The following is a 426,799-nucleotide window of genomic DNA, read 5'->3' as shown; positions in this document are numbered from 1 at the left end:
ATTTAGTTATTTTTTCTAAGTATTTGTTACGCAATTCCATTATTCTTCTGCTTTACATAATTGCTTCACGTTTGTTTATTATTTTCAATCTAAATCCTAGTTTCTTTATCCAATTCTGAAGAGTTTTGTCACAGCAGCTCACGTTATAGCCGGAAGGTGGTGTTTCTCGATTTTAGCAGACTGTATATAATAAGGTTACTGATACTTTATATATTAGAAATAATATCACTGTATTGTACTTTCATGACATACCTTGGTGAGTTGAGCTATATAGATGCGCCGGCAGATTTTTACACACTGGGGAGAGAGGCGGTAAGTCCCTCGTATCGTGGTACCACACACGCACGCCCGATACTCGAAGGTACTCGTGTCAATATAAATACATACAGTGTGATACAAAATAAATGAGTTTAAATGAGAATGGAACATCCTTATGATTTCAATTGTATGAATCTCATTGCTTTCGTAACAGTCGTATATTGTTTTTTTTAATGATTTTATTAGATGAACATCTAAAGGTTTTGATAATCCCGCATCAAATTGCGTCTTGCGTTCATAAGGTTTATTTTTGACAATTTTACGTACAGTTGAGAAAGGAATTTCGGTCAAACCTGATGTTGCTTGGAATATTTTTTTCCCTCGAAACCAAACTTGATATGTACATTCTTATATACATTGAAACATACTCTCTGTAATAACAAAAATTTTAAGTAATTATATAACTTCACCAATATCGAATTTCAACACACAAATCGCGATCAGTTCCTGAAATGCACATTGACAACACGACTCTTCTAACCATACTCACATTCTATTGGTCACCGTAACATGACTTCAAATTTAATTTTATGACTCTTCAGCCAATCATAAAACTCGGTTAGTAAAAATTATCCAATACGAACCGCCAATTATTCAGTCCACGTAGACTAATTCGTAGCGGCATTATTTCTTTTTATTGGTTTTTTTGGCCTTTTACTTCGCCGATAGCTTTAAGAATTACTATATCGGTTACTTCGACTATAAAGCATTCTCTGACTAGGAGTTCCCTAAGTTTACACTTAAAAACACCCGAGAATCCTGCGTTTTTTATTTCATGCGGCATCAGACTGTTGAAAAAACGGCAGCCTGAATTAATGGACAATTTTTGGTAATCTCAGTGTTTGGGTTTGTTCAGTTTGATATTATTTTTTTTTCCTAGTACTGTAAGAATGTAAGTGTTAATGGTGAAATAATGTCTGTTGTTGAAGATGTATTCTAATAGTTTCAACAAATAAAGGATACTATAATGTTTCATTATCAAATAATAGATAATTCGCCAAAAAAAAAATTTTATTACTGAAGATCTATTATTCTATTCAGAATATGTTTCCTAAGTTTACGTTGAAAACATTAGGAATATTTTTAGAAACTTGTAACTTTCAAACAGCTGGATATGTTTTACCTTTACAAACCTACATTTTTGAACAGAAATTTTTAAGGAAATCGCGTTCTGAATATATGAAATATACAAAAAAATTAAAATTGTTTTCTAGTTTCAATTCACCCAGTATGGAAAAAAGATTGTACTTGGTCAAAATATTATTCGATGATAAAAAAATAAAATGAGCCTTCAAAAGAGTTTTCATTGAAAATGGGGATAGCTGAATATTTCATTTTTTCGTGTTAATTATGGCGTATCTTCTGCAGCGTGTGTCACTTGATTTGAAAAATTTGAATTTGATACGCCAAGTTTTTTCTGAAAATTGTTGGACAATTCGAAAATAGCTAGATTCACCAGAATCTAAATTCTCAAACTTTCAACGGAATCTCGATTTGCCACAGACTATAACTCAAGAAAACAACCTAAGAATGCTTGTTTTCATTTTACTCACTCGAATTGACTGCCGTGTTGGTCGGTGGTTCAAGCCCTAGTCTGAACGATCGATCTTCACTTGCTATCGTCTAACCCGTGTTAGGAATCACACGTTAAAAGGTGTGACCTCGTTAATCCTTAGCTCGCACAAGTTTCGACTTCTGAGGGTTGTCGTTCGTAGGGGTGCGACAGCTGGTTAACGGAAAAACAGATTACAGATTTTTAAACAGATTTCAATTCTTATACCGTCGAAAAATTGGATAACTTTTTCGATTTTGCTTTTTCGCGCTGAAAAATAAAAGTGCTACCCAGTTTCAAATTATTAAGATACGAATAATCAAAGCTAAAAACATGTTTTTCGGTTTCGATGGCTCTTCAACTTTGACAACCTTTGACCTTTCATACCTCCCGGATTAATCGCAGAAGTGTTTACCGCCGAAACAGTCGAATGTCACTCATCATCCTTTTATCTGCAGTAATGATTGATTGGGCAAACACCGCCATGAATTAGCTGTCAATCGACGGCGAGTTCAAAGTAGGTTAATTTGAAAAACGATAACAAAGACGGGTTTTAATATCGTTTTCCCGGCTAGTATTGCATGCGCCAGTAACCACCTTCAGTTCCGAATTGAATATTTCGAATGATGTAACTGAAAATAGGTTAAATACCTACTCTGTGACGGAACTATTTCAAACGTTCGATGTCTATTTTTTCAAAAACAACTACTAAAGACTAAAGCTACCAGACTGAGTCATTTCCGGTGGGAGAAATCGTATATGCGTAAAATTTGGGTTGGTGTATGACAAATTATCAGGATATCATAATACGTACGATTATCGTTGAAGATTTTACACATTGAATAAATTAATAGTAGAGGAGCCCACGATGCAAAATGGGGATTTACTCGAGCGTCATAGAGACATATTAGGTTGCAAAGCTTAGATGATAAGAAGAAAAAATGTTATATTATATATACCTTTTCATCGGTGGGGGAAGCGCCTATGGAGAAGCGCCTATAGATTTTTAAATATGTAAAAAAATACTGTTGCATGGACATACTCGAGCACGTCAGATATTGATAGCATCAATGTCCTATGTATTTTTAATAATGTTCGTATGTTAATCTGATCATTTGCATGATGCGGGTGGTTGTACGTAAGGGTTAAAAGCGAAAAGAAAAAAAATTAATTGAGCGCGTCAGATTTTCTAAGGGGGTGTTAAGTGCAACAAAAAAAAGCTGTCTTTCAATAATCTGACGATTTCGATCTGACGAAAACTCGCGGCCATTATTATAATGTGCAAAAAAAATTCTCCATTTTAAAACACTCAAGCGCTTCAGATTAAGATATATATGGTTCGTCTTTATGTTATAGACGTGCTGTCATATAATCTGACGATTATCTAGAGGGATTCGCCTATTCTGACAAAAAAAAATAATTTTTTAAATTTTTTCAAATCATTGAAATTAATTAATTAAAGCTCAACAAATAGCATGCAAATAAATAAGTGTTTATTTTTTAAGTAGAATACTTGTATACAGTAACAGAGTAATTTCATTGAATTCATTACAATTTTGTTAATATGTTCACTAAACGTGAGTTTACTGTCAAATATTACACCCAAGTCTTTGAAGCTGAACCATCTTTCAAGAAACATGTTACTTATTTTGTAGCTGTAGGCAATTGGATGTTGTTTACGCAAGAACGTTAGGATTTTGCATGAACATATAATAAAGTACCTACTAATTTCCACACTAGAAAACAGATTTAGAAGGGGAGAAGAATTCAATTCATTTGGAAAATTATCAGAGTTCTTAAATATATTAATTCTGTTCTCTTCCAAATTTAATACTTCTCACAGTGGTGGTTGAGCTCATACCCTCTGTCAAATGATGGTTTGTAAATGTGGATTCTACTCCCATGTTCTGTCATTCTTTGGGAAAAGGTTCTCGCCGTTTGTCCAATATAAAGTTTTGGGCAAGAACCACAATAAACTCTGAACTTTCCAACAATAATATTTACCATGTAACTGTTAACAGTGATTTGACTGATAAAATTCGGTTCTTTCTGAAAATTACTTTCTGACAGTGGAATACTCAATAGTCTGCAAAGCATACTATTGAAAGCTGCTACTTTATGTTGATGCGGATGTGTCGAGTCATTACCTAAGGCAATGTCTGTGAAAGATTTGTTTGAAGGTGGTTGACAATGTTTCATGATGAATTTCATTAGACTTCCATTGTCTAATATGATATAAAATGATTTGAAATCTTTGAAAGAACCGATACAATTGAAAATTAAAAAGAATAACTGAAAATAACCATTATATTAAGCAAAAAAAACCCTGACATGAAATAACAGTCAAATAAAATACAAGCAAAAAATTGAAAATTGAACAATCAACAAAAAATGAATAAAAATTAAGAGATTTCAAGCCAAGTTATAGCTAAGTCATGGCCAGTGAGAAGCCCCTCCCTCAAGATGTGCAGTAGATGTGTAGAAATCTGTTATCAGTCTGTTAGATTTTATTCGAGCCGTATACGTAAAACTGCAAACAAAAGTTTCTATTCCTTTTCTCCTAATATTACTTTCTTTGTCATACACCAACCCAAACTTTACGCAGATATGATGTCTCCCACCGGCCATGACTCAGTCAGGTAGCTGTACTTCACGACGTTTCGATTGTTAGTATCCACAATCATTTTCAGGTGATGATTTCAAATCATTTTATCATATTAGACAATGGAAGTCCGAATTGATGAAATTCTGTATAAGATATGTGCGATTGATGACTTGTTTATTTTGTGGTAATTCATGATCACTTTAATGAAATGAATAGCATTTTAGTTAAAACATGCTACCCTAAAGTCATTTGATATCGAGACGTTAAACAAGTCAACTTCAGGTTTCAGAGGGACAATTTCCAAGATTTTAGGTAGAAATAATAGTCGAGTGACACCTTATTTGAAAGGTCTTTCAATTCTGTATTCAGCTCTTCAATATTGTTAACATGACAACGATAAGCAATGTCAGAAAAAATTAAAATATTTCAAGTTTTTATTCAAATCCTTACTACAAGATCAATCCCGAGCCGCAATTTCACTATTTGAAATGTTCAAATTGAGCACTATTGAATGCAAATAGTTTCATAAAAATAATTTTTACACTTCAAGAGTGGATAGAAACAGCAACTTGTTACTGAGACTTCGAGATATAACCTTCGTCTTCTCAATCAACACACATCAATTCATATCAGTTCATATCAGTAACAAGACTGGCCATTTTAGAAGCATTCCCTAATGAATTGAAGCTTGCTAAGACTTGACTAATCGTCATTAAATTTTCGAAATGATTTTATTTTTTTGTACTAAACGGATATATCAAATAAAACAAAACATATCTAGAGATTTCATTTAATTTTGTTTTTATTTTGTTGTGTTTACATTTCAGGGATAAAGACATATCGATTCAATTTTTCCACTGAAGATTTGTGCTGCCTTCTATCAGAAAAATCATGTTTCCATAGTAATTTTCTCTAGTTATTTTTATTTGTTGGGTTAATTGTATATTTTCGTTTCTACGAAATACACTTATATTAATGTTTGCCAATATCATTGAAATGAAACGGCTTATTATTATTTATTGATGGCAGCAACTTTTAGATGTGGAATATTTGATAGACTACTGAAAAACTCTTTTGTGGTTTGATTATGAAATATGATTGATTTCAAAAACAAAATTTCTAAAATATAAACTTCTGCATAACTGAGTAGACAAGCAGATGAAGAATCTTATGAATTTTTTTTAAATAGTATTTTTATATGAGGCCATATTTACATTTTGCATTGTTTCTTCATTTTGTTGTGCTACAACTTGTATATTGCAATGGATTTATCGAAAATGTTCATCATTAGAAAAAATGAAATGAATTTCAATGAAGATATAGAATGAGAAAAGTATCTAATTAGTTTCTTGAAGAATAAATCATTATTTTGGAATGATTGTAATTTTAATTCTGTCATAATAATTCTTACTATACTTGTTATTTCATATACTTAAGTATAATGAACTTCTAGAAAATACTTCTTTTCAAAACATCAAAATCCTAATCTGATCTATATTGTTTCAAGGGACGTTTTTTGACAGAAAATAGTTTTGGCTTTCTACTTCTCTCTTCAAAAAAATTATGGGAAACTTCTCAAACACTAATCTCCGCTAAAAAATATTTCACATTCAATTTGAATGAAAGTCCTATGGCTGGGATTGAATCAATGAAGCATACAAATGTTTAGTCGTGACAAAAGTGTGTATAGCTAATACTTATTTTAATAGTATACTAATTGTTTCAACATCCTATTGTTTTACCTCCTCCTATTGAGTATTTCTTATAAGATGCAGATGATCTATTATCAAAATTGAGATGAAAACACATTTTTGAGACGAGTTAGAGAAATACTTTCGGATGGACCCTATTACAGATTACAGGTCGAAAAAATATTTTAGTTCTTTAGAAACCATTTTGGTACATGAAACAAATAACCCATAACATAACATGGCAAAGGACTTTGAAACAATTCAATAATTCTAAGAAGCTCAAGTAGTTTATATCTGATTAAGACATTTGGTCAAGCACAAAACGATAAGACTTGAAACATACATGGAGGACAAAAATTAATAATGTCTCAATTATTATAAAGTGTTATCAGAATTGAAAACATTTCAAAACACTATTGAGGCTTTGTGGAAAACCGTATGTCATTTTGGAAATACATAAAAAATCTCATTACAGTTTTTGGGAAGTAAGTTTTTGGCCTTCTACGTCTCCATCTTGATTGCTTCCTCCCTTTCTTTGGAAGTTTCCCATATTTTTGTAGGTATCAAGATGGAAAAGTAAAAATATAACCTCGGTAACTGGGAAAACGAAGGTATTTGGAAATTTCAGAAAAAAAAAACCTTGTTATCCAACTGAGTGAAAAATCAGTATGTAGCTGATAAAATCATACTTATATTATTCCAAGTAAATTGAATAATAATATTTACGTTTGTATATTCATATAATTCAACTCTGTTCACTGTCTAAAGTAGTTTTCCTATCATTGGTTTATGCTTAAAAATACTAGCAGGGATTCAGGTACCTCAAATGCTTCAATTTCAAATTTGGCAATTCACAAGTTTCTTGTTCCAAGTGTGAAAAATCAACTCTTGATTCTAATAAATCAAATACAGCTTTGTGTCTGTTAGAGAATATTAGGTGTGCGTTTCTATTGAGGGTCTTTTCAGATTTTTGAAAATTGTTATTAAAAGGTAAAATACAGCATCTACTAAGTTTCAAACTCTTTATGAAACGTACAGAAAATAGATCAAATTATAAATTTTATTTATTCATTTATAGGCATTTTCTTGAGATAAACACCTCCAGCATATTTAATGTCATTTCATTTATAAGTAAAAAATGCATTTTCCATAAAATTTTCTCCACCACGCATACATGCCATTCTTAACCTAAAACTATTCAAAGAATAGCTCTCCCTGAATTTCAGTTTTCTTCTACCCAATTTTAAAACTAGGCATTCCCACACAAAATCAAAATTCTGTAATACTGTATCGACAAACACAAAACTTACCTTTTTATAGAACGTATTTCTCCTTTCTGTTATAAATCCTAATGTTATTTTGGTACTCAAAACATAAACACAACACATTTTAACACAAAAACATTTTGCAAAGGTAAGTCGATTGAAGAGCGAGATGCGAAATAGTCATTAACCGCGCGTATTAATAAAAATTTCCGATTTTAATCATAAACAAAATATAAATGAACCATCGAATCGTACTAAACTAAAGTCGCCATGAGAATGAAAAATAACTAACGAAATTCGGCTCCACCTGTCTGACAACTGTTGAACTAATCAAGTTGGGGACGACCAATGAAAAGTTACTATCCATAAATTAGCTCTCTATGATTTTTTAAATTATGTTTCGCTATTCCTTATCGAGAATAGAATTTGTATGGTTTAAGGAACATAAAATAATAGAGTTCGTTCTCTTTTTTCACATCGATGTTATTTGACAGCAGTGGTATACTCGAAAGAATGACTCAGTTCATCGATTCGTTGGGCTACAAATGCATATCATGACGTCACCAGCGAGGTTCCAAAAATGCATTTAGTGACGTCATCAGTGGAACTTTAATATTAGGATGCTTCAGGTATTATTAATGATTTTTTTGTTTTCCGTTATAGTGAAGTTAAATTAACTTCAACATTTTTTCCTCACAAATTTTAGTTGTGAAACCAATTGATTTTGTTTTTCAAATACGCAGAAACAAAAAAAATGAATCTACATATATGATACAATATATATTTCAAAGGAAACATTTATTTTGAAAAAAGGCTATTTGAAATAATCAAATACTATTATAATTTTGAACATATTTGAACTATTGAGTCTATCCAATTTTTGAAAGCAAGTAAGAAACTTTTACGTTATTCATCTCCAATTTGACATTTACAGCTAATTGAGAATAAAAAAATAAGGGATGAAAAAAAGTGGATACAACCTGAATATTCCAATCTTTAGAAAAAATTGTTCAAAAACTTATAAACAATTCATAAGTCAGAAATATCGATGTTTCTGTTGAATATCAGTTGGATGTAAGATTACCATATATTATTTTGCAATATATGCAACTCCAAAGAATATTTTGAAGATAATGAGAAATTAATCAGAAAGAGCATGATCCTATTGAAAAAAAGAAACCCAGTGTCACTGATAACTCAACAAAATAGCAGATTCTTCAGAAATTAGCCATCCTTTCGACATATTAATCGATTGTTATTTGGCACATTGACAAGTGACGATTATATAATATGTTCCAAGGTTAACAGAATTGTGATTTGATTGTTCGAAGTTTACCATATTTCGTCGTTGTTACCAATTTTCAAACAACTTTGTTTCGCATATGTATTGGAATTGAAAATAGAATAATTTTCCATTGACATATTTGAAATTTCCCGCGGTGTTTTAATAATTTAACCTCTGAAACCATAGGACATTTTACAGAAAAGATACTCAGCATGGAACAATATTTTTCGACAGATAGGTATTTTAAGGGTGATGATTATTTTGTAGACATAGAAATTTGGCCGAGTTTGTTATTAAGTGTGATAATAGTGAAATGAAGTTTGCTCAATGACTATATTAGCTAAGTAACCTGCCTGAATAACATCGTGATAATTTCCCTACTGCTAGAAATGATTTACACTTCAAGTTTAAAAAAAATTGAATTTGTCGCCAAAAATAACAATAACCTCTCTTAGAAAAGGATCCTCAATTCAAAATCAGGTAAACCGTCAGATCGAGAGAAAACTCGAACGCTTCTTTTGGTTTTATTTTCAAAATAAAGAGAGTCATCCAATTTTTTGATTGGAAAATTTCACCTGATTTGAATTAAGGTCCTGAAAATTAGGTCACGGAAAATTGACCCCTCAACATCAAAGTGTCTTTTTTGTGATGAGTATTCTATGAGAGGTATTCTGTGACTGAGACCAATAGCACAGAATAGAATATAGGAACTTTTTTGTGCCAATAGATTTAGTTTTGTAAACACAATAGCCGAGAACAGTGGCAGCAAGTGATTGAATTCGATAGAAAATTTTCGATGTATTGCTTCAACCATAAGCAACGCGCTTAAGTTTGAAATAAACTAATACATAAATTCATCAGTTCAATCGGTAGACTCACCGTTGAATTCATTAAATTACCATAGCAATAATTTTTTTAAACCATTGTATTGATAGCAGTACATATTTAATTTTGGATTTCTTGGATTTTCTACAGATTTGAGAAATTTTTCATAGAGAGAAAGGGGTTTTCGACAATATAAAACAAAATGTATGTCGTTTAGATTTTGAAATCGTTTATTTCACCCAACAGTGTTTCAGTAATTGTGTACATTGGTTTGTTGATTAGATATCTATCGACTATTTCAGAGCGTTCCTGAGGCATTATTTTCAATGAACAATGATCAATAATTTTTTGCAAAGCAAAAAGTTGATGTTGAAGAATGACAAAGTCATTGTCAGAATGGTGAAACGCGATGTAAGGGCTCTCTATCTCTAAAAAAATGCATAAATCCCCATATAGGGGATACATCAGTGTTCACAATCAAATACTATTTATATAAATCTTCCTACCATATTGCTATCTACAGGAATCCATGGTCAATATTTCCTTCTTGCCTATTGAACAAATGAACTGAAAGAACTAGTTGCTAATATGCGGCCAAAAATAACAATAATAAAATGATGTAAAACAGGTTTGATAACATATTAATTATTTACATAAATTTTATAACTCTTCATTATCTATATGTCTTTAGCAAAATATTCAGTAAATCAAAAGTAATTTGTCCTGAATGTGCATGGAGTTCCTAATCCAGTTAAATAGCTTTCTAAATTTTTACTAGAAACAAATTTTTCTCTACTGAGAGGCTTTGGTGCTTTTTCCGTGAGGAACAACCTGAAAAATAAATCATTTGTAATCAATATTAAACTTGGAAGATCGAGATTATTCTTTACAATTCATACCGTTTTTTCTTTTCTTAGAAAGGTAGACAAACGGTATCATTTAAATCGCTGTAAATCTCTGTAAATGCCACTTAACCTTCAACTTTCATGTCGATATTAGGTTTATATTTTTCGCACTAATCCTATTTCACATATGACATTTTCGCCAAAAGTTATTTACTTTCTCTAATCCATCAAAATACAAAACATGGAGCGGATGAATAACTTTTGGCGGGAATGACTCAATCTGGAATGAGATTATAGCACCAACAAAACACATCCAAGGATACTAGGGTTGTCTTTTATATTTTCACAATGGCGCTGGAACAGCTGGCAGCCTAGAAATCGAAATTGACAAAGTGGTTAGTGGACAGTTAATTTTTTTACAATTTTGAGGAATACAACCACGAAAGGTTATTTCCAATTGGCATACAGAATTTCGATGTACTCATGTGATGAATATCGATGCCGTTCAGCGTTGTTCTTTTAACCTGATTTTTGGTACTGAATTCATCCGTCTAAAATGTACTGAATTTGAACGAAAGTCATTTTTTGTGGAGATACACTGAGATTTATACTCACACATACAATACCCAAGAACACAGAAGAAAAAACAAAAAATTGCATTTATAAGATACCTTCTGTTCTTGTGATAAAAGTTACACTAGTGAAACTTCGAGATCTTGAAAGTGTGTGAAAATGAACATTGAAAATGCATCAGAAATAGATGATTAACAGGATATAAAATTGTCAGAACACGTTTTGAAATCAGACGATGAATATCCGTCGAGTTGAATGGAACAAAACCAGAATGACTGCCCCACTCTGAGAGACGTAAACCTGAATACCTAATCAGCGTATATTTTTATATTTAGGGAGGGACAATGAGCTCCTTGGAAATGGATAGTACTTGGCCAACCGTCTTGAAGAAAAATATGGATATTGGCGAAATAGCAACAGACTAATATCAGATAACACCTTGTACTACATCAAATGTTTCCGGAGTCAATGAACAACATTGACATATTTCACATTTCAAAACTCCTTTGACATCTGTCGAAGAAGTTGAGAAATAAAAATAATCAGCAAAAGAAAAACTGCATATAATATTTAATTTTATACATTTCTGAAGACAGAGGCAGATTTTAGCCTCCGAAACGTTTAGATGAATTTTGTACAACTTCTAAGCTCTTCCGGTAGGTAAAATTATTAAATTCCACAAGTTACTGATAAATAGAACACTGAGTTTATGCAGTAACTTATAAAGAAGGTCAATAAAGTACTGAATTTGTAGTAAAAAGTACTGCATTGGTCAAATTGTCTCCCATTGAAAATATATAGTTATATTGAACAGATTGTTAGCTGTGAAAAAGTTGGAAACCAATCAACCTCTATTCTCCCAAGCCTGCTATTCAAAAATCCTAATGAATTAATAACATGTCAACCAACAGAGTTCGGTAGAAATCCGAACGATAGCGAATGCGATCTTTGATGGACCTCAATATCAATCTCACAATAAATGGCACATAAGGTTAAGACAGGAGGTGCCAGAAGGAATCACAGCTGATTGATAGTCTGTAGAGCAACCGCTGATATCTCACCATCAACATGAGAGACGCACTCCACTTTCTTCCTCATTCGGCGGAGTCGTGAGGGCGCAACATGATTGAGGTATCGCCCTTACTTCTCCCTTCAATCCCCTGGAGTGTTATAGCAGATGAAATACAGATATAATATACATATAGAGTTGAAAAGATTTTTGATTTGACTCTCGATCAAAAGGTCGTGAGTTCGATCCCAACTTCGACCAAATATATTTCTAGAGAGAAATTATCTAGTTGAAGTTGGGATGCTTCTGTCATGGCTGTCAGACTGGAAAAATTCATGATTCTCCCTGGGTGGCTCCTGAAGGTATTAACATGATTTACCGATAACGACCATCACATTCGATGCCGTCAACGCCTAAGAAAAAAATGGTGTGAGGAAATGTTCAAAAAAGTCAACTTGGAACTAAAAATTCCGTTTACAGCATTGTTACTGGTCAACGTATATATTCGTACCTCGTAATTTCGTATGGACCAAAATCTAACTATTAATCCACTAATTGGGAAGAATTGAATTCCCCAAAAGTCTCCAAAAAAGTGATCGCTAGTTTTTTCAGCTTCACTAGACATATCCCTATCACTCATTTCGAGGATCGAAGAACAGTTGAAGCTGAATGATATGCAACAATTTGTTTTCCAAAAGTTTCAGACAAAATCGGCAGAACAAAGAAAAATGACAACGCCATTAAAATTCCAGTTCCCATACAGCACATCAACCAATTTATTATTTGAAGGTGAAAAAACATCGAATCGATGACTCATTGCTAGTTTTTTCCTATCTTCAGATTGTAAAACGCATGCAAAAATGTAATAACCTCAATATCGACTATTTTGAAAAACAATTGAACAGTTTGTTCCTAACCTGTTCATTACCTACTTTTTGAAAAATTGGAAAGGTGATCCTATGCACATGAATTTCGAACTTACCAATCTTCTTCATTAACTACTGCATGTATATCAGGAACTGGGAACCCGTTGAATTCGCTCGCTATCGACAGAGTGTAACCACCTGCTTCCTCAAAAATCATCCACTCTCCGATCTCCATATCTCTCATAGGTACAGCTCCGTTAGATATTTTGTCACTACAGTCGCACGTAGGACCCCAAATAATACTCGGATATTCGGGTGCGTTGGGAATGGATTTGACGGGACGACACTCGTAGAATTCTTGAAATAGAACCGGTATTAGAGCTGTGTATAAACTGACATCAATGTAGTACATTCGAAGACTCGTTTCTTTTGCACCGTTTTTTCTTGCTTCGGTTATAATTCTTTTTGAATGTATGTTGGAGACGAGTTTGAAAGCTGAGTTGACGAAGTAGTTGCCTGGTTCAGAAATAATTTGCAGGTTTGTGTCTGAAAAGTATTCTGCAAGGCCCTTGTTTACATATTTCGCTATCTGAAAAAAGATGTAAAAGTGATCGCCTTACTGATTCATGCAGTTTTCAATTTATTGGAGAAATGCCACGCAATGTTTGCTATGAATTGCTGATAAACTGAAAAATATGCAAGAATTATTTCCGAATTCAAGTACAGCTTCCTCAAGTGAAACAATTGTTGCTGTTCTGTAAACCCCAACATCTGCCTGAATAGATTAAACAGATTTCGCTTCAGGAAGCTTTTGTATAGCGGAACACGTGTTGCCGTTTTTTAAACTTTCCAGTGAAAACCTTACGATAAAGTGTCACTTGAATATGTTATGAGTTTCCATCAAGTATCGGCAATTCCATCACATAATTATCTCCGAACTTTGTCCTGGCTAGTCGTTTGTTTCGCGGTAAATATCAGGAATGTTGCCAGTTAAGATTCAAAAAAATATTTTCACTTACGTGAAATGATGAGCAGGACAGGATTCATTCCGAAATCATGGCTTTGCTAAAGATCAAAAGATCATACTACTCCTTCTTCTTAGTCATATTCCACCTTTTTCTATTTCTTGGTCATTTTCCACGTTAATTCTTCCACCAAAAAACGACCGGAATACATATAATACTGTTTTTCTACCTTGCTTCATTTTTTTCCGAACAAATTTACTTTTTTTCCATAAAAAAAATATATTTTTTGTCAGAACTGTTTTCTGGTAGTTAATTGTGCAATTGACCACATTCTCATAAAAGTGGTGGCGCTTTTGTGGGTTGCGCATGTTTATGGTATTTTCATGATTAGCAACACATATATTCAAACGTATAATATTAAGAAGAAGACATATATAAACTTTGAATTTTACCGCGTTCAAATAATTTAGTATTTTGTTCATTTTCCATCTATATCTAACTTAAGTGAAGTTTATATTTTTCATTATATAATAATGAATACTTCAAATGAAATCAATAAACACATTGGTAGTTGGAATTGTTGCGTATTACAATGACAAAAGTTTGTTATCTTGAAGACACTGATGTGAATGTTATCCTACACAAAAATATGTTGGGATTGAAGAAACAATTGCTCATCCCAGTGTTATCCTTGAACAAAATATGGACTGTTTGTAGTTTATTACCAAATACTGCAACACCACCTGTACTGAGCAGAACGTGATAAAAGAACTTTTATTATTACACTTTATGGAAATATACTTTTCATCATTATTTATTCATTTCATAAAATTACTGAATTAGTATACTACAGTCGATATTGGCAAAGAGAACACCATCTATAAATACTCATCAAAATCAACTACCCATTATCAACCATGAAATATATTTATTGATACCAGTGAAGCCATTTCTTTACATTCTCTACATTATGAATATGTCAGGCGAAGCTGTCAAATATGGTATATCAGGATTTACACACAGACCGATTTGAATGCTTTGCAATCGGGGTACCTTATCAGATATATATCAACAGCCTTCTTTTCATTTTCATTACACAATTTCCGCAGGGCAATGCCACATATAATCTTTTGGTAATAATCTTTCATTCATCACTCGATTACATCACCAAATTCGCTTGCTTTGTAATACATCTTCCCATTTTACTGATAGAAAATAATTACTCTTAATAACTTCAGCTGAGAAGTTGAATCCGTAATATTTAAAAATGTCACAATGTTGCCTAAGTACATTTTCAGGAAGGCCCTCTGTTTCACAGTGGAGTTGTCATTATTTTTTTTGACAGATCTGGTTTGACAAAATCAATCTTATGTAAAGGGACAAACAGTGTTAGACCCTTGTCCCCATGATTGTGACTAGGACGTACAAGGTATATCTTCATAAATGTATGATTTTTCCTCTTAAATCAAATATAGTAGGTGCCAAAGAATCGTAAAAATATGTTAACATCTATCAGATTTACTACCCATACACTGACAATGCCCCCAATCACTTTTCCTTCAGTGTCAAAATACATTATATTATTGTCATTGCGGCGTCCACATCAGCTTTCACCATTAAACATATTCCATCTTTACTCCAATATACGAAAATACGACGAACCTTGAAGGCTTTGAACAAGGGATACCCTGAAATATGGTGTTTTGGGAGAAAGTATCTAGATTTTTAAAAATCAAAATGTTCTTTCAACTAAAGCATTTTGAAAACTTGTCTAAAAGCTTAGTTGAAGGCCCCTTCAGTATCCTGAAGTAAATGATCAAAACAAAATATTTTCCTTGCCAATTATTCATTTTACATATTTTATTGGTGCTTCAAAAATAGAGTGGTAAACCAGAGAACAACAAAGGACACAACTGAAAATAAATAAACACAATAAACTAGATTCAAATAATTTTCTAACAACCTAATTCTTCTCTTAATATTATATGTCAAATATCAGTGTCACCAACCATAAAACGCCTGAAACTTGCGTACCCATGTTTACGTCAATTGACAAATTGATGTAAAAAAATAACGTCGGTACGACTGCTTCGCACGAATATTAAAATTCGAATGGTGTTTTGATTTTGTCAATTGGTTTAAACGTCATATCTTCATCATACGCAGTGTTAAACATCTGGAAAGTTATTTAATTTTGAAAGTATAAATTTTTATTTTATGAATCAAAGTTACTTATGGCTTATGACGTGTGGTATGAGAAGCAGCTAACTTATTTGTTGAATACATGTATTCTTGTCAGAATATGGTATCAATTGAATTAATTTAAATTTCATTCATTGTAATATTCGAGCGGAGCAGTAGTTCCAATGTAAAATTTAACCTTAATTTTTTAAACTACCAGAAAACAGCTCGAACAATTTTGTTTTTATGGTAATCGATGAATTGGTTAGATGAGGTTAATAAAATCATGTGTATTTCGATAGTTATTTGCTGTAACAATAGTGGAACAAGATCTTTGAAGGGCCAGAAACGATTGTGATGAATGATTTTCGACAATGATTATGAGTTTCAGAGTGGCCTCTTATTTTGGTTTATTCTCAGACACAAGGATTTTAAGTTTTCCTGATATATTTTGTTTGAATCATACGAAACCCTTGTTAAAAATGAAACGGGTATATTTTTAGGAAAGATTAATTTGTGGGACAGAAAGGTTTTGGCTTTCTACTTCTCCATCTTCATACAAAAAAATGTGGAAATCTTCCAAAAAAAAAGGAAGAAAGCAATTAATTTCGAAATAAACCCTCTACAAAAATGTGTAGATTATGCAAAGAAGTAACTTTCAGACACAAACTGAAAAAAAGTGTAATTCAATGTTTGTGTGAAAGTTGTTTCGAGAGGGCTTTTCCAGTTTGTGCCTGAAAGTTACTTCTCTGCAAGGTCTACACATCTTCATGAAGAGTTTATTTTGAAATTAATTGCTCTATTCTTTTCTTTGGAAGATTTTCACCATTTACTTTGAACTGGAAATTTCGGTTTTCAAATTTTTCATAAGAATGACATTTAAATGAATTAATAATTAATTCAAAAATATTATAAGTATGCTATGAAACTTGTGTAAATTTCAGTCTACCATGAGAGTAGATTTTTAATTTACTGACCCTTGAGACAGATCAAATATACGCGAACTTAATGCACAGATACATGCACACTTTAATTATGAAAAATAAAAATATAATAAACCTACCGATGACTTGATAGTGTGTCGTAGTGTGATTTTGCTTTCCTTGCAGGAGGCTGCTCAGTGCCACTTTCTAAATTATCATTGTCAGATATATTTCATTTTTAATTATTCTTAAAAATTATTTATTTAGTAATACACAGGTCATGTATACTGTAGTTATCACAAGTGAGTATACTATAGGTATTCGAGCTCAGTGTGTGGCGAGAGAGAGAGAGAGAGCTTAACGCCGAATTAGTTGGAAGAGAAACGCGCAATCTTTTGCGTATGGCGACCTGTCGCCACGTCATGAGTCGCTATACCAGCAATCAGTTTCCCGTGCGGCTATTGATGTTCCGCATCAAAATTGAATTTATAGAAGAATCGCTCGATTTTTAAAGTTTAAGTGTAACTAGTACAAAAATACGGTCAATAACTGTATCTCAAAAACTAGAGCTGTTGAAAAAAAAAGAGAGGGTAAATTTGAAATCAGCGACCTCGAATCATCTATCTGACGTATCCAATTCAAAGTATCACCTATTTCATTGACTAGAAACTTCGCCGAGGTATTGCAATTAATTTTTTCAGCAGAATTAACAGCAGAAACTTAAAATTTCTCTAAAAGTGGAACTAGTACTAGCACCAGAATTAATACTAGTAAAATGTTTGTAAGCCACGTTACCTCATCGATAGAATTCGATTTTTTTGCAGGAAATCCACCTCCAATGTCCAAAAATCTGAATACGTAGCCCAAACTTTTTCCGATATCGAAAACATGCCTGGCTGCCGCTAAAGCTTCTAAATAAATTGCATAATTGGAACAGCCTGATCCTATGTGAAAAGCTATTCCAATGACGTTCAAATCGAGTGATTTGGCCAGTGAAAGTAGTCTTTCAGATTCCTGTTCTGGATCAGCTCCATATTTTTGTCCCAAGACATATTTTGCAGTCACGTCGTCACACTTTATTCTCAGTATCAACCTAGAAAAAAATGAAGCCATATCTAATCGTCTATCTTCTTCTTCTTATTATTTAAAAGTTTTGTTTGTAGAGATCTTTACGAAAATTACAATAATGGAACCCAAGAAATAAAAAATTTACTTTCATAAAACTCTTACCAGAATAAAAATAATGTCTTATGACGCCAAAGTAAGCATCATCAGTAGATGATTAGGACTACTACTTCTAACGACTGAATCAATGTTTTGAAATTAATCTAGACGAATCATTACCTTACATAATTCCTAGTAAATAGGTACCCAAGGTTATTTGCTATCTGATTGATATCTAATTTTTACCGGTGATTATGTAAGAGTGCGAACAGACGGCTGTTATGAACAGAAGTTCGTCACATTTTTCTTTCTGATTTGAACTGATATTTGAATTTGTTCTTTCTATTTTATATAACATTAGTTTATTTGAATTCGACTATTCATTCCATTATTCACTCTATTTCCTAAAATAAGTCTTTATTAGTAGATGGTAGATTAACCCACACGGGTGTAGGAGTTGCCAAACTATTAAAACAAAAATACTACATACTGGGAGACGTAACAGGCAAATGAACAATACAATAAAAAAAATAATAATAGCAAACAAAAACAAATCACCAAACAACTCTAACAGCGCAATATTACCTTAGATAGAAGCATGATTTTCAGTTTCTTCTTCATCATTCTGAGGGACAAGGTTTTGATGAATTCAGGTATTTTATTTTATATGTTGCTAACCGAAAGAGGAACGTTTTTTTTTGTACAAAAGTGAAACATATGTCAACAAATCGGAAAACTGTTTTCATTACGAGTATTATGAGAGTAATTTCTATCAGAATTTCGAATAATGACATGTTTTCTTCAACAAAAATAATACATTCGTACACATACATACTTGTAAGAGTTAATGTTATCTTTTCAGTAAATATTTCCCTACGACTCTCTTTCGAGGTAGATCGAACATTTTTTTGAAACACTGTGTTTGTAGAATGTCTACAGACATTCCTCAAAGGATGATAGTATTTCTAATACAACTTTCATAGTACGCCAGTAGTGCTGTATTTTGCAAAACATTTTGTGATATTACTTTCAAAGAAAAAAAGGTTCCTGATAAAGTTTTTGCAAAACCATTTATATGGCAATTTCAGATAAATTTTGATTCAACTGTTGACCAGAAAAGCAATTGAGAGGCAGATTCCAGTGTTCCCCGACAGCATCGCTGCACTGATTGTCAGAGATTGTGCATGTGTTTTGACCCGTGTATTGACAATATTAATAAATATCTGCATCAAAACTAGTACCATCCCAGATCTATGGAAATTAGGTATCTAAAGTTTGGCCAGTTTATAAAATAGGGGACAAGTTTGATGTCGGCAATTATAGACCCATATCAATAATATGCCAACTTCGCCAAAGTTTTTGAAATCCTTATCTGTAGCAGGTTATATACTCATTCGAACAATCAAATTACACCACTTCAGCATGGTTTTATGAAAGGTCGCTCGACAATCACCAACCTTTTCAATGTAACCCAATATATTTCTGAAACCATTGATAGGACATCCCAAACTGATGTCATATATACGGAATTCTCTAAGGCGTTCGACAGATTTGATCACGGATTACTACTATCAAAATTGTACAGGTAAGGCTTTTCTAGGACCGTCGTCCAACTTTTTGTATCATACTGACAGGCGTCAGTATGCTATACTCAATGGCTTCAAGTCTGTGAAAAATGCAGCTACATCGGGTGTTCCATAAGGAAGCAACCTAGGTCCACTTCTCTTTAACGCCTTCATAAACAACATAGTTGAGATCATTGACATCAACTGTTTGATATATGCGGATGACCTGAAATTATATTGTGAGATCAATGGTATCGAGGACTGTCTTCAACTCTCCCTCAATCTGAAACGTGTTGAGCAATGGTGTTGACATACACACTTAAAAATCGGTCACTTTCATATCAATATTTAATAAACGATGGATTCATCGATTCATCTCCAGAGATTTCTCGAATCTATCTACATCGAAAACCTTATACTATGCTTTCGTCAGATCGAAATTAGAATGTGTATCCATAATCTGGATTCCATCTCATCACTTTTATACAGAGAAATTTGAATTAGTACAATGTTCGTTTCCTATAGATCAGACAACATCTATCCATCAATTGGATTTCCCCATGAGGCATTGTTGGCTGGATATGCTATGAATATCTTCGTGATTGTCACTCCACAATTTTTCTTTTTAAACTGAATAATGATTTAATTATTGATCCATATATATTCTGCAAAAACTCAATTTCAATGTACCTAGACCAACCTCTAGAGTGGATAATCCTTTTTTTCTACCAGCACCACGTACAAATATTCTGAAACGTTCACCTCTGCATAACATGTGCGTCAAATGCAATTCAGCAAGTTGTCAGCTCGATATTTTTCTCTGTTTCATCTCTAGAAAAATTTAAACTTCAACTTGTTTTGTGGAAGGCAAAAAGAATGAAAGGGTGGAAACCTTTAGCATTATCACTTAAAAGTTGAAATATTGTTTAAATTGAAAGGGTTATATTTTCAGTAGAGATTAATTTTTGGAAAAAAGAGGTTTTGGATTTCTAATTCTCCATAAGTATTCGTACAGAAATATGTATGAATCTTCCGGAAAAAATTAAAGGAAGCAATTAATTTCAGAAGAAACTCTTCACAAAGATCATGCAAAAAAGTAACTTTTAGACACAAACTAGAAAAAACCCATCTAGAAACTATTTTAATATAAATATTGAATTACACGAAAAAAATATCTTCGAAACAATTACTTTTATATTAACATTGAATAATACAAAAAACACTTTTTTGTATTCAGTTTGTATTTCAAACATTCGTTATGAAATTGAATCAGATACCATTCACAGAAATCCTACACAATATATTATAGTATATGAAAGAGGTAAAATTCCTCTTTTATGGAACAGTCTCATTCTTAATGGAGAAAATCCGATGTTTCGGAATAAGACACTTGCCTTACATTGCCTCTTCATCACCAATCTGAATAACATTACAAGATGAAGCTCTCAATTTATTCATAAAGTTACGACTTGATAAATCTACTCATGGCATAGAAGACAGTACATGACGTTAATTCGTTTATTTGATTCAATCCCAACAATAGGAATCTTGTTTAAATTGAAAGGGCCTAATTTTTGGGAGAGATTAACTTTTGGTGAAGAAAGGTTTTAGCTTTCTACTTCTCCATCTTTATAGAAAAAATGTAGGAAACTTAAAAAAAAGAAAGATGATGGAGAAGTGGAAAGCCAAAACCTTTCTTCAATTAAAATATTGCTTTCGCATATTTGATTTCATGCAGCATAAATTAATTCAACATTGAATTAACAGTAGTTAAGCTTTCAGCTTCTTAACGTAAATGTTGATTTTTCGACCTTTGCGCATTCTTTTGCGCGCGTTCAATGTAATTTTGTGTTTTGTCGTTCTGTACTCTTTGATTCTATGCCGTCTTTGTCGGACATATTTATTAATATTTTAGCGGAATTAAATCATATCGTAATTCTTAATACTTCCTAATATAAATGCAATGCTAATTTATTGTTGATTTAAATTTGGGTGAATAATTACGTCCTCAAAGTTATAGTGTCTACAAATATTTTTGTTGGATTATCAACTATTTCCGAATGTCTCTTTTTTCCTTCATTTTGGTTTACTTAAATAAATAACATTTCAGTAAGATTTTTGACATGATTCATCAAATGAAATGACTCATCATCTAAGACAACTATCAGATACATATCTGACATTGAAAAAACAATGTGTCTGTGTTCAAGTCCCTAACGTAAGGTTTCGAATCTTTACTTCTGCCGCTCTGTATTCTATTTTTAATTTTGTGAGTCATTGACTGAATCCAATACATTCAATATCACTTACTCTGCGCCGGGATAGTGTTTCTTTATTTTATATAGTTCAAATTCATTGTCGAAGGTCATCGCAGATATACCCATTTCAGCAGCGTAGATGATATGGCTGATCTTCTTGGTAGGATTGGCGAAAACGATCTTGTTCGGTTTGACTCCTAATGAAAGTACCCTTCTTATTTCCTCCCTCGAGGCACAGTCGAATCCTGTGCCCAAGGCTGCCATTGTTTGAAGGACGATTCTGCTGTCATTACATTTCACAGCTGCAAAACAGAGATTGGTTCGTGAATATCCTTTTAGTTTCCTCGATGTGTCAATACCAAGTTCACAGAAGCTCAAAGTACCTTTGTATATAATCTATCGTGCTAATAGTCAATATAACGGGTGATTTTTTTGAGGTTAGGATTTTCATGCATTAGTATTTGACAGATCACGCGGGATTTCAGACATGGTGCAAAGAGAAAGATGCTCAGTATGCTTTGACATTTCATCATGAATAGACTTACTAACGAGCAACGCTTGCAAATCATTGAATTTTATTACCAAAATCAGTGTTCGGTTCAAAATGTGTTTCGCGCTTTACGCCCGATTTATGGTCTACATAATCGACCAAGTGAGCAAACAATTAAAGCGATTGTGACCAAGTTTCGCACTCAGTTTACTTTATTGGACATTAAACCAACCACACGAATGCGTACAGTGCGTACAGAAGAGAATATTGCGTCTGTTTCTGAGAGTGTTGCTGAAGACCGTGAAATGTCGATTCGTCGCCGTTCGCAGCAATTGGGTTTGTGTTATTCGACCACATGGAAGATTTTACGCAAAGATCTTGGTGTAAAACCGTATAAAATACAGCTCCTGCAAGAACTGAAGCCGAATGATCTGCCACAACGTCGAATTTTCAGTGAATGGGCCCTAGAAAAGTTGGCAGAAAATCCGCTTTTTTATCGACAAATTTTGTTCAGCGATGAGGCTCATTTCTGGTTGAATGGCTACGTAAATAAGCAAAATTGCCGCATTTGGAGTGAAGAGCAACCAGAAGCCGTTCAAGAACTGCCCATGCATCCCGAGAAATGCACTGTTTGGTGTGGTTTGTACGCTGGTGGAATCATTGGACCGTATTTTTTCAAAGATGCTGTTGGACGCAACGTTACGGTGAATGGCGATCGCTATCGTTCGATGCTAACAAACTTTTTGTTGCCAAAAATGGAAGAACTGAACTTGGTTGACATGTGGTTTCAACAAGATGGCGCTACATGCCACACAGCTCGCGATTCTATGGCCATTTTGAGGGAAAACTTCGGAGAACAATTCATCTCAAGAAATGGACCGGTAAGTTGGCCACCAAGATCATGCGATTTGACGCCTTTAGACTATTTTTTGTGGGGCTACGTCAAGTCTAAAGTCTACAGAAATAAGCCAGCAACTATTCCAGCTTTGGAAGACAACATTTCCGAAGAAATTCGGGCTATTCCGGCCGAAATGCTCGAAAAAGTTGCCCAAAATTGGACTTTCCGAATGGACCACCTAAGACGCAGCCGCGGTCAACATTTAAATGAAATTATCTTCAAAAAGTAAATGTCATGGACCAATCTAACGTTTCAAATAAAGAACCGATAAGATTTTGCAAATTTTATGCGTTTTTTTTTTTTAAAAAGTTCTCAAGCTCTTAAAAAATCACCCGTTACAAAGAACGATTTTAGTGAATCCTGAAATTTATAGTACCTACCCTGACCACCAGAGAGCGATGATTAGGTTAGGTTAGGTCGAAAGTGAGTGGGTCTATTCGACCCTCTACCACAACCTGCATAGGTTTATTGTGGCTCACGCCTATTTACACTAGATCAAATAAACCCAGATTTTTACCGAAGCCGATTAATTTGTATGGGGAGTGGTCTTTCAGGTCAGATGGTAAGAGTACGGCTATGCCAAACTCTAAAAACCTGATTCGGCCCCCAGCGGGGCAGGCACAAAGTATGTGATCCGCTGTTTCATTTTCCAAACACAGGCGACACACATTGTCTTCCGACAGTCAGAGTCTCTGCATATGATGGTTCAAATGACAGTGAACTGTGAGAAGGCTTGTTACACATCGTAGTTCATCCCTAGTATAGTCCAACAACTGTTTGGTATCAAGCTTCGAAGGGTGAATAAACGCCACGGAGTGAGCCAATCCTGGAAAATTCTACCAGAAGTCCATGAATCTTCTTGCCATCCAAGTGTTCGATGTTTGTTTGGAAAAGCCTAAAGCGATGCCAATGATAGGTTCTGGCCGATGAAGCTGCTTGCAGCACCCTCCTTTGCAAGGGAATCAGCAGCCTCATTGCAGCTCTTGGCCGTACTGGCCGTACTGGAAGGCCAGTACGGCCAAGAATCCAGACCAGAGACAATCTGTTGAGTCTTCCTATCGAGGAGAGTCGTTTTTGGCAATTTGCTGCCAATTTAGGCTATGCTCGGTAGGAACCAAGAGCCAAGAGGCAGGTTGATGTCTCTGTCCTGGATCTGCGACTGAAAACACCTGCACCAGAACCTGAAGGTGTTTTTGATTCATCTGTAAATCAACAACTATCTGCTCTTAATATTTTCTTTTCATGGAGGATCCAGTCCTCTCTACTCGGGAACAGTATTTTATAAGGCAGTTCGTAGTTGACAGTTGGAGTCATAAAGTCAAAGGTCATTTCCAGAATGCTGTGACTTTCAGTGTCAATCAACAGTGTGTTGCACTCTGCATTAAATTTATTTGTGCAATTGGTAATGTGCACAAGTCTATATGCAGTCCATCTAGCCTGTCTCCCCAGAAAAATGTGAAGAGGAAGTAGATCTAGAAGGTTCTCCATGGCCGCTGACGGTATGGTACTGATGGCACCACTGATGGCCAGAAAAGCCTGTCTCTGTAAGCTAGAGAGCTTCGTCTGAGCGTTTTCTGTAAAGTCTTCGGCCACCAGGCAATTAATCCATAAGTGATCATTAGTCTGACAATCATCACATAAATCCAATGGATTTGTTTGGAACCTGAGCCCCAAGTTTTACCATGTCCATAGGGACAGTCTGGCTTTGTGTGAGCGTTCCAGATGCGTTTTTCATCAAGGGCAATTCTAAAATATTTCACCTTCGTTTGAAATGGAATGACCTCTCCATTGACGGAAAGTGGCGTTAAATTGTCTAATTTTCTCCTCCTGATGAACGAAATTATCATAGTTTTGCTGGGGTTGACAAATATCTGCTCCCTCAGGCACCAACTGTGAACAACGTCCATTGTGATTTGGAGGTACCCTTTTCGACGTTGCCTATCTTCTGTCGAGGATGACCCTGAACCCAATGGCCTCGCCTTGAAGAGTCGTAGTTGCAGTTCTGTTTACTAGCATGGCATAGATCCAGCTAGTTATGATCGATTCTATACCTTTCCTAGGCAGAGATGATCCTATAGATTCAGGTAGTGTATTGTCAAATACTCCTTCAAAATCGAGAAACCCATCAACCGCAATCTCTTGTTGTCAATTATCTCTACAAGGTTGTTTAATGCTAAATCTGTCGATTTGCCGGTTTGATAAGCATACTGGTGGTTATTCAGAGGGATGCATATAATGTCATGTGTTCGTCCAGTATCATCTCAAGTCCTTTCAACAGGAAGGATGTAAGGCTGATTGGTAGTACCAATTTCGGGTGTGGGTCTTTCCGGCCCACTTTAGGTATATATACCACCCTTGCTGCCAGACTAGCTTTATACAATTTTATGAGAATAGGTGAAATTATTTCCAGTCCGTTTTGAAAAAGAACTGGAAATATACCATCCTTTCCAGAAGATTTGAGGGGCTGAAACGACTTGATAGCCTATTCAACTGCCGGTGCTGTGATAACCTTTTTGACGACCTCCCATTCGTTCTTTTTTGGACGTTCAGCACCCTCGAAGATGGGAGGTCTGTTGTTATCAAGAGTCAGGTTTCCAGGAAAGTGGTTTTCTACCAGAAGCTCTAACGTTTCTTTAATAGAGGTGAATGCTCCATCGGGTCGTTTAAGCGACCCAATTTCAGCAGTCAGCTCTCTAGAGAGAATCTTATGAATTTTTGTACTGCGAGGTAAATCAGAGATACTCTCACAGAATTTCCTCCAAGACTCCTGTTTTGCCTTTCTTATTCAGGCGTGTAAGAGCGTCTGAAGAAGCTATTGTCTAGCGAAACACGTGTTACGTTTTTGTAAAACTGTTCAGTGAAAACCTCACAATGAAGTGTTGCTTGAATATGTTATGGATTTTCATCAAGTATCGGCCGATTCCAGCACAAATGTTTTTGTGATAACTTTTAAATATGGTACAAATACATTTCGACCTCAATAACCGCAATTTCTAGATTATCATATAAGAATCGACGAATGAAACCTCTGTTGACTTTACGTCACAGACAATGCCCTTGACCAAGAACACCAGTTTGAGAAAAGATATATTTTGGTGGCTTACCGTAATACGGTTCAATTCTGGGTATGAGTTTTTTCCAGTTGTTGCATTTCCACACAAGTTCGCTGACATCGCATACATAAAAAGATTCGTCTAGGCCGCCTTCTTCTGTGATCTTCTTGATGACCGAATAGACATCGTCATTTTTGTCCAAAACTTGAATACGATTAGCACACTCCATAATAGCGATCAATTTTCAACTGATAATTCGATTCTTTTATGCACCGAATACAACTAGTACTTGATGTTATGTGGCAATAGTTGAAATTCGAAGTATGATAAGCAGTTCTCTAATGAAAAACAAAACGTTTATCAGCGATAAGCCCAAGTATTTTCATTTTTGAAAATATTGAATATTTGCTAAGCAATAGATTTGTATGTTTTTGCAATTCACAAGAATTGCAAAAACATACAAAAACATATTTCGATTAATAACTCACGGCTTGTAACTTGAAAACAAGGTAATTCATAGGCGGATTGAACATGGAGAGCTCCTTAGGCAAACACCTCACAGGCGCCCCCTAGCACACAATTTTTAATGACTGCTGACACGCCACTTCGTAGCGTTGCGCCCCTAGACACGTGCCTAGTTTGCCTTACGGATAATACTCCACTGAGTTAATCCTTTCTGAAACCTTCATTTCTTATAACATACGTTATGATCAAAATTAAGTGCCTTTGCTAACTTTGATATTATAAGTAGAAACATTGTCAGGCTCATACAGATACCAGAAACAGTAGGGTAAGATGGGGTAATGCCGGTCAGTTAACGATATTTGAGCATTAAAGTGAAAATACAAAACCTATAATTATTATAATGAAAGCAAAAGATAAAGTAACATTTATTCTATGTAATTGAACACAATTGAAAAGAAAAAACTGACATTTTGTAATATAAAACACTCAATTTGAAAAACTTGTCATTGACCGGAATTGTCCTGTGGGTAATACCGGTCATGGGCATGGGCAATACCGGTCATACACAAAAATCACAAATATATCCCCTCGGTGTATCCTTCCCGGAACATAACTGATGTGCCCATTGTCCACATGTTGTACATCTATACCAAACTTCACTATTTGGTCCATAATCATTGCACACAAGGCAAACATTTAAATCTGTTTCATAATTTTCGCTATCACTACAGATTTCCATATCAATATCAGATTCCGAGGACGACTCTGTTTGTTTTTTGCTTAATTTTGTTCGAAGTTTTTTCCGGGTAGTGATGTCTGCTATCTTTGGTTCTTCAATACTACTTTTATCAAGCGAGTCTATTATGTTTCTCTTAGCGTCCTTTAAACCTTTTCTTTTATTCGTCTTACCTTTATTCTTCTCCAGTTTTTCATTCTTCTTAAATTCTTTTTCTTGCAATAGGTCCTTAAGAGGTGTAGAAGTTAGAATGGTCGAGTGCTGTTTAGGTCTCCGATTTGGTTTTTCAACTCTCGTAGTCTTTTTTGGTTTTGGAAGGAGATCTTCAACAGTGCAATTGAGTGAGGACAAAGGTTTTGAAGTAGAAGGTGTTGCAGAGACTATATTTTCTGAAGAGTAATGTTGTTTCGAGCATCCTGTCACTTCTTGGCCCGGCCCTATATCTTGAGCAATATCATCGTCAAGTTTAGTATCATTTTCATTGATGAAAATAGTTATTTCTTTTGGCTCATTTAAAGCTTCAGCAGCCAAGTAGTCTTCATCTTTGAAGACATGCGGGTTAATGGGGTAGATTCCGGTTGCTTTGAACCCTGCCTCTCCTTTACCTACCGATGCAGCGTTAGCAAAAGCTTTTCGAAACAATGAGGCAACTTCATAAGGTGATATTTTTTCTCCTGCATGGGATTTCATGTAGAGATTGCACTCATTCCTATAATAGGACTTGAGTGGTCCGTAAAACGAAACGTCTAATGGTTGAGTCCTGTGAGAGGTATGGGGTGGTATGGATAACATGGTAATATTATTTCCTCTGCAAAAGTCATAGGCTGCCAGTGAAACGTGACTTGAATGGTTATCTAATATTAATAAGACTTTGTCAGATTCGGATGGTTTTGCATGAACCACAAAATGTTTTAGCCATTTAACGAATAGTTCTTCTGTTATCCAACCATTCTTGGAACATTCATATGCAGCTGCAATGGGACCATCTTTTTCCATTAGGGATGAATGCCGTTGGCGAGGAAAAATAAACATTGGAGGTATAAAACCTCCAGCAGCACTCATTGCACAAACAACTGTTATGTTGCGACCTCTTTCCCAGCTTGTCATCGAACCAACCCTCTTTTGACCTTTTGCCGCTAACACTTTTCCCGGATCCTGGACCGTGGAAATTCCGGTCTCGTCGACATTGTAGATGTTTCTCGGTGAAAAGTTGTGCTTCTCATTAACTTGTTGTAAAAGTTCGTAGAACCGGTTGACTTCTTCTTTATTGAAGGCAGTAGCCCTGTTTAAACTAGTTGCTTCTGCTTTTCGTATTGAAATTTGATTTCTCTTTTGAAAGGCTATCAGCCAATCGCGACCTGCTAGTTTTAATTCGGTATTAAAATTATGGGTTATGCCATTTTTTCAGCATACTGAAATGCCATGCGTCGGACTTCTTTATTGGTACAGCCATAAAATATGGATGCTAGATATTTTATTTGGTTTGCCATTTCTTCCTCCTGCTCCCTGGTGAAAACAGTGTTTCTGCCCATAGTAGGAGTAACCATTTTTTTCTTTTTAATTCTTTCTTGCAAGGTGGAAAATGGAATTTCAAATCGTTTAGCAGCAGCTCGCATAGAAATCTCACCTTGTTCATATAATCGTTTGGCAGCATTAAGATGTTCAACAGACCACTTTGCCCTCTCAATTTTTCTGATACGTGGCTTCGGCATCTGTAATAAAAAAATTAAAAAAAACATTAAATAATACGTTTTTTATGTGGGCAATGCCGGTCACTTGACCGGTTTTACCCTCACATGCATGCCCTTATTCAAAAATCATTTGAAGTCTTAACGGTTTTAATAGTATTCATATTGAAGCGTAAGAGGATTATACGGTGTAGTAACCTACTCTTGAAATAGGTATAGTTCTAAAAAATAGTAAATATAAGTACTTACAACTTATTTTCAGAGTTGGTGGAACTACAAGAAACACCATAAAAACAAAACCGCCAATCGTGTTACTTCAGCGCTTGTCTCTGACTGAATCTACTCAAGGCGGTCGGTACGACAATACTAAAATCCGCCGCTAGAGCGATTCGCTGTTGCCAGATTCAACTCCTTTCAAGGTAATATTGGTATGACCGGCATTGCCCACTGACCGGCATTGCCCTATTTTCCCCTAATGCAAGTTTTTACTTTCTGAATGAACTTCGCATAATGAAAAGTTTAGTATGTAATATTTCTTCTGTCAGAAAAATATATTACACACAGAGAAAGACGATATTCGTCTTTGAGTTCAGCTTCCGGTAAGGCGAATATCGTCCGAATAGAGGAGAAAAAACGGATGAAATATTAAGATTTTCTCCTCGAACTCTACACACTGTATCTAGACCACTCTGACAAGTTGGTTGTTTTGATTATAGGAGTCCTTGGTGAAATGATGCCCTCTCTACTCATGATTCTCAAGATTATGCCGGCTTGCCGCACGAAGGCAGAAAACTTGGCCGGACAAATGCAGAAGGCTGTAACTCATGCGCCTGCTTAGGGCACATGGTTCTCGGACCCAATGATCACTAGCTTCACGGTGTAGGGAATGGTGGTTGGTTATTAATGCTGGCGCGCCTTCCCGAATGTGTTGGAGCTTAGGGGACAGGGCCCGACCAGCTTTCCCTTCGGTAAAAAAAATATTGTTTATTGGCCAAACGAGTTAGGAGTATGTACATGTGGCAAGTCTAAAATGATTAAAATTACAGAAATATATACTTATAAATGCGAAAGTCACTCACTTAACAGTCACCTGTCACCTGTCTTACAAGGAATGGGTTTTTCCTTCTTGTTGGGTGATTGCTCTTGTTGAAAGATTCCCTAAAAGAGCAAGAAAAATCTTCCAAATAACTAAAGACCAATCGCTTTGCTATCAGTGATATCAAAAATCATAGAGAAAGCCGTAAACCAATATATGCTTGAATATTTGGAAGGCTTTAACGTCTTGAGCGATCATCAATATGGCTTTCGGAAACAAAGATCAACAGGCGACCCATATTTCGAATAACGCAATCGGGAAACATGGAGAGTCAAGAGCTGTTGCGCTTGATATTTCTAAGGCCTTTGACCGTGTGTGGCAGGAGGGTTTGCTGGCCAAACTTCGATGCTATGGATCTTGATGGATATCTCTCGAATACTTTTACCATCACCGATGGTGTTTCCCAGAGATCTATATTGTCTCCAACCCTCTTTTTATTGTATATCAACGACTTATTGGAAAATTCGAAGAATCCAATATATTACTTTGCTGACAACAGCGCACTTGTCTCGTCATTCCATTTGGATTCTAGGACATCAGCGGCGGATGCTCATCTTAACCGGCAGCAGGAGGTTGCATACCTTGATGATGATCTAGAAGTGATTTCGATTTGGGGTGAAACTAACCAGGTTCAATTCAATGCCACAAAACCCCAGGCATTGGTTTTCTCTACAAAAAAATGTCTACGAACCGGATATAATAATGTCAGGACAGAAACAATTTGTTGGGGGTTAACATGGCCACCAATATGTCTTGACACAATCATGTCGCTGAAATTGCAAAGGCTGCTTCTCAAAAGCTTGAAACACTATTCCGAACCAGAAAACTGTACTTATGTATGGAGCTACGCCGCTAAGCATGCCCTGAAGCTGCTGGATTCCATCAAGAAAAGAGCCATCCGCCTGATTGTAGACGGGAACATCAGTTGTAACAACAAAGAAAGGTTGGGGATTTGTCTCTCTTCTATATATATACTTTCACGGGAAATGTTCAAGTGACTTGGCACATTTTATTCCATCAAGAGCGTTACAGATCAGAAATATGTGACGGGCTGTGTCTGCTCACCGTTTTGAGGTTCAACTCAGTACATCTCGAACTTCACTGTTAAAGAATTCTTTCATTTGGAAAACTGCCTTTATGTAAAATAAACTTCTTGAGATCGTATTTTCAAAATGGATTTTATCTTCAGAGATTCAAAGTGAATCGCTAGTTTCGCACAGGCACCGCTTTTAGAGCGTCTTAAAGACTTGTGCTTGTGTTTTTTTCCTGAAAAAAAATTACTGCGAGTCCTAGATATAATTGAATGTAATGCCATTTTTATAATGTATTTTAAACTTTAGCGGAAGTAGCTGAGTGGTTGGGTGAGTTCTCCTACATTTCACTGGGTTAAATGAAGACCATTCAATATTAAATCATGAATGGACTAACCTGTTTGATGAAAATTGAAAAAGTGATAAAACAAAATTCACAAACATTTTTTTAATTTCATTTTACGCTAAATTTAGATAATTTCCAGAGACGATGTGATATAAATTATTCCGGAGATCCATATGCGAAGCAAATTTAAATGAAAGATGACTTATTATTACATATATGTTCTGTGATTCCATGATGTGATAACAGGATTCATCCAATTCGCAATGATATTCGAATATTTCAACTTCATTTTGCAATTTGTGGCAGTTATTTTATTCGCAAATATTCAAAGAAATTCAGACAAGCATGGCAACGTACTATTTCCGAAAATACATCAACCTTATCAATTACGCTCTTCAAGCTCTGTTTGAGTTTTATTCATTCAATTATAGTGAAAGAAAGTGATTGTATGACGTAAAAGTACGGTTCGTACCAAACATTAAGAGTAGGTCCACTTTCGACTTCTTAAAGTTAATTTCCCGATCTTTGTGCACATTTCGAAGTCATCTTGTGTTCTGTCGTTCTATGTCGTCTCTGTCAGACATATATTTTTTATTAATTAATATTTCATCATTGTCATCTTCATTTTCATCAGATTGGAAATTTTTTCCCTTACCCTTTCAACTGAAATTCGTCAGGACGAATGGTTCATAACGTAAGGTGTTTTGGTGGCGACATAAAGGTCAGTGACCTCTATGCCGCTCTAACTTTGTGTACCCCTTCCTGACTGGGGTATTTGATGAACAAACTGTTCATTTTAACAGACTTCGTGGGGCCTTCACTCAACCGAGCGACGGGGCCTTCTGAATCGAGTGGGGTTGTCTATAGTGTAATCTACAGCTTCCCTAACTAATGGGTTATCATGAGTTTCCGCTGACTCGAAAACTCTCTGATTCCTCGACTGAATAAACAGCCGTATAGTTAACAGCTTCAAATCTCTGCGGATGGCTTCATTCCGCACGAACCATGGAGCATTCACCAGCATCCTGAGAAGTTTATTTTGCAACCTTTCCAAAATGGAGAGCTTTGACAGGGCGGTTTGTCCCCAATCACCTGAATCATATATGACAGGCTTGAACATCGTGTTGTATAGTGAAATCTTATTTTTAAGATTGAGTTTTGAATTTCTATTGACCAGAGGATAGAGTTTAGCTATCCTTATCTGCACTTTGCTCTTGATATAATCAATATGATTTGCCCAGGTGAGTCGGCGGTCTACCCATAGACCTAGGTACTTGACTCGCGTTTGCCATTCGATCTCCCTGCCTGAAATCGCGACCCTTGTGTCTGGAGAAACTTTACGTCTCCCCAAGTCTATCGCCTGAGTTTTTTCTGGATTCACTCAAATCTTCCAGTCAAGATACCAGCGTTCGAGGTCGTCCAATGCGCGTTGCATGTAGACGACCGCCAACGCCCGACCCATGGAAGAAGCGAGGAGAGCCGTATCATCGGCGCAAAGGGAAACCTTCGCGTGATCGAACCTCGGAAGGTCGCTCACGTAAAGGCTGTACAGTAGTAGAGACAGCACAGCTCCCTGAGGCACTCCAGCTTCGATTTCCCTGACGGGAGACAGGGTTCCTTCAACTCGGACCTGAAATGTTCTGCCTTCCAGAAAGGACCTAATCCACCGGCCTAGACCCCGAGGCAGATAGAAATCGAGCATTTTGTGTAGCAGGCCTTCGTGCCAGACTAGGTCGAAGGCTTTCGAAATATCCAGGAGGACGAGATGGACTGTCTTCCTGTTGTTCAGCTCTGAGATGGAATTTTCGACCAGTCTCAGGGCCTGCAGCTCGGTGGAGTGTGCCCTCCTGAAGCCGAATTGTTCGTTAGGCAGAACATTTCGGTCTTCAACTTCTTCTGTTAGCCTTTGCAGCACAACACGTTCAGCCAACTTAGCCGTTGAGCAAAGCAGACTAATCGGACGATGATTCTGGGGAAACAGTAGGTTCTGGCCCTGTTTCGGAATCATGCTTTCATCTTCGAGGAAAGTATCTGAGAGTGATTGAGCTGTTGATAATGTCCAGCAGGTATCTGATGAAGTTCTCCGGGAGCTGCTTCAACAACTTGTTGTTGATTGAATCAATTCCCGGAGCCTTTTCAGGTTTGGAGGCCCTAATGCACCTCTTCAGTTCTTCCTCTGAAGCTAGACGGATCACGTCGTCATCATTTTCCCTAAGGATGCGCCGAACCCGGTGTTCCAGCCGGATATCACGGTCAATATCATCATCCGGTTCAACGTTAAGTCGAAACTGACTCTCCATTGTGTCTGCAAAGGCCAACGCCTTCTCGGCGGGGGGCGAGTCATCCGCAGGCTCTTCTCGGGCCTGCGGATGACTCGTCAGAGCTCGTCATCCCCAGGTTCGAGCGATTCCAAACACTCGCTCCACCTCTCGTTTATATAGTCAGTGATGGCCTGTTAAACCTGGTTGGCCATCCTGCTAACCGCAGCCTTGTCTCCAGAGTAGAGAGTCCGCTGATAAACTCGTCTGAGTCGATTTCTCTTCCGGATAAGGTTCTTTATCCTGGGAGGAAACTCATTATAGCTCCGCAGAGGACACTCTGTCCTGGTTGTGGTTGCGCGGAAAGCGTTGTTCACAGACAATTCGAAATCTGCCACTGCCGCGTCGAGACCGTTGCGAGTTTGAAGCGCCTCACGGTCTGTACGTGTCTCCACTAGGTGAACCTAGAAGGCTTCCCAATCCGTGAATGATCCCATGCGATAATCCTGGGGAGGGGATCATTACCCAGCATCAGGATGACTGGATTATGATCTGAGTCAAGTTCCGACAAAGTATATACTTCGCAGGACATAGAGACGTTCCTGAACAGTGCGATATCAAGCAAGCCAGGCCAGGCCCCACGGTAGAACGTAGGCTCATCTGGACCCATCACTCGATACTCATGCCTGTCAGCATGCGCATGGAGCGCTCGGCCGTTCGCATTGGTGAGTCTGCTCCACAGATTGTGCTTGGCGTTGAAGTCACCAGCAGCAATTGTGGGGGTATTTGTCGACATCAGCAGTTCATCCAGTGATTCTGGGAGTAGACGATTCCGCGGAGGGTTGTAAACTGAGATTATTATATGACGACCTCTTCTCAGTTGGAGCTCAACGCCCACAGCTTCCGTGCCATGTAACCGAGTCAATGCCGAATTGTACGTGGGGAAGATTACGTTTGACAAAAATGCCAACTCCTCTTCCAGCACGTCCAACGCGTTCTCTGTGGTAAAAACGGTAGTTTGGAATACCAAAAGGTTCATTGTGCAGGTGGGTTTCCTACACCAGTGCAACATCGATGTTTTGTTGTATTAGAAAATTCTCAAAATCTAATTTCTTGTTTGAAATACTGTTGGCATTCCAAAATACAATCTTGAGAGAATTAGGCAATGTTGGTTGTCTAGCCATTAACAGGTTCCAGTTAGCACGTTGATGTTCACCGTAAACATCTTTTCGAGTACGGGGAACTGAATGAAGAGTTTCTTCATTCGGTCCAGAGCGGAACAGATGTAACTAACCTTCGACGGGCGGGGACTACTGGGCGCCTCGGTCGACCTGGCGGAGGTGCTACCGCTCTTGGCCGCGCCTGCGTAGCTCATTCCCGGACGTGTGCCAGATGCTCCGGCAGGATGATTTCCAGGTGTGGGTGCACTTCGGGGGGGACATTTGAAGCTACTTTGGAACTCCTGCGAACCCTGGGGAACTCAGGACAACCGCGGTAGTTTGCAGTATGCACACCCTTGCAATTATTGCACTTGGGCGGATCTGCTCGTGGCTTCTTGCACTCACCTGAAAGATGTCTGCCGGCGCATTTGAAGCAAATGGGAATAGCTAGGCAGTTCCGTTGGCTATGCCCGAACCGCTGACATCGGTGACACTGCCCTACCAGTGTTTTTTGGTGTTAACCTACCTTAACTTTAACGTTAAGGAGATCCCGGATGTCATAAATATGCTTCTGAGGGGGAGCAGTCGATTTCCTCGCATCATCCTGGTGACGGATGATGGTTGGAAACCTTTTTCAACCAAGGCGTCCTCGATGTCAGCGGTTTCCAGATGTTCCGGGACTCCTCTGAAGACGGCTTTGATTTGCCTGTCTTCAGGTAAGGTGACCGTGTGGTGGGGAATTTTTTCCCTCACCAATAGTTTGGACATACTCCTGTAGTCCTCGGCCGAAGAAGGCTGAACCTTGATGCCGTCAGCCATGTTTACTGCCTTTGTAAAGTTCACCTTATGGAAGGCAGCCAGCTTTGTGAATTGAACCCACTTGTCCTTCTGGCGAACGACAATTGGGGGAACGCGTGTTTTTCTGGTGCTTTGGGACACCTCAGGACGCGGAAGGAGAGGGAAGCTAGTTCCCTGATCGTTGGGGTTTTCAACATGATTTAGATTTTGGAATGGCTGTTTTGGGCCACCCTGTATAGTTGAAATCGATTTTTCAGACCTATTGTCGTCAACTAACATTTTATGGTCACCTTCGACGGAAGATTCTGTTGTTGAGAATTCTGACTCTGAAGTGTTCTTGGCTTCGTCCCGGAGCTTTGACATCTTAGTAGCCACTTCTTTGGGCTTGTTGCCGGTATTTTTGTTTACTGGAGCGACTGGTTTGGATGGAAGAGGAAACTCTTCTTGAAGGCGACGCTTTTTGTTGGCCGGTTCTTGAGGCTTGATTGTACTGTCGTCGTTATTTGTCTCAGACTAAGCAGAGAGAGTGGTGCCGACGGGAGTATCTCTGGAGGATAAATTCCGTGACGGATTCTCGAGAAGCTCCTTGGTTCCTGGTAGAGGGCCAGAGGGCTCCCGAACTGCCGCCACGGAGCTGCCCCTTAGCAGTTCTGATGTACTCAAGCCCAGGCGATCAAGCAATAAACCCATGAGGGTAATTACTTTACCCCTGTCTCTGGCCATCAGGCTGTCAAGCAGTTCCTCCATACTGCTGTCGAAAAACTCACACCCTTTGATATCCCAAGGGTAGTCGATGAAGAGTTGCGTGAAAGTGATAGTTTGAACGCACTCACCAGAAGTCTGGAGGGTCCTTGCGCACTACAACCAACGCACTCACTAATAGGAGATATGTAACTTCTGGTGAATGGTTGATTATCTAGCAGAGATAGTCGTATTTGTGGAAAAATCTGCAAAATTATCGCAGTGAAAAATATTCTGTCTGTCAGTTTGACAGCTAACGTCAATCGTTAATTAATATTTGAACTATGGCCGGTCGGGTAGAGCCGGTAGAGGTGTGGAGAACTATCTCTGTGTCCAGTGAATGAGGGAGGTGCCATTGTAGCAAGAGTGTAAATTTCAAATGAAGAAACTCCCGCTTGCTAAAGCTTTTCAAATTTCACAATAATTCATTGACTATCAATGTTATCTCACAGTTACTTTTTTATTTCACGACTACGTGAATAGTTACATTTATATAGGGTATTTCATTAAGCGCTTCCTATCTTTAAATTCAAATGAAACAAAGTGTTCGAGATATCATCGATATTTTTTATTCCTTTAATAATAATAATAATAAATTTATTGTTTGAACAACAAATAAACAAAAGTTATATATGAAATTATTTACATGGGTCTGCATTTGTATGTTTTTCCACAAAATGTAACCAAACGAGTCAGTGACACCCATTGAGGACTCTAGAGTTGCGCATGATTTTCCCAGACATTTAGTTACAGTATAGGCAGTATAACAGTATAAAGTAGGTATAATAGTCAACATTCAGGCTCTATAACTGCAGCTTGTATAAATATTGTAATAAAATAATGATAACCGACAGAATGGTTGAGATACGCATATGTAGTGGATGAAGTAGAGTATAAATGTATAAAATGAAATATACAGTGTCATCTCCAAAGTATGCACCATATAAGAAACTTATTTATTAAGGGTTTTTCGACAAAAAGTTATTCATGATAAAAGTTTATGCATCCCCTAAAACTGAACATGCACCAACAAAATACAGTACAACACACGTAATATACGAGGAAACTTCAAATATTTGATTTTGTGACAAGAGTAAAGTACTCTTATTTTGAAAACTCTCGAGAAATGTTATTTAAAAAAGTTGTTGAGCATTAAAAAATACATCTAGATTTGAAGTCATGGCCATCTAGGTGAAGTTTTATTTTTTTACCCATTTTTTTGTATGGAGACTAGGTACGAAAAACAAATTTTTGCTAAAACGATAAATAGACAGCATCCTCTATACGACGGTTCATTTTAAAAGCCTGCTATGCTACCTGCCGGAGCGGTGACGGAACGGTCTAGTGGGCGTTGGTTCATATAAATTGTATGAAAGAATATTTTTTAGCATGTACACGTTACGGTCATGGTTTGGTACGTTATAGTGGGCAGAGACCTTAAGTTCCTAGGTCAATTGAATTTTGTACGGATGCAGGCTCAAATCATAACGCAAAACTCGCCAAGTTGTGGTCTGCGAAAGGCCGAATTCTTGTGAGCGACGCGAAATCGGCTGCCTCGGATTGTCCTGCACACTCTCACAGACAGCAGCGATGTATTCGGTAGATTTTGCGTTTCCTCGACCTACGATTATGGCGACCGTAAAATGGGTGAAGCGCGCGGTACGTTGCCCGAAGAGAACACCTATTTTGATGAAACAATTTTATTATTTGCACGTGTTATTGAATGCTGTATCCATCTATGGTGATTTGGCAAAACAGACTGAATAAATGACAACTAATTTTAAAGATGTAGCTTCAACAAAATGACCTTATTAATTGTCAAAATTAGGAAGTCCCTGTTGGAAGCTCTATAACTATATCATTATCAACTTGAGTCAATAAAAATATTAAATATTCGAACTCAACATACTTCACGTTCTCTATAATTGCTTAGTTCAGGGTCATTTCGGTAGAATTTTGAACTATAATTTATTGTTCACCAGTGGACACTTTCAGTTGAACCCCCACTTGAGATCTTTCTCCTTACATCTACTCTCCTTAATTTGAACAATATTAAATTTGAATTTCACTAGTTCGGACTTCCATTGTCTAATACATAAAATGATTTGAAATCCCTGAAACACCAAAAAAAGAAAGAATTAAAAATGAATAGCTGAAAATAATAATTATATTGAGCAAAAAACCTGAAATGAAAAAAGAGTTTAAATAAAATACAAATAGTAAAAAATAAAGAAATAAAAATGAAACTAAAAATAAAAAAGTCAAGAGATTTCAAACCAAGTTCACGACGTTTCGATTGTTAGTATCTACAATCGTCTTCGGATGATGACTGGACTGATTCCTCCGAGAGATGACTATTTATGGGTCGTTCGAGTACTTTCACTTATCACCGCTTTCACAGCGATGGGAAACCAGCAAAACAGGAATATCAGACCATGTTTGGACCCATCAACACAACATCGAGTGGTCCCAAGCTGAGATCATACACGAAGAGGAACATTGGTTTAGGAGAAAATTCAAGGAAGCCGCATACATGTTGTCCAACAACGTATTCAGCCAAGCTAGCGTAGAGATTCGCAACATATGGTAACCCATCATCAAGCGAAAAATGGCCAATTCCCGCTAAACGGTCATATCCCACTGAACCAGTGAAGCGGAAAAAATGGAAAGCGGGGATAAGTGAAAGTACTGGAACGACCCATAAATAGTCATTTCTCGAAAGAATCAGTCCAGTCATTACCCGAAGACGATTATAGATACTAACAATCGAAACGTCGTGAACTTGGCTTGGAATCTCTTAACTTTTTTATTTTTATTTTAATTTTTTATTTCTTTATTTTTTATTTTTTGTTCAATTGTTCTATTTTCACTTGTATTTTATTTCACTATTATTTCATTTCAGGTTTTTTGCTTAATATAATTGTTATTTTCAGCTATTCATTTTCAATTCTTCCTTTTTTTTTAGTTGTTTCAGGGATTTCAAATAATTTTATGTATTAGACAATGGAAGTCCGAACTAGTGAAATTCATCATGAAACATTGTCAATCACCTTCAAACAAATATTAAATTTATTTTGCTCACCAAAAATCTTCAATATTTCAAATAATTATATTTGAGTAGGTACTCTGTGATTCAAATTATTGTCAAAAAGTGTGCGTTAATATTACTTGTCAAAGCGAATACGCTTGCACATATATTTCTTAATTATGTTGCATGCAATGGGATCGGATTTCTTTTTAATGTAAATTTAATGTTGGCTGCATGTTTCAGACTGTAATTCATGAACGATCTGTAAGTAGTTGATTTCTGACGTTTTCCGTAACCAGTTGTAACATTTCGAATGTGACTAATTCGACGCGCCCTGTATAATTTATCAACCATCTCATCAACTTGTTTGTTTACTACTGCGCGCACATCCAGCGGCAAGCACCCGGCCGGCAACCAAGATATAATACCGATCTGTACCGGATTTTCTTCATTCAATTTCGGGTAGTCGAGTGTGTCAGTGCATGGGTCAAACGCTACAAGTTGACAGAATGAATAGCGAATCTCACTTTTTCGAAGGGGTCGAGAAACTCCTGGAGATTTGGTTTAGTGCTGGGGATAAAACGGGCGATTTACGGAATATTCCAAGGTTTGTATATATTTCCTACCATTTATTGAATGAAATGGCCCATAACGTTTGCATCGATTTTTTACTTTGACTCTGGTCAAGAACGATCAGCTGATTCGACGTTGAACTAATGAAGTCTGAAATTGGTTTTCAGGGAGAAGTTGGAAACTCTTATGAAAATCGTGAAATGCGAAATAATAAGTTATGTGAAGAATGAACAGATCGACGCTTATGTGCTAAGGTAAGAAAACTTTTGTCATTTCTTTATATTAAATGTTACCGTACACTGATGTTCCTAACTTTTATGGTTTCTGTGAAACGTCAAAACTCAAAAATATTGAACTGTTGAACTATTTTACACAGGTTGCCTACTACAAGGGAAATTCTAAATTGTAACACCCAAAGACACACATGCGTTATTTATTATTTCGAATTCCTTATTGTTTACCTTAAATCCATTGCTATTTCGGAAAAAATAGGAAACGTAATAGATGTTTCGTCAAATGTTTTTTTTTAATTTCATGGGTACGTTCGAATGATGAAAATTGAAATGCAAAAATCGTAATTTATGAATGAATTGTGTGGTTTTTTTCTTATAATATTTTCCAGATTTTTTCTTCCAGTTTGTGTCTGAAAGTTACTTCTTTGCATGATCTACACATCTATGTATAGATTTACTATTTTTAAAATGCATTGCTTTCTTCCTAAAAACTTTCTTAAAAATGATCAAATACATACTGTAATGAAGGGGTCTGTGTGCCACAACAAAAAAAAATACAGATGAATAGAAAACGGATAGTTGAGTGAAAAAAATACTTCAAATCAATTCGTTCGCCCGTCAAAATGACAGAAAAAAATTAGATAAATAGAGAACTTTTCTCACTTTGACGGGCAAACAAACTGATTTGAAGTAATATTTCTACCAATCTATCGGTTTTCTATTCACCTGCTTTTTTTTATTGTGGCACGCGGCCCCCTTTTCCTGATTTATAGGTGGGCCACACTATTTTTTTTCTGTCACTGTGACTAGCGAACCAAATAATAAGGTATTTTCAATCAACTATCAATCCCTAATTGAAATGTATTTTTTATTACGGCATGCGTCTCCCCTTCCTACAATTGGCCAGACGTCAAGCGCTTATCAGAAACTTTACGAGAGTTTTAGTTTTTTTGATAATTTATCTGACATAGATACAACTGAATTGAAAAACCTTGCGAATAAATTAGTTAAAAAGTATCCTTATGATTTGGAAGAGATATTAGGGAATGAATGTATTCATTTACAATGTCAGCTTAAGGATTATCTAGAAAATACGGAAGATTTACGGATCTGCACGAGATATATACAATGTATTACATTCTCGAAATCTTCGAGATGTTTATCCGAATGTCGACATTGTTCTACGTATTTTTTTGAGTATTCCTGCTACCAATTGTTCCGGAGAAAGATCTTTTTCCACCTTGAAAATGAAAAGGGTTAAATTTTATTAACGCGCAAGTATGGACCAAGATAGACTTAATGTTTCGGCATTACTGTCTATTGAAGCTCAACTAGTTCAAGAAATTGATTACGATGACATAGTTGATGCTTTTGCTCGGACAAAAGCCAGAAAGAAGAGATTTACAAATTGAGCAATACATTATTATTTGAGAAAAATGTTTATTATTATTATTTATTATGTTAGAGTTTAATAAAATTTGTTTGTATAATTTATTAATTATATTTGAATGAAATAAAACCTTTATTTAATAACAATTGTGAATCAAAATATATAGAATTTTGTTGTTCAAAAAGGGCGGCGTATTAGACGGGGCCTAGGGCGGCAAAATGCTCAATCCGCCACTGCTGGGATCAATATTTTCTGCATATATTTGAATGGCATATTTTAGGGAGGCTCATCAGGACACATTATCAGTTTTGTAGACGATACTAATGCTTAAGTTTACTCTGGAGAAACATGGTCAGTGGTGAGGGAACATGCAGAAAGGGGCCTAGAAATAATAAAAGATTGGTTTGATTATAGACTCTCTGAATTTCAATAAAACTTGTTATTTACCATTCGGAAACTACGAGTGTTATCTGCCGATATATCAGCATTTAACGATTTAGAAGTCTTTAGAAATATGCGCATGTACAAACCTTGGATATTTAGGAGTTATAATAGACCCACAGTTGAGATGGGATTTTCACATGAAAAAATTAAGATGCATTCTTTTTAAAATTCGACAGATCTAGGGGATTCTTGATTTGAAACTGAAAAATTTCACTTGTACGAAGTTATCTAACACACTGCATAATGATATGAGGCTTTGTATCCAAAACCTAGTAAGAAAGTAATTCATAGGAAGTTCTTAAAAACAATTATGAATAACCTCCCGTTATTCTTGTCATAAACTTTATGCAGAAAGTGGTATACTTGATTTGAGACAGCTCTTCTACAAAACTCTTGCGTTATACCGACACAAGGAAATGAATAGATTAAGCAAGCCTATACACGAACACAATACACGCAACAAAACTAAATATAGTGTTAGTCTGATCAACAAGTTCAAAAACATGAAAAATAGAGATAAAGGTCCTAAAAATATGAGCGATAGCTCATTCGATTTGGAATCACCTCTAGAAAAATGGTTTTGAGGGATTTTGGTGCAGCAAAAAAATTGCAATTGTTATTAACAAAATAAGATTAAAAAAATTGTATTTAGTTTTTCGTTAATAACTCAAAAAATATTGATATTTAAGCAATTTTGAAAAAAGCTCGTTAAAGAGGAGGAAATTTCCGATAAAAAAGTCTCAACTCCCGAAACTCTATCTCCATTATTTATAATTTTGATTTGACGTTGAAAATAGGGTTCTGCGCGGCTGTTACGGCATGCGCGCGCTGCCGCTGAAGAGAGTTTATCAAAAGAAATATTTTTTTTAATTTTTAAAATTTCTAAAAATCTAACAAATTTTTTCCCAATTACCGTTGGCATAAATAATGGGATAAAAGGTATAAATAATTGGCCTATAAATTTTAAACTTCGTGGAGCTCTTTTGATGTATATACTTCATACGATCCTGCGATAAAAGTTCATTAAGATTTATTAATTTGTCAATTATGATTTTTTATAACTATTGCAAAATGAAATATCTAAAAATTGTTGATAATTTTTTTTCAATTGATATTTAGCTGTCTGTCACATTAAACAACGGCAGTTATTAACATAGGATATGAATGTTTTACGTAATTTGTTTATTAAATTGTTTTAAACAAATAGAGAAACTCAAATTTTTGAAAAATTTTTTTTGCTATTTTGTTGTCGGGCAAAAACATAACAATCTGCACTGATAGCAGACAAGCACTATTAGCCTTGAACAGACACCGTGTTACTTCAGGGCTAGCACTAGAGTGCCACCAAGATTTAGCCAAAGCCTCGGTAGATAATAACATTATCCTGAGGTGGATTAAAGGGCACGAAAGGAGTAAAGGTAATCGCATTGCCGACTCTTTAGCCAATGAAGCGGCTGGACTAAGAATTTTAGGACCAAGCGGCACCCACGGCCTGATGACTTCGACAATTGCGGAACTAGTCAAATGTTACACCCATGCTCAATCTTTAAAGAGATGGGATGAAATCAAAGGATGTAATCTTGCCAGGATCACCTTGGGCGACCCTGGGAAGCTGGCGCCGAAGAAATATCTAGCGATGACCAGGAAAAATCTACGCCTTACAGTAGGATTTCTGACTGGCCACTGTCAGCTAAGGAAACACCTACATAATATGGGGCTAGTGGACTCCCTCTATGCAGGATGTGTGAACAGGAAGATGAGACTGTCAGGCATGTCCTGTGCGAGTGCCCGGAGTTATCGTCAATAAGAGAGTGTGTGTTCGGCGAGTCTTGGCCTACACCTGCCGATATAAAGGAGATGTCTCCCAGCGACCTGTCCACCTTCCTGGAAAGGAGAGGATGGACGACGACCTAGGAGGACAACTCCTTGGGAGGATGTACAATGGGTCACATGTGGCCTAAGTGCGTGGGCTTACACTCACCCTCCCTACTCTACAGATACAGATACAGATTGTTGTCTAGAGATAATTGATTTTTTAAAATTTTTCTTAATTTTAATTTTTAATTGTTTAAAATTGATTTTTTTATATTTTGATTGTTTAAATAATTAGTTAAGAAATAATTTTGCTTTTAAAAATCATAATTTACACTTTTAAATAGTTTGTCAAAAAAAATTTTTTATTCATTATTTAATTGTTTATTAGTTCAACAATTTGTTATGAATAAATATTCACCAACGTTATATATAACAGCTATATATAAAAAAGTGACATACATTTTTTTTATTCATCATAATTTTATAATATAATTAATTATCTAATTTTTTATGGCACTTTTTTATATATAGCTGTTTTTATAATTTTTTTCTGCTTCAGAAAAAAAAACGTTGGTCAATATTTGCTTATAACAAATTGTTAAACTAATAAACAGTTAAATAATAAATATTTTTTTTGCCAAACTATTTAAAAATGTAAATTATAATTTTTAAAAACAAAATTATTTCTTAACTAATTATTCAAACAATTGAAATATAAAAAAATCGATTTTAAACGATTAAAAATTAAAATTAGGAAAAACATTTTTTTTAAAAAGTCATAATTATCTCTAGACAACAAAATAGCAAAAAATTGTTTTCAAAAATATTGAATTTCTCTATTTGTTTAAAACAATATAATAAACAAATTACGTAAAAAATTCATATTCTATGTTAATAACTGCCATTGTTTAATGTGAAAACAGACATAGCTAAATATCAATTGAAAAAAAATTTCATCGACAATTTTTAGATATTTCATTTTGCAATAGCTATTGCTCATATTTTTAGGACCTTTATCTCTATTTTTCATGTTTTTGAACTTGTTGATTAGACCATGTATCATATGCTCGAAAGTCTAAAGGACAAAAATCATTCAGTGTTCTACAATTCTTTGCCGGATAACATAAAAAACTATAAGTCATTTCTAAAAATCTCATACACTTTATCTCTAGTCTACTACGAGAAAAAAATTAATGAAATTTTTGACCATGTTCGCTGAAGCAATTCTCAAAAATAATTAAATTCATTTTACTAGCATATCCGTTGTGAAAAGAAGCTCACTGTATTTATTATTCCTTTATTATATTCCTTGTATTTGTAATTATTGAGGTATGATCAATGTTGAAATATAATACGATAATTTACATATTCAATATCAGATTTTATTTATAAGTATATACATTTTCATTAATTTTTGGATCTTATATTCTTTATGTTGAGTATATTTGATATTTCAGATTTTATATTAAGGTTTTTCACCACATACACAAGCATTTGATGCTTTGTGGTTTTTTTTATATTTATTTGTGTTTCCTGGATGCAATTTCTAATTGCAAATTTCAGTGCAAATATATTATCTTTATCATATCATCCTTACAACTTTTCGTTTCTTCAAGCTCAATATTTCAAAAATTATTTGAAGAAATCATTTGAATGGACATTTTTAAACTACACTCATTATTCAATGCGTCTTTTTTTGTGCCTGCTTCCTCTTTTTTGAAAATTCATAATTTTCTCAGCGGAAATGTGAAAATTCAACTTTTATTAAAAAATTAAAGGGCCCATCGTGCTACCTTTTTCTTATATATATATATATATATATATATATATATATATATATATATATATATATATATATATATATATATATATATATATATATATATATATATATCCATCCCCGCATCCAGTTCACTACCGAAAGGGAGGAGAACAGGCAGCTACCTTTCCTAGACCTACTCATATAACACGAAAACCAACTGGCAACTTGGGTTATACAGTTTACCGAAAACCCACACACACCAACCGCTACCTACAAGCGGCATCACACCACCACCCTACCCAGCTACAATCCGTAGCCAACACGTTAATATCCCGCAGTTTCCGCCTAACAGAACCAACAAACAGGGCAACAGAATTGGGGGAGACAACAAAGGCTATGCGACAAAATGGCTACGGACCAAAGATCATTCAAAAGGCCATCGACAGACAAAGAAGAACCAAAAAACATCCCCTAGATCGAGAGAAGATTCTCCACACGACAGACAATCTGTGACACTACCTTATATCAAAGGTGTGACCGACAAAATCGGGAGAATACTAAGACGTAAAAACATTCGGACAACCTACAAACCGCACAAAACGATATCCAGTTGGCTGCCCAGACCGAAAGAGAGAATTTCCCTAGAAAACCAAGGAGTATATAGCATCACATGCGAGGACTGTGGACAACAATATATCGGTCAGACCAACAGCCGCATATCTGCCAGAACCCAGGAGCACAAAAACTCGATAAGAACAAAACAAACCTCCTCTGCCCTCTTTCAACACCATCTACAAACAGGTCACAAGATTAATTTTGAGTCCACAAAACAGATAGCACAGGTGCAAAACCCAAGAATTCGACAAATCAGGGAAGCTATCGAAATCGAAAAGCAAGGCCTCATCAACAAAAGGGATGACTCACTAAACATCCCAAGGATTTGGAAAACAATAATTAAAAACAACCACCAAAGACAACCACAAATTGATAATGAACCATCGCAGGTAGGAGAACCGCCAGAAGCCATTAACAACCCTCAGGTAGAAAAACAGGTAGGAGAACTACCAAAAGCCATCAACAATCGTCAGGTAGGAAAACAGGTAAGAAATCCATACAACTTACGCAAGCGAAACCATATAAAAACACCACAAGAAGAACCTAACATCAGTTACACCTCTCGAAGCGAAGCAGTAACTCGTCTTGATAATGCCATCTGAGATGATGGCGAAACGTCGACTATCGAATAGTACACAACGGATGAACACCCGGAAGAACAACACATCATATATATATATATATATATATATATATATACTGCCGTTATTCGTGTTTCGACTCGCCGGGATGACAAATCCCATTTCGTAACAGTCAGAGTTAGTTATCCTCCGTTGCTTCTACGTTCACAGGGTGTTTTGTGATAGCAAAAACATTTGGGGCCCCCATTCCTTCGGTGCCCTTCCAAATCCGGTCCTGGTCTCTCTATCCTAAAAAACTTTCTTATATCGATGTTCGTTCTCGTATATTACCGGGCTGTACAATCAGCTCCCTGAGATCTCTTGAAGTAACTGTAATCCTGCAAAAATTTCCAACTTATATAGGTACAGGTATTCAGGTATACGTATTAAGGTATGAGTATATAAAGGAAATTCAAACCCAAGATAGAGTGGATGTAAACATTGACATGCCCTACGCACGTGATATTGAAAATTCCAAGAATTGGCCAGGGTCGTATTCAGAACCAAAATCTTGTTGATCGCAAATGCTATATCATACTTAGGAAAACTTTTTTATAATAACGAGTGAAATGCACAAGGTTTACAGTTTAATGGGGAAAATGCAGATAATATGTGTAATATAAAAAGATTTTCATTGGATTTTTCACAGCATTATATGAAAAGAGACGTAATTATTTCTTAATTGATAATTTTCATTTTATGTAAAATCAAAAGGAATATTAATCAAAATTATTCAACATCAGTAGTGTCATCCTCACCAATCTGAATTATCGGTGGCTCGATTTGTGCCTCTATTATATTATCAAGCGTCCACATCTTTGTCTCGACTTCCAATATCACATGCCGAACACACTTCTCCCATTTCTCCGCTGTGACTCTTTTCAGAGCCTCATCAAAAAGTACTTTGAGATCTGCAAATTTGAACGTGGTGTTATGCTGAGCTACAAAATTCTTCACATCCGCCCATATCAACTCGATGGGATTGAGCTCGCAGTGGTATGTAGGCAGGCGAAGGACAATTTTGTTTTGGCCTGCTGCCATCTCATCGACTATATATTTTTGGTATTCAAGCTTGCGCTCCTTGTCAATTTTTAGTAGCTGTACTCTTAGCATTGAGTCTTCAAAGCTAATATTCTTTGATCGCAGCTAATTTTGGATTTCAACCTTCTTTGAAGACGTTGTCGGAATCTTCTCTAACCGTCACGAATGATGAAGTGCACTGTCCATTACAATCACAGAATTATCCTCCAGATGGGGTAGAACTTTGGAAAACCACTGTTTGAAAGATTCACCGTTCATTTCTTCGTGATGATCTCCAGTTTTCTTCGACTCGAAACACCACAGCCCTTCAGCAACAAACACATTCTCATTGCCGATGTGACAAATAATAAGCCGTTTTCCTTTACCTGAAATTATGAAGAGGTATGTAAGTAAATAAAACAAATACGAGGGTTACTTTTTATATATTGAGATTGAGGCAGATCTTAATATAAATATGAGTTTACCTGATGGAATTGTTAATCCGGTGGATAGTCCATCTAGAAAGGCCCTCCTAGATAAGATCACAGTTTCATCGACCCATACTTTAGGGGTAGTATGACCAGCATTAACCCAGGTTTCATCCACGTAATAAATTGTTCTCTGTTGTTCCCTATAATATATAATTTTGGTCAAATACTCTCTCCTCCATAACACAATTTCCTCTCTATCCAATAATAAACTATTGCGCCCTCGTTTTTTCCATACAAAACTTGGCAATAAAATATCTTCATTTATTTCTGTGAGTATTTTGTCTATCGTGGGTATTTCACTTCTGAAAAAGTACTCATGCACTTTCCTCCTGATTGCATGTTTATCAGCATCATCTATTGATTTTATAATGGTTTGACGATTCTGATTTGTATTCGGTTTGGAAAATCTATGATTTTGTTTATATTCCCGTAAAACATTGTAAATCGCCCAACACACTCCAATTTTATCGGAAACTTTCGATACGACTTCGTCGACAGTCGATGTCTCAATTTCTTCCATCTCTTTCTTGAACACATTTAAAATCACTTCTTTCATCTCAACACTCAAATGTCTTTTTTGGATTGTTTCCTGGCTGGAATCAGAGGATAGCTCACAGTGTCATCAGCAGTGTCTGTACTGGACATCTTGGAAAACAATTTTAAACAATATACTATGACGCACGCCACACAAAACACGCAAGCGACTGATTACAACCCTGTGCTGGTACCGAACTCGTACCAAGAAGGCGAATTCACCAATGAACGCTGCCCTTTCCATCTGACACTGGGCGATCACGTGAACATCACGCTCCGGTTTTGTTTTGTTTTACTCTATCTTGAATTTGGATAGACTTTAGGTATAAATAGTTGAAAATAAATATTTAATTGTTTCTGTCTGAGTTTGAAATGTCTAATTTTTCGAGTGTTAGTGGCTTGAAATTGTACTCGACTTTTGTCAAGTTGGTTGGCCACACTTTTCTGTAAAATTGGGTACAATCAGTTTTTTCTACTTTATTTGGCATCGTTTCCTGAAAAATTCAACTAATTATGTTGATTATCAAAAGACATTGTTTTTAGATTAATTAGTAGTATAATTTGTTATTTGATTTTCCTTGACATGGCTAACTCATTATTATAAACAAATGATAGTTTGAAAGTAATGTCCTTCTGAATATTATTTTTAGTAACGAGGAAACTTTATCGCCGCATACGTAAATTTTTGAATATACTTATCATAAAGTGACTGAGTGTATTCGACCTCCTAAGCATGGGTCCAACTGGAACATTTTTAAAGACTTCTTGAAGAATATTTGATCATCTTTCTTTTTAATGTCGTGTTTCTCCTTTTACATCAACCCAAACGAGTTAAATATGTCCAAAATGATAAGGGGCAGAAGCAAAATAAAAATATTTCTTTTCTGTGGGGTCAGCAACGCTAACATTTTCACTAGCAGATTTTTTTCGAAATTATTTGGGGGGGTCAATGGCAGTCTGAATTTAAGTTCTTTGAGGGTTGATTTTTGTTTATTGAATAACTCGTTAATTTTTTATTTTTCACGAAAAATTGTTTAGAATTGTAGAAAAGTTGTTGAGAGGTTTGATTTTTGTTTTATTAAACAACATTTTCAATTTACGAGAAAAATTGTCATGAACAAAGTAGTTCAAGAAATCAAATTTCATACAATTTTGGTCTCTATCAGTTTTTTCGTAGGATCGATATTTTTCGATGTACAGTGTCATCCCCAAAGTATGCAGCATATGGGAAACTTATTTATTAAGGGTTTTTCGACAAAAAGTTATTCTTGATAAGAGTTGAAAAAGTGTTGTTGAAAAAGTGATTTAAAGAAAACATTTTAGGCTTCTGATTTCTTTGTTAAAATTCAAAGAAAAACGTACCAAGGCCCCTAACTCTACTTCTGTTTTATTTATCATTCAGCAATATTCTTTTTGTCAGATAGATTTCAGTGGTCCTTCCTCCCACACTTATACGGATTACTTGGATGATAATTTGATAGTATCTGTTTCCTCTTTTGGTGTATTATGGGTACGAGTTTCGATTATATCTATTTCAAGATTTGATACGACCAGTAGTTCAAAGGTCTCGATTATTTTGACCTCAAATGAAAACAAGAATGAGCGAGTAGTTCTGAATCAATCATCTTTCGTGATCTGCAAATTCCTTTGTTCGAATGGAACCCCATCAATATAATGATACTGCCGGCAATAAATGTATGTTATGTCTCACTAGAACCAATTTGATAAGAGTTCCATTATGTGAATGTTAGTCAGAAAAATTTATGCATTTTTGAATTTTCAAGAAAGAAGTAGTTTGCCAATTAGCTCGAACATGGCCGTTATAGACCGCAAGCCAATGCTGAATTTATGGGAATACATACTTCCAAAAAATTTATGATTTCTATAGTTCTGAAGAATGAGTTTCAACCTTGAACTGTCATGGTAAATCGAGTTTTTTTTGTAGGAAAAGTGTTGATTATTAAACTGAGAAATACTTGTGAGTAATATAGCTAGGAGAATGTCAGCGCAAAATCCCATATCGTTACTGTTAGTGCAAAAGGTCGTATGTAAAAGTTAATTACTTTACAGGGGAGCATAAAAACTGATTATTTCCGTATGATTTATTATATTTCTGTCTGCTGTTTCCATAGTAACTAATGTATAATGTAATGTATAATGTAAGCAATTTATGTCAATTCGAGTGATGTCAGTGCTTTCATCTCTTCATTAATTTTTGGAAAATTCATAGATTTCCCAGCGATATTATAAACAATTTTCGTGGGACAAAACGTTTTGGATAATTGTATATGAAAATCTGGTGCTCATTCTGACGAAATACGTTTTATTTCTGAAATAATTCCATTGACAACTTGGCTGACGTTGGGTGACATTCACGATACAAGAAAGTCAAATAAGAATTAAAAGACTCCGATCAAGATAAATCAAACCAATTTAATCTATATTTGATGACAGAAGGAAGGCAATCAGCTGAAAAAGCAGAATGTTCAATATGTGGAAAATTTTTCAAAATACGAGGATTGAAAATCCACATGCGAAAAGTTCATTCTAAATTAATCAATACTACAAGTTCCTATAAAAATTCCAATCCCGATAATGATTTCGAAGAAGAATTTGGCCCTGGAAAAAAAGAAGTTCCATTTCATATCCATTTATCTAACTTGAGAAGAGATATACATATTATTAAACGTATTCCGAAGGCTGCAAGGTTACTCTCTGCAATTACCCTCACAAAATTAATTAACGAATGTGTATCCAGGAATTCTTTCACTGCTTGGAAAAATTTGCTCATGTTTGCTTATAAAAGTTTTAGTATTCAGAGAACTAAAGATAATCGAAAAATTTCAATCACAACAATAGTGAAGAAAAATTTGAATAGTTTCAATAATAACATTACGAGATCGACTAATTGTTATGCCAAAATTTCTGATAAACATACAAATTATAATGACATCCTCAAAAAACAAGTACTCTCGAAAGTTTCTGACGGTGATATAACAGCAGCTGTTAGATTTCTCTGTTCTACTGATAGTCCTGCTGAATTTGATGCTGCAACATTGGAAGAATTACGAAGTAAACATCCTGCTTCTAATAGTTTATACAATTCTGGACAATATACAACTTCCCATAGTCCTCTGGAAGTTACGAGCGTAGATGTTCTCAGAGCAGTGAGATCTTTTCGCACCGGTTCTTGTGGAGGTCTTGATTCATTGCGACCGTCCCATATTCAAGATATGCTAAGTTATAGTTCCGGTAGTTGTGGCGAACATCTTTTGAATTCTTTAACGAACCTTTGCAATATGCTTCTTTCTGGAAAGGTCAATCAAGACATACGTCCTATTTTATATGGTGCTTCTTTATGTGCGTTAAAGAAAAAGACTGGCGGTCTACGTCCTATAGCTGTTGGAAATTTTTATCGACGTTTAGTAGCGAAACTTGCTTGTTTCAATTTACGAGAAAGTCTTGGAAATCTATTTCGTCCCCAACAATTTGGATTCGGAACAAATGGTGGTTGCGAGGCAGTAGCCCATGCTGCACGATGTTATATTAATCAAAATCCTAACCCAGTTGAAAAAGTTTTTCTGAAACTTGATTTTAAGAATGCATTCAATACTATAGACAGGAATTTCATGTTACATTCGGTGGCTAACGCCATACCAGACATATATCCTTTTATTGAACAATGTTACAGTGAACCTTCTTTCTTAATATTTGGTAACGAAATTATAATGTCCGAACAAGGAGTACAGCAGGGAGATCCACTTGGACCACTATTGTTCTGTCTTTCTATTCATCATATTATAACTAAAATATCCACTGAATTCAACGGCTGGTATCTGGATGATGGTTCAATTGGTGACAAAGCAAATGTGGTATTAGACAATTTTCGTCACACAATAAGTCATTCGAAAGACCTGGGACTTGAACTAAATTTCGAGAAATGTGAACTCATTTTTCTGGATAAACAGGACCCTAACATCATCGATCAATTTAACCTAATAGCTCCTGGTATACGAGTGATTGAAAAACCCAATTGGTTTCTTCTTGGTGCCCCATTATCTGATGATGCCTTAAAATTTTGTTTGAAAGAAAAATTACAATCACTTCGTGTCATGTCAGGACGTTTATCTATTTTACCAACACATGTCGCATTCCATTTATTGAAGAATTCATTAGCCATTCCAAAATTATCGTATATTTTGAGGTGCAGCCCTACTTGGCATGACGAACAGGGATTACAAAATATCGATGATGAATTAAGAAGGATGCTGGAACTCATTACTAATAACCGTATCAAAGACGAAACTTGGTTACAGGCATCACTTCCAGTTTCTAGAGGAGGATTAGGAATTCGTTCAGCCACTTCACTCGCTTTGCCATCATTTCTGTCCTCATTTTGCAGTGTTTCCGATCTGATAGAAATTATCTTACAATACCCAAAGCCAATATCTGATTGTGTTTTTGATCGGGGAAAATCTCTTTGGGAATCTAGAACTGGCCAAACAATGAAAATTGAAGACATGAAAAACCAGAGGGCATGGGATAAACCATTACTAGATCAAGCAACTAGTATTTTACTGAAGACAGCTTCTGACACTTCAAAAAATAAGGCTCGTCTTCTCGCAGTAACTGTGAAAGAATCTGGTGCTTGGTTAAATGCTGTTCCTATAGCATCACTTGGGACTCTATTGGATGACGACTCTTTCAGACTTGCCATCGGATTTCGACTTGGTACACCACTGTGTGTTCAACACTTTTGTAAATGTGGTGCATTTGTGGATGAATCGGGTACTCATGGGTTGAGCTGCCGTTTCAGCGCTGGTCGTTTATCTCGCCACTATGCAATTAATGATCTAATCAAAAGGGCTTTAACTTCAGCAAAAATTCCTGCGATTTTAGAACCCATAGGCACAAGTCGAGACGACGGAAAACGGCCGGATGGTATGACACTTGTTCCATGGAAAAATGGTAAATCTATTGTTTGGGACTTTACTTGTGTAGATACATTAGCAACTTGCCATCTTCCTGCTACTTCTGCGAAAGCCGGTGCTGCTGCTTCTTTAGGAGAAAGTTCCAAACTACGGAAATATCAGAATTTGGGAAATAATTATATCTTTCGCCCAATAGCTATTGAAACGTTTGGTGTTTTTGGCCCTGAAGCCTTATCTTTCATCAATGAAATTGGAAAAAAGGTAACCGATGAAACCCACGAATCAAGAGCCACATCTTTTCTCATTCAGAAAATTAGTATTGCCATCCAAAGAGGAAATGCAGCTTCTTTTTTTGGTACTCTCCCTGATTCCAAAAAACTTGATGAAATTTACTTGATTCCTGAAAACCAATTTTATATAGAAAAGAGAGGTAATAAGAAACCACTTAATGAAATTAAAATAAAAGCAAATGAAAAAAATACTTTATCTCAGCAAAATTCTCTAATGGGTTTCAAAGATATTTCGGATTGTTCAGTGATAAATTCTTCAGTCAAAACCATTGGGTTAAATGGTTTAAAAAATATTGGTAACACCTGTTTCATGAACAGCGTAATTCAATGTTTATCAAATACGAGATGGTTATTGGAATATTTGAAAAAGGATGAATTCATGAAAGATATCAATACTAGTATTTCTAGTATGAAGGGTGCTTTAATAAAATCGTTTGCAGAAGTCATCAAGGAGTTGTGGTCAGAAGATTCTTTTGATAAAGTAGTAAATACAGCCTCCTTAAAAAATCAGATTCAAAGTTTTGCTCCTCGATTCATGGGTAATTCCCATCAAGACGCCCAGGAGTTTCTACGTTATCTTTTAGAAGGATTACATGAAGAGGTTAATATAATTAATGAGAAACCTAAACCAATCTTAACCGAGATTGACGAAAAATTGAGCGACAGCGGAAATGCACAAGAGTCATGGCTCACATATTTGAGGATGCATAACTCTAAGATTGTAGATAATTTCGTTGGCCAATTGAAATCCACAATGAAATGCACACACTGTGGATACTCTTCAGTAACATTTGATCCTTTCTGGGATTTGTCTCTCTCCATACCACAAAGAACCGACCAATTGAGTTTGTGGCAATGCTTAGATTATTTTACAAGAGAAGAAACTTTGGATGGAATTGAAAAACCGACGTGTTCGAAATGCAAGGAAAGGAGAAAATGCATAAAGTCCCTATCAATCCACAAGTTTCCCTATATTTTAGTAATACATTTAAAAAGATTCTCTACAACTGAAAATAGAGGCAAATTGAATGATGTCATCGAATTTCCTCTAGAAGGATTGGATATGGACAATTTTGCAGGGGAAAATGTGGCTACTTGTTATAATCTATATGCACTTTTAAATCACAGTGGGACTACTAACAGAGGACATTATACAGCATACTGCAGACACCCGTATACTAGCGCGTGGCACAAATACAACGATTCACACGTGTCACCAATTTCACCAAAGTCGCTTGTGAGTGGAGAAGCATACGTCCTCTTTTATGTAAAGGATGGAACAAAATCGCGCCTTCAAGATAACCGAGGGAAAGTTTAACTTTTAGTTTCTTCAATTTTGTATTTTTTTTCAACATCTCATTTTTGTAAATAAAACTCATTTATTTGGAAAAATGTATAATGTAAAATAACATACGACTTTTTTCAATTTTAAATTGGAACTTAATTTGACATACGACTCTTTGCATATCAACATAGGACTCTTTGCAATTAATGTTTGAGCCTAAATTTACCATACCTTTTGCATTTAGGCACATATCTTTCCGCGCTTGATTTGTAAGATAATTATCAAACCAAGGAAAATTTAAAACCATATTTAAACATCCAAATAAACTGATTTAAAAAAATATTAGGCTTCAAAAATTTATAAACAACTTTTATTAAAAATTTTGTACGAAGAAAATGATGAATTATACAATTTATTTAATAAATATTGAAAAAGATTATCATTCAAGTTTCGACGTATTTTTAGCTCACGTATCAGAAACGTGAGAGTTGGAGTTGTTTCAGATTTCAACTTTCATGTTTCTGATGAGGAAGGTAGAAATGATTTGAAACTATTAAATAATAAATCTTCAAAATGATCGGATTCATTGGGTAATAATGTGAGGGCACAATGTTTCTGAGCAATTGCTGTGACGGATATTATCATAAAAAAAATGATAATCTTCTTCAAGGCAAGTTTTCAGGTCTTGGAGGTCCTTAAACTTCCGTACAGCACATGTGAGTAACCTAACCTCTTTGTTGTCCATCAAGGTTATATTCTACATACGACTTTTTGCAGTAAAAAACATTTGCTGCATAATATACGACTTTTTTACATTTAACCATAGCTTATAATAGATCAACTGATGACATACAATATTTTTGTAGCAGTTGCAGACTGCAAAATGCCACCTTTAGCACAAATAATAAAATAACAGTAACGATATATTTTTTTATGGGGCCTCATTCTGGCGATTTTTGGACCTTAGACCCAGTTCACATGGAAGGGACGAAGGTCCGCGTCTCGTATCATACAGTCGACCAATCACAAGCTACCGCGCGCACAGCGGGAAATTCAAATCATCAGATGAACAAAGAGACTTCTATAGTTTGTATTGTGCAACGAGAAGGCTGATAATTTGCAATGGGCTTGTTCATGCTATGGAAAATGATACTGGTTTGCTTATACACTGATCGAGTTAGGGGTATATTATACTTATCAAGCCTGATTGGTCCCATGATCTCTTTATATTTGCAGAAAAAAGAACAATTCGCAAAGCAAGAATTTAAATTGGCTGCGTGTCTGTTGACCAATAAAATTGATCTTGTCTGCAGCGGAGTTGCCAAGTGTATTGGTTTTTAATGTCTAATCACAGATCTGATGATCCAATTTGACAAGACGCCATTTTTGTTGTTATTGTTGTCAACTCGGTGTGAAAACAACTGTTACAATCATCTAATTAAAGAACGTTTTTTTTGTGAAAGGTAGGGCTCGGCGGGTGTCTATTTTGCTGCATATTCCGTGTCATTAGTTTACATTCCGAAAAATTTTTTTCCAGGTTATTTTTGGATTGAATTTTACCATTACTAACTTGGCCGAGCTAAAATAAAAATTAAATCAAAACTTTCCATCCTTCGATGAAAGACAATGCCTGAAGTGAATGTTCTACCGTTTCAATTTTTCATTCTTCATTTCGGTACCAAATGCAGATTTTTCAAGTAAAATTCATCGATCATTTCAAAATCGACTCTTGGTAAGTTGTCGGGAGTCAGCTTTAACAAAACTAGGCTCAACATTCATTATGAAATTATTTTAACACAAATACGAAGTTTGTGGAAACCGTTGACATTAGAAAGAGTACATTGTCGCATTCACTACAGAGGGCGCTGGCTGACTGGATGACAATTTGGCTAATATACCAGTAACGTTGAATTTCTTATTTTTGGTAGGTGGCATGAATGCATAATTGATTTATTTTATTAGAGTTCATGAGCATTCGAAAACTATTTGAAAATACAGCTCGTTTAATTCTATTTAGAATCATATTTAGATATAACTTGTACTATATCAGTTATCAAGGAAAATATTATTGTCCATTTTTATGCTTAATTTGTGAATTCGAGCGATCTTATTATTGTATATTTATTTGTTTTCTGGCTTTATTTAAAAAAAATGAATGAATAATTACAGAAAATTTTAATTGATCGTTCATTTTCTCAGGAAAATGAAGTACCCATATCATAATTTATTGGTTTATTCGGCATTGAAAATGTATGTCATATCGGATCCATTCTGATTATTTTTGCAACATTGAGTTTCAACTTTTTCTTAGCTGACAGTTCGCGTAGGAACAATTCGTTTTTTCATCGAATCTAGTCTGTGTGTATTTTGAAAGTGTTTTAGAGGTATATTTGAATATTAATATGGTGCACTCTTGTGTTGATTTTAATTGTGCGGAAAGGCACAAAAAAACAGAAAGCGTATTGGTTTATAGATGAGTTATTTCATATAATGAGTTTAGGTTCCCAAAGGATGAAATGATGAGAAAAAAATGGGTGAAAGTATTGAAAACAAAGAACTACAATCCTTCTACTCTTCCAAGACTTTATAGAAATCATTTAAATAGTGACTATAAATGAAAGAGAGGCAAAAAATATTGAATTTGCTGTCACAGTTTTTCATTTCAACTTCAAGTATTCTCCACAGAAAATATTATCTGGAGTTGATAATGTTGCTGAAAGTATGATACATTTTACTTCATTGAATTTTATCATATGATTAATGGTATTACCTCAGAAGCTTTTGTTGGATCAGTTCGAGTACAATCAATTCTGTCTATACTTGATCTCATTCAAACTTCCTCTCAAGTTTTGAAAGATTCAACAGATTACCCAAGTGAGCATATAATGTTTGAACTCAGTAGCAATATTAGAAAGAGGTATGTATGTAGGAATCTTTTTTTATAATGAATTGTTGTTATACAGATTGAGGATTGTAAAATAAATTGAATATTTGAAATGATTCTTTGATCCAGTTTGCTATATTTTTTGATTTTTATAACTGTATATTATTAATTAAATAATAAAATCATATTTTAGGTAAATATTTTGTCATCTTTCGACTTTGTGTACTGATTTCAGATATGAACTTATTTCCAAAATGATTTTTCGTGTACATTTTATTCCATGTGGAAAATTTTTCATTAATCGAAACGTTAACGGGTTCATATACACTTCCATAATTTAATTGATAATTATAGGCTTTGCAAATTTGACGATTTGGCAATGTTGATTATTTCTATTGTTCCTATTGGTCAATCGAACAAGAAGCGGGAATAGGGCCGTGACGTCACCACCCTACCACATTCGATTTTTAATAATTAATTACGGGAAAACTACGGTACTTAGAGAGCTGAAACAAAGTGCACTGTTTTTCAATTTGAAATTTCTATCAAGTGAACTATAAACCAAAAATCATGAAACAAGCCCATTGTCGGAACTTTAGAGGGCTGTAACTCTGAAAATGAGGGAGAGCGCCGATTTTTTTCGGATTCCTAATCTACACCCCAAAACTCGTAAATGCATCCAAGTTTTTTTTTTAATCGGAGGGTGCAGCCAAGCAAAATTTCAACCATCTATCTTGTCATACTGTATAACTTCGTAGGTTCATGAAACGGTGAATGCAAGATGAATGTCCTATCATAGAATTAGGGTTCCAGGATAATTATCAAATAGTTTTCCCAAACATTTTTTATTTCTATACGCGTTTCGCTAACACCATAGCTTCCTCGGTAGAAAATGAGGTCAGTTTATTTGTTCTTGTACTGTTGATCTTACTTTTACCGCTTCATAAACCAACATGTGTTGGGCATGGTCAAGTTAATGAGCGTTTTTGATATAAAAAAACTGTTCTCCTTGATGTAAATGAGTTTCGGAAAACGATTTTTTTCTATTTTCCTGTCTCATTGTACGGTGTTCGGTTAGGAATTATTATCTGGTTTTATAAATGCCGTACATTTGGCAAATTATTCCCACTTTGGCTATATTTTCAATTTTTCAACTCATTTTCAACTTCAAAACAATAAAAATCATACATTTCTGAAATATTTCATATGATTTCCCAAAAATTCATCATGGACTTGCCTCAGTAAATATTCCAATTAGAACGAGGGGACCCAGAATAGGGGATGACCTTAAGCACCTTTGAGGTTACCCACTGGAATGGTTAGGAAAAAAATAATAAAAGTAATCATTATGGTTTATTGTCAATTGGTTGATCTTGTTGACAGAGACGAAGCTGAATGTTGATAGTCAAGGGAAAACTATTGTTTGAACAATCTAGATAGTTACCTGGATATCTGGATATGATCTGATGAAAATAAAAACAAAAGCCCTAAGAAATTGCTATTAGATCGAATGGCCCTCAAGTTTTCCAATATCCTTTTGCATTCACTTACCTGAATATTCAGATTAAGGGAAATTTTGTGGCAAGAAATTAAATAATGTCGAATAATTTCATTACAGGGCACTTCTCAATAACATCCCAATATTTAAGGATGTCATTTTTGAGCCCATTTAGAGACTAAACATAAATGTCCGAAGTGTCTAAATTTCCGAACTATGGGTTATAAGAAAAAAATTATATCGTTTTTGATGACTTTTGTATTACTCTAGACATTTTTGTGAAACGTGATTCCGCATATTCTATGTATACTGTATACATAAATGTTTAAGTTTTCCAGTGGCGTCCATGCGGTAATTGACCTGAACTGAAACATTTCAAAGTGAAAAGTGATACGCCTCTGTTTTTTCACTTGATTGATTCCATTGGCGTACCTACGGTTCCCGTATGAAAAATTGACTTTATTGATTTGCTTTTGTTAGGCTATTGAATATTATGGACTTTCTTTTTTACCCACTGATTCAATTTATTTTTCGTATGCTCAGGGTAATTCTGTATCAGCTTTCCAAAATCTATTAAGATTACATTAGATTAGTAATTTTATCGTTCAAAAAATTATTGTCCCAAATTACCCGCCAAAAATATTTGTGACGGCACAAGGGATGCATATTTCGGTAGCATGTTGCCAAATGTGAATACCTGCGTGCACTTTCAAATACATTTATAATCTGTACATCTAAGCAACAAAGTGCTCCAAAACATCATCATGCACGATCTCTCAGACAAGGCTGCTTGTACAGTGTCGTACTAAGGTGGAATGTAGGGACATACATTAGTAGTTTCTTCAGCCGTATCAGTACTTGACATTTTGAATATTTTAAACTTTGATATGCCGTGTATGTACACGTTAAAACGTGTACATATACGGCACATGCACGTTTAATTTGCTCCTGATTCTGCTAGCAAAGAACCAGAAGACCTTCTAAAACAGTGACCTGTATATTCCTTTGGTTCCGGGAGGTTCAGTTTCTTCAGCTGTATCAGTACTTGACATTTTAAATATTTTAAACTTTGAAATGCCGTGTATGTACACGTTAAAACGTGTACATATACGGCACATGCACGTTTAAACTTGTACATATACGGTAAGGCGTTAAAACCTAACTGATCACTCCTACTTTCTAACAATGCATTTCAACAGACGATTGCAGTTAAATCTGATTGGCCAGCGTGAGGAGGGTTGTTTATTTTACCCAATAGATGCAAATGTGCATTCTGATCATGCTTTGATCACGCATCTATCGTAGTTTGGGTTGTTCTGTTTGTTGGATGGATATAGTACTTCTCCATCTTCATACAAAAAATTTGGTAATCCTCCAAAGACAGGAAGAAGACAATTGATTTCAAACTAAACTTTTCACAAAGATGTGTAGATTATGCAAAGAAGTAACTTTCTTTCAGACACAAATTGGAAGAAAAAACCCTTCGCAACAACTACTTCCACATAAACATAAACACGAATGAAAATATACTTTCGAAATAACTGCTTTTATATAAATATTGAACTATAAAGTACACTTTTTCCATTCAATTTGTTATCCAAACATTCAATATGTTATGGAATTGAATCAGATATCATTCACAGGATTGCTACACAATATAGTAAATGAAAGAGGTAAAATTTCACTCACATTCGATTTGTTGGATTTGTTTCTGCCCAAAATAGCGGAACAAATACTCGTAATGAAAATTTTGAAAAAAAATATTAAACAAACTGACAACATTCGGTTTGTTAGGTTATGACAGTTGCCATTGTGTATTAATGATTGTGTGAGCATGAATAATTGTCAAAACAATATTCATCACATTATTTACAAGTAGTAAGGCAATAAGACTGCGGAATATTGCGAATCAATCCACTGAAGATGACTGAGAAATCGCACGAGAGGAATGCGCCGTGTTCAGTGTTGCCAAGTTGACTATTTTTGCAGTAGATTTCCTGTTTATTAATTGTAAGGCGGTACGAAGTTCGTCGAGTCAGCTAGTAAATAAATGAATCTAAATCTATTAGTCCTGTCAATCGTGTTGACTGCCACCAAGTTCCAACTTTCTGTAGATGCCCCTTTACCTCAAATAGGATACCTAGTACCTTCCGAACACTTCAAAGTGAAAGTGCAAAAGAAGACGTGGTACGTACCCGTATAATTCCCTTTTTTGTTTCAATGTCAACTCATTCAAATCTACTAATTGCAATCGATAATAAATATGTAATCAGAACAGAATATGATTTTTGATTGAAATGTGTATTACTCTGCCTCCAGACAAGATACAAATTATAGAGTAGACACAAGATTGTGACAACATCATTTTTGAAGTACAATGCCGGCCAATCATCGCATGATTCTATTAGTGACTATAACTGTCGGGATGGTTTTCTTCATTATATTATTAAAGTACTTACATCTGCAACCAAAGGCGTGTTTTACTGTTTTCATGAAGGGGTTTCCGAAAAATGATTATATATATATATAATATATATATATATATATATATATATATATATATATATATATATATATATATATATATATATATATATATATATATATATATACAGGGTGTTCCTTATACACATGCTAATATTTAAGGAGGTAATTCTTAGACCCATTTTGAGAAAAAAACTTCCTATGGACGTATGTCCTAAACGCCTTAACTTTTGAGATACAGGGTGGCAAAGTTTTCAAAAATAATCAGTTTTTTAATAATAACTGAGATAATTTTGTAGACATCTTTGGCATATTTGGTACATATGTTCCATGCCTCAAGGCGCATTTTCTGATGTACACAAATTTGTATTTTTTCAAACAGTGGCATCCCTACGGGTTTCGCATTGAATATTTTTGGGGAAAAAGTACTACGCCAATGCTTTCTTTTCAAAATAAAATCATTTTTAAAATCCTCATTTATTTTTGAGAAAATTTGATCTCCTGGTATTTCTTTGTCCGACGCATGATTTTCACTCAAAAAAATAAAAATCGACAGAAAGCAAATCAAGAAATTAGATCAATTCTAAAATGAATGAGAATCTGAAAATTGCTTCATAACGCATTACCAATTTCCTAATAATATTTGAAAACATAATCTGCAAAAAAATAAATTTTTCACAAAAACGAGTTTTATTTTATTGAGTGACAGTAAGTCTAAACGAATAGCACAAATTTGTTAATTAGTAATAATACCAAAACTGATTATAAAAATTGTTGGAAGTGGCCACCTGCACGGAATTACGCACCCGTTCAAATATTCCCGGCGTATTTCGTATAGTTTCATACGAGGCAACTATTCGCTCTCTTAAATCTTCTAAAGTATTAACGGGAGTTTTATACACAAGAGTTTTAAGGTGACCCCATAAAAAAAAAATCTAAACTGTTGAGATCGGGTGATCTTGCTGGCCATTGCTGAGGTCCTCCGCGACCTATCCATCGATTAGGATAAACTGTATTTAAATGGTTTCGGATAATTACACTGAAATGAGCAGGGGCGCCATCGTGCATGTACCATATTCGATTCCTTAACGCAAGTGGCACATCTTCCAATAACCCAGTCTTCTTCGAGAAAGTGTAAATAAGAACGACCATCAAGGCGTCCTGGTAGAAAAAATGGGCCTATTAGATGATCACCTATAATTCCTGCAATACTTGTAGTGCAATACTTTGTAGATACCACTGACTGAAGTTCACACGCTGTGGAAAATCTCTGGGGAGTAATGCCTGCACTCTTGAAATATGGTATGGGTATAACAAAAAATCAACCAAAATACGCCAAACAATTTGATGACAAATATCCATAGTTCTAGCGATCTTCCTCGTACTCGTCTCAGGATGTTCCTCAATTTCTTGCAGCACCGCTTACTCAATTTCAGGAGTTCTTACTACACGAGGTCTACCTTCCGGAGTCCCTTTCTTGAAACTACCAGTTTCCCCAAGTCGACGATGAATATTTGAAAAGGTTCGGCTATCTGTTAAGGCACGATTAGGATATCTTTTCTGATAAATGCGCCTGGCTTCTGTTGCATTACCATCGGCAAGGCCATAATATACGTAATGCATTAGCGCCATTTCCGCATTTGTATAATTTACCATATTTACTGATATTCAGAAAAACAGCGGACTACCAAAATAACTTCAATAACACTTCTAAATCAATCAAAACGCGCTGTGACAGTTTTTAACACCAACACCTTACTTTAAACCAACATCAATATTAGCTACTGACGTTTGTACATACAGATAATTCGTTTTTTATTGCTATGGTGAGTACGCTGTTTTTTCTGCTTTTAATCTTTAAAAGAAATCACATATCGACAAACTCCATATTTCCAAGAGATGCAGTAAATAAATTCTGCTACACGTCATTTATTTCAGGATAACTAAATTTATGTTTTCAAAAATTATTAAGCGGTGCTGCGTTATGACGTAATTTTAATTGAGAACAGTGCATCTGACAACAAACAAATACCTTTTAGATCCTCAATTATTTTGCAACAAATCTGATGTCTTAGTTTGCTTTCAGTCGATGCACGATACCGCATTAGATTTTTAAGGAATTTATCCTTAAGTAAAGCAATTTTTAATTTTTTGAGCCAAAACCATGCGTCGGACAAAGAAAACCCAGCAAATCTAATGTGCTCAAAAATGTATGGAGATTTTAAAAATAATTTTCAATTCAAGATAAAGCAGTGGCGTAGTATTTTTTTTCGCCAAAAATATACATTTCAAAACTCATACGTACGCCACTGGCAGAGAAAATTAAGAAAATTGTACATCAGAAAAAGCGCCTTGAGGCATGGAACATATGTACCAAATATGCCAAAGATGTCTACAAAATTATCTCAGTTATTATTGAAAAACTGATTATTTTTGAAAACTTTGCCACCCTGTATCTCAAAAGTTAAGGCGTTTAGGACATACGTCCATAGGACGTTTTTTCCTCAAAATGGGTCTAAGAATTACCTCCTTAAATATTAGCATGTGTTTATATATATATATATATATATATATATATATATATATATATATATATACCAACACTGACATAAAAAACTTGTCAAGTTGACTTGGGTGTCACACCAATAGGTGGTTCCACTTATGTTTCGCTTGCGTTTACGCAACTATTTTTATCAAGTACTTTTCTGGTTTTTCACATTTTGTCTTCAATCGAGGACCGCCTGCCCGGTACTGACGATGCCCAATAGGCTGAAACAGCTGTCTACCGGTGGCTCTTGAATTGAAATCAATATGGGAAAGGATCAGAAAGTACTTATCTATTCATATTTCGATTTTTATGGAATTATTTTCCAGCAGCTTGACTGCATTAACTTTATCGATTTAATATAAATAAATATATATATATATATATATATATATATATATATATATATATATATATATATATATATATATATATATATATATATATATATATATATATATAAATATATATATATATATATATATATATATATATATATATATATATATATATATATATATAAATATATATATATATATATATATATATATATATATATATATATATATATATAAATATACAAATATGAAAGTTATTGAGTGTCTTGATATAGAAACAGAAGTTAATATCGGACATAGCACTCATGAAAGTGGCAAACCATAGACACGTGTTTCGGGCTTTTGGCCCATCATCAGTATGGTGCAGCCAAGTGTTGCCCATCCTTACCCTTGGCTGCACCATACTGATGATGGGCCAAAAGCCCGAAACACGTGTCTATGGTTTGCCACTTTCATGAGTGCTATGTCCGATATTAACTTCTGTTTCTATATATATATATATATATATATATATATATATATATATATATATATATATATATATATATATATATATATATATATATATATATATATATATATATATATATATATATATATATATATATATATCTCTTTTTGATCATTCTCATATTGATTTCAATTTAAGAGCCACCGGTATACAGCTGTTTCAGCCTATTGGGCATCGTCAGTACCGGGCAGGCGGTCCTCGATTGAAGACAAAATGAGAAAAACCAAGAAAGTACTTGATAAAAATAGCTGCGTAAACGCAAGCGAAACATAAGTGGAACCACCTATTGGTGTGACACCCAAGTCAACTTATCAAGTTTTCGGTGGCTCTCAAATTGAAATCAATATGAGAATGATCAAAAAGTACTTATCTATTTATTTTTTGATTTTCATGGAATTATTTTCCAGCAGGTTGACTGCATTAACCTTTCTAGATTTTATATATATTTATATATATATATATATATATATATATATATATATATATATATATATATATATATATATATATATATATATATATGCCAGCATTTTTTCCAATCCTCGGACCAGTTCTGTCTTGCACTTTTTGGCATGTTCTTGAGCGCTCTAAGCGATTCGGATTTCACCTCAATCGTCGCAAAACGCCGTCCTTTCATGGATCTCCTCAACCTTGGGAACTAGAAAAAGTCGCAGGGGGACAAATCTGGTTAGTACGGTGGGTTACGTATGATTACGGTGTTATTTTTGGACGAAAAATTACGAACAAGCAATGGCGAGTGAGCAGGTGCATTGATGCAAAAACCGTGAATTGTTTTTCCACAATATCGAACGTTTCCTTCGTGTTGCTTACCACAAGCGGCGCATGACTTCAAGATAATACTCCTTATTGACCGTACGACCATATGGCATAAACTCCCCTCGGTAATCGAAGAAAACAGTGAGCAAGACCTTGACATTTGATCGAACTTGACGTGTTTGTTTTGGTCTCGTCTCTTCTGGGCTCTTCCATTGAGACGATTTGACTTTGGTTCTATGTTATAATCATATACCCAATTATGACCCATATAGACCAGTTATGACCCATATACACCAGTTATGACCCTTTTAAGCAAATCTGGATGTTGACTTCATTCAACAATTCCTGGGCGATGCTCGTGCGACAGTTTTTTTGGTCAAACTTTAGAAATTTTAGAACGAACTTCGCTGAAACACGCTTCATGTCCAAAATTTCCGAAAAAATTGCATAGCATTAGCCAACCGATATGCCGACATCCTCAGCAACTTCTTTAATAATGATTCGACGATTCTCCATAACAATTTTTTAAATTTTCTTTAAATTTTCATCGGTTGTTGATGTGTTGAGGCGTCAAGGGCGAGCGTCGTCATTCACATCTTCTCGACCATCTGTGAAAAACTTGAACGTTCACCTCATTTTTTGAACAGTCCACGTATAATCAGAAGTGCAGGATGAACCGCGTCTGGCGTTTTCAGTTCCTCGACGTTTCGGCCTCGATTTTGAAGCCATTTTCAACAAAGTAGTATTTTTTGACTTGAGGCGGGGGTCTCAATCTGCCTACTCCAAAGCACCTTGAGGAGACCAGTGATGAGACCTGGGAAATAGGCAGATGAGACCCTGGCGTCAAGTCACAAAACTCTCAAAGCGTGTCACTACCTGAGAAGTAGGCAGATTGAAACATCAGTGTAATCATAGCTCCTTGAAAATGTCTTCAAAGTTGAAGCCGAAACGTAGAACAACTGGAAACCCCAGACGCAGTTCAAACCGGACTTCGGATTATCAGATTGATGACCGCGAATAACTTTCCGAATATATACAAAAATGCTGAGGTGGTATCCTGGGTGTATATCCATTTGTCTTTGATAAACCACGTTTCATCAAGATCGTACTTGCCATACTCGTACACATGTGCTTTGTTTGGATAATCTCTGTAACTAACTGATTTCACTTTCGAAAATTTATTTATTATTTTTTTCAATATGTAAATCAAACATTCCATTTATAATATTTTGAAAATATCAGTAAATATATAAGTTTTTCATTGACTGAAAAAATACCCATATTCACCATCTCCAAAAATATCATGGAATAGGTGATATACTTATCTTTAGGGTACAACCAATTATTTCAATTATGAATTAATATTTATTCAACTTTCCAAAACAAACGTCTTTCAGTTGACGGTTATGAATGCATAATTTATAAGTCATTTAAATAATAATCAAAATAATTGGTCTTTGTTTCATTCCTGAAATAATGCCTGCAAAATAGATTTGAAATAAAGTTATTTTGAATCACTTACAACTTTCGACTCCAAATGTTTGTTACTTTTCCAGTTTGTTGTAATACGTATTTGATTCATTAGCAGAAATACAGATTTTCGTCGATCAAGAAAATACGATTGATATGAGACATATTTATGTCGACATTCAATAACGAGCGTCATCAATCTGACGATCCTGTAAACATATTTTTTGTACAACTGTCATCAAAAGTGACATTTTTAATGGTTGTCAAGAGTATTAAAAGATTATGTTTACAAAGTAGTGTGTTAGAAATATTTTTAACACTGTGTTACAAGTATTTTTAACACGATTTTTTTCGACCAAATAGCAATAAACAAAACATTATTATTCAATTTTCAAAGAAGTTTTATTTTGAACAATAGATATAGATACAATTAAATTCTGTTACAAATGTATTATATACATTAATTACATTATTTATTCCATAAATTGTCTAAACTTCAAATATGAGTACAAAATTCTACATAGTACATATTATGGTTAAGGCCTTGAGCTTAAGGAAGCTATGTAGGCCATAAAAAAGATACATATATATGAATCAATTAGAAGAAAATGAATATGAGAATCAATTATTATAAGCTACGCAAATAAAAAAAAATAAAATATTTTTTCTAGATATATAAAATTAAAAAAAAAAGATAAAGAAAACTATCACAACATCAATCTCACAGTAATGTTTATACTACTGAAGAAGAGAAAACAGAAAAATATATACACATACATATACATACATATATACACATATATACACACATATACACATACATAAATCTATATAACAGAATCAATCTCATAGGATCGTTAATGCTATTAATACTAATGCTATGTCTGGAAATAATCACTAAATATCAAGTCCATCAGTTTCTTTTCAAAAGAGAACACCCCAAGAATCTTTAGATAATCCGGAATTGAGTTGTAGAATTTGACGCCTTGATGCTGACCAGCGGAAATCTTCACAGCAGTTGTTCGTAATTGTTTACGATTTCTGGTACTGTAGTTATGGACTTGTTATGTATTTGCGGGTTGCGGTGGAGGGTCGAATAGACCCACTCACTTTGGATCTACCTAACCTAACCTACATTATTATTATTTATGAACATTAATATGAAAAATACAATTTAGAACAACTGCTGATATTAATACCTTGAGGTGTTGAAGAGCCTTGTAATATATTTGAACTAGCTGAGTTGACAATTTCATGGGCATCAACATTCAATCCTTGAAGTGAAGTGGACGATGCTGTAACGCTGGAGCTAGCTGTTGGGATTATTCTTTCAGCAATAGCCTCTCTTTAAGATATAGATTGATCGATGTAACTCTCAGCTACTGTTGTAGACTTCCATCTCCCGTGCTTTTTACTAATCGTTATATTTGCTCCTGATTCTGCTAGCAAAGAATCAGAAGACCTTCTAAAACAGTGACCTGTATATTCCTTTGGATCCGGAAGGTTCAGAAACTCAGCGATGGTAGAGGGCATTTTCCCAAACGTGATTATACCAACTGGGTTGGCACTGCATTTATAATTTGTGTATTTCAGAAAAAAACGTTGATGATTGATAACAGAAGGGCGTAATGCAACGTATTTATTAAAATAGTCAATGTTTTTTGTTTTTTTTTTTCAACAATGCAAAAAGAACGACCTATTTTCGTTTTTGTATTTGGAATTTGAACAATCAATGATTTATCCATTAATTTAATGTCTTCTATTAATAAATGGCACAGCTTTTCACGCCGGCAGGCTCCATATATTTTGAATACAGGGCTTTTCATGATGAGCGTTAATTAGCCGTTTCTGACAAACTATTCAATGGATTAACCTGAAAATTCCACAGTATGCATAAGTCAATATGACCTAGACGCCTAAAATATTTCAGACGAAGCGGCGTTGTCGCTTCTACTATAAAGTAGCGGCTTCTTTGATTTTTCAAATGGAACACCCCGTATATAATATCAACGAATTCATATACTATTTCCCTATACCTATCTATTACCGTTTAGAAGATATAAATTGATTTCGATATTTTTTTTACCAAATATGAACTTTTATAAATGCTGATAATGTTGCACTCTCTTGCACTAAAACGATCAAAATTGAAATGGAGTGGAGTGATACTGTGAGGATCTTCACTCCGAGTCATATTTTCATTTGCCTCATACAGGGTCTTCAAAAAATGCAGACACTTTGATCTCATGAAAAAATGAGTGGAACTCAATTTTTTCAAATGGAACACCCTGTATAATTCAACATTTTTGAGCTCTACATCCAATTTTAGATTAACTTTGTTCAGATAATACTATTTCTATTTTGAACCGTTTTCGAGATAAACTGTTTCAAACGGAAATTGACATGGTTTCCTTATTCATCACTCATTTTTGTAAAACAGATTTCGTTTGATATTTCTCAAGTACTCACAGATAATACAATGAAAAGATAATTATTAAAATATTCCTCAACCATCGAATGAAACTTCTCTTCAAAAAATAGTTTTATTAACGCTGAAACACGAACTGAAAATAATAAACCCATAAATTAATAAGTTAATTTAATCGTCAGTGTATTTCAGAATATGTTCAAACACATCTCCACCTCTACTTAAACAAACATGTAATCTCTTCAAAAGATTGTCATGTGTAGCGCTTCTGATCAAGTCTGGAGTCAAACTATTGAAAGCAGTTGTAACTCTTGATTTCATATCTTCCATTGTTGTTATTGGAGTAGAGGAAACCATATTTTTAATGAAACCCCACACGAAATAATCTATTGGATTGCCATCTGGTGTTCTAGGAGCCCAACGAAAAGGTCCATTATTACCAATCCATCTGTCTTCGAACATTTCGGTTAAAGCTTCGCTGACTGAATGAGAATTATGAGGTGGAGCACCATCCATTTGGTACCATACACGTTCTCTTCCTGGTCTATTATTTGAAATCATTTGAATTCCATTCCTCAGTAAATCTTCATATTTTGATGCATTCAAATTATCATCATTAAACTCGATATAAAAAATTGACTCATTCTTTATGGCATAAAATACATTGAATTGCCATCTTTCTTGAAAACCCCTTTGGCGGACAATATGGGGATTTTCTGGCGCCCAATAATGACTGTTGTGTCTATTGAAAACTCCATTTTTTGTGAACTTGGCCTCATCTGTCCATATTAATTTGTCAAGGAAATGTTCATCCTCTTGAGTCTTGACAAGTAACCATTCAAAGAATTCCACTCTACGAGGTAAATCAGTCTCTTTCAAATGTTGGACACAGTGGAACTTATAGGGATGCCATTTATGCTTATTGAGAATTCGACAAATTTTCACTTAGGGTATACCTATCTCCCTTTCAGCCTCGTGCAGAGAAGTATTTAGAAATGCATGAAAGTATCTCAAAACTGTTATACCATTGTCATCATCATCTACTTTAGTCTTCTTACGAATGATTTTTGGACGGAAGGTTCCATTCAACCTACAGTTTTTTAGTAGTCGATTTATCACATTATTATTCGGCTTCGGAAGTTGTGGATATCTTTCATGAAATACTCGACATGTTCTACTTGCAATTCTATTGCACTCACCATACATTATTAATAAATTCAAGAATTCTTCATTACTGTAGCCTAATCTTGACATTATTCTATTATAATTGGTAGCTATCACAATCAGTCAAAACCACCAACAAAAGTCTGACGTTCCAAAGCACAATATTAAAAAATATTAATGTGTACTGTTGTACGTTAGAGACCAATACCTCAATGTATACAAATTGTAACTTTTTCTAAGGTAGGTACATACCAATTTCGAATTGACTGATCTGAGACAGTTAAAAAACTGGATCAAAAAGAAATATTACTAAGTATAAAAAAAATGTTGAATATCCAAAATAAGTGATGAATTCAAAAAAACGAGCAAGAAAACCACGTCAGTTTCCGTTTGAAACAGTTTATCTCGAAAACGGTTCAAAATAGAAATAGTATTATCTGAACAAAGTTAATCTAAAATTGGATGTAGAGCTCAAAAATGTTGAAATATACAGGGTGTTCCATTTGAAAACATTGAGTTCCACTCATTTTTTCATGAGATGAAAGTATCTGCATTTTTTGAAGACCCTGTATGAGGCAAATGAAAATATGACTCGGAGTGAAGATCCTCATAGTATCACTCCACTCCATTTCAAATTTGATTGTTTTAGTGCAAGAGAATTCAAGATTATCAGCATTTATGAAAGTTCATGTTTGGTAAAAAAAAATATCGAAATTAATTTATATGTTCTAAACCGTAATAGATAGGTATAGGGAAATAGTATATGAATTAGTTGACAAAGTGATAATGAATCATAATATGATATTATATAGGGGGTGTTCCATTTGAAAAATCAAAGAAGCCGCCACTTTATAGTGGAAGCGACAACGCCGCTTCGTATGAAATATTTTAGGCGTGTAGGTCATATTGATTTATGCATACTGTGAAATTTTCAGGTTGATCCGTTAAATAGTTTGTCAGAAACGGCTAATTAACGCTCATCATGAAAAGCCCTGTATAGTAGCAACTTTTATCATCAAATATTTTTCATCTGGCGCCTCATTCATGACTCTGAACTTGTTCAAACGTAAGAGTTTTTTATTTTTTGGGCCTATAACTTTCATTTTTCCGCTTTCAGAATGCTATTACTTTGGAAATATTTGCTAGTATTAACATAAATTTTAACGAGCCCGCTCGACTTTATCAATGAAAACTTGCTCCACAAAGTTGACGAGTTCCATATTTTTGATTTCTCTTCTAGATAGGCAAAGAAGACGGATTCGCTGAAATTTCCTTCGAAGTTTTTAAGTCTACACCAGCTAAGAACATTAGAATATGCGATGTCGTACTGCTTAGCCGATTTTTTTGGTAACAATTCTCTTTTCTGCTCTTTTCACAGCCTCTTCAATATCGTCAAACACACAATTCCTTACTATTGTTCTTTATTATGCAAGACATTAAACACCAGTTAAAAACTTTGAATGTGACTTTAAATAAAACGCGTGGAGCTGTAAACAATACTGCTGTAAACAGTACACAGCAAATGCGATAACATAAAAGTAGCTAACTGACAAGATATGTCAAAATTTTGAAATATTGAATTCATCTATTTTATTATGGAATTAGGACAGTTGTACAACTAATTTTGTACGATATTTGTGTTAAAAGTAAGTTTTATTTTGTTCGTGAAATTGCTACGCTTATTATTTTTAGGAGTGAATAATTTTTGGAAAAGAAAGTTTTTGGCTTCCTACTAGAAAGCTAAGAATTGTCTTTCCCATAAAACCTTACTTTTAACACTCATATCATAAATAGATATTATGAATAATTGCTATATAGACAGCTCATTACGAACCTAAGTGAAATTTTTCAAATATGATAATTACCTGATTAGATAGTTCACGACCGATCATGGCCACCTAAATACAATATCAAAAGTGACTCTAGAAAACTGAAGTTGGCGTAACCACTTTTTAAAATATCACATTCTGATCCATACAGGGTATTCATTCATTGAAAAATTCATTTTCGGTAAAATGTGATCGGAAAACGAAAATATGCGAAAACTCATCTTTTTCACGTACCATTAACCTATACCAAATCTTATTTTGATACCCATAATATACCCCATATAGAAATCAATTATCAAAAGGCGATAAATACTAGAAGAATATTGAACAATATTAGAATACAATTTTTACATAACTTTTGATAATATCGTAACACTTATATCGAGTTCATCAAGTTTATCAAGTTCAACAGCATGCTGCTTCTGGTAAGATATTCATTTTTACTGTATGTATAGATATAAACGGACTCTCGACCTTGTCCTTGTGTCGAGCTAAAATCGATGAGCATCCGTCTCCCGGTATGAAATCTTTCCAAGCATCTGAAAGAGATGCAGCCTTGCGTATCAGACTGTACATTACTTGCGTATCGGCTCAGATTTTCCCGAAACTTCATTAGAATATACGGATACAGGATCATAGTAAAAAAAATCTGATAAAAAAATATTTAACTTCATGAACAAATTGTCGCAATAAAATAGGAATATACAGTGCATTTTTTTAATATCCTCCCCTTTTATTTTTGGAACGGGTCAACACAAAAAATTGAAATTTGGGATAAAGAAATTAATGCATGAATTCTTTATTTTGAAGTGAAATTGACAGATGAAACTTTCAAGATGGTGACACATCTTTTTGAAGCTCCTGACAAATGCTTCACAACCCTAGAATATAATGTCAATATCTTCAACTACTACAAAAAAGCGGAACTTTCAATAATTGCCTGAATACATTTGACATTTAACTACATAATATGGGGTGATAAGTTTGAGCTCAGTTCAGAAGATGCTCGAAATGATTGCCTTGAACTTCTTGACATATGAACAGCCTATCCGATATTTCACGCGGAACATTTTCGAACACAGTAACGTCAATAACTCTACAAATATTTATTATTCTCTGCCGTATATCCAATATTGAAGCAGGTTCAGTTTCGTGCACCTTTTGCTTCAAATAGCCCCATAAAAAAAGTTCGAAGGTGTCAAATCTGGCAAGCGGACTGCCCATTCTGTAGGACCTCGACGGCCAATCCAACGACCGGGAAATGTAGTATCCAAATAGTTTATTATTTGTCTGAAGTAATGTGGTGGTGCTCCATCTTGTTGGAATACAATATCCATATCGAATTCATTAGAATTCGCTTCGACGATTTCAGTGATAAGAGGGTCAACAGTAGTTTCCAGCATATTCAAATACAGTTCCCCTGTTAAATTTTGATCAATAAATAGAGGTCCTACAATATGGTTTCTCAATATTTCTGCCCAAACGTTAATTTTTTATGGATATTGAGTATGTGTTTCCCGGAAAACGTGAGGGTTGGTGTCACTCCAATAACGGCAATTTTGTCTGTGAATATTGCCATTAAAAAAAACGTACATTCGTCACTAAAATAAATGTTGTGGAGATAGGTAGAATGCCTTGCAATGGTTTCCGCCATGATGTCTCAGAATTCTGTTCTTCGATCAGTCATCTTTAGTTAATTGGTATACCATTTTAATTTCGTATGGATAACACCTATTCCTCTTCAAAAGTGTCCACACAGTAGAAGGCGACACCTCACAAACATTCGCGACGGAATAAGTACCTAGACTGTTCAGTATTTACTACCATCTCACCAATTATTTGCACTTGCTGTTCTTCTGGAATGGACGGATGACCTGGGGGCTTTTTGTTATGTACACTACCGGTATTTGTAAATTTGGATACAAGTTCCCTCAAATATTTTCTATAGATAGGACGATTCGGAAAACGTTCATTGAAAATCCTTTCGGTCTCGTGAAAGTTACGCGTCGCACCGTAAATAAAAATCGTTTCAATTTTTTCTTCCAATGGACGAGAATTGACCATTTTAGAGATGGTTGACGTGGTACCTTTCTACTAGTAAAACCGAAAACTAAATGAGAATATTCTAACTGAACAATCATGTTCATTGTCGTACTGATATTTTTTGTCGTTTTTATAACAAAAAATAACTTAAAAAACCTTATCGGGTTGTTGGAATTGCCATATGGCAGATAAAAAGGAATATTTCTAGAAATATTGATATTTGTCTTCAGGAAATTATTAAATGTTCCGCCATTTTGTAGTAGGTGAAGATATTGACTTCATATTCTAGGGTTGTGAAGTATTCGTCAGGAGCTTCAAAATGTTACAAGACCCCCCTTTCCATTTAATTTTTTTTCTCCATATGGCGCCCAGTCGTCATCTTGGAAGTTTCATTTGTCAATTTCACTTCAAAATAAAGTATTCATGCATTAATTTCATTATCCCCAATTTCAATTTTTTGAATTGACCCGTTCAAAAAATAAAAGGGGAGGGGGACATTGAAGAAATACACTGTATTTTTATTATTCTTGATGAATGTTTTCGTGCTACATATTTTGTGTAAAACTTCATTAATTTCGTTTCAGATTTTTTCTAGTACTCAGAAATATTATTCTGGTATAAAAATCAATTATCAAATTTTCAAGGTACTGCATTTGAAACTAAGGAAATATCGACAGAAAAAGAATAGTGATTATTAATAGAAGAATAGCATTTTTCAAAGTAACACTTTATCATGAGATTTTCTTCAGATAGTTTACAAAACCTCAAAAACGTGTCTCGTTTCACAGGCTGATTCACGATGGATGGCACATTTGACGTTTCTGGTGAACAAACTTTGAAAATTCCATGGGGAGCTTATTCAGACATTCTCTACCCAACTGAAACATTTTTGACAATGCGGTGTTGCCACTTCCATTAGAAAGTAGCAACAACTTTAATTTTTCAAATGGAACACCCTGTAAATAATACTATTATTTTTGGAATCTACAACAATAACCGGCAATTTTTTTTTATATTTCCCTATAGTATACCTATCAGTTACCGTTTTCGAAATATGAATTAATTTCAATTCTTTCTTCGGAAATTATGACCTCTAAAATTGCTGATATCTTTGAGTTAAGGAATATTATGGTACCGGATTTTGGTTTGGAGTTAGGTGATACGTGGAGGCTTCCCACACTCAAGCGTAATATCCGTTACTTCAATACAGTGTGGTAAAAAAATACAGTTTTTCCGTTTGCTTGAAAAAGTGACTGAAAGTTGATTATATCAAATGGAACACCCTGTGTATTATTACAAATTAAAAAAAGCTGTTTGAATTTGCTTTCTTTTTATGCATATTATGCGTATACCTACTAGCCAAGTTTCGGACTTATGAACATTTATTTGTGAAAATGTCCATTCAGAATGGTATTCCCATTCAGTATTTTTTGTAAGCAGGTCATGATTACTATTTGACAGTAACGTTGTGACATTCTCTTAATAATATTGCAATTTTCGTCACTTCAGAAGTTTCGGATACCTTCAAAACCTACAAAAGTATTCAAACGAAGTTCCTATGAATTTGTTTATCATTTTTGGACAGTGTGATAAAATTATCAGCAGATCATGTAGAAAGTTCAACAAAAGGTATCCGAATCTACCGCTAATGAACCTCAAGAAATGTATGCTAGTTTAGAACAATTTCAATATGTTGGGTAAATTAAAAAAAAACACGAAACAACTTGAAATTGGAAATATTGACATGAATAATTATGAAAAGTTAAAACAGTCATGTGGAATATTTCAAAATATGAATTTCACTAGTTCGGACTTTCATTGTCTTATAAATAAAATGATTTGAAATCCATGAAACAAAAAAATAAATAGAATAAAAAAAATAAAAATGAATAGCTGAAAATAATATATAAAATATATTAAGCAAAAATAACCTGAAATGAAATAGTGAAATAAAATACAAGTATAAATAGAACGATTGAACAAAAAATAAAGAAATAAAAATATAAATAAAGATATTCCAAGCCACGTTAGTTCACGACGTTTCGATTGTTAGTATCTACAATCGTCTTCGGGTGATGACTGGGTTATTTTTGCTTAATATAACTGTTATTTTCAGCTATTTATTTTTACTTCTTCTTTTTTTTTTCAGTTGTTTCAGGGATTTCAAATCATTTTATTTATAAGACAATGGAAGTCCAAACTAGTAAAACTCATTCAGTCATCACCCGAAGACGATTGTAGATACTGACAATCGAAACGTTGTGAACTAACGTGGCTTGGAATCTCTTAACTTTTTATTTTTATTTTTACTTCTTTATTTTTTGTTCAATCTTTCTATTTTTACTTGTATTTTATTTCACTATTATTTCATTTCAGGTTATTTTTGCTTAATATAATTGTTATATTCAGCTAATCATTTTTAATTCTTCTTTTTTTTTTAGTTGTTCCAGGTATTTCAAATCATTTTATTTATAAGACAATGGAAGTCCGAACTAGTGAAATTCATAATGAATCATTGTCAATCACCTTCAAACATTTCAAAATATGTTTGAGTTGCTGACCGTTCACTTCTCAGCACTTCAAAATGCGGGTGTTGACTGCTTTCGTCGTGGCAGATCTGATTTCATTGGGATCCAAATCTTCGAATGTTTGGATAATTTTTTTCTAAGAATTCATCTCTGGAACGCACGGGTGTTTAATAAACTTTTTCTTTGAATATTCCGCACAGATAAAAAATTTAATGGATTGGGATCGGGTGATCTCGCTGGCCAATTCCATGGTCCCAAGCGCAATATCCACCGATCGTCAAAAAGTCTGTCTATTGAATTGAATTGAATTGAAAAGCTCAGGAAATAGCATGCAAATGAATAAGTGTATGTTTTTTAAGTAGAATACTCGTATTCTACTTAAAAAAATGCTCAAAAAAATTTAATTTTTTATAATCAATTGATTAATTAATGAAGAAACGAGAAATGAAACATTCTATGTTTTTTACCACTTTTATTTGTAACTAACGTTACTGCAGTTACTTATACAATAAATAAGTTTGAAAATGTCCTTATAGGACGAAATTGCAGTAACGTTAGTTACCAATAAAAGTGGTAAAAAACATAGAAAGTGTTAGTTACATATAAAAGTGGTAAAAAACATAGAAAGTTTCATTTCTCTTTTCTTCATTATGATTTCCTACCACGTCGTAACGGCTACATCCATCAATTAATTTATTAATTAATCATCATCTTTATCTCCATCACGAACGAGTCTCTGTGATCAGCTGTGATGGCGTCATGGCAACAGAATTCAGAGTGGGGACGGAGTGAGAGAGTAATAGATATAGAAAAAGTAAAAAAGGAATAGAAACACGGAGAGGGAAATATAGGCATCAGGCAGCTGCACGCATTAAACTTTCTCGACGAATTTTTGCTATTTCGGCTTGCGGAAATCGTCAGATTATATATTTTTCGATATCCTTGAATCATTTTCTTCAAAATAAAAAAAAATAGCTACGCTCGAGATGACGTTTTTTTACAAATTTTCTGCCCTCCCCTTTCTTTACGTCACTCTCAGATTGTCAGATTACTGGAATATACACTTTTTAGTACGTAATTAACTCACCCTAGCTTAATCTGACGCGCTCGAGAATTTCTGATGATCAATTTTTTTTTACTAATCTGTTCCTTTATCCTTCACGGGCGGCCTTATATATGGGGCTCATATTTGGTGGAGGTACTTAACCGAGTACAAGGTACCCCCCTGTATATTAATCTGCCGCGCTTCAGTAAATCCCGAAATCCCCGCTTGGGCTCCCCTATAAGAGCGGACCACAGCTAGTAATTTATATTTTTACTTTAAAAATACAGTAATTACAAAAATATGCCTAAAAAATGAATAGCGTCGAGAATCTAATTATGTTACCTATAAAGAATTTCGCAAAACTAACACAACCGTCAACGACGCCTGCCCTCACGTGTTTGCCCGCGTTCGGGTCGCGTTCTCGGCGATGGCGCTTCATTGCTTAGACTACTCCTCAACCCCCACGCATCTTACCCTTACAGTAGATGCGTCAAGTTAATCTTATCGTGATAACTTTTAAACGATTCTTCCCAAATTAGTGTAAAAGACAAAGTGTATCTATATTAAATACATAAAACAACAATTGTGTCAATTTCTACAAGAATTTGACAGATATTCTAATATGTGCATTGTAAAAAAGTATCCAATTCAATTGTATTTATGGCTCAGTATTTTGCATATAGTGGCTATACCACATAAGAGGTAGATAATTGTTATCGTGGAATTTTATTAAGAACTATTTAAGACAAACAATCTTACGGTACATTATCTGCATGTAGCTCCAACGGTATAACCTGTATTTATGTAAAGTTTCATCTGAATCCGTTCAGTCGTTTAGGCGTGAAAGAGCCACAAACATACCTACATACATCCATCCCCACAAAATTTCACATTTATAATATTAGAATAGATTCACAAAAATTCCTGTGATATTACGAAAAATATCACATAAAAAATTACTTGCTATGCTCTCAACGGAGTAAAAAATTCAAACCGGAGATGAACAGTAAAAAATGTGAAGTCGTTTTTTGAAAAATTTGTCAAGAGGCCGTGGGAGCACGTGAATAAATTATCTGTCAACGATAATTTCATCTCTGTTCTTGCTTCACTCTCTCTAGCCAAATTAATCAACGACGCACGTCCCTGCTGGCGGGTAGCGGAAGTAAGCGCTCGAAATAAGTGCGACAGGAATAACGTACATCATTTCTTATTGCATGCCCACATTCGCTTATTCATCACTTGGCAACGCTGCGCTGGTTTCATTCGTTTCTCAGTGGCGGGGCCAGAGATCGATGATAAAGTATCGAATCTACAAATGTTTTCACTAATCAAGGATGCTATTCAACACAGCTTGTCACTTTGGCGTCTTCTATACATTCATTTTGCTCCATTTACTTTGAATGATTTCATAGAGGCAGAAGAGATAGAGTAATGACTGATCAGAGTTCTGAATGGAAATTTGTTCTTGTGTTGTGTGATTTCCGAGTTGAAAAGAATGATAAAATCACTGAACAGAGACAAGAATTAGCGAATGATATAAAACATATTTATAAAAGGAACATTCGGTAATTATTCACAAAAAATAAAACATGTCGTGATTATTTACGAGAAGTGAGGCGTTTTGTTTTCGTTAATTTCATAAATATATTTTTTATATCATTCGGTAATTCTAAGCAAGGTTCAATCATTTTTCCTTACTTTTCAACTTGGAAATCACTCAACGCAAGTACAAATTCTGATTCAAGACTAGATCCAGTAATTTTTTGTCTTTTTTCACATTTCAAAATCACTCGAAACGAGTTGAATAAATTTATAAAGATGTCAAATCGACAAGTTATGTGGTAACATAATTGATTAGTGGAAATGAACTGTGAGTAATACTTAGAGAGAGTTTCATTGAAAACAATAAAATACATAAAGTAGAATGAGCGAAAAGTAAAATAAATCACATTTCTATGAAACATATATTTTATTGAATTCCATTAGTTCGGACTTCCATTGTCTGATATTATATAAAATGATTTGAAATCCCTGAAAGAACTAAAAAAGAAGAATTAAAAAATTAAAGAACAAGAATAAAAATGAATAGCTGAAAAAACAATTATATTAAGCAAAAAAACCTGAAATGAATAATAATGAAATAAAATACAAGTAAAAAGGGAACAAATTGAACAAAAATATAAAAATAAAATTAAAAAGTTAAGAGATTTCAAGCCAAGTTACTTCACGACGTTTCGATTGTTAGTATCAACAATCGTGATGACTGATCCATAAGAAGGACGTTTCGCTCTGACCGATCATCAGCTGCAGAGACTCGGCTACACAAAACTTGTCTAGATTTTTACTCCCCATAATACAACCATTACAAGGAATAACATCGTCTTTTGTGAAGAATTCAAGGCATTTTGTCGAGCTACTAGGGGCAATAGAAGTCACACATGAAGATCAACTAATCAGTTTCGACGTGGAAAGCCTGTATACCAACGTTCGGGTAGAAGAAACACTCCAAATCATACAGAGGAAGCTATCCGAAGACGGGGATTTGAAAGACAGAACGAATTTACATGTAGAAGTAATTATGGAATTGCCAGGATGCTGTGTACGAAACTGTTATTTCCAAATGAAGGACGAATTCTTTACACAAAATGAGGGACTGCCAATGGGATCGACACTTTCACCAGTCACGGTCAACATATATATGGAGTGGTTTGAAACTCTGGCCATTGAAGAAGCCCACAAGAAACCTCGTGTCTGGTTGACACCTTCATAATATGGAACCATGGGAATACTGAACTAGACGCCTTTCTGAAACACAACAACAACGTAAGACCTTTCACCACTTTTTCAATGGAGAAGGAAATCCACAACGAATTGCTATTCTTAGACGTATTTGTGAAGAGGACCGACACTAAGTGAAAAACATCTGTATACCGAAAACCCACTCACACGGGACAGTATCTGAACCACGATTCCAACCACCATCAATTGACTAAAAAAGGAATCATCAAAACTCTATTAGACCGTGCTTTCGGACTTTGTAATACGAAGGAAGATCTCGAGAATGAACTAGACATCATCAAAAATGACCTTCAGCGAAATGGCTACTCAAAAGCCATGGTGGAACAGACATTGGCTAAAAGTCCACGACCAGTGTTTGCACTTCCCTACATCAGAGGATTATCGGAAAAGATACGAAGAATTGGATCCAAGTACAACATCCTTCAACCTGCTTCAGATCCGGAAACACTATCCGTAGCAGCCTCACGAAAACCAGGTTACCAAACGCGAACTGCGATTCCAAGAAGTGCATTTACCAGATACCCTGTGAGTGCGGAAAATCCTATATCGGTGAAACTAAGAGGCCATTGAATGTTCGCTTTGCCGAGCACAAGAAACACACACAGCGAGGAAAAACCAGCAAATCAGGAATATCAGAGCATGTTTGGACCCATCAACATAACATCGAATGGTCCCAAGCTGAGATCATACACAAAGAGGAAAATTGGTTTAGGAGAAAATTCAAAGAAGCCGCATACATGTTGTCCAACAATGTATTCAGCCAAGCTAGCGTAGAGATTCACAACATATGGAAACCCATAAGCAAACGAAAAATGGCCAACTCACGCCAAACGGTCATCTCCCACTAAACCAGTGAAGCGAAAAAAGGAAGGCAGAGATAAGTGAAATTACTCAAATCACCTATAAATAGGCAGCTCATGGAGGAATCAGTCCAGTCATCACCCGAAGACGATTGTGGATACTAAAAATCGAAACGTCGTGAAGTAACTTGGTTTGGAATCTCTTAACTTTTTATTTTTATTTTTATATGTTTGTTCAATTTGTTTCCTTTTTACTTGTATTTTATTTCACTATTATTTCATTTCAGGTTTTTTTGCTTAATATAATTGTTTTTTCAGCTATTCATTTTTATTCTTGTTCTTTGATTTTTTAATTCTTCTTTTTTAGTTCTTTCAAGGATTACAAATCATTTTATATTATATCAGACAATGGAAGTCCGAACTAATGACATTCATCATGAAACATTGTCAATCACCTTCAAACAAACATATAGGTATTTAATTTTTATAAAATACAATGAACTATAACACTAAAAATTTAAAATGAAACTGAGAGAATCTTTAAAGATGGAACACTAATATTTTGGAAAACTTATTCATTATCAATTCCAATAGAAATAAAATAGCAGATGGAAAAAGTGATGATCGACTTGATTCATGTGAAGTTGACAAAATAAAAATGTGATACTAACTTTCTGAACAAAAGAGTGGAATTCAACTTATCCGAAGAATAAATTATAATAACATATATTTGTGAAGATATAGCAATGACCGAATTGATTAAACGAGATTGGATGGTGTAAAAGTTGAAACTTGTTGTAGAGACCAATTACCCTAACATCAAACTGATATTATTTGCACTCGACGGGCGTTTCGCTAACAGCGATGTTGTCAAACCCTTCTGTACTCTAATATTGGTTCAGTTTTTATTAGATGGCAGCACTTGGCGGGTGAAAATTCATTGAATAAGGAAAAACACGTTTTATAGATTAGTCAAACATTATTTCATATTTTATTTTGTGAAGAAGTTGACTATATTTAATCGTACAATGTCGCTATCTTAAAAGTTTTGAAACTCGTCAAAGGAATAAAAAGTTAACAACATGTTTGGAAAAATAAATGGAAAACAATGAGTTAGCGACATTCTTCGTTACATTATCGATAACTTTCCCTATACATATTTTTTATGTTACATCCCATTTCTTCACGAAGTGAAGAACTCCAAAGGGCTCTTAAAAGCAGCGGAGTAAAAAGTTGTACTCATTGCCTAGCTAAACAGATCTAAACATGGGATAAACAGCACTGTCTGCTGTCTGGTATCTGTTCATTAATGCGAAGCTTAGAGCTGCAGGTAGACAGAAAGAAATTCTGCGAATTCATAGAAGTTTTCTGTTTGTTTTGTATGAACAATTATTTGAATACACCGACAGTGCTAATGAAAAAAGTGTATTTTAGATGGTTTAATATTTTGAAAAAAATGTATTCCAGCAATTTTTTGATATGTCCGTTTATTTTAGATATATTCTCGAACATTTTTTGAACCATTGAACTTGTGAAAAAAACATGCGAAACATTTAATATTAATTCTGAACGTTAACTGAATTGAATAGTTTTTCTGAAGACTCACACTTTTGTTATTGCTAATAAACGAGAAAGATATTGAAAAGTTTTGCTGGAGTTTTGAATGAGAGTGTTGGTGAGTGGTAAATCATCTGATAATTACCCATTTTCAAAAAACCTGACTACCTAAATCCTATAAGATGACTGTGAATACATTTTAATATAATTATTTTATTTTGTTTATTAACAATACCATAATTCATAAACTGTGATTCATCAGAAAATTGAATTAAGTTGAAAAAAATTTGGTTAACTCTGATTTCGAAGCAACCAGTCACAAAACACTACCCATGCATCTGTTACCCTAGTTAGCATACAATTGATATTCGAATGCAGGAATTCGGGGCTTCTTCAATATTTTTCTGGCTGATTCGTGATTAATCTACAGTTCTTGACTAACTTGTACTGAAGAAACACTTTTTATCAACCTCAACCATAGCAAGAACGTCCATCTCAGTGTTTTCATTCATTTGTCCCTCCTCTTGATATTTCTTGCCTCAACGTACGTATAATACTGATGGTCTGGATGCTATCGATTAGGATATTTCTGAGCTACAGCTCATCAGCATTCATCCAATTTATTTGGCATTCTCCAAATAATAATAACATATCCACTTTGAGCATACAGCTTGTCAAATCTAAGAAGAGACTTTGTAATTCTCTCTCTCTCTCTCTCTCTCTCTCTCTCTCTCTCTTTCTCTCAGCGTCTTCTAACAAACGCGCGTCTAGTGAGGGGAACTATATCGATATTTAGAAATCTATTTCTACATTTTTCAACGAAAAATTAAATTGAAATTTGATGAAAATCATCCAGAATTGTCTTATCCATAAATGTTCCATTAAAAAATTCAAATTGGAGCCATTTCCAATGAAATCGAACAGCGAAAAATATGGCAAAACCTTCCTAATTTGAAAGTGGTTGACAATGTTTCTTGGTGTATTTAATTAGTACGAACTTCCATTGTCTAATATGATATAAATTGATTTGAAATACCTGAAAGAATCTGTAAAAAATCAAAAAAGAGATTTGCTGAAAAATAACAACTATATTAAGCAAAAAAACTGAAATTACAATGAAATAAAATACAAGCAACAACAAAAAATCAAAAAGAAAATTAAACTATCATCACGAGATGATAATTAAAACATTATTAACAAGAAATGAAAATTAAACATTAAAAGATTCCAAACCAAGTTACTTCACGACGTTTCGATTGTTAGTATCCACAATCGTCTTCGGGTCTCTTCATTTCTTGTTGATAATTTTTAAATTTTCATCTCGTGTTAATGGTTTAATTTTATTTTTGATTTTTTGGTTGTTGCTTGTATTTTATTTCATTGTAATTTCAGTTTTTTCGCTCAATATAATTGTTATTTTTCAGCTAATCTCTTTTTTAATTTTTTACAGATTCTTTCAGGTATTTCAAATCAATTTATATCATATTAGACAATGGAAGTCCGAACTAATGAAAAACTTTTCTAATATCCTAGAAGTTATGACTTGTGTAATAGATTCGTGGACACGCGGTATATGGTGTACGTAATAACACAATCGATTATCCTAATCTGTTATCTAAACCCAACTGTCTTCTTTCGAAAATCAACAAGATAACAGGAATGTTTTCACTTAATCACCGAAGAACTAAGAACTAATATTCTTATTGAAAATTTCCATTATTTATTGTGAAATTAAACATATTATTACCACACTCTTTATGGAAATATATTGCAAAGAAATATGTATTATACGCATCTGTTTCAAATAAATGAATAATGATAATATATTAAAATAACAAGCAATAAAAAATCAGACTTGGTTGAAAATAAATTTGTTTCTCTAGTTATTTTATTTTTGATACATTTATTGGTGATTACTTGATTATTGTGGTTTCGGTTTTAGTGATTGGTACCCATTTCATGTTCTTTGCAACTAGTTTCAAGTATACCAGACCTAATTTAAAAGTATTTTTTCATAGAGTGAAGATTCTGTTGATGAATGGGTGCTATTATAGCTATCAAGGGTAATAATTTCCTGAAGACAAACACATTAATATCGATATTTCTAGAAATATTCCTTACTATCTGTCATATGGCAATTCCAAGAAACCGATAAGGTTTGTTAAGTAATTTTTTGTTCAAGTAATTTTTTGTTTATAAAAAAGTCAAAAAATGTCAGTACGACAATGAACAACATCATTGTTCAGTTTGAATATTCTCATTTAGTTTTCGGTTTTACTAGTAGAACAGTACCACGTCAACAATCTCTAAAATGGTCAATTCTCGTCCATTGGAAGAAAAAAATGAAGCGATTTTTATTTACGATGCGACGCGTAACATGAGTTTGAGAATTGACATAAATATAGAGAAGTAGTTTCAAAAACTCATTCAAATACAGGGTGTAACATAAGTACCTACGTTAAAATATTTAAGTGACATATTCAGGGAGACAATTTTAAGAAAAAAAGTATATATGAACTTGTGTCCGAAAATGCTTCGTTTTGGAGATACGGGGTGGTGAAATTGAATTTTTTTGTTCGCTTTTTGAAAATAACTCTTGCAGAAAATGAGTTATTTGCACGAAATTCGGTCGAAGTATGTGGTGGATCTTGTCAAAATAGACAACGAAGACTGATTCGTTTTCGAAATACAGAGTGTTGAAATTTTTCAAAACATGGTAGGTTTTTGTCATAAGTTTTTTGCAATTTTAGTTATTTTCATCAAATATTATACGCAGTATACCCGTACAGACTTCTTCTAAACTGAGCATTATTGAACTGCTTATTAAATCCAAATTAAAAAATTTGTCAGGTTTAGTTATTCAATTAGAAAGTGCTACATTTCGAAGTTTGTAAAAAAAACAATTCGGAGAAGTACTACGTTATTAATTAGGAAAATAAACATATCAAAATTGAACGAAACAACTATTACAACTGTTCAAAGTGCTTCTGCTCTCCTCATCAAAGAATTCCGCACCCGTTGAAAAATGCCCGGAGTGTTTCTTATCGTTTCGGGGCAAGCTATGATGCGATCCCTCAACATTTCCTCGTTTTCAATTGGGCTAGCATAAACTAGTGATTTTAGGTGTCCCCAAAAGAAAAAATCGACGGGATTGAGGTCCGGTGACCTCGGGGGCCAATGCTCAGTGCCTCCTCTTCCTATCCATCGTTGGAGATATGTTACGTCAGCCAAGCCGTATGCAAAAACCATATCAGCCATTTCAGCATTCGTGAAGTCGGGCATGGTACCAAAAAATCACTTTATAAACTCCGAATTGTGAATTTGTCAATTAATAGTTAAAAATGTGACAGCGAACTTCCATTTTTATAAACAAACTTTCATAGCCTACTCGATTTACTTAACTTAATTTGCAAGCGGAGAGTGACAAAAAAATCAAATTTGGCTATAAAGTAATATGCATCGATATAGAAAATTGTAAATATCTCGAAAACGGTCACCTCCAGCATTGTTGAGGAGGTGTACCTTGTTTACTTGGAAAAGGTGTGGGAATTAGGTTTTATCATGTGAAGTACCAAAAGTTTACTGCCAAAAAAGTTAGGGCAATCTGAAATAAATAATGACAGCATACGCAGCGCCTTCTAGATGTTACATGAAAATTAATACGAAATTATGATTTCCCACGTCAAAAAACCCCGGGTACCGAATTTCGTGCAAATAACTTATTTTTTGCAAGAGTTATTTTCAAAAAGCGAACAAAAAAATTCCAACACCCCGTATCTCCAAAACGAAGCATTTTCGGACACAAGTTCATATTAACTTTTTTTCTTATAATTGTCTCAGGAATACGTCACTTAAATATTGTAATGTATTTATGTTACAGCCTGTGCACATGTAATGAATGAATTTACTCAGGTTCATCTCATCAGTTAATTACCAGTTTCCACATTTGAAAAAATATTCAGTAACGGGGAGTTGTTATTCAGTGAATTACAGGAATTTTTAAATGTTTCAAACATTTTTCTTTTAAGTTTGACAAGTCATAGTCTAGGCTCTACTCTATCTGAGATAGAGTAGGGCCTAGAGGATGACAGCATGACCAGCTGTCGAAAGCGCTCGCAGATAATTAAACAGAAGTTATATAGCTTCAAATCCTTTTTGTAACTTACATTATTAGTAAAATACTGAAAATAAAGGAAAATCAGTTGCATCATCCAAAATATATATATTATATTCTAATTATTATATGCGAGCGCTTTCGGTAGCAGGATGTGCTACCATCTTCAAGACTCTACTCAAACTGAACGTTTTATCTTCATGTTTGTTCTTTTATACGATTAGAACGCCTTAGTGCAGGTATTTGTCCCCTCCTGTCATCCGGATGTCTCTTCAAATTTGCCTGTGTTTGGGTTTGTGTTGGTGTTTCTCTAGGTTCATTGTTGCTAGGGTAATATATTGAATGTTAGGTTTTGTGGTGTATTGATTTGTATTTGTTCCTCGGAAAGTGAATTATTACTTTTGAATTTATGGATGTTTAGGTTTTCCCAGATGTCCATACGGTTTCCTTTGACTTGTTTTATGAGTTTGAAGTTTTCTGGTGGGGGAAAGTTATGTTTGTTTTGTATGGAGTGTGTTGCGAGGTATAATTTATATGTTATTGGGTTTATGTATGCTTTTTTGTGTTCGTCGTACCTTTGGATCAGTTTTTCTTGATTTGGCCGATATAAAATTTGTTCCAGTCCGAGCATTGTATGCTGTACACTTCGTTTAGGTTATTGTCTTCTTCTTTTTCATAGCTGTTTATTTTTTGTGTTATTTTCGTGATCGGTTGTAAGTAATTTTGTGTCTCTTCAGGAGTTACTCAAAATAAATAGTTTTGATTGGAAATTTCGTATTTTAAAAATCTAGGAATTTCTATAAACATTTGTGGACCGCACAACTTCAAATAGAAGTATTTAAAAAAAATCCTTCTATTTTCTTGAGCATGCCCCTTCCTGCCCCTATTAAATGTCATCCTGGATACACCACGAGGTTTGCTTCGTTATTGAATTTTTATTTGTATTGACTATTTGATAATTCCCAGAGAAAATATTATCGAAAGCTGGTCACATTTGTTTATTTACTCTTTATTTTTTAGGCATCATCAGCATTGGAATTATTTCGTGATGTGGTATACAGGAAATGACTAATCATAACTAGTTCTTCGCCAAAATCAATATATATCTGTACAAAATTAAAAGTTTGTTGAATCACACTTTACAGTGTTTATAAAATAAATCATATTACGTAATATGATTTTGCAATACACGTTTATCGGGTTTGAATCAACTAATAAGAAGAAGTGAATTCGAGATATAAAAAAGCCAACTCACTGTTTTTCTTTTTTTACGAACTTGAGAGTAGGTATATAATTTTCAAATAGGTATATTTAGAGAATGATGAGCATATCTGAGAATCAGTGAACAAAAAAGCCAACTATCAGGTTAGATGGGATTGTTAATTGTAATACATTATAAACAGCGTCACCACTTACAGTCATCCGGTGTATACAGTGTTTATTACACAATAATTATTATCACTTGATCGGTGGAATTCAGGAGGTAGAGTAGATAGAAAAATCCAAAGTATGTGTGCCTAGTCGACCCTCCACCGCAACCTGTGAAGATTTATTGTGGCTAACAATTTTTCAAACTCAACCAAATAATTGCATATTCTCGACGAAGCCGATTACTTTCGATGAGAGATCCTTCAGATCAGCTGGCGAGAAAGAGACTGCCAAACGTTGAATACCTGATCCTGTCCACGGCGGGGTAGGCACAGAATATGTGCTCTGACTGAAAACGCCATCGAAATGATCACAATCAAGTTAATACCAGCCGCTTACCACCAGAAAGTAACCATGTTTTATTGATGGGTTCTCGCCTTTGTGAAGTGCCTGGGTGTCTCATCGTTATCCAACAACTGTCCTTTTGTAAAAGATTCACTTTTTCATCACGCGTGACGATGCGACTCAAAAAAAGGATCGTTTTAGTTGCGCAAAAGCAAAGAAGAACATACTTCGAAACGAGACAATTTCTATGGATCATTCAAATCGTGGGGCACCCTTTTTTCGATCTTTCGACCTTTCTAATACGTTTAAATCTATCAGAAACCGCATCGGAGCTGACTCCCCGTTTTTCCACCATTCTACGCACCGTTCCTGATTGGTCAGTCTCCACCAGGGTTCTCAAATCCTTGTTCTAGATTACTATCATTTCTAAATGCTTGGTTAATTTTTTCGGGCGGTTTCAGCAGTGTTTAACAACGTCATATAATAAGCTGAAAAGAAGGAAAAAATAAAAATTTGGAAAAAACAGTACCTATAGCATCAATTCAGGGTGTTTCACATTCAATCCTCACCATTGGGATCTCGGAAACTATGATAGATTCGAAGATGGTTAAATTGTGGCAAAGTTGCACATTTACGTGACTAATAATATGCCCTTGAGAAAGTGCTGAAATTCCGAATATATCCGGAGATATCCGAAAAAAAAAACAAATTTTGAAAAATTGTTTTTATTTTTTCTGGCTGTATATTTCGAAATATTCGAAAGTAAACTGGACTTTCACCTTGCCACTTTTTCCCTGCTGCATAATGGTGTTTTCAGATTTACTATCCGACGTTTCGTCTTCCGGCTACCATCATCAACTTTATTTTTTCTTATGGGCGCTACATTGGATTCTTTCTGTTTTGAACAGAACCAAATTTTACCTTTTCAATGATGTATCATAAGTTATCATTCTTTTTTTAAAAATTTGAGATATTGAAAAAAAAACATTCTTATCATAATAGGCTTTGACTTTGATGTTTCTAAATTTGACTTTCAATTTGTTACACTCAATGACATTTTGTTATTGTACAAGTTATTGAATTTGCTTTGATGAATGAAGAAAAAAGAGATATGATACAAATTTATTACAAATAGGTACGATAGAAACAATGTTAGGGCATCGGAAATGAATTTAAATCAGTATCCCGAAAGACGACAACCACATCGAACTGTGTTCAAGTTATTGGATCAAAATCTCACCAAGTTTGGTTCATTTGAAAAGCCGAGGAAAAAATACGGAAACAGAATGGACCAGTTAATTGAAGAAAATATCTAATTACCTGACTGAAAGGTTTGGTGATAAACGAATAGGGAATAATGGGCCGGTGAGGTGGCCAACAAGGTCTCCAGACCCAAGTGTTATAGATACATTCTCGTGAGGTACACTGAAAAATAAAGTTTATGGTCAGAGGGAATATCAAAATATTGAGCATTGTTGGAGAGTTCGGAAGATTGAGGAGGAGGGAAATTAATCGTGCAGTGAATAATATTCGAAGAAGAGCACAGTTGTCTCATCATGAACGAGGCCATTATTTTGAACATTTGCTGTGATTTACTTTTGTCTCTACATTTTAGTTGATTATTGTTATTTGTTCAAAGTTCTATTTTGATTGAAAAGGACACAATGTTTAATTTACAGACACCTCATTTATCAAATTTTGATTGTTGATTCTGTCTCCGTATTTTTTCATTGGCTTTTCAAACATACCAAACTCGGTGAGATTTTGATCCAATGAATTGAACATAGTTCAATGTGGTTGTCGCCTTTCGAGATCATGTTTAAATACATTTGGGATACCTAACCTAACCTAACCTAACACTGTTTCTATCGTATTTGTAATCAATTCAATCATATCTCTTTTTTCTTCATTTGTGAAAGCCATTTTTCGCCAAAAATTCAATGACTTGTATAGTAACAACATGTCATTGAGTGTAACAAATTGAAAGTCTAATTTAGAAACATCTAATTTAGAAACAATAAACTATATTCAATATTTTCAATATCTCCAATTTTTCGAAAAAGAATGATAACTTATGATACATCATTGAAAAGGTAAAATTTGTTTCTATTCGAAACAGAAAGAATCCAATGTAGCGCCCATAAGAAAAAATAAAGTTGATGATGGTGGCCGGAAGACGAAATGTCAGATAGCAAATCTGAAAACACCATTATGTAGCAGGAAAAAGGTGGCAATGTGGAAGTGCAATTTATTTTCGAATCCTTCGAAAAATAAATCCAGAAAAAATTGAAACCATTTTCGGTTTTTCTGGATATCTACGGATATACTCTGAATTTCAGAACTTTCTCAACGGCATATTGTTAGTCAGGTAAATGCGCAACTTTGCCCCACTTTAACCATCTTCGTATCTCTCATAGTTTCCCAGATCCCAATTGTGAGGATCGAATTCGAACACCCTGTATACAGAGTAGATCATTCTCTATCGATCTCTATCATCACGACACAGTAGAATTAATACAGTGCTTTTCAGATAAAAGTATCCACCTTTAATAACTTTTGTAATACTGGTATTTAGGAAAAATACAAAAACACGTCAATTTATGTTGGAAGGGGCAAGCATTATGGCTTATTTAAACTTACTGGAAAAGCCACCTCCTCACCCCTAGCATCATCCCTTTTTTTTAAATTACTGCTCATATTTTTTATGTAAAATTTGGATACTCCTCTTTGAGCTGATTTTAAAAATGTATAATACTTGTAGGTTAAAGTGGTTAGTTTATGAGATAAACAATTTTTCTTTTAATAGCATAAATTTTACTTATTTTTTACTTTCACCTTATTTGCCTGTACTAAAATGGGTTGTACAACAGTTCAAACTCTTTAATCTGTTTAACTGTGCTATTTATTCTACTTCAAAAATCCAAACAACAAAAAACTCTACTTTTTATTAAAGTTTGACATTGTCAACTAGAATTTGTAGTCACTATTGATAGTGTACTTTGATACATTATTTATTTTGTTTCGCTGAAATGGTTTACTCTTTGCAAGAAAGAATTGAAATTGTAGGTTTATACTCCCAAAATAATAATTGTGCAAGAGCTGCTGCTAGAATATTTAACGAATTACATGACGGAAGACATGCAACTCATAAGTATGTAATTCAACTGATGGAGAAATTTACCACAACAGGGTCTGTTTGCAATAAAGTGCATAAGCGAGAGGGACTCGTAAATAACGAAGCAATCCAAGTGGCAATTTTAGGGCAAGTCAGCTTAGAGGCTCAACAACCCCAATCGTTGTCAACAATAAGTAGAGCGATCGGTGTTTCATCTTCTACAGTTTTCCGAGTTCTACATAAATTCAAGTACCACCCATACAAAGTTAAGTTGGTGCACGAGTTGAATGAAGATGATTTTGATCGTCGTCTAGAGTTTTGCGAATCAATGACGCAATTTATCAATAACAATCCACAATTGTTAAACAATATTTGCTATTCTGATGAATGCTCATTTTCATTAAATGGCTTAGTAAATAGGCATAATTGTAGATATTGGGCTGAAAGTGATCCTCATATTATGCGTGAATTCCATACACAACATCCCCAAAAGTTAACCGTTTGGTGTGGTATCCTAGGTGACCACATTGTCGGACCTTTCTTCATCAACGGAAATTTAAATGGTGAATCATATCTTGAGTTACTCAGGGAAGGGGTTGACCCACGTATTACAACAATAATAGAAAATGATGATAACCTTTCCGAAGATTTACTGGTATTTCAACAAGACGGAGCTCCCCCACACTATGCTATGCCTGTCCGACAATTTTTAAACGAAACATTCCCCGCTTGTTGGATAGGTAAAAGAGGGCAGATGATGGAGTGGCCATCTAGGTCACCGGATTTAACACCCCTAGAGTCCTTTTTATGGGGGTATTTAAAAACAAAAGTTTATGCTACCCAACCAGAATCTCTGGATGATTTACGAGAGAGGATAGAAAATGAATGTCGACAATTAAATCCAGCCGTATTAAGCAATGTCAGAGAGGCATTTCAAAATAGATTATACCATTGTATGGAAGTGAATGGTACTCATTTTGAACACTTATTGTAACTTCATAATAAATAGCACAGTATTACAAAAGTTATTAAAGGTGGATACTTTTATCTGAAAAGCACTGTATTTATTTGTTGAAAAAAACATAATAAAAATAAAAATCTTTTCCACTTGAATAATTGAAAATAAAAACAATATTGTCATTCGTGTATTTCTTTTGTTTTCAGTGAGAGCTCCATGTTCGTTTCCAAGAGAAGATTTATATTGAAAACTTGCGGAACTACAACCCCTCTGTTATGCCTTGAACCGCTTCTACTTATGGCGGAGCAGTATGCTGGATTCACCCTTGTGGAAGATTTGTTTTATTCAAGGAAGAATTTTAAACGTCCGGATCTACAAGTTACACCCCATCAGCACTTTGATCAGGAAGTAAGTGTACAGGGCATCTCACATCAATGTCATAAGTGATATGATTAAGGGAGATTTCGAGGGAAATATTGTTTTTTTGGTAGGTATCACGCGCTGAAATGTCCCGGGCCTAAGAAAGAAATGATTCTGTGACTCCATCAAGAGCCACACAATCATTCCAGCGCCGCTCTAACTATTTCAATATCACTTTTGTAGAACGGTTTATCGTTTGCCTCAAATGTACCTCAGTTTCAGAATAACCTTTTCTTTCGAACGAAATTTCTTACCAGTGAGCATTTTTTGAGGTCTGCGAACAGCCAGTAGTCGCAGGGAGACAAATCTGGCGAATACGGTGGATGTGGGAGCAATTCGAAGTTCAATTCATGTAGTTTAGCCATTGTTTTTATCGACTTGTGACACGATGCGTTGTCTTGATGAAACACTTTTTTTATTTACCATATGCGGTCGTTTCTTCGCAATTCCAGCCTTTAAACGCTCCAATAAAGCTATAAAATATTCACTGTTGATGGTATCTATTTCCCTTCTTAAGATAGTCTATGAATATTACACCACGTATAGTCAAAGTAACCTGTATTGTGAATAGTTAATGATATCAGCATCTCAAAGGCCAAAAAAACCAATACAGAGAAATAATGCCGCTGCCAACTAGTCCATGTGGACTGAAGAATTGGCGGTTCGTATTGAATAATTTTTACTAACCGACTTTTATAATTGGCTGAAGAGTCATACAATTAAATTTGAAGTCATGTTATGGTGACGAATAGAATGTGGGGATGAGTATCGCCGTTGTGTTGTCAATGTTCAGTTCAGGAACTGATCGCGATTTGAGTGTTGAGATTCGATATTGGTGCAGTATCATTACTTAAAATTTTTGTTATCTGTTTAAAATGTGGCGTCCTTGGACAAGTACTAATAGTAATAACGAGTGTGATAACAACGCAGCCTTTTTCCAGTGTAGTGATTCCAATAGCGATGGTGAACAATGCGAAAAAGAGATACCAGTGAATAAGATTCGGATGCATTTGGATATTGAAACACAGAGTATATTTCAATGTATATAAGAATTTACATCTCAAGTTTGGTTTCGAGGGAAACAAACTATTATAAGCAACATCAGATTTGACCGAAAATCTTTTCTCAACTGTAAATAAAATAGTCTAAAAAATAAACCTTATCAACGAAAGATGCGATGTGATACAGGATTACCAAACCCTTTGGATGTTCATCTAATAAAATCATTGAAAAAAACAATATACGACTCTTACAAAAGCAATGAGATTCCTACAACTGAAATCATAAGGAAGAAATTGAGTACTACCGGCCATAACGTGAGCTGCTGAGACAAAACTCTTCAGAATTGGGTTAAAAAGAAGACTAGCAGAAAAGGATTATAAAAGTTATTTTAGTTGAAAAAGACTATATGGGGATTGGACACACATTCTGATATAATCAGAAATGAATAACGAAATTAGTTAGCTACCTATCAATATTATTAAAGGGGAGCTGTTGGTAGGCAGGTTGCACTATATTGTTTACTTGAACTATAATTGTGAGAGACCCAAATTAAATGTCTTGATGTGAAGTCTGACATTTTAAGCACTGAATTTTGCTGATATTAAGAAAGGGACGGTTTGCTAAAAATCAATTCTGTCAGAACTTCATCACATTTCCTTTAGATGAAACTTTTTGTGGGTAACAGATGAAATAATATATCGTCCGCATAGATTATGAAAGATCCGGTACTTGTATCTTTTTTTTATGTCATTGACATAGATAAGAAACAACATCGGGTCAAGATGTCGATACTAAGTACAGGGTTTATACAACTAATTTTGCATTCTGAAAATGAGAAAATCTACAGGAAGTTGCAATTGTCACAACTTCCTCTGTAATCTGAAGTAATCGATAATTGGGAATATTCTGCGGGAACAAAGTTTTCCCAAAAGACACGTATCAAGAATGAATATTCATAATTATCAATTACTTCAGATTACAGAGGAAGTTGTGACAATTGCAACTTCCTGTAGATTTTCTCATTTTCAGAATGCAAATGGAATATATGTAAAAGTGACGACACGGTTAGTCCATATTATCATATGTCTATGGACCATACATAGATTAATATCTAAACTCCGTTGTGAAACCCTTATTTCTGAGCTACATAAAATAGCTCTCTAATTCAAAAATGTAGGAGGGATTTTGAATGGTCAGTCAATTGTTGAACAAGTTGAAAGTAGATTAAGATTGGACTATCACCACCACAGCGCGGAACGTTGTTAGGGCCCGTAACCGCATAATTCGTTCTATGGTGGATCTCAACTAAAAAACCTCTTGTAAAAATGCATTCAAATGTCTGAAAATTTTAACGTTGCCCTCTCTCATAATAACTGAACGAGGTGATCACAACTCTGTCACCAAGTTGCAACTCGTCCAGCAAAAGGCACATATAAAAGTCGCAGAGATAAATCCTGCGGCAACACAAGGATAAGCCAATGAATGGGGTCTTCTTCAACAGCATTTGAAGATTTCAGCTCATTAAATCGTCTGACCTTCGCTTTCCTTAGGTCTAGTTGGCTGGAGTCGGAAACTGAGGGGATCATCATGGCCTCTGAAGCCATGCTGTTTTTCTTTTTTTTTTTTCAAATGGAGTTGTATTTCGGATAATGTCAAAAAATGGAAAAGGAAAATGTTATTTTATTCGAAGTGTACTATAACGATGTAATAATAAATATTCGATAAAACGTTTCGTGCCAACATGGCCACCATCAACTTTTTTTCAATACAGACCTGTCTTTTTTGATAAAGCAATAAATTCACAATCCAGTGTTATATCGCATTTGATATTTTCATAGAGTTTCATCTGAAATAACCACCATCATCAGTGACAACAATCAAACTGAAAAATAATTTATTTTATCATGAACTTTTGAGAAAAATCAAACCAATGCGGCAAATCAAAGCTACGTGACAATCTACATTAAATGCTCGAATTGACGACCTCTTTGTTGAATGCACACAAGTTGTCGGTCCAGACAATTTCTGTGGTAATTTTTTAGCATAATAGGTGTAATACTGATACATTCATCTCTTATTTTTTGTTTGAGATGGTCGATATTTATACTTGGTGTTGAAAAAACTTTATCCTTCATGTATCCCCAGACAAAAAAAATCTAAAGAAGTAAGATCTGGGGATCGAGCTGGCCAGTTGATTGGTCTATTGTTTCCAACCCATTTTCTTGAGAATATTGCATCTAAATGTTCCCTTACTATTGCTGTATTATGGGCAGGAGCGCCGTCCTGTTGAAAATATTGTATTTCATGGGGCGGATATTCGATAACAATTCATCTAAGTAGTCATCGAATTCATTGAATAGAAAATGAAGATACATTTCACTATTCAAATGATCATCGTAAAAGAAAGGGCCAAGGATGTTTGTTCTCACTTTTCTCAACCAAATATTTATTCCAAAACTTTCTTGGAAGTTGGTTTCCTTTTGTAAATGTTATTTGTATTATTCCACCTGTAATGGATATTTCTGTTAAACCAACCATTGTTGGTGAATTTTGATTCGTCCGTCTATATTATTTTTTTACAAATATTTCCAACTTCCCTATTTTTACATTTTAACCACTTCGCAAATCGTACTCTTCTTCCGTAATCATTGAGGTGATGAACTTTGCGTATCCTGTAGCATTTATATTTGTTTTTTTTACAGAAATCCCCATTTCGTGGGTCACAATTTCTCCTAAAAAACAATCTTGATTAGCATAATTTTTGTAACTGGCCAATCCTAAATTTAACAAAAATGTTTTCACATTGTGGTAATGTTTGCTTACCCATAACATTTATTTGATTCCTCAGACTTTCACTAACCACACACTAGCTCAACATACATAGTCCTTGCTAAAACCGGATTTCTATTTGATTTTGCATAACTAAATAGCATATCAGTCATTGCATCATTTGAATACATCTTTGATATGTTCATAAACGTCTGATGATGTCAACAGACATCAACAACACATTCATTTTTCCTGCCATAGAAACCAAGCTTTTGAGATGGTAAATGAATTAAGAGGCTATTTGATCATACCAAATTATACAACAATCGAATTTTGACCAAAAACTGATATTTTCGTTACTTCCGGGATTGAGAATTATGAAAATATTACGAATTATAATTGATTATAGTAAAACCAATAATGATTGAGAGTAAAGCGCGTTGTCATATCTAAATTTTAGGTTACCAGTTTATAGCAGAATCAAAATATAGTAAGCAGTAGAGTTGTAGGTTGTGGCAAATTATAGATAATACATAATACTAGTACGATTAAAAGGTATTATTTATGACAAAAATCAGTAATGAGCGTGTAATGAGTAATACTTATACATTTCCTGATTACTGATCAGTTAAAATTAATTATTTTCTGTATAGTGTTAGATATTTATTACAACTAGTGGCAACGCTGTACGCAACGATATTTCTGTCTTTGTCACTTTACCGTAACTTCCATCTCATCGTTGCAGTCCTCACTAATGTACTTGCAGCCATGAGCGTATCATTGGTTTGTGAATTATACAGCGTGAATTGTACGTTTTACAGTTAAGTTAGTCAGCAATCGACGTGTTGTGATAACAATTGGTGAAAATAATAGTGCTAATAAGTGTTTAAGCGTTACATAATTATATTTCTACACCGTTCTCAAACTACTCAAAAAATGGGAGACATGGTCGGGCCTTCCACGTCGAAAAAGGTAAAACAGTCGGAGTCTCGGTCAGGAAGAGAAAAACAAATTGTACTGCAAGTATTTCACTGTCTTAAAAGAGATCATCAGCCACCAAAAGATGACTTTGTGCATATGTGCTGTAAGTGTACGTGTGTACCTCCGAATAACCAACCGGGCATTTCTACATCATTAAGTTCCACAATTACAAAAGATAAATTAGTTGATATGTGCTCTGATTATACCGGTGTACCAAAATCATCGATTTACAAAATACTAAGAGAAGCAGAAAAAACTAGTAGCGGACGAAAAAAAATCACAGTTGATGAAGAAGCCAAAACCAGTATACGCAGAACTATTCAGTTTCTTTTTCATAAATGAGCTGCCCACACTACAAACAGTTCTGGAGGCACTTAGCGATCATGAATTGGTCCCAAAAATGGGTACAGAAACTTTTAGGAAACTTGTACACGAAATGAAATTTACGTACGGAAAAGTTGACAGGAAAAGCATTCTCATTGAACGTCAAGAAATAATAGCATGGAGAAGAAACTATCTAAGAAAAATTGACGAATTTCGGAAGCTCAAAAAAAATTGTACTTCATGGACGAGACATGGGTTAACCAAGGACATACGGTCAAAAAAGTATGACAGGATGGTAATACAACAAGTGCACGACAAGCCTTTAATGAAGGTTTGTCAGTTGGGTTAAAACAGTTATCTGGAAAAGGTAGTCGTCTGATAGTTACGCATATAGGAAGCGACAGTGGATTTTTACCAAACGGTGAATTATTATTTAAATCTAAGAAAACAGGCGACTATCATGAAGAGATGAATGCGGAGGTGTTTGAAAAATGGTTTGAAGGCATCATTCAACTTGTGGAACCTGGGTCTGTCATCGTCATGGACAATGCCCCATACCATAGTCGACATTTAGAACCATTACCGAAACAATCATGGAAAAAAGCAGCAATTCAAGAATGGTTAATTAATAAGAACATCCAATATAACAAAGATAGTTTAAAGGCAGAACTACTTCAGCTAACAAAATTACACACAGACAAATATAAAAAATTCGCAGTGGATGAAATGGCGTTAAGTCGTGGAATTACAGTTTTAAGGTTACCACCATACCACTGCGAATTAAACCCAATAGAATTAATCTGGGCGCAAGTAAAAGGATATGCGACACGAGAAAACAGAACATTTAAATTAGTGGACGTGCAACATCACCTACAAGAAGTTATTCGAACTGTTTCTGCAGAAGGCTGGAAGAAATGCATGCAGCATGTTTTAAAAGAAGAGCAAAAAATGTGGGACGTAGACAACCGTATTGAACACAATATTGAACCAGTCATAATTCACTTTGATGATAGCGGTAGCAACAGTGACGAATCTGAGGTTGAAGATTAGACGAAAATTTGTACATTTACATTTATATTATATTCTATTATCAAAAATTTGTAATTTGTATTTTCTAGTACCCCTGACGATGAGTTTAAGTTACTCGAAAGCTTGAGAATAGTTATAAAGTGTTCACTTATCAATTGCTGCAACCCAATAGTGAAAAAAAGATATATATATATATATATATATATATATATATATATATATTGTGTTTTTTATTAATATTGTTAATTTATTTGGTACCTACTATAATTACCACGATTATTACTCCGTTTTCATAAGGCCCACCTAATGACTACAACGATTAGGTAAATTACGACATTGCAAAGTTTTAATGAAATAAATAAAAAATGTGTATGAATATTTCAACTAATTGTACTGAGAATTTTTCTTTCATTCTTAACCCTCTCAAAAATTAATAAGCACGCCCCCGATTTGCTGTCAACTGGGCTTACTTCTACTCTCAATCATTATTGGTTTTAGTATAGGGAGACATAAGCCTTGAAAGAAGGATTACGGCAATACAAAAATGTCCAAAACGAAAAAGTACGAATTTTGATTGTGTTTGGGTATCTACCTGTCGAATTTATTGGGTTGTCTGAATCATATTTTGAATAAATCGAAACAATTTACAAAAGAAGTAACGACAGGACCTTAATTTAAAATTGTTGTCACCAATGATGGTAGTTATTTCCAATGAAACACTATAAAATATCAAATGTGATATATCTGTAATAAAAAAGACAGGTCCGTATTAAAAAAAGTTGACACGAAACGTTTTATCGAATATTCATTATTACATCGTTATAGTACACTTCGAATATTCGATATTCTCCGAAATAACAATTCCATTCGAAAAAAACGAAAAACAGCATTTTTGGTTTTCCCCGTATAACTCGAGAAGGGCGAGAGTCCCCGTAAATGTTCTTCGACCATTGTATTGTTCCCGATAACAGTTACCTTTTTTTCCATTTATTCTTCTTCGTATCTTTATGGTTTAGAATATAGCAATGTTACTACATGTTGAAAGAAATGCCTGTATAATAAATATATTTTTGAAAGTATGGATAGCTTTCAAAGATTTTTTTTTCAACTAATTTATACAAATATCACATTTCAAATGCTAAGTATTCAGACAGAATAGAAGGACTCCACCTAACTTTCAAAGGTTTTTGTATTCTGGATTAATTTCATTGAATTTGATAGCTTGTTATAATAGTTCAATTTAGCGAGATTTGTACGTATTTGTTCAGGGACGTGTGCTTAATCTCCAAAAGTAATTATCAATTACGATACTAGAAATATGGGAGATATCACTGTGCCTTTCGCAATATCACAGATGACCCTCAATTCCGGCTTCGAGAATTCATAATAAACTGACAGATAATATCAAGCATAGTAATCAATTACTGATTTACAAGAATCAACTTGAATATTTTCTGGTTCTTTCATAACTTTTATTCCATAGATGATTTCGTGAAAGGGTAATTTTGACCAGGAATTTAGAAAGGCACTATTTTTCAAGAAAGACAGTTTTTGGCTTTCTACTACTCCATCTTGATACATAAAAGAGTGTGGGAATCTTCCAGAGAAACGAAGGAAGTAATCAATTTGAAAATAATTAACTCTATACATGGATGTGTAGATCATGCAAAGTAGCAACTTTCAGACACAAACTGAAAAAAAGCCCTCCTGAAACAGCTCCTTTCATATAAACATTGAATTACACGAAAGAAAAAAAATCTTTCGAAACAAATCCTTTTATATGAACACTGAGTTATACAGAAGGTACTCTTCTCTACTCAGCTTGTACTCCAAACATTCGTTATGGAATAAAATCAGATATAATTCACAGGAGTTCTACTTTAAATGAATGGTGACAAATTGCACTTACATGGAACACTGTCATCCTCACTGGTAGACATCCATGTTTCGCCGTAAGACACTTGCCTTAGGACTCTTCAGTACCGAATTTGATAACATTATAGAAAATACACATAATTCATTCATGTATTACGATTTTTAATGTCACGGAATAAGTTTGATCTACTTATGTCATCAATGACATCGTGATGACGTTCATTCACTTGGGAACCATCTGGGAAAAAAAAAATTCTTTATTTTTATTTTTTGTTCATTCGTTTTATTTTTACTTGTATTTTATTTACTTAACTATTATTTCATTTCAGGTTATTTGTTGCTTAATATAATTGTTATTTTCAGCTAGTCATTTTTAATTCTTCTTTTTTAGTTGTTTCAGGGATTTCAAATAATTTTATCTATTAGACAATGGAAGTCCGAACTAGTGAAATTCATCATGAAACATTGTCAATCACCTTCAAACGAATACTTCACAACCCTAGAATATGATGTCAATATCTTCACCCACTATAAAGTGGGCTATCATTTAATAATTTCCTGATGACAAACACATTAATATCGATCTTTCTAGAAATATTCCTTTTTATCTGCCATATGGCAATTCCAACAACGCGATAAGGTTTGTTAACTTATTTTTTGTTTATAAAAACGACAAAAAATGTCAGTACGACAATAAAAATCATTGTTTAGTTAGAGGTTAGTTTTTGGTTTTACTAGTAGAAAGGTACCACGTCAATAATCTCTAAAATGGTCAATTTTAGTCCATTGAAAGAAAAAATTGAAGCGATTTTTATTTACGGTGCGAAGCGTAATTTTCACGAGACCGAAAGACTTTTCAATGAATGTTTTCCGAATCGTCCTATCTGTAGAAAATATTTGAGGGAACTTGTATCCAAATTCACAACTCTGTTCTGTTCTGTTTTTCCGTTAATCAGCTGTTGCCCCCATACGAACGACAACTCTCAGAAGTTGAGAAACTTGTGCGAGCTAAGGACTAACGGGGTCTTACCTTTTAACGTGTGATTCCTAACACGGTTGCAGAATCATCCCAGCTTCAACCAGATAAATTCTCTCGAGAACAATATCTGGTCGAGGCGGGAATCGAACCCACGGCCTTCCGATCGTGAGTCGGGCGCACTACCACCGCGGCCAATTCCACAACTACCGGTAGTGTACATAACGAAAAACCCCCAGGTCATCCGTCCATTCCGGAATTACAGCAAGTGCAAGCAATTGGCGAGATGGTAGTAAATCCTGAACAGTCTACTTATTCCGTCACGAATGTTTGTGAGGTGACTCGTTCTACTGTGTGGAGATTTTTGAAGAGGAATATGAGCATCTATATAAAATAAATTAAAATGGTACACCAATTAACTGATTAACAATTAACTGCAAAATCATGACGGAAACCATTGCAAGGCATTCTACCTATCTCCACAATATTTGTTTTAGTGACGAATGTACATTTTTTAAACGGCAATGTTCACAGACAAAATTGCCGTTATTGGAGTGACATCAACCCTCACGTTTTCCAGGAAACACATACGCAATATCCAAAAAATAATTAACGTTTTGGCAGGAATATTGGTAAAGCATATTGTAGGACCTCTATTTATTGATCAAAATTCAACAGAGGAACTGTATTTGAATATGCTTGAAACTACTGTTGACCCTCTCATTACTGAAATCGTCGAAGTGAATCCTAATGAATTCGATATGGATATTGTATTTCAACAAGATGGGGCTTACTCCAGACAAGTAAGAAACTATTTGGATACTACTTTTCCCGGTCGTTGGATTGGCGGTCGAGGTCCTACAGAATGGCCAGCCCGCTCGCCAGATTTGACACCATTGGACTTTTTATGGGGCTATTTGAAGCAAAAGGTGTACGAAACTGAACCTGCTTCAATATTAGATATACGGCAGAGAATAATAAATATTTGTAGAGATATTGACATTACTGTGTTCGAAAATGTTCGGCGTGAAAAATCAGATAGGCTGTTCATATGTCAAGAAGTTCAAGACAACCATTTTGAGCATCTTCGGAACTGACCTCAAGCTTATTACCTCATATTATGTAGTTAAATGTCAATGTACTCAGGCAATTTTTAAAAGTTCCGCCATTTTGTAGTAGTTGAAGATATTGTCATTATATTCTAGGGTTCTGAAGCATTTGTCAGGAGCTTCAAAAAGATGTATCACAAGACCTCCCTTTCCATTTCATTTTTTTCCCAGACGTCGCTCAGTCGCCATCTTGAAAGTTTCATCTGTCAATTTCACTTCAAAATAAAGTATTCATGCATCAATTTCATTATCCCAAATTTAATTTTTTTTGAGTTAATCTGTTCAAAAAATAATAGAGGGGGGGACATTAAAGAAATGCACTGTATGTATAAGAAGGGTAGAAAAACCGCAAATGCTCACAATTTTACAATGTATGTAGTTTTCATTTTTTGACAGGCAGCATTGTTTTTTCTCGCATTTACAGGACTATACAAATGCACCAAACTGTTAAAAACACACTATTTTTTATGTAAACTCGAAATTGCCGTTTCGATATAGGGAGAACCACCAAGAATTTTTTTATCACCTATTTTGGTATTGTTTTCTACACACATTGTTTTCTCATAAACTTATTTTACAGGTAGCCCTTTTGGACAGTATATTCCCAGACGGAGCGGCCTACTGTTTGGGAGCACTAAACAAGGACTGTTGGTACTTTTACACACTGAACCCTCTGCCGCAGAAAAGTTTGCCAATTTTCACAGGAAACGAAGAACCTGATCAAACTTTGGAAATTTTAATGACTGACCTTGACCCAGAAATTATGTCTATATTTACCAAAGCGGATTGCCTGGATGCCACCGAAGCGACCAAGGTCAGTTTCAATTTGTTGTAAATGGCGATCAATTACCAGCAGAACTGGTGAACGACTGAAATTTTAAAACTGCTTTAGGCGCATTTTGTACAATATATTTTCTGAATATTGTTTGTACAAGCTAAAAAAATATACACATGATAATAATTATAGAATTTTCATAGTGAATTTTACTGTGTATAAACGCTACTGTATATAAACGCGTTTTAAATAAAATTTATTGTGAAAGTTCTATAACTGTGATATAATTATTGGAACTTTATACCAATAATTGAAATAACGCGTGGTTTTAATAGGTGTTTATTTCCCAACGACTCGATAGATTATGAAGTTCCAATATATTACAATAACTATTATGATAGATAGTGTTATTAATTTTCATCAAGTAACGGGTCAGCGTGATCATAATTCTTTAAAAGACAATATATGTCTGTCTTAGATGAATCACAACTCACACAAGGGGATTTGTGAGAAGTTCCAACATTATTTTGATTTTAAAAATTACCTACCCAAAATTACAGTTGACCCAACAACAAATATTCAGTATTCAGAGATTCCAGGTATAATAAGGTAGGAAACTGTCATCTAATTAGGGTTTGAGGGTGTTGAATCAATTTGGAAATTACAACTCAAAAGTTATGTCCACTTGTGTCGCTACCAGCAATATGAATATGTCTCTTCTGAGAGATTTATTAACATTAATGGTTGAAATTTAACGACAAAATAGGTTATCCCTAGTTTATAAAAACGCAAGGTAATGAGAGGTATGGTAAGGTAAGAAAGTTGAAGTATTGAGAAAACACACTTGCGTTCTAGATAAAAAGTAAGGTAAGGTCAAAGTTTACCGAATACTATAAGTTGGTTCACTCCAAGGAATTCGTTTGTCGGTACGGCTCAGGATTGCATTTTTTGCGATTTCCATAAATCATATCGCCGACAAACGATGTCTGGAAGCCGCCGGCCGCATGACAGTTATACGAGGGCAGTTCCTATTCGCGATATCTACAGGGGACGTTCCGAAGTTGAAACTTCGCTTGCTCGGTTGTATCAGACAGATAAACAAAGATACGAAAGTAGTTGTTTGTCGATCAACTTCTAGAAACATGATAGATAAACTCATGAATAAATGATCTAAGAAACAGATCAGAGTGATTTACTGATGAAATGATAAACATACATTCAGAAAAACATGTTTTATTAACAAAAATAATACAATTATATAATGTTATATGTTTATAAATGATTTAAAATATTCAATTTTACATTGCATGATTTATGTTTCCTAACAATCTTCATGTCCTGGTTCATGAATTTTAAAGTAAAGTATATCCGAACTCTTGTATATAAAGATATATAATAATCGAAGAGGAATTTTTGACATGGATGTGAGAAAAGAATTTTCGAATATTTTGTTTTCAAATACTGTCCAATTCCCTTCTCACTGCCGATTTTATCAAAATTTTCAATGAATATGTTTTCCATCTCTATTACATGGTCAACAATATCTCTTGATGGGAACTTGGGAAGCCAACGTGACTTTCATTTTTTGAAAATTATTTCGATAAATGTGGTCATTATTAAGTTTAAGAGCCAATTTATATTGTTTAGTTCTATCATAATTATACATTGTTTCTATGTAATGTTTTCTTGTTTCTCCACCCTGAAGTAAAAACTGATAGGAAAACAAATTGTTTCGTGTCGACTTCAGCAAGTGCGGGATATCAAACAAATATACAAGTTTATGATCGTCTATCAGAAATATGGGATTTTCGTCTGTAACATTCAAAGTTTTCACCAACTTCTGAAAATTTGAACCCTGATCGGAAACCACCCCCATGACATTTAGGCCTATACTTTTGCATCTTCGTACCGTTTTGAACAAAATATCTTTCAAATCATCAGAAGTTGCTGATGTCTTATAGAAAAAGTATGCAAGTGGTATTTTCCAATTGCTTGCCAAACCTCTGAACATTACTGTTAGAGCACTACTTGCTATGTCAGTAGAGGTCCCATTCAAACTTGTTTGGAAACCTACTATTTTGTCTCTGGAAATATCATAATAAAGATGAGATTTCAAAGATATTTCGTCTAGGCATAAAATACAATATCTTTCATTCTCCTTCATGAGCCCAATCCTGAATTCAATAACACGAAAAATAAAATCGTTGAAGCCTGGTTCAACAATCCAATTTTTCGTGAAACGATGAAGTGTACTTTTTGACGGTAATCTACAAATTGTTGAAAATTTTTTGTATGCTTTCGGACCAAGAAAATAAAGAGTCAATGCAAACTGTTTGAATTCGTCACTATACCTGGACCCTTTTGGTGCTTTATTTATCAAAGAAAGCTGTGCTTTCAAGAGCTTACAATATTGCTCAGGATATTTTCGATCCAGAAACTTGAAAACATCATCCAGAGTAATTCCGGTTTCGTCCAGTGCTCTTTTTGATGTTGAAGCTACTGTTTTCTCTAGTGATACAATTTTTTTTCGTAATGCCACTTTTCTTGGAGTTCCCGAAGAGAGTTTAGCAGATGTTTGGCTGCATTCATCTAAAAGAAAGATGTACGTACTTTCAATAATTGTTTTCTTGTCATCGTTTTTTTTTTCCGAAGCATATAAAAATAGATCAGGTAAGTATATAATATAACGAAAAGATATTTCACCTCGTGATCCTAATTGATCCGTTTGAACCTGAGCATCAATGTAAATAAAATCCTTGCTAGTACCAGCAATGGCATCATCATCTGGAAGGTTTAAACAACAAAATTGATATTGTAAATTTCATATGTTAAAAAGTGGAATAAGATTTTTTCATCATTTGAATCTATAAACTTCACTGAACCAACCTTTCTGAGAACCATCTTGAGGCAGAAGCAATGAAGGAACATCATAGCTATGAATACGAGAATTCACAATATCATCGGCTCTAAAATGTAAGCTGCAAATTTTAATTCTATTGTGACTCTGCTCTGGGGTAAGAGTAGCATATCTATGATTCCCAATGAAGCCTAATACATTTTTCCAACGTTGACACCTAAAAAAAAATTCAAGTATATCAATCGATAAACTGAACATTTTGAAAAAAGATTGAAATGAGTTTGGATTGGCAAATGCCGGCGGTATATTTCGTTATGAATAATTTTATACAACAAAACCATAAAAGGTATAGATAGGTAAAATAAAAATTAATGGTGAATATATTGAATGCATACCTTTCACTGTACTTTGGGCAGCGGAAAAACGAAATACCTGGGCTTCCCACCGTACTCAGACAACCATCCACTGAGCAATACGTCGACATTTTCACAAAATAAATATTTCGAACTCCGAACGAACACAACACTATCACAATACCAAAGTTTACCGATTCTGTAGTCTTTGACAATACCAAACAATACGGACAACCTTTATATCTCGTGGCCGACGAGAACTGGTAACTTCAAGCGACACACTGTACTACCTCGGCTGGTAATTACCCGCTGTCGCTAGCGGGCGGCGAGATTTCTCAGATGTCGAAAAATGAGCGAGTGACACGTCTTATAGTATTCTGTAGTCTTTGGTAAGGTAACGTCGGTAAGGCAAGGTAACGCAAGGTAAAAAGTTGGCTGATTTCAACTTTCTGCGTTGCATTCTTACCTCCGACCAATCAGAAAGCGCCATACTACGAACTTTGACGGATATATCCGAATGGTGAAAAGGTAATGTCACCAGATAAAGTTAAACGTCACATTGTGAAATTTGATTTTTCTTTTGATGGATATAAATACAAAAATTGCCGCGATCGTGTCAATAGTAAGTGTCTATCTTTTACTCAAGAGAAAGAAACGAAAATGGAGGAGGTTTGTCAGACCCATTCTGAGAAGCAGAAAGACACAGGGGCAATTTCAGTTATTTAAAAGAATGAAAAATGATGATCAATTTTTGTACACAAGAATGAACAAAATATGTTTTATACATTTTGTGAAATTGTTAGCGCCTTCATTGATAAAAAAAAGATATGGATCGATATCTCCAGAAGAGAAATTGGCTATAACACTCCAGTAAAATGAATTGTTGAAATTGAAAATATATAGAAATGAAAGTTATTTATTTCATATGAGTGATTGCAGCTGTCAAGATTATGGAAATGGAAGGTCAAAATTTGTTTATGCATTCCTGCCAACCTAAAAATTACCAAAACCTATAATCACTATGGCAATTATTCATACTTTACTTTTTCGTGAACGTCAGAAAATGGATACTTTACCTTACCTCTCTTCATTACCTTACCTTACCTTACCTTACCTTACCTTGCATTATTATAAACTAGGGGTTATGTTAGGTTAGGTCCAAAGTGAGTGGGTGTATTCAACCCTCCTCTGCACCCCCCAAGGATTTAATGTGGCTCACCCCTATTCACAGTCGACCAAATAAACCCAGCTTCTTAACGAAGCCGATTAGTTTGTATGGTGAGTGGTTTTTCAGGTCAGGTGGTGAGAGTACGGCTCTGCCGAACTCTAAACACCTTATTCGGCCCCCAGCGGGGCACTCACAAAGTATGTGCTCTGCTGTTTCATTTTCCAAACAGAGGCGACACACACTGTCTTCCAACAGTCCGAGTCTTTGCATGTGATGATTCAAATGACAGTTAACCTGTAAGAAGGCCTGTTAGACAATTGGCGTGAAGTTATCCACAGATTTCTGGCCACACCTGCTGACGTAGAGGAAAATAAAAATCTGTGGTTGGGATACGAAATTATTAGCACCCGTACTAATATCTGTGGCTGGAAATACCTATTCACTATAGGTTGAACGTGAAATTATTGAGACTATTTGGTGTTTAACTTTTTTATAGAATCTTGACTAGATTGACGCGTCAATATTCGTTTTTTCATCAACAATACAGATTTAGGGAATAATAAAATTGTAAATATTAGACTTCCTTTCCAATAACCCATATAGAAATGATATCAGATGATGTGCGTCCATCAAAATCACACAACTTCTATAGTTTCTTGAGAATATTAACTTGGTGATGACAGTTTTCTTGTCATCTAAACAGATTTCGAAAAAGAAATTGTTGAAACAATCAGACTCATTTTTGAGATTCCTTGTATTCATGAAAATCACACAACTCTTATAGAACCTTGGGTAGATCGATAAAGTGAAAACTGTTTTCTTGTCACCCATACAGATTTCGAGAAAAAAATTGTTGCAACAATCAGACACACTTTTTAAAACACCTTGTAGAATTGGAACCAGAAAATGTGCGTTCATAAAAATTACACAACTGTTATAGAATCTTGGGTAGATCAATATAGTGAAAACCGTTTTCTTGTCACCCATACAGATTTCGAGAGAAAAATTGTTGCAACAATCAGACTCACTTTTTAAAACACCTTGTAGAATTGGAACCAGAAGATGTGCGTTCATGAAAATTACACAACTGTTATAGAATCTTGGGTAGATTGATATAGTGAAAACCGTTTTCTTGTCACCCATACAGATTTCGAGAGAAAAATTGTTGCAACAATCAGACTCGGTTTTTAAAACACCTTGTAGAATTGGAACCAGGAGATGTGCGTTCATGAAAATTACACAACTGTTATAGAATCTTGGGTAGATTGATATAGTGAAAACCGTTTCTTTGTCACCCATACAGATTTCGACAGAAAAATTGTTGCAAAAATCAGACTCACATTTTAAAACACCTTGTAGAATTGGAACCAGAAGATGTGCGTTCATAAAAATTACACAACTGTTATAGAATCTTGGGTAGATTGATATAGTGAAAACCGTTTCCTTGTCACCCATACAGATTTCGAGAGAAAAATTGTTGCAACAATCAGACTCACTTTTTAAAACACCTTGTAGAATTGTAACCAGAAGATGTGCGTTCATGAAAATTACACAACTGTTATAGAATCTTGGGTAGATTGATATAGTGAAAACCGTTTCCTTGTCACCCATACAGATTTCGAGAGAAAAATTGTTGCAACAATCAGACTCACTTTTTAAAACACCTTGTAGAATTGTAACCAGAAGATGTGCGTTCATGACAATTACACAACTGTTATAGAATATTGGGTATATTGATACAGTGAAAACCGTTTTCTTGTCACCCATACAGATTTCGAGAGAAAAATTGTTGCAACATTCAGACTCACTTTTTAAAACACCTTGTAGAATTGGAACCAGGAGATGTGCGTTCATGAAAATTACAAAACTGTTATAGAATCTTGGGTAGATCAATATAGTGAAAACCGTTTCCTTGTCACCCATACAGATTTCGAGAGAAAAATTGTTGCAACATTCAGACTCACTTTTTAAAACACCTTGTAGAATTGGAACCAGGAGATGTGCGTTCATGAAAATCACACAACTGTTATAGAATCTTGGGTAGATCAATATAATGAAAACCGTTTTCTTGTCACCCATACAGATTTCGAGAGAAAAATTATTGCAAAAATCAGACTCACTTTTTAAAACACCTTGTAGAATTGGAACCAGAAGATGTGCGTTCATGAAAATTACAAAACTGTTACAGAATCTTGGGTAGATCAATATAGTGAAAACCGTTTCCTTGTCACCCATACAGATTTCGAGAGAAAAATTGTTGCAACATTCAGACTCACTTTTTAAAACACCTTGTAGAATTGGAACCAGAAGATGTGCGTTCATAAAAATTACATAACTGTTATAGAATTTTGGGTAGATTGATATAGTGAAAACCGTTTCCTTGTCACCCATACAGATTTCGAGAGAAAAATTGTTGCAACAATCAGACTCACTTTTTAAAATACCTTGTAGAATTGTAACCAGAAGATGTGCGTTCATGAAAATTACACGACTGTTATAGAATCTTGGGTAGATCAATATAGTGAAAACCGTTTCCTTGTCACCCATACAGATTTCGAGAGAAAAATTGTTGCAACATTCAGACTCACTTTTTAAAACACCTTGTAGAATTGGAACCAGAAGATGTGCGTTCATAAAAATTACACAACTGTTATAGAATTTTGGATAGATTGATATAGTGAAAACCGTTTCCTTGTCACCCATACAGATTTCGAGAGAAAAATTGTTGCAACAATCAGACTCACTTTTTAAAACACCTTGTAGAATTGTAACCAGAAGATGTGCGTTCATGAAAATTACATAACTGTTATAGAATCTTGGGTAGATCGATATAGTGAAAACCGTTTCCTTGTCACCCATACAGATTTCGAGAGAAAAATTGTTGCAACAATCAGACTCACTTTTTAAAACACCTTGTGGAATTGGAACCAGAAGATGTGCGTTCATGAAAATCACACAACTCTCATACAATCTCGGATAGATAAACACAGTGAAAACCGTTTTCTGGTCACCCATACAGGTTTCGAGAAAAAAATTGTTGCATCAGACTCACTTTTTAAAACACCTTGTAGAATTGGAACCATATGTTATGTGTTCATGAAAATCACACAACTCTTATAGAATCTTGGGTAGATCGATATAGTGAAAACCGTTTTCTTGTCACCCATGCAGATTTACAGACTCAAAATATGAGTCTGATGCAACAATTTTTTTTATCGAAATCTGTATGGGTGACAAGAAAACAGTTTTCACTCTATCAATCTACCTAAGATTCTATAACAGTTGTGTAATTTTCATGAACGCACATCTTCTGGTTCCAATTCTACAAGGTGTTTTAAAAAGTGAGTCTGATTGTTGCAACAATTTTTCTCTCGAAATCTGTATGGGTGACAAGTAAACGGTTTTCACTATATCGATCTACCCAAGATTCTATAACAGTTATGTAATTTTCATGAACGCACATCTTCTGGTTCCAATTCTACAAGGTGTTTTAAAAAGTGAGTCTGATTGTTGCAACAATTTTTCTCCCGAAATCTGTATGGGTGACGAGAAAATGGTTTTCACTATATTGATATACCCAAGATTCTATAGGAGTTGTGTGATTTTCATGAATTCAAGGAATCTCAAAAAATTATTCTGATTGTTTCAAAAATTTCTTTTTTGAAATCTGTTTAGATGACAAGAAAACTGTCATCACCAAGTTAATCTACTCAAGAAACTATGGAAGTTATGTGATTTTGATGGACGCACATCATCGGATATCATTTTTATATGGGGTGTTGGAAAGTAAGTCTAATATTTCCAATTTTATTTTTCCCTAAATTTGTATTGTTGATACAATTATCAACGCGTCAATCTACTCAAGATTCTATAAAAAAGTTTTACACCAAATAGTCCTAATAATTTCACGTTCAACCTATAGTGAATGGTTATTTCCAGCCACAGATATTAGTACGGGTGCTAATAATTTCGTATCCCAACCACAGATTTTTGTTTTCCTCTACGTCAGTATGTGTGGCCAGAAATCTGTGGATAACTTCACGCCAATTGTTAGACATCGTAGTTCATCCCTACTGTAGCCTAACAACTGTTTGGTATCAAGCTTCGAAGGGTGAATAAACGCCTTGGAGTGAGCCAATCCTGGAAGATCCTGCCAGAAGTCCATTAATCTTCTTGCCATCCAGATGTTCAATTTTTGTTTGGCAAAGCCACGAATTATTTGTCATCAATTCAAATCTCTATTATTTTTATTTATTTCAAAAAATTAGTTGTTGATTATTTTTTATGATTTTACGCTCGATATTCAACTAGCAGTGGTAATCAATGCTTAATTTTTTTTTCAGAAATCCGGAATTGACAAAATAATTCCAAATATGGTCATCGATGATTTCCTGTTTGAACCATGTGGGTACTCGATGAATGGAGTAACTAAAAATGTAAGTAACACATTCAGATATTAAACTGAAATTCATATTCATTTTTTTGGGGGATTCTTCAATGTAAGTAGTTACCCCAATTTTGTAAAAATTGTTCAATGTAAGTAAAATCTAGCTGCATTGATTCATTCAGATCGATAGAAAATTACTGAGGTTTTGTTTTCAATATTTTCTTTTCTTTTTTCATGTCTCCTCAGAAATGTACAGAAGCTGAAGATGTAAGTAGATAGTAGGCCAATAAAAAATAGACGAAATTGGAAAAAAGTAATATAAATTTAGATGTATTGTTTCGCATTAAGTGACTGAAATATACAGGATGACTGATACATGGATGTATTCTCTCAAAAAGCCTCTAGTAACTTTTTGCAGTTCATCAAATTATGAATTATAAAGCAATAATTAGATTCGAAACAATTTTTAATTTCAGTAACACTTCTTTCAACTTATTACATGGAAAATTAATCAAAGTTTATTATTTCTCATAAGCTTTTCATTCGAAATTAGATTTGTTTGAAGGTGGTTGACAATATTTCATGGTGCATTTCATTAGTTCAGACTTCCATTGTCTTCCATTGTCTAAAAATAACAATTATATTAGACAAAAAACTGAAATTACAATGAAATAAAATACAAACAACAACCAAAAAATCAAAAAAATTGAATTATTAACACGAGATGAAAATTATAAAATTATTAACGACGTTTCGATTGTTAGTATCCACAATCGTCTTCGGGTGATAACTTGACTTATCCCTCGGAGATCTGACCATTTATAGGTCATTCGAGTGTTTTTACCTATCCCTTCTTCCCTCTCGCCGCTTCATCTTTTTTAGCGGAAGCTGACCGTTTGGCGGGATTTAGTCGTGATCCATAATTTTCACAATGGAGAAGGAAGTCCACAATGAATTGCTATTCTTAGACGCATTGGTGAAGAGAACCGACACTAAATGGGAAACATCTGTATATCGAAAACCCACTCACAGAGGACAGTATCTGAACCAGAAATCTGACCACCATCAATCGACTAAGACAGGAATCATCAAGACTCTACTAGACCGTGCTTTCGGGCTGTGTAATACAAAAGAAGGTCTCGAAAAGGAACTAGGCATCATCGAAAATGACCTTCAACGGAATGGTTACCTCAAAGTGAGGGTGGAACAGGCTTTAGATAGAAGACAGCAAGGCTCCACAAGGAAAAGAAGCCGCCACAACCAGTACTTGTATTTCCCTACATCTGAGGATTGTCGGAAAGGATGAGAAGGATTGGGTCCAACTATAACATCAGAACCTACTTCAGATCTGGGAACACTATCCGTAGAATCCTCACGAAAACCAGGCCACCAAACGCGGACTGCGATTCCAAGAATTGCATTTTCCGGATACCCTGCGGAGAATCATACATCGGTGAAACTAAGAGGTCATTGAAAGTTCGCTTCGCCGAGCACAAAAAACACACACAGCGAGGAGAAACCAGCAAATCAGGAATAGCAGAGCATGTTTGGACTCATCAACGTGATATCAAGTGGGCTTAAGCTGAAATCATCCACAAGGAGGAACACTGGCTCAGGAGAAAATTCAAAGAAGCCGCATATATGTTGTCCAACAAGGCATTTAGCCAAGCTAGCGTAGAGATACGCAACATATGGAAACCTCTAATCAAGCGGAACGCGAACAAATCCCGCCAAACGGTCAGCTTCCGCTAAAACCGATGAAGCGGTGAGGGTGAGGAGGGGATAGGTGAAAGCACTCGAATGACCTATAAAGAGTCAGATCTCTGGGGAATAAGTCCAGTTATTTCCCGAAGACGATGGATACTAACAATCGAAACGTCGTGAAGTAACTTGGTTTGGAGGCTTTTAATTTTAAATTTTCATTTCTTGTTGATGATTTTATAATTTTCATCTCGTGTTAATTGTTCAATTTTTTTGATTTTTTTGGTTGTTGCTTTCATTTTATTTCATTTTAATTTCAGTTTTTTTTGCTTAATATAAATGTTATTTTTCAGCTAACCTTTTTAATTTTTTACATATTCTTTCAGGGATTTCAAATCAATTTATTTCATATTAGACAATGGAAGTCTGAATTAGATTGCCAGTAATAGTTGAAGAAAATTACATGTTGAAATCAAATTTTAGTTTTTAACCTATGCTTTGTTCAGTATCCTTTTAGTTTTAATAAGTGTCTTACTTGTGCGTAGTGTTTATTTGCTAGCATCACTAATCGACTTGTGTTCTGTTGGAATTCTAATGATACATACAGAATAGCAAATAATTAGAAATCCTGAATAGTCGATTTTCTGTTTATTCTCGGATTGAATCGGTTTGAAAAAATCTACTTTTTCGTTAACCAGCTTTCGCCCCCTCCGAACGGCAACCTTCAGAAGCCTAAATTTTTGCGAGCTGAGCATTAACGAGTATGAAAACTACCTCATACATTTGAAATCTAAAAACGTGGTTGTATTGGGAGTTTGTTGGTAAGTTGAATGGGAAGGTATTTAAATAAACAAGGGTACCAACTATAAAAAATCAACACTGAAGATTATAAAAATTACCGGGGTTGTCAAAGTTATAAATTCAAGAGTGGAGACCTACATTAATTTAGTTGCTCGTTTGTTTTTATATATTCCGGGTTTTTAATTGATTTATTAATTTTCATAGCTTCCAACAAATTAATTTTCTTCCCTTAAAGGAAATTTCATTAATTCAGTGTTGAATTTTTATAGTTAGTACCCCTGTTCATTTAATTACCTCCCCATCCAGCTCACCTACAAATTTCCTATATAACCACGTTTTCAAATTTCAACCGTACTAGTTATTTTTTATACTTGATAATGGGATAAAACCCGAAATCCGTCGTAAAAATAAAATAACTAGTGGAAATTAGACAAAAGTGTTTTAATTCATTTTATTAAAGTGGTCATGACTTTCCACAAAATGAACAAGTCATCAATTACACAGGAATTATAGTTGTTGAAAGATTGGGACAGATTAGAAAAATATTCGGTTAACACAAATTTGAACATTCATTGCATTAAGAGCTATTTAATTCAGAACAATATAAATATTATTTGTTTTTTGATTGGTTAATGAAAGGATATGTCCATGTATCAGTCGCCCTGTACATTATATATTTATTCTCGGCTTTCAGCCATCTTCGGGTTACTAGTAAGTAATATTTTCATGATTTTTTTATATTTTCAATCAATAAATATTAGAATGATATACAGTCAGAGTAAAAAAAATGTAATTTCAACATTCTTAAGTAATAGTTATTTTCTGTAGGTAGGGATTTGATTTTTATAGAGTAATGATAGTAAGTATTTATCTCTTGTCTTCAACATTTTGGTAACTGATGTAATTTGTGATTTTGTATAATCGTATAATTTTGAATTCTATCTTTAATTTTGCTTTACAATCTCCTCCGAAAAGATTACATAACAACGTTTAGTTTTCATCGCCTTGTGCCTGCGACCACAAATTTTAAAGATAATTTTTGTCAACCATGATATCATCATTGTATGCATCAACATACCTATTCAGAATCAGTGAATCGTGTTTTTTGCGGCGAACATGACAAGAAATGGAAAGAAATTGAATAAACACATTCCCTTCAATACATCATTCACATGAATTGGTCTATGACCTTGCAAAAGAACATGCCAAAAATCGATTTTGTTTTCTTGATTTTTTCTTGGCAGGCCATCGAAGAATAAATAAACAACTAACCCTGACCAGTATACCGAGGCATCTGAACAATGTCATTCAATGAGGACACAACATATACATTTTTAGGGTTCAGAAGACTCATCCTCGGAGAGCATATTAGTGAGTCAGACAACCCCCTTGAAAACATTCAAACTTACCCTGGCATTACTAGGGGATGAACCAGGGTTATTCACTTAAGAAGGCCCTGAATTTCACGAAGAAATCATTCAAGATGGAAGGCAATCCTAAAAGAAGGTTTAGATAACGACACTGGCAAAACCTTGTTTGAAAAATATTCATTTGGCAAAAATGACCTCTTTTAAGATCACCAATACTGAATGAAGAATTGTAGTTAATCAAACTGAATGAAGAATTGTAGTTAATCAAACTGAATGAAGAATTGTAGTTAATCAAACTACAATTCTTCATTCTATGTGTATCAACTATGTGTATAAATTTGAATGTATCTTTATTGGTAACGTTCTCCATTGTCTTACCATATACGGAATTGACATTCAAGTTGAAGTAATTCTTCTCAAACTTATTGGAAGCCTAATTCCTCAGGTTAGTATTCAAATCAATATACTTTTTCAACCATGGTGACTGATCGAATCTGGGAATTCTATGAGTCCTCATCACTATCAAACCATTACGGGCCGCCTCTCTTGAATTTCTATATTGAAAGATATATTTTATCATTCAAATCAGGTATAAATCTAGGTATTTTGGACTTTTAACCAGGTGGTATGATACTTTCCACCAAAAATGGAAAGTCTTAATATAGATCATGCAAATTGACGAGATAGTGCACATCTATTTCAAGAATGTATCAACCAAGTGAATCTGCCGAAAGATAGTGATTGAAACATATTATATGATGAAGGTTCGTCGTTGGAAAAAATGACCCATATTGATATTAGTTAATAATTTCAATTCAATGTCTGTATGCTTCAACATAGCATCACATCTCCGAGACCTGAAGATGTGAAATATAGAGCTGAGTCCAATTTGTATATACTTAAACTGATGTTTCTGAAATGTTTAAAAATATCGCGTAGCAACAGAATATGTGAGAATATAAGTCATATGTATATGTCAGAATATTCACCAAACTGCAACTGGGAGCATTATTTGCTCCTACGCTTCTACCTGCTCCTCAGTTTTCGATGAAATCAGCTTCTCTGAACTCTTCTTGGAGACGAGTACCTTAAGTTCTTCCCGCAAAGTCTGTATGATGAATACTCGACCCAAATATGTCTCTTATCGGTTTACTGGTGAAGTCAATCCTTCTGGTTAGATGTCCTTTATTTTTCGGTCCCATTACTTGAGTTACTGCTCAAAGCAGCGCCAACGTGAGTTTTTTCATCTTGAGTGTAATATTTTACCAACTCCATTAGCTCAAACATTTCATCATTGAGTACATTCAAAATGAAACAGAAACTCTTCCGCATCTTGTTGTCTACCCTCTATCCAGTCGGTCCGCATGTTATGCAATATTTTATAAATCCACGTTGGATCGAAAGGGATGTCAGTGGCCTTTCTTGGCATTTTTATCCACTCTCCTGTCTTTCGTCTCAATGTGGAAAGGTGAGCAATCAAAATGCTCCACAAAACGACACATTCCAACTATAACCGGGGTAAATTTCCTTCTCTGAAAGTAAACTTCTTATTACTATTAGAAAACCATACAAAGCCGCCACACCGTAAATAAAGTAGATGGTTTGATATCATTTTATGTGAGAGTGGCATAGATGCAAGGTTTAGGCACACTTTTGCAGCTTCACGACTAGGTGTGGATGTAGAAACTATTCGTAAAACTGCTGATATCACAACACAACAAAGTTTTTGTTTCGGGGTTGAAATTAGATGATTTTAATGTATTTCCACGTGTTAAAACCGAAAGTGACCATAAAAATTATATATTAGCTCTTGTTTTCAAGATATAGTATCATTATATTATATATATATGTATATTGAGTTTTCAACAAATGAAATATTTCATCACCAACAGTTGGTACACATGTTTGTTTACATAACACCCCTCTCATCAGCTGTTCTTAAGTAGTAAACATAACCTATGTGAGTTTGTCAATTGTACGCACGTGGTTGCTATTGAAATTATCGTGTGAAGTTGATTTTTAAATTAATTTAAGTGCTGATCTGAAATGCCTCGAAAGTGTGTGAATTCTGTCGATAGCTTTTGCTATATATGTGGTGAAATAACATTTAAGGCTCAGAAACGTAAAATGACACCTATCGTTAAGACAGCCTATGAACATTATTTTGGTGTGAAAGATGGGGACCAAGATAAATCATGGGCTCCTCATATATGTTGTAATTCTTGTTCCGTCATATTGCGAGAGTGGCTGAAAAATAAAAACCGGGCAATGGCTTTTGCAGTACCTATGGTTTGGCGTGAGCCTACCAATCATACAGACGACTGTTATTTCTGCTTAACTCCTCCCATTAAGCAAGGTTTATCTATGAAGAAAAGAGGAACGGTTAAATACCCTAATCTCCCATCTGCTCTTCGGCCTGTACCACACTCAGAAAATTTGCCAGTCCCTTCTCCACCCCAAAACTATGAAATTTTAGAGGAAGGTGATGGAGACTGTTTAGAAGGAGCAACCCATCCTTCTACATCCTATGACCCTGATTTTGAGGTAAGCGATAGGTCTAGTGATCCGCACAGAATTAGTCAAGCAGAGTTGAGTGACCTTATAAGAGATCTTCGCTTGTCTAAGGAAAAGGCTGAGCTGTTAGGGTCAAGACTACAACAGTGGAATCTTCTAAAACATGATGTGAAAATCTCACTATAAAAAAATGAACTGGCCTACACGAGACCTAAACCCTAATGAGAAAAATGTAGTTTACGAGCCTCTTGTAGATCCTAAGGATGTTCTCCTTCCCCCATTACATATTAAGTTGGGACTAATGAAAAACTTTGTGAAGGCCATGGACCAGGAAGGACAAGCTTTTAAGTACTTGAGAGCAAAGTTTCCCAGGTTGAGTGATGCTAAAGTCAAGGAAGGCATCTTTATTGGGCCTCAAATCCGTGAAATCGTAAATGATCCTGCTTTTGACATGATTTTAACAGGAAATGAAAAAAGAGCCTGGAAAGCCTTTAAGGGGGGTTTTTAGGTAACAAAAGAGATGATAACTTCACAGCATTGGTTAAAGAGCTTCTTCAAGCTTACCACCAACTTGGATGCAACATGTCCTTAAAAATTCATTTTCTTCACTCTCATCTTAATTTCTTCCCACAAAACTGTGGAGCTGTGAGTGACGAACATGGAGAAAGATTCCATCAAGACATTGCCTTAATGGAACAGAGATATCAGGGCCGTTGGAATGAAGCAATGCTTGCAGACTACTGCTGGTCTGTGTGTAGGGATGCTCCAGAAGTGTTTTATAAAAGACAAGCTAAACGACAGCGATCTTACAATGAATCGGATGGACTTAATTGAAATTTGGTGGTACAAACTTCTTTTATTTATCAAAACACTAAGAATAATGTTTTTTTTTTTTATTAATTTTGTACTTAAAATATTCTAAAAGAAACATAACAATATTGTTTTATGTACTTTCACTTTTCACGTATAGTATAACTACTCTTTAAGATTAAGTACTGTGTATCTCAAAAACCAGAGCTAATAAAAAATTTTCATTGTTATTTTCGTTTTTATCACCCCAAAATTAGTAGAAATTGACTAATTTAGTGTAGGAAACATTCAAAAAATATTTTTTTGTTGTGCTGTGCAATGGATTCTCTAACAAGCCGGTAGATTCAGGGTTACCATTCATAAGCGGAGCATTGGGCAGATTCAAATTTAAAGAATTTGCGGAATTTAAAATTTCTTGACCGAGAAAAATATATAGTTGAATGTTCAACTGTTTGTTAACTTTTTATGTTATTGTAGTTATTAGTAGAAAAAAAAGTGTATTTTTCTACATTCTATATTTGTTGAATCATTTATTATAATTTGGTCACACTTATATAATGAAGTAACAATTTGATAAATAAAATTGAATTGTGAGAAGAACTTTTCTAGTTCTCTCAAAAACTTATGTGTTTCTTCCTTAACTTTCACTAGGCGAAATAGTTGCTATCTTTAAAAATATTTGCGTTGTTATGTAATCTTGAGGAGAAGATTGTTAAATATAATTGAAAAATTATTCGACTTACCTGATGATTAATTTGAATTATATGAACAATCTCCTCCGAAAAAATTACATGCCCGTCTCTCCCTCAACACATAACAATAACGTTATGTGATTGTACCGTGTACGAGGTCTTTTAAAAAAATAAGGTGAATGTTAAAATTTCGCGGGCACGGACATTCGCTTAGAGATTTTTTTATTTCTTTATGTGGGTACACTTGTTTCGAACATTTGTTCATAGTTTCATCTGTTTAGCATGTTTAGTTTGTTGATGAGAGGCATAAAAGTTAGAATTGTTTTGCGTGTTCAGCGATTTTCTGCTATCGAGAAAAATGTATCAAATAATTTACATGAAATTTTGTATAAAAAATTCAATTGAGTGCTCAAAACACTTTAAACGCTGACAGTGGCATATGGTGATTGTACTCTGAGTCAGAAAAATGTTTACAAGTGGTACAAGTTTTTCACAGAAGGTTGAGAAGATGTGAATGACGACGCCTTGGAGTCCCAGCACATTATCAACTGATGAAAATGTTGAGAAAGTGCAGAACATTGTTATGGAGAATCGTCGAATCACTATTCGAGAAATTGCTGAGAAAATTCGATCAGATGTCAAGGTTTTGCTCACTGTTTTCTTCGATTACCGTGGCGTAGTTCATCAGGGGCTCATGTCACATGGTCAATAAGGAGTGTTTTCTTGAAGTTTTGCACCCCTTTACGAGAAGCAACGAAAAGAAAATCTCTGGTATTGTGGAAAAACAATTTATGCACCGTAATCATGCCTCAGCCACCGTATTCACCAGATTTGGCCCCCTGAGACTTTTTCCCGTTCTCAAGATTGTAGATCGCTGAGGACCTACAAAAAAGCGCATATCACAACTGCTTCGAGGATTAGAAAAAATGCCGGCACAAGTGTAATATCTAAGAGGGCCCACTTTGAAGAAGCCAAAATAAAAATTAATGAATGAATAGAGGTTTTTGAGAAAAATGAAAATTCGCCTTATTTTTTGAACAGACCTCGTTCTTGTTACTAACATCTCCATTGTTGAGAAACTATTCTAGGAGCTCGAAATTAACTGATTCTGAAAAGGTAGGTTGACGCATACAATGCATTTATCAGGGTTGACAAAAAATTATCATTAAACTTTGTGATCGCAGACGCAAGGCGATGAAAACTACACATTATTATGTAATCTTTTCGGGGGCCGTACTACAAAAAATCATCAGGTAAGTCGATTAATTTTTTAATTATTTTACCATACCTGCAGCAATTCTATTGAAGATAAATAGAGAGGTACCACATTTTGCATAAATAATTCTTGTTTGAATGCTTTTATAGGTAGATATCCACCGTCAAATGTCATTTTATCCCAATTTTTTTAAATGTTTTGTATATATATATATATATATATATATATATATATATATATATATATATATATATATATATATAGTGTGTGTGTGTAAAAGCCAAATGGAATAAATTCATTATTTTTCAAATGGGAAGTATTGGATTGTGATATATCGTTTGAAAGGTCTCTTCGTTCTCTATTCAAAAATGTTATCGCTTTCAGGTTTATTGCAACAATTAAGATAAAATAAATTTGAATCATGAGGTTACCGAAATTCGATAAAATACACTCAAAACTTATTGCAATACAGGCTGATTCACGGTGGATGGCACATTAGACGTTTCTGGTGAACCAGACAACGGATCACTTTGAAAATTTAATGGAGGGCATATTCGGACATTCTCTAGCCAACTAAAATATTTTCGACAATGCGGTGTTGCCGCTTCTATTAGAAAGCAGTAGCAACTTTGATTTTTCAAATGGAACACTCTGTATATAATATTATTTTTGGAATCTCCAACAATTGCCCGACAACTTTTCTTGATATTTCCCTATACCTAGCTGTTACCGTTTTCGAAATAAAAATTAATTTCAATTTTTTTCTTCGAAAATCATTACTTCTAAAAATGCCGATATCTTTTAGTTAAGAAGTACTATGATATCGAAATTTGGTTTGGAGTTAGGTGATACTTGGACACTTCCCACACGTCAGCCTAATCTCCGTTACTTCAATACAGGGTGGTAAAAAAATACAGTTTTTTCGTTTGCTTGAAGAAGTTGCTGAAATTTGATTATTTTAAATGGAACACCCTGTATATTATTGAAAATTCGGAAAGCTGCTGAAATTTGCTTTCTTTCTATGTATATCATACCTATACCTAACTAGTCAAGTTTCGGACTTATGAACATTTATTTGTGAAAATGTCCCTTCAGAATGGTATTTCCATTCGGTATTTGGTAAGCAGGCCATGATTACTATTTGACAGTAGCGTTGTGACATTCTCCTAATAATATCGACATTTTCGTCACTTCAGAAGTTGCAAATACCTTCAAAACGATGGAACGAAACTATTCAAACGAAGTTCTTATGAATTTGTTTATTATTTTTGGACAGTGTGACAAAATGATATCAGAAGAACATGTAGAAAGTTCAATGAAATGTATCCGAATCTACCGCCAATGAACCTCAAGAAATTTATACGAATTCAGAACAATTTCAATATGTTTGGATAAACTTTAAAAAAGCACCAAGAAACAATACCACCCTGTATTGAAGTAACGGAGATTAGGCTGACGTGTGGGAAGTGTCCAAGTATCACCTAACTCCAAACCAAATTTCGATATCATAGTACTTCTTAACTAAAAGATATCGGCATTTTTAGAAGTCATGATTTTCGAAAAAAAATATTGAAATTAATTTTTATTTCGAAAACGGTAACAGATAGGTATAGGGAAATATCAAGAAAAGTTGTCGGGCAATTGTTGGAGATTCCAAAAATAATATTATATACAGAGTGTTCCATTTGAAAAATCAAAGTTGCTACTGCTTTCTAATAGAAGCGGCAACACCGCATTGTCGTAAATATTTTAGTTGGCTAGAGAATGTCCGAATATGCCCTCCATTAAATTTTCAAAGTGATCCGTTGTCTGGTTCACCAGAAACGTCTAATGTGTCATCCACCGTGAATCAGCCTGTATACTCAAAACTTATTTCATGTTGAGGTATTGATAATAAGAAAATAAGTAAAAATCATAGCAGCATAGATGGTATCCTTTAAAAAACTGTAAATAATTTCCGTGGCAACGTTAGTTTAAAATGCCTTGTGAGCTTGTTTTGTATGTTACAACATTAGTTGTCAGTATTTTAATTTAAGTTTAAAGTTCGTTAACTTCAAGTCTGACAAATGGTTACATTAACGGAAATGCCTAAAATAACAGTTTTACAAATGATTAGTTACGGAGATGAAACCCGAACACAATAGGAAGTAGCTCGCCTATTTCATAAGAAATTTCGTAATTTACCGCCCATATCTCAAAGAACAATAAAAAAAATAGAAAATCAGTTTCTCGAGCTTGGTCTTGTGGGACTGATAAAAAAAAGCAGCTGCCAATGTAAAAGTGATCAACTCAAATTAGATGTGATGCTTGAGTTTGAGGAAAACCCACATACATCGAGTAGACAGGCATCCACTACATTCAATGTTAGCCATACATCGATAGTAAACATATTTAAAAAAAAATTGTTTGGACATTTCATTTCGAAATATTTATTTTTCTTATAATTATATAGCAGACCACTGTTATAATATTCATGCAGTCATTGTTCACTGTGGTTCTGGCGTTGAATTTGGTTATTATTACGCCTTGGTCAAAGAAGAAACGGACTGGTTTAAGTTTGACGATAGTCGTGTCACGAAGTGTTCTGGCGATGCATTGAATTTATTGGAGCCTCTGGAGACACCCTACATTTTGTTTTTTGAGAGAGAGAACATTGTTAGATCAAGATCTTCAGATGATGTGGTGCTGCAGGTTTTTCCGGGTTTTCCTGCAGCTGAAAAAGCAAATGCGCCACTGGAATCAATGAAGTCGCCCCGGAGCGCCAATTAATTTTTATTGTTGTATTTATTTTATTTTTATCGTTGTTTTAATAAAAAATTATATAGAAATAAACATTAATGTTTGCTGTAGATGATCCAGTTTTATTCTTAGACAAATTTACCCAATAACTTGACTTATATTATTTTTTTGAAACAGGGTTGCTACATGACCATCCACATCACTCCAGAACCTGATTTTTCCTATGTTAGTTTTGAAACGAACATTCCTTCCAGCTCTTACGAGGAAATCATAAAAAAGGTTTTGAAAACATTCAACCCAGGAAAATTCACCGTCACTGTGTTTTCCAACAAGGTAAGAGTATTTATAATTTTAATGAATATTTGTCAGATGCTGTTTCTTTTTATAATTCTAAGGATCATATGAACAGTCAATTTACTCCCACATGCGGGAGTGTGTGGTATAGGAAGGGTGGGGGGAAGCAGGAGGAGACTTCGAAGTTGAGCCCCACGATTTCCGCAAAAAAACGTCACCACATAGCCCCACGATAGGGTATGGGAAACCTACCCGCTGATGGTGACGGGAGGCTCTCCATATTTTCTTTTTCTAATTAACGTATACCCTATGTTTGAATGATCCCCGTTATCAGGGAGATAGTCCCTGGTAACTTTTCACTCGATATGCTATCTTTCTTTGGTCAAAGGTCTATGTACAAAAAAATGTAGTCTCACCATTTTACGCTGTGGGCAATGGTGGTTGTTGACAGGTATATATCTGAAAGTGCTAGTATTCTTGGATGGATAAATGTTATCTGGTCTAGTTGATTCATATCTGTTCAAAATCTGTTTTTCCTCCGATAGCCAGTCTTCGCCCCATCAATATGCAGTGAAAATCGATCGTCGCGCCGTGGGGCTAGAACCTCAGTTCTCCATAGCCATCGAATAAATGAGTCGAACGAACCACTCACGCTAATCAACCGGCTGCCGTCCCTGGGTGAGATGAGTATTTATGGCCTATTTGATCATCTCTAAAAATGCCCTTTTCTTTACCACCCGACATTCCTCACTTAACGCCTTTTTGGGGCCTCCGTTTTTTATTTTGTTCAGGATTTCTATGTGAGATTTGTGATTTCTGATGTAGGGAAATGCATCCGTTTATGCTATTTTATAGTGTCTCTTCTTCTGTTTTTGTATACTCCCCCGGTATTTGTCTCCAAGGGCCCTGAGGTCCCTTCGAGAGTATCTTCAGCATCTAGCACATACTGTGTTAATCATCAGCTTTTATTATCGAAGTTGTACAACTATGGAATCAGAGGCTCTGCTTTTAATTGGATTTCTTCCTTCTTAACTGAACGTACTCAGTATGTACAAATTTTGGAACGTATTTCCGGAGCAAACACATTCGTTAATTCTGAAACTAAAGTGGTTAACATTGCAGTTCCACAAGGGTCTATATTGGGGCCAATTTTATTTTTATTGTATACCAATGATCATGAGAAATACCTTACAGGGATCCCTGCTACCATGTACGCTGATGATACTTCTGTGATAATATCGGACAAGGATGAAATTACAGCACAACAAAAATGCGAACAAGTTCTCAGTTCTATAAACGAGTGGTGTAGCCTAAATTCTTTATATCTGAATGCAACGAAAACCCAAATCGTCAAATTTCATAATTGGCAAAAAAATTGTCTTTCATTAAATGTTTGCGTTAGTGACACACTAATATGTAACATAAACGAAGTAAAATTTCTCGGACTAGTTGTCTTTTGGAAAATAAATATATATATATATATATATTTTTTTTTTTCACCGTAGTGTGCGCTGGTCAGGCCCTATCCCCCGAAGCCCCGACACATTCGGGAGGGCGCGCCAGCATAATCAACCAATGACCACTCCCCACACCGTGGGGTAAGTGATCATTGGGTCCGAGAATCATGTGCCCTGAGCAAACGCAGTGAGCCAAGAATGACAGCCTTCTGCATCTGTGCGGCTAAGATTTCTGCCTTAGTGCGGCAAGCCGGTATGATTTTTAGATTCGAGAGTAGAGAAGACATCATTCCACCAAGGACTCCAACAATCAGAACGACCATCTTGACAGAGTGATCTGGATAGAGTCTGCGGAGTTCGAAGAGAAAATCTCGATATTTTATCCGTTTTTCCTCCTCTTTTCTGACGATATTCGTCTCGCCAGGAGCTGAAAACTCCACGACAAATATCGTTTTGGTCTGGTGGTCGAGAAGGACTACATCAGGCTTATTAGCTTGTATGAGCCTGAGGGTGGGGAACGAATAGTTCCAATAAATTCGGCACTTCTCGTTCCCCACAACGGATTCAATATCCCCCGGAGCGTAGGGCAACACCGGTGTCTCGTCAATACCGTAAGAGTGCCGTAGATGGTAATATAGCACTCTTAGGGCCGCGTTATGTCGATGGATATAGGCCAAGACCGCATATGCTGGACATGCTGATAGCAAGTGCATTAGGGTCTCGGGCGCCTCGCGGCAGGCCCTGCACCTTGTGTCAGGAACCTCTATACCCATCACGCGACTGCGGTAGACTAAGGTGTTGAAGACACCATCCTGGCAAGCCATGATGAACCCCTCAGTTTCCGACTTCAGCCCACTCGACCTGAGAAAAGCGAACGTCAGGCGCTTTGATAAGCCAAGGTCTTCAATGTTATTGAAGAAGACCCCATGCATTGGCTTATCCCTGTGTCTCCAGTACCATTCTGTCATGTAGACACTCCAAACTCAAAAGTCCACGACCTCCCTGTTGTCGGGGGAAGTATAACCGTGGAACGGACGATTTGGGATGCAAACTCCTATAGAGATGCATCATTTTTCGGGTCCTTACGTCGAGTTGATACAGCTCCTCCCGAGTCCACTTCACTACTCCAAACGAGTAGAGTAAGATTGGAACGGCAAGCATATTTGTTGCAGCTACTTTGTTCTTCCCCGACAGTTCCGATGACCAGATCTGTCGAAGTTTGTGCTGATACTTGCCGCGGAGAGAGTTTTTCACTGCAGTTACCTCTTGTGAGTGGCGTTGTTCCACCCCGAGGTAAGTATACGTCTCTCCGGCATCCAGATGGTGTAGGATGCTTCCATCTACGAGCTGCACATCCTCTCCGTAGTCTCCGCATCGTCCTCTTTTGAGATGAACCATTGCACATTTGTCTATCCCGAATTTCATACCGATAGCATGCGTGTACTCTTCCACCACCCTCAAGGACTGATGGAGATCCTTCTCTCCAGAGGCATAAAGTTTAAGATCATCCATATAAAACAAATGGGTGACCTTGTGCCTCCGGTTTCCGGGAGTGCCACAGTTATATCCTCGAGTCTTTCTGAGCGCAACGGATAATGGCAATAGTGAGATGCAGAATAGAAGGGGGCTGAGGGAATCACCCTGAAATACACCCCTTCTGAAAGTGACCCACCTTGTTTGAACTCTTGCTTGACCAGATGTTATAGTGAAGCGAGTTCGCCAAAGTGGTATCAGTTGTTCAATGCATCTCACTATGTTGTCGGGTACCGCAAGGCATCTGAGCAAATGCAAGATGAGCTCATGCGAAATTGTATCAAATGCCTTACGGTAATCGATCCAGGCCATAGAGAGGTTACGCTTATATTGTATCGAGTCCTGCGTTACACATCTATCGATGAGCAGGTTCTCTTTACATCCAGCGACTCCTCTCTTCGACCCTCTCTGCTCATATATCCGTTCGAACACTCGGTCAACTGCGGTGAGTATTCGTGTGTATAAGATGCTTGTAAACAACTTATAACACGAATTCAAGCATGTTATCGATCTGTAATTCTTAGGAATCGACAAATCTCCGCTTTTGGGGATAAGAACGGTCCGCCCCTCGACAAACCAATCCGGAATCGGCTGCTCTCCATCGAGCCATGAGTTGAAAACTCTGGCCAGATGGCGGTGGGTACTTGGTAGTTTTTTCCACCAATAAGTGTTCAGCCCATCTGGGCCTGGGGCAGCAAAGTTCTTGGAACCAACGAGGGCCCTTCGAACGTCATCCGGGGTTATCGGGTTGCGCAGTTCATTGGGCTCAGGCTGTCGAAGCTCTCTGTTGAAAGCTTCGAACTGCGCTAGGGCTGGAGTGTCTAAGTTGAGTGGCTGCGGGTGTTCATAGATATCCTTCCAGAAGGATTCCACCTGATCAGCGGTCGGCGGATTATCCACAACACGTGGAGGCTCTTGGAATAAGCGAGAAGGTTTCTCGCGGAACCTAAGGTTTTCCGCGATACTTCTCGCTCGCCTCACTAGTGACTTCTTAGCAGCCACTAGCATTCGTATCCTATCAAGGCAGTGCTGTTTGGTGGTCAGCAGCACGCCTTGGCTTAAAGTGTGATGGATACGTCGTAGATTGGCGGCTATTCGCCGCACTGCGGGCGTGAAAGGCCTGTTGGCTGCCCTGTAATCCATCACACATTGGATACGAGATGCGTGTTGTCTCGCCGACGTGATTTTAGCCTCCATCTTGTGTACACGCCGTTCAATCTTCCGAACCGCAAGGCCGGGATTTCGTCCTTCCGATTCGGAAAGCGATTGGACGACGTTATACACGGCGGTGTTGATTTGCCAGATGTCAGCCTCTTCTGTTAGAACACTATGAACCTCCGCATCCAAACGAGCCAGTTCTTGTGGCTTCAGGGGTTTAATCCTGTGGAGCGCCCTGCGTGTTCTGATTGTCGTTTCCATTGGTGGTATGGTGCGAGTCTCCTCTCCAGCCGTGCCAACGGGTGGTAGAACTGCCACTTCTACCACTTCGTTAGCAGGCTGGGAAGGAGCTATATAGCCCTGCCGCCGAAGATAGGATACGTAATCCCTAAGGTTTTGGGCGGAAAATTATTATTATTATTATTATTATTATTATTATTATTACTGACAACCATTTCACCTTTACCGTAGCCATTCGTCTTCAGGTTTTCAGTATTGTGTCTTAGGAAACTTCTCGAAGATGAAGCTTCACTTAGTAGAAACACTCGATTGATATTTCCAACTTTATTCGTCTTTTTACATCCGTGTACATGTTCGGCCATCGCAAGATCATCAGTCACTCATTGCGCGTGTGTGAAAATATTAAACACTGTTACTAACATATCATTTAGGGTTTTGTTTCCTTCAATTAGGAATCTTTTGGACCAGGTCCCATATACCTATTCTCTTGTACTTCCGAAGGCACTTTTAGTTTATTGCTCATACATACCAGATCTTCCTTCCGTCAGGAATTATTCCTGTTTGATCCCTTTGTACAGTGTTCATTGTACATAGAGATGAGGGGTTATAGCTCCCAGTAACTAGTCTTCTGCCAACTTCAATTCTATAGAATCCCTTATTTCTAAAATCCTTCGTTCTAAGCAAGTTTCCAGGTTTGGTCCGCCTAATAGGCTTCTCAGTTTTTGACGAAGTATGATCAAGGTATGGGAACCAATTTTGAAGCTCACATACCTTTTATGTAGTTTTCTAATATAACATACCAATATACAATCAACAATAAATACTCAACACTTTTCTTTTTTGTTTCAGTCATCTCCAGTAATGGATTCATCAAAAAAAGTACTCTCCGTTAACGAGATGGGCGAGTGGAAACGCAAAGACATTCAGCATTGCAGCTTCAAGAACTACGATCTGATGTACGCTTTCTTCTGTAGATTTCCAAGCTGAGGGTGTCAGGGCCAGCTGTGCGACTGCCCAGCAAATAAAATCGCTTCATCTTCATTCCAGTCTTCCTTCTCCTATATGTTACCTTTTGTTTTTCAAACCTGCTCGTTTCATCTTTCATCCTTTGCCTTTTCAACTCCCGATACTCCTGAATGTCGACCGACAATGACTCACTTATTAAAATTATTCCAGTCTCTTGACTCATCACGGGTATTCTGTGCCAAAAACACATGTCTTCTCAGTTATTTTAATAAAATGTTTTGTTCAAGTACTTGTGACAAACACTTTCCTTCACCCCGGGAAATACATTCTAAATTATGTTTGCTTCAGTCAGAAAGTTGGCACGCAGTTCATGATTGTCATTCAGGAGAAACTGCACACACTTTCACACCTCAGTTCAGCCCATTTTCTTTCTTTTTTCTATACTTCACCTTATTTTCCCCTCCTTTCAAATTCACTGATTTCGAATCGCCACTTGTCCTGTTTTCGTGGTGGCGAAATAAAATATCGTGAGAATTACTGAAAAAACTTTCAAAGTAGGTAGCACGCTAGTGAACAGATATGTTGTTTCCCTTTAACCTATGAGGGTTAGGAAATACATATAGAGTTTTTTGTGTGTTCACGTGTTCTATCTCTTTGCAAGCTTTTTGGCTCATAATCTCATGATTAAGTAGAGAGAATTTCGAAAATGAATATTTTATTTATAAACAGGCCTCTGAAAGAATTATTACAAAAATCAGGGTTGAAGAAAGGTCCACTCAGTATAAAAATAAGCTCTAGTCAATGTGTAGCATATAACTGAACAAGTTTCTGTAACCATCCTAGTAGCTAGTTTGAATTTCTGAAAGAAAAAGATTGTAAAGTACTTTATCAGCGGAAATCATAAACATTGTTATGTCCTCCTATAACAAATTTTATTAAAATTGTATTCAAGTTGAATCACTAAATATAAATGAATTTTATTTACTATAAAGTATTCAAGAAACACTGATGTCTTCAGGCGTGTCCGTATAGACACGCCTGAACACATCAAATATCTACTGATTGCTTCACATACTGTAATAAACTGTTTAAATATTGACAGGGTATACATCCCAATTTTGTGTGCAAAACGGGAATAAAAATATACAAAATTTCGAATCATTTTGTCTTGTAACTAAATTAGGATTTACCACTTTCCTCAATTTCGATATACCTAATAAATTCTGGCATATTGACTGACATATATCTAGTGGTGAAACTCGATATTCACTGATTGAAAATATTTTGAAATAAACAATTTCTCCATTGAGCCAGGAGAACAGTAAATAATTTCAGATCTCAGCAGTTTTTTTTCAAAGTGTTGTCCAAAATAGGAAGATCAAAATAGATAACCAAAATACAGAATCAATAAATTCAGATGAGTTTCAATCTTATCAAAAGCAAAGGAAGCAATTGGAAAATAACATGTAATAGGTTTTGGTAGCCATCGTTCTTGAATTGAAATGTTGTAGTTGTAGATATTCGAAATTTTTCAAAATATCACTGGTCATTTCACCCTAATCTGAACTAAATGAAAAATCCAATCAACTTCTAACAGAGAGACGAGTAATGAAAAAGTTCAGTTCAAAACCTATTCATCAAATGATGAATGGGTTTTAATATAATATATACAGGGTGTTCCTTAATGATATACGAATATTCAAGGGTGTAATAATGACAGGTTGCTATGTAAACTATGAAAGCTTAAATTTGTGGTATGCATAAATGAAAGAAAAATAAAAATTTATTCTTTTGTATTATATTACAGACGCTAATTTTATTTGTGCATAAACTATGGTCCAAAAATACCTAGTGTTGAAGTTTTAAGAAAAAATGGAAATCATTTATTACTTCCGAAACCATTTGGGATATTTTAGTGATATTTGGTAAGCAGTGACAATCGATACGCCTATGGATTTTCCTCAAATAAGATTTATTTTTGAATTCCTTGTTCAATTTGAGATAAAAGAATCCTCCGTCTAAGTTTTTCTCCTACGATACCTCAATTTTTAGCGAATAAGAACTTTAGTATTGTCTGAAAAATTATTGAAAAATTTTATTGTATTAAATTCGATTCTGCTACAGTTTTTGATTCAGCAGACAGGGGCACTTGATAAAGCTGCACATTTTTTGATACTTCGATACAAAAACCTACCTTCTCTTGAGGCTCGCAGAAAACATAGAAATTTAATACTTCTATTGAAAATTATCAATGAACTGAGTATCAGCCCCGAGCTTCTCTTCAAAATATCTTTATATGTCCCCAGTCGTTCAACTAGACAGGTGCAAACGTTTTACGTTTCTTGTGACAGATTTAATTATTCATATAACAGCTTTATTCTCAGAACTCTTCAATTGGCTAACTCTTTAAATAATACTCAAATCTTTAATATATCAAATTCCCACTTTAAAAACCATATTCTTCACCTAGCCATCTAATTGTATTGTGTCTAGTGATACTTGTCTGTAAGAATTATGTTAGTTCATATTGTTATACATTTTGATTTTTTCTTAAATAATCTAGTTGTTATCTTACTTCGGAATTGTATAATTCTTATAATTTACTTTTAATCTACTGTATTGCATCAAGTACTACATAGCACTGTACTACTTATATCTGAATTGGGCTTGCCCGTGTATATATATAAATAATTAAATAAAATTTATATTTGAATTGCCCGTTCAATTTTAAACAAGAGAACTCCTTCGATTTTTTCTGTGACGCCCCATTTTTGAGAAAAAATAAACGACCAACCAAAAATATTAATCTAATTGAAAAAATGAAATGCATCACAACAACTAACAACACAAGCATAACTAAGGTGTAATTATTGTTACAAAAATTGTTAAAATGTCTCCCTTCATTCAATATGCATGCTTCGATGCTTCTTCTTATAGAACTTCGCACTCGTCGAAAAATCCCAAGTGTATTATATCTTTTGAACATTGTAATAATCCACACAACTTGATCGCAAATATTACACTGAAAAAGGGGTTGGTTGGGTAACAGGATCAATTTTTTTTTAACCATTGTATTCTTGCAAACTGTCTAGCAATCTTCCTCGTACTTATTTCAGGATTTTCTTCGATCTCCTGTAGCATCCCGTCCTCAATTTCAGCTGATGTTACACATTGAGGTCTTTGAGGTCTTTCTTCATATAAGCCAAATGATTTTTCTCGAATGAAATTTATTTTTATTCAATTTATTTACTCAAAAACGACGTGTCGTAGGAAAAACTCCACAAGACTTTTTCAAATTGAACGACTGGCTCAAAAATTAATTTTATTTGAGAAAGTCTGTAGGCGTATCAAAAGTGTCGAAGTAATTCCCGTACGTACCCACGACATTGTTGAATATACCAAAGAAAGTCGATACTTTGGAAATATTACACCACTGCGAAGATGGCTATTCTATGAAATGACAAATATTCCACAACAATTACAATTGTGAATCATTGAAATTTGTTAATAATTATAGGAAACATGCCTCGTACATAATTGTGGAAACATCACTAAAATACTCTGTAGAATATTTCACAAATGTGATGGAAGTGTACATATCTTTTTGAATATTTCATGAATATTCAGAATATATATGTTCTTCTTTGGGTATTTATATAATATTCGGAGAATATACCATGCTGTTTCGATAAATAAATTAATGTAACTCTATGTGTAAATCCCCATAGAAAAAATATTAAAGTCTTTATTTCTCTATGTCTTTTAAATTATTCAATGGTCCAGATGATCGTAAGATGGATTCAGCAGGAGTCCATGACTTGTGATAGCTTTTGTGATTGATCTTCTGAATTTCCAATTATCAAACTCGAATGGTGAATTTAAATTATGTGAATAAATGGAGACACAGTATACCGTTTCTTTATTGAATACTGATCGGTAAATACATTCATTTTGATTCATCTTGTATCAATTTTATCAATTATTAATTTTATGATTGATTTGGCCGTCACTTGATGAAGATTCATAGTAATTTCATTAACTACACCTTACGATTGGATCCCCACAAACATTATTTCAGAAATATATCACGACATTTGTTTGAAGGTGGTTGACAATGTTTCGTGGTGTATTTCATCAGTTCGGACTTCCATTGTCTAATATAATATAAATTAACTTGATAACCCTGAAAAAATCAAAAAGATTAACCGAAAATAACAATTTTATTGAACAGAAAACTGAAATTACAACGAAATAACATACAACAATCAAACAAATAAAAATTGAAATATTAATAAAAGCTGGAAAAATTGAAAAATTAAAAATATTATCAACAATAAATTAAAAAATAAAAATTAAAATTTCAAACGAAGTTATGTCACAATGTTTCGATTGTTAGTATCCACAATCGTCTTCGGGTGATAACTGGACCTATTCCTCCCGAGATCTGACTATTTATAGTCATTCGAGTGCTTTCACCTATCCCCTCTATACGTAACATATGGAAACCTCTAATCAAGCTTGACTTTCAAAGAAGCCGCGTATATGTTGTCCAACAACGCATTTAGTCAAGCTGGCGTAGATATACGTAACATATGGAAACCTCTAATCAAGCGAAAAACGACCAACTTCCGCCAAACGGTCATTTCCCGCCAAAACCAATGAAGCGAAAAGGGGGAATAGATAGTCAGATAGTCAGATCTCGGAGGAATAGGTCCAGTTATCACCCGAAGACGATTGTGGATACTAACAATCGAAACGTTGTGACATAACTTGGTTGAAAATCTTTTAATTCTTATTTTATCATTTTTTGTTAATAATATTTTTAATTTTTCTATTTTTTCAGCTTTTATTAACATTTCAATTTTTATTTGTTTGGTTGTTGTATGTTATTTCGTTGTAATTTCAGTTTTTTGTTTAATGAAATTTTTATTTTCGGTTGATCTTTTTGATTTTTTAAGGGTTATCAAATCAATTTATATTATATTAGACAATGGAAGTCCGAACTGATGAAATGTATCACGACATGTTTCTCTAATACAGTAACTTCTTCAACAGTAATTTGAATAGGTACTACAAGTTGCTTCTTATGCTAATATTTATATACCACAGGTAACTACAATTCAGACTACCTCTATCAAATTTCCTTAACCTCTACAACATCTATATACCTGAGGTACCTCTTTCTCTTGAAGAGGTAACTTAACTCTTCAAGAGAACTAACTCTTCAAGAGGTTTAGGTAATTTGATGGAGGTAGTCTCAATTGTAGTTACATGTGGTAACTTCAAGAGGAAGAGGTACCTCTTCCTCTTAAAGGAGCACCTCTTCCTCTTGAAGGGGCACTTCAGGTATATAAAAGTTGTAGAGGTAATTTGATGGAGGTAGTCTCAATTGTAGTTACCTGTGGTAAGTTTGTGGAGATCAAATCGTAAGGTCTAGTTTATGACATCAACTATGGAGAGTTTGAATGACTTAGTTGAATAATTAACTGGTTCCGTGTAGGACTGATTGGTTTGCAAAGTGGGTAACCAATAAATGGGGAAACAGTCTAACATTTCTTTATTGAATACTGATCGGTAGATAAATTCATTTTGATTCCTCTTGTATAAAAAATGATGCACCTTCCCACTCTTTGACATGGGAGAGATTAATAATCCAGTCAATTTATAAAGTTACAGTTCTGTCTAAATATATAACATATTCATACATTTTGCCTTAGTTATGTCTACATACTCGGCCTTGGAGCTAGAAGATATGGTAGGCTGAAATACCCACATTTGCAAGTGATAAAAAGATATTCAAGTACACTTAGAAATCAATATTCTTAACTGCATGTATTGTAATTTATAATTTCAAATAAATTGGCAGAGATGCTGAAGAAAAATATGTATACACTTTCCCGATGCCAATTTATTATTTGTCAAGAGCAGTGAACTGTGTTTAGACTGATTTTCTATATTTTTCATTCAAATTGTAAGTTCAATGACCAAATGAGACCGATTCTGGATTTTGTTTGTGACAAATCAAAATGTAGTAGTACATAGTTGTTCAAAGTATATATTTACAAATTGTTGATGTTAACATTGTCATTTAAAAATAATAAATATATGCCAAACAACTTTACTCGTTTAATTTTTTCATAAAGAGTGGGTTTGTCCTTTAAATCCTAAATTTCAATGGAAAATTTAAGTGTGCAAATCGAGGTAATTTCCCTGCTTCCATAGACAATAATCCATACGGCGGATTGAATATCCTTCGTGCAAAGTATGTATCTTGAAGTGACAGACGTGCCATGTTGAACTTTGTTAATCAAAATGAGCAGTTAAAATAGGAACTTCAGACATATTAAAATATGAACAGGAACTCACGAACAGGAAACAACGGGAACACAGGAACAATAACAAACACAGGAACAATGAACACAATGAGAACAAAAATACGGCAGAAACAACAGGAACAACAGTGATACAAGGAACAATACTAGAAACAACAAATACAATGAAAACTGGTCTGGGGGTTAATACAACAAGCTCTTTCAAGTTGTCAAGTTGATAGTAAATATCAATGAGCAACTGTTTTCCATGGTAATCTCAGGGTACCAAATGATTTTCATTTAGTGAAACTGATGTAATTCAATCCCTTCAAATGGTTTCAGATAACAAATTCAGCAAATAAGTAAAATAATCTAAATTCTACCTGTTTACCGAGTGCGATTTTTTAAAATTAACGGTTGTTTTGGTGTTGCAATGAGTATGAAGATTGATTTTGTTTCGGTTGGCAAAATGTTTCCTCAATATTTTATTAAAGGACCCCGCACATTTCTTATGAGAATTTTGCCGAAATTGTAGTTCTTGATGTGCTAATTGAAAGTGTCCACAGCCAAATCTCAAAAATGTACTGTTTTCGAGATGTGAACCTTTGAAAATTGATTTTATCCATTTTTTGCGGTATTTGCTCATCAATCGGAGAGTTCTCATTTCTGGCTGGGATAGAATTTAGATGTTCGGCACCCAGAATTAGTTTTACGAATGGTCTTCCTCAGTTATATTTTATGCCACCATCGATAATTTTTCATACACTGCTTCATACTATCTCGATAATCTGAGAATGTGGTACTATCATCCATTTTGCCTCAGAGAGGCTCATTCATTCATTTTGGAAGATGATTCGAAACACCGTCGATAACTCTTTGTAAATTACTTATAAAAGTAACCGAACTGCTATAAGCTTGCACTGCTACCTAAATCCAAATTCTAAAAAAAAATAATGTTTCTAGAAGAAGCGACTTTATTGAGAAAACTTGACGATTTAGGTATAGGGACATGATATATCATCTTGAAGCATTTTTCACCATCTTTCAATTTACCGAGTAATATACAGGGGATTTCATTTGAAAAAATGAACAATGGAAATAATAGTAATTTTAGCACGCCCTGTATGATATGGAGTCGATTTCTTGGTGTTATTTGAATATTTCGAGTTTGTCCAAACTATCTTCAAAATATCAACTTTTCATGAATTGAGAGTACTGATGTACTCAATTTCAATTAAGGCTATGTTTTGGACCATATTTAGCACAATTTATTTTTATCTTGAAAACAGATAGAGATAGGTATAGGATATTATTAACAAAAAAGTATTAAAATACCAGAGCGATTCCAAAAATGTATTAATATACGGGGTGTTCATTTAAAAAAATAAAGTTGCTAGGACTTTTTGATGGAAGTGGCAACGCCGCAATGCTGAACATATTTTAGATCGATAGAACAGGTAAGGAAACGTGAGAGGTGAAATTTTCAGAAAAATCATGCTTTGCGTTTGCCAGAAACGTCTAACCTACCATCGACCGTGAGTCACGCTGTATACAGTCCACATTGGTAGCAGGTTGAAACCCTAACACTGACATTAGGGAAGAAGTGAAAAATTCTTTAATATATAGCATAAAATGCAATCGTGATTTTGAAGCACAAGAAACTACAACGGTTGGTAGAGGACAGCTATCAGAGAGGTTCTATTTTTTGTTTTGCCATTTGACTTATTAGTTCTACTTGAAAATTTATTGTCGTATACGGACTAGAATGATAGTGAGCAAGTAGTAGCAGGTAGTGGACAAACCGCTTTTCATATTTTAAAACGTCATTATTCCCATTATAACGTTTTACAGCACAATAATCTCTTATTTCATCCGTCACCGTTCCAGCTAGTGCTAATTAAAAAAAAGTCATGTCAATGAAAAAATTCAAAAATGAATCAAGCCGTCTTGTTTTGCGTTGTTCGACGTTTCAGGTTTCAGCTTCGGCAGCTCTTTAATCTAGGATCTAGGGGAACCAATATCGTTGATCTCAACCCAATTTTGTCCAGATGAAACTGAAACCTATCTATACAGCGGCGTCGATATCTAGTTGGGTTCAGAGAACCAAATAGATTGAGTGTAAATATCAGATCTTTCACTATTCTGAGCCTCAGACAGTACCTAATGACAGAACTTATATAAAAGTTCAGTGTACTTAATCTGTTACAGAAAAGTAAATTATCCTTGAATTGGAAACGATTTTTATTTTTTCTCCCTCCACCTCTCCTGTAGAGAAAAATACGAAAGTGTTGAAGTGTAAATTGTCAAATTCACAGTGCAACCTAACCGAGCTATATTCAACTAATAAATTTACAATACGTAATATGTTATTTGAGTTGTAGGTACTAGTCTAATTTAACTTCTATCAGGTTAGATTATAGGTTACTTCGATTCAATAACTTTTATATATTTAATCAATTTGCAATAAATGTAACGTTCTGACATATGCCGAGCAGTAAGTACAGCGTCTACTGACATAAATCGAACATTTTTATGATGGATTCATTCTCTACACATCTTTCCAAAGAGTTTATAAAGAAGTTAATTAATTTGTTCCTTTCTTCGTAAGACTTTTTTGTATGATGATAGAGAAGTAGAAGACCGAAAAGCTTTTTCTCAAAAAGTAAATAATCCTTTTCTGAGACTAAAAAATTGATTTTCTAAAACGAAATGCGTTTGTCTCCTTCGACTTCTGAGAAACTTGGCCTAAGAAAATGACGGTCTGTTTGTCCAGGGTTTACTTCTATATACGGTTGTGGTAGGTATTCTCGGACGGTGCCTACTAGGGGTACTATAATAGATAGAGGGGGTTGTGAAATGTCATCATTTAAGATTGACATTTGTGGTTCAAATGGCGGATGGTGGTCACTACCATGTGATTGGTCGTATTCATTGTCGAATGATAATAATTATTGGTGAATCGTTGGAAAAAATAAACAATAAGTGATGAATGTGAGCTCTGGGTACTATTTATACACAAGATTCATCAGTTATTGACGTATCATGAGGAAGATGATTGTACTTATCGAGTTTGAAAACTCACAGCACTGAGAGACCCTGTCAAGCCACTGTAGATGACTGCCGCAGTTGCAGTTGAAATGTTTGGAGATTGTAACCAAAGAATACCATGGCAAAATTCGGAAAGCAACCAAAATAATAATACATTCTATACTATAAACATAATAAACTTACTATGGAACACATTATCGATAAAAATGTTCGTCAAAAAAATGTATAATCCACCCATAAACTAAACTCGCAAAGTAATTTTTAATTCTGAAATTCAAACTCAGTATCAGTAATGTCAAAATTGCTGTCACTATGTCACTTATATCAACCTCGTTTGCAACCACAACCCTACAAAGACTAAGTTTGCTCCAAGAAAACTTTCACTGTGCGTACGAGTGACAATTCTGATTGTTTACTCTCTTGTAAAAAAAGTGGAACTGTTCTGTGGAGTTCTGAGTTCTGTGGTTTCAACGTTTTCATTCACCGTTTATGTTTGTAGTTTCGCTGACTTCGCGCGTAGATGAAAACGTAAAATGTATGTTCCTTGTGAAGTTATTCAATGTGGATATGATATAAAAATATTTTTTATGTTTTTATAATGGCTCTTTCACAGTATATTAATTATTTATGTTGTCTCATCATTTATTAAGGTAATTATTTAACGATTCATTACAAGCAATATATTTAAATCTATGTCAAAACACATTTTTCACCATTTTGAACATCCAAAATGGAAAATTGTGTTTTCAATTTCCATTTTTACGGTCGCTTATTTGAATATTTTATAGGTGAACTGGGCTTATGAAATTTTATGTCGTATGAGATACGAAATGGAAGATTACAATCATGATTTATATAAGCATGAAGGGAACTTCTGCAAATATTCTTATTCCTCATGGTGCTCGATGTGCGAAGGCAATTCGCCAAGAAGGCGATCGAGGAGTGAAACTCTGGAGCTGTGTCAGAGGAAAAACAGGGAAATGAAATCTCTAACCCCAAAAAAGTATAATCGCAGTCAGGAATATGAGAATATGGAATTTGAATATGAAAGCAGAGGACAGTGGCAAGAAAAAGATATGAGATACGAATATTCTAGGATCAGATCAAATTTATGTGAGCTACCCACTTCCTATATATCAAACAATTGTCAAAATTTAAATGTGGCAGGTCTTCCAAAACTGTCAAAGGATAGCAGTGATTTTGTAGATTGTCTGAAAAGTGTCGGTTCTTATGAACATACTTTGAAATTGGTAGACCTCAATGACCACATTGAAAATTTGGGAAGTATGCAGGTAAAAAATAAGGAAACTTTTAATAAAATTAACCCAAACAAAGTAGATGGTTTGAGATATGAAAGAAAATTGGATTCGAGAAACCATCTGAAAACCAATTGCCTTCATACTAAAAGTCCTATTAAAAATTTACAAGAGCAATTAAAATACAATCACAATGAAATTTATATTGACAATCACTGCACAGACTATAAAAACCCAAAAATTCCTGAGATAAATACGTCCAACTGTCGAGAATATTGTACTTTAGTAGATTTAAAGTTCCACAATTTGTCAAATGAGAGACCCTTATGTTTTGATACTGGCACATATTTTGATAAGAGATGCGATACCACAAGTATACACGAGCAGTATAATAGTGAGGTAGAGTACTTGAGAGAGAGGTTGAAAATGCTCCACAATAATTCTTATAGCAACTATAATAGTTTCACCAAAGTTGATAAATGTGTTAGTACTGTTGATCCTATACCAAATTATAGAAATAGTGGAAGCATAACTAAACACACTCCTGCAATTAGAAATAAAATGAAATGTCGAATTCAGTCTCCTCCATTGAATAGAAGGAGAAGTAAAATTTCAGTCAAAACGAAAACCAAAGGAAGTGCCAATAACTTCAAGATCAAGTCAAAACCAACAAGTAGTATATCTACTAGTTCGAATTGCGCAGAAAGGTATGTATTGATTGTTATATTAATGTATAATTAGTATTAAGATAAAATGATTCCAAAGACTACCTATTAAATAGATTGAAATTACCATTTCGTCAAATGAAGGGAATATTTCGTGAGATGTTCCTCAAGGTGGGGCAATTAAACTTTCTCTCAGGGCTTTGAGGGAAATGGAACTAGTGGAATAAGTTGTTATGATAGGAATAATTTCATCATCTTCTAATATGAATGACTCTAATTTTTAATTGCTACAATTATTAAATTTGACTTTCTTGATGAAAATATGTCATAGACTATTTCATTCAATAATAATGAATATAAAATTATGACTTTTACATACCTATTGAATTTGATTAGGTGGCCATTATAACTTATCAAAAACAATGTATGCATGTAGATTAAATATATATTAAAGTTGAAAAAAATGTGTAGTAAAGCAGAGTTTTGGTTGTATCAAGTCCTGCCGGCAGGCAAAAGGCAACAATATATTCCTGATTGAAATGTCATAGAAGTGCAGTTTTTATTCTTATATGCACTAAAAAAGATTCAAGGATCTGAAATCAAAGTTGATATTTATAAGGGCAAACATTTCCCCTACCACATAATTAACCTGCCAGATCTCAAAGATGATCCCCCTTTCAGAACTATTTTCCTTAAATTTGTTAACAAACAACAGGGTTTCTAATCGTCCACTGAATTATGAAGAATATTTAAAGGTAAAGGAATACATGACAGCACACAATAAAAACACATGAACATCACCAAATGAAGTTTTATCAGCTTTTACAAAGTGAATAGAAAATTTCGAACTTCAAATGATAATCCACTAAAACGTGTCACTTCAATGAAGGATCTTGGAGTTATCTTTGACGAGCAGTTGCAATTTGTAGATCATATGAATCATATGGCTGTCAATACATCAAACCTGCTGGGATTTATATTACGAAACTGCAAACTATTATCAATCAATTCAGCGCGAATGGTGTATCTTGCCTTAATAGTCTCCCACTTAGAATATGTCTTGATTATTTGGTCACCATTTTATACAAATCATTGTGTCATATTGGAAAGAGGTCAACATAAATTCCTGGCATTCTGTGCTTATAAAATGAATATACACATTGACAATCATGATTATACAGTTCTTTTGAACAGTCTTAACCAAGACTTGTTAGACAGAAGAAGAGAGAATTCTGACCTTATATTTATATACAAATTAATTAATGGCCTTATCACACGTCCAAAACTTCTCGACAAGATTCACTTACGTGTACCATGTTTCATGTTTCCTTTCATTATACAAACTGGAATCACACTACTATTAATCGTTTACTGAATGTTCAATGAAAAAAACTTACACCTAGAGATCACAGGTATAGCCTATCAAAATTCAAATGTCTTCTGAGAGGGAGTTGAAAATTAATTACACACCTCATTCTTAATGTATTCATTTATTACTTATATATATCCTTTATTTTATTCTCGTCATTTATCTCTGTATCTTGAATTATATAACTTATAATTCCGTTTATTTTAGTGCTTTAAAAAAATGTCAGTACTAGACCAAGTAAACACTGTTGTGTCTGAATTCGAAGATCAGGGCTTTGCGGGAATTCCTTTCTGTGACCTTAGCAAAGCATTTGATTATAATAATAATATTTATTCAGTTGGACCATCTATAGATGACATTGAGTATGTCAAAACATGTACAAATACAAAATAAAAAAATACAAACAAAATATAATTTGTAATAGTCAAATTTTTAAAATAATCTGCTATTTATGTAACAGCATTGTTAATAAAATCGGCCTAAAATTTGGATATGTGCATACTATATAATAGTTGAAATCAAAAATAATCTGTTTTTTATGTAACAGCATCGTTATTAAAATCTTAGTAAAATGTTACACATGTACAGAGTCATAAGCTATCATCCATATATTCTTTGAGAGAATAATGGGATTTATCCAGGAGCAACTCTTTGATTTGATAGTTATACTGTTTTAGAGCCAGATTTTTTATTGTACTTGGAAGTTTATTGTACTATTTAATGGCCATAAGCCTTGGATATGATTCAGATACAACTAATCTGTGTGTTGGCACTTCCAACTGTAGGGTATTTCTAGTATTATAATTCTTATAACCAATAAGAGTAGGAAAACTGTTTATGTGCGATTTCACATATTTTAATATCTCATAAATTTATATACTTGTAGCGGTCAATATTCTGAGATTTTGGAAGATGAGTTTGCAATTTGTCCTTCTAGTTACTCCTGCTATATACCTTATGGTTCTTTTTTGAATTTGGAGTATTCTGAAACAGTCACTAGATGCTCCCCAAGCTGTAATACCATAGGAAATGTTACAATGAAAGTATGCATGGTAGTACATTAATAAGAGTGATCTATTTACATTCCAGCATAGTTGTTGAATACAATAAGATATTGAGGATATCTTTTTACAAATCATATCAATATGCTTGTTCCATTTGCGATTTTCTGTTATCTTCAAACCCAAAAATTTTGTCTCCCTTTGTTGTTGAATTGATCCATTAGTTGACGTTACTAGTAAACTGATCTGGAGTGGTTTTTGAATTATTAAAACGTAAAAGCACAGTTTTTCTTTCATTTAACAAGAGACCATTGTCTGAGAACCACTTTTGGGCTCTTTTATTTCATCAGATGCTTTATTAACTCTAGCTTTAATATTTTCCCGAGTTATCAATAAAGTTGTGTCATCAGTATACATAGAACTGATCACTATAAAAATCATTTACATATGTTTGCTACGACATTCTTCATACCAAGCCAGAACACAATGGTTTCAATTCTTTACGTTCAACTTTTTTGAAATTCTGTCACTGTGAGAGTGCCACAGAGTTCGATAATGAGGCCTCTCCTTTTCATTATATATGTTGATGGTTATCAGCCAATCTATCTTCTAAGGTTGTGTGTGGTATGCTGACAATACAACCTTGGCCAATAGGAATAAAGATTTAAACGTTCTTCATTTTAATATGCACAAAGTGCATTTGAGAGTATCACAGTGGTTTACTGCGAATCAACTATGTTTTATCGCTAATAAGACAAAGGACTGCATATTTACTCAACATCAGCTAATTGATGATCAGCAAGTTGAACAATTTTTAGGTTCATTTTTGGAACAAAAATTACTATGGAATGAAAATCAATATGGAATAAAAATATTCAATAGTGCACAACAAATTCGCAGCCTGTTGCTAATCATTAAACCTGTATGAAATGCAGCTTTCATATCTCCTGATTTTGTATGATTAATAAAGAGCCAATATTCTATAAATTATTACACACCTACTTTTTATGATAAGTTCCTTTCACATCTGAAAAGGGTACCGTATAATAATTTCAAAACCAAAATTAAACATATACTTATACAGGAAAGCTATTACTTGATTGATGACATTTTTATTGCTGATCTGGGTTGTTACTCAATGGAATTTGAATACATTTGTTTTGATAATTTGAACATAATTTGTTTATAAAGTTCTATACTTTTGTCTTGTTTGATTTATTTTAATTGCAATTTGCATGTTACTTCAGATGTATTTTAGTATGTAACCGCATTCTCAATCTGTGCAAAATGTGCAAAATTTGTATGATTATAAGCACAAATAAATATCTATCTATACAATATAAAAACTAATACAAAAAGAAAAATCAACCCCATCAAAGGGTTTCAGTTCCCTAGTGTTTTGCAACCTCTTTTATTCATTATGAATTTGAATGAAATAAACTTCAAAACTGAAGGTTCCTGATTCTCTTCGCGGATATGCTGCTGTAATAAAAATAATAATAGTTCATTAATTTTATGAAAACGTTGATGTGAGTAATTGATGTGAGTAATTAATTCAATATCTTACAACCATTATAAAATAGACTTTTTTGCTTGCTTACTCTGTTTAAAAATCTGTTTAAAATCTGCAATAAGAGTGTTTTATGTCTAGAGGCATACTGATGATCTTGGCGAGTCTGCTTGAAAACTGATTTGATTTTGAAAATAAAACAAGAAATCTCCAAGATGTACACTAATGTCAATATCAAAATGCTCATTTCTGTGACATGTTCTCTACAGCCAACAAATACAGCTCTTTTTTGCATTACAAAAACGCTGGCAACTTCAAGAGCTTGACCCCGGTTTTCTACAGATGGCAGATGCAAAATATAGTTGTCCTAATGTGTTTCTACTGCTACATTATCTTTCAGCAATTTTTAGAGTATATATCATTCTAGCCAGTTTAGTGTAGAGAAACTCAATACATGTGTCAAAGCTATTTTTGGAGTTTTGGGCCGTGGTCTGCAACTTTTCATTTTATGGCGGACGTTTCGTCTAAAACAGCGGTGGACATTATCAAAAGAGAAACTTCTTTTGAAATATGAAAAGAGATTTCTTAAAAATAATTTGTGTGATTTAAATTTAGTTTGAATTTTTCAGAACTCGGTGGTTTCAAAGTTGTGGGCAAGGTATTATAACATATTTAACACTTTCTACTACTCCATCTGATACAAAAAAAAGAGATGAGAGAATCTTCCAAAGAAAGGAAGATTCTCTCATCCCCCCCTTTTTTTTTGTATCAGATGGAGTAGTAGAAAGCCAAAAACTTTCTTTCCCAAAAAATTAATCACTTCTAAAAATATAACCCCTTCAATTCAAATATTTAACACCTTACTGTAATTTAATTTCAATTTTAACCATAGATAGATATCTTTCTTGGTAAAATTATTATGAATTCTATTATGAAACAACGTATGTAATTATCCTGATTTATTGAAAGTATGATGAATGAAAATCAATCTTTTATTATTTTCATGGAATTTTTACAAATTTGTTGTACTTTCAGTAACTGAAGATAATTTATAATGTAAATATTTTATGAGTGTTGATTTTTAATTTACTATCAAATTTAAACATTATGATCTTGATGAAAAGTAAAGAAGTTTAAACTATTTCACAAGTATTTATGAATAATTATGTTTGAATATTTGACATTTTTCAAACATTGTCGATACATTACAAACAAATATCAGAAATTCTTACCGGAAAAAATGGATTGTTTAGAAAATTTATATTTCTCGATTACTATATAAAATATACGAAAGATCCGTGAAAAAATGATTTCCTGCAAAAAAATGTTTATTCAATGTACGAAACATTGTTATATATGATGATATAGGAAAAAGGTTTCATCCGCATTCAATTTTATTTAAATCGGTGGGAAAGGAGAGAGACAAGTATCATTGACAGAAACATCCTTGTTGAGCTAGCAGAACCACTTTGGATTTTTATATTCATTTCCAGACCGTAATTATAGTCTACTTTTGTATTTTTTTTTGCACAGAAAAAACATTTTATTGAATCAGACTGCGCCATAATTTTAAACTAATTTTTGGTTCCTATTGCCGATTTTCATTATGTTGTTTTTTATTATTCACTGTGTTCTTCTAGTTTCACCATTTAACTGACAAAGTCAAATTGAACTTGCAATTTAATGCTTATTTTAGGCTCTTCCATGATCCTACTGAACAATTTTTTACGCCTCGTTTCAAATAACTCGTGATTATCTGGGACAAACACAATAAAAGCGGGAATAACTTTTTGAAGAATTCTTCAAGTGTGGAAGAGATTAAAATATATTGAGAATTTTACGCAAGTTTGAAATTTTTTCAAGAATAGATATGAATTATATCTGCTAGCCTGATGGACAAGACAGCAAAAGTCGCTAGGAAATTTGTTACATTAAAACTAGAGTCCAGTTGTCTCCATGTGTTCGGACTTGTTACTTGCGCAAGAATATCTAAGATGAATTATTTCAGATTGAACCGTCTGTACCTATTTTTTGATCACATCAACTCTGAAGGAATATTTAAAAAAAATATTTTACAATTATAATAATAATGATATCATTATTTCATAAACAAAAAACTCAACATAACTGATATATTCAAACTATCAAGTGAAATAAAGGGCGACGTTCATTGTCCATAATACAACACATCCACGTTTTTATGTGGTAGAATGTTTTCATCATGTGTCTCTCAATATTCATTCAAATATTCAATTCAAAAGATGAGCAAAACATTGTTCATTAGGGTTATGACATGACATAGCCCAAAATTATTTAAAATTTCCAAAAAGTGAAGGATTACGATTTGCTTCTGTCAGCTGAATGTTAAATAAATACATAGATTTGAAAAAAGAACTCATGGAAATTTGGTGTAAGGAGGAATGGAAGCCTAAAATGAACCTAAAATCTCAATATATTCTCGTCTCTCCTGCACTCGAATATTTTTAAAACATTTCTACTTCTACCGTGTGTGTATCAGACAATCACCCAAATATTTAATACAGATGAGGAGTAAAAAATGTTCTGTAGGGTAATGAACAAACCTGAAATCATGCAAGCTCAAAATTTCCAAAAAGTAAAGGATTTTGATTTGGCTTTTCCAACTTAACGATAAAGTTAACAGAACCCACTGGGTTGTTTTCAGAAAAAAAATAGACAGAAAACAATTACACACATGAGAATTTTTTCAAAATATTATTTCTACTTTCAACGTGTGTGTCTGAAGGAATTACCCAAATGTTCAATTAAAATGATGAGCAAAACATTGTTCAATGAGATATAATGGAGAAACCCAAAATTATTTGTAAGTTCAAAATTTCCATAAAGTTGAGGATTTGGATTTGGTTCTGCCAACTCAACGGCAAAGCTAGAAAAGTCCTTTGATTTAAGACAAAACATGGAAAACGAAACATGGAATAGAAGCAAAAATGAACCTAAAATTATACTCTCCAACAAAATATTTTTTTCTGTAGGAGCTTATCGTTAAGCTAGCAGGACCTAAGATATCTCCATTAAATAAAGGTCAAAAAAGTCGAAATTAAATTAAAAATTGGCCTAAACTTATGCTTAACAAGGGTTAAAGAAACTATGCTTTTATACAAAGCAGTAATAAGGATCAGAATATTACATAATACATAACATAGCAGAAGGACAAGACATTACAGGCAATAAACGGAGAAATTAATAATTACCTCAAATATTAAAAATTTTAAAACATGTAATTTAATGGGAGAAAAAGGTTTTGGCTTTCTACTTCATCTTTATACATAAAAATGTGGGAATCTTCCAAAGAAAAGAAGAAAGCAGCACACATACTCACACACACGCCAACACACACAGCATTAATGTATAGAGTACAAAATTCTCCATCGATCGAACACATTACATTTAAACGGACAAAACTTTTGAAACAACCTGAACTTGTAGGTAAACTTGTATAAAATAGAAATAAAAAAATTGGCAGTGTATTGAAAACAATGGATTGGAGTATGGATATTATCTGTTTGTGGGTTTTTCATGTATTGAAAAACATCTATTTGAACATGTCGTTTTTGTTGTATCGTTAGTCAGGGGGGTAACAAGAAACATTTTTCATCTATTATGCATCTACTGATAATTTCGCAATAAAAATTCAATATATATTCATTAAAACATTCGTTACTATATTCAAAATTTGAAAGCTCTTTCAATGCTCATTTTTTCATTCTTTCAAATTTGTTGTATCACAAGGATTTATTTTATTTATTTATTTGTTATTTTTCATTTCATAACATGTACCTACCAAAATAATTTAACTTTTCTCAAAAGACCATATCGTTAAAACAAAAATAATTTTCTCATAGCAGTTAACGTAAAGTTCATTTTCATTAGAAAAACCTCGTAGAAAGATTATCACATACCCTTAAATTAAAGCATATACAGCGATTTCTTTAATGTCCCTCTCCCTTTTATTTTTTGAACAGGTCAACTCAAATAATTGAAATTTGAGATAATGAAATTAATGCATGAATACTTTATTTTGAAGTAAAAATTACAGATGAAACTTTCAAGATGGCGACTGGGCGCCATCTGGGAAAAAAATTAGGTGGAAAAGGGGGTCTTGTGACAGATCATTTTGAAGCTCCTGACAAATATTTCACAACTCTAAAATACTGACGTACTGACATTTTTTGACGTTTTTATAAACAAAAAATAACTTAAACCTTATCGGGTTGTTAGAATTGCCATATGGCAGATAAAAAGGAATATTTCTAGAAATATCGATATTAATGTGTTTACTTTTAGGAAATAATTAAATGTTCCGCCATTTTGTAGTCGGTGAAAATATTGACTTCATATTCTAGGGTTGTGAAGTATTTGTCAGGAGCTTCAAAATGATGTGTCACAAGACCCCCCTTTCCATTCAATTTTTTTTTCAAGATGGCGCCTAGTCGCCATCTTGAAAGTTTCATCTGTCAATTTCACTTCAAAATAAAGTATTCATGCATTAATTTCATTATCCCAAATTTCAATTTTTTGAGTTGACCCGTTCAAAAAATAAAAGGGGGGGACATTAAAGAAATGCACTGTATAATTTCTTGTTAATAATAATAGGGGAGCCCAAGCGGGGATTTCGGGATTCACTAAAGCGCGGCAGATTAATATATAGGGGGATACCTTGTACCCGGTTAAGTACCTCCACCAAATATGAGCCCCATATATAAGGCCGCCTGTGAGGGATAAAGGATCAGATTAGTAAAAAAAAATGGATCATCATAAATTCTCGAGCGCGTCAGATTAAGGTAGGGTGAGTTAATTACCTGCTAAAAAGTGCATATTCCAGTAATCTGACAATTTGAGGGTGACGTAAAGAAAGGGGAGGGCGGCAAAGTTGTAAAAAAGTAACGTCAATTCGACATTCTCGAGCGTAGCTAATTTTTTTTTATTTTGAAGGAAATTCAAGGATAACGAAAAATATATAATTTGACGATTTCCGTAAGCCGAAATAACAAAAATTCGTCGATAAAGTTTAATGTGTGCAGCTGTATGATTCCTATATTTCCCTCTTCGAGTTTCTATTCCTCTATTCTTCATTCACTTTTTCTCTATCTATTACTCTCTCACTCCGTCTCCACTCTGAATTCTGTTGCCATAACGCCATCACAGCTGATTACAGAGACTCGTTCGTGATGAAGATGATGATTAATTAATCAATTAATTGATGGATGTTGCCGTTACTACGTGGTAGGAAATCATAATGAAGAAAAGAGAAATTAAACTTTCTATGTTTTTTACCACTTTTATTTGTAACTTGTATATTGTATAAGTTTGAAAATGTCCTTATAGGAGAAACTGCAATAACGTCAGTTACAAATAAAAGTGGTAAAAAACATAGAAAGGTTCATTTCTCTTTTCTTCATTAATTAATCAATTGATTATGAAAAATTTAATTTTTTTGAGCATTTTTTAAAAATTATTTTTTTATAAATACAAGTATTCTACTTAAAAAACATACACTTATTTATTTGCATGCTATTTCCTGAGCTTTTCAATTAATTAAGTTCAGTGGATTAAAAAAAAATTAAAAAAATCATTGTTTTTGTTAGATTAAGCGAATCCCTCTAGATAATCGTCAGATTATGAGACAGCACGTCTAAAACATAAAGATGAACCATATATATCTTAATCTGACGCGCTTGAGTATTTCAAAATGGCGAATTTTTTTTGCACATTATAATAATGGCCCCGAGTTTGCGTCAGATTATTGAATGAGAGCTTTTTTTTGTTGCACTTAACACCCCCTTAGAAAATCTGACGCGCTCGATTACATTTTTTTTTCTTTTCACTTTTAACCCTTACATACAACCACCCACATCATGCAGATTAACATACCAACATTATTAAAAATACGTAGGACATTGATGCTATCAATATCTGACACACTCGAGTATGTCCATGCAACAGTATTTTTTTACATATTTAAAAATCTATAGGCGCTTCCCCATAGGCGCTTCCCCCACAGATGAAAAGGTATATATTATATAACATTTTTTTCTTCTTATCATCTAAGCTTTGCAACCTAATATGTCTCAATGACGCTTGACTAAATCCCCATTTTGCATCGTGAGCTCCCCTGCTACAATGTATAGAGTACAAAATTCTCCATCGATCAGTATATGCCATGACACAGAATAATTATTCATTAAGATAAGGAGCTATAAAAACACATTACATTCAAAGGAACAAAACTTTTGAAACAACCTCAACTTGTAGGTAAACTTGTATAAAATAGTCATCAAAATAGAAATAAAAAAATTGGCAGTGTATTGAAAACAATGGATTGGAGTATGGATATTATCTGTTTGTGGTTTTTGTTGTCACGTTAGTCAGGGGGGTTACAACACTTGATAGTTCGTATTGGAACCTCTGGGTAACAACAAACATTTTTCATCTATTATGAATCTATTGATGATTTCGGAATAAAAATTGAATATTTATTCATTAAAACATTCGTTACTATATTCAAAATTTAAAAGCTCTTTTAATGCCCATTATTTCATTCTTTTAAATTTGTTGTATCACAAGGATTTATTTGTTATCTTTCATTTCATAACATGTACCTACCAAAACAATTTTAACATTTTTCGAAAGACCATATCCTTAAAACAAAAATAATTTACTCATAGCAGATTAACATAAAGTTCATTTTCATCAGAAAAACCTCATAGAAAGTTAAAGCATATATAATTTCTTGATGATAAACAGGAAATGGAAGATGCATTCTAAAAGTTTTTCATCTGTTTCATGATGCATATGAGCCAACTAAAATTTCTTCACACTTCCATTCATCAGTCTAAGCCATTAGATATACGAATTAATTTCTCCGTTTTATTTTGAGAGGAGTTAGTCAGAATGCAAACATTTTATATTTTGGCAGACTTCGAAATAGTTTTGAGGAATGTTTAAAATTAGGATAAAGGTACCTCTCACACATGATTAAACAATCAAACACTTAGGTGTTCCATTTCACAGTTGGCACAGAAGGCCTGCATACTCGTGAAAACAACACATGTCCCACATTTTCAGTAAATAAATATATAGATTTTTCATTTGCGTGACTGGTTGGATTTTAGTTTTTTTGGTTGATACAAGTTCGCACCGAAATGAAACTAGAAATTATTGATATAAACAAGTAATTGATTAATTTTTGTTGTAGTTGGTAACATATGATTTCAATACTGTTTATTTTAGTGACTATAGTGGTTCTGACAGTGAAAATGAGACTAACTTAGGTGAAGATGATAATGTCAGTGAGCAGTCAACAGATGAGAGCAACAAAGATTCTGCAAATGGGATTTTACAAGTTGGTTCACATGAAACAGGTGAGTCTTCGATATTGAATAAAAATAATCATAATAATCTGCGGCCATTTATATTCTTAACCAATATTATTGATATTGCCTCATGATTTTCCACTACTTCTTTAATGTTTACTGTAATTGACGTGTTCTACACCTGAAAAGGTTTTTTATTACAAAGAACTAATAAAGGATATCTATCTATCTATCTATCTAATAGTAATTTATTGAACAAAATTACAAATTTGCTTACCTGGCTATCGACCGAAGTTCTCCCGCTCGTATTATTGAATTTTCTTATAATTGCGAATTGATTTATTGATTTATTTCAATGAGATTGGCGACAAACAATTTCAAAAGAAGGAAATAATATAACACATAATTTTCTTTTATTCAGATTTTCTTCAGTTCAGTTCAGATTTTTATTCGGTTAAGGAATGAATTTTTTGTTCATAGCTGTTTTTTTCACGTCAGACAGAAGACAAATGAAATTATGTTCAAAATGATGCAATATAATAGTTTTCGGATTGTCAGTCGATTACACAACACAACAAAAAAATATTTTTTGAATGTTTCCTACACTAAATTAGTCAATTTCTACTAATTTTGGGGTGATAAAAACGAAAATAACAATTTAAAATAAATTTTTTATTAGCTCTGGTTTTTGAGATACACAGTACTTAATCTTGAAGAGTAGTTATACTATACGTGAAAAGTGAAAGTACATAAAACAATATTGTTATGTTTCTTTTAGAATATTTTAAGTACAAAATTAATAAAAAAAACATTATTCTTAGTGTTTTGACAAATAAAAGAAGTTTGTACCATCAATTCATTGTAAGATCGCTGTCGTTTAGCTTGTCTTTTATAAAACACTTCTGGAGCATCCCTACACACAGACCAGCAGTAGTCTGCAAGCATTGCTTCATTCCAACGGCCCTGATATCTCTGTTCCATTAAGGCAATGTCTTGATGGAATCTTTCTCCATGTTCGTCACTCACAGCTCCACAGTTTTGTGGGAAGAAATTAAGATGAGAGTGAAGAAAATGAATTTTTAAGGACATGTTGCATCCAAGTTGGTGGTAAGCTTGAAGAAGCTCTTTAATCAATGCTGTGAAGTTATCATCTCTTTTGTTACCTAAAAACCCATGTACAACCCCCTTAAAGGCTTCCCAGGCTCTTTTTTCATTTCCTGTTAAAATCATGTCAAAAGCAGGATCATTTACGATTTCACGGATTTGAGGCCCAATAAAGATGCCTTCCTTGACTTTAGCATCACTCAACCTGGGAAACTTTGCTCTCAAGTACTTAAAAGCTTGTCCTTCCTGGTCCATGGCCTTCACAAAGTTTTTCATTAGTCCCAACTTAATATGTAATGGGGGAAGGAGAACATCCTTAGGATCTACAAGAGGCTCGTAAACTACATTTTTCTCATTATTTTTCATTTTTCATTATTTCTCAGATATTTTCTGAGTCGTCGGCGTATGATTGGTAGGCTCACGCCAAACCATAGGTACTGCAAAAGCCATTGCCCGGTTTTTATTTTTCAGCCACTCTCGCAATATGACGGAACAAGAATTACAACATATATGAGGAGCCCATGATTTATCTTGGTCCCCAACTTTCACACCAAAATAATGTTCATAGGCTGTCTTAACGATAGGTGTCATTTTACGTTTCTGAGCCTTAAATGTTATTTCACCACATATATAGCAAAAGCTATCGACAGAATTCACACACTTTCGAGGCATTTCAGATCAGCACTTAAATTAATTTAAAAATCAACTTCACACGATAATTTCAATAGCAACCACGTGCGTACAATTGACAAACTCACATAGGTTATGTTTACTACTTAAGAACAGCTGATGAGAGGGGTGTTATGTAAACAAACATGTGTACCAACTGTTGGTGATGAAATATTTCATTTGTTGAAAACTCAATATACATATATATAATATAATGATACTATATCTTGAAAACAAGAGCTAATATATAATTTTTATGGTCACTTTCGGTTTTAACACGTGGAAATACATTAAAATCATCTAATTTCAACCCCGAAACAAAAACTTTGTTGTGTTGTGTTATTGAAAACATGGCAGTTAAAATCTGAATATGACTTGCTAGTTTTGAAAACATAAACAAATTTCAAATAAACTAGGCGGTTTGAGAAAGTTTATGAAAATAAATACATATTTACAATATTGTATTGTTTTTGTAACACTTCAAAAAATAAGGTGGATGTTCAAATTTCGCAGGCTATGTATATTCGATTGTCGATTTTTTAAGTTTTTAATGTTGGTATACTTGTCTCAAACTTATGTTCACAATTAAAGATGTTTAACATGTTCAGTTTGATGGTGAGAGGCATGAAAGTTAGAAGTGTTTTGCTTGTTCGGCGATTTTCTGCTATGGAAAAAATTAGTCAAATAATTTGCATCAAATTTTGTGTAAAAAATGGAATTAGGTGCTCAAAAATACATGAAATGTTGACAGTGGCATATGGTGATTGTACTCCGAGTTGGAAAAATGTTTACAAGTACTACAAGTTTTTCACAGAAGATCGAGAAGATGTGAATGACGACACTCGCCCTGGACGCCCCAGCACATCAACAACCGATGAAAATGTGGAGAAAGTGAAGAAACTTGTTATGGAAAATCGTCGAATTACTATTGGAGAAGTTGCCGAGGATGGAAATAAGGGGTATTATCTGAAGTTACGCGCCTCTTGCGAAAAGTTGCGCTGCCGATGTTGTGGAAAAACAATTCATGGCTTTTGAATCACGATAATGCACCTGCTCACCCTTCATTGCTTGTCCGTAATTTTTGTGACCAAAATGTCTGTCTGTCTGTCAAGAGCCTCTTGGAAAGTCATTAACACAAAAAGGACTAGAGAATAATACTAGACTAGAAATAATAGATATTACTCCAAACGAATTTTATAACTTTTTTTCTGATGTGAGAGATGCAATACAAAAATTGAAACCAAAACATAGTAAAGATATCTATGATATGAACATTAATCTAATCAAGGAGCCGAAAGATGTATTAATCATTCCTCTAACCAAACTGTACAATGAAAACATCAGAAAAGGAGTATATCCAACGGAATTCAAGCTTGTTAAAATCATACCTAAAAAGGTAATAAAATGGACCCACCTATAAATGGACACACCTATAGCGCTCATTCCAGTTCTATCCAAGATATTTGAATTCCTTCGGAAAAATCAGCTACAGGATTTCTTTGAGGGAAACAGCCTGTTGATTAATGAACAATTCAGCTTTAGAATTGCCAAATCAACCGCATTAGCAGTCAATGATCTATGTGATCTATGGTAAAATTGTGGAATCTACTTTCTGTGACCTGTCAAAGGCCTTTGTGTATCACATGAAATCTTAATTATAAAACTTGAATTCTATGGCCTCACTGGAATAAATTTGAAACTGATCTCAAGTTACCTGGAAGATAGAAGACAAGTAACATTTTGCGGTGACACTCTCTCAGAAGAAAGAATCAACAGGCACGGTGTACCCCAAGGCTCAATTCTTGGTCCACTATTATTCCTAATTTACATCTACGGTATCAAATATGCCTTAGCTCATAGCTTCCTAGTACCTACTTTATGCTGATGATACGACCTTTACAAATTCCAAGAGAAGCATCAGACTGGTTCACTTCAGAACGGTTGCATCTAAATGGTAGCAAAACTAAATCATTGATTTTCTCCACCTATCAGAATGATATTTATAAAATTCTAGAATCAGTAAAGTTTTTGGCAACCCTCAGAAGTCGAAACTTGTGCGAGCTAAGGATTAACGAGGTCTTACCTTTTAACGTGTGATTCCTAACATAAAAGCATTTATTTTCTAAAAAATCTTAGATCAGTGGTGGACCAGAAAGTTTGTGTGATGACTTTCCAAGCTCTCATTCAATCAGTTTGTACGTATACGATAATAGTATGGGGACACTCCCCACATGGATTCAGAGTATTTGACGTTCAGAGAAGAGCAATATGTATACTTTCCGACTTGGGGTATCGTGCCGATGTCAGATAAAAATTTATTGATCTCAAAATCATGACCATTCCATCAAGATACATGTACGAATGCATTGTCTATATGCATGAAAATATTAGTCAATACAAAACTCAAAGCAATGTACATAATCACTACACAAGGAAAAGAGACAATATAAGAATGAATAGTCTTAGACTATATAAATCAAGGAATGCTTCACTTTATTATGGTCCATAATTCTACAACAAACTACCTTGCCAGATCAGGATCTTGAAACAAATGAACAAGAGATAAACAAATGAACAAGGGATTGTATTGAAAGATTATTTAACAAAGCCTTCTTTAGCTACAGTGAATTCCTTAACAGTAGATTTGAAATGAAATGTAATCTTTAGAAGGTTGTATTTATTGTCTTTGAGAAAATGAATTGAAAACTTTAAATTGTTGATATTGTGAAACCTACGTACCTACTTCGATATATTTTATATAATTTATAACTTATATTTCTGTATCTGTGCTGTATTGATCTGTGTAAAAACTTAATGTTTATTTTAACACCAATAAAATATTCTATTCTATTCTATGGTGTTTCAAAGTGTTGATGTTGAAATGTAGTTGAATTTGATGTAATTAACAATATACTGACTCCTGCTAGCTCATGATGTAGGGAGATGAGTTATTGGATAAAACAATGCTTTCAATGGAGTGGTATAAATTGGAGACTGTACATGTTAAAAATGTTGAAAGATCGAATGATCATAGCTCATATGTATCAAAACAGAACACACAATACTAAAAATTATTACTACAGATTCCTTCTAAACTTCAACAGAAATAATAGTACGAAGGAACTGATTACCTTTTATTATTTTATTGACGATTTATACATTATGAAGGCACCGTAAACTGAAGAGAACACTTAAAAGCCATCGTATAGTTTAATTTTCTGAAGAAAATCTGCAGTTGGTCAATTTGTATTTTGCCACAGACAAATTTCGTTTAAAATGTCAACAAAATTTCGATTTACGAAAAATATTTCCAATTAACTTAGATATTGGGACCAAAATCTGTGACTTTCTATATTTGAAAGCATTTCTGTTTTTCCATCAACCAGTTGACATCCCCCCACGAACAGCAACCCTCAGAAGTCTTGAGGAGATTCGTAAGAGTGAAAGATCGACGAGGTCTCACGTAATGACGTGCGATTCCCAACACATTTATTATTTACTCTCTAAGTGAGAGTGATGACATCTCCGATTATGAAGACGCCATTTGTGTAATCGACAGAGAACTCGATCCCCGAATGTCAAAGTTAAATGAGACTCCCCAAAGGAGGTTAGTTGTAAAGCGAAGCTTAAACATCGACCGCCGACGAGATTCGCCCTCTGTTTTTCATTGCAAGGTAATTAGCTGAAAACCAGAGCCCAAACGCATTTATCATTCAACACCAGACAGCGCTGTTTCGACCCTAGCATCAGTGATGCTAGGCTGAACCACGAATGCATTGCTGTCCTTAAAGGACAAACCTAAGTATGTGAGGGCAATGTTTTGAGCTATTTAACCTCTCTTTTAAATATTTGTTAGTAGTATATTATTCAATAATTCAGGTTATTTCTCACTAATAACTATCTAGAAAGTGTTATCGTTTTTATTCAATTGAACATTTCAAAACTTAAATTCTCTCTTGATTGTATGGAACGTAATCTATTTGCATCCATTTCAGTCCTGTCTAATTCCATGAATTCCGTCTGGAAATGAAGAGTTTATCTATTTTAAATAACACAAAACAATTTACATCTGGTATGTTATCTTTAGAACTTTTCATTGATGTAGTGTGGCAAGATAATTATATGCAGAGTAAGTACAGTTCAATGCCAAAGATAAATATACTTTCACGGGATATATTTGAACAGTTCTCGATATTATAAGTACTGGCAGTTGTTCACATGAATAGTGTAACTCGAAATATTCTGAAAAAATGTTTTGTTGGCTTCAACATTTTACCACTTGCAATGTTTAAAAAATGTTTCGGCAGTTTGATTTTTTTTACTTAAAATTTGAATGTACTCAATAAATGATCGATATGTGGACAATAGAATAGAATAGAATAGAATAGAATAGAATTCTATTCTTTCTATTCTATTCTATTCTACTCAATAAATGATCGATATGTGGACAATCAGTATCATTTTAAAGTTGTATAAGAATTACGATTCTTTACATGCCAGTAAACACTTGGATCTCTGCCTAATGTATTAGTCAACGCTTGCTTATGTTGAAATGATTCAAATTATCAAATTTATGAACATCTGCCGCCAATCCATAAACAAGGTGAATTTGTTTAGGAATAACAGTAAAGATAATCGGTTTGAATATTATAAAACACTTTTATACTGATTGGCTTGAAATTTTAATTATGTTTATTCGAAAAGTCGGTGTTATTATTCATTAATGCAGCTGGTGAATTAATAATAATGGCTGATTCACATACTAACGACGTCCATACCGTCGAATGCCAGTGGTGGCGATCAGAACCAGAGGCGTGAGAAATATTTGAAAAAGGGATTCAAAGATCCCACCTATCATGTGCAAATATAATATATAAAAATGGATGTTTGTTGGTTGGTTGGTAAGTGATAAACTTCTACATCACTCAACCAATCGTGATGAAACTTGACATGACAAGTAATTTTTCATAGCAATTTTTCTGTAACTCGCCACTAGATGGCGAGGTAGAACAATTTTTTGAAAGCACTGTTCTATAACGCTGCGCACGCCTAAGTTCATTGATTCTGATTCTGTCAAAACATTTGAACAGCAGCGATACAGCAACATAGTACTAGTAAGGTTATATTTTATTCAATAGTTTTCTATAAAAAATTATTTTATGAGAAGTAGGTAACAGCAATAGAAGCTTTTTCAATGAAATATTAAGGAACATTGCATACAAATTTAATTGTAATATAATATGGTAGTAGTTCATACATTCATCAAAGTTGGATACATTACTGTAAATATGAAACGTAAAAAAATATGTAAATACATATAAATAAATGAATATAATAAAACTAATATGTACTTTGAAAGTCAATATGAAAATGCCAATATAAAGATCTGTTAAAAATGTCAAGATCTATAGAAATCAAAAGTTAAAACTATTGAGGAGAGATACATATGTACAAGAAAATGAATATTTCGAAATATTAATTTCTCCCAACTACCTACACAGTAGGCTCTGGTAAACGTCTGTCGGAAAACAACTACTTCTCCGGCTATTACCACGCTGGATATTGATGCCTCACAGAGGCTAGTCCAGCAGCAGAACTACGCTGAAATTATTCAAGTAGATCACCTGCAGACCACGGTTTCGAGGTATTACCTCTCGTCAGTACAGGAAAGATTTTACCCAGACAGACACTTACCAGAGCCTACTCTGTAGGTAGTTGGGAGAGATTATTCTTTCCTTTAGTAGGTCCATTATGTCATAAACAAAACAAGAATATATAATTATTATTACTATCGTGTAAACATTGTATGTGTATTAAGGAAGCCTTTTGAATGATGCTCCGACAGAACTATAACATACTAAAAAAAGGTAACCCTCTTGACCAAACTGAACTAGATTTGAGATTATCAAGGGTAACACGTTTTCTAGTTTGTTTGTTTTCCTGGTGTTTTGTATTTCAAAACATTCCGAAGCCTTGAAGGAAATCTCTTGTTTATTACATATCTGAATCTCCCGTTAGTAGTATTGTACTAAACTCTAGTTATGTAAATTTCAACACCAGAGGAAGCTTATTTAGATTTGGTACATCTCTAAAGCAAATCTTACTTTTCATTGAATTCCATGTTATATAGATAGTAAATAGACCAATAGCAATAATTGTATTGACCCTAAATGTACCTACAACAAATTATACCTTTCTACCTAAGAGGTAGTTCCAAAATTTCACTTAGCATCATGACAGGCAAAAGTGTAGGTATAATGAGTGACTATAAATCAAATTTTCTGGTTGTGTCCTTTTCTCAGTATAGTGAGTTTACTGCTAATTATGGCATATCAACCTGATATTCAAATGGGTGGTGTCAATATAGGTATGCTATTCCGATTTAAATAATTATTGTTTAAATTTTGTTGAAGTCTAAGATTATCTTGGTTCAGTAGAGTCCTGATAATGACAACAATTATCCAAATAATTTTATTTGATAATTTTGTTATCACCCAAAACCCTTTTTCTATGGGGTACAAATATTTTCAGCATTTTGTATGGCAGAGACTTACTACCATAACTAATTGGGGGGTTCTCTCAATAGTTTCTTTGTGTTAAACCTTGAAATAAGACAATTTTCATTTTACCAGTAAAGTTTGTATTTCCTAGGTTCATGATTATTAAATAATATACAAACTAGAAGAAATATATAATTTTCATTCACTCATTTTTTTATTTGGTATGAAACTTCAATATTTATGATGCACTGTTTGGAACCTTTGGTGTAGTAATGAATATTACTGGAGTTCTTTCCCAACACCAAATCGTTATTTTTAACACCTCGACACGTTTCGATCACCAAGTGATCATCTTCAAGAGGAAGATTAAACAGGAAAGTTTCCTAAGCTAACGCTATTTATGCTATACAGGTATACTATACAGGTAAACCATATAGGTATACCACCCATAATACCTCCCTAAATTAATTTTACAATTTGCCTTATCTATTATTTTACAATATGTCCTTATCTAGTGTTTAAATGTTATTATAAATAACATCTATAATATATACATCTATAATATATAACATCTATAATATAACATAATGTATAAAGTTATATATGAAAGTAGTAATTAAAATGGAATAATTTACACAATTATAAAGGAATGTTACCGAAAAATCCCGAAATATAAAATTTAATTCAATTTCTCAGTATGAAGTGAACGTGTACGATCAAAAAATTACAACAAAAAATACAGGTCCGTATTTAAAAATTCAAAGATGGGGAGGCCCAAGTCAGATGACACCATATATAAAAGATTCATGGATATATTCTGAGAGCCCACATCAAGTGCCAATAGCAAAATGTGGACAGATTTTCAATATGTCTGCGAATAAAGAAGATATAGGCAAAAACATAATTTGGTATTTTTTGGTTTTTCCTGTATATCTTCTGTCTATCTCTTATCGTTTACGAGATCCCCATGTACAGAAACGAATTTGAATAGCCCTGTATATGAATTTAGATTTTCAATGAGTATCATATTATTAGTAATTTTGTATAGTTCCAAAGATTGAGTGTCGCATGGTTTATTATACATTGAATGGCCCTATTTTTAGGAGGGGTAAATTTTTGGGAAAGGAGTGTTTTGTCTTTCTACTTTTCTATCTTTATGCAAAACTATGTGGGAATCTTACAAAGAAAAGAAGAAAACAGGTAATCTTTCAAAATGAAAAATAAAATTTATACAAGGATTTTTAAATCATGAGAAGTAACTTTCAGGCACGAACTGAAAGAAAAAGCCCTCTCAAAACAAAAACTTTCATATAAACATTGAATTACACAAAAGAAAAGTACTTTCGAAACAGCTACTTTTATATAACCATTGAATTAACAAAAAACACTTCTTCTATCATTCGTTATGGAACTGAATCAGATATCATTCACAGGATTGCTACACAATATAGTACAGTAGAATTCATATATAACGACTCCGCTTATAACGACTATCCGTTTAGAGCGACGATAATGTTTACTCAAGTTTAGTTTCATATTTAGTTATTGAGAAAATATACCGTTTAGTGCTACTCAGGTTTACGCGATCAACCTCTTATAGCGACCGTTTTTCATGATAATACATCCGGTTAAAACAAACGTCACGCAATGTTTTGTTTACACAATCTGCGCACCAATACCTCGGTGCACTCCCTCTTCTTCAAGCAAGGGACAATTTTTAACTGTTACAAACACGCTGGTTTTGTGCGAAACAATGTAGAATGTAGCCTAACTTCAAACCCAGATGATTTCAACTAAGAAGACGACGTGAGGCTGAGCATTTGGGCGAGGGCTAGTGATATGAATCAGTTACCCATAACAAACGAGGACTTTGAACAATACGCGTGTGTCGATGATGCTGTCGCCACTTGTGAGGAACCGTCTGATGAAAACATTGTGGAAAATATAATTGCCAACGACGTGAATAGCAAAGATAATGTCGGTGGTGATGACGCACCAGAGGAGATTTATCCAACCTTGAGTGTGTCTGAGGCTCTGAAAGCCTCGGAAACGCTCAATGTCTGTTCAGACTAACTTGGATGAAAACAATGATGTCGCGAATTCATAACGCTATACGAAATTCTTACTACCGAACAAAAGTTTGTCAAAAAAAAACTCAAATAACAGACTTTCTACGTTAGTAACACAGTTTTTTCGTGCATTGCGTGTGTATTTTATCTCTTTGTTATTACAGTACATAATTTATGATGGAGGGTTAGAATACGATATATTTAGAAAAGAAACGCACGTACAGGTATATTCCTGACAGTTCACATCACTGTGGACAGCATAAACGTGCTGGGTTGAATTTTTTATTGCATCGTCTTTTGACTTGCCCTCTAACACATGATAGGTTCAAAAAAGAAAGACGTACAATACAGGAAATAGCAGCCACTAACGGTTTCTCGAGGGGTATTGTAGATGACATAATAAGGAAAAAGAAGTTTAGGTTAAGAATGAACGAAATCTCGACTTTTAGAAAGGACAAAAACCAAGATAAATACATCTCAGTTCCATACCACCAATATACGAGGAACTTAGGAAAGACTTTCAAGGAATTAGGTATGTAGGTGTTTTTTAAAACAAGTCATACACTACAGAGCCTTTTGGGAAGTCCAAAAGACAAAGTCGAGAATTCGGAAAAGTATGGAATTTATTAAATTGAATGTAAGGACTGCGACGCAAACTATTATGGACAGACAAAAAGATCTATTAAAGTAAGATATAAGAAACACCTAGCACACTTAAAATATGGAAGACCTGAAAAATCAGCAGTTGCCCATCATATTTTGCAACAAAACCATTCCATAGACTTCAGTTCATTAAGATTAGTTAGACAAGTTAACAACAACAGGCAAATAGATGCCTATGAGAGTGTAGAAATAAGTAAACACAATAATATTATGAATAACGATGACGGGTCTATACCAAAGATTATATAGCGTGTTAAAATAAAATAAAATAATGTTGTTGGGTTTATTGATTACTACATAAGGACACATTGAAAAAATAAATTTGGATAGGCAATATTGTGAAATTAATTTTTATATAGCTGAAAATTGTTTTATATAAACATACATTGTAAAATAATAGATAAGGCAAAATTGTAAAATTAATTTAGGTTGGTATGCCTGGATGGTTTACCTGTATGAGTTACCTTTATAGCATAAATAGGATTAGCTCGCACTAGTCCTTAGTTTTAATCTTCCTCTTTGAAGATGATCACTTGGTGATCGAAACACGTGTCGAGGTGTTAAAAATAACGATTTGGTTTGGGAAAAAACTCCAGTAATATACAGTACATAATGTAGGTACATATGTTTGTACATTAGGATATTTAAGAACTTTTAAAATAAAGCATATGTGATTCCTATAAAATGTTTTATTCGCCTATCGATCAGCAATCCGAATAGCTAAATGAAAGACTAATGAAGTAATGAACACTTTATTACCACAAAATTATTCCGTTTTGTGCGCCGTCCGGGTAGTACGACATAGTATATCCGGTCCCTTGAAGGTCGTTATATCCGGATTCTACTGTATATGAAAGAGGTGAAATTTCACTAATATGGAACACTGAACATCCGATGTTTTGGAATAAGACTATTGCCTCTTCAGAACCGATCTGGATAACATTTTGAAATTAAGCGCCCAATTCATTCATTAAATTGCGACTTTATGTCACGAATCTACTCATGTCATCGATGACAGTACGTAATGACATTAATTCGCTTATTGGATTTGATGCCAGCCCTTATATAATTATAGGTGGGATTAATTTTTGGGATAGAAATATTTTGGTTGAACTGGAAGGGGTATATTTTTAGTAGAGAATAATTTTTGAAAGATTCCCACATTTTTTTGTATAACGTCGGAGAAGAGGAAAGTCAAAACCTTTCTTCTCCAAAGGTTTTGGCTTTCTACTTCATAGCTTTATTCATTAAAGGAAACATTATATTTTTGGTTTTTCAGTGCAGGATGACCAAATTCAGATATCTAATTTGAGAGAAAATATGAGCATTATGAATTAGGATTTCTATATGACTATCTAAAGAAAATATTCTTCTGATTCCTCCCACCAGTGGTACAATCGATTCTTTAATTTTATTCATTACTTTCAAAGTTTTAATCTTTATCAATTATTAGGCCAAAATATTTATGTTTTTCAACTTGATTGATCAACTTGTTCTTAAGTTTAAGACTCTGTTTGATATTATTCATGTTTTTTTGTTCTTTTTGTTGGAGAATCTGATACTAAGGATTGAAAATTTCAGTTGAAACAATATTTATCAACTTTGTTGCTTTGGTAGAGGTGCTACACCTGAAACTTCAATAATGAATGAAAATGAATTGTTTTGATTTCTTTTTTTTGTAGAAACAATTTTGAGCATATCTAATGAGGATTTGTTTTAATAAGTTGATTTTAATATTGTTTGATTAATTTTTATATATTTATTTTATGTATTGATATTTTTCAGATGTTGAAGATGCCGTGCAGTGGCCAGTTAGATGTAGTTTATTTCCGCACATTCCACCTTACATTTGTTTTACTTCGCATGACTCCGAAACAGAAGCTAAAATTCCCAATGGTAAAAAGTTCCTCAAATGGAAGTTGAGTACCATTACGCCAGTTATAGTTAGGAAAACTTTAACAAATTCTGGTTTTGCGTTGGTTAGAAGTGAGTTTACGAGAGGTGTGCACCCATTAACCAGTTATCCTTATTTTCCTCTCCACGTTAACATGCCTGTCCTTTTTGTCCATACCGAAAGAATTTTTTTCCATCAATAACCCACATCAATTTTTTTTAGAATCCAATCAGTGGCTAGGTACATGGGGAAAACACATGAAGTCCCCGATGTTTAGGACATTGAGAGATTATCAAAAACTCAATCATTTCCCAGGAACATTTCAGTTAGGAAGAAAAGATAGACTATGGAGAAATTTTCAAAGGATGATTAGTAGATACGGTCATAAAGAGTGAGTACATTTCTGTTTTTCTATGTGAAACTCAGTGACATTGCAAAAAATGCAATCTCCTTGCATATTTTATTATTTGATTACAATTTTCAATAATTAACAATCTATTGTTCCTTCCAAATATAGTTCTCTCAATATGTACAATATAATTTTATAAGGAAATTTCTTATCAAAGTGCAATTATTTGATGATAATTTTATTACATCACATCTGAAGTCAACCATAATCGATATGGAACACATTTATTTTTTCTATGTTGGTTATTTTGCTTATTTGTTCTTATTGTTACTTTTTTCCCCGTGGGTTGACCAATAATTGACTACACTGAATAATCAAACTTAACTTTATTTCACTTTAAATACAATAAACACTTCAACTATTATTCGAATTTCTATCGCCTCACTAGATCGCTTCGCGTACCTCAATGTAACTTCCACTTGACTGTCTCGATATGCTCGTGGCTAGTGTTTATATATCGTAATCGAATGCGCTAGAAATTTTCGCCGAAATTTCATCGAAATCGGTAGCATTATTCTCGCTTCATCTAGAGCGGCAGCGAACATCGTACATTAGCGCGCTCTTAGCTACGTCACAATTTGTTTATGTCTACCAGTGGCGGCCGGCTTTATTTTCTTTAGGGCATGATTTACAACATTATTGTCTTATGATGCACTGTTTGGAACTTTTGGTGTAGTAATGAATGTTACTGGAGTTTTTTCCCAACACTAAATCGTTATTTTTAACACCTCGACACGTGTTTCGATCTCCAAGTGATCATCTTCAAGAGGAAGATTAAACTGGAAAACTTGCGAAACTAACCCTATTTATGCTATACAGGTATACCACACCTTTGGTGTCTTAAATTATTTTTACAATATGTTTAAATGTTATAGTTATATATAAAACAATTTTCAAGCTATATATTTCACAATATTGCCTATCTAAACTTATTTTTACAATGTGTCCTTATGTAATAGTCAGTAAATCTAATAATATTATTTTAACAAGCTATTCAGTATGCTATTTGGTATTGGTCCGTCATCATTATTCATAATACATTTACTTATTTCTACACTATCCTAGGCATCTAGTTGCCTGTTGTTAACTTGTCTAACTAATCTTAACGAACTGAAGTCTGTGGAATGGTTTTGTTGCAAAATATGATAGGCGACTGCTGAATCTTCAGGTCTTCCATATTTTAAGTATGCTAGGTGTTCCTTATATCTTACTTTAATAGATCTTTTTGTCTGTCCATAATATTTTGCATCGCAGTCCTTACATTCAATTTCATAAATTCCAGACTTTTCCGAAATCGATGAATTCGTTTCTCTTACTAATTTGTGTATGAAACAAAATCGGTTCCAGGTAGAAGGTTGCTTTTATGAACAACAGGAAGGAACGGCTATTGGGAAACCCTTTGTCCCCCTACCTGACAGACCTGTTCATGAGCAGATTCGAAATGTAAACCAAAGAAAAGTCAAAGTATTTTCCTAGGATTTGGCTAAGGTATGTGGATGGTATTTTCGCGATATTCGATACCAAAAAATCGAATATTCAGGACTTTGTTTCCTTTTTAAATAATAGATGTCCATCAAAAAAATTCACATATGAGTTAGAAAATAAGGGACAACTACCATTTCTTGACGTTTTGGTAGTGAGGAGCCAATATGGAGGGTTAGAATACAATATATTTATTAAAGAAACAAGCACGTACAGGTATATTCCTGACAGTTCACATCACTGTGGACAGCACAAACGTGTTGGGTTCAATTTTTTAGTGCATCGTATTTTGACTTTCCCTCTAGCACATGAGAGGTTCACAAAAGAAAAATGTATAATACAGAAAATAGCAGCCGCTAACTGTTTCTCGAGAGGTATTGTGGATGACATAATAAGGAAGAAGAAGTTAGGTTAAGAATGAACGAAATCTCGACTTTTAGAAAGGACAAAAACCAAGATAAATACATCTCAGTTCCATACCACCAATATACGAGGAACTTAGGAAAGACTTTCAAGGAATTAGGTATGTAGGTGTTTTTTAAAACAAGTCATACACTACAGAGCCTTTTGGGAAGTCCAAAAGACAAAGTCGAGAATTCGGAAAAGAATGGAATTTATTAAATTGAATGTAAGGACTGCGACGCAAAATATTATGGACAGACAAAAATATCTATTAAAGTAAGATATAAGGAACACCTAGCACACTTTAAATATGGAAGACCTGAAAAATCAGCAGTTGCCCATCATATTTTGCAACAAAACCATTCCATAGACTTCAGTTCGTTAAGATTAGTTAGACAAGTTAACAACAGGCAACTAGATGCCTAGGATAGTGTAGAAATAAGTAAATGTATTATGAATAATGATGACGGACCAATACCAAATAGCATACTGAATAGCTTGTTAAAATAATATTATTAGATTTACTGACTATTACATAAGGACACATTGTAAAAATAAGTTTAGGTACATAAGGACGTATTGTAAAATTAATTAGATTAGGCAACTTGTAAAATTAATTTAAGACACCAAAGGTGTGGTATACCTGTATGGTATACCATATTTACCTATTTACCCATATTTACCCTATTTATGCTATACAGGTATACATGTTTTTTCAATGAGTTTCATATGCAATCAAAAATATAATTAGAATCCACGAAAACCGATAAATTCTGTAGATAAATCATTTCTTGTAATTTCTGCCAAGATATTAATTTTTCACCTGGACTGGTTTGAAATCGTAAATTAGTAAAAAATGTACCGTTATTCATTTGAGAAGTTTATTGAGGAAATATTTAATTTGCAAGTCTTTATCATTATGATGTGGAAAATTGAGTAGACGTGCCAAATTACACTGGTTGACAGAATTTTGGCCAATGCAAGTGATTAAGATCTTCCTGAAAATTTTCCAAACATCTAATTATATCAATTGGACGGGTCGAAATCAACAAACACAATATTATTATTTCAAACTATTTTTAACATAATTGACTGAAGTGTATTCCATGAGTTGGTGAAATGCTACACAATAAGTTGATGATTCACTCAGAAGTCGATTCGAAGATGATTCATTCCAAACAGAAATGCATATCTGCATGAGTGCAATTCGTTAGTTTAGATGTTAATGTTATTTAATATTTGTTGTTATTGTTACATAATTAGTAATGAAAAATTGTAAAAATAATAATTTCCAAAAGAAACATTCAATTCCCCATATTATTCCTTGTGAGGTCCAGGGATATGCAATTAGGTCGACTTTTTTTTCTTAAAAACTAAGCAAGATACGAAAAAAATTCAAGAGACAAAAGAGTTGTATTTCTAATTGCTTAATCCAAAGAAATAATAAAAATTGCATAAAAGTCAGTGGCGTATATTTTTAAGTCAAAAATATTCGTTCAAATCCCGCTCGAGACGCCACTGGACTTGATAAATTGAATCACGTTCGGGCTAAATTAGCTCCTTAATGTTATAAATACCATTGCCAAATTACAACAAAATTAGGTAAAGGATATTTAAGATATTTACGAATAACAAAACCCTGTATCTTGAGAACGAAGGATTTGCGGACCCATGTTTATATGAACAATTCGTCTTAAAATTACCTAAATAATCGTCTGTCAAATTTATGGTACATAATTAATCAACACCCTGTATTTCTGTTTTAAAATCTGTTTTTCCGTTAGTCAGCTGTCGCCCCCATACGAATGACAACTCTCAGAAGTTGAGAAACTTGTGCGAGCTAAGGACTAACGAGGTCTTACCTTTTAACGTGTGATTCCTATACACATAAGTAAAGGTAGAAATTAAATTTTTCAATATTAAATCGTCGTTTTTCCCGTCACAGAAAAAAAATGTGTATTATACACGAGCTAAAATCTAATACTTTTTTCCCTTGTATAATAAATAACTATTATTTCATCTGGGATGAGAGTTTTCAATATATAGAGTAAGAAATTCTCTATTGATCAGTATATACCATGACACAGAATAAATATCTATTGAGATACAGATACAGATACACATGATATTGAAACAGACAAAGCTTATATCTATCACAGTGACCACTATCCAAATTCTAGCAAAGTAACTGAACACTTATACATTTTTCAGATTCGGATTTCTACCTCATACCTACATTCTACCTCAAGAAATTAAATTGTTGAAGCAATCGTGGGAATTCAAAAACGGCAGCGGTGGTGAGATGTGGATCATCAAGCCTGTAAGTACTAAAATTATTGATACTAAATAAGTCTTCATTTAAAAAATTCAACAATATATTTTTCTCTCTTACAGCCAGCTTCTGCACGGGGGGTAGGCATTAAAGTGATAAATAAATGGTCCCAACTTCCAAAGAAAACTTCCATAGTTGTACAAAAGTATATTTCCAATCCTTATTTGATAAACGGAAGCAAGTTCGATCTCAGGCTGTACGTTGTGGTAACTAGCTTCCACCCGTTGACGATATACCTCTACCCAGATGGATTAGCAAGGTTTGCCAGCGGTAAGAAGTTGAACAAATTGAGTTTCTCTAGTAATGAAGTTTCTTTTAAGTAAAAATAAAATAAAATATTCAAGGCCAGTCATGTTTTCTACTGCTCTGGCTAGTAAAATGTTTTTTAACCATTACCAATTTCTCTTTTATTGATATTGTTTGTTTTTTCAGCGAAATACAGCGACGATGCCAAAGATTTGAAAGATAGATATATGCATTTAACAAATTACAGTATTAACAAACTTTCGAGCCAGTATACTGCCAATGAAGATGCAAATGCTTGCCAGGGTCATAAATGGTAAGTCATAAATCAGGTCAGGGCAGATTTGTTGTTGAATTTTCACCCCACTAACCTGAATAAATGATTATCTGTGTTATCAGAATTAAAAAAAAAAGTATCACGTCTTGGGTTTGTAATTTGATAATATCTGGTAAATTAAATTTATTTTTGTTAATGAAGGGTTTTGGCCTTCTACTTCATCATACATACATACATACATACAACAAAATATACGTAAAAAAAAGTTGAAAAACCACAATCAAATCAAGATTCAAGGAGAAAATCATCCACAGAGTGGTATGGTTTTTGCAATAGAAAAATCTTGAGTCGCCTTTTAAAGACATTGATATTTGAGGATTTAATGTCCTCACTAAGCTTATTATATAGCTTAACCCCCCAATGCATGGGGTGATTGTTTGATACTGTCAATCTACTATAAGGTTGATGAAGTTGAGAGTTATTGCTATAGATGAACTGCCTACTGTGGAAAAAATTCATTTAATTAAACCAATTTCAAATGTTGGTGTCTCAGAATTTAGGTTTATTATCAGCTATTATATCCCAAGGACATTGATAACTAACGAAATAATTTTATCACAGTTTTCGAAAGCACGTTATTTGGTAACATCCCGACGCCGAAAGCGGAGGGATGTTACCTAAAATAACGTGCTTGAGGAAGTTGTGATAAAATTATGAGTTATTTATCAATGTTCGAGGGATATTCGGTGAGAAAATTTTTTGCAATTCGAACAAAATTATTTATTGAACACACAGTTATTAAAATATTAATCTTGCATGATATTATACTCCTTGTAATACTTTTCTTGTAATAATTTGCTTGTTATATTCCATACGGTTTTAACAGTAGCCTCCTTAAACTCTGTGCTATCCTTTTTTCTCATATTAATCGCCCAATCCTTGAGTATTAATGCAAGCTCTTCGAGAGTACGATTTCCATCCAATTCATATTTTCTGGCGTCACAAAACTCCATAAATATTTTCCAAGTGTATTTTTTACTATTGACAGTATTTTTTGGTGTATTTTCTTCAATGATTTTGTCAATTGCCGCATCATTTTGAACACCAAAGCGAGGAAGTGACATTTTCGAAATAAATTGAATTACTGAAATGTCAAACAACTTTATTGTGTTGGTTGCTTAGCAATGTCATGACATAAGTGATAACTACCCGTGAAAACTATCCATGGATAGTTATCAGTGTAATGATGGTTTCATTGGTTATTTCGACACACATGACTAGAAATAGACAAATTTGATAGGATAATTTTTTTGGCAAAACATTTTCAGTAAAATCAAATGGTCAAATTATTACAAGTCTACTGATCCGGATTTTTTAGCAACGTTTATATATGAAGAAATCAGATATGCAAGTGAAGTAGCTTTCCCTGAGAAAAAAGTAAATCGAAGACAAAGAAAAATTAATTGGTTTGATGATGATTTGAAACAAATGAGGGATAGTATAAATAATCAGAAGGACATTTGTTAATGACAGGCAGTGAAATACATAAAAGAAAATATATAAACATGAGAAACAGTTACAGGAGAAAAATGAAAGAAACTAAATCTACTTGCTATAATGACAAAATTCTAAACAGTGATAATGTTGGTAAAACAACATGGTCAATAAAAAATCAATTTAATGGAAAGTCACAAGTCGTCCATAAAAATTCAGATATTTCTGCTGATACTTTCAATAGCTATTCAACTTCTGTAATTGATGAGCTAATTACAAAAATTACTGACCCAGGTACTGATGGTGCAGATCTGATGAAGACTTCACTGACAGATTCATTTTTCTTGAAACCAACTAATTAAACTGAAATGCAAACTATAATTGATCAATGAGGTCTACATCACAAGCAATGACGGAAATTGTTCGCACCATTGCACTCGCTTACTTCTTTGGGATCTATCTAAAGCATTTGACAGTGTTTCACATGACTTATTATTGAGAAAACAGGCAGGCTGCAATATATATTATATAACAATGTAAAATCTGATACTAAAATTGTTAAGCATGGATTACCTCAGGGATCCCTACTTGGTCTCCTTTTATTTATTGTATACATAAATGATCTTCCTATATATATATTGATACAGCAGATGTTTCTTTATATGCCGATGATGCATCTTTTGTCATAAGTAACCAACAAGTGAGGAAACAAGATCAGTTGTCATGTGAAACACTGGCAAAATGTGGAACATACTTTAGTGCTAATGTTCTATGCTTAAACGCAAATAAGACTCAGGAAATAACCATTGCAAATAGATCCCAAATGTCTGACGGTGACAAAGAGGTGTGTCTACGAGGATTCTACCTTGACAAATTAAATTGGAATGGAGATGTGACATCATTATGTAAAAAACTCTCAAAGTGTTCCTACGCATTGAGAGGACTAAGGAGTTTAGTTTCGAACAATGTGCTGAGAACTGCATATTTTGGCATGGCTCATTGCCACATAAACTATGGAATACTGATATGGGGTGCTTCCTCACATGCAAGTGAAGTATTCATTATCCAAAAAAAGATAATGAGAGATTTACTTGTTTCCAGAACCCATGCTACACTAATCTTCATAAAATGGGTCATATTTACATTACCTTCCATATATATACTAGAAGCAGTATTGTTTGTACATAAAAATAAATATAATAGTGGCTCCAGCATTCACAATTATGATACAGAACACAAAGATATCATCAGGCTATCGAAAATGCATTATCAAAACACAGTCAAACAAACGGAGTTTCTTCTAATAAAAATATAGAACACTTTGCCTAGTGAGTGGAAAGACCTTCATATGAAAGAATTGAAGTTCAAAGTAAAAAATTCCAAAATTCCCTTGTCAACAAAGGCTTCTATAAGATTGATGAGGTATTCAATTGTCAGTGGACCTAATATATGTACCTATATGTGAACATGTGTGTATATATGTGTATTTATATTGTGAGTCATAACTATTGTGAGATTTTTTTTATGAAAGAAAGAAAATTTTGTTATTGCAGATATTTTCTAATGTAACAGAAATTGTAATTTAAGATAATAAAATTTCTTTCTTTCTTTCTGGTGAAATGCTCATTTCTAGGATTAATTGAAACTAGAAATTTCGAGTTTAAAATCGAAATTTTGAGATGAAAGTCGTAATTCTGAGTTTTAAGTCAAAATTTCGGGATTAAACTCGAGAATTTGGAAATAAAGTCGAAATTTCGAATATTGAAGTCATACTTTCCAGGAAACAAATAAAAAAATATGTGGCTCTTTTGTGTTTTGGTAGAAAACGGAGGACTGATCTTCAAGGTCGTCTTGAAAATTTCGATTGTTTTTACCATGTATCTTTACTCAATAGTATTCATGAAGAAATGGGTGTGTGTAAAATAGGCTGGAGAGAGGTCTGACTCATAATAACCTGTGAATAGGAGATTAGGTTAAATTCATAAGATACTGATTACATAAACTATTTTGTGAATTCTTTCTATGCTGTACACAAGAACGAGTTTGTATTAGAAGAATTTACAAAATGGTTTATAGAATCGTAGTTTTATGAATTATATTGAATTTCGATTCTTTGAGTATATAATTCAATAACGACATTTTTCAATAACTGTAAACCTGATTCAGAGTGATGCTCATGTTTTTGAAATATTTGTATTTTACTACATGGTTCGTATTTTTGAAAACTAGTATCCTCTCCAGACGGGATTCATTTATTGGCAGAGATAATGATTCATTTACTCCTTTCTTCCATTTTATTATGGTACCGGAGAAATCTTTATAGGTATATTTATAAATAGCTTATATTATCTGTAGGTTACATGTCTAGGTTACATCAACTCTTTATCTTGGTTTAATTTAGAAAACCCTTTTTTAATTTATGACTATCGAATTAATTTCAACATATTTTTTATACAGGACTCTCTCAAAATTGATGGAATATCTAGAAGAAGCTAACATCGATACCACAGCTTTGTGGAAGAATTTAAAGCAATTAGTCATTAAAACAATCATAGCCTGTGAAGCCCCTATAGTTCAATTATGCGAAGAGAATATGAACAATAAATATAACTGTTACGAACTATTCGGAATAGATGTCCTGTTGGATGAAAATCTCAAGCCTTGGTTACTAGAGGTAAGTCAATTGACAGATTACTTCATTTAATCATTTATCAAGATGTACCTTTTTTGAATTCTTTTGATATTTGCCTCCAAACTAATAAATGCGAATATTCTTGCATGGATGAATGGATTTCCTTTCTTTATTTTGCACTAAATATATATTATTTTGAGTTCTTGTGTTATAATGGGTGGTAATTTTGATTATATTTGATATATTTACTTGAATTGTTCATAATCCTGCTTTATTATTAAACAACACGAATTTTGATTAATTATTGGAGTTCACTCGTCATTTTAAACTTTCTCATTTTCCACGTTGTGTTCAGCAATAAATAATTATTCATCTTATTCGCTAACAAGATTATCCAGTTGGAGCAAGATTGATAGGTATCTCAATGTACTCACAACTGATGAATTTTTCTCAACTTATATGTTCATACTTTTGACAAAATATTTATTCAGCTTAACGTGATAGAATGTGCTCGATCGTTTTCCAAAAAAACGAGATCAACAAGGGAATATTTCTCCAAATTGAACTGGTCGATAGTAACTGATATAATTTTTTTGTAATATTTCCACTATGAAGGGTTTTACAAAAACCAGAGCACGTGTTTCCTAAACAATACAATAGGAGAATGTTAAATTAGTCATACTTTACCACCATTTTATACCTTAAAACGATGGTTCAAACCGCAAGGCCGGAATCACACGTTAAAAGGTAAGACCTCTTTAGTCCTTAGCTCGCACAAGTTTTCGGCTTTTGACAGTTGTTGTACATAACAGGCGACAGCTGGTTAACGGACAAACAGAACTGAATCAGATATTTAATTAATTAAACTACCTGAGATACTAGATATCTATTATTTATTGAATTATAGAAAAACCACCTTAATAAAATTAATAATATAATGTGATAGAAATAGCTAATACTCGATGAAAATACTTGATAACATATTCACGTAACACTTTATTGTGAGATTTTTACCAAAAAGATTAAAAACCATTGCACGTGTTTCACTATAGAATAGCTTCTTCAGGTGTGTTCATATTAATGCCTGAAGAAGCTGTTATAAGTGAAACACATGTTGCGGTTTTGTAAACTATGCAAATATCACAATAAAATGTTACTCAAATACGTGCTTCATTCTGGGTATGATATCATGCTAAGAACAGATCAAGCAGAGGCGAATTTTTCAAATCGATTTGATCTTTCATTAGCTTTTAATTTAATTCAATTTAATTTTTTAATTTAATTTCCATTCTCTGCAGATTTTTGAATTTAATTGAAATTATGACCCTCTGTAGGGAGATGTTTTTTTCCTATGTTCTTTTATGCAAGCTTCAAATGTTTTTTCAGTTTGACCTATGTAAAACATCGGATATGATCCATATGATCGATCTAACACCAAACTCTTGTCTTTGATATTTTCAATTTGTATGCTTAAAAAAATTAAATGGGCAGAACATTTAAAGCACATATAAAAGAACATAGAAACAATTTAAAGATTGGAAAAATGAATTCAACCTATGCTACTTACTTCTTCACAGAGGGACACGAGTTCAATTATGAATTCAAGACTCTTTCATTGCCAGAAATAAGGTTTGAAAATGAACCGTCTGGAAAGTATGGAAATTTATGAATTCAGAAATTCCCAATATCTAATGGAGAATCATTTATTTGATTATTTTGCTTATACTTAATCTGTTACAAAGAAATCACAGCAGTAATTATTTACCTGGTTATCCCCAAAAACAACATAACTGATAATATTGTTTCTTTGTCTTCTTGTTCAGAACTTTTAAATTCAGTTTCGAATTGGTTGCTTCTAATTATCTTCTGTATCTGCTTCAGTGATTTTCATGTATTACTTTTTTTTTCTTCTACAATTTTCTATTTCATTATTTTAACACTCCTTTTTTTCTTTGCATTTTCATTTCAGGAATTCACTTGTCAAAATATATTTTTCTAAAAAGTACACTGTTTGGGCATATTGCACACAAAGCAATGCTCAATATGTGAATATTACTCTCAATTTGAACTTTCCATTTCAAACTATTCAAGTCGTTATCATTTCAATTAATAACTCATTTTTCAATGTAGGTAAATATCTCTCCTAGTCTTCATAGTTCTTCTCCTTTGGACTCTCATATAAAAGGTCCCTTAGTTCAAACTCTCTTCGAAATGGCCCAGTTCCATCTACCTCGGAAGTTACATCAAACAGTCGGCGATGCTCCCCAGTGTTTCGATCCAAAAATCTACACGACCAGTTTGAGCAAGAAGGAGAGAAATAAACATGTTACCTTCACCCAATACGAAAGTAGGCAGGATTACTTGGAGGACATTTTGAGGAACTTGACGGGGGACGATGTTCGACATTTGACCAGGGCGGAAGACGAATACGTAGCCAAAGGGAGGTTCGAGAGGATTTTTCCGAACGGAGAGTCTCACAAGTATTTACCTTTCATTGAGGCTAGGTATTACAACAGGTTGTTTGACGCTTGGGAAGCAAAGTATGGATCACGGAGGGAGGAAGGTAGGCAATTACAGACACATTGTTGATCAATCAATCAAAAATGTACTTTATTGTCTAAGAGGGAAACTCTTGTGGACAAAGTATTGTTCAAATTGTAATTTTATATTTACCTTCATTATATTTATTTATTCATTTATTCACGGGTAACTCCCATTTAATATAAGTTATACAAATATCAGATTGTTAACACAAATCTTATCTAATTTAATTATAAGTAATAACAATTTAAACAGTTATAGTAGAGAATCGAAATGAAGCGAGAATAAAAGTAAATGACAGATACAAGCAATTTAAGAATAAGTATATCTTAACTTGTTTCTAAGAATATCCTCGGAAATATGAAAGAGATCGAATTTTGTATTATTCCCGTTTATGACTATTCTTGATAAAGGAGAATGCATTCCATAGTTACACCTATGGTAATCTATTGCAAAGGTTAGATTATTTCGTGTTTTTCTAGAGGGAACATGAAGATTTACTTGGGCAAGAAGAGTTGAGCAATTAATTCTAAAATTAAGCAATTTATGAAGGAATATAATATCTATATGTTCTCTGCGTAAACTAAGTTTCGGTAAACCAGTTACAGATCGAATTTCTGAAAAAGAGTGATCACTGAGAGGTATAGACAACTTAAAGGCAATATATTTAATAAATTTGTTTTGTACTTTTTCTATAATGTACTTATGAATTTCATAAGTTGGTGACCAAACACAGCTACAATATTCTGTAATCGATCTAACCAAAGCGAAATACAATAACTTGATTGAATTAATGTTGGTGAAGTCTTTTGTAGTCCTGCATACAAAGCCTAACATTTTCATTGCTTTGCTAGAGATCTGTTCATACTGCAGGTGAAAATCCATTTTGACATCCACCACTACACCAAGATCTCGTATGGATTTCACCGATTCTAATAGTTTGTCTACTATAGTATACATATTGTTGTAATGAGTAAGTGATCTAGAAAAAGACATACTTTTGCATTTAGACACATTCACGTCCATATCATTGTCTACACACCATTCAGTAAAAGATGTAATGTCATTCTGAATATGTTCGTAGTCAACTGTGGATACAATGGTTTTGAATATTTTCAAGTCATCAGCAAACATTAATACTTCAGAATGACTAATTTTGGTTTTGATATCGTTGACAAAGATATTAAATAGGAATGGCCCTAAATGGCTTCCTTGTGGAACTCCTGAGCTAACCGAGATTTGTTGAGATGTAAATCCTTTAATTTTTACAACTTGTGTTCTGTTACATAGATAATTTGTGAGCCATTTCAATAAATGAAGCATTATCCTAAGCTTTGTCAGTAACATGCTTTAGACAAGAAAGCATATATGTTATTATCGTTATTGAATATACAGAAACGAATAAGGAACAATGTTTCGGGATATTCAAAGATTTAACAGCTGAGATATTTAAGATATTTAACTCATATTCTCATCCTACACAAATAGTTGAAAGTAATAATGCCAAAAGTTGTAAATTGAAAGGTGTGTTCCACAGGAACCTGTTTTGGAACCTTTGTTCTTCCTGAAAACACCACCCTAATTCTATTATATTTATCCCTGAGCGATATGCGAAATAATTCTGAATCAAGCTAGGTTAAGTTAGGTCAAAAGTGAGTGGGTCAATTCGACCCTCCATTGCAACCCGCAAGGATTCATTAAACCTAGCTTCTTAACTAAGCCGATTAGTTTGTATGGTGAGTGGTATTTCAGGTCAGGTGGTGAGAGTACGGCTCTGTCAAACTCTGAAAACCTGATTCGGTCCCCAGCCGGGCAGGCACAAAGAATGTGCTCATTTTTCAAACAGAGGCGACACAGTGGCTTCCAACAGTCCGAGTCTCCACATATGATGTTTCAAATGACGGTGACTTGTGAGAAGGCCTGTTAGACATCGTAGTTCATCCCTACTGTAGTACAACAACTGTTTGGTATCAAGCTTCGAAACGTGAATAAACACCTTGGAGTGAGCCAATCCTGGAAGATTCTGCTAGAAGTTCATAAATCTCTTGCCATCCAGGTGTTCAATGTTTGTTTGGCATAGCCTAAAGCGTTGCCAATGACAGGTTCTAGTCCGATGAAGTTGCTTGCAGCTCAAGTTTTCCTATCGAGGAGAGTCGTTTTTGGCAATTTGCTACCAATTTAGACGTTGCTCAGTAGGAGCCAACAGCTTCCCACGCCGCTTGATTTTTTAATGACTTGTGTATGAGGTTGGATTCTTCCAATCTCTCTGCACACAATTCAATAGCGTAAATTTCCGCTTGAAATACACTCGCATAAGACCCTAGGCAGGTTGATATCTCTGTCCTGGGTCTGCGACTGAAAACACATGCACCAGTATCTGAAGGTGTTTTTGATCCATCTGTGAACCAGCAACTATCTGCTCTTAATATTTCCTTCTCCTGAAGGATCCAGTCATATCTACTCGGGAACAGTACTTTATAAGGCAGTTTGTAGTTGACAGTTGGAGGCTTAAAGTCAGAGGTCATTTTCAAAATGCTGAGACTTCCAGTGTCAACCAACAATAACAGTCTGTTGCACTCTTTATTTAATTGATTTGTGCAATTGGCAACGTGCACAAGTCTGTATGCAGTCCATCTAGCCTCTCTCTCCAGAAAAATGTGGAGAGGAAGTAGATCTAGAAGGATCTCCGTGCTGACGGTGTAGTACTGATAGCCAGACAAGCCTGTCAGCAAGCCAGAGAGCTTCGCTTGGGCAGTTTTCTGTAAAGCCTTCGGCCACCAAACAACTGCACCATAAGTGGTCATTGGTCTGACAATCATCACATAAATCCAATGGATTTGTTTGAGACCTAAACCCCAAGTTTTACCACAATTTTACCAAATCCAGTCATTGTTTACTAGAAATTATTAAACATCAGAAAGCATGTGGAAGAAGGATATCCACCTTTAATATCATTTCCGGAACCCACCGATGAACCTTTACTAAAAAAAATTCTAGAGAATTTTTTCAAATATTTAAATTTTGGCAGAGGGATCCTTGATTCAGCAAATAATTGATTTGTTTATCCCATCTCAAATGTTTGTCAATCATTATGCCTAAGGACTTGATGCAGTCAGCCTCAAAGATTTTGATACTCTCAATTTTGAGTGGATCTAATTTTGGTGAAAAATTTTGGCAAGAACTAAAAGTGAAATATTTTGTTTTTTCAAAATTTATTTTTATATTTATCTTTAAATTATACCAACTATTAGCAGTATATGAAATCACCGTATCATCTGCAAAATATTGAATCTTCCCTTCAGTTTGCATGTGAAATATATCATTGATGTAAATATTGAACAATATCGGACCTAAAACAGAACCTTGAGGAATACCGTTGATATTTTTTTTGTCACTGTATATATCAATAATTTTAACTTGTTGCGTCTTTTGCAGGAATCGAACTCCTTCGAAACCTTTGCGCCCAAAAACTCCATCTTAAGGTATCGTCTCCGAGTACGTTCAGTAAGGTGAGTTGAATCGCAATTATTTTTCCATTATTTACTTTTTAATATTCTTCTTCAACTTTTGCATTACTCACTTTCTGTAACATGCAATTTCCCTTTTGATTTGTTCTTTCACATATATTTTCACAATTTTTTTTCTTGTCATGGTAAATCAATCATTCTCACACAAGGCAAGAAATTTCATGCTGGCTACCATGCAGAGTGTTTGTTCACAATGTCGCAGTAAGTTTGGATTGTCTGTGGCCCATACTCATTATATGTGTTACTAACATATTGTCGCTTTTACTTATTCTGACAAACAGTAGATTTTGTATGCCAGCAAGGATAGCGATAGATTGGTAGCTGGACAAATAGGTAAAAACTCAGTAATAGCTAATACTTAGCTTAGTTTAGTTATTTCAAAATATTTGTTAGTATAGGATAATTTGTGTTGTAATTTGAATTGCTACATGCGTGGTGACGCTTTCTTCGAATGCTGATTTTTGAAAAAAAAAATTGGATAGGCTGCGCCCGCCGATTTTGAAAAAAATTTAATGTGTACTAACGTATTTTGACTATTCCAAAAGAAAAAATCGGTGCGTTTCCTTATTTCTTGAGTCACAGCTCTTCAAAGTTCCGAAACTTTTTGTCTTCCTCTTTGCACAATACAAACTATAGAATCACAAGTATTTTATTTATCACATCATCTTAACACTTAACCCATTAAGCGCCGTTGATGCGAAAACGCAAAGTTATATCAACATTTTTTTTTACAAAAGCAAGCACCAATATTCTCATTTTTCTTTCAGTCTCATGTTTGCAAAAGCTCATTGGTGAGCTAGTATTATAAGGTTTTGTCAAATATCATATACCATAAGAATACCATAAAACACTAAATGAATAAATAAAAATTAACAAATAAGGAAATGAGATGTGAACAATTTCAATATAAATATCACTGTCTACGTAGATTGTAAATTCAAAATATTAGTTGGTGTTGAACTCAAATGATAAGAATTCGTCAATACCATAAAAAGCGTTTTCCAGGAAGGTATTCTTCATATAATTTGTAAACGAGGCTGTATTTAAGTTTTTTTATATCTTTTGGTAGTTTATTAAATAAAATAGGACCATAATAATTTTTCGAAAAACGGCAGTGATTTAGTCTTGTGAATTCAATTTTAATCTGTTGTGATTGTCTGGTGTTATGTGAATGAAAATCGTTTTGATTCAGATATAAGTGAGGAGTTTTTTTATAATTTATACACGAATAGACTTAAAGAGAAGGTAATGTACACATTTTATTATCAATAAATGTTGTTTAAACGTCTTCTTGATAACCCAGTTTGAAGATAACTCGCAAAACCTTTCTTTGCAGTCCAAACACTCTTTTCTAATGAGGCGAATGCCCCCAGAGTACTAGACCATAAGATATATGGGACATAAAAAGTGAATGATAAACAGTGATAATGGTTTCAATAGATGAGATACCCATTAAACTTCTTATAATATAAATGCTCGTTGCCAATTTTTTGCAAATAAAATCTACATATTTTTCCCAAGAGAGCTTTGGATCCATTTGGAATCCAAGAAATTTAATCGATTCATTTTGGTCTATAGGCAGTTGTTGTGTGTAAAAAAGTAATGTTGCGTTTTATTAGTATTCAATTTTGATTTATTATTTGTGTCAGCCATCTATTAGCAGTTCTTTCACCATTCCACGCGCCGTTTGGGATGGGGCAGTCTCCACGAGGGTCCTCAAATCCTCGTCCTGGAGTTCTCTAGGTCGACTACTTCGCGGCTCATATTCGAGGTTAAAGCCTCCGGAATGAAATTTCGCAAAGCAACATTGAATAATGTGTTCATTAACTCATTGCCAAATGCCTGTTTGATTTTTCAGGCTGTTTAGGCGTATGACATCAAAACGGACAAAACTTTTGAAACGAAGTGATCATCTTCAAGAAGAAGATCAAAACTGGTTTTGATCTTCCTCTTGAAGATGATCACTTGGTGATCGAAACACATGTCGAGGTGTTGAAAACTCGAGTAATATTCAACCTAATATTTACTAGTGACATTACAGAAAATAGCAGTTTTTTATAGGAAAAATGTTGATTACTAAACTGAAAAGTGTCAAAGGTGAAATAAGGCGTGAAGGTGAAGTGCTGAATTAAATACTTGTGATTCTATAGTTTTCATTTTGCAAGGAGAAGGCTCAAAAGAGGCAATTTTCAGAACATTGGAGGGCTGTAACTCTGGAAATAAGAGCACCAATTTTTTATTTCGTATTCGTAACCTTTACTTCTAAATTCGTAAGTACCCACAATTTTTTTTTTCAAGATCCGCGTTTGCAGCCTATCCGAAATTTTATCATTCTTGTGAATAATTTAATAAGCCTTTGAATAATTACGTCATGTTTGGACACAATATCACTATTTGAAAGTATCACCTTGTATGTCCTTGCGACATTTTGAGTTCTGTTTGAATTTTCTAACTGACAATATAACCCCAAAAATATTTTTTGTGAGTACAAAGCGAATTATGCATAAATAGTTTTTGAAAACATGAATCGCATACTTGAATTTTTACATAGAATAGTTTATCAGGGCAAAATAATGGTTATTAATATCATTACTAATAAAGTGTGATTTGACTGCAGTTAACTGGTTGACCCATATAAATTCATCATCCACTGTAAGCAAACGTTTTCAGAAATAGAGTAAGAATACAAATTACGGACATTATCAGGTATTGTATTGATCTCATATTTCATTTGAAATAAGTCCTTTAATAACCCTATTTGTTAAATTGTCGACCTACAGTGTGAAAGAATAAACTAAACCCTAAGAAAAATCTTGGAGAAGTCAGGTTAACAGGTTATTTCAAAAGATTAGCGGAACCAAAAAGTGGGTTGGTTTTATTTGATTTGTTTGGTAATTCAAGGTATTCTAACGAATACTAGACTATTCAAGAGTTAGATTTTGCTATTGGTTCAACATACATTTATAATTTTTCACAGATTCAGAATAACTTTGTAGACAAATGATAAAAATGTCATGAAAAATGAGAAATAAAACTTTCTTTGTCACTTTCATTTGTATTTGCAGTTTCGTCCTATAAGGATATTATGTTCAGAATACGGTTTTGAGAAATTTCGGCCACATTGTCCACTGCAGTAACGTTAATTACAAATAAAAGTGGTTAAAAACAAAGAAAGTTTTATTTCTCATTTTTCATGATGATTTTCTACCACATAGTATAACGGCTACATCCATCAATTTATTGAAATAAGAAATGTATTTATCAATATAGAAATCCTAATATACAAAAGTGAAAATGTCAACTTGTAACAATATCATTTGATAGAAGAAAGGAGTTGAAAGTAATGTCTAAACCTATTGTTCACATAACAATACAATGTCTAATGATGCAAATTATATAAATAAATCCATATAAATAAGACAAATATAGGGGTGGAATTCAAAGTGATCAATTGATTTGCTACATTCAATTTCACTAGGAAGTTTATTATAATCTGAGAGTCTTCAAAAGTTTTGTCCGTTTTTATGAGTCTAGTTTAAACTGTAATATCAATAATATTTCAATAGACGCTGCCATATTACAAAATAAATTAAACACAAAGTTTCTCGGTTTATTCATTGATAATAGGCTGAAATTTGATGAACACCTTAAACAACTGAAGAGTAAGATCTCCTCCGGATGTTATGTAGTTAGAATGGTTTCAAATGAGTTGGGTTTCCATGTCGCAAAGACCGTTTACCATGCACTCATTGAATCTCGACTAAGTTATGGAATACCTTTTTGGGGAGCATGCAACTCATCCCTTCTAAGGGCACTAAGATGTCTCTGTAAAGTTAAACCCAGAGAATCGTGCAGGAATTTGTTCACTGCCAATAAAATGTTAACAGTCATCGCACTTTTTATCTTAGAGACGGTTTGCCTTATTTATAAACATAAATCGAAGTTCAACTTTGCTTCTACTTCTTATGCTACTCGAAATAGCAATTATACCTTTAAACTTCCCATTCCAACTTCGAATTTAATCCATATACTATAATGGTGGTAAATTGTTCAATCATTTACCATTAGAAATGAGATCTGCAAATTTAAGCAACATTCATTTCAAAAAGGCGGTGAAGAACCTACTTGTTGACAGACCCTATTATAGTTTGGAAGAGTATGTTAGCGAATCCTTTTAACAATATTTCAGCAATTTATTATTTGTACTATCACTTTATACATGGTGGTATTTTATCTATACATTTTTAGACCTTTTTTCATATTTACATTTATACATTTTTGGAACTTTTTTATATCTACATTTAAACTTTTTTAGTACTTTTTCTATATTAACATTGTATTTCTTGGACTCTGTCAATAAGATGCAAATCTTCGGACAATAAAGTATATTTTGATTTGATCTCAGTGAAGAATATTTTTGATGGTGTCTAACACTTAACAAAAATAAACTTCGCTCTTTATTTTTATTTAAATCTGGGAGAGTTATCAGTATTTTTTGTTCTTTATTTGTATATATTAATTAGAAAATAATAAAGCCGATTATCATTATCATTACACTTATTTATTCAAAATAAGCTTCATTTGAATCAGAGAACTTTTACCATAGTAACACAAGTCGATCAATTCCGTCAGCATTAAAATCGTGTGCTCGGGATTCGATGAAGGTTTTGTCTGGTCCTGATTGGCGGGAAAGTTGCGAAGTGCTTGAAAAGATAGTAGTCGGTTGGCGAGGGGTCTGGGTATTATAGAAGGTGAAGCAGAACTTCTATGCTCAATTGTTGAGAGGTGATTTGTGAAACGTGCGGACGGGCGTTGTCATGCAGCAGGATTGGACCTCTTCTGTTGACCAGTGCCGGCTCCTGCTGACGCAATTTTTCGTATGTTTCTTCGATATCCTCGCAATAGGACTGCTGTGATTTTTTGGCTCTGTTGCAGAAAGTTATAGTGAATCACACCAGCCGCTGAACACCATACAGTAACCATAATATTTTTTTGTGGGTTTTGTCCTTTGGGAAATGCCTGACTGGCTCATCGGTGACCAACCACTGTCCATCAATGTATAGAGTACAAAATTCTCTATCAGTGTATACCATGACACATTTATTGAGATATGGAGCTACGAAAACACATGACATTAAAACGGACAAAACTTTTGAAACAACCTAATGATGAGAGCCTATCGTGAAGTAAGCTCATTGTCTACAAATCCTCCCTCTTGTGTTGAATCATATCGTTATTTTAAAACACCAGATATGTTGGAAAGTATTGCTATAATACTTAGTTTTTATAGATTTAGTTGTGGAAGTATTTGTGGTAGCTGTTTTGATGTTGTGTAATTATATGTTAATGTTTCATGCAAATTGATCCTTTCAATTTGGCTCTATTTTTAAAATGAAAATTCAGCAGCCTTCTATTTATATATATATATATATATATATATATATATATATATATATATATATATATATATATATATATATATATATATATATATATATATATATATGTATAATTGATTAGTCTTTGTTTCTTTAATTTATTTAATCTGTTAAATGTGAGTGGTAAATTTTGTATATTCTGCTAACACTGGGAAGATGTATTTTTTTGAGAAAAATTTTGCTTGTATTGACACCAGAGCTCTTGAAGAAACAAGATGGATCAGATGACAGGTCGGACAACACTGTAAATGAAAATTTGAGTAGTAATACACAGATTTAAAAAAAATTCTTCAGATGTCATCACATATAGCTAAATGAAAACCATACACCTAGACCAAGAAGACAGCACTCATTCAAGGTGTCGCTATTTTTACGCATGTCCTTCATCAAGTGAATTGTTGAAGTTATGCATTACACTGAGACATTTTGTGAATCTTCTTACAAATTTGACCTTCGTATGTAAATTTCCTTTCATTATCAACTTAAAATGATGCAGAGATGACTTTAACAACAGTATACTGATTTAAGTTGATTGATGTTAAAAATGAGTTCACGTTTGTGATGGAATAGTCAGGTTTAATTATTAAACTAAAAATATATTATTCATATAGGATTTAGTTTGAATAATTTTATGTTTGAAACTACAGTAGAGCTAACGCTAGATTCCTAATATTGCTTAAAAATATTATTTTTATGGAGAATGGCAATTTATTACCGTTTTTTAGATGGTTTCTTCCACAGTGAAAAAACATATTGGATAGCTATACAAGTAAAGCTGTTCTTATATGAATTTTCAAATAACAAATATAGATACCTATTTTTGACATTTCCTTAAGAAAATTACGGAAGAATGAACTACCTATTGAAATCATACTGGAAGAATGCAATTAATGTTAATAGATTGTTTAGTTATTTGAGATTCAATACTATTATATCCCTTTTTCTGTAATGAATATGTACAAATTCTTGTTTTATCAAAATTATTGTCGATGTAACATCAATAATGCAATTTTTTTATTTTCGCAGAGTTTGCCGAATATGATCCATTCGGATACCAATGCTCAGAATTTCAAAGAGGAACTGAGTCACCCTCTAGAAGACATCATGCAGAAGGCAACAATTGAAGTTGAAAATATTTGAGTTGAGGATTTACTAGGTGTTGGTTGTGACTTCTACATGGTGAGTACTTTTTCCCATTTTCACCACGCCACGTTTTGACATAACATACAACGCTAAAAGATATTAACAACAGTGTTTTTGCCTATAAAGGATGGCCCAAAGGAAGGTTTTTTTTAGTAATATTTTATTACACAACTATTAGGAATTCTTGCAAGAAATTCATGCATGAAAATAATTTTAAGTTACAAAAATGTCAATTTTCAAAAATTCAGGTTCAAGCAGGCAAAGTTGAATATTCAACTAAAAATCGTTAAAAACAATGTCATTGTTCTTAAAACCTTCGAGGAATCTTAAGCCTGCAAAATAACAATTGGTACCCGATGCTAATTGCCAAGGTTTATTCAGAAAATACAACAAATGATGTAAGCAAACAACACAACTCTTCAGTTGAATATTTGCTGAACATCAAATTTTTATTTTAGTCAATGAATATAAACTTAATTTAATCAATTCATTTCATAACAATTGGAAACTGAGCATTATTAATAATACTTCAAAGGAATTATGCCTGCCATATTTTTCAAAAATTTTAAGCATTTGATCCACTTTTCTGATGATAGCGTGAGTTGTTTATGTTTAAATCATCTTGTATAACATTTCAAAGATTTTTTTTTAAAGCTTTTATTTAACTTGACTTGTATGTATGTTAACAAATCTTGCAAGCTTAATTTGACCCACTTCCTGGTATCCGATTGACCTGAAATTTTGCGTGCTGGTCCAGAACCGATAACAATGCATGTTAATCATGAACGTGACCTGATGCTGCTACCAGGATCGGCTCCGTACGAGAGATCGCCTCAGCGGCAAATAGCAGGGACACGAAATTTATTATGATACTACTATTGATTGAAACTAAAAAATAATAAATAAAATAATGGTAAAAAATCTTTTAAAACAAGCTTTTATTTAAGTGCCCTAAAAAGATCAAAATAAAATTTTAAATCACATTAACCACATTTATTTATGACTTTACAGAATTGAGATTATAATAAAAGCTTGTTGCGATAATTTCAATTTGTAATTGAAATTTTGTAATTAGGTAGGCACGTACTAAACTTGTAAGCAATTCATAATGTTTGCAATTAAATAAAAGTGCCGTGCATGCTTAAAATGTGGAACTTTAACCTTGAATAACTTTTTTGCACACATAGGATTTATCGAGTTTGAAATTTATTGCAGTACCTAGTTGATCTGTCAGAATGTTTCTTAATTTAAATTTCATCTGACTGTAGTTGTAATAAATATCACCTATTGTAAATCTTAACCCATTGACGTCAATGTAGATCTATAGGAAGGATATTACTATTATTATTGTTACTATATTATTATTCAACCGTCTTATTTATTATTGTACTGTACCTTATTACACTATTATTATCATTATATATAACAAATATTGTAAATATCAAAACCTATTGACGTTGCCCTGTCCATTGTAGATTTATATGGCAATAAAGGATATTATTATTAATATGTAGAGATTTCTTCTAGGCATCGCGACAAGCTTTTATTATAATTTCAATTCTGTAAAGTCATAAATGAATGTGGATCTAAATTTTTATTTTGATCTTTTTAGGGCACTTGAATAAAAGCTTGTTTTAAAAGATTTTTTTACCATTATTTCGTAAAAATTCAGCAATTGTATTGCTGAATTTTTACGAAATTGAACTATGCATGATTTTCAATCATGTAAAGTATATTCTATTCAAATTAGCTGTAGGAAGAATATAATAAGTGATGATATTTTACAACCAAGAAACTCTCTTCGCAAATTATTACTTTTGCATCTCTGAAGATGCTACTATTTTTCAGTTAACCTGAAAGTTCACGGTTCTGCAAAGTTTTTGAAACTGTCTGGTAACGACATTTCTGGCCTCTGACCTTGAAATAAAAAATGCCAATATTATCAATGATCATTTTATTGACTCGATACCCACAGTATCTGGCTAATACAACTACACTGAAAGCTTCTACCAAAACCTATACCTAAGAAGCCCTCTACAGGGATCTTTGTCCCATAAAACTAATATATGTACCCCTCAAAATTACTGAAGGTGCCATATTTTCCCAGATACAAGACTTTGTTGAAAAATAGCATATTCTACCTTCGAACCAGTCAGGTTTATGTAAAGGTCATAGTACAATCTCTGCATTATGTTCTACGACAGACGATTTCCTCAAGGCCCTAAACAACCAAGAAGTGGTATGTTTCCCTATTGCATATGTAGAAGGCTTTTGATACTGTCAACCTTTACCAGCTAATCGCCAAACTCTATTACTATGGGTTTAATGGTCGAATTTCAGAATAGCTCAAAGCCTATCTCTTCAACCAATCACAATTTGTCACTGTAAATGACCACCCATAATAGTACTCACTTCAGACACTCGTTTTGTCAATAATGGCGTACCTCATGGTACTTTTTTTACATCTGACTTGCAATGATTAATGGAATACTGTAATCAAGCTGATAAAAATAAACAACGATCTTACAACCATAAAGAGGTGGTTTGAGGAAAACTCCCTATTCCTGAATCCCGCAAAAAGCCAAAATTTTCTTATTGGGTCATCCTTCAACTTGAGAAGTTCCCTATATGTATCAACAACGAATTCATTCCTTCTGTTTCTGAAGCTAAATGTCATGGCGTTATTTTTAACTAACAGCTCAAAATCTGATGAGTGCATTTATGTTCATAATCATATTCAAACATATATGTATGTATACATATGTGTATATGTATTTATATTTTTTTCAGTGTCAGTTCCGATTTACCTTCTTTGTGCTCTGTCAGTACTTCGTTATGTTATAGTTGGCTTTTGAATTATTGTTTTTTTCCAGCTATACACATTGTATGTTTCTCGAGAAAATAAATCATTGTTATTATTATTAGGTGTTGTCACAAAGAGAACCTACCTAAGCTTTAAAAATTGTCCCCTCGCATACTATGTTGACTTAGTTTACATTATATGCTGACCTTGTTTATCACATGAAGGGCGTGCAAGATTGCAAAATCACTGCATTCGTTTTATAAAAGCGGTTCTCCCTCAAGCACCATATCACCCCCCATATTAGGGAATTGCATCTTTTGAAATTGGATGAAATGTGTTTTGTTCATTGCACTTGTCTTGGCTACTGGACTAACCAAGTAACTTGCCTTAAAATTAGTTCGAAGGGAGGACATTCACAATATGCTCGTACTCTAAAGAAAAATCTCAAAGGCTTTCCTGAATGGGCAGCAGAATTCAATAAAGTTCAGCAAATTTTAATCATTTCAGTTTGTTTGAATCATGTTTTTTTAGGCTTGCTTGATAATTTTCAAGAGTACTTGCTCCTTATTTTCTATTTGAAGTGGTAAATTCAATTCTTTCTTGTTAGAATTGGACAAAATGAATTGCATAACTTTGTGACAGGTCTTGAAGTATCTTGAAGAGTCAAACAGCACTCAAACTGGTATAAGAATCTTCATGTATTTTATATTGTGAATCAATATAAACAGTGAAAATATGATTTTCTTCAACACTTATAATAAACATGAAAAGTACAAAGAAAAACATTGATGAGTTGATAGAAGAAAAAGAAAGAAATATTTATTTACGAGTAATTCTCCAAAACTTGTCTGTAGGTGATCACTCCACAAATGTCCGTCGCGGTATTAGCCAGGAAGACATTTATTTTCTAGCAAGCATTTGCCAGATTCTACTGTGTAGGACCATAGGACCAATTCGAAATATTTATTTTCTTAGTATCTCTCATCACAAACTGATTTGTTATTTATTAACCAAGTTTGCAGATGTTATTTCATCACTACTAAGTAACTACTTGAAATTAATACCATTTTTTTTTTCAGGGATCATCCGATATCTCGACAGCATTTACTGCCATCTTCCGTTCTGTTCAGGGCAATAGAAATTTTTGTTTTAGGTCTAATAGTATTGTAACTAAAATTTCCTTACTGTACTGTAAAATTGAAGTGGAAATCATTGTATAGAAATTTCTGTATGAGATTATGCATTTCAAGTAAACATTTATTTTTTAAATTTTCATTAGTTTGGATTTTGTGGTGAAGAAGTGAAAATAAACATGTGATTTATATCCTTTATTTCCTGGGAGATGTAAAGTGGTAAGTAAATATTTATCAAAAAAATATATTAAAAATGTGTAATCAACTATTTATTGGTTACTACATTAGGGTTTTCTCTGCTAAATAAATATATAAAAGACATCTAAAAATTATCACTTTTTACAACAGTCCCACAATTACATTAGATCACGTCTCTGACTCCGAATTCTCTTCAACGGTAGACCAAGAATCTGGAAAAAAATTACATATTGATAAACCAAAATAAACCATACACAATATCGGTAAGTGGGACATCAAAAATACAGCCAAGCAGAACTGTTAGGAAAATAACTCTTCACAAAAATCTTAAAATATAAGTTTGCTCCTGAAGAGGACTTTTAAACAGCTGGAATACCCTTCAAACTGAAACTACAAATAAAATTAGGTTGCGTGATACCTCATATAAGGACTTCGACAAAAAATATATCGGTCAGATTAAGCGAGCCATTAAATCTCGTTTCAAAGAATACGTGGTACATCTGATTTCGAGGATCAGAAAAATCTAATGTCTCTCAATACACCTTACAGGACGGCCATAGAATAAATGGAAACTGTCTGAAATCGTTGAGACCGGTTCATTTCTGGATCTGGTCTGGATATAGCAAAATGTGGCATGAGAACTATGATCAGTGACAAAGGTCCCATTCTGAACAGCCTATTGTATTCCTTTTTACAAATCACTCTGTTGAAATTTGAGGGAACTTTCACAAGAAAATTTCCAATAAATTTCTACTTATTGTTGATGTGTATCGGAAAGTGGACGTGTTTTCTGATATAAATGGAGACAAGTTAGGAACTAGTTTTCTTATCCTGAAGACGCCAACTAGGTTGGTGAAACGCTCGTCAAAAAGAGTACTGCATTTCTAGTGATTGGGAAAAGTGCTCGTTTGGGATGCCATCATATTAATGTGAATGTTGAAGATTAATTTCTTCGGACCGATTTAAAGTTCTTGTTATTCAGAGAACATTGGGTCTTTTCTTAATGTCTAAAAACTGGTAATAATTACATGAATAGTATACACACGGAATTTTTAACTGAAAATAAAAAACACAAACAATCTTGAATTTGAAAAAGACAAATTCAAGTGAAAACTATTCCTCAATACTGTCGAAGCTTTTTCCCCGCCAAGGGATTCTAAACAGACTTTCTGAATTGCTTCAGGTCTTTGGTAACTGTTATTTGGTTTGGCACTTGACTCTACAATTGATTTCTCCAATATATTGGAGACTTTCATTAGCGATGAACAACGTAGTGGAAGAGTAATATTTTTTCTTGACAATTATTTTTTATTTTATTGTTATAAAATTCGTTTCTCTCTTTTTGAAGCAAGATCAGTCTCCAGAATGAAAACTTTTAAATCAGGATTTTATTACCTTTGAAGAATCGTCAACATAAATCTCGAAAGTTTAAATTATATACAATACTTAGGGCTCATTTCTGCGAGACAGATACATGCAATAACAGAAAGTTACATTTGATTTTTTCAGTTCTGGAAATGGAGACAGATTTTGGCCTCCAAAAAGTTGAGATAATTATTTGTCAAAATTATTGAATACAAGTTACAAATAAATTCACACGGTAACTTGTCAGGATGAACTAAAAAATTTGCCAGTTTGCCATTGCAATTTTTTATGCTTTCAGATTGTGAATCGATTTGGCTGCAGCTTCTAAAAATTCACCCATTTTGGAATTGTTTTTGCACTAGAAAACATTCTCTGAAATACCTTCATTTTTTTTCTTGTATGGTTAAAAACGTTTAGCGAAAGACAACCAACATTTTCTACTCACCATCTGATGAATTGGCATCTCTAAGTTCTTCTATATTCATTCTTTGAGGAGGGGGTCGAGGCCTAGGGACCCTTCGAGTCTGTACATTGATATTAAGTTGCATTCTAACATCTAATACCATAAAACCTACAGTTATGAGAAGAGGAAGGCGATATCTACAATCCCAAGCTAACTTCAATAAGAACATCAATGGACTCATATTGATAAAAAAATTAACCTGCAATACAGTTTGAATATTAGAATCGTTGGCTATGAAGATTTTACTTATACAGCCACACAATAAAAAACATTTTTTTGGTTCTGAAGATTGTAGAATTAATTATTTTTGAGGCATTGAATCTGAATAAGTAATTACTTTTTCTTTTTTTACTCAACAGAATAGCATTTTCAAGAAAATACAGTCTGTTTCTACAAAACAGTTTTCCCTTTATGTATATGGATGAAACATATTTTCTAAAGGCAGTCTAAAATAAATTTGGCAAGATGAAATAAAAACTATCAAACATATATGTGGTGTTAGCCGAAAAAAGTACATGGTGTTCAAAAACTAGTTCTTGAGAAAAACACGTTTAAAGTTTCGCAGTGTATTACTACTATGTACACGCCACCGGTGGAGTATAACTTGTTATCATTGGTCTGGATATCTGTAGTGTCTGACCGAAACTGGTTTTTACAACCGAAACCGAATTTCGGCAATGGTCTCAGTTTCGGCCGAAACCGAAACTTTCTTACAAGGATTATTTTGAGGGAAATATAAAGAAAACATTATAATCAGTCAGTATTCATTTTTTCATCTTTAAATCACAACGTTATGCAGTCTTTGACATTTTCACTTATTGATAATCAACAAGAAAAAATATTAATTACACTTTAAAAATACTTAAAATAAGCGAGGTCTTTTTTTGAGTAAGTGTAGATTCTTCTTTTGAATATTATTAATGGTTTTTCAAAAATATTAAACATAAAATTACTTTTTTTTTGGGGGGGGGGGGAAGAAAGTTTTTGGCTTTCTACTACTCCATCTGATACAAAAAAAATTAATCACTCCTAAAAATATAACCCCTTCAATTCAAATAAAATTACTTATTTAAGTTGTTAACTAATATCCTAATATCCCAATATGTACTTAATATTTATGTAATAATTAAGTTTTCTGATTAATTCGGCCGTTACTTGATGAAGATCCATAGTGATTTAAAAAACTACACCTCACGATTTGATTTCACAAACTTTATTTTGAGAAATATATCACAAAATATATCACAACATCGAGAAATCAACATAACTCAATATCAGTTTCCAAAATAAACCTTTAGAACTGACCAGCTCGACAAAATTCTTAGGAACTATGGTTGACTCACTCCTCACATGGCAAGAACATATAGATTATATATGTAAGAAATTGAATCAATCATACTATCTGATGAAATCTCTTAAGTGCAAGTTAGATACAAATTCACTGATATCAGTTTATTATGCTAAATTTCACTCTATCATGTATCGGAACATTTCGGTCTGGGGACTAGCTACTGGATCAGATAGGATTTTTATAAAACAAAAAGCACTGCTGAGGTTGATATTTAATTTAGACTTTAGAACTTCATGTAGAAATATATTCCAACAAAATAAAATATTGACAGTTGCAAGTTTGTACATTTTAAAAACATTGACATATGTACATGAAAATAAAGAACTTTTCCAAACAAAAACAGAGATGCATAGCTATAATATAAGAAGAAAAGATTTGATCATACACAGTAGACGAATTTACACTTGAAGTAAGCAATGAGCGATCGTATTCCTTTTGAAAACTTTATTTGAAAATGTCCTTGTTACCTCTCCTTGTTTATTGTTTCTAAGCAAGCTGGTGATTCATATTTTTCCTTTTTTTTCTATTTATATTTAAATAATATATTTGTACCACATCTTTGGACTTATATTATATATATATATATATATATATATATATATATATATATATATTATTGATATTATTACATAAGATTTTATATGATGCCTGGACAACATTATTTTTATTGTGAAGCCTAGTTTACTTGCATTCTATCTAGACCTAGAATTTTATTTATATGTTTGTTTATACCTTTGTATGTTTATATGCATGCATGTTTATAACTACAATTATGACTTATCCCATCTACACATTATGTAGCAAAAAGAATCAATAAATCTATCTATCTATCTGTTTCGCTAGCACAGTAGCTTTTTTAAGTGATTTATACTTCAAGTTATTCTAACAATAATATTTATATACTACAGGTAACCACAATAGCAGCTTATAATAGCATGATTCACAGATTAGTCAATGTTCCTCTTTCAATAGATAATTTCAATGAAGAACTTAATATCATCAAATTGCAGTTAACGATGGGTTTAAAGCCGAATTAATAAACAAAATACTTGCCTAGAAAGTCTATGCATAAGCGATTCAAGACGTTTTTCCTATCGATAAGGTAGATAATCAAAATCATAGAGCTTTGACGTATTTTGGACAACCGATCGAAAAAAGTGGCTTCATTTTTGACGAAACGAGATATTGAAATTGCATATAGAACAAATAATACGTTGGGAAAGTTAGTTTAAAATAATATAGACAAAACATCCAAATTCGAGAAATCAGAAGTATATAAATTAAAGTGTGGAACGTGCCCTAATGTATATATTGGTCAGACGGACAGGAGAGTCAGGAATTGAATCCAGGAACATCATACGAGCTTTGTAAATAAGAAAACAAATTCAACAGATTCAAATCATCTTCTACAAGAAAATCATATCTTTGATGAAGGGTTCGAAATTTTGCACATAGAAAATGAATGTTTGAAACTGAATCATTTGGAAGCAATGGAAATTAATAAACTTAAAAATTCAAACATTCTAATAAATGACCAACTGGATTTGAATAGATCACCATTATTGAACTTGTTTTCTTAAAAACCGAAAAAGAGGTCTTATTGATGTAGATGTGAGGTAATATGCTTCAGGTAACCATAGTTGAATAGATACCTTAGGTAGAGGTTTAGGTAATTTTTTGAGGTAGTTTCAGTTGTGGTTACCCATAGTATATAAATATTAATGTAAGAACAACATGAAGTATAAATCACTTAAAAAAGCTACTGTGCTAGCCAAACATGTGATATATTTTTCAAAATAAAGTTTGTGAAGATCAAATCGTGAGGTGTAGTTTTTAAAATTTCTATTAAGTGACAAGTAGATTTATCATTGGCATCTTAAAGCCCTTCTCCTTTTTCTGAAGACGCCATTCTAGATGAACAAGATGGCTGTGGATCTCCAGAATGACAGTTTTTACTTATTGTATCGCTAATGTCTTGCATTCACATCTTCAAATGGTTTTCTATTTCCAAAGTGGCAATGTCAACTTCATCAGAATTCAGATATGTACTTTTAAATCTTGTATCCAGTAATGATGAAGTTATTAGAGCAGGATTACCTTTGACATATACAAATTGTCGATTCATTGATTCATGCAACCGTGTTTTCATGTTTCTCATTATTTCGCTTTCATTTTCATCTCTAGTTTGCAGCTTTCTATTTAGCAGTGATATCAAAGGAATTGCAAGGGATATGCATGCGTTATTATATGACAGATCAAGTGTAGCTTCATAAAAAAACTTTAGTACCTCAGTAAGATTCTTTATAATTTCCTAGTCCAAAGGCGAAAGAATGTCAATACTGCCATGTTCCAAGCTGTACAAATTTATGGCAGTTTTTTGTTCATACAATCTTGCTAACATGTTGTCTGTTCCATCTAGTTTCAATATCCTGAATTAATGAATGTACTGATAATCCGCATTGATATTGACATTCAGTCAGCTTCGTTTGAAGTGGCCTACTATATGTCTGCAAGTTTTAATGACTTTTTCATGTTCTCCCTCCGAAAATAATGTATCTTTTACTACCAACTGTAAAGTGTGTGACATGCAGCCTAAAGATTCAAATTGACCCCGCATAACGCTTACCATATTTTTTGTATTGTGACATAAAAGTATAAATAGTTCATTACCGATATTCCATTTGTCTATTATTTCTCGCAATTTTTCTTCAATGTACGATCCGGTGTGCTCATTTTCGAGTACTTGGGCACCTAGTATAACTTTTTTTTGGTCCAACATTAAAATGGCCAGTAAGACTTAAGAGTGAGCATGTTTTAGGAGGATTTGTCCATATTAAAGTGGTTCTAAGATATGTTTCTGATTTCAAATTTTACTTTTGGGGACCATGAGGATCTGTAAAATTAAGTCTTTTGAATGCCTCACTATCAACTATCTGTGTGATACTTCAAGATGACCTGGCCATTTTGATGATTCCAACTCACTAGTATTAATCCTATCGAGGAAAGACTACCATCACTTACTCAAAAGTTTGCTAGAAAAGACGACAATGAAGAAATCATTAGAAAGTATGTTGTCAAAAGAAACCTCCATTCAAGAGTACGACATCGCCACCCACCAGAAACACTGTTAGAAAAATTGACACAACTTCATCAGTGAAATTGTTTTGTTTGTTCATTTTTATCTCCATATATTTTTATTTTTTTTGATATTGTAAAATAAGCTATGTTATTTCAAAGCAATTTTGTTACACAGGCGGAAGGACTCCGGTCGATAGCCAGTTGAACAAAATTGTAATTTTCTTCAATAAATTACAATCATTATTATTATTATTTAACCCAGCCTCTGCGCGATGTTAGGGATTGTGGTCTGCACCAGTTTGATACCGCTGCTACTGCCACCGTCAATGGTGGTTACTGAATTTTTGTGATTCTCATCGCACATTCACATTATTTTAGCTTCAGATTTGTGCTTGTTGATTTCCAACTGGCGTTTTAGATGTTATTTATGTTCTGTTTCGTGAAATTTAGACAAGTCTAGCTTCAAACCGGAAATAGTTTGCCTTCTAGGCTTCGACTGTTTGCACTTAGCTTTAGATCACTGTTTCTCAAACTTTTCAAATTCACGGCTCCCTTATGTTTTTTGAAGGTTATCGCGACGCCCCGAACGTAAAGACCACACTAGATATTTAATTAATAAAAGTAGATAGGTGGCTGTCTGAACTGACTGCATTTTGCAGTTAACGATATTATCTATTATCAGAGGATTTTTATTAATAGGTACCGACGTATTACCTTTAATCTCAGTTTTAACGACATTGTCTTTTCGTTACCGATGATTGAAGAACAGTACAACAAAAGAAATCAATCAATCAATCAATCAAACTGTACTTTATTGTCCAAGAATAATTATTCTTATTGACAAAGTGAATAAATAACAATGAAGTGGATATCCACTGTGTCCAATACATATGAGACAAAAAATATGAAAATATAAAATGTAAAGATGAATAATTATTTATATACACATATATATACACACACATATACATACACATATACACACATATGTATAAATAAAATATCCATATAAAATGTCCATATAAATAAGCACAACCATGACAAATAGAATGATGACATTCACTCACATATATTCGAAACTAATTACAAAACAATATCTAGACATGAAGTTGATACCTATATCTTTATGCAAATATAAATGATTAAAAATGGTCATTGTAATATTCCTGCAGGTCATAATACGCTTTTGAAATGAGAAATACTTTTATCTCCTTCCTGTATTTTTTTTTATTTCCGATTGCTTTAAAATGTTCAGGCAAATGATTGTACATTTTTTTGCTTTCGTATATTATTGAATTTTTAATTTGAGTCGACCTAGGTATTGGCAGGGAGATATGGCAGTTATTTCTGGTGTGCCTGGGATTTAATGGGTTATCATTCGATAAATGTCGGTTGTGAATCAAGCATACAGTCTCCATAATGAAAAGGCATGTAAGCGTAAGAATTTGATGCTTGATGAATAGTGGTCTACAGTGATCCCTTGCTTTGGCCTTGTACAAATAACGGATTGCTCTCTTTTGTAGAATGAACACAGAATTCCATAAGGTTTTCCTACAAAAACCCCAAAAGGGTAGTCCCTTTGTTCATCAGGTTTAATCAATACTCTATGCATTTTAAATTTACGTATTTATATTCGTTGACTATCATGAATTTTCACGGAATAGAAATTTTATTATAAGGATACCTAGGAGCTAGGCATCTATGTAAGTACATACTTATTTAATTTTAAGTGTGTTAATTTTAAAATAAAAACAATTATGTATGTACGTAGGTAAGTATCTAACTGTACTTGCCACTTGGATACTTTGGGAAAAGTATTAAAATTAACTTTGAATCTCTGAATCCATAACATTATCACCACTAATGTACTATAATAACGAAAGAAATTAACCAAAAAAATATTTAGTTAAACTTGATTTAACTATAATTTATGTACTAGTTTGTTTATTATTTTTTGATGTTTATACCACCTACTCTTATGCCACAATATAACGTGATAAAACTTACCGAATTCAAAATAAATCACACGAAAACTCACAACAAACAAAATGAACTTCTAATACAAGCCAATCACGAGATGATTAGTAGCGATGTGCCGAGTACGGTTTGACTCGAGCCAGACTCGATTCCTGCTTTAGAACTCGCCTACTCGGATACCAATTTATTTTGGTTCGAGTACGCCGGACTTGATTCCGGTACTCGAGTCAGGAAGAATCGATTCGTACTCGCTAACTCGATTCTATTTATGCGAGTCCAAATGACTCGAGTCTCGTATTCGAATTTGGTTAACTCGCTCGTACAAGCGTTGCCAACCGTACTATTTAAATCGTATTTATACGACCTTTTGGCTTTGGTACGATGTACAGTCGCCAGCACGTCAAGCTATACTCGATTTTGAACTTTATAGCAAAATAATAAGGTGGGTTTCCGTTTGGGAAAATTTTTCAGTTTGTGGTAACTTGATTTGCTGCCCTACCGTACGATCGTATATTCCTAATCGTACGCAAAATATACGATATTTTCAAATATTAGAATAAAATGAGAAAAAAAAATATCCGATTAATTTTATTTGTCGATATAAAAAATCAATAATAACAATCTATAGTTTTTTCATTCATAATGCACTCATCCAACCATTTTTAAACTTGAACGAGCTTCAAACTTTTTTTTCTAATTTTTAAGAACGCATCCAATATTTTTAAAACTCCATAGCTTATCGATGATACCGGGGTTCCCCACGCAATTTAACTCTTATTTCGAGGTTATGTTACGTCATTATAATACAAACGATATTAGATCGCTCTAGGATCATGTATCGATTTTCAGCAATCCAGCGACATGTTGCGCAAATTAAATGTATGGATGTACAAAAGAATAAATTCTTCGACTCTTGCGTCTGGTGTTGCGTGTATTGAATCTGATAACGACTAATATTTAATTTATATCCATACATGGCACTGTGCAATAATAACCTATGCTACAAATTCGTGATTCAATTATTATAGATTTCATCTATCTATTAGGCACTTCCACGTGCCAATCACAGCGCAAGAATTCCCGAATTCAGTTTCGATTTCTGTCGTAGTTTCGGCAGGTATGCCGCCGAAACCGAAACCCGTTTTTTTACCGAAACTCAACCGAAACCGAACTTTCGGTCGGACACTAGATATCTGTGACATCATTCCTTCAATCTGCGATGTTTATTTTCGTTGTAGTGTGGCGGTAGCTTCAGTTATCGAGTCTGGGATTGGGCTATAACGTAGCCAAATCACCGTATAGAAGTAAACACAAGTAAGTTCACTCTCCGCCATATTTCGATCAAGATTCCCCACCTCGAATTTTATGCTCAGCCGACCTACAGCGCGACGGACTGAATCTGATGCCTTTACCAAGCGAGCCAGTCAAGTTTTCAGTCATTCGGTAGCCACAGCGATGAATACATATGCCAGTTTCAATCAGATACCATCAGCAGCACTAGGAACGGCTACATTCATTGAAAAAATGGATAAAGTGTTTGATATTTTAAATTCAAATAGATTTGACGATGTGAAAGATTTCAATAAACCTTTTTTTGGAACATCAAAACATTAGAATTTGGAACACAAACCTTTCCGACGTTGGGGTTGGTAAACCAAACCGCATCGCCTTCCTTGAAGCTCACTGGCAGCGACTTTTTGTCAAATCTTATCTTCATCCTGCATTTCATCAATGTTTCATCCTGTCGCTGGAAAGCTGTAATTTGGATCCGGCAAGTTTGTGTACAATTTCCAGTCTCTTCTTCAGGACATTTAAATACTACCTCAGAATCATCAGATGTGCTGCCACACAATACATCTATCGGAAGTTTCAATTCTCGACCTGTCGCATCGTGTTAGGAGCTCCTGTATGCCAACAGAAAGAGAGGAACCAATTCATCCCAGTCTCTTTGGTTTTCGGAGACAAACATCGAGAGGTGCGATTATGCCTCTCGACCATTCCATCGGACTGTGGGTGAAAAGCAGTTATTCTTGTCTTCTTTATTCTCAACAAAGTCATCATCTCCTTCCATAAATCCGATTCGAAGTTGCGGCCCCGATCAGAGTGTAGGTCCTGGGGTACTCTGTGTCTGGCAATTACGTTCTCCAATAGGGCTTCTGCCACTGTTTTCAGGCCATTTGCAAAAGTAGTCCATAACATCCATAAGGTAGTTGTTATCGGATGTGGTCATAGGGAGTGGTCCCAGAATGTCAACTGCAATCCTCTCGAAAAAGCTCCCGCCGAGGTACTGCTTCAACTTTCCTCTTTGTCTTCGTACCCTTTCTCGAAGAGCCTGGTCACACTCTTCCACGTCTCGACGGCAATTGTCCCAATAGTACCTCTCACGCACTCTCGCTAGTGTTCTATTTACTTCAAAATGCCCTCCAGTGCGACCATCGTGGAGCTGTTCAAGTATATTTGGGATACACGTCTTTGGTAAGATTATCTGGAATTTGTGGGTTCTTCCATCGGAGCTTTCCCATTTCCGAGTGAGTAGGTCATATCGAATGCACATGGAGTTCCACTGGATTCAGCAACCTTTTTCCTGTTGGCCGTACAAGGAGTTCTCTTGCCATTCTGGCCTCACTCCTTTGTCAATCCATATGATGATCCGCTATGATGATCTCTTGCCTCCTCATAAAGGTAGTGTCACCCTCAGAGGCTATTAATGACTGTACCACACCGTGGTCAGGTGATTCCTAAGGTTTCCTGTCCGTATCCCTAAATAAGGGACCTTTACAGGTTGCTACCCTCCGGGTCAGAGGAAACCCGAAGCGGCGGGAGGTAGGGGAGCTTTTCTCCCTATCAGAGCTGTCCATAAAGGAAGCTCTCCTTGTCCTCCTGGCTATTTGCTTTTCCGTGACTCTTTCCTTTCCGAAGTTTTCGGAAAATCTCTTTTCAAGTTTTCTTTCAGCCCCTTCAAGCTTCTCATCGACTACTTTTTCCAATCCATCCTTCGTTTCCTGAAATACTTTTTCAAATTCTTCCTGGATCAATTCCTGTACCTCCTCTTTACTCACTTGCGAAGCTTTCAAATCTTCAAATAAATAATTGTACATCTTATTGTCTTTTTCTTGATTCTCCTGAATATTTACCAATAATTTACGATATTCCTTTGTTTTTTCTTGTTTTTCCAGAATATTTACCAGCAAGTCTCTGTTTTTTCCTGTCTTTCCTGAATACTTAGTAATAATTCACGATCTTCATTTCTGCGTTATCTTTCTTCTTCCCACCGTCGTTCATCTTCTTCATTTTGGCGTTTCCGTTCTTCCGACAGACGTTTTCTCAAGTTTTTCCATCTCGTCGTAATCAACATTTCTTTTTTTCGCCATAAAACAGAAAATTTTCAGTTAATTATTCCACTTCCGATACCAATTGTTACGTTTTTTCCCGTGGGTTTACCAATAATTGACTACACTGAACAATAATCAAATTCAACTTTATTTCACTTCAAATACAACAAACACTTCAACTATTATTCAAATGTCTATCGCCTTATTAGAAGATCGCTCCGAGTACCACACTATCACTTCCACTTGACTGTCTCGATGAGCGGATGGTTGGCGCTTTGACAATCAAAGGCGCTGGAACATTCCTTGGAATTCCATTGAAGCCGGTAGCAGTATTCTCGCTACATCTAGAACGGCAGCGAACATCGAACATTCGCGCGCTCTTAGCTACGTTACAAATGGTTTATGGCTACCAGTGGCGGCCGGCGTTATTGTTTTTAGGACATGATTTACAACAATATGAAATAATATGAAATACGAATGCAATATGGAGCTGATAACAATTTGGAAAAGTTCTAGTTCAGCCCAAGGTTAACATAAGTGCAATCATTTCTCGTGCAAAAATAAAAAAAATATTTTAAATATAAAAAAAACTAATCAATACAGTTTATTGTATGATTTTCACTATAAGGGTTTCACAAAAACCGCGACACGTGTTTCACTATACAATAGCATAAACTGAGAGTTACTTCTAAATTACAACATTTTATACTATAACCTATTCGTCTACCTAAATAATAAATATACCTGAAAAAGTCAGGTAAAAATACATTTTTCGAAAGTCTACCTGTATATACAGTGTGACCCATTTAAAATGGAACCACCCCTGTAGAATGTGCATTTTTCAATCAATCTCAATTTTTTTTTATTGAAATATTAAGCATGAAAAACTGTATCTTGACACTAACTTTCACAATTTTAGTTTCATTTCCAAGGCACTCTATGGTTTTTTTTGTTTGTCAAAAACGGCAAAAGTTTATTAGGCAATTTTTGTTTTCAAATTTGACTACACCACTGGATTCGTAGTCGTTATAAATGAAAACTGTCAAATTTTCATTAAAAAATATTTGTTAACAACGAAGTTACAACAACTTCAATTTTGGAAACAAAGTATTTGTTTGTAATTTTTATTCAGATTATAGACATATTTGAGATCTGACAACACTGTCATCACCAAGTAGAACACCAGTGAATTTGTACAGTGAAAATCCGAAGTCAACAGCTCAATGCGTTCTACAGTTATAACTCCTGAAAATATGGTAATGTGAGAGATTTGTGGTGCAAGCGTTTTGTAATAAAAATCTGACTACGCCACTGGATTTGTGGATAATATTCCCTTAAAATCATTCATTTGAGTGTAGGTTACGAGAAGTGAAAATTAAAATAAAAATTGAATAATTGAATAACAGAAAATTAAAAGTTCATTTTCAAGTTACGCAGTAGTAGACCAAGTTCAGAATCTCATGTCATGGGATCTCCCAATTGCGCTTTTACCAAATCTTGATAGAATCTTGAAGTATTAATGGTCATACTTGTAAGCTTTTTGGAAGTTTCCCAATAATAAATAATAGTACTTTTGTAACAGCGCACCTGGAAAATCACATTTTATGAGATTCTGAACTTACTCTACCTTCTTCTATAGCTGATGAAAACAAAATGTATACAAACAAGTTTCAAAGTATTTATTCAACAAATAATTGCCATTAAGAAAAAACTGATACTAAAATAAACATTGATTTAAAACTAAACATTCAAATTTTTGTGGCTTCTACCAAACCTCCATTAAGTTCAATACATTTATCGTATCTCTTCCGAATATTGTTTACACTATTTCTTATTTGTTCAACTGTAATTTCGGCACAAGCTTGTCGTATCCTTTGCATGAGTTCAGCTCGATTCGTTGGTCTTGTTCTGTATACTTTTTGTGTCAGAATACCCCACAGAAAAAAGTCTAATATTGTTAGATCAGGCGATCTAGGTGGCCATTCAATTAAGTCACTACCTCGTCCTATCCAATGATTTGGAAACTGGTTATTTAGCCACTCTTTAACAATCCTCGAATTGTGCACGGAACAGCCGTCGAGCTGAAAATATAAATTTACTTGTTCCGCAAGAGGCATTTCATCTATTTCGTCCGATAATTGGTTATTTAGAAATTCCATAAAATTTTGCCCGTTTATGTTTCCATCAAAAAAATATGGACCTATTATTCTATTTTGTACTATACCACACCAAACGTTAACTTTTTCGGAATATTGACTTTTACAATTTATGATCCAGTGCGGATTTTCCGTAGCCCAATACCGAGCATTTTGCGATGAAACTACCCCATTGGTGCTGAAAGAAGCTTCATCACTAAACATTATGCAGTTTAAAAAATTTCTTGTATTCAGGTACTCGCCTTGTGCCCACAAACAAAGTTCCATACGTTTCACTTCATCACCTGCCTTTAAAGAGTGAAGAAATTTAGGTTTAAATGCTCTCATTTTGTTTTGTTTGAGACATCGTCGAATAGTCTCTCTCGGTAAGTTTAAATCCAAACTGGCGACTCGTAAACTTCTGTTTGGGTGGTTTCTAAAATAATCTAAAACAGCACCTTCGTTTAAATTTCTTCTTCGGGGATTATTTTTTAAAATATGTTTGCTGACTGCACCGGTTTCTTTAAATGTTTTGTTAATTTTACTGACGGTGCTTCTGTCAATGGGAAGTTGATTTGGATGTCTGTGATTAAATATCCTAGCTGCTTCTCTTTCACTATGATAATTGTCCCCAGAAATTCTCACAATTTCAATTCTTTCTTCTAATGATAATTGCAAAGCCATTATTAAATGCACGTAACTAACAACTATTATTTTATTTATGATTAACTGTCAAAATCACAGCCTACTGTTGATTTATTATAAAACCTTTGCATAATGAGTTTAGCTTCCTCAAATTATTGATAACTCCTCTAAAAGATTGTTTTAGCTGAGTTATGAAGAATTTACAGGGAACAATTTTTGTCCTGCTCTCTGTTTTATTATTGATTAAATGATTTCCATGCTTTAAATCAATTTGATTTTAGCGGCTATGCGGAAGAATGTACTAAGTACTGCATAACTTGAAAATGAATTTTTAATTTTCTGTTATTCTAGAATACACTTCTCGTAACCTACACTCAAATGAATGATTTTAAGGGAATATTATCCACAAATCCAGTGCCGTAGTCAGATTTTTATTACAAAACGCTTGCACCACAAATCTCTCACATTACCATATTTTCAGGAGTTATAACTGTAGAACGCATTGAGCTGTTGACTTCGGATTTTCACTGTACAAATTCACTGGTGTTCTACTTGGTGATGACAGTGTTGTCAGATCTCAAATATGTCTATAATCTGAATAAAAATTACAAACAAATACTTTGTTTCCAAAATTGAAGTTGTTGTAACTTCGTTGTTAACAAATATTTTTTAATGAAAATTTGACAGTTTTGATTTATAACGACTACGATTCCAGTGGTGTAGTCAAATTTGAAAACAAAAATTGCCTAATAAACTTTTGCCGTTTTTGACAAACAAAAAAAACCATAGAGTGCCTTGGAAATGAAACTAAAATTGTGAAAGTGTCAAGATACAGTTTTTCATGCTTAATATTTCAATAAAAAAAAAATTGACATTGATTGAAAAATGCACATTCTACAGGGGTGGTTCCATTTTAAATGGGTCACACTGTATATATATAAATATATCTAACTATTTTTACCTCTGAATGAATAGATTCAATACTGGCGAATTATTCAATTCAGTCTGATCGTTCATGAGATGTTGAGAATTTTTAAATTTGTTTATTTCCATACTCTCCAACAGGTTGAGTTTCAAACCTTTCTTCTGGAAATGAAGGGGTTTGTATTCATGGCTGAACTCATGTCCCTCTGAGATTAAATGACTGGCATATGTGGAATTTATTTTTCCATTCTGAAAACTATATTTGTGTTCCTTTATGCGGGTTTTGAACGTTCTTCCAGTTTGACCTATATAAAACATCGGACATGACCCACACGATAATTTATTATACCAGAATATAATTCAGAAAAATCAGGAGTGTTGTAAAACCCTTATAGTGAAAATCATACAATAAACTGTATTGATTATTTGTTTAATATCGATTTTCATCAAGTATCGGCCAGTTCTATTCAATTATTTTAGAAACGTTGAAGTATAAATATTACATGTGTAAATATTGAGTTATTCATTCTTGGCCAAGAGACTGTCTCATTTTGTTTTGAAATGAATATAGTTTCATAGTACGAAATGATGAGTTGAGTAATAAGCTTGAAGAAATTGCACATAGAGCTTCTTCAGAACAGATAAGTTTCGTAAGGTGGAAGCGAGATATGGCCCCTATTACGCAAATTGAGGTTATGAATATTTGTTTTATATTTTATTTTATTGTAAAGATATGGAGAAGATAAGAAAAATTAATTTTTTAATGATCTTGCAAGGCAAACTTTTGAGTTTACCCCGGATAAGTTACTGCATAAAATCGAACTATTTTTCTCATAGAAAAATGTTCCATTTATCAGTAACGTACCATATTCAATAATTTTGCCTATCAAAAAAAGAGCTGAGAAATTATACAATACTTATCTTAACGTTTCGGAGGCTAAAATTTACCTCCATATTCAGAAATAGACAAAATTTAAGTTTATACACAACTTTTCCTTTGCTGATTATTTTTATTTCTCAACTAAGTATACAACTGATGTTACTGACGACATAGTCACAGGTAAGTTTTTCTGTGCTGGTCACCAACAGTTGATGTGATCAGGTGGAGTATTTGTTAAAATCAAGTGACGACCAGTCCATATTATTATTGATTCTAGCAAGAACATGTCACAAGTACTTTTTGATTTACTGGCTTCCTGGTTCAACAACAAAATCAAATAAAACAAATAACAAAAATGACTACAGAACAGTACATGGATCTCTACTATCCATGTTTTATAACCAGCTAATTCCCAGTTCATTCAATGGTCACTGAACCACTATCAAAATATAATATATAGGTATGGTTTTAGAAAAGATAACTTATCACAATAAATAAGTGATCCATGTGTAGTATTTGAAAGGATAATTTATAACAATCTATTTGTGATTCACATGTACCTCCTTTTGTCTTAGAAAAAGTAAGCAAAGAAATTCTGTCTAGACTTTAATTGTTGTAGTAATCAACACTTTCCAAGCGAAATCTAAGTGAAAACCATGAGATGTTCAACATATATTTAATAAAAAAATAGAAAACAAGAACTGTTCCCAAAGGCCAGAATTGTGAAAACAGCTCTGTGGGCATTTCACCAAATTGGTCTCAGCGGAATATGGACTAGAATAATAGCTAGCTCTAAATATGCCGATTTGATTCTAACATGCCACACTCATTTGGCCTTTTGTTGCATGTGTAAGTCGGTTTTGTATGAAGGCAGGGAAACTACCACAATAGCGAATTATTTTAACTAATTTTCTCATTAGTGAACATCAGTTGTTTCAAATTGTTGAATTCGTGAGTACCAACTAGAAAAATCTGAGTAAGGAAAAGTATTACTAGAACATGCCTTACTTCGTCTCATTTAAACTGATATTTATGAGCTTGAAAAATTAAGGAACCCAACTTACCTCTATTTGCTGTTGGCGGAATCTTCTGTTTCTAAATCATTTTCTTTCTTCAACTGATCGTGTTTAACTAACTCTACAATTTCACCATGATTCAAGGCTTGTTTCTGGGGTGCTATTGTTCTAAGGATTTGGGAGCTAGACACAGGTTCATCTAGGTTCAGGATCTCTTCATCAATCTCTTCTGGTCCTGATAGAAGTTGTTGCATACAAGCTTCTTTTTTCGCAGATAGCTGAGCAATAATATTGGGGTCGTTTTTAATTTTCCTCAGCTTTTCTTCTGAAAGTCAGGATTTGATTAAGTTTATATTACCATTTTATAGACCTTACCCAAAATAGCAAGGTACTGTTCTGAGTCTGGCAGCTTATTATTTGAAATTATCGTAAAATTATCTTCAAATTTTGTGATGGTAGTATCTGGAATGGAAAGTTCAGCTTGACTTTGACAAATCAACCACGGATCCATTTTTTTTCAATAAACAGGTTTGCAAATGTACTTACTAACCCTAAAACAAAAATACCAGTACATATAACACAGTTGGTTGTACAGCAGGATCAATGGACATGCGTCATAGAAATAAGTCAACAAAGTAATTAAACGAAATGACGTGGCTACTACTTCGAACAACGTAACGTTTAAATGGAGAATTGCTTTTATATTTATGAAATTTACTATAAAGTAACCCCAAGTTATGATTTTGAGTCAATTTCCACATTAAAATTCTTATATTTGGCAAATTAAACAAAATATATTGCTATCAACTCAATTACCAACTGCTTAAGTTTATACAAGATTTCGTTTTAATGTAGAGAATGGAAGATTAACATCCTCGATTGAATGCAAACATTAACTGTTTTGTCTTCAGTTTTCACTATGAAAGTACGTTTTATCCATAGAACTGAGTTTTAGTTATGTCAGATCGAAGCATGTGTAATGATTATATAACATCTATTTCTACTAAAAATAAAAAAAGAAAACAAAAGTTAACGTTTGTGTTTCATTCAGTGAGAGCTCTCATTCGGATGAATACTTGCATTTCATATATCGAAGAGAGAGAGATTTCAAACGTGAATCGTCCGCAATTTCTTAGATTTTAAGACCAATAGAAGACGCATTACTATCGTTTTATAGTTTACATTGTTTATTGAAACATTTGTACTATTTAATTTTTTATGCACCTAATTAGCTGTTTTCAAAAGTAATGAACCGTGGTTATTTTACAATTTGGGGAATAGCTCTGTCTAATAATTCAAATAGTGGATTATTCAAATTGCCAGATATCGGAGTTTAAAAATAGAATATATAAAATATAACATAATATAACAATAAGATTGATAAAGTGCTGACAAATTTTATGAAATCGACTCATCATAAAAGTAATTTTTCATTAAACGGTTAGGATGTTCTCAGCAGTAGCCAGATCGATTCGTTTTTTTATGTTTATCGAATCATATCAGTTGTACTTTACGTATGTGAATTGTATCACAAAATACCTCAGAGTTACTCTAAGCAAAATACACCACAGAAAATACAATTTTCATACTGTTTTTTATATTGAGGAGTCGAGAGGACAGTCCGTGACCTTCATTCTGTGTTCAGGGTGTATAATGTAATTTTTAGCGGTAAATTTAAATTTTGTAAAAATTTCATTGGGTATATACTTTTATTGCAGTTGAATTGATAAGTTATCCTGAATATTCCTGAATGCGACTTGACAGATTATTGAGCCAATATTTAAACTAATTAATATTGTATGTAATTTGTCAAAAAAGTTCGTGGTTTTTTTTCTATGACGAGTGTCTTTTTAGTGAAATTATTCTATGGTATACGCAAGATTACTGAGAGAACAAATCACACCTTATTAGTAAAAATCGGTACTCATATGAGAACTCTTCTTGTTTGTCATTTTCATTTTCTTCAGGTTGGAAATTTTTCCCTTACCCTTTCAACTGTCTTTCGACAGGACTAGTGGTTCATAACTGAAGGTGTTTTTTGGTAACGACATAAAGATCAATGACCTCTATGCCGCTTTGGCCTTGTGTACCCCTTCCTGACTGGGGTTATTTGATGAACAAACTATTCATTTTAACAGACGTCGTGGGGCCTTCACTCAACCGAGTGACGGGGCCTTCTGAATCGAGTAGGGTCGTCTATAGTGTAATCTACAGCTTCCCTAACTAATGGGTTATCATGAGTTTCCGCTGACTCAAACACTCTCTGATTCCTCGACTGAATGGACTGCCGTATAGTTAACAGCTTCAAATCTCTGCGAATGGCTTCATTCCGCACGAATCATGGAGCATTCACCAGCATCCTGATTAGTTTGTTTTGCAACCTTTCCAAAATGGAGAGGTTTGACGGAGCGGTTTGTCTCCAAGCGCCTGAAGCATACATAATGACAGGCTTGAACATCGTATTGTATAATAAAATCTTATTTTTAAGATTGAGCTTGGAATTTCTGTTGATCAGAGGATAGAGTTTGACTATCCTCATTTATTTGTACTTTGCTCTTGATATAATCGATGTGATTTACCCAGTTGAGTCGGCGGTCTACCCAAAGACCTAGGTATTTGACTCGCGTTTGCCATTCGATTTCCCTGTCTGAAATCGTGACTCTTGTGTCTATCTATCGCTTGAGTTTTTTCTGGATTCACCCGAATCTTCCATTCCAGGTACCAGCGTACGAGGTCGTCCAATGCGCGTTGCATGTATACTATCGCCAACGCCAACCCTTGACCCATGGAAGAACTCTGAGAAAAGTTTAGGTGGTATTTTGTATTGTCAGATGTCAGTCAGTACGTCATTCATAGTTGTCATTGCAGTTGTCAGTTGTCATTGAATCAAGTTGTAAACAGTTAACAGTTGCTTTGATTTATAATCAAAATATTAGTGTGTACGGTAAGTATTCTTAACAAATTCGAGAGAAAATTGTGAATTCATTTTTATTTTAATTTATTTATTTCAGCAAGAAACTGGAATTCCAATTTTGATTATTGAGTATTTTCTAAAAATGCCCTCCATAAACTTTTCGAAAAAATCGATAATTTTCATTACGGGGGCTTCTAGGGGCATAGGCCGAACGATAGCAATCGAATTGTCCAGACGTTTGGAACAGAATTCCATATTAATTCTTCTCGCTCGTTCTGAAAAAGGTCTCGAGGAAACGAAGGCACAAATTGGAGAAGTCGATAAAGGTATAACTGTACAACACTATGTTACAGATTTTTCAAAACCAAATATTGATGATTATACGAAGTTGATTCAGAAAGTTCTAGAATCAGTTGACACTAAAGGTATTGAATTGGGAATGCTTTTCCACAATGCTGGTTATGTTGGTACAGTAAAGCAAACAACTGATTTAACTGATATCACAGCATGGCGCGAATATTATGATGTTAACTTATTTTCTGTTGCTATGTTGAACAGTATTTTCATAAAAAAAATCAGACCTGTCGCTCCACAGTTGGTGGTGGTAAATATAACATCCCTAGTTGGGCGCACACCTTTTGCAAACTTGGCAATGTACGGTTCAGGAAAAGCTGCCAGAGACATTTTTTTCAAAGTTCTGGCTACTGAAGAACCCAATGTTGTGGTTTTTAATTATTCGCCTGGTCCTGTTGATACAGACATGTTTGAATATATTGTAGAGAATGCCCAATCTACAGAAGTTCAGAAATCATTTAAAGAGACAAGAGAAAGTAGTATTTTGACAACTGCCCAAACTGTAAATAAAATGTTGGAGTTATTAGAAAAGGGAGATTTTAAGTCTGGTGATACTATTGATTATTTTGATTCTTAACTGATTTACAGTTAAGTATTATAAAAAATTAATCCTCATACATGAACCTCTATTATATTCAGAATTATTCTATACAATTTTTATGAATTTTTTTTTAATAAACAATAACTAGCAGACTGAACGTAATTATAAGTTTCATATAAGTATGTAACTTTCAGTAAAACCTTAGTTTTATCCAAGTTGGAAAAACATTCCCTTTTTTTAAAGAAAGCTATATGACCTTGTTGTGCAGAAACTTGCAAATGTTAATTTAAGTTTATTAAATATTTCTATTATTATACATTTATTATAATAAATATTCAATAGTAAAAACAATTTATTGATATATATGAATAAAATACTATATGAAACTTTCTTATTTGTTAGTAGAATAGCTTCTCCTCTTGTAGTCTTGTTGATTTATATTCTTTATAATGTTTTTTCATAATGGTGTATGTTTTTTAAATAATTCATTTTTAGCTTTTGTTATTCATTAAAAATTAATATATTTTTTGTTATATCTTTAAATATATAAGAAAATTTAATCATTGCTAATATGATATATATATATATATATATATATATATATATATATATATATATATATATATATATATATATATATTACAAATTATTTGTTAATTTATATTATATTCTTTATAATATAATATGATGATATATTTCTTGTTATCTCTTTAAATATATAAGAAAAGTAAATCATTGTTTGGTAATATACAAGATATTTTCAAGGATAATGAAAAGTGAATTAGGCAAAAAAGCAATGTTTTGTTTTATAACCAATAGTTGCCAGATACAATCATTAGAACCTATGATTCATTTATTTCAAATTAAAAAAAAATGGTCAACCTTGATCTCAGTGTTCACAATATTTATACAACTCATGTTTAATTTGAGGTGTTTTGAAAAATATCCTATATTTGTATATCTAGGTCCATATGAATAAAAGTTGAACAACATCCTTTTTTTCATTTGAAATCTGTCTTCAAAAACTCTAGCTTCTCACTTTCCTATTTTTGTTTTCTGTCATATGATTACCTATGGAAAGTTCCATTCAAAAACTAATAAATAAAAATCTACACTGTGAAAGGAATATATTCCATTTAACTAGTAATATTTATATACCATTTTTTCGACCAGACATTGAACAATTTGTACATGGTGATAAAATCTATAAAAATTTCAAAAAAATAGAACTGAAGCAAATAAGAATAACTATTATATTATTACGATATTTCCTATTCCCTTCTTGAATGTTCTACCACCATTTATATTAATATAATAAAGTATTATATGAATATATATTTTTATCATATGAATTATTTCTATCAGAACAATAACACTTACAAATAATAATAATCCCTTGATGCTGATGTACAATATTTTTCGTTAATCCATGGTTAGCTAACACAAACATTGTTTGGCTTCGGGACTAATAGTTATTGCAAATGCCAATCTAAATGAAAAATGCACACATTCAAAATGTATTGGCACATCTGTAGGTATAATAGGAATTTGTGATATTGATATATTTTCACCTCAGAACTTTGCCATTTAAAATGCTGGCTTTCGACTTTCAAGTCGAAGACGTTGCACAGGTGCCTGAATGGTTTTACTTCAACTCTCTGCGTGGCATTAGCCGAGTTAGTTGTTGTTTTTTCCGTTGGGTATCTGCCACACGAATCTACAAAGTCGTAGTGATGAATGATATCAACTCGTTCAAACTAGCTAATGTGGCAGGAAAAGCAGGTAGATATTTAAGCCCCGAGGAACACTGAAGGATGTTGGACAGAAAAAAAAAGAAGGTTTCTGAACATAATTATATTTCCATAGACAAATATTCTCTTTCAATAAACAATAATTCATTTCGATCCATTCTCCAACCTCATCTTTTTCGATTTGGACGAAGTCGATCTTTCAGCCATCATAAACGGAACTTTGTGTTCTAATGTCATGCAGTTGTCGGGTGGCAGCCCCAAGCAAGCTTTCATCACATTTTCAAGACAAGACCTTTGCCTGTTCAAGGCATTAACAATGGGGGTTCCATGGGGGACGAGAGGAGCCTTGCAAAGGTAACTGAGAAGGGACAGCACAGAATGGAAAGATGTGTATTCTTTATCGGTCCAGTTTTCTCTTTTGATTTTTATCCTTGAAAACAGCTCGGCGAGGAGAATCAAATCCAAAATGATGGGTGTGGCTAGTAGTGAATCTTCGCATGTGTTGTGTATGACTATGGTGTTCTGGCCTCCCATCATGATTTCCGAAGTGTATTCATCGAGAGCTCTTTTCGAGTCACCTATAACATATCCATTAATCAAAAATGTACTTTATTGTCAAAGAAAAAATTATTGTTAACAAAGCTTGAATAAATAAAAAAACCGTCAATTCACAGTGACAATGGAACAATATAGATTCTAACGCTACATGTAGACAGGACATAAGATTCTACAAAGCAGTTAAGAATGGATTTACATCTATAGATAAAATAAATAAATCAGTCGGTTCGAACTCAAGGGTTCAGGTACTCAAAATCTGTCTTCAAGATATTCTTCCAAGCTATTATATGCCAAACAGCCCGAAACGGGTCTGCAAGTGTGTTCCAATAATTGAAAATCTATTGCGACAGTTGTCGCAACAGCATATGCAGGAATAACTTCAGTGAAGAATCCTGCACTGACACCTGTCGGATATAATCAAACGCCCTTCGTAGTATTAGCCGGGGGAGTAGTTGTTTTCTGATAGGTGTCAGTCCATTAACCTAGATGATTCGCAAAAAACTCGCATTTTGTGAATTATCGTTCGTAGGGCGACGACAGCTGGTTGAAGAAAAACTCATTATGAAGCCAATTCATTTTTCAATGAGTTTTATTAAAATAGTATTGAGTATGTTGTTATTTATAGTTACTCAAAGGAGTTGGAAGTTCTTATTTGAATTACCAATTGAAACTTACCGACATATGGAACGTATTTGATAACAACTACATGATCCGGTTTTTCTCCTGGTTTGTATAGAACATCGTTGGAAGATACCATATCATCTACTACATTACTCTTGGAAATCTGAAAAATAGAAAATCCATAACATATGAGAGCCAAAAAACGATTTCTCGTTAATATATTACCGATGTTAATACATCGTCTCTGAATTTCTATTGCCGCTCTATATATTTTTGGATGGAAATTTTGAGTTTATTTATTTTGAGAATATTTAAATTTATTTATTATTCACGGAGAAAGTATTAAAGTTATTTCAAGGACATGTGATACATTTGTGACCCGTTTTCCGAAAAAAAATCACCGAATACTGTCAAAGAAATTATACAAAACTTCAAAAATTTTGAATTCGTACGAACAAGAGTGCAGAAAAATAAACCAGTAGTTAACAATGAAAATATTGAAATTGCAATTTTGGAATATTTTGTGACATACCCAAGCATATTTACCAGATGAGTAGCATTAGAATCAGGAATGTCTCAGGCATCAATACTTAGAATTTTACGAAACCACAATTTTTATCCGTATGTCCTTTCCAAAGTTCAACATTTTGAAGAGACTCATTTTTCACGAAGTGTAGAATTCTGTAGATTCATTTCACTTTGATCTCGAAAAAATGATTTTTTTGGGACAATATTATCTGGACGGATGAAACGAAGTTTACGAAAAACGGGATTTTTCATCAACAAAATTCCCATTATTAGAGCGACATAAATGTACATCCATTTAGAGAACTGAATTTTCCAAAGTCCTGGCAGTTTAATGTTGTACCATAAGAAATGGCAGCAGATATAACCGCCCTCTTCGCTCATTATTTAGCATCAACTGATTTCGAGTGGGATGGTGTTTTTCTGAACACTCCATTAAGTCCGGTGGTGGGGAAATTTTTCATAGAAAATTTCGAACAACGGGCCTAAGAGCAATTGGTTGTGAAACCATATTATTGGCCGTGTTATGTTGATGACACGATTTTCTATCATTTCTGAACTCTCTCAATCCAAAAATCAAACTCACAACCAAGGGACTGTAGCCTTCTTGATGGATGTTCTTGCGAACAGACGTGAAGATGGGATATTGGGCAATAGAGTGTAGGGGAGACCGGGGCAAGATGAAGTTCGGGGCAGCACGGGAAGTAAGTTTGTGTGCGTGAATAGTAATCGTGTTCGGAGCGGCGACAGCGCCATTTGCACGAACTTCACTCTCCGCTAGTGTGTCCAAGCAGAGCGAACAGGTTAGAACTCGTTTTTGCGTTGCAGAGAGAAAAAAGTGATATTGCAAGTGTTTTTTCGCGATATTTGATTCGAAAACTGATGTACAGACATGTAAGTACCTGTGTTAATGTATTATTTCAATCCCGAGCTTATTATAGTAGTCCAAATATTAAATTCAAACCAGATTTTTTCGCCGGGTAAAGTTTGAGGTTAGAATTGCGTCATCTTTTTTACCTACGTGTGGATCGGGGCATAATGGGATACTATCCCGTTTTGCCACGCTCTTGTGATTAAAATAACATTTTCTATGTATTGAAAGGTAAAAAACGAATAAAGAAACCTGGAAAAAAGACTGCAAAGAAGATTAAAAAGACAACTGACAAGGAAAACCTGCAGAAAAAGCGTCAAACCAAAAGATGCAAAAAAGAAACTGAATCGAAGATAGTTCATCCCAAGAAGAGGATGATGACTGTGCTTGCATCTATTGTGGGTACTTATACTCAGATTCAACCGAAGGTTGGATCATCTGCGGCGTGTGCCACGGTTGGGCGCATAATTCATGTGCCGGAGTAGATGAGGAAGATGAAGAGGCACACATTTGTGAACGCTGTCTACCCGATTAACAAGCGTACTCGTTTTGCCCTATAGCGTTTCCCATCTTACCCCAGTTATGGGGCAAAACAGGAAATTTGCCGAGTTTATTTTTTCATTATTTGCCAAAAAAATTCTGTGATTTTGCATGCTACAACGTTTAATTATAAGAGAGAAATGTATAATGGTTACCTCTTTTGTTGAAGAATGTTATTAAAGAGTTTAATTTTCCTTGTATAACGAGTTTTGTGTTAGCTATCTCATCTTGCCCCAGTCTCCCCTACAAGAAACCAACGCACATAGACAGGTACCTGAATGAAAACTCTAACCATCAGTTATAACAAAAGCGAGGGGTGATTAAAAAGTTGATTGAGAGGAATCGACGCATCTGTGAACCCGAGAGTCTCCCTGAGAAAATCGATCACCTGAAAATATCTTCAAAGGAAATGGAAATAGCGAAATAGAACTCGAGCGGGCCATACGACCCAGGAAAGAGCACACCAAAGTAACCCCAGCTAGGCTCATCAAATGAAAAGCTTTTTTCCTTATGTTAAAAATGTAATAGACCGGATTGGGATAATTTTAGAGAAACACGACGTGAAACCAATATTTGAGTCAACGAAAACTATCTGAGAGAGTCTGAGGTCAGCCAAGGACTCCAGAGCTCCTTTAGCAATGTACGGGAATACCGGATCCCTTGTAGCTGCATGTCGGTCTACATTGGAACCACGAAAAGAAGTATAGGAACTCGTATCTCTGAACACAAGAGACATTGTAGCATAGGACAATCCGACAAGTCAGCTGTAGTCGAACATGCTCTCAAAGAAGGCACTCTCATTAGAAAATACATACTCGATAAAACTATAAAATTAACGATAAAAAGATAAAATTACTAGCCAAAAATATATAGGGAGGCAATAAAAATTCAGAAACACGGATAATTTCAATAGAAAGGAAAAGGTAATGAACATTATTGAAATCTGGCTACCTGTCCTCAATTGCACACTAACAAAATTATTTGATCAAGCTAGGAGAAACGAAGCCACGCCCATCTATGATAATATAAAGTCTGAGATAATTCCAGCATTTAGTTTCTGTGGTGTTCTTGCAATGAGAATTGTTGGTGATGATGATCTACACATTTACCCATAATGAACTAAAGTAATGTGGACGTATCTTTATATGTTTATGAAACCTAAAACTTTGCTTTTAGAATTTAGTTTTGATTTGTACACGTATTTTTCAGAGTTCATTTTTGTAATAAAATATTTCCTGTTTCAACTGAGTTTTGATTGTTTTGACATTTCAACGGATATTTATATGGAAGACTTGTATTTCCATTAAATTGAATATTCAGAATTGGTAGAGCACTAATAATAGGGTTAAAACTAATTTATTGGCAGTGTAACACTCTTCCCCAACTTATTTAACAGAGTGCCCCGCTAGCGGGGTAAAGTGTTACAACCGTCATTCGTCGAGATACTATTTTTTTATAAAGGAAATATAAATATTTCAAGAAACGAACATTGTTCAAGGACTAGATACAAAAGAGAATCGTTATTTTAAATTTATACCTAAAAAAAATTATAGGCCGATATGTTTTTTGTGTAACACTGTGCCCCTACTTCCCCTAGGTAATGAACATTATTGAAATCTGGCTACCTGTCTTTAATTGCACACTAACAAGGTTATTGGATCAAGTTAGGAGAAACGAAGCCACGCCCATCTATGATAATATAAAGTCTGAGATAATTCCAGCATTCAGTTTCTGTATTGAGAATTACTCGAGCAATTCAATCGTTACTTTATCGCCTTTGATTATGTCTACCGCAGTACTAAACGAAACGTAAGGGTTCAATCTCAGGGTTTTTTGAAAGGGATTGCTGCTGATCCAATGAGACACAGGATAAGGTGCGAAACAATCTATTTTCAGTTCGAGGGGGAGACAGAGTACTTATTTGTTTGTTGACTTAGTTCTAAAATAATTACAAATGTTTCAATAAAATAGTTAAAAGTAGTTAATAAAAACTTCACACACGTGTTACATCATTTATAGTAATAAAAATCATTACCCACCTAAAATAATTACAGGCACGGGACTCGACGGTGAATCTTGTCCTTAAAGTCCACAGTAAGGTAATTTAGAACGAAGTTCACTTTAAAGAGCAAACAAGAAGAATCTTCGAACAATCGAGCAAATATGGCGCATTAAAAACCGTTTTCACCCAGGTCTCTAGAGACGAAAAAGTATCTCGACAGTCGTTCATAAAAAACCTGACCCTGGAAATACTTTGCCAATGCAAAAAACCCGTCAAAATGAAATATTGGTTGCCTATCCCGGAGGGCATGAGGGCCATCCCTCCTAGCCAAAAATATATAGGGAGGCAATAATAATTCAGAAACACGGATAATTTCAATAGAAAGAAAAAGGTAATGAACATTATTGAAATCTGGCTACCTGTCCTCAATTGCACACTGACTAGATTATTTGATCAAGTTAGGAGAAACGAAGCCACGCCCATCTATGATAATATAAAGTCTGAGATAATTCCAGCATTTTGTTTCTGTATTGAGAATAACTCGAGCAATTCAATCGTTACTTTATCGCCTTTGATTATGTCTACCGCAGTACTAAACGAAACGTCAGTCATCAAAACTGCAGAGCATGGCAAAAAACTAGGAAAATAGCTTCGACATATATCTCCGGCCGTGAAAGTTTACCCTCTTTGGTGAACTTTATAATTTCAACAGAATGTTCTTACTTCTTTTTGTACCATCATTTGACTTTTGAGAAAACGCCTACCAAGAAAAGGGGGATGAGAAAGAGAGGATATTTTAATTTGTTATTGCTTTATATTTTTGAGCGGCATTACCTCTTTTGACCTGAACTGTTTCGGAGCCGACAAGTTCAATCCATCGTTATTCCCAAGATGATTGTAGCTCACAATACTGACTGGTTTGATACCGGCTCCAACCAAGAAATCCACGAGCACGCTCTTGATTTTTGTCTGCCCTGATTTGAAGTCATCACCGGCGATGAAGACGCCTTCTTTTTCCGCGTAATCAATAAGTCCTGGTACGAAGGTATTTTGGGGGGACCCATTAATGTAAGTGCAGCCCATTGCGATGGAGGCATACGCAAATAACACCGAAGGTGGTATTTCCGGGTTGTTCGATGCGATTGCCGATTTTAAATTTTCTGCTGTATCGTTCACCCCTTCTAGAACGTTGGAGAAGCATTCAGTGTTTGCTGTCCAGAGGACAATGACTGTTTCTACCTTGGACGATTCTTTGAACTCGGCGATATCCTTTTTTATTTGGTCCGTTTGTTGTTGTAAGGTACCAGTCAATATGTTGTCGGCACGTGTTTTCTGAAAAAAAAAAACTCCAGTTAACTATTTTGCTATGAGTTTGAAATAACTGCTATTTTGTGTACATATAAATAATCTATCCAGGACCACAGTGACAACAGAATGTGGGTGTGTGAACACTGGGACTATATTCTAGTAACACTTCATTGTGAGATTCTCACTAGACTGTTTATAAAACCGCCATATCTGTTTCGCTAATCAACAGCTTCCTCAAACTGTTATAAACTGACTGAATTACGACAGCCATCTTGGTTTTGGCCAGGTTGGAGCCTGGCTCCCTTACCCTTTATAGTCCAGTCATTATAGTAAGTTCACCTCGGAATTCGAGATACCCAGCTGTAAGTCTGTAAATACTTGTATATTGACACCCTAAAAGTTGTCCCAAAACCTACATATGGTAGGGTGTACGCAACTATCAAATTTGAAGGTCAAAGTTCACACAACTCGTTTTTTTGCGCTTTTTTTGTAAATATCTCATTTCCTATGGGTTTTTTGCTATTTGTAATTATTATCAATATTGTAGAATACAAAATTCTCTACAAATTTTAAAAAAAGTTTTCATACGGTGAACCGTTTTCGAGATAGAGGGCGGAGAGCGCGCGGTCACAGGATCACTTCAGTTCAACCGGTGCCTCCGGTCAAAAACGCGCCATATATAGTTGATGATCTATCGATAAATCAATGATTATAAATATTTGTCAATTTTTATAAACTATTATATTATATTTTATAATTTTTTTCCTAACCTATCCACTTTTTATTCAGTATTAATATATTTAACAACACTCACCTGCCCATGTATGTAATTGCAGAATTGTTAATGAAAATATAGGAATTATATTTGAATTTAAACCTAATTAATAACGTCTTACATGATGAAAAAAAATTAAATAAATCATGAATCAATACATTTATTTTTATTAAAAGTAAAAAATGGAATAGAGGGTACAAAAACTACAATTTATAATTTTAATGATCTTCTTCCTCTTCATCGTCGTCTTCCGGCTGCTGGTAATTTTAAACTGGTCTTCATTATCGTCTTCAACGACATTTGTCTCAAGTTCTTCCATGATTTCGGGGTCAAAGGTCCCATCTTCGTTAATGTCGCTCTGATATGGTAGAGCATTAAGACAAGCTTGCCCATTACATTGGCCACAAGCTAAAGAGCATTGCAAGCCTGCTTTCCTGCATCCGCATCGCGAATCACAACCACTCTTGCAGTTGCAGAAAATTGTATTTAGCAAATCTTCTGGAGCAGGTGATAAAATTGTCATGATAGGCTCCAACCCCATATTGCCCTATTATAACTGCAGTTTTTTCAGACTTTGATTCTTCTATTGCAGTTTCAACAATAAGAACATCCGCATCATCTCTGGCTTGTTTAGTAGTAATATTTGTAGCTTGTAATTTTTCAATTAACATATTGACGAGCATATCTTTGTAATTTCTATTCGATAAGAATTTTTCTTGAGTAACTGGTACAACCATTGTTTCAACGAAACAGACTTCATATGTTTTTGAAAGTGCAGCAGTTCATGTCTGCTGCTCCATAGCTTTTACGTTCTTACTGTAGTCTGAATATCCGTTAAATATAACAATTATTTTGGAACTGTAATGCCTTTGTGAATAATTCATGTATTTATCAAAAGTAATAGAAAAAGTATCTTCTCTGCTCCATACAACATGATGAAGCAGAAATCCGCCATCAATAATGAACGTCACATTATTTTCATTGAGAACAAAATCAATTGGGCTCATGTTGACATACAATGACGAATTTGTTGTTTTTCTCATGCCACCATTATCAAATAGAGCTGTTGGATACGGACTCAATTCATATTGAAAATATTCTTCAAGATTACTTTCAAATTGTTTGCTGACAGTAATTCTTTGGAAGAGTAATAATGGGTCCACTGAAACTTTACAATCATTTATTTTTACACATTTGTTAACACTGGAAAGCGGTATTACTTTTTGGGAACGTTTCAACTTTATTTCATTAAATGATAAGCCGGTGATCTTCTTCATAGACTCTAATCCAATTTCGTAAGCTCTGTGGCAGTTAATTTGCTCATTTCCAACAATTCCAGAAGCTATCGATATTAACTGCGTAGTATTTGGAAAAGGATCATGGAGTTTATCAAATAGTATATTTACATCAGCATTGTCTTTTTTCACTCTTGAGTCTCTGGAATCTACGTGTTGCTTGGTCGACTCCAAGGAGATAATACAGAACTTCTCCATTTCCTCACAAATAGTATTTGTGGCGTACATATAGCATATACCCATTTACACAAAACACTTTCTTTCATACTTCGACCACGAGATACTCCTCCTTCGGTTTTCATGGTTTTCATGAGACTTTGTTCATCAACTATATATGGCGCATTTTCGACCGGAGGCACCGGTTGACCTGAAGTGATCCTATGACCGCGCTATCTCGAAAACGGTTCACCGTATGAAACATTTTTTCAAACAAAATTTGTAGAGAATTTTGTATTCTACAATATTGATCATAAATACAAATAGCAAAAAACCCATAGGAAATGAGGTATTTACAAAAAAAGCGCAAAAAACCATTTTTGTGACCTTTGACCTTGAAATTTAATAGTTGCGTACACCCTACCATATGTAGGTTTCAAGACAACTTTTAGGGTGTCAATATATAAGTATTTACAGACTTACAGCTGGGTATCTCGAATTCCGAGATTTTTACCTAATTTAAGTTTAAATGACTGGAGTATTACACTGGTGTTTGTCAGAAGGACAAACTGGTCATAACTGATCATGGGATGGCGGTATGAATGTCCTCAGACATTAGTACCGCTCTTCACGGTGTACCCCTACCTGACTGGGGTGAGATGGATGAAAAATTGTTCATCTGTTAACGCGGGACATGAGGGCCTCATTAGACAAGTGTCGGGGCCTTCTCTATCGGGAAGGGTCGTCTACAACATAATCTATAGCTTCCCTAACTAACGGATTATCGTGAGTTTCTGCGCAATCAAAAACACGCCGATTTCTCGACTGAATGGACTGTTGAATGGAAGACAGCTGCAATCTCTGCAGATGGCTTCGTTCCTTACGAATCACGGAGCATTCACAATCATCCGTATTAACTTATTTTGTACTCTCTCCAGACTGGAGATATTAGACGGAGTCGCTTGTCTTCAGACGCCTGAAGCATACATGATGACAGGCTTGAACATAGTGTTGTATATGGTAATTTTGTTTTTAGACTCATTTCAGATCTTCTGTTGATCAGAGGGTATAGACCAGCTATCCGGTCCTCGATCCTTGTTTTAACGGATACGATGTGCGGGTTTCAGGTTAGCCTACGATCTATTAGAATGCCGCGGTATTTTACTCGCACTTGCCAGTCGATCTCCCTTCCAGAGACCCTCACTTTCCTAGCCTGAGAAAACATCGTTCTTCTCATGGTTATCGCCTGAGTCTTTTCCGGGTTCACTCGGATCTTCCATTCGAGGTACCAGAGCTCAAGGTCGTCCAATGCACGTCGCATGTAGACGATCCCGAGAATCTCGACCCATGGAATATGAGAGGAGAGCCGTGTCATCGGTGTAGAGTGAGTACAACGAGAGAGAGAGCACAGCTCCCTGTGGCACTCTGTCTTTCAGGAAAGACCCAATCCACGGGATCAGGCCCCGAGGCAGGTCGAACGCGACTAGTTTGTGAAGAAGGCCTTCGTGCCAAACTCGGTCGAAGGCCTTCGAGATTTCTAAAAGGACAACGTGAACTTTACAGTTGTTGTTTAGTTCTTGAATAGTGTTTTCGACCAGTCTTAGAACCTGTAACTTGGTGGAGTGGTCTGTCCTGAATCTGAAATTTTCGTTAGACAGAACATTTCGGCCCTCAACTTCTTCGTTGAGCCTTTGCAGAACGACTTTTTCAGCCAGCTTAGCCGCCGACGAAAGCAGACTGATCGGGCGATAGTTCTGTGGGAATAGCGGGTTCTGACCCTGTTTCTGGAGCATGACGACGATCGCATGCTTCCACCTTCTGGAGAAGTATCTGGGGGCCAACTAACTGTTTATTATATTAAGAAGGTTTTCGACACAGTTGTGACTGAATTGTATTTTTCCAGAAAATAGGCAAGAAGTACGCTCTCTGTGTAGTTCTTACACAGAGAGCGTACTTTGCACCACTTCACGAATTCTTCATACACTTCGTCGTATATTTTCTTGGATTTACTTGGCAATAAACTCAATTTCTCATCCTCAGCTGCTTTACTTATTTCATTTCTGGTGGAGTACAACTCACACTTTCTTCGTCGCCTGAATTATTTTCAATATCACTAATAAATTATCTGTGATCACAAAAATTGACAGCAAATATGGCTACTAGCCTATATAACCTTATTTCGAAAATTGACTGAGTTGCCATGGTAACATTCATTACATCACTTCTTAATTTATTCTGTTCCGATATGATATGAATATGGCCTCACGGTAGTCTTGATGTATTTCTATCGTGTTCTAGATATAAAGAGCTATCCATCTACATGACATCAAATATACCGGTCGTGCATAAAACTATTATTAAAATTGGTGGTTCTGTTCGGACAACATACCGCGCTTCGCCCATTTTACAGTCGCCATATTCGTCCTAGCGAGAGGATTATTCGCAATGTGGTGGATAAATTGGAGTCCACTGGTAAAATAAACGATCGACCAACACCCGTTACGTCGACGAAACGCACGATCTGACAAAAACATCACCGCTGTCTGTGAGAGTGTGCAATTCAATTTTTTATTTTCCAATCGACAATTTACATTGTATAGGAATAGTCAGAATATAGCAACATACAAACATGTCTAATCAGATAAAACTCATAGCAACATACAAACATTAAAGATATAAGTAAAAGTTAAAGCACCATACAAATATTTACAGATACAAATATTCTTCGATACTATACAGACATTTCCCAGTTAAATAGTCCCGCAGACGTTTTTTGAAAGTATTAAAAAAATTTATATTTCTTATTTCAACTGGTAACTTATTGAAAATTCTGGGTGCCATAGACTGGGGTGATTTCAAAGATACATTGAGTCTATTAAATGGTACGGGTAAATCGAAGTTTCGAAGTGATGTTTGGTTTTAGATTGGAGTAAGGTATCTCTCTGCTGAAAAGACCATGTTGATAGTTCGAAAATCAAAATAGAAACCAGTGATAAAATCTTATATTTTTGAAAAAATTGCTTACAGCTAGTTCGACTTGATGTGTTGTCAAGAGAACGGAAGACTCGTTTCTGTGCCAAAAAAACATCTTTGGAGCATGGGGATAGACCCCAGAAACAGAAACCATACCGCAATCGACTATCGATTTGGGCGTAATATAAAGAAATGAGTTGATTCATATGCAGAACTTCCCTAGTAGTTCTGAATTGGTATGATATTGAGTTCATTTTAGATATTAGAATGCGACAGTGATTCTCCCAGTTTAAATGTTGATCTAAATGAAAGCCTAGGAACGAGATCGAATTATTCTTGGTGGAAATATGTGTGTTATCGAATCCAAATTCAATATCCTCACATCTTTTTTGACGAAGGTGGAATCTCATAGAATTTGTTTTCTCAATATTGAGGAATACATGATTAGCAAAGTACCAACCATGCAATTGTTGAAAGACTTCTTGGCATTTTTCCGTCAATAGTACATCTGATTTATTCGAGATAAGAACTGACGTGTCATCAGCATATGAAGTAAATGATGCTGGTACTGATAGGTGATCCAAGTCATTTATGTAGAATATAAATAGTACTGGTCCCAAAATTGAACCTTGTGGTACACCCAGATCAATACCTCGGATCTCAGAACTTTCAGTGCTAACAGTGACATATTGTTTCTTGAAAGTAAGAAAATCTGATATCCAGTCCAATGGTAATCCTCTAATTCCAAAAGTATACAGCTTTGAGAGCAGAATAGAATGATTTACGCAGTCGAATGGCCTGCTGAGATCACAAAAGATCCCAACAGGACATTCGCCCGCCTCAATATTCTGAACTAACTCGTTATAATAACTATGGACCGCAGTTGTAGTTGACCTGCCTCTAAGAAAACCATGCTGATTTCTAGAGAGAATATTATGATAGTAACAAAATTGAAGAAGTCTTTCAAGAAAGAATCCGAGGCAGTCGATTTTGCGTCGCTCACAAGAACAATATAGTGAAGAAGTCCAATTGAATCTGTGCTTAGATATAATGGAACATGAAAACACCAATATTAGAGATGTTTCACGTAGAACTGGCGTTAAAAAAGAGAGTATAAGGAATATTTTGTACCTAAATTCATACGTACTCTTGAGGAGCAAGATTTTGAAGTTCGTTTGGTATTTTATTTTTGTTACCAGTGGGAAAGAGAAGATGCATCCTCCCCTTCCACATTTTATAGACCGACGGGGACACTTCTATCTCAAACGGTGTTGTTAGCTCTCAAAATGGTAGATGGTGAGCTCAAGAAAATCAAAACTTTATAAAAGAATTCAGGGACTTCTTAAAAAAATGTGTTGTGCTCTGTTTTAGGCAATCAAATTATTGAGCCTTTTCTTTTCTACAGGTGATTCAAATTCTGAACGTAACTACACTTCCTCAACACCGATATTCTAGTAGTTAGGGACAATATGTCTATTGGAAAGAGGCATAATTTGTGGTACCAGTGTGATAGTGCCATGTTCAGGGGCAAAGTAATTGGGCGTTAATATGGAACGATACTGGCCGGCAAGATTTCTGATTTAACCCCACTAGATTTTTTCTTGTGGAGTTATCTAAAACATAAAGTTCACAAAGAAAAACCTTTTCGTAATATTGATCATTTGGAAGGGGTGATTCGAAATTGTATCTTGAGTATAAGGCATCAAAATATCAGAAACTCGATTGAAGATGTATCAAGGAGAATAAATATTTAAATTGAAAGGAGTATATTTTTGGAAATTAAAGTTTTGGCTCTCTACTTCCCCATCTTTATACCAAAAATTAATTGTTTTCTTTCTTTCTTTGGGAGATTCCCACAATTTGTTTGTATGGAGAAGTAGATGACCACAACATTTCTTTCCCAAAACCAAATATCTGTTATTTTGTATTTTTCGAATGGTTTTCAATTCAATATTCAATTCCCAAAAATGGTTTGTTATCAATTTAAAAGGTGTTACTGTAGATGCGTTTGATTTTTTCAAAATGTTTTTCTAATGAGTAGTTTTTCTCATTTCAATAATGTGTAATAAGTTTTGATACGAACTACCTATTATATAATAATATATAAATGAACTTTGCAATCACATGTAACCAAATTTCAATGCTTAGCTCTATTTGGATTTTGCAGAAAAACACACATTTAATATGTCCTACGTAGCCGAATTTTCGCATAGATATGGACTAAAAATTTTATTTAGAAAAACTTTCTCCTATAACTTTTTTCGATATTACGAGAAATACTATTTTTTATTTTTCATCTCAATCGAAGTAAAAATTGATGGCGAAGTCAAATTTCAGGTAACGCCATTAATAAAAATAATTCTCATATAATGCAGATTTTTTTCACTGCATATGGTTATGTTCTTCTTCTTTTCTTTTCTATTCAATGGCCGCAGCAACTAAGGCTGTCCGGCCAGTATGGTTATGTTCAAAATTACCTGGTTGGCAGCTATGAATTCAGGAATGTAAATGGATGGACGTGGCTTCATTTGTTGCATCTGCTCCTTCAACTGTTGCTGTAGAGCCGGCTCCAAAACTTGCGCTCGTTCTACAGATTCTGCCAAGTTCGCCGAACTGATGTCCCAGCCATCGATAACAATGTCATCGGGGTGAACCATCGGCAGCAGATTGGAAAAGGGGACAAATACGTCTTCCCCCAAACGCACTGTTCCAGCCTGCGTAAGGGATCCTTCGAGAAAAAATAATTGAATAAGTTGTTGAAAAAGACAAAATAATGATCCAGATTTACAACTCTTAAGAAAAGGTTACAAAATCAGAGGAATATTAGGCTCAATATTATTTAATAGTATATACAAGGTGGGCCATACGGCACGGCAGAATTGTTAGGGAAAGAACTCCCTGTGAAAATCCGAAAACACGTCAAGTTTGTTTTTAATGGGGACAAGTTTTATCCTGAAAACCATTGCAAATCTAAGCGGGATGTTATCCCCAAATTTTTTCAATGCGAATGTCTTTTGATTTTTTATTTACTGCTTGGCTTGAAAAACTTTACTCGTTCAGGCGGTATGAACTTTTGAATTTTCAACAAAACGTAGGTACAATCCAAAAAATGAATGATTTTTTTCTGAAAGCTTGCCGTATTAATCAAGTGAGTGCTGGAAATGTTGTCCGCCACCTTCAAACAGTTGTCGTACACTATTAAGCACATATATACTCGCTGAGATTTTGATCCAATAACTTGAACATAGTTCGATGTGGTTGTCGTCTTTCCGGATACAAGTTTAAATACATTTCCGATGTTCTACCACTCTATCGTGTTTGTAATAAATTTGTATCATATCTCTTTTTCCTCATTCGTCAAAGCAATTTTTCGCCAAAAGTTCAATGACTTGTACAATAACAAAATGTCATTGAGTGTAACAAATTGAAAGTAAAATTTAGAAACATCAAAGTCAAAGCCTATTATGATAAGAATTAATTTTTTCAATATCTCCAATTTTTCGAAAAAGAATGATAACTTATGATACATTATTGAAAAGGTACAATCTGGTTCTATGCAAAACAGAAAAAATTCAATGTAGCTCTCATAAGAACAAATAAAGTTGATGATGGTGGCCGGAAGACGAAACGTTGGATAGCAAATCTAAAAACACCATTATGTAGCAGGGAAAAAGTGGCAACGTGGAAGTGCAATTTATTTTCGAATCCTTCGAAAAATAAAGCCAGAAAAAATAAAAACCATTTTCCGAAATTTCTGTTTTTTCCGGATATCTCCAGATATACTCGGAATTTCAGAAATTTCTCAAAGGCATATTGTTAGTCAGGTAAATGCACAACTTTGCTTTGAATTACCCTGTATAGTGATGTTAAGAAAAACGTCGGAAAACACATGTATTGTGATACATAGCTCAATTTGTTATTGCAGTGGCTACAAAAATCCATGAAAAAAAAAACTAGAGGTCCGTATTAAAAAAAAGATGAAATCTAATGAACGGAACATCGCATTACAAATGGTTTGTATCATATTATACCAAATTTGAACAGTATTAAATGTTTCTCTGTCTTTTTTAATATCATTCGAAATGGAGGCGGAAGAGCTAACAAACGAAATTCGAGAGTTCTAGTTTTTGGCGAATATTTCAAAAACAACAAACGATATGCTTGACCTGAAAAGAGATTATTCTAGTTATTCAGAATTGGACATTTCTGTCCAATTTAATCGACCTTATAGGTCTCGCTGTTTCCGAGATAGCAATAGCGGGATCAGCTGAAAAAACGGCCTGCATATTGTGTGATTTGTTTTAAACGGTTCATATTTGAAAAAGTTATGCCAACTTGAAGAATACTTAATGTTGAATAAAAAAATTATATCAAAATACTGATCAGTTGATTTATTGGGTATGTGTTTCCCGGAAAACGTGAGGGTTGGTGTCACTACAATAACGGCAATTTTGCCTGTGAACATTGCCGTTCTTCCGGAATGGATGGATGTATGACCTGGGGGCTTTTTGTTATGAACATACCGGTAGTTGTGAATTTGGATACAAGTTCCCTCAAATATTTTCTACAGATAGGACGATTCGGAAAACGTTCATTGAAAATCCTTTCGGTCTCGTGAAAGTTATATACAGAGATTGTTGACGTGATACCTTTCTACAAGTAAAACCGAAAACTAAATGAGAATATTCTAACTGGACAATAATGTTCATTGTCGTACTGACATTTTTGTCGTTTTTATTAACAAAAAATAACTCAGCAAACCTTATCGGGTTGTTGGAATTGCCATATGGCAGATAAAAAGGAATATTTCTAGAAATATCGATATTAATGTGTTTGTCTTCAGGAAATTATCAAATGTTCGGCCATTTTGTAGTAGGTGAAGATATTGAATTCATATTCTAGGGATGTGAAGTATTCGTCAGGTGCTTCAAAATGATGTGTCACAAGACCCCCCTTTCTATTTAATTTTTTTCCCAGATGGCGCCCAGTCGCCATCTTTAAAGCTTCATCTGTCAATTTCACTTCTAAATAAAGTATTCATGCATTATTTCCATTATCCCAAATTTTAATTTTTTGAGTTGACCCTTTAAAGAAATAAAAGAGGGAGGACATTAAAGAAATGCACTGTATACCACGACACAAACACATGACATTAAAACATAATAAAAAGCAATAAAAATAGTGAATATGGTTCACAGGTGGTCGATTTCCATTGCAGTCCATGATGAAATTGGTTACTATTGAGTACGAAATACTCCAAAAAATACCTCCTCACAAACCTTATGATAACTATAGTAGTCCAAGATTTTTAGAGAAATATAGTTTTTTCAGACAGTATATTTTTTATAATTCGTGCCTGAATAAAATATCAGTGATGGTGATTCTTATTTTCAAGAGATTTCAGGGGGTTAAAATTAAAATTTTATTTTAATTTTGAGTTGACCCGTTCAAAAAATAAAAGGGGGGGACATTAAAGAAATGCTCTGTATTTTTGTGTGTGAAACGATTTTCTCATAAATGAAAGATAGGCAGAGAATCTTTTGCCGTTAGAAAGTCTGGGAAACCAATAACTGAAATACTCGTACAGGCAAATAGACAAAAGCTAGTATCTAATACATACCATACCAGTTTGCTGATTGTATTCCTTTCTTCGTAGGCCACGACATTCCCAATCGATTGGCTATAATAGCAGCCGTAAAAGTTGACCCATTATTTCCTCCCCAGCCTACTAGCATAACTCCTAGTTTGGGAACACGTCGCGAAGTTTTCAAGACCAAATTTTCGCATTTTGGGGTCACCTAGAACGGAAAGAATTCAATACATAAACGAGGTCTGTTCATCTGTTCCAAAATTAGGTAAATGTTCAAATTTCGCGGGTTGCGTAATATATTCGATTAGTAATTTTTTACTTTTTATGTTGGCTCATGCATCTCAAACATACGTTCCCATTTTCGGCTGTTCTGCATGTTTAGTTTGTTGGTGAGAGGCATAAAATCTGTTTAAAATCTGTTTTTCCGTTAATCAGCTGTCGCCCTCATACGAACGACAACTCTCAAAAGTTGAGAACTTGTGCGAGCTAAGGACTAACAAGGTCTTACCTTTTAACGTGTGATTCCTAAAAGTTAGAAGGGTTTTGAGTGTTCGCCGATTTTCTACTATCGAAAAAAACGGATGAAAGAATTTCCATCAACTTTTGTATGAAGAATGAAAATTAGTGCTCAAAAACGCTTGAAATTTTGACAGTGGCATACGGTGATTGTACTTTGAGTCAGCAAAATGTTTACAAGAGGTACAAGCTTTTCACAGAAGGTCGAGAAGATGTGAATGACGACGCTCACCCTGGACGCCCCAGCACATCAACAACCGACGAAAATGTTAAGAAAATTGTTATGGAGGATCGTCAAATCGCTATTAGAGAAGTTACTGAGGATGTCAAGAGCGTGTACCATTTGTAAACATTTTTCTGATTCGAGAGTACAATCACCGTATGCCACCGTCAACATTTCAAGTTTTTTTGAGCACCTAATTCCATTTTTTACACAAAATTTTATGCAAATTCTTTGATAAATTATTTTCGAACACTTTCAACTTTCATGCCTCTCACCAACAAACTAAAAATGCTAAACAGCTTAAACTGTGAACATATGTTCAAGTTGAGTGTATAGTCGAAGTAAATTTTACTGTGAATACTTAAAGCTATCGGCATCTCAAAGTCCAAAAAAACCAATACAGAGAAATAATGCTGCTGCGAACTAGTCCACGTGTACTGAAGAATAGGCGGTTTGTATTGGATAATTTTTACTAACCGAGTTTCATGATTGGCTGAAGAGTCATAAAATTAAATTTGAAGTCATGTTACGGTGACGAATAGAATGTGGGGATGAGTATCGCCTTTGTGTCGTCAATGCTCAGTTCAGGAACTGATCGCGATTTGAGTGTTGAAATTCGATATTGGTGCAGTTATGATTACTTAAAATTTTTGTTATCTCTTTAAAATTTGGCGTCTTTGGACAAGTACTAATAGTAATAACGAGTGTGATAACAACGCAGACTTTTTCCAGTGTAGTGATTCCAATAGCGATGGTGAACAATGCGAAAAACAGATACTAGTGAATAAGATTCGGATGTATGTTTCAATGTATATAAGAATCTACATATCAAGTTTGGTTTCGAGGGAAAGAAACTATTACAAGCAACATCAGATTTGACCAAAATTCCTTTCTCTGCTGTACGTAAAATAGTCAAAAACAAACCTTATGAACGCAAGACGCGATGTGATACGGGATTACCAAAACCTTGTTCATCTAATAAAATCATTGAAAAAAACAATATACGACTGTTACAAAAGCAATGAAATTCCTACAACCGAAATCATAAGGAAGAAATTGAATACTTCGGCCATAACGTGAGCTGCTGTGACAAAACTCATCAGAATTGGATAAAGAAACTAGGATTTAGATTTAAAATAATACTTATAACAAATAACTAAATATAGACAAGAACAACGGCAAATTTTCTATTTGGACGAAACTTGGTATGTCACTCACGACACAGTTACGAAAGGGTGGACTGATGGTTCGAGAATTTGTACGCCTAACATGCCTGCAAACAAAGGATCGCAGTCATGTGCATTGCGGAGAAAGTGAAGGATGGGTTCCGAATTTTTTGAAATTATGTGGAAAAAAAACTTGAGGACTGCAATGTTAACTATCATAAGAACATGGAAGCTAATATTTTTGCGGAATGGTTTGAAAACACATCGATCCCAAATTTGGATGCGAATAGTGTAAACTTCTTGACAACGATTCCTATCATTTGCGACAGCTCATCAGCAGCCGAATAAAAATTCGAGGAAAGTTGAGATACAAAGTTTTTTAATGGATAACAATTTCTATTTTGAAGATTATTACACCAAAAACCAACTACCTACTTGCAGTTTTTCAGACAAAAACATTCGAAAAAGTGTATTCCCATACTGAGACTTCCCCCCTATTTTTGTGTTTTCAATTCTATCGAGTTGATTTGGGAAAAATTGAAACAAAGCATCTGGCGTAAAAGAAATTTTCCAAAATTTGATAAGAACGTAATAGAGCTAGTTAAAGAAATATATACTATTACCGAAGAACACTGGCAGAAAATGATTACAAAAGTAATTTTAAATGAAAAAGACTATATGGAGATTGGACACTTCCATATTACTGGTGGAAATAAATTCATTATTGATCAAACGAGTTTCAGTAGAGCCTAGATGATGACAGTACGACCAGCTGTCGAAAGCGCTCGCAGATAATTAAATAGAAGTTATAAAGCTTCAAATCCTTTTTGTGACTTACATTTAATATATATATATATATATATATATATATATATATATATATATATATATATATATATATATATATATATATTATTGAATAACGACATTAGTTAGCTCACTAACTATATTATTAAAGAGGAACTGTTGAAAGATAGGTTGCACTATATCGTTTACTTGAACTATACCAATATAAAAAATCGCTAATCGAATGTACGTAGCCGGCGAAGTTTGAACATTCACTTTGTTTTACAGACCTCGTAGTCTGAAAAGACCTGATGGCATGGTTTATTTGTTTTGTCACCAAGGACCAAACAATTCTCGATGAATTAAGACATTATTGTGAGACTATCAAGATCTTTGATATGATAAGTTTAATATAAAAACGGTGGATCAAGTACAGATGTTTCAAATCTGGTGAAGGTCAGGTCTATCCATGGAAAATTAATGACGTATTCATTTAACTTGACAACCAAATTTATACAGCTGTGTTTTCACATCAGTTTCTGAAGTCAGTCATTTGTAACTTATTCATTTTCATATTTGAATATTCAGATTTCCAATATCATTAACTCATTTATTCAAAATTACCTATTCAAAATAATTTTTCACTGATAAAATTACCTCGATTTATTTTAGTGAATGATATTTTCTGCTACTCATCGCTAAATAAAAATCAAATTCCACGAGAGTAAAATAGAGAAAAAACAGAAGGAATGGAACCTACGTTTCATGCTTATGCATTACAATGAATACAAAAGGGAAATTTTGTTATAGTAATAATTTAGGAACACCTCCATAAGGATAACATGTCTCGTTATCGAAGGAGTTGAAAGAAGTATCGAAGTAAAGAAAACCAATTTCTCCTAAGCTTGCCACCTTTTAGAGAACAATCACGATTTCAACATGCGGACTATGATATTACATACAGAAAATAAAGTACAAAAATTGAACTTGTGAGGCAAAGTTTAATTGTTTTTTAGGCTGTATAAAAGGTAACTTCGAAATAAAATATCTTCACAAGTATTTTGTGTCTAAAAATATAACACAGCGTCATCAATATAGTTGTAAAATCAATTAAAGCTTAACTTTACTAAAATATTATCTAGTTTCAACACAGCGTCATCAATATAAATTTCACTAGTTCGGACTTCCATTGTCTATTATATAAAATGATTTGAAATCCCTGAAACAAGTAAAAAAGAATGATTAAAAAAGGATAGTTGAAAATAACAATTATATTAAGCAACAATAAACCTGAAATGAAATGATAGTGAAATAACCTACAAGTAAAAATATAATAATTGAATAAATAAAAAAATAAAAATTAAAGGGATGCAAAAAAGAAAATAATAAAAAATAAAAAGTGTAGAGATTCCAAGTCACGTTAGTTCACGACGTTTCGATTGTTGGTATCTACAATCGTCTTCGGGTGATGACTGGACTGATTCCTCAGTCCAGGAATCAGTCCAGTCATCACCCGAAGACGATTGTAGATACCAACAATCGAAACGTCGTGAACTAACGTGACTTGGAATCTCTACACTTTTTATTTTTTATTATTTTCTTTTTTGCATCCCTTTAATTTTTATTTTTTTATTTATTCAATTATTATATTTTTACTTGTAGGTTATTTCACTATCATTTCATTTCAGGTTTATTGTTGCTTAATATAATTGTTATTTTCAACTATCCTTTTTTAATCATTCTTTTTTACTTGTTTCAGGGATTTCAAATCATTTTATATAATAGACAATGGAAGTCCGAACTAGTGAAATTCATCACGAAACATTGTCAATCACCTTCAAACAACCGTCATCAATATAGTTGTAAAATCAATTAAAGCTTAACTTTACTAAAATATTATCTAGTTTTAACGATTTACTTTAAAACTCCTGTATCAAGATAGGTAATTTCAAATTTGTTTTTGAAATTTTTGTTAAGTTGATATTGAAATACTGAAAGTAATTTTTATTAATTGAATGGGTTTGAATCAAACGAGTTTAATTTTATGTGATTATTTTCCTTCAGAAAATTTGGTTGTTCATCTAAAAACTATTTTCTCTACCAACCAATGAAATAGTTTAACTGGGAAAAGGAATGAATAAAATCATTTCAACAGCTAATTATAAGAGCAAATTCAAACAAAAAACTAAATACAGTTTATTGCAGAAATTTACAATTTATTGTTGAATATTTACAATATTAACAATGAATGTGATATTAGTAATTTTCACATTATGGATTTTCATCAAGTATTAGCCAATCAAGCCAAAAACAAAATACAGTGCATTTCTTTAATGTCCCCCCCTTTTATTTTTGGAACGATTTCAGTGATGAGAGGGTCAACAGCAGTTTCCGGCATATTCAAATTCAGTTCTCCTGTTAAATTTTGATCAATAAATAGAGGTCCTACAATATAGTTTCCCAATATTCATGCCCAAACGTTAATTTTTTCTGGATATTGGGTATATGTGTATCCCGGAAAACGTGAGGGTTGGTGTCACTCCAATAACGGCAATTTTGTCTGTGAACATTGCCGTTTGAAAAAAAAAATACATTCGTCACTATAACAAATATTGTGGAGATAGGTAGGATGCCTTGCAATGGTTTCCGTCATGATTTCGCGGAATTCTGTTCTTCAATCAGGGCCATCTTCAGTTAATTGGTGTACCATTTTAATTTTGAATGTATGATACCTATTCCCCTACGAAAGTCTCCACACGGTAGAAGGAGACACCTCACAAACATTCGCGACGGAATAAGTAGAATGTTCAGGATTTACTACCATCTCACCAATTATTTGCACTTGTTGTTCTTCCGCAATGGACGGATGACCTGGGAGCTTTTTGTTATGTACACTACCGGTAGTTGTGAATTTGGATACAAGTTCCCTCAAATATTTTCTACAGATAGGACGATCGGGAAACGTTCATTGAAAATCCTTTCGGTCTCGTGAAAGTTACGCGTCGCACCGTAAATAAAAATCGTATCAATTTTTTCTTCTAATGGACGAGAATTGACCATTTTAGAGATTGTTGACGTGGTACCTTTCCACTAGTAAAACCAAAAACTAAATGAGAATATTCTAACTGAACAATGATGTTCATTGTCGTATATACTGACATTTTTTGCCGTTTTTATAAACAAAAAAGAACTTAACAAACCTTATCGGGTTGTTGGAAATGCCATATGACAGATAAAAAGGAATATTTCTAGAAATATCGATATTAATACGTTTGTCTTCAGGAAATTATTGAATGTTCCGATATTTTGTAGTAGGTGAAGATATTGACTTCATATTCTAGGGTTATGAAGTATTCGTCAGGAGCTTAAAATTATGTGTCACAAGACACTCTTTTCAATTTAATTTTTTTTTCCAAATGGCTCCCAGAAACCATCTTGAAAGTATCCATGCATTAATTTCATCATCCCAAATTTCAATTTTTAGAGTTGACCCGTTCAAAAAATAAAAAGGGGGGAACATTAAAGAAATGCACTGTATAAAAGATTTCATAAATCCAATAATATGTAACTGAAGTGAAAGTAACTGGATTCCTTATGAGTACACTTACTTGTAAAAAACAAGTCATCTACTCAATACATCATAATAATAATAATTATAATATCACGAAATTTCATCATTTCCTTTAAGTTATAAGTCAACTAGGGCGCTTTCCTTTTTGAAATCCTCATAGATTTTATTGATGCATGGATATTAAATACATTCATAATACAGTCATTTTAAATTTTTAATTTTGGAACCCTATCTAGAGCTAATAAAATTGGAAAGATATCGGTAGACAAGATATCGTTTGGAAATTGTATTTCGTTCAAATTACCAAAATCTCTAAACTTATACATAAATGGTGTAAATTTAGTATTGATATTTTTAATTTCACAAGACACTCAGCAATGATCTGAGTTTGAATAGTAATCCTGCACCCTATATTTCGAAATGTTCAAATTTTCATTTCAAATTATACAATACCGTATTTTGCTTGTTTGAGTATTTCTTGTTGGATGATCTACGATTTGTTTGAACTCAAATGATTCTAAAATACAACAGAGTTGTTTTATCCCGTTCCTACTCACGTCAAAAAAATCGAAGTTGAAATCTCCAGCGCAAATGAAATAACCCTATTTGGGAGCTATATCACTGAGTATATGTTCAAATTGCATTAAAAATAAATGCTCATCAGTGTCCGAAGGTCGATGAACTGTTCCCAAAACAATTTTTTGTCCCCATAAGAAAAACGTGACCATTATTGCTTGGTGTTCACCATCTCTAGGTTTTTTACAAAATGGGAATTCATTGACGATCTAACCCACCACCTCTTTTGGGTTTTTTCGATCACGCCGGTAAATTGAATAGCCTGGCAATGAAATCATGTCATCTGTTATACTGCTATTGAGCCATGATTCTGACACTGTGACGATATATTTATTATAAACCATATCTTTAAAGCTACCGACATCTGATAATAAAGCGAGCGTGCATTAATATGGCAAATTTCAACACCCATCTTCATTAACTAATGTCCGTTGGAAAAAGTAGTAATTTCATATGAGCTCTTTTTCCGGTAAATTCTCTTTACTTTTTTTGTAAGCTCTGTATGCATTAACATCATCGATATCTCGAATATTATCGAAAACGTTTGCATAACAATGTTTTAAAACTTCCCGAATTTTCTCGGGAATTGATTCCGAACACATTCCTGATTTTGCGCTCTTGGTAGATAAATATAATACCCATTTCATAAGTCAAGAACCGCAAGTCAATAATGATAATTTGTCGGTACTCACTTTGATCGTATTCCCTTCTTTTTCAGCACTAGTGTATTGATATTGATACTTGGCTTCAATGAAGTTATCAGTATATTCAACACAATCACTGTTTACAATAATCTCCATGATTTTAATTTACTGGGGCAATTTTGAGTATAGCGACATGCAGCGATGCAGCACGTTCTGAAATTGTCAACACAACCACCCGTTTAACAAAACGCTGAAAATTATGAATGTTTTGTGATCCCACCAACAACAGATATCGTGCAGGAATAACAGCGAAGCCAACAATTTAACCATTTTCATTTGCTGCGTTTTTACTATATCTCTGATCGTTCGATACCGTGAGCGCGCGCAAGTTTATACAGGATGATTAATTTGTCAGGGTGTGTAGAAATATCGGCCGAGCTTTCAGGATCCTCACCTCGTGAGGTATGAGATGTTGACGGCAGAACTGTCGAGTTGGGAAATGTCCAAAAACCTAACAAAAATATGGACATACGCGGAGAAATGACATGAAAATAAACACAAACAGCATGCTAAACGTTACTTAGTGTTTTGTTTAGTTGAGTTATTGTAATTTCACTGAATTTATGTGATAAAATAAATTTGTACCAGGTCGATTTCTGTAAAATAATGCACACAAAAAAATGTTACTCCTGTGTGATTTACTAGACATAGCATGAAATTTTGGAAAATTCAGGTAAACATAATTAGCAGCTTTCCTAAAAGTGTTTTCGAAATAATATAATTCATTTTCTCAGGCAGCGGAGTAATGAATCATTTTCAAGTCATTGATCCAGTCAGTTTGAAAGTGAAAAATGTAGTATTCATTTCAAACATTCAATGTTGTATGATTTGATATAAGAAATCCCACTCGTAAAAATATAACCCTTTCAATTTAAATCTCAAATGTATACAGGGTGTCTCAAATTCGATCCTCACCATTGGGATGGTTAAATTAGGGCAAAGTTGCGCATTTACCTGACTAACAATATGCCGTTGAGAAAGTTCTGAAATTACGAGTATTTCCGGAGATATCCGAAAAAAAAAAACCAGAAATTTCGAAAAATGGTTTTTATTTTTTTCTGACTTTATTTTTCAAAGGATTCGATAATAAATTGCCCTTCCATATTGCCAATTTTTCCCTGCTACATAATGATGTTTTGGTGTTTTCAGATTTGCTATACGACGTTTCGTCTTCCCGCCACCATCATCAACTTTATTTTTTCTTATGGGCACTACATTTTGTTTTTGTTTTGAATAGAACCAGATTTTATCTTTTCAATTATGTATCATAAGTTATCATTCTTTTTCGAAAAATTGGAGATATTGAAAAAAATAATTCTTATCATAATAGACTTTGATGTTTCTAAATTTGTTACTACACTCAATGAAACTTTGTTATTGTACATGTCATTGAATTTTTGGCGAAAAATGGCTTTCACGAATGAAGAAAAAAGATATATGATACAAATTTATTAAAAATACGATAGAAACAGTGTTGGGACATCGCAAATGTATTTAAACTTGTATCCCGAAAGACGATAACCACATCGAACTATGTTCAAGTTATTGGATCAAAATCTCACCGAGTTTATTTCATTTGAAAAGCCGTGGAAAAAATACGGAGATAGAATGGACCAGGAAACTAAAGAAAAAATTTGATAAATGAGGTATGTATGGGGTAAGTTAGACATTGTGTCCTTTTCAATAAAAATTAATAATTGGCAGATACACGTCAAATTTTCTCCGAAATGAATATTTGTCATACAAGTGCTTGGAGACATCTCAAAAAAAGTGGTTTAAAATGTTACAAAATACACATATCTCAAAAATTGGATCGAGGTGATCCCGAAAGGCGATTAGAATTTTGTAATTGGCTAATAAAAAGACCTGATTTTTCTGTTTGTAATTTGGACAGATGAAAGCACTTTTACGAATTGTGGGATATTCAACCGAAATAACGAACACATTTGGAGCATAAACAACCATAAGCAGTTCCGAGAAATTCGATCTCAAGTGCGATTTAGTATTAACGCGTGGGCAGGAATTTACAAAGACAGAATTTTGTGTCCTTAATTATTTGACGGAATTCTGAATGGAGAAACCTATCACCAGTTTTTAATGTCGATTTTCGAAGACTATTTGGATGATCTACCTTTGGCTAACTATAACAACATCTGGTTTCAACATGATGGTTCTCCAGCTCACACTACCAAACGACTATCTAATTACCTGACTGAAAGGTTTGGTGATAAATGGATAGGGAATAATGGGCCGGTGAGGTGGCCAGCAAGGTCTCCAGACTTAAGTGTTATGGATACATTCTTATGGGGTACTGAAAAATATAGTTTATGGCTAGAGGGAATATCAAAATATTGAGGACCTCCAACACAGCATTGTTAGAGAGTTCGGAAGGGCACAGTTCGAAGAAGGGCACAGTTGTGTTATCATGAACAAGGCCAGCATTTTGAACTTTTGCTGTGATTTATCTATTTTTGTCTTTAAATTTTAGTTAATTATTGTTATTTGTTCAAAGTTCTATTTTCATTGAAAAGGACCCAATGTCTAATTTACCTGATACCACCTCATTTATCAAATTTTGATTGTTGATTCTGTCTCCGTATTTTTTCATTGGCTTGCTTTTCAAACTAACCAAATTTTTATTGAAAAGGACACAATGTCTAACTTACCTCATACATACCTCATTTATCATTTTTTTTTAGTTTCCTGGTCTATTCTATCTCCGTATTTTTTTATCGGCTTTTCAAATGAAATAAACTCGGTAAGATTTTGATTCAATAACTTGAATATAGTTCGATGTAGTTGTCGTCTGTCGGCATACAAGTTTAAATATATTTTCGATGTTCTAACACTGTTTCTATCTATTTTTAATAAATTTGTATCATATCTCTTTTTTCATCATTCGTGAAAGCCATTTTTCGCCAAAAATTCAATGACTTATACAATAACAAAATGTCATTGAGTGTAACAAACTGAAAGTCAAATTTAGAAACATCAGAGTCAAAGTCTATTATGATTAGAATACATTTTTTTCAATATCTCCAATTTTTCGAAAAAGAATGATAATTTATGATAGGTACATCATTGAAAAGATAAAATCTGGTTCTATTCAAAACAGAAAGAATTCAATGTAGCGCCCATAAGAAAAAATAAAGTTGATGATGGTGGCCGGAAGACGAAAACGTCGGATAGCTAATCTCAAAACACCATCATGTAGCAGGGAAAAAGTGGCAATGTGGAAGTGCAATTTATTTTCAAATCCTTCGAAAAATGAAGCCAGAAAAAAATTAAAACCATTTTTCGAAATTTTTGTTTTTTCCGGATATCTACGGGTATATTCGGAACTTCAGAACTTTCTCAATGGCATATTGTTAGTCAGGTAAATGCGCAACTTTGCCCCAATTTTACAATCTTCGTATCTCTCATAGTTTCCGACATCTCAATGGCGAGGATCGAATTCGAGACATATATATATATATATATATATATATATATATATATATATATATATATATATATATATATATATATATATATATATATATGTCTGTTTTCTCGGGTTTCGCTCCGTGTTCTGTGTATTTTCTCCCCATAAGGATTATTTTCACAACGTTTCGGCAAAGTCTCATTTGCCATCTTCTGGTGATGTCTGGTTTTTTCAACTAGACTGATTAATTCGAACTCTGTGTCTCAACACATGGAGATCCGTTTTATCACTTCGCACAAGCAATCAGACGGCTCAACTTCAGAGGCAAAACTCGGTACATGACAATACAGGTACAATAACAGAGACAGGAGAGGCAGCTCAGGTAATAAGACCAAAACAGGTAGTCGAGCAAACACAGGTAGTGGCAGCAACGCAGGTAAAGGGAAACATCCATCCCTATAAATTGAGACACAGAGTTCGAATTAATCAGTCTAGTTGAAAAAACCAGACATCACCAGAAGATGGCAAATGAGACTTTGCCGAAACGTTGTGAAAATAATCCTTATGGGGAGAAAATACACAGAACACGGAGCGAAACCCGAGCGAATATATATATATATATATATATATATATATAACGAAGGGTATGAATCGGGTATAGCAGTCAGAGGCAGAAAGATTGTAAAACTCTTTTTTCTGTTCAAGCTTTCGAGGCGTTTATTGTCTCTTCATCGGGAACTCTACAATAATTATTGAATAAACAAACGGGTATGGACAACGTGTTCATACTTACGAAAGTGAGGTTAAAATGAAGTTAACACATAAGTAACAAAGAGGATCCTCATATATGTATGTCAAGATTAAAATTGGTTAAAAACATGTAATATTCAGTCAGAATTTTGCAATAATGTGAGATGATTGCACGAATAATATGAAACAATGAATTTGAAAATTGAACTCGACAGGTAGTCAGACATGATTGACACAAAACATTAAGTTTGGCAGAATTTCTTGTTCTGACCAATGCATTGCTGCCAATGAGATTTTACAGAACTGTAAAATGAAGAGAGGGAAGGTAAGGAGTTTCTGTTCTGAAATTGTTAAGTATTATCAAATTTATTTTCTTTATTTAAGCAAAGGAGATAGGTATAAATCAGGCTGAGACTTTCAATGTATGTCCTGGAATTAATAGTATTTGAATTTTTAACTATGATATATATATATATATATATATATATATATATATATATATATATATATATATATATATATATATGTATATATATATATATATATGTATATATATTCCAGGTTGAATCATATATGTGAATTCCGTGTTGAACCGCGTCTAGTGTTTTTAGTAGTTCGACGATTCGGCCTCGACTTTAAAGCCATTTTCTAAAAGCTTTCACTACATTGAGGTCTGCTTTCTCCCAAGCGTCGACTGTCGGTCTCCCCCCCCCCCCCCCGAATGCCCTCTCCCTAGTTGAATGCCCGAGATAGAATCTTCCCCACACGGTTACTGTGTGCGAAGCTAGATTCCAATTCCATCCACCCTCACTCATTTATGAGTGAACCTCAACTTGCTGCTGGCACTTCTGCAAGATTAACATCTGACCTCTTTTGGTCGCAAGCCAGCCTCTAGGTTCTAGGTGCTTTTATTTTCTTGTTTTTTGTTTGAACTGATTCTACTGTGTGTAGTGTTTGCACGGGAATCTCCTTTCCCTGACCGGAGACGAATGTCTATTATCGCGAGGTAAAAATGTGTAGGCAGTTGAGGCCTACATATTGATAGGAAGTAGAACTGTCTTGATTAGAAGCAGTTTCACATGGATGATTGGATTGAGTTTTCGTAGGGCAGCTCTCGCCAGCCCTATCCTCTGCCGGACATGGGACCTGCACGTTAGTTTCCTGTCCCTGGACGAGTGGAGTTGCGGACCGGTAGTGGGAGCGGAGTTGTGACACTAATGAACTCCATGAATGAGGTAATCTTTGCTAATAATCTCGTTCGTTGAGGCGGTTGGTACACTATTCAGTTTCTATAGTTTCGCGGATTATCCTGGCCTGGAGATTTTTTTTGGTGGCAATGGTTTTGGTGTTTTCGAAGCTTATTGTATGGCCTGTTTCACGATGATGTTTGAAGAGAGATGAGGATGAGCAAACTCATGTTCATAGGCTCTGTTGGAGACTCTTCTGTTGGTCTGGCCGAAGTGAGTTCTGGAGCAGTAGGAACATGGTATTTTCTATATGCCCTATGCCTCATTGGGTATTGTTTTCCTAGATGTTTTGTTGACTCCGAGTACTAACTATTCTTATATCGTGCCTCTTCAGAATTCGGCACACTTTGTCGGCAACTCGATGATTATAAGGAAAAAAGCTTTTGGGTGGTCCGTCTATTCATTTGGCTGTTTGGGATGTGGGGTACGAGTTTTCTGAAGTTGGATAGATCTTTGGATTGGGGATAGTCGTTTTGGCAAAGGGCGGATTTGAGTTCGTCTAGTTCCTTGGATCTATTGTGGTTGTCAGTGAGTCTGATGGATCTGTTTAAGAGAGAATTCAAAACAGAATTTAACTGGGCAGGATAATGATGGGAGCATTGAAGTAGCGCTTGGTATGGGTTGTTTTTCCTACATATACTTTTGGCATGTTCCGCATGTTAGTTTGTAGACATCTTATCTGTTATCCCTATCCATCTGTGAATTGTTATTCTTCATATGATTACCCAAGGAGTTACCAATCATATATGCTATGTTGATATTTTGTTTATTTGATAGTCTTTTTATTTTATCTGATGTTGTTCCGGTATATGTGAGAGATTTGAAGGAGCCAGTATTATATTTTGTGTGAGGGTATACGTTTTTCATCAAGGATGTGATGAATTACATTCGGATTGAAGTTGTTATTCACTGCAGTTTGTTTTATCAGATTTAATTCCAAATTAAAATTATCTGTGAACATTGGTATGTTAATGAATCTATGTCTAGTTAACATACATTGATGAGTTTGTGTCTCATTAACATACCAATGCAATCAAGCAACCATCTAGAACAACTGAGAGTAAACGTATAATCCTGAATCACAATAAAAAATGTATCAGTAATGAAGTGGAAGTTGCGAAAACACTTTGAGAATACTTTTCAACCATAATTGACAAAAAAATCTAAACACATTTCTCGGTTAATTACTCAGACAGCTGCACAACAATGGCGAATGTTACTACAACGATGTTTTTCAAACCCGTAACAACAAACGAAGTAAAAAAAGTCATAGCCTCATTACCCAATAAAAAAAGCACAGGGCATGATGAGATCTCTACAAAAATTATTAAAGAATGTGTTGATATATTATCAGACCAAATAGCGCATATTATGAATTTATGTGTTGGTTTTGGAGAATATCCTGATCTTCTCAAAATTGCCATTCTAGTACCCGTATTGAAAAATGGTGACAAAAAAAGTATCGAAAATTATCGTCCCATATCAATTATCAGCGTACTCCCAAAAATTTTGGAAAAACTAATATCTCTCAGAATGAACGATTACCTCGAAACCTTCGATCTGATGACAGAGTGCCAACATGGATTCAGGAAAAACTACTCAACAGAAACCGCAACGCTAAATTTCACACAACACATACATGATTTAATTGACGAAAAAAAAATTATTGTAGAAGTCTTCTTTGACTTGAGCAGGACCTTCGACACTTTGAACACTAAATTTGTAGCAGACAAACTTTTCAACTTTGGGATTCGTGGTAATGTAAATCAATTAATTGTTTCTTTTTTGGCGAATAGATGTTTCCAGGTAGAGCAGAATAACATCAAGTCGGATAAATTTTCAGTTACAACAGGTACCCCTCAGGGCACCGTTCTTGGGCCACTAATATTTTTATTATATGTAAATGATCTTTCTCTCAATATAAGTCATGGAAAAATATTTTCCTATGCAGAACAAAACGGTATACATGCAATTCGCGAATTCATCGAGAAGTCAACATAATCTCAATCTTAGTTTCCAAAATTAATCTTTAGAACTGACCAGCTCGACAAAATTTTTAGGAACTATGGTTGAATCACTCCTCACATAGCAAGAACATATAGATTATATATGCAAGAAATTGAATCAATCATACTATCTGATGAAATCAATTGAGTGCAAGTTAGATACAAATTCACTGTTATCAGTTTATTATGCCAAATTTCACTCGATCATGTATCAGAACATTTCGGTCTGTGGGGACTAGCTACTGGATCAGACAGGATTTTCATAAAACAAAAAACACTGCTGAGATTAATATTTAATTTAGACTTTAGAACTTCATGTAGAAATATATTCCAACAAAATAAATTATTGACAGTTGCAAGTCTGTACATTTTAAAAACATTGACATATGTACATGAAAATAAAGAACTTTTCCAAACAAAAACAGAAAATGCATAGCTAAAATATAAGAAAAAATGATATGATCATAACACGAAAACATCATCACGCAAAATATGAAAATCTCCTAAATTTGCCGGCATTCGAATGTATAATTTACTGCCAAACGATATAAAGACTCTGTCTCCTCGTATCTTCAAAAAAAAATTGAAACGTTATTTATCAGAAAAGGGTTTTTACAGCAATGAGCGATCGTATTTCTTTTGAAAACTTTATTTCAAAATGTCCTTGTTACCTCTACTTCTTTATTGTTTCTAAGCGAGCTGGTGATTCATATTTTTCCTTTTTTTTCTATTTATATTGACTTATCCCATCTACACATTATGTAGCAAAAAGGATCAATAAAAATCTATCTATCTATCTATCAATATCCACAGAGAATTTTAATAAGGAATTAAATCTGATAAAATAAATTGTAGTGAATAACGACTTCAACATGTAATTTACCATATCCTTCATAAAAAAACAAGCTATTGACCAAGTATACCCCATATAAAATATAACCCTGGCACCTTCAAGACACTCACATGAACCGGAAAAACATCAGATAAAATAAAAAGACTATTGAACAAACAAAATATCATCATAGCATATAAGACTGGTAATTCCTTAGGTAGATATTTAAAAAACAACCTGTCACAGATAGACAAGGATGTCAGATCAGTTGTCTACAAACTAACACGTGGATCATGGCCAAAAGTGTATGTAGGAAGGAATTCAAGAAATTTTTAAACGAGAATCTCCGAAAATAAAAGGAATTTTGAAAACGATCACGATTTCAACACTATATACCTCATGTAGAAGCCTAGAGACAGAAGTGGAAGCTGCTGGAGTCTCTGGAAATAAATGAAGGTATACATTCGGGTTCCCTCCTGAACGACCAACAGGAGGTCGGTCGACCACTCACCATTGTTAAACATTTTTTCACAATAACATTTAGTTTAGTCATTTTCAAAAATTTACCTGTTGTTCAAGAACTGACAATGTAATTAGTTTACCAATTCTACCTGTTATAGCTTTCACTACTATCAATTAATTTAGTTACCTACTGTAGAATTGTAGCCCAGTTTATAATATTGATTTCTAACGAGGGAGTTAGCGAAACGCGTCTACAAATAAAAATGTTTCTGAAAATTATGTAATTATTATCATGAATACTGTTAAATTATTGCGCGCTTTTGCACTCATTGCGTTATTCCTCTCATCGTGACACCTTTTTCGAGAATCTTGTTCCCTGTACTAATTTGTATAGATCCTTGTATAAGTTGCTTACTTACCTTTTGTGATTCAGTGCCTCTCATCAGTCACTGTCCTTTTTCGCAGTGTCTGCAGCTAAGATCCTCATTATGCAGCCCAATTTTTATTATTCAAATTCAATAATACCAATTGCAAATGGAATAGTGATATGTTCATTGTCTTCCTCCAATTAGATTATTATTATGCTAATAACAAATAATATCGAACAACCATAAATGATTTTTTCAAATTTGTTACTGATGAATTTATAGGAATCAATTTGCTTTATTCTTTTGGGTGTCCTGTAGTGAGTTTTTGATGCTAAGTTAACAATAACAAAGCTAAAATATTGAATAATATTGGAATGATTTTATAAAAGGTATTTGAGTAGGGCCTTGACTTAATAATGCTATTTTACAGACAAATATGTTTCTTTTGTTCCGCCCTGTATTATTGTAAGTTGAGTTCTTTCAGTATATTGACGGAATTATGGAAAAATTTGCATTTGAAACATGAAATTTCCATGTGCAGTCATGCAATCAAAAATCATCCATCACAAAAAGCAAGAGGCCATTTAGCTCTGGATCCGTCCCTGGTTGTGATTTTATCTCTCGAATGTATAGGTAAAGCTTCTACTAAAAAAATCAGAAGAGTATGATTGAAAACAAAAATGAGTATTTAAATATTGATAATTATTGGGGCCAAACTGAAAAAAGTATCTACTATTGGGTATAATGACTTATGAATGCGCATAAGGCTCTTTAAATTTAGAGCATGCAATGCCATTTTCTGGTCTAAATCGTATGAGGAACTCTCAAATTTTATGTACCTACTAAAACACCGTTTCCAAACTATCCTGGAATAAAGTACAATATTTCTTTCAAATCTCCTGGTATATATTTTATTAACCTCTTAATATTCCTGAGTAACTGTGAGTATACCTCCAAATATACTATAAAAAAACAATAAATAAAAATAATTTGAGATAATCGAACCATACATGTGTTTTTCACCATTAATTAAAATAATAAAAATATTAAAAATATTCTGTAGAGTCGAACAAAGAGAAATGCGAAATAACCGGGGCGTCCTCGAGCCCGCTTGAAGTTATAATTAATTCCAGAGGGTATTTTGCGATTTAGTAAGAGGGGGCAGCACGAAATAAATCAATACCGTGCCGAGCCCCCCTTAGTTGTAACCCAAAGGGCGCAGTGAGTAGTGAGGCGCGTTCGAGCACACTCCTAATAACGTCGTAGAGTAAACAAAAAAACATTTCATAACGCGAATTATAAACAAATAAGTCGTGGTTAAATTTAAACGTTAGCGTATGTATCTACGTAACCTTCGGTTCTGCATTAAACTTATCTGAGTGTACAGTGAAAATGAAGTTGCATAAAACGGTCCGCCTCTTCGCTGATAAACACTTGGAGAATATCGGAACGGTGTTTCAGACATTGTATAAAGACGAAGTGCTAACAGACTGTACTCTGTATTGTAAAGATGGATCGATTAAGGCTCACAAAGTGATTTTGGCAGCGAGTAGCCGGTATTTCAAAAACGTTTTTGTGGACCACAAGGACGACAATGCTATTTTTATGTACGGTATCACGCTTATTCAGCTCAAGAACCTGGTCGAATTGATTTACAAAGGTAGCATTGACGTTTCCTGCGATAGCTTCAATTCGATATTCGATTTGGCCGAGGATTTGCAAGTAACAGGAGTACTTGTAGAGGATGGCACAAATATCGTGAGTATTTAAATAATTATTAATTATTTTAGCGATGTTCAGCTAATAAAACGCTCTAGCGCAGCCATGTTGCCAAGACGCGAGCAATAAAATCTTTCTCTCTCACACATTCCACTGTCTAACTGTTACAATGTTGCCAGATTATAGTTGCAGAATTCTCTAGCTGGACGACTTGTTCAAAAATCTTAGATTTCACTAAATTAAAAAAGGTTACTATGTTCTGTTCAGAACTAGATCAAATTGCACCAATACGTTAGATTTTTGTATATTTGTGCAGATAGCTATATCTCTATTATAAATTTAGGCTATGTTTATGTGATTTGTATTGTATATGTATAATATACTTACCTATGTGTGTATGTATGGCTGAAGTGAATTTGCAGCTTTGTCAATAAGACATGTGGTTCTTTAGACAATGAAGCATACTTATTATTTTTATAGGAAGGTTACGAAATAAATTTTGAAGCATCAAAGTCAGTGTATGACTATGCCGCGGAGAAATATTTTTTCAACAATTAACAATTAAATTATAATTGCAGCACCTCTATATTTTTTATTTGCAAAACATAAGTCTTGCATCCCGTGTCAAGCTAACATGATTAGCTCAACTGTTACTTGTATAAACAAACACAAAACGATGTGGCGAGAAGTTTGCAAATCCATCTGTTTTTACGAAAAACGTAACACAGAATTAACTGTCTATGACTCATTTATAATCTATTTTGAAATTACGTGCGTTGAGATCATTTGAAACAATCAAAGGGGGTCTTCAAAATTCACCGCTGATTATTACTCATACCACAGATTAAATATTTAATCTGTGCTCATACTGTCACCGAAATCTATTTTTCTCAGATATTTAGAGAGAACAGAGAATCATGATCCTGAAGGTAAATCTGCCGCAAAAATCTTGTTTGAATCGGAAGGGGTATATTTTTAGGGGAGAGTAGTTTCATACATGCATGGAGAAGTAGAAAGCCAAAATCTTTCTTTCCCAATCGCATTTTCATACTTTTATTCTACAATTAAGACCCTTTTCTTTATGTTCATTAATACAAAATCGTTATTTCTCAAATCTAAAGAAATTTCTTCGCATCTGACAACGCTGAACTAATAACACGATATGCTGTCTCCCTCATGTAAACAAAGACCACAGACGTGGATAAATAATAATGAATGCTCAGGTCAGGTCATCGACGAATAACACAATAAAGTTTTTCAAGTATCTTAGAAGAGTACACTTGGATGGTGTTATACACAAAAATCTATTCCTTCAACGTAAACATATTAGGCGTGGTTTCTATTATAATTTTCAATGGAATTGTTTAAGGGGACTTGTGGCTCTGGGATTATATTCATCATTATATTTAATGTTCACAATATTTTTAGACTAGATCCAATAGTAGATCTTACATTTTCCATTATTTTCTTGGAACAGGTCCGGACTGATACGAAATTGTAAATGAACCGAAATGTGCACATATTTGTATATTTTGATAAATTTGTAACTAGGTTGAAGTGAGGACATCCGAAATTATTAAGTGAGAGCTCAATCAAAGTTGAAGCGATATGTTTTTCTCTAATGTGAAAGAGTCTTATTACAGAAACTGAAATCTATGATTGGTATAATCAGTAATCTGTAATTATTAGAAATCTGTTAGTGTTATTAGTTTGAATGACAAGGTTTCGGATGATCCTGAATCGTAACACAGAGTTACTTCTCAGCAAACTATTGAAAAGGGAAAAATTATTCTTTATTGAAATATTAGAGGTTGTTAGAAGAAGTTGGCACGTCGTTTCGTTTCCATTACTTTTTGGACTCATTTCGAAGGCACTGATTGATTATATATGGTAATACCGACCGGTAATATTTTACTTGGTTCCAAATAATGTTAATACTATGACGGAACATTACCAGAAAGTAGTTCAAACTCGATTTCAACTGAAAATATATTAAAATTCAATACATACATCCTGTAAAAGTCCTGTTTATCAATCATATGTCAAAAAATGTGTGTGAAGTTGTTTTTCCGTGTGTTCATCTGTTGTGAGTTCTTGAAAAGTCGTCTTCTCAGATTGCATTATCAAGACTACAACTAGATACCAAATAGCATACTATATAGCTTGTTGAAATAATATTGTTGGGTTTACTGATTACTACAAAAAGACACATTGTAATTATATTTAGATAGGCAATATTATGAAACTAATTTTATATAGCTGAAAATTGTTCTATATATAGCTGTAAATTTAAACATACATTTGACATATTGTAAATAATAGAAAGGCCAATTGTAAAATTAATTTAGGGTGGTACACTTGTATGGGTGGTATTACTGATTAGCTACCTGTATGATGTACCTGATTAGTATAAGTAGCTTTAGTTTTGATAGTTATTAGTTTTATCTTCCTCTTGAAGATGATCACTTGGTGATCGAAACACGTGTCGAGGTGTAAAAATAACGATTTGGTGTTGGAAAAAACTCCGGTAATATTCTTTAATAATTGTGATGATGTGCTTATCCTGATTTTTCGCAATTACGTACGAAATATATTTAGAAGCTCTATAGTTTTGAAGTATGAATATTGATAAACTGAAATTTATGTTAAAAATCAAGACGTAGTGTTCGATACATTTAGAAACTGTTTTCTTTCAAAACAAAATTCAAATTTCTTTTCGTTCCTTCCACAATTTCAGCAGTACATTACAAAATAAGCAATAATGCAAATATGGCATTTTTATGTTTTCAGTTGACTTACTCAAGTATTGGAAATATTTTTTGAAATTTGGAAAAAAAAGCAAAACACTAAATTTCCTTCAATTTTAAACATTACAAAGTCATTTTCTCCTATTACAATTTTTTAGGGGACGATGAAAATTTGGTTTTTCATTTAAAATAGAATTCCACTTATGAATATTTTAAAATTGTTGGCTCCTATCCTAGCAGGTAACAAAGTAGGTGTTCAACAAGCGAAAACCGAAATCCAAAGGTACTTCCGAGAATGAGAAATATCAGATGATATAATATTGAATGATAGAAAGAAGGCATTTAAAACTTTAATAGTCATATAATTTATAAGATATTTTAACATACAAATAAAAAAATATTTTCAATGATTACTTAATTAAGCTTTTTAATTTTTAATCAAATTAAATTGTTGGTAAAGTCGAAAAATAACAATTTGTTTAATTTTTTCAACGGGAATCTATTTTGAGACCTTTCAAAAACAGCTCTAAAAATTTTTGGAGAATATGCTATTAAACAATTATCGCACTTGCAATGTTCCTGTTTAAGTAGAAAAAAATGGTTAATTAACTAATGCAAAATTAACTGGAAAATCACGATAAAAATGTTTTGATCGCGGATTATTGTTCATTCATTTTATCAATTCCTGATTTTGGTATTCAATAAGTTGAAATAATATTTTTTCATTAAATGTCCAGAGTATGCGTGTACGGCGCAAGCCAGAGTATGCGTTTTAGGGCGTATTTTTGACCTGAAAGGTGCTTATTGACTAGACTAAAAAACATTCTGCGTAAAATGATTATCGCGAAAAACTAACCTGACCTATTGAAAATTCTATATAACTTCTACGTACCTAGTGTTAATTTTTGTTAAAAAACATGTCCGGTATTTGAGAAATTTTTCGCTATGAAATTCCTGCACCAAAATTTTTAGTTTCTTATTTCGAGAATAATTCGCAAATTTGCTTATTTAGGTTTTTCAAGTATATATATTTCTTGGAGTGTAAAAATGAATTAAATAACAATTTATTTTTCCTTCAGTTACTAGGGAAATATACCGTTTTTACGATTTTGTTCAATATCAAAAGATATACTTATGATGCACTGTTTGGAACCTTTGGTGTTGGGAAAAAACTCCAGTAATAATCAATAGATATGTCTTTTCAAAAATTCAGAAGTATCAACTACGGGTCTAACTCATTTAAAAAATATTGTCCCCTTTGTAGAATTTTGAAGTTGAAATAGATGTATGATCTACTTCTTCTCAATATTATATATCAAATAGCAGTCTTGCCAATCTAATTGAACAAGTTGTGAAAACATTTACTGCACCTTAATTAATTTTTAATGTTATTTCAATTGCACTAGTCGAATTTAGCTTCGCATAGGTTAGGGTACAGGTTAGATTTTGTTTTTTGACCTTTTTTAGTATGCAGTACACTAAAAAAATAAGGACACATAGGAAAGTGTTGTAGGATTGTATATGAATGTCTGAAGTTTGTGAGAACATGTCTCACTTTTAGCACTGAGGGTTAATTTTATTATTGAAATGGCAAATTTTTCAGAACCACAATGGATTCGGAAGAGACACAAGATTCAAAGGGCAGAAAAGGGTGGCAGTTGATTTCCTCTCAGAGGAGCAGACTTCTTCAAAATGTTTCAAAGATGCGGAGAGGCGAAACAGTTCCAGCTCTGATAAATCATCTTCTGTTGTCCACAAAAAAGATTATGGTATGTAGTGTAGGAAGAATATCTACCGATGATGGTGCTACTCAAACAGCTAACAGTTTATCGGAAGAACTGAATGTTGAACATAGGTTATTTTATTGTTTTGGGGGTCTCTGTGTTTTGAGTTATTCAATTGAGAATTTGTGAGAGTAATGTTTTTAGCACCTCTATTATTGACATGAGAAACTGAAGAATAGGTAAAATAAATTACTTTCACTCATGGAAACACTACAATATATGAAAACAACTAACAGGACTTTGTTTTTGTTTTACCATCTGGCTTAGTTTCAATAGCTTCGCATCTGGACGATTACCTTCGCTATAGTAATGTTTTCATTTTATTAGGTTATTATAATTTACTCTGTATAAATAATCCTACTCATGAAATCGTTGATAGAAAAAATGTTGGAGTCTGACATCTATAAATAATTGTCATATGCATGTTCCAAGAAAAAAATTAGGTACTTAACAAAGTATTAATAGTGTCATTGCTTTTCGAGTTTGAAAGCCGTGGATGTTTGGAATTTCTTCGAAATTCCGTTTGGCCTAGTCTGCAGTTCCTTTTATGCTCTTTTAGTCTGTTCCCATGGATCGTTGGGTGGTTCCGATATATACTTTTCCACAAGTGTACAGTATGCGATAGACCCCTGCTGCTGATAATGAGTGTCTTTTGTCTTTAGCCGACCTGAGGCTTTGTTGTATCTTCCTCGTGGGGTTGAAGACTGTTTTGATGTCGTGTTTGCCGAATAGTTTTCTAATTCAGTCCGTGACCCTAGGGATAAACGATAGATATGCGCGTGCAACCATCTGGTCCTTTTTCGCTTTCTGAACCGTGGTGTCCTTCGGTTTCATGGCTTTTCTGGTCTCGGAGGCACTGTATCCATTCGATCTCAAGGTTACTTCAAGGTATTTCAGTTCCCTCTCCAGATGTTCAATCAATCAATCAATCAAACTGTACTTTATTGTCCAAGAATAATTATTCTTATTGACAAAGTGAGTAGATAACAATGACGCTACCAATGATGCTACCACGCCACTAGTAAGTGCCATGCATGGCCGTTAAAATAAAATTTCAAATTTCAAATCCTCTAAATGTTACTTCTGAATAAGTTTTATATATATATATTCTTTAAACCATAAAAAAAATTAATGTGTGACACTTTTCTACATAATGAAAAGGACTAATTTTGTGTTTCTCAGTGAAATTTTCGACTTTTTACTATAACCTCAAGTTAGTAAGTACTTTTTATCTATTGTTTTACAATTTTGCTTCAATGTTATCAATTTATTGTAGATGTCTTGATAAAGGGAATAAACATTCTCGAAAGCTCGACCATATAACAAAGAGTATTCTTTAAACAACAGCTGCATCCCCAACATTGTTCCGTATTTATATATATATATATATATATATATATATATATATATATATATATATATATATATATATATATATATATATATGTTAGATCGAAGGTTTTCACGGACAGGAATATGTTGAAATAATTCTTCGGGTTTGTTCCGTGTGGTGTATTGTCATCCTCTGGCGATTTTTGTTAAGTGTTCGGGAGTCATCTGACCCTACTCAGATGACTTCTTACTATGTGGGTATAATGATTCTGTTACATATATACCTGGTTATTACCTGAATCTGGTACCTGTATGTTTTGGTACCTGAGTTACATATATCTGTTACATTATACAGGTACCAGATTCAGGTAATAACCAACGGTATATATGTAACAGAATCATTATACCCACATAGTAAGAAGTCATCTGAGTAGGGTCAGATGACTCCCGAACACTTAACAAAAATCGCCAGAGGATGACAAATGAGACTTTGTCGAAACGTTGCGAAATTCATTCCCACCGAGGATGACAATACACCACACGGAACAAACCCGAAGAATTATTTCAACATATTCCTGTCCGTGAAAACCTTCGATCTAACATTTCAAACCTTAACGGGGAGAAGAGGTCATATCGAGAAGAAGAAGAACTCAGGTACCAAAACATACAGGTACCAGATTCAGGTAATAACCAACGGTATATATGTAACAGAATCATTATACCCACATAGTAAGAAGTCATCTGAGTGGGGTCAGATGACTCCCGAACAAAATCGCCAGAGGATGACAAATGAGACTTTGTCGAAACGTTGCGAAATTCATTCCCACCGAGGATGACAATACACCACACGGAACAAACCCGAAGAATTATTTCAACATATTCCTGTCCGTGAAAACCTTCGATCTAACATTTCAAACCCTAACGGGGAGAAGAGGTCATATCGAGAAGAAGAAGAACTCAGGTACCAAAACATACAGGTACCAGATTCAGGTAATAACCAACGGTATATATGTAACAGAATCATTATACCCACATAGTAAGAAGTCATCTGAGTAGGGTCAGATGACTCCCGAACACTTAACAAAAATCGCCAGAGGATGACAAATGAGACTTTGTCGAAACGTTGCGAAATTAATTCCCACCGAGGATGACAATACACCACACGGAACAAACCCGAAGAATTATTTCAACATATATATATATATATATATATATATATATATATATATATATATATATATATATATATATATATATATATATATATATATATATATATATATATATAATATATATATATATATATATATATATATATATATATATATATATATATATATATATATATATATATATATATATATACATATATACATGTATAAATGAAATGTCCATATAAATAAACACAACCATGACAAATAGAATGACATTCACTCACATATATTCGAAACTAATTACAAAACAATATCTAGACATGAAGTTGAAACCTATATCTTTATACAAATATAAATGATTAAAAATGGTCATTGTAATATTCCTGCAGGCATGTAAGCGTAAGAATTTGATGTTTGATGAATAGTGGTCTACAGTGATCCCTTGCTTTGGCCTTGTACAAATAACGGATTGCTCTCTTTTGTAGAATTAACACAGAATTCCGTAAGGTTTTCCTACAAAAACCCCAAAAGGGTAGTCCGTATCTAATATGGGATTCTATGAGTGAAAAATATGTGTTTCTGCCAATAGCTGTACCAAGCTCGTTTGTCACTACTCTAATAGCATAACAACCCGATGCTAGTCTTTTTTTTAAGGACGTTATATGTTCCTCAAACCCTAACTTTCTGTCAATGTGTATACCCAGGAATTTAGTGCTCGTTTTGTTTTCTACTTGATGTGTTCCTAAGACCAAGTTTTCGAATTCGAATTTGAAGGTAATTATATTAGTTTTTTCCACATTGAAACAAAGATTATTTGAGTTACACCAAGATTCGATTTCGCTGAGTTCATTGGAAATAACTGGTTTTAGAACATCCACATTTTTTCCATGCCATAGGATAGTGGTATCGTCCGCAAATAATGTTAATCTTCCTGTGATTGGTAAATATGTTAGATCATTAAGGTATAATAGAAACAATATTGGTCCGAGTACCGATCCCTGAGGAACTCCTGATTTGACAGGAGAATAATCCGGAACACTTTCCGGAAATTTTCACAATTTGTTTCCTGTCACTAAGATATGATTCAAACCATTTGTAGACAATTCCCCTGGTTCACATATTCTCCAAGCCCGTTCCGTTGGAGTGGAGATGACTCCTCTCTTTTGGCTAGGATGGTGGTTCGATAGTGCGTGCAAGTATCTATCTGTGTGTGTGGGTGTTCGATACACTTTGTGGGTTAGTCTGGTACCATATCGTTCTACTAGTACATCTAGGAAAGCTATCCGTTGGTCTTGCTCAATCTCCATGATGAATTCTATGCTCGGGTGTTGGGCGTTCAAGTGGTTTAGGAAACGGTTCAGGGCTCTCTTCCATGTTTCCAGATGACGAAGGTGTCATCCACGTAACGTATAGCCACAAGGTCGGCTTCAATTTAAAAGTGTCTATCGCCTTCCTTTCAAACCGTTCCATGAAATAATTTGCTATCACTAGGCTAAGTGGACTCCTCCAGGAATCACTTTTTGATTGAAAAAAGCCTACAGGTGAAGTTTATAAAGAAGTGTGGAAACTGTATTTTTTGACATGAGTCATGTAAATCGACCTCCAGAAGGGTTGAGTGTAAGCGAAATTCTTCATTTTCTTTTGGCAAAAATTGAAAATTTGAATGAGCTCTAAAAATAATTACTCAGTACAGTAGACTGACTGGCTTATAAGATCTGAGAAAGGTGTATTCATAGCAATATGTAATTCATTCATTCATTTTTTAGAGAATGATACAGATAATGACGGACACACCATCGATGATGCACCTTCAGAAACCATCGATATCGACAGCATCAACGAAGGTGACAAGTTTGTTGGACACAACCTGGATGACACAAGCAGTCTGAGTAGCTGGGCAAGAAAAGAGAGAAAATTCAAATGCGATTTATGTCCAAGCAGGTAACGGTGTAAAACAATTAATTTTTATATTTTGTGTTCATTTAGGATAGAAAAAATTGACGGTCTAGAAATTTTATTAAACCTCTTATTATTCTGTTTTGAACCAACTGTTTCAAAAGTTTTGTTCGTTTTAAAGTCATATTTAAGTAGATGAATATTTATTCTATTGTGTCGTGGTATATACTGATCGATAGATACAATTTTGTACTCTATACATTATTAATATATGATGTTGTTGAGCGATTTCAGTCTCGAAGATAAGCCGTGAAGTGGTCGACCTACAGTAAGTAATCCAGGAAGAGGATTTCAGGACCACAATGGAGAATGACCCATCACAAACGGTGTGTGGGGTGGCGGAAGAACTGTGCGTCAGCTCTCATACAGTTTTTGATGGTTTAAAACATATTGGAATGGTCAACAAGTTCGAAAAGTAGACGCGCCAAGATTTGAACAATCGACAAAGAATGTCAAGTTTCGAGATCTCTTCTTTGCTTTTGCGCACACAAAAAGATCCTTTTTTTGGATGGGATCGTCATGTGTAGTGAAAAGCGGATCCTCTACGACAGCATGAGACATTCAGGACATTGGTTGGACACCGATGAGCCACCCAGGTACTTCCCAAAGGCCAAAACCCACCAAAAGAAGACCGTGGTTACTGTATGGTGGTTAGTGGCTGGTGGAGTGTTGTAGTGGAGCAGTGGAGCTTTAGCAATTTTCCTTACATCAATGTATAGAACGCAAAATTCATTATGGATCAGTATATATCACAACAACACACCACTCAGTTGGTTGGCAGCAAGGGTGATATATATACCTGAAGTGGGTCGGAAAGACCCACACCCTAAATCGGTACGACCAATCAGCCTTACATCTTTCCTGCTGAAAGGACTTGAGAGGATACTGGACGGACATATAAGGAGGGTAGCATTATATGCATCCCTCTGGATAACCACCAGTATGCTTATCAAACCGGCAAATCGACAGATTCAGCACTTAACAACCTCGTTGAGAAAATCTCCCAATCCCTTGACAACAAGGAAATTGCGGTTGCTGTATTTCTTGATATTGAAGGAGCATTTGACAATGCACTACCTAAATCTATAGGATTGTCTCTGGCTAGGAAGGGTATAGAATCGACCATAACTGGCTAGATCTATGCCATGCTAGTAAACAGAACTGTAACTAGGACTCTTCAAGGCGAGGCTATCAGGTTCAGGGTCACCAGAGGCTGCCCTCAAGGTGGGGTACTATCTCCCCTTCTGTGGCCGCTCCTGGTGGATAGTCTGCTTGATGTCCTCGACCGAAGAAAAGTCGATATGCAAGCTTATGCAGATGACCTTGTCATTCTGGCAAGGTCCACGTCGGGAAGGGTAGCTTGTAATATCCTCTGAAGCGTGTCGGACTTTGTTTACAGTTGGTGCTTGAGGGAGCAGATGTCTGTCAACCCCAGCAAAACTGTGTAAATGCCCTTCACCAAGAGGAGAAAATTGAACCATCTAACGCCACTTTCCCTCAATGTTGTGGTCATTTCATTTGGAACGGAGGTGAAATATCTTGCCATTGTCCTTGATAAAAGACTCACCTGGAACGCTCACTCGGAAAAAGTTTTACACAAAGCCAGACTGTCTCTATGGACATGTCGAAAGATTTGTGGTAAAACTTGGGGTTTAGGTTCCAAACAAATCCATTGGATTTATGTGATGATTGTCAAACCAATGATCATTTATGAGCAATTGCTTGGTGGCCGAAGGCTTTACAGAAAACGGCCCAAGCGAAGCTCTCTGGCTTACAGAGACAGGCTTGTCTGGCTATCAGTGGTACCATCAGTTTCACACCGTCAGCGGCCATGCAGATCCTTCTACATCTATCTCCTCTCCACATTTTTCTGGAGAGAGAGGCTAGATGGACTGCATATAGGCTTGTGCACATTGCCAATTGCACAAATCAATTCAATGCAGAGTGCAACAGATTGTTGGTTGACATTGGAAGTCACAGCATTCTGGAAATTACCTCTGACTTTATGCCTCTGTCAACCACGAACTGCCTTATAAAGTATTATTCCCGAGTTTAGAGAACTGAATCCTCCGGGAGAAGGAAATATTAAGAGTGGATATTTGTTGGTTGTCAGATGAATCAAAAACACCTTCCGGTTCTGGTGCAGATGTTTTCAGTCGCAGACCCAGGGCAGAGTTATTTATCTGCCTAGGAACTTATGCGACTGTATTTCAAGCGGAAATTTACGCTATTGAATTGTGTGCTACGGAGAGATTGGATAAATCCAACCTCATTCACAAGTCAATACATTTTTTTTCGGACAGTCAAGCGGCGTTGGAAGCTCTTGGCTCCTACTGAGCAAGTCTAAATTAGTAGCAAACTGCCAAAAACAACTTTTCTTGATAGGAGCCTGCCCCGCTGGGGACCGAGTCAGGTTTTAGAGTTCGGCAGAGCCGAACCATCTGACCTGAAAGACGACTCGCCATACAAGTTAATCAGATTCGTTAAGAAGCTGGGTTTATTTGGTCGAGTAAAAATTAGTATGAATCACAATAAATCCCTGCGGGTTGCGGTGGAGGGTCGAATAGACCCACTCACTTTGAACCTAACCTTACCTAACCTACAAGAGCATAACATTCTTTATTCATGTCAGTACGGATTTCTACCCGGCAAATCAATAGAAAATATAATTTACCAAGTCTTAAAGTTTGTGGTAGACCTAAATGATGGAGGTGAATTATTGACTGGCCTTTGGTTCTCTTGATCATATCCTCCTGAATAAACTTCAATGTTACGGCATTAAAATTTAGCATTGGGGCTGTTCAAATCCTTTTCAACTGAAAACTCTTTAGGTTTTTCTAAAATTTGAAATAGATAGTCATATCAAGGAGTTCTACTCGTCTGTCAGAAATATCAACGTGGGTGTACCTCAAGGATTTATTTTTGGACCAGTTGTTTATATTGTATTGTAAAAATCTGACAAAGCAGCTGTTTTTTTTTCAATTTGCAGATGACACATCATGTGTAGTATCAGCACAACATTTAAGGCATTTGAGGCAACAAAAGTGTCCAATGAAATGCTGAATTAGTGCGATAAAAACGGTCTGTGCTCGAATACTAGTACAACGAAAGTTCTGCAATACTATAATCACACGAAGCATCACACTAATGTGTACTTAACCTTGCTTCAAAATCTGTTTCTGTATGCTCAGGTACTAAGTACTTGGGGGGTAGAAACTGATGAAAATTAATCTTTGAACGTTATATCACTGTTACAATTAGAAAATCGAATAGAATGTGCTATTTATTACGAAAATTGAATGGTTCAGTTGACTCCAAATATAGTCAACCCTATCTTATGGATTGATATTATAGAAGAATCCCACTTCCTTCTTTAATATATATTTAGGTTACATAATTTTATGAAAATCAATCCTGAGCTATTTACAATAAATATAGTGATACGACAGTAATAGGACAATGCACTCTTCAAACAATCTGAGAATGAACCCACATAAACCCACATATTTGAAAGGTGAGCTGAATATAAAGCAATCACAGTATATTACTCTACCAAATCATCTTAGGCCCATTGGGGGCCATTCAAAGTTAAAGTCAAACACTTTTTACGAGATAACTGTTTTTATTCAATTGAGGAATATGTCACTATTTATTACGATTTGCTCGATATTGCATTTTTTATTTATTTTTTTGTTTTTTTAATCTGTTTTTGTATTTTAATTCGAGCCCCTAAATGTACTTGTGTAATGTATTAGATTTATTCATTTATTTGTATGCATTATGTATACTGGACCATGAATATTACTGGAGTTTTTTTCCCAACAACAAACCGTTATTTCAACACGTCGATATATGTTTCGATCACCAAATGATCATCTTCAATAGGATGATCGAACTGATCTTTCTCTTGAAGAGGTGCTAAAATAACGGTTTGGTGTATTGAAATTTTTTTTCAGTAACTTCTAGAGGTAAAATTGTCATTTCGCCTTTTATTATATTTGAGAACAGATTCTCTGTTGAGCTATGTTTACTTATTTTTAAAATTGTGGGCGGTTGAATACACAGAAAACTTCAAAAAACTTTTTCTAATTTCAACAAATAAAAAATCTGTCTGTTTAAAATCTCTGTTTTTAAACAGACTCAAAAGTAGAAACTTGTGCGAGCTGATGATAAACGAGGTCTTACCTTTTAATGTGCGATACCTGGCACGATTGAAGGTGTCATTCTTCAAAATTATTGCAGATATCAAAATGAATTATTCCATCACATAAAATCAGGAACAACAAAGTTGACCTTACTTTGTTCAGTGGTACCTATGACTTCTAGTTAAATTTGACGGGTTGTAAACGCCTTGTACATTACAATTATTTCAAATCATGAACAAATCATACATAATACATATGTACTTTTCAGAATTCTGACAGAATTAACAGTGGCAACATGCTCAAAAGCAATTTACACTTTTCCTAGGAATAGGTGACTATTCAAAGTGAAAATGAACATTGAAGTATTTGTCATAGAAAACCTACATGTTTTATGGTTTTGGTGCATAAGATTATCTACTGAAAACCAGTAGTTAATTTTTCCTAGTGAAAATAGAAATGATAAATATGAACGTTGATGCTGCATAAATCCTCTTCATTTTTAAATAAAAAGTTGAATACAATTTTTACAAAGTCATTGTAATCAGAATAATAACCTAAAAATTATGAATCTAAATCGGAGCCATTTCTATATAATTATCAAATATTATTGTTTTCATGATTTTCTAGTGTACAAATGATTATGAATCATCATATCATATATTGTAATTTACAGTTTCAAGCGAGCATCTCACCTCAGCAGACATCAACTGGTACACACAGGAGAAAGGCCTTTTTCTTGTGAGCAGTGTGATAAGGCATTTTCAAGGCACGACAAACTCAAACATCACGTACATAAAGCTCACGAATTAGGAGCTTTGAATGATGCCTTGGGTCCAGATTCTTTATATGTGAGTAATAACGGGAATATTTTATCTAATATACCTTCTTAACCTTGCTACACGTAGACGATGTATGTGAGATTTTTGTCACAAAATGAAAGTAAGATACAGGACCTACTCTACAGAAGCCTCAAGTTGTTTCTGATTAACGATGAGATTGGAACTTTTGGTGTGAAAGTTGAATAACTCTTTTCGAAATCAATTGCCCTAACACCAAACTGATATTTTTGCACTCGACGCACGTTTCGCCAACATCCTCAGGGGAAGAAAATTGATACCTAGTCTAGTCTGGTTAATCCTTATATACTAAAATTTGCTACCTGAGGTTGTATATCTGAAGTCTAATATGGAATTTCTCGGTAATTAACTACCTGCAAGTTCTTATTAATTATTAACTTTCTAACAGAAGATTAAAAAGCGGGCTAAACGGGATGGGTCCCTTATCGCCATTCATGCTGTTCTTACATTTTGCTATTTCTAGACTCTCACATGCATCGAGTAGCCTGGTGTCATGCACATGCTTAATCAGTTCCAGATTTTTTTCACCAATTCTGTGGTCCTTGTTTAGAGCATGTTGGGCAACACTGGATTTTTCTATCCTTCCGTATTTCATGTGTGCACAATGCTCCTTGAAGCGGGTTTTAATCGCTCGTCGGCTCTGGCCGATGTATTTGCTGTTGCAATCTTGACAACTGATTTCGTAAATCCCCGACAGAAAGGTCGAGAAATTCCATATTGGACTTCAGGTATACAACCTCAGGTAGCAAATTTTAGTATATAAGGATTAACCAGACTAGACTAGGTATCAATTTTCTTCTCCTGAGGATGCTAACTTTGTTGGCGAAACGCGCGTTGAGTGCAAAAATATCAGTTTGGTGTTAGGGCAATTGATCTCGAAAAAAGTTATTGTTTCTGATTGATAAACTATTTCATTCCTTGAAAGAGTTTTTCAAAATGGAGTATAACTTACTAGAACTTATTTGTTATAGGCTTTTAGCTTGCTTGTAATGCAGACAAATATTTTCATTATATTTTTGAAATATTTGACATTTTCATTTTTGTAAGTCGCAGTATGCATATCATAAGTTATGTACTAGATGTGCTGAAAAGTTCGTAGGCTAACACACCAAAGGCAATACTAGCTACTACTACTAGCTACTAGTGAAGTTGAGATTGTTGAGGCTCCGAAGATACCAAAAGAACTTGTTGGACATATCGTGCAAGAATATTTTACTATGCGAAAGCTCTGTTCAAAATGGACGCACGAGCTCACAATCGATCAAAAACAAGGATTCTGAGCAACAGTTGAAGCTGCTCCAACATAAAAAACCGAATTTACTCGTTGATATGTCGCAATGAATGAAACATGGCTCCATCATGTCACACCAGAATCAAAATGATCGTCATCTGAGTGGACTGCATTTGGTGAAGCGACTCCAAAGCTTGCAAAGACGAAACAGTTGGCTTGGATTGGGCTTCGAATTTCTTCCGTATTCACTATATTCTCCAGACCTGACCTCCAGCGACTTTTTTCTTTTCTCTGACCTCAAAAGAATGCTCGCTGGAAAAAAATTAGCGCTGATGAAGAGGTAATCGTCGAAATTGAGGTCAGTTTTGAGGCTGAAGACAAATCGGACTATAAAAATGGTATTGAATAATTGTATGACAACTATGATCCTTGTATCGCCGTCGAATGCAACTATATTGAACGATAAAATCAAATTAAATATTTTTTTTCTATGTTAGCCTACAAACCTATGATTTTCATTTATTTGTGACCTACCATATGTACAATATGTATCATCAATGGTGAAGCTCTAATACTATGGTGATCATTCTGGCATCAATAACAAATTATCATTTTCCACACCGGGAGATGATCTGCTTTGGTGTGACAAGCTAGTATGAGTGTGAGGTTCGAGAATAGGAAGGGCATCACTTCATCAAGGACTCCAATAATAAGAACAACTGTCTGAATATAGTGTATAGAGAGGGATCCAACAAAAAATCTCTTACTTCTCTTTTCGGACGATATTCGTCTCACCCAGAGCTGGAAAATCCATGACAAATATTATCTTATTTTGATTGTCGAGGAGGACTACATCAGGCTTATTTGCTTGTATCACCTTGAGGATGAGGATTGAATGGTTTCAATAAATTTAGCACTATTCATCCCCTACAACAGATTCAATATCCCCCAGAGCATAGGGCAATACCGGTGTTTCGTCATTTCCGTAGGAGTGACGAAGATGGCCATATAGCACTCATAGGGATGGATTTGAGCTGAGACCGTATATGCTAGACAGGCCGACATTAAGTACATAATAGTATCAAGCTTCACAGCAGGACCCGCATCTGGTGTCAGGAATCTCTATACCCATCAAGCGACTACGATGATGCATATAATAATAATAATGCGTCTTTATTCACCATAAAAGTACAATTAAAACAAACAAAAAGAGGAAAAAGAAAACAACTTTCAGTATAAAGGTGAATAGGCGGGGTATCAGCCAAGGCTGTTTTTCAACTCAACCTAGAAATAGAAATAATTGAACAATAACAAAGAAGTCGAGTTAACAGTGATTCTGTCATGACGGGATCAGAAATGTATGCAACCGCTGTAGAAAATTCCTTTTTGTAATGCCAAGATCGGGAACGGACAAGAGACAGTTGAATAGGACTTTAGTCTTTTTTTAAAGTTTTTTATTGTATAAGATCTAAACTCACGGGGTAGTTGATTGTAATGTTCAGGTGCATTACACGAGCAGCAGCGGGTGGTAAAACTATTTATTGTTGAGAATGTTCTAAGTCTCTTCAGTACGTAATCAGGTTGACAAGATATCAAAACTTTATGTGTTGCAGTTTTCTAGGTTTCTCAACTTTTAACCATCCTGATTCTTGCATGGCTGAAGATATATGGTGCTATTTCTGGATACCAAACGAAAAACGTAGACAGCTATTTTTAATACGTTGTAGACCAGTGGTTCCTAACTTTTTCAATGCCACTACCCCTGTGAACAACTAGCTAATTTAAAATAATTCAACCACACAAATTCTAACAAAAATATCTTTATTAGGTAAGAAATTGCACGTTTAGGTAACTAGTAATATATAAATCTCGGACCTAACTAGTGTGAAGGTTGATATTGCTTTGCATTCGCAAGTATAACAATATTGGGTTCGGTTTCACTCAACGTGCATCTCATGTCATGCTCCACATTCAGACGGTTTCTGGCTTTTGTTTTTAATGTAACAAGAGTCGAGAAACCAGTTTCACATCTATAAGTTGTAGCAAATGGAATCAACATTTTTAAAGCTCTGTCAGCTATAATAGGATATTCTGCAGCTGCTTTTCGCTAAAATGTTCCGAGTTCATTATTTTGAAAATCAACTTTCAATGAGTTATCCTCCTGTAGTCCAAGAAAGTCTACTTTTGCTGACACATCTTCGTCGTAGAAAATATCGACATAAGTAGAAAATGGTCTTAAAATCCAGGAACGACTATCCATGTTCGGAAAATATTGATTCAGTGAGTCTATCACAGCAGTTAAATGTTGAACCACGGAATTTTCAAACGTGATTTTGTCTTGTTTAGTATTTACTAATTGCTGACTTAGTTGTGTGAACACTGACACATCGTTATCTTGGACTCTACATTGGTAAAGTTCCAGTTTACGCAAAAAACTTGCGATTTTATCCTGCAACGTCAAAATGTTTGTTTTATTTCCTTGCAGTGAAATATTCAGACCATTAATTTCACTGAAAAAATCAGCAAGGTACGCCATATTTGTTACAAATGTTTGGCCTTTAATTTTTGCACAATATTTTTTTTCTTTTTGTGATTTTCAAAAAACAATCCAATTTCTTCTCGTAGTTCGTGAACCCTACTTAGAACCTTCCCTCTTGATAACCAACTCACCTCTGTATGGTACAAAAAAAGCATTAAATGTAGCTTCGCACTTCATCACACAAAGTTTTAAATAATCTTGAGTTCGTAGCGCTGCCTCGAATGTGATTAACAATTTTTACTATTTTACTTAACATATGTAGCAAATCTGATGAAAGCGTCTTCACAGCCAAAGCGTAACGGTGTATCAAGCAATGATAGCCGAAAACTTGAGGAGCAACTTGTTTCACGAGTGCTTGAAATCCGGAACGGATGCCCATCATAGAAGGCGCCCCATCTGTACAAACACCAACCAGCTTTAACCAGTCCAAACCATTTTCCTCAATAAAACAGACCATTTTCCTCAATAAAATCTTTTAGCGTTTGAAATACGTATTCGCCACGAGTAGTAGTGGGCAAAGACTTGCAGAACAAATATTCCTCTTTTACATCATCATCTTTAATGTATCGTGTAAACACCAATAATTGTGAACACGAGGCAACATCTGTGGACTCGTCCAACTGCAGCACAAACATAGGACTTTCCTTTATTTCAGCAATAACGGTTGGTAGAATATCGGCACTCATTTCACAAATGCGACTTTGAACAGTAGTATTTGAGAGTGAAATTTGTTTAATCTTAGCTATATATTGCTCACCAATAACAAGTGACACTGCATCATATAAACAAGGTTTGATGAGGTCCTCTCCTATAGTGTGTGGTTTTTTATTAAGTGCAATGCGATAAGCAATTTTGTATGAAGCTTGAAAACACCATTCATTTGCTTTCTGCAAATGTAGAACCTGTAGAATCCAACCGTGAAGACTTCAGAACCTTCTCATTTTTCTCAAAATGTTTTTTTAATTTGCTGGGTTTCATACTTTCTGGATTAAGCACTTTATTACATAAAACACTGAGGCTTTTCTTTATTCTTGTCCACGATACTTGTGAAACCCCATTGTAGAAATGCTTCTTTATAAGTGCGCACATGAGAGCGCCGTGCTACCGAACTATTATTTTGTTTAATATTTTAATAATTTTTTGTGCCAACTCTGTTACCCCCTAGAATTGCCGTTTTACCCCTGCGGGGGTAATTACCCCCAGGTTAGGAAACACTGTTGTAGACGAAGAGCATCCGATTGTCTTGAAGCAGGTCCATAAATACTGTGGCAATAAGAAATTTTTGACATGATCAGTGACTCGCATAGTCTCATTTTCAAGTTTCTGCTGAGCAAATTACGATTTGGAAACGGCTGCCTGAGGACGTTATAAGAAGTTTGGTTCTGACATGTTTAGTGAAGCGAAGTTCTAGATCAAACCACAATCCTAAACTTTTCATCTCCATCAAGAAGGGAAGTATTTCATTTTCAATGCGGACTTGAAAATTGGTGTTGACGAACTCTCTGTTCTTCTTGGGTCCAAACATCATTATTGCAGATGTATTAGGATTTGGCTTGAGTTTATGGGCTGTAGAAATGTCAAAGATGGCTTAAAGATATGACTGGGCAGAGGTAGAATCACGAGGCGGAAAAGAGAAATATATCTGCATTATGTAGTCATAGGAGTAAGATGATTATGATTTTCACATAAAATGTTCGCATAATTTTATAATTCTAAATGTGAATAGGAAAAATGCCGGTAATTTCAGAGAAAATTTTTTGCCAAAAAAATTATCCTATCAAATTTGTCTATTTCTAGTCATGTGTGTCGAAATAACCAATGAAACTATCATTACACTGAAAATTTTTTGCCAAAAAAATTATCCTATCAAATTTGTCTATTTCTAGTCATGTGTGTCGAAATAACCAATGAAACCATCATTACACTCATAACTACCCATGGATAGTTTTCACGGGTAGTTATCACTTATGTCATGACATTGCTAAGCAACCAACACAATAAAGTTGTTTGACATTTCAGTAATTCAATTTATTTCGAAAATATCACTTCCTCGCTTTGGTGTTCATATTTGAATATTGATCAGGAACATCATAACCAAATAATCAATAGTATGCGTGGAAACACCTATGCAGTAACCGAGGCAAATACAGCAAGATCAACGGAATATCATTATACGAATTGTAACTGTGTGTTCAATAAATAATTTTGTTCGAATTGCAAAAATTTTTCTCACCGAATATCCCTCGAACATTGATAAATAACTCATAATTTTATCACAACTTCCTCAAGCACGTTTTTTAGGTAACATCCCTCCGCCTTCGGCGTCGGGATGTTACCAAATAATGTGCTTTCGAAAACTGTGATAAAATTATTTCGTTAGTTATCAATGTCCTTGGGATATTATAGCTGATAACTACCCATGGATAGTTTTCACGGGTAGTTATCACTTATGTCATGACATTGCTAAGCAACCAACACAATAAAGTTGTTTGACATTTCAGTAATTCAATTTATTTCGAAAATGTCACTTCCTCGCTTTGGTGTTCAAAATGATGCGGCAATTGACAAAATCATTGAAGAAAATACACCAAAAAATACTATCAATAGTAAAAAATACACTTGGAAAATATTTATGGAGTTTTGTGACGCCAGAAAATATGAATTGGATGGAAATCGTACTCTCGAAGAGCTTGCATTAATACTCAAGGATTGGGCGATTAATATGAGAAAAAAGGATAGCACAGAGTTTAAGGAGGCTACTGTTAAAACCGTATGGAATATAACAAGCAAATTATTACAAGAAAAGTATTACAAGGAGTTTATAATATCATGCTAGACCCCTTTAAAAGTGTTGCATTCAAACAAGCGCGGAATGCACGCGACGCAGCACGAAGAAATTTACAAACAGATCCCACTAAACGCAAAACAAGCTCAGGAACATCATAACCAAATAATCAATAGTATGCGTGGAAACACCTATGCAGTAACCGAGGCAAATACAGCAAGATCAACGGAATATCATTATACGAATTGTTCTTTTAATAACTGTGTGTTCAATAAATAATTTTGTTCGAATTGCAAAAAATTTTCTCACCGAATATCCCTCGAACATTGATAAATAACTCATAATTTTATCACAACTTCCTCAAGCACGTTATTTTAGGTAACATCCCTCCGCCTTCGGCGTCGGGATGTTACCAAATAACGTGCTTTCGAAAACTGTGATAAAATTATTTCGTTAGTTATCAATGTCCTTGGGATATTATAGCTGATAACTTCTTGATAACTCCCTACATTGTACACAACAAAAAATGTAAAAAAAGTATATTGAAAGGTTGGCAGGGACATATCCGAACTTGACTTTTGAAAAAGGCGACAAGTCATAGTTCATTGTCATTTAACATGGCTGTTTCGAATTTTCAAATATTGAAAATAAATTAACTTTCAAAATTCCTCGTTTACTTCAATAATTATTAGGCAATCTGAAGGACAATATGATAGAAACTGAGAAGTCTTGAGTCTTTCTAAGGAATCTGTGAGAACTGCCACAAAAAGTATGTGGGTCAAACTGAACATGCTGATAAACTTGTTTTAAAGATCACAGATTTCATAGACCAAGACAGTCAGTTGTTGCTCACACACCTTGGATAACAGAGAATGAAGGAACACTGCTTGAAATGTTTGAGACTGGTATATTTCATAGATTTCTTGGTTCCTGTTTTCTTGATCCACTCATCTCTGAAAATTATGGAATTTTCAATAGTTGTGGTGAAAAAATTCCTTCAAACCAAAAATAACCGTCTGGAACCATTGCCGGTATTCTTATCAGGATGTATATTAGCTTTTCGATACCACAATCGTCCACTATACATTTATTTATTATTTGAAGTGTTCATTGACTGAAAATTTGAAAATTGCTACAAAGGAAACTTCAAGTGAATAAAATTGTTTCGTGACCTTGAAAACCAGTCTACTTCATTTTGTACCTCGAAAATATACAATTCGTTTTGATTTTTATATTTTTTTTCTGCAGACAATTGATCGTGTTGATATTTTAACACCCGAAACAAGCATAGTCGAGTCCCACACCTCTGTCATGACTGAGCGTGAAGTAACTGATACAATCGTCACTCAACATCATAACATGGCCCCATCTACAAGTTTAGGCATATCAGATATTCCCCAGAAGAAAGGCCGAGGAAGACCAAGAAAATATCCACCAGGTAATTATTTTTTTACGACCAGTTGAGACTATAATAATTCAATGAATGCAGTCGTTGATGGAACAGGATCTGAAATATTGCCAGCAATAAAATGCAGTTGAATTATAACTGGTCTTCTAACAGGGACTTCTGAATTTTGACATCTGTCAAATTAGTTGTCAATTATTCAGTCTGTTTTGCCTACATGGCCACCTAGACCCTCAGACTTGAACCCTCTGAATAATTTTTTGGAGATTCTTAAATTACTCTTTTATGCGACACCAGTTATCATACCACCAAAATTACTCTTGCTACTAACTGTTTTAATTTCATTATTTCAATCATGTGAAATACTGGATTATTTAATTTATTTGAATATTATAACTCTGACTTGAAGAGTTTGAAGGTTCTGCTTGAAGTCTTATCAGTCAGAGTAAATAATTCCTCTCAACTCATTGGTTATTTTTTCAGTCCCAGTCCCACTAGTTAAACGCCCAAGAGGTAGGCCAAGGATCAATCCCATAGGTAAGTCTTTCTATATTTATTTTTGTGACGTACTTCTGCCCTTTCAGCTTCATTTTGAATATTGATTTTAATTGGAAATATATGGCTATGACATTTCCAGAAAAGTTATTTTCACTGAACAAATTCATACACAATATTATCACCATTGTTCAATTGAAATAATGATAGTGAAGGTATATTTTGAATCCAAGTAATTAGATAAGGACACATTCTGTATTGATTCTTAAAAACTTGTGATGGAAGATTTTGTATGATTCTCCACAGAATAATTGAAAATCACATGAAAGAATACGAGAAAAAATAGTTAGTAATGCTACATCAGTATTTTGAGTCACAATCATTTATGAATACACTTGCCTGTTACTTTCTGAAAATTAATAACATTAGCCATAATAATAATTTTACAATTTTCACAATTGCTTCATCAGTGGGACTGCTACATCAAACTATTCTACATTCCAAAAACAAGCACTTGTCCCAATCACCAGAAATGCAATACAATTCCCGACGCGCGTTTCACCAACCAAGTTGGCGTCTTCAGGAGATGAAGAAAAGTTTTCTTTTCTTCAGAAGTAGAGACGCCAACTTTGTTGGTGAACCGCGTCGGGAAGAGTATTGCATTTCTAGTGATTGAGGAAAAAGTGTTTGTCTTTGGATTTATTCTACGTCAAAAGTTATATTTTTATATTTTATTCTATAGGATATTCCTGTTAAGAAGAGAATGACGTCACAAGATGACAAGTTACGGCGTTGCCAACATGTGTACTATTTTGAACTTTAAAATTTTTTTGTACTGTTGATTTGTTTTATTGCTATTAACTTTACTTACTAGTAATTGACTTACTTGAAATACAACTTTGTCGAGACTGTTTCGACAATGGTTTAAACATATTGAATATACGCAGGTCTTATCAAAAGAAATTATTAGTTCTGAAAAGAAAAGAAAGACTGACAGTTTTAGAGTTTTTTTTTCGATTCGGCAACGTCTGAAATTTTACTATCAGTTGAGCAACTTAAAAAAGGAAATTTTACTAGTTTCATCGCTATTAAACACATTTCATTGGGAATTTTAAAGTTGTTATGTTGGAAATACAAAACTACCAAAAATGACGTCATTCTCTTCTTAACGTGAATATCCTATACAGTGTCTTTTATACAGGGTGTATCTTAGATGGTTTCATCATTTCCAAGTGGTGATTATTTGGTGATTATTTGGTGATTATGAAAAAAAGTTCATATTCACGTGTCCTAACTTGCTTCGTTTCCCCCTTGATTATGGGTTTTCATATGTTGCGTATCTCTACGCTAGCTTGGATGAGTGCTTTGTTAGGCAACATATATGTGGCTTCTTTGAACTTCCTCTGAGAATGCGGACTTCCAATGGCCTCTTAGTTTCACCGATATAGGATTTGCCGCACTCTAATATAAGTTTTGTTATTTCCTACTGTTAGATAAAATATATTAAAGAATAGTTTGATGTACCTGTAACTGATGAAGCTACCGTGTAGCGAAACTATCTTATAAAATTCATTGTGAAAATTGCATATATTTGTTTTCTCTGTAAATTAGCGTTGTTGTATTTTTCAATTTCATATTTATACTTATTTCTTCCTATTTTTTAAAATTATTTTTCGTTTTTTAACTCATCTAAATGTTTCGGTCCTGATATTTTAATAATTCATTCAATTTTTTCTTCTCATACATTTCAAATCTGTTAATGTTTTTCAATATTTATAATTTCATTTCAACAAAATCGTGTGATCCCCTTAAGGTCATAGACTGCAGCTTTTTGATAGAATTTATAGGAAGGCAAGTGTGTGTCTATGAGAAACGAAGCTTTGACTATCTATATAGATCTAGTTTTTTCATCAAAATATTGATTTCAAAAATAATCTAGCATACATGTGTATATATTCGACGTGGACTCTTATTACACGTTTTTACAGAAAAAACTCATCTTGCATGTAATGTTCATTTCACTAAGTGCTCTAAAAGGTAGTTGTAGATTTCAAGTTTGTTTTCAACATATTATTTGAAGTTTGTTTGATTTTCAGTATATTGCTTTGTTTTATGGTTTGTTTTTTTGTTCAGTATGTAGTTGTATAAGTTACAGAACACTATCTATTAGCCTGTCAACATAAATCCTACTATTCCAATCACAGCATGATTCTTCAGCAGTTTTCAAAGCAAGGAACCATCTGTTTGGTTGAAATAGAAGAATAAATCTTTTCAATAAGTAGACCTTTTTGATAAATCTATCGAGGAGTGATCTGAAGCAGAAAATTCAGAATTACAATTTTAATACCTAAATCTATACCTGCGAAATCAGGAGTACCATGTGGATTGTGTTGCAGACCATTGCTGTTCTGCTAATTCATGAATGATATAAATATAAACTCATATGTTCATAATTAATTTTTTTTCCCTTTTTACTGATGACTTTAAAACATTTTAATGTGGTGAAATGTTCTGAAGATGCACATCTTCTCCAAAATGACATTAATGGCATTGCTGATGGGTGTGAAATTAATAGATAACAGTCTCCATTTTATTTTGACTATGATTTGAATAACATTGCACTTCTCAGAAAATGAATGTAATTATAATAATGAATGTAAGAATTTGGGCACAATTCTAGATAACAAGCTTTTTTCAATAACAGAAAGTTCTATAAATACTTGGTTAAATTTCAAGATCATGTAGTGATATTTCTGTTTTATATTGCCCCTAGTTGAATCCATTGTAGAGTTTAGTAGTGTACCAGGGGTACTATTTATATTTTCGGGAATAGCAAATAACAAAATTTTTTTAATGAAACTGGCTTTATTGCTTTTCGAAATATTCCCCTTGTTGATCAATACACTTTTGCATTCGTTCAAACCATTTGTCAGAGCAGTTTTTCCATTCCTCTTGAGATACCTCTAAAATATGGTTTTTGAACGCTTCAACTGCTTCTTCAGTGATCGTAAATCGTTGACCACGCAGTTTACCTTTGATATTCGGGAACATGAAGAAGTCATTGGGTACTGAATTGGGACTGTATGGAGGATGAGTCATTAATTCGATGTTTTTACTGCTCAATAATTCACCTGTTTGATGAGATGTGTGAGAGCTCGTATTGTCATGATGGAGAATGATTCGTCTTCGGCGGTTAGCTTTACGAATTTCTCCGAAGACTTTCAGCAAACAAATGGTCGTGTACCACTTAGAATTGACCGTTGTACATTGCTCAAGCCGAACAGTAACAGTGGCCACATGACCACAGTAGAAAGCTGAAGACCCTTTGACGTTTGTGTCTCACAGTTTTATTTTTTTAAGAATACTGCGCATCCATAATTCATCACGAGTGGATTTGTCAGCGTTTGACATTACATACACTGCTCGACAAGTGAATCATAGATATAAACTGCTCGACAGGTCTGTTTGGTTCAAATTTTGCAATCGATTTGAAAATAAGTTATCGAGGAGCTAAAGAGACTTGCAACGTCAAACATAGCTTAGAACAGGTTAAAATGCATACTGTCCAACCCAGCTGGTCCTTATGAAATGCAAAAACCTTGAAACATACATGTAAGCAGGGGGTTATTCTCAACCGAATAAAGAATCTTAATTAATACTTTTCTACAAGTACCCCTGCAAAAGTGTTCCCCTTGAAGAATATTGTAAAAATGAATGCCAGATTTGCCTGTAGGTGGTTCACTCTGCCTGTATGAAAACAAATTCTGCTAGTTGGTTTCAGCTAGGATGCCCTTGTGACATTCCTGTTTTCTGAGAAACATTGCACAAGAATTTTTTGATATAATTCAATACCCGTCATGGCACTAAAAAGGGGAGTAGTTGATCAGACAGGTGTTTGCCATAAGAGCCTACATGGGCATTAGAAATGGGAGAAACATCGGACGAGTTTATTCAAAGCTATTACAATCACGTCGGCCAAAGAAACAGCCGACAATTTGTTTCCCTGTGCTTCTTCCACGAACAACTTTTGTTGGATTTAGCTCGTCTTGGAATACCCACACGGTCGATTGCTGTTTTGTTTTCGGCTCATTCGCATACATCCATGATTCATCACCTGTCACGATTTCATACATATCTTTTGAAGCATTACCGTCGAACTTTTTAATAATTTTCTTACACCACTTGACGCGACACAACTAAGTGTTCATGCAAAATCGAATGTATTAAAGTGGAACCAATGTGCAGGGATGCCTCTATGTCACAAATGATCTTGCATTATCAGTTCAAGCACTGCCTCGATGTTTTGTGGCACAACAACCGATTTTGGACGACCTTCACGGAATTCGTCGGCGACCGAACTATGACCACGATTGAATTCACTATACCAGCGACATACTGTGGTTTTTGATGGTGCTTTATCGCCATACAAAGAACTGAGTTCATCGACACATTCTTGTTGAGACACAGATTAAATATCTGTGGTTGAGATAATCCACGTCGAAAGTTGTGAAAAATAATCCTATGAAAACATTCTCTTGAAATTTCCAGTTTTTGGTCAAATTGATTTTCTTAACTCTCTGTAAACAAAATAAATAGCACTCGTACATCAAAATGTTGTAAGTATGTTTATGCTGAAAAAATGTCGAACTTTAATATGGTATGGCCACATTTATTGTCATTAGCGTTGTCAGTTCCCGAAACATAAATAGTCCCCCATCATAGTCTGGAGGCCATATTACTTCAAACACGTTCATCTGGACAAAATAAATAAAAAAAATATTTCTCATAAAAGGGGTGTAGAAATAGGTTATTATAATTACAATGAAATTAAGAATAAGAGTATTTTATGTACTATACCATTCAACAAACCATGGTTATTATTCACAAAGGTATGTTAAATTAGGTAAAATTGATTTTTCCCAACAATCTGAATTCATTTGAAATCAATGATTCAAAAACGAATATCTACTTCTTGAATTCCTGGGTTCAGATTTCAAATGTCTTTTTTTCACATTCAACCAGTAAACATATAGTGTTTTCTTTGTAGTCCCAACACTGAATGTTACTTATTTTATTTTCAATATCCTTAGGTACACAGCCAGCTTAATTTTTTATATTTCAATTTATATTCTGCCTACCCCAAATATTTATTACTTTTGTAGTTGCACCTCCATTGGTCAAACGTCCAAGAGGTCGACCAAGGCGACTCAATCCAATTAAAATTGGTAAGTCTTTATGGGTTCACCGGGATCTTGATATGGGGATCAGCATGGGTGACACCTTTCGATATCCTTGAATATTTTGGTTGTTGTTTCCATTACATATTAATAAAAAAAATTGCTCAAAAAATAATATTCTTGGATACACGTTTGATGAGGTCACTCATTCTTATTCTCACAGGGAGGGACTGCAGTTGAAGTTACATAATTGCCTTTTCAAATTCGCTGGGTAAAATTAGATGTTCGAATATACTATATAGCACGAATTTTTATCAGGGATAGTGCCATTTTGAAATTTGCATTGGGAAAAAAATTACCAACATTTCTCCAGAAACATGCACATTTATATAGAAGGGAATAAATCAAAACTGTTATTGAGTAATGAAAACATAATAAATGTAATTGTGTCACTACCAAAAGACAGTATTACATGTTTATCGCAAATCATTCAGGATAGAATTCACAGTATTATTTTGTGTTTTTAAGCAAAATTAACCTGTAACACATCACCCATACTACACTATTTACAAAATTTTATGTGAATCAATATAGTAATAAGTATACAATGGAGCCTAACGAATAATTCAATGTGAGTGAACTTGACCTGATCGGTTCTCATTTTTACAGTCCGTTGATCAGGGTTCTTAAAATTATTACATTCATAAGAAAAAAAAATTAGCGGCTTAAAGAATTTTTAGTTTCAACATAGGTGTGGCCATTTATCTTTATCTTTGACAAAGGTGACTGGTTGGTTTCCTGAATGAAACATGAAATTCTGTAGTTTTTCTAATTTCAAAAATGAAACAGAGTTCATACTGCGACCTAATGGAGGTCGTAGTTGAACTAAATACAAAAAAAAACTTTAATTCATTGAAAAATCAATCTCTATTGGACTCATTCAAAAATGTCTCCTGGAACATTAATTAATATAAATACATTTGTTTATATTTGACCATTTAGTTATTTTTCAACGTTTCCCTATAAAAGAATACGTTGTGTTTTATACAGAGGAATTTTTAGATCAGAATTTGTTATAAAGCAAAAAAAAACAGGAAACACTACCAATCACTAATAATAAATAGCTGCGACTGTAAAGCCAAGTCTACAAACTAACGAAGCCAAATAAATAAACAATTTTTTTGATAGATGTTGATATTTTTCATACAAAGTCTGATGAAATTTCAAATATAGACTTAAGTGAAGCTGTCGATTTGAAAATTTCATTCGTTGCACAATTTTCTTCCAGAATTGTCATTATTTCAGTTTTGATATTTATATTTTTTAATGGATCCTTGAACCTCTTTGATGTTAGATGAATGTGTAGGTCTGTTTGTATTTTAATGTTTGCTAAACTGTTGAGTAGTTCCAACTGGCACTGAAGTCATCTGCCATGAACTTTTCATTTCATGATCAGTTTTATGTTGCATTCTAAAGTTTCAGGTCTATATATTTTTATATTTAATGGTATATTGTGAATGTGTTATGTTCACCAAGCATGTTGTAGAAGGATAGTAGTAGATATAGAATTGTATTTCCGATTAGAAAACAATTCCACAACCGTCTGTGTTTACAACATCGAATGTTATGGAAAATGAGAAATAAATCTTTCTATGTTTTTTTGCGACTTTTATTTGTAACTAATGTTACGGCAGTTTTGTCCTATAAGGACGTTTTCAAACAATTATTGTCCTTATAAGACGAAACTGCAATAACATTAGTTACAAATAAAAGTGGTAAAAAACATGGAAAGTTTTATTTCTCATAACGGCTATATCCATCAATTTATTAGATGTTATTATTTTTTCATTTAATATTAGAAAAAGGACGGTTTGAACTATTATTTTATCTAAATATATTGCTTTTTTTTGAAGGTATCGATTGCTCATACCTCCATGTATGTACTTAACTGTAAAAGTACCTAGAGACAACATGCTCAGCTAAGCAGGGAATAATATCACGTTTTTGATAATTGCCCCCTCTGTCTTTACAACTAACAACTAACTTTACAACTAACCGTACATTTTCAAACAATATTTAGGGATATTTCTGGAATAAATATGTTAATAATGTCAATGATCTGTTTTCTTTTGGTCAGATCTTGAAGGTTAAATTTAGCTTAATTTAAAATTACAAATTTACTGTTTCAACCCTATTAAATTTTTAATGTGTTGTCCAAATATACCATCCTCAGCTGAATGAATTAGATTTACTAGTTATGTTCGAATGGCTTTATTTGCACTTTCCACTGCTTTTTTACAACTTTGCATTTGTCGAACAACAAAGTCATTTCTTCAGAAGTCGTTGGAAACAGCTCCCATTTTGATAGTTTTTCACTTTTTGTTTATAAATATATTCATTGAATTCAGAAAAGACAATTTTTTTAATTGAAACTACCTATGTATATTTACATAAAAAAACAGTTTGGCAAAGCTTTTTTTTAGAAAAAAATCTTCATGTAATAGTTAATGTAAATAACAGTACATTGAATACTCATGTAAGAATAATGGCACTAACGTTAACGTTGTTTTTGATAGATGTATTGGTGGTTTCAAAAGTTTTGTCCGTTTTCATGAGTCTACTTTAAACTGTAATATATCAGTGAATACTCATTCAATTTAATGGATGTGAGAGTCATTAGAATCAATGCACTGTTGCCAACACAATTCTATTAATTCCATCAGCATAAAAATTGTGTTCTCGGGATTCGATGAAATCGAAGAAGGCCGTTTATGCCTGGTTCTGATCGGCGAAGGCTCTACCGATGAGGAAGTTAGCAAAGTGCTTGGAAAGATGGTAGTCGGATGGCGAGGTATATGGGGAATATGCTGGGTGAGGCAGAACTTCGACCGCTCAATTAGTTTGATTTTCGGACGGTGTTTTGTGAAACGTGCGGACGGGCGTTGTCGTGGAGCAATATTGGCACTGACGACCAGTGCCGGCTGCTGCTGATGCAATTTTGGGTACCATTCGTCTATTTCCTCACAATAGGACTCTGCTGTGATGGTTTGGCCTGGTTGCTGAAAGTTAAAGTGAATCGCACCAGCCGCTGACCACCATATACTAATCATGGTGTTTTTTCGCGTTTCGGAAGTGCCTGTCCAACCAATGTCCTGAACGTCTCCTGTTGTAGAGGATCCACTTTGCGCAAAAGCAGAGAAGAACAGATCTCGAAACGTGACAATTTCTGTGGACCGTTCAAATCGTGGGACATCCACTTTTCGAGCTTCTTGAACTTTCCAATACGTTTTAAACCGTCAAAAACCATCCAGGGACCTCAAATCCTCGTCCTGGGGTACTGTAGGACGACCACTTCGAACAGTGCATTCATTAATACTGTCATTGCCAAATGCCTGGACTGGTCATGAGGGGATGTCCACAGGGAGAGGTCTTATCACCCCTTCTCTGGAACATAGTTCTGGATACCCTAATTAATCACCTTAACAAAAATGGATTCTACACAATTGCATACGCAGATGACATAGTTATCGGCAAATTTGTAAACACACTGTGCGATAGAGCGCAGGATGGGCTCAAATTAATAGAAACATGGTGTAAGGAACACTCACTGTCGATCAATCCCAAGAAGACTGAGATGGTCCTTTTCACCAGGAAAAGAAGTTTAACGGGCTTAAAACCTCCCGAAATCTTCAAAAGCAAACTAAACTTCTCTGAAGAGGTGAAATACCTTGGTACTATCCCCGACAAGAAGCTAACATGGAACTCTCATCTACAGAGTAGAGCAAAAAAAGCATACATGGCTTATGAGCAATGTCGGAGGACAGTTGGACGCGCATGGGGTCTTTCACCCCGTGTGGTCACCTGGATCTACACTGCAATAATAAGACCTATCTTAACGTATGGAGCCATTGCATGGGGACCGAAAGTTCTACAAGCAACGGCCATCCAAAGATTATATCAAATACAGCGAGGGCTTGTTTAAACATCACAGGAGCCATGAGAACAACACCAACCGCGGCAATGGAATTAATCACGAGTCTGACCCCTCTGGATCTGTACGTTAAGGAGGTTGCGTTAATGTCCATGGTACGATTGCGCACGGCTGGTGTAAACCTTGAAGTAGGAATGGGTCAATTGAGGCTGGGCCTATGGCGGGAAGCGCTTACTGCGCAACCTCTGCTGCAGGCAACAAGTGATGCAATTGAACTCAAGTTTGTGTTTAATAAACCCTACAAAATACAAATTAAGCAGAACACAGAGTCAGATGCTACAAATGCAATACGGATTTATACAGACGGCTCAAAGACCAAAGAAGGCTCAGGATGTGGAGTGTACTCCAGGTCACTAAGCCTAAGGATTAAGTGGGAAATGGGAAGAAATGCCAGCGTGGTCCAAACAGAATTGGCTGGTATGTCAATCGCCACAAAAGAAATAACCAAGAAAAGAATTTCTGGCAAAAACATAACAATCTGCACTGACAGCAGACAAGCCCTATTAGATTTGAACAGACAACGTATAACCTCAGGGCTGGTACTAGAGTGCTACCAAGATTTAGCCAAAGCCTTCTTAGATAATAACATTATCCCGAGGTGGGTTAAAGGGCACGATAAGAGTAAAGGCAATCGCATTGTCGACTCTTTCTTTAGCCAAGGAAGCGGCTGGACTAAGAATTTTAGGACCCAGTGGCACCCACGGCCTGATGACTTCGACAATTGCGGAACTAGTGCTCAATGCTCAATCCTTAAAGAGATGGGATGGAATCAAAGGATGTAATCTTGCCAGGATCACCTTGGGCGACCTGGGAAGCTGGCGCCGAAGAAATATCTGGCGATGACCAGGAAAAATCTACGCCTTACAGTAGGATTTCTGACTGGCCACTGTCAACTAAGGAAACACCTCCATAATATGGGGCTAGTAGACACACCTCTATGCAGGATGTGTGAACAGGAAGATGAGACTGTCAGGTATGCCCTGTGCGAGTGCCCGGAGTTATCGTCAATAAGAGAGTGTGTGTTCGGCGAGTCTTGGCCTACACCTGCCGATATAAAGAAGATGTCTCCCAGCGACCTGTCCACCTTCCTGGAAAGGACAGGATGGACGATGACCTAGGAGGACAACTCCTCAGGAGGATGTACAATGGGTCACATGTGGCCAAAGTGCGTGGGCTTACACTCACCCTCCCTACTCTACAGATACAGACAGAGATGCCTGGTTATTTTTTCAGGCTGTTTCGGCAGCTCATTGGTTCAATTTGAATTCGTAGAGAAAAATTGGCAAAAATCGCTAAAACATCATATAGTAATGAGCTGAAAAGAGGCAAAAAATGAAATTTTTCATAAAAATGAACAGCGTCTATCGAGATTAGTATATACAGTAGAATAAATATTTAATGAGATATTGAACAACAAAAACACATGCCATTAAAACGGCAAACCTTTGAACAAGAGGGTTTGAGAATAACGATAAGTATAAAGTTATACTCCAAACAATTTCGAGTGTCCTTTTGAAAAAACCAGATATAATAGTGGTGAGAATCTTTCAATTGTGCACTCATATCTATCAAGTAGTTGTTGTAGCAGTCCATTTATGTGTAAGCGGTATTGATGGCTTCAGCACACAATGGTGAAGTGTCTTCAATATAACCTTCAGCCATTGTTGATGATCAACAACCCCTACACCTTTCTAACGTGGTTATATTTGTCCCAGAGTCCACTAACGATCTAGCAGAACTTCTGCGGAAACCGTGTCCAGTAAATTTTTGTGGGTTTGATTTTAGAAATTTTGGCATTTGTTCTGGCATTTTCCCAAATTTATGGATACCAAGCCGTTGGTTGTATGCCTTGTTATTAGCGTATTAAAAAAAAACAGATAAACAGCCTGACGGTCTACAATATTCATATTTTCTGTAAAAGTTTTAATGTTCCACTACAATAAATGAGTGAACGGTTGATTTTTCGGGAACTACTATTTGAAAAAGCCAATATCTGGAAACCTTGTAGGTTGGATATGCTGATAGATGGAGACAGAACCGAAACCTGTCGTTCGTATTCTATTCAGATTTTCAATTTATTGACCGTATTGCAAAAAATCCTTCAGTCAATATCAGTTTATTTCCAAATGTAAATAACTTCGAAAATTAATTACGAATTTGACATTGTCAAACAGTGTCACTTTTAAGTGTAAGTACTCAGTACCTCAGTTGTTGGACGTAGGGGGGCGACAGGTGCTTGACGAAAAAACAGATTTTAATAGAAACAGAGTGCCATAGGTCGACAATTTTCGACAAAATAGTTTACATGGGAAAGAGTATCTCTTGATAACTACTTATATCCAATCAACAAAACAACCTGCAGCTGGTTTCTAAATATGGCCGTCGACGGCATGTCGTCTACAAATAAATAATTGATTGAAATATAATATATATATCTACGATTTAGACGCTCTTGTTCTATCATCATATCCATCAAAACAACTTCAATGTTGGTGTCATATAGTTATTATGTGAATATCTAATGCAGTTGTTTTATTAATTAGTGCAAGAATTTTTTCAAGAAAAACATTGTTTAACAATATGAATAATTCTGTCCTCGCTTCTAAAGGTTTTTGATTGAAAATAATGTGAAATACAAAAATTTTAAAAAAATCATCACAATCGGAGTTTGCTCTGAAGACTTCTGCAGATTGCCTTACATATTCCTTGACGCTACTATATGTAAATAATTGCATGTAAATATCTTAATGACATTTCTACCACAGTATTGCTTGCAATATTCTTAAAACTGATAGCTATCAGTTTTTAATGAATCAATTTCACGTTCTTTCTTCACGCAGATGATGACGATTGCTTTACCGCTCCCAGTGATAGCATGGATTTCATGTCCAAATCTGATGATGCTGACCATGATATTATACACAACCAGCAACTGATGGAGCCACTTGTCGAAATTAAAACGGAAATACCAGAAAAACCTCCCGTCAAACCGGATGTAAGCGACACTAGTAACTTCTTCGAGAACATAGGGTTATTCGAAAACACATCTGCCATCGCCAAAATAGGAGAATGTACAATTTCGGTGGCAACAACCAGCGGCACGGGATGCCCAAAGTGAGAGTGAAATCGCAATTATTTTATATTGAAAGAAAATAATCTTTGTTTTATTGAATGTGATCGTTATTTCTAGAATTGAAATATTGACACAGCATTTTTTGAATACATTTTTGTTGGTGATTAGCTATTTACATTTGATATGTAAGTTGGGCATGTTCAATCGGTATATTTTTCTCACCTTATTAGCGATATCAGTATTGTTTAAAATTTAAAATATTTGTAGGTTAGTGGAGGTAGCACGACATTCATCTCTACACAATTTAAAATAAATCGTGACTGTAAATATTTTCAGATTTTCAAATATATAATAAAGTGACTATTTTAAGACAGTTTTTGTTTTGAATTTCCCCGCTTCATTAACACCAGCTGAAGGTATTGATGAAATTTCTGGAAGACCGCTGAGATATGTCAGGGAATATATAAAAGAGCCCCTAGCATATTTAATAAATGAAACATTCGTTACAGGTCAATACCCAACAAATTTGAAAACTCCAAAATCAGTACCGATATATAAAAATAAAGGATCCAAACATGAAGTTAACAATTATAGAAACATCTGCTTACAAAGTCAGCTTTAAAAGATTCTCGACTTTGCTTTCAATTGCCGCCTCAACAAATTTCTAGAACACCATAATCTAATGTTGAACTATCAACACGAATTTAGACAAAATAAATCAACAGCAGTAGCAGAGCTTTGTGAAAACATTTAAGCAACAAACCAAACACAATAGCTTTATACTTCAACTTGAGCAGAACATTTGATACTGTGAGATGATACTTTCATAGAAAAATTATATCGAACAGGGGTTTGAGCTGTTGCAAATTATTGGATTACAGCATATTCAAAAGATAGAAAACAGATTGTAGTATTGAATAATAATAAATCAAAAGAAAGAACAATTATTATGGGTGTCCCACAGGGTTCTATAATGGCCCTAGTATTTTTCATAATCTTCATGAATGATATGATTAATTCATTTCCGAGTGTGCAAAATATAATTATGTATGCTGACGATACCAATTTTCTTATCTCCGAAAAAAAAAATATGTGATATGATACTCAGAGCCAATACTATAGCAAATGAATTCTATGACTGGTGTACCTAAATGGGTTGGCTACTAATGAATTTGGAAAAAACGTGTTTCATGCAGTTTCTAACGAAAAATCTGAATAAGAATTCTAGGTTTTTTTCTGATTGATTCGGCCGTTACTTGATGAAGATCCATAGTAATTTCAAAAACTACACCTCACGATTTGATATCCACAAACTTTGTGAATATAAAATCGTGAGGTGTAGTTTTTGGAATTCTAGTTCATTAATAAGAGTAAATCGTAGTAGCATCAAGCAGATTGATGTTGCTTGCTTTCTGGGAGTTATGCTGGATAACATGGAAAAATCATATAAACTAAACAACCACCAAGCTGTTTTGTAATGAGGCAACTGAAAAATATTGTATCAACTGAAACCCTGAAACTGGCATACTATGGATTGGTTCAATCAACACTTAATTACGTCTTAATGTTCTGGCCATAATAGATAAGTACTATTTTGATCATTCCCATATTGATTTAAATTTAAGAGCCACCGGTAGACAACTGTTTCAGCCTATTGGGCATCGTCAGTACCAGGCAGGCGGTCCTCGATTGAAGACAAAATGTGAAAAACCAAGAAAAGTACTTGATAGAAATAACTGCGTAAACACAAGCGAAACATAAGTGGAACCACCTATTGGTGTGACACCCAAGTCAACTTGCCAAGTTTTTTTATGTCAGTGTTGGTAGATTGACCAATTAAACGACAACTGGAATTATTTTCCAGCAGCTTGACTGCATTAACCTTTGTCGATTTTAATTCCATTCTTAAAAACAGTAGGTTACACAAGTATGATACAAAAATATGTGTTAAACAACATCAACCATACTCAAGATTAACTATTGAGCAAAACTTTTGTAATAACTTGAGTGACGAATAAAGTTCAATTCTATTCCATTCTAAACCTACACTGCTCACTCTTTGGAGTGGTGTATTCCTAGTGTTTTCATTAAAATATTTATAATTTGTTGTGTGAAAGCTATTTACTGGGATTTTTAGCACTGGTCTGCAGGCTGGTATTTGACTCTGGTTTTATATTATTATTAGTGGGTGTGGCTTGGTTTCTCTTAGTTGGATTACCTGACCTTTTGTTTGTGTACCTTTAAGGATAGGTAGCCAGATGTTATTAATGTTCATTGGCTCGTCTTTTCTACTAAAATTATCCTTGTTTTTGAATTTCTATTGTCTCTCTATATACTCGTAGATAGTAATTTTGAGTTTTGTCGAGTATTAATGTATCTTTGAATGAGATATTGTGAGTGCCTTCTTTGTTGAGAGCATGTTTGGCTACAGCTACTTTGCCAGGTATCTACACTTCTTTTCGTGGTTCCAATGTAGATCAAAACGCAGTTACAAGGGATCAGGTATACCCTGGGTGTTCTGGGGTCTTCAGCTGATCTTAGACTTTGTCTGATAGTTTTTGTTGGCCTGAATGTGTGTTTGACGTCGTGTTTCTCTAAGATTCTGTCAATCCGATCTGTAACATTTTCTGCGTACAATGTAGTGAATGCATCAGTTAAGATCAGAGGTAGCTCATTAATATATAAGACGAATAGTATTGGTTTTAGAATGGAGCCTTGAGGTACCCCAATGTCATTCCTTTGAGATGACCGAGATGTTTTACCACAATGAGAAACTTTTACAATTTGTTTCCGTCCTTTCAGATACGAGCTAAACCAGTCATGAATTTTACCTCTTATACCAAATTTATATAACTTATCAGAGTTTCGTGTTGAACACAATCAAAAGCTCGACCTAAATCACATAATATTCCTGTTGGATTTTCACCCTTCTCAGTAGCTATTAATACTTTCTCATAGAAGGAGATTGCTGTTGTAGTAGAGTATTGGCTACGAAAACCATGATGACTATCCATAATAACTTTGTTCCTCTCTAAAAACTATACCAGTTGATTTAGAACCACATATTCAATTACTTTTGATATTACTGATGGAATAGTGATTGGTCTATAATTAGTTATGTCAGATGGATTACCTTTCTTTAAAATAGGAGACACTAATGAAGTTTTCAATTTTGTTGGGAATATCCCGTCCTCAAGAGACTTATTAATCACGTGAGTTAGAGGTTTAACTATATATTCTGCAATTTTTTTTAATATTACATCTGAAATTCCATCATAACCACAGGAGTGCTTATTTTTAATTTTATAACATTGAGAATATCTATCTCAGAAACATATTGAACAAACATACTCTCTGTTTGAAAATTATTTTGTGGATGATTTAGGTGTTGTAAATTTCCTATTGTTTCCTTTGGTATGTTTACAAAATAATCATTAAATATATTTGATAAAATTGATGGTTCTTCAATAATTTCATTATGTAATTTTATTGTGACGTGTTTTTGGGTTTTTTTTCCATTGAGCTCATTTATAATCTGCCAAGTAGACTTACTTTTGTTTGATGAATTTTGAATTTTATTGATGTAGAATTGACTTTTCGTACTCAACAAGAGGTTTTTATGTTGTTTTTTGGCAAATTTATACTCAAGATCAAGTGTTGGAAATTGTTTTCTTAGGTAATGTAATCGTTTTAAATCTTTAGATGATTTTTTTATTTCATTTTTTACCCATTCATTTCCAATGGTTTTTTTAATTTTTTTGTTTTTAATGGGACACGTGGCTTCAAAGTTGTAAATTAATGTGTCAAGAAAGGGGTTACATTTTTAATCAATATTGTTTACCAAGTAAACCTCTTCCCATTTTTCCTTCTTTAATAAGGTTATAAAATTATTAATATTTACCTCACTCGTTTCCCTAGCATAAATTTTTGTATTAACAGAAGGTTCATTACCTGAAGGTACTGCAAGTAGAAAATTATCATAGTCTGATTCAGTATTCAACATTTGTATATATTTGATCTAGTATACTTTCACAGGTGGAAGTGACACGTGTGGGAGTGTGATTGGTTGGGAGTAACCCATATGATTCTAAAAGATGAGTAAATTTTAGAGACTGATGTGTCGTCATAGAATTTATATTGAAGTCACCACACAAAAATACGCAACTCCTGTTCTTACATACAGTTTCCATAATCATTATGAAGTTTTCAAAAAATGTATCAAAGTGGCCTTACGGTGACCTGTAACACGAAATAATTATGAATATTTGTGTTTTCCTGATCCATTTCAAACCACAAATTTCTATATCTTTTTCAATGCAATACTCATGAAAAGAAAGTGACTCTACATTAATATAATTTTTGGCCCAAATGGCAACTCCACCTCGATTGTATCTAGATCTACCGAATACATTTACCAGCTGATAATAAGGAAAGTTAAAACTCAAAATGTCGCTGTTTGTCAACCAGGTCTCAGTCTCAGGAATACTCTCAGGTTCACAGATACGTCATGCTCTCTCAACCAACGTTTTGAGGACAAAATAGAACAGATGTAAATTTTCTGATGAAAAGTATCACCCTCTAGTTTTTTGCCAAAACCCTAATACCGTTTGTCAACCAACTTTTTCTGTGTGTTTTCGTGATCTAACAATCTAGAAGGAAAATCGTCACATCAACTCTTAGAATTGTGGGACCACAGTGAAAATCTGAGTAAACTTTTTAGAATTTTATAATTTTATTTTGCTTTCTATTCACAGGGAACTTGGAAACTGCACTATTTTGGTCAAGTACGTCAGGATTACCATCTCCGAATGTTTCTATCTGTATACTACTCTCATGCCTCTGTTGTTGAGCTTGATACTGAGGACAATCTCTCTTCAAATGCGTCACGTCTCCACATACATTGCAAGAACCACCTGAGAGGAAAAATAAGAACACATCAATTTCAAATCGAGAGCTTCATTCAATTATACTAATCATTACTGACTTTTCATGTATGGAAACAAGCATTTAACAAAAAAACAAACTTCTCACCTTTGGGATAGAGGCCTCTTGCATTGTCAGGACACTGCCTTGATATATGCCCTTGTTCATTGCATATGAAACACTGAGCATAGTTGAATTGTTGTCCTTTAACCACTTTACATTCGAAATGAGTGTGTTCTGTTGATCCACATTTGAAACAAATTCCACTAGCCAAGTTTTGGGATAGTTCACTTTTACCTACTTCCGGACATTCAGAGAGATTGTGGCCCGACTTCCTGCAGTTGAAACAGACCTAGAAAAACAAATTGAAGAAACACAACTTTGAGAATACAAAAAAATAGAAAATAGTAATGGAGAACTTTATACAGGTGTAGAAATGGCAAACTTTTTTTTAATCCCGATAAGTTACTGCAAAAAATCAAAGAAAAATGTTTTGTTTATCAGCAACTTGCCCCATTTATTAATTTTGCCTCTCAAAAAAAAGTGGACTAGAAATTTTACTGAGTTTGACTTTTCGGAAATTTTCATCTGGCTCCATTTTCAGAATTAGAAATCAGCTATTTCGTAGTTTCTACTCGAAAGTTGTTTTATTTTTCAAATGTCTTTTACATTATCAAATTGGATTTGAAATGGAGGAGTGGAATTATCAAAAAAAATTTCAATGAAAGTTTTAGATATCGTTGCATTGTGCTTTTTTTAACATGTTTTTCAATGAGCAGGGTACCCAGTAGAAGTTTTTTTTTGAATGGAATGAGATATATTATTTTTCATCTTCGGATTCCGACAGAGAAGTACTTTCGAAAAATTTAGTACTTTTCAAATGGAACACAAAATTTTTTATTCTCAATGTGAAAAGCACTTTTTGAAAATATGGGGGATGTACAGAAAATGAAGTAATTATAACAATAGTTTACAAAAATATATTATGAATTCGACAAAAATTATTATTTAACATTTCGTCTTTCAGACTCGATTTTAATAACTTAAGGACTTATTGAACACAAAAATATTGAAATTATTGAAATAATCTACAGAAATGTAGATGAAGAATATTTTGAAATCTTATATCAGGGAAAAAACTCAGCTGCAGGGCATGACTATATCACAAGAAACATGTTGAGATAGCTGGATTATGAGATTCACAAGTATATCATGAAAAACTATGAATTTTGCCTTGAAACTCATTATATGCCTGACAATTGGGAAATGGGCACAATAATTACAATTCCCAAATCAAACAAGGATCACTCCCTTACAGACAGTTATCGTCCGATTACTTTCCTGTCTGTAATTGGTAAAAACTTTTACGAAGCCGTTTACTCCAACTGCTTAATGATAAAATTCCAAGCTACCAGTTTGGATTTAGACAAGGAAGACCTACTATACATCCTCTCATGATTCTTATGAACAACATTGAAACAACCAAGCTGAACAACAACAAAACAGCAGCGATCTTACTGGATATGACCAAAGCATTCGATAGCATTTGGCACAAGAGTCTTTTATCCAAACTGCATCAACTGGGTTGTCCTAACTATCTAATACATACAATTAGGAATCTGCTAATTGACAGGAAGCTGAGAGTTAAAATACTGAGTAGCTTTTCAGATGAATTTATCCCAGAACAGGAAGTTCCACAGGGTTCACCTCTCTCACCATTGTTATATAACTTATACAGCTCTGATATTTATCATCACCAACAAGGAAATATCAACAGTATGCAGATGACACTGTCCTAATTGCGCACGATCAAACGCTAGACAAAGTTATCAACAATTTGGAACATCTTGCAATAATAACAAATAACTGGTTCAATAAATGGAGGCTCCAGCCAAACTCATCTAAGTCTTAGTTCATCATATTCAATCATCGGAATTCCGGAACTTCTCCAACAATCAACGTTTTCCAACATATCTTACATGCCAAATCGACAGTTGATTACCTAGGTGTTACGCTTGATTCCAGACTAAATTTCAATAGCCACGTCAATAACAAAAAAAAAGAAAGTGATTGCAAGAGCCGCACATTTCACAAGTTTGACAAACCCGGGAGGAGGTGAAAACATATCAACAGCAAGCCAGATATATAAACTATTCTGTCGTCCACTTATTGAATACTCGCACCCACTGTTTCTCAATATCATACAAATGGCCTTGAAAACAATTAAAGTATCTGAAACAACGGCTATAAGGAAAATAACAAGATTAAGGCATCCCAATAACCTCTGCTGTACCAACTTACTGGTATTATTCCTATCGAGAAAAGACTACCGTCACTTACTCAGAAGTTTGCTAAAAAAAAACGACAATGTAGAAATCATTAGAAAGTATGCTGTGACAAGAAACCCCCATGCAAGAGTACGACATCGACACCCAACAGAAACACTGTTAGAAAAATTAACACAACTTTATCAATGAAATTGTTTTGTTTGTTCATTTTTATATCCATATAATATTTTTATTTATTTTTTTTGATATTGTAAAATAAGCTATGTTATTTCAAAGCAATTTTGTTACACGGGCGGAAGGACTTCGGTTGATAGCCAATTGAACAAAATTGTAATTTTGTTCAATAAATTACATTTATTATTATTATTCTACAGAAATGTTAACATCGTCAACTAATGAGAGAAATAATGTTTCCAAACAAAGTTTTCTTGAAAATAAAAGAGATGTTTTCAAACATTGAATTTCTGTGTCTCAGAAACTACTTTTAAATATGAAAAAACAATCAGCGGAGAACATGTGCAGTGGTAGTGTGCCGGTATGATTCTGCAACATTACATGGCTGACAGACTGCTGATAGCCATGATGCTCGCTGAGTGGCTCGAGGAATTATTAACATTGCCTACCCAGAGCATGAGGTTAATGACCAAGTAGTTGATGCTGTTGACGACCAAGAAAGAAAACAATACGTCACAATCTTCTGAGTATTACTTTGTGGGTGAAATTGTATTAAAAATTTATTTTCATGGTATACCAATATTCAAACTTCTAGGTATATACTCGTGCAACTCTAATATTGTTAAAAAGTGCTTTTAACAGAAGAATTAAATGAAATAGTGTTCCATTTAAATAAATCAAGAAAATATTGTTTTCAAGTTTTGATTCACCCTCTAGCAGAAACAAGTTTTTAGTCAAGTTATTATTTGATAATTAAAAAAATGCATGTTTTCAAAATCTTGAAAGAGACTTTTAAAACAAGTTTCCATTCAAAATGGAGATAGATGAATAGATTCATTTTTGACTTTGAACCGTTCGTATATACCCTTACAAACTTATATTTACAAAAGTACTTTTCTGTTGGAATCTAAATATGGAGAAAATTACATGTCATTCCATCAAAAATAATCTGACTTTGATATGTGTAAGACATTAGAATCAACCTCATACCTTTTTCTTTTCTCTCGCAAATGCCTTTTCTGCCTTTCTACGTTCCAGTTTAAGAGAAATCTTGATTTCACTTCCCGGCAAACCTTTAGCTATCATGTCTTTTCGTAATTTCTTTAACCTATCGGCATCTTCTTTTTTAACAGGGAATCCATCTACGTAATCAACTTCTACTTCTTTACCATTTATAAACATTTTATGGGGCAGATATGGCTTTTTTCTTTTATGTTCTTCTCTATCTCTTATCTTTGGTGGTCGTTTCTCAGCTTTGTTGAATTTTTTTGGGTCCCTGAAATTATTATTGTCATTAGCAACATTTGAGTTGCTTGTTCTGTTCTTATATGCATCTTTTGATAGGTCTTTTGAAGGTGAAGAATCAAGTGCCTGCACAGGAACAGTTTGTTCTGCTGACAATTTCTCTTTTTTCAGTTGCTCCTTCATTTTTTTCTTCTTTTCAAGTTGTTTGATTCTCTTTTGTTTCTTCTTTTCAATTTTTTTCAAAACTTGTTCCGTAAGATTTTCTTTAGATTTCTTTTCTGGCTGGTTACTAATGGAAAGACTGGAATTTTTTACCTTTTTTCTTCAAGTTCTTTTTTTCTGAAGGCTGTTCATTGGTAACATTTTCGTTTATTTCAATTTTGTTATCATTATTTTCTTCCACAACGATCTTTCTCTTTTTCTTCTTTTTTGGCTTGTTAACATCTTCACTTTCTAATTTATTAGTGGAGTCTTCATCTTTTTTAACTGTCCCTTCTTTCATTTCTTGATCAACCAATATTTTTAGCTTTTTCTTTTTAATTTTTTTCTTTTTGAGAATTGGTGTCAGAACTTCTTTTTTAGAGCTTTCTTCATCTGGAGGAGCGTCACTGTCACTCTCGTTTTCAAATTTTTTGTTACCCGATGTTTTCTCGATTTTATGTTTGAAATCTTTTGACAAAGTCTGATATTCTTTCGATTTATCAGTACAACTTTCATTTATACCCAAAGAACTTTTCATTTTCTTGTTTTTATTTTTTTTCTTATTCTTACAACTTCCCTCATTAGCAGGAAAATCACTATCACTCTTCTTAAGAAATTCTGTAGCATTTAAAACACTGTCGACTTTAGATTTTAAGCCCTTAAAAGTCTCATCGTTAGAGGAAATATCATCGAATTCCATGGAATTGTTGAAAGAGTTTTTCCTCTTCTTAGGGCTGGAAACACCATTACTTACGTTTGATTTTTCCTTGTTTGCATTTGGAAAAATTGACCACTCCGATTTTTTATTTTCCAGAGCCCTCTCATCCAAAAATGCCTTATAATTTGCATTTCTTTGATTCATAAATTCCTCTCTTTTCTTAGCATCCTCAATTTCCTTATTTTTTAAAGTTAACTGTTCCTTCATTTCTGCCCATGGTGTTGCCTGTTCCGGAACACGTTCATTAGACGCTTTCGATCCTTTAGCTCTTGCAAATCGGGTCATTTTCAACAACAAAAAGCCACTTAATATTCAAACTATTCTTATGTCTTCAAATACTGAAAATAAAATATGGCAATGTGAAATTTCATGTTGATAAAGCTAGGTTAGGGTGTCAATTTCTCTTCTTTTTATTATTTTCATCCTCAGTTGTTGGTAACAGTCATCCACAGTCATATTTTCTCGCTAGGTTGATTCATAGTTATTGTATACTATATATTTGATAGTTACAAAAAAAATCCAACGAAAAACATCCGCTGGATAGTTTCTACTGATAGAAACGCGTTAACGTTTCAATTGGACCAATAAATGAACCCATCGGATCAATTCTGAACTCATTGGTGAATTTGAGAAATCTAGATTAGTGAGGAAAATGGTTTACTGATTTTCATATCTTTTGGAGAGCCAACTCTACTAATCATTATTGAGAGCTGGCATTTATATTTGTGTAAAGGAGTATAAATACACTCACTAGACATTTTTGTGTATTTGCAACTATAGTTCTTTTCAGCAATAATTAATGTTTTTTTTCTAAGTTTGACTTTTGAGTTGTTTAACCTGAATGCCGCTTATTTTGTGGACCTCTCGAATGGTATCGAAAGATCGAAAGTTATAACAAAATGAAATTTTGAATATTGCCTCAAGAGCAGTGTTGCCAATTATTTATTGTCATACTACCCAAAATTGTAACTGAAATTACTTGACTTTTGCCAAGACCCAACATTTTTGAAGACCGACGATAAAATATATGATACGTTTTTTCTCCTCTGGGTAACACTTGGTAAAATTATCTATTTTGAAATAAAAAATCGCGAAGGAGTGAATGATTAGTAAATCGAAGACAATTTCAATTTTGAAATTCAAAATTCCAACATATCTACAGTTATTATTTGTTTACGAGTTTACGGACTTAGCATAGAATAAGATAACGCCACGGTACTCTTTGCTATACAGGATACAGGAGATACAGGATAATAATCAGATACGAGCAAGGGCACAATATTGAATGCGAGTAGTGAGCATTCGAAAAGAAACTGAAGAATTCGAGAACATATAAATGCCAGGATGTCTGTTCTATAATGAGTTGGATCACCTGGTAATGACCAAAAATAATTTTATTTAGAAAATTACCAATTACCCAAATTACCCTAGTTACCCGCCTTCTTTGTAATTACCAGGTTATTGGCAACAGTACCCCAGAGTATTAGAGAGCTTCGAATATATCGGTTTCATTTATCCTCACGACAAATAGGTGGCAGCACTGATTCGATTTTAAATTTGTGTCTTATCGGTTTAATATTTTGAACTTCATAGGAGTCGAAATAAACACATGGAGAGAAAACAATAATTGTTTTTCAATAGAAAAAGACTCATCTAGGTGTTCCAAATATTTATGCACAATTAATGAAAGCCACATGTGTAGATCAGTTTCTACATATAGAAAGTAAAAATTTGTAATTGATTAGAAAATACAAAAAATATGATTTCTTGTTTATAAAAAACCTATTTGATTTATATCTATTCCTTCATTGGGTGGTAGAAATTTCCACAAAATTGAATAACTCGAATAATTTTCGGGCTAGTGGCATTCATAGAGAATGTGATTCATAAATCCAAAGGGTGATACTTGTTTGAAAGGAATAAATCTGGATCGACAGCATTTTTCTTGGCAGGCGTTCAATTACTGTCTGCCCTGCCATACCTTTCCGATTCGAGATATTTTTAGTTCTTATAACACAATGTTAATTATGATGGCACAGATTCCTGCTGTTTGATTTTGTTCCGGAAACGGCGTTCAGTCTAAAAATTTCTGTCCAAGCCAGCTGATACAAATATTACAACAATGAGCGAAGGAATTTACAGCATTCAAAAGAATGAAAAGTTTGGAAGGTAAGAGTGCAGATTTATCTAAAAAGTATTAATTAACATCTAATGACCAATAAAAAAAGCGTAAAACATTTGAGGAGTTTCAATTGACCTTTTCTGGAACGTTTTATTCTCCATAATCTGAAAAATGTATAATGGAAAACTATACCCTCATAAAGTTCTTCATGGTAAAAGTTCTCCATGGTAAAAGTCCCAGAAAAAGTCATAAAAATTTTCTGTTATCATTTTTCAAACCTATACTTTCCAGTTATTCTGTGTAACTAGGTACTTCAGTGATTTTTGCAGGAAATTGTTTTGGTTTTATAGAGTTGATTACCTTCTTCAGTCTATGTTTTTTATTTAATGATATCAGGTTTTTTTATCTAATAGTCTCTAAAAAATTTCAAAACTTATCGTTTTTTTCTTAACTGTTTCAAATTTACCTACCTATATTGTTTTTGACTCGATCGATGGATTTTGTTTGATTTTCATTGATTTCTTTGAACAAGTTTTTTTCTCTACATTTTGAATATATTCAACGAATCCTTGAAATATTTTTGATTTCATTAGAGAATAATTGAAAATATTTTGTGTTCAACATTGTAAACTCCATGTGTTACGATTTTTCACATTCAATTTTACACAGAAGTGAAGCTTGTTTCTACCTGACTGAGGCTACACAGTTTCCACAAAAAATATTGAGGTCGGTAATTTTTTGCCCTCAACATTATTATTTTCGCAGTCTTTCTTTTATTATTTACCAATAGCAGACTTTTATCATTGACTGTTGAATTAAGTACGAATTCATCAAATTTCAATGGAACTTTTTAGTATGGAAAGAAAGATTTTGGATTTCTACTTCTCCATCTTTATACAATGCGTGTAGCAAACATTCAATCCAAAGCAAGGTAGAAAGCAGTACATTTCGAAATAAACTCTTTACAAAGATGTGTAGATCATGCAAAGAAGTAACTTTCAGACACAAACTGGAAGAAAAACCGTCTCGAAACAGTTACTTTCATATAAAAATTGAATTACACGAATGAAAACATACTTTGGAAACAACTTTTTTTCTATAAAAAATGAATTTAACAAAACACTTTTTCCTACGCAGTTTGTACTTCAAATATTCATTATGGAATTCAATCAGATTACTACACAATACGAGTATATAATAGTGTTACTATAATAGTGTTATAATAATTGACTACACTGACGTATAAACAAACTTAACTTTATTTCACACTTCAACAAACACTTCAACTAAAACTTCAACTATTATTCGAATGTCTATTGCCTTACTAGATTGCTTCGCGTACCGCAGTGTAACTTCCACTTGACTGTATCGACTCGTGGCTAGCGTTCATATATCGTAATCGAATGTGCTATAAAATTCCATCGAATTTGGTAGCATTATTTTCACTGCATCTAGAGCGGCAGCGAGCATCGTACATTCGCGCGCTCTTATCTCCGTCACAGTTGCTTTATGGCTACCAGTGGCGGCTGGTATTATTTATTATTATATAATTGAAAGATACAATTTCACTTACATGAAACACTCATCTTCAACGGCAGACATCAGACAATGTTTCAGGATAAGACACTGGTCTTTGTTTTTGCTTCTCCAGTACCAATCTGAATAACATTACAAAAAGAATCACTCAATTTATTTATGAAATTACGACTTTATGTCACGAATGAGTTGAATCTATTCATGTCATCGATGGCAGTACGTAATGACATTCTTATTTTATTTAATCCCAGCCATAAGACTATTGTTCAAATTGAAAGAAGTATATTATACAAAACACATTTTTGCATAAAGATGAAGAAGTAGAAAGCCAAAACTTTTCTCTTACAAAAAAGTCATCTCTTCCTATTCCATTTGAACTTCCATTTGTTTTAGTTCTGTCGTGCCCTTTAACTCACCTCAGGAAAACGTTATTATCATCTACTGATGCTTTGGCTAAATCTTGATGGCACTCTAGTACTAGCCCTGAGGTAACACGTTGTCTGTTCAAGGTTAATAGGGCTTGCCTGCTGTCGGTGCAAATTGTTATGTTTTTGTCAGAATTTCCTTTCCTGGTTATTTCTTTTGTGGCGATTGAGATACCAGCCAGATCTGTTTAGACCACGCTGGTATTCTTTCCCACGCCCCACTTAATCCTTAGACTTAGTGATCTGGAGTACCCTCCAGATCCTGAACCTTCCTTGGTTTTTGAGCCGTCTGTATATATGCCTATTGCATTTGCTGCATCTGACTCTGTGTTCTGTTTTATTTGCATTTTGTAGGGTTTATTAAACACAAACCTGGCCACAAATTTGCATCACTGGCCGCCTACAGCAGAGGTTGCGCAGTAAGCGCTTCTCGCCATATGCTCAGCCTCAGTTGACCTCCTTAACGTACAGGTCCAGAGCGTTCAAATCCATACAAGAAGTCTATTTAACCTTACTAAAATGTTCAATATGAAAGCATAGGCTTTCTCGAGCGGAGTTAAGATTGGAGAGAACGAAATCCGGGCTGGTATGCCATGGTCGAATAGAACTTGTAATACCAAATATTTCGTCTACTACTGCGGCAGACACGCATACATCATCAATGGTATATACATTACCTGCGGAGATTAAGATAGTTTCTCATTTACGAAGGTGGTCTGAAAAGTTTCCGACCTCAACATGAAGATAGCAGCACTCGTAAATGAGAGCTAGAGCACCATCATTTACCACAAAGAAATTCTGGGTAGCTGAATTTTAACGTGGCCATAAGAGCTTGGGAGACGATGAACGTTCGGGACTTCCAGAAGCTGCAACTACTGCCGAAAATATCACCAAAGTTCACTTAATGGTGCTAGATGACCGCCGAATTAAAGTGATAGAGATAGAAGAGATTATGAACATGTCAATAAAACGTGTTTGTTACATATTAAATCAATATTTAGACATGAGAAAGCTGTCTGCGGGTTGGGTGCCGCGTTTGCTCATGTTAGACCAACAATTCCAATGCTCTGTTGGTGTAGTTTAGGAAAAATGAATCCGAGTTTTGACGCCGATCGATGACTATAGATGAAACTTTGATACACTATTATACTCCTCAAACAAAAATACAGTCCAAACAGTATACTACAAAGGGGTCTGCACCGGTTCCAGAAAAAGCAAAAACTGTTTTTTCGGCTGAGAAAGTGATGGCGACTGTTTTTTGGTATAGTCAGAGAGTTATTTCAATCAGTTATCATAAAAAATGACGAATTATTACAAGAGCATACTACGCATCATTACTTAATGAGCTGAAGGCAAAACTTGCGGAAAAATATCCACATTTGCAGAAAAAAAATCTTGTTCCACCAAGATAACGTACTAATACAATACAATACAATATGATACAATAATTTGTTCATCCTGTTAGATCACATGTGATACAGGACAAGTCAATAAAATTATTAAAAAGGTCCTACATTTACAAATATTACACAACACAACAAAGTTTTTGTTTCGGGGTTGAAATTAAATGATTTTAATGTATTTCCACGTGTTAAAACCGAAAGTGACCATAAAAATTATATATTAGCTCTTGTTTTCAAGATATAGTATCATTATATTATATATATGTATATTGAGTTTTCAACAAATGAAATATTTCATCACCAACAGTTGGTACACGTTTGTTTACATAACACCCCTCTCATCAGCTGTTCTTAAGTAGTAAACATAACCTATGTGAGTTTGTCAATTGTACGCACGTGGTTGCTATTGAAATTATCGTGTGAAGTTGATTTTTAAATTAATTTAAGTGCTGATCTGAAATGCCTCGAAAGTGTGTGAATTCTGTCGATAGCTTTTGCTATATATGTGGTGAAATAACATTTAAGGCTCAGAAACGTAAAATGACACCTATCGTTAAGACAGCCTATGAACATTATTTTGGTGTGAAAGTTGGGGACCAAGATAAATCATGGGCTCCTCATATATGTTGTAATTCTTGTTCCGTCATATTGCGAGAGTGGCTGAAAAATAAAAACCGGGCAATGGCTTTTGCAGTACCTATGGTTTGGCGTGAGCCTACCAATCATACAGACGACTGTTATTTCTGCTCAACTCCTCCCATTAAGCAAGGTTTATCTATGAAGAAAAGAGGAACGGTTAAATACCCTAATCTCCCATCTGCTCTTCGGCCTGTACCACACTCAGACAATTTGCCAGTCCCTTCTCCACCCCAAAACTATGAAATTTTAGAGGAAGGTGATGAAGACTGTTTAGAAGGAGCAACCCATCCTTCTACATCCTATGACCCTGATTTTGAGGTAAGCGATAGGTCTAGTGATCCGCACAGAATTAGTCAAGCAGAGTTGAGTGACCTTATAAGAGATCTTCGCTTGTCTAAGGAAAAGGCTGAGCTGTTAGGGTCAAGACTACAACAGTGGAATCTTCTAAAACATGATGTGAAAATATCTCAGTACAGACAGCGTCAAAAAGATTTGCTTCCTTTTTTTGAGAAAAAAGAAAACCTCGTAGTTTGTTCTGATGTTAATGGTTTGATGGACTGCTTGAATTTGGATCACACTCCATCTGAATGGAGACTGTTTAAATACTCTTCAAAACTAAGCTTAAAAGCTGTACTTCTGCATAATGGAAATCAGCTACCCTCTATTCCTATAGGTCATGCAGTTCACATGAAGGAAACGTATATAAATATGAAAACACTTCTCCAATCAATCAAATATGAACAACACAAGTGGCACATCTGTGGTGATCTGAAAGTCATTTCTATACTCCTAGGAATGCAATTAGGGTTCACCAAGTACTGTTGTTTTTTGTGTCTGTGGGACCCATGGGATAGAAAATCTCACCATAAAAAAATGAAGTGGCCTACACGAGACCTAAACCCTAATGAGAAAAATGTAGTTTACGAGCCTCTTGTAGATCCTAAGGATGTTCTCCTTCCCCCATTACATATTAAGTTGGGACTAATGAAAAACTCCAGGTGCCTGAAGGGTACCTGAAAGTTCTCTTTTTTCATAGTAATGTGAATATGTTTGTTACAGTTCCTTTTGAAGGTATTTTGATCACAATGTACATATGTCAACAGTTCAAGAATTGATATGCCACTGACTGTTAATATTTCATGTTCTTTAAAAATGTTTCGACATGAATGGTCAGGTGGACAGCCCACGAGACATCTTAGGATACGCTTCTGACATAGGAACACCATATGTGCAGCTGAAGTATTTCCCCATATACCGTCTCACAACTCAGCGGATGCCATGTCGAAAATCCACGAATTATGGTTTGAACTGTTTGACCATCCGCCCTACTCACCAGCTCTAACCAAAAGCGACTTCTTTTTGTTTCCTCAGTCAATAATTGCGCTCGGAGGACAGATATTTTTGTCAGATGAAGAGGGAATCACCTTCGTGAACAATTATTTTGGAGAGAAAAACGCCGAGTATTATTTGAATAGGGTTACAAAGATGGGATCATCGCTCGGAGAAGTGAAAAAATGTCTTGTATCCCGTGGGTTGGGCTATCTATCGGACGCGTCCCCAGGTGGCAGATAGCGGAACGGCCAGGGGGCTGGGAGCCCTGTCCGGGAAGTCAATATGTGGCCTTACGGACGGGATCACCGGACTCCCGGTCAGTGGCAGAAATGACTAGGGTGAGGGGAACTCCCCAAAAGCCTTTGCAAAACATGCCACCGAGGACCAGCATACCCAAGCTAAGGTGTGAGGAATCGTGCCGACAGCTGAATGGCCGCAGGGTGAAATGCGGTTACGAACGATCCCCTTGGGGAACCGGGCGAAACCTCATTGTAATCAGCCCACCTCTGGTAATGTGGGGCTCTGCCAGAGGTGACTAACTCTTCCCTAGCTACTCGTGGGACCACTCATATATCAAACAAACAAAACAGACACAAAAAAAAACAATTCCGAGGCTGGACAGAAGTGCTCACTTCAATCTATGTCCACCCCAATCTACCGCTCGTAATGAGGCTGGACATAACAGATCACCTCGTGATGTAATACAAAGGCGCCGAGGCCAAAAGGAGAAAGAAAGCGAAAGAGCTAGGAGTGACAGCATCTATAAGTGCACCCTCCTTCTCCCCCACTCCAATTCCAACAACAAGGGCACTTTCTGCGGCGGGCGCCAACATCTCCGCCTTGAACAAAGGCAAGGAACCGGCTGCCCCTGCAGAAAAGCGCCCTCACTCGAACACCTCCACTAGGTGATCCCAGGAAGGTTGAAGAAGCCGCGCGATGACAGTAATATCGCTGCACCTTCCAAAACCTTCGCAGAAGCCGCCGTGGGATACCTGAAGGTTGGCAAAGAGAGTGTGTGTTCGGCGAGTCTTGGCCTACAGCTGCCGATATAAAGGAGATGTTTCCTAGTGACCTGTCCACCTTCCTGGAAAGGACAGGATGGACGAGGACCTAGGAGGACACCTCCTCGGGAGGATGTACAATTGGTCACATGTGGTCTAAGTGCTGTGGGTATACACTCACCATCCCTACTATATACATACATACATGTCTTGTATCTTCGTTAGATCGGAAACTTTTCAGATCACCCTCGAATGCCTCTATTGAGGTCTGTCGCAGCAGCAGACGAAACATTGGGAACTACTAGTACCATTCGACACCGATGTACCGGTCCGAAGTGTGTTCTCTCTAATTGTTAATTATTCATCATCAGTGCAAGTATTTTCTGTAATAATTATCGCGAAACAAATGATCTATTTCAGATATATGGTGGCTAATAAACATATAAAAGCAGGTGAACTGATTTTATCTGAAAGTCCATTGTTGATTGGACCTCAAGTAGATGGACCGTTGATATGTCTCAACTGTTGTCGAAGTTTAAGAACATCAGGATATATTTTTTGCAAAGGCTGCAATGCTGCTGTGGTTTGCAGTCCAAAGTGTACTGGTATGTATATTACGATTTGAATCGATACCAGCCAAACACTCCATTGAATATTAAAACGGAATTTTTTGCGTGGTAGGAAAATTACATAGTCAAGAAGAATGTAAGGCATTCAAAGATATAGGATTGAATGGAAGATTTTTGGTGGAAAATGATCAAGTGATATTTCCTCTCCGTTGTTTGATCATGAAGCAATGCCAACCAGAAATATGGAAGTCGATGATGCAATTAGAATCTCATTTAGAAGCGAGGAGGGGATCCTTCATATGGAGAAGACATGCCGTTGTGGTGGAGCAGAGCTTGAGGTGAATTTAATGACTATTTTGTTATTTTTGGTCCGAGTTGGTGAAAACAACACAAAAATCATGATGATGCATTTGTTTTTTATCGTATTTGTTGCCATTTTGATAATCAAGAAGGAATCATTTTTTTTCTAGAGATATGGCCCTTACATCCGAAGATGATTTGAAAAATGACTTGATTCAAAGAATATGTGGAATATTGGATGTGAACACTTTCGAAATCAGACCTCCTCAAAGTCATTCATTGGTAATAACTAACCCAGCAAATCAGTGCCTAAGAGGTGAATATGAGTTGATTCCTTTTGGGAAAAGCATTGCACTTGTTTATTCTTATTTTCGCATTGAGTGAAAACCTGATTGCTCTAAGATCTTAGGAACTATTTACAAAATGTACTAACAATAACCTATGATTTTGAATACACTATTCATGATAATAATTACTCATCTTCGTAATATAAATAAAGTTAACGTACTGATTGAATCGACAACTTGAAAGTAACGACCATATTATAGAAAATGGATAAATAGGAACCAAAGGCTTGTTATTTAAGGATAGTTGAGTCCATCATTCTATTTGTTGTTCAACCTTGCATTACTGATGAGACCTATAACAGGTTGAAACAGCGTTGGTTGCTGTTGAATCACCAATGCTTTGATTTTTGGATCTGGCTCCATCTACGAGGTTTGTACAAGAAATAATAATAATAATAACCCCACACCGTGGGGAGTGGTCGTTGGTAATGCTGGTGCGCCCTCCCGAATGTATCAGGGCTTGGGGGAATAGGGCATGACCAGCGCATACTATGGTAGAAAATAATAATAATAACATTGGAGACCTTGGCTTATCAAAGCGCCTGACTTTTGCTTTCCTCAGGTCGAGTGGGCTGAAGTCGGAAACTGAGGGGTTCATCATTGCTTGCCAGGATGGTGTCTTCAACACTTTGTAACGGTTTAAATTTCTGGATTCAGAAGAATCAGTAGAACCTGTAGGTTCGTTATTTCATCAGCATATTGCTGGGATGATGGGTTGTCTAGTAAGCAGGAGTGAAAAAAACCGAGGAAATTTTCACGATCAGGATTTAAAAACGATTCAGAGGAGTATCTATCGTAAAGCCAACAAGAAAGCAAGGTTCTAGCTAGGGACTGTCCGAAACCTTAAAACATCTAAGGTCAGTCAAATTAGTCAATTCAATATTTTCATTTCCTATTCTTGAAATATTGGTAGAGAATTCCATAATATATGTTTTCAGGTTTTTTGGACAAGAATAATAAGATCACCTGTGAAAGATTCCCGTCGAGCACTGTCTGACCTTTTATTCTTTTTTTTAGTGGTAAAAAAAGTTTTCAAGTTCTCCAGTAGTATCGTGATCAAAACGGCCTATACGGCGTATTAATATCTTTACTGTGAACGTTTTTTTGTATTATTGGATTATTGTATTTTGTATTATTGGATCTTTAAACTTGATGTATATATATTTGCCTGTTTTTTACATTAGTTCGTTGCAAATCACATATGCAAATCAATTTTTGAGTTATTACACAGTAGTAGTGAAGTTTGTAAATATTTCTTTATATATATATATATATATATATATATATATATATATATATATATATATATATATATATATATATATATATATATATATATATATATATATATATATATATATATGAAATCTAGAAAGGTTAATGCAGTCAAGCTGCTGGAAAATAATTCCATGAAAATCAAAAAATAAATAAATAAGTACTCTTTGATCATTCCCATATTGATTTCAATTTAAGAGCCACCGGTATACAGCTGTTTCAGCCTATTGGGCATCGTCAGTACCGGGCAGGCGGTCCTCGATTGAAGACAAAATGAGAAAAAACCAAGAAAGTACTTGATAAAAATAGCTGCGTAAATGCAAGCGAAACATAAGTGGAACCACCTATTGGTGTGACACCCAAGTCAACTTGCCAAGTTTTTTATGTCAGTGTTGGTGGTTTGACCAATCAACCGACAACTGCGGTAGCAGAAATTTGGGAAGCTAACCTGAAATGCCATCGGAAAACGAATCCACATGTTTCTAGAAATGATATGAAATCTAGAAAGGTTAATGCAGTCAAGCTGCTGGAAAATAATTCCATGAAAATCAAAAAATAAATAAATAAGTACTCTTTGATCATTCCCATATTGATTTCAATTTAAGAGCCACCGGTATACAGCTGTTTCAGCCTATTGGGCATCGTCAGTACCGGGCAGGCGGTCCTCGATTGAAGACAAAATGAGAAAAAACCAAGAAAGTACTTGATAAAAATAGCTGCGTAAATGCAAGCGAAACATAAGTGGAACCACCTATTGGTGTGACACCCAAGTCAACTTGCCAAGTTTTTTATGTCAGTGTTGGTGGTTTGACCAATCAACCGACAACTGCGGTAGCAGAAATTTGGGAAGCTAACCTGAAATGCCATCGGAAAACGAATCCACATGTTTCTAGAAATGATATGAAATCTAGAAAGGTTAATGCAGTCAAGCTGCTGGAAAATAATTCCATGAAAATCAAAAAATAAATAAATGAGTACTCTTTGATCATTCCCATATTGATTTCAATTTAAGAGCCACCGGTATACAGCTGTTTCAGCCTATTGGGCATCGTCAGTACCGGGCAGGCGGTCCTCGATTGAAGACAAAATGAGAAAAAACCAAGAAAGTACTTGATAAAAATAGCTGCGTAAATGCAAGCGAAACATAAGTGGAACCACCTATTGGTGTGACACCCAAGTCAACTTGCCAAGTTTTTTATGTCAGTGTTGGTGGTTTGACCAATCAACCGACAACTGCGGTAGCAGAAATTTGGGAAGCTAACCTGAAATGCCATCGGAAAACGAATCCACATGTTTCTAGAAATGATATGAAATCTAGAAAGGTTAATGCAGTCAAGCTGCTGGAAAATAATTCCATGAAAATCAAAATATATATATATATATATATATATATATATATATATATATATATATATATATATATATATATATATATATATATGATGTATTGTTTTTCCGTTGTGTTGATGTATTGTTGCGTTCATCCGAAGCGAAGCAGTAACTCGTCTTGATAATGCCATCTGAGATGATGGCGAAACGTCGACTATCGAATAGTACACAACGGATGAACACCCGGAAAAACAATACATCATATTCTACCATCCGTGAAAACCTATATCGTAATATATATATATATATATATATATATATATATATATATATATATATATATATATATATATATATATATATATATATATATATATATATCATCAACTCAATATCAATTTAATATAAATTTCAAGCTTGGAGCTTCGTTGTTAACTTTTTGGTTATTTCTTCAACCCCTTCCCTGTTGAATCCGTTCAACTGGCACCCCAGGGCTTACTTTTTTCCATCTATTTCGACTGTAAAAAAAATATATTTTCCTTACCCACGACCAGCACCGACAATAATCGACTAGTCTGGGCCGAACTACCTTTTGGTGATTACATAAATACCAAGGTAGGTTATAACTTTAGTCTTCCGCAGTCGTGTGATGGGTATAGAGGTTACTGACACAAGATGGAGGACCGCGAGGCGTCCGAGACCCTAATGCACTTGCTACCAGCATGTCCACCTTATAGTGCTATATTACCATCTACGACACCCTTACGGTATTGACGAGACACCGGTGTTGCCCTACGCTCCATGGGATATTGAATCCGTTGTGGGGAACGAGAAGTGCCGAATTCATTGGAACTATTCGTTCCCCACCCTCAGTGTCATACAAGCTAATGAGCTTGATGTAGTCCTTCTTGACCACCAGAACAAGACTATATTTGTCGTGGAGTTTTCACCTCCTGGCGAGACGAATATCGTCCGAAAAGAGGAGGAGAAACGGGTAAAATATCGAGATTTTCTCTTCGAACTCCGCAGACTCTATCCAGATCACTCTGTCAAGATGGTGGTTCTGATTATTGGAGTCCTTGGTGGAATGATGCCCTCATTACTCTCGAATCTTGAAATCATACCGGCTTGCCGCACTAAAACAGAAATCTTAGCCGCACAGATGCAGAAAGATGTGGTTCTTGGCTCACTGCGCTTGCTCAGGGCACATGATTCTCGGACCCAATGGTCACATACCCCACGGTGTGGAAATTGGTCGTTGGTTGATAATGCAGGCCCTATCCCCCGAAGCTCCTGTATCGGAGCTCCTGTATCGGAGCTTCGGGGGATAGGGCGTGACCAATGCATACTTCGGTAAAAATAATAATAATGTAGTTTTTGAAATTACTATGGATCGTCATCAAGTAACGGCTGAATCAATCAGAAAAATAATAATGGTGTTTATTGAGTGAATTAAGATATAACAACCAAAAGGCGAAGTTCAAAACTGCATTGTAGAACACTACAGGTTTGTTCTACAACTTTACCTCCTTAAATGAGATGAATGTTCAAATTTCGCTGGCTACGTACATTTCATTAGCGTCTCGAACCTATATTCAGAGTTACCTTGGGAGCCTCGTTTATGTACCTTTGGGATTGTTGCTTTGAGTCTCCTGTCGATCCAACAGATGGCGTTTTCGTAAGGAGATATCTCATTGCCTTTCCCTTCTTCAGTGCTAAAAGTAAGCATATAACTTTGTCGCATGACAACCTGACTATGTATTGATGAGAATCCTCTGCCAGCTACTCTTGTTTTCTTGATGTTTGCAAAAATAGAGTTGAATCTCTAGTAGAGATAATGTAAATATTTTCAAGAAAGTTTCATCTTGTCAAATCTAGTAAGAGACTTGAGAAATCCTTCTCTCTCTCTCACTCTTACTGTCTTCTAACGAACGCACATCTAGTGGGCGGGACCATAACGAAATACAGAAAGCTCTTCCTATATTTGACAAGCTGAACAATTTGATCTATAAGGAACGTTCTAGCACCTACACGTGTTTTTGATTCAGTAACTTGTTCCATTCATTTCGAGTATTACTTTCAGTTTGATTCATACAATTGTTTTTGATTGTTTCTTGATACATTTTTTAAAAAACTGAAGTATTATGTTCATACCTTTAGAAACATATACTTTTTATCGACTTTCTTTGGGGATTTTCACCTTTCACAATCTGAAAAATATTAAAATTGTATTAGAAGCGTAAAAAGGGCAAACTTTTTGATTCACCCCGGTGAATTTAACATGTAAATTGAAAGTATTTGTACAAAGAAACATGTATTTTCTGCTTGTCAAAAATAAATTATGCAAATAATACATATACTAAGGTATCTCAACGTTTTGGAGGCTAAAATGTGTACCCTTCTTCAGAACTGGAAAAAATCTAATGAATCTTGTTCTGGAATATTTGATGTAGTACAAGGTGTTCTCTGATTTTAGCCTCCAAAACGTTAAGATAAGTATTTATATAATACTTTGAATTTACTCAGTAATTTATCGGCAAACTGAAAAGTTTGTCTTTTTCACGCCTATATAACTATATACATCAATTTTCATATTTTTCAGATTGTGAAGGAAAAATAAAAACATGAAAGTTCTATATGATGGAATCGGCCGATACTTGATGAAAATCCATAACTAACGTATTCCAAAAACACTTTATTGTGAGATTTTCACTAAATTGTTTTACAAAAACGCAACACGTGTTTCGCCATACAATGGCTTCATCTGGCGTGTCTTTCAACTGTTGAAAGTTGAAAGACACGCCAGATGAAGCCATTGTATGGCGAAACACGTGTTGCGTTTTTGTAAAACAATTTAGTGAAAATCTCACAATAAAGTGTTTTTGGAATACGTTACATGAAAGTTCGATAATAAACTCTGATTTCCTCTAAAAATACAGGGTGTTACATAAGTACGTTAAAATATTCAAGTGACGTATTTCTGAGATAATTTTAATTAAAAAGTCTATATAAACTTGTGTCCCGTAATGCTTTCTTTCGAAACACAAAGTGTTGAAATATATTTTTTTGTTCGTTTTTTAAGAATAACTTTTGCAAAAAATAAGTTATTTGCAGGAAATTTGGTGACCGGGTTTTTTTGACGTGGAAAATCATAATTTCGTATTAATTTTCATTTGAGAGCGCTACGCACGCTGTCATTATTTATTTCAGATTGCTCTAAATTTTTTGACACTGAACTTTTGACACTTTTCATAAAAAAAACCTGAAAAAACCACACTTCCTCAACAACGCTGGAGGTGATCGATAACGAGATATTTACAATTTTCTATATCGATGCATATTACTTAGCTCCTAGGGCGCTAAGTGAAGTTGCTTTTTCCTACAAAATGTTTATCGAAAAATCATACGTTTTCGAGATAAAAATAACTGAAATCGCAAAAAACAAAAACCAGCTATGTTTTGAAAAATTTCAACAATCTGTATCTTGAACAAGAATGATTTTTTAATAAACAATTTATATGAGAAAAAGTACCAAAAGTTTACTGTCAAAAAAAGGCAATTTGAAATAAATAATGACAACGTACGCAGCTCCCTCTAGCTACCACATGAAAATCAATACGAAATTTTGATTTCCCACGTCGAAAAATAAACAGGGTTCCGAATTTCGTGCAAAAAACTTATTTTATGCACAAACGTGTTTTTTTTTAAGAAACGAACAGCAAATTTTCAATTTCAACACCCTGTACCCCGAAACGAAGCATTTCCGGACCCAAGTTCATATAGACTTTTTTTCTTAAAGGTGTCTCAGGAATACGTCACTTGATTATATTAACGTACTTATGTTACACCCTGTATATAACTTCCGTTCGATATCTGAACATATTCTCATTCTGTTGATTCTGGTTTTCTTCAGGTTTATATCTTGAAGCAGCACTCATGGCACACGATTGTATGGGAAACACCCATTTATCAGTTGACGATGATTTTGTTTTGAGGGTGAAGGCAAGTGTAGACATTCCAAAAAATTCTCCAGTTCTTTTCAACTATGCGAATGCCTTACAAGTAAGTATTGTGACTGAACTAATGAGTGAAACTAAACAAAAAGTTTTTGGCAATATACCGGATGATCTGAAAAGTTCCCCTACCATAATGGGTGCGTCCAGATTGGCACATTCGAATTTGAACACCTCAATAAGTGTTTCGATCACAAAGTGATCATCTTCAAGAGGAAGATCAAACTTTCCCTTGAAAATGATCACTTGGTGATCGAAACACGTGTCGAGGTGTTGAAATAACGGTTTGGTGTTGGGAAAAAACTCCAGTAATATTCATTACTACACCAAAGGTTCCAAACAGCGCATCACAAATTTCACATTTTCCAATCATATCTTTATTTTTCTCATAAGAGGCAATAACCTCTTCCATTTCTTCCCTCTGAAATAACTCTCCGTTAATAGTACGCGTTATATAACTAAATTTGATAATATTTCTTCCAGGGTTGTCTTTGGGCTTTCTTTGTGTACAGTGTGGTCCATTAGGTTTGCAACAAATGGGATTTTTTTATTAATTGCACATCAAAATTTGAATACTGCTAAAAGTTAGTGTATGTTCGATATTTGAGGCACTTGAAGTGGCTTTACAAGTGAAAAAATATTAAATTTGTTCAAACAAAATGTTATGTGGAAGAGTTGTTCAGATTTGAAAGTTATATTTCAAGTTCAAAGTCATAGTCTCCTATTCCAACTGTTCATAATTTTTTGGAAACAATTTGTGTTATTTCCGTACAATATACAGTGCATTCCATTCAAAACGAGCCACTCTGAATAACTTTTGGTAGAATGATTTTCAGAAAAATGAGAAAAACGAGTCAACAATAGTATACAGAAGGACACATTTTGACATATTCACATTTGATGTTAGTTCCCCCATCGCACCCCTCAATCGAGGGTTGCGATTATGGTGACATAATCATGTCACCATTTTTTTAATGGATCACCCTATATTGTTTCGCATTATCAGATTCTCCATGATGAGCAGATTTCAACAAAGCATAAAACATATGGTCTGAAGCTTATGGTTCGGGAGCTACAAATTATTTGAGTTGAAAACGAGCCACCCTGAATAACTTTTGAAACAATGACCTGCAGGAAAAATAAAAAAACAGGTCAACAATCATACAGGAGACAATGTTTTGAAATTTTCGTTCTAGAGACAAATATAGAAGCAATAAATCAGAAAAAGAGATTTTTTATTGATTCTTGAATCAAAATCCGATGACTGGACAATGAGGAGAAAAAAAATTCTACAGTAAATGTTCAAAAACGTCTTCACCAACTTCTATACAATGGTACAAACGAGCTTCCATTGCCGCCCTCACATGGTTGAGAATCTCTGGAGTTATTTCTCTGCAATGCCTCATGATATTCTCTCTCAAATCTTCTAATGTTGTTGATTCTATCTCTTATACTTCAGATTTCAAAGGGCCCCATAGAAAGAAATATATAGGAGTGAGATCAGGAGACCTTGGTGGCCATTCTGTAGGACCTCTTCTGTCAATCCAGCGACTAGGAAAATGATCATCCGAAAATTGTCGCACTGGAGCTGCATAATGAGGAGGTGCACCATCGTGCTGAAAGACTATTTCGTTTTCGAATAAATTTAAATCCTCCTCAATTGCCATATTGATGCACGGTATTATTCCATTCTCCAACATATCCAAATATTTATCACTAGTCAGATTATCATCGATGAAAAAAGGTCCTATGATGTGGTCACCTAAAATTCTTGCCCATACATTCAATTTTTGAGGTCGTTGGGTATGAACTTGACGGTATAAATGAGGATTCGTATCACTCCAATATCGACAATTTTTCCGATTCACCTCTCCATTCAAACTAAAAGTAAATTCATCCAAAAAACAAATTTTATACAAGAAATTCTGACGCAAGTCGATCCGTTCAGTGAGACTTTCACTAAACTCGATACGTCTATCGAAATCATCTTTGTTTAATTCATGAACTAGTATAATCTTATATGGATGAAATTTGTACTTATGAAGGATCCTAAAAACATTTGTACGACTGATTCCTGATTCTCGAGATAACTCTTTCCATTAGTTCAACGTGCCCTAAAACTGCAGTACAAATAGCTTCATCGTCTACAACTCCTGAACGGTTATGCTTTTTATTGTTAACAGATCCAGTTTCCATAGATTCGTTCAATAATTCCGAAACGTATTAGTGTCGTACATTTCTTCCTGGATGATTATCATTGAACATACGGGCAGCAGCTCCATTCTGGTAGTATAAACTCACTATTTCAATCCGTTCTCGAAACTTATAAACCATTGCTTCTCAAGAATTCACAAAAACAGAAACACCAATTGTAACTTTACCTGTTAGGTAATCGTTATTGAAGAATGAGACAAATACAAAATGAAGAGAATATCGAATTCAAACTCAAGTAGGCAAAATAAAAATTTTTGATGTAGGTATACGTCACAAAAACACCTAGAAACCTAGGTAACAGATTGTACAGAAGTTTATTCAGAGTGGCTCGTTTTCAACTCAAATAATTTTTAGCTTCCAAACTATGAGCTTCAGACTATAATGTATTCTACTTTGTTGAAATCTGTTCATCTGATAATGCAAAACAATTGATCCTTAAAAATAAATGGTGATATGCTCTAGGGGTGCGATAGGGAAAGTTAAATCAAATGTGAATATGTCAAAATGTGTCCTCCTGTATACTATTGTTGAGGTGTTTTTTTATTTTTCCTGAAAATCATTGTTCCAAAAGTTATTCAGGGTGATTCGTTTTCAACTCAAATAATTTGTAGCTCACGAACCATAAGCTTCAGACCATATGTTTTATACTTTGTTTGAATCTGATCATCATGGAGCATCTGATAATGAGAAACTATATAGGGTGATCCATTTAAAAAAATTGGGGAAGTAACATCAAATGTGAATATGTCAAAATGTGTCCCCTGTATACTATGGTTGACGTGTTATTTTATTTTAACTGCAAATCATTGTAGGGGAAGGGGGGCATTACGGGGACGCGAGGCAAGATGGGGCCACCCACACATACAAGTAACCGCTAACACTAGCCGCGTTTTGTTTTCACGAACAGGCGACCATTTTGCATCAGCATTCAGTCCGCAAGTGACGCACAAGCAGACTGCACGCTTTTGTTTCTTACGAAAAAAATATTTTTCGACTTCCCTTGAAATCCCCTCTGCATCACTTTTTTCTGCTATGACCCCACCTCTCGAAAGATCTCCTACTTCACAGTCTTCACAAGGAACTCCTATCTCAGAGCCTCAGCCTGGACCATCACAACAAGATGATAGCCTAATCCGATCTCCGATCCGTAAAGTTTGTCGTGATTTAACAACGACTTTTGAAAATGCTTCTTCTAAATATATTCTCGCAATCCCAGCAGTGCAACAAAGAAACCAACCTGTTATCCTTACTTCAACACCCTACAAAAACGAACTTGAAGAAAGAGAACGACTTGAACGGACGAAGAAATGTTCAAATCCAAAAGAAGGGTTGAAAAAAGGCTCAAAGAAACAAAAGATCAAAAAAGTTCACTCCGACGTTGAAAATATAGATGAGGACGCTTTATGCATTTATTGCATGGACCTTAATCATAATTATTTAAAGTCCTCGGAAGGTTGGGTGGCCTGTCAACTTTGTGGATGTTGTGCACATACAGCCTGTGCAGGTGTAGATGACGACAATGAAGAAGAAATCCACATCTGCATATTCTGTGAGACAAAATAACTATGTACCCCGTACTGCCCCAAATTGGTACCCCATACTACCCCTACCCTGGGGCATGATGGGGTTTTCACTACGGTTTCGTAAAATTAAAATTAAAAAAAAGTTGATTGTTTTTATCACCAAATTCTATGCCAAATGATTCTCCAATGTGTTACCAAAGGGTTGTGATCAGTTTCAATTGATAAATATATTTAATAATTTTTTAATTGTTTATTTCTCTTAACGTCCCCTTCCCCCCCTCCCCTACTAAGTTATTTAGAGTGGCTCGTTTTAAATGAAATGCTCAGTATGTTTTCAATATTCTGAATCATTACATATCCAAAGTAACCACAATCAAATTACCTTGGCAGAATTTCTCTAGAATTGATCCGCTATAGTAGAATTTACTCAGATTTGTATTTTTATACGTAACCGTCATCTTCATCTTTGGACGCCCCAGCACATCAACAACCGATGAAAATGTTGAGCAGTGATGAAAATTGTTATGGAGAATCGTCGAATCACTTTTGGAGAAGTTGCAGAGGATGTCGGCATATCGGTTGGCTCATGCCATTCAATTTTTTCGTAGATTTTGGGCATGAAGCATGCGGCAGCGAAATTCGTTCCAAAATTGCTGAATTCTGACTAAAAAAACCGTCGAATGAGTATGGCCCAGGAATTGTTGAATGACGTCAACGCGATCCACATTTGCTTAAAAGGGTTATAACTGGTGATGAATCATGGGTATATGGTTATGAATAAAGAGCACACGAGAGCCAGGACCAAAAAAGTACGCCAAGTTCGATCAATTGTCAAGGTTTCCTTTGATTACCGTGGCTTAGTGCACCAGGAGTTTTTGCCACATAGTTGTACAGTCAATCTGGCCGACATAGGTTCTGTGTAACCTATAATGTGTAACCTATACTGTATAACCTATATAACTTTATATTGTCTTCACAGAAATAAAGTAATAATATAACCTACTGTAGGTTCCCCACAGAGAAATTCGTTTGCATTTAGTTAGTAAAAAATATACTCCTTTCATGTTTAGGACTTTGCACACAAAATGGAGTTGGCAGCACTTCATTATAGTTGATCAGTTGATCGGATCCAGTTTCAGACGGAAGTTTGATGCGGATGGACAGCAATTTGATCATTTCATTTTATTCGATAGTTTTCTAGGGTTGATGTTATTTTAATAAAATCATTATAAATTTAGTTGTTTTTCTCAATGTCTCATTCAGATTAATTTTAGTAGGTAAATGGATTATGTCAAGTAGGTATATGAAAAAAGCTTCGTTTTCTAAAAATCTAATCTTTCCAAAAGACATTCTCCGTTCAGTTCATCTGAAAATTATGATTACCTGTGCATGACAGTGCATATCATGAACACCGCTTTATATAATTTTTTTTTGGATAAGGAGGTCTAATACATTTGAGCGCTATAGAACTCATCTGTTTTTTCACCTGGATTCTTTAATAGTTTTATTTAATACAGTTTCATGATTTTATATTCAAATTATCCGTTATTATTGGGTATCTACTCGTATACGAGATGAATTTTAATTTTTTTCAAAAAATATTCATTTATTCATCATTTTCTATTTTGTCCCCATCAAAGTAGCCCTCCTCAGATATAATACACTTATGCCAGATATTTTCCAAACAGTTCTGATATGCACTTTTTGGTATGTCCTTGAGCTCTTTCAGCGCCACAAAACGCCATCCTTTCATGGGTCTCCTCAATTTTGAGAGTAGGAAAAAGTCGCAGGGGGACAAACTTGGTGAAAACGTTGGCTGAGGCATGCTTACGGTATTGTTTTTAGCCTAAAAATTACGAACGAGCAATGACGAGTGCACTATTGTGATGCAAAAGCCATGAATTGTTTTTCCACAGAACGCCCAGGACGAGCGCCGTTATTCACATATTCTCGATCTTTTGTAAAAAGCTTGTATCTATTGAAAACATTTTTATGACTCAGAGTACAATCATCGTATGCCACTGTCAACATTCCATGTGTTTGTGAGCACTCAATTCCATTTTTTATACAAAATTTGATGCAAATTCTTGGAACAATTTTTTTCGATAGTAGAAAATCGCCGAACACGCAAAACACTTCTGACTTTTATGCCTCCCACCAACATGCTGAACATGCTCAACAACTGAAACTGTGAACATATATTCGAGATGAGTGTACCAACAGAAAAAAATTAAAAAATCGTCAATCGAATGTACCTAGCCCGCGAAATTTGAACGTTTACCTTATTTTTTGAACAGACCCCGTATATTTGTAATATAATTGACTTGTTTCGTGATTTTTGGTTTACAGTTCATTCGGTAGCAATTTCAAATTGAAAATAGTGTACTTTGTTTCAGCTCTTTAAATAGCGTTGTTTTCCCGTAATTAATTATTAAAAATCGGACTTTCTATTTGATTAACCAATAAAAACAACACAAATAATGAACATTGCCAAATCGTATAATTCACAGAGCGTATAAACATTTTCTGATTCATTCGTGATTCAAAGTAAAATCACAGTCAATTTCGACAACTAAATCTAAGAACCAAGTGCAAGAAATGCATTGGAACGGAGAGTTCATTATACATGAGATCCAAATAATATAAAACACAAGAAAAACTTTACTTTTAAAATATTTAGATAGTACAGACATTTTCATGCTGATATCACAGAAATTTTGATAATGGAAGTGTATGTAAACCCGTTAACGTTTGAATTGATGAAAACATTCTGCACATGAAATAAAATGTACACGAAAACCATGATTGGAAATAACTTCTATATTTAAAATCAGTACACAAAATCTAAAATATGTACACAAAATCGAAAGAATATGATTTTATACATAACTTGATAATATACAGTTATGAAAATCAAAAAATGTAGCAAACTTGATTAAAGTGTTTATTAGAACAATTCATAGTACATTAGTTTATACATAAGAAAGAAAATTTATGTCAAATTTTATTCAATTTATTTTATTATTTTCAATATTTTTCACTGCGATCTATTATAAAAAAAAACTATTTTTTATTGGCCAACACAAATGTCGGCTCCGGTAAAATGATTTGATTGTTTGCCAATATTTGATATAATATTTGTTACAGCTGCCGGACTGAATCATAGCCGGTGAGGAGCCCCTCCCTCAAAATATGCAGTAGATGTGTAGAAATCTGTTATTAGTCTGTTACTTCATTAGAGCCGTGAACATCCAAATACGTAAAATTGCAAAAAAGTTTCTATTCCTTTTTTCCTAATACTTTCTTTGTCATACACCGACCTAAACTTTACGCAAATACGATTTCTCCCACCGGCCAAAACTCAATCTGGCACCTGTACTATTATGCACAATCCGCTCGTCTTCACTCACTCACGCACACACACATGTATGCATCCTACACACATAACTCTTCCTAATATTGCTACTCAATTCAAGCATTATGGAAAACCATAGCTCTCCCAGAATATTGTTTTTTGGAACACTGAAAAACGTTTTGTCTGGTATGGATGATCTGTCTCTACAACTAGGTATAAAACTTATTATAACCATTTTGGTTGTACTAATGGTAAAATTCAATTGAAAAATAACCTGAAAAAATATGTTTTGAAATGCCAACTAATGGCACGGAATATACAGCAAAATAGACACCCGTTTTTTAAATCAGATATTTTAGTTCTGTGATTGGATATTAAAAACCATTACACTTGGCAACACCGCTGCAGACACGATCAATTTTATTGGTTAACAAACACGCGGCCAATTTAAACTCTTGTTTCTCGAATTGTTCTCTTTTCTGAAAATATAAAGAGATCTTGGAACAGATTAGGTTTCATAAGTATAATTTATCCCTAACTCGATCAGTGTACAAGCAAACCAGTATCATTTTCAGCAGCATGAAACAAGCCCATTGTAATGGTAGGAGGGTTTTCTTCGTGTACTTAAATAGTATAAAATGTATTGAATACGAGTAGACGCACAGAGTTTTTATAGAAGTTATCAGTTACTTTTACACTTAAACTACAGCTGTAAAATTCTAATGAAAAATAAGAATTCACGAGTTTCCTAAAAATTACAACCTTACCCAATTTACAATTTTTTCTTCTATTTTCACTTCCAAGGGTAGCCTGGATAGAAAGCAACATTTACGAGAAGGAAAATATTTCGAATGCTCTTGTAACAGATGCAATGATCCTACCGAACTCAACACTGAACTCAGTTCTTTGAAATGTCATGCTTGCAGAAAAGGGCTTATTAGAATGATGGAAACAATAAATCTAGAGTCAGATTGGCAATGTTCAGTGTGTAGAAAGACATTCAAACATTATTTGATAGCCAGAACTGTGGAAGAAGGACGAATGAGAATCCATGAAGTCGGTAAGGATGTTTTTCGATACTATTGTGATGTATGTTATACACATAATATACCAGGTGATAATGAAATCATTGTACATTGTCGATATTTCTAATAAAAAAAATGCAAACCTATTTCGATCCAACCTGTGCATTTTTCAGATCATTTGGCAGAATATAAAATCCTCTTTTCGAAGATATAACATAAGCGACCCTTTTCGTTCAAAATGGCCGCACTATGATGTCATCTATAGAAATATTGTCAATAAACTTGATTTTGTGAGAAACAAAAGCCGACGTTTGCTAAGATTTCAAATGAAAATTCATAAAATTTTTCAAAGTACTATGCGGTTTTTTTATGTGTCCGTGAAAAGTGAACATTTCAAAGCTTTCTCTTATATCTTATAGCCCAGTTATTGTAAAAATAAAAAATACCCATTTGTTCTGGCACACGAATAAGAAACGCATAATATCTTTGACGAGACATGACAATTCATAAAATTTTCCAAAGTACTATGCGGTTTTTTGGGTGCCAGTGAAAAAGTGAACATTTCAAAGCTTTCTATTATATCTTATACAGTACCTAGTTATTGCCGAAAATAAAAAGTACCCAGTTTCTCTGGCACAGAAATAAAAAACGCACAGTATTTTTGACATGACATGAAAATTCATGAAATATCTCAGTGTACTATGCGGGTTTTTTGTATGCCAGTGAAAAAATGAACATTTCAAAGCTTTCTATTATATCTTATGCAGTACCTAGTTATTGCCGAAAATAAAAAGTACCAATTTTCTCTGGCACAGAAATAAGAAACGCATAGTATCTTTGACATGACATGAAAATTCATAAAATTTTTCAATGTACTTAGCGGGTTTTTTGTATGCCAGTGAAAAAGTAAACATTTCAAAGCTTTCTATTATATCTTATGCAGTACCTAGTTATTGCCGAAAAAAAACAATTTTCTCTGGCACAGAAATAAGAAACGCATAGTATCTTTGACATGACATGAAAATTCATAGAATTTTCCAAAGTACAATGCGGTTTTTTTGGGTGCCAGTGAAAAAGTAAGCATTTCAAAGCTTCCTATGGGAATCTTCCGAAGAAAGGATGAAAGCAATCAATTTCGAAATAAATTCTCTACAACGAAGTAACCTTCTGACACAAACTGGACGAAAAAGCCCGCTTGAAACAATCACTTTCTTATAAATATTGAATTGCACAAAATGTTTCAAATTCAAAGTCAAATTTATTAACAAATGTACAGTATGTCTATAAATATTAAAAAAAAAATAGTTCATGCATAATATTTTATAACAGTCCAAGTATAAACACTTGTGTTTGACTTGATTAGTTGAAAAATGAAGATTATTCAGCTATTAATAGATATTGTTCATAAAAAAAATGAAATGAAGAAATGTATCAACAATAGTGTTTTATTGTGGATGAAGGTGAACTACATTGTATATTAAACTGAATTCAGTATTATCAAATATCCAATCGTGAAATATTTTTCAAATGCTGTTAATCTCCACTTATTAATTTCTCGTGGTTTATTTCAAAATTTTACAACGAATACATATAGACTGTTATTGCATTGAATTTTGATGTTCAATTACAATTATGTCAGTACTTGCAAAACGTTTTTTATATGAATAGTACTGATTTTGTAGAATGTTTGTCGAAGGGTTGAAACGAAATATTTTCCGAATAAAACTTTTGATAGGAATCTAAAATGTTTTTTAAAAATTATTTTCATTACATACTTATGAATAGACTTGACAGACTTTGTTGAATTTTAATATGCATCACCCCAAGCTATGCTTCCATAGGTTATAATATTGGAAAACAGTGCATGATGAAACATTAATAAAGTTTCATCTCAGCTCAGAAGTCTGAACTCATAAAGACATTTTCTCAATATTATTGTAAATTCAAGTGAATGTTTTTTTGATTTCAGGAAAAATGCTTTCGAAACTATTTTTATATGAACATTGAATTAGTTGTACTCCACACTTCTGTTATGTAATTGTTCATTGTAATATGTTCATGTGTAATTGTGTAGCAATCCTGTCATGTATCATTCACAGGATTGCAGTTTGTGTCTGAAAAGTTACTTCGTTGAATGATCCACACATCTTTAGGAAACGTTCATTTCAAACCAGTTGCTTTTTTCCTTTCTTTGGAAGATTTCCACATTTTCTTTGGTATAAATATAGATAAGTACAAAGCCAAAAAATTTGTCCCAAAATTAATCTCTCCTAAAAATATACCACTTTCAATTCAAATGCATTTTATATTCTGGATCAAATTCGGTCTTTACTTTAGATTATACCTGTCTTATTCAGTTCAAATTTATAATGAACAACAAGTAATTTATCACATGGAAACAGCATATCTCAACACTATTTTTATTTTTGTTTTGTTTCTGATTTCTTTTTTTTGGTATTTGATTTATTCAATGTAAATTTATCATCAACAATGAAGTAATTTTTCAGATGAAAGCAGTATATCTTAACGCTGTTTTTTTCTGTTTTGTTTCTGATTTCTTTTCTTTTGATTTTTGTTTTCTTGTTAGAGGTAGTAGGTCGCATTCTTCAATGTTTCATACAGAAAACACAAACATATACTTGTGAGAGCAGCTCAGGTGGGAATACCGTTCTCTATGATTTTTTCAGACCAAACTGACATAACTGGTATGGAACACCTTCTGAATAAATTACTTCAAAGTTTCCATGAAAACCATTTTCTGATTCTGGAATTGGAACAAAATATGATAGGAGTATACACCCAGCTAGCTCCAAAACCGGAAAATCTTAGTAGAAAAATTGAGCTTTGCCAGCGCCTTTTTGATGTTTCTTCGATTATTGAACCGGGGATCTCAAGAACAAAAGGTCAGTTTTTAGAATAATATCAAATTCACGATGAATTTTTGACTTTCTACTCACTTCTTGAGCTCCTATTTATTTATTATTTGACTATTTATCGATAGAGTTACTTTTTATATAATGTAATTATTCTTAGTGATCATAAAGAATGCATGAGAAGTGAATTTTAGGCGTACCACTACAAAAAAATTTGAAACATCGAAATTTACTTTGCAATAACATTTTCAAATGAGTAAAATATCCCGTAGTTGAATTTATCTTCCTAATTAAATCGGTTCAAAAAATCTGTTTTTCCGTTAACCAGCTGTCGCACCCCTACGAATGACAACCCTCAGCAGTCGAAACTTGTGCGAGCTAAGGATTAACGAGGTCTTACCTTTCAACGTGTGATTCCTAACACGGTAAAATACGTAAAATATGTTTCATAGAGTTGTTTTTCATAAAATGAAAATTACAAAAGTTATACGTTTTACATATCGCCACAATAATTTTTTTTCCTTCAGTAATGGATTTTACTGAGTTACCTTGATACTACGATTTGAATACTAGTAATGTGGAATCAGATGTGCAACCCTTTCGATTTCAAACATCTTCAACTATGGGGATGTTTTAGTATTTCACATGGCCTTTTCCAGGGATCCGTACTGGGTGCTTTGTTATTCGTAATTCATATCAATGATCTATTTGGTCTCATGAAAAATATAAATTGTTACTATTTCTGCTAGTGACGAAACGTTATAAATGATGTTTTTTAGCGGATCCCACTACAGCTATCCCGTGTACGGTAAGCAGTAAAATGTAGTTGAATTATAACAAATCTTCCAACGGAGACTTTCGAACTTCGACAATTGATAACGCCATCTTGTTGAAGCTACATCTGTCAAATTAGTTGTCATTTATACAGTCTGTTTTGCCAAATTACCATGGACGAATATATTCAACAACATGTGCAAATAATAAAATAGTTTCATCAAAATGGATATGATAGCATCAGATACTCTGAGAAAATGTCAGTATTTCCAACATGATGAAGCTCCGCCACGTCGCAGAACTATTTGCAAAGATTTTCTCGATACGCCTATTAAAGGACGATGGACAGGAAACAAAAGTCCTACTAAATGGCCACCACTTTCACCTGACCCAACCCTACTGGACTTTACATTGTGGGGCTTCATTGAACACAAGATATTCGGTAAAACTTTTGGAAATATTGACGAATTGAAAGAAATGAGAAGAAAAAGCTTCGCATGTCTATAACTCCACAAATACTGGCAAATTATTGACATAAAAATACTATTGCAAGAGCCAATATGTGTTTAAGGAACGATGGACAGCAATTTGAAAATTCAGTGCGATATTGTGAACGATGTAGACGGTTAAGAGTATTTTGACATTAATGTTTTTTTGTTTATTACTTGGTTCTTACATTTTATTCCGATATGTTGAGTTCATGTATAGCTTTGAGATCTAGAACCAAAAAATATGCTCCCTAATTTTTTTAGGTAGCTTTGACCGGAAATTGTATGATCACACAGTGATGATGAGAAAAACTTCGGGAAACACATGTATTGCAATTCAGGAATATTTGAAGCCACATGTTGTAATTGGAATCCATAACAGTGTTTCCAACTTTTGAAATATCTTGAATAAATACGACAGTGAGACTTGAAAGATCAACTAAAAAATATTAATTCAAGTTTGAGGAGTAAATTGAAATCTTTAGTTTTGGATTTCTTTTGTTCTGATTCTACGAACAATATTGAAAGTTTAGTAGTCTCAGCATCACATGTGCATTTTTAACAACGAAACTCTCAGAACAAAAAAACACTTTTGAGCACCTAGATTTCAGCCTAGAGTGAGGCAAATATAATTCAATTTATGTTAAGTAGTGGCGATTATCTTAATTCACTGTTCAATAATTTCATGCATTCTTTCTTCTGTCAATTTTTTTTCTACAGCTTGCCAAATCTAGGAAACGACTTGTAACATATCACTACCTGCGTACACTGCTGACAGAGAACGTATCAGGATAGAAATGGATGAAATCTACCGTGCGACTTGGTGCGCCTATTTGGGTTTTCAAGTAGCCTTAGAGTACAGTCCACGCCGCAAGTAGCAATACGAGTTGATGGTTTTTTTACGTAATTGAATTTAAATGAGTTTGTTTTTCAGCAGTCTGTATTGTATTCAATTTGGGGTTCATTAAGGAAAAGTAGAAAGTCTTATTCTGAAAATGTAATTTATTTGGGTTGAAGATTAAATTTCAAAATGAAAATTTTTTGGGAAACTTTATATTTATTAGGATGAATGAATACAAACAAAAATTTAATTGAAGTTATGATTAAAAAATTAGATAGGTTCAACTCCAGACAGATCGGAATTCGTCAACGAATTTTTTATGTATGCGGCGGAAGGTGGGAATTTTTCTCAATAATGTAATAATTTATTATACAGCGTGACTCACGGTCGATGGTAGGTTAGACGTTTCTGGAAAACGCAAAACATGATTTTTCTGAAAATTTCACCTCTCACATTTCCTTACCTGTTCTATCGATCTAAAATATTTTCAGCATTGCGGCGTGGCCACTTCCATCAAAAAGTCCTAGCAACTTTATTTTTTAAATGGAACACCCCGTATATTAATACATTTTTGGAATCGCTCTGGTATTTTAATACTTTTTTGTTGATAATGTCCTATACCTATCTCTATCTGTTTTCGAGATAAAAAATAAATTGTGCTAAATATGGTCCAAAACATAGCCTTAATTGAAATTAAGTACATCAGTACTCTCAACTCATGAAAAGTTGATATTTTGATGATAGTTTGGACAAACTGGAAATATTCAAATAACACCAAGAATTCGACTCCATATCATACAGGGCGTGCTAAAATTACTATTATTTCCATTGTGCATAAAAGTAGTCAAAAGTATGTTACTCGATAAATTGAAAGATGGTGAAAAATGCTTCAAGATGATATATCATGTCCCAATACCTAAATGGCCAAGTTTTCTCAATAAAGTCGCTTCTTCTAGAAACATTTTTTTTTTTTAGAATTGCAGGTTGAGTGGAAGAGCGCTGCTTCTCAACTCCTGTCGAGAAAGCACGAAATCTGCTTTTTGTCAGAAATGTAAATGTTATATATATATATATGTGTATTTATATGTATGTATATATATATATATATCTACTTTTCTTTCACTTTGTATGTATAGGTATCTATATGTATATGTTGTGATTTTCTGGCAATAAAATCGATTATTATTATTATTATTTGGATTTAGGTAGCAGTGGAATTATCAAGCTTATAGCAGTTCGGTTACTTTTATAAGTAATTTACAAAGAGTTATCGACGGTGTTTCGAATCATCTTCCAAAATGAATGCAAATATCGATTATTCAAACGAAGTTCTTATGTAACGTGTACACAAAAATGCATTCTACGTTCGAAGTCTTCTGCTTTTAGAGCTTGAACTTTGGTAAATTTATACGGATGCATTCCGTGATTTTTCAAAATTCGTTGTACTGAAGCATGTGATACATCTAAATCTTTTTCTGCACTGCGAATGAAAGCTTCTGGATATGCATAAAAATATGCCAAAACGTTAACAGTATTGTCCTCATTTGAATTAACAGGTTTTGGTAATGTTGAAGGCGCTTTTAACATGGAGCCATAGTTAATCTTACAAACTTCCTCTCGTTCATTGGTGTTAATTCAGGATACATTTGGTTGAATTTTCTACAAGTTCTGGCAATGATTTGATCACACTGTCCGCGTATGATAAATAATTTCATAAGAACTTCGTTTGAATAATCAATATTTGCATTCATTTTTGGCGATTTTTTGAATCACCGTCAATAACCATTTATCAATTACTTATAAAAGTCACCAAACTGTCATAAGCTTGATATTTCCATGGCTACCTAGAAATCAAATTCTTTAAAAATAATTTTTTGTACAACTATATAATAATTGAAAATCTCTTTGATAGAAACACTTCAATCAGAACACCTACCAAAAAATCATTTAGAAAAATTCACACATGCAGTTTGTGCTATTGGTAATATTAAATCCCTGTGAAGTTACTGACGATGACAAAGTAGTATTCAGTCCAACTGTAGAAAGTCCTTCATGACTAACCAATAATCCTCCTTAAAATAACGTGAGTTGTCGTATGTAGTTGTAACATATGCCTTGTAATCCAAAGATCGTGTGTTCAAATCCCATGGACCCTATAATTTTTTTTATTATCAGCAGGAACGTTATACAAAAAAATTTGTCTGATACATTTGTTAAAAGTGATTTTATTTTGCTCGTGAGTTTGCTCCACTTGCTGACGCTCGTTTTGCAATAATCCCCACTCACAAAATAAAATGCCACTTTTAACACTTGTAGGTAAAACGTGAATAACTATTTTTCCACAAAAACGGCTTTATTGAGAAAACTTGACGATTTAGGTATAGCGACATGTATATCATCTTGAAGCATTTTTCACCATCTTTCAATTTTTCGAGTAATATACAGGGGGTTTCATTTGAAAAAATGAACTTTCGACTAGTTTTATGCACAATGGAAATAATAGTAATTTCAGCACGCCCTGTATGATATGGAGTAGATTTCTTGGTGTTATTTGAATATTTCGAGTTTGTCCAAACTATCATCAAAATATCAACTTTTCATGAATTGAGAGTACTGATGTACTTAATTTCAATTAAGGCTATGTTTTGGACCATATTTAGCACAATTTATTTTTTATCTCAAAAACAGATAGAGATAGGTATAGAACATTATTAACAAAAAAGTATTAAAATATTAGAGCGATTCCAAAAATGTATCAATATACGGGGTGTTCCATTAAAAAAAAATAATTGCTAAGACTTTTTGATAGAAGTGGCAACGCCGCAATGCTGAAAATATTTTAGATCGATAGAACAGGTAAGGAAATGTGAGAGGTGAAATTTTCAGAAAAATCATGCTTTGTGTTTTCCAGAAACCATCGACCGTGAGTCACGCTGTATATCGATGAAAAAGGTCCTTGTCGAAACCATCAAAATTAGATTTTGATGCTTTTCTATGTATTTTTTCATTAGGTGTTGAAAAAAAGATAAGTCACCATTTTCAATTGTTTTTATTTCACGAGCCATTATTTCAATGCTATTCAAACTTACATCCAACGCTCTTGAACTTTTTTCAGGTCCATGCTTATGCCATTATCAGCTTCTCGTTGCATGAAAAAAAGAACATAAGCAATTACTTCTCTCGCTTGACCACACGAAACTTTTCGTTTCAATTTCGATTCGAATGCCATTTTCTCCACTCCACCAAAGTGGAAACTACAAGATTGTCGTTAAGACTGAGCTCCGATCGTCTTTAAGGGTTTTCCCACACGCGCATCTTAGGAAAGGTTTTAATTAGGAGATGTCTCAAGCCGAGACTTTGAAGTCGCTTCCTACATTTGACAAGCTGCACTTCAGACATTTTTGAGTTTTATGTTGAAATGAATTTATTTATTGTTGCAGCTATTTCATTATACCAACTCCAATCAGCTATGGTGGATCTAGCTCATAAACAATATCAAAACAGATCCATCGACATACATGCCCTTGTAGCTATGCTCGATGAGTCCGAAACCAATCTGAAGGAAGCAATCAAATATTTCCTTTACGAGCCATTGAAAAGTCCCGAAGGCAGGCTTGCCCAAATTGCTTTATCAGAAATGAAAATGTTGCGTACATCTCTAGGAAATATTAAGAAGGACCTTTTGAGTGGAGAACTGGTTGACAAACAAGGATCAACTATCAGAAGAAATAATGGATCGATACAAAATGCTGTTGAAAGGGAAAAAGTCGTGGGTTTTGATACTATTGACGATGTGGAATGTACTAAATTAGACTCGATCAGTTTGAAGAAATTTACAAAAAATCAAAGAAGTAGAAGAAATAGAAAGAAATTTTTATGAATATGATGTACTGAAATGTGTATAGTGGTAGTTGAATTCAACTAATAGAATAATGGTGTCTATTGTTTCCATTGGAAAAATAGAATTTTATACGAATACATCCATTGTCTGTTTCACTTTAATCCGAAATCCGAACAACCTCTTTTATACGTTATATGTAAAGTCGTACCCAAAAACAGTATTTTCCCCAACATTTGCGACTAAGAACGACGTAGGTACTTGCTGATGAAACAAATTCATTCATTTCGTATATTCACAGTTTATTGCGATCAGAAATTAATACGATTTGAAAAAAAATATTGTATTTTATCCAAATCGAAAATGTTGAACACAACTTTGTGTTCTGTAGAACACTAAAAAATATATCAAAAATTTTTGGGATAGAAAGTTTTTGGCTTTCTACTACTTTCATTCCTACATTTTTTTGTATCAAGATGGAGTGGTAGTATTTCCCGAAAATTAATCACTCCCAAAAAATAACCCATTCAATATAAACAAGATTCCTTCTGGCTGGGATTTAGTCAAATAAGTGAATGAATAAATATCATTACCATGTCATCGATGACATGAGTAGATCAAACTTATTCCATGACATAAAAAATCGTAATTTATGAATGAATTGTGTGGTTTTTTCTTATGATATTACCCAGATTGGTACGGAAGAGCCATAAGGTAAGTGTCTTATGGCGAAACATCGATGTCTACCAGGGAGGATGACAGTGTTCCATATAAGTGCAATTTGTTACCATTCATTTGAAGTAGAACTCCTGTGAATACTATCTGATTTTATTCCATAACGAATGTTTGGAATACAAACTGAGTAGAGAAAAATATCTTCTGTATAATTCAGTGTTCATATGAAAGTATTTGTTCCGAAAGAATTTTTTTCTTTCGTGTAATTCAATGTTTATATGAAAGTAGCTGTTTTAGGAGGGCTTTTTCTTCCAGATTATAATGATGTAGATAATATACTAAAAATAAAAATAATGAATATATAAAATCCTAGAAGCAGTCATTACACCATTCTTCTCAGCAATCTACGGTATTGATCATATTTACTACTTTACGCTACTAATTATTTTTTAGTTTTCAGTTTCTAATTCTCTTACTCAATTTTCCTCATTCTGGTTATTTTATTTAGTGCCTCGGTATTACAAGATATTATGTTATCCGCCATTTTGTGCCTGCGGTTATCTTGAATTTGCACCTTTTTCAAAGTGTACTACTATTCTACTAGTCGAGCTCTGTCATTTGATACCCATATTGAGGTAATTGTGAAACAATATGTAATTCGCCATTTTGTACCTGCGACCATATTGGATTTACAATGATAAAGAATTTATCAAATTGTATTGTCAAAAAAAATAAATGTGTGTACCAAATTTCAGATCAATCTGTTAACAGGGAGGTGGTCAAACTGTAATTACTAAATTTGACCTAAACAAATAAACAGGGTAAATGAAACTGTTGAAAATGAAGGATCTTTCGAAAGAAAGAAATCAATCAATTTCAATCAAAGATTAGTATGTCATGCAAAGAAGTAACTTTCAGTCAAAAAACTGTGAGAAAAAGCCTTCTCAAAAAAATTTTTTTCATGGTAATATTGAATTTAACGAAAGAAACAAAACTATCGAAACAATTATTTATATATGAACAATGAATTATACAAAAACCCTTTTTGTATAATTGTATATTCCATTGTATATTTCATGTATATTCCATTTGCGAAAGCGAATAGTGCATATTTTGCTCCCAGTTACATTGTGCTCCGAATTTTTAATAAACTCCCAGAAATCATAAAACATCATAAAAATGTAGGACATTTCAAAAAAGATTCGAAACATTTTTATTGGAGAAATGTTTTTTTTCGCTTTTCGCATTTTTAATTGAAAATCAATGTATGTGACTATCTTATCGTACATTTAATGTTTTTTTTAAAAACTTTTGCTTTCTACTTCACAATCTCCATACAGAAAAGTGGAAATCATCCATACATTCGTAATAGAATTGAATCAGATATAATTCACAGGATTGTTACACAATATAATATTTGAAAAAGGCAAAATTTCGTTCGTGTAATTCAATATTTATATGAAAGTAGTTGTTTCGAGAGGACTTTTTTCCAGTTTTGTGTCTGCCTTTGCAGTTCATCTTGAAATTTTTTGCTCTCTCCTTTTTTTTGGAAGATTCCCAGATTTTTTCGTAAATAGATGGAAAAGTAGAAAGCCAAAACCTGTCTTTCCCAAAAATACCATCCTTTCAATTATAAAATTTGAATAGCATTACTGTCAACGAATTCAGAGCATACAGTTTTTTAATGAAAATATTTCCTATACTATCTACTGCAGGAATGATCTTGTTTTGAATTGAGAATTCGGTTGTTGAAACCAACATTTGAATGTAACAGTTATCAACATTGAGAAATATGTTTAATTTTTAAGATTATCAGATTATAATTAATGTCGCATCAAAGTTCAGCATGACTATCGTCTACAAAAAGAAAATGATCAGATTTTAAGGTAAGAAAGGTTTTGGCTCTCTACTTCTCCATCCCCATACAAAAAATGTGGCAATCATCCAAACATTCGATATGAAATTGAACCAGATATCATTTACAGGAGTGTTACACAATATAGTATATGAAAGAGAAAAAATTGAATAGGAAAGTCAGAAGCATATGCTAGGAGGGACCCCAAAACAGAACCTTGCGAGACACCAGCCAGAATTTTTTTTCCTGATTTTCCAATATACGGTTAATCTCCGGTGAAGCTGTGTTCTAATTTGAAAGGTAATTTGTTCATTGGTACCTTGTCGAATGCTCTGAATTCAATCTACAGAGCAAGTCGGCAGTTGTTGATTTTCGAAGCACAAAAAAATGTTGAGTGGATTTGAATCAGAGAATTGGTTCATCTTGGTAAATCCATGGGAGTTCTGCTGAGTTGTCATTTGGAGCTAAATATTTTTTGAAGCGTTTGGCTAGCTTCAGGAGTAACATAATTTTTTGTGTGAGCGGTGAATGAATGAATTCTCGATTAATGGTTTCTTCTATTGACTATATAACATATTTCGTACGAATAATTATTTGTCAAATCTAGTGGAGATTTACTGAATTACTTTCACTTGGAGTTGACATCAGGAAATTCAGAATGTTTATCCTAGCTGAACTTGATAAATAATGTCTCTAGGTCTTTGCCTTTGATATTAGATGTGTTGCAAGGTTTTTAATCAATTTGAACGTATTATTGGTTCAGTCTAGCACCATTGATGAAATCTATGGCGGGTGGAAAAAGCGCTGTCTGATGTTTGTATCAAGTCTATAAATACCACAAAAAGGTTTCCATCAGTCCTTGGGGATGGTGGAAGAGTACACGCATGCTATCGGTATAAAATTAGGGATAGACAGATGTGCAACGGTCTATCTCAAAAGAGGACGTTGCGGGAACTACGGAGAGGATGTGCAACTAGTAGATGGAAGTATTCTGCAACATCTGGATGCCAGAGAGACGTATACTTACTTCGAAACAATGCGACTCACAAAAAGTAACAGCACTGAGGAACTCCGCGGCGAGTATCACTACAAACTCCGATAGATCTGGCCATCGGAACTGTCGAGAAATAACAAAGTTACTGCAACAAATTTGCTTACCGTTTGCATCTCAAATCGCCCGTTCTTCGGCTGTACTTTCCCCGACAAAAGGGAGCCCGTGGACTCTTGGATAGAGCCTGGATAGAGCCTGTGAAGTCGTCAAGAGTTCGGATCTCCTTTTCTCCATGGTTCGCAACCATGACAGCAGGCATTGGAGCATATCTCTTTTGAGGCCGGAGCAGCTGGTGAATTCGGTTCAGTTTTTGATACTGAACGAGTTGATCACAACTCTGTTACCGAGTTCGAACCCGTTCAGCAAAAGCCCCAATTAAAACTCGAAGAGATCACTCGACTCCTGCGGCAACACAAGGATAAGCCGATGTATGGGGTCTTCTTCATCAACATTGATGACCTTGGCTCATCAAAGTGCCTGACCTTCACTTTCCTTAGGTAGAGTGTACTAAAGTGGGAAAATGAGGGATTCATCATGGTCTGCCAGAATGGTGTATTCAACACCTTATTCTACTTCAATCGCGTGAAGGGTATATTGATTCCTAAGATAAGGCGTAGGGCCTACCGCAAGGCGTTTGAGACCCTAATACACTTGCTGTCAGCATGTTCAGCATATGCGGTCTCAGCCTATATACATCGACTGTAGGTACTTATAGACGCTCTTTAATGACCGTGGTGTATAGATATATGAGGGTGTACATTGTTAATTATTTCAGTTTATTGTATTCGTTCAAAAAGGTCCTTGTAGGAAGATATGGCAGTAACGTTAGTTACAAATACAAGTGGTATGAAAACATAGGTATCATGGCGTTTGTATCACGATAATACACTTGCTGACTCGTCAATTATTTTTTGGTAAAAACAACACCGCAATCATGCCTCAGCCACCGTTTCCATCAGATTTGACCCTATGCAACTTTTTCCTGTTCCAAGATTGAAAAGACCCACAAAAGGACGACGTTTTCGTCGATAGAGGAGATAAATACCGAATACCTGAGAGAGCTCATAGCCATACCAAAAAGTGTATATGAGAACTGCTTCAAGGATAGAAAAAAACGCTGGCACAAATGTATTATATCTGAGGGGGATTCTTTCGAAGGGGACGAAATAGAAATTGATGAACAAATGAATTAGCGATTTGCTAATAGTTAGTTTCAGATCTTTGCTGCGGATATTTCGGTAGGATTACGGATTTCTGAGAACATTTTCGTGGATATTCAAGAAAAGGGCCTCTTGGCTCGAAGACAATCTGAAACTCATGTTTAAACTGAGAGATAGAGCTCTTAAGGGAGAAAGACAAATTTACAGCATCACTGGGATTATTACAAACAGTTAAGGAATTTACTCAATCGCACTGTGAACCTGGAGAAAAGAGCATATCTCAATTATCGGCTTACAAGAAGTAAGCAGATATGAAAAGATTTATCCGATTTGAATATTCACCATACGAGAAAGCTCAAATCAATTCCAGACCACTTACTGAACGTCGAAGATATCAACAAATTTTTTTGGAGTATATTCGACTGCAACTCTTCCCCTGATGATGAAATTATGATTTTATTTTCGGGTAATAATATAAACAATCCCATATTCTCCTATAAAGATACTGATGACGATGAAATTTATAAGTTTAGTCTAAACATGAAGTCGAATGCTGTAGGACCTGATGAGATAAGCATTAAAATGTTGCTTACTGCTGATTAACAATCCTCCCACATATCACTCAGTTATTCAATCACTGCATATCGACTAATTCCTTTCCATCCATCTGGAAGCAAGCAAATGTTCTTCCATTGGCCAAAATTATAACCCCAAAAGTTTAGGAGATCTAAGCCAATTAGCATCGTATGTGTGCTATCGAAAGTTTTTGAAAAAATATTGAACTTGCAGATGACTTCGATATATTTCCTGGGTGTCAATTAGGGTTCAGACCTGACCACAGTTGTACGACTCCCCTCCTGAAAGTTGTGAATGATGTGCACAGATCTATTGATAATAACAAACTCTGTTTTCTCATATTATTGTACTATTCTAAGGCGTTCGATAGCATACACCATGAACTCCTCTTTGCTATTTTGGGCTACTTAGAGTTTTCAATACATGCTGTAGCACTACTAAAAAGTTACCTTTGCAATTGTTTTCAAAGAGTTGTGTATAATAACGAAAAATCTGATTTAATACAAATTGAAAACGGTGTTCCTCATGGCTCAATATTGGACCCTTTCATGTTCGTTTTATACACATCTCAATTTCATAGGTCACTGCAATTTGCAGCTATGCAGTATTATGCCGACGATACTCAGCTGTACATGGAATTCGACAAGAATTCAATTAACGAGGCCCTCTGGCAAATAAATACCTATCTTGATATGTTATTATCCTTGTCAACTAAATATTGCCTATCTGTTAATGCATCCAAATCTAATGTCATGCTCTTTGGTAGAACAGCAGCAAGAAATTGTTGTTCTGGCCTCATAAATATTGTAATAGATGGAACAGGACTTACCTTGAAAGGAGTTACAAAAAACTTGACAACAGTCTTCGTTTTATAACACACATTTCGCAAATTCTGAAACGGGGTTGCGCAAATTAGAAAATGATATATTCCAGCAGAGCATTTCTTAATAAAAAATATAAAATTATACTCAGCGATGCTTTAGTTCTTTCACTTTAGTTCTTGCCAACTACCCTGACGTGGTGTATGGTCTGGGAGTTTTGAAGAGTGATAGTTTTAGAATCCAAAAGCTCCAGAATGCATGCATTAGGCTCATTACGGGTACGAGGAAACGGGAACACATTTTCTATCTGTTCGGGACAGTGGGTTGAATATGAAATCCAAACGAACATTTCATTCTGCAACATTTTTTAAAAAATTCCGTAAAACAAAAAACCCTATTTTTGAAAAAATATCCTTTAGAACTGACGTACACCATTTAACAATATCACAACATAAAACTTCCTCTATTTCGCGGATCTTTCACTTCCCATATTGACAACTCATATAATAGGATACCCATTGAACATAAACCTTTGCCATTAGGAAGCTTCTAACGAAAGATAAAAAAATATCTTCTCACAATAAGTACATCCAATTAATCGAATAATGTCAAAATCAATCAACCTTTCACCAAGCTCAAAAAATATACAGTGTACTCCATTTGAAACGAGCCACCCTGAATAACTTTTGGTACAATGATTTCAATGATTTTCAGGAAAAATAAAAAAACACATCAACAATAGTATACAAGGAGACACATTTTGACATATTCACATTTGATGTTACTTCCCCTATCGTACCCCTAGAGCATGTCATCAATTTTTTTCAAATGAATCACCTTATATTGTTTCGCATTATCATATGCTCCATGATGAGCAGATTTCATGAGTTCGGACTTCCATTGTCAAATATAATATAAATTGATTTGAAAACCCTGGAAAAATTATAAAAACTAATAAGATTAACCGAAAATAACAATTTTATTAAACAAAAAACTGAAATTACAAAGAAATAACATACAAGCAGCAACCAAACAAATAAACAATAAAAAATTGAAATATTAATAAAAGCTGAAAAAATTAAAAAATTTAAAATATTATTAACAAAAAAAAAAAAGAAAAATAAAAATTATAAGATTTCAAACCAAGTTATGTCACGACGTTTCGATTGTTAGTATCCACAATCGTCTTCGGGTGATAACTGGACTTATTCCTACGAGATCTGAATATTTATAGGTCATTCGAGTGCTTTCACCTATCCCCTCGCGGCTTCTTTGAATTTTCTCCTAAACCAGTGTTCCTCTTTGTGGATGATTTCAGCTTGAGCCCACTTGATGTTATGTTGATGAGTCCAAACATGCTCTGCTATTCCGGATTTGCTGGTTTCTCCTCGCTGTGTGTGTTTTTTGTGCTTAGCAATGCGAACTTTCAATGGCCTCTTAGTTTCACCGACGCATCGTTTTGCTCTGGTGGTCGAGAAGGACTACATCAGGCTTATTAGCTTGTATGAGCCTGAGGGTGGGTGACGAATAGTTCCAATAAATTCGGCACTTCTCGTTCCCCACAACGGATTCTATATCCCCCGGAGCGTAGGGCAACACCGGTGTCTCGTCAATACCGTAAGAGTGCCGTAGATGGTAATATAGCACTCTAAGGGCCGCGTTATGTCGATGGATATAGGCAGAGACCGTTTACGCTGGACATGCTAATGGCAAGTGCATTAGGGTCTCGGGCGCCTCGCGGCAGGCCCTGCACCATGTGTCAGGAACCTCTATTCCCATCACGCGACTGCGGTAGACTAATGTGTTGAAGACACCATCCTGGCAAGCCATGATGAACCGCTCAGTTTCCGACTTCAGTCCACTTCGACTTGAGGAAAGCGAACGTCAGGCGCTTTGATAAGCCAAGGTCTTCAATGTTATTGAAGAAGACTCCATGCATTGGCTTATCCTTGTGTTTCCGCAGAAGTGAGGTGATCTCTGCGGCTTTTATATGAGCTTTTTGCTAAACGGGTTCCAACTCGGTGACAGAGTTGTGGTCACCTCGTTCAGAGTCGAAAACTATACCGAGTTCATCAGCTGCTCGGGCAGCTACCCTAAAGAGAAATGCTTCAATTCCTGCTCTCTCATGGTCACGGACCATGCAGAGAAGGGGATCGGAACTCCTGGCGAGTTTACAGGCTATATTCAGTACCATTCTGTCATGTAGACACTCCAAACTCAAAAGTCTACGGCCTCCCTGTTGTCGGGGGAAGTACAACCGTGGAACGAACGATTTGGGATGCAAACTCCTATAGAGATGCATCATTTTTCGGGTCTTTACGTCGAGTTGATACAGCTCCTACCGAGTCCACTTCACTACTCCAAACCAGTAGAGTAAGATTGGAACGGCAAGCATATTTGTTGCAGCAACTTTGTTCTTTCCCGACAGTTCCGATGACCAGATCTGTCGAAGTTTGTGGTGATACTTGCCGCGGAGAGAGTTCTTTACTGCTTTACCTCTGGTGAGTGGCGTTGTTCCACCCCGTAGCTCCACCCCGTTGTTCCTCTTCCAGATGGTGTAGGATGCTTCCATCTACTAGCTACACATCCTCAAGGAATGATGGAGATCCTTCACTCCAGAGGCATAAAGTTTGAGATCATCCGTATAAAACAAATGGGTGACCTTGTGCCTCCGGTTTCCGAGGGTGCCGCAGTTATACCCTCGAATATTTCTGTTCGCAACGGATAATGGCAATAGTGAGATGCAGAAGAGAAGTGGACTGAGGAAATCGCGCTGAGATACACCCCTTCTGAAAGTGACCCACCCTGTTTGGACTCTGGCTTGACCAGATATTATGGTGAAGCGAGTTCGTCAGAGTAGTATCAGTTGTTCAATGCATCTCACTATTTTGTCCGGTACCGGCAAGGCAAATGCAAGATGAGTTCAAGCGATATTGTATCAAATGCCTTACGGTAATCGATCCAGGCCTTATAGAGGTTACGCTTATATTGTATCAAGTCCTGCGACGATTATTATCATTATTATTATTATTCATTTCTAACGTGTTCATATTCGCTTTTGTGGACATTTTTATGCTTTTGAAACTTTCATCATTTCTATATAAATAGGAAGGTTTTAGAAAATGCGTCATAAAAACGTACCGAAATTATACAACAGACACACGGTCAGTTTCTTTCATTACTCGATTTTCATGGTCAATCAAGCCAGCAATTATGGGCATGAAAAGGTGAGCGAGAAACATCGGAAAAGAACGATTGCGTGACGTATTACAGAATCCTTCCTCGCGACTCGTACGAAAAGTGCGCGGGTTTAGTAGTTTTGCGATCCCAGTTCGAACTGAAATCGCGAACGCAAAAAAGAAATTGTTTTAGTTACGCTCGGTATTGTTTATTTTGCGATCACAAACCGCTTTTTGAAACTGCCTCTCGTTGAGGTCGTCTAAAAAAAACTTTGTTTACGTCTATCCTTGGACTTATAGGTGAGTGTACATTTTATTTTTGATGGCATGATCTAAGTTTTTCAACAAACAGCGCGTCTTCGTGCCAATTTTTTAAAAAGGGTTATTGTTGTGTGCGGATAGCACTGACAATAATCGGACATGGTTTATATTAGATGGTATTTAGTTCAAGTAGGTTATTATCCCATAATTGGATAATTTTACGCCATCAAAAACAATTTTAATTAGCTGAATGTACCAATTAATACATTATTAATCCACAAATTGAAACTGAAAGAGTAACGTTTGAATTCTTCATTTTGAAAAAGTGCCAAGGATATTTGTCAAGAGATAATGAACAACTTTTTTTACTAAAAATAGTGTGAAAACCGAAAATGAAATGAACGTAGTCTATAATACAAGGATATATTATAAAAACCCTGAGACTACCAAACCATCCCCAAAATTAGACTAGAACACAGGCATACATTGAAACCAAAGCCCAAAAACAAAGCATCCGTGATTGAACACCTGTTTTGCCCCGCCATAGGTCTCATCAGTGGTGCTAGGCTGAACCACAAGTGCTTTGTTAAAGGACAGTTGAGTCCAGCAAGGCGTGTCCTTTGACAGGCCTAGGTATGCTGTCTATTTAGAAAATAAGGTGAATTTTCATTTTTCCCAAAACATATTTATTTATTCATCAATTTATCTTTCGTCCTCTTCAAAGTAGTTCTCTTCAGGTATAATACACTTCTGGTATGTCCTTAAGCCCTCTCAGCGATTCAGTTTTTATCTCCTCAATCGCTACAAAACGTCATCCTTTTATGGATCTCTATAATCCTGGGAACTGGTCGCAGTGGGCCAAATCTGGTGAATACGTTGGCTGAGGCATGATTTTGGTATGGTTTTTGGTTAAAGAATTGAAAACGAAGCAAAACTTTGGCATTTGATCGAACTTGGCGTGCTTTTTGGTCTTAGCTATTCTGGGATTTTTCATAGGGACGATTGAACTTTGGTTTCGATGTCATAATCATATACCCATGATTTGCCATCAGTTTTGAAACGAACTTCGCTACCACACGCTCTATGTCAACAATTACGAAAAAATTGCATGGCATGAGCCAACCGATATGTCGACATCCTCGGCAACTTCCTCAGTAGCGATTCGACGATTCTCCAAAACAAATTTCTTCACTTCCTTCACTTGTTAACTTGTTTTGTATGTTACAACATTAGTTGTCAATATTTTCATTGAAGTTTAGAGTTTGTTAACTTCAAGTCTGACAAATGATTGGATTAACGGAAATGCATAAAATACAGTTTTGCAAATGATTGGTTACGGAGATAAAACCCGAACACAACAGGAAGTAGCTCGCCTATTTCATGAGAAATTTCCTAATTTATCGCCCATATCTCAAAGAACAATAAGCAAAATAGAGACACAGTTTCGCGAGCTTGGTCATGTGGGGCAGATAATAAAAGCAGCTGTCAATGCAATGAGTGATGAACTCAAATTAGATGTGATGCTTGAGTTTGAGGAAATCCTACATACATCGAGTAGACAGGCATCCACTACATTCAATGTTAGCCATACACCGATAGTAAACATATTGAAAGGAGAAAAATGCATCCCTATAAAATGATACCTACTCAGGAGCTCATGGAAGACAATTTTGATAGAAGAACTTATTTTTGTGAGCAAATGATGGACATGTTGGATAACAATATTATCCAATTAGAAGACGTTATGTTTTCTGATGAGTGTACTTTGTCTCTTAACGGTCATGCTAATCGACAAAATTGCCGTTACTGGTCAACGAAAAATCCTCACTGGATGAGAGAAGAACACACGCAATATAATGTTTGGGCAGGGCTGGCGATAATTATTTGGCACTTCTTCGAAACGATATCATTCCAAGTTTAACAAATTTATATCCTGATCCAGGAAACCCTCAAGTTCCAGTGAATACGGTATGGTTTCAGTAGGAAGGAGCACCTCCATTTTACCAAGTTAATGTCAGGCAATACCTCGATACAACATTTCCCAATCGGTGGATAGAGAGGCGAGGATCGATTGAATGGCCAGCGCCACGAGGATATGGAAAGAGCAATGTGTACAAAACTAAACCTTCAGATTTGAATGAGTTGAAAGAACAAATAACGCTTACGATTAGGTCGGTCACGCCTGATATGTTGAATAATGTTAGAAGACAGTTTTATTGGAGATTAGAATATTGCCATGACGTTCACAGTGAACATTTTGAACATCTACTTCGTTAACATTCATAGTTATTTTTCGTTTTTTGGGAAAGAAAGTTTTTGGCTTTCTACTACTCCATCTGATACAAAATAAAGGGATGAGAGAATCTTCCAAAGAAAGGAAGGAAGTAATCAATTTGAAACTCTATACATGAATGTGTAGATCATGCAAAGAAGTAACTTTCAGATATAAACTGAAAGAAAATCCTCCTGAAACAGCTACTTTCATATAAACATTTTTCGTATTCTACATTTCACAATTTTAATTTATTTTATCTTAATTGTTTCAATAAACTTGAAAGCGATAACATTTCTGAATAGAGAATAAAGAGACCTTCCAAATGATATATCACAAACCTATACTTCCCATTTAAAAAATTGGGGGTTGTACCTGTCACATAATTTTTGTGAAAAAGGGCAGTACGATCAGTAGATGTAGTAGTTGAAAAACGTTTTTCCAAAATGTGTACGGTGCATGTCTGTAGACTGTTCATTCTGTTCACAGAGGAATAATTTCCCCAGTTCAAAACGCCATTTTAAAGGTGAGTTGGCATCATCTTTTTACTGTAATGATGGCCGTAAACCTTGCGAAAGAGCACGATTTTTTCGGTTATGTGCAAAGGTTGTCGATATGGGAGATTCAAATCAAGTTTTTTTTTAAATATACCTAGAACTTCAGTTGACGTCGAAAAAATTTCTAATATACTGATACTAGTAACAAAAAATTCACAGTTTAGATCATGTTGCAGATTGTTTTCAGCTGCAATAATCAAAAAGCATTCAAATCATTACGAGTTGAAGATACATTAACTTCATCGGTATAACTACAGTAGGTTCAAAGTTGTTGGTGATGTTGAGATATCTTATGAGGTCAATCGCGTAACTACATAGAGAAAAGGTCCTAAGATTGAGTCTTGTGAAACGCTTCGAGACATGAATATCACTGGAGATTTTTCCCAACACCAATTCGTTATTTTCAACACCTCGACACGTGTTTCGATCACCAAGTGATCATCTTCAAAGAGGAATATTAAAATGTTTTAATCTTCCTCTTTGAAGATGATCACTTGGTGATCGAAACACGTGTCGAGGTGTTGAAAATAACGATTTGGTGTTGGGAAAAAACTCCAGTAATATTCATTACTACACCAAAGGTTCCAAACAGTGCATCATAAGATTCTGAGATATTTGAGTATTATTGTTCCAGTAACAACTTGGTTTCGATTGCTTAGAAAAAACTCTAGCAGGACTATATGTTTATTATGAGGTTTATTATGAGGGAAGAAAGGGTGGGCTAATTCAGAATGGAAAATTCATTATAATGTAGATGATCGAATACTAAACATGTTCACGGACCACAGAACACCAAATAAGGACGATTTGGTAGAAACATAAATGTATACAGTCGAAAATAGAATATTGGACATGGGTCGAAAATATCATGCAGGTAGCAATTGCACTGCAGCTAGTCACTCGATTATTATACTTCTGTCTTCGAGGCGAATTTCACAATTGGCTGAAAAAATGTATAGAAGTGTGCATATATTTGATATTTCTGAAGGTTGTTCAGCACCATGTTTGGAATTGATCAGATAATTAACAACACGATATTTTAGTCCTCGCATGTTCTGTACATTCACAGATACAATAATACTTTTGAATGTATTCAATATGTGAAAAATAAATACCGTTAGTACAGAAAGTAGTATGAAAATGAATAATTTTCGAAGCTTCTTAGTCAAGAACAAAACATTATTATCTCAAACAAACCAAGAAATAATGTTCTTAGTACGTGGTTTGCCTTGAAAACAGCAGTGTAATGCCCAATTTCATGATAAACTGTATGATATGGTTGATGTTTATCTGTAGTCACAGGTGAAAAAATTATTCATTCAATAAGATACTTGCACAATCACTTAGCGAATAATATATAAGCTCACCAACAAATAACAACATTTGCAACATGTATTCTCGTGAGCGAGTAGGTGAAAATTTAGCTAACAGTTGGCAATTGTTTATATTTCAAGTGCCAATCGAAATAAAAATGGAAACCAGAGAATGAAGAGTTACATCAGTTTTTCACAACCTATTACCTCTGTTGAAACAGAAACTGTTCGAGAAAACAACGTATTTCACTTAAATGGGAGTAAGCATTTTGTTTTATAACGTTGGTTACACTTGCTGTTGAATATATTGTGAACTATGAAATGTAAAATTAACTAATATTTATTCGATCCAATGTTCAATCAAGTACTCAATCATGTTACTCAAACTGAACTTTTGACATCTTTCTTTAATAGGGTAGCTAACCTTGCAATAGGAAATGCCTCCTATTTTGACAATGAATGGAAAGGGGTATATTTTCAGGAGCGATAAATTTTTGAAAATAAACGTTTTGACTTTCTCCATTTTCATCAAAAAAAATGTGGGAATCTTCCATAGAAAAGAAAAATGAGATTATTTTAAAATAAACTCTATACGAAGGTGTCTAGTTCATGCAAAGAATCAACTTTCAGATACGAACTGGAAGAAAAAGCTCTCTCGAAACAACGTATCATATTATATTAATAAACTAACCTTTCGTTAGGAGATTCTGTATTGTTCTGATGAACATTTTCTGCTCGCTTCAACATTTTTCATAACCACTTTCAAAAGCGGTGATAGTTTTACGTTATATGCTCGCTGTCAACAGTATACGTCGACCGCACACTGAACACCGAGTCATGCGAAGAGAGGCGAGAGTATCGTTTGTCCGAGATACGGCTAGCGCTGTGTGTTAGAGTGAGGATAAAGGAGAGCCAGACATGCTGGCGCCGTTGTGCGTTACGTTACCAAGCGGTTTATTCTCCCATAAGGAGTTATCACTTCAAAACACTCTTTACTATTCTGTTTGTACTCCAAACATTCGTTATGGAATCAAATCAAATATAATTCACAGGATTTGCTACACAATATAGTATACGAAAGAGATGAAATTCCACTTACATGAAACACTGTCATCGTCAGTGGCGGACATCCGATGTTTCAGAATAAGACACTTGTCTTATTGCCTCCTCAGCACCAATCTAGATAACATAACAAGATGAAGTGCTCAATATGACAAGTGTCTTATTCCGAAACATCGGATGTCCGCCATTGAGGATGACAGTGTTCCATGTATGTGTAATTTTACCTCTTTCATATACCATATTGTATAGCAATCCTGTTAATGATATCTGATTCAATTCCATAACGGATGTTTGGAAATGTATTCAAACTTGTATCCCGAAAGACTAAAACCACATCGAACAGTTCAAGTTATTGGATAAAAATCTCACCGAGTTTGGTTCTTTTGAAAAGCCAATGAAAAAATATGGAGACAGAATCAACAATCAAAATTTGATAAATGAGGTATGTATGAGGTAAATTAGATATTGTGACATTTTCAATGAAAATAGAACTTTGAACAAATAACAATACTAAAATGTAAAGACAAAAGTGAATCATAGCAAATACTCAAAATGTTGGCCTTGTTCATGATAACACAACTGTGCCCTTCTTCGAATATTATTCACTGAGCGATTAATTTCCTTCCTCGTGAATCTTCCGAACTCTCCATAAGAATGTATCCATAACACTTAAGTCTGGAGACCTTGCTGGCTACCTCACTGGCTCATTATTCCCTATCCATTTATCACCAAATCTTTCAGTCAGGTAATTAGAGACTCGTCATGTTGAAACCAGGTGTTGTTATAGTTAGCATTAGGTAAATCATCCAAATAGTCTTCGAAAATCGACATTAAAAACTGGTGATAGGTTTCTCCATCCAGAATTCCGTCAAATAAATGAGGACCCAAAATTCTATCTTTGTAAATTTCTGCTCACACGTTAATACTAAATCGCACTTGAGGTCGAATTTCTCGGAAGTGCCTGGGGTTGTTTATGCTCCAAATTTGTTCGTTATTTCGGTTGAATATCCCACAATTCGTAAAATTGCTTTCATAAGTCCAAATTACATTTTCCAGAAAAACAGGAAAATCAGATCTTCCTATTAGCCAACTACAAAATTCCAATCGCCTTTCGGGATCACCTGGATGCAATTTTTGAAATATGTGTATTTTGTAACATTTTAAATCGTTTTTTTTTGAGATGTCTCCGAGCACTTGTATGATAAATATTCATTTCGGAGAAAATTTGACGTGTAGATTTCCCAGGGTTCATGTTTATCTGGAAATTATTATTTTCTATTGAAAAGGACACAATGTCTAACTTACCTCCTACATACCTCTTTTATAAAATTTTCTTTAGTTTCGTGGTCCATTCTGTCTCCGTATTTTATCTTCGGCTTTTCAAATGAACCAAACTCGTTGAGATTTTGATCCAATAACTTGAAAATTTGATTATTTCAAACTAAAAAACATCTCTGGAACGATGGCAATGTTTTCATTAGAATTCCCTTTTTTTATGCGGTACACATCCGAATTTATATTGAGGTTAAATCATGTACGTTCATTCAAAGCATATTTATTTACAGACAGTTATAATTATGGCTCTTTTTCAACTGCTGACATTAAAATTGAGTAAGCAAACAAACAGTATTCTATATAAAATAACTCGATTGCATTTGTGGAGTAGCTACCTAAACAATAATGAAATTTACGAGTTTGTTAATTTATGTCGGATATCCGCCCGAGCAGTTCCATTCCTTTGATGTTTCACCTCTGATATTTTAAGATAAATACCGAAAAGTTTGAACAGTGTGTCCAACAAAAATGTAGTCCTCCCACATAATTTCACACAAGTACTAGCAACCCTTTACTCTACACGGCTACGATATAATGGTACTTAATTGTATATTTGGTGTTCTGAATTAGACAATGTGTTTTGATAACCAAAAAAAATTAATCAGACACATGAAATCGCCTAAAAGTCATTTTTATGGACCGCATAAAAATAACAAGAGAAAACAAGTGAGCATATCACTCAAAAAAAGCAAACCATAGGCACGAGTTTCGGACTTTTGACCCATCATCAGTGTGGTGCAGCCAAGTGCAAGAATGGGCAACACTTGGTTGCCAAAAGAAGTTCAAATGCACGGAACCATCAGCAGACGCCAGCCGCACATTTGTGGTTTCGGTTGATAGATCTACCACTAAAGCACGGAAGCAGCTATAGCTACCTGTGTGACATACGGGTTCAGAAAATAATACAGATATGGAGAATATCGAATATCTTGATATAAATCCGAAAGATGGTTTTTTTGGTCATATCATCAGTATGGCGCAGTAAAGTGCGAGGATGGACAACACTTGGTTGCCAAAAAAAGGACAAATGCACGAAGCCATCAGCAGAAGCTATTCCGGTTAATAGATTTATAATGCTACTGAAATTACCACGGATGCAGCTGTAGACGCACAAATGTGCTGCTGATGGCTTCGTGCATTTGTAACTCTTTTGGCAATCAAGAATACTGAAGATGGTCTGAGAGCCCGAAAAACGTGTCTATGATTTGCCTTTGCCAGTAAAAGTTTCTCTTGGATTTATTTCAAGACACCCGATATTCTTCATATCTGTATATGCATATAAACACATAATATAAGTATATAAGTATTTCTCAGCTGAAACTTGTCACCCCCTAATCTGCGAACTCGTGAGAAAAATTGAAAATCACTCAGACGATTCGCTGTTTATTTCGAGGGAGAATACTTTCACTAAACACATCATCATTGTGTTGCCAACCCCCTCATTCTCAGCATCCCTTACTTCAGAAATTTCAATGGAACTACTATACATATATGTTATTTTGAAGGGAATTCAATCCCAAATACATTGGCGTACTGAAATTGAGGATCGATCAAGTGTTGTTGAAGTTTAAAGGAAAACTAAGTTTTATCAAGATATTTTGTATGGTATGTTTTGGACAAAAACCAAGATAAATACATCTCAGTTCCATATCACCAATATACGAGGAACTTTGGAATTATTTTCAAAGAACTAGGTATGAAGGTGGTTTTTAAAACAAGTCATACACTACCGAGCCTTTTGGGAAGTCCAAAAGACAAAAACGAGAATTCGGAAAAGTCTGGAATTTACGAAATTGAATGTAAGGACTGCTATGCAAAATATTATGGACAGACAAAAAGATCTATTAAGGTAAGATATAAGGAACACATAGCACACTTAAAATATGGAAGACTTGAAAAATTAGCAGTCACCCATCATATTTTCCAACAAAACCATTCCATAGACTTCAGTTCATTAATATTAGTTAGACAAGTTAATAACAACAGGCAACTAGATGGCTATGAGAGTGTAGAAATAAGTAAACACAATAATATTATGAATAACGATGACAGACCTATACCAAAGAGCATTACTATATAGCTTGTTAAAATAATATAGTTGGGTTTACTGATTACTACATAAGGACACATTGCAAAAATAAATTTAGACAGGCAATATTGTGAAATTGATTTTATATAGCTGAAAATTGTTTTATATACAGCTATAACAGTTAAACATATATTGCAAAATAATCGATAAGGAAAAATTGTAAAATTAATTTAGGTTGGTATACCTGTGTGGGTGGTTCACCTGGATGGTTTACCTGTATGGAATATCTATATAGCATAAATAGGGTTAGCTTCGCGTTAGTTTCCACTTTTAATCTTCCTCTTTGAAGATGATCACTTGGTGATCGAAACACGTGTCGAGGTGTTTAAAATAACGATTTGGTGTTGGGAGAAAACTCCAGTAATATTCACCATTAGACTCCTTTTAATGGGGTCATTTGAAATCTAAAGTTTATATTACACAGCTGAATTCTCTTGATGATCTACGCAGGAGAATTTGTGGAGTGTCGTGCAGTGACTCCAGAAATGTTGAGAAATGTGACATTTCAAAAATCGCTTATACTTCTGTATGGAACTGAATGGTTCACAATTCGAACCTTTCACAAGATGATTACATTTTAGCTGACGGAAAATAAAAATATCTCGATAAAACTTAGTTTTCATTAAAACTTCAACAACACTCGATCGATAGTAAATTTCAGTACTCCGATATATTTGGGATTGAATTTCTTTCAAAATGATGTATCACAATTTATGATAGTCCCATTAAAAATTCTGAAGTAAGAGGGGTAAAAGTATTCCTCCTTGAAATAAAAATCGGCGGGTCTGAGCAATTTTCAATTTTTTCACGAGTTCGCAGATTGGGGGGGGGTGACAAGTTTTAGCTGGGACACACTGTATAAACGAATTTGTTCTACAGTAAATGTCGTGACCTTCTCCTCATACGGATCAGGAGTAAATTAGAGTATTGCTGTGTCGTTTGGAATCCGTCCCACATGAAACATATATTTAGTTTAGAAAATGTTCTTTTTGTTGTTTTTTTGAAATATGCATATTTCAAACAATATGTTATCTCTAAAAAAATTCAGGCAAAGCCGAGATATGTGTTTTGCATATAAAATAATACATAGACAGATAAATTGCTCACCTCCATTGTCTCAAATGTTATTCAGTGTACCGCGTATTTCATCTAGATTCTGTAGCACATTTCATATTCCGGTTTCCAATACATACACTGCATCATTTTCATTCTCCCACTACTATATCTAGAAGTGTTAATAATGTTCCTAGTGTAGATATATTTTTTCTAACGTTCAAACCTTCAAAAAAGAGATCCTTCGTTTCATTCAAAATTGATCTTACTATATGTATAATTATCATATTTCTAATTGTATACACCTGTAAATTGGCTTTTGGGCCTGCTGGATGTATTGAATAAATAAATAAATTAGCAAGATTCAATCTGTAGTGATCATTATAAAAATAGTCATGGTCAAGTGGTCTTCTCCACGAATCAGTTTTCATTCAGTTGGTGGACTTGTTTTATTCTAATCTTGACCTTTAAAAACCGTAAACCTACCACGTAGAAGTCAAGGTAGAGTTAATCGATGACGTAAGTCGCCAATTCATTGCCCGTAATGAAACATTTTTGATAACGGTCTCACCCATTTCTATAAATATATGCGCAATCGAATGGATCACATTTGTAAACACAGGGTGTTCGAAATGTGAGTGTATTTGCTTTAACAGGTGACTGTTAGATTCTCAATGGGGGAAACATTATAGCGGGAGTTATGAATGGACCCGTTACTATGACATGTCTTGGCTCTCCATTTGGACGGTTGGACTTCGATTTCGATGTCATAACCATATGCCCATGATTCGTCATCAGTTATGACCCTTTCAAGTAAATCTGGATCGTCGTTGACACCATTCAACATTTCCTGCGACAAATTAAAAGATTATGCATTAACAAAATATTTACTTATGTCATAAAAGCAGGATATTCCACTGAATATTTTTTCAATCTTGTTTTGAATTTATTAATATTTTTTTGGTTTTTGATGTCACTGGGGAGATGATTGAAAAATCGTATTTCATTATACTGAGGACTGCTTTCGTAAAGTGAAATACGATGTTTTGCACTTCTACATAAGTCACCACACCTCGTAAAATAGTCACAAGAGTCAGAATTTTTTGAGAAGCTCTCGGAAGGTGTTTACAGGGGTAGAATTATTGATACTGTAACGAATTAAAGAATTAACTGTCTTGAACAAATTTATTTTTGACAATATTTCACTATCACAACTAATTTATATACAACACTTGTACAACTAATGCCTAATTTATCTTCACAGTTCGAATTCTTTATTGAAACACACGATTCACTTTCTAGATACAGGCTGACTGCCGTTCGGGACGGAAAGTGGCCGTTTTATATCGTTAACGAACGCTCCAGATCTCTCTAGAGGTTTCGGTATTCATTTATACCTCTCGCGGTGTTTCGCGATGAGTCATGTGTTTGCTGGCTGAGATATCGGTCAGGGCCGGCTTCAGATTCGTTACATTACGTTATATTTGCACTCTCACATATCAGAGATACTGAGACATTTCAAGGCTAAATATTAAAAACCCTTTTGATTAATTGCCACTAATGGAAGCCATAAAAATATGTTTTCAACAAGAAGGGGATTCGCCTCACTACACTGCAATTGTCGCCAATTGCTCTATGAAATATGTGATCATTTTAAGAAATTTTAATAGAGATATGCAGGAATTTTTTTTGAAGATTCCTGTACTGACGCCTGTCGGATATAATCCAACGCCCTTCGTGGTATTAGCCAGGGGAGTAGTTGTTTTCTGATAGGCGTCAGTCCATTCAACCTACTGTGTAGGTATATCTGAGACTGGCTTGAACATTTAAAGTTCATTTCTTTAGATTTGTTTAATGTCTGTCTTGAAGCATAGCCCATTGACTAATAAGATAGTATATATGACTTGCCATGAATGTAATTTTGTATATAAAGTGGTCAAATAAATTATTTTACTCTACTATCTCATTTGACAAAATGAGTTTTCACACCATTGAATTTCACGTAAAAAAATTGTTTTGTAAATGTTTCATAGACACAAGAAAGTTTTCACAGGAAAAAAGTTACAGCAACTTTTTGAAAATACACATCTTCGAGTTTGATCGAGAGTATAATCACTGTATGCCACTGTGAACATTTCAAGTATTTTCGAGTATTTCATTCCCTTCTTTAGATTTTAATCATACATACACTTCACTAATAATGATTTTCAATGACATAAACAAAATGAAACAGACACAAAAATTAATTTACAGATATATCAAATAGGACGAGGAAAACTAGCTACCCTTGATATACACCTTATATATAACAGGTGATTTTTTAAGAGGTATAGGACTTGATATTCAAAACAACACGAAAATTTTTAAAAAATTAATGAAATCTTTTTTGGAATCGCTAGAACGATCAATATAATTTTATGTTTGAAGATGATTTCATGCAAATGTTGTCCGCGGCTCCACTTTAGATAGCCCATGCGCATATCGACCGGTATTTCACGGATGAATGCTTCAGAATTGGCTTCCAGAGCGACAGTCGTTGCTGGTTTATCTCTGTAGACATGAGCTTTAACATGACTCCACACGAAATAATCCAAAGGCGTTAAATCACACGATCTAGGCGGCCCTAAACGTGAGATAAACTGTTCACCGAAGGCGACTCTTAATTATAACAGATGCCCATATGCTGCGAACGGCGGCGAATCGACATTTCACGGTCATCACGAACACTGGCGGATACAGCCACAATATTTTCTTCGGTCCTCACTTTACGTATGCGTGTTGGTGGTTTGATGTCCAATAATGTAAACTGGGTTCGAAAATAAGTTACAAGCTTCCGAATAGCTCCCTCAGTAGGCCGACGAAACTGCCCATAAATTGGAAAGAGTGCACGATGCAATTTCTTCACCAAGCATGAATTTTGATAATAAAATTCAATAATTTGCAAGCGTTAACGTTCTTCATGGTTAAATTATAGATCAAACTGAACAAGTTTGACAATGACACAAGACACGATTCACGCGTTATCTGTCAACAACAGTGTTGCCAAAAAAATCACTCATTAGTTATCGATTTGCCTTCAATGTTTTCTCAAATGAATGTTCATTTCCTGTCTCTGAAAAAAGACGAAGTTCATTCGTGAGTTATTAAAGATTGTTAAAAAACAAGAAAAGTCGCAAACATACGAATATTGTTTCCAATTGAACCAAAAAAGATAACTTAATTGCCCTTGTTTTCCAGGAAACCATATGTATTTATAGTTTTTACCATACACACACTTTTTGAATGGAATCGCTCGTGACGTTATTCTTTTTTTAGAACTAATGTATAAAATCTTGTGATTACTACTAATTGAGCGACATTTTGCCAGACTAATTAGTTATGGTAATACATGAATGATTCATCAGTGCCGAATGAAATTGAGTTACGACATTTTTTCAAGAATCAGCAAAGTTCATATGCGCCGACGTGTATTTTTATGTCAAGGAAAAAGGAAATATTGGAATTAGTAATCAAAGCCTCGTTTATTATTCAGATTTTATTCATATCATTGAGAATGTGTTTCAGATGTTATTTCAAGGAAAGCTCTGCGAAGAATATTGAAAATAGTGTCGGACAGACGTGATTTGTTTTTGCCAACATTTTAATTTATTAGTTTCCAACGAAATATATCAAAATAATAATCTTTTGTACTGGACTATGGATTATCAAACCAGGAGAATTCAACTTAAGCGAGAAAATTAAGTTGATTTGAGTTTTTTTCGTTAAAAATGAATAGAAAATTCGGGATAGTTGTCAGTTGAGTTTTAGGTACGAGGACAATTTTGATATTTTGAAAAAAAATTTGGTTTTGTGCTCCATAAATATGTAGTACTTCCTTTCAAATAATATTGATCGATACGATGCGAATTTGTATGAGTGGTGAGGAGTAGGCATATGTAATGTTTATAAAATAAATATACCTAGTTTAAAAAACTAAAAAACACGCTTTCAAAGAACATCGACCTGAAAAGTTGAAAATATTTTTTTGAAATGAGCTTAAAATAATAACGAACGAAAAATACTAGTATTATTGTGAAAAAATCCACGGGCGCTTCATATTCAAAAAATATGGCACAAAGTGCCCACGCTTTTTTCACAATAATACTAGTCTTTTTCGTTCGTTATTGTTTTAAACTTATTTAAAAATTTTTTTTTCAACTTTTTAGTTCGATGTTCTTTAAAAGCGTGTTTTTTAGTTTCGTATGCTATAAAGGCGTGTTTTTTAGTCTTTTTAAACTATATTTATTTTATCTAAACTTTGGGATCAATCAGCCGTATATTGTTTAGAAAAATTACCATTGATATTTTCGTACAGCACCTTTTGCCCCGCGAATAGATCAAGCAATAATGTCGATATATCAAGGAGGTTAGGTACAGCGCCATCTGCCCGCGAAAAGATCAAGCGATAATGTCAGTAATTCTATTAAATACAGATCTGGAGCTTGAGAGTTATAAGCATACATACATACATACAGATGAAGCTAATATGGAGCGTGTAAAAAAGTCTTTTCACAAAAATTACTCTTGATATCTAAAATTCGATGTATTTAAAATCCGTTCGATTGTCATTCTGGATGACATGGTCTGATACGGCTTATAAATTAATATTACGTATACAGTCGCTCACATGATGAATGATTGAGTATTGAGATTCTCAGATGTCTGGCCAATATACTTTTTATGACAGTCTAAACTGCATTTGATTATTGTTTGTTAATGGGTGTTTTTACTTTTGAATATGATTTGGATACAGAGGTGATATTTTTATTTGCAATTTCAATATTTTTGTTTTTGAAGATATTAATTAACTTTGAAATAAGTTCACGTCTATATGGTAGAGTAGGTTTCACGATATATGGTATTGGCTAAACGAGTAAGTTGTAAAACCCGAATCAAATAAAGGGAAGAGAATTACAATATTACAGTACCCTACACTACACAATGGGATTGAACAAGGTAGTTTATTGCTGTTGATAAGCCAATACCATTTAGAGTGAAATATACTTTACGATCTGCTATCATCTTCTAAAACGAAAATGTTGAAATTGCAAAAAAAAATATCACCACTATATCCAAACTATATTCCAAAGTAAAAACACTCATTTCTAACAAACAGAAATCGAATATATTTTGTAAAATACGTTGATTAGACTGTCATAAAAAGTACATATATTCATATTGGTCAGACATCTAGGAATCTAAACAGTCGCATCAATTCTCATAAGAGCGACTGTAGATGTCAGAGCATGTTAAAAAGAACAACAATCCAGTATTTTAGAAAAAGTACGTATGTACGTATATATATATATATATATATATATATATATATATATATATATATATATATATATATATATATATATATATATAACTTTTTTTCACTATTGGGTCGCAGCAATTGATTAGTGAACTCTTTATAACTATTCTCAAGCTTTCGAGTAACTTAAACTCATCGTCAGGGGTACTAGAAAATACAAATTACAAATTTTTGATAATAGAATATAATATAAATGTAAATGTACAAATTTTCGTCTAATCTTCAACCTCAGATTCGTCACTGTTGCTACCGCTATCATCAAAGTGAATTATGATTGGTTCAATATTGTGTTCAATGCGGTTGTCTACGTCCCACATTTTTTGCTCTTCTTTTAAAACATGCTGCATGCATTTCTTCCAGTTTTCTGCAGAAACAGTTCGAACAGCTTCTTGTAGGTGATGTTGCACGTCCACCAATTTAAATGTTCTGTTTTCTCGTGCCACATATCCTTTTACTTGCGTCCAGATTAATTCTATTGGGTTTAATTCGCAGTGGTATGGTGGTAACCTTAAAACTGTAATTCCACGACTTAACGCCATTTCATCCACTGAGAATTTTTTATATTTGTCTGTGTGTAATTTTGTTAGCTGAAGTAGTTCTACCTTTAAACTATCTTTGTTATATTGGATGTTCTTATTAATTAACCATTCTTGAATTGCTGCTTTTTTCCATGATTGTTTCGGTAATGGTTCTAAATGTCGACTATGGTATGGGGCATTGTCCATAACGATGACAGACCCAGGTTCCGCAAGTTGAATGATGCCTTCAAACCATTTTTCAAACACCTCCGTATTCATCTCTTCATGATAGTCGCCTGTTTTCTTAGATTTGAATATTAATTCACCATTTGGTAAAAATCCACTGTCGCTTCCTATATGCGTAACTATCAGACGACTACCTTTTCCAGATGGCTGTTTTAACCCAACTGACAAACCTTCAATAAAGGCTTGTCGTGCATATTACCATCCTGCCATACTTTTTTGACCGTATGTCCTTGGTTAACCCATGTCTCGTCCATGAAGTACAATTTTTTTTTGAGCTTCCGAAATTCGTCAATTTTTCTTAGATAGTTTCTTCTCCATGCTATTATTTCTTGACGTTTAATGAGAATGGTTTTCCTAACAACTTTTCCGTACGTAAATTTCATTTCGTGTACAAGTTTCCTAAAAGTTTCTTTACCCATTTTTGGGACCAATTCATGATCGCTAAGTGCCTCCAAAACTGTTTGTAGTGTGGGCAGCTCATTTCTGAAAAAGAAACTGTGAATAGTTCTGCGTATACTGGTTTTGGCTTCTTCATCAACTGTGATTTTTTTTCGTCCGCTACTAGTTTTTGGCGTTTATACGTCCCCATGAATTTCTGCTTCTCTTAGTATTTTGTAAATCGATGATTTTGGTACACCGGTATAATCAGAGCACATATTAACTAATTTATCTTTTGTAATTGTGGAACTTAATGATGTAGAAATGCCCGGTTGGTTATTCGGAGGTACACACGTACAATTACAGCACATATGCACAAAGTCATCTTTTGGTGGCTGATGATCTCTTTCAAGACAGTGAAATACTCGCAGTACAATTTGTTTTTCTCTTACTGACCGACCATGTCTCCCATTTTTTGAGTAGTTTGAGAACGGTGTAGAAATATAATTATGTAACGCTTAAACACTTATTAGCACTATTATTTTCACCAATTGTTATCACAACACGTCGATTGCTGACTAACTTAACTGTAAAACGTACAATTCACGCTGTATAATTAACGAACCAATGATACGCTCATGGCTGCAAGTACATTAGTGAGGACTGCAACGATGAGATGGAAGTTACGGTAAAGTGACAAAGACAGAAATATCGTTGCGTACAGCGTTGCCACTAGTTGTAATAAATATCTAACAATATACAGAAAATAATGAATTTTAACTGATCAGTAATCAGGAAATGTATTACAAGCTCATTACTGATTTTTGTCATAAATAATACCTTTTAATCGTACTAGTATTGTGTATTATCTATAATTTGCCACAACCTACAACTCTACTGCTTACTATATTTTGATTCTGCTATAAACTGGTAACGTAAAATTTAGATATGACAACGCGCTTTACTCTCAATCATTATTGGTTTTACTATAATCACATGGACTAATACCCTTTGAACAACATTTTCCACCTTTATCGAAAAAGCTATATTTGTTTTTGTCACTGTCATCTTGTAAAATTCATTTTACTTCATTTCATTTCAATGAATGTTTTTTCTGTAAGAATTTTATTGAATTCTCACGTTAGAAACTACTACATTTTATACAGTCATATTTTTATATTGTATAATATACCTAATTATATTACAGTTGTCCTGAAAAAGACTATGAACACTGTCGAACGCTTGATAAATATCAAAGTTTTCTTTGCATTGAGTTCAAACACAACTGCCTGCAACCTCATGAAAATAATCTTATATAAACGAGCCAATAAATTTATGAAAAAGAGATTACTAGATTAGTCTGCAATACTTTCATTTATTTATATCGTCGGAAATTCTTGACAGATACTTATTTTCAACCTGAAATGACATGTCATTTTTTTCAAGTAGAGTTAAAATATGTCGAGGACGGTTACTATCAGCTTGGAAATTATTTCATGATTATTTAAATGATGATTCTAAAAATGAGATAAAATACAATGTAGGTCAGAATGAAACAACCATAAAATGAGTAGAGATTATTTAAATTTTTTTCCTGGAAAATTATGTTATTATGTTACACTAAAAACCAGTGACAATCTTGAAGATTCTATAGAAGTCTATGTGAATTGAGATATGAGAGTTGGGCTGAAAAGTTCGTAGGCTAATAGATTTTCTCGTGATAAAATGTGTTTTTAGCCTCAAAGTAGGACTCAGTTTCGACGGTTACCTCTTTATCAGCACTAAATTTCGTTTCAGCGAGCATCCTCTTAAGGTATGAGAGAAGAAAAAAGTCGCTGTGGGCCAGTTCTGGAGAAAATGGTGGACGCAGAAGCAATTCGAGGACCAATTCATGCAATTTTGCCATCGTTTTTATTGATTTTATTGATTGTCTGGTCGAAACATCATTTTCTTTTGTGGAATTGGCCGTGGTGGTAATGCACCCGACTTACGATCGGAAGGCCGTGGGTTCGATTCCCGCCTCGACCAGATACTTTTCTCGAGAGAACTTATCTTGTTGAAACTGGGATGATTCTGCAACCGTGTTGGGAATCACACGTTAAAAGGTAAGACCTCGTTATTCCTTAACTCGCACAAGTTTCTCAACTTCTGAGAGTTGTCGTTCGTATGGGGGCGACAGCTGATTAACGGAAAGACAGATTTTGAACAGATTTTTGGAGTCGGTTCACCGAGTGCAATCCACCCAGATGACGATCGTTTTGATTCTGGTGTGAAATCATGGAGTCATGTTTCATCCATTGTCACATATCAACGCATAAATTCGGGTTTTACGGGTTTTTATAGTGGAACAGCTTCAATCACTGCTTAGAATCATCAATTTGTTGTTGATTTTGGTCTTTTGTGAGCTCGGACGGCACCCACTTCGAACAAAGCTTTCACATACCCAAATATTCATTATTGATATGTTCAACAAGTTTCTTTGATATCTTTAAAGCATTATCCATCTCGATCAACTTCACTTTGGGGTTATCCAAAATTATTTTATGGACTTTTTCTATATTTTCGTCGGTAATAGCCTCTTTGGTGCGTCCACTGCGTGCATCGTCCTTGGTGCTTATTTAACCTCGTTTAAACTTTGCAAACCACTTCTCGATGGCTAATTTTTCTGGTACAAAGTCCGAATAATGTTTATCAATCCAAGCCTCGCCCTCAACAGTTTTTTTTTGATAAAAAGTAATGCCTTATCAACATACAAAATTCCTTTATCCAATTTTCTCAAACTAACAAAAGTTGTTTCACCCAAAATGTTCTATTCCACAAACCAATAGTCCGACAGCTGTGAAATTTGTGAACGTGTCTTTTGAAGGTTAGGGTCAACTAGAAATCAAATGGATTCAATACTAGTAGCGCCATCTCTGTGTTAGCCTACGAACTTTTCAGTACATCTAGTATTTAGGTTTCAGATATTTGAATGATTCAGATAATTCTCTGGAGATATTTCGAAAGTAGGCTATGTTCGTGGGAACTTTTCTTTATTATTACCTTCCATAAAGAATGCTGCACCAAAACCTTACTTTTTTAGAAATAATGGAAGTAAGTATATGATCATGTATTCAGAGGAAAAGTCATTTTCACAATATTTAATATCATAGGCGGGATACCGCCCGAACTACACCTGTACCGCACATTTCTTTTACCCACCCACTTTTCTCGAGAAGGTCTTGGAATACTCTATTCGATGATTATATTGCATACATTATAAATGTTAAACTCAAAAACAAAATCACTAAATGAGTGAATAACAAAATGATTCATGAATTATGGTCTAGAGACGTTGGATAAAGTAAAGTTTCAAACACCCTTTCCCTCGAGAAATTTGTGTAGGAATCCATATTCCTTGCGTGAGGGTAATGTATATGAATGTATCAAATGTCCAAAAGATATAATGACACAGACAAACAACTTACTATTAGGTTTCAGTCACCATAAATGGTGTACAAAAATGAGACCTAAGAGTTGAAGTCGTTTTCAGATAAAACAGTAGTACTTGATAAATAATAGATACTTTTTTTTCTCAAAACTAAAACTCAAAACTAGTTCCTCATACATATGAAGTTGAAAATAGCATAAAAAATTACAGGTAACGATGCCCACAAAAGACGGTATGTTAGCAGTAGTTGGTTGGTGTATTTTGGATAGATACATAATTCTACTCTCTAATATCAATGCTCTGAATTTAATAATATTATGCACCTGCTCATAGATAGATTTTGGGTTATTCAAGAAATCAACAAATTCTTTCTCATTTGATAGGTGTTCAATGTGCTACTACCTGCACTACCTGCAAATTAATTTGTCCGCTTTTTAATCTATTGTTGACAAATTAATGTGCAGGTAGTGGTTCCACTAGTTAATTACCGAAAAATCAATTAGGATAATCATCATTCAACAAACAAAGTCCACATCGGACCAAAAAACTTTAGGTATATAAACAGCTAACCCTTGTCTTTAGTTTCAGTATCAATTTGCTTCTCCTGAAGATTCTAACCTTGTTAGCGAAACGCGCGTCGAGTGCAAAAATATCAGTTTGGTGTTAGGGTAATTGATCTCTAGAAAAAGTTTTCAAAAATCGGTTTGCAAAACCACTCGCTACCCCACCTAACCCCACGAACACACGCCACTGATAAAGAAATATTGTGAAACGGACAAAAAATTAGTATTCAGCCAGTCCAGCTAGCCAAGCCTTTACTCCTCAACTACATTTGATAGCACGCTTACTAACTATCTGGGCGACTAGGGGCCACAGGCAAGAAATGTTTGTGACTGTACTCTTATTTTTATTGCCGTTCCAATTGGGAATGGATAGACTATACAAACTCTGAGACGATATCAACAGTTTTTTTTGTCAGTTTGCAGCAGTTTTGCAGGTTTTTTAATAGTTACTTGTATGACGTTTTGGTCAGCATTTTTTTCAAGTTTTCTTAAGTTTTGACTGACTACAATCCCTATCTCTGAAGGATTACTACATCAACTGCCTGAAGTAGTATGATTTAATCACTGTGTGGTTCAAGTTAACTTTCAGATAATTTTGACATGAATAAATTTTCGATATCAGCATTAAATAGAGGGGACAGCAGAGGGCTTGAAGGATCACCTTGCAATACACCTGTTATAATTTCACATGGATTGATGTAACTATCAGAGCCAAGAACTCTTCACTAACGTCCTGTAGTAGATATTTTCAGTACTGATAGGTTGCTGCTCAAACCTATATGATAGAGTTTTTGTCATGGAAAAGTATGTGTGATTGATGACTTGTTTACTTTATGGTAATTCATGATCACTTAAATGAAATGAATAAAAACACTTTTGTCTAAATACCACTGTTATATTTTATTTATACGACCGGTTTCAGGTTTGACCCCATTATCAAGTATAAAACTGAAATTTGAAGTTTGAAATATCGTTTATATTAGACTTTCCAGGTATGCTGCAAGGATAGGTATTTGAGAGACAGGTAGTTGGGCGAACCAAGATGTTAAACTCATAAATTCAAGAGAGGAGACCTACATAAATCGAGTTGCTCATTTAGGGGTATATGTTTCTCGTTTTTAATTGATTTGTTAATTTCCATGGCCTCCAACAAATTCATTTTTCTCCCTTCATTACATATGTGTAGGATTTTGAGGTTATCTTCATTTATCTTGTGGTTTGATTCTTGAAGATGTTCGTACATTGAAGATTTTTTGTCCAAACAGACGTGTTCACGCAGTCTTATGTCAAAATGTCTACCGGTTTGACCTGTATATACTGCAGAGCATTCGCCACACTCTGTTCTATATATACCTGATTTTTTCATTCTATCCCGTTTGGGTTTTGCATTAAACATTATTTCAAACTTCAAATTTCAGTTTTATACTTGATAATAGGATCAAACCCGAAACCGGTCGTATAAATAAAATCTAACACTGGTATTTAGACAAAAGTGTTTTTTATTCATTTCATTTAAGTGGTCATGGAAGAGAATGATTAATGGTATCAATAGTTTTTATAGTTTGTTTGAAAGTGGTTGACGATGTGAATTTCATTGGTTCGGACATCTATGATCTAAAAAGATATAATATAATTTGAAATCTCTGAAAGAATATGTTATATCCTGGATGTTTTTAGGTGAAAACCAAGGTGTGGAAATTATAATACCGCTACGTTAATTTAAACTGTTTAATATCTATTTATCAACTGACACTCGTGTTCTGCTTATCGCAGGTCGACAGAGAGATACGAAAAAGGAAACTGTTTTTATATGCGAAGGTTAATAAAGAAACCAATATATGAGAGAATGAATAAAATTAAAAATTGAAGTGAATAACTAAAAATAACAATTATATATTGCATTAAATACAATGAAATGAAAATGATAAAAAATTGAAAATTGGACAATTGAAAATGAAATCAAAGTTGAAAAGCTTTCAAACCAAGTTATTTTGCGACATTTCGATTATTGGTATCCACAATCATTTTCGGGTGATTGCTAGACTATTCCTTCGATAAATTCAACAGTTTAGTGGAAGTTGACCGCTTTTTAGATTGATTAAAGGCCATATGTTCCGTATTCCTACGCTAGCTTGGCTGAATGCGTCGTAGGATAGCATATATACAGCATCTTTGAACTTCCTGTTGAACTAGTGTTCCTCTCTATGGATGACCTCAGCTTGGGTTCCACTTGATGTTATGCTGATGAGTCCACACATGCTCTGCTATTCCCGAATTGCTGGTTTCTCCTCGCTGTGTGTTTCTCTTCTGCTCGACAATGTGGACTTTCAATGTGATCTTAGTTTCACCGCTATATTTGCCGCACTCACAGGGTATTCGGCAACTGCAATTCTTGAAATCGCATTTCGCGTTTGGTGGCCTGGTTTTCGTGAGGCTGCTACGGATGGTGTTTCCGGATCTGAAGCAAGTTCTGTTGTTGTACTTCGACCCAATTCTTCTTATCTTCTTCGATATTCCTCTGACGTGTGGAAAGGAAAGTACTGGTTGTGTCTTCTCTCTTCCTTGTGATGCTCTTGCTGTCTTCTAGCCAAAATCCATCACTTTGGAGAAACCATTCCATTGAAGGTCACTTTTGATGATGCTTAGTTCCTTTTCGAAACCTTCCTTCGTATTCGTAATCTTTTGGTAGATTGATGGTGGTTAGAATCGTGAGATACTGTCCCATGAGAGTGGGTTTACGGTAAACAGATGTTTTCCACTTAGTGTTGGTCCTCTTCACCAATACGTCAATAAAATTGTTTTTATACTTTACAAAAATAGTGTATGCTTTTTATTTCTTTCAGTTGTATTTGTGGCTGTATAGCACTGGTAAAAAAGACTATATTGGAGATGCATCCCCTTTTTTCCGAAAACCTGACTGTATTTCCGAGAGTACTATTATTATACTATATTCAGGTCAAACAGTCATTTAAAAAAATTATTTGAAAAATTTATTATGACAGAAAATAATGATGATGAAATCAGTTTTGGCTCTCCTTATAAATTTTATACTGTAATGATTTATACAGAAAGTTCCATTTTCCAAATTTATACTCTGATAATTAAGTTTTCCAAAAAAAACTCTTGAAGTAGCTGCATGTGTCTGAAATGAAATTTCTTATTTTTTTTAATCACAATGATTATTTTGTTTTGTTATCACTCTTTGGCAGGGCCGTGGCGAAAAGGAAAACCAGGGGGGGAGGGAATCCCAATTTTCCCAAGCCCACCAACAAAATTTCAAAAAAATTAAAGCCGAGGGATTAGTTACTACTATAATATATTAATTTTCTCATTTAGCTATTCATAGATTGGCGAAATGCTTACACCCGTTAGGGTATGCACAAACAAAAATTGATTTTGGTTATTATAAAAATAATAATGGGAATTGTTCTACTTTGAACCAAAATCCTTGGTTTTTCACCATATACACCATGTATAGGAATATTCAATACAAATGAAAGGAAACAACACTTAAATAATATTGTGCTTATTGTTTTCTACTATTATTTTTTCTTCACGGCCCGAAATTTCCCAACTTTTCCAAGTCGAAAAAAACAGCGAAAAGTTGGGAATTTTGTGAAATTGTCACTTCAAAATTTGTGGACTGTTCTCTTACTTTGGAGAGATTGAACTGTTTTGAAGTTTTCAAACAACTCAGAATTTCGAAGTATGAGATCTCCAAGTTATGCATGTTGGGAAATCCCAACCTTCTCCTGGTTTCCTTTTCTTATTAGCTCTCTCTTTCTTTTTTCTCATGTTTATTTTTTAAATTTCCATTAATTTTTTTACTATTATTTTTTTCTATCTTCACAGCCCAAAATTTCCCAACTTTTTCCCAAGTCGAAAAAGCAGGGGGCAGGCTCATCCCCATCCCCCCATGGCGATGGCCTTGATCTCTGGTAAAACATTTCAGAGAAATGTACTGGACGATTAATGATTCATTAGAAACATATGTTTGGACACACGGTATAGTAGTTTATTGACAAATGAATTATAGTTCGAAGAGAAACCTCGATTTTGTATTTTTGAACGATCAAGAGTGTGTCGCGAATTAATTTTGATCGAAACACCATTCACTTTATTTTTATATTTAGCGCGTACACTTGACCCATATCTAAACCAAATGTTTTTCAAGATGCCAAATAAAAATACCACAACCTTTGATTTACTGACTTTGTTTATGTTCTCATTTCATATTATGATGGTCATCGAGACGTAAATAAAAATCAAAGTACTTGAGCTGTGGAAAGTAAGTGAAAACAGTAAACACAGACCAAGAACCAACCGATGATAGTGCTTGGAATATACAGGGTGTTTCCTTACTACAGTACGAAACTTTAGAGGGTGATTCGTTAGGTCGTTTCAAAAAAGCGTCGAAGTTCAAAATAAAATAATGATTAAAAACTTTTAAAACAAGCTTTTATTTAAGTGCCCTAAAATTACTCTTGATATCTAAAATTCAATGTATTTGAAATCCGTTCGATTGTCATTCTGGATGACATGGTCTGATACGGCTTATAAATTAATATAACGTATACAGTTGCTCTTATGATGAATGATTGGAGTATTGAGATTCTCAGATGTCTGGCCAATATACTTTTTATGACAGTCTAAACTGCATTCGATTATTGTTTGTTATAAATGAGTGCGCTCAGGTGCCCTGAGGTGGTATGTTCACGACATCATTTTACACCCTGATGCCACTCACGGCCTCACCTTGACTTGGGTGGTGATTTGGCGAAAGATGCGCCACTTTTTTCAGCTTAGAGCTTACTGGTGCCTGACGAAACACCATTCCGGGTTTGATTTTGGAGTTTTTCTTCTCCTAGACAGGTTGCAGACCAATGCTAATGACGCCCATCTCATCAAATTACAGAAGTCATGGTATGCGTCTGTGCCTGTTGCTCACATTGCATGATGGACCATCTTATTCTGGGAAGTGAGAGGGTGGTAGATAATAATATTTTTTTACAATGCAAATAAATATGGGTTCTTACAACCTACTACACCATTTATTGTCGTCTTCTTTTTAGAGTCGGGAAGTAGGTATTTGAAAGTAAAAGCTTGATTTAATTTTTTTCTAGAAATATATTTTTTTTATTGAAGCCAACCCTGGATGTGGCATCTATTTCATGGTGGGCCTACCAACTGCCTATCATAAACGAATGCGTATACAAAATTTCGTGTCCCTGCTATTTACCGCTGAGGTGATCTCCCGTACGGAGCCGATCCTGGCAGCAGCATCAGGTCACGTTTATGATTAATATGCATTGTAATCGGTTCTGGACCAGTATGCAAAATTTCAGGTCAATCGGGTACCGGGAGGTGGGTCAAATTGAACTTGCAAGATTTGATAACATACATAAAAGTCAAGTTAAATAAAAGCTTTTAATAAATACCTTGGGTATTTATTAAATATCATAAATACTCTTACACCGATTTGGTTGAAATTCCCTACAATTATTTGAAGTAATAAGGCGCTTATTTAGCCCTAACTAGATTGAAATTATTAGGTCCAGTGGAGTCTCAGTGGGCACCATATTAAAAAAAAGAACGGGACCGACTTGTAGTTTTTTTTAGATTATTCAACTAAAAATACAACTTTTTTGTCTCTTGTGTTTTTTCATATCTAGTTTCCTTTTCCAGAAAAAAATTGAAGACACTTTGCATATCATGAACACCTACCTAGTATTGTCATATCAGTGAAAGTCAATGTTAGAAATGCGGAAGAAGTATGGATAATTGACCAGGATAGACATCTTAACAAAGTAATTCCATGTGCTTCAACATTTAGAATGCTACTTGAAACATTATGTGAAACTGGGAGTTTTAATTAAAATGCAGGTGGTGGAAGACCAGAAACTGTAACAACGCTTGAACTAGAAGAAGCTATACTTGATGCGATAGAAGAAGATCCTTCAAATAGTACCAGGACGATTGAACTGCAGCTGGAAACCGTATGGACAGTTCTAAAAAGAAACCTACAATATTTTTGGGCTGACGTATTAGAAAAGTCATTTTTAGTAACAATTTTCGCTGAATGTTTGGGTAGGAATGATTGACGACTACCTAATTGGCCAATTTTTTCTACCAGCAAGATTGATAGATGAAACCTACACGGACTTTTTGCGAGATCATTCACCCATTTTGTTAGATGAAGTGCCGATACTTACAAGAGGCAACATGTAGTTTAGGCACGACGGGGCTCCGGCTCATTTTAGTGAAATTGCTCGTAAGTATCTCGACATCACCTAACCTAATCGCTGGATTGGACGTGCTGGACCTAAGAATTGGCCAGCTCGCAGTCCTGCTATGAATCCTCTAGATTTCTATTGGGTCATCTGAATGCTCTTTTTTTAAAAACTCCTGTTCTAGACGTTAAGGACATGAGGAATCTAATAATTGACAATTGCAATGTCACTAGGGATACTCCAGATATTTTGAACGTGTCAGAAAATCCATGATAAATTGCAGTCGTGTATTTCATCAGGAGGTAGACATTTTTCTCATTTATTCTAAGGTCGAATTTGTTTATTAGTTACTTTTGGTTTTTATCTCATGTTGTCCATGGATAATTTTTAGGAGTGTTTGTTTTTTTTCTAGAAAATAAAGCTTGATACGAAGAAAACACAGGCGACGAAAAAATTGTATTTTCAGTTGCCTAATCTAAAAAAAACTACAAAAAAGTCAGTAGCGTTCTTTCTTTCCTCAATATTGTTGGCTGTGGTACTCACTGAGACGCCACTGGACCTAACAATCTCAATTTAGTCCGGGCTAAATGAGGGACTTATTATTACTTCAAATAACTGTAGCAAATTTCAACCAAATCGGAGTAAAGGTAGGTATTTATGATTTTTTTTTAAACTTCAACGCCTTGTATTTCAGAAACGAAGCAACTCCGGACATATTTTCCCAGAAACTTTATTTCTCAAAACGACCTAACGAATCACCCTCTGTAGTCTCTTACCGTACTAAGGAAACGCCCTATATTTGTGTTTTTATATATTTATGAAGTTTGCATTGTAGATCTGACATTACTGTTAATGAAGAAGTTTCGCAATATTGTTATTGCCAGATTAACCTAATTGAATTCGAAATACGAAACAAAACAGTCGAGTCAATAAAAAAATTTGAAAACTCATCAATAAATGTACTGGGAAATAGATCATTGAATTTTGCGTATTTTAAAGTAGAACGACCTAACGGCGATTGTCGCCATAAAATAAGTATTTGTGAGAATATTTTTCAGTTTCAGCATCGTAATGAACAAAATACGACACTAGCGGAGCAAGTCATCGCAAAACGTAAACTAGGTAACTAGACAATTGAGTTCATATGAACATCGTTGTTTGGGTCAGATGACGTCACTCACCGGCAGACTCACTTCAACTTTCCACAACTTTCTCATTTGTAAAGATATTCTGATGATTCGTTTAGTAAATTTTTCTGAATTTTTATAATGAATATATAATAAAAAACTGAAAACTTTTCCATTCCTATATTAATCAGGTTGTTAATAGGCGAATATTTTCTGTAAGAAAGAAAGATGCAAGATAAACAGTGAAAATGTTTAGAAAATTTGCTTTTGTGATAAAATTCATGTGAGATTATGGGTCTTCGAACAGGGACTTTCGAACTTTGACAATTGATAACGACCATTTTGTTAAAGCTACAGCTGTCAAATTAGTTGTTATTTATTATGTCTGCCAAATCACCATGGATGGATGTGAATCTATTATTACTCCTAAGTATTTCAGTTTAGCTTCGGGAAGTATTACATATAATCAATTTTCAGTTGTGAAAAACAACGTTTGCTGAAATTATTGCAACTGAAAGGTATATAGTGAGTTTTCTTTAGATTCGCTGTCAATAATCGATATTTGAGCCAATTTTAAATCAAAACCAGATCCGATTTAACTACATGTTCCAGTTGCTCCCAGCTATTTGCCTAGTAAAAAATGGCTGTATCATCTGCGAAGACCCATATTTTACCTCTGCTCTTGATGGAATATAGTCCATTAACATATATATTGAATAAAATTGGTCCCAGAACTGTGCCTTGGGGGACAGTTCTGGGACTATAACAGTTCTTTGTGTACCACTCAAAATTCATCAATTTTTACACACTGAAGTCTATTGGCGAGATAGCTCTTGAACAAGTTCAGAACATCACTTCCTATACCAATACCTATCTTCTAGTAATGAACATGTTTAAAAAATTTGCATCTGTAATAGAATTTGTGTGTGATTGAAGGAAATATCGAAGAGAATTGAAAGACTGAACAATATTTTATTCATTATTTCATTTGAAAAAGCCTATAGTGAATTGTTTGGTTCATAAAATCAAGATAAGATTGTTTCTGAAAAGTATTTGTGTTTGTCTAGTTATTTCATTGATTTACTTCTGTTTTACTTTTGATTTGTGTATGTGATATGGATGAAGTACAATAAGAAATATCAGGAAACACTTCAAAAGTTTACGTTGTGGGCGAGAGTATCCTGGGCCGATGTAAATTGTTTTCAGGAAAACAAATAATGAGATCAGAAACCAGCCGTAGAGGATGTACTTAAACTTGTTCGCCACGATGTATGTTGATTGAGTAATCATCATTTTGTCGCCATTATGCCATTTGTCAATAAATATCCACTTGACGCATCACCCAACAGTTTCTTGTGGGATAAAAGGCGTAGATACTCCTAATATTTTCAGATGAGATTTTCAGATTTTCAATACACCAAGTGAAATATCTCCTACGTGCAAACTAATGATATCTAATAACTCAACTTCTGAGAGTTGTCGTTCGTATGCGGGCGACAGCTGATTAACGGAAAAACAGATTTATTTTTAACATGGTGGGGGGGGTGTGAAGGTTATAGAGTAGGCTGCCAGCTTCAATCATCGAACAAACAAGCACAATAAAATTTAAAGAAATGTTTAACAACAAGATTTTCCACCAAAAATTTGTACCTTCTGAAATAATAGGGGATCCCAAGCGGGGATTTCGCGATTTACTAAAGCGCAGCAGATTGATATACAGGTGGAGGCCTTGTACCCGGTTATGTACCTCCACCAAATATGAGCCCCATATATAAGGCCGCCCGTGAAGGATAAAGGATCAGATTAGTAAAAAACCAATGATCACCAGGAATTGTCGAGCGCGTCAGATTAAGGTAGGGTGAGTTAATTACTTGCTAAAAAGTGTATATTCCACTAATTTGACAATTTGAGAGTGACGCAAAGAAAGGGGAGGGCAGCAAATTTGTAAAAAAAACGTCATCTCGACATTCTCGAGTATAGCAAATTTTTTTATTTTGAAGAAAATAATTCAAGGATAACGAAAAATATATAATCTGACGATTTCCGCAAGCCAAAATAACAAAAAATTCATCGATAAAATTTAATGCGTGCAGCTGCGTGATGCCTATATTTCCTTCTCCGCGTTTCTATTCCTCTCTCACATTTTCTCTATCTATTATCACCGTATAGAAGTAAACACAAAGGTAAATTCACTCCCGGTCGGCCTCTTTGTTATTTCGGGTCGAGATTTTATTTTTTGCTGGCATGTGGCGTCCAGGAGGGTGTAGGCTGAGAGCTATCGTGCACCTCTGCACGAGGTTCGATCAAAAAATATGTTACCATGATCTGACTTCATCAATGCTACGAGGAGACGACAATAAATATCTCATATGATTGTGAACTGTTCAGGAATATAAGACAAGGTGGCCAAATAAACGTATGTTTTGTAAAGTAAGATTATACAATTTAGGTCAAAAACTTATGCTAATCTATTCTAAATTAAAAAATTTTTTCTTTTATAAATACAAGTATTCTAGTTAAAAAACATACACTTATTTATTTGCATGCTATTTCCTGAGCTTTTCAATTAATTTAAAAAATCTGTTTTAAAATCTGTTTTTCCGTTAATCAGCTGTCGCCCCCATACGAATGACAACTCTCAGAAGTTGAGAAACTTGTGCGAGTTAAGCACTAATGAGGTCTTACCTTTAAACGTGTGATTCCTAACAATGTTCAATGATTAAAAAAAATATTATTTTTGTCAGATTAAGCAAATTCCTCTAGATAATCGTCAGATTGTGAAACAGCACGTTCAGAACATAAAGATGAACCATATGTATCTTAATCTGACGCGCTTGAGTATTTCAAAATAACGAATTTTTTTTGCACATTATAATAATGGCCGCAAGTTTGTGTCATATCGAAATCGTCAGATTATTGAATGAGAGCTTTTTTTTTGGTGCACTTAACACCTCCTTAGAAAATCTGACGCGCTCGATAATTTTTTTTTATTTTTAACCCTTACGTACAACCACCCGCATCATGAAAACCTTCAGATTAACATACGAACATTATTAAAAATACGTAGGACTTTGATGCTATCAATATCGGACGTGCTCGAGTATGTCCATGCAACAGTATTTTTTTACATATTTAAAAATCTATAGCCGCTTCCCCCACTGATGAAAAAATGTATATTATATAACATTTTTTCTTATCATCAAAGCTTTGCAACCTAATATGTGTCAATGACGCTCGAGTAAATCCCCATTTTACATCCTGGGCTCCCCTACTAAAATATTCAAATGAATAAATAACATAAAGGCATTGGTGCGCTGTCTATCAGATAACAGACAAATAATGAGTTTAGATTAGATATATTGCTTCAGATATGTCATTAACAAATCTGAAACTCAGAAAAAATGCATTTAATGGTAAAAAAGACGAAGTTGAAACTATTTCGAAAAGTAAATGAGAACTGAAATGACTAATCAGAAATTAAATCCAACTTCTATCAGCATAGGAAAAATAATCACAGGGTCGGACTGCTCATATAGTTCGAGAGGACTATTCGTAATTTGGTGGATGAATTCGAGTCCACTGGTTCAGTAAACCATCAAGCATCACCCGTACGTCGACGAAATACATGATCTGTCGGAAACTTCGCCGCTGTCTGTGAGAGTGTGCAGGAGAATTCGAGGCAGTCGATTTCGTATCACTCACAAGAACTTGGTCTTTCGCAGGCGAATTTTGTTTCGTGACTTGAGATTGCACCAGTATGAAATTCAACTAACCTAGGAACCCAAGGTAAACTACCATAGACAACGATGTGTGTTCACTGGAGGTGATGTGAACTGGCCACCAAGATCGTGTGATTTGATTCCGTTGGACTTTTTCTTGTGGAGTTTACTCAGGTGAATGCGAATAAATCACAAACCACAGCGGTTCTCAAAGCCAACATAACTCATGCCATCTGTCAAATTCAGTCCAAAATCGATTATATCTCACACACAGTTTGTTTCATTTGAAGTTAAAGATAGGAAGCGTACATAGGATGTTTCTTCTCCACTTTGGGATTTGTTCTCGAGATGGAGCTGTTACTAGTTAAAAAAATTCTCCTAGACGAAGGTTTGATGCATGCATTTGAGCCGCGTTGAAATTAATCGTGTCTCAGGCACACTGCTGTTTGGATCGGATCATTCCTGCACTGATTAAAGGTTATACCTCGAAACCGGTCTGTAGGTGACCTACTCAATTGATTTCAGCATGATCCTGCTACTGGATGAACGAGAAATATCAGCAAGACTAACCTCTGTTAGGTAACTTGCATAGATGTCTGTCAGACATAATTCAAGGTTTGGCGTGATATTAGCCGGGGCAGGCAGGCATTTACCAGAACCTACTGTGTGGGTTAGTTTGGAGGGATTTTATTTCGAAATATTTTTTTCTCATGAATATAAAGTAAATAAAACTTCATTTTCTGGTATGATATGTGATAATATCAGTCTAGCCTTTTATCAAAGGCAAAGTATACAAGTATATCTTGAAATTTGCTTGCATTCATTGCCATTTGGTTAACTGTGAACCAGTGATTAGCGTGTTTTGATAATTTTTCTTTGAGATTGGAGTGATTATCACTCAAATATATTGATTACGTGTAATCAGTAAATAGAACGGTATGACATAGTTGAAGGTCGTTGTGAAGATCGTTGATGTATTTCAAAAACAAACCTGGCCCCAAGACTGACCCTTGTAGAACGTTTACATGGTCTGGGTTTGGTTTCGACAGCTTAATGCTATGAAAACCATATGCAGATGATCCAGCAAGTATGATTTAATACGATTATAGACAGTTTCTCTTATACCACATAACCACAGTTTCTCCATTAGAATTTCATGGAGAACACAGTCAAATCTGTTTAACAAAATCTGTTTTTCCGTTAACAAGCTTCGCCCCCTTACGAATGACAACTATTAAAAGTCGATACTTGTGCGAGCTAAGAACTAACGAAGTCTTACCTTTCAAAGTGTAACTTCTATTATTTTAATTCTCCAGACCCTCACTCATGGATTCAACAACATCCATGGCAGCATCAACAGAAGATTTTTTTTCGCGAAAGCTAAACTGGTATTCATGGAAATATTAGTTATTGTATTTGAAATAGTTCAACAACTCTCTTTTGATCAACTTTTCAATACTCATGCTTATAATGAATATTGGTCTAAAATTCTCAACCATGGATGGATCACCTTTTATCCAATTGGTCAATGTTTCCAGAATGAACTCCTGTGTCTCTTCAATTATATGAGCTACTGACATTGTTAAATTCCGAACTAGCAGCATTTTTTATGGTATTCAGTAATTCGTTACTTGTCACCAGGGCTGAAAAATACTTTTCACGAGAAGGAAAGTTTTCCCTTTTTATGTGATCAGAGAAAATCGGGCAAAGACCAATTTCTTTAACGATAAACTTTGTGACGAATTTGATTATGTGAAAACCACGAGATGAAGCTGCTATTACTTCAATTCTACGGATTCGAAGAAACTACCCTCAACTGGTTCAAATCGTATATATCTGATAGAAGACGATTCGTGAGATTATCGATACATTCAGATATCATCTATGGTGTGCCGCAGGGCTCCTTATTAGGTCCGATTTGATTTCTTCTGTACGTTAATGATCTGACTCTACCACCTATTTGAGGAAATTCTATATTGTTTGCTGACGATACCACATTATTATGGCACCATAAAGATAAAATCACATCACACCCATGCTCAATCCCTAAAGAGATGGGATGGAATCGAAGAATGCGGTCTTGCCAGGATCACCCTGGGTGACCCTGAGAAGCTGGCGCCGAAGAAATATCTGGCGATGACCAGGAAAAACCTACGCTTAACAGTAGGATTTCTGACATGCCAGTGTCAACTGAGGAAACACCTCCATAATATAGGGCTAGTGGACACCCCTCTATGCAGGATGTATGAACAGGAAGATAAAACTGTCAGGCATTTTTTATGCGAGTGTCCGGGAGTTATCGTCAATAAGAGAGTCTGTGTTCGACGAGTCTTGGCCTACATCTGCCGATATAAAGGGTATGTTTCCGAGTAACCTGTCTCCTCCACAGATACAGAGATACCTACATCGAATAATTGAAAACTAGAACATAGGCGAAATACTTGGACCAATCTGAATTTTGAATAACATCTAGACATCTTGATGAAAAATTTCAAATGAACTGGGATTTGCTAACGGTAAATCTAATTATAATGCCTTTATAAATTCAAATTTGATGTAAGGCATATATTTTCGAAGTTAATGTGAAGTAAAATGGATGGACTCATGTAAATCTGTATTCAAAAAACATCAGATAGTTACTTTTGCTTCAATTTTGAAATTAGAGACTGTTTTCATGATTCATATGAAATGATCTCAAGTTACTTTCACCCTTGTGTCATTTCGAAAAAATAGCTAATGTTTTGAGTTACATTTCTCTGTGTTATCATAAGCCCAGAATTTTTAAGAACTTGGAAATAATTCTGAATGAAATGACCCACCAACTTGGCATTTGATTTCAGCATTTAACCAGCACCCCACTTATTTTCGAAATCCTAATCGAATAGCTTGATAACATTTAAACCTGTGACCATCATATCACATCAAAAAAAACTTAATATCACTGCAAATGTCAGCACAGCTGAACTTGACCTGAATACACATCGCCTGTCGGCTTTTCGAATGGCGACCTTTGATAACCATTATTGCAGTCCTGTGACGTTGATGTTCCGCTGAAAAGGAAATTAACTTGAAGGTGCCGCTCCTCAATCGAATAATGAAGATGTGGCTTACTTAGCGAAATTGACTCGTAATTTATAGCGAATTACTCTTGATCGCTACACGGAAATTGATCAATTTAATGAGCTGCTTGTATGACATGATGAGGTTTGCAACACGACCAGAGATGTGTGAAAGAAAAAAAAATATTGGAATGTTTGGTTAACTTTGAGGAAGATAGAAATCGAAATCGAATCTTGAGTAAGGAACCCTGAAGTTCTTCTAATTGTAGTTTTGGTGTACACAATCTGCGATCAATAGAGAATCTGTTGTAATGTAATGAAAAGCAAACTATTGATTCAATTCTGTTTATTTTTCATCTTATAGAAGGTAATTTGATGCCTAAAATACAGGGAGAAACATTAACTCCTCTACAAAAATCATACAAGTTAATTATTGTCGAGAAAGAAAGGTTTTGGCACTGTACTTCTTTATCTTTATACAAAAAATATGTAGGAAAACTAAGACCTTTCTTTTACAAAAATATACCCCTTTCGAATTATTATTGTGTTCTTTACTGCTTAGTTACCATTGCAGACATTAACACGAATACCGAAAGGGTTAATTGTGGGATTCACGAAAGCTGCTAGAATCGTGATAAAAATTATGTTAGTCAAGCTGAAAGGACTATGATAACTCGACACAAGGAAGATACATTCAGTTCCATAAATCAGAGAAGTCTAGTAATGACAACCACTACATTACCTTCATTTTATAACCATCATCAACAATGTTGATGCTTCACTACGATTCATATCGAAGTTAAAAGTTAGTTGTAAGATTGAGTTGTAAGAGGAGTGGCCATGGTTCTGTTCTGGCGTTGCAAGAGTTTTCAGTAGAGTTCAATATTTGTTGAAAAAAGCCCCCAAATATTCCTGTCAAAATGCTCAGTAAAAGTTAACAAACCTGTACATTATGGACGCTGGACATTTTATATTCTGGTATGTTTTTAAAGAAATTTACTTTACACCAAAACTATGTGCCTCGTTCCAACACCCAAAGTGGCATCATCAGAGAATGAACAATACAGTATTATCCATAACGAGTACCAACGGTGTGAATAGTACGATATCGCTATTTAGGAATATATTTTGTCATTTGCTTGATTTTCTATCATTTCGAGAACTATTGCCTTTATGAGAAAATGCATAATGACTTATTCAGACCTTGAACCAATACCATTATGTGGCTAATGAAAACTTGCTATATTCGTTTTTTCACAAAAGGTTTCTGAATTGACTGGGGTATACTTTCAGTTCAAACTGTCGATTAGCCATAATCTGTCGATTATCGATTATCTATAATCGTCAAATTGCCTGTGGAACGCTTGTTCACTTATGCTTGTGGGAAATGCTCTGAACGACGACAACTTTGAAAAATTAGTGATCCTAAAATATATATACAATCGATGGCTTCAAAACTACTTCACTAACTTTCTTCGAGAGCTTCTGAAAATCCCTCTTCCATATTCTGTATTTTACTATCTCTGTCGTCATTTGAATCAATAAAGAATTTATTTCTACCATTAATATGGAAGTGTCAATCTCCATATAGTCTTTTTCAACTAAAATTACTTTTTTAATACTCCTTCGGTAATATTAGATATTTTCTCTTTAATTAGCTGTATTACCTTTTTACAAAATTTTGGAAAATTATTTTTACGCCTGATGCTTTGTTTCAATTTTCCCTAAATCAACTCGATGGGACTGAAAACACAAAAATAGGGGGGAGTCTTAGTATGGTGTGTCCATACTTTTCAGCAATACCCTCAAAGGCATATACTTTTTCAAATGTTTTTGTCTGTAAAACTTCAAGTAGTTGGTTTTTGGTTCTTCAAAATACAAATTGTTATCCATAAAAAAACTGTGTATTTCATCATTCCTCTAATTTTTATTCGGTACTTTGATGAGCTGTCGCGAATGATAGGAAGCGTTTTCAAGAACTATTACACTATTCGCATCCAAATTTGGCAAATTCTTAGCATTATTCCTGAAATTTGCTTGTATTATAGTTTTTGTTATCTGGAAAGCGTCATCGATCAAAATGTGTGTAATCCTATTGTTTTAAAAATTATGCTTTGAAGCAGATACTATAGGAACACTAGTCTTTGGTTAGCTTAATTCAAATACATTTTGTTGGGAATATTGCGTTCTTTCAAAACCACTTAGTAATTCTTTTTTATTCATAATACTATCGATATAATATTAGGTTGTTTCAGAAGTTTTGTCAGTTTTTATGAATCTACTATAATCTGTAATATGTCAGTTAATACACATTAAATTCAATCAGAATGAGCACCATTTGTATAATTGCACTTTTACCAACGTAACACAAGTCGATAAATCCCATCAGCATGAAAATTTCGTGCTCGGGATTCGATGAAGTCGACGAAGGTCGGTTTTTTTGCATGGTCCTCAGATTGAACTAATGTAGAAGAGTAGGCAGATTGAGACCTCAGTGAGAACTCGTGACGAGACCCGGGGAGTAGGCAGATTTAGGTCCCGGCGTCAAGTCACATCAACTTCTTGAAAATTGCTCTAAAATCGGAGCCGAAACGTCGAACACTAAACTCCAGATGCAGTTCAATGTCTAGAGCAGGGGTCTCCAAACTTTGAAGCCTTCGGGCCATAATGATTTTTTCAGTTTGTTCCAAGGGCCAATTTCTGCCCTTAACTATATTTGTAGACTAGGATAGTCGCAAAGTGCGTGACCTAAGCAAATTTACGCTTTTTTTGCATTTCAATTATTATTGTGTATTGCGACACTTAACGACATCTAGTGGCGAGTAGTGGTACTACGTACTATCTTTTTCAGCTACCCGCTAGGTGGCATTAGGCGTAATTAAATATTTGGAATTACCGCGTTGGTTCGAGAAAGTTCTGGTTCTAGCTAGTGTATTCCGATCACCTCGAGATGCCAGTAATAATTGCATATAAAAAGGCTAGCGGCGCAACTGCGAGTTATAGTTTGAAATCTATAACAACTGATGGAGGCAAAAATATGTATAGTAAAAATAAAGGAGTGGTTGCACTTGTGTCAAAGGCTGTAGAAAATGATGGTGGTTCAAAATCATTAGTCTTCATCAACAGTCCTCGTGCGGAAAATGTTTGGATATGTCTGAAGTTCTAAAACCAGTCATATCAGTTGTTAACTTCATCAGATCCACTGGGCTGAATCACCGACAATTCCGCGAGTTTATTCAACAGATTGGAGAAAATGATTTACCATATCAAACTGCCGAACGCTGGCTTAGTTGCGGAATAGTCCTTAAGCGCTTTTTTGAACTTCGAGCAGAGATCGAAATTTTTTTAAATGAGAAGCAGCGCCCTTTTGCCGATTTAGAAAATATTGAATGGATGTGGAAGTTAGCCTTCTATGTCGATTTGACAAATCATATGAACGAACTGAATTTGAGATTGCAAGGAGAAAATCAGCTTCTCCTTGATTTATACACCAATATCAAATCCTTCAGGCAGAAAATAATACTATTTCAATCGCAATTACGTAAAAATTGTTTCACACATTTGGAAACATGTGAAATATTCAGCCACACTACAGAGACTGAATTTCCCGTCAATTTTGCAATCGAAACTTTGAGTGCTTTGAAGATAAATTTTGATACTCGTTTTTCAGATTTTGATGTAATTGCGAATGAAATTAAGCTTTTTCGAAATCCTTTTGATTCTGACATTGAAACCCTGGCTCCGGAAGTCCAAATGGAAATTATTGTGTCTTCCACTGGAACAATTTGATAATTTGCATAAATTTGCTCGTGGGTTGTTTTCTGTTTTTGGTACTACTTACTTGTGTGAGAAAACGTTTTCCAAGATGAAGTACACAAAAAATGTTTACAGATCTCAATTAACCGATGAGCATCTTAAATCTCTTTTGATAATTGGTACAAGTAAAATTGATCACAACTACAAAGTATTGTCGGTGGAAAATCACAATTACATGAATCTCATTAGTGTTTTTGTTTTACTGTGATTCATTTCAATTATTTGTTAGTTATTAATATGCTTAAACTTAGATACTTAAGTTAAGTTTTCTTTGTCATCATTATTCTCGTTAAGTTTTACCTTGCAAGTAAATAAAACCGAGTAATTATCATTCTGTGTTTTCTTCTTCAACTTATCACAGCAATAGTAACAACAATTAGGTAATCATTGGCTGTCGCGAGCCAGATTGATGACAGTAAATCATTGGCTGTCGCGGGCCGGATTGATGACACTGGCGGGCCGGATTTGGCCCGCGGGCCGTAGTTTGGAGACCCCTGGTCTAGAGTATAAAATTCTCTATCGATCAATATATACCACGACACAGTAGAATAAATATCTATTGAGATATGGAGCTACAAAAACACACGACATTGAAACGGCCAAAATTTTTGAAACAATCCAATAGTTTTTGGTTGTAGCCCATATTTCAACTACAATTGAAAAAATCGAAAAACCATATGATATTTTCGTTTTTCAAATAATTTTCAAATTCCTCATAAAATTGTCTTCTTTCAATTTTTACTCTATTGAAAAAAACAATCACGATATTTCTATGAACAAAATGCTCTCTATTCATCAATTGCAATTCAATGTGAAATAAAGTCATTGTATACTCAAGGAGTGTTTATGTTAGATTCTGCTGTGAAGCGGTTTGTACTAATTAAGGTAAAATGTGAAGAAACCGCCAAAAAATATTCAATTTATCAATGAATAATGAATAAAAACAATATTATAGTTTGCCCCAAAGCCGCAAATATTGAACTTCCTTTACTGTAGCACCCGGTGAATAATATTGATATACCCTAATTCAGTTTCCATATAGCTTGGAACAAAGCGGTGATGTCACAAGGCTAGCAGCTCATTGCACTTGTTTTTCAGAATTCTTCGTCATTGACGTTTATGGTAGTACCGCTTTTTGAATTATTCTCTGACTGAGAGACATTTCTTGAGTACGATTAAGGAGATAGATGACTGGGATGGTTTTCATTGGTAGATGTATCAACAAAATGCGTACGCAAGATTACAAATTAATGTTTATGTGGGGAAAACTTCGAATGACTAGGCCGAAATGGTGACTTGTAAATTTACATTATTGATCTGCTGATTTTGGAAATGAAGGATTTTAGTGCTTTAAGAGTACGAAGTTTATGACTTGTGTCTGTTGTCTTGTGGTTTACGGATCACAAATTGCAAATTTCTTATTATTTTTTTTTCGAAGATGATCATTTCAAAATTGTACTAAAAATATTGATAACAATAGAGGATTTATTCAGCTTCCTTGGTTCAAAAATTCATTTTGTATATACTTTTATTATGGGAAAAGAAGAGTCGAAAACAGCAAGAAGTTAACGCCGTTTTCGTCATAGACTCCATGCTAGACACTGTTCAATTTTGGTTATGAAGTTTTTATAACTCACTTTTAGATAACATTATTTAACGAATGAAATTACACTTATCGGTAGATATAGAAATCTAAGTGGATTATTTGTTCCATATCGTCAGAGAGACAGGAGTTCATTACTTCTCAGGTGAAACCCATATCATTCTTCATTTTTTCTTCTTTATACAGGGTTTTGATCTGTCAGTTACTCGAGTAAACTGATCAATCGTCAAGGTAGTACAAAGCAATGCCAAAAATTCAGCAGGTTAGCTTATTACTAACTCTTGGAACTTCTCAAACTTGATCACCCGGTCAAAATGGTTATTCTAATTATAGAAGATCTGGATGTAACTTCTTTCCTAGTCTACGGTGGAGACATTTTCGATTAGAATAGTAACTCAGCTCATAGTGATGTAAGGCTGCGGGTAAGATGTGCCTAATTTCCAAATATTTCCATGGAAAATGTACTCGTAGTAGCCAAGTTTGGTAAAAACATTGAAGAACGGATTTGCTCTCAAAAGATTAGTTTTTCTTCATACAAAGTATCTTCTATAACAAAATAGCCTATCACACTTTTGGTTTTATCAATGATATTCCTCAGAGTTCTTTTTTTATCTAACATTATTTATTATCTATATAAAAGACATCGTAACAATTCAAGAATGCGTATGTATCTAAATAAAATTAATCAAATATCATAAAGAATACACAATTCAATGATAATGTTTGTTAATATATTGCAGACCTTGAGGTAATAAATGAGACACAAAACAGAATGGTAAAAACAAAAAAAAATGGGGGGCAATACAGTATAATGAATTATATTCAATGATAAGGAGTACATAGAAAATAAATAAATATATAACCGCATTTCTGTTTATATATGGGGAACACAGTTTTGGGATGATGCGGAAAGGAATATAATGTTTATTATTTACTGGTAGTTTTTCCATCAAATTTTTTACAATATGTTTGTCTGTCTAAAAAACGAACTACTCTAGTTTTTTTTTGAACAGTGGTTTTGATGTTTTTTTATATTCTTCGGTAATATGAATTATATAATTTAGTTATGGAAAAAGAGTATGCTCTTTGTGAAATTGTTTTTTTACGATTGTGGGGTATGTCATGTATTATATTGGTGGCTTTTAGAGCTTGCTCTGTTACCACAGAATTGGTACTTTACGTTGTTACAGAAGAAGTGTAATTACCTAATATCCATTATTTGACATTCTACATATAAGAGATGTGACGGATACCTTGAGTTTTTTGACATTATCAGTTTGAGGAACCTTCTTTGTAGTATCTCTAAAGGAGTAATATGTATTCTTGCGGCTGAACCCCAGGTAATTATGCTGTATCTCAAGTAGCTTTCAACAAGGGCAAAATACAGACATTTCAGTTCTCTGTCTAGTAAAAATTTTTTTAGACAGCAAAATTTGTAAAGGACTGATTGAAGGTGAATCTCATATTCACTATTCACCAGTATTTTGTAATTTTTCAATTGAATTTTTTCATTTCATTAATTTTTTTTATGCTGAGGCTATGAATTGGAAGTTTTATCAATCATATTACCTCACATCGAATCAATCGACAAAAGTTGCGGACTTTTTAAAATGTCTATAAGCATAGTGAAAAATAATTATATTCATTTCAGGTAATTTGTGATGGAATATTAACGATGAATGAATGGTGTGCATCTATTGATACTTTTTTTTCTGATTAATTGATTTCTCCGTTATATTAGCATTAAAAATACATATGGAAATGATAAAAAATTCATTTTCCAGGAGTAGTACAAAAAACAAAAAAAAACCTAAAAACTTTCACAAAATCAAATCGAGAGTTGTTTTTCTCATTTGAGAACTCACACAATCATTCATAATAATAAAATGATGGATGTAGCCGTTACTACGTGGTAGGAAATCATAATAAAGAAAATAGAATTTTAACTTTCTATGTTTTTCACCACTTTTATTTGTAACTAACGTTACTGAAGTTTCGTCCTACAAGGACATTTTCAAACTTATACTTTCAATGTATGTATACATTGGTAAATAACATTCAAAGTTTTCATTCTATTTTCTTCATTCATGATAATTGTTATACCAAGATGATTTTTATTGATAAAAGAGTAAAGACACGCCCGAAGAAGCCATTGTATGGCGAAACACATGTTGCCTGTTTGTAAAACTGTTCAGTGTAAATCTCACAATGAAGTGTTTTTTGAATAATCTTTCGTTTCAGGATATATAAATAATGGCCAAATATCTTCTGGAAAGCTGCTGCGCTTGTGGATCTCTTCGAACTGGAACTATTGTATCTGGCATATCAGCAATAGTAAGTAAGACCACCCATTTCTCAAACTATATTAATAAGGAGGTTCAGAAAAAATACATTGGAATCGTACGATGTATACAAAACGGAATTAAATTAAGTTAAATTAAATGTAAATTCGTATGATTTATCCTGATACAGTCTAAAATAATGTATATTTATATACAATAGGATACAATGTATACATCTTTATACAATAATAATCTTTCTTCTTCCAGAGTGGGGTAGAATACACCTGGGCGTATGTCACCTGTTTTGTGCTTTTTCCACCCCACTTGAAGAAGTATTCAATAATATAATAACATTATTATATGTATTTAACAAACGAACATCATTTTCAGATACTTTCAATCATTGGAATTATAGTAGTTTTGGCAGTAAGAGTTGAACTCATAACCTTGGTATTTGATTGGCTACCAAAATGGATAGGTACGTATGAAATGGTTTCTTAAATTTCTTGTTTGTATTGATTCAGTTCTTGAAAATTGAAGTCCCAGAATATAATTCGAAGAATTTTCTGGCTGAAACATCTTTTACTTGTTCTTGTACTAGCAAGTTTATTGCCCCTTTTTAAAGCAACTCTTGTCAACAAATGAATTTCCTGAAATCTAACTAACTATGAAGTAGATTTTCAGTCCTTCAAATGTTGGTCAAGAGTAAAAGATTTTAACGTTTGGATGTTCTATATCAGATAAATCTTGAAATATTTTCATCTCCCAAGTATGCTAAATGTACTTGTGGGCGATAAATGATACAAAGAGAATAATTGTTCATATATGTGCTGAGTTCTCAGTTCTACCTTACAGAAAGAAAGCACTGGAAATTGTTTAAAAACTTGAGTTATTTTGTGTATTCTGTTTTTTCTCACGTAAGTTTGTTTTTATTTCAGTTCAAGTCATAATCATCCTGAATATGATAATGACCATAATTCTATCCACAGTGATGTTGATCGGGGTCTTCAGGGTAAGTAATATTCGAAACAGTAGATGGAAACAAATGTTTTTCACGGGTTCAAGAAGTTATTTCCCATAATTTCCAAACATAAATATGTGTATTTCATTTTTACTATTGTCCTGAAATTGCTATCCATTTTTTGCAATGTTTGCGTGGTTGAGTGGAAGAATAGCGCTTTGCTAAACTCCGTCACGTATAATAAAGAGCATTTATAATTTATGATGTGCTGTTTGGAACCTTTGGTGTAGTAATGAATATTACCGGAGTTTTTCCCAACAACAAATCGTTATTTTTAACACCTCGACACGTGTTTCGTTCACCACGTGATCATCTTCAAGAAGATCGAAAGACGTGTCGAGGTGTTAAAAATAACGATTTGGTGTTGGGAAAAAACTCCAGCAATAACCATTTGTAATAATTATTATTATTCTTCTGAAACAGGTATTTTTCCTCAATTGTGCAGAATAGCAAAAAAATTTTCCTTTATTCAAAAATGGAGATCGCAATCAAAAATTGTATTATCGGTTATTAGAAAAATTGATGACTTTATAATAGATTATTATAGAATATTTGAAGACTATTGATTTTTTTATAGTGGACAATATGGTTTTTGCAGGTCAAACGACACAGAGTCAGCTGTATTGAATATAGTTTCCAAAATTCAACTTCATTTAGATTCAAATAATGTTTGTGGTATGTCGTAAATTGATTTGCAGAAGGAATTCATACAGTAAATCATTATTTTCTTCCGCAAAACTTAAACATAATTGGCATTAAAGGAATAGTATTCACAAAGTTTCAAAATTATCTCATCAACAGAAAGCATTATACTCATTTGCAGGAAAAAAAGCGTTCATTGCAAACCATCAAGGGTGGAGTTCCTCAAGGTTTTGCTTTAGGTCCGACTCTATTCCTAATTTACATCAATTCTATTACAGAACTGAATTTATGTGGTCTCATCAGTATTTTTGCTGATGATATGATATAACTCTCATTTACCTTTCTAAAAATACCAATATCAATTTGAGAAGACTTAAAACTATCTCTTTGGTTGAATTTTGATAGTACTTGCTGAACATTTATAACCAGAATAAATTCAGATTACAAAACGTTTTTTCCCAATTTCATTAACAATTTGAAAGAATTTAAGGAATGAGTAAACATTTTAGGTTCATATGTAGATCGGAATTTATCGTGGAATCCACTTATCAGTTGACTCAAAAAGAAAATTGCACCTTTTGTAGGTATATTCGATAAAATAAAAATATTATTATTCACCTTTACAATATTTGAAAACAATAAATGTTTTTTCAATTCATTCGAATCTCCAATACCTAACATCAGTTCGGGCAACAGCTAATTCCTCTCATTTGAATCCTTCACAACGGTTACAAAATAGAATTATAAAATGTTGATATATAAGCTGAATCAGAGAAAATGGACCAGTAACCTGTATAAACCTAGAAATTTATCAGATATTAGGGGAACATACCATTTCAAAATGTGCATGTTCATTTATAATGTAAAGAATAATAAAAAACATTCAGTATCATGTTTCGACGAAATCAATTCAATTCATGATCATTTATACACGGCAAATACAAAATATAGTTTCACATCACAAATTTACTCAAAAATGTATTTTTCATGATGGGAATTATTTTATGTAATGAAATTCCTAACAATATAAAAAAATTGAATAGTACAAAATTCAAAACACTTCTGAAAATATATGTTTTGAAATTGCTTGACAATTTTCTAGTTCAACATATTTGTATTCGTTTTTTTATTTGTTGTATCATTCTTAGTATGATCTTTTACATTGTCCCCACCATAAACATGTAATTGTTATTGGAATATTTAAATTTATCATCATTATTATATTCAACTCTCACTGATTTTTGAAACACAGTACTCATAAAATTATGAAAAATATGTGAGAATTATTTTATAGAATAAAATACCAAACACTATCAAAAAATTCAATAGTACAAAATTTAAAACAAAACTTAAAGTATATGTTTTGAAATTGCTTGACAATTTTCTAGTTTAACATATTTTCATTTGTTTTTTTATTTGTTGTATCATTCTTGGTATGTTCTTTTAATGTGTATCTTACATTGTTTCTATCATGAACATGAGATTATTATCATATTCAACTCTCACTAATTTTTGAAACATAAAATTACGAAAAATAGACATATGAGAATCATTCCTGATGAAAAATAATATTCATTTTGTATTTTTTTTTAGAGAAACTGGTATTTGATGATTCCTTGGATTGTTCTTGGAGGAATGCTTTCTATTGGTTTATTAGTATCAGTTCTAATGACTAGCATACACTTTTACATTGACGGGGATACTCTTAACGGAACTTTGTGGATGGTTTTGGGACTGATATCGTTTGGTAAGTTTGAAGTACGATGGTACGACTCAATTACTCAAAAACGTAAAGCGTTGAAAGAAAACTATAATACCAGATAAAAGTCAAATAATTTACCACTGTGGGGCAGTCAAAAACAAAATGTAGATATCTTGTAGCATGTGATTCTTCATCATTTTATTTTAATTGCTTGATTTTCGAACATATTTAAGAGGTTATTCAAGGTCATACACTCTTTCTACTCACTATGGAAAAATATGGGTTTCCATTTCAAAATTCTTCCAATCCAATCTTTGACCTTCAAATTACCTCAAAGTAACAACTACAGAGTCAATCAAAATGATACCTTCTACTGATCCACAAGATTATGGTCAAGGTCCAATATAAAGTTACCATTGCATAGTCAAGAAAAAACTCTCGGTACTACTGGCATCGGAAATTTTTGTTCACTCTGCAAATTGTTCACCATGACTACTGATAAGTAACTTTCAATCCAGTTGTTAGTAGGTTTCACTAATGAAACCACTGGTACACTGCCATAGAAGTAGAGGATAGAAAACAAATAGCACTTCAGTGCTAAGTTGAGGAATGAAAGTAATCTTTGGCAGAAAGTAATCTGGTAGGTTCCCTTGTTCCATGTTAGTTTTCTCAACAGTCTGATTGACTTATCTCTTCTCCTTGATTTGAGGTTTTTTCACCATGAATAGATGATTAGATATTGCTCACATATGCAAGGGAATAAGGAACCGAAATAAAGAACTTTAAATTCAGAGAACTGGAGATGAGCTGCTGGCCAGTCTCTTCGGTTCTAATTTTTGCTGGTTAACAATGGAAGCTGTTGGTCAACATTTTACTATTGTCTTCAATGCTACCACAGCAATCTAATGGTCCAATAGTATTAACGATAGAGAAAGCAAATTTACTTCGCGAACAATTTGCATTTCAGTATTTAGTTTGTATGTGGTACAAAACTAAAAAATATCTTCGAGAGTTTTTCTGGCAAGTCCTGGTACATCATCAATTCATCTTGCTCAGTATTAGTCAATAAGGGCACCAATACTTCTCTTCTTGAGATTTTCCTGTAGTGCTTGTGTTTTGTCCTTAACAAAAAAACGTTGTAGAAGAGTTGTATTTGTTCTTGAGAATTCGATCAGACCAAAGCTGTAGTTTTTCTATCATGCTTCTACTTTTTTCTCCTACACGGAATAAGTCGGTATCAGACTCTTGAAGTTTCGTATTCGAGTAGTTCAACTACTGAAAGATATCTGTCAGATATGCAACCTTACTGAACCACGTAAAATTACACAACTTGTCTTTAAGAGGACAGTTTTCATGTTTTTCTTTCAAAAAATATTCTTATACCATCACGCACTTCAAAAAAACGTATAACGTCACTGCCTCAAGGAAGCCAGCATTTCTCAGTAAGAGTTGTACATACTCACTTCCAATTTCTTCACGAAGCTGAGTAAAAATGCGAGAGTTCAATGGTCGGGCTTTAATATAATTGACAATTTTCACAACTTCACTTAATTTCGTTTTAAGGTCTTCTGGCATTTGTTTTCCAGCCAATGCCTACCTATGAATAGAGCGGTGAGATAATTTCACTTTGGGAGCGACATACCTGACAGGAGTAATGAGGCATGTCTTCTTGCCAGCCATGGCTTCCGCTCCATGGGTACTCAAACCAAGACAACGCTGCTAGTTCAAGTTATTTGATGAAATAAAATTGTTCAATGCTCCAAAAATATCATGGGCATTGTTTTGAAGAATCTCTTTGCAAAACAAAAGCTCTTTTGAAAGGCAATTATCATTTTCATACAAAGCTAACAAAGGCTGATACGTCTTACAAGCTGCAAAGCGAACATTTGTGTAGATTTCGATTCACGAATTAACTGCTCTTCAATATTTTGAGTCATGTCATCGATTCGACGTTTTGTAGAATCGTTTGGAAAAGGAATTTCACTTACTTCATCAGTAGCTGCCTCTCCTATCATTATATTACATACTTTCTTTGCCGCTCGTGAGATTAGTTCTTCTGCAATTGTATATGGCTTCCCAGATTTAGCTATGAGTAATGCTACTTCGTATGATGCCATAGTGGCTTTTTCACCGGCGCTGCTTGAAGTCATTTTCTCTATTGAGGTTTTCATCTTCTTTGTTTCTATGTAGTGACAATGATGTAATAACAGTTCCCAAATACAAATCATGAAATTGTAAAACAACAACAAAAATTAATTTGCGCTCCGGGGCGACTTCATTGATTCCAGTGGCGCAATTGCTCTTTCAGCTGCAGAAAAACCTGGAAAATTCTGCAGCACCACATCATCTGAAGATCTTGATCTGCCAATGTCCTCTCTCTCATAAAACAAAATATAGGTTGTCTCTAGAGGTTCCAATAACACGACTATCGTCAAAGTTTAACCAGTCCGTTTCATCTTTGACCAAGGCGTAATAATCTGTCTGTTCCAAAAATATGTTTTTCCGTTAATCAGCTGTAACCCCTATACGAACGACAACTCTCAGAAGTTGAGAAACTTGTGCGAGCTAAGGACTAACGAGGTCTTACCTTTTAACGTGTGATTCCTAACACGGTTGGAGAATCATCCCTTCAACCAGATAAATTCTCTCGAGAAAAATATCTGGTCGAGGCGGGTATCGAACCCACGGTCTTCCGATCGTGAGTCGGGCGCACTACCATCGCGGCCAATTCCAGAACAAAATGACCTGATTCATCTCCAGAACCACAGTGAACAATGATTGCATGAATATTATAATAGTGTTCTGCTAGATTGAAGTGTTCATCCAATTTAGATTGAAGTGTTCATCTATTTCGAACCTTCGTAAGAGTTTGGTGCTTCCATCAGAGATTGAGTCATTTAGTGGACTTCAAAGACTCCAGGAAGTCGGTTGGAGGGAAAGATGATTACATTCTTACGAAACTGCAGCTGCATGAACAGGTGTTTGAGTTTGGTGAATAAGTAGAAAACATTATCGTTCTCGTTCATCATTAAAACCTCGTTCTTGAAATTCTTCATCATGAACAACACTTGTGAAATGCTATTCATGTAGCAGCTGTTTCCTAAATCAATTTTCTCCTCAAGATTTTCAGGACAACTCTCTACTGATTCGTAAGAAAGAACGTGTTTCACATAATCTGCATAAGAACCATTTCTCAAGCTGCAGTCGATCCTTCCAAGTGATGAAGGGTTTCGTAGAGAGATCGATTCGGCTCTTGCTTCATGAAACTCCACTGGAAAGGAACCAGAACCACGAGGACTGCAACTCATATTTGAGGGGCAAGAATGACCTGAGTCCATTGACTGTACCGAAAAAGAAGAAGGTGAATCAGTCACTTGCGAATTAACCTTGACAGGAGACTGATGAATATCCACATATCTCGGCATGTTTCGAAGAGATATTAGTTCCGTACTGAAATGAGGACAATGCATGATTTCATCAAAATTATGTGAAGGAGGGATAGTTCCAAGGAGCGAACCAGCATTACCACGTGGAATAGCAATACTAATGCTTTCTATCAAAAAAGAGGTAGAACGGTGATCTTTCGTTGCTTGGCCTATTCTCCTTCCGAATTCATGAACGAATAAGAGACTCCGGGCCATAAACATCAAAAGTTTCAACCGCTACTGGATGGAACAGATATTTGTTACCAAGATTTTGGTATTTTTTTCGTTTCAATTTTTCGCCAGACAATTCTGCGGTTCCAGCAGACTTTGAACTTTCGGCTAGATGGGAAGCCGCGACCGTGTCAACGCAAGTGAAGTCCCATACCACCGGTTTACCGTATTTCCATGGTATGAGAGACATACTATCTGGTATTTTGTTTCCATAATTTCGCTGGTTTCATAGCTTCATTGGAAATAATTTCATAATATAACACTCACTCTTCGTTGTTAGCTTGCACGAAACCTAATTTTAAATATTGTTCACAATATTTGCGGCACTTAATACGTGAATCAACCGAAACTAGCTGAAGTTAAACAACTAACCTCACTTTCATGATCACTGTATCTTTTGGGTACATCAATTGCACGTTTTACAGTCGCTGTCTTCAACCAACGATCCATGATGCAGACACTGAATGAACACCTTCTCACGTGAAATGTGTCCACTACAAAAAGTTTAACATCATAACAAAATAAAACAAACTGTGACAGTCACGTGACTCATAGCCGCGGGGTGGTCACCCGTCGAAAACAATATTGCTTTGCTCATAGGCATGGATTAAGCTTCGTAATACAAACCAAAACTCTTATTTTCAGAAATAGGCGTTCTTGGTACTAGTGATGAAAAATAGATTAGAATATTTTTCGCGGATCCCTATGAAACTTTTTGCGGACCCTTAGGGGTCCGCGAACCTATAGTACCACTCACACATAGTACCACTCACCTATAGTACCAGTGTACCAAACTCTATGAATAATTTTAGATGATATGAATCCCTCTTTTTTCCTTCTTTGTTGGGTTGAATGTGTATGGCTTGAAGGGGAAGGAAAATGGGATGTGAACATTGAACTTGAAGTTCTCTCTTTGTTTCACTGAAACTGACTATCATTTTTTTGCAGTTGTGTATTGCTACATGTGGTACGTGTCATTCAGCTTCTTTGCCAACCTGAGGGAAGAATCAGAAAGAGGAGCATACTCCAAGGACCCTTTCAGAAGACAGCGCATGTAGACCCTTATATTGACATATTTCCTGAAGGCTGGATGTTTTTATTTTTACACATCTAACGCACAGATGAAGATGATGAGTTCGTACTGCACTGTGATACAGCAAGATGAGTAGATTACCGTGTTGGAAAATAGTTGAAAAATTGGTGTTGTATTAGTCGAATGACTTTTCTTTTGAATGAGAGTAACTTTGCTGTTCGTATCTAGATATATCGAAGTCGAATAAAATACTCGTTATTATATGATTTAGGTATTATGCATTTTAACGTTGTAGATGTAGTTGCAATAAGAAATATGTTATCTTCCTAATATTTGCTCTTTTCTACTGTTTCATCTATTTAACCATCGAATCGTGAATCGAACATTCAACAAGAGTTTCTTCAAAACGTATTCAGATTGATTGATTGGGAATGAATCTGAAATTTGATGATTAACTGTTTCGTTTTAAATCTTTGATATTTTGCCTAACGAATCTCTTCAATATCTCTAAGTTTAATATTGTTCGAAATTATATTCTTGGGAATATTGATCACTTGAACCTGAAAATAGTTTTTAGTGATGTATCACATTGGTATAAGTACTAAAAAAATAGCGGCTTTAATCGGTCGTTTTATTTTAATTTATTTTTTTATTTGTGTAACAATTATTGATAGTTGTGTATATAAAAACGGATATGTATTTTGTTCAATGTGAAAATATAGTAATTTATTTCCGATTGTATGGGTTTTTTCTTTTTCAGTGTGGTTTTTTTTTTATTGAACAAGAAACGAAGGACATGAAAAACAATTTCACAAATTGAGTGGATAAACTTGAAGACTGGCTGTAAATCAAATTATCTAAAATAACAATTCGTTCAGGCCAGTCTCAAATTACCTACACTAGACTGACACCTATCACAAAACAACTACTTCCCTGGCTTATACCACGAAGGGCGCTGGATTATATCCAACAGGTGTCAGTGTCGGATTCTTCACTGAAGTTATTCCTGCATATTCTGTTGGCGATACAACTGCCGCAATAGAATTTCAATTATTGGAACACACTTGCAGACCGGTTTCGGGCTGTTTGGTCACTCGTTAGTGCAAGGTAGTGTCTATCATCAACATAAAGTCGAAGTTTTCTTCCTTATACGAGAAATTGGGCAAATTTCGAATATGCGGTTGGTTACCTCGTTCACAGGCAGAAGGGGCGATGACAAACCTGTTGTTTGTTGTCCGCTTCGGTCTAGTTCGAGGAATAATACTTTGAAGGAATTCGATTTTTGATTATCGGAAATCATCGACTTCATGTGGATGACTGACGAGTGGCCAAACAGTCCGAAACCGGTCTCAAAGTCTGTTCCAATAATTGAAAATCCATTGTGGTAGTTGTTTCGCCAACAGCATATGCAGAAATAACTTCAGTGATGAATTCTGCACTGCCACTTGCCGGATATAATCCAACGCCCTTCGTGGTATCAGCCAGGGGAGTAGTTGTTTTCTGATAGGTGTCAGTACGTTAACCTACAATGTAGGTAATTTGAGACTGGCTTGAACAGATTGTTCTTTTAGTGACAGTGATCAAAACTATTTACAATTCATTCAAGTACAACAAGTTAACTACTCATGTCAGAAACAACTTCACTAGTTCGGATTTTCATTGTCTAATATATAAAATGATTTGAAATCCTTGAAACAACCAAAAAAGAAGAATTTAAAATGACAATTATATTATGCAAAAACACCTGAAATGAAATAATAGTGAAATAAAATACAAGTAAAAAATAAAACAATTGAACAAAAAATAATGAAATTGACTTTGAAAATGAAAATAAAAATGAAAAATTAAGAGATTTCAAGCCAAGTTAGGTCATGCCGTTTCGATTGTTAGTATCTACAATCGTCTTCGGGTGATGACCGGACCGATTCCTCCGTGGTTATCTTGTTTGTGTCGAGTTCTGAATAACTAAATCCCTGTCTCTATACTCTAGCTGGGTTAACGTCTGTTAGGTTTTTAGGTTTCGGCGACAGAGACGAGTCTCTGCCGACTTCTTGTAGCTTGTGGCTATGTTTGTAGAAGTCTCCATTCTTCTACTTTTCTTTTTTCTGTCGTGCAGACATAGGTTCCTTCAGTTTCTCTTTTCAATTTTTTCCGGCAAGCATGGCTTGCAGGACTGGGAATTTCGTTATAATTTCCTGCAGCTGCCCTAGGGCCGTTGGGAGACCTTCGGGAGAGCTGTGGTTATTCTCCGTTGCGGACACGGCTCTCGCATATGAGATTCCGTCTCTGCCTACATTTTGCCTGGCTGTCCTCGGGTTTGTGGGCTGCCGTCTGTCGTTTGGCACGTCTGTGGCCGTTTTTTTTGTTTTCTGGGCGTGCTGGGCACCCGGAGAAACTGGCTGGATGCTCGCCTTTACAGTTGAAACACCGCATGGGCGAGTTTTTTTGTCTTTTACACTAATTTGTTAAGTATCGTCCGGCACACTTTACGCAAGCGGGAACTGCTTTACAGTTCCGTTGTGTGTGTCCGAACTTCTGACACCTAAAACACTGTCCTACTCTATTCCTTGGGCGTTGTGTTTCTGCACTTACGCGGACATTTTGTAATTATTCCACTTGAAAAATGTTAGTTTGGTTTCTAGGTACCAGGACTAACACAAATGGGATCGGTTTTCTATTTGACTTGCTCATCCGAGCAATGGAAATAACTTCAAAACCTTTTCCTTGTAGTTCAGTCTTCATGTCCTCAGTTTCCAGGGATTCTGGAACTCCCCGAAAAACGACTCTTAGAGGCTTATCGGCTTGTACCGAGTAAGTATGATACGGTATTTTTTCGTGGTCTAAGATTTTTGTAAGTTTCCTAAATTCATCTATGGTGTTTAGATGAACTTTGATCCTATCGTTTGTATTTATCGCCCGCGAGATGGAAATGTTCTGCGCAGAGGCGATCGAATTAAATTCTTTCCATTTTTTCTTCGCCCGTATTGTTATTGGCGGAGGTTTTGTGGTCTTTTGTTTTGATTGTTCTTGTCGAGTTCCCGTGGCATCCTCGACCTTATTTTCCTCATCTAATTCCATCCTTTCGGGTTTATTATCGTCTGGGGATTAACCTTCTGGGCTACCTGCTTATCCTTTTGTTTAGGCCCTTCCGTTTCGCCCGAGTTTTGTGACGTACCAGGTGTGACGTCATCGGATTTGCTTTCACTATTCCGTTCAGGTACGGAATTTTTGCCTTTTTCTTTTTTGGCTGTTGTACCGGGCTTATTGTTTTTTCCACAGAGGGCTCAGGCGTGGCCGCTCGTTTTTGGGGTATACTTTCTTCCATGATTTCTTCATCCTCTGAAGGTATTCTGTCGAAATCCTGATCTTCTATGTCGTTTTCGTAGCTTGGCAAAGCTTCGAAAAGCTGGTAATATTTTGGCTTGCGATTCTGTTTGTTATTTTCCATCACTTTCCCAAAATATTTATATGACTTCGCCAGCTCTAAGCTGGAAACGTCATATCTGTCTAATAATGCAGCTACTAGTGCAAGTACTGCGTCTCTTGAATTGTTTCTTCGGAAGTAGTGAATATTATTCAATAATTCCTCCATTATTAACGCTTATCGACCTAAAGCACTTTTAGGGGATAGCGGATTATAAAACTGAAAATGTCACTTTTGTCACTATCGATGTTCACTCATCAACGTCTCAATCGCAACTACCGGACTGATTCCTCCGAGAGATGAATATTTATGGGTCGTTCGAGTACTTTCACTTATCTCCGCTTTTCATTTTTTCCTGCTCCACTGGTTAAGTGGGAGATGATCGTTTGGCGGGAGTTGGCCATTTTTCGCTTGATGATGGGATTCCATATGTTGCGTATTTCTACGCTAGCTTGGCTGAATACGTTGTTGGACAACATGTATGCGGCTTCCTTGAATTCTCTCCTAAATCAATGTTCCTCTCTGTGTAAGATCTCAGCTTGGGACCACTCGATGTTGTGTTGATTGGTCCAAACATGGTCTGCTATTCCTGATTTGCTGGTTTCCCCTCGCTGTGTGTGTTTCTTGTGCTCGGCAATGCGAACATTCAATGGCCTCTTAGTTTCACCAATATAGGATTTTTCGCACTCACAAGGTATCCGGTAAATGCAATTCTTGGAATCGCAGTCCGCGTTTGGTGGCCTGGTTTTCGTGAGGCTGCTACGGATAGTGTTACCGGATCTAAAGCAGGTTCTGATGTTGTACTTGGAACCAATTCTGCTTATCCTCTTCGATAATCTTCTGATGTAGTGAAGTGGAAGCACTGGTTGTGACGGCTTCTCTTCCTTGCTAGGCTCCTGCTGTCTTTTAGCCAAAATTTTTTCTACCATCGCTTTGGAGTAGCTATTCCGTCGAAGATTATTTTTGATGATGTCTAGATCCATCTCGAGACCTTCCTTCGTGTAGCAGAGCCCGAAAGTACGGTGTAATAGAGTCTTGATGATTACTCTTTTAGTTGATTGATGGTGGTTGGATTCGTAGTTCAGATAAATCCCTGAAACAACTAAAAAAAGGAAGAATTAGAAATGAATAGCTGAAAATAATTATATTAAGGAAATAACCTGAAATGAAATAATAGTGAAATAAAATACAAGTGAAAATAGAACAATTGAACAAAAATAAAAATAAAGAAATAAAAATGAAAATAAAAAGTTAAGAGATTCCAAGCCAAGTTAAGTCACGACGTTTCGATTGTCAGTCTCTACAATCGTCTTCGGGTGATGACTGGGTAACATTATAATAACTATGTTGCACAAAGGTGGTCCAGGAAACAGTCCGAAAAATCATAGTAAGTTGTTATTTCGAAATATTCACAACCCTTATACTCGAAAGACTTACGATGTGGGTCGATGATTGCAAAGCATTGCCAGAGTGTCAGTCTGGTTTTCGCCCTGGTCGAGGATGTGTAGACAATGCATATACGCTGAGCTCCGTGATGAATTTTCATATTAGATATAGAAAACAAACCATATTCGCTATTTTTGTTGACTTTAGAAGAACTTCTGATTCTGTTGACCATAACTTACTCCGGGAAAAATTAGTCAAAATGAGGATATCAGCTAAAATCCTGCGGATAATACAAATGTTGTATTCCAATGCAATCAGTCAATTAAACGGTTCCGATGGCCTCTCTAAATTATTTGAATCAACAACTGGTGTTCTTCAAGGTGAACATCTGAACCCCCTTCTATTCGCACTATTTATGGCGGATATAGAAACATTCTTCTATGATAACCAGGCACAGGGTGTGAACATTGATGCTTGAAATGACGTGTTGACTGTATTATATGCAAATGATCTGGTGATCAGAAATTGATGTCGTGAAAAAATTGAAGATTCTATAAAAATATACTATACAGGCTGATTCACGGTGGATGGCACATTAGACGTTTCTGGTGAACCAGACAACGGATCACTTTGAAAATTTAATGGAGGGCATATTCGGACATTCTCTAGCCAACTAAAATATTTTCGACAATGCGGTGTTGCCGCTTCTATTAGAAAGCAGTAGCAACTTTGATTTTTCAAATGGAACACTCTGTATATAATATTATTTTTGGAATCTCCAACAATTGCCCGACAACTTTTCTTGATATTTTCCTATACCTATCTGTTACCGTTTTCGAAATAAAAATTAATTTCAATTTTTTTCTTCGAAAATCATGACTTCTAAAAATGCCGATATCTTTTAGTTAAGAAGTACTACGATATCGAAATTTGGTTTGGAGTTAAGTGATACTTGGACACTTCCCACACGTCAGCCTAATCTCCGTTACTTCAATACAGGGTGGTAAAAAAATACAGTTTTTTCGTTTGCTTGAAAAAGTTGCTGAAATTTGATTATTTTGAATAGAACACCCTGTATATTATTGAAAATTCGGAAAGCTGCTGAAATTTGCTTTCTTTCTATGTATATCATACCTATACCTAACTAGTCAAGCTTCGGACTTATGAACATTTATTTGTGAAAATGTCCCTTCAGAATGGTATTTCCATTCGGTATTTGGTAAGCAGGCCATGATTACTATTTGACAGTAGCGTTGTGACATTCTCCTAATAATATCGACATTTTCGTCACTTCAGAAGTTGCAAATACCTTCAAAACGATGGAACAAAACTATTCAAACGAAGTTCTTATGAATTTGTTTATTATTTTTGGACAGTGTGACAGAACATGTAGAAAGTTCAATGAAATATATCCGAATCTACCAAAAACTGTATTTTTTTACCACCCTGTATTGAAGTAACGGAGATTAGGCTGACGTGTGGGAAGTGTCCAAGTATCACCTAACACCAAACCAAATTTCGATATCATAGTACTTCTTAACTAAAAGATATCGGCATTTTTAGAAGTCATGATTTTCGAAGAAAAAAATTGAAATAAATTTTTATTTCGAAAACGGTAACAGATAGGTATAGGAAAATATCAAGAAAAGTTGTCGGGCAATTGTTGGAGATTTCAAAAATGATATTATATACAGAGTGTTCCATTTGAAAAATCAAAGTTGCTACTGCTTTCTAATAGAAGCGGCAACACCGCATTGTCGAAAATATTTTAGTTGGCTAGAGAATGTCCGAATATGCCCTCCATTAAATTTTCAAAGTGATCCGTTGTCTGGTTCACCAGAAACGTCTAATGTGCCATCCACCGTGAATCAGCCTATATACAATGAGCTGACTGAATTTACAAAAAACTAAAATTATACAATTTGCTCGAGGTGGATATCGTAAACCTAATTTTGCTTTTAATTTCAACTTTTAACGGACAACCACTAGAGGTAACAAACAAATATGTTTATTTGGGAGTAACTTTAACCTCGTCAGGATTATTCCGGGAAATGTCATCAGTTACTAGTATTAAGGGAAAACAAGCTATTGTCCCTGTAATCCCTATTTTGTCTAAAGCTAAAATTGACACATGGTGTCCACGAGAAAATTTATTTGAATCATTAGCAATGAGTGTTATGTTCAACTCCGTTACGGTATGGCGCATTAGATATTTGGAAGTTTTAGAGAGAGTACATCTCAGTTTCTTGAAAATAATTCTTTTATTGCTTATTAACACACCCGACGCAATAGTACGTTTGGAAACGAGATGAGTTAAACTTTTTAAAATCACCTCAAACTGGCTGTACAAGATTCTTACCATGGAGAGTGATGGTTATTCAAGACTTTGTTTTGAAAAACAAATAAGATTAATGAATACGACTGATGCAAAATATAATTGGGCACTTCAAGTAAAGCAATTTTTTTTTTGATAGCGGATCTCTGGAAATTTCAAATGATATGACTGCTCACTCTTTGAATTCAAATAGGAGAAATATAGTAAGTAAATAATACAGTTATCTGTACAACAACGATCCATCTACGGCATCTTGTTACCCTTATATGTATATGTACAATTCGCTCGAAGGAACCAAGCTCATATCTGCTGTTAAGTTACCTTTGTAATAGGGAGCCCAAGCGGGGATTTCGGGATTCACTAAAGCGCGGCAGATTATTATACAGGGGGATACCTTGCACCCGGTTAAGTGCCTCAACCAAATATGAGCCCCATATATAAGACCGCCTGTGAGGGATAAAGGATCAGATTAGTAAAAAAAAATGATCATCATAAATTCTCGAGCGCGTCAGATTGAGGTAGGGTGAGTTAATTACCTGCTAAAAAGTGTATATTTCAGTAATCTGACAATTTGAGAGTGACGTAAAGAAAGGGGAGAGCAGCGAAGTTGTAAAAAAATAACGTCATTTCGACATTCTCGAGCGTAGCTAATTTTTTATCACTTTGAAGGAAATAAATCAAGGATAACGAAAAATACATAATCTGACGATTTCCTCAAGCCGAAATAACAAAAATTCGTCGATAAAGTGTAATGCGTGCAGCTGTGTGATACCTATATTTCCCTCTCCGAGTTTCTATTTCTCTATTCTCTATTCACTTTTTCTCTATCTATTAGTCTCTCACTCCGTCCCCACTCTGAATTCTGTTGCCATGACGTCATCACAGCTGATCACAGAGACTCGTTCGTGTGAAGATGAAGATGATGATTATTTAATCAATTAATTGATAGATGTAGCCGTTACTACGTGGTAGGAAATCATAATGAAGAAAAGAGAAATTAAACTTTCTATGTTTTTTACCACTTTTATTTGTAACTAACGTTACTACAGTTTCGTCCTATAAGGACATTTTCAAACTTATACAATATATAAGTTTGAAAATGTCCTTATAGGACTGCAGTAATATAAACTGCAGTAACGTTTATTACAAATTAATTATTGTGTATAAGTTTGAAAATGTCCTTATATATTGTATAAGTTTAGGTTAAGTGGAAGACCATCTGTGAGCATATCTATGTTCACGATGAACTTCGCCTTTTCAGCGCGCATCTCATATGTATTTATATATTTATATATTTTTTTTATGTTTCTTTTTTTGTTCTCTCTTTGTACTGATGTATCTGCTGCTGAATAAAGATTATTATTATTTTTTTTTTTCACCGTAGTGTGCGCTGGTCAGGCCCTATCCCCCGAAGCCCCGATACATTCGGGAGGGCGCGCCAGCATAATCAACCAATGACCACTCCCCACACCGTGGGGTAAGTGATCATTGGGTCCGAGAATCATGTGCCCTGAGCAAACGCAGTGAGCCAAGAATGACAGCCTTCTGCATCTGTGCGGCTAAGATTATTATTATTATTATTATTATTATTATTATTATTATAAAATGTCCTTATAGGACGAAACTGCAGTAACGTTAGTTACAAATAAAAGTGATAAAAAACATAGAAAGTTTCATTTATCTTTTTTTCATCAATTAATCAATTGATTATAGAAAATTAAATTTTTTTGATAATTTAAAAAAATTATTTTCTTATAAATACAAGTATTCTACTTAAAAAACATACACTTATTTATTTGCATGCTATTTTCTGAGCTTTTCAATTAATGAGCAATTTCAATTAATCAAAAAAATGAAAAAAATATTGTTTTTGTCAGATTAAACGAATCCCTCTAGATAATCGTCAGATTATGAGACAGCACGTCTAAAACATGAAGATGAACCATATATATCTTAATCTGACGCGCTTGAGTATTTCAAAATGGCGAATTTTTTTGCACATTATAATAATGGCCGCGAATTTGTGTCAGATCGAAATCGTCAGATTATTGAATTAGAGCTTTTTTTGCTGCACTTAACACCCCCTTAGAAAATCTGACGCGATCGATTGCATTTTTTTTCTTTTTACTTTCAACCCTTACGTACAACTACCCGCATCATGCAAACGATCAGATTAACATACGAACATTATTAAAAATTCGTAGGACATTGATGCTATCAATATCTGACCCGCTCGAGTATGTCCATGCAACAGTATTTTTTTACATATTCAAAAATCTATAGCCGGTTCCCCCACCGATGAATAGATATATATTATATAACATTTTTTTCTTCTTGTCATCTAAGCTTTCCAACCTAATATGTCTCAATGACGCTCGAGTAAATCCCCATTTTGCATCGTGGGCTCCCCTGCTATTACAAGTTACCCGCACTCTTGCACAGTTACGCATGGCCAATCATTTTAAAATTAAGTTCACATTGAATGGAATCGTGTATTCGATCGTTCCAGGTGTAATATGCACTGTTTGCAATAGTAATAAGGCTGAAATTTCATTTCACATCATCTTCTAATGCCCGATTTACACTGTTATGGAACAAAATAAACAAATTAGTGTGAAGTCACCCACAACTTTTCATCCACAGTTCATGACGAGAAACAATCGAACAGGGTTTAGAATGAGATTTGCGAACAGTGTTGCCAGATTGCAAAAATTAAGAATTTTACCTGTATTTCGATGTTATCATATTGAAAACACGATATATTATTGAAACATGTCGAATAAATGATCTGTCGTAAACTCGACATCCATCTCCTCTGTAGACTCGCTCCTGAACTAAATTTACAGGGAGGTCTGTTGGAGTCGACATCCATCTCAAATCAGTTGAGCAGAAATCCTTCCGGCATTTAGGACCAAAACTGTACAGTTTTCTTCCTGTTAATTTAAGATGCGAATCAAATCTCAAAAAATTTATGACAAAGATTAAATTATTAATCAAGAATATACCACGAGCAGAGATACATAGACAAATATAAATTTAAATACTTACTTTCACGATTGTGGATATATATTGTGTATTAATTTGTTTGTAGTCTGGAACCCTTATGATTGAAATCTCTATATCCATTGATTGTTTAATTTATTTATATCATCTCCAAATGTGTCCGGTTCAAAAGTAAGTACTCATTCAATACATTAGTTAAATTTTGATTCTTCATATTCTGTTCAAATATGTCCAGTTTAAAGTTATATTCTTATCTATATCTAGTACTTATTTCAATAGATTGATTGGTTTAATTCATTTATATTCTGTTCAAATGTAGCTATTTTGAATTTATATCTTAGTACTTAATTCAATGCATGAATCTCATTCAATGTTAGATTCAATATTCTCATTCCTTACACACAGGCACATCATTTTGCCTCGTAAGAAGTATTTTATTTGCTCAGTGTTCATTTCTATATGTTCATGTATATTTACTGTATACAATGTTAAGAAATTGAATATATATATATATATATATATATATATATATATATATATCTCCTCTGTAGACTCGCTCCTGAACGGTATTGTTAAACTCAGGATATCTCAAATTACATACTTTTGAGTTACAAGTCATAAAATTGTTACCGAGGAACCAATTTTCCAATTCCCATATAGTACCTGTTTTGGTACAAATAAATTTTTCCTGATTATCATAATACTCTTATTTTACATGTTTTTTGGTATTAATGCTCGTATTGGGACAGTTGTCCGATAGAATGAGTTCATGTAAAATGCTGACTCATTTATTCGGCATGTTTCAATAATATATCGTGTTTTTAATATGATTACATCGAAATACAGGTAAAATTCTTAATATTTGCAATCAGGCAACACTGTTCGCAAATCTCATTCTAAACCCCGTTCGATTGTTCCTCGTCATAAACTGTGGATGTGAAGTTGTGGATAACTTCACACTAATAATAAACAATGCCTTCAGAATTTGGATGAACTTATTAATGCTTTAGAGAATATAACTATCCCGGTAGCCAAAGAAATCTCAGAATATATCCGGAATATTCTCAGGTTACGTTCATTTATATTGAGTGAATACTTTATTATACTTTTAAGATTTTACAATCCACTGTTAGATTGTTATTTGATTGATTTATTTTTTTGTAATCTCACACACACATACTTCTTGCTGTGAACCCGTTTTTAGAAGCAATAATATTATTATTATTATTATTATTGAGTTTGAACTCCAGAAATTCGTTATGGAATTGGATCAGATTTCATTCACAGGATTGCTATGAAATGTGTTACATGAAAAAGGCAAAATTTCACAGTTCATTTCGAACTTATTTGATTTCTTTCTTCCTTTGAACCTTTTCCACAATTTTTTCTACAAGGATGAAGGAGTGAAAGCCGAAAATATTTTTTGTTAAAAAATTAACTCTCCTGAAAATCTCGTTCAATTCTTTGAAAGGATGTAGTAGATATAAATGCAATAGACATCAGGTTTATTTTATTATGGTATCATCGTGATACGAGAATAGTAGGTTTTAAAAACTCAATGAAGTTGTGAAACAACATATTTGCTTTGTGTAAAATACATCATGTCCTAAATAAATACACTTATATATGTATTAAAAACAAATGACGTTGATAAGAAACATTGCATTTTACTCAAGAACAGTTTCTATATATTCCATCATGAAATCATTTCAAGGGTTTTTTATGTTCACTTCATACGCCGCGCCGTTTGTTTTCAATAGTTTTGTAGTTTTAGGATAAGACAATCAATTTTACTGAATAAATTGGTGTTATCATAATGATAATGAGTTCGCGTGATGAAATGAAAACAATTTGAAATATCGAGATCTATTTTGAATCTATTGAACTTTTGACAAAAGTTGAAGGTTAAGTTGTCCTGAATATCTAAATTACATTATTTTTAAGAAACTTGCATATAAATCTGTCATTTTTGAACTCTCTTGAAGTGGATGATTTACACAAAAAGTGAGTCTGTCTCCGAAGTATCCACAGATAATTTCATAATAGCTATGATTTTAAATAAGAACCTAATACTTTTTCCAGAGCTGAGCTGTGTGAGACAAAAATGGTTTTCACTATAAAAGGTAAAGTTGCTATAATAACTGGCGGAGCTTCAGGACTAGGCAAACAATATGCTAAAGAATTATTAAGGAATGGTTTGAAGGTGAGTGTTTTATGCCGGATGATTTTTTATAGTTATAATGTATTCGTTGATTGCTGATATTGTTATATCAATGGACAATATAATATTCTCATTATTAAAATATTAATTAAATTTCGACTGGATTGGCATTATTTGTGAATAGTTGGGTTTTTCCAGATGCGTCCGATTTCATAAACTTCATAAAGAAAATTCAGATAGATTCAGAAGTGAAGTAATACAGGGTGTAACAACAACGCCGGAGGTGATCGTTATCGATATATTTTCTATATCGATGCGTATTACTTAGCTCCTAGGGCGCTAATTGAAGTTGCTAAAAACATTACAAAAACTGAGTATGAGATGGATCTCGTCAAAATAAACAACTTTTTTCGCTAAAATGTTATCGAAAAATCATTCGTTTTGGATAAACGAATAACTAAAATTGCAAAAACTTATGACAAAAACCAACCATGTTTGAAAAATTTCAACAATTTGTATCTCGAAAACGACTGATTTTTCGATGAACATTTTGAAGTAATAAGGTTGTTTATTTTGGCAAGATCCACCTCATACTTAGTTTTTGTAATGTTTTCGGCAACTTAGCGCTCTAGGAGCTGAGTAATATGCATAGATATAAAAAATTGTAAATATTTCGAAAATGATCACCTCCAGCGTTGTTGACAATGTGTACCTTTTATACTTGGTATTTTCATGAAAAGTACCAAAAGTTTACTGTAAAAAAAGATGGGGCACCCTCTAGATATTATATGGAAATTAATACGTAGCTCTATTACCTTCTTATCAAATTTACGCCTGATGCTTTGTTTCAATTTTCTCCAAATCAACTCGATGGGAAGTCTCAGTATGGTGTGTCTATACTTTTCAGCAATACCCTCAAGGGCAGACACTTTTTCAAATGATTTTTCTGTAAGTTTCAAGTTTCAAGTAGTTGGGTTTTGGTATAGTAATCTTCAAAATACAAATTGTTATCCATTGAAAAACTTTGTATTTCATCATTCTTCGAATTTTCATTCGATACTTTGATGAGCTATCGCGAATGATAGGTAGCGTTGTCGACAACTATTACACTATTCGCATCCAAATATGAGATCAATGTGTTTTCTGACCATTTCTCGAAAATATTAGCTTTTATGTTCTTATGATAGTCAACATTGCAATCCTCAAGTTTTTTTCCACATAATTTCAAAGAATTCCGAACCCATCCTTTACTTACTCCACAATGCACAATAATTGATCGCGATCCTTCGCTTGCAGGCATGTTAGGCGTATACATTCTCGAACCATCAGTCCACCCTTCCGTAACTGTGTCGTGAGTGTCATACCAAGTTTCGTCCAAATAAAAAATTTGCCGTTGTTCTTGTCTATATTAAGTTATTTGTTCTGAGTATTTGTTACATAATTCCACTATTCTTCTGTTTTCCATAACTGCTTGACGTTTGTTTATTATTTTGAATCTAAATCCTAGTTTCTTCATCCAATTCTGAAGCATTTTGTCACAGCAGCTCACGTTATGGCCGGAAGTTTTCAATTTCTTCCTTATAATTTCAGTTGTAGGAATCTCATTGCTTTTGTAACAGTCGTATATTGTTTTTTTCAATGATTTCAGCAGATGAACATCTGAGAGTTTTGGTAATCCTGTACCACATCGAGTCTTGCGTTCATAAGGTTTTTTTGACTCTTTTACGTACAATTGAGAAATTAATTTCGGTCAAATCTGATATTGCTTGTAATAGTTTGTTTCCCTCGAAAACAAACTCAAGATGTAGATTCTTATATACATTGAAACATACTCCATGTGTCTCAATATTTGAATGCATCCGAATCTTATTCATTGATATCTCTTTTCCGCATTGTTCACCGTCGCTATTGGAATCACTACACTGGAAAAAGTCTGCGTTGTTATCACACCCGTTATTACTATTAGTACTTGTCCAAGGGCGCCACATTTCGGACAGATAATAAAAATTTGTAGTAATTATAACTGCACCAATATCGAATTTCAACACTCAAATCGCGATCAGTTCCTGAACTGAATACGATGGCGATAACCATCTCCGCATTCCCCGATTTCTAGTCGTCACCGTAACATGACTTCAAATTTGATTTTATGACTCTTCAGCTAATCATAAACCTCTGTTCTTAAGGATATTTCATCGTGAACTGAGTTCACTCGAGACAAAGTTTTCTGAAAAACATTCGTGTACAAAAAGTGGTTAGTTTTCATATCTTAATATATCTACAGAAATGAAAAGTCTTCTATTATTAGCCTAATATATGACAGACTTTGATCGCTTCTGTACGCAACTTAATTTACCGCAATTTTTGCACTGCCTCTCCTTGAAAAATCACGTTTTCCTATACGACTCTCTCAATTTATAGAAATTTCCACTCCTAATGTTTCTTCTCCGGATAAGATTACTTTCCTTTTTACCATATGTAAGTTTTCAGGCAGCTGTCAATACAGCTAGTGTCATAAGGTGTAGACCAAGCTAAGGCCTTGCTGCCTGCAATTTGGTCATTCTATTCATTCACTTGTTGGTCCAACTTCTAGTTCATTCCTTGCATTTTTTCTTTCAATAAACAATTCTTTCAATTTGTATTTTATCTTTTCTATGAGTCGTTTCTCGTTCTTGCCTAATCCGTCTTCTATTCTTCTCACTAGAGAGCTGAAACTTTCTTCACTTTTTCTAGAACCTTGTATATTTTGCCCTGACTCATTCCATTTTTCCGTTACTTCAGTCCGAAGTTCTTGGTTGATTGAGGTCAGTTGCTGGACTAACCGTTTGTATTGTTCTTCTTGACGATGTTTCATAACTCTGTATCTGTAGAGTAGGGAGGGTGAGTGTAGACCCACAGCATTTAGGCCACACGTGACCCATTGTACATCCTCTCGAGGAGTTGTCCTCCAAGGTCACCGTTCATTCTGTCCTTTCCAAGAAGGTGGACAGGTCACTAGGAGACATCTCCTTTATATCGGCAAGTGAAAACCAAGACTCGCCGAACACACACTCTCTTTGGCAACCTTGAGGTGTATTACGGCGGCCTTCGTGAATGTTTTGGAAGGTGCAGCGACATTATTGTTGTTGCGCGGCTTCTTCAACCTTCTTGGGGTTACCTCCATGGTGGTGCTCAAGTAAGGGCGCTTTCCTGCAGGCGCAGCCGGTTCCTTGCCTTTATTCAAGGCAAAGCTCTTGGCGCCCGCTGCAGGGGTGCCCTTGCTGTTGGAGGTGGAGTGGGAGAGGAGGAGTGTGCACTTATAGTTGCTGCCAGTCTTGCCTCTTTCGCCTTTTTTTGCCTCGGCGCCGCAAATGCGCTTACGCCTTCGCCTTTGTATTATATCACAAGGTGATCTGCCATGTCCAGCCTCATTTCAAGCAGTAGATTGGGGTGGACATTTCTGTTCATGCCCAGCAACCGCCATAGATTGCGGTAAGCGTTTCTGTCCAGCCTCGGGATTTTTGTTTTTTCTGTGTCTGTTTTTGTATTTCTTTCATTCATGTGTGTTCTCACGAGTAGCAGGGGAAGAGTTGGTCACTCTGGCAAAGCCCCGCATTACCAGAGGAAGGCTGATGACAATGAGTTTTCGACCGGTTCTCCAAGGGGATCATTCGTAACCGCGTATCACCCTGCGGCCATTCAGCTGTCGGCACGATTCCTTACACCTTAGCTTGGGTGTGCTGGTCCACGGTGGCATGTTTCGCAAAGGCTTTTGGGGAGGTATGGTTCCCCTCACCCTACTTATTTCTGCCACTGACCAGGTGTCCGGCGACCCTGTCCGTAAGGCCACATTGGCTTCCCGGACAGGACTCCCAGTCCCCTGGCCGTTTCCCTATCCGCCACCTGGGAACGCGCCCGATAGGTAGCCCAACCCACGAAGATGTTTCATAACTATTACTGCTCCTGTTTTCATCTTCGTTCTTGCTTTTCTCTCTTCTTTCCTATCTATTTGTTGACCATATTGTTTTTGCAACATCTCTTGAACATATTTTTTTCTTTCCTGATCCCTTTTTCTGTTTATCTCTTTTATTTTGTTTTATTTTTGCTCTCGACTGAATTACTTGGTGCATTCATATCAATCTTTTTTTCTTCCTTGGCAATAGCTCTAGTGAGCAGTGTTTAGTAGGAAGTATCATACTTTTGAAACATTAGGTTACTCAAAAAGGAGTTTTTATATGGTATTCGAGCTCTATAAACGATCATCCGATTGCTTGCTTGCAGTGAAAGTTGCAATGTTCAATTCTGCAACTAATCACTTTTGAAACTTTTATGCTACAAGCTTTTCTGTCAATCCCATAGATGGCGTTGCAGACAAGAAAAACGCCGTTACCACCTTATAAGGAAAGTTTAACTGATTCTGATAATTTATTGTAGGCAGTAATCTTAGCTGATCTCAATCAAAAATTGGCCATCGATGCTTTGACAGAACTAGAAAACGAATTTGGACCAAATAGGGCGATTTTTGTTCGAACTGATGTTACCCAGAAAGAATCATTCGAAGGTAAATATCTTTAATGATAGAGGTGTGATATGCGTTAATACATAAATGTATTTTTTGATCTGATCCACTGTATCACTCTTTACAGACGCTTTCAAGGAGACCATAAAAGTATTTGGAGCCATTGATATTCTGTTCAATAATGCTGGTATATTAAATGATGCTATATGGGAAAAACAGATTCTGGTAAATCTGGTAAGTTTGAGAGAATAGAATATTGAACCTGTCAGTATAGTTTTTGAATTGAATCAATTGATGCCCATAAATATTGTGAGTGGGTCTATTCGACCCTTCATCACAAACCGCAAGAGATTTTTGTCGCTCACACCTATTCAAACTCGACCAAATGAACTCAGCTTCTTGACGAAGCTGATTAGTTGAACTCTGAAAACGTGATTCCGCAGTGGGGCAGGCACAAAGTATATGCTCTGTTGTTTTATCATTTTCTAAATAGAGGCGACACACACTGTTTTCCGACAGTGACACAAATGATGATACAAATGACAGAGATCTGTAAAAAGGCCTGTTAGACATCGTAGTGCATTCCTACTGTAGTCCAACAATTGTTTGGTTTCGAGCTTAGAAAAACGAATGAACGCTTTGGAGTGAGCCAATCCTGGAAGATTTTGCCAGAAGTCTTTGAATCTTCTTGCCATCCAGGTGTGCAATCTTTGTTTGGCAAAACCTAAAGCAATGCCAATGACAGGTTCTGGTCCGATGAAGCTACTTGCAGCATTCTCCTTTACAAGGGAAGGTGAATAGACCGAAAATTGGTCATAGAGGACCTGTTCGTCGCTCTACTCCAATAGATGAAATTCCATTTTTAGCAGTTGCTAGAAGCCTAGGTGATCTATGGTCATACAACTACCAAAGCAACAGATTTATCGTTTCACCAGATCCTGATTGCACAGTGCTCAAAATTGATACCAACATTCATCGCTGTCTCATATTTGGCACTGATGGACTATACAACATGCTCAGCCTATCAATGGCGGTAATTTTATACAATTTTTAATATGATGGTGTTGAAAGAATGATAGAACTTACAACAAGCCTTTTAATCTCAGGGTAAAAGTTTTTATTTGAAAGGTTCGTAGGTGGTTGGTAATTTGAAAAACAACATTGTTGGCTTTCTCTGTCAGACAATTCTTGTTTTCAACCATGCAAAAGGTGATAGGTCTGAAGTGAGCGGTTCTATTCGACCCTCCACCGCACTTGTGAGTGAGATTGGATTTATACAATCTCTCCGCACACAATTCAATAGCGTAAATTTCCGCTTGAAATAGAGTCGCATAGTTCCTAGGCAGGTAAATAATTCTGTCCTGGGTCTGCGACTGAAAACACCTGCACCAGAACCGGAAGGTGTTTTTGATCCATCTGTGAACCAACAACTATCTGCTCTTAATATTTTGTTCTCCCGGAGGATACAGTCCTTTCTATTCGGGAATAGTACTTTATAAGGCAGTTCGTAGTTGACAGTTGGAGGCATAAAGTCAGAGGTCATTTCCAGAATGCTGTGACTTCCAATGTCAATCAACAGTCTGTTGCACTCTGCATTGCACTCTGCCTCTCTCTCCAGAAAAATGTGGAGAGGAGGTAGATATAGAAGGGTCTTCATGGCCGCTTACGGTGTGGTACTGATGGCACCACTGATAGCCAGACAAGCCTGTCTCTGTAAGCCAGAGAACTTCGCTTGAGCTGTTTTCTGTAAAGCCTTCGGCCACCAAGCAATTGTACTATAAGTGATCATTGGTCTGACAATCATAACATAAATCCAATGGATTTGTTTGGGACCTGAACCCCAAGTTTTACCACATATCCTTCGACATGTCCATAGAGACAGTCTGGCTTTGTGTAAAACTTTTTCCAAGTGAGCGTTCCAGGTGAGTCTTTTATCAAGGACAATGCCAAGATATTTCACCTTCATTCCAAATGGAATGATCACACCATTGAAGAAAAGTGGCGTTAGATCGTCCAATTTTCTCCTCTTGGTGAAGGGCATTAACACAGTTTTGCTGGTGTTAACAGACATCTGCTCCCTCAGGCGTCAACTGTGAACAACGTCCAGGATGACAAGGTCATCTGCATAAGGTTGCAGATCAACTTTTCTTCTGTCGAGGGCATCAAGCAGACTATCCACAAGGAGCGACCACAGAAGAGCCCACCAGAGGCTGCCCTCCACCTTGAGGGCAGCCTCTGGTGACCCGGAACCTGAATGCCTCGCCTTGATGAGTCGTAGTTGCAGTTCTGTTTACTTTCATGGCATAGATTCAGCCAGTTATGGTCGATTCTATACCCTTTCTAGCCAGAGACAATCCTATAGAATTACGTAGTGCATTGTCGAATGCTCCTTCAATATCAAGAAATACAGCAACCGCAATCTCCTTGTTGTCAAGGGATTGGGAGGTTTCCTCAACGAGGTTTTTTAATGCATATAATGCTACCCTCCTGATATGCCCGTCCAGTATCCTCTCAAGTCCTTTCAGCAGGATGTATATAAGGCTGATTGGTCGTACCGATTTGGGTGTGGGTCTCTCCGGCCCAAGGGAGTCAGCAGCCTCATTGCCTTCCAGGCCAGTGTGGCCAAGAATCCAGACCAGAGACAATTTATTAAGTCTTCCTATTGAGGAGAGTCGTTTTTGACAATTTACTACCAACTTAGACGTTGCTCGGTAGGAGACAAGAGCTTCCAACGCTGCTTGACTCTCCGTGAAATTTTTTTATTGACTTGTGTGTGAGGTTGGATTCTACCAATCTCTCCGCACAAAATTCAATAGCAAATATTTTCGCTTGAAATACAGTCGCATAGGTCCCTAGGCAGGTTGATATCTCTGTCCTGGCTCCTGGATCATATAATTTCAGGATGGAAATAAATACCCTTTTTTTGCTGGTAAAAACAGAATCGAAACATTCTACTATGTACAAAGGCAAATAATACACCAAGAGATAGAAACCATCATAGGACAAAATTATTTTTGACAAATATCATTACCAATCTGAATATCATCGTATTCGTATGTATGCATTAGGAAACGTACTCCTCCGAAATTCATGAATCACCCCCAATCGAAATCCTGATATAAATCCTCCTTGATACAATGATGTACTGCTCATATCTTGAGGTGATTTATGTCCATGGAACACGACTTTCAATTCGTGAATATACCTCATGATACAATTGTTATTTTAGAAATACTTTCCACATATAGTCAGTGGCCATAAATAAAGATTGGCTATAAATCAAATCATCTGAAGGAAAAATTAGTATGCCACTGACTATATGTGAAAAGTTTTCTTTCCTTAAACGAGGAATTGGGCAAATTTCGGATATGCCGTTGGTTACCTCGTTCACAGGCAGATGGGGCGATGACAAACCTGTTGTTTGTTGTCCGCTTCAGTCTAGTTCGAGGAATAATACTTTGAAGGAATTCGATTTTTAATTATCGGAAATCATCGACTTTATGTTGATGATAGACAGTACCTTGCACTGACGAGTGGCCAAACAGCCCAAAACCGGTCTGCAAGTATGTTCCAATAATTGAAAATCTATTGCGGCAGTTGCGTCGCCAACAGCATATGCAGGGATAACTTCAGTGAAGAATCCTGCACTGACACCTGTTGGAAATAATCCAATGCCCTTCGTGGTGCGAGCCAGGGGAGTAGTTATTATCTGATAGGTGTCAGTCCATTAACCTTGTGTGTAAGGAGTTGAGACTGGCCTGAACGAATTGTTCCTTTAGATGATTCGTTTTTAGGAATACATCGATTGAATGCACAATTCTAGGTATAGTATAATTTCAGAATGGTATGGTACACGGAATGTTATTGGCCCTGGAGAAATATTTACCTGACTACCAACAAGGACCAGAAGCTGTCGTCGTCAACATTTCCTCCATAGCCGGAGTAATAGGCAGTCCACACGTTCCTATATATTGCGCCACCAAGCACGCCGTCCTAGGTCTAACGAAATCATGGGGAGTTTCATCATTCTACAGGAAATTCAAAGTGAGGGTTGTAGCGGTATGTCCAGGGATAACCCGCACACCCTTGATATCAGATATGGCGGATAGGAGTTTGGGTACACATTACGAAGAAAACGGCAAAGATCTTGCTGCGTTTCCCGTTCAGGAGTAAGTCAATTATTGATTCGGACAATGAAACGGAAGCAAAGCCGATTTCTTGTAGTAGTCGATTAGAGGAAAGAATTCTTTGACACTTGTCGATTTTGATGTTTGAGAGAAATCTTTTGTTTTGAAAACATTTTCAAATTTGTGACTCCCATCCCCTCGCCTGGGGTGATACACTGATTTTTCTCGATTGATCTCTGCATACATCTGATGAAGCAGATATCGTGAAATAATGTTAAGAGTCAATACGAAGCGATATTTTGTATAAATATCTTTTGAAGGTAATTTGGCGAGGTACATACGTTATTTTTGGCACATATGGACTTTGTGTTACCTTGAAATAAAAAAAAATCGAATCAAATGAAAGAAAGTTAGTCAAATGAAAAAAAAATAGATTGATAAATTTGTCCATCTACTAAAAACACATTTTTTTTTGAAATTGCCTTCAGCAAAATTGCTCTTGGAGATAATGACTGTTATCAATATTTTGAGAATGAGACAATTCTAAATGAAACCAAACAGCAAGTACAACTATATCTACAACACCAACAATATCATCAGACAATTTTTTTAAATGTTATGTGGTCTTTGTTATGTGGTTTGAATCTTAAAATCATCTAAGATTCTCATTAACTCGAACTATTAAAAAAAACTCGAACAATATCGGCAAATAAGAACCCAAAATGGAAATATTGGTGCCCTATTGCGAAAGCATCACCCTGACTATCACAAAAAATACCAAATAAATATAATAAACGAGATTTGGTTACAAGTTATCACAAGATCACTTTATTCATATGTGAAGACGATTCGAATGTAGGTAAAATTTGTTATGAGGAATATTTTCTTAGCACCTGCAGATAATTTAGCAGAGTTGATTCATTAGCCTATTGAAAACACATTTTCCTCACTAGAACAGAACTACCTTCACCAGACGTTTCACCAATCAAGTTAGCTTCATCAGGAGATGATAGGAATTGCTAACAACTACTAACAACTATGTTAATGTTTTGTATGTATCTAGACAAATCAGTACTTTCCATAATGACGGTCATTGAATTCATTCCTGATTGTTAAGGCTCGATCCACACTATGATGCCGTTCTCGGTCCGATCTCGCTCCGGTCTCGGTCCGATCTCGCTCCGGTCTCGGTCCGGTGGAGTATTCTCAAACAAGACAGAATCAGAGTATTCTCACTATCGTATCGCTCTGGTTCCGATCCGGCATCGCGCCGGTACCGGTTGGTCGAAAAGAATATTTGACTGGAGCGAGATCGGACATGCCATGACTTGTACCGACAGTGTGAATACGTTTATGTTTCAACTCCAGTCTTTCTTCGGAATTTTCTTGAGGAATTTTCATTTATTTTATTTTGGTAGAACATTTGCTTGGCAATTCTGATTTGGCTTGTTAACTCATTTCTGAATGTTTTGTATTTACTTTCTAGATGTGAATCATTAGGATTTTTTTGTACTCCTTTTGCGAGTATGTCTTTATCTTTCACTGATATAACTGAAGCATCGGTAATTCATGATGTAATCTTAGTGTTTTTCCACTTCGCATGGTATATGTATATAAAATCGTTTATTACAATCGTCACTGCTGACTTTGGTGTGATCGAAAAAAAATTGTTTGCCAAGAAGTCTTCTGTATAGGGGAGACCGGGCATGGATATCTCACGGGTTGGTTGTCACAGCGGCCATATTGAAAAATTGAACGAACGAAAGAGTTTATCGAACAAAAAAGAAGGATCGCGAGAGCAATTCCTCTATTTTAACGTTACTTCAGTTCATGCTCATACTGTGTGAAGGAGATTCGTACATTTTTTTTTTCGGACGGTGAAAGTAAATTTTTGTGCTTTTGTGTAGAGTAGTCACATGTGACGAACACCATATATATTTGTGCTGCATTTTTTGAGCTTCTGCTACATACAATTTTGTTTGTTTTAGAGAAAATCATAGAAATGTCATGACATCATATGAGAAAGTCTGATCGACTAGTATTTCACGCAGTGATACTGCGTGCTGCAAGATAAGTGATTTTGGGATTAATTATTATTGCAGTCTGACACTGTTTTGTAAAAAATACACTGTCGAAAAGATAAGCAACACGGTGTTATCAATATCATCAACAAAAATTGGTTATCGAAGATTTAGGCAAATCATCAGCGACAAATAGAAGAGAGAATTAAAAAAAGGCATACTTTGGTTCATCTCCCAAAAATATTTGAAATACAGCGTTACATTTGGCAGAATACATTAGCCATAATTGTGAATTCGAATATTCACTGAATTTCAGACTGACTAGATACAATTTCGCTAGGATGGGTATTTTTAATCTACAAGCATTGCGGCCTGATGAAACTATATTTTTGGTTATGAATTTACCAGATGAAAGTTTTTTTAACGCTTTATATTAACTTCCCCTGTATGAATGTATGTAAGTATATATGTATGTATGTATGTATGTATGTATGCATGTATGTATGTTTGTTTGTAACTCACAAGCTCGGGATCTGTATTGACAGAATTATCGGCATTATTGCTTGATCTATTCGTGGGCAGATGGTGCTGTACGTAACCTTATTGATATTTCTTGATCTATTCGCGAGCAGATGGCGCTGTACGTAACTATCAATTATTGCTTGATCTATTTGCGGGCAGATGGTGCTGTACGTAACTATCAATTATTGCTTGAGCTATCCGCGGGCAGATGCCGCTATACGTAACCTCTTTGATAGGTTGTTCAAAAGAAAATCAACACAAAAACATATTTTAAGAATTATAATGAAATTTTGTACTTGTCGCGTCTTCGAATACTTAAAAAATAATAAAAATGAAAACAAGAGTGGACTGTATGAATTGTGGCATAAAGCGAACTCACCGAATTCCTAGCACAAATCCCTGCTTCTGAAAGGGCCCTTTCTTGGAGTGTTCTTTCTTCAGCTTCACTGGATTGTACAACAAAACGGGAAGTTAAATGAGTTACCAAACAGTCGAAGATGACACAGAGTCTAGAGCACACACGGTGAAATAAGTAATTAGCAAAAATAATAGCGATTCACGTAGCGTACTTAGCATGAGATCGTAGGTAGGTCTCTATTCTTCTATGGTTCTGATAGATAAGCAGACTTCAATCGAGTCTTGAGCATGCGCCCTTAGAAGTCGCTCCATGCCAACAATAATAATAGTAATAAAAACAGAAAATTACAAATAAAGACGCAACATTACCGGCCCCCAAAATGCATATGATTAAATATGCATTTTCCAATTCGAAACAAAATTATAATTTTCTAAAATAAAAAAAAGCAATATTAATGTCAAAAAACTAAATATATTCAAGTTGAAAGAAAAGAATGAATTTCAATCAATTTGTCTCCTCAATTGGTAAAGGACACAATTTGACCAAAGGTCGTGTTAATGTACCATTTTTTGTTTTGACCACAGCAACACGGGAAATTCCGTCACTACCCGGTTTCAAAGTAGTGATTCGACCTAAAGTCCACTGGAGTGGGGGCGTAACATCTTTTATCAAAACTAATGTACCCGGTGCAACCGGAGTCATCGGTTTAATCCACTTGCTACGTTGATGTAATGTATGCAAATACTCAATTTTCCATCGACGCCAGAAATCTTGATGGATTCGTTGGAGTAATTGCCACCGCGATAAACGGTTCAAAGGAGTTGACGTGAGATCGGAGTCAGGAACGGCAGACAGGGGTTCTAAAGTTAAAAAATGGCCAGGAGTTAGAACTGAAATATCATTAGGATCTGAACTTAAAGGTGTTAATGGACGAGAGTTCAATAATGATTCAATTTGAACCAGCACCGTATAAAGTTCTTCATATGTCAGAACCTGTTCTCCGATTGTTTTATTCAAATGACTCTTTACTGATTTGATTCCCGCCTCCCAAATACCTCCGAAGTGCGGTGCTGAAGGGGGGTTGAAGTGAAATTCAATATTCTCAGAGGACGCGGCCTTTTGTAAAAGTTTAAGTTGACTACAAGCTCCAATGAAATTTGTTCCGCAATCACTGCTTATCGAAGAACATCGTCCTCGACGAGCTACAAAACGGCGAAGAGCTGCTAAAAATGCGTCACTCGAAAGATCTGAAGCGAGTTCGATGTGAATCGCCTTTGTAGCGAGACATACAAATAGACATATGTATGCCTTGATAGTTTTTGATCCCCTACGTTTATTCATAGTGATAAAAAGTGGACCACCATAATCCACACCAACGTTAGAAAAAGGCTTTATTTGTGAAATGCGTGGTAGAGGAAGATTCCCCATGGGAGGTTGTAATGATACAGGGTGCGTCTTCCAACATGCCATGCATCGAGACAAAATTTTGCGAATTACGCGTTTTGATGCCAAAATCCAATATTGTTGAGATAGTAAGAACTGTACAGTTCGTATACCTGCATGGAAATACTTTTTATGAAAATGTTCAATAATTAAATAAGTTAAATCTGAGTTACTAGGTAAAAGGAGCGGATGTTTCTTATCGTAAGATAGGTTAGAATTTATTAATCTACCTCCCACTCTGAGAAGTCCCTCATTGTCTATAAATATATTCAATTTTTTGAGCGGCTTCGAAAAATTATGCGATTCAATTTCTTTTGAGAATGCTAGTTGTTGAGTATGTTTAACAAGAAGTTTCGTTGCGTTTTGAAGCTCTTTAGAGGAAAGAGAACCAGACATTTTGCTTCTCGGATTTTTCGAATTGAAAATGAATCGTTGGCAATATGCTAAAATTCGTTGTAATTTTCCGAATGATGATATATCTTTTAATATTTCGCTCAAATAGTGTGATCGATTTACTAATAACAAACCAACTTTGCGTTCCTCTTCATGCATGGTATACATTTTCAAATCTGACTTGTGCCAATCATTCTGAAAATTTTGCAAAAAAGTGGGTCCTTGAAACCATAGACGATGATTTAGCAACTCAGATGGAAGAAGGCCACGAGATGCTATATCAGCAGGATTCTCGTTCGAATCAACATGATGCCATAATTCAGGCGACACTTTATCCTGAATATATGTGACTCTATTACTCACAAAAGTTTTCCATCTGTGTGGAGAAGCTTTAATCCATGCAAGAGTAATTTCCGAATCTGTCCATGCCCAAATAGAACTGAATTTAAGTTTACCTTGATATACACTAAGGACAAATGACATTAAAGAAGAGAGGAGTACAGCAGCACACAACTCCAGACATGGAATAGATATGCGCTTGAGCGGGGCAATTTTAGATTTCGCACAGACAAAATATAGCTTCGATTTCTGACTTTGTATTTCACGAAAATAAATGACAGCAGCATAACCTTTTTCGGAAGCGTCACAAAAACCATGTAGTTCACATTCTAAATGAATATTGTGTAATACTCTGCGGGGTAATTGAATTCCTGACAGTGAATTCAATTCTTCTTTATAGCGTGACCAATATTGGATAATTCGTTCATTGGGAGTTTCGTCCCAGTCCAAACCTGAAACCCATAACTGTTGAATAAGATATTTTGTTGAAAAAGTTATAGGGGCAAGAATTCCCAATGGATCGAATACACGAGCAAGTTCGGACAGTAAATTTCGCTTCGTGCAAGGTCTATTCAATACTTCAACTGAAAATGAAAAGTTATCTTCATAACAATTCCAAAATAATCCTAAAATTTTATGGAGGTTTTCTTGGCATTGATCAAAAGAAATTGAAGATGTGTCTAAATATGATTTGGGTAAATGAGACAGTAAGGAGGGCTCATTGCTCGACCACTTACGTAGATCGAAGCCTCCTTTCTTCAATAGAGTTATCAACTCTTTTTGAAGACGTAAAGCACCTTCAAACGTCGCATGACCTGTTACGATGTCATCAATATAACAATCGGACAACAAAGAAGCAGATGCGAGCGGAAAATTGGCACCATCTTCAGCCACCAATTGCTGAATAATTTTCAGTGACAGATATGGCGAGGCTGAAATTCCATAAGTAAGGGTGCGCAGTCTATAATCTTGAAGAGGTTCAGATGGCGAGAAACGCCATATAATGCGTTGATAATCTTGATGATCGGGAGTGATTAAAATCATCCTGTACATTTTTTGCACGTCTGCACATAGGGTATATTTATGTATGCGAAAATTTAACAGGATCGTGACAATATCACGTTGTAATTTGGGACCAGTTAATAAATAATCATTGAGTGATAATTCATTTGGATCACGGGCAGACGCATTGAATACTACTCTCAACTTTGTTGTTGAACTTTGAGGTTTAATTACGCAATGGTGCGGTATATAATAACTTTTCATTGGTACTTTGTTTTCCGAAATTAATTCCATGTGATTAAGGTCTAAGTATTCTCGCATGAATGAACAATAATCTTTATATATATGTTGTTGCTTTTGTAAACGTTTTTCAAGGGCTAAAAAACTCCTGATTGCAAGACATCTACTTCGGGAAAATACAGGGGGTGAGTCTCGAAAAGGTAATGAAACAATGAAGCGCCCAGACTGATCCCTTGTAGTTGACATTTTATATAAATCTTCAACCAGCTTATCTTCTAGTGATAAACAGGTTACATCAGGAACAGATTCAAGCTCCCAAAATTTTTTAATATTGTTTTCTAGAGATGTACAATTGATCTTACAAAAAAATGAATTTAGTGAAGGCGAAGCGTCACAGTTGAATTGACCCATTACAACATAACCAAATACTGTTTCCAAAGCGTACGGTTCCCCATTTCCACCCTTCAAATGATTTCCTAACAAAATTTTTGGAAATATATCTGCGCCTAAAAGGAGATCAATTTGACCTGAACAGTTAAAGTTAGGATCTGCCAACTCAATATTGGAGATATGTGGCCATTTTTGAATAGAAATATTGGTGGAGGGAAGTTTTTCACATATTTTTGGTAAAATAACAGCATCAGTTGTAAATACAGGTGAAGTTTTTCTATATGGTTTGATACACAATGTTACCCCACCTGAACTAGTAACAGTTTTAGTTTCACCTAATCCTTGCACAGCCAAAGACAAATGATATTTTGGCAAGCCTAAATTGTTGAAAGCTTTTTGAGTAATGAATGTACTTTGACTGCCTGGGTCTAATAAAGCACGAAAATTGTGATAATTTCCCCGATTACTCAAAATCTCAACGCGTGTTGTTGCTAACATTACCATTGAATTGCGCTTCGTAAATCCACACCCACAGTTGACAGTAGCAACTTCTTGAGCAGCAGGCGTGTTGCCAACAGTAGAATTAGATGTAGATGTTTGGGTTTGAGGCGTTGATGAAGTTGATTTTTCCATCAAACATAACAAGGAATGATGTCTTTTATTACACCACCGACAACAGACATTTGACTTGCAGGTCCGAATATCATGCATATTGCTCAAACAATTAAAACATCGATGTAACGATTTACAAAGATTATAGCGATCTGTAACAGTTTTCTCAAGAAAGTTAGGGCAGGTATATAGTAAATGTTTGCTCTGGCAAAGTGGACACTGATTATTTGAAATGCGTTTTTCAGTTTTAGCAAAAAATGAAGCATTTTTTGAAAAATTACTTTTACCTTTAGAGCGGAAATTCATACTTGACTTATTACTGGTATCTGAACTTTTATTTGATTTTGAAGTGAATGAAAAAGCTGAAGCTTCAATGGCGGTACATTGTTTATCCAAAAAACTATATAAATCCATGTATTTTGGAATAGAGGTAGAACAATGAATTCGCTCGAAATCTCTCATCATTTCTGGATTGATACGCTTAATCAACATTTGAACCAAAATAAAACTCCACTCATCAATAGGAAGACCCATCTTCCTCAACTCGGATAAATTTTCTGAAAAAACATCCAACAGATGTCGAAACGAAATTGGATTTTCACAATCAACTTCTGGACAATTTTCTAACTCATTCCAGTGAGCCGTAGCTCTGAATCTTTCATTAGTATATTTCTTCACAAGACTCGCATATGCAGTTGCATAACTGGGACCTTCTAAAGGATGCATCTTTACTAATGCTAAAGGAGGTCCGTCTAAACACGATACTAAATAATTGATTTTTTCAGAATCATTCAGTGATCCGTTATTATGAACCGTATTGTTGAAAAGATCAATAAACAATGGAAATTCCTTGTAATCACCAGAAAATGTCCTAAGTTCCATTTTAGGTAACCTTATGCGCGAATTATCGGAAATTGAATTCGTATTTTCAACAGTCTGATTCAATTGTAAACTATTTTCAAATAGATCTGCGTATATTGTGCGAATATCATAATATGATTCTAAAAATGTTTCCTTTGAAGTATTTTCCTGATCCAGCTCAAAGTTTGGATCGCTAGATAAACTAACCAAAATATTATTATGGTGTTTCATGAATTCATCTCTGAGGGTTTCTATCTCAGCATATCTAATTTTGAACAAAGTATGTTGAGATTTATTAGTTTTTGCCAAATTTGCGATTCCCTGCAAGGAAGAAATTTCGTTAAGTGCGCTAGTCCGCCAAGCCTTGTACCTTTTCAATTTATCTGCCATTATTGAACTCTAAGCCAGTACAAATTGTAAACAATCTGAAGCGAATGCGATAAAATGAAGAGAAAAACAAATGCTTTTTTATAGATTCACTGTTCGTGATGAAGAAACAACTGACACCTGATGTGTTTGTATACTGCGATATCCCCACTACGATCTCTCAACTCTCCTTTGCGCCTGACTGAATGAATGGAATGAAACTGTGAGCGTTATCAAAACAAAAAATTGTATTGATAAAAAAATATATTTTCAAAGTAATCTCGGTTCGAAGGACCAATGTCGCGTCTTCGAATACTTAAAAAATAATAAAAATGAAAACAAGAGTGGACTGTATGAATTGTGGCATAAAGCGAACTCACCGAATTCCTAGCACAAATCCCTGCTTCTGAAAGGGCCCTTTCTTGGAGTGTTCTTTCTTCAGCTTCACTGGATTGTACAACAAAACGGGAAGTTAAATGAGTTACCAAACAGTCGAAGATGACACAGAGTCTAGAGCACACACGGTGAAATAAGTAATTAGCAAAAATAATAGCGATTCACGTAGCGTACTTAGCATGAGATCGTAGGTAGGTCTCTATTCTTCTATGGTTCTGATAGATAAGCAGACTTCAATCGAGTCTTGAGCATGCGCCCTTAGAAGTCGCTCCATGCCAACAATAATAATAGTAATAAAAACAGAAAATTACAAATAAAGACGCAACAGTACTACAGATGAAATATTTAAATATTTACAATTAACCGTGATTCAGTACAGCAAAAAGTTTTGAACGAAACGGAAGATACATTTTGAAATCTAATTCGATTATTTAGAAGCAAACCAGAATGTGGATTTCAACAATGAAAACTTTATCGTAAATTATACACCTAAAAAATTTAGTTACTTAAATAGTTTCAAAAAATCAAAAAATTAGAATGAAGTTGGTTGACATACATATCAAATCAAAAGTTTGATTTGAAAAATTAAATTATTCTTTGAAAAAATATTTTTAGTCCATTAATATTTTGAATAAAACTTCAAATCAAAACATCAAGATTGAATTGTTTTTTGAAATTATTACTGCTAATTTTCTCTTTACTTCGAATCAAATTTTACAAGCGTCCGCCCTCTGTTGGAGACTTACTGCACCACAGTATTACTGTAGAATTTGAGACCTCAAACTTTATCATGTTGTTTGAGAGGAATTTTACATTCCTGGGCTATCTGTTAGAGATTTGAAATACTGGTGACTAGAACTTAAAAAAAAATATTTTTGACAATGAATCGGACTAAAAAGTGAAAAATATATATAGTTTTCTTTAACTATTTTCATTTACTTGGAGCAAGTATGATTTTTTTCTACGAATGAGATACTTTTTTCTCTTCTTCAATATAATCAATTACGTATATAATTCCACTTTCAATGAAAAGATTCATTGGAATGTTTTTTATACTCCTCAGTTATCTATTTAACTACCTGCCTCAGATACTGTGACAACCATCTCCAGGCCAGGGTTAAAAGTCACATTTTTTTTTCCATAAAAATTGTTACATTTCCTTTATGGATGATGGAGAAAAAAACAATATTTATTTTCAAAAAAAGTATAGAAACACTATCTATGGACATAAAAATACCATTGATAATTCATGAAAAAAAAAAAACTAAAAATGCAAAATACAAAAAATGTGACTTCCAACCCTGGTCTCCCCTAGTAGTGAATATTTTGGGGCGATTGGAATAAGTTTTGGGGTAGTGATTATTTGGTGAATTGCTTTCACAACCAAATATGATTTGGAGTGTTACTGAGTTGTGGTCTGTCAAATTCGTTTGAATTATGTGATCTGATATTTTTGATTTGGATTTGATTAATACAGGGCTTTTCATGATGAGCGTTAATTAGCCGTTTCCGACAAACTATTTAACGCATCAACCTGAAAATTTCACAGTATGCATAAATCAATATGACCTACACGCCTAAAATATTTCAGACGAAGCGGCGTTGTCGCTTCTACTATAAAGTAGCAGCTTCTTTGATTTTTCAAATGGAACACCCCGTATATAATATCATATTATGATTTATTATCATTTTGTCAACAAATTCATATACTATTTCCCTATATCTATCTGTTACCGTTTAGAAGATATAAATTAATTTCGATATTTTTTTTACCAAACATGAACTTTTATAAATGCTGATAATCTTGAACTCTCTTACACTAAAACGATCAAATTTGAAACGAAGTGGAGTGATACTATGAGGATCTTCACTCCGAATCATATTTTCACTTGCCTCATACAGGGTCTTCAAAAAATGCAGATACTTTGATCTCATGAAAAAATTAGTGGAACTCAATTTTTTCAAATGGAACACCCTGTATATTTCAACATTTTTGAGCTCTACATCCAATTTTAGATTAACTTTGTTCAGATAATACTATTTCTATTTTGAACCGTTTTTGAGATAAACTGTTTCAAACGGAAACTGACGGGTGCTCAAGGAAGAGACACCTTGAACCGATTCCTAAACCACTTGAACGCCCAACACCCGAGCATAGAATTCACCATGCAGAGTGAGCAAGAACAACGGATAGCTTTCCTAGATGTACCAGTAGAACGATGTGGTACCAGACTAACCCACAAAGTGTATCGAAAACCCACACACATAGATATATACTTGCACGCACTATCGAACCACCATCCTAGCCAAAAGAAAGGAGTTATTTCCACTCTAACGGAACGGGCTCGGAGAATATGTGAACCAGAACATCTGGAGAGGGAACTGAAATATCTTGAAATGACCTTGAGATCGAATAGATACAGTGCCTCCGAGACCAGAAAAGCCATGAGACCGAAGGGCACCACGGTTCAGAAAGCGAAAAAGGATCAGATGGTTGCACGCACATATCTACCGTTTGTCCCTAGGGTCACGGATAGAATTGGAAAACTATTGGGCAAACACGACATCAAAACAATCTTCAAACCCACGAGAAAGATACAACAAAGCCTCAGGTCGGCAAAGACAAAAGATACCCATTATCAGCAGCAGGGGTCTATCGCATTCCGTGCACTTGTGGAAAGGTATATATCGGAATCACCAAACGATCCATGGGAACAAGACTAAAAGAGCATAAAAGGAACTGCAGACTAGGCCAAACAGACAAGTCAGCTGTGACAGAACACGCACTGAGTGAAGGAGACCACAGCATTTTGTTTGAAAACACAGAACTAATTGCTCCTAACCAGGGATACCATAGTCCAGTGTTTCCCAAACTTTTTTACCTGGGGACCCACCTTCATTGTGGAATTTTTTTCGCGACCCACATATTGAATAATATTAAGTATTCACTATTGAGGAAAACACGTCTGAAAGAAAATGGTAAAGGTGATATGAATGAAGATAAAATACAAAACGAAAAAAGACTTTTCAATCAGAATCTTAAAACTAAACGAATACAAAAAATTAAAAAATGGGACTTGTGTTATTGATGTGATTTGCGGAGCTGGTGCTTACGATTTACAGGAGTTGTAAGTTACAAGGGTAAGAAGCTTTAAACGCAGGTCACTTTCCACACAAAGCCTATTTCTATATTTATTTTTTGAATATTCAAAGTGGAGAATGCCCTCTCACACAAATATGTGGTTGAAAACCTCATCAGCTTTCTTTTAGGGCTATGTTCGAAAAAACTGGTTACTCTTTTCTAGCCTTTATCCAAAATGGGAGAAACAATTAAAAAGTATCAACTATTGTTAATTTGTTTCCGCGACCCACCATCGGGTCGCGACCCATAGTTTGAGAACCACTGCCATAGTCGACTGGTACGGGAGGCAATAGAGATTCACAAACACACGAATATTTTCAACAGAAAAGAAGAAGCGGTGAACCTCAATCAAATATGGAACCCTATTTTAAGGAATTCGAGAATAATGAACAGGACAATAGGCAGCAAGATTGTCAATGTTCCAGGTTTAAGTGCAGGTACGAATACAGGTTCAAAAGCAGGTACAAATACAGGTACAAATACAACTGATTATCTGACAAGGCATAAATACGCTTTACGAAGCCTAAAAGGTAGTCATCGGACAGCAAGCCATGATGGTTAAACCTCTGAAGAAGCTAGCCACACACGCCAGCGAAACGTCAGGAAGAAATTTCAAGAATCCACGGCTTTCAAACTCGAAAAGCAATGACACTGAAGAGTTATACTGTTCGAAATTGACGGGGTAGGTACCTACCTACTTCTATAGAATATAGTTTATCCTAATAATAGTTTTCCCCGTTCCTTGAGTTTTTCTGTTGAAGGACTCTCCGTTTTATAGATGGACTTTCGTATTGATCGATAACTATCGATTGAAACTAAAAAATATAAAATAAAATAATGATAAAAAAATTTATGAAACAAGCTTTTATTCAAGTGTCCTAAAAAGATCAAAATAAAAATTTAAATCACATTAACCACATTCATTTATGACTTTACAGAATTGAAATTATAATGAAAGCTTGTCGCAATGCCTAGAAAAAATCTCTACATATTCCGTCAGATGAAATTTAAATGAAATTTTAAATCACATCAACCACATTGTAATTGAAAATTTGTAATTAGGTAGGCACCTACTGAGCTTGTAGGCAATTCATAATGTTTGTAATCAAATAAAAGTGCCGTGAATGCTCAAAATGTGGAACTTTAACCTTAAATGACTTTTTTGCACACATAGGATTTATCGGGTTTGAAATTTATTGCAGTACCTAGTTGATCTGTCAGAATGTTTCTTAATTTAAATTTCATCTGACTGAATATATAGATATTTCTTCTAGGCATTGCGACAAGCTTTTATTATAATTTCAATTCTGTAAAGTCATAAATGAATGTGGTTAATGTGATTCAAAATTTTATTTTGATCTTTGTAGGGCACTCAAATAAAAGCTTGTTTCAAAAGTTTTTTTATCATTATTTCATTTGATAAGAAGGAGAACTTCAGTGTTTTTCAATGAATTCATCTTCACTAATACTGCACTGGTTTTGATCATAATATTTGATTTTTTTCAGTCCAGAAACAGCAGCCAAAGAGGTTGTGGAAGTAGTAAAATATGCCCCAAATGGTAGCGTGTGGGTGGTAGAAGGTGGAGAACCAGCTTACCAGTATATTTTTCCCGAGAGAGAAGAAATGAAGAAGAATGTTCTACCGAAAAATAATAGCATTGCATAGTTTGAAACCTCATCTATACAACTACATGCCTTGAAATCTCTAAAGTCTGAAACAGTCACAAATAAGTTATGTGGGTGTGTGAAAAATTCAAGACATTTCAGTTCATGATTTGGTGACGTCATTTTATTGGAACTAATCGAATTTAACACTTCATAAATTTATGAATTCATCTGAGCGATTTTTAATGGAGAAATTATTGCATATAATATGGACAATCTGAAACGTATAATTGAAATTTTTTTTAGCATGTCTACGATTTCTATTTATTTTTATTATCATTGTCTCTATGAATCACTATGAACTATCAATCAAAGTTGAATATGTAAACATTTTTATTTTGTTTCTTCTTTAGAATCTAATAGGATTTGTTTCGAAGTTTTTAAATGAATAAATATTTTTTAATTTTTTTTATTGTTCGTCCACTTTTGATTGTATTTGATGTTTAAGAATAAATTTACATTTACATTAACATTTATTCATTTCGGTTAATACTCCTAGTGATAGATTTTCATTATTGATGAATTAAATTGAAATTTCATTGACAATTTCAAACAAATATTCTGTTTGTTTGACAGGAAACGCGGAAAATATTATCTGATGTATTGTTGAAATCATTCGCTGCCAATACCCTTCTCATTTTCCGTAGAGTTTTTCAAATAACCTTTAGCCACTATTGATGATTTCCAGCCGCCATGCCAAAGAAATAGCTCACCAAATGTGTGTACTTTAATTCCTTTTGATTTCACTGATTCTTCTTGCTACTTCTACAAGAGGTCACAAAGTGAACATTCGATTTTGATATTCAATTATTCAACACGATGAAGCAAGGGCCCCAAAATGAAATTTTCATCAGCCAACACCAGACAGCGCTGTTTCGTCCTGCTATACCACAAATGCATCATTTAACGCAGAGGTTCTCAAATTTATTTTGTCTACCGCTCACTTCGAGAATTAATTATTTCCTAGCGCCCTCCAATTTTTTTTACTTTACTGCACCTTAAGAATCACAATCGCAGTCATTATTTTAATAATTGAATTATGTGTGTCATGTGAAAATAAGACTTTCTGATGAGGATAATGTAAAACACCATTTTGTAATATTAGGAAAACTTTTATTCATGTTATTAAAACAAACATTTCAATTTGAATTTTAAAACTAATCTAATGAGAAGGATGAATTTGATGATTTTTAACAAGTTCGTTAATATCAGGCTCGAATTTACACCGAACGTGGTAACTTACAGCCGTTAGTTACCACGTTCAGTAATCTGCAACCGATTTTTCTTTTTAGTTAGCAACGTTGCCACAGCACCAAATATACGTTCACACAAATAGCTATCAAAAATCATTGAACGATGGACCACAATACAGGGTACAATTGTGGGATTGGCTTTTGTAGCCAAAATTCTTGGTATCCATCTTTTAATTCAATTTTTATACCCTCGTTTGTTATCAGTTCTTCTTCCAGCTGGGGTGATCCTGCTGTGTTGACAGTTGAAAAAGGATCCAACACCCAGTACGGTATTTCCAATTTCAAAATGTCCGGGAATCGTTCTGCGAAATCACTGTAGAGGTTCTCCAAATGTTGGCAGTAAACAAGTAAGTCATCGTTGTTGAAGGATAATGCTAACAAATTGCGAAACTCACATCTGCCGATATTATTCTTGTATAAGAGCAATTTGACTACAAAAGCAGCAATGCCATTTTTTGTTTTAATCAAATTCAAGTAGTCACCTTGAAGTTGGATATTGACGTCATTGAATAATGTATACAGGTCTGTCAGGTACGAAATATCATTCTTTGAAGTGATGAGGTTGTCGTGCAATTATTTGTCTTTGTTTTCCAAGAACTCTATTACAGAGTCAAATAGATTGTAAATTCGAGTCAGACAGTTACCTCTTGATAACCAACGCACTGCTGCGTGAAATAGCAATCGGTTAAAATCTTCATCATTAGCAACACGAATCTGATTAAATAATCTGTCATTTGAAGAGCTATTTCGGATTTTATTGACTGTGATTGCAGTGATTGAGAGAGGCGTTCACTCAAATTTTTCGTAATCAAATGCTGCCTAGGAATGACGCAATGTACAGCGAGCACATCTGGAAATTTATTTTTTGAGTACGCTATGAAGCCTTTGTGACGTCCTGTCATAGCCCGAGCGCCATCCGTAGCAGCTGATATAATATTCTTTAGTGGAATTTCTTTCTCATCACAAAATGTTTCCTGTTTATTATATATGGTTTCTCCTTTTGTATCCGTCTCTGAATTTCAGGAAAATAGTAGTTCTTGATATATTTTCTCATTTTTCAATAAACCTCACGTATGACAACAACACTGCTTCATTGGTTGGTAAAGTGGACTCATCTAACTGAATTGAGAATTTAAAAGTCTTTAGATGATTGCACAATGACTCTTCAATGTTTATGGAGCACAGTAGTTATTACTTCTTTTATTGCCGGTGAAATCAAATCCTCTCCAATAATGTGAGGTTTACCTGTTTGAGCAATTTGTAAGGAGACATTGAAGGAAGCTTGGAGTCCGTCGTCGTCTTGCTTAGAAGCTGCTGAAAAAATTTTTGACACAGTTGGCTGAGCTGAGTGTTTCTTTTCCAGTTCTTGAAAATAAGTCATACTTTTGTCTTTTTTATCTTTTTTTTTAATGATCTTGTGGCATTGAGGTTCTCATCGCTTCATTTGAAAATGTTTTTTGACAAAGAAGGTACATCGGCGAAAATGGATTTGTGGGATTTTCAATGAATCCATATTTTATATATTCCGCGCTATACTACCGTTTCTTCTTGTTTGCTTCCTACATAATTTTGTTTTCAAAAATGCCGAAGTAAAGAATCGAGTATTGAAAACTTGCTAATGACACCACTCACAGTATTCACCACCGCACGTACATCACTTTACCTAGCTAGTCACTAACTGAATTCACTTGTCTTCGTAATATCGTCGAATGACATTACTGGCTACCGACAGCCGTCTTGGTTTCGGACAGGTTGGAGCCTGGCTCCTTTACCCTTTGGACTGATGGTTGGTCGTCAGGAAGACAAACGGGTTAAGACTGATTTTTGGGATGACAGCATTAATGTCCTCAGACATCAGTACCGCCCTTCACGTGGACCCCTACCTGACTAGGGTGTTTGGATGAAGATATTGTTCATCTTTCAACGGGGGACATGAGGGCCTCACTCGACAGTGTCTGGGCCTTCTATATCGGGAGGGGTCGTCTACAGCATAATTCATAGCTTCCCTAACTAACGTATTATCGTGGGTTTCTGCGCAACCAAAGACTTGCCAATTCCTCGACTGACTGGAAACATTACTGGCTGGATGGCGCACGCGCTTTTATATGAGGCAGCGGGAGGGCCTAGTACTTTCGAGAATGGAGACTAGAAACTTTTCCCGTTGCATCGAAGCTAACCGTCAAGTATTGTACAGTTTGACAACTATCGTACAGAAAATAGTTACTGCC

The 426,799-nt window shown here is 34.6% G+C and overlaps 12 protein-coding genes and 1 long non-coding RNA gene across 25 annotated transcripts in view; 7 read left to right on the top strand and 6 right to left on the bottom strand.

Annotated features, from left to right (window-relative positions):
• Nucleotides 1–7,722, bottom strand: part of Axn (protein axin) — a 103,885-nt gene extending 96,163 nt beyond the window's left edge. Inside the window, exon 1 of one of the 2 annotated variants that reach the window (XM_074175906.1) lies at nt 7,477–7,722. The gene's annotated coding sequence lies outside the window, so the exon portion shown is untranslated. The remainder of the gene's footprint in view (nt 1–7,476) is intronic. The other variant, XM_074175904.1, reaches the window with a different exon arrangement.
• Nucleotides 7,723–9,748: 2,026 nt separating this feature from the next.
• On the bottom strand, nt 9,749–26,915 carry LOC111510755 (ornithine decarboxylase 2). Of its 3 annotated transcripts, none has more exons than XM_074175902.1 (6): nt 26,820–26,909; nt 26,383–26,669; nt 21,943–22,192; nt 17,699–17,996; nt 12,951–13,423; nt 9,749–10,372 (listed from the first exon to the last, which is right to left on the bottom strand). In XM_074175902.1, the coding sequence occupies exons 2-6, from the start codon at nt 26,558–26,560 to the stop codon at nt 10,249–10,251; spliced, it is 1,323 nt and encodes a 440-aa protein (XP_074032003.1). In that variant the 5' UTR covers nt 26,561–26,669; nt 26,820–26,909; the 3' UTR covers nt 9,749–10,248. The 3 variants fall into 3 exon arrangements, with proteins under 3 accessions (XP_074032003.1, XP_023022459.2, XP_074032004.1); XM_074175903.1 differs by lacking the exon at nt 9,749–10,372 and adding an exon at nt 10,379–10,757 and having other exon boundaries at nt 26,820–26,915; XM_023166691.2 differs by lacking the exon at nt 26,820–26,909 and having other exon boundaries at nt 26,383–26,674.
• Nucleotides 26,916–39,967: 13,052 nt separating this feature from the next.
• SamDC (S-adenosylmethionine decarboxylase) lies at nt 39,968–137,913 on the top strand. 2 transcript variants are annotated; one of them, XM_074175900.1, is made up of 8 exons: nt 39,968–40,285; nt 40,419–40,505; nt 94,488–94,689; nt 105,347–105,580; nt 114,263–114,355; nt 114,553–114,573; nt 126,327–126,482; nt 131,681–137,913. In XM_074175900.1, exons 1-8 carry the CDS (start codon nt 40,161–40,163, stop codon nt 131,816–131,818), a joined length of 1,056 nt encoding a protein of 351 aa, XP_074032001.1. In that variant the 5' UTR covers nt 39,968–40,160; the 3' UTR covers nt 131,819–137,913. The 2 variants fall into 2 exon arrangements, with proteins under 2 accessions (XP_074032001.1, XP_074032002.1); XM_074175901.1 differs by lacking the exon at nt 114,553–114,573 and having other exon boundaries at nt 39,975–40,285.
• LOC141482504 (uncharacterized) lies at nt 106,759–109,137 on the bottom strand. The gene is made up of 2 exons (XR_012465567.1): nt 108,245–109,137; nt 106,759–108,130 (listed from the first exon to the last, which is right to left on the bottom strand). It is a non-coding gene; the product is annotated as an uncharacterized lncRNA (long non-coding RNA).
• Nucleotides 137,914–141,622: 3,709 nt separating the features above from the next.
• Nucleotides 141,623–193,200, top strand: LOC111511480 (tubulin monoglutamylase TTLL4). Of its 4 annotated transcripts, none has more exons than XM_074175888.1 (14): nt 141,623–141,806; nt 141,945–143,119; nt 154,227–154,357; nt 167,100–167,315; nt 167,431–167,599; nt 171,713–171,821; nt 171,896–172,103; nt 172,266–172,392; nt 176,305–176,521; nt 178,610–179,042; nt 182,456–182,529; nt 182,697–182,748; nt 189,012–189,164; nt 193,011–193,200. In XM_074175888.1, exons 2-13 carry the CDS (start codon nt 141,975–141,977, stop codon nt 189,107–189,109), a joined length of 2,979 nt encoding a protein of 992 aa, XP_074031989.1. In that variant the 5' UTR covers nt 141,623–141,806; nt 141,945–141,974; the 3' UTR covers nt 189,110–189,164; nt 193,011–193,200. The 4 variants fall into 4 exon arrangements, with proteins under 4 accessions (XP_074031989.1, XP_074031990.1, XP_023023258.2 ...); XM_074175889.1 differs by having other exon boundaries at nt 141,624–141,806; nt 167,100–167,300; XM_023167490.2 differs by lacking the exon at nt 182,697–182,748 and having other exon boundaries at nt 141,625–141,806.
• Nucleotides 193,201–193,307: 107 nt separating this feature from the next.
• LOC111511481 (uncharacterized) lies at nt 193,308–211,082 on the bottom strand. 3 transcript variants are annotated; one of them, XM_074175899.1, is made up of 4 exons: nt 210,975–211,082; nt 210,804–210,890; nt 210,477–210,753; nt 195,147–195,289 (listed from the first exon to the last, which is right to left on the bottom strand). In XM_074175899.1, exons 1-3 carry the CDS (start codon nt 211,000–211,002, stop codon nt 210,479–210,481), a joined length of 390 nt encoding a protein of 129 aa, XP_074032000.1. In that variant the 5' UTR covers nt 211,003–211,082; the 3' UTR covers nt 195,147–195,289; nt 210,477–210,478. The 3 variants fall into 3 exon arrangements, with proteins under 3 accessions (XP_074031999.1, XP_074032000.1, XP_074031998.1); XM_074175898.1 differs by lacking the exons at nt 195,147–195,289; nt 210,975–211,082 and adding an exon at nt 193,308–193,474 and having other exon boundaries at nt 210,804–210,968; XM_074175897.1 differs by lacking the exon at nt 210,975–211,082 and having other exon boundaries at nt 210,804–210,968.
• A 2,133-nt stretch (nt 211,083–213,215) lies between these two features.
• Sptr (Sepiapterin reductase) lies at nt 213,216–214,730 on the top strand. The gene is made up of 2 exons (XM_074175896.1): nt 213,216–213,372; nt 213,440–214,730. Exon 2 carries the CDS (start codon nt 213,485–213,487, stop codon nt 214,271–214,273), a length of 789 nt encoding a protein of 262 aa, XP_074031997.1. The 5' UTR covers nt 213,216–213,372; nt 213,440–213,484; the 3' UTR covers nt 214,274–214,730.
• Nucleotides 214,731–216,076: 1,346 nt separating this feature from the next.
• On the bottom strand, nt 216,077–241,026 carry Inos (Inositol-3-phosphate synthase). The gene is made up of 6 exons (XM_074175892.1): nt 240,733–241,026; nt 233,233–233,410; nt 230,090–230,340; nt 221,940–222,437; nt 217,222–217,330; nt 216,077–216,566 (listed from the first exon to the last, which is right to left on the bottom strand). The coding sequence occupies exons 1-6, from the start codon at nt 240,838–240,840 to the stop codon at nt 216,133–216,135; spliced, it is 1,578 nt and encodes a 525-aa protein (XP_074031993.1). The 5' UTR covers nt 240,841–241,026; the 3' UTR covers nt 216,077–216,132.
• Nucleotides 241,027–250,942: 9,916 nt separating this feature from the next.
• On the top strand, nt 250,943–286,596 carry LOC111511714 (uncharacterized). Of its 2 annotated transcripts, XM_023167747.2 has the most exons (8): nt 250,961–251,591; nt 255,903–256,068; nt 260,336–260,510; nt 265,344–265,518; nt 273,331–273,520; nt 273,971–274,024; nt 279,145–279,207; nt 285,991–286,596. In XM_023167747.2, the coding sequence occupies exons 1-8, from the start codon at nt 251,226–251,228 to the stop codon at nt 286,266–286,268; spliced, it is 1,467 nt and encodes a 488-aa protein (XP_023023515.1). In that variant the 5' UTR covers nt 250,961–251,225; the 3' UTR covers nt 286,269–286,596. The 2 variants fall into 2 exon arrangements, with proteins under 2 accessions (XP_074031994.1, XP_023023515.1); XM_074175893.1 differs by lacking the exon at nt 279,145–279,207 and having other exon boundaries at nt 250,943–251,591.
• A 4,335-nt stretch (nt 286,597–290,931) lies between these two features.
• LOC111511718 (uncharacterized) lies at nt 290,932–296,181 on the bottom strand. The gene is given in 4 exon segments (XM_023167751.2): nt 290,932–291,136; nt 291,255–291,498; nt 294,599–295,147; nt 295,149–296,181. Coding segments are annotated over 4 exon segments (1,899 nt in total). The 5' UTR covers nt 296,058–296,181; the 3' UTR covers nt 290,932–290,939.
• Nucleotides 296,182–297,743: 1,562 nt separating this feature from the next.
• Nucleotides 297,744–329,134, top strand: LOC111511717 (SET domain-containing protein SmydA-8). The gene is made up of 8 exons (XM_074175891.1): nt 297,744–297,941; nt 304,651–304,835; nt 304,912–305,137; nt 305,270–305,415; nt 311,964–312,112; nt 319,960–320,215; nt 322,868–323,083; nt 328,597–329,134. The coding sequence occupies exons 1-8, from the start codon at nt 297,895–297,897 to the stop codon at nt 329,034–329,036; spliced, it is 1,665 nt and encodes a 554-aa protein (XP_074031992.1). The 5' UTR covers nt 297,744–297,894; the 3' UTR covers nt 329,037–329,134.
• Nucleotides 329,135–338,412: 9,278 nt separating this feature from the next.
• LOC111513706 (uncharacterized) lies at nt 338,413–389,370 on the top strand. 2 transcript variants are annotated; one of them, XM_074175883.1, is made up of 6 exons: nt 338,413–338,611; nt 380,540–380,632; nt 380,971–381,058; nt 381,519–381,592; nt 383,837–383,990; nt 388,550–389,370. In XM_074175883.1, the coding sequence occupies exons 2-6, from the start codon at nt 380,552–380,554 to the stop codon at nt 388,657–388,659; spliced, it is 507 nt and encodes a 168-aa protein (XP_074031984.1). In that variant the 5' UTR covers nt 338,413–338,611; nt 380,540–380,551; the 3' UTR covers nt 388,660–389,370. The 2 variants fall into 2 exon arrangements, with proteins under 2 accessions (XP_074031984.1, XP_074031985.1); XM_074175884.1 differs by lacking the exon at nt 338,413–338,611 and adding an exon at nt 379,494–379,638.
• An 11,152-nt stretch (nt 389,371–400,522) lies between these two features.
• LOC111513705 (15-hydroxyprostaglandin dehydrogenase [NAD(+)]) lies at nt 400,523–423,788 on the top strand. Of its 2 annotated transcripts, XM_074175894.1 has the most exons (6): nt 400,523–400,786; nt 400,865–400,985; nt 405,357–405,483; nt 405,569–405,675; nt 409,282–409,610; nt 423,160–423,788. In XM_074175894.1, the coding sequence occupies exons 2-6, from the start codon at nt 400,887–400,889 to the stop codon at nt 423,317–423,319; spliced, it is 822 nt and encodes a 273-aa protein (XP_074031995.1). In that variant the 5' UTR covers nt 400,523–400,786; nt 400,865–400,886; the 3' UTR covers nt 423,320–423,788. The 2 variants fall into 2 exon arrangements, with proteins under 2 accessions (XP_074031995.1, XP_074031996.1); XM_074175895.1 differs by lacking the exon at nt 400,523–400,786 and having other exon boundaries at nt 400,793–400,985.
• Nucleotides 423,789–426,799: the final 3,011 nt, after the last annotated feature.

Source organism: Leptinotarsa decemlineata, unplaced genomic scaffold (assembly GCF_025532065.1).
Source record: "Leptinotarsa decemlineata unplaced genomic scaffold, Ldec_3_MD MMD2_tig00001393_RagTag_RagTag, whole genome shotgun sequence".
NCBI lineage: Eukaryota > Metazoa > Arthropoda > Insecta > Coleoptera > Chrysomelidae > Leptinotarsa > Leptinotarsa decemlineata.
Note: the sequence above shows the minus strand (reverse complement) of the source record. Positions and strands in the feature narration are given on the sequence as shown.

Coding starts and splice junctions, on each gene's coding strand:
- LOC111513706 (XM_074175883.1), top strand. CDS start 380,552: ATGGCCAAATATCTTCTGGAAAGCTGCTGCGCTTGTGGATCTCTTCGA. Junction 380,633..380,970: donor TATCTGGCATATCAGCAATA/GTAAGTAAGACC, acceptor CATCATTTTCAG/ATACTTTCAATCATTGGAAT. Junction 383,991..388,549: donor TTTGGGACTGATATCGTTTG/GTAAGTTTGAAG, acceptor ATTTTTTTGCAG/TTGTGTATTGCTACATGTGG.
- LOC111511481 (XM_074175898.1), bottom strand. CDS start 210,939: ATGGATCCGTGGTTGATTTGTCAAAGTCAAGCTGAACTTTCCATTCCA. Junction 210,754..210,803: donor ACAGTACCTTGCTATTTTGG/GTAAGGTCTATA, acceptor CCTGACTTTCAG/AAGAAAAGCTGAGGAAAATT.
- LOC111513705 (XM_074175894.1), top strand. CDS start 400,887: ATGGTTTTCACTATAAAAGGTAAAGTTGCTATAATAACTGGCGGAGCT. Junction 400,986..405,356: donor TATTAAGGAATGGTTTGAAG/GTGAGTGTTTTA, acceptor AATTTATTGTAG/GCAGTAATCTTAGCTGATCT. Junction 409,611..423,159: donor GCTGCGTTTCCCGTTCAGGA/GTAAGTCAATTA, acceptor GATTTTTTTCAG/TCCAGAAACAGCAGCCAAAG.
- LOC111511717 (XM_074175891.1), top strand. CDS start 297,895: ATGAGCGAAGGAATTTACAGCATTCAAAAGAATGAAAAGTTTGGAAG. Junction 305,416..311,963: donor AGCAAATCAGTGCCTAAGAG/GTGAATATGAGT, acceptor GGTTTTCTTCAG/GTTTATATCTTGAAGCAGCA. Junction 320,216..322,867: donor AATGAGAATCCATGAAGTCG/GTAAGGATGTTT, acceptor TGATTTTTTCAG/ACCAAACTGACATAACTGGT.
- Sptr (XM_074175896.1), top strand. CDS start 213,485: ATGCCCTCCATAAACTTTTCGAAAAAATCGATAATTTTCATTACGGGG.
- SamDC (XM_074175900.1), top strand. CDS start 40,161: ATGGGTCAAACGCTACAAGTTGACAGAATGAATAGCGAATCTCACTTT. Junction 105,581..114,262: donor ATGCCACCGAAGCGACCAAG/GTCAGTTTCAAT, acceptor TTTTTTTTTCAG/AAATCCGGAATTGACAAAAT. Junction 126,483..131,680: donor TCACTGTGTTTTCCAACAAG/GTAAGAGTATTT, acceptor TTTTTGTTTCAG/TCATCTCCAGTAATGGATTC.
- Inos (XM_074175892.1), bottom strand. CDS start 240,840: ATGGAGATTATTGTAAACAGTGATTGTGTTGAATATACTGATAACTTC. Junction 230,341..233,232: donor ACAATCAGCAAACTGGTATG/GTATGTATTAGA, acceptor TTTTTCTCGAAG/GATCCCTTACGCAGGCTGGA. Junction 217,331..221,939: donor AACAGTTCAGGTCAAAAGAG/GTAATGCCGCTC, acceptor TCTATTTTTCAG/ATTTCCAAGAGTAATGTAGT.
- LOC111511480 (XM_074175888.1), top strand. CDS start 141,975: ATGAGATACGAAATGGAAGATTACAATCATGATTTATATAAGCATGAA. Junction 167,600..171,712: donor AGTAGATACGGTCATAAAGA/GTGAGTACATTT, acceptor TACATTTTTCAG/ATTCGGATTTCTACCTCATA. Junction 182,530..182,696: donor CTCCGAGTACGTTCAGTAAG/GTGAGTTGAATC, acceptor TTCTCACACAAG/GCAAGAAATTTCATGCTGGC.
- LOC111511714 (XM_023167747.2), top strand. CDS start 251,226: ATGAAGTTGCATAAAACGGTCCGCCTCTTCGCTGATAAACACTTGGAG. Junction 256,069..260,335: donor TGTCCACAAAAAAGATTATG/GTATGTAGTGTA, acceptor TTCATTTTTTAG/AGAATGATACAGATAATGAC. Junction 274,025..279,144: donor GCCAAGGATCAATCCCATAG/GTAAGTCTTTCT, acceptor TTACTTTTGTAG/TTGCACCTCCATTGGTCAAA.
- LOC111510755 (XM_074175902.1), bottom strand. CDS start 26,560: ATGGAGTGTGCTAATCGTATTCAAGTTTTGGACAAAAATGACGATGTC. Junction 22,193..26,382: donor CAGAATTGAACCGTATTACG/GTAAGCCACCAA, acceptor TCTGTTTTGCAG/CTGTGAAATGTAATGACAGC. Junction 17,997..21,942: donor AAACACTATCCCGGCGCAGA/GTAAGTGATATT, acceptor ATTTTTTTCTAG/GTTGATACTGAGAATAAAGT.